We start from the raw sequence: 472,827 nt of genomic DNA on the forward strand, positions 1-472,827 counted from the left end.
GTAGTGTCCTCTGTCCCCTGCACCCAGCCCCCACTGTAGTGTCCTCTGTCCCCTGCACCATTTCCCACTGTAGTGTCCTCTGTCCCCTGCACCCCTCCCCACTGTAGTGTCCTCTGTCCCCTGCACCCCTACTGTAGTTCCCTTTTTCCCCTGCACCACCCCCCACTGTAGTGCCCTCTGTACCCCTCCCCACTTGAGTGTTCTGTCCCCTGAACCCCCCCCCCACTGTAGTGTCCCTGTCCCCTGCACCTCCCCAATGTAGTGTCCTCTCTCCCCTGCACCCCCCCAATGTAGTGTCCTCTCTCTCCCCTGCAAATCCCCCCCCATGTAGTGTCCTCTGTCCCCTGCACCCCCCCCACACTGTAGTGTCCTCTGTCTCCTGCACCCCCCATTGTAGTGTTCTCTGTCCCCTGCACCCCCCCATTGTAGTGTCTTCGGCACCCTGCACCCCCACCAACACACGCTGTGTAGGTAGAACTCTCCTACCTTACACAGGTGTACAGCAAGCAGAGCAGCAGAGATCGACATCAGAGGGCTGGATGGGGGCAGGAACTACTGAAGTTAAACTTTTCACATTAACAGGCTGGTGATTGGTTGCTAGGATCGTCCGGCAACCAATCACTTGCTGTTTAATGTAAAAAGGCAACACCAGCAGTTCCCGCCCCCATCCAGCCCTGTGATACTGGCCGTTCGCCGCTGTCCAATGAAGAGGACTGCGGCGTAAATGCCCGCCGGCCGGGTGCCCACATTCAGCGGTGAAGGCCCGGGAGCGGCCGTCAACCCCTTCCCTAGAGACTCTGGGCTATAGCCCCAGTAGCCACCCCCTAGCGACGCCACGGCATACAGTACAGTAGCAAATTCTGCAATCAACATCCCTGGTTTCCCCGTCTCACGAGCACCAAACCTAACTAAAAACTTAGGCAGAATCCATGCTAAAAATTTGAGATCAGCAATAAGCAAAACATATACAGTATGTAAATATGAATTTAATCTGGGGTATGAAGATCACAAGCTATTACATACAAGGGTAAACTCCTATCCTGCTGTGGGAAGGCATAAGGGGAAAAAAAAGGAAAAAAAAAAGTATTGTCAACTCCTCATGTCTCATATGTTTTTTTGTATTGGGTTATTTTTGGGTTACTTTTTGTTTAAAAATAGAATTAATTCCCCTGTTGTGCAATAAAAAAAAAAAAAAAAAATCTTAGAAGGGGGTATACAAATTTTATAGTTGGAATATCTCATACAGTAACTGTTTGGAGTTTGACACAATGCCGTCAAGAGTCACACTAATATTAGACAGAAGAGAGAAATTAAAAATAAAGACATATAAAAAATACTGTAGATAAAGTAATAAAAAAATAGTACAAAGTACTTACTCTGGCAGAATGTTTCAGGAGTTGACCATGTTGAGTTACTCAAGCAGTATGTAACTGAAGTAACCTATGCAATAATATACAATCTAATATATCCTATATAACTATTGCATACATGTATTAACTTACCTATCCCTATAAATTAGCTAGTCTATAAGAGTCTGATAAGCACAATAATATAACAAACACATCTGCTTAGTAAACCATGTTACATTTATTTCCCAAGATGACAGGAAACGCTAACATGAAATACTAGAGAAAGATATTACAAAGCTTACAATCAGAACATATAATACACAAATATCAAGGATACTTATCACAAGGCTCTCCGCGAGGCTTTGCATCAACAGCTATGCTCAGATGTTGGAGAGGGCTAGAGCCGTGAGGCTTAGGCCCTAGCCATGATCCAAAGGGAAAGGGGCCAAATTGCCTGTGTGCTCCTTTTTACTCAAACATACACACCCACTCGTAGCCACCCCCACTTGCCTCCTCCCCATAGATATTGCCAAGAGGTATTCCTAATATCTATCCATTCTCCAGGAAGCATGCTGTATTGTCCACTAGGGGGCAGCGCTTGTCCATGAATCGCCACTGTCCAACCTGGGTCAAATCTTAGCTTAACCCATCAGTCATCTTGCCAGCAGTGGCTCTCTTTGAAGCTTTGTTTGCAGACGTGCTAATCAAGCACTGCAATCTTTATCACACCAGGTGTGCTTGAGCCAAGCCATTGTTATTCTGATATGCTACAAAGCTTTGATGTGTAAATACCAGTAATACGCTATTAAACAAGTTGACTTCCAACATATTCAGCTTTGCGCCTAAAGGGCGCATATCACCCTTCTTCAGACACGGCACCTATGGAACAGTCCAACTGTCTTAACGTGTTGCGCTTCCCAACATGTATTCAGAAACAGTTCCCATGGAACAGTCCATAACAGTCTTAAAGTTTTTATACCTAGTATGGATTGAAACTCCTTGTTTTTCCTTGTTTGCACCCTTAAAGTCCCGCCAAAAATCTCCCTTCTCTACATTTACTTACAGGGATGTTGGTGCCTTTTTCCTTATTTTTGTCATTTTCACCTACCCAAATCGTTACTTTCCATGTTTCATCAGGTGTTGTACCACACCGCCAAACTCTCTATGGATAGGTGACACTGGTTCTTTATTCCTATTTTTGTTTTTTTCATCTGTGTCCTTGAATAGGTTTATGTATAGAAGTCCAAAGTATTAAAATATCTAAAATGCCTATGAAAAATATATATGCCATGTGGCAACTAATCCTTTACATATTTAACAGTGCGTACTTCAATGTACTAACTAGGCACTATTGATGTATGAACTTACTATTTTAATACAAATGAACATTGCCTTTTATGAATCTTCTGTTTTCAAAAATGTTTTATTAATTTCCATTTAATTCTTTTCTATTTTCTTCTTCTGTTGCATCTATTGCAATGCCTGTTGACTGCATTGTCCCGTCACATCGTCTCCCCCAATATGTAAATTTGCAATTCCTCCCTGTCTTTTCATTGATTTACCGGTTTATGGTGTAATGCACTGGTCTTCAACACACCTTCACTTTCTTACACATGTTCGCTACACTTCATCACTATCCCTAGCTTAATTTCTCCCTTATGTTTTTAAAGAAACTCCTCTCTGTCAATTCATTCCCTCCTATGCTGCTTCCGGCCCTGTGCACGGAGGGGAGAGTAGACGCATGCCCACTGATTGGGACATGTCAGCTCCCATCGCATCCTCCCCCTTCCCAACCGTGGGCCGCTATGCAGCATGGGAATTGTAGTTCCTTTAGCCCTGTTTCATCTTCCATGACGCTCCGCGCATGCACCGTGCGGTTTCCACACCGGCGGCCCATTTGTGACGTCAGACGCCAATCATATAGCTTCGGTATGCCTATATATAGCCTCCCTTTACCATATTGTATTGCCAGATATTCTAAGGGTAGCCATGCTGCTATTGACAAGGTAATACTTCACACAGAATCTGCCTTTTTGTGCCATTATGGTGTAATACTGTAGTTTCTTTCGTATGTTTTAAATAATAGCTCCCTTTCTTGATTATTTTACTTGCTGCCGCCTGTGTTTGGAAATTTTACCTCCCCATCTGAGGGGGGCAGGTGATCTGCAGCAGGCATTTGGTCATCTTCATATATAAGATTACCTATTTCTTTCGATATTAACCACTTCAGCCCCAGAAGGATTTACCCCCTTCCTGACCAGAGCACTTTTTACAATTTGGAACTTCGTCACTTTAACTGCTAATTGCGCGGTCATGCAATGCTGTACCCAAACAAAATTTGCGTCCTTTTGTTCCCACAAATAGAGATTTCTTTTGATGGTATTTGATCACCTCTGCGGTTTTTATTGTTTGCGCTATAAACGGAAAAAGACCGAAAATTTTGAAAAAAAAAACTATATTTTCTACTTTTTGTTATAAAAAAAAATCCAGTAAACTCAATTTTAGTCATACATTTAGTCCAAAATGTATTCAGCCACATGTCTTTGGTAAAAAAATGTCAATAAGCGTATATTTATTGGTTTGGTTGGTATTTATTGGTTATAGCGTCTACAAACTAGGGTACATTTTCTGGAATTTACACAGCTTTTAGTTTATGACGGCCTATCTCATTTCTTGAGGTGATAAAATGGCAGGGCAGTACAACCCCCCCCCCCAAATGACCCCATTTTGGAAAGTAGACACCCCAAGGAAATTGCTGAGAGGTATGTTTGAGCCCATTGAATATTAATTTTTTTGTCCCAAGTGATTGAATAATGACAAAAAAAAAAAAAAATGTACAAAAAGTTGTCACTAAATGATATATTGCTCACACAGGCCATGGGCATATGTGGAATTGCACCCCAAAATACATTCTGCTGCTTCTCCTGAGTATGGGGATACCACATGTGTGGGACTTTTCAGGAGCCTAGCTGCATACGGGGCCCCGAAACCAATCATTGCCTTCAGGATTCCTAAGGGCGTAAATTTTTGATTTCACTCATCACTACCTATCACAGTTTCCAAGGCCATAAAATGCCAAGATGGCACAAAACCCCCCCCAAACGACCCCTTTTTGGAAAGTAGACACCCCAAGCTATTTGCTGAGAGGCATGGTGAGTATTTTGCAGCTCTCATTTGCTTTTGAAAATGAAAAAATGTACTTTTTTTGTGACAAAAAGCGAGGTCTGCAAAATACTCACCATACCTCTCAGCAAATAGCTTGGGGTGTCTACTTTCCAAAATGGGGTCATTTGGGGGGGGGGGGGGGGGGCATTGTGCCATCTGGGCATTCCATGGCCTCCGAAACTGTGATAGGCAGTGAGGAGTGAAATCAAAACTTTACACCCTTAGAAAGCCTGAAGGCGGTGCTTGGTTTTTGAGGTCCCGTATGAGGCTAGGCTCCCAAAAAGTCTCACACATGTGGTATCCCCGTACTCAGGAGGAGCAACAGAATGTATTTTGGGATGTAATTCCACATATGCCCATGGCATGTTTGAGCAATATATCATTTAGTGACAACTTTGTGCAAAAAAAAAAAAAAAATTGTCTTTTTCCCGCAACTTGTGTCACAATATAAAATATTCCATGGACTCGACATGCCTCTCAGCAAATAGCTTGGGGTGTCTACTTTCCAAAATGGGGTCATTTGGGGGGGTTTTGAACTGTCCTGGCATTTTATGCACAACATTTAGAAGCTTATGTCACACATCACCCACTCTTCTAACCACTTGAAGACAAAGCCCTTTCTGACACTATTTGTTTACATGAAAAAAATAATTTTTTGCAAGAAAATTACTTTAAACCCCCAAACATTATATTTTTTTTTAAAGCAAAGGCCCTACAGATTAAAATGGTGGGTGTTTAATTTTTTTTCACACAGTATTTGCGCAGCGATTTTTCAAACGCATTTTTTGGGGAAAAAACACACTTTTTAAAATTTTAATGCACTAAAACACACTATATTGCCCAAATGTTTGATGAAATAAAAATGAACTTAGGCCGAGTACATGGATACCAAACATGACATGCTTTAAAATTGCACACAAACGTGCAGTGGCGACAAACTACATACATTTTTAAAAGCCTTTAAAGGTTACCACTTTAGATTTGCAGAGGAGGTCTCCTGCTAAATTTACTGCCCTTTATCTGACCTTCACGGTGATACCTCACATGCATGGTGCAATTGCTGTTTACATTTGACGCCAGACCAACGCTTGCGTTCACCTTTGCGCGAGAGCAGGGGGGGACAGGGGTGCTTTTTTTTGTATTTTTTTTCCTTATTATTTTTTTTGCTTTTTTTATCTTATTTTTAAACTGTTCCTTTCATTTTTATTTTTTATCATTTTTATTGTTATGTCAGGGAATGTAAATATCCCCTATGATAGAAATAGGTAGTGACAGGTACTCTTTTTTTAAGAAAATGGGGTCTATTAGACCCTAGATCTCTCCTCTACCCTCAAAGCATCTGACCACACCAAGATCAGTGTGATAAAATGATTTCCCAATTTCCCAATGGCGCTGTTTACATCCGGCGAAATCTAAGTCATGAAATGCTCGTAGCTTTCGGTTGCTTAGGCCATAGAGATGATTGGAGCCATTCTGGTCTCTGATCAGCTCTATGGTCAGCTGGCCGAATCACCAGCTGCATTCTCAGGTTCCCTATTGGGACAGGAGAGACAGAAAAAAACATGGAAGACGGTGGGACATTCCCTCCCACTGCTTGTAAAGCCGCTAGGATTGCTTTTACATGAAAGCCGACTGCTGGCTGAAAAGAATGATACAAAGATGATACCTAAACCTGCAGGCATCATTCTGGTATAACCACTCAAAGTCCAGCAACATACCAGTACGTTGCTGGTCCTTGTTGGGCATATATTGTAATCTTTTTTTTTCATGCAGCCTGTGGGCTGAACGAAAAAAAGATATTGATTGGTGGGTATGCCCACCATTAGAATACCTCCCTTCATCCACCCACTTCTAATGATGGGCATACATGCACCATTTATATATGCTGAAGCATGGGGGCATCCGCCCCAAAAGTTAGGAACAAATCGCTCCTCCGCCCCTGCTGCCCCCATGCTTTGGCATATATCACCTCCGACAGCGCTGGAGTCACGGCTTTATGTATTGTGGGAGCAAACGCTGTTGCTATCAAGTTAAATAAATCCACGCTGCAGCTGAATGGCGTACCTGAAGACAAAAAAATGGTTAACAATAAAACACAGTAAACGGTAAATTATAAAAAATTGCATACCTGAAAAGCAAACGTGATAAAACATAATAACAATAAAACATTGTGGAATAGAATACAGTAAAAAAAGAACAGAACAATAGAGAGAGAATAGAGAGAGAGAAAGAACAATAAAACGACAGCTATTTTTGTTTTTTTTATTTCATATATTATTTTGTATTTTTTTTTTTTTCTTTTACACTTTTTTTGTAACTGTAACTTTTATAACTGTAACCGGTTCCAGGATGGGGTCTCTCAAAATGCGATGGCTTCTTGGGAGACCCTGTGAAAGTGTGCCTAGTCTGTGCAATGCTGTACCCTACACTAATACTGAACTAGTGTATGGTAGCGTTCAAAACATTCACCAATGCAAAGACCAGGATTGTCAGGACAGGAGGGACAATAATAGCGGGTGTCACGCCTATATACGTGGTAGCTGCAGACACATCTTTTTTGGGGGGGTTCCTTGGGTAGGGGTACTCGGGAGGACATAAAGATAATGCCTCTCATGCAGCCGACTGCATTTGGTTGGGGATGTGAATGGGGGAAGTATGGGTGCTGCAGAAGTGGTGGGTTCCCAATTAGGATTGGCGAATGCAGCAGGAAGGGCATTATGGGCACAACGGGCCTGTGTTTGTCTTCTTCTTGGTGGCAGCGGGACACTACTTGTGCTTGCCACCTCACCAGCTTGAACTGCACTTATGGGACTCGCCACGTCACCAAGTGTTACTGCAGTGCTGGTTTGACTATGACCGGGGTGTACTAGGCTGCTGGTGCTTGCCAGTTCACCAAAACGCTACCAAAAAAACTGTTAGCGATCACAGGGATCAGGCCTGACTCTGTGAACGCTGCAGTTATGTGTGTTTAGTGTTTTGTAAGTGACAGTGATCGATCGATACTGCACTTGGGTGGGCTGGGCGGAGGGGCAAAACGCAGGTGCTAGCAGGTATCTGGGCTGATCCCGCTAACAGTGTGTTTTTGGGAACCCTAAACTGCTGGGGACGCTAGTATAGATCTGATCAGATACTATACCACTAAGGGAGGTGTACGGTGCGTGCGTGGGTGTTAGCGCTACTGGCACTAACCTGACGCTGCATGGGGCTGGTGCTTGCCAGCTCACCAAAACACTACCAAACTGTTAGCGATCGCAGGGATCAGGCCTGACTCTGCGAAAGCTGCAGTTATGCAATTAGTGTTTTGGAAGTGATAGTGATCGATCGATACTGCACTTGGGTGGAATGGGCTGGGCCGGGCGGAGGGGCAAAACGCAGGTGCTAGCAGGTATCTGGGCTGATCCTGCTAACACTGCATTTTTGGGAACCCTAAACTGCTGGGGACACTAGTATAGATCTGATCAGATCAGATATTGATCCGTTCAGATACTATACCACTAAGGGAGGTGTATGCTGCGGGTGTTAGCGGTACTGGCACTAACCTGACACTGCCTGGGGCGACGCAGACCCTATCTGACCCTAAAACCTAACTTGTATCACCCGCCGGGTGTTACACCTTTATTAGGTGATAAACGGCGGGTGCCCTGACACTATAAAAAATAAACTAACCAGCGTCACCCGTAACAGTTATACGGTGATCACTGGTGAAAGGGTTAACTAGGGGGCAATCAAGGGGTTAGAACATTTATTAGGTAGTATATGGGGGTCCCTGACGCTATAAAACGCTGACGGCGAACCTATATATTTACCTCCCTAACTAGCGTCACCAGTGACACTAATACAGCGATCAGAAAAAGGATCGCTTAGTGACACTGGCGACGGGGGGGGTGATCAAGGGGTTAAAACTTTATTAGGGGGGGTTAGGGGGGTATCCTAGACCTAAAGGGGGCTAACACTAACTGCACTACCACTTCTAACTGTCACAAACTGACACCAATGCAGTAATCAGAAAAAAAAACTGATATTGGTGTCACTGTGATGGGGGGGGGGGGATCGGAGGGTGATCGGGATCGGGGGGGTGAAAAGTGTGCCTAGTGTGTTTTACTGTAAGTGTGGTGTTGGTGCATTTACTCAGATATCTTCTCTCCTCGGCGCCGAAACGGAAAATACTGACCCAAGGAGAGATGACATCACTTCCTCTGCCGCTGTTTACATTACAGCAGCAGAGGAAGATTCTCATTCATTGGGAGTGATCGTGAGGGGGTGGCCACGTATGAGTGGTCTCCCCCTCAGCCTGGATCGCTCCCCTAACGAAGCTGACCGCCTCGGGCACCGGGGGGGCACGATGCGCCCCCCGCCCGCGGGAAGCAGATCACATACCAGGTACGTGATTTTGCCTGCCTGTGCCATTCTGCCGCAGTATATCTGCGTTAGGCAGTCGGCAAGTGGTTAAGTATCAACATGAACTATGTTTTCTTTTTATATTGATTCATATAGTTTATACTAAATTAAATATCTGTCCACCTTACCTTCGGTTGCTCATTATGACATTCTTGACAGGCCTCTGTCTGCAGTCCGGGCACCATTGGCCTTTCTCCCAATCATTCCCTTATCTATATAAGTAAGTCACTTTTTCTCCTAGGAATGCATTATCACTTCATACGTATTCACCTTAGCTATCACACTTCCTATGATTCTTATGCCCCGTACACACGGTCGGATTTTCCGACGGATAATGTGCGATAGGACCTTGTTGTCGGAAATTCCGACCGTGTGTAGGCTCCATCACACATTTTCCATTGGATTTTCCGACACACAAAGTTTGAGAGCAGGATATAAAATTTTCTGACAACAAAATCCGTTGTCAGAAATTCCGATCGTATGTACACAAATCCGGCGGACAAAGTGCCACGCATGCTCAGAATAAATAAAAAGATGAAAGCTACTGGCCACTGCCCCGTTTATAGTCCCGACGTACGTGTTTTACGTCACCGCGTTTAGAACGATCGGATTTTCCGACAACTATGTGTGACCGTGTGTATGCAAGACAAGTTTGAGCCAACATCCGTCGGAAAAAACCCTAGGATTTTGTTGTCGGAATGTCCGACCGTGTGTACGGGGCATTAGATCTTAATTATCTTATCCACCACCCTCCTCAGCCCACATCACTTCTTACTCCGAGAGAGTCTTTTTTTTTTCCCTCTCCTCTCTCTCTCTCTTATTTCTTCCCTCCTCCACTCCCCCTCTCTTCCCCGTCCCGGTCATCCCCTATCCCCCTAGTTCCCTTCCTTCACCCCTCCCCCACCTCACCAACACGACTTATATTATGTTCACTTCATTTTATTCCATTTTTTACCAATTTTTTGCACCACTAGATTCCAGCCTTCAAGTTCCTTTAAGCCTCAATTGGCTTCTTTCCAGGTGCACTACCCATTGATGTTTTTTTGTGACTTGACCCCAGTCGCAAACAAAAGATCCTCATTTGGGTGAGCGTTTGATGATGGGCATGTTAGTTGACAACTTATTCCAATGTACCATTACCATTATTATTTTAATTTCTTGTATTGTATTCCTAGTCCATGCAATGGTTTTAATTTTGGTTTGGTTTTATGCAGTGTTACATCTAATTGTCTTTAAATCATCCCCTGATGAGCCCTGAGGGGCAAAACATATCGGGACCATCACTCCAACGTCATCTCTGAGTGACTATATTGTGTCATCTACTTTGAATTTTAGATGTATCTTTGTACTTGTGCACATAACTTATACCAAACCTTTTATCATGTTCTGCATAGAATAATAAAAAACCTGTAATTTTTATACCTAGTATGGATTGAAACTCCTTGTTTTTCCTTGTTCGCCCCCTAAAGTCCCGCCTAAAATCTCCCTTCTCTACATTTACTTACAGGGATGTTGGTGCCTTTTTCCTTATTTTTGTCATTGTCACTAGGGATGAGCTTCGAGTCGAACATCGGCTATTCGCAAGTTCGCCGAACAGCGAACAATTTGGGGTCTACGCGGCAAATTCGAATGCCGTGGAACACCCTTTAAAAGTCTATGGGAGAAATCAAAAGTGCTAATTTTAAAGGCTTATATGCAAGTTATTGTCATAAAAAGTGTTTGGGGACCTGGGTCCTGCCCCAGGGGACACGGATCAATGCAAAAAAAAGTTTTAAAAACTGACGTTTTTTCAGGAGCAGTGATTTTAATAATGCTTAAAGTCAAACAATAAAAGTGTAATATTCCTTTAAATTTCGTAGCTGGGGGGGTGTCTATAGTATGCCTGTAAAGGGGCGCATGTTTCCCGTGTTTAGAACAGTCCGAGAGCAAAATGACATTTCAAAGGAAAAAAGTAATTTAACACTACTCGCAGCTATAGCATTGCCGGTCCGACAATACACATAAAAGTTCATTGATAAAAACGGCATGGGAATTCCCCACAGGGGAACCCCAAACCAAAATGTAAAAAAAAAAATGACGTGGGGGTCCCCCTAAATTCCATACCAGGCCCTTCAGGTCTGGTATGGATATTAAGGGGAACCCCGCGCCAAAATTTTAAAAAAAAACGGCGTGGGGTCCCCCCAAAAACCCATACCAGACCCTTATCCGAGCACGCAACCTGGCAGGCCCCAGGAAAAGAGGGGGGGACGAGAGAGCGAACCGTACCAGGCCACATGCCCTCAACATTGGGAGGGTGCTTTGGGATAGCCCCCCAAAACACCTTGTCCCCATGTTGATGAGGACAAGGGCCTCATCCCCACAACCCTGGCTGGTGGTTGTGGGGGTCTGCGGACAGGGGGCTTATCGGAATATGGAAGCCCCCTTTAACAAGGGGACCCCCAGATCCCGACTCCCCCCGTGTGAAATGGTAAGGGGTTACAAAAGTACCCCTACCATTTCACTAAAAAACTGTCAAAAATGACAAGAGACAGTTTTTGACAATTCCTTTATTTAAATGCTTCTTCTTTCTTCCATCTTCCTTCATCTTCTTCTTCTTCTGGCTCTTCTGGTTCCTCCTCCGGTGTTCTCGTCCAGCATCTCCTCTGCGGCGTCTTCTATCTTCTTCTCCTCTGGCCGCTCCGCACCCATGGCATGGGGGGAGGCTCCCGCTCTTCTCTTCTTCATCTTCTTCTCTGGGCCGCTCCGCACCCATGCTGGCATGGTGGGAGGCTCCCGATGTGTGACGCGTCTCCTTTTCTGACGGTTCTTAAATAACTGGGGGCGGGGCCCCTCTGACGCACGGGACTTCCCTGTGGCATTCCCCGTGACGTCACAGGGAAGTCCCGTCAAGTCACCGTGCGTCAGAGGGGGGCGAGGTTCACTGGGTGGCCCGCCCCCGTTATTTAAGAACCATCAGAAGAGGAGACGCGTCACACAGCGGGGGAGGATGAGGATGAGGATGACGAGGACGAGGACGAGGACGAGGACGAGGACGAGGACGAGGAGGAGGAGGAGGAGGAGGAGGAGGAGGAGGAGGAGATGCTGGACGAGAACACCGGAGGGAGAAGAAGAAGAAGAAGAAGAAGAAGATAGAAGACGCCGCGGAGGAGATGCTGGACGAGAACACCGGAGGGAGAAGAAGAAGAAGAAGATAGAAGACGCCGCGGAGGAGATGCTGGACGAGAACACCGGAGGGAGAAGGAAGAAGGAAGAAGGAAGAAGGAAGAAGGAAGAAGAAGAAGCATTTAAATAAAGGAATTGTCAAAAACTGTCTCTTGTCACTTTTAACATTTTTGACAGTTTTTTAGTGAAATGGTAGGGGTGCTTTTGTACCCCTTTACCATTTCACACCGGGGGGCGGGATCTGGGGGTCCCCTTGTTAAAGGGGGCTTCCAGATTCCGATAAGCCCCCCGCCCGCAGACCCCCACAACCACCGGCCAGGGTTGTGGGGATGAGGCCCTTGTCCTCATCAACATGGGGACAAGGTGTTTTGGGGGGCTACCCCAAAGCACCCTCCCAATGTTGAGGACATGTGGCCTGGTACGGTTCGCTCTCTCGTCCCCCCCTCTTTACCTGCGGCCTGCCAGGTTGCGTGCTTGGCTAAGGGTCTGGTATGGATTTTTGGGGGGACCCCATGCGGTTTTTTTTTTTAATTTTGGCGCGGGGTTCCCCTTAAAATCCATACCAGAGCTGAAGGGTCTGGTATGTTATTTAGGTGGACCCCCACGTCATTTTTTTTTTTTTAATTTTGGTTCGGGGTTCCCCTGTGGGGAATTCCCATGCCGTTTTTATCAATGAACTTTTATGTGTATTGTCGGACCGGCAATGCAATAGCCGCGACTAGTTTTAAATGACTTTTTTTCCTTTGAAATGTCATTTTGTTGTCAGACTGTTCTAAACACGGTAAACATGCGCATAGGCATACAGGCATACTATAGACACCCCCCAGCTACGAAATTTAAAGGGATATTACACTTTTATTGTTTGACTTTAAGCATTATTAAAATCACTGCTCCTGAAAAAACGGCCGTTTTTAAAACTTTTTTTTGCATTGATCCATGTCCCCTGGGGCCGGACCCAGGTCCCCAAACACTTTTTATGACAATAGCTTGCATATAAGCCTTTAAAATTAGCACTTTTGATTATTCATGTTCGTGTCCCATAGACTTTAATGGTGTTCACGTGTTCGAACGAACTTTTTTCCTGTTCGCATGTTCTGGTGCGAACCGAACAGCGGGGTGTTCGGCTCATCCCTAATTGTCACCTACCCATATCGCTACTTTCCAACGGTCTTAACGTTTTGTGCTTCCCAATATTGCCACTGAGTGACACACCACAACTTCCGTGTCATCAGTGGCGTCGCTAGGGGGTGGCTATTGGGGCTATAGCCCCGAATCTGGGGCCCATAGCCCCAAGTCTAGGGTTGCCACCTGTCTGCTTGAGTGTGGTAAGATAGCTGGAGAGAAGAGTGTGTGTTCTTCTCCCTCCAGCCTGCAAGGAGACCAGAAGAGATCAGAGGACTAGGTGGGCAGAGAATAACACTCTGCAGGGAGACAAGAGGATTAGGATGTGGGCAGAGCACAGCACCCAGCAGGGAGACCAGAGGTTTATGGTGTGGGCAGAGCACAGCACTCAGCCGGGAGACCAGAGGATTAGGATGTGGGCAGAAAACAGCACCCAGAAGGGAGACCAGAGAGTTAGGATGTGGGCAGAACACAGCACCCAGCAGGGAGACCAGAGAGTTAGGATGTGGGCAGAACACAACACCCAGCAGGGAGACCAGAGGTTTAGGATGTGGGCAGAACACATCACCCAGCAAGGACACCAGAGGATTAGGATGTGGGCACAGCACAGCACTCTGCGGGGAGACCAGAGGATTAGGATGTGGGTAGAGCACAGTACCCAGCAGGGAGACCAGAGGTTTAGGATGTGGGCAGAACACAGCACCCTGCAGGAAGACCAGAGGGTTAGGATGTGGGCAGAACACAGCACCCAGCAGGGAGACCAGAGGACTAGGATGTAGGCAAAACACAGCACCCAGCAAGGACACCCAAGGACTAGGATGATTGATGCAAGCAGGGACTCTCTGAAAACCCTGATGTAAAGGGGGATTCTTTGCGGACCCGGATGTAAGGAAGTGCTCTCTGGGGACCCTGATGTAAGTAGGGAGGCTAATGTAATGTAGGGGACCCTAATGTAAGGGGGTTGTATATATTCAAAATGTATAATGCGCTAATATTAACCTGCCAATATAACACGGTGTGATCTCTTAATGATTAATCAGTGAATCATGTGCAAAATAATCAAATAGAGCCTATTATAAATAACATAACATCCTTCACCATAACAAAATCCTATAACTAAATATCAATGTGCTAATAAATTATTGAACACAATTAAAAAGAGAAAACTAAGATAAGATATATTAATGTGATGAACCACAGTGCACAGTATCTCAATAGGACAGCATACTGCTGTGAAAAAATATAACGCCTTTGGTGATTTGATGAATATAGACAGGTTTCAATGGGTAATCCCCAGTGATAGCTGGCTTGCTCATATATTCAGCTGCTCATTAGCATGGACTGGCTTCTGGCTTTCAAAGAACTTCCGCAGTATGAAATAACAAAGAAAGAAAGACCATTGTGCAGGCAGTGTGATATGTAATCCCTATATAATAAGGGTAAAATTTCACTCGCACTTTTCAGAAGAACAAATCGCATATGATAAGGTCATTTGCATACAGCTAACAGCTGGGATCTCCTCACACGCCAACAGTGTACACACAGCACTGCTCATCACTGGCTCCTCCCGACCGCTTAGCAACTGAAATTATCATATGCGATTTATTCTGCTGAAAAGTGTGAGTGAAATTTTTTACCCTTATTATATAGGGATTACATATCACACTGCCTGCACAATGGTCTTTCTTTCTTTGTGGTTTCATACTGCGGAAGTTCTTTGAAAGCCAGAAGCCAGCCCATGCTAATGAGCAGCTGAATACATGAGCAAGCCAGCTATCACTGGGGATTACGCATTGAAACCTGTCTATATTCATCAAATCACCAAAGATGTTATATTTTTTCACAGCAGTATGCTGTCCTATTGAGATACTGTGCACTGTGGTTCATCACTTTAATATATCTTATCTTAATTTTCTCTTTTTAATTGTGTTCAATAATTTATTATCACATTGATATTTAGTTATAGGATTTTGTTATGGTGAAGGATGTTATGTTATTTATAATAGGCTCTATTTGATTATTTTGCACATGATTCACTTTAATCATTAAGAGATCACACCGTGTTATATTGGGAGGTTAATATTAGCGCATTATACATTTTGAATATATACAACACTTTTTGTGTGATATCAGTTCACATACACAATAATTGCAGCTATATTATTTGGTCATCTTCTAGTATTTTTCACTTATTTATTTACTAGTTCATATCAGCGCTTTAGTACACTTTTTACATTAATGTAAGGGGGGCTCTCTGTGCTCTCTCAATCATTAATAACAAACCATGGGATCCGCACTCAGATATGTAACAATATTTTATATATATATATATATATATATATATATATATATATATATATATATATATATATATATATATATATATATATATATATATATATATATATATATATATATATATATATATATATATATAAAGAAAGTCATAAGCTTGGGCGGGCATACACATGTATATAATATACGTGTGTGTGTGTGTGTATAATATTTTATATATATATATATATATTTATTATACACACACACACACGTATATTATATACATGTGTATGCCCGCCCAAGCTTATGACTTTCTTTACTTCGCTGCTATGGCCTCTAGCCCCAGATCTTTTGTAGACCTAGCAACGCCCCTGCGTGTCACCATTTTATATCTTTGGTATCTTCTCCTTTCCGGTATCTTCAGGACGGGGTGCATTACAGGCAAGTGGTATCCATTCACCAGCACACACTCAGAGCAACATGTTAACCAGCTTTCAGATACAGAGTCTCGAGGAGGGCCTTACTTGCCCATATTACTAACCTAAAATACACGTGTCATACTATACCATACCCATAAATCAACCCATTACCATAATATATACATATATATGTGTCCCATCAAATCACGCATCCCGCTCCCAACCTCCTATAACCCTTACTGTAGATATGGGTCGGGATTAGGCAGTTTCGCTCACAATGGTCTTCCCTATCGCAGCTTGGCACGTCTGCGGTACCTCAGGGCTCTGAATTGGCAGCAAAGTCTCTAACTTGTACGAAGAGACCTTACCGTCCCACTCGTCCCTCAGCTTGCATAGATAAGTGGGAGACCCTTCTATATAAATTTTGAGTCCAACTACACATATAAATCTGCAAAAATGACAAAACCCACAAAATTCCATCCCTGTGCCTGGATTTCAGAGACAATGCCCAGGGTATATCATGCACCTCTACCTACTGTTAGGTTCAAGGAACACCCTAGTTCCATTACTAATGTTATATTGGTATCCTTTAGGACAAAGAAAAAAAAAAAACTTGTTTATGTCCCAAATAATACCCAGGTGCTTTCTTCCCAGCAATGATCTCTCCATCCAGAACACGGAGTGAAATATCTTCCCAACATTTCTCATTCACCATTGTGTATTTACCTGGCATGCAAAGGACATCATGGTCATGCTTCCGACCGAGGGAAGTATCAACCTGCCTCCAGCTTCCGTCTTCTCTGATCACATGTGGGTAATTTAGCCTCAAATGCAGCAAGATAGAATCCCTAGTCAGTAAGCCCATTGATGCCACCAAATATACAGACCGAGTCTGTACTTCTGTATATGGGATCATACAGCATAACACCTTTCACAATCCAAACTAGTACAGCCCCTCCAGGCATTCGACCACCAATTTGGATTAGTGTAAGCGACGTGTTTTGGCAAAGTCTTACTGAGCGGTGATGCTAACTCATTAGGCCACTGCCCCTCATACTGCTGCTGCGTACACGCCTGAGCCAAAGACATATTTCTGTCCTGTACCATCTAACAACCTCGCAACATGGTTGACAAAATCTTGAGCCCCTTTACACTGGGTATTTATGTGACTTTGTCGAATGTTATTAAGGATGCCACCAATCTCTGAGTAACAAAGCCCCGCTTATTGTCTGAAGCTATGGCTGCAAGGTTGTTCCTCAGGAGGCCGATGTCCACTCCATTAGCAACACCCATCCCAGCTCCTATTCCCCCAATATAGTGCTGAAAACATCCCTCCTCTTTCAGGTTACAATGACCGCATTTGATCCAGTGTATACTCAGCACATATAAGGTAACAGGTTTTTATCAACCACTGTGAGATGTTGAAGCGCCATGTGGTGAAGGCATACTGTACCCTGGTAGCCAGCATTTGTTACCTTTATTTAACGGAGCATGCTCCTGTGTGTGATCACTGGCATTACCTGTGCAGGTTTTCAACCCCTCAGGTGAGACATCAACCAGGCGTATTTCCCTCATGTCCAGTTCTGGTGTCCCACATGTCTAGTAACCGAGGGCTTCTCTACAGGACTGCTAAGATTGAGACACCACCCCTACAAGGAAGTTTTCACCCCGTTGATGTGTCACCTGGCACCCTCGAGTTTGGCCAACCGATACCTTATTATGTATAAGTGGGTACCTGCACAATATTAATTCCGTTACGTCAATACATGTCATACATTAAAATACAAATAAAATAGATCTGACCAGGCCTAATGTCACATTTAAAAACGAGCGCTTAGGAGAAATGAATGTTAAAAGCAGAGTGAATATCAACAACCAAAATTAATGGCAACAGCAGCTGCCTAAAATAGTGCCTCTAAAACTAGAAAAAAACACTATTAGATTGTAAATAAAAAAGCTAATGGCAGCGCTTATATAATGATTGGTCATAAACTGAACAATCTAAACCAAATATAATAAAGTCCGTTTACACATATAATTGCTAACATGGATGATCCCGGAAGAGAAAGTGAGTGAGTCCTTCTAAAGTCTATGGAACATAATCATCAAGGATAGTTGTATTCATTCCACAATGTTTCACATCACACGGGCTCGAAGAAAGAGGGGGGTGTGCAAGGAAACCCCCTCTTGCAAAAACTCTTACCGGATCGAACCTTGATCTTTAGCGTGTTAGTCATAAACCACAGGAATCACCGCCAATGTTCTCCCTCGATATGCGATCAAAACAGCTTACAGCATGTTCAGTGTTTCAAAACAAAAAAAGAGGAGCAAAACATAGCGTAATCCCGTATTTAAAGATTTTATTAATGATAAAAAAAGGAAGAAAGAAGGTGTCCCCCCTTCAGGGTGTACACTTACAAACACAGAAAATAGACAAGCGGTGTTCACAAATCACATCAGACAATAACAGGCTAGCAGCATCTCCTGCTGCTTTCAATAGGAACCTTCTAGCTTTCACTGAATGACCTGGTGTGTGTACGTACGTTGTGTGGCTCCACTCTGACGCGTTTCGTCACTCATGACATCAGAGGGTGGGGTCACACGGCATTCAACTCTATTTAAGCATCTGGGAACATTTGCATATTAACCAATTCAGTGCATAACAGAACTCACGTGCAGGTTGAGTGCCAATAGCTGCAGCAAACATGACACATCAGATTTACCCAGCAGCTCTGCATTAACCACTCAAGCCGGCCGACCGCTGATGCGATCAAGACAGAGTGCGTATCTGATGCGATCAAGGCATAGAGAGTGCACATCACACCAGAACAACGCCACCCGCCTACTGCCACTACATTAGATGAGTGGCCGGCTTATCAACCTTCCGGTCTATCGCATATAACAGTGAAAAGTATCATCACCGGAACATATACATTTATATAAAATAAAAATTAAAACGGTGGCTACCATCAATGAACGACTAAAGCACTATGAACTACACAGTGCCAAAAACGATTGACATCGGTGAGTGTTCGCCATAAAGAAAACGGCATATGTATTCTAGTGTTGTGTCAATAAGCGATTGCATATTGCCTGAACACATGCACACTGCAATGTGAATCAGTCATCGTACAAAACAAACATAGAAACTGTTCATTTATTAATATATTAAAATATTAAGGACTAAATATAAAAACCTTAAAATAGAAATAGAAATACACTTAAAAACCATGAGCCGAAAAGGAAGAAAAAGGGAATGATACACCTCTTCATAAAAACTCATTGTATCGATAGATCAATGGACCACAAAGCATAATGAACCTCTTCATATAGACTAGGGATGAGCTTCGCGTTCGAGTCGAACCCATGTTCGACTCGAACATTGGCTGTTCGATCGTTCGTCGAATTGCGAACGATATGGGCCGTTCGCACCAAATTCGTGTGGCGCGTCACGGCCCATAATTCACTGCGGCATCGCAGTGCATTGCTGGCTGATGATTGGCCAAGCATGCACTATGACCCACATGCTTGGCCAATCACAGCGCCGTCGGTAGAGAGAGCTGTAATTGGCCAAAGCCAGGGTGGCTTTGGCCAATTATGGCTCAGGGGGTTTAGAACACGGCCCACACTACATAAGGCCGTGCACGGCGGCCCTGTGTAGTGTGTTCCAGGCAGGACAGTCAGTGAGTTAGCTGCACTTACAGTGTATTGTGTATATATATGCATCCCAGGTGTTGTGAGTGTAATATATATATATATATATATATATATATATATATATATATATATATATATATATATATATATATATATATATATATATATATATATATATATATATATATATATATATATATATACACACACACACACACACACACACACACACACACACACACTGTATTCAGTTTAGCTAGATCCGTTCCTGTTATCTTCCTACTGACAGGCAGGCTTGTCTTGTTACAGTATTTACAGCTACCTGAAGAAAATTGCTGGTGTTCTTTTGATCCTATTAGTACCACAATCAGGCAGCTAGACTATTTACAGTTAGTGTAGTGCGTCCTCCTCACAGTGTTCAGTTAAAGCTACAAGTTAGTAACCTCTGCACAGTGTTCAGCTAAAACTACAAGTTAGTGTAGTGCACAGTGTTCAGCTAAAGCTACAAGTTAGGGTAGTGCGTCCTCCTCACAGTGTTCAGCTAAAACTATAAGTTAATGTAGTGCGACCTCTGCACAGTGTTCAGCTAAAGCTACAAGTTAGTGTAGTGCGTCCTCCTCACAGTGTTCAGCTAAAACTACAAGTTAGTGTAGTGAGACCTCTGCACAGTGTTCAGCTAAAACTACAAGTTAGTGTAGTGCACAGTGTTCAGCTAAAGCTACAAGTTAGGGTAGTGCGTCCTCCTCACAGTGTTCAGCTAAAGCTACAAGTTAGTGTAGTGTGTCCTCCTCACAGTGTTCAGCGAAAACTACAAGTTAGTGTAGTGCGACCTCTGCGCAGTGTTCAGCTAAAGCTACCTGTAGAAGGTTGGTGGTGTTCTCATACTACAGGCAGGCAGTTGATTTTGCTAGCTGCAGTATCAGTACATATATATATATATATATATATATATATATATATATATATATATATATATCCCAGCTTAGTGCAGCTACAGGCCATTAGTGTGTCTGGAAGGCCAACAAGGAGAGGCAGACAGTCACAAGCCAATAAAAGAGGGCAAGCAGGCTCCGTGTCTAGAGGCAACAGTGCTGGTCGTGGAGACGGTGCATCCTCATCAGCACGTGGCCGTGGGACACGCTTGGCCTTTTTTTTGGCAGCTGGCCGCGTTGAGCCGCAACATGCGGAAGACTTGGTCAAGTGGATGACCAAGCCGTTATCCTCCTCATCCTCTCTCACCCATGCTCAGGGTACTTTGTCTGGAAAAGCAGCGGCCTCTTCCCTCGGCTCAATGTCATCTGTGACTCCTTCCCTAGCCCCATCATGTCATCCTGAGGAGTCCCTTGAACTGTTAGACCACAGTGTTGGGTACATGCTCCAGGAGGATGCCCAGCGTTTGGAAGGCATGATGATGATACTGAGCTAGATGAAGGCAGTAACGTGAGCATGGACAGAGGGGATGCCCAAGAAGGACAGCAATCTGGCAGTCATGCTCCCCCTGCTGCAGCATACTGCCAGGTTTGCGCCAGTGATGAGGAGGGAGGGGATGATGAGGTCACTGACTGAACATGGGTGCCTGATAGAAGAGAGGAGGAGGAGGAGGAGGCACATCACCAAAGAGGCAGGATGCCCTCCAGGGGCCAGCCTAAGGGCAGCACACTGACTGCATCACACCCCAAAGCTCCGCATGTGCAGGGCGCTGCAGTCTCTGCGCGTTATTCAAAAAGTTCTTTGGTGTGGGCCTTTTTTGAGACGAGTGCATCAGATCGCACCGCTGCTATTTGCAACATATGTCTCAAGCGTATCTCGCGTGGCCAGAACATCTCCCGCTTGGGTACCACATGCTTGACCAGACATATGTTGACCTGCCATGCAGTTCGTTGGCAAGCGTATCTAAAAGACCCACACCAAAGAACAAAGAGGACCTCTCCTTGCTCCACATCAGCTGAGATCTCCAACCCCACTATACCTTCAGTCCTCTCTGAGACCTGCACTGAGAGGAATGAAGGTGTAGAATTAGGTGTGTCATAGCCAAGTACTTGTGGGCAATCTGCTTTCAGTACACCTACGTCAGATTGTACCAGGCAAATTTCCCTGCCCCAGCTGCTGCACCGCCGAAAGAAGTTCGCTCCCAGCCATCCACATGCCCAGAGGTTGAATGCTAGCTTGGCAAAATTGCTAGCACTTCAACTGCTGCCTTTTCAGTTGGTAGACTCTTCCCCCTTCCGTGAGTTTGTGGAATGTGCGGTTCCTCAGTGGCAGGTACCCAAACGCAGGTACCCAAACGCCACGCCGGTAGAGAGCCGATTCCGGCTCTCTACCGGCATGTGGAAGGCAATGTCCATGCCTCGCTGGACAGGGCGGTCAGCGGTAAGATGCATATTACCGCTGACTCATGGTCCAGCAAGCATGGACAGGGACGTTACCTAAGTTTCACAGGGCGTATTGGGTGAATCTGCTGGCAGCTGGGAAGGATGCAGGACAAGGTGCAGTAGTGTTGTTACGCCACGACACCTCCAAAATGCCACTACTGATTGTGACACACCTCTCTCCTCCACCGCCTCCTCTTCTTCTTCCTCCATGGCCTCTTCCTGTGCTTTGTCCTCGGAACCAGCGGTGCTCCGTAGGCGTTCAAGGGGCTACGCATGTACGCAGGCCAAAAGATGCCATGCGGTACTTGAGCTGGTGTGCTTGGGGGACAGGAGCCACACTGGGGCAGAGGTTCTGTCAGCTCTGCAGGGGCAGGTTCAGAGGTGGTTGACGCCACGCCAACTTAAGGCAGGAATGGTGGTTTGCGACAATGGCACCAACCTCCTCTCTGCCCTCCGACAGGGACAAATGACCCATGTGCCCTGTTTGGCTCACGTTCTTAACTTGGTGGTGCAGCGGTTCTTGGGCAGGTCCCCGGGCTTACAGGATGTCCTGAGGCAGGCCAGGAAAGTCTGTGTGCATTTCTGCCGGTCACATTATGCCAGTGCTCGGCTGGCGGACCTCCAAAAGGAGTTTAACCTGCCCAAGAACCGCCTAATCTGTGACATGCCCACCAGGTGGAACTCAACGTTGGCCATGCTACAGTGGCTGCACACGCAGCAGAGGGCCATCAATGAGTACCTGTGCGACTATGGCACCAGGATAGGGTCAGAGGAGCTTTTTTTTTTCCCCATGCCAGTGGGCCATGATCAGGGATGCATGCACTGTCCTGTCACCATTTGAGGAGGCCACGAGGATGGTGAGCAGTGACAGTGCATGCATCAGTGACACTGTCCCCCTTGTCCACCTGTTGGAGCACACGCTGCATGGAATAATGGACAGGGCACTTGAGGCAGAACAGAGGCAGGAAGAGGAGGACTTCCTTAGCTCTCAAGGCCCCCTTTATCCAGACAGTGTTCCTGCGTGCCCGCCGATCACACAGGAAGAGGAGGAGGAGGAAGAGGAGGAGGAGGAGGATTGTGTCAGTATGGAGGTGGAGCCTGGCACTCAGCATCAGCCGCAGTCTTTAAGGGATCAGTCCCAAGAAACACATGGACTTGTACGTGGCTGGAAGGAGGTGGCTGCGGACCATGTCGTCCTTAGTGACCCAGAGGACTCCGGACCTACGCTGCATGGTCTCCCTGTTCCTGCAAAGCCTGCGGAAGGATCATCGTATTTGTAGTATCAAGGAGAAGGACCAATACTGGCTGGCAACCAGGTTGCGGACCTTATCTTGCCATTGCAGAGGGAGCAGAGGATGAAACATCTTCGGGAGGCCTTGCAGAAAGGTTTGTGCAACGCGTTCCCAGAGACTGGGAGGTTACAAACTCCTGTTTCTGGACAACGTGTTGCTGAGGCTTCGGTCAGTCAAAGAAGGAGCGGTGGAGAAGGTGGCCGTCTGACCGATGCGTTCAGACAATTTTTTAGTCCGCAGCCCCAAGGTATGATCGGTTCCAGCAACCATTGCCAGCGTCTGTTTTACATGGTGCAGGAATACCTAGGGGCAAGATCTGACTTGGACACCTTTCCCACCAAAAATCCTCTGGGTTACTGGGTCTTGAGGATGGATCACTGGCCAGAGCATGCACAGTATGCAATTGAGCTACTAGCCTGTCCTGCATCCAGCATTCTTTCGGAACGCACATTCAGTGCTGCTGGAGGCTTTGTAACTGATCACAGGGTGCGTCTGTCCACCGACTCATTCGATCGACTGACCTTCATAAAAATGAATCAGTCTTGGATCACCACCAGCTACCAAGCACCTGATGCTGATGTAACTGAATAATTTTTTTTTTAATCTCAGATCCCTTCAAAGACTGCCTATGCTGATGCTGAGTGACTATCCTGAGTAATTATCCTCTTCCTCCCCAATGATCACGCTGATAGCTTGTAAGAACATTTTTGGTTCTGGGCGCCGCCACCAGTGCCTAAGGCCCAATTTTTCAGCCCCTGTTTAACAGGGGCGTGTAATTACAATTTTTGATGCAATACTTTGCAGCAGGGCTCGTTCCTGCATTCCAACTAGAGTATCTGTGAGAGATTGCAGTGTTGTGGCACCAGCACCAGTGCCTAAGGCCTAATTTTTCAGCCCCTGTTTAACAGGGGCATGTAATTACAATTTTTGATGCAATACTTTGCAGCAGGGCCCGTTTCTGTGCCCACCAAGAGTGAGTGAGGACTTACAGTGTTGTGGCACCAGCACCACCACCAAAGACCCAATTTTTCTGCCCTTGTTCAACAGGGGCATGTAATTACAATTCTTGATCTAATATTTCACAGCAGGGCTAATTTCTGCACCCACCAAGAGCGAGTGAGGACTTACAGTGTTGTGGCACCAGCACCACCAAAGGCCCAATTTTTCTGCCCCTGTTCAACAGGGGCATGTAATTACAATTCTTGATCTAATATTTCACAGCAGGGCCCTGTGAGGGCTTACAGTGTTGTGGCCACAACACCACCTAAGGCCCAAATTTCTGCTGAGTATATAGGGCAGGCCCCTACTTTCAAACATCCAACTTACAAACGACTCCTACTTGCAAACGGAAGGAGACAACAGGGAGTGAGATGAAATCTACCCCTAGGAAGGGAAATTCTCTCCTGTAAGAATTAATATGGGAAAAACATTTCTCCTTTCCACTGATGCTTTATCACCAATCCTTGTTTCACAAAAAAACCCAACATTTTCAAAAAAACATTTGTCATTGGGACAAAAAGTGAGGTGAAATCTTCTGAAGAGGAGCACAGACAGCAAAACAAATGTCACAGGGGTGATAACCCTTCCCTATGTTTTCCAAAAAGCTTAAAAAAGATTTTTTGGCTGGAGCTAAACACGTTAAAAATGTATCCATTCAAAATTACAAACAGATTCTACTTAACAACAAACCTACAGTCCCCGTCTTGTTTACACTGCCTGTATACTGTTGTTCAGAGTATTTAGGGCCTGGTGGCCCCACACCTTTCCTTTTTTTAATTTGGGTGCGGGGTTCCCCTTAATATCCATACAAGACCCAAAGGGCCTGGTAATGGACTGGGGGGTACCCATGCTGTTTGTTTCACTGATTTTCATCCATATTGCCAGGACCCAACATTACATTAAACCCACAAGCAGTTTTAAATGACTTTTTTTCCTTTAAAAATTACATTTTGTGCAGGGACTGTTCTAAGCACGGGAAACATGCGCCACTTTACAGGCATAATATAGACACCCCCAGGTACGATATATAAAGGAATATTTCAATTTTTTTTTACTTTAAGCATCATTAAAATCACTGCTCCCGAAAAAACAGCCGTTTTTTAAAAGTTTTTTTTGCATTGATGCATGTTCCCTGGGGCAGGACCCGGATCCCCAAACCCTTTTTAGGACAATACCATGAAAATTAGCCTTTAAAATGAGCACTTTTGATTTCGAACGTTCGAGTCCCATAGACGTCAATAGGGTTCTAACGTTCGTGCAAATTTTCGGTCCGTTCGCAGGTTCTGGTGCGAACCGAACCGGGGGTGTTTGGCTCATCCCTAATATAGACTAATTAAGTCATTAGGTCGGTCGATAACAGTGCTTTTACTTACAGCTGTTCCCAAAATAATATGAGGACTGCCCAGTAAGTCCGTTAGTCGCATCGCTATGAACAGTTTCTATGTTTGTTTTGTATGATGACCGATTCACATTGCAGTGTGCATGTGTTCAGGCAATATGCAATCGCTTATTGACACATAACACTAGAATACATGTGCCGTTTTCTTTACGGCGAACACTCACTGATGTGAATCGTTTATGACGCTGTGTAGTTCATAGTGCTTTAGTTGTTCATTGATGGTAGCCACCGTTTTAATTTTTATTTTATATAAATGTATATGTTCTGGTGATGATACCTTTCACTGTTATATGGGATAGAGCGGAAGGTCGATAAGCCGGCCACTCGTCTAATGTAGTGGCAGTAGGAGAGTTGCATTGTTCTGGTGTGATGTGCACTCTCTGTCTTGATCGCATCGGCAGTCGGCCGGCTTGAGTGGTTAATGCAGAGCTGCTGGGTAAATCTGATGTGTCATCTTTGCTGCAGCTATTGGCACTCGACCTGCACGTGAGTTCTGTTATGCACTGAATGGGTTAATATGCAAATGTTCCCAGATGCTTAAATAGAGTTGAATGCCGTGTGACCCCACCCTCTGATGTCATGAATGACAAAACGCGTTACTGTGGAGCCACACGACGTACGTACACACACCAAGTCATTCAGGGAAAGCTAGAAGGTTCCTGTTAAAAGCAGCAGGAGACGCTGCTAGCCTGTTATTGCCTGATGTGATTTGTGAACACCGCTTGTCTATTTTCTATGTTTGTAAGTGTACACCCTGAAGGGGGGACACCTTCTTCCTTCCTTTTTTTATTATTAATAAAATCTTTAAATACGGGATTACGCTATGTTTTGCTCCTCTCTTTTTGTTTTGAAACACTGAACATGCTGTAAGCTGTTTCGATCGAATATAGAGGGAGAACATTGGCGGTGATTCCTGTGGTTTATGACTAACACGCTAAAGATCAAGGTTCGATCCAGTAAGAGTTTTTGCAAGAGGGGGTTTCCTTGCACACACCCCCCCCCCCCCTCTTTCTTCGAGCCCGTGTGATGTGAAACATTGTGGAATGAATACAACTATCCTTGATGATTACGTTCCATAGACTTAAGAAGGACTCACTCACTTTCTCTTCCGGGATCATCCATGTTAGCAATTATATGTGTACACTGGCTTTATTATATTTGGTTTAGATTGTTCAGTTTATGACCAATCGTTATATAAGCGCTGCCATTAGCTTTTTTAGGCTTTTTTTATTTACGATCTAACAGTGTTTTTTCTAGTTTTAGAGGCACTATTTTAGGCAGCTGCTGTTGCCATTAACTTTGATTGTTGATATTCACTCTGCTTTTAACATTCATTTCTCCTAAGCGCTCGTTTTTAAATGTGACATTAGGCCTTGTCAGATTTATTTTATTTGTGTTTTAATATTTCAAGGAGTATACGTATATCATATTTATATCCTTTGACGCATTCGAGCAGCTATGGATGCAGTGAAGTTTTTATCTAATAGGCAGATAGACATTAGTTCACTTTTTTGTATGAATGAAGAATTTGAGATTAAAGAGGACCATAAGGGTACCCTATTAGCTCTGGGAAACGCATTAGAAAAACAAATAAGAACATGGTGGGACGTTTGTACCATGGAGCAGTATATAAAAGAAAATATCATCGTACGCAGTCTTAGATGGGAAGTTACCCCTCAAGACAGGCTTGATGACCAGGAATCCATGACCGAATGGTTGGATTTTTTTAATGGAGTAGGATTTAAGCTTTAGCAATTAGTTCTAAAAAGGAAACAGAGAAAGGTGCATAAACTTGAAAAAAAGATTAATGAACTTTCAAGTACATTAGAAATCAAAGATACTCAGCAATGCACTGATTTTAATAATTCTATTAATAAAAAACTTGACAAAATAGATAAAGATACTCAAAAAAAAGAAAGTAAAACAATTCCATAGGGATATGAATGACTTTAAGACTGACAATATTTACTCTTGGCAGAGCAAAACTATTCCATCTTTAACCGCTTTGCCTAATACAAATCTTCCCTCCACTCCACTCCCACTACCTGCTGAAAAGTTCCGCAATTCTGCTGAACATTCCACGCCGATTCAACAATCCCAGCAATGGGGGCCGTATTGGCAACAGACTAACGGAAAAGGCAGTAGAGGGAGAGGTAACCGAAGAGGGAATAGAAGAGGTACACATTCCTATCCCTCACACGTACAATATGAGCAGTACTCCAGTGTTCCCACCCCCAACAGATTTGGTCCCCTAAATGAAGAATGGGGTTATCCCAAATCTCCCCGTCCTTTTTTTGGGGAGAGGGAGGAGGGGAGCTCAGGGCAATCAAGCGAACAGACCATATGGGCATCGGCCCCCAGGATCAGCAGCCCCCCCATGGTTGCACCCTGCTCAACAGGGATGGTGGAAACCTCCATACAACGAGCAAGGGTCACAACGTCCATCGGAACAACCGAGAAAAGAAGGCGATGCCGGGCAGGCAGGAGAATCCAAAAAAAGAAGGAGGGACCAGGACCCATAGGCATTTATAATTTGAATAGCATTGAGTTGACGCACAAGAAAACAAATATTTTGAAAAACGCCCTTAAATGCGCGCCCAAGAAATCCATAAACAAATTTGATATATATATGGATATACATAAATATATGCACAAAATTAATATGAAAGTACTTTTTGAACACTGGCCCAGGTGCTACCATCAGAACGAATGAGTATACAGTAGGGATCGACAGTGTATTGAAGAACCATTCACTATTTAACCCTCTCAATACTGGAAATCAACATGTAGATGTTTTCAAAAATCTGGTACTTAGGGATTTGGAGTCGATTATCCCTAAGAAAAATGTGAATCCCCACTATATACAACATGGGATCAAGCAGCTGGAAGATAGGAAGAACATAGTCGTTGGGCCAGCTGATAAAGGGGGCGGAGTCGTCTTCCTGGATAAATCCTTTTATCATTCTCAGCTCATGACTATGCTGTCAGATGACAAGACCTATATTAAATTGAACTCAGATCCTACATCATCTTACCAAAAGGATCTATACCTTACCAAAGGTGCACAAAACCCTACGGTTCCACCTGCCTGTCCAATAGTCAATTGTATTGGGTCAGTTACTGCAAGGTTAGGACAATATCTAGACTCCTTCTTACAAACCAGTGTCATATGTACTAAAGCTTATTTGAAAGATACTAAGGATCTTTTACAGTTGATAAGTCATTTAGATCTTTCTGATAAAAAAAAGATATATTTCTAGTAACGGCAGATGTTTCCTCATTATATTGTATCATACAGCACAACGATGCACTACTCGCCCTCAACTGGGCTTTATCCCAAAGAGATGACATCCCTTTTGAACAAAAAGTTTTTTTGAGACAGGTACTTGACTTTTGTCTGTCTCATAATTACTTTTGGTACGATCACCAATTTTATTCGCAAAGGACCGGCGTTGCCATGGGGGCTAAATTTGCCCCCAGCTTGGCAAATCTTTTTATGGGGGAGTGGGAGGACAAATCATTTTTTTCTAAACGGAGGGTTTCCCTCCTGTTTTACAGAAGATATATAGACGATCTCCTGTTTATATGGGAGGGCAATGAGAGATCCTTGCATGAATTTATGACTGAGCTCAATTCAAATAAAAACAACAGTGTTGGACTATGAGTTCAGCAAGGAGAGCATCCGTTTTTTGGATGTGAATATTATCAGACAGGGAAGCAGTTTAATCACCTCCGTGTATTTCAAACCGACAGACAGAAACAGCTACCTGCCTATCAATAGTGGGCACCACCCTCATTGGCTAAAAAACATACCTAGAGGCCAGATAATGCGAATCAGGAGAAATTGTACGTTAGAGTCTGACTATCGGTCACAATCTGAAATAATCAAACAGAGATTCATACAAAAGGGGTCTAATGAGTTAGAACTTAATAATATCATTTCTTCAGTTGGCGAGATTCCACGTGAAGTTTGCTTGGAAAATAGACCACGAGAGAGAAATTCTAAGCACGAGTGGGGATTAATTTCCAATTTCCATGTACAATACAAGGAAATAGAAAATATCTTTAGGAAACATTGGCATGTTTTGCGCATGGATAGGACTTTGAGCGACTCTCTTCCCATAAATCCTGTATTCATTTATAGGAAGGCCCCCAATTTTGGGGATCTGGTAGATAAAAAAAAGTACTTGATCCACCAGTCAGACCAGTGATGTTTTGGGATCAGGCTGGTTTTTATGCCTGCAGAAGATGCCAAACATGCACTAAAATTAACCATCCGATCCGGGGGATGACTGAGTTTACCTCAACAGGGAACAGTAGGTCTTTCAAGGTAAAAGAATTCATTACGTGTCATACCACACATGTAGTCTACATTTTACAATGTCCATGTAATCTCATGTATGTTGGCCGCATGAAAAGAACCCTTAAAAAAACGCATTTCAGAGCATATCTATAATATTGAAATTGGTTTCAAATATCATAGAGTTTCATTACATTTTAAAACGCACCATAACCAGGACCCCTCTGGTCTAAAATTCTGGGGGGTAGATAGAGTCCATCCGAACTGGAGAGGCTCAAACATGGTACGAGAAATTTCTAAAAAAGAATCTCGTTAGATATACTCTATGAATACTCTTACCCCCAGCGGGTTAAATGTAGAACTGGACGTAAATTGCTTTATCAGCGACTATTAGTCTTCTGCATACTAAATTAATGTGGTCACTTTACGGTTCAGTTCTATATATCCAGCCTGTGTCTGTTTGAATGATGGTAATCATGAGTTTTGAATCACTATTGTCGTGAATGTTTACTGTCCATATGATGCGATTCCAAGACCAGGTTATGCCGCAGTTTTGGATACGTATTTTTAGATGCGTTTTCTGGTGCGTTTTTATGCATTTATTGATTCAATTTTGTGCATCTTTTTTCTCGGATTGTATTTGCAGAATAATTATTCATTTACGGCTATTAACATTTATGATGCACATACAACCGACAATTCATCACGATTACCTTTATTAACTGAACAGTGATTGGGATATTAAATCTCAAAACACCTTTGTAGGTCTGATGGTTGAATTTATACTATCTAAGGGCTAACCTAAGGTGCCTTGCACCATCGCATATAAAGTTTTTATTTTTACTTTTTAGTCCATTTGTTTTTTATTTGCAGATATTTCATCAGTATAGAATGAAGCCTATACTTTTTTGTTGGCTTTATCATATTTATGTGTATCATGTTTACCTCAATCATATATTTCTCTGTTTACGCTTTTTTCCACATATTTCTTTATTGAATGAAACTGTGATGACAAATAGAATTGTAGTAGAGCAGTTCTGGTTAGCATAGCACCGTTCTATGCAGCCGTACACTTCCAACTTAAGTTTCATTTTCAAATTAAGTGATTGCTTATAAATGTTTTTAATCAACTAAACCTTGAGTTGTGCTGCACGATCGCTGATCGGTGCTAGCGATGCGACTAACGGACTTACTGGGCAGTCCTCATATTATTTTGAGAACTGCTGTAAGTAAAAGCACTGCTATCGACCGACCTAATGACTTAATTAGTCTATATGAACAGGTTCAGTATGCTTTGTGGTCCATTGATCTATCGATACAATGAGTTTTTATGAAGAGGTGTATCGTTCCATTTTCTTCCTTTTCGGCTCATGGTTTTTAAGTGCATTTCTATTTCTATTTTAAGGTTCTTATATTTAGTCCTTAATATTTTAATATATTAATAAATGAACAGTTTCTATGTTTGTTTTGTACGATGACCGATTCACATTGCAGTGTGTATGTGTTCAGGCAATATGCAATCGCTTATTGACACATAACACTAAAATACATATGCCATTTTCTTTATGGCGAAAATTCACTGATGTGAATCGTTTATGACACTGTGCAGTTCATAGCGCTTTAGTCGTTCATTGATGGTAGCCACCGTTTTAATTTTTATTTTATATAAATGTATATGTTCCGGTGATGATACCTTTCACTGTTATATGCGATAGAGCAGAAGGTCGATAAGCTGGCCACTCGTCTAATGTAGTGGCAGTAGGAGAGTTGAGTTGTTCTGGTGTGATGTGCACTCTCTATGCCTTGATCGCATCAGATACGCACTCTCTATGTCTTGATCGCATTGGCGGTCGGCCGGCTTGAGTGGTTAATGCAGAGCTGCTGGGTAAATCTGATGTGTCATCTTTGCTGCAGCTATTGGCACTCAACCTGCACGTGAGTTCTGTTATGCACTGAATGGGTTAATATGCAAATGTTCCCAGATGCTTAAATAGAGTTGAATGCCGTGTGACCCCACCCTCTGATGTCATGAGTGATGAAACGCGTCAGGGTGGAGCCACACGACGTACGTACACGCACCAGGTCATTTAGGGAAAGCTAGAAGGTTACGATTGAAAGCAGCAGGAGACACTGCTAGCCTGTTATTGCCTGATGTGATTTGTGAACACAGCTTGTCTATTTTCTTTGTTTGTAAGTGTACACCCTGAAGGGGGGACACCGTCTTCCTTCCTTTTTTTTTCCATTAATAAAATCTTTAAATACAGGATTACGCTATGTTTTGCTCCTCTCTTTTTGTTTTGAAACACTGAACATGCTGTAAGCTGTTTCGATCGCATATCGAGGGAGAACATTGGCGTTGATTTCTGTGGTTTATGACTAACAAGCTAAAGATCAAGGTTCAAACCGGTAAGAGTTTTTGCAAGAGGGGGGTTCCTTGCACACCCCCCCTCTTTCTTCGAGCATGTGTGATGTGAAACATTGTGGAATGAATACAACTATCCTTGATGATTACGTTCCATAGACTTTAGAAGGACTCACTCACTTTCTCTTCCGAGATCATCCATGTTAGCAATTATATGTGTACACGGACTTTATTATATTTGGTTCAGATTGTTCAGTTTATGACCAATCGTTATATAAGCGCTGCCATTAGCTTTTTTAGGCTTTTTTATTTACATGTCATACATTAAAAACCTTTTCTTCTTTCAATTCCTCCCTCCAACAAAAAAAAACATTATTTATTATTTCTTTATTTTAGGTACTTATATAGCGCCATCAATTTGCGCAGCGCTTTACATTTACATTATACATTCACATCAGTCCCTACACCCTCAAGGAGCTTACAATCTAAGGTCCCTAACTTACATTCATACATACTAGGGACAATTTAGACATGATCCAATTAACCTACCAGCATGTCTTTGGAGTGTGGGAGGAAACCGGAGTACCCGGAGGAAACCCGCGCAGACACAGGGAGACCATGCAAACTCCAGGCAGGTAGTGTCATGGTCGGGATTCGAACCAGTGACCCTTTTTACTGCTAGGTGAGAGTGCTACCCACTACACCACTGTGCCGCCCTATTTTTACATTTCATGTTCTGACGGATTGAATATGTTATATTCCTTCCCCAACCTCCAAACCATTGCCCATGTATTAATAGCACGTTTGCATTCATCGGGAGAGACTCCAAAAATGTTTCACAAGTCTTGTTGATAGGCATAGTCTTTCAGATTCAGCATTAGCACTAAATTGTCCATAAGAAAGAAACAAAGTATTAATCTGAATCTTTTCGTTTGTCCCTGCTCTCCTGAATGCTTATCAGAACAAATTTGCGGTGGGGTATGGCACAGACAAACTGCCAACCAGATGATCATCTGTCATCCATGTTCCAGAGACCTCTCCAATCTCTCTGGAAGTGAAAAACAAGAGCAGAATCAAATTCTTATCCATAATATCTGCTCGCTTACTATGTTTACTCATAGTTCCTTCCTTGGAACCCAGGAACCTACTATTCCTGGCTTCTGCAACTCTGACCAAACTATCAAAACAACCATGACTTCTAGGATGAACCCACTCTAAAATGAATCCCCATGGTATAAGCAAAAATTGAAAAAAAAAAAACGAACGTCAATGTTGCTTCTCAAAAATTCTCAATTTTAAATGCAAAAAAAACAATGCATTTATCTGTATTTTAAGATCTATGTACTAACTCCCCTTTCAGGTGGACACGGCCTAAACTTTTGGAACTCTTTCCACCTGAATGAAAATAAAAGCAAAGAGGAAAAAAAAAAAAAAAAACTCCAGCAGCTAAAATGGCTTCCTACCAACTCTTGTCTTAAACAAAATGTATCCAGCTGGAGGACATATCCCATGACCATCTATTCAGCTGCTAATTGAGGGCATAGCCAATTACCCCCCTTTCAGGTGGACTAAACATAATTTTTCCACCTGAACTAAACAAATAAAATAAATGAATAAACAAATAAAAAAAATTAAATTCTTTAAAAAAAAAAAAAAATAAGAGAAGAGAAAAAAAATAATCATAGGAAAAAAAATGTTGGGGAAAAAAAAAAAAAAAAAACACAACAACGATTCAGAAGCTTATCCTTGAAAATATTAAAAATATATGGTATAGAATCTGTGCTTGAGTGCAATTGTGAAAAAACACACTGGTATTAAACTGAATACATATAGTCAATACCACAAAGTATTCGGTGAAACAAAAATAACAAGTCCGTGAGTCAAATAAACCAATAGTCCACTAGGTAGTGGGAAGGAGCCCCTAATCACCGTTCATAGGGATCGATGTGTGGAGGAAGAGAGTAGGAAAACACCCATCACAGTGATCCACCATCACCTGAAATGCACGCTTACCAAATAGCAAGCTAAATGAGCTTGATCAAATAAACCGGTCGGATGGACATGGATCTGCAGCGTCACTCTGTGTGTTGTACCAAACAGCAGGTGGACTGGCTGGGATGAAGACCTGGATATCCAGCTAGTACTGAGACGTCCCTCTAGCGGCGTGGCCACGGGCAGATTTAGGAAAATACCAATCCCCGAATTATATCCATAGTGTGACTCCGTAGATAAATTTATTAAAAACGTTCCCCAGACGACGTCAGTTACTAGACAAAACGTACGTCGGGAAGGTGACGCTCTGACGTCATCGCCTCACAATTGGACAGGCGCTCGCCAGCCGGCCGGTGATTTTTGCTCTCTGTTTAGTACAAAATTGTAAGTGTTTTATTTACGTTTTTAATAAATTTATCTACTGGGCATGATGGGACTGTGACAACATAAGGGGTGGGGTCACCAGGTGACATCACCCGGCGGCCACGCTCCATGCCTATATAATTGGTTGTGGACCTCGCTCACGGCATTACAGCGAGAGGGAGCGTCGTCTCAACATCTCTGGAAGAGAAGAGGGAAGAAGACGTCTCAAAAGACCGGGCTCCTCTGCTAGCAAAAGAGGGGTAGAAGATAGCGGAGGAGCCCGGCACAAGGAAGAAGGCACCGGAGAAGAACCAGAGAGCGCGGAGATGACACCAGAGAGAGGGAGAAAAGGCCTGAGAGACCCCCGAAGTCGGCAGAAGACCCACAAAGTTGGAAGAAGACCCCCGGAGCTGCCTAATTATTTTTATAACCTGTGTTGTGTTGTTTTTTTATTGACACTTTTTTCCCTAGGTGAATGGGTAGGGGTACGATGTACCCCATACTCATTTACATAGGGTGGGGGGCCGGGATCTGGGGGCCCCCTTGTTAAAGGGGGCTCCCGGATTCCGATAAGCCCCCTCCGCCTGCAGACCCCGACAACCAACGGCCAAGGTTGTCGGAAAGAGGCCCTTGTCCTCATCAACATGGGGACGAGGTGCTTTGGGTTAGGGGGGCCCGCAGAGAGCCCTCCCTTGCCCCAAAGCACCAACCCCCCCATGTTGAGGAAAGAGGCCCTTGTCCTCATCAACATGGGGACGAGTTGCTTTGGGTTAGGGGGGCCCGCAGAGAGCCCTCCCTTGCCCCAAAGCACCAACCCCCCCCATGTTGAGGGCATGCGGCCTGGTACGGTTCAGGAGGGGGGGGCGCTCGCTCATCCCCACCCCCTTTCCTGACTGACCGGGCTCGGAAAAGGGTCTGGTATGGATTTTGGGGGGACCCCCTCGCCATTTTTTTCGGCGTAGGGGGTGCCCCTTGGAATCTATACCAGACCGAAGGGCCTGGTATGCTCTTGGAGGGGAACCCATGCCGTTTTTTTATTTAAAATTTGGCGTGGAGTTCAACCTCAAAATTCATACCAAACTAAGTGCCTGGCATTGGCGGGAATCCAAGTCGGATCCCCGTGCTTGTCATTGGGAAAGGAAAAAACATTTTTCCTTTCCGGATGAGCGAGCCAGCTCGGCGCTGCTATCCGCAGCTGACACAGTGCACTGCGATTACCTACGGTTATGTGCGGATAGCTGCGCTAAATCGCTCCTGGACGCAGTCAATTCTATTCTTTCTATCCGCACAAAACCGCAGGTAATCAAAACGCAGCTAAATGCAGTGTGTGAATGGGGCCATAGGAAAGCATCGTGTGCTTTTAGCTGCGGTAGAAAACTAGAAAATCCGCAGCTAAAAGCACCATTCTATCCATCCGTGTGAAAGGGGCCTAATGAAACCTTCAATGACTTCCATTGATATGCTAATTCGCAACTAGCTACACTGAAACCTGTTCAACCTGTTTTTACAACAGTTGCTTACAATGCACACAGACAAAAAAAAAAAAAAAAAACAGATACAAAGCCGTTTAAAAAGAATTTGTTACAGAGAGCATACTCTTAAATCAATGCTCTCCTCTCTTAAATTGCAGGCCCTATTAAACTTCTATTGGAGCAGAGAGCTATTTCACCCTCACGTGTGTATAAAATGAAAAAGATAAAAAAACTTAACTTAAACAAAAATAAAATAAAATAAAAATCAAAATCTATATTTCTCCCACTTTTTCCTCAAAGATGTATGGTAATTCCTGTCAATCTAACCAAGGGTGATCAGTGCCTCCCTAGCTGGTAAAATTGCTCAGCTACACAGGCCTATAACAATTTGCATTAGCAATACAATAAACGATACATATAAACATACATCAGCCAAAAATCTCACCAGATTTTGCGCGTCCGCTCACTGATATAACATCTCATAGAACTTTCAGGACCATCCAAGCAGCGTTTCCAACTTCACGACCAGCGCAAATATTTTATCCATGGTAAAGACGGCCTTCAGTTCTAGTTATAGGGACTTAGGACAAAAATACATTAGGTTTTGTGGATTCTGTGTAAAAATAAATCTCACACGCTTTCAGGTGTGCCAAATAAAGTAATCTATGCAATAACACACAACCTAATATATCCTATATAACTATTGCATACATGTATTAACTTGCCTATCCCTATATATTAGCTAGTCTATAAGAGTCTGATAAGCACAATAATATAACAAACACATCTGCTTAGTAAACCATGTTACATTTATTTCCCAAGACGACAGGAAACGCTAACATGAAATACTAGAGAAAGATATTATAAAGCTTACAATCAGAACATATAATACAAGAATATCAAGGATACTTATCACAAGGCTCTCCACGAGGCTTTGTATCATCAGCTATGCTCAGATGTTGAAGAGAGGGCCAGAACTATGAGGCTTAGGCCCTAGCCATGATCCAAAGGGAAAGGGGCCAAATTGCCTGTGTGTGCTCCTTTTTACTCAAACATACACGCCCACTCATAGCCACCCCCACTTGCCTCCTCCCCATACATATTGCCAAGAGGTATTCGTAATATCTATCCATTCTCCAGGAAGCATGCTGTATTGTCCACTAGGGGGCAGCGCTTGTTCATGAATCACCACTGTCCGACCTGGGTCAAAACTTAGCTTAACCCATCAGTCATCTTGGCAGCAGTGGCTCTTTTTGAAGTTTTGTTTGCAGACGTGCTAATCAAGCACTTCAATCTTTATCACACCAGGTGTGCTTGAGCCAAGCCATTGTTGTTCTGATATGCTACAAAGCTTTGATGTGTAAATACCAGAAATACGATATTAAAGCATGTTGACTTCCAACAGTAACATTTCTGCTTCCAGGAACACAGATGTAACCGGCTATGCAGGTATAAGTTACCTTAGCACCAACAGAAAAATTGTCTTGGCCAATAAACTGATCTCCCACAATGGCAAAGTCCAACCCTAAAGGCACTCCACAGTTCCCTATTGAAAAAAACAGCACAAGATTTAATTGCTAAACAAAACATTCAATTCCTATATTATATAACATAGTCTCAAGGAGTAACCACATTCTTGCAGTGACAAATTAAAAAACACATTTAGAATGTGTACTTTAAAATTATATCCAATAGGCATTCATAGGGCAGAGCAGCACAGATAGTACTGGACAATTATAAAAATATATGCAAACACCCACCACTAATAAGTAGTATGTTTTTTTTTTTTTTTATTTCTGTACCATTATTATCCTTAGAGCTCTATTTTTTAAGTGTACCTATACCTAAAACCTTTTTTTTTCTCCCCCATAAGGTTTTACTGCATTTGGAGACTCTGTTGGAGAGATTCTTTCATCTCCTGTTGGGTAACTAGGTTGTGGTCAGGACAGGAAGTATGGGGAAAGCCCTCCAACAGCAACACAGACAGAAGTAAAAATGCTCCTTGAAGTTAAGTAGGGGAATGCTAGAACCTCAGTCTGCTTTTTATTGTAGTCTGTATCTCTACTGCAGATTTTTCCTCCCTACCTGTCTGGTAAAAATATTGTCCCCAGAACAGAAAGTGAGAGGAAAACGCTCTGTATCCTCAGAAAGCAGTGAAACCTGACAGTGGTTCAAACCTCACCCGTTTTATTTTTAGGTGTAGATACATTTTAACTGTCCTTAGAGGGCAGTCAATTTATCAAAAACTCCACATTGATACATCAGATCAATAGTTTTTTTTTTTTTTACTACTTGATCCCCGTGCCAATTTTGACATTTCTGTCATACAAAATGTAGAACACCCAAAAATTATATATATTTTTAAGCAGAGGCCATAGAAAATAAAATGGTGGGTGTTGTAATTTTTTTTAAGCCACTAGGTATTTGTACAGCGGTTTTTAAAACAAGATTTTTTGGGCAAAAATAAGCTTTAATGAATTTGAGCACACACAAACAAAATAATATCCAAATTTTTCGGTAAACATATAAGATGATGTTATGCCAAATAAACAGACACCAAACTGGTCACACTTTAAAATTCTATGCATTAAGGTGAAAAAACTTCTGACAATACCGCTGCCCCCAGCCCCCCCGTTTTACTTACCTGACGCCTCGAAAGTCAGCTTCTCGTTCCCGACATCTATTCCTCCGCTCACCCTGGCCGCTGATTGGCTACAGTGGATGGATTGGAAGCAGCGCAGCCATTGGCTCGCGCTGCTGTCAATCACATCCTATGACGCGGCGCGCTGGGGGGCGAGGCCGAGTGATACAGTGAGCGGCTATAGCCGCCGGCTGTATCACGGGAGCGCGCCCGCAAGCACTAACCACCATGCGAGGGAGCTCGCATTAAGGTGGTTAATGCTTGCGGGGAGGAGCTGAAACAGCCGCCGAGGGACCCCAGAAGACCAGGTTCGGGGCCACTCTGTGCAGAACGAGCTGCACAGTGAAGGTAAGTATAACCAGTACTCACAACTTTGATGGCATAAGTCGGTGAGATCAAAGCGATCGAGTCGGTGAGTTTTGCCATTCCTTCACCATCTGTAGCTATTGGGATCCAGGAGCTGCTCCCCCTGCTTCTATACAAGTCTGCTTGACTCCCAAGTCGCTGACTGGGAGTCCACCACCTCCGGTAAGGGTATATATGCCTACACCTTTCACACAGAGGTTTATCACCAGATCTCGTGGATGCCACCTTTGGATCCATTGGCCCTCCAGCATTGATCTCGGTGGCTGTTGATTGTTTTCCCACCACATTATTTGGATCTTGGGTCACCCACAGAAGTCCCGGATGTTTTTTCATATACACGTTTGATTTGTGTGTAACACACATTTGTGACGCACTAAACTAAATTTTTTAAAAATTTCTTTTGTTTTTTTGTACATAACCATTTTTCCCTATTGTTGGGTTAGGTGGTTCTTCACACATTGATTTTGGGTCACCTATTTTATAGAAGTCCCGGATGGACCTCTCATTTACACGTTTTATTTGTGTGGAATACACATTTATGATGTACTAATCTTTCACGTTTTCTTGGTTCTCTTGCACATTACTATTTTTCCCTATTGTTGGGTTAGGTGGTTCCTTGTATATTGGTTTATATATATATTTTTGAATATATGCACATGTAGTGTTTTGTCACTTCAGGGGCTACAATAGTTTATATACGCTTCACCTTTTTATATTATTTGTATATCTTGCGGTTCTCATCATTTGTTTTGTTTTTGGTGAAGACAATAACAGTCCTTTAGGACCGATTTTCATCAATATTCTTTGTTGTGCACACTGCCCTCCAGATACCATTCTGTTTGGCTCTGCCCAATAAAGGATCTTTTTTTAGCGCCACACTTATTTTTATATATTTTTTTACAATTTTGTCTGATTGTTGTGTTCGGCTGCTTTGCCTCTTGGTTGGCGCATTATCATTTTTGATTTAAGTATAACATGTTTGTTATTTTTAAAAAAAAAAAATTTTACCTTTACAACCCCTTTAAACATGTTACCTGATGCTAGAATTATTGCTACAATGTTTGCCGCGATACCTCACGTGTGGTGCAAACACTGTTTATATATGCATGCGGGACCTACATATGAATTCACCTACGTGCGTGAGCACTGGGGGGGCTGGGGCACTTTAAATTGTTTTTTTTTGACAAGTCTATTTAAAACACCTCTCTCCGGAGGCAGTCACAATCAACACCAACAAAATGGATCGCAAACTCTTCCCTCACATAGTTTAAAGTTTTAAAATTTCCACTGCTACCTTATAAAAACCATGAATATGCTACACCACACTGGCCAAAAATGTGTTTTTACTTAGTACTTGCGCTGTGGAACTAAAACATTCACGTTCAAATAAAATTGTGTGCAATTAAATAAATAATGTCCATATAAAGACCACTTCACCAGTGATAATTTCCAGTGTCCCACTAGTAAATATCACAATTTTTCCATGATAAAATTCTTCCAATTCACTTGTCAAGTGCACACCACTCCCTGACATGGTCTCACTCACCGACTCCCCATGCCTCTCATGGTACTGATAGGTATTAGCGCTTTTAGAATGGAGATCCAACTATTTTCAGTGCATGCGTGAACCTATACCTGGAAGCAGGCAGTGATGTACCAGTAAGTCACTTTGCCTGCATGGGCCGCCTGACCGCAGTACATTACAGGAGGACAGTTTGCAAGTGGTTACAGCGGAGTTCCACCCCAATTTACAACAATGGCTGCAATTATTGCAAACCTCATCCCCATTCATTTTTAGCTTTTCTTTTTCCTTCATTATTAACCTTTTGTTGAGGGAAAAGGCTGCACTTCTATCCATCCTCACCGCGGCAAGATATGTCCTTTCCCCTTTTTTCATTGGCTCCTGGGAAAGCAGTGTCATCACTCCCAGGAGTCAATGGGCATTCCCCGCTGCTAGCATCAAGTGATTTAACAACCGGAAATTATGCAATGCCAGGCGGAGATAGGCACCATTTTTAATTGGGGAATTCAGTCTTTTAGAATATATTTTGTGTTAATATAAATAAGTAGTTGTGCCACCTTACTTTTACTGCAGTTTTCCTAGGTTTTTCCTCCTTTGTGTGACTTCACTTGTCTTCCTTCCGGATTGCTTGATTGACAGGTTGCCATAGAAAACGGGACAGGAACTTCCTCCAATGCTGCCATCGATATGGCAACCTGCTATACACATAGTGGGCTGTGATTAGTTCCCACTGCACATGTGCGAGATCGGGAGGTGCTTGCTGGGTAGTCAGCTGCACCTAATCCCTGAAAAGTGTTCCAGCGGGCTTCAGATGCCCACAATCGGGATGGCTGCTTGCTTTATCAGTATTTCCAAGTAAGTCCTAAGAAGTGCACAAAAAGGTGGAAACTATCATATACAGCACATGCCAATTTTTATATGTACAGGTGGCAACAGTCAAGGGTTATTTAAAAAAAAAAAAAGGAAGAGCTGGAACGGCTGCTTTAGAATTCAACACCTGTATTACAGAGCCCTAAGGTGAAGAACCTTTCTATGCTAGCTCCCTCCAGCCCCCCCACCCCAATACTTACCTGAGCCCGATCTCAACCCAGCACTGTGCCTTTCTACAGCAGTGCTGCTCTTCTCTCCCCATTTCTCATAAGGGACTGGGCAGCAGCAGGAGCCATCACCTCCTGAAGCTGTCAATCAAATCCTGTGAGGGTGGTTTAAAGATGGTGATGTGAGAGGTGTTCTCTGTGAGCTCGCTATCGGCCTTCCAGGATCTCATACTCATAGGGGAGAAAAGACACCACGGATTCAGGTAATAGATGTATGCCTGCATATTTATAATACATGGTGTTTATTTTTTCTTTTGGGTGATGTGCATGTTGTGGAAGAACAAGCTACTCGTTTCACCACTGACAGTGCGCAAAATCCAGCTGGATTTTGGAGTTCTCATACCAGGACGGAACATAGGCTGGTTTTTGCTTGCCTTGTGGTAAGCGCAATATTTGTGTGGTGGCGGATCACTGAGTGTGGTGTCTCTTTCATCTTTACCACCATGTCTGGTTGTGTCCATTCATGGGCTTCTCTCTGGGACTGATTCTGGTCAATTATCATAGATTTCCATCTACCACATATGGACATCACCTTTTGATTCACAGTTATATGTATGGACTTATATATATTTTTCTGATTATCGCAATGTTTCACATACATGCATGAATTTTCTAACAGAGGTTTTTGGGACATCGATAAGAATATTTCACATATCTTATTCATATATATTTTAGCGCGGTTATTTCTTTTTCTTTTGTCATTTTGGTGCACATCTCACTGTTTAATTGCTGCTTTTTGGGGGGTTTATCAATTTAGTGGTAGCGCAGTATTTTTTCTTGTTTAACATAATTTGGAGCATTTCTTTTTAAAAAGTTGTGCAGTATGCAGCAGGATAATACTATGTGGTTCAGTTTGTACTCTGCCATATTTATAGTCATTAGAAATAGGCAAAACTGGCTGGCCACTATCCCAAAGTTATTCTCCACGACTCTTTGGGCTCTGGCCAGCCGGTAGTTAAAAACCCTCTTCTCCGGGGTGAGGGTCCTCTAGGGGAATGGCCTCATCAGGTGATCGCCCAGGCCAAATGCTTCATCAGCAATAAAAACAAGTCCGTCAACGTTCTCTTTCGCAGGTGGCAATCCCAAGCCACAACTCTGGAGACGTCCGTAGAACTCCGTCTGGGCAAAGACTCCACCATCCAACATCCGGTCATTTTTCTCCACGTCCACATAGAGGAACTCGTATGTCGTCGACACCACCGCCATTAACACGATACTATGAAACCCCTTATAGTTAAAATAGTATGACCCCAAATCGGGTGGTGGGACTATGTGGACGTGTTTCCCATCAATTGCCCCTCCACAGTTGGGAAAGTCCCAACGGTCGGCAAAGTGGGAAGACACAGTCTGCCATACCTGTGGCGTTGAAGGAAAGTGTGGAGTCAAAACAGAAAAAAAACAAGAATGCTGCAACAACTCTGCAAAAACGCCAGAAAAAACGCCCGAAAAACCGCAACACCTAGATGTGAATGGAGCCTTAATGTTAGTTACTTCTTAATAAATAACTTTTTTTTAAAATACTACCATACTACCATGAAAATCTCTCTCTTTACATAATATCACCACTCACTGGAGGAGCTTGTATAGTGAGAGAAAGTGCGGACAGCTCCATATGGTCATATAGTGTCACGTGACTAATTGGAAGAGAAGATTGGATAGAGCGACCCATGGAGAGGAATTATCCCTAACCCAAACGCTATTAGACCTTAGGGTCTAAAAAATGAGCTAAGCTGCTAGTACACACAGTGTGGATTGTGGTGTAAGGGAGAGTGATCACAACAGAGAGGAAGTTGATTATATCTACACAGCTAATGTCCCCTGGATCAACATTGATCGATGTTTGGACACATATTTGGTGAAAGCCTATGTCACTGAATTGGACTGACACATTCTGTCACCATTGTGATTGCTTTATTCAATATTTATTTGCATATGTGCAAATTTTTTACAGCACCAGCAAATTGGGACACTACCAAGTAGGGGTACACTTTATTGATTATTGTGTTATGAAATTAGGACTGTATTTGCACATTGGGCGAAAGTTCTTTACAGCACTCACATTTGGAGTTCAGTACCCAGTAAGGTCAATACTTATGGCTTGGTCAGCTTTTACTTTTTTTGAATTTTTTGCACAAGCAAGGGCCACATTTTCCATTCCAAGTTTTTGTACTTATTGTGGGGTCTACATCATAGCCAACGGGTATTGCAAATAGCAGAAATAGAAGACTTCTATAAAATAATATGGGATAGGTTAAATTACAGGTTATTTTTTGTAGTTAGCAGGCAAAAAATCTATAAAGTATACAAAAAAAGTGCTCAGGAAGAAAAGTCTTTGCTGTCCAGTGTAATCAGAACAAATCATTTGAGATTTAATATATATTTTTAGTCATTAGCAGAAACTAGTGAACTTGAGGGACAGATAATTTTATTAGGATTTTTACAAGCATCTTTCATCTATTTTTTTTATACCCAGCTTTATATGTTTTCTAATGATTTCTAATCACATAGAAGCAATAGAATTCAATAATTTTGGTAGTTTTTTTCCAAATTGTTTTTCAGTTTTAGGTAGCACGTATAAACTTTAGATAAAGTTAGCTGCTATAATAGGATTCAGATTATGTACTATAAATAAAAACTAAAAAAAAAACAAAACGCACTAGGACTCCATTGGGTGCTTTCACCCCCATCCTTCCCAGATCAATTTTCAGCGTTGTCACACTTTGAATATGAATTGCGCGGTCATGCAACACTGTACCCAAAATACATTTTTATCATTTTTTTCACACAAATAGAGCTTTCATTTGGTGATATTTTTAACCACTTGCCGACCGCCTCACGCAGATATACTGCGGCAGTACGGTACGGGCAGGCAAAGTAACATATGGGTACGTTACTTGCCTCCCGCGCACGAGGCGGTCGGCATCTTCCCCGAGCGATCAGAGGTGAGGGGGAGGCCATCCATTCGTGGCCACCCCCTCGCGATCGCTCGATCTTCCTCTGCTGCTGTAATGTAAACAGCGGAAGTGATGTCATCTCTCCTCGAGCCGGTCTTTCCGTACTGGCGCCGAGGAGAGAAGACATCAATGTGAGTTGCACCAACACTACACTAACAGTAGAACAAACTAGGCACACTTTTCACCCCCTATCACCCCCCTGTACCCCCTGTCACAGTGACACCAATAGCAATGTCTTTTTTTTTCCTGATTATTGCATTGGTGTCAGTTTGTGACAGTTATAAGTGGTAGGGCAGTTAGTGGTAGCCCCCTTTAGGTCTAGGATACCCCCCTAACCCCCCCTAATAAAGGTTAACCCCTTGATCACCCCCCCTGTCGCCAGTGTCACTAAGCGATCGTTTTTCTGATCGCTGTATTAGTGTCACAGGTGATGCTAGTTAGGGAGGTAAGTATATAGGTTCACCGTCAGCTTTTTATAGTGTCAGGGACCCCCATATACTACCTAATAAAGGTTTTAACCCCCTGATTGCCCCCTAGTTAACCCTTTCACCAGTGATCACCGTATAAGTGTTACGGGTGACGCTGGTTAGTTTATTTTTTATAGTTTCAGGGCACCCGCCGTTTATTACCTAATAAAGGTTTAACCCCCTGATCACCCAGCTGGTGATACAAGTTAGGTTTTAGGGTCAGATAGGGTCTGCGTCACCCCAGGCAGCGTCAGGTTAGTGCCAGTACCGCTAACACCCACGCACGCAGCATACACCTCCCTTAGTGGTATAGTATCTGAACGGATCAATATCTGATCAGATCTATACTAGCGTCCCCAGCAATTTAGGGTTCCCAAAAATGCAGTGTTAGCGGGATCAGCCCAGATACCTGCTAGCACCTGCGTTTTGCCCCTCGGCCTAGCCCAGCCCAGCCCACCCAGGTGTAGTATCGATCACTGTCACTTACAAAACACTAAACACACATAACTGCAGCGTTCGCAGAGTCAGGCCTGATCCCTGCGATCGCTAACAGTTTTTATTGGTAGCGTTTTGATACAGTCGCTAACAGTCAGGAGCTTTTTTGCCTGTGAGTCTCACTAGTGTACCACTAAATTTAGAGCCCAAAATGGCAAATCGAAGGTACACTAGTGAAGAGGCCTACACGTTTCTGAGCATGACAGATAGTGAAGAGGAAGTCACTCATCTGTCAGATGCAGGCTCAGAATACGATCCTGTAGAGGACAGCGGCTCCATGACAGATAGCTCTGACGATGGAGTTGTGGTCCCTACCAAGGTCAGGCGTACCAGACCCCGATCATCTTCTGCTGTTGAGGTGCAAGAATCACAGGTCCCTCATATGGAGCAGAGCAGTACTAGCGCCGCTATGCCTTCTGGTGAACTGGCAAGCACCAGCGGCCTAGTACACCCTGGTCGTACATCCAGCACTGCAGTAACACTTGGTGACGTGGCGAGTCCCATAAGTGCAGTTCAAGCTGATGAGGTTTCAAGCACAAGTAGTGTCCCGCTACCACCAAGAAGAAGACGAACACAGGCCCGTCGTGCCCATAGTGCCCTTCCTACTGCATTCGCCAATCCTAATTGGGAACCCACCACTTCTGCAGCACCCGTACTTCCCCCATTCACTGGCCAACCCGGAATTCAGGTGGAAACAGTTGATTTTACGTCACTTGATTTTTATTCGCTGTTTTTCACCGAAGATCTCTATAGATCTATTGTGGACCAAAGCAATTTGTACGCTGGTCAATACATCGTCACTATTCCCCAGTCCTCCCTTGCCAGAGATTGGAAACCAATCACGGTTTCCAAATTTAAGATCTTTCTGGGCCTTTCCCTCAACATGGGCATAACTAAAAAGAGTGAGTTGCGGTCATATTGGTCCACTGACCCAATTCACCATATGCCCTTGTTCTCTGCCTCCATGACCAGAGAATGATACGAGCAGATTTTGCAGTTCCTGCACTTCAACAACAATGAACTCTGTCATCCTCGTGGAGACCCTCAATACAATCGGATCTACAAAATTCGGCCCCTCGTAAACCACTATAACCATTTTGCAGACATGTTTACTCCCTATCAAGTTGTCTGCGTTGAGTCCCTGATTAAGTTTTCTGGCCGCTTGTCATTCAAACAGTACCTTCCCAGCAAGCGTGCCAGATACGGGGTCAAGATGTATAAGCTCTGTGACAGGGCCACAGGCTATACATGTAGTTTTATGGTTTACGAGGGCAAAGATAGTCACGTAGAGCCGACAAACTGCCCTGACTACATAGGAAGCGCTGGCAAGATTGTGTGGGACTTGGTGTCACCCTTATTCGGAAATGGGTACCACTTGTATGTGGACAATTATTACATGAGCGTGCCACTTTTTAGTCACCTTTTTAATCAACAGATTGGAGCATGTGGCACCGTGCGACCTAATCGCCGGGGCTTTCCCCAGCGGCTTGTAGATACCCGTCTTAGGCTGGGGGAGAGAGCCTGCTTCAAGTGTAATAACTTGCTGCTATGAAGTGGAGGGATAATAAGAATGTTTTCGTTCTTACCTCCCTTCATGCAGACACGACGGTCCAAATTCCTACGGCGACTGGTGTTGTGGAGAAACCCCTTTGTGTCCACGAATATAACCTTAACATGGGAGGGGTGGACCTCAACAACCAGTTGTTGGCGCCGTACCTAGCTGCCCGTAAGGCCAGACGCTGGTACAAAAAAGTGTCTGTTTATTTCAATTGGCTTTGCTGAACGCTCATGTGCTATACAGAGCTTCAGAACGGACTGGATCCCTCCTTAAATTCCAGGAAGAGATCGTCATAGCCCTTCTGTTTCCAGACGGTGCTCCACCTCACCTTCCCCAACCAAATGCAGTAAGCCGGCTGCATGAGAGGCATTTTCCGTATGTCCTCCCTAGTATCCCTACCCAACGAGCCCCCCAAAGAAGATTTCGTGTCTGCAGCAAGTGCAGATATAGGCGTGACACCCGGTATTATTGTCCCTCCTGTCCTGACAATCCTGGTCTTTGCATTGGTGAATGTTTTGAACGCTACCATTCACTAGTTGAGTATTAGCGTAGGGTACAGCACTGCACAGACTAGGCACACTAACACAGGGTCTCCCAAGATGCCATCGCATTTTGAAAGACCCAAACCTGGTACCAGTTACAAAAGTTATAGTTACAAAAAAAAGTGTAAAAAAAAAAAACAAACACAAAAAAATATATAAAACAAAAAAAACAAAAATTAGTTGTCATTTTATTGTTCTCTCTCTCTATTCTTCTGCTCTTTTTTACTGTATTCTATTCTGCAATGTTTTATTGTTATTATGTTTTACTATGTTTGCTTTTCAGATATGCAATTTTTTTATATTTTACTGTTTACTGTGTTTTATTGTTAACCATTTTTTTGTTTTCAGGTATGCCATTCAGCTGCAGAGTGGATTTATTTATCTTGACAGCAACAGCGTTTGCTCCCATGATACATAAAGCCGTGACTCCAGCACTATCGGAGGTGATTTTACCACCACAGTTACATACTTCAGCATATATGCCGAAGCGTGGGGGCAGCAGTGGGTGGAGGAGCAAAGTTTACAATATATGCCCAACAAGGACCAGCAACGTACTGGTATGTTGCTGGACTTTGAGTGGTTATACCAGAATGATGCCTGCAGGTTTAGGGATCATCTTGGTACCATTCTTTTCAGCCAGCGGTCGGCTTTCATGTAAAAGCAATCCTAGCAGCTAATTAGCCTCTAGACTGCTTTTACAAGCAGTGGGAGGGAATGCCCCCCCCCCACCGTCTTCCATGTTTTTCTTTGGCTCTCCTGTCCCAACAGGGAACCTGAGAATGCAGCCGGTGATTCAACCAGCTGACCATAGAGCTGATCAGAGACCAGAATGGCTCCAAACATCTCTATGGCCTAAGAAACCGGAAGCTACGAGCATTTCATGACTTAGATTTTGCCGGATGTAAACAGCGCCATTGGGAAAGCATTTTATCACACCGATCTTGGTGTGGTCAGATGCTTTGAGGGCAGAGGAGAGATCTAGGGTCTAATAGACCCCAATTTAAAAAAAAAAAAAAAAAGTACCTGTCACTACCTATTGCTATCATAGGGGATATTTACATTCCCTGAGATAACAATAAAAATGATTTAAAAAAAAAAAAAAAAAAAAAAAAAAGCACCCGTCTCCCCCTGCTCTCGCGCAAAGGCGACCGCAAGCGTCGGTCTGGCGTCAAATGTAAACAGCAATTGCACTATGCATGTGAGGTATCACCGCGAAGGTCAGGTCGAGGGCAGTAATTTTAGCAGTAGACCTCCTTTGTAAATCTAAAGTGGTAACCTGTAAAGGCTTTTAAAAATGTATTTAGTTTGTCGCCACTGCACTGCACGTTTGTGCGCAATTTTAAAGCATGTCATGTTTGGTATCCATCTTTTTTATTCCATCAAACATTTGAGCAATATAGTGTGTTTTAGTGCATTAAAATTTTAAAAAGTGTGTTTTTTCCCAAAAAAATGCGTTTGAAAAATTGCTGCACAAACACTGTGTGAAAAAAAAAATGAAACACCCACCATTTTAATCTGTAGGACATTTCCTTTACAAAAATATATAATGTTTGGGGGTTCAAAGTAATTTTCTTGCAAAAAAAAAAAAAAATGTTTCATGTAAACAAAAAGTGTCAGAAAGGGCTTTGTCTTCAAGTGGTTAGAAGAGTGGGTGATGTGTGACATAAGCTATTTGCTGAGAGGCATGTTTTTTTTTTTTTTGCACAAAGTTGTCACTAAATTATATATTGCTCAAACATGCCATGGGAATATGTGAAATTACACCCCAAAATACATTCTGTTGCTTCTCCGGAGTACGGGGATACCACATGTGTGACTTTTTGGGAGCCTAGCCGCGTACGGGACCCCGAAAACCAAGCACCGCCCTCAGGCTTTCTAAGGGCGTAAATTTTTGATTTCACTCTTCACTGCCCCTCACAGTTTCGGAGGCCATGGAATGCCCAGGTGGCACAACCCCCCCCCCCCCAAATTACCCTATTTTGGAAAGTAGACACCACAAGCTATTTGCTGAGAGGTATAGTGAGTATTTTGCAGACCTCACTTTTTGTCAAAGTTTTGAAAATTGAAAAAAGAAAAAAAATAATTTTTTTTCTTGTCTTTCATTTTCAAAAACAAATGAGAGCTGCAAAATACTCACCATGCCTTTCAGCAAATAGCTTGGGGTGTCTACTTTCCAAAATGGGGTCATGGGGGGGGGTTGTGCTATCTTGGCATTTTATGGCCTTTGAAACTGTGATAGGTAGTGAGGAGTGAATCAAAAATTTACGCCCTTAGAAATCCTGAAGGCGGTGCTTGGTTTTTGGGGGCCCCGTACGCGGCTAGGCTCCCAAAAAGTCCCACACATGTGGTATCCCCATACTCAGGAGAGTCAGCAGAATGTATTTTGGGGTGCAATTCCACATATGCCCATGGCCTGTGTGAGCAATATATCATTTAAGGACAACTTTGTGCAAAAAAAAAAAAAAGTTTGTCATTTTCCTGCAACTTGTGGCAAAATATAAAATATTCCATGCACTCAACTTGCCTCTCAGCAAATAAGCTTGGGGTGTTTACTTTCCAAAATTGGGTCATTTGGGGGGGTTTGTGCCATCTTGGCATTTTATGGCCTTCAAAAGTGATAGGTAGTGAGGAGTGAAATCAAAAATTTACGCCCTTAGAAATCCTGAAGGCGGTGCTTGGTTTCGGGGCCCCGTACGCGGCTAGGCTCCCAAAAAGTCCCACACATGTGGTATCCCCATACTCAGGAGAAGCAGCAGAATGTATTTTGGGGTGTAATTCCACATATGCCCATGGCATGTTTGAGTAATATATCATTTAGTGACAACTTTTTGTAATTTTTTTTTTTTTGTTGTCATTATTCAATCACTTGGGACAAAAAAAATTAATATTCAGTGGGCTCAACATGCCTCTCAGCAATTTCCTCGGGGTGTCTACTTTCCAAAATGGGGTCATTTGGGGGGGTTTTGTACTGCCCTGCCATTTTAGCACCTCAAGAAATGACATAACCTAAAAGCTGTGTAAATTCCAGAAAATGTACCCTAGTTTGTAGACGCTATAACTTTTGCGCAAACCAATAAATATACGCTTATTGACATTTTTCTTTACCAAAGACATGTGGCCGAATACATTTTGGCCTAAATGTATGACTAAAATTGAGTTTATTGGATTTTTTTTTATAACAAACAGTAGAAAATATCATTTTTTTCAAAATTTGTGTTTTTCCATTTATAGCGCAAAAAATAAAAACCGCAGAGGTGATCAAATACTATCAAAAGAAAGCTCTATTTGTGGGAAGAAAAGGACGCAAATTTTGTTTAGGTACAGCATTGCATGACTGTGCAATTAGCAGTTAAAGCGACGCAGTGCCAAATTGTAAAAAGTGCTCTGGTCAGGAAGGGGGTAAATCATTCCGGGGCTGAAGTGGTTAACAGAAAAGAGTTTTTATTAACAAATCAGCAATTTACAATTTATTCAACAGTAGACAGACATTCAAGTATTTGTAGTTACGTCAGTTTAAGATATCCATTTTCAGAACTTAACATCTCACAAATCCATATAATTTCCCTTATATTTCTTAACCGGTGAATTCCATGCTTATTCTCATCTTGTGCCCACCATCAAGTTCAATACGGTATTTAATCACTTTCCCTTTGGGAGACCTTCATGTACATAACAGGTTTGTTAATTAAAATTAAGTCTTTATTTAGCAAGATTGGGCGGCATTCCGTGCATAGGGGGGGTGAGTAACCCCCAACCAAGCAGGGGGAATCCATCACTTGGTCCCCTACCTCCTCCCCAGTCCCTCACCCACGTGCATCCACCCAAGCTGACCAAACTTTGTCGAATTCGGCAGGGCATTGTCTACTCTCGTAGGCGAGTTTGTAAAGGGGTAACATTGAATTCACTGCCTTTTTCCAGGAGTTAAGGGTAGGGTGTTCGGCCGATTTCCAGTGCAATATTATCTCCCTCCTAGCATAGAATAGCGAGAATGTAATGCAGAGCTTAGTGTATGTGTCCCCCTCCACCTCGCCTAAGTAGCACAGGAGTACCATGGGGGTCTAGTGGCACCCATGTCACTAAGCATCTCCGCTACCCCCTCCCAGTATGTTCTGAGCCTTGAGCATGTCCATACCATATGCCAGAATTTTCCTTCCTCACTGCATCTGGGACAGTACGGGTCCAGATGTGGGTATATCCTGGCCATTCTATGCGGGGTGAAGTAGGCCCCATGTAGAAATTTGAGCTGGATGAATCTGTCTTTGGCTGCTATCATACATGGGACATAAGTGGAAACGCTGTCTTCCCACTCATCCTCCCCCAAAGCTGGGATGTCCTCCTTTCATTTGTCCATTGAACGGGTGGGTTTAACGTCGTAGGCTACCATCAGGTAAAGGTACAGAGTGGAAAGGGGATTCCCCATCATGCTCAAAGTCAGCAATCGCTCAATTGAGTCTGGTTCCATAATTAACTTGTCTGGGAATTGAGCCCTTGTTGCGTGTCTCAGTTGCCAGTATTTAAACTCAAAGGATTTGGGCAGGGAGTACTGTCATTTCATTTCACGGAAAGGCATGATCTTGCCACTTGCTATTATGTGTTTGAGGGTGGTGATCCCCCACTTGGCCCATTGTGAGGGGTCTAGTATTTCATAGAGGTGGGGGAGGGCAGGGTTACCCCATAGCGGGATGTGTGGAGAAATGTAGTTTGGTTTAACATAGACCCCCCTGGCCTCCCTCCATGCTCTAATGGTTGTCTTCATGAGGACTGTCAGGGGATGGGGGGCTTTGGGTCCCCTATATACTAGATTGGTCAAAGCCGCATACGACCCCAGGATGGCTGTCTCAAGTCTAACTGCCGGATTCTGTCTGGGCGAACCACCAGCGCACCGTGACCAAAATGGCTGCCCAGTAATATAACAAAAAATTAGGGAGAGCCAGACCTTCTCCCGACAAGGGAAGATATAGTATCTGCTTTGCCACCCTAGGTGGCCTCCTAGCCCAGATGAATGAGGTCAGGACTCCCTCCAGGTGTCTAAAAAATGATCTGGGTATGTGGGAGGGGGTGCTATGGAAGAAATATAGAAACTTGGGAAGGAACATCATTTTGAGCAAGTTGACTCTGCCCACCAGGGTGAGCGTTAGGGTGCGCCAGGCTGTGCCTTTGACTGCAAGCAGGGAGAGGAGAGGTTGCACATTCTTTTCTATAAATTTGTGTGTGGTGTTACCAATTTTAATGCCTAAATAGGTAAACTCACCCACCCATTGGAGTGGGGTTCTGGTGTCCGCCCTGGGAAGCGAGGGGTGCAACGGGAATAAGACCGACTTGCCCCAGTTTATGCAGGTGCCAGAGAATCAGCCAAAGTCTTTAAATAGGTCTAGTGCCTTCCGCAGCGATTGTGAGGCATCCACAAGATAAAGTAGGGTGTCGTCAGCATATAGGGACACCTTTTCCTCTATTGCACCAACTGCTATGCCCTTCACCCCTGTTTCAGCCCTCAGAGCAATGGCGAATAGCCCCGGCGATAGAGGGCAACCCTGGTGGGTGCCTCTGCCTAGTGGAGAGGTTTCGGAGAGTGTGCCATTCATGCGGACCCTCGCTCTTGGGCAGGCATAGAGCATCCTCAATCATGTCATGAACTTCAGTTCAAATCCGAACTTCAAGAGGACCCCCCACAGGAACACCCACTCCACCGAGTCGAAGGCTTTTTCAGCGTCAAGTGAAGCCACCACTCCCGCCGACTCCGGCCGTGCCCTATCCATGTGTGTGAAAAGCCTTCTGATATTGATGTCTGTTCCGCTCCCCGGCATGAACCCTGTCTGGTCTGGATGTCCTAAACCGGTTATGACTGTATTAAGCCTCATGGCTAAGACTTTAGCCAGGAGTTTTGCATCAACATTTATCAATGAGATAGGACGGTAGGAGGAACACAGGGACGGGTCCTTGCCTGGCTTGGGGATCACAACTACCACTTCCTCGCTCAGGCAGTCTGGGAGCGTCTTTAACCTCTGCGCTTCAGTTAACATAGCATGCAGTTTTCCCGTCAACTCTTCTACATATTGCTTGTAAAACTCAACTGGTATGCCGTCAGGGCCCGGGGACTTACCCGATTGGAGAGTCTGAAGAGCTTTTAAGATTTCATCAGTGGTTATGGGGGCATCAAGCGTGTCACGATATTTTGCGGTCAGGACTGGGATGTCAGTGGGGTCTAGATAGGAAGTCAATTCGTCATGGGTGTATGTAGCCTTAGAGCTATAAAGGTTTCTGTAGGAGACAAAACATTTGTTTATCTCGTCAGGGGCATACAGTAGGTCCCCACCGGGTCCTTGTATGCAAGGTACACACATCCCCCCAGATTGTTCCCTGGACAGCCAGGCCAACAGTTTCCCAGACCTTTCCCCTTGTTCGAATATGCGTTGCGTTTGGGCAAGTAGGCGTTTCTGAGTGAGAGAGGTGCAAATACGAACTACCTCTCCAGTCAGAGACTGAAGTACGTCATAGTCTCTAGGGTCTTTGAATCTAACATATTGTGCTTCTTGTAAGTCAGCCTTCCTTTCTGCACTAGTCAAGTCAGCTCTTCTCTCCCTCTGAACCCTGGCTATAATAGTCTGGTATCTCCCCCTAGTGTATGCTTTGAAAGTGTCCCACACCTTCAATGCGCTGGCAGAGCCAGGGTTAACTCCCCAGTATTCCTGCATTGCCAGCGTGACCATTCACTGCCTCGTCTGACACCCAGAACCTAGACAATATCCACAATGTGTTTTTTAGGGTGGAGGAGAGTTCCAGCGTCAGGAGGAGTGGTGCAGGGTCAGATATGCCCCTGGGAAGTATCTTAATGTCCGTTACCTTGGACAAAGCCAGGCCACCCAGATACGCAAGATCGATCCCAGAGAAGGATCTGTGAGATGCTGAGTGGCAGGTGTATGCCCTGGAGTGAGGATTCCCCCAGTGCCATACATCCGTCAGTCCATACAGCTCTGCCCACTCCACTAGTCCCGAGTGAGAATGCCCGCTAGCGGACATCCTATCTACATCTAAGTCAGGAACCATATTAAAAGTCTCCCACAATGGCCATGTTTCCATTGGGAAATTCTGCTATCTTTGAGTCGATCCGTTGTAGAAGAGACAATGATGCTGTAGGGGGCAAGTACACACCTACTATAACCCACTTCATAGAACAGATCTGTGCATGAATTATAACATATCTTCCCTCGGAGTCCAATACCAGGTCTAGCAGTTCAAAGGGGAGAGACTTGTGGACCAGGATGCTAACACCCCTCGGGAAGTTTGAGTGTGAAGAATGATAATGATATCCAATCCAGGGTTTTTTAGGGCCAGTGATTTACTACCCACCAGGTGGGTTTCCTGGAGGATGCAAATGTGTGGACTGTGGGCCTTAATGAACTGGAACACCAGTGATCTCTTGACTGGGGAGTTCAGACCCCTGGTGTTCCATGACAGTATGTTAAGGGGTGTCATATTTGTGTCTTTGGAAGGTCATTATAGGACTGGAGGAGCGTTCTCCCCCTGGGACTACCCGCCTGACTCGGCGAGAGCAACAAGAGCAGATATACAACACTGACATTTGTAATGCAATCTCAAAACATGCTTGCAACATAATTTTTTTAAGGAACCAAAAAGTGACCATAAACCAGCCCCAAGGGGGCAACTTCCCCTCCCCCCCCACCCACCCCACCCAACCCCTTAAAACTGAGGCAGGTTTCCATCCCAACCAAAATCAGCTCGCCGGCTACAAAGGGGGGGGGGGGGTCCTGTGCAAGAGGCGCTCCCAACCCCTTGAAAGTGCTTGGGGATCACAGGGTGAGCTGAGCTTCTTCCTCCCTGCCGAGACATTCGCCAGAATGTTACTTAAACTGTTGGGGATCAGCAATAAAGGTGAAAAAAGGGGAAATAAAAATAAAACGTAGAGCTGGATATGTCCCTTCAGTGGAAGAAAAGAAAAAGAGGAAAAGACCATCATCGGTAGGTGTGTGTGGCAGTCAGGTTCCCTGAAGCCTCTGAATGAGAGGGAGTAAAGCTTGCTGTGTCGGCCTTTAAAGTCTCCTGGTTCACTTAGCCAGGGGTACTATCTTGTTATCCCGTCTTAGGGGTGTTCCTGGGCCTCTTGTGCAGGCAGCCTTTTATGTAAATGGGCACAACAGGTGCAAATTAAGCCGCCTTGCATTGGGGATTAAAACAAGTGTTGTAATGTTTATATCAGCAGTAAACTTGATCCCAAGTTCCAGTGTGTGGTAGTCAGTGACAGTGGGTACTCACACTTCAAGCTCTCGGTTGTCGATCATGGGGCAGCGGAGTCCAGCCAGGCGGATGCCTCTCTGGGGGAGGTGAAGAAGCGAGTTGTCTCTCCATCCTAGACCCTCAGGCGGGCTGGAAATAGGACACTGTTCCAAATGTTGTGTGCCCTCATTGCTGCCTTCACGTGACCAAAGGATTTCCTGAGTTTCTGAGTTTCTACTGAGTAGTCAGGGAAAATCATTAGTTTGTTGTTCTGGTGCCTCAGTTCCCCCACAATTCTGGACGCACGGAGGATCTCATCTCTGTCCCGGAAATTTAGGAGTCTTAGAATGAATGTTTGGTGGGGGGCACCCGGGGGACCAGTTTTGGGTGGGATCCCGTGCGCTCTCTCCACCGCATAGTGAGGAGATAGGTGGGCATCAGGTAGAAGGTTGCGTAGCATATCTTCCACATAACACGTGGGGTTATTGCCCTCTGCACCCTATGCCAGGCCAACTATGCGCAGGTTGTTGCATCTGTTTCTGTTCTCGGCGTCTTCTGCTCTATACTCCAGGGCTTTAACCTTAGTTTGAAGTGAGTGAAGTGCCGCACTGTGTTCTGCAACTGTGTCCTCCGTGTTGCTGACCCTCTGCTCTGTTTCTGCCACCCTGGATCTGAGCTTGTCCATGTCCTGTCTTAAAAGTCCCACATCCATTTGTACAGCCTCTATTTTTGCAGTGTGGATTGACATGTGGCTATGGCTGCCATGACTTCTGCTAGCCAGGGGGTCTTGCTTCCTCAGCTTCCATGGGGCCTGTTTGTGATGCCCTATGCGAGCTGTGAGTGGCCCGGGGGCCTGATGGAGGGTCTGGCAATGGAAGGGGGGTTTCTAGGGGGAGGAAATTTATATTTTTTCCCCTTACCGGCCGTTGCACCCGACTGGCGGCGCCTCATTCAGGTTTCTCTGTCAGCACATTGGAGGCTTTGTGTGCCCCAGGATCTGAGCGCAGTGTCCAATGGGGGGGCTGCAGCAGGAGAAGAGGTGGCTGGTGGCCTCTGAGGACTGAGGTGATGCCTGTGGAGGTTCCTGGGCTGTCTGCGTCCGGGGCTCCCCACTCTAGTGTTCAGGCGAGGCCGCGGCTCTGCCGAGGGCCCTGTGCACGCCGGCTCCGCGTGTCCCGCCGGGGGGGGAACCGGAGCGGGAGAAGAAGTGGTCAGCTGCTGCTGTGAGTCCCGGCAGGGCCCGATAGGTGGTTTCCCAGGCCATCAGCGTCAGGGGGGATCCCCGCTCGGGAGATCAGGCCGGGCCGCAGTCCCGCCGGAGGCCTTGTGTGAGCCAACTCTGCGCGCCTTGTGGGGGGACCAGAGCTGGGGGAGAAGGGATAGCCGCTGTCATGGAGTGAGCTGCAGTCCGCCGGCTGGTTCACCAGGGTGGCTAAGCTGTGGGCTACTCCCGCCAGTGGTTTGTCAGGGTTTTAGGCACAGATGGATCGGGTGGCTGCTGAGATTCTGGCGGAGCTCAGAAGGAAGCGTCCGCTCACAGCACCATCTTGGACACGCTCCCCATTTGGTGATGTTTATTTCTTGTGCTAAAAATAAAAAAAGACTGAAAATTTTGAAAAAAAATATTTTTTTTTCTTAGTTTCTGTTAAAATATTTTGTAAATAATAATTTATCTTCATAAATTTTGACCAAAAACTATCCTGTTACATTTCTTTGGTTAAAATAACCCAAATCAGTGCATACATTTTAGTCTGTGTGAAAGTTATATAGTCCACAAGTGTGGGAGCAATCATTGAAAATTGATCACATCTGATGAGGGCCCATCTCATTTCTTGAGGGCATAAGGCTGGGTTCACACTTTTACGACAAACGCTCCGACATTAGGAGCTTATGTCGCATGACGTGTGAAAATTCATGTTTCCCTATGGGAGCTGTCTTAACTTGTCCTACACAAGTCGGTCCGACTTTGAAAATGCTCCCTGCACTACTTTGGTTCGACTTTGATCCCACTCCAGCCCATTGAATATCACTGAAGTTGGACCGCTGTCCTAACTGATCCGACTTTGGCATGCGACTTGTGCTCTGATGATCTTAAAGGGGGAACGCCACGGCAATTTAAAAAAAAAAAAAAAAAAAAAAAAAAAGCATTGGTTACCCCTCCAAGAGCATACCAGGCCCTTCGGTCTGGTATAGTATTTTAAGGGGAACCTCCACACCGAAAAACCGGCATGGGGTCCCCCCAAAATCCATACCTGACCCTTATCCGAGCACACAGCACCCCCCCTGAACCGTACCAGGCCGCATGCCCTCAACATGGGGGGTGCTTTGGGGCAGGGGGGCCCTGGGACTCCCACCCCAAAGCACTTTGTCCTCCTGTTGATGAAGACAAGGGCCTCTTCCTGACAACCCTGGCCATTGGTTTCCAGGGTCTGCAGGCAGGGAGCTTATCGGAATCTGGAAGCCCCCTTTAACAAGGGGACCCCCAGATTCCAGCCCCCCACCCTATGTGAATGCATATGGGGTACATTGTACCCCTATCCATTCACCTAAAAAAAAGTGTCAAAAATAAAACACATTACATTAAATTTATTAAGGAAGCTCCGTCGTCTCTTCCGATCTCTTCTCCCCTCTCCAGCTCTTCTGCCTCCTCTGAAGATGTCTTTTGCCTCTGCCGGTTCTTCTCTCCTCTCCACTGATGTCTTCTAGCCCTCTCCGGTTCTTCTCCCTCTGTCCGCTGTCTTCTGCCTCTGCTGGGTCTTCTCCGCTATCTTCTTTCTCTTTTGCTGGGTCTTCTCCACTGTCTTCTGCCTCTGTTGTTCTTCCGATGTTGACTCGGTGCCCCTACTTATATTGGCGTGGGGCGGGGTCACCGGGTGATGTCATTTGGAGGCCCCGCCCCTTATGACATCACCACCCCATCATGCTGTGGGCGGTGATGTCATAAGTGGCGTGGCCTCTGGATGACACCCAGTGGCCCCGCCCCATGCCAATATAAGTAGGGCACACCGCGCACCCAGCATTAGAGTGGGAGAGAGCGTTGAGTTAACATCGGAAGAAGAACAGAGGCAGAAGACAGCGGCGAAGACCCAGCAAAAGAGCGAGAAGACAGTGGAGAAGACCCAGCAAAAGAGCGAGAAGACCCAGCAGAGGCAGAAGACAGTGGACAGAGGGAGAAGAACCAGAGAGAGAGCGGAGAAGACCCGGAGAGGGGAGAAGAACCGGGAGAGGCAGAAGACATCAGCGGAAGAGGCAGAAGAGCCGGAGAGGGGAGAAGGGAGCTGCCTTAATAAATTACTTTAAAAATATGTGTACTGCGTTTAATTTTTGACACTTTTTTAGGTGAATGGGTAGGGGTACAATGTACTCCCTACTCATTCACATAGGGTGGGAGGAAGGGATCTGCGGGCCCCCTTATTAAAGGGGGCTTCCAGATTCCGATAAGCCCCCCACCCGCAGACCCCGACAACCAACGGCCAGGGTTGTCAGGAAGAGGCCCTTATCCTCATCAACATGGGGACAAGGTGCTTTGGGGCGGGGGGGTGCAGGGCACCCCTGCCTCAAAGCACCCCCCCCCCATGTTGGGGGCATGTGGCCTGGTACAGTTCGTCCCCACCCTCTTTCCTGACCTGCCGGGCTGCGAGCTCGGATAAAGGCCTGGTATGCTACTTGAGGGGGAACCCATGCCAGTTTTATTTTTACATTGTGCGTGGAGTTCCCCCTAAAGATTCATACCAAACAGTGCCTGGTTATTGTCAGGAATCAAAGTCTGATCCCTGTTCATTGAAGTCGGATGCATGTCGGACTTCAAGTCGCAGGGCAAAGTCGGATCCAAAGTGGTACGACTGTCGTGTCATACCAGTGTGAATCCGGCCTAAGTGCTGGTTCACACTGGGGCGACCCGTCAGGCGACTTAGCCACTTGACAAGTCGCGCTCCATGCAGTGCAATGGAACCATTCTAATGGGAGTGACTCAAGTCGCTCCGACTTAGAAAAAGGATCCTGTACTACTTGGGGGCGACTTCGGAGCGGCTTGCATTGACTTCTATTAAAAAAGTAGTTTGCAAGCCACGATGAGGTCACGCAGTGCGGGGCGGCTTCAGACTTGAACGACTTTAAAGCCACCTCGGTGTGAACCATCACTTACATCTCAAGATAGTACAAATATTCCCCAAATTACAACTTTTTGGAAAGTAAACAGTCCAAGGTATTCAGTAAGATGCATGACAAGTTTTTTTAAATTGTAATTTTTTCCCACAAGTCTTTGGAAAAAATGAAGAAAATATTTTTATTATTATTATTTTTTTTTCACTAAAAAATTCATATTAACAAGTTATTTCTCACACACAGCATATGCATACTTTCAACTACACCTCAAAACATATTCTGCTACTCGTCCTGAGCATGGCGATACCACGTGTGTGACACTTTCACAGCCTTGGCCACATAGGCTCGGTTCAAACTAGTGCGATGCGGGAACCCTGCAAATCCACTGCAGGTTTCCACATTGCACTTGACTCGCAAGGCAGTTCACACTGCTGGGGGTGTCAATACAAAGTTAAGGACACCCCCAGATCAGTTTGCGTATCGCAGTGCGAACTGTCAGTTCTGACATGAATCAGATTGCATGGGTGTTAATGCCCATGCGATCCGATACCGGTGCGGACCAAAAAAAGGTCCTGTGCGAGTTGGTCTGAATGCAATGCGAATTCTGTATGGATGAAATTGCATCGCACAGACATCGCATGTGATTTGCACTGCAGTGCGGTGCAAATCACATGCGATATCGCACAGCACACCAGTGTGAACCGAGCCTTACTTTATTTAATTTTCTTGTTTTCTAAAAAGTTGTGACAAAAATATACAACTTTAAATAACTCACCATGCCTCTTACTAAATACCTTAGACTGCCTATTTTTCAAAAATGGGCCATTTTGTAGGTATTTGTAATGACCTTGCATTTTTAGGACCTAAAGAAATTATTCAGTACATCAAAATTGATCAGTTTTCAAATATACTGTATATACCATAGTTTGTAGACTCTATAACTTTCAGACTAAATAATATACACTGACTTGAGTTATTGTGTGCCAAAGAATTGTAGCAGAATAGATTCTGGCCTAAATTTATAAAGAAAAATTTATTTACAAACTTACATAACAAAAACGAAGAAAAAGTACTAGTTACTTACCGGTAACTGTCTTTCTGGGAAATCTTCCAGGACGGCACACCTGAGAGATGAGAGGCTCCTCCCCACAGGAAACACAATCAATCAACAGCTGTTTTAAGTCCACACCCTCCCCCTTGATCCTCAGTTTGTAGAGAAGTAACTCCTGAACCTGTTTCACAAGGGAAATCTTTCCTCATAGGCACTCACCTTCTAGTGTTCTAAAATTTTCCCTCCTCCGACGGGTGGGAAGTAGGCCTGCCGTCCTGGAAGATTTCCCAGAAAGACAGTTACCGGTAAGTAACTAGTACTTTTCTCAAGTCATCTTCCAGGACGGCACACCTGAGAGGATAATCAAGTACCTCAGGCCTACCTTAGGGTGGGACCACTGCAAGACCCTCTTGGCGAACCTTGGTTCTGCAGTAAGCTTTACCTATACTCCATATGCTTGATGAAGGTATCTTAGCTGGATCATGTGGCTGATCTGCCGGTCTACTCCACTGGTGTCCCTGCCTTCTCTGTTTTGGATGCAGGATCTAGGTGGAGTGGGCTCTTAAAGATGGAATCAGAAAACATGTTAAACAATGGCCTATTCTGCCTATAGGTGCTGTTTAGAACCACTAAAAAGATTAATCGGAGACCTGTGTTGTAAGACAAGGACACTACATTGATCCATAAGGGGCCTGTTTTAACACAACCCTGTCCAGGGAAATAAAACTGCCAAAAAAAGGGGGGCCCCTGACAGACAACCCCTTTTTGTTCATTTTTATCTTTACGTCAGCAAAGACTGAAGGGAAACCTACTTAAGGGAAATAGATTAACAAAAACTTAATCCCTGGGTTTAAGGCATGCCCAATCTATAGTTTTACTTATGCCTGAGAGCCTACTCAGGAGATTAACATCTACAGCAGGAGAAGAACACTCATATTGCTACATCTAGTTTTGCTAGAAGGGCAAAATGAAGGCCATGCACCGAGCTGTAACCTATTTGGTCGGGTATACATCTTTATACTTAATCTTCAGGCCATAAAACGCCTCTGAACCGAACTTCCTAAGTTCTTATTAAACAGGGCGATTCATTATCGCCTTCCTCCAGTGACCCATAACTCTACTGGGTTTCAACCCTAGGAAATGGCTCTGGCATCCCTGAATGTAAGGGGTCGAGGCTTTCTGACATGTGACATCTGCAGCCAGAACTCCTGGCTCTTCCACGGAAGAGAAGGGTGAAATACAAAAAGGTGATACATGTATTATTAATATCACAAATAAAAAAAAATCATAGATTGTGGACATAGCATAATAGATTTAGACAGAAAGGACACAAGCATAGACAACAATGTTGTGTATCTGAGTGTGACTAGCTAAACCAAAATATCAAATGTGGGAAGAGACCCAAATCTGAACCTCACAGTCTGGTTTTCTGATGTGCGGCCAATATGTAAGCATTAAGACACAAACACACCTTAAATGCTGCGCATTTCTGAAGTGCAGCTAGCTAGGTCATAACTGGTAAATACAGAAAGGACGCGAACCCCCTTTTACAGTGGTGTTTTACTGATGTACAGCAAAACAAGGCTATAAAGAGAAGACAGAAAGACCCAAACTTCTATGTTGCGTATTTATGACGAACCACCAAGTACAGTTATAAGACAATCCTTCCTGTTATGCAGTTCTGTAGTGCAGTTACATAGAACCAACAGAGAAAGAACACAAGCAAACTACAACATTGTGTTTTTCTGAAGTGCCCTAAGGTAAGGCAATATGAAACAGAAAGCACCAACAAGCTTCAATGTTGAGTACTTCTGCTGTGCAGCAACATAAAAACAAAGAAACAACAGACAGCCTTTACAGCTGCGATCTTTCTGGTCTACTGCAAAATAAGGCAATAACTCCACAATGAGTATTCCTGCTGCGTTGCAAAACCTGAACCAGAAGGGACAGATAGGCTTAGGGTTCCCACAACCGTGCGACCCAACCTGCCACTTGGGACTGCAAGACGCATGAGAAGTCATATACTATGGCTTCCAAAGGGTACAATTCGTGACTGTGCGACTCCAGGTCGCAGCGTCTCCAGCAGTCTCTGCTTACGGAACCACAGACCTCAAGATTACACAGGTCGCAGGAAAAGCAGTTTTCAGGTCGAACAAACAAGGGGTCCCCATGCTGTGGCTCCCTGGAGGAGTGCAGCCAACAACCCCTTACCGTGTATACCTAAGAAACAGCAAGGAAGATCAATGAGAAACACCACTTACTGCTGTGCCTTTCTGATATACGGACGATAAGGCAGTAAATAAAGGACATACAGGACACAAACAATGTTCAATCTTTGTGTATGTCTGATCCGTAGCATATACCAATACTGAGCAGAGATGTCATCACCCTCAATGTGTCTCTCTGCTGAGCAGCAAAAACAAATCAGAAAAAGACAAACAACCTTCACTGTTGTGTCCTTTCTGATATGCAGCCAATAAGGCAGTAAATGAAAGACATAAAAGGACAGACAAACTTCAATCTTGTATGTGTCTGATGTGCAACAACAATCTTGAATAGAGATAGCACATCCATATTCAAGTGATTTGGCATGTGACTCAACATGTCAAATCGCATGCCTAAAATCGGCAGCCATTGACGTTAATAGCACTGTCTGAATCAGCACGGGCCACTTTGTGGTGCTGTACTGATTACCAATGGCAGTATGTGTACTACCCCTGGCACAGGTTCAATTTTGTATTTTCCAACAAAATCAGGACCATCTATCATCACTGCTGCCTTTCTGATAAGCAACCAATAAGGCAGTAATACAGGACCAACAGACAGACCTCAACCGTGTATATCTCTGATGTGCAACAATCTAACAATTCTGAATAGAGATAGCACATCTATATTAAAGCGATTTGGCATGCGACTCAAATGTCAAATCGCATGTCTAAAATCGGCAGTTATTGCCGTTAACAGCACTGTCTGAATCAGCATGACGCCACCTTATGGTGCTGTACCGATTACCAAAGGCAGTATATGTACTACCCCTGGCACAGGTTCAATTTGTACTTCTGTTATGGAGCCCGACAAATCAGGACCATCAATCTTTCCTGCTGCCTTTCTGATAAGCAACCAATAAGGCAGTAATACAGGACACAAAAACCCCACAGACAGACCTCAATCTTGTGTAGGTCTGATGTGCAGCAATATAACAATTATGAGCAGAAATGTCATCACCAGACTCAATGATGTGCATTTCTGGCGTGCGGCACAAACCAGAAAGTACAGACCACCTTCCCTGTTGTATTTTCTGATCTGTAGCCAAACAAAGCAGTACCTTTAGGATATAAAGGACACCCAACAAGCTTCAGCAGAGATGTCACAAATTTCAATGTGTACCTTAGTTGTGCCACCAAACACCCTAGCAAGGACAAACCTTCACTACTGAGGTCTACTGGTGAGCAGCCAAGAAGGAGTCATGGTGTATCCCTTTATGAAATAACCAAACAGGGGCAATTTATTTCATAGGCATAGCCTGGGCTGTAGATACTAATCCTTCACCACCAGTGAAGGAACCAATCCTAAAATGGTTGGACACCTTACTATAGTAGCTGTTGTCCTACCTTACCTCCGTAGATTGAGCAAACGCTAGCCAGCTCATACACAGGTGGGGCTGATCAGTAACTAAAGTCTCAATGAGCCCAGCCCTAGAGACCAATATAAGACCTCTAAAAAGGGTGGTTACCAATTTAGCCTGGAGGTAAATAGCCACCTGCAGCCCTTTAAAGAAGCAATCATATAGCCATCTAGCTCTTGCATATGTTTGCACAGAAAATCCTTAATCAAAGGATATAGGAAAACGATGTATGGTAAATCGCTTTTAGATCTGTCACTGAGTGGACTATAGCCCAAATCAACAAAGAGGTTTTTCTTACCCCCTGCATTAAAATATAACCACAATGTAAGAGTGGAGTGGGAGGTTGGAGGTTATGAAAAGTTACCCATAGCAAGCAACCCCCAAAAGGAGGATCTGTCACAAGGGAACCCCTACTGTGCCACACAGAAGCTTGGTCCCTGCCACATTGTTGAAAGTTAGGTCAGCTTTTAAGCATCTTGGAGCAACTTTAAGCAGATTCCTAGCAGCTGGGCTAATAGGGCCAGATACCTAGTGCGCCTGCTGAGCAAGGGAGCTTACTCCTGAATCCTTCAACCATTGCACCATTAATAACTTGTTCAGTGGTATACCTGGCCAGTAAGGAACTCTTTGTTCTACCAGGTCACCCTCTTTGCTATATTCACCCCTACTAATGTACCACAACCGGGTATGTAGGGAGAGGCTGGCAACCTACTGTTGTGATAACCACAGTGTCTCTGCTATAAGAGGAAGCTGTGGCTGGTGGTTTTTAGCAGTAGCTTCTGGGCTATTTTGTTATGGAGACCCCAGGTCCTGCACTGCACCACTCAGTAAACACAGGTGGAAGGGGAAAAAATGCCTTACCTACCTCTTTCCCATCTGAGGTGGTTTAGGCACACTCGCTCCTCTGCACCACTTGTCCACCATACAGCATCTCTGATGTAAGAGGGAGCTGTGGCTGGTGTCTTTAGCAAAAGCTTCTAGGCTATTTGAATCCAGACCGCAGGGGAGATTATCTCAAATGCCCAGAAACCATCTGGCTGGGATTGGGGATTTTTGACTCACTGTTGTCGTCTTCCCCTTTTGCCACAACCACCGGGCTTGCTTTTCGATCCTTATGGTCCACACACAAGAAGGATAGCCGCCAAAGTGCCCCCCCCCCCCCACAACTGCTGTCCCCTTAGGGAGCTGCAAGGTTAGGTTGTGTCCTGCACTGTCCAGTCAGTATATACACATGGGGGGGGGGGGCAATGCCGTACATTCCTCATTCCCATCTGAGGTGGTTTAGGCAGACATTCACCATAGTGAATTGGTGCCTCCTCGAAAGGAGGATGTGGGCGCCTGCTCCTGCTGACTCTCAGCCTTCCCTTCTGGGTAAGAACGCGGGTCGTTCGTTCAGGCGGTGCCCTCCCCAGCAGCCCACGCAAGCTACCAGGGACCCAGGAGTCAGGGGATACGATCCCCCTGGAAAGAACCGACGGCCAGCACCCCCGTCTGAACGGACGTCCGGACAGGTAATGGGGGAGACAGGATAAAGGCCCCTGAAGTTCTGGGTACACCACTGTACCCAGGGGCCTTCAGCTCTCAGGGGGGGCTTTCCCAGTTTCTGCTGCCCCCCCCTGAAGAAAGGATAGGGGAACCCCCCAGGAAGGATAAATATACCCTGCCAGACCCAGAGGCTTCCCAGGCATTTGGTCCGGCTCCCAGGGGGAGACCACCAGCCCCAGGCTTTGGTCATTTGGAAAAAAACAAACAAACAGTTTCGCCGTGTAGGGAGAAACACAATCAAAAACTGAGGATCAAGGGGAAGGGTGTGGACTTAAAAAACAGCTGTTGATGATTGATTGTGTTTCCTGTGGGGAGGAGCCTCTCATCTCTCAGGTGTGCCGTCCTGGAAGATGACTTGAGAAACCCTTTTTTTTTTCTCAAGATTTTTCCTCTATATGGAAAAAACAAAACAAAACCCAGTCATGATTAAATACCATCAAAAAAAGCTTGGTCTCAAAAGAGGATATAAAATTCATTTGGGTACAGTGTTGCACAAGTAATTATCATTCAAAGTGTGACAATGCTGAAAACTGGAAAATTGCCTGGGCAAGAAGGGGGTGAAACAGTCCGGTCTTGAAGTGGTTAAGGAGGTTGTGTATGTGGACTGGACTCTGGCAAGGTGTTTGCACCACCGAAGAGATTTGCTAAGCAATACTCTATGGATGAAAAATTCACTAAGTGAAGTATGCCTTCAGTAGATGCAGAAGTCTCTTACCTCAGAAAGAACCTTACGTGCCAAGTGGATGAATTCCTTGTCTTTATGGATGCTTCTGACAAACATTTTAAAACCTTGCTTAAGGCATTTTCTGCCTTGGTGCATGCTGCCTTACAGCTGGCAGTTATGGTTGCCAGAGTCTGTCAGAGCCTCAAGGTTAAAGTAAGGCGTCTATCTGGGGGTTAGAATCCGCAAGCAGGGATATTGACTTGGGAGAGCATCTGGCAGATTTCTCTTGGGCCCTTTGATTTCCTGAGGATGCCTTAAAATATTCTATTTAGCAGATTTCAAAAGTATGGGACTTTTTGCCCATACTTATGCACAGGATTCTTTGGTTAAAATGTTGGTCTGCAAGCACTAGACATAACTTGGGTTCAACATGTTTTTCATGCTTCTTACTCTGTGTATACCAAAGGTAGCAATACTGATTTGTAAAGTTCTGGTGTGTAATATTCAGAAAATTGTCACATGGGGGTTTATTTTCTAAAGTTAGAGAGGGCAAAATTAGTCACAATTCTGCATAGAAACCAATCAGCTTCCAGGTTTTATTGCCAAAGCTTAAGACCCCTTTCACACTGAGGCGTTTTTCAGGCGCTTTTGGGCTAAAAATAGCGCCTGTAAAGCGGCTCCTCTGCAGTCTTTCACACGAGGTGCTTTCACACTGAGGCGATGCGCTGGTAGGATGTTAAAAAAACTCCTACAAGCAGCATCTTTGGAGCAGTGAAGGAGCGGTGTACACACCACTCCTGCCCATTGAAATGAATGGGCAGCGCCGACGAACCGCCGGCAAAGCGCCACTGCAGTGGCGCTTTGTGGGTTGTTTTAACCCTTTTTCAGCCGCTAGCGGGGGTTAAAAGCACCCCACTAGCGGACAAAACCCTCTGCAAAAACGACAGTAAAGCGCCGCTAAAAATAGTGGCACTTTACCGCCAAAGCCCCAGTGTGAAAGCAGCCTAATTGAACAAGCTGAGGTTAGAAGCTGATTGGTTTCTATGCAGAAATGTGACTAATTTTGTCCTCTCTAGCTTTAGTAAATAAACCCCTTAGTGTTGGGCAAACAGTTCGAGCCGAGCAAACGTTCAGCCCAAACATTGGCTGATCGCCCGTTCGAGCAGGGATTGGTAGGGCGTTCGACTGTTTGGCCCGAACGCCCCCCAATGCACTGCACGCCGCACAGTGCATTCTAAGCCCTGATTGGCTGAAGCAATGCAGTCTTTACCCAATCAGGGCACAGAGCACTGTCAGATCTATGATTGGAGAAAGTCATGATTACTTTGCCCAATTATGACTTCTTGCTCACAGACCCAGCCCACACTATAAAAGGTTCCTTCCCAGAGGAGACATTTGCAGTGTGATGTTCGAGTGCAGATAGATAGAACAAGGCTCTATTCATTGCTGCTAGCGAGTTAGTGTGCTATTGTGTTTCTATTGTGAGTGTAGAGTGTCAGTGTAGTGTGAATATAGTGATAGTGCAGCATCAGTGTAGTTTTACTGTAGTGCCAGTGAAGTTTACTGCAGTATATTGTAGTGCATCAGTGCAGTTTTACTGCAGAATATTGTAGTGCGTCAGTGCAGTTTTACTGCAGTATATTGTGCGTCGGTGGAGTGTGTGTGTGTAGTGCAGTGTTTTACACCAATTTATATCACATTTAGTGCTGTATACTAGGGCCGAAACAACTAATCGATTATGAAAATAGTTGTCAACTATTTTCATAATCGATTAATTGGCCAGCCGATTAGTTGGCCTGCATACAGAATGCATTATTTGTTTACTAATCAGGAAATACAGTGCAGCACACATACAGCTCAGTACACCATCCATACATGTCAGTAAGTGCCTGAGAACTTGTGAATCTGAGAGGACCAAGGCCTCATGGAACATGTGGTCCTGGGCAGGAAGTGAGTGGTTCTAAAGTCAGAAGGTTTTTTACACTGCTATAGATGCACTATATACTATACTTTACCGCTTGCTATTGGGGCACTCTGAAGGCAGGAGGAGCCAGAAGTGTCGGTGGGGAACCCCAGAAGAGGAGAATCAGGTGTGCTCTGTGCAAAACCATTACACAGAGCAGTTAAGTATAACATGTTTGTTGTTTAAAGCAAAATTACTTTAAAGCAGTGGTTCTCAAACTTCCCATGCCATGACCCCTTGAAAAAAATTCCCAAGTTGTGGGGACCCCTAACAGTAAAATAATTTTTGTAGTGTGGGTTGTCAGCACCCAAGGCAAGACAAGTAATTTGCGACCCTAACCCGCAGACATTTAGCGCTCCCTTAGTCCTTTTAATGGCAACTATAATCACAGGTAGTGTTACTCACTGTGTCTCCGGCTTTACTGTGTCTCCGACTTTTTGGTGTCTCGTAGCAGTGACACCTATGCCGAAATCAGGAGTTAGGGTCTTCTCCAGCCCCTCCCACTTCACATTCCTCACCAGTCAGCTGACCTCTAGTCTCTGCCCCCAGCCATGCCGTGAACTGAATGGGCGCCTGCGAAGAGGCTAAGTGGGCAGCCGCGGGCTCCAGGGATAGCCCTGCTGGGTGGCCACAAAAAGGCTGGGAGAGCAGTGCGGGCTTCAGAAACGGCCCAGGATTCGGTGACCCCTGGCAAATCATCATTCAACCCCCACGTTGAGAACCACTGCTTTAAAGACTCTGTGCAGGGAAGATCAGCATCTGAACCCAGAGAAGGTGGAGGCTGATGGACTGGAGGTAATATAAGGCATTTCAAGTACATTTAAAAAGTAAACTATATTTAAAATGATCATATTCATGAAAAAAAAGTCTCAGCTTTTAGTTTTACTTTAATATGAAAGATTTATAGCCCTTTCCACCCTTCATATAGCTTCATGTCTGACTCCTAGTTAAAATGCCCATATATCCTATTATTATATATATATTATTACTTTCACTGTTTCACAGTATAAATTACCACTTATAGTAGCGATTATCTGCTCTTTTTGTACTATAAGGCTGGATTCACACCTATGCATTTTTAGTGCTTTCTGCATTTTGCAAATTTGCACTACAGTCCATTTATCATGGTTTCCTATGGAACACGTTCTGTAGTGCAAATCTGCAAAATGCAAAAAGCACTAAAAATGCATAGGTGTGAATCCAGCCTAAAGGGCTAATTTTAGTTTTTTAACCCCATTATGACAGGTGATACAAAAAAAAAGCATGCCGCTGCTGCTAAACGTCGGGACGTACTAAACTGCATATTGGGATGATGGGATGATTTTATTATTGGCTGCAATACTGAGAACTCTCACTAGATGTCAGTGTACCATATACACATATATATGGTAATGACTCTGTTTCTCAAAATATGTTATTCTTTACTGTAGTGCTTGATACAATGTTGCAAGAAGCAGTTGCTAATGTTTAACTCTTCATTTGCTGATATATATGCAGCTGTACAACAGGATACAGAAGTAATATAAAAATTACATTTTACCTGTTTTTGATGGGAATATGGGTAGAATTATTATTGCTCATGGGGATTATTGGAGGAATATCATGTTAACACCCAACAATGAACATATTTAATTAACAATAATAATATGCATATACTTTTTCTACATAAAGATTATGGGTGGAATATTGTAGTTAGACATACATAGGAATATATTAAACCTATTTCTGATATAAATATGTATATAATTATTTTTCTACATGGGGATTATTGGTGGAATATTGTTTATAAATATACATAGCAGCATATTAAACCCATTTCTGATGAGAATATGCATATAATTATTTTTCTACATGGGGATTATTGGTGGAATATTGTTTATAAATATACATAGCAACATATTAAACCCATTTCTGATGAGAAAATGCATATAATTATTTTTCTACATGGGGATTATTGGTGGAATATTGTTTAAAAATATACATAGCAACATATTAAATCTATTTCTGATATGAAAATGCATGTAATTATTTTTCTACATGGGGAATATTGGTGGAATATTGTTTATAAATATACATAACATATTAAACCCATTTCTGATGAGAATATGCATATAATTATATTTCTACATGGGGATTATTGGTGGAATATTGTTTATAAATATACATAGCAACATATATGCATATTCTCATCAGAAATGAGTTTAATATGTTGCTATGTATATTTATAAACAATATTCCACCAATAATCCCCATGTAGAAATATAATTATATGCATATTCTTATCAGAAATGGGTTTAATATGTTGCTATGTATATTTATAAGCAATATTCCACCAATAATCCCCATGTAGAATTATAATTATATGCATATTCTCATCAGAAATGGGTTTAATATGTTGCTATGTATATTTATAAAAAATATTCCACCAATAATCCCCATGTAGAAAAATAATTACATGCATCTTCATATCATAAATGGGTTTAATATGTTGCTATGTATATTTATAAACAATATTCCACCAATAATCCACATGTAGAAATATAATTCTATGCATATTCTCATCAGAAATGGGTTTAATATGTTGCTATGTATATTTATAAACAATATTCCACCAATAATCCACATGTAGCAATATAATTATATGCATATTCTCATCAGAAATGGGTTTAATATGTTGCTATGTAAATTTATGAACAATATTCCACCAATAATCCCCATGTAGAAATATAATTATATGCATATTCTCATTGGAAATGGGTTTAATATGTTGCTATGTATATTTTTAAACAATATTCCACCAATAATCCCCATGTAGAAAAATAATTATATGCATATTATCATTAGAAATGGGTTTAATATGTTGCTATGTATATTTTTAAACAATATTCCACCAATAATCCCCATGTAGAAAAATAATTATATGCATTTTCTCATCAGAAATGGGTTTAATATGTTGCTATGTATATTTATAAACAATATTCCACCAATAATCCTCATGTAGAAAAATAATTATATGCATATTCTCATCAGAAATAGGTTTAATATATTCCTTTGTATGTCTAACTACAATATTCCACCCATAATCCCTATGTAGAAAAAGTATATGCATATTATTATTGTTAAATATGTTCATTGTCGGGTGTTAACATGATATTCCTCCAATAATCCCCATGAGCAATAATAATTCTACCCATATTCGCATCAAAACCAGGTCAAATGTAATTTTTATATTACTTCTGTATCCTGTTGTACAGCTGCATATATATCAGCAAGTGAAAAGTTAAACATTAGCAACTGCTTCTTGCAACATTGTATCAAGCACTGCAGGAAAGAATAACATATTTTGAGAAACAACAGAGTCATTACCATATATATGTGTATATGGTACACTGACATCTAGTGAGAGTTCTCAGTATTGCAGCCAATAATCCAATCATCCCATCATCCCAATATGCAGTTTAGTACGTCCCTAAACGTCTTAGGCCTGGTTCACACCTATGCCTTTCTTTGAACTTTTTGCAGAAACGCACTACAATTCATTTAACATGGTTTCCTATGGGACACGTTCACATCTATGCTTTTTTTCAGCCGCTGCATATTTGGAAATGGTCAAGGACTTTTTTCAATGCAAAACTGTGCTTTTTTTGGTTCAATATACTTCAATGGAGAAGCTGCAGAAAAGAATGTAGTGCGTTTTTGCAGCAATTTGCGTTTTTTAATCTGCCCAACAAATTGGGCAAATAAAAAGCAGAAAAAAGGTAAAACGCAAATGGCAGCAAAATCGCGTGTGCAAAACGCACAGCAAAAAGCACTGTAAAAATGGATCAAAAGCAAACTGCATAGGTGTGAACCGAGCCTTATGCTGGGCATACACGTATTGATTTTCGGACGAGAATATTCATATGAAAAATCTTTGTACATTTGCTGAATGAAAGAATGTCGTTTGAAAATTTTACTTGCTTTTAACATTCAGTTTTAAAATGAATGTCATTTCTGACTGAAAACTACATACACTGTCTAAAAATTGCTTTGACCAAGGAGTTTTCTTTTCTGCTCCTTCAAATTTTCCCATCACTGTGGTCGAAAACAAATCAAAACACTAATGGTTAGAAAATCGAACAAACGTTCTTAAAATGGCATTTTTTTTGAAGGAAGACATTGTTTTTGTATGGCCAGCATATAATATATTTACAGTTCTGTCTGAAAAGCAGCAAAATAGATTTTTTTTTTCTTTAACCACTTCAGTCCCGGAAGATTTGGCTGCTCGATGACCAGGCCATTTTTTGCGATACAGGCCTGCGTCGCTTTAACTGGCATCCCTAACCATATAGTTGGTTATTTATATTTACCACTGCATAGAGATATATAAGAATAAATTGCCTTTTTTTAAAAACTTTACATATCAACTAAATTATATGCCACACTTTTTTTAAGGCTATTATCCGACTGATATAAATTATTATCGGCCAACTAATAGATTATGAAATAAATCATTATTTGCAGCCCTACTGTATACCCTCCCCCTTTTTTTGTTGCTGCAGGTTATTTTTATTTTTTTTGTCCCATGCCTGCCCCCTTTTTTGAAATTGTGAGCTGCAGTTTTTATGACTGCGGCGCTGTTCCCCCTTTTATTTTATTTTATTTTTTTTATAGTTTTGACATTTCTGTCAGCGGCAGTCCTCAAGTTAACAACTTCAAGACCAGGCCTATTTCTGACATTTGTTGTTTACAAGTTAAAATCAGTATTTGTTGCTAGAAAATTACTTAGAACCTCCAAACATTATATTTTTTTAGCAGACACCCTAGAGCAGGGATATGCAATTAGCGGACTTCCAGCTGTTGCAAAACTACATGTCCCATCATGCCTCTGGGTGTCATGCTTGTGGTTGTCAAATTCTTGCTATGCCTCATGGGACTTGTAGTTCTGCAACAGCTGGAGGTCCACTAGTTGCATATCCCTGGACTAGAGAATAAAATGTCAGTCATTGCAATATTTTATGTCACTGTATTTGCGCAGCAGTCTTTCAAACGCAATTCTTTTGGAAAAAATACACTTCAATGTATTAATAAAAACTAAAAAGTAAAGTTAGCCCAATTTTTTTGTATAATGTAAAAGATTATGTTACGCCGAGTACATAGCTACCCAACATGTCACACTTTAAAATTGTGCATGCTCGTAGAATGGTGACGAACTATGGTACTTAATCTCAATAGGAGACGCTTTAAAAAATTTTAACGGTTATCTGTTTAGAGTTACAGAGGCGTTCTTGAAACCTCATATGTGGTTTGAACACGTTTACATTTGTGGGCGCAACTTACGCATGCGTTTTCTTTTGCGCGTGAGCATACAGGGATGGGGCCCTTAAAATAATTTTTTTTCTTATTTTTATTTTTTTACTCTGTCCCTTTAAAAAATAATTCTGATCACTTTTACTGCTGTGACAGTAATAGGCAGTGCCAGATCCTCTTAATGGAGGGATCTGGGGTCTAAAAGACCTCAAACCCCTCCTCTGCACTTAGAAGTATTCAAAACGCCAAGATCGGCATTTTTGAATACTGTATTTTTTTTTTTTAAATTGGCGCTTAGGGGTTCCTACATCGGAGACCGAATGCGGCTTTGTTCTGGACTCCGACTGGTGGCTCTGGTCTCCCAGTGGGACGAGAGACCCATGGCGTAGCGGTGGGAGGAGAGAGCTACTTGTAATAACAGCCGAGCAGCTGCTTAGCCACATTGGTTATTACGAGAAAGCCAACCGTCAGCTCTAAAAAATGGTAACGGGGTGATGCCTGTAGCTATAGGCATCACTCCAGGTGAAACTACGTACAAGTACGTGATTTTGCGGGAAGAGGTTAAAGTGCATCCAATTACACATTTCCCCGTCTCTATTACATTTCCATAATAAGCTCCTCCCCCATGTCTGGGAGGCCTTCAAGGAGAGGCACATGTTCCCATGCCACTGTGAGGGAGCCAGCAGCATATGTGTCCACAGGCAAAGGTGGACGTGGTCAGTCCTCAGGCAGGGCACCATTTCCTCCGTTTAGTGATGTTGCCCGTACTATCCAGCCACATAGGAGGTGGAGGACTGGTTAACTATACCATCCTCATCCTCTATCACCCAAGCAGAGCCTAGTGCGCAGTCCACAACAGCTGCCAGAGAGGGTTATTCTGCCTCCTTGTCCACAGCTACTCCTGCCCTAGCTCCAGCATCATGCATGGTGGAGTCAGCTGAGTTATTTGAACACAGTGTCAGCCACATGCACCTTGACAATGCATAAGCATTACTTGATTCTGATGTTGGTTCTGAGGTTGAGGAAGGTAGGAACATGAGCATTTACAAAATTCAAATACACTGTGTTAAACTCAGTGCATCCAATCTACTGTAGCTGCTGCTTAACAAGTGCTATACCACTTATGAAAAAAACTTCAGATATTATTACATCAAGGAGAAGGATCATACAGTATCCCACATCATATGACAAACCAAAAAGATTAAGTGTTACATACAGTAAATGTAGACAGTAAACTAATTAGTCCAACAGAAAGGTTTTCAAACTCAAATATTATCTATTCCATGATCATCCATCTTCGAATAAAGTGCTCGGTGCTCAATAGTTCATTAACAAAGTGCTCCAGATAAACATGCAGCGAAGTGTGCTAAACACCCCTTTTGTGCCCCTACTCACCAGAGAAAATGGAACCTCAGCTTTTCAGTCAGAGGTTCAAGCTCGCTTGTATCTGGTAGGGGGGGTACCACAGATCTTCTCTTTCTTTATATGCCTCCAACCCGCTGGTTCTACATATAGCTATCACTTAGCTCGTTTTCCACCAGGCTCATTAGAAGGAGAGAGTAGTGTAGTATTTCAAGTTTATTAAAGCACACAATTAAAATTACACTTACAACGTATCTGACCAAATAGCACCTTGCAAAGTACAAGGGCTCTCCCGGGTTCGCTGCAGCTCGGCATGCGTTCCACAGGAAGGGGAAGTGAACCAGAAATCACATCTACGCGTTTCACCCCTCCCACAGGGCGTCAAAGAATCCTTTCATGATGCTATGGGGGGGGGGGCGAAACACGTCAACGCTATTTACGGCTTCCTAACCAATTAAGTCAACTATTGAGCACCGAGCACTTTATTGGAAGATCGATGATCATGGAATGGATCACTTTTGAGTTTTGAATATTTTTTGTTGGACTAATCAGTTTACTGTATACATTTAACACAATCTTTTTGGTTTGTCATTTGATGTGGGATACACTGTATGCGCTGTAATAATATTTGAGAGGAACATGAGCCTACAGAGAGGGAGAACACTGATAAACAAGTTGACAGTCGTGTTCCCCCAACCACAGCATATTGCCAAGTTGGAACCAGTGATGAGGATGGAGTGGATGATGATGATGTCACTGACATGACTTGGGTGTCGGATAGAGCAGAAGAGAAAAGTTAGGGTGAGGCACAATTACCAATGAGGTAGGCTGTCCTCCAGAGGAAGCCATCATGGAAGAGTAGAGAGCAGCCAACCCCATTCCATCAGATTGTGGAGCTGTTATCTCCCGGCCCACTTCCCACAGCTCAGCTGTCTAGGCTTTTTTAGCACATTTGCAGCTGATTGCACTGTTGCAATTTGCAAACTCTGCCTCAAGCACAGCAAGCGTGGCAAAAACGCCAGCCATTTGGGTACCACATGCTTTTCAAGGCATTTAACCTTCCACCACTCAGCCTGTTTTTATTGGTGAAACAAGGAACATGGCAAAATAACATGATACATGCAGCAATAAATAAAATTGTCAATCACATATTACAGACCATATATAGAAACAAATATTGGTGGCAACCAGCCAACCACTTTGTGGCATGGAACGAATCCTGACTGTAGTAAAAACACTTAAAAATACATGGTAGGTGGTGAACTCAAGATAATGTATTGAGTAGGGGCATCTGCATGAGAATAAGTGCATCCAAATTATCCCGACGCGTTTCATGGATAATACCACTCTTCAGGGGTGGGTGCACACAAATCTATAAAACAAAACATGAGTAGACCAGTATGATCCAATGGTGTACCCCTCAACATGGAAGATATGTACAAAAAGAAAGGGAGAGCCCTATAAATACTTACATAGTAATAAGTCTAGAAAATGGGGGACGAGGTATCAGAGGCTGTCTAAATTGTCTATACTGGGAGCTGTGGAAGGGACCCGCAGAAGAGGGACTGGGCGCAAAAACATGATCCCCAAGAAGACGAATGACAAAGATACAGATAGTGGTGTGATATATATTGGGTATATTGTAAATACTCTATAATGTAGGAAGCCGCTAGAGCCCAACAGCAAGGTGCAGGTGAACAAGTGAGTGGAAAGAAAAATAGTGTGTGAGGTGGAAAGAGCAGATCAGGAGATAAAAAAGAAAAGAAAGAAAACCATGAAATTGATATAAATGACAAAAATGAGAGTGAGCCTCTGTGAGCATGAACAAGAAAAGAAAGCTGTAGAGTATAGCAGGCAAATTTTTCAGCCCCACCTGCTACAGCGAAGAAAAAAAAAATACAGTCTCTGCCACCCACATTCCCAGTGTCTAAATTCCAGCTTGTCCAAATTGCTGGCTTTACAACTTCTGCCTTTCTGTCTGGTGGATTCTGCCCCTTCTATGAATTTGCAGAATGTGCTGTACCACAATGGCAGGTTCCCAGTCGCTATTTCTTTGCTTGTAAGTGCATTCAAGCACTGTACCAACACATGGAAGGCAAGCTTGTGGCATAGTTGGGCAAGGCAGTCAGCAACACGTGACACGTGGTCCAGCAAGCATGGTCAGGGATGCTATATTTCGTCCACAGCACACTGGGTAACTTTTTTCAGCTCTGCAGGGGCAGGCCCAGAGGTGGTTTACGCCATGCCAGCTTGAGCCAGGAATGGCGGTGTGCGATAATGACACTAACCTCTTGTCCACCCTTCGACAGGGAAAGTTGACACATGTTCCATACCTGGCACATGTCCTCAATTTGGTGGTGCAGCATTTCTTAAACAGGTACCCAGGGTTTCAGGATCTTCTAAAGTATGCCAGAAGAGTCTGTAGCCATTTCAGGCGGTCATACACAGCCAGTGTTTGGCTGAAATTCAGCAGGAATTCCACCTGCCCATAGACCGCCTGATTTGTGACATGCCCACCAGGTGGAATTACACTTTGGCAATGCTGCAGCAGCTGCACATGCAGCAGAAGGCTGTTAACGAGTACCTGTGTGAGTATGGCACAACTACATACAAAGAGATGGTTCTCCTTCCCAAGAACCCTAGAAGTAGTACGTGGCTGGAAGGAGGCAATTCCAGATACTGTAATCCTCAGTGACCCCCAGGACTGTTTTTCATGTCTCTGCAAACTTGAGGTGCATGGGCTCCCTTATTCTTCAAATCCTACAATAGGACCTGAGAATTTGTGGCTTCAAGGAGAAGGATCATTATTGGTTGGCAACCCTCCTTGACCACCGTTACAAGGGGAAAGTCTCAGAACTCATCCCATCCCCAAAGAGGGATCAGAGGATAAAATATCTTGAAGACACCTTAAGGAGGAGTTTATGTAACGCCTTTCCAGACTGGTAGGTTACAGTCTCATGGAAAAGCTAGTTTTGAGGCTTCTGTTGGCGGTGGAGAAGAGGGCCACCTCGGTGATGCATTTCAAAATGTTTTTAGTCCCCTGCGCCCAGGGCTGTCAGCTTCCACATCCCATCGGCAGCTTCTGCATCATATGGTAGATGTTTACCTAAGGGTGAAAACAGACATGGAGAGCTTTCCAGTTGACGATCCACTGGGTTACTGGGTCATGAAAATAGACCACTTGCCAGAACTTGCCCAGGATGCAATTGAGCTGCTGGGGTTCAGCGCTTTCCAAACAGCGCTGCTGGAGGTTTTGTGACAGATAAGAGTGTCCACATACTCCATTGACTGGCTGACATTTATCAATATGCATAATTCCTGGATTAGCAGCAGCTATCAAGCTCCTGATGCCTATGTCGCCAATTAAATGTTTTTGGGATGTGGAAACTCTGCAAGACTGTCTAGTCTGCCTAGCTTTGTGGGTGTTGATTTTATCTGGAAGAAATTTTTTGGTATAGGTTTCATTGGCACAATTAACACTCAAGGACCAATTTTTCCGTACATGTTTGACGTAGAGGTCGACCGATATGGGTTTTTCTCTGGCCGATGCCGATATTTAGAAATCGCGGTGGCCGATGGCCGATATATGATGCTGATTTTTTTGGGCCGATATATTAGGCCGATTTTTTTTTTTCCCCTCATCTCATAAAATCTAACAGTTAGACCCCTTTCACACTGGGGCGTTTTTCAGGTGCTTTTGGGCTAAAAATAGCGCCTGTAAAACGGCTCCCCTGCAGTCTCAGTGTGAAAGCCTGAGTGCTTTCACACTGAGGCGATGCAATGGCAGGATGTTAAAAAAAAGTCCTGCAAGCAGCATCTTTGGAGTGGTGTATACCGCTGCTTCACCACTCCTGCCCATTAAAATGAATGTGTACCGCTGCCGAAGCGCCTGCAAAGCGTTTGTGGCAGCAGCGCTTCATGGGCGCATTTAACCCCTTCCTCGGCTGCTAGCTGGGTTATAAGCGCCCCGCTAGCAGCCGAATAGCGCCGCTAAAATGACGGTAAGGCGCCGCTAAAACTAACAGCATTTTACCGTCAACGCATGCCCTCTCCAGTGTGCAAGCAACCTTAAGTAATAAGTGATACAGAAAATTTTTTACATTTAAACATTTATTAAACAAAACAAACATCCAATCAGTTCACTTCTATGTATAATTTAGATTAAAAAAAAAAATAACTATATCTTAAATATTAAATACACAAAAACAGGTAATCAAAACTTTTGGACGAAAAAAAATGGGCTAACTTTACTGCTTATTTTTTTATTTTTTTTTATTTCATTAATTTTTTTTTTTTAAATTGTGTTTGAAAGACCACTGCGCAAATACCGTGTGACAAAAAATATTGCAACAACCGCTATTTTATTCCCTAGGGTCTCTGCTAAAAAAAATATATATAATGTTTGGGGGTTCTAAGTGAATTTCTAGCAGAAAATACAGGATTTTTACTTGGAAGCAACAAATGTCAGAAAAGATTTAGTCTTTAAATGGTTAAACTGAGAACTTCTACACACGAGTTCAGCTCATTGATAAAAGAACTTGAAAAGATACAATGTATCTTCTTATCAGACTTGGCAGGCTGCCCAGGGAGGAGAGAATCCTCTCCACAGATAACCTCAGGAAACTTGCATTGACTTCTATTACAGAAGTCATTTGCAAGTCCCGCTGAAGTTACAATCTGCTTTTTTTATCAGCACAATCAGCCGATGCCGATTAAGTAAAAAAAGCCAAATATTGGTTGACCTCTAATTTGACGGATGCATATAATTTCAATATTTTATAGCAAGGCCAATTCTTGCTTTCATCAACAGTGCATCTATAGGCTTATGGTGAAGGCACCACAAACACACAAACTTTAAAGCAGGGTTAGGTTATAAAAAAAATATCCCAAGCTTTGAACATCTCACAGAGCACTGTTCAATCCATCATCCAAAAATAGAAAAAGTATGGCATTCCCGCAAACCTAAGCTAACTCCACCTAAGCTAACAAGCCAGGCAAGGAGAGCATTAATTAGAGAAGCAGCCAAGAGGCCCATGGTAACTCGAGGAGCGGCATAGATCCACAGCTCAGGTGGGAGAATCTGTCCACAGGACAACTATTAGTCGTTCACTCCACAAATCTGGCCTTTATGGAAGAGTGGCAAGAAGAAAGCCATTGTTGAAAGAAAGCCATAAGAAGTCAGTTTGCGAGAAGCCATGTGGGGGACACAGCAAACATGTGGAAGAAAGTGCTATGGTCAGATGAGACCAAAATTGAACTTTTTGGCCTAAAAGCAAAATGCTATGTGTGGCAGAAAACTAACACTGCACATCACCCTGAACACACTATCCCCACTGTGAAACGGGGTGGCAGCATCATGTTGTGGGGATGCTTTTTTTCAGCAGGGACAGGGAACCTGCTCAGCGTCGATAGGAAGATGGATGGAGACAAATGCAGGGCAATCTTAGATGAAAACCTGTTACAGTCTGCAAAAAACTTGAGATTGGGATGGAGGTTCACCTTCCAGCAGGACAACCATTCTAAACAAACATACAGCCAGAACTACAGTGGAATGGTTTAGATCAAAGCACATTCATGTGTTAGAATGGCCCAGTCAAAGTCCAGACATAAATCCAATTGAGAATCTGTGGCAAGACTTAAAAATTGCTGTTCAGACGCTTTCCATCCAATTCGACAAGACTTGAGCTATTTTGCAAAGAAGAATGGGCAAACATTCCACTCTCTAGATGTACAAAGCTGGTAGATTCATTCCCAAAAAGAGTTGCAGTTGTAATTGCAGCAAAAGGTGGTTCTACAAAGTATAGACTCGGGGGGCTGAATACAAATGCATGCCATACTTTTCACATATTTATTTGTAAACAATTTTGAAAACCATTTATCATTTTCCTTCCACTTCACAATTATGTGCCACTTTGTGTTGGTATGTCACATAAAACCCCAATAAAATACAATTACGTTTTTGGTTGTAACATGACATTTGGAAAATTTCAAGGGATACAAATACTTTTTCAAGGCACTGTAACTGCCTTGTATAAATACACAAAAATATTCCAAACTTTGTTCACTTTAAAGGCCATGTTCCTTATTTACATAAGCTGACCCATGCAGACAAGGGACACCAGTAGTTTAAAATACACTGTGCCATTTGTAAAATATTGTTAAATGAAAATACCATACCTGTAGACCTATTCTATCAGCCATTAAACCTGGCTGAAATACTCCAGGTGTTTACATGCCCATGTCTTATTGCAAGGAGATGAGCTACAACAAATTGCCACCAAGCTGCCTCCTTCGAGGACAACTAAAAATATTATTACTTTGGTTGCCCTAAAAGTACTAGGCTCAGCGGTCAATTTGATGTAGCTCATGTCCAGAAATTAAGCCAGAATGTAGGAAATGTAAACATTGGAGGTATTTTGGCCATGCTTCATTTTCCAACCTATGTGACAATTAAACACAAACAAGCATTCTAATTATAAATTTTATTTTTTACATATACATTGTACATTCACATTTAAAAAGTTATTTTTTTACCCCAACATTTTCATTCATCTTTTCAATAACCCAGTGTAAAAGAATGTGTGTTATGTTTTACATAATTCAACACCTCACAGGCATAAATTATTATCCACCTGAGTATTCTAAAATTGTAGAATTGGGTTGCATGACTTGCTTCACATTGGTAGTACATTGATACGAAGGTTCATACAACCATCTGCTATGGACCATTTGTCTATGTGATAAACATTTGCATTTAGATGTATGTTTGTATGATATTAAAGATATTTACAATTTTCAGAGAAAAAGCAGTTATCTATCCAGTGTAAATTATAGCAGCAAGTTTTTTTATAAACAGATTTGTCACATTTTCACTGCTGCGCTACATTATGCATATTACGGCATACCTCAGTTTACTCCAGGCTACGCATGCAAGACCCTGTCATCTTAAGAACAAACATCAGCAAACCATGGTCAATCTCATCAATAATCCATCAAACCACAGCCATTTTTTAGGTGCCAGAGTCACTTGTCACGAGTCAAGGGTAAGAATCAATAGCTAGCATTGGTGTCACAGTCACTAGTCAATGTCAAGAGTTAATAGTTGTCATCAGGTGTCAAAGTCAGTAGGTATCAGACCTGTCAGATCTCCGCTCTCTTCTATGGGGGGGGGGGGGGGGTCGGATGATTACGGACTGCCTGTCCGTTTTCATCCAATCTGATCCGCCAGACGGATGGAAAATAGGACATCTATCCGTCTGGATTTAGCAGATCCCGTGACCACGTCCTGTAGTGACGAAACGACGTAGGGAGGAGGAGCTACGTCCTGACGACACCGCGATTCTATTACCCGGGAGGTACGGGTTGCTTTGGAGCCGGCCGGCTTTTCTTATATGCTTTCACACTACTGCTGTTTGTAAGTTTATTTTTATCTTATCTACTCAATAAATGTGAGGATTTTACGCTATGTGGAGCATTTTATCTTTCACATTGACACATCATATTTATCCTGCTGCGGTCTGTGGAGAGGGTTCCTGTGGACTGGATGACACCCAGTGCCTGTCTCTGAGATCCCTGGCTGGGGTTACAGCCGTCTGCCCACTGAGGTCTTCTATAATTAAGGGGCCAACGATCTCTGGTAAGAGGCAGCAGTTTTTTTAAAGGTGGAGGTTTCGTCTACGCACCCCATTCACTGCAACAAGAATATTATCATTATACATCGTTTGCACCTGTCACTTGGGGATATTTTGTTTTTTGTTTTTTTCCCTTTTCTTTGTGTGGTTTTTTGTTTTTTGCCATACATAATATATGGACTTTAATCAATTACTGGTCATTGTGCATTGACTGTATGGACATTATTTACGTTTTTCAATTTGTTTCACAACATTGATTATCACTTATTCATTGAATATTGTTTATTGCTTCTATTTCGGTACGAGGTTTTAAGGCAAGTATCTGTTGCCTATATCACACTACTAAGCGCGACTTTTTTTTTTTCTTGTCTATCTGATTGTGCTGTATAACACTTTAGTCGCAGCTCATATATTTATATGATTGTTAGCGCAGTATTTTATATTTTTTTCAATTCTTTATTAAGGCCAAAGTGAGCAATGGTAGTGAGGAGTATAAATCCAGAAAGTTTCCTGATTGTAAAATTTCTGGAACCTTTGAGCCCGAGATACAATAAGTTAGGAGGAATCATTGCCAAAGCAAAAATCTTTAAACCTTCTATATTTTCTTTATGCTTTAAAGTGTTTAGGGACACTGTGGTCTAAATAGCCACTTTTGATAAGCCTTTTATGCTCATTGAAAGGGCTTCCACGGGTCAGGTGGTGCTGTTTAAATATATATTATATGGGCCTGTAAGAAAAACCTAAATTGGATGTTCCCTACCCATATAGTTCATAATTGCCTTCGGTCCATGATGTGTAAAATTATAGGAAAGGCAATTTCTCTTTTTACACCAAAAAACTACTTTGAAATCCATAAAGTATAACTAAAAGGCAAAAGTTTTTTTTGTTGTTTTAGTTTTGGATAGCATGGAGAAGAATCAGAACACCTGTCAGGTTTTTATTGCTGTCTGGGCTACAGAGATTCACCCTCTCTATTTGTTCTCTTTACTGCCATCATAGAAAGTGAAAGTAAAAGAAAATTCTACATTTTGGGTTGACACCAGAACAGTGATAGAGGGGACATTTTCCAATGGGGACACTAGCTGTGGTGACTCTGGCAACCCCCCAGGAGTCCCTTACTGTGGAGGGATTTCCTCTCACTTCCTGTTGGGAAAGGAACTCTAGTTCTACTTTCAAAAGTAGTACAGGAATCTTTTCCTAAATCACACCATGCATTAATATGAACGGGCACCATTGACAACAATGTGATTTCCATTGTCCTGTGATTCTGTGCATTTCAGGTCACATCTGAAACCGCACTAGTGTGAACAGAACCTACAAAGAGGATAAGTTCACCAGTCAAATGCAATGTCAGGCTCCTGCACACAATCCCTTCAGCTTTCTGCCCATACTTCTGTACAGACTTTCGTTGAGAAAGCTGGAGGAAGATTGAATGAACTAGGACCATGCTGATCAGCACGCTTGTAGTCCACTGAAAATTACAATCCATCTGCTGTTGTGGCAGATGGGACTTGTAGTTTATTCATTCACGGATCCCTGTGAATGAATGTTGTGACTGTGTGGGCGGAGCCAAATTTGAAAATGTGACAGTAGCTATAGGGGACAACTCCCACCTGCTATAAAGGTGGGGGACTCTGGGGGTGTGCTGTGCTGGAACAGGTTCCACCCTAAATACACGTGTAACATGTATCATGTTCCAAAGGTTAACTTCTAATTTAAGGGAAGTTTTAGTTAGTTTTATTTTGCAAGATTTTATTTTACTCAATGCCACTTTGTTGTCTATGCTAGGTGCTTTCCTAAGGATGGCCCTAGGCAGCACTGGAAGGGAGAACTGATGCTAATTTAGGGTCCTGTATTAATGTGTAAAAATGTAACTTTTATTTTCATGTAGAATACAAAATTATGATTTTATATGTATACTGATAGGCTCCTTATGACTTGTATGATAATTAGACTGCTACTTCGATGTATTGATACTCCTGGTCTATTATTTAGACACATTTGATTAGCAGTTCCTGGTACACTATAAATGCACTCTTGCAGGTAATACAATTAGAGGCTTGACAAAGGGGGAACCCCCCGAAATGTGCCATTTAGTGCCTAGCAACCAATCCAGGCTTGAAGTAAAGGCAGAGTAGATACCAGGGCTATGGAGGACGCTACTAGTATGCCTGACTGCCAGCCACAGCAGGCTCTAACATCTAGAAGGAGCATGCAAGTGGAGCCATATGAGTTATTTACTATTAAAGTACTACTTTGCAGTCCCTATTTTTATATCCAAGTAGTTTAGACAACGTTGAACTCTTGAGTGTCGTTTCCCATGACAACCATGAAAAGACCATTTATGTTGAAGAATATATGTGAGTGCACTATTACAAATTCTTCCTCCTCCTGGCCACATTTAATGATTCAGGGTGTGTCCAATCTTGTTTTCTCTTTTTTTTTTGAATACTGAGGCTTTGTGAGAGTTGCATAATATGCCAAGCCACCACAGATTTTTTTTTGATGGGGTCAACATGGTTTGCTGGATATCTGACAGAAGATTGAAGGAAAAGTTTTGTATGAAGAGCATGGATTAAACTGATGAAGAGCTGCACAAATGATGAACTGCACAAATGAGGACACCAACAATAAGTCCTTTTCAAGCAATTTTCTTTCATTTAGCAGATCTATTTCAAGATATCGAGATCAAAATGTTGGCTGCTGCTGGAATAAAAGACCAGTAATTGGAGGCTGAAGCTTGCCCATACTAGCAGTGTTAATTTTGATGTCAAATTTCGATTTCGTTTTAGTCGTATTTTAGTCATCTGAATTGTTTTAGTCATATTTTGGTCGACTAAAATGTCGAGTACATTTAGGTCGACTAAAATGTTGAGTACATTTTGGTCGACTAAAATGTCCAGTACATTTTGGGTCCACTAAAATTTCCAACATTTTAGTTAACTAAAATCGAATGGGTCTAGTTAAATTGTAATGCATTATCTGGCATCTGTACTGGGTACTGTAAGGCTCGGTTCACCCCTTCGCGTTTTTTTATTGCTTTCTGCAGAAATGCACTACAGTCCATTTAACATGGTTTCCTATGGGATACGTTCACATCTATGCTTTTTTCAACCACTGCGTTTTTGGAAAGGGTCAGGGACTTCTTTAAAAAACGGTGCATGTAGTGCGTTTTTTGCCTCGATTTTACTTTGGATTTGCATTTTTTAATTAAAAATGGCCAACATAAAAAAAAAACCCAAAAAAACATAAATGCAAATGGCTTTAAAAACGCGGGAAAAACGTGTGCAAAAAGCACTGCAGAAATGGATCAAAAGCAAACTGAATATGTGTCATTTCAGTCTTAGTCTGGGGTGACACTTTCTGCATTACCTTTTATTCACATCAATGAACATTAAGGGGCAGATTTACTAAAACTGTAGTGCTCAGAATCTGGTGCAGCTGTGCATGGTAGCCAGATTGTTCAGTTAAGCTTTGGCAATAAAACCTGGAAGCTGATTGGTTTCTATACAGAGCTGTACCAGATTTTGCGCTCTCCAGTTTTAGTAAAAACCCCCTTACTGCAGACTTATGCCACGTACACACGATCGCACATTCCAACAAAATCCATGGGATTTTTTCCGACGGATGTTGGCTCAAACTTGTCTTGCATACACACGGTCACACAATGTTGTCGGAAATTCAGAACGTCAAGAACGCGGTGACGTACAACACGTACGACAAGCCAAGAAAAATGAAGTTCAATAGCCAGTGCGGCTCTTCTGCTCGATTCCGAGCATGCATGGAACTTTGTGCATCGGAATTGTGTACACATGATCGGAATTTATGAGAACGGATTTTGTTGTCGGAAAATTTAAGATCTAGACCTCAAATTTTGTGTGTCGGAAATTCCGATGCAAAATGTCCGATGGAGCCTACACACGGTCGGAATTTCCGACAAAAAGCTCCCATCGAACATTTCCGTTGGAAAATCCGACCGTGTGTACTGGGCATTAGTGTGTCGAAGTGCATTAATGTGCAGTATGGTAAGCCTATTTTAGAATTTTCAGTTTTTAACAGACTTGCAACATTTTATTTCCAGTGCAGCACATTAAGGCTATATTCACACCTGAGCGATCCGAAATGGCAGCAAATTGTGGGGCGCTTGTGCGATGCCATTACTTCTTAATGGCACCCCAATCACAGTGAGATTTCGAATTGCTGTGATTCCGCCTGTGATTCGGACCGCTCAGGTGTGGATGGAGCCTAAAATGTACATATGCTTCACATCTGTGTATTGTGAACTAAATCCCATGTGCCTTGTTGCAGGCTATGTGATTGGGATGCAATTCAAAATGAACGGCATAACATCCCACCGCACTTAGTTTTCTGCATTACCGTTTGTTGCAGAAACACATGGTATAATGAACATTACCAAAACACAAAAAGTCCTAATGCCTTGTGAATTTAAATATTGTTCCCCTACAATACAATTCTGTTCTATATAGTTTATTAAAGAATCCCTACAAGTTTCTACAGTTATTTGTTATTAAAACATCCTTTAGGTCCAAACCTATTAGCAAATCTAACACAAGTCCAGGAGTGTATTTACAAACATAATGCAAGTCACAAAAAAAAGAAAAAAAAAAGAAAAAAAAAAGGTAGTAATTCCTAAATACAAAATTACCACAAAAAAAAAGGTCTGAAATCTTTGTTAAAAAGGTCAATCCCTATTAACCAAGAAGATAACTTTTTTTTACATAAATTTAGTACAATCAGCAGTACATTGAGGCATTTCATTGGCACTTCATATCAAGCAGGTTTTAGTGCAACAGTAAGCATCTCATCTTGGGGAATATTCTTTTACATTTTACATCTCAGAAGTGATGACTTATTACATGTCCCATAAGGATCATTGTGAGAATAACAATGCTGTTTCCTTTAGAGAGAGAGAAAAAAAAAAAAAAAAAAGGAAGAGTACATTACATAATGGTACATTTAATACAAGAAAATACCAGGGCTGCACACTTGAACAAACTAAGATTGTTTGATAATTACTGTATCTACAGGATAAACAAGCAAGACATGACATACAATGTAAAAATAAACCTGTCAAGAGAAAAATGTGTGGGCAGGCATTCACAAGCTCCTTCAGAAAATGCTATGTTCCTAGCTCTAATTTTGATCTTCATTCAATATTATCAGTCATTGACCCAAGAATAAGCATACACAGCCAGTTAAGTCTTGAGTTTTACTGTACACTTTTTTTAAAGGCATTTACCTCAGAAAATGTTGAGCAACTTGCATTTTTCAGTAGATCAGCTACACATTTCTTTCAGGACAGATTTCTTTTACCCCCACCAGAGTAATTCGCTCATCATACACTACCTTATTTATAGCCATCTGAACTTCACTGAATCTCACTGGGCCAAGATGAAAATGAACCAGGTATAATACAAGTTAAAAAATGCTGTATATTTGTGAATAAAGTTTAATTCTCAACATAGCACATTTTATATAAAACACACCTGCATGAAATGCCTTTAAAGCAAAGCCTGGTACCAATTGCAGCAAAACTGGAGCATTTAAAATGAGGATATTCTTAGAATTAGAATTTAAAGAGGGAGTCACGCGAAAAAAAAAAATAAAGTCAGCAGCTACAAATACTGCAGCTGCTGACTTTTAAAATAAGGACACTCACCTGTCCCAGGGTCCAGCGATGTCGGCACCCGAGACCGAATTGTCCCTCGATCCTCAGGTGCTGCCGCCGCCATTTTCTGTGAGGGAATCGGGAAGTGAAGCGCTGTGGCTTCACTTCCCGGTTCCCTACTGCGCATGCACGAGTCGCGCTGCACTTCCTAACTGGTCCCCGCTGTCTCTGGGACCCGTGTGTGTCCCAGCAGACAGCACGGTGGGGACAGGAAGAGGCATAGACTCCTGTGGGAGTCTATGCCGGAAGTGGGTGCAAATACCTGTCTTAGACAGGTATCTGCACCCCCCTCCCACCTGAAAGGTGCCAAATGTGACATCGGAGGGGGGGAGGGTTCCGAAAAGCGGAGATTCAATTTTTGTGTGAACCTCTGCTTTAAAAAGGGTATTCTTGTGACAACAATTATGCTGTGGTAATTTTCCCAAAAGAAGAGTCACAAAAAGCTAGCTAGATTATATATATATATATATATATATATATATATATATATATATATATATATATATATATATATATATATATATATATATATATATATATATATATATATATATAAATTATTATACAGGATTTATATAGCGCTGACAGTTTACGCAGCGCTTTACAACATTAGGGCAGACAATACAATTTAATACAGGAGGAATCAGAGGGCCCTGCTCGTTAGAGCTTACAATCTAGGAGGGAGGGTCAAGTTATACAAAAGGGTAATAGCTGTGGGGGATGAGCTAATGGAGAAAATAGTGCAGTTATTAGATGGAGGCAGGATAGGCTTCTCTGAAGAGGAAAGTTTTCAGGGATCGCCTAAAGGTGGATAAATTTGGAGACAGTCTGACAGATTGGGGTAGGGAATTCCAGAGGATGGGCGAGGCTCGGGAGAAGTCCCGGAGGCGGATATGGGAGGAGGTGATGAGGGAGCTAGAGAGCAGGAGGTCTTGGGAGGAACGGAGATGGCGATTGGGTTGGTATTTTGAGACTAGGTTAGTGATGTAGCTGGGGGCAGAGTTATGGATGGCTTTGTAACTTATTGTTAGTATTTTGAATTTAATTCGTTGGGCGAGTGGCAGCCAATGGAGGGATTGGCAGAGAGGGGTAGCAGACACTGAGTGGTTTGTAAGGTGGATAAGTCTGGCAGCAGCATTCATGATGGACTGCAGGGGGGGATAGTCTGTTTAAAGGTAAGCCAATGAGGAATGAGTTGCAGTAGTCAAGGCGAGAGATAACCAGGGAGTGAATCAGGAGCTTTGTGGTTTCATTGGTTAGAAAGGGACATAGTTTAGAGATGTTGCGGAGGTTGAAGCGGCAAACTTTGGAAAGTGATTGGATGTGGGGCTGAAAGGAGAGTTCAGAATCCAGGATAACACCTAGCACCCTGACATGTGGGGATGGGTGTATGGTTGTGCCATTGCTCTTGACAGAGAAGTCAGGGGAAGAGGCACGTGGGGGAGGAAATATTATAAGCTCAGTTTTGGACAAGTTGAGTTTGAGGAAGTGGTGTGACATCCATACAGATATGTCGGTTAGTAAGTTAGCGATGCGTGAAGAGACTGATGGAGTGAGTTGAGGGGTGGAGAGATAGATTTGCGTGTCATCAGCATAGAAATGATATTGAAAGCCATGAGAGGCTATCAGCTGACCCAGGGAAGAGGTGTAGATTGAAAATAAAAGAGGTCCAAGAACAGAACCTTGGGGGACCCCGACAGAGAAGGGAAGAGGAGTGGAGGAAGTAGAATTGTAAGTGACACTGAAGGTGCGTTGGGATAGGTAGGATGAGAGCCACTGAAGAGCGCAGTCACGGAGACCGAGGGAGTAAAGTTTTTTGAGGAGGAGGGGGTGGTCAACCGTGTCAAAGGCAGCTGAAAGATCCAGAAGTAGGAGTACAGAATAGTGTCCATTGGTTTTTGCAGTTAGGTCATTTGTGAGTTTTAAAAGAGCAGTTTCTGTGGCATGTTGAGGGCGGAATCCAGATTGAAGGGGATCAAGAAGGTTGTTTTTAATGAGGTGGTCACTCAGTTGGTTGTAAACCAGGCGTTCAAGGAGTTTAGAGGAAAAGGGGAGCAAGGAGATAGGGCGTAGGTTGTTAAGATTGGTAGGGTCCAAGGACGGCTTTTTGAGTATGGGGGTGACCAGTGCATGTTTTAGAGCATCGGGGAAGATGCCAGAGGTGAGGGAGAGATTGAAGATGTGGGTTAGAGAGTGTAGGATGGGGTCAGAGGGTGACCGTAGCATTTGAGAGGGAATAGGGTCCAGGGGACAGGTGGTTAGGTGGGCGATAGAAAGGAGTTTAGCAACTTCATCTGTAGTAGCAGATTTGAATAGGGGGAGTGTCAGTTGTACCTGTTGACATGGGGTCTTAGCTGGGGGAGATACCTGTAGAATGGAGATTTCATCACGGATTGTATCAATCTTGTTTTTGAAGTGATTAGCAATCTGCTGGGCAGTGAGTGAGTCAGTGGGTGGAGGCGGTGGAGGACAAAGTAGAGAGTTGAAGGTAGAGAAGAGTTTACGGGGATTGGATGAGAAGGTGTTAATAAGAGTTGTAAAATAGGTTTGCTTGGCAGTGTGGAGGAAAGAAAAGTATTTTTGGAGGGCAGATTTGTATTGATTGAAGTCTTTGAGAGACTTAGTCTTGTGCCACAGACGCTCAAGAGCACGACTACGTTTTTTGAGACTTTTGGTGTCATCTGTTTGCCAGGGTTGTAGGGGTCGAGGCCTGATTCTGTGTGTAATAATATATATATATATATATATATATATATCTATATATATATATATATATATATATATCTATATATATATATATATAGATATATAGATATATATATATATATACACACATATATACATACACACACACACACACACACACACACACACTACCAGTTTGTTTCATAACCACAGAAGTCACTTGTATTAAATAATTAACAACTTCATACATGGGTACCTTCTATTTTCTCACCATCATACATACAAAGTGGTCTTCTATTAATTTTACAATTGAAAAAGTGGTAACCAAGCACTCAGAAGTCCAGGAGGAGGGTAAATATTTGCAAAAAAGATCGCTGTAGGCATTGGGACCGCTGGAGCAGTAAACAAAATATGCCAGAAAATATGTAGGCACCTCTACTAGATGCCTTCATACTAGGGGTGAGTGAAATTAATTTTTACAGCAAACTTTGGGATATTTTAATGTAATTTTGCCTTTGCAGCAAAATGCTTCGAAGATGAGGTCAAAAGCAAAATGAAGATGGTGCTTTTTTTCAAGTGTGCAATGACCTCTGAGCATTAGGGAAGTTTACATTTTTTTTACCTGTTCTTGTAACCAAAAAAGGACCCTCATTAGCTGGGAACCTGAGGTTGGATAATGTACTAAACATGGCATATTGTAACGTGTACCAGTTTGTTGCCCATGTATTGCCAAAATTGCTCTTTTGTGCTCCATATATTACACTGTCCATATTTTCCCACATAAAACAAAAGTAATGCGTTTCCTGCATTTTATAAGGTTTGCCTATATGCTGCCTATGTATGATTACAATTGCCTGTTTCTTGCTCTTATTGTCATGACTACCTATTTGCTACACAATAGGGATAAAACTTTTTTGCGGAAGGGAGTTTAATAAGACACGTGGCCACTCATTAAAATTAGAAGAAAAGAGGTTTAACCTTAAACTACCTAGAGGGTTCTTTACTGTAAGAGCGGCAAGGATGTGGAATTCCCTTCCATAGGCGGTGGTCTCAGTGGGGAGCATCGATAGATTCAAAAACTATTAGATAAGCACCTGAACAACTGCAACATACAGGGATATACAATGTAAAACTGACATAAAATCACACACATGGGTTGGACTTGATGGATGTAACTATGTAACTACACATGTATTGTAAAGCCTGCCTGTAACTATGTAATGTCACAAATGCCTTCTTTTCCCCTCAGTATTGTCACAATTGTTGTCTGCACGTTGTAATAACTGCTCATTTGTTGCCCACATATTGCAAACATTGGCCTTTTATTGCATGCTTATTTTACAAGTGCCTTTTTATTTCCCCAATTGTTACACTTGTCTGTTTCTTCCTTGCATGTTGTTAGGTTTGCCGTTTTTTGCCTTTATTGTCAAGTAGGATTGGTTTGTTTAAAGCACTATATGAGTATACTATAATTAAATCCCCTGCAGGGCTGGCACTATCAAGCTATCAACTATCTTGGAACTGTTCTTGCCAAATCACAGGAGGGAACCTGACATAGGTATTGACATAGGTATTGTAAAAACTTGGCATTATTGATCATTTTGTTGCTTGTGTATTATATTGGCTGCCTGTTTGTTTCCTGCGTATTGTCATGACTGCCCATTTCTTGCTCGCATATTGTCATTATTGCCCATCTCTTGCTCGTGTATTGTCAGGATGTCTGTTATGCCTTTATTGTGAAGTCACTGTTGGCTATATTAATTAAATTAAAAGAAGGATAAGTTCCCTTTTTTAAAAAAGGGAAAAAATTAGCATTTATTATTTTTTGTTGCAGGAGCCTGGAAAGCATTGCACTAGCGATCAGCAGATCGCTGATGCCATGCAGGTCTCCTGCACACTGTCAATGTATCGGCTTACCGTACATCCTGTATGGGTAAGCCGATACTCGCTGACAGAAGGACTCAGTGAACTACCACAACGCTGTGGTAGATCATTGGGTACTACAAGCCAACAGCCGCTAAGGATGTTAGGGCTTGTGGTTCATTCAGACACACGCAGTTGTGTATCTGAATGACGCAGTCGTGTGGGCGGAGCCCCGCATGGCCGCACTGCTTTTAAATAGCGGCAGCTAGTACGGGGAACTTCTCCCCATACTTCTACCACGGGGGGAGCAGCGGGCGGCTTGAGCATTGGAAACATGTTATATCTTCCACCTTAAAATATCCTAAAGGTAAACTTATCCTTTAAATCCCCCACAGGCCTGTCACTTGGCCTAAGGCTAATTTGTTAACATTTTAGAGTTTTTTTTTTTTTTTTTTTATCAGGTAAAGTAGATAACACCTTGTTTTTTTTATAAGTTTTTAAACTGAAAATCTGTCTTTTACAACAACAAAAAATGGAATACATGACAAAGGATTCCCAGAGTACTACAATTACATAAAGAGACAAAACTTTCTGCTTTGGGGCTTGCTCTGACTAAAACTTCAGACTGAGCTGACACATGAGAGACAATCTCGCTTTTTCACTTGCAAGTTTAAATGCCAGTGTAATTTATTGAGCTTTATATTTAAATGCAAGATTTACCTGACAAAAAAGTAAAGTATTTTTAAAACATTTTCTAGTCATTGCTAGAAAGAGAATATATGTACAAGACATTCAAGACATTCACTATCATACTTAATCAGACTAAAGTCTAGGGAATTACTAAACAAATTAGTTTTCTTACCCATAACGTCTGCAACACTGTCCCCTAAAAGACATAAAACAAATGAAAGAATTATGAAGATGAATTACAAAATAAAGATAATACCATGCATATCTCCACAAAAAAACTTCAAAAATCAACAGCAATCTCAAAATATAAAGGCACAGAACAAACAGGATTTTTGACCTACTGTAATGTCAATTTCTTTGAATTCATTAAGGGATGCAATGGGGTTGATTTACTAAAACTGGTTAACTCAGAATCTGGTGCAGCTGTGCATGGTAGCCAATCAGCTTCTAACTATAGCTTGTTCAATTAAGCTTTGACAATAAAACCTGGAAGCCAATTGGCTACCATGCACAGTTGCACCAGATTTTCCCACTCTCTGGTTTTAGTAAATCTCCCCCAATGTAATAAGAAATGTCTAGGGCTACTGGGTTAGGCTTTATGTACACTTGCGTTTAGGAGCTTATGGTGTTTTTTTTGCCAAAGCTCCTAAACTCAACTCCATTAAAGCCTATGTCAATGTACACATAGCCTTTTACCAGAGTTTAGGATCTGTTATGGTTAGGGGAGCTTCAACGTCCCTCTTCTGAACTCAAAAGAATCGTGAAAAATACATAACCTACATGAACATTAACATTTTGAACTAAACATTTTTTTTAGGATCTTTATTTTTTTTCCCTATCTCTGCTTTCCCTTCCACAATAAACTTGTCATCATTTCACCTCTAACATTCAGATTTATTACTACATCAAAGCGACAAACTCATCCATGTCTAAGTTATCATCTATTGCCTTCTCATAAACCCAAATCACCAAATTATTTTTCCTGTCAGGCATCATTGTGCAGTGAAATGGTGTTAGAACCTGGGACAGTGTGAAGAATGAACTCACATAATGCAGTGGATACCCCAAATACCAGAGCAGTTACATTCAATGTATGCAACTCTGGGAATGCTTCCTTGTAGCTTCTGACGTGTGCAAACAGCAGACAGGTCCACCTCTGTGGTAACATTCTTGAGCAACATTGGTTTTGCAAGGAGATATGCATTTTTAAGGGGGGGGTCAGTGTCAGCACATTTTGAGTCTGCAAGCAGGTGCAGAGGATGCAAAAGCACCAGGTCTAGTAAAGAATTAGACTGAGGGAGAAGGCAATCTACTGCCTTTCATGAAGTTCAGATTTTCCTTTAAAAACCTATTTTCAATTTCTGAGCATCCAGAAAGTTTAGCAGGACCCTTTTTAAAGACACTGGGGCTGATTTACGAAAGCTGTGCGCCATCAGTAGAGGCGCAACGCACATTTTCATATTTATGAAACGGTGCGCCGGGAACAGAGCGCAAAGCCCCCGTTTCCTTGGCGATCTTGGCGCACGGGAGAATGCAATCTGTGCGCCCTATGGACATGGCGCACGCCATCTTCAATTCAATATTAACAGAAGATGGAGGTGCCAATATTATGGGGTGATGTGAGGAAGTTTAGTAACAACTGCCCAAGTAACAAATATGCCCAAAATAGAATGAGAAAGTAACTTTTTCAGAGCCTGCTGTGCCTGCAAGTACAATTAGAACTGCGTGAGATCAATGTAAGCAGTGCGCATGCGCAAGCGGCTCCTGCGCTCGTTCAAATGTGTTCACTGTGCGGCCAAAATTTTAGTAAATGTCAAGCAACGTAAATGCCAAGCAACGTAAATGCAATTGCGTGGGTTGAACGGGCGCACCACTAAACTTGACTTTTTTTTTACGCTGATTCACCTTTAGGTATTTTTGTTAAGGAGATTTGCACACATGTCATGTTAGCATGTTACGTTGCCAACATGTGACATGCACCTTGTTAAAATTATGTAAAAAGACTCTCGCTCCTTCTAAAAGGGCATTTAACCTTCCCCTTCTAATGCATATGATTTCCTTGGGCTAGCTTTTGCTTTTAAAGGGGAACTCCACATTCCATTCTCCAATGCTCTTGTCTCCCCCCTCTAACCCCTTGGATTTCCATGGGCTAACTTTGGCTTTTAAAGGGGAACTCCACACTCCAATCTATTCTCAAAAGGCCGTGAGCTGCCTTCACCCATCCAAACCACATCTTTTTTCAGAGCATAAAACAGGGCCAGCTAGGAAAGGGGCGAGAATAGGGATCGCCCCACCACCTCCTGAACCATACAAGGCCACATGCACTCAACATAGCTGGCTGCCTTTGGTGGATGTTGGGCTCAGCCCAATACCAACCACAAAGCACCTTGTACCCACTAGTTTAAAGGGGTTTTCCACATTCCGTAAAGCCCCCTGTCTGCAGCCCCCCCACAACCCCTGCCTTTGGTTGTGTGGAAAAGGCCCTTGTCCCCCTGAATATGGGAACAAGGTTGTTGACTTTTGGGGTGCCCAAGCCCCTCCTGCCCCCAAGCATCCACCCTCTTTCATGGGCTGGCTTGCTGTGTGTTTGGCTAGGGGTTTGTTAGTGTGTGGGAGGGGCACAATATTTTTTTAGTTTGGGGGGGGTATTTTTCACGTCGGGGTTCTCATTTTAAGCCTTAACAGACCCAAATGGGCTTGTATGTATTGGGGAGGCTATTTTTTTGTTTTGGGGTGAAATCTTGCAGCTGCAATGTAGATTTGTAAGTTTTCTCTAAAGCCGTACATCTTTGAAGCAGCATTTTGGATACATGCTACAGATGCACCACTTTACAGGCAGAGTAAGCCCCCCCACCCCAAGGTACTAGCTGTTAAGCAATTTTGCATTTTTAAAAGGCACTTGTTTTTTCTTGTTTCGTTTTTGGGGTTGTCCAAATTGGTGACATTGATATATGTACCTCAGGGTGGGACCTGGGCCCCCATACCCAAGAGAGTACATTTGGGTGTCCTTATAGAGTTTGTAACACATGTATTTTCTCTTTGTATTTTGTTTGTTGTCTTTGCAAAAGAGATATGTTTTAGAGCAAGCATTTTTTACTTTTGTTTTTTATTTTGATTTTTTTTTTGGGGGGGGGGTATTTTTTCACTGAAATTTTTTTGATGTCGTCAATCTGTGTTTGTAGGTTGTTAGTTTCACTTTGATTTAATTGTCTGTACTTCATTATTTTGCAAAATCTTCCTCAAGCTGTTGTGACTACTAAATGTTTTACATCCTTAACCCCTTCCTGCCGACCGTACGCAGATATGCGTACTCGGCTTTCCGGGGTTATACCGGGATGATGCCCGCAGCTGCAGGCATCATCCCAGTACCGTTGTTTACAGCGGGCGATCGGCTACCCGAGTATAACAACCGATGCGGCTAAAAGCCACTCGGTTGTTATACCGGAGGAGCGGGAGGGGACATCCCCCCTCCCGCCGCTGTTACCGGGCCTCCCGTGCGATCGGGAGGCCCGGTGTCCAATCGGGTACCCTCGGCGGCTGGGGGCGGGCTGGAACGAAGCTGTGGGCGGCTTCGTTCCAGCCTTCTCGTTGTAAACGCGGAAGCGACGTCATGACGTCACTTCCCATTTACTCGGCTGCCAATGGCGCCGAATTTAAAAAAGTACACAGTATTCAGAATCGCTGTTTTCGGCGATCTGAATACTTTGAAGTGTAAAGGAGGGATGGGGGGTCTTTTAGACCCCCCATAAAGAGTACCTGTCACCACCTATTACTGTCACAAGGGATGTTTACATTCCTTGTGACAGCAATAAATGTAAAAAAAAAAATTTTTTTTAAAACACAATTTATAAAGTAAAAAAATAAATAAAATAAATTAAAAAAAAAATTTTTTAAAGTGCCCCTGTCCCCGCGAGCTTGCGCAGCGAAGAAAACGCATACGGAAGTCGCGCCCGCATATGTAAACGGTGTTCAAATCACACATGTGAGGTATCGCTGCGATCGTCATAGCGAGAGCAATAATTCTAGCCCTAGACCTCCTCTGTAACTCAAACCTGGTAACCATAAAAAAATTTTCAAGCGTCGCCTATGGAAATTCATAGGTACCGTAGTTTGTCGCCATTCCACGAGTGCGTGCAATTATAAAGGGTGACATGTTTGGTATTTATTTACTCGGTGTAACATCATCTTTCACATTAAACAAAAAAATTGGGGTAACTTTACTGTTTGGATTTTTTAAAATTCATGAAAGTGTCCCTTTTCCAAAAATTTGCGTTTAAAACACCGCTGCACAAATACCGTGTGATAAAAAAATATTGCAACAATCGCCATTTTATTCTCTAGATTCTCTGCTAAAAAAATATATATAATATTTGGGAACTCTAAGTAATTTTCTAGCAAAAAATATGGATTTTAACTTGTAAACACCAAATTTCAAAAATAGGCTTAGTCATGAAAGGGTTAAGAGACTGTCAGTTTGTGGGCGCAGTCCTTTTAACTCCTGTTAATTTCCTCTGCAAAATGGTTAGACCTCAAAACCATATTCTGTTAGTATCTCAAATTAACATACATGCATTTTTTGCTTTCCTTGCTCTTTTCCAAGTCCTGTTTTGTTGACCAATAGAATGTGTAGCCAATTTTTATGTTTTATGTGTTTTGGTAATAATGTTTTTGCAGATGCATGCTCAATCCAAGTAATGCATTTTATATTCTCTCTCTCCCCCCCCAAACAATTTTCATGCAACAGATTTCCCAGCTGCAGCTTAACTAGGCTGATTGGCATGGCAAAACAAAAAAAGGTGTGATTTATCTAAAAGCTACTTTCCTGGTGCCTTCATGGTAGCATATGCATGTGTATGCTGCCATGGATAGGCACCAGGAAAGGAAAATTACAGCGGTAAGTATTCAATTTTCCATTTTAGCGCAGTGGCTCTCAGCCTCAGTCCTCAAGTACCCCCGAAAGGGACATGATTTGGGAATTTATCTTCACTAAATAACTGTCCAAAATACCAAGCAGCCGGTTCGGCGGCGCTGCGCATTTCAATGGGCAGGAGCTGTGTATACACCGCTCCAAAGATGCTGCTTGCAGGAGTTTTTTTATTGTCTTGCCAGCGCATCGCCTCAGTGTGAAAGCACTTGGGCTTTAACACTGAGACTGCAGGGGAGCCGTTTTTCAAGCGCTTTACAGGTGCTATTTTTAGACCAAAAGCGCCTGAAAATCGCCTCAGTGTGAAAGGGGTCTAATTGTGGGCATTCGAGGGAAACCAAGTGAGTGTTAGAACCCCTGCTTGTCTTTTTTAGGTTGGGCTTTGTGACCCTTTTTTGAAAGTCGGCTTCACTTCCTGCCAAACAGGAAGTGAGGGCAAAACTCTACCAATGTCTTTCCTTAGGGACACACAGGTCAATCTAACTAGTGTCACCATTAGGCAACTTGCACTCTAGAACTTTGTTGTGTACACCCCAAATTATTAGGTATTTTGGGGTTTATTAAAGGCAAATCCACTCTGCAATACAAGTGTACTCGCTGTAAATCTGAGGGGAAGCACTGGTGATTTTATCATCCAATCATGTAGAAGCAAAGATGCTTTTTTTTTTTTTATTTACCTTGCACGTCCCCTTTGGATCTCTAGCAACTGCACTTCCAAGTGCACTTGTAGTACAAAGTGTATTTGCCTTTAGTAAATAAACCCTAAAGTCCAAGATACCGAAGAATTTGGGGTGTACACAGCAAAATGCTAGAGTGCAACTTACCTAATGGGGAAACTATTTCGATTGACCTTTGTGTCCCCAAGGAAAGACATTGGTAGGGTTTTACCCTCACTTCCTGTTTGGCTGACAGGAAGTGAATATATTTGAAGGAGAAACTAGCAAAATTTGGGAGGGGTCTTCACCCTATCAGAGGTACAGACATCCCCAAAAACTGACAAGACTTCTAATCCCTCTGCACTCTAACCCCAAGCAAAAAGAAGAAAGGATTTCATTTAGTTTAACTTTGCAAAGACACATTCCTAAGTTCAACTGTGATGCATGTCAATGGCGCATTTAGACCTTGTTTAATAGAAAACACCAGTTCCCTTTCACTATAAACATTTGTTAGTCCAGTCCTGGAAATCCGCATCTGCTTTACTATTAATTTCCATAAAAATTGGGTTCCTGCAGCAAGATTCGCAAAATGCATCTAGATGCATGACCGCTGTGTATGAGAGATACGCAACTGCTGTGTGCACGGAGGTATGTACCCGTGGCACATATCTGGTTCCCAGAAGCGGTGGCTAGCACACAGGAATGACATCACGCCCCTCCAGGAAGTTGCTTGTACTGCTGCTAATTTCTTCCCACCACCGTACCCCGATCACTGTTCTCTGAGGAAGTGATGATCCTTATTTGCAAATTAAGATAAATTTTGATTTACTTTTACATGGGGTGGTGCTTTGTGTGGGTCATGTGTGTATGTCTAAATGATTTGGCTTCAAAACACACACCTACTTCCTGTATACAAATTCTCTTCTGGGCCAGTGTATATTGCTTCAGTGTGTGTGTGTGTATATATCTATCTATATATAATGTTCTTGTGTCCACCAGCAGAGAGAAGTTGGGTAGATGCCACTCTCCCACTTCTGGAGGCATAATAATGGTCTAACATAGGGGTCTTCAAACTATGGTGCTCCAGCTGTTCAGGAACTACAATTCCCATCATGCCTAGTCATGTCTGTGAATGTCTGAGTTTTACAATGCCTCATGGGATGTGTAGTTCCGCAACAGCTGGAGAGCTGTAGTTTGAAGATTCCTGATCACTCTAGCATGTCTTGAAAAAAGGGGGTTTTCATGTGCCTTGTAGAATGCCCAAGAAATATCGTTAGGAAATTACAAGTCAGTCATGGCACATCTAAATTCCAAATTTGGCACTTAAGATGGTCATGCACTATGCAATCTGATTGGCCACTCTCTGTACAACTCGATATTTAGGCAAAATAGGTCATGGGAAATCAAACAGGCTCTTGCACTAAATCAAATTTAAGATCTAACTGATTGCAGTGTATGGTCACCTTTTGGCTTGGTTCACACCTATGCGAAATGGATGCGGCTTACACCGCATTCAAAAAGCAGAACATTTTAAAATCTATTAGTTTAAATCAGTCTGGTTCACATATGTGCATTGCATTTGCACTCCGCATTGTCCGAAAAACGTGTGCGTTTTCTGGGCAGTGCAGTGCGAATTGCAGGCACATATTTTTCTATGGGAACGCATCTGATTCGCAGATGCATTCCGTTGTGAACAGGAATTCTTTCCCCCTCCTCACTACACCTCCCCCCTCTCCCTGCTCAGCTGATCCGCAGATACAATGGAGAGGCACCGCTGAACAGCTGCTTTTTCTCTTTCCAGAGAAAACGGAGCTGAAATTCGCACCGCACCAGTGTGAACCCAGCCTCAAAGATCAAGATCTGAAAATATTAATTTATTGGGTTTAGAAACATTGTAATGTATTGAAAGATTTGGGTAAAAAAAAGAAAAAAAAAAAAAAAAAAAAAAAAACACATTTCAAAGATATATTAGAAGTAATAGGACTGAGATTAGCATCAAAAGGGTTACTTAACTGAGTACACCTACTACTTGCCTAACAAGACACATCCAATCAGATAAAATTAAACAATTGTATTGGGCGTGCGCTATTATCAATGAGAAAACCGCAATTACCCTAGCGCCAGTTGCAGTTTACATATGCGGGTATTTATTATCGTTATTTGCGTTTCGATGTGCTCCGGTTCGCACGTTCAATTAATGACTTTTCCGGCGCACCAATTGATGTATGAACTGGTGCAGTGTCTTCTTAGTAAATCACCCCCACTGACTGTTTTGGAGGAGTCAGTCTCAGCATGACCAAGACTAGAGAGAACACCACCGACCGTGAGCAGCTTAGTCATTGTTCGTTGTCTCTTTACTGCAGGTAGATTATGTAATTAATCAAACAGAGCACATAAAATGTCTCCTCGCACATGTTTCAGTGCTTACAAAGAGTTTGTCTCTGAGTCAACAGGGCATCCATTATAATGGCTAGAGGATCTCTGGTCCAGTAAACAAAACGGCTTAGTTGTTGAACCTGGAAGCCAGGAGGCCCAAGTCCAGTCTCTATCTGCAGCAGACATCTTGAAACACCTTTGGGTGAAGAGATCATACCGAGGTCATACGTTGAGCGATGACCTTTGGGACAAGAAATCCAGTATTAAAAGGGACAATGAAATCACTCTTAGCCCCAGTATACTGGTTGGGAGACAAGTTTGCTCCAGTGACCAAATCCCTTGTACCAAAAGCATGTCAAGGACTCCTTCCTTGCCTGTTAGGCTGGCATTCATGGTAAGAATCTTCAAGATCAACAGAAGGAATGACACCAAGGCTGGATTCATTGGCTACCAGGCCAGATAAAACCTGGTCTTTGGCGACAGGTGAATCAGTGATTTCAGACTGTAATTTCTTAATACACGCAGCCAGAATGTTGGGTTACAATAGTCTAGAGTGTAATTGACCATAAGGGACCATCTTAAAGGAGGCCTGTGAGTGCAGCAAAGCACAAGGACTAGCACCTTGGTGAATACTTAAAAGAAGAAGTCCAGCCTGAGCTTTTTGGGCTGGGCTTCACCTCTGGGTCACAGGAGTGCAAACCATCTGCACTCCTGTGACCCGTTTTCAGTAGAGAGCGTTCTGAAGTCCGCTCTCCGCTGATGTCACTGACATCAGTGGAGGCAGCGTGTCATCCCGACTTCCGGTGTCTGGATCCACCAGCTGCCCTGACTAATGGCAGTCTCAGCGAGCCTCTGAGACGGCTGCTCCCCGACCCTCCACAGCTCAGCGCTCCAACGAGCGTAGAGGACCAGAGAGGAGAGACACTGACTGACAGTCAGCAGCTCTCCTCTTGGAGATCTGCGAGAACCGAGCCATTGGCGATGTTCAATGGCTTGGTTCTCAGTGAAGATACGGCAGGAGACAGATGCAGCATTGGTCCGATGTTGCATCCACCTAGGTAAGTATGAATATGAAGAAAAAGAAAAAAAACATACTTCTCTTTTAAAGGTGCAGTGGACAGACCAAGGGGAAGGGCAATGAACTGGTAGTGTTGTGTGCCCACAGTGCAACTCCGGTAGTGTTGATGTGCTGGAAAAATGGGACATGCAAGTAGGCACCCTTGATGCCCACAGAGGCCAGAAGGCAATGCCTGACCTGGTGGATTCTATATGAAATTTTGCATACTGATGCCATTAAGTGCCCCCAGATTCAGATTAGGGTGCATGCCAACTTTTGCCTTGGGAACTGCAAACAGAGTTGAATGGAAACCTTGAAAACCTTCCTTTTCCAGAACAATGGCGATGGCAATGACTCAGAGAGGATTTGTTGCAAACCAGTGTGGAGGTTTGAGAGTCTTTGTGGAGAGATTAGCAGGTTGGACAGCATGAAGCAGGGCAGAAACAGAAAATGAAATTTGAGCTTGTAGCCCCTGAACACCAAGTCCATGTCCCATACATCTGAGGTGCTTTTGTTCCAGGTATTCTCAGAGGCTAACAGATGTCCCACCACTTTGAGTGGGAAGTCTCCTCATTGTTAGGAGGGCTTGCTTGTAGGTTTTGACTTCTAAAGGTTCCAAGGTTTGCAATGCAAATGCGGGGTTTGGGAGAAATGAAAGAACACTTTCTAATCTTAGAAGTAGGTGGTCTAGCCTGTGGCTTAGATTACAAATTATTTGAGCAAAAGAGTACCCTTTCCTCCAGTGACATTCTTGATACAGTTGTCCACAGAGGCATTTTTTGCACTGTTCTGCAGACAAACATTTTATCCTAATATGCAATGAAAGGAGACTCATTCTGGCTATAAGACATACAATATCCACACGCCAGTCAAGACAGTAGTATAGGGCAACAGCTATGAGTAAAAGGTCAGTTAGGATTGACTTAAGTGCTTTAGTCAAATCCTTGGTGCATTTTCCCAAGAATAAGACTGAAGCCTAGCCCTGGTGTGGAATACATTTGTGGCACCTGATTTCTAAATCAGTTTTTATAGCAGCAATTTGTCATAAATCTGACAGGGCTGCAAAAAATTCCTTCCTGGATAATGCAAAAGGAAGTGACATCTGATGGGGCTAAAGAAGACTGAGAAGCACATGGGCTCAAGAAGGGGACAATAGTCCTGGTTGTTAGTGATAAGTGCCTGAGGAGGAACACTGCAAGCTGCCACGGAGCGGTTAGTTAATTGCTAGCTGGAAAGACACACAGGACTAATTTCCTTGCATTTATGACAAGTTGCAAGTATGTGGACAGTTAAAATACTCAGTAAAATTGGTACTCTCAAAAAAACAGCTGCAAAGCAGGGAAGGTTATATGGCCAGCTGTGGCTGTGCCATTGCAGGCAGCAGTAAGGAAAATGGTCTCAGAGGTTCTTGCTGGGAGAGTTGTAGCAGTGAAGTACATCACAGTGAAGCAGCAAGAAGACATCGTAATGGTACATGCTTGACAGCTGCAACACACTGGAGGGCAAAATTTATCGCAGCAGTGGCCTGGAGAGTGCCCTGCAGCAAGCAAACACAGGACCCAGCATAATGTCGTAGTTGCATAGTAGGTGAGATTGAAAAAAGACAAGTCCATCAAGCCCAACCCATGTGTGGGATTATATGACACTATTACATTGTATATCCCTGTATGTTGCGGTCGTTCAGGTGCTTATCTAATAGTTTCTTGAAACTATTGATGCTCCCCGATTTGACCTGCCAGATAGTCTTTACCCTTCAGGTCGTCATACACCAAAAGGAGTCTTTAGGAGCAGGATTATATCAGCAGGGCCGTAGACCTGTAAAGCTGTAAAACACAGAACATTAGCTGCATGGAGAGCACCATAAACAGAGACCAGTGCTCCTAGGTCACATTATAGGCAGGCCCCACAGTAATGTTTCAAGACTTAAACATCAAATGGGTCTGAGTTGGCAGGAAGGAATATAAAGTAGCGGCATTTACCAATGAGATCCTGCTCTTCCTGACAGAAATCGATCACAACACTACCTAATCTAATACAGGACCTCGAACACTTCAATAGATCTCCAAAATCAAGGTCAACTTCTCGAAATCCCGTGCCTAAATATTTCTCTCGCCACAGGATTAGTCCAGAATTGTTGGGACCATTTCCCTTTCATATGGAAAATGGATGCTATCACGCAAATGGGAATCCAGCTTATGTCAGACCTCTCTGAGCTATTCTTTAAGAATTTCATCCCAGAATTGCATGATCTCCTGCTCTGGAATAAACCTCACTTCTCTCGGTTTGGCTGTGCAGCCTTCTTGAAATCAATGGGCAGCGCCGCCGAAGCACCGGCAAAACGCCACTACAGCGGCGCTTTGTGGGCACTTTTAACCTTTTTTCAACTGTTAGCGGGGGGTTAAAAGCGCCCGCTTGCAGCCGAAAAGTGCTGCAAAAAACTATAGTAAAGCGCCGCTAAAATTAACAGCGCTTTACCGCCGCCGCCCGCCCGCCCCAGTATGAAAGTGGCCTAACTCTAAACTTTGAGAGCCTCCACAGTGGAAGCACATGCATTATAATGGACAGGCAGAGGGTAGACGAGTCTGGAGGGAGCTCATCCCTCCATAAAAGGCACAGGGGTACACTGGACACCAAGCATATAGCACAATGACAGTGAAAGTGTCCAGTGCATCCCCTGACCAGTATTCCAACAGTACAAACAAGTGGACACTGCCCCACCTATTACTGGCCTTTGCAGCAAGGAGCGCATGGAAAGGAGACGCATACTGTTATAAATGTTAATTAAGTTGGTTGCAGTAATCAGTAAGTAGAGCTGGGAATTTTCTTTGATTTGGTTTGTCATCCAAGGTAGCACTGAAGAGACAATCCCGCTGGAAGGGTAGGTCCGTCAGGGCCATAAACAGAAATCTGAGCAGCAGCCCAGCACTTGAGCCAAAGCACCCACTGAAGCATAACCGCCAAGATGGAGAGTTTAAAAGGAACAGATCAGCATGTAAGGCTGTAGCACGTACAAACTTCAGGCCCCGACCTACTGGTCTGTCAAACCCACGTATAACCAATCAACATGTCTGGTGTTCATGACTTGCCGCAGAAGCCTGGCCCAATCAGTAAGCATCAGACACCAGGGCCAACACAGGCTGCAACGCAGCCACATCATGGTAAACGTACAGCGGGTGACAGGTTCTGCCCTGCAGTCTGCAGCAGTCATAAAAGGAGGAAAACTCTACCAGTATCACGTTTGCATAATGTCATCTAGAAATGGGGGGAATTCACCCTGGGAGGTGGGGCCCACTTCTGCAGGAGTGTCTTCTTAAAGGGGTAACGGCCTTGGATGTTCCCAGCATCGTAGACAGAGTGATCAAAGTATGCAAAATAGGGAACCTTACCTGACCTATCCAGTCAGTGTTTACCAAAGGAGACAACCAGTAATGTGTCCAGCACTGCCTTAAGTGGAGTGGCCACCAGTGCCTACTGCTGCATCATGGTAACAGTGCCAGGGGAAGCACCCTCGCCCCTAAGCATAATGGCCAGGAGACATACGCAAGCATATAATAATGCACCTGCCGCTCCAGTGCTCGCTACACCTGGCAGAGCTGCTGCCCATCCAGTAGGATGCCAAAACACCACCAGCATAGAACGTAACAGCTAGTTTAAACCTAAGGCCATACGTGGGGCACAAACCACAGGCCTGGCATGTAAAGGATGGTAGTTTACACCTTGTATCACAAGGGGGAGCCGATTGTGGGAATGTTCCTTTTTTTTTTTTTAAGACAGATCCCAACCAGCATTCCATTCTAGGATTGTCAGATGCTGCTAGATAGTCACTAAGCCACCCATGTCTGCCCTGTCTCTACCCTGGGATTTACCAACCTGTGTCACTCAACAGGGTAAGCAACAAACCCCAAATCTCCCCTTCCAGTACTAAAAACGTACAGCAGGGAGGCAAGAAAGGGGAAAGCCCCTAGTTAAAATTGCAGCCCTGCCCATCAGGTGAAGGGCAATGGACATTGCATGTGGTCTCCAGTTTAGGGGTAGAGCACGGGCAGAAGGGATGATGAGTGAGGGAGGGCGACCACAACCAAAATGGCGGGTGCAACCAGTGGTGTATCCAGGGTATGGCAGCTATGGCAAGTGCCATGGGCGCCATGTGAAGGGGCGCTCATGAGTGGCTGGGCAGCAAGGCACTTATCACATACTTGCCAGCAACAGTTACAATTTTGTTGGGACATTCCCAGGTTTTGGACCTGTGGCCGTCCTGGGTAGTTTCCAGAAAAATCGATTTTGGGCATGGATGAACTGGGCTGAGGTGTCTGACCCCCCCTAAAAAACTTGAACCACTTCGCCCTCACCTGGCGCCGCCCACACAGTATGCTGGGAGGGATGTAGCAGCCAGCTACTAGCTAAGTAGATAGCAGGGGCGTCCTAGCCAATCAGTGTCCTCAGAAGGGTCAGCTGACTACCGACTGAAATCACATGACAAGAGAGATGGCTGCTGATGGTGTTGGTTCCCTCAGTCCTGAGGGCGCAGAGCTCAGAGGTGTCTGTCACCCACTCTCTGGGAGCCTCAGCACTGTGCCCGGGAAGAGGGGGGACACTGTGGCCTGGGCTGCCCTGAAAGACACCATTAAGCAGAACAGGTGAGTGATAAAGGCTGACCAAGGGAGGGAGGGAGGGAGGGAGGAAGGGAGGGAGGGAGGAAGGGAGTAAGGGAGGGAGGTCATAGATAAGGTGAGGAGAAGGTGGGAGCTCATTACAGAGCCGATACCAAGAGGAGCGCCCATTGTTTGTGACAAGTTATGAGGATGGAGGAGTGCTCATGGCAAAGGTGATAACAGGAGATGGCAAAAATTTAAAGTGTGGCGCTATTTGTTCTGTGTATAGGATATAAAGAACTAAACGTTTGAATAGCATCAAAACATTACAATAAAAACAAAAAAAAAAAAGAAGAATGCCACGTGAGCACATGTGACAGTGACTAGTGAGCAAAAATAATAGTAGTATATATATATGTGTTCAATTCAAAAAAACATCAAAGACGATATCATATATAAAGTCCATGACACACAAAAAAAATGAATAAAAGTCTGTGATAACAGTGAAATGATGAACAGGTGTTTTCTTGTACGTGCAGAAAATTTGGTTAGACCCGGCAGTCTAGTAGAAAGATGGACCATGGAAGACCAGAGGTGCACGGAAGTTTGAAAACAGTGCCAGGACCATCACCAGAAACTGTGGAGGCTTACCAGAAGTAGTGGCCTGAAATAGCATATGCTATACAGGTCAAAAAGGCTTGATGACCAACAGGTCTAGATATGTTATCTGGTTAGATGTCATCACCCCACAAAACGAGGGGGGGGGGGGGGGGAATAGTCAACACAACTTCCTTATTCGTAGATGTACCACCATAGGCCCAGCGAGAGATTTGTGTTGCATGTGAGGGATAAAAACACTCACATAGTGTGATAACGTATAAACTTGGATTTATTAAAAATAGCAAATAAAAAACAGACTCACATTTTTCGAAGATAAGAATAGCATATAAATCGTGTAGCGGTAGTCGTGAGGGGTCCACCCAACATGTTTCAACTAAAAAAGTCATCTTCTGGGGTGTGGAACCCTCTCACCCCACCGCTCTATATATGGACAGAAAGATAATGACCCCCACTGGAAGTGTCCAAAACCGGAAGTGATTCAGATGACCTTATTTCCGGTTAGAGGGGCATATAATTCGTATTTTGTTTATTTGAAAAAACATTCAATTAAAAAACTAAACACTAGAGTCGAATACTTTATTATAAGCCTAAATATTACAATATAATGGCAGATGTAGATTGGCATTGGTCCGGATGGTTAAATCCGTAACCAAGCCTCACTATCAATACCTCTATCTACTGAGTGAGAGCGCATCAGCACCGATGCGCTCCACTCTCCGTACCAAGCCTCGTTTTGAGCGTGATGACGTAATAACGTCACGCCTATGGCTAGGTGATGATGGCGGTGCGCTTCAAAGTGACACCCAAGCCTCGCGCACCGCCGTCATAGATGACGACGGCGGTGCGCTCAAGGGCATTAACCAAGCCTCGTTCTCAGTCCGTTGCCTGCATCCAGCACAATCCCCATACACAGGAAGCGAAGCCCAACCTCCCACAAAAGGGGCGGAAAGGGCATCAAAATGTCATCAAGGATGGGAACGTGGTACTGAGAGAAGTGAAAACTTGTAAAAATCCAAAAAAGGCTTAATAAATAATAATAAATCCATAAAAACTTAAAATACCTACAAATATTTCAAAGGCCAAAACAAACTATAAAAAATTTTATTTTACACATAAATATGTGTTAAAAAAATCGGGAACATGATCCCATAATCTAAAAAGTAAAGATCCGGACAAAAAGCCTACCAGACACTACCAATGGGGGACATCGGAGCAATCTTATGTACGGCAATAATGTCCGAATCACATATATAGTATATAAACATGGTGTGAACACACATATATAGTATATAAACATGGAGGATATCGTATAAAAACATGGAGGATCAGAAAAAAAAAAAAAAAAAATTAGAAAATTAAAAATATTCGTTATCAAGCTAGCATAAATAATAAATGTCCATAATCAGTAAAAAAGAGAGATCAAAACTAAATTTACGCCTGATTAATAAAAGAATTAATGTCCCATTCAACATTAATACCTCGCGGAAAATGGGACCCCAGTTCGTATATCCAATATGTCTCCAGACGGGAGACACCCCTAAGAACCGACCCTCCCCGCCATGGGGCCGTATATTTGTCTATGATAAGGAACTGAGTACCAGCAGGATTCCTATCATGACATTCCCTGTAGTGCCTAGGGACAGTGTGCTTAGTGCTACCTGCCTTGATAAGGTTGATATGTTCAGAAACCCGTACAGTAAATGATCTAATAGTACGGCCCTTCCATGTACTGCCTCTTCCATGGAATCCTCAGCTCGCCCAAAACCTACTGTTGATAAAGGGCGATCTTATGGTGGAGGTCCTCCTCCACATTTGGCACGACAGCCAAATACCCATACCCCCAGAAATCAGTATAGGGGAAGAGGACACCAATCTAGAGGTAGAGGTAGAGGAGGTAATAGGGGAGACCAACATGGTTTTGATCATCAATATCGCGAACGGGAGAACTCATACCATCGTGGCTGCCCGGTTCGCTATCATGACTCCCCTCACCGCCCATACTACCCTAATCCCTCATCATACTATAGACATCCGCCAATTTCGACTTACAACAGATATTCCCCGTTACGTGATCACTATAATGAAAACGTCTGCCCGTTCCCTAGTGCAGGGTATGATTCATCTCCTTATAAACAACCTTATCCAGACTCACGTACTGGCCGGGGTTTTCGCGAGGACACTCTGAACAGAAAAAGAGGTCCGGAAACAAGAGAGGGACCAGAGGAGGGAGGAGGGTCCAGAGACGAAAAACGAATAAGAACTTAACGTGTCAGGGGGTATTTAACTTGAGCAACACTGTTCTCACGCAGGAAGAGAAGAGTGTCCTTAATAAAGGGCTCAAGTTTGCCCCCCCATACAAACTCAATAAATTTAATACATTTATAGACATTCACAAGTTCATCAGAAAAATCAATGTTCAAAGATACATTATCTCGAACCCTACTAGAAATATAGCCAGGGCGGCAACGTCTGGCACGGTACATTCAGATCTATCCAACCCCTCTCTCTTCAGCCCTCCAACACAACTTTCACCCACTATTAATTTGTTTAAGGAATTAGTGATACGAGATTTAGCGAAGATTCCATCTAAATGCAAATTTTATAACCCTTTATCTACAGTGGGCCTAAAAACCCTATGTGAAAATAAAAACTTGGTCATTCGCCCCGCCGATAAAGGCGGAGGCATAGTTTTACTAAATAAAACAGACTATTTAGATGAAATGCATCGCATTATAGGAGATCGAGAGACTTATACCGAGCTACCAAACAATCCAACACATGAGTATAAAAAGGAATTGAAGAAGCTGATAACCAAAGGCTATGATTCGTATATTTTAAATAAAAAGGAGAGATCATTTTTAGTTCCCCTCGCTCCCCGTATTCCAGTTATATATTATTTGCCCAAAGTCCACAAAGACCCCCTCCACCCACCAGGTCGACCCATAATTAGTGGCATCGACTCAGTCACTTCTAGAATCGGGAAGTACATAGATTTTTTTCTTCAGCCATCTGTACACAAAATGCCGTCCTATCTGAAGGATACTAAGGACGTGATTAGGTTGTTATCAAATGTTCCCTATTCTGGTGACCTTATTATGGGCACTGCGGACGTGGCGTCCTTATACACTTGTATTCCGCACCGCGAGGGTGTGGATGCTGTGAAATACTTTCTTGATAGTGACGTTTCCCTTGCTTCACCCCAGATTAACTTTATTATGGATTTAATTGAGTTTGCAACACAACGCAATTATTTCTGGTTTAATGGCAATTACTATCGCCAACATAAGGGGGTGGCAATGGGAGCCAAGTTTGCTCCTAGCTTGGCTAATTTATTTATGGCCAAGTGGGAGGAGGACGTCGTCTATGCTATGGACAACCCACATCTTCTGTTGTGGGCCCGGTACATAGACGACGTCCTCCTCCTGTAGACGGGTAGCCATGATGACCTGACTGATTTCATGAAGACTTTGAATGCTAATGATAGGGGTATTGCCCTAACGTTTGAGGCTAGCACTACTTCAGTTCATTTTTTGGATTTGGTTATTGATAGAAAAGAAGGTGGATTTAGTTTTAGTACTTATTTTAAGTCCACCGATAGAAACGGTTACATACCAACCGATAGTTGTCACCACAGCTCTTGGATCAAATCAGTCCCTAGGAGCCAGTTCTTACGGTTGCGTAGGAACTGTACTGATCGAGACACCTATATGGTTCAGGCTAGGATGCTTAAAGATAGGTTTATTGAAAAGGGTTATAACCCGTCCAATCTGGACAGAGAGATTGTGAATGCCTGCAATGTAGACCGCCAGCTATTATTGCAGGACAAACCCAAACAGTCCAATGAGGAATTTAAATGGTCATTTTTGACGTCCTTTTCTTTGCAACATAAACATATTAAGAAAATTTTTGAGCATCATTGGGGTGTTCTAAAAATGGACAAAATATTGGGACCACTGTTACCTGACACCCCTAAGGTGGTTTTTAGGGGTGTTCCATCTCTTAGGAACAAGTTGGCACCCAATGTTATTGATCCACCAAAGAAACCATCTTTTTTTCATAATTGGACTGGTTTTTTTCCTTGCAAGAAATGTTTGGTTTGCCAGTATAATACCTGCGGCAGAAGGGCTAGTCACGAGTTTGCCTCAACCGTAACTGGCCGCACATATGCAATCAAGCAATTTTGCACCTGTGCCACTACCGGGATTGTATACCTGCTGACTTGCCCCTGTGGTAAACAATATGTGGGCCGTACTATTAGATCATTTACTGTACGGGTTTCTGAACATATCAACCTTATCAAGGCAGGTAGCACTAAGCACACTGTCCCTAGGCACTACAGGGAATGTCATGATAGGAATCCTGCTGGTACTCAGTTCCTTATCATAGAAAAATATACGGCCCCATGGCGGGGAGGGTCGGTTCTTAGGGGTGTCTCCCGTCTGGAGACATATTGGATATACGAACTGGGGTCCCATTTTCCGCGAGGTATTAATGTTGAATGGGACATTAATTCTTTTATTAATCAGGCGTAAATTTAGTTTTGATCTCTCTTTTTTACTGATTATGGACATTTATTATTTATGCTAGCTTGATAACGAATATTTTTAATTTTCTAATTTTTTTTTTTTTTTTTTTCTGATCCTCCATGTTTTTATACGATATCCTCCATGTTTATATACTATATATGTGTGTTCACACCATGTTTATATACTATATATGTGATTCGGACATTATTGCCGTACATAAGATTGCTCCGATGTCCCCCATTGGTAGTGTCTGGTAGGCTTTTTGTCCGGATCTTTACTTTTTAGATTATGGGATCATGTTCCCGATTTTTTAACACATATTTATGTGTAAAATAAAATTTTTTATAGTTTGTTTTGGCCTTTGAAATATTTGTAGGTATTTTAAGTTTTTATGGATTTATTATTATTTATTATTAAGCCTTTTTTTGGATTTTTACAAGTTTTCACTTCTCTCAGTACCACGTTCCAATCCTTGATGACATTTTGGTGCCCTTTCCGCCCCTTTTGTGGGAGGTTGGGCTTCGCTTCCTGTGTATGGGGATTGTGCTGGATGCAGGCAACGGACTGAGAACGAGGGTTGGTTAATGCCCTTGAGCGCACCGCCGTCGTCATCTATGACGGTGGTGCGCTATGCGGTGGCTGACTGATAGCGAGGCTTGGGTGTCGCTTTGAAGCGCACCGCCATCATCACCTAGCCATAGGCGTGACGTTATTACGTCATCACGCTCAAAACGAGGCTTGGTACGGAGAGTGGAGCGCATCGGTGCTGATGCGCTCTTACTCAGTAGATAGAGGTATTGATAGTGAGGCTTGGTTATGGATTTAACCATCCGGACCAATGCCAATCTACATCTGCCATTACATTGTAATATTTAGGCTTATAATAAAGTATTCGACTCTAGTGTTTAGTTTTTTAATTGAATGTTTTTTCAAATAAACAAAATACGAATTATATGCCCCTCTAACCGGAAATAAGGTCATCTGAATCACTTCCGATTTTGGACACTTCCAGTGGGGGTCATTATCTTTCTGTCCATATATAGAGCGTGGGGTGAGAGGGTTCCACACCCCAGAAGACGACTTGTTTAGTTGAAACATGTTGGGTGGACCCCTCACGACTACCGCTACACGATTTATATGCTATTCTTATCTTCGAAAAATGTGAGTCTGTTTTTTATTTGCTATTTTTAATAAATCCAAGTTTATACGTTATCACACTATGTGAGTGTTTTTATCCCTCACATGCAACACGAATCTCTCGCTGGGCCTATGGTGGTACATCTACGAATAAGGAAGTTATGTTGACTATTCCCCCCCCCCCCCCCCTCGTTTTGTGGGGTGATGACATCTAACCAGATAACATATCTAGACCTGTTGGTCATCAAGCCTTTTTGACCTGTATAGCATATGCTATTTCAGGCCACTACTTCTGGTAAGCCTCCACAGTTTCTGGTGATGGTCCTGGCACTGTTTTCAAACTTCCATGGTCCATCTTTCTACTAGACTACCGGGTCTAACCAAATTTTCTGCACGTACAAGGAAACACCTGTTCATCATTTCACTGTTATCACAGACTTTTATTCATTTTTTTGTGTGTCATGGACTTTATATATGATATCGTCTTTGATGTTTTTTTGAATTGAACACATATATATATATATATATACTACTATTATTTTTGCTCACTAGTCACTGTCACATGTGCTCACGTGGCATTCTTTTTTTTTTTTTTGTTTTTATTGTAATGTTTTGATGCTATTCAAACGTTTAGTTCTTTATATCCTATACACAGAACAAATAGCGCCACACTTTAAATTTTTGCTGTTACTTTTGATCCTGAGTCTATGGGTGTGTTGGCTGCTTTTTTAGTTTACTTTTAGCGCAGCGCTGTACTTAACCCTTTTAATATTTTGATAACAGGAGATGGGTCTCTCTCTCACACTGTATCACAGCTGCAGAAGTCTAAATAGCAGCACCAGCTCACCCGTCCTGTATGCAGATCAGCCAGCACTCACACTGGTTAGGAAATTATTCCCCTTGCTCTTCTCTATTTACACTGCACACAGGACTGGGAGAACACTGATGATTAGACTTCTGGAAGACACTGCAAAAGTGTGACACAGTATTCCTGATGATTTGCAGCTGTTTCTGGAGAGCTCTTAGTGCCAGAGTCCTGTGTTCTCTGCATGATTTGTTTGTTTTTATATGGCCTATTAGGACCTCTGCCGGGTTAGCCCCCCCATATCAAAATTTTTGAAAAAATCTTATGCAGTTAGTTAGATCTTTGTTAGATCAGGTTAGATCAACCGTTGTTTGCGTTAGATTTCACACAGAAGAAGCAATATTAACAGTTATTTGCTGGGGGGGGGCTAACCCGTCATCAGCTCCCCCTTATCAAAAAATTGACCAAACAGTTAGCTATTTTGGAAGCAATTTTTTAGATCCGGTAAGATCAAGTGTTTTTAACGTTAGATCTCACATAATTAGAGACTTATTAAGTGATTGAGGGGGGGCTGGCCCCCCCTTATCAAATTTTTGGGCCAAAAATCATTCAGGCTAATAGATATTCGTTAGATCTGGTAAGATCAAGTGGTTTTAACGTTCGATCTCTTATTTCAGAGATATTCCACATCAAAATAGAGATTTTAGGTGGTACATAAGGACGGGTTAGCCCCCCCACATGCAATTTTCTGGCCAAAAATCATCTAGGCTAATAGATATTAGTTAGCTCCAGTAAGATCAAGTGGTTTTAATGTAAGATGATATTAGGTGGTAGTACATAAGGATGAGATTAGATCTCACATAATTAGAGACTTATTAAGGATTAATGAGGGGGGCTGGCCCCCTCTTATCACATTTTCTGGCCAAAAAATCACCCCAGCTAATTGATATTCATTAGATCCGGTAAGATCAAGTGATTTTAATGTTTAATTATCCATAATTACAGGGATATTATGGATATTTGAAGGAGCCAACCAGGTGCCCATCTACGGTAGCTGGCTCAAAACCAATGACACGAAGAGACAGCAGCGAAAGTCCAAACCCTTGCAGAGGGCCCCCCGTTGTTGCCTCCAAGCAACCCAGTGTCCTGTTTTTTTTGACAAATGCTGCCTGGTGTCGGAGAGTCAATGCACACCAGACTCCCAGAACTTTGCGCAGACTTAAGCCCAATCAGAACCTCGCAGAGAGGAGCGCGGATACAAACCACCGAACAGGCCAGGGACACCACTTCCTCCATGCTCCCTGACAAGCTGGTGGGACCTTCTCCTGTTGTTCCCATCCAAGTAAAGGGAGTCTACACCAAGGTCCTTCTGGATACTGGAGCTTAAGTGACCCTTCTCTACAGAGACTTCTATGACAGGCACCTCAAGCATCTGCCTTTGCAGAAGTTGGAAGAGTTGCAGATATGGGGCATTGTGACTCAGAACTTCCCCTATGATGGCTAGCTACCGGTCAAGCTGACCTTCGATCCCTCCATGGCTGGGAAAGCTGAGACTTTTGAAACTCAGGCAGTGGTCTGTCCTCGCCCACCAGGGGCCAGTAAGAGTTCTCTCATCATAGGGACCAATACTGATCTTGTCAGAAAGCTGTTTACACCTCTTGTTCTGGAGCCGGGCACTTCAACTAGAAGTTTGCACCCCATGCTGAGACAAGCCTACCAGCACCTGGTACAAAAACAGAAGGAAAAGATCTGGCGCTTGGACAAGTGTGAGAAGGTGTTATAGCCTGGTAAAGTGGCCTAGTTACGAGCATCTGTCAAGCTAAATTGGAAGCAAGCAAGCCCTTTCATTGTCCTTCAATCAGACAGACAGAGAGAAGACATGGGAGTGCAGATAATTCCCGAGGTGGTTTCAACCAAAGGGTTGCAAAGAAGTCACGGGAAGATATTGGTTAGTGTCTGCAACATAACAGCCTTGCCAGTGAAGATGCCGGCTCATATGTTGCTGGGACAAGTGAATCTGGCCACCCCAGTCCCGCCGTCTGATTTGGTGGGGGGGAGCAAAGGATGGGATCTCTGTGGAGGAGCTCTATCCGAAAAATACTCCCCTTTTGCCTGAATGGAAGGAAAGGGCCAAGACTCAGCTCCTGAGATGGCAGGCTGCATTCTCCAAGAGTGAATTTGATGTGGGGTGTACAAAAAGTGCCCAATACCAGATCCATCTCTTCAAGTGCATAAGCCGTTCAGGGAATAAGTTTGAAGGATTCCTTTAGGGTACTTGGAGGATCTGCATGAACAACTGGCAGAGTTGAAGAGGGCAGGTATCATCCGAGAGTCCCAGAGTCTATACGCTTCCCCAATAGTGGTGATACGGAAGAAGAATGGGTCACTGAGGCTGGGTATTGACTACTGGACGCTGAACTGAAGGACCATTCTCGACCAATATACCACCCCAAGGATATAAGATGCCTTGCAGAGCCTGTCAGGAGCGAAGTGGCTCAGCATGCAAGAGCACAAAGAGTTTCTGCAGAAGGTCCTTAAGAGACTCCATGGTGAGGGGGGTTGAAGCTGTCTCTGGAAAAGTGCCAGTTTCATCAACCCTCGGTCAACTACCTTAGTCACATTGTGTTTGCTGATCAAGTGGCCGCTGACCTCCTGGCCGAGGCCTACCAACGTGACTGAGCTTAGCTCATTTCTGGGATTCTGGTCTTATTACAGAAGATTTGTCAAGGGATTCGCTAAGACACTGACCCTGATCTGGAGAAGCCTGTCAGACCAGCTGGAGGGCCCAGATAACCCAGAGAGTTCATTCAGGAACAATTGACTCTTAAGTGTGAAGAGGTTTTAGGCAGCTGAAGTGAAGCCTATCAACCGCTCCAGTCGTGGCCTATGAAGATCCAACCAAGCCATACGAGCTACACTTTGACGCCAGTCGAGATGGGTTAGGTGGGGTGCTATATCAAGAGCATGACTGCCATCTACGGCCTGTTGCCTACGTGAGTCGGAACTTGGCCCCCACCGAGAAGAACTATCCCATGCACAAACTTGAGTTCCTGGCCTTGAAGTGGGTGGATAAGCTGAGGGATTGACTGTATGGAGCGGAGTTCGTGATCAAGACCGACAACAATGCTCTCACCTACATCCTCACTTCCACCAAGTTGGACGTCACGGGTCACAGATGGTTGGCTGCTCTATCAGGGTTTATTTTCAGCCTGAAGTATCGACTGGGGTCAGGAAATAAGACACTGATGCTCTGTCAAGAAGGCCCCATTGTTCCAGAGACCCTCCAGAAGAATAGGCCCAACTGACACCTGAAGGGTACGAGCCTTATGTCAAGGAGCAGAACATCAACCTGGAGTAGGATCCAGGACCGAAGAGGTTGGAGTGTCAGCCGTTGGTGTCCCCAGATGTTATTGCAATGTCGCCCAAGTTGGGAATGAAGGTCTGCCCAAGCTGTCAAAGACCTGCGGAAGGACCAGTTAGAGAACCCTCCCTGTAGCTTGGCATTGAAGGCCTTGGAGAGCCAATGCCCTGACTTGCTCCTCACTGACTCTCCGAAGAAAACCCATCTGCTGCACTGAGAGTGGGATCGGTTTCAGGTGCACAGAGGGTTGGTCTACCAAAGGGGCCCCTCTGACGATTCTGAAGAAAAATGGCAGCTATTCCTACCTTAAAAACATGCGGAGACAGTATTAACTGCCCTACTGTCAGGAACCATGAATCAGACTGAGACAGAAGTATAGTTAAATAACACTTGTTTAATAATAATAATAATAAGGAGTAAGAGTAATAACAGAGTAAGCATAGTCAAAACAAGCCAGAGTTCAGTAACCGGATCGGGTAGTAAGCCAAGCAAATGCCAGAGAGCCAGAGATAAACGTAGTAGTACAGCAAGCAAGATCAGGAGCCAGAAGGAATGTCAGCCTAGCAAGTCTTCAACAGGAACGCAGGAGAGACTCTGATGTTGACAAAGGTGAAGGCAGAGATCAAGTGAGCTGGACAACTTGCTGGGTAACTGTGGAGAGAAATGGGAACTGGCAATTAGCTGACAGCTGAGCGGCCAGCTCAGAGAAGGAAGGGCTGAGCCCAGCCCTGACACTAACATGACAACCATAACCACCTAGGGCCCAAGAGGACTTTTCTCCTGGTGAGGGATCGGTTCTACTGGCCCTGCATGCAGGCTGAAGTTGAGGACTATTGCCACTCCTGCATCACATGTATCCAAAGGAAGACTTTGCCTCACGAGCTGCTCCAATGGACCATCTTCAAAATCAAGGACCCATGGAGCTGGTGTGCATTGACATTCTGTGCTTGGAGCCTGATATGCGCGGGCAGGGAAATATCCTGGTAGTGACTGAACATTTCACTCGGTATGCCCAGGCGTTTTCCACGAGGGACCAGCAAGCATCCATGGTGGCCAAGATCTTCACGGAGAAATTCATTGTGCACTATGGTCTGTCCCAACGCATCCACTCTGATGAAGGGAGAGATTTCAAGAGTAGTCTCATCAAGAGACTTTCAGACCTGTTGGGCATCAGGAAGTCTAAAACCACCCCGTATCATCCTCAAGGGGATCCTCAACCAGAGAGATTCAACTGAACCCTCCTGGATATACTTGGAACTCTAAGTTCAGAACAAAAGCAACACTGGAGCAAGCATATAGTGGCTATTGTGCATGCTTATAACAGCACTGCCAATGATGCCACAGGTTACTCTCCCTATAGTTTGATGTTCGGACCGTAGGCCCGGCTGCCAGTAGACTTGGCCTTCGGCACATCCCTCGACCATACCTTAGCAACTTTACACAGAGGGTATGTGGATCGTCTGCAGAGATGTCTGAAAACCACCTGTGATAAGGATCAAGCTGCCTCATATGCCTGAGGACAGAGAAACAAAATAAACTTTGACCTTAGGGTACGAGTGCAGGACCTACAGCCGGATGACAAGGTACTGCTGAGAAACCTGGGTGTCCCTGGAAAGCAGAAGTTGGATAACCTATGTCGTTTGCAAGCATCTGCCCAGACACCCAGTACAGCAAATCCGGCCAGAGGGAAGCACAGGCCTGCTAAAGACTTAGCATCACAATCATTTGTTGCCTCTGTCAGAAGCAGTTCATGTGCCACCACAGCCAGATTTACAGTCCACACCCACGGCCTCTCAAAGATCCCGGCCAGTGACTAGATCTCACTCTGTACCCCTTGCTGAAGATGAAAACAGCAAGGATGAAGAGAAAGATTGTCTGTGGCCATCTCAAATGCCAGGGCCTGCCACCCACCCCCACCCCCTTTCTTCTCCTCCCAAGGTGACTGAGGTGACTCTCAGGCCAGAGGCTCCTGAGTTTGTACCTCAAAGTCCACCTTTTGTAGAGTTGGAAGACCATCAATCTTCCCTGCTGACAAGAGACCCCTAAGACTTTCCATCCTTCATTGAGGAAGCTGAAGCTGATATGCAGGAAGAAGAGACCAGTGTGCCTGTAACCCCAGAACCTATAGAACAGCGAGAGCGAAGGGTTATTCACCCGCCCAAAAGACTAACATATGATACTTTGGGTGAAAGCTCTGAGGAGGTCGTTCTCATTGCAAAAAGGACTCTTTAAGAAACTGACCCTTCCACTGCAGATTTGGTGGTGGACAATCCCAACTCACTGTCAAGGCTGGGCTCAGCCCTTCCTTCTCTGAGCTGGCCACTCAGCTGTCGGATAATTGCCAGCTCCTATCTCTCCACAGTTACTCAGCTGTTGATGATATCCTGTTCGTCAGTCCTGCCTAATTAAGCCGTCCAGTCCAGAGGATCTCTGCCTTTGCCTTGGTCAACATCACAGAAACAATCTCCTGCGATCCTGTTCAAGACTTGCTTTGCTGACATCCCTTCTGGCTCCAGATCCTGCTTGCTGTTCCACTACATTTATCCCTGACTTCTGGCTTGGCTGACTATCCATTACGGTTACTGAACTTTGGCTATGTTTTGACTACGTTTGTTCTTTTTACTTTTATTATTAAACAAGTGTGATTTAACTGTACTTCTGTCTCGGCCTGATTTCTTGGTTTCTGACACTCGGCCCCCCTGGCACATCTAGCTGGGCCATTCCAGTTAACCTCCCCTCCTATGCTAATTGGTGGGATGTTCCTCTGCCAGGGTTTTATGCAGATGTAAATTGTATGGTTTCCTGTGCACACTAACCTGTTTTTTTTTTTTTCCGTGTGTATATCAAAAGCATGTAACAGGTCATAGACTCTTTACCTCCTTTGGCGGACCAAAGGTTCTTTTGTGGGGGGAGTGTGTAGCGGGGGCTACTCTATCACCCATGGTCCCGCACCTCCCGCCATTCCTGCCAGCGACCGCCGGACTGAATAGACACTGACACAGGCACTCACTGAGGGAGAGGACGCCTGTCAGTCCCTGTGGGGGATTTCTCCCCCTCCCTCTCCTCTTCCTGTGTCCCTATTGGCAGGGAGAGGGAGCCAATCAAGCAGCAGCAGAGGACCATGACCCACAATAAAGCCCCATTGATTTCTACAGGGGGTGGAACTACCAAGCCCAGCCTGCTTTGCAAGAAGGGGGGGCTAGCTAAAGACTTAAGCTTGTTGGTCTGAGGAGAGATCACCATGAGGCAGGGAGGTGAACAGAGGTGTGAGGAGAGACTACAGGCACCCGCTGAAGAACCATGCAAAGAAGGTTCCAGAGACCATCCAGGGACGGTTGAAGATGGGTGTACCTTCTGTACCACCTAATATCTCTATTCTTTATGGAATATCTCTGAAATTATGTGAGATCTAAAGTTAAAACCACTTGATCTTACCAGATCTAACGAATATCTATTAGCCTGAATGATTTTTGGCCAGAAAATTTGATAAGGGGGGGCCAGCCCCCCTCATTAATCACTTAATAAGTCTCTAATTATGTGAGATCCAACGTTAAAACCACTTGATCTTACCGGATCTAACAAATTGCTTCCAAAATAGCTAACTGTTTGGTCAATTTTTTGATAAGGGGGGGGCTGATGACGGGTTAGCCCCCCAGCAAATAACTGTTAATATTGCTTCTTCTGTGTGAGATCTAACGCAAACAATGGTTGATCTAACCGGATCTAACATAGAGCTAACAAACTGCATAAGATTTTTTCAAAAATTTTGATATGGGGGCTAACCCGGCAGAGGTCCTATTAGGCTGGTCAGGGATCTTCACAGACTTTTTAACCATTTATTGTTTAACTGTGCTTGGAAAATAGACTGTTGGCAAGCCAGAAACTGCAATCTTTGAGCTCTTGTACCATGTCTGCAGTCTCTGACCGTCTCCTGTAGCATGTCTGCAGTCTCTGACCGTCTCCTGTAGCATGTCTGCAGTCTCTGACCGTCTCCTGTAGCATGTCTGCAGTCTCTGACCGTCTCCTGTAGCATGTCTGCAGTCTCTGACCGTCTCCTGTAGCATGTCTGCAGTCTCTGACCGTCTCCTGTAGCATGTCTGCAGTCTCTGACCGTCTCCTGTAGCATGTCTGCAGTCTCTGACCGTCTCCTGTAGCAGGTCTGCAGTCTCGGACCGTCTCCTGTAATTAAAATATATACAGTGGGGACGGAAAGTATTCAGACCCCCTTAAATTTTTCACTCTTTGTTATATTGCAGCCATTTGCTAAAATCATTTCAGTTTTTTTCCTCATTAATGTACACACAGCACCCCATATTGACAGAAAAACACAGAATTGTTGACATTTTTGCAGATTTATTAAAAAAAAACTATCACATGGTCCTAAGTATTCAGACCCTTTGCTCAGTATTTAGTAGAAGCACCCTTTTGATCTAATACAGCCATGAGTCTTTTTGGGAAAAATGCAACAAGTTTTTCACACCTGGATTTGGGGATCCTCTGCCATTCCTCCTTGCAGATCCTCTCTAGTTCTGTCAGGCTGGATGGTAAACGTTGGTGGACAGCCATTTTTAGGTCTCTCCTGAGATGCTCAATTGGGTTTAAGTCAAGGCTCTGGTTGGGCCATTCAAGAACAGTGACGGAGTTGTTGTGAAGCCACTCCTTCGTTATTTTAGCTGTGTGCTTAGGGTCATTGTCTTGTTGGAAGGTAAACCTTCCACCCAGTCTGAGGTCCTGAGCACTCTGGAGAAGGTTTCCGTTCAGGATATCCCTGTACTTGACCACATTCATCTTTCCCTTGATTGCAACCAGTCGTCCTGTCCCTGCAGCTGAAAAACACCCCCACAGCATGATGCTGCCACCACCATGCTTCACTGTTGGGACTGTATTGGACAGGTGATGAGCAGTGCCTGGTTTTCTCCACACATACCGCTTAGAATTAAGGCCAAAAAGGCCTATCTTGGTCTCATCAGACCAGAGAATCTTATTTCTCACCATCTTGGAGTCCTTCAGGTGTTTTTTAGCAAACTCCATGTGGCCTGTCATGTGTCTTGCACTGAGTAGAGGCTACCGTCGGGCCACTCTGCCATAAAGCCCCGACTGGTGGAGGGCTGCAGTAATGGCTGACTTTCTACAACTTTTTTCCATCTCCCGACTGCATCTCTGGAGCTCAGCCACAGCGATCTTTGGGTTCTTCTTTACCTATCTCACCAAGGCTCTTCTGCCCCCGATAGCTCAGTTTGGCCAGACGGCCAGCTCTAGGAAGGGTTCTGGTCGTCCCAAACTTCTTCCATTTATGGATTATGGAGGCCAGTGTGCTCTTAGGAACCTTAAGTGCAGCAGAATTTTTTTTGTAACCTTGGCCAGATCTGTGCCTTACCACAATTCTGTCTGAGCTTTTCAGGCAGTTCCTTTGACCTCATGATTCTCATTTGCTATGACATGCACTGTGAGCTGTAAGGTCTTGTATAGACAGGTGTGTGGCTTTCCTAATCAAGTCCAATCAGTATAATCAAACACAGCTGGACTCAAATGAAGGTGTAGAACCATCTCAAGGATGGTCAGAAGAAATGGACAGCACCTGAGTTAAATATATGAATGTCACAGCAAAGGGTCTGAATACTTAGGACCATGTGATATTTCAGTTTTTTTTTTTTAATAAATCTGCAAAAATGTCAACAATTCTGTGTTTTTCTGTCAATATGGGGTGCTGTGTGTACATTAATGGAGGAAAAAAATGAACTTAAATGATTTTAGCAAATGGCTGCAATATAACAAAGAATGAAAAATTTAAGGTGGTCTGAATACTTTCCGTCCCCACTGTATATTATATACACAAAGACATACAGTTACACCGACATCATACAGGTTTGTATGTCAGTGTATGTTAACGATTATGTGTGTGTGTCATTGTTTTTGTTACTGTGTGCACCAATGTATTTTAATGACTGAGTGCCAGTGTTGGCATCATCAGTGATTTTTGTATCAGTGTGTGCCTGTGGACCATTGTGTTTGCGGAGTATAGAAAGAGTAGAAACAGAAAAAAATGACTTTGAGCACATCATAGACCAGTTTGCATTAGTGAAAGCAAGGAAGGTGCAGTTGTAATTTATATATAATGCCAATCCGTAATTTGTTAATTGAAAGATTAAAGAGCTTGACTTGTCGTTTTGTTAGCTGTCTTTTTTGTTAAGTTTATTTGAAAGATCGGTTTCAAATGTTTTGACAGGGGCACAGTTTCAGTGCTTGCCATAGGCGCCATTTTCACTAGATGCATCTCTGGGCGCAACATCCTACCCCATCAGGCTGCAAATGCCTGGCCTAAATTAGCCATGAGCCCGACTGCCTGGTGCAGACAACTGCAGGGGGAGCAAGGTACAGAGCACAGACCAGGGGGCCAGAACCTAGCAAGCAAGATGCTAGAGCTGAGGGCAGAACCCAGAACCACATGTCCCCATAGCCCCTGGACCACATACAGACCCAGGAACGGGAGGCACACATGCAAAAAGGGTCACCAAGTCACTAGCAAACCTCCTCTGGCTAAGACTAGGGGACCGCCTGCTTACACCGTGACACAGGTAGGGCTACCTGACGGTACCGTGGCTCGCCAGAAATGCCCCAATAGAGTACACCCTGTGCCCCCAGCAGTGGGGGAGGGGAAGGTGGGGAGTCAGTAACAGGAGCCCAGGCCTGTAGGGGAGGAGGGGAACCCCAACAGGGCTGATCACCCCAGGGAACCCCCCATGCCCCACACCAAATTCAAGGAGGTAAGGGGGGTAGCTACTTACCAACCCAACAGAGCTCATGGGTAACACCCCAAGATAGAATCTCCTCTCCACCAAAGTGGAGCAGGGTAACACTGACATGGACCTATAGGCGCCCGGTCAGGTGTCCCCATGAGACTTTTAACCCAGTTCGGATGGGGCTTGTCAGGGCCGACCCAGCGATTAGCTAAAAGGTCTGTGCAGGCTGGTTGGCCAGACTGGGGTGACCACTGCATCTAGATTATCCAGCTAGTTGCCCAACCGTGGATTGAAGATCTCCGCAGGAAAAAGTCCCAGGAAAAATGAGAAAAGGAAAAAAAAAAGGCTATGGAACCAAAAGGTCCCAAGCAAGGGAACCAGATCCTTACTCCTGAACACTAGGCAGAAAAAAAACTGGATTGCTCGTAGCAGAGAGGGGTGTTATATGCCAGAAGGGACTGCCCATAGGTGGTGTTGTGCTCTTTTCTACCTAGTGTCCTACATCTGTAGGTGGAGGTATATCCCTGTGGTCAAGATTCAGTAGAGCTGTGTCCATGAATGAAAGTGAGATGCCATGAGGTCCATGAATATGAGAAATTAAGTCCTGCTAGATCACTTCATGCTGGCTGCTTTTGCAGGTATAGCTAGAGTGCCTTGCAAAAGTATTCACCCCTCTTGGCTTTTTACATATTGTGTTACATTACAGCCTTTAGTTCAATGTTTTTTTAATATGAATTATATTTCATGGATCAAAACACAATAGTCTACGTTGGTGAACTAAAATTAGAAAAATATATACATAAAACTATTTTTCAGAAATAAAAAACTGATAACTGACATATGCGTATGTATTCACCCCCTTTGTTATGAAACCCATAAAAAGCTCTGGTGCAATTACCTTCAGAAGTCACATAATTAGTGAAATGGCCACCTGTGTGCGATCTAAGTGTCACATGATCTGTCATTACATATAGACACCTTTTTGAAAGGCCCCAGAGGCTGCAACACTTAAGAGGCACCACTAACCAAACACTGCTGTGAAGACCAAGGAACTCTCCAAACAAGTAAGGGACAATGTTGTTAATATGTACAAGTCAGGGTTAGGCTATAAAAAAATATCCAAATCTTTGATGATCCCTAGGAGCACCATCAAATCTATCATAACCAAATGGAAGGAACATGGCACAACAGCAAACCTGCCAAGAGACAGCGACACACCAAAACTCACGGACCGGGCAAGGAGGGCATCAGAGAGGCAGCACAGAGACCTAAGGTAACCCTGGAGGAGCTGCAGAGTTCCACAGCAGAGACTGGAGTATCTGTGCACAGGACGACAATAAGCCGTACGCTCCATAGAATTGGGCTTTATGAGTGGCCAGAAGAAAGCCATTAATTTCAGCAAAAAACAAAATGGCACGTTTTTGAGTTTGCGAAAAAAAGGCATGTGGGAGACTCCCAAAATGTATGGAGGAAGGTGCTCTGGTCTTTTTGGCCATCAAAGAAAATGCTGTGTCTGGCGCAAACCCAACACATCACATCACCCAAAGAACACCATCCCCACAGTGAAACATGGTGGTGGCAGCATCATGCTGTGGGGATGTTTTTCAGCAGTTGGGACTGGGAAAATGGTCAGAGTTGAGAGAAAGATGGATGGTGCTAAATACAGGGATATTCTTGAGCAAAACCTGTACTACTCTGTGTGTGATTTGAGGAAAGGATTGAGGTTCACCTTCCAGCAGGACAATGACCCCAAACACACTTCTAAAGCAACACTTGAGTGGTTTAAGGGGAAACATGGAAATGTGTTGGAATGGCCTAATCAAAGCCCAGACCTCAATCCATCTGTGGTCAGACTTAAAGATTGCTGTTTACAAGCGCAAACCATCCAACTTGAAGGAGCTAGAGCAGTTTTGCAAGAAGGAATGGGCAAAAATCGCAGTGGTAAGATGTGGCAAGCTCATAGAGACGTATCCAAAGCGACTTGGAGCTGTGATAGCCGCAAAAGGTGGCTCTACAAAGTATTGACTTTGGGGGGGTGAATAGTTATGCACATTGACTCTGTTATTTTGTCCCATTTGTTTCCTTCACAATAAAAAACAAAACAAAAAAAAAAAACACATCTTCAAAGTTGTGGGCATGTTCTGTAAATTAAATGATGCAAATCCTCAAACAATTCATGTTAATTCCAGGTTGTGAGGCAACAAAACACGAAAAATGCCAAGGGGAGTGAATACTTTTGCAAGGCACTGTATGTAAATCATCATAGATGCCTATACTGTTTCAAATCCAGAACCCCACACAAGGGTTGATTTACTAAAACTGGAGCATGCAAAATCTGATGCAGCTGAAGTTCACTGTTTGAGTGTACCAGAGGTAGTGCACTGAAAAATGTGAGTTTTTCTATTTCTTATGCTTTTAGTAAAGAGGTGTTTTAAAAGATTTAGCACTATGCTAGTTTTTTGATCTTTTATGAGTACCACTATATGGATTGTTACATGATGCAGTGGATGTACCAGGAATAATGATCAATAATCTACAATTGGACTTTATTCATTATTTTGTTTCAATAAAATCATAACATTTAATTCTTTGTGTGTTATTAGTTTAAGCAGACTGTGCATGGAATTTTATCACATATGACATAACATATGCTTGTATATATTTCTACTGTGAATAATCTCTCATAAATCTTACTTTAGCTTACACTTGTCGCTTATATTTATCACAGAATATTTTTATTGATTTTTTTTATCTGCGTTATACATTGCTTATTCAGGTTATGCTTTTTAGTTATATTATAGTATAGAGGAGCGCTTTACCACTTTTATTTATAAATTCCCAAGACAAACTTTCTAACTTTACATCCACATGGACATGCTGGTCACACTTCTAGACAACCACCATGTATCACAATCTAATCTCTTCTGTATGAGTGCCACTGAACACCACTTATAAGAACACCCGGCAAACCCGTTAGCGGCACCAACATGACCTCTCAGGTTTAGCTGTGACACCAGAAAATCTTGACAAGAGGAGGAGAGTATGAGGGCCATGTAGCTTTCTGTTGATGTAGACTCTATAGTCATTTCACACATACAGTTGCAATAAAAAGTATGTGAACCCTTTTGGAATGAAATGGATTTCGTATTCAAAGTTTTATTGAAAAGCATACATAAATTACAACAGGCAATGTTTGTATGACATGTAGTAGTAAGAGGTATACAGGTTTTTGTTCTGCGACATGTGCATTTCAGTGGGTAACAAGTATATATCAGAAAAATAATGTCCAGAGGATATTCCTCGCAGAGATATCTGTGGACGTAACATATCTGTTTCGAATAACAGCTAGAAGGGTATTGAAATAATAACAAAAACGTAATGTTTTACTTGTTTGCTCGGACTGAGCGTCTGCGAGTATATGCATAGTCAAAATCTGGGAGTTGTTTCGTATTTTGTAGAAAACATTACCATTGATGTATCAGGAGGAGAGACATAAGGAAGAAAATGTAGAGTGAGGATAGTGACAGGAATAGGATAGTTAGAGAGAGACTAGGAATAAGGAGTGGAAAGGGGAGGAGTGGTCGGGAGGGCCGCACAAACCAAAGAAGCACCATTAAGTCTGTCTAATGTTGTTGCGACCAATTTATGGTTCGAGGAGTTGTTTGTCGAAGTCCGGGGGTAAGAAGTGTTCGGCCCAGGAGTTCCATATTTTAAGATGTTGGGGAATTTTATCCAGGATTGTTGCTTCTATTTTACTATGGATCATAGCTTGTGTGACCCTATTGGTAACTTCGGCTAGGGTGAGTTTTGGGGTTTTCCAGGCCCTAGCAATCGTCTGTTTGGCTGCTGTCGTGAGCTGAAGGAGAAGGCGGGTCTGGGATCTGGTGAAATCCGAAGGGATTAGATTCAGCAATGCAACAGCCGGATCTGGATCAAGGGGGTGTTGAAATAAGGTGGAAGCCATACGGAATATTGCAGCCCAAAATTCCTGTACTATTGGGCACGTCCACCAAATATGTACATGGGTACCCCTTTCGTTACAGCCACGAAAACAGGTATCGGGATAGCTTGGGAGGAATTTGGAGATCCTGGCCGGGACTAGGTACCATCTCATGAGTACTTTGTAGTTCGCTTCTTGAGCCATTATATTGTGGGATGATATTTTCGTATTGGACCAGATATCAGACCAGTCCTCTGCATCAAGATTTAATGAGAGGTCTGTGGACCACTTTACAGCGTAAGAGGGAAGGTTGGTTGGGGGAGAGGTCAGATGGGTATATAGGAGGGAAATCAGTCCCGGAGCATGAGGGTCCGAGTTGCAGATTCCTTCGAAAATAGTTAGATCATCTAGTGAGGTATGTGTGCCTATAGTTGTACGAATAAAGTGGGTTATCTGTAAATACCTAAATAGTTCTGTAGGGGGAATGTCATCATTGTTTTGTAGCGAAGTAAATGTCTTAATGGTAGATCCAGTGGTAAAATCGCGCACACGATATAGTCCCGCCCTAAGCCAGATTTGAAATGATCCCGGATTGGTTTGGGCCGGATAAAATTTTGGGTGGTCTAGGAATGAGAGTAACGGGGAATGGGCCGATTGTAATTTAAATGGACCTCGGAGTTTGTCCCACAATTTAAGAGAGTGTGCTGTGACGGGGTTACTGACTGGGCCTCGCGTTGAGGGGGGCAGCCATAGTATGTTAAACACTTTGAGGGGGTGAAGGTCAATGGCTTCCAAACTAACCCAGAGTGGAGTTTCATTTTTTGCATGATATAGAGTTATCTGGGCTAGCTGAGCTGCGTGATAGTATCCCAAGAAGTTAGGCAGACCCAGCCCTCCCTTGAGTTTACTACGAAGTAATATAGCTTTAGCTACTCTAGGTCTAGTAGAGCCCCATATATATTTGGACACTTTTGTCTGAATAATGCGGTGGTAGTATAAAGGAATAGGGATCGGAAGGACTCTATATAAATAAAGTAGTTTAGGTAGCATGGACATTTTTACGGCCGCAATCCGGCCTAACCATGAGATACATAGTGGGCGCCAAGATTCTAATAAACTAGTTATGTGTTTTAACATAGGGAGGTAGTTGGCTCGAAACAGGTGGCTTGGGTCGCTGGTTAGCTTGATACCTAGGTAGGGAATTGTGGTTGTAGACCAGGTGAAAGAGAAGAATTCTCGTAAATGTTCTAGTTCTGAGTGTGGAAGGGACACATTGAGGGCCTTAGACTTGGATTGGTTGACTTCCAATCCAGATATTAGCGCAAATTGATCTAGGAGGTGAATTAGATTCGGGAGTGTGGTTCGTGGGGATGTGACAAATAGTAGTGCATCGTCGGCAAATAGGCATAATTTATGTGATGTAGAGGCTACCTCTAAGCCTTTAATATTTGGGTTTGCTCTAAGGAGAGCTGCTAGTGGTTCGATCGCCAATGCGAACACTAGAGGGGAGAGGGGGCACCCTTGTCTTGTGCCTCGTTGTATTTGAAAATAGTCCGATCGGTATCCTGAATATTTAACATATGCTCTTGGTTGGTTGTAAAGGGAGTCTACCCATTGCAGAAAGTTGGGGCCAAATCCCCATCTTTGTAGTATATAGCGGAGGTAAGGCCAAGAGACAGTGTCAAATGCCTTACGGATGTCAAGAGAGAGGAGATGCATAGGGATTTGGCGTGTTCGAGCTAGGTGTTGGAGCAGGATGACCCGACGGATATTATCACTGGCCTGGCGTTTTGGAATGAAGCCTACTTGGTCTTTGTGTATGAGGCCACCTATAATTGGGTTAAGGCGTAACACCATAATTTTGGCTAGAATCTTTATATCCAGATTGAGTAGGGAAATAGGCCTGTAATTTGACCATAGAGTATTGTCTGAGTTAGGCTTAGGTATCATAGAGATAATGGCTGTCAATGTGTCCCGACCAAAGGAATGTTGTTTAAGGAGGGCGTTAAAAGTGTTAGTGAGAAGGGGGGCTAGGATGGGAGCAAATTTTTTAAAGTATGAAGCAGAAAGACCGTCAGGGCCCGGTCTTTTGTGTGGTTTAAGAGACTTTATAGCAATAAGGACTTCTTCGGACGTGATGGGAGATTCCATAGACTCTTTATTGGCCTCTGACAATCTCGGGAGAGTAATGTTTTGAAACAATACCTCAGCTTGTGTCGCCGAGAAGGTACGTGTTGGGGTATATAGTTCAGCTAGCTTTCTGCGGAATTCAGAAAGCACCTTCACTGGGTTACTCGTGAAATTATCTTTGGCCAATTTGAGTCTAATGGGATTGTGCATTCTTTCCGGTTGACGTAGTCTCAATGCGAGGAAGGTGTCTGGCTTATTGGCTTTATTATAAATTGTGTGGTTGGACCTGCGAATGGCTCTGTCTGCTGATTCTGCCAAGAGCAGGTCCAACTCTGTTTTCGTCTTTTCTAACAAAATTCTATGAGGTTCAGTTGGAGTGGATTGGAATTGGAGGAAAAGGCGGTGAAAATCTGCTTCCAATTGCTGGATTCTAAGTTTTTTATCTCTTTTGAGGTGAGTAGATACAGATATGCAGGTCCCTCTAATTACGGGTTTGTGTGCCTCCCATAATAGGACTGGTGAAATGTCAGGAGTGGAATTATGTTTAATGTATTCTTTAAGAGCCAGTTCTATATCGATACAGTATGATTGGTTAGTTAAATATGCCTCATTTATACACCATGTACAGTCTCTAGACTGGGGGATCAGGGCAGAGACAGTTGTGATCATTGCACAGTGGTCTGACCAGGTAATTGGAACAATGTTTGAGTGGAGTAGGGTAGGTGAGGATGCAACAGGTATAAAAATATGATCGATCCTTGAAAAAGATTTGTGTGGATATGAATAAAACGTAAAGTTTTTCTTGGTTGGGTTACATTCTCTCCATGTGTCTAATAGTGAGGCTTGCTGGAATAGTTTGCGGAATAATATAGAGGGGGAGTATTGTTCAGGGGTATAGGGAGATTTATCAAGGTGCGGATGAAGCACTTGATTGGAGTCACCGCATATAAAAAGGGTACCCTTGCTGTGTGTTCGTATTACTTGTAGGAGATGTTTGAAGAATGGGTTAGGATTGTTATTGGGTGCGTAATAAGAGACTATAGTGGTCATCACGTCTTGTAGATGACCAACTAAAATAATATAGCGACCTTCGGGGTCTTTAATTTCTTTTGTGAGAGTGAATGGAAGGGTACGGTGAAATGCAATGAGGACGCCACGTTGTTTAGTGGCAGCCGAGGCGGAGAACACTTGGGGATATTTGGAACTAAAGTATTTAGGGGTTGCTTGGATTGAAAAGTGTGTTTCCTGTAGGGCCACCACACTGGCTTTCAGGTGTGCGAAGGTACGAAAGGCCTTAACCCTTTTATTTGGGGAGTTGAGTCCCTTGACATTAAGGGAGAGTATGTTCAGAGGTGCCATTGATATGGGTAGGGAGAAATACCAAGGGTAGATGTCCGAGGATCATGCGGCCCACCCGACCTAGTGAAGAATGGGGAAGGAAATGGAAAGAAAAGGTGTGAGGAAAAGAAAAAGAAGGGGAGAGAGGATAGAGCATGTTTTTTGTAGAGAGAACAAGGAAGTGTAATAACACTTGGTACGTTGGACATGTTAGCCCAACAAGTGGATGTCCATACTTCCAGACCAGCCAGCTGGCGAGGGAGCATGTACATCCTATAGGGGGGTGCAGTGACAATTCCCCGCCGCAGGTCGGGAAAAGTTAAAGAACTGTGGTGCTCAAAAAGTACAAACAATACATACTAAGACCGTGTTATTGTATTCAATTATAAGATATCGGCAATAATCCCGCTTTGGTGAGAAAGGTTTCAGTGCCAAACAAGTGGTACATCTGAGCCCAGAATCACCAGGGGGGATAAGGAGATCTAAAGATAATTGGTATCAATTTAACTATGCCTGTATATGTTGTATAATTAGTATTTTTGAAACCTTAGGTTAAACAAGCAAGATTAAACCAAACAAAGCAAAAAGAAAATAAAAAGGAAAAAAGGGTATTCAGAACATATGTACCCCATAGTGGGATTAGGGGGATCACATATGCTGGGTCCCGTAACAGTGGGAAATCTTACCAGGATACAAACGTCTGAGTCTCGATGGTGTAATATAGTAAAAAGAGTAAAAAAGGGAGAAGAAAAAAAAAAAAAGGGAAAAATTCACAACTATCTCAGTTCATTGAGATATCAACCGTGAAACCAGGAGTTCTCCTGAGGTGTTAAATAAGAGCATTAAATGTTAGGTTCTTCAGCGAGACGTGTGTGCTTTAGGATCAAAAAGGCTTGCTTGACGGGACGGTGTTCCTTTTCGGATCGAGGAAGGGCCAGCTTGGTTCCGTTTAGGAGTGGCGGTGTAAGGGTGGGCTGCAGAGCGGGCTGGAGTACGTGGTAACGCTGTTTCTGATTGATGAGCAGGGGGAGACAGATGCAGTGATTCAAGAAGACGCTGCAGTGCTTCTGGGGATGTGGAGGAGTGTTGCTGCCCCTGGTACGTGAACTGAAGAGAAAAGGGGAAACGCCAGGTATATTTTATCTGATGTTGTATCAGGATTTGTAGTTGCGGCTTCATGGCTCGCCGTTTAGCAATGGTAAGGGGTGCCAGGTCAGAAAAAAGTTGGTAGTTGTGGTCTTGGAACTGGAGAGCGTCTTTATTCCGGGCTGCTGCGAGTAGTTGTTCTTTTGTGCGGAAAAAGTGCAGCTTAATTATTATGTCCCGTGGGGGGCCATCTTGTTGGCGGCGGGTAAGCGCCCTGTGGATTCTGTCGAATTCCAGGCGTTCGATGGGTATGGAAGGACAAAGTTCCTGGAATAGGGCTGTAGTAAAAGATTGCATATCCTCAACCACTTCAGGGATACCCCGGAGGCGTAAATTTGATCTGCGAGATCTGTTCTCGGCGTCCTCTAAGCGTGAGAGCAATGTAGCATTTTCCTCACGGAGGGCTGCCTGTTCCTGAGCATGTTCTTGAATGGTAAGCTCTATATCGTCTACTCTGGTTTCCAGGTCTGCTGTGCGCTGACCTAGTTCTCGTATCTCCCGTGACAGTCTGTTTGTTATTTGGTCAGATGTGGCTTTCAGGGCCTTGTTTAACATCTTCTCCATATGTTTCAGAAAGTCAGGCTGTGACATACCTTGTTGTACAGGGATGGGAGAACCGCTGTATATAGAGTCTGCAGCATCATCCTCCTCGCTGTCTGCCTGCTCCGTTCTGGCTGGAGATGCAGCTTGTTGTTTGGAGAGGGCTTTCGCCGCCATCTTGGATGAGGCGCGGGCTAGGGCCTCCTTGATCGGTTTGGTCTTATGTTTACCTTTGTGACCCGTCAGAACCATCCCGGTTGTGGCTCGGGTAACGCTGGGGGTGATCGCCGGTGTTTAGGTGCGGTTAGGCGGCCTGAGGACGTTATACGATCCCGATTCTGCGGCGGGAAGTGCGGAGCTCTAAGAGGTAACGTCCTCCATGTTGAGCCTCGCGCATGCGCCCCCCATGAAATGGATTTCTGCACAAATTGGTCATAAAATGCGATCTGATCTTCATCTAAGTCAAAACAATAGACAATCACAGTCTGCTTAAACTAATAACACACAAATAATTAAATGTTATGTTTTTATTGAACACACCATGTAAACATTCACAGTGGAAAAAGTATGTGAACCCCTAGAATAATGATATCTCCAAGAGATAATTGGAGTGAGGTGTCAGCCAACTGGAGCCCAATCAATGAGATGAGATTGGAGGTGTTGGTTACAGCTGCCTGCCCTATAAAAAACACACCAGTTCTGGGTTTGCTTTTCACAAGAAGCATTGCCTGATGTGAATCATGCCTCGCACAAAAGAGCTCTCAGAAGACCTACGATTAAGAATTGTTGACTTGCATAAAGCTGGAAAGGGTTATAAAAGTATCTCCAAAAGCCTTGCTGTTCATCAGTCCACGGTAAGACAAATTGTCTATAAATGGAGAAAGTTCAGCACTTCTGCTACTCTCCCTAGGAGTGGGCATCCTGTAAATATGACTGCAAGTACACAGCGCAGACTGCTCAATGAGGTGAAGAAGAATCCTAGAGTGTCAGCTAAAGACCTACAAAAGTCTCTGGCTTATGCTAACATCCCTGTTAGCGAATCTACGATATGTAAAACACTAAACAAGAATGGATTTCATGGAAGGATACCACAGAGGAAGCCACTGCTGTCCAAAAAAAACATTGTTGCACGTTTACAGTTTCCACAAGAGCACCTGGATTTTTCACAGCAGTACTGGCAAAATATTCTGTGGACAGATGAAACCAAAGTTGAGTTGTTTGGAAGAAACACACAACACTATGTGTGGAGAAAAAGAGGCACAGCACACCAACATCAAAACCTCATCCCAACTGTGAAGTATGGTGGTGGGGGCATCATGGTTTGGGGCTGATTTGCTGCGTCAGGGCCTGAACGGATTGCTATCAAAGGAAAAATGAATTCCCAAATTTATCAAGACATTTTGCAGGAGAACTTAAGGCCATCTGTCCACCAGCTGAAGCTCAACAGAAGATGGGTGTTGCAACAGGACAACGACCCAAAGAATAGAAGTAAATCAACAGAATGGCTTAAACAGAAGAAAATACGCCTTCTGGAGTGGCCCAGTCAGAGTCCTGAACTCAAACCGATTGAGATGCTGTGGCATGACCTCAAGAAAGCGATTCACACCAGACATCCCAAGAATATTGCTGAACTGAAACAGTTCTGTAAAGAGGAATGGTGAAGAATTACTCCTGACTGTTGTGCACGTGTGATCTGCAACTACAGGAAATGTTTGGTTGAAGTTATTGCTGGCAAAGGATGTTCAACCAGTTATTAAATCCAAGGGTTCACATACTTTTTCCACCTGCACTGTGAATGTTTACATGGTGTGTTCAATAAAAACATGGTAACATTTAATTCTTTGTGTGTTATTAGTTTAAGCAGACTGATTGTCTATTGTTGTGACTTAGATGAAGATCAGATCACATTTTATGACCAATTTGTGCAGAAATCCATATCATTCCAAAAGGGTTCACATACTTTTTCCACCTGCACTGTGAATGTTTACATGGTGTGTTCAATAAAAACATGGTAACATTTAATTCTTTGTGTGTTATTAGTTTAAGCAGACTGATTGTCTATTGTTGTGACTTAGATGAAGATCAGATCACATTTTATGACCAATTTGTGCAGAAATCCATATCATTCCAAAAGGGTTCACATACTTTTCATTGCAACTGTACATCACCTGTACTGAAACCTGATTATATACAGTATATTGTGAATATATATATATATATATATATATATATATATATATATATATATATATATATATATATACACATACACACACACACACACATACATACATACATACATACATACATACATACACACACACACATTCATACCAAATGTGTTTGGCATGCCTGGTTTTGAGATTGTTCTATTTTAAAGATATCTTAAGATGTTACAATAAAGCTTTTATGAAATATAAAAAGTCAAGGAGAAAAAAAAAGGAAAAAGGTTTGCTTATCTCAAAGCAGAGAAGGGGTGCCTATTCTCTTGTGGACAATAAAAAAACGGAGGCATGCTGGCAGTGAATATACTGGACTGTCCTATAGCTATGCATTTACATTGTCTGATCTCCTGAAGGCAGCATAATGACCCAATGTTCCTGAAAAAAATGTTCTGTGTCCTGTAATGTTTGATTAAGAAATTGTACATTTACAGAATTGTAAACAAAAGATTTGCATAAAAAAAAAAAAAAAAACCACACACACACAACACACACACCTTCCTATATTTACCATGTTAATAAAATAAAGCTCCAAAGGCTGGGTTCATAACTTTACAGGGTGGCAACAAATCTGCACTGCAATGCATCATACTGTACATGTCATGCTTTGTGGTTCGCAAAATAAAAAAGTGCAAGTACCCTTTTTTTTGTCAATTGTTGTGAACTGGCAGCTAATTTTTGGGCTCAGGTTTTCCCTTCCTTGCTTCTCCCTATGCGCTCCCCTCGCCCCACAACAAACATCTCATTCTTTAATCGTACATCACGGGACACAGAGTAGCTATAGTAATTACTATCTGGGTTATACGCCACCTATAGGTGAATGGACACCAGCACACCCAAAAGATAGGAAGTCCCCATCTATGTAACCCCTCCCATACAGGAAGTACCTCCGTTTTTTCGCCAGTGTCTTCAAGGTGAGGCTCACGATGGATTAGTGCTCTATGCTACAACTGGTCCTGGGGAAGGTCCTGTCAGGATCATGAGGCTATGCATTCGGATCCATTCGATGTGGTAAAGAAAGCCAAGATGGATGGTACCCGAGCCTTGAGAAAGAAGTGAGGTTTTGCCTGTAAAGCGCCTCTTTGGAGCGCTGGACCCTGGGATCTGGACCCTTGAACAGACAAAGAAGCCAAAGGCTGTCCTGGCAGGGTGCTGTACAGGTCCAAGGGTGTGGACCCCAAAGTGCAAGGGGGACCCAGTCCTTGGAGGTCCACAAATGACCTGATCCACCGTGATGGGTGAAGTTTGGATCTAGCTGAGTATTCCAGCAGTATCCTGCGGCGAGAATGTTAAGTTAAAACTCACCCCCCCCAAAAAAAAGGAACACATATGGCTCACTTTAAGGGTTTTTTTTTTTAGTAGCCACATGTCTTGCTTGTGTTTCACCACTAGAGGGTAGTGCTGTCTTATTCACATACCTAGTGTTTTTTTGTCATTCAGGAAATGCTTGTTTTCCAGGCTCCCCGTTGTCTGTGAGGCGGGCAGCACCGCGGTGCCCATCCTGGCGCACTTCTCTACTGCCGTATTGCCCCGTACCGCCAGCATTTTGTTCTATGAAGAATGGGCACGCGCATTGGAAGCCCTAGATAAGGGTTGCAGGGGACACGGGGGCGTGGCCTAAAACGCGGCTGGCGTGCACATGGAGATTGAGTGTGCACGTAGCACAGGGCGCAGGCGCAGCTCAATGGCTATAAAGTTTAACTCGGCTAAAGGTCTGGTGGCTGCTGGATGGACACAGAGCAGGCTGCTGCTGCTGGGACACGTAAGCACTGTGGGGTATGGATACAGGCATTTAACATGGCTACTGGTTATTAGGCTGAGAGGTGAGAGCAGCAATATAGCTGGACTACAGCTCAGCAGTGGATTGAGAACACATACTGTAAGTGCCTCAAATTTTTTTTTGCTTACGGCAATGTCTTCCCGAAAGAAGAGTGGGGGGAACACAGCAGGAACGGGTGCAAGGGCACTGTTGTCAGGGTCTGAGGATCCTAGTCATGCTTCTGCAGTGCTGTCCTCCCCTGAGAGGCCAGAGGTGACTGGCCAATCTGAGCCATTACGGTTGTCGGGCATAGTGGCTACTTCCAACGCATCAGCATTATCTGGTTTGGAAGGTAAAATAGCAGTCATGATCGCGTCTGTCTTCCAAACTGAGAAAAAGCACAAAAGATCTCCTTCTCCTTCTCTTGACCTTCCAGCATTAGAACAAGAATGGGTAGAGGATATAGAGGTGCCACTAGATGACCGGAAAGCAGGTCAAGCAGATGACTCCTCTTCCGGGGAATCAATCTCTGAGGAGCCTTTTTCAGCCTCTCAATCCCAAAGATTGTTAATTCAATCCCTTACAGACTTGGTCCGTTCTGGATTTAAATTGCTCCCAGTAGAGCTGTCCAAAGCCTCCTTTTCCTCCTTAGGTTCTTTGTGGCCCTCGCAGAGTTCACATGCTTTCTCTTTGCACCCGCTGCTGGAGCAGTTAGTATATGCAGATTGGGATCATCCGGATAGAGTTTTTATCCCTCCTAGAAGATTTTCACTTCTGTACCCAATGGAGGAGAAATTCACAAAAAGATGGAGTTTGCCAGCAGTTGATGCTGCTATTTTCTCTGTGAATAGGAGCTTAACCTGTCCGGTAGTTTTTAAGGTTCTGGCTGATAAAAAGCTGGAATCTTTACTTAGAGCTTCATTTTCCATAGCTGGTTCAGCAGCACAACCTGCAGTAGCAGCTATAGGGATTTGTCAGTCCTTGAAGGACCAGTTTAAACGAATTAAAAGTGTTCCTGCTCAAGGAGAAGCTGCTCGCGAGTTGGCGGACCTGCTGAGGGCATTATGCTTTGCGGTTGATGCGCTTAAGGATGCTATTCAGCAAGTGTTACGCTTTGCTCTTTTGTCTGTGCATATGTGCAGAATTCTTTGATTAAAGAATTGGCAGCAGAATTGCCTTGCAAAAAGCTATTGGCAGGTTTTCCCTTTCATGGGGAACGCTTATTCGGAGACGATTTGGATAAGTATATCCAAAAAATTTCAGGTGGTAAGAGTGCACTTTTACCCTTTAAAAGAAGGAATAGGCGTCCTTCATTTAAGCGTTCTAACTCCCCAGCACTGGGTGCCTCAACCTCCAGGCAGTTTCGATGGCCTCCGCTGTCTGGTTCAAGAGGTAAGCCTCAAGGGCAAGGACATGACCAGAAAAAGCCCTGGGTTCAGAGGCCTGCCAAACAAGGTCCTAAAGCCTCCTCATGAAGGAGCGCTCCCACTCATTCGGGTGGGGGGAAGGCTTCTGCAGTTTTCAGAGGCCTGGGGGAAAGGGATTCAGGACAGCTGGGTCAATTCCACAGTCCCATCTCTAGGCTACAAACTAGAGTTTCCACCATTTCAATTTCTAAGGTCAAATGTTCCCAAAGACCTGTTAAAAATAAGATCCTTATTCCAGGCACTGGACCGGATGAGGTCACAAGATGTAATTGTAGTACAATTACGACAGAAGAGTGGTTCATGGGCTTCTATTCAAATCTTTTCACAGTGCCAAAACCGAACGGAGATGCGAGACCCATTCTAGATCTCAAAAATCTGAATCAATTTCTGAACATTCGCTCGTTCCGGATGGAGTCAATCCGGGCAGTCGTGTACACTCTGAGGGAAGGAGAATTTCTAGCATCAACAGACATCAAGGATGCATATCTGCATGTGCCAATTTACCTCTCTCACCAGAAGTTTCTGCGATTCGAGGTAGAGGGGCGTCATTTTCAGTTCGTAGCTTTGCCCTTCGGGTTAGCCCCCGCCCCCTCGGGTGTTCACAAAAGTTCTGGCTCCAATATTAGCAAGACTAAGAGTCCAGGGTATATCAATAATGGCATACCTAGACAAGCTATTACTTATGGATCAGTTGACTGCAGGACTAGACCAAAATGTGTCCAGCACGGTTCAGTATTTGGAACACCTGGGTTGGGTTCTCAACTTGGAGAAGTCAGCCTTATGGCCAGTGCAAAGGCTGGAACACTTGGGTCTGATTACAGACAATCCAGGAAAAGGTATTTTTGCCTGAGACAAAAGCCAGTGCCATAAGGGATCTTGTCCGGGTGGTCAAGGGGAAGAAGGGACCTTCAATTCGCCTTTGTATGAGGTTGCGCGTAAGATGGTAGCTTCATTTGAAGCAATTACCCATGTCCAATTCCACTCAACACCATTGCAAAACATTATTCTGTCTGCTTGGAACAAGAAGATCCAAGCTTTAGATTGTCAGATGTGTCTGTCCCCAAGGGTGCGGCAGTCTCAATTGGTGGTTGGTAGCCAAAAATTTACATTATGGCAAATCCTTCCTGTCAGTGGCTTGGAAGGTGGTGACAATGGATGCCCAACAATATCCTAGAGATTCCAGCAGGTCGTCTGGTGCTAGTGTCGTGGAATGTCAGGTTGCAGTGCTGTCCCGTCAGGATCCAATCCGACAATGCCACAGCTGTGGCTTACATCAACCACCAAGGGGGTACCAGGAGTCAGGCGGCACAGAAAGAGGCGGACCATATCCAGACATGGGCAGAGAAACATGTATCTTTTCTGTCAGCAGTTTTCATTCCAGGAGTGGAGAATTAGCAAGCAGACTTCTTGAGCCGCCAGCAGTTGTTCCTGGGGGAATGGTCCCTACATCCTGAGATTTTTTTTTAACCATTTGCGAAATGTTGGGTACCCCGGACATAGATCTGTTGACGTCCAGGTTCAACAAGAAGTTGGATAGGTTTGTGTGAAGGACAAGGGATTTGCTCACATTCGGAACAGATGCGTTAGTGATTCCTTGGGATCAGTTTTAGCTGATTTATGCATTCCCTCCTGTTCATCTTCTACCGTGACTTTTGCGTAGGATTAGGGAGGAAGGGAAACCAGTAATATTGGTAGCCCCAGCATAGCCCAGAAGGTAATGGTACGCAGAAATTGTAAGATTGGCAGTGGGGAAACCATGATCCCCTTCCACTCCGTCCAGACTTGCTCTCGCAAGGACCAGTATTCCACCCAGCCTTACAGTCGCTAAATTTAACGGTTTGGCTATTGAGGCCCAGATTTTAAAAGATACCTTGATAAATGCGAGGAAACCAGTTTCTAGGACTATTTATTTTAGAATTTGGAAGTACTATATTTCTTGGTGTGAGGCCAAAGAATGGCATCCTCGAAAGTATGTAGGGCTGCAACTAACGATTATTTTCATAATCGATTAGTTGGCCGATTATTGTTTCGATTAATCGGTTAATAACATCAAGAGAAAGTGTGGTGTATAATTTAGTTAGTATGTAAAGTTTTTTTTTTTAAAAAAGGCAATTTATTCTTAAATAGCTCTATGCAGTGGTAAATATAAATAACCAACTATATGGTTAGGAAGCAAAATCTCTAATCCACTCTGAGAATAATAGACAGAAGAGATATACTGTATATACTATTAAAGAGTGAATCTGGTAAGTATCAGACTCAGATCAAATTTTTGTATTAACCACTTGACGACCGCCTCACGCCGATTTACGTCGGTAAGGTGGCACGGACAGGCAGAATCACGTACATACACGTGATCTGCCTTCCGCGGGCGGGGGGTCCAATCGGACCCCCCCCGGTGCCCGAGGCAGCTGCCATTTGTTCCCGGGTGATCAGAGGTGAGGGGGAGGCCATCCATTCGTGGCCACCCCCTCCCGATCGCTCCCGGCGAATGAAAATGCTTCCTCTCCCTCTGTAATGTAAACAGAGGGAGAGGAAGTGATGTCATCCCTCCTCGAGCCGCTCTTTTCGATCCGGCGCCGAGGAGAGAAGACATCCAAGTAAGTGCACCGACACTACACTTCCAGTAGAACACGCCAGGCACACTTTTCACCCCCCATCACCCCCCTGTACCACGGACACCAATAGCAGTTTTTTTTTTTGCATTGGTGTCAGTTTGTGACAGTTATAAGTGTTAGGGCAGTTAGGTTAGCCCCCTTTAGGTCTAGGGTACCCCCCTTTAGGTCCAGGGTACCCCCCTAACCCCCCTAATAAAGGTTAACCCCTTGATCACCCCCTGTCGCCAGTGTCACTAAGCGATTGTTTTTCTGATCGCTGTATTAGTGACACAGGTGACGCTAGTTAGGGAGGTAAGTATATAGGTTCGCTGTCAGTGTTTTATAGCGACAGGGACCCCCATATACTACCTACTAAAGGTTTTAACCCCCTGATTGCTCCCTAGTTAACCCTTTCACCAGCGATCACCGTATAAGTGTTACGGGTGACGCTGGTTAGTTAGTTTGTTTTTTATAGTTTTAGGGCACCCGCCGTTTATTACCTTATAAAGGTTTAACCCCCTAATTGCCCGGCGGTGATAGAAGTTAAGTTTTTAGGGTCAGATAAGGTCTGCGTCGCCCCAGGCAGCGTCAGGTTAGCGCCAGTACCGCTAACACCCATGCACGCAGCATACACCTCCCTTAGTGCTATAGTATCTGAGCGGATCGATATCTGATCCGATCAGATCTATACTAGCGTCCCCAGCAGTTTAGGGTTCCCATAAACAGTGTTAGCGGGATCAGCCCAGATACCTGCTAGCACCTGCGTTTGGCCCCTCGGCCCAGACCTGCCCAGCCCACCCAAGTGCAGTATCGATCGATCACTGACACTTACAAAACACTAAGCACACATAACTGCAGCGTTCGCAGAGTCAGGCCTGATCCCTGCGATCGCTAACAGTTTTTTGGTAGCGTTTTGATACAGTCGCTGACAGTCAGGAGCTTTTTTGCCTGTGAGTCTCACTAGTGTACCCCTAAATTTAGAGCCCAAAATGGCAAATCGAAGGTACACTAGTGAAGAGGCCTACACGTTTCTGAGCATGACAGATAGTGAAGAGGAAGTCACTCATCTGTCAGATTCAGGCTCAGAATACGATCCTGTAGAGGACAGCGGCTCCATGACAGATAGCTCTGATGACGGAGTTGTGGTCCCTGCCAAGGTCAGGCGTACCAGACCCCAATCTTCTTCTTCTGTCCTTGAAGTGCAAGAACCGCAGGGCTCTCGTATAGAGCAGAGAAGTACTAGTGCCGCTATTCCTTCTGGTGAACTGGCAAGCACCAGCGGCCTAGTACACCCTGGTCGTACATCCAGCACTGCAGTATCACGTGGTGACGTGGCGAGTCCCATAAGTGCAGTTCAAGCTGGTGAGGTGGCAAGCACAAGTAGTGTCCCGCTGCCACCAAGAAGACAAAGACAGGCCCGTCGTGCCCATAGGGCCCTTCCTGCTGCATTCGCCAATCCGAATTGGGAACCCACCACTGTTGCAGCACCCGTACTTCCCCCATTCACTGGCCAACCCGGAATTCAGGTGGAAACAGTTGATTTTACGCCACTGGATTTTTATTCGCTGTTTTTCACCGAAGATCTCTATTGATCTATTGTGGACCAAAGCAATTTATACGCTGGTCAACACATCGCCGCTAATCCCCAGTCCTCCTTTGCCAGAGATTGGAGACCAATTACGGTCTCCGAATTTAAGATCTTTCTGGGCCTTTCCCTCAACATGGGCATAAATAAAAAGGGTAAGTTGCGGTCATATTGGTCCACTGACCCAATTTACCATATGCCCGTGTTCTCTGCTTCCATGGCCAGGGCACGATACGAGCAGATTTTGCGGTTCATGCACTTCAATGACAATGAACTCTGTCGTCCTCGTGAAGACCCTGGATACGATCGGCTCTACAAAATTCGGCCCCTCGTAAACCACTTCAACCAACGTTTTGCAGACTTTTTTAGTCACCTTGTTGATCACCAGATTGGAGCATGTGGCACCGTGCGACCTAATCGCCGCGGCTTTCCCCAGCGGCTTGTAGATTCCCGTCTTAGGCTGGAGGAGAGAGCCTGCTTGCAGTGTAATAATTTGCTCGCTATGAAGTGGAGGGATAAGAAGAATGTTTTCGTTCTCACCTCCCTTCATGCAGACACGACGGCCCAAATTACTACGGCGACTAGTGTTGTGGAGAAACCCCTCTGTGTCCACGAATATAACCAAAATATGGGAGGGGTGGACCTCAACGACCAGTTGTTGGCGCAGTACCTAGTTGCCCGTAAGGCCAGACGCTGGTACCAAAAAAGTGTCTGTTAATTTCAATTGGCTTTGCTGAACGCTCATGTGCTATAAAGAGCTTCAGGTCGGACTGGATCCTTCCTTAAATTCCAGGAAGAGATCGTCAGAGCCCTTCTGTATCCAGACGGTGCTCCACCTCACCATCCCCAACCAAATGCAGTAGGCCGGCTGCATGAGAGGCATTTTCCTTATGCCCTCCAGAGTACCCCTACCCAACGAGCCCCCCAAAAAAGAGGTCGTGTCTGTAGCAAGCACGGATTTAGGCGTGACACCCGGTGTTATTGTCCCTCCTGTCCTGGCAATCCTGGTCTTTGCGTGAATGTTTTGAATGCTACCATTCACTAGTTGAGAATTAGCGTAGGGTACAGCACTGCACAGACTAGGACACACTTTCACGGGGTCTCCCAAGATGCCATCGTATTTTGAGAGACCCAAACCTGGTACCAGTTACAAAAGTTAAAGTTACTAAAAAAAAGTGTAAAAAAAAAAAAAAAAAAAAAATATAAAAAAAAAATAAAATAAAAAAAACAAAAATAGTTGTTGTTTTATTGTTCTCTCTCTCTATTGTTCTGCTCTTTTTTACTGTATTCTATTCTGCAATGTTTTATTGTTATTATGTTTTACCATGTTTGCTTTTCAGATATGCAATTTTTTTTATACTTTACTGTGTTTTGTTGGTAACCATTTTATTGTTTTCAGGTACGCCATTCAGCTGCAGAGCAGATTTATATATCATGACAGCAACAGCGTTTGCTCCCACTATATATAAAGCCGTGACTCCAGCGCTGTCGGAGGTGATTTCACCACCACAGTTACATACTTCAGCATATATGCCGAAGCGTGGGGGCAGCAGTGGGTGGAGGAGCGATTTGCTCCTGCCTTTTGCGGGAGGATGCCCCCATGCTTCGGCATATATAAATGGTGCATGTATGCCCATCATTAGAAGTGGGTGGATGAAGGGAGGTATTCTAATGGTGGGCATACCCACCAATCAATATCTTTTTTCGTTCAGCCCACAGGCTGCATGAAAAAAAAGTTTACAATATATGCCCAACAAGGACCAGCAACGTACTGGTATGTTGCTGGACTTTGAGTGGTTATACCAGAATGATGCCTGCAGGTTTAGGTATCATTCTTTTCAGACAGCGGTTGGCTTTCATGTAAAAGCAATCCTAGCGGCTAATTAGCCTCTAGACTGCTTTTATAAGCAGTGGGAGGGAATGCCCCCCCCCCCCACCGTCTTCCATGTTTTTCTCTGGCTCTCCTGTCCCAATAGGGAACCTGAAAATGCAGCCGGTAATTCAGCCAGCTGAACATAGAGCTGATCAGAGACCAGAATGGCTCCAAACAAGTACCTGTCACTACCTATTGCTATCATAGGGGATATTTACATTCCCTGAGATAACAATAAAAATGATTAAAAGACATAAAAATGAAAGGAACAGTTTAAAAATAAGATAAAAAAAAAAAAATAAATAAATAAAAAAAGCACCCCTGTCTCCCCCTGCTCTCGCGCAAAGGCGAATACAAGCGTCGGTCTGGCGTCAAATGTAAACAGCAATTGCACCATGCATGTGAGGTATCACCGCGAAGGTCAGATCGAGGGCAGTAATTTTAGCAGTAGACCTCCTCTGTAAATCTAAAGTGGTAACCTGTAAAGGCTTTTAAAAATGTATCTAGTGTGTCGCCACTGCACATTTGTGCGCAATTTTAAAGCATGTCATGTTTGGTATCCATGTACTCGGCCTAGGATCATCTTTTTTATTTCATCAAACATTTGGGCAATATAATGTGTTTTAGTGCATTAGAATTAAAAAAAGTGTGTGTTTTTTCCCCAAAAAATGCATTTGAAAAATCGCTGCGCAATTACTGTGTGAAAAAAAAAAATGAAACACCCACCATTTTAATCTGTAGGGCATTTGCTTTAAAAAAATAAATATATAATGCTTGGGTGTTCAAAGTAATTTTCTTGCAAAAAAAATAATTTTTTCATGTAAACAAAAAGTGTCAGAAAGGGCTTTGTCTTCAAGTGGTTAGAAGAGTGGGTGATGTGTGACATAAGCTTCTAAATGTTGTGCATAAAATGCCAGGACAGTTCAAAACCCCCCCAAATGACCCCATTTTGGAAAGTAGACACCCCAAGCTATTTGCTGAGAGGCATGTCGAGTCCATGGAATATTTTATATTGTGACACAAGTTGCGGGAAAAAGACAAATTTTTTTTTTTTTTTTATGCACAAAGTTGTCACTAAATGATATATTGCTCAAACATGCATGGGAATATGTGAAATTGCACCCCAAGATAAATTCTGTTGCTTCTCCTGAGTACGGGGATACCACATGTGTGAGACTTTTTGGGAGCCTAGCCGCATACGGCACCCCGAAAACCAAGCACCGCCTTCAGGCTTTCTAAGGGCGGAAATTTTTGATTTCACTCTTCACTGCCTATCACAGTTTCGGAGGCCATGGAATGCCCAGATGGCACAACACCCCCCCCCAAATGACCCCATTTTGGAAAATAGACACCCCAAGCTATTTGCTGAGAGGTATAGTGAGTATTTTGCAGACCTCACTTTTTGTCACAAACTTTTGAAAATTGAAAAAAGAAAAAAAAATACATTTTTCTTGTCTTTCTTCATTTTCAAAAACAAATGAGAGCTGCAAAATACTCACCATGCCTCTCAGCAAATAGCTTGGGGTGTCTACTTTCCAAAATGGGGTCATTTGGGGGGGTTTTGTGCCATCTTGTCATTTTATGGCCTTCAAAACTGTGATAGGTAGTGAAGAGTGAAATAAAAAATGTACGCCCTTAGAAATCCTGAAGGCAGCGATTGGTTTTCGGGGCCCCGTACGCGGTTGACTCCCAAAAAGTCCCACACATGTGGTATCCCCATACTCAGTAGAAGCAGCTGAATGTATTTTGGGGTGCAATTCCACATATGTCCATGGCCTGTGTGAGCAATATATCATTTAGTGACAACTTTGTGCAAAAAAAAAAAAATTTGCCACTTTCCCGCAACTTGTGTCAAAAAATAAAATATTCCATGGACGCAACATGCCTCTCAGCAAATAGCTTAGGAGAAGCAGCTGAATGTATTTTGGGGTGCAATTCCACACATGCCCATGGCCTGTGTGAGCAATATATCATTTAGTGACAACTTTTTGTAAATATTTTTTTTTTTTTGTCATTATTCAATCACTTGGGACGAAAAAAAAAATATATATATTGGGTTCAACATGCCTCTCAGCAATTTCCTTGGGGTGTCTATTTTCCAAAATGGGGTCATTTGGGGGGGTTTGTACTGCCCTGCCATTTTAGCACCTCAAGAAATGACATAGGCAGTCATAAACTAAAAGCTGTGTAAATTCCCGAAAATGTACCCTAGTTTGTAGACGCTATAACTTTTGCGCAAAGCAATAAATATACGCTTATTGACATTTTTTTTACCAAAGACATGTGACCGAATACATTTTGGCCTAAATGTATGACTAAAATTGAGTTTATTGGATTTTTTTTTAGAACAGTAGAAAATATATTTTTTTCAAAATTTTCGTTCTTTTTCCGTTTATAGCGCAAAAAATAAAAAACGGCAGAGGTGATCAAATACCATCAAAAGAAAGCTCTATTTGTGGGAAGAAAAGGACGCAAATTTCGTTTGAGTACAGCATTGCATGACTGCGCAATTAGCAGTTAAAGTGACGCAGTGCCAAATTGGAAAAAGTCCTCTGGTCCTTAGGCAGCCAAATGGTCCGGGGCTGAAGTGGTTAAAAAAACAATGTCTTCCTTCAAAAAAAAAAAAAAAATGTAATTTTAAGAATGTTCGTTTTCGATTTTCTAATTGTTAGTGAGGTCAAACTGACGTTCATTTTCAACCATAGTGACGGGAAAATTTGGAAATAGAAAACTTCTTGGTCAAAGGAATTTTCAGACAGTGTATGTGGTTTTCGTTCAGAGATTACATTCATTTTAAACAGAAATGTTAAAAGCAAGTGAAAATTTCAAACAACATTCTTTCATTCAGCGAATGTATAAAGATTTTTCGTCTGAATATTCTCGTCTGAAAATAGATCCGTGTGGCCAGCATAAGGCTCGGTACACACCTATGCAGTTTGCTTGTGATCTGTTTCTGCAGTGCTTTTTGATTTTTGCACACGTGATTTTGCTGCAATTTGCGTTTTTGCATTTTTTTTGGCCAATTTGTTGTTGGGCAGATTAAAAAACACAAATTGCTGCAAAAACGCATTACATGCTTTTCTGCAGCTTCTCCATTGAAGTATATTGAACCAAAAAAAGCACAGTTTTGCAATAAAAAAGTACCCGCCCCTTTCCAAAACACACAGTGGCTGAAAAAAAGCATAGATGTGAATGTGTCCCATAGCAAACCATGTAAATGAACTGTAGTGCGTTTCTGCAAAAAGCACACGTACTGTAGATGTGAACCAGGTCTAAGATGTTTAGCAAAATAATGGGGTTAAAAAAAAATAAAAATTAGCCCTTTATATAGTACAAAAAAAGCAGATAATCACTACTGTAAGGGGTTCATTTTTTTACTGTAGAACTGTGAAAGTAATATTTACAGTAGTGATTATTTGCTCTTTTTGTACTATAAAGGGCTCATTTTAGTTTTTTTTTTAACCCCATTAGGTTACTGGCTGATTAATCGTTTATGAAAATAATCAATTACTATTTTCATAATCGATTAGTTGTCGATTAATCGATTAGTTGTTTCAGCCCTAAAAGTATGTCATAGGTAGAATTCTTGCTTTCTTGCAGTTGGGGGTAGAAATGAAGCTGGCTTTGAGTACAATCAAGGGTCAGATCTCGGCCTTATCAATATTTTTTCAAAGACCAATTGCTTCCTATTCCTTGGTCCAGGCCTTTATACAAGGGGTAGTTTGTATAACTCCACCAGTTGGGCCCCCTTGTGACACTGGGAATTAAATCTAGTCTTGACGGTTTTGTAGAGACAGGCCTTTGAACCTATTCGGCATATTCCTCTGATCCTCTTGACAAGGAAATAGTTTTTTTGGTCGCAGTGACCTCGGCAAGGAGAGTGTCAGAGTTGGCAGCTGTTTCTTGTAAAGAGCCATATTTAATTATTCATCAGGACAAGGTGGTGTTGCATCCTCATCCGGCTTTTCTGCCTAAGGTGGTGTCAAGCTTTCACCTGAACCAAGATGTCACTCTGTCTTCCTTTTTTCCAGAACCTTGTTCTGCGGTAGAGAGATTGTTGCATTCTCTCGATGTGATGTGAGCTGTCAGAGTCTATCTGAAAATGACAGCTCAGATGCGAAAGCCCGACTCTTTGTTTGTGCTGCCAGAGGGGCCCAGGAAGTGGCAGACAGCATTGAAATCAACTATTTCGCAGTGGATTTGCCAAGTTATTATTCAGGCTTATGGGTTGAAATGAAGAGTTCCACCCTTTCGGGTAAGAGCGCACTCTATCAGAGGAGTAAGTGCCTCATGGGCAGTGCATCATCAAGCCTCTATGGCTCAGATTTGCAAGGCTGTAACTTGGTCATCAGCACATAAATTTCCTAAATTTTGTCAGATGGATGCAAGACGGCAGGAGGATGCTACGTTTGGGCGCAGTGTGCTGCAGGCAGCAGTATAGGTCCTCACGTCTGATGGCGGTCTGCTTTGTATGCGTCTCCCTCCCCTCCGGGGCACTGCTTTGGGACATCCCAGATAGTAATTACTTTCGCTGCTCTGTGTCCCATGATGTACGATAAAGAAAATAGGATTTTTCCTACAGCTTACCTATAAAATTATTTTCTTGGAGTACATCACTGGACACAGAGGGCCCTTCCCCTCTTTACTGGTATAAAGTGTAACAAATAATTCTGCGCTGCCCGGAAAAGTGAGCAGATAACACGGCCAGTAGGATATGTATAATAATAAGAAGAAAATCAAAAAAGTGTAGCGCTAATATGAAAAGTAAAATATCAACATCACATGAACAATGAGGACTGGTGCATCATCAAAATTGAAAAACAAAAACAAAAAAAGACATCAAAATGGAATGTTCTAAGTCCCATTTATAAGAACAACTTCATACGTGGATCATGACAGTGTGCACGTAAAATCTTGAAGTGAGAAAAAGCACCACCACCACCAAAAAAGGCCACAGTGTAATTCCATAAAAAATAAAACAAATTTATTAAAAAGAAATAAACTCACATGTTGAATGGATAAAACAGCGCTGTATAAGTAAAAATGGCGGCAGTGGGGTCCTACCCGATCATCTTGATGTCCAAGGAGACGAAATGAGTCGGGTAGGACCGCACAGACGCCATTTTTACTCATACAGCGCTGTTTTATCCATTCAACATGTGAGTTTATTTCTTTTTAATAAATTTGTTTTATTTTTTATGGAATTACACTATGTGGCCTTTTTTGTTCCTTTCCATTTAACCTAATCGTTATACAATTGGGGCATCACTCCTGAGGGACACAACGGTCTATGGATTATCGCAGGTCTTCCTCGCAACTCCTATAGAATCACACTGGCTGTTTTACAACACAAGCTTGTTTGACCCATTGAACGTACGTTCATTTGGGTTCAAACGTTTCGGTAAGCCTCCCTATTGTTGGTGGTGGTGCTTTTTCTCACTTCAAGATTTTACGTGCACACTGTCATGATCCACGTATGAAGTTGTTCTTATATATGGGACTTAGAACACTCCATTTTGATGTCTTTTTTTTGTTTTTCAATTTTGATGATGCACCAGTCCTCATTGTTCATGTGATGTTGATATTTCACTTTTCATATCAGCTCTACACTTTGATTTTCTCTTTACTGGTATAGCGATCGCTTTGCTACAAAACTGAGGTACTTCCTGTATGGGAGGGGTTATATAGAGGGGGACTTCCTGTCTTTTGGGTGTGCCAGTGTCCATTCACCTACAGGTGGCGTATAACCCAGATAGTAATTACTATAGCTGCTCTGTGTCCCGTGATGTACTCCATGAAAAAGGATTTTACAGGTAAGCTGTAGAAAAAAATCCTATTTCTTCAGGTGTCTTTGCTCAAGTCTAGTGAGGTCACATGACCTTTTTGCCTTCTTCCTTCGGTAGAGGGGGGGTCCTACTAAATGCCAGAGGGAGCAGTAGCTCTCTATAGACTTCACCTATAAGTCCAGGGTGAAGGGGGAGGGGTACAGCCTTAACATTCAGGGCTTACAGGAAGGGGATTAAATGACACTGGGCTTTGACGCAACACATGAAATATTGTACTATATTGCATGTGTAGTAATGCATCACTAGAGACCAGAAATGTGTTGAAAAGCCCCCAAATTATTCTTAATACTCTAATGTATGTGGGGATACATAATATGTGTAGTAAATATACATCATAATGTTTTGTATTTGTGCATAGTGTGTGTCTGCACGGTTTGTGTATAAGGATGTATTTTATTTTATTATATTTTTTTTGGTTCCTTTACAATAATTACCATCACCAGGGGGTGACAAGTTTCCTGGTGGCAGTATATGCCAGTGATTACAGCTCCTCTTTAGAAGGCATAAGGGTCCCCAGATGTCTTCATTTTGTGCTGAAAAAATAAATTAAAGTGGAAGTCCAGGCTTCCAAAAATCTGGATAGTTAGTATAGGGCTTAGAATGGGGGTGGGAGCAGGTTTAAGCTTAGATAGTATTAGCCCAGACTTCCACTTTTAGGAAATTATTATGGTCTTATTTAGCCTTCCCTTCCTTCCCTGGTTCCTCCTTTCCTACCTATAAACTTGCTTATGATAATTTTTAAAATCATTAATTTCATTACGTTATTTTAGACCCAGTGACAATCACTGGGCCTCTGTGCTTCTATATGTAATGCAGGCAGATCATGGCTGCATTGTGGTTCAGTACAAAGCTTACCTAAAACTTTACAGCAACTTGCCTTCATATTCCTCTCACGAGCCCGAAGCCCTGATGCTGGCTCTTGAGAAAAAATGTAAACAAAATCAAAATGCCTTGATAAGTGGGTGTCAGCCAGCAGACTGCCTAAGGTAATGTCCACATGTGATGCTGAGCTTTCATGATTTAAAGAACTTAAATCCAATGAATTAAAGGGGCAGGCCAGGGACAGAGAGGGTAGTGATGAAAGCATTATATGATGGATGTCCTCCAGCCAGTAAATGAATCAGGTTCTGACTTGCTGAAGCTCTATTTGGAATTGTGAGAGAATCACTGTGCAGTGAAATCAATTTCAGTAAAGGCAGAAACCTGTACAACTGTGCAAGACTGAAGTTAGGCTTTAAGTACTCCTAAATCAAAAATTCGCATTTATTACCACTACCTTCTAATGATTTTAAAACACACTTATGTTGTGAAATGCAGTAACAAAAGTACTGTGTGAGATTTGAATATATATGCAAAAAAAAACAAACAAAAAAAACTTAACTTTTGTGGAAAGGAAAACACCATGCAAAATGTACATACCAACACACTCAGGGGCAGCAGAACTCCAATTTCCATAAGAGGTGCAAACTATAGAAGGTTGTCCTATAAGTGAACTTGTGTTTTCATTGCACTGGTATGTTACAACGTCTTTGTAAGCATATTGTCCCTTTACAGGGCGAAATAATCCATTTGTAATAGCATTTGGAGGTGCACAACTCGGAACTGCAGAAATAAAAGAAGAAATTTGCCTTTAGCAAATCAGCCCCATAATAGAAAGTGAAAGAAAATCTATCCAAAGCGAGAATAAAGCTGGTTATAAATGGATCGAAATTCAACTGGTTCAGTAGGGACCAGCCAAATTTTGATCCACATCCGCTCCCATTCAACAGGCATATTGGAAAATTTTTGCACGATTAGCAGAGCCCCCCCGCCGTCCGAATACGATGGGGGTTATTTACAAAAGGCAAATCCACTTTGCACTGCAAGTGTACTTGAAAGTGCACTTTGAAGTGCAGTCACTCTAAATCTAAGGGGTAGATCTGAAATGAGTGGAAGCTCTGCTAATTTTATCATCCAATCATGTACAAGCTAAAATGCTGTTTTTTGTTTTCCTTGCATGTCCCCCTCGGATCTACAGCGACTTTACTTCCAAGTGCACTGTCAGTGCAAAGTGGATTTTCCTTTAGTAAATAACCCCAAATATCTCAGCGGGGAGGATTTCTCTATTAACCTCCTCATCTCCTGTTCTAACAACAATGGTAAATATGTTGACTTCCCCACTTTGTTACATAGCTAGTCTGGCTGAAATAAAGACACAAGCCCATCTAGTTCAACTAAAAAAATGGTATACTGTAAAATATATTATATATATATATTTTTTTTTATTTACAATCCTATATACACAATCCTATACCCACAGTTGATCCAGAGGAAGGCAACAAAAACTCAGAAATGCATGATCAAATTTTCTCCAGCAGGGGAGAATATTCCTTCCTGATCCCCCAAGAGACAAATCAGATATTCCCTGGATCAACTTTACCTATATATATGTTAGTATCCAGTTATATTATATACAATACATTAAATAATCCAGTCCTTTTTTAAAGTAATCTACTGAGCTGGACAGAACGACACTATTCCCCATTTTCACAGCTCTTACTGTGAAGAAACCTTTCCTTATTTGGAGATTAAATCTCTTTGCCTCCAAACGTAAAGTGTGCCCCCTTGTCCTCTGTGATGACCTTAAAGTAAATACAGTATATGGATTACTTATGTATTTATATGTTGATCATATCCTCCCTTAACCTGCATTTGTACGTGCATATATGTGGGAATGGCCTGAATTTTTTTATTTTTTTGGGGGGGGCGGGGAGACTATGTGTTTGGGTGTAACTTTTTTTCCAACACATAGGGGACAGAAAGTCCCCTTTGTAATGATTTTTAGGTGATGACACATGCAGGGTCTAAAAGACATGCATGTCTCCTCTATGCTGCACTGAATGTACTGGCATGGCCGAAACTGGGGGGGACAGGGACATGTGCCCCGGGGGAGGCATTGAGAGGTGCGCTGCAGCTGGTACTGATCCTCCTGCATCAGCTGAAAGGCCACTTCTCCTCTACCTCCCACTAGCATTCAGCTGCTGGAGGAAGATACAGGGATCGGTACCTCTAAATGCCGACCCAGCTGCCCCTCCTGTTCCTGCCCCTTCTTCAGCTGACGCCCTTCTCCACTCTGGTCCCCCCCTTTCTCTTGTCTCCTCGCAGCGCTCACTTTCTCTCCCTGGCTAGTTGTGCAATGCAGGCTGAATAATGGCATGATCCTCAGCACGGAGAAGCTCATCATACGATCAGAAAGACAGCCACACAAAGTTATAACATAACCTTCCTTGGCACTCGTTCTCCTGGCCTCCCCCCCCCCCCCCCCCGCTCTCCATCTAGATTCTCCATGGCAGCAGACACGTTGGAGAGCTGGAGAAGGAAAGACCAGGAGAACGAGTGCCGAGGAAGGTTTCCGATTTTCCGATCGTATGATCGTATGATGAGCTTCTTCGTGCTGAGGATCATGTCATTATTCAGCCAGCACTGCACAACTAGCTAGGGAGAGGAGGTGAGCGCTGGGGGGGGGGGGGTACCAAAGGAGCGGGGGGGGGGGGGGGGCAAGGGGGGAACCAGAGGAGCAGGGGAAAACCAGAGAAGCAGGGGAAAACCAGAGAAGCAGGGGAAAACCAGAGAAGCAGGGGAAAACCAGAGAAGCAGGGGAAAACCAGAGAAGCAGGGGGGGAACCAGAGAAGCAGAGGGGGAACCAGAGAAGCAGAGGGGGAACCAGAGAAGCAGAGGGGGAACCAGAGGCACACGAGGGAACAAGCAGAGCACCGGGCACGGGGAGGGGACACACAACTGACTCAACAACTATGGCCTGGGATTTTCCCACTTTACTGCCAAATCCCCCTGTCTATTGTGTTAGCTGCCCTGCTTGCATTATCTCTTTCACACGGGCGGGCGGACTTTGCCAGCAGATCCACCTGCTTAGCATGGGATTTCTCCGCTGATCCCTACTGAACAGGCGGATTACAGGTCTGTGTCCACTCTGCCTATACAGAGTGGACACAGACACAGCCCGCTTTCCTCTATGTGCAGTCGGATGTAAACAGACTGCCTGTCTGCCCCATCTGTCTATTTTTAGCAGATAGGATTGGTTCGGATGTCGGCGGGGGTCAACACATCCATTTACAAGCACCACTCCTTGGAGGGCAGTGGAGGGTCCGCCTAAAAAACTGACAGACGGTGGACCCCCCGTGTGAAATAGGCCTTACACTGCCAAATTTCTGAATGCTGGAGAAGCCACTATCCATGGGCATAGCATCAGGGGTCGCAATCGCAACCCCACTTATGCTCCCATGGTACCTCCCTGCAACATTGGACAGGAGGGGTGGCATTTACTAGAACCAATTACCTATATTGTCTTCCTGCAGCAGCTAAATGCTGGCTTCTCCTGGGATCGTAGTCATAACCAATAACAATTGATATTTAATAACATTATATTATTTGAATGAATAATACTTCGTAAAATATCTGTGGTTTAAATTGGCCGTGGCCTTTTATTTATAGGTATAAATTATAAATCAATTCATATTAACTTTTTTTTTTTTTTTTTAAAAAACATTTTATTGAGTTTTCACAGATTACATATCTCATTACAGTGGTAATCTTTTACAAGAGGATGTATTCCACAGTCAACATATAGTTTCACAAAAAGAATAAACTAAACAGTATCAAGTAGATGATAATATCGAACAGAAGTTCAGAGGCCTATAATTCAAATACAAATACATCACATGCTATAAAAATGAAAATGAGAAAGAACAATTCCTTTATTTTTACACGGAATGTTATGGTTATGTATACTGAGCATATCATGAATGTATTAAAATCTTCACTAACCGCATGAGGTTATATGGTATTTTCTAAGTAGGAGTGTGATATAGGGTATTTGTAATGCAAATTGTCTTAACCGACTGTATTAGATCTACCCATATCCCTGGGCACCCCTATAGGGTACTGACTGTGCCCAGTGCGGGTGTATTGATTCACCTATTAGAAGGGTATGTCGGTTTTGTGTATCATGTAAGGTGGGATTCCTCACATGTCAAAGCAGGTGATGGATAAAAGTGAGTAGGCTATTCATTCGACAGGGAATTATGAGTGAGAGAAAGGGGGGGGGGGAGGAGGAAGACGGAGGGATAGGACGATACGTTTATTTATTTGTTTGTGAGGGAATGAACTATCTGGCCTGTATTATCGTCTGAATTATTGCTTGGGAGATTGGTCTGTGCGTACGTTAGTTGCGATTTTTTGAAATGAGCACAACATGCCCATGTTTCTTTATATTTAGATGGTGAATCAGAGTTTTGATGTATGAGATTTTCTATGTCAGCCAGTCTGTCCACTCTCCGAATCCACTCTGGGATTGAGGGAGGGGACATGCTTCTCCAATGAACGGGGATGCATAGGTTCGCCGCATTAATGAGATTTAGAATCAGCGACTTCTTGTATACACGTTGGGGAATCGAGGTATGGTGAAGTAGGTATTGCGCCGGGGTATAGTCTGGGGTGTATGTTGTGATCTGAGTGATTAGGCTGTGGATGTCAGCCCAATAAGATTGAATGAGAGGGCATTCCCACCAAATGTGGAGGAGTGAGCCTCTGGCTGTGTTACATCTCCAACACTTGGGAGATATATTAGGTAGAAATTTGTTAATTTTGTCAGGAGTCCTATACCATTTTGAATAGATTTTGAACCTGCATTCCTGTGTTGCTATGTTGATGGAACCTTTATGAATTTGATAGTGCACATTTCTCCAGTCGTCTGGGGTTAGGGTTATGTTCAAGTCCGTCTCCCATTGTTTTATCAGTTTATCCTCTTTGATGTCTTGAGGTGTAAAGAAAAATGCGTGAATGGTCGAGATGAGGTGTCTTTGGGGTTCATTACTGTAGCATAAAAGTTCGAAGGGTGTGAGTTCCCTATGTATATTTTCTTTGTGTTGGAGGCTCTGCAGAAAGTGACGGATCTGTAGGTATTTATAGAAGGGGATATGATAGTCTGGGAATTTGTTTATCAGAGCTTGGTGTGTCAATAGAGTTCCTTGATGGAACATTTGTTGTGCTAGGAGTCTGGGTCTGTGTGGGTTCTTGGTTGGGCGGATTAGGGTGACACCCGGTGAAAATTCCGGGTTATCTTCTATAGGGGTCATTGGTCCCGATATGGGTTGAATCTTAAGTATTTTGCACGACTCTTTAAAGTTTAATAGGGTGGAATTAATTAGGGGGTTCAAAGCGGCAGTTTTCGGGATTTGTTTTGAATTGATCCAAGGGAGAAGTTTCAACGGGATCTCGGTAAAGGCATTTTCAATATGCACCCACTCTTTTTCTTTGCTGTGTACATGCCAGTCCACAATTCTGACTAGATGGCAGACCCGGTAATAAGTTTGTATGTCCGGAACCTGCAGTCCTCCTTGTAATTTGGGAGTCGTCAGTCTGTGCCAGTTCAATCTGGGCTGTTTGGATAGCCAAATGAATTTCCTGCAAATTCTTTTGTATGTGGCAAAGAAAGAGTGTGGGATCAGTATAGGGATGGTTTGAAGAAGGTAAAGCAACCTAGGTAGAACGTTCATTTTCAAGATAGCTATCCTTCCAAACCATGAAAATGGTCCAGCTTGCCACTTTTGGAGATCATTTTGGATGGTTTGTAGGATAGGTAAAAAGTTTAGCCTGAACAGTTCTGACAGGTTGGTGGGGATTTTAATGCCTAGGTACTTTATGGCTTGTGTTTCCCATCCAAAAGGAAAGTTATGTTTGCATTGTGGGACTGTCTCGTTTGTCAGTGATATATTGAGTGCTTTGGATTTAGAGAAGTTTATTTGTAAGTTCGATAGGGATTTAAAGAGTGCAAAGTCTTTGAGCAGGTTCGGGATGGTAGTGGTTGGTTCTGTAAGGAAGAGGAGGACATCGTCCGCGTATGCGGCTACTTTGTATTGTTTTAGGTTAATTTGAATGCCTTTAATGTCTGGGTTATCTCTAATGCTGCGTAGCATGGGTTCCATTGTTAGTATAAAAATCAAGGGGGATAAGGGGCATCCCTGTCTAGTACCATTGGACACGGAGAAGGCGCTCGACAAGCCACCATTCACTCTAACTTTAGCTGTGGGAGAGGAATAAAGAGTCAAAATCATGTTGATTAGTCTCGGTGGGAGGCCTATTGATTGTAGGGTAGCTTCCATAAAGTCCCATGCCACCCTGTCGAACGCCTTCTCCCCGTCCAAGGATAGGAAGAAGCCCTTAGTATTAGTGGAAGTCAACCAATGGTGTACATTTAGGGCTTTGGAGGTATTGTCTTTAGCTTCTCTGCCGGGGACAAAACCGACTTGGTCTGTGGTAATTAAATTTGGGATCAGGGGTAGAAGACGATTTGCTATGGCTTTGGCGTATAATTTAACGTCTACATTTAGTAGAGAAATGGGGCGGTAGTTAGAAACCAATTTGTCATCTTTCCCTGGTTTGGGGATAAGGGTGATATGGGCCTCCAATATATCTTTGGAGGCCGTACTGGTAGGAGAGAGGTTGTTAAAGGCCTTAACAAGGTGAGGTATTAGTAGATCAGGGAAGGATTTGTAGTACCCGACCGTCAGCCCATCTGGGCCGGGGCTTTTGCCCGGTTTCATCTGTTTTAATGCCAGTGTGATCTCTTCCATCGTCAAGGGGATGTCTAGAGATGCCGACAAATTGTTCCGCTATGTCTTCGGATTTGACTATTGTTTTACCCGAAGGGTCTACAATTGAGTGTATGGTGTGGGCCGCTTTTTTAGCTTGTAATGCTCTAGCCAACATCTTCCCTGATTTGTTGCCAAACTCATAAAAGCATTTTTGTGTAAGCATATATTTACGTTTGACGTTTTTGTGTAGTTCTTCTAAAAGTTCGTTTCGCAGTTGTGTCAGTTCAGTCAGTGCTTCTAGAGCTAGAGATGCCTTGTGTTTCCGTTCTAATAGAGAAATGCGGGTAGTTAGTTCCTCCAATTTTGCTTTCCTTTGTCTATTTCTATGCGCGGCCTGTGACAAGAATGTGCCTCTTATAACACATTTATGTGCAGCCCAGACTATTTCCGGAGAAGAATCGCCATGTCCATTTTCTGTAAAGTAGTTATGTAGGTGTTTGGAGATGGTGTGCGAGATTTCAGTATCTATGAGTAGGGAGTTGTCTAAGCGCCAGATGTGAGAATGGTTACTTTTGTTAGGAATGTGAAGGATCATGGAAACGGGGTTGTGGTCCGCAAGTATCATTGGTTCAATTGTGGACTTATGAAGTAATGAAAGATCATTTTGGGAGATGAAGAAGTAGTCTATCCCGGAATATTTGGAGTCTGGTTGGGGGAAGAAGGTAAAGTCTTTACCATGTGGGTGTAGTGTGCGCCAGGCATCGTGTAATAATAATACTCTGAATTGTGTTTTTATTGCACGTAAAGCCCTATAGGTAGAGGAAGAGGTGCCATTGGATGTATCGAGGGAAGGATCGAGAGGGATATTAAAGTCACCGCCTACTATAAGACTGCCCGTGCTAAAAGTCGTGAGGAGTTGCAGTGTGTTGCGGAAGAATGTTACTTGTTGTGAATTTGGAGCGTATAGGTTGGCGATGGTAAAGGTTTTGTTGTGCAAGGAGCCTTTGATGAAAAGGAATCTACCCAGAGGGTCTCGTTGCACATAAGTGACGATGAATGGGCAGTGTTTTGATATAAGGATGCACACTCCTTTCGATTTGGCTTCATTATTGGTTGCATGGTATACAGTTGGAAAGTGTTTGTTCCGTAGTTTGGGGATTGCATCTGATCTGAAGTGTGTTTCTTGGATAAGCGCGATATGGGTGTTGGATTTCTGTAAAGAGGTAAGTAGAAGAGACCGTTTTTCGGGTGTGTTTAGGCCCTGTATATTCATAGAGCGCAGTGTGAGTGTTGAGTAAGGTGGGGTTTGCGCAGTGGCTAGGTTGATGGGGTCCATGACCTCCGTCGGGGTCAGGGGGAAGGGTTTTGCACTTAGGGACTATGTGTTGGGGAGGTGTGCTTTTCGGAGTTAGCAGTAGCTTAAGTTGTCGTGAATGGAGCACAAAGAAAAGACCGATGAGGCAGCAGAGGTTTTAATCAAGTCTGCTGTCTCTTTATTAGAGAGTAATCGGTCAGGTACAGAGTACTGATGGTTCCCAATCCGTGGAGTCCGGGTTGGTGAACTTCACTGCAGCTGTGTGGGGGTTGGTAAAGATCTGGCACAAGTGAGTTATTAGTGTAGTTAGGTACGGAGACAGGTGTAGCCTGCCATCCTATGACCATTGGTATTTGATTACGGTGGTGTGTGGTATTTGTTAGTAGCTCAATGTAGAGGATACTGGACTCGTCAGTTGTTTGAGTAAGGTCGGGGCAGGGGTCTGGGAGAGAAGAGCGTCCAGGTGAATGTAATATTACTTAAAATAGGAGTAGTAGAAAAGTGTCAACCAATTCGGGAAGTATACATTCATATGAAAGTGGTTCGAGTTCTGTTTTCCAGTCCGGTCTCATATTTATATAATCTCATACTTCTGGGCCTTCCGCCACGTTCCCCGGGGGGTGTAGTTGGAGAGCCAGGGTGTAAGGCAGTAAGAAAGTACTTTTTAGTTGCATAGTGGAGTGGGGGTCTATCAGACCCAGCTTCACTTCAGTTGCTGTCTTGTACCCAGTCTTCTTGTAGGCCTTAAACAAAAACTACATAAACATTATAGTCATAACATGAGGTATCAACTTACCCTTAAATAAAACATAACTGAATACCTTAAAAGAAAAAGTAGAACACTCATAAAATTACGTGCAGGGGAAGTAATATTCAGTGATGCAGTGTCCTGCGGAGCTGCCGTTGGAAACTCAGAGGGAGGCGGTACGCTGTATAGGAAAGTACCTGAGTGGGGCGAGAAGTCAAGTGTCCCATAACTCCCGCAGGTGCAGGTAGATTCGGACTTAGGGCGGATCCAGATACTCTCGTATTCGGTAGTCCAGGGAGGTTGGTCATTCCCAACCACGAGAACTTGGTCGTACAAGTGGTCATTTCGTGTCCGTGTATGACTTTGTGCAGGAAACGTCATCTGGGCTCCGTTCCCTGCGCAGAAGGGCGTGCGGTATGCAATATCTCAGTTCCACTAGCGAGCAGTAGGGCGTTGCCGAGCCATGGGGGATCCAGGTGAGGTGGGTCGCTGCTTGGTGTCAGGAGCCGAGATGTGTCCGTAGATCTAAGGGGGTCCTATGGTGAGCAGGATGTGGTCACTGAGGCTGGTGGGTAGCAGACTTTGTCAGGCGTTGTAATCGGGCCATCTTTTGACATCTGTATCCGGCGCATCAATTATGATGAGAGTGTGAGGTGCCGGAAGCTGTTGTGTTGTCTTGGAGATCAATTACAGTTTCCGGATGGCTATCGTCTTGCATTCTGGTAATTGTAGTGTGCATAGCCCGCTTCCGACCTCTGTAGTTAGAATGGAGAAGCTATTCGTAAGCATCCTGTGAGCACGTTAGTTGAGGCACGGAGAATACAATCCTGTCATACCTCCCCGGGGAGGCAAGGATCCAGTTTCGGAAATGTTAGTAAAGTGTAACAACCGTGAGAATCAAAACATAACTGAAATAAAAGAACAATGACAGAACAGTATCTGGGTCAGTAGGTTCAGATACCAACCAGGCAGAGATAGAAGTACTGGAGCCCAGATAATCACAACCGATTGTGGGGAGTATCAGCGTTCCCTCCTAGCTCTCCTGGAGTTGGGAGAGTGAGGGCTGTGATTGCGACGGTTCACACGGTGCGCTCCATGAGGCGGTGTGATAGAAGGGGATCTTCTCCTCCTTTGGCTAGCATTAGAAGCCTCCATGGGTTCATCAGGTGGGTGTTCTCTGCGAAATGCGGAGCGCCGAAAATCTGCATACCAATTGGGTACCTCTACTCTCGGTATGTGCAGAGTGTCACAAAAGATAGGGAGATCTTCAGGCACTTTAAGGTATGCTGTGCGGCCTTGTGAGGTGGCTGCTAAACAAAACGGAAATTTCCATTTGTAGGTGATGTTTTTAGCGCGCAGAGTGTCCAGCAGGGGTTTCAAGTCACTGCGATGTTGGAGGGTTATGCCTGACAGGTCTTGATATATTTGGACAATTTTCCCCTCATGTACTATTTGCGGTATGTCTCTGGCCTGTTTGAGTATCTCTTCCTTGGTCCGGAAATCTGTGAGACAGCAGATGATATCTCGTGGTGGATCTGTCTCTTTTCCTTTTGGCCGCAGTGCCCTATGTATCCTCTCTAATTCAATAGGCGTCTGTAGTGGTCTGCGTAGAAGGCCGTTGAACAGGCTGATGGTAGAGTGAGCAATCTGTTCGCCTTCTATTGTTTCGGGCACTCCTCTGATCCTTAAATTATGGCGTCTGCCACGGTTGTCAAGGTCCTCGAGGTGTCTCTGCATTTCTCTCATTTGAAGCGTGTGGGTATCGACATGCCTTGTCGTTTTGCGTAGTTGTAAATCTTGACGATCCGCCATTTGTTCCGCCGCCTGTACTCTATCAGAGAGGGCGCGGATGTCAATGCGCAACTCTGAGATTGCGGCCGAGAGGGTGTCTTTGATATCTGCGGCTATCATCCGTAAGTCTTGTATGTTTAGCTGAGGTAAGGGCCGGTCTTCCGCCACGGTTCCGTTCGTCTGGCTAGGCGGTAAAGTTTGTGGCATAGCTCCCAGTTGTGAAGAGACTGTGGCCTCTGAGGTACTGTGTCGGGGAGGCGCCATATTGCCCTTGCCAGTCCGGAACATTTCTGGGATATTATGGCCTGTGGTACCCGGTTGCTTTCTGGGTGAGCGTGATCGAGAGGTCGAGGTGTTCCGGGAAACTGTCCCCATGTTTTTGTTCGAGTGAGGGGTGTCAGGACCACCGATAAGCTGATGGCAGGTCGTCAGATAGCAGGAGCTACAGGATTAAGCAGCCATCTTCATGCCAGGTCTCATATTAACTTTTAATAAATCAGAAATAATCAACACTTAATGCGAGTTAAAAATAAAATATATTAATAGTACATCAATATAAATATATATCAATAGCTCAGCCATTTAAGCTCAAGCTATATGAATAAAAACAGAAAACAATTATCCCTGTCGGAGAAAGGATATAAAACCTCATAAATCAGACCACGACAGGGAGGGAGGGTGGGATGTGCTCCTCTTCTGATCTTTGCCGTCTTCTGCCCAGTAATGACGCATCCTCTTTGCTTTTATAGGCTGATGCTCGTGCCAGAGGACCATTTGGGGCAACTGTCAAACTCATTAACCAATCCAAGGTAAGCAATTTTATTAAGAATTATTATTTAATTTTTTTTTTTTTAAATAACTTTATTTAATTAGGTCTGACACGATCCCACAGGTGGTGGGGGCGGGGACAGTTCATGCCCCACCCTTCACCTTTATGGGATCGTAGTCATAACCAATAACAATTGATATTTAATAACATATTATATTATTTGAATGAATAATACTTCATAAAATACCTGTGGTTTAAAATTGGCCGTGGCCTTTTATTTATAGGTATAAATTATAAATCAATTCATATTAACTTTTAATAAATCAGAAATAATCAACACACTTAACGTGAGTTAACCACTTGAGCCCCGGACCATTATGCTGCCTAAGGACCAGAGGTCTTTTTCCAATTTGGCACTGCGTCGCTTTAACTGCTAATTGCGCGGTCATGCAATGCTGTACCCAAAGGAAATTTGCGTCCTTTTCTTCCCACAAATAGAGCTTTCTTTTGATGGTATTTGATCACCTCTGCGGTTTTTATTTTTTGCGCTATAAACGGAAAAAGACCGAAAATTTTGAAAAAAAAAATATGATATTTTCTACTTTTTGTTATAAAAAAAAAAATCCAATAAACTCAATTTTAGTCATACATTTAGGCCAAAATGTATTCGGCCACATGTCTTTGGTAAAAAAAATGTCAATAAGCGTATATTTATTGGTTTGCGCAAAAGTTATAGCGTCTACAAACTAGGGTACATTTTCTGGAATTTACACAGCTTTTAGTTTATGACTGCCTATGTCATTTCTTGAGGTGCTAAAATGGCAGGGCAGTACAAAATCCCCCCAAATGACCCCATTTTGGAAAGTAGACACCCCAAGGAAATTGCTGAGAGGCATGTTGAACCCATTGAATATTTAATTTTTTTGTCCCAAGTGATTGAATAACGACAAAAAAAAAAATATTTACAAAAAGTTGTCACTAAATGATATATTGCTCACACAGGCCATGGGCCTATGTGGAATTGCACCCCAAAATACATTCAGCTGCTTCTCCTGAGTATGGGGATACCACATGTGTGGGACTTTTTGGGAGCCTAGCTGCATACGGGGCCCCAAAAACCAATCACCGCCTTCAGGATTTCTAAGGGTGTAAATTTTTGATTTCACTCTTCACTGCCTATCACAGTTTCGGAGGCCATGGAATGCCCAGGTGGCACAAAACCCCCCCAAATGACGCCATTTTGGAAAGTAGACACCCCAAGCTATTTGCTGAGAGGCATGGCGAGTATTTTGCAGCTCTCATTTGTTTTTGAAAATGAAGAAAGACAAGAAGAAACATTTTTTTTTTCTTTTTTCAATTTTCAAAACTTTGTGACAAAAAGTGAGGTCTGCAAAATACTCACTATACCTCTCAGCAAATAGCTTTGGGTGTCTGCTTTCCAAAATGGGGTCATTTGGGGGGGTTTTGTGCCACCTGGGCATTCCATGGCCTCCGAAACCGTGATAGGCAGTGAAGAGTGAAATCAAAAATTCACGCCCTTAGAAAGCCTATAGGCGGTGCTTGGTTTTCGGGGTCCCGTACGTGGCTAGGCTCCCAAAAAGTCTCACACATGTGGTATCCCCATACTCAGGAGAAGCAGCAGAATGTATTTTGGGGTGTAATTTCACATATTCCCATGGCATGTTTGAGCAATATATCATTTAGTGACAACTTTGTGCAAAAAAAAAAAAAAAAAAATTGTCTCTTTCCCGCAACTTGTGTCGCAATATAAAATATTCCATGGACTCGACATGCCTCTCAGCAAATAGCTTGGGGTGTCTACTTTCCAAAATGGGGTCATTTGGGGGGGTTTTGAACTGTCCTGGCATTTTATGCATATCATTTAGAAGCTTATGTCACACATCACCCACTCTTCTAACCACTTGAAGACAAAGCCCTTTCTGACACTTTTTGTTTACATGAAAAAGTTATTTTTTTTTGCAAGAAAATTACTTTTAACCCCCAAACATTATATATTTTTTTAAAGCAAATGCCCTACAGATTAAAATGGTGGGTGTTTCTTTTTTTTTTTCACACAGTATTTGCGCAGCGATTTTTCAAACGCATTTTTTGGGGAAAAAACACACTTTTTAAAATTTTAATGCACTAAAACACACTATATTGCCCAAATGTTTGATGAAATAAAAAAGATGATCTTAGGCCGAGTACATGGATACCAAACATGACATGCTTTACAACTGCGCACAAACGTGCAGTGGCAACAAAATAAATACATTTTTAAAAGCCGTTAAAAGCCTTTACAGGTTACCACTTTAGATTTACAGAGGAGGTCTACTGCAAAAATTACTGCCCTCGATCTGACCTTCGCGGTGATACCTCACATGCATGGTGCAATTGCTGTTTACGTTTGACGGCAGACCGCCGCTTGCGTTCGCCTTAGCGCGAGAGCAGGGGGCGACAGGGGTGCTTTTTTTTTTCCTTTTTCTTTATTATTTTTTTGCTTTTTTATCTTATTTTTAAACTGTTCCTTTCATTTTTTTTTTTTTTAATCATTTTTTATTGTTATCTCGGGGAATGTAAATATCCCCTATGATAGCAATAGGTAGTGACAGGTACTCTTTTTTGAAAAAATTGGGGTCTATTAGACCCTAGATCTCTCCTCTGCCCTCAAAGCATCTGACCACACCAAGATCGGTGTGATAAAATGCTTCCCCAATTTCCCAATGGCTCTATTTACATCCGGCGAAATCTAAGTCATAAAATGCTTGTAGCTTTCGGTTTCTTAGGCCATAGAGATGTTTGGAGCCACTCTGGTCTCTGATCAGCTCTATGGTCAGCTGGCTGAATCACCGGCTGCATTCTCAGGTTCCCTGTTGAGACAGGAGAGCCAGAGAAAAACACAGAAGACGGGGGGGATTCCTTCCCACGGCTTGTAAAAGCAGTCTAGAGGCTAATTAGCCGCTAGGATTGCTTTTACATGAAAGCCGACTGCTGGCTGAAAAGAATGATACCAAGATAATACCTAAACCTGCAGGCATCATTCTGGTATAACCACTCAAAGTCGTGAATGGCGTACCTGAAGACAAAAAAAATGGTTAACAATAAAGCACAGCAAACGGTAAAGTATAAAAAATTGCATACCTGAAAAACATACGTGATAAAACATAACAATAAAACATTGCAGAATTGAATACAGTAAAAAAGAGCAGAACAATAGAGAGAGAGAATAGAGAGAGAGAGAACAATAAAACGACAACTATTTTTTTTTATTTTATATATTTTTTTTTTTTTTTACACTTTTTTTGTAACTAACTTTTATAACAGTAACCGGTTCCAGGTTTGGGTCTCAAAATGCGATGGCATCTTGGGAGACCCTGTGAAAGTGTGTCCTAGTCCGTGCAATGCTGTACCCTACGCTAATCTTCAACTAGTGAATAGTAGCGTTCAAAACATTCACCAATGCAAAGACCAGGATTGTCAGGACAGGAGGGACAATAATAGCGGGTGTCACGCCTATATCCGCGCTTGCTGCAGACACGACATCTTTTTTGGGGGGGTTCGTTGGGTAGGGGTACTCGGGAGGACATAAAGAAAATGCCTCTCATGCAGCCTACTGCATTTGGTTGGGAATGTGAATGGGGGAAGTACGGGTGCTGCAGAAGTGGTGGGTTCCCAATAAGGATTGGCGAATGCAGCAGGAAGGGCACTATGGGCACGACGGGCCTGTGTTTGTCTTTTTGGTGGCAGCGGGACACTACTTGTGCTTGCCACCTCACCAGCTTGAACTGCACTTATGGGACTCGCCACGTCACCACGTGATACTGCAGTGCTGGATGTACGACCAGGGTGTACTAGGCCGCTGGTGCTTGCCAGTTCACCAGAAGGAATAGCGGCACTAGTACTTCTCTGCTCTATACGAGAGCCCTGCGGTTCTTGCACTTCAAGGACAGAAGAAGAAGATTGGGGTCTGGTACGCCTGACCTTGGCAGGGACCACAACTCCGTCATCAGAGCTATCTGTCATGGAGCCGCTGTCCTCTACAGGATCGTATTCTGAGCCTGAATCTGACAGAAGCTTGAACTGCACTTATGGGACTCGCCACGTCACCAAGTGTTCCTGCAGTGCTGGTTTGACTACGACCGGGGTGTACTAGGCCGCTGGTGCTTGCCAGTTCACCAAAACGCTACCAAAAAAACTGTTAGCAATCGCAGGGATCAGGCCTGACTCTGCGAACGCTGCAGTTATGCGTTTAGTGTTTTGTAAGTGGCAGTGATCGATCGATACTGCACTTCAGTGGGCTGGGCTGTGCGGAGGGGCAAAACGCAGGTGCTAGCAGGTATCTGGGCTAATCCCACTAACACTGCATTTTTGGGAATCCTAAACTGCTGGGGATGCTAGTATAGATCTGATCGGATCAGATATTGATCCGTTCAGATACTATACCACTAAGGGAGGCGTATGCTGCGTGCGTGGGTGTTAGCGGTACTGGCGCTAATCTGACGCTGCCTGGGGCGACGCATATCACCGCCGGGCGATCAGGGGGCTAAACCTTTATTCGGTAATAAACGGCGGGTGCCCTGACACTATAAAAAAATAAACGAACTAACCAGCGTCACCCGTAACAGTTATACGGTGATCAGTGGTGAAAGGGTTAAGTAGGGGGCAGTCAAGGGGTTAAAACCTTTATTAGGTAGTATATGGGGGTCCCTGTTGCTATAAAACGCTGACGGCGAACCTATATATTTACCTCCCTAACTAGCGTCACCAGCGACACTAATACAGCGATCAGAAAAATGATCGCTTAGTGACACTGGTGATCAAGGGGTTAAAACTTTATTAGGTGGGGTTAGGGGGGTACCCTAGACCTAAAAGGGGGCTAACAGTAACTGTCCTAACACTGTAACTGTCACAAACTGACACCATGCAGTAATCAGAAAAAAAAAAAAAACTGCTTGGTGTCAGTTTGTGACGGGGGGGGGGGGGGGGGGTGATTGGGGGGCGATCGGGGGGGGGGGGGGGGAATCAGGGGTGTTTTGTGTGCCTGGCATGTTCTACTGTGTGTGTAGTGTTTGTGCACTCACATTTCAGTCTTCTCTCCTTGGCGCCGGAACGGAAAATACCGAGCCGAGGAGACATCACATGACATCACTTCCTTTGCTGCTGTTTAGCATACAGCAGCAAAGGAATGTTCCCATTGGCCAGTGGCGATCGCAAGGGGGGGGCCACGAACGGATGGCCTCCCCCTCACCTCCGATCGCCGGGGGACAAAAGAGGACCGCCTCGGGCATCGGGGGGGGGGGGGGGGGTCCGATCGGACCCCCCACCCGCGGGAGGCAAATCACGTGTATGTACGTGATTTTGCCTGCCCGTGCCGCCTTGCCGACGTACATCGGCGTGAGGCGGTCCTTAAGTGGTTAAAATTAGATATATTAATAGCACATCAATATAAATATATATCATATATATGAATAAAAACAGAAAACAATTATCCATACGCCATGCTCAGAATCTTTTAAAGGAGCCTGGCACCCCACCAAGGCAACAGCCAATTCAACACAGGTTTGAAAATCTAAATTTAAAATGTCTAGAGCAACATCAGATAAATGCACATTGCCTGGTCTATAAAAACCAGGCAAACCACCTTCCAAGTTCACATGTAGAAAAGACAGACCGTGAACCGAAGGCATGAATTTATCCAAAGCCCTATTAATTCGCTTACGAATTTTCTCCAAATACCTATGTTCAGAGCAGAGCAACCAATCAAGTCGAGGGATTATTTCAGAAAAAATGAAAACAGTATCAAGTAAGATAGCATGTAGGCATAACAGATCAAGCTTAATCTGAGAAAGCAGTTCCGTCTTACGTTTACCAAGATCATTACCAGATAAATGAAAAATAATGATCTGAGGAACAGGCTAGCAATCATGTAAAAAAGACAAAACAGAACGGAGATCGTTCCAATGCACGATACGTCTTCCATACCAATGAACAGCAAAACCAGAATAATGTAATCCTAAATGATTGCTATAGACTCTCCATTCAGCTCTCTTCTGAGCCCAAAAAATATAAGAGTGTCCAATAATCCAGATGACACGGTGAGCATCTAAAATTAAAAACAAAAAATGTAGGTCTAACATATGATCTATAACAGTTCGATCTCCAACCACCAATATCCTTAATCATAGATTCAGTAAGACCTACCAAAGCTGCAGTAGTGGCTGCACCAATACGAAATGAGTGAGACGTAATTCGCAGATTTTCCAAAATTAATGCTTTGAGGCATCTACGCAGAACAGCTTTGAATTGATAAACAGTCACCGGAGCACCCGTGACAAGAATCAGCAATTGTCTATAAGCCGTAGGTCTAACACTCAAAAATTGTTTAAACAAAGAGAAAACACAATAACGAGCACCAGGATTTGCTCGCAAAGTAATCCATCTACCATGACCCAAATGATCAGTTGTACTCCTACGAAGCAAAACTTGAATATAATCTATTCCAACAAAAAAATCATGAAAGAACAAACCTGAGTCGTCAGAAATTTTATGCGGCAGCAATTCAGAAACTCTAAAAGCCCCGAAAAAACATAAGCAAAATGCCAAAATAAATAACGATTCATAAGGAGAAAAACAAACATCCCTAGAAACGTCACAAAGACGACCCAAAAGGTCAACAGAAATCGGCAATCTCGTATCAGCAATTGTTCGCTTCCTCTTGTAACCTTTTAAAGCATGCCTAACAGAGAAAAATTACATACAAGATCTCCCGCCTTGCATGCGCATGAAAAAGGAAACACCTAACAAAGTCTTAATGATATGAGAATGCGAATAACCACGAGACATCAATAAATTCAGAAAAGATAAAATTAAGCCTTCAGAAAAGAGGGGATGATGATCCCCAAAAGAAAGTAAGAAGGAACAACACAAAGACCACGCAGCTTTATAGGACGCCCACGTGGAACCTGCCAACGAAGCCCGAATAGCAATGAAGACAGGATTCACAGAAGGTCCCATAAGTGTGGAGGGCATAATAGGCCTGTAGGATCTGCATGCGGTACCAAAAGCCGGAATTCCTGAAACTGGGAACGGGACAAAGCATCAGCAATCAAATTGTCCTTACCAGGAATGTATTTGGCTTTGAGCCATATATTAAGATCTAAACATTTAAATACTAATAATCTAAGCACAGCAAGTACTGGAAGAGATTTAGAAGACAAGAGCAAAGACAACACCCTTATCAGAATATAATAAAATACGATTCTTAAAATGAACACCCCCATAATTCCAAAGCCACTAAAACAGGAAAAATTTCCAATAAAACTATATTAGACGTCAGACCTGAATCTCTCCAAGACGAGGGCCACAAATCGGCAAACCAATGCCCATCCCAATAAGCACCATAGTCACAAGATCCAGCGGCATCAGTATGCAGATGTACTGCCGAAGCTGAACAAAAGGGGGTCTGCCATAAACAACTACCATTAAATGTAGATAAAAAACGACGCCACACTAGAAGATCGTCCCTCATTCCAGAAGTAATTCATACAAAATGAAAAGGAGAAGAAATTCCCGAAATTGCGTGATGCAAGCGTTTCGAGAAAACACGACCCATTGGCAACACTCTAGACGCAAATGCAAATAAACCAAGCAAAGACTGCACAATTTTCAATCTAACTTTGCATTTAGAAAGAACAAAATCCAATGGAATCCAAATTTTACAATCTTCACATTGGCAGACGAAACTTCATGGACACCGTATCAATTTTGTATACCGGGAAATTCAAAGCAAGACATAGGGTAGACAGATTTCTCATCAGTCAACGGTATACCAAACTCCTTACAAACAATTTTAAAAACAGTAAATAAATATAAACAATCAGACGAACCAGCCTTACCAATAAAAAGAAAATCATCTAAATAATGCAATAAATCATTGGAACCCATGTGAAAACTAACAACCCATTCAATAAATGTAGAAAACAGTTCAAAATAATAACAAGAAAGTGAACATCCTATAGGGAGACACTTATCAAAGTAAAATTCACCTTGAAAACTTGTATGTCAGCTTAGGCAAGCAAAGCAGAAGAACCGACGTTCCTAATTTTAAACAATACATCATCAAACGAGGAATATTGTACAGAACACCATGACAAGTCAATATCATCTTTCAAAGAGAAACCGATAGGGAAAGATTGATGGTGTATCAACCTAAAAGGAGTTTGGCTCCTTTTCGAAACAATACCAAGTGGCAAAACACGAAAATTCACGAAAGGAGGAGTAGAAAACGGACCCGCAATTCTACCAGCCTTGGATTCCTTATCCAATTTCTCAGGAACAACAGACAAATGAATAGAAACTGAAGGCAAATTTGGAAATATGCAACAACCAGTCCCACAAAAAGGAAGGCAAATGAAAACCCAAACAAAAAACCATCACGCAAGACGACCGCCTTCAGAGGCTCTGGGTACGTGTGAAGCAAGGCAACATGCTTATAATTTTCACTGGTGATGTGGCTTTTAAGAAAAAGCTCTTTTGAAGGAGCAGAAGCACTAGATGACAATTTCTTAAAACAACGTGAAGCCGGGTGAGAACCAGCCACAATGACTACATTCATGTTTGTATTTACAGTTATTAGGCCATTTACACAGCCCATCATTGAAATGAAAACAGACACCCCCGGCGATATATAGTAGCGGGATTGGAAGTATTAACTTTAAACAAAGGTTTCTGAGGCAACGAAAGATTGAGACACAGACCAAAATCCTTTGAGCCCCATTTCAATTTTTGCCGAAAGGCCTCATCATAATAAAACCACGAAAAACCAGGGAAATTCTTGTAGGCTTCTAAAATGATCGACACGTTGGAACAAGCCTGAACACAAATCAGGACGTTTCTCACCTAGCACGCCAGCGTAAATGCAAAAAGCTTGCAGCCAAATGTTAAAAGAGTGTGGCGCAACCTTCTTCTTATCGTCATCTTCTTCTAATCACCATCCCTCTTATCCAATCTATGCTCATGATTGGACGGAAGCAAAGACAAAATTTCAATATACTCTCCTGACCAAATCTTGTCTTTCATTGTTTTAGTCAAATGAAAACCCAGGGGGGACAATTCACACGTCACAACTTCCTTCAAACAAGAATCAGCGGAGGAATTACCACCCGCAGAAGCATCAGGAAGCACAGATGCCGTAGCTACCGTGGTAGAGACTGGGACACTATGTGAGGCGGACAAAGGATCCAGCCACACTGAAGCAGCACTTGAAGTTGACTTAGGATGATCAACATTAACCGAACTAGCGAATGTGGACAAAAATTTAGAAAATGAACAAAACAATTCTTTAAATCTTGAAGAATCAGCAAACTCACCAGTAGGATTGGAAACAATATGCATCAGTAGTATTCGCTGATTCAGATAGCATAGGCACCTGCGAAATCTCAAATTTAGCTAGATGTACGGTCAGGCACCGTGGTAACACGATCAGACAGCAACGAAGGACCAGCAGAGGATGTATTTGGCTGTGAAATACCTGGATCAAGAAAATAAGTCAAATTAGGATCCAAAATTCATTACCACTTAAAACCGTAGAAGGCAACACAATACCTTTAGTTTTACAAAGACGCTTTTTTCCAATTTGCATCCTCTCAGCACCAGTCACCATGACAACGGGATCTGCGGTCATAGAAAGACCCGCAGAAGAAGCCTGCGTCACTTTAGTAGCTGCATTAGTACTTTTTTGATTGCATCTCCTATCTACATGCCCATCTGGGGAATCGAACCTGCAAGGTTGTTTCAGATGTCTTTGTGTCTTCCGGCTAGAACGAACTGCGCATGTGCCAGCGATCCCGTCCAAAGTAGAAGGCTGAGCGACATCGTGAATGGAAGGAGGGCCCGGAGGATACGAAGAAGGCGGAGATGACATCAGGATCCGAGGCAGAGAGGAACCGTCATGCACCGGACCGGACGGGAAAAGAAGAATGTCCGCTCCTGAAAACCGGAGGATTAGGAGCAGAAAAGGGGGAAGATCTGTCCTCATTAGATAAATGAAGGGGGGGGAGATGGGGGGGCGAGAGGACGGAACGGACCAGGGAACCGGAGGGTCAGAAATGATGGAGCCAGAGGGGAAAACGGCAGGAGAAGCAGATGGAGGAATCTGTCCCAGGATAGCAGAAGAGCCAGGAAGAGAGGCAGTGACGCATCCAAATGTCACCATCCTCAGATGCCGCCCCAGTCCATCATCTGGCGAAGTAAATGCTCTATGACAGCTAAGTGCAGATGTGCTCCTCTTCTGATCTTCACCGTCTTCTGCCTCAGTAACGACGCATCTTCTTTTCTTTTATAGGCTGATGCTCGTGCCAGAGGACCGTTTGGGGCTACTGTCCAAACTCATTAACCAATCCAAGGTAAAGTAATTTTAATAAGAATTATTATTTAATTTTAAAAAAAAATAACTTTAATTACTTAATTAGGTCTGACACGATCCCACAGGTGGTGGGATCGTGTCAGGCCATTCTTTTACTTTTTATTTTGGCATGGGGTTTCCCTCCAAATCCATACCAGACCTGAAGGGCTTGGTTTCGATTAGGCGGGGGGACCTCACGTCGTTTTTTTTCCCCAGAATTTTTTTTTGCCGTCACTTCTTTTTTTAACATTCAGATGTCAGCAGGGAACCCTGCTGATAGCTCACCGGCTGTGAAGGACGCGGCAACGAACAGCCGTGTCCTTCATTGGCAACCAGCTTGTGTGTTAAAGAGAAAAAAAAAACAACATGCAAAACGCATGTAAAAACACATCAAAAACGCAACACTTGCATTTTTTCTGCGGTTCATTGAAGTCTATTACACACAAAACATAATCTGCTGCGGGAAAAAAGTCGTCCCCTGACCCTTTCCAAAAACGCACCCGGCTGAAAAACGCATAGATGTGAACGTGTACGACATCACTTCATGTTAATCGAGAGGGTGGAACGCAGCAAGCCACTGCTTTTCCCCCCATCTCGGCTTGTACCCATTTTTTACTCGTACGGTATGCCTCACTACCAGCGTGTGATAGCTGGCTGCAAGCACACACGTATTTGGATTCTGTTTATGCCGTTTTATCCATGTTTTTACATTAATAAACGGACGTATCATATTTTACTACACCATGGGAGCCGCCATCTTTTTTATATGAGGAATTTATCCATGGGCATACCCATCCTATCTGGAACCAAAAGGGTGCTTCCGGGGCATCTATAGCAGACACCAGGCAGTATTGACCACAACATAGAATACTACATGCCCACTACCCCTGCAGGGGTGATTGGATCTGGTGAGTAGGAACCCTGGAGGGGGAGCACAGAAGTCACCTGGAATTTCAAGCACTCAAAGTCACCTGCTGATGTTTTACTTCAAACATGGGCACTGTCCTCTCACTGTTTATATGGAACTGTTATATACATTTTTCTACTTATACTACAGACTCTATCCGCTTTTTGATGGCGGCCTGATTGTTTTGTGTTATTTTGGTACACTTTTTTTATGTTATTTTTGCCGATGTTCATACTTTGCTTATAGATGTGGTATCTGGCATCTATATCTATATTTCTATTTTTTCTTTTTGTATCACAAAATAATTGGTATACCAGTTAGTAATATTATTGCTATATATATTTCCCTTTCTTGTATTAGTGCATATGGCTTTGCACCAAGTTTAATGTTGCACATTTTGCATCCACATAGTATGGTTCACAATCACCTTCAGTTGATATTTAATTACCACACACACTTAGTATTTATCACTTAGTTATTGTCTGGGCATAGCTGCCTGCATTTAGGTATATTTTGAGTTTTTTTACTCCCTTTTAGTTGTCAGTCTTTTAGGTAGCGCCACTTACCCCATTTTTTGTCCATTCACTTATTTCCAGAGCCCCCTTATAGGGAGCCCCGTTAGAGGAGGCAGCAACCTTTTTTTCTTGCTTGTTTGCATTATCCTAAGCACAGCTTTTTTATTTCTTGTTACCAAAAAGAGGGTCCTAGTTGAATTAGTACCTTAGAACAGGGTGACCGCTGTAGGTACTTGCATAGCACAGCTTTACAGGGTGACAAACAAATCTGCCCTGCAAATGCATCATACTGTACATGCCATGCTTCGTGGCTCACTGAAAAAAAAAAAGTGCAAGTACCTTTTTTGTCATTTGCTCTGCACTTGCAGTTCATTTTTGGGCTCCCTATTCCCCCTCAAGAAAAATACCTTTTTTCGGGTGTCTTTGCTCTAGTGCAGTGATGTCACATGGCCTTTTTGCCTTCTTCCTTCAGCAGGTGGGGGGGGGGGAGGGGGGGGTGGTGGGATTCCTACTAAATGCCACAGGGAGCAGTAGCTCTCTATAGCCTTTACCTATAAGTCCAGGGCGAAGGGGGAGGGGTACAGCCTTAACATTCAGGGCTTACAGGAAGGGGATTAAATGACACTGGGCTTTGATGCAACACATGAAATAATTGTACTATATTGTATGTGTAGTAATGCATCACTAGAGACCAGAAAGGTGTGAAGAAGCGCCCCCAAAATATTCTTAATACTCTAATGTATGTGGGGATACATAATATGTGTTGTAAATATGCATCATAAGGTTTTGTATTTGTGCATAGTGTGTGTCTGCACTGTTTGTGTATAGGGGGTGTATTTTATTTAAATATTATATGTTTTACTTTTTATTTTTTTTGCTTCATTTACAATAATTACTATCACCAGGGGGTGACAAGTTTCCTGGTCAGGGGCCGCTGATAGGGGGCGGGGGGGCCACCGCGTCCTCCTGTAGGGGGCCCTGACACACAGAGGGGGCCTGGACAGCAGGAGGATTGGTGGAGAACAATGCCCCTCAGTGTCTCTCACCCAGGGTTTCTCCCCCTCTTCCTCCGGCCGGCTGTTAGCTGCTTGGTGAGAGACATGTAGGGATGGTGAGCCTGGCCGGCCGCCGCTGATTTCCTTTCGCTGCCCGCACTCACAGCTTGGACAAGGAGACCGGAGGCTGGAGCAGAGAGGAGACATCCAGGAGGAGGTGCACTGTGTTGTGTCCCCCCCCTGCTGTTACTCTCCTTCCTGTCAGAAGAGCATTCCACTATACAGCACATGAGACTGCAGATTGCTGTTACTGTAGATCACATTGCACTGCATACACACAGTGCCCCCCTATCCACGATTTCCTGCTGCCAGGAGAGCAGCTCTTGGAGGAGATAGGGGCAGTGTGTGTGTGTAGGCAAGCAGTCAAATGCGATCTACAGTAAGATCCGTCTCATGTCATACTTATCAATCCCACCAACATCCCTTCACTCTGACAGGACAGAACACAGCACACACCTCCTGCTGGCTATTAATTTTTCTCTTTTCCATTCTACTCACACCATATAATTAGCTATCTGTGTTGGGAAAAGTGATGGGGAATTATGGGAGGGGGGATATGTGCTCCCCATCTCTACACACACACACACCCACCTATATATATATATATATATATATAAGAAACTTATTACATTAAAAAAACATAATAAGAAAATGAATAAATGAATAAAAACCAAAGTGACAAATCAGTGAATGAAATAAATAAAAGCAGCCGCTAAACACACACTTCAAACAATCATAAGAACAGCAGAGCTGTGAAAATAATCGTTTGTATGATAAAGCCCAAATAAACTGAGTGAATATTAAACCCAAGGTTTAAATTAATTAATGAAAAAAGTTCATAATGAAAGTTCATATTAAACCAATAAGAGTATAATGTCCTATCCGGAATCAAAATTTGATTCCGGATAGGACTTTATACTCTTATTGGTTTAATATGAACTTCATTATGAACTTTTTTCATTAATTAATTTAAACCTTGGGTTTAATATTCACTCAGTTTATTTGGGCTTTATCATACAAACGATTATTTTCACAGCGCTGCTCCTTATTGATTGTTTTGATGTGCTAGGCAGGAGGTGGAGGGTTGAACCCAGGAGAAGAGATGCTTGTTCTGGGGGATTTGTGGGAATTGAGGGGGATTAAAGTAAGAAAGATTTGTGCTGGGAGGGGAGATGGAGGGGATTTTGTGACAGGGAGCGGGTGGGGGAATTCGGGGGCCAATAGGAGAGATTAGTGGGGGGGGGGGGCTTTGTGCTGGCAGGGGGATTTGGGGCCAAGAAGCAACTTTTGTGTCTATGTCTAGATAAAGGGGGGGGGGGGGGGCTCGTCAGGTAGGCTGTCCATTGCCCTATGATTATCCTAACAGCGGCCCTGTTCCATGGTAACAGTATATACTAGTGATTACAGCTCCTCTTTAGAAGACATCAGGGTCCGCAAACGTCTTCACTTAGTGCTGAAAAAGTTAAAGTGGAAGTCCAGGCTTCCCAAAAAATCTGCGACCACCCCATTCTAAGTCCTAACCATCTTGTAAAGGAAAATATGTATACTTACCTAATCTAAGGGCACTCCAGCCCGGTCATGTGATCTCCCCAGCAGCTGGCTTCAGGGGAAAGAAGAAAGCAGCAACGGCTGCAGGGCCTGGGCGGTGACGTCACCAATAGAATTACTTTGGGGCATGCCTTGTCTACTGTCCCTCCTCTCCCCTGAAGCCACTGCTGGGAGCCAATCATGTGACCAGTGCCCTTATATTAGGTACGTATGCATAGCTCCCACCTGTCCCTGATTTCGAGGGACTGTCCCTGATTTGGAGCAATGTCCCTCTTTCCTCCTCATTTGTCCCTCATTTTGGCCTGATCTATATAGATGTATATAAAATGCACTTTTTATCGATCAAAAAGTGTTTCCCAGTGCTAAACCTTTCATCTGCTTTCTAAATTGCTGAATTTGTAAATTCCAAAAGCCAACATAAAAGGAAAAGTAAAAAAAGCACTTGTACGTTAAATCAATCTTGTTTTTTTGTACAATTCACCTTTAAGGGGGCGTGACAGGGGGTGTGTCCTATGCCTGCACACTTTTGCTGATAGGTGTCCTCATTCCCATCTCAAAAAGTTGGGAGGTATGCGTATGCACATCTCTCCTTTACAGGATAATTAGTATAGGGCTTAGAATGGGGGTGGGAGCAGGTTTAAGCTTAAATAGTATTATCCCGCACTTCCACTTTTAGGGAAAAAATTCTGCTTTTATTTTGCCTTCGCCCCCTCTTCCGATTCCTCCTTTCCTACATATAAACATGCTTATATTTTTAAAACCATATTATTTTCATGACCTTATTTTAGACCCAGTGATTATCACTGGGTTTCTGTGCTTCTATATGTAATGCAGGCAGATCAAGGCTGGTGGGAGGGGCCAACATAGTTCTTTACATAGCTTACCTAAAAAACATCACAGCACCTTGCCTTTGTATTCCTCTCAAGAGCCCTAAGCCCTGATGCAAGCAGTGAGCTGGCTCTTGGGGAAAATGTAGACAAATATCAAAATGCCTTGATAAGAAGGTGTCAGCCAGCAGACTGCCAAAGGTAATGCCCAAACCGTGGCAGAACTACCACGGTCACACTTGCGACCGAGCCCTGGCATTCGCCACTGTCGAGGGCCCCAGTGGGGTTGCTTGCCACAGGGCTCTGAGCTGAAAGCGTCTCCTCTCATATAGCCCAGAGCCCTGCACTTACAGTTTCCCCTCTCTCCTACAAATGGGAGAGGAGAGAGACAATCTGCTCCTTCTCCTCCCTCCCCTTCTGTGTGCACTGCGAAGTATGAAGGTTAGCAGCTGAATTTGATCATTCAGCTCCGTCTTTCCCTCTGTGCCCACACTTGATGCGAAGCCTTCATGATTTAAAAGAACTTAAATCCAATGAATTAAAGGGGCAGGCCAGGGACAGAGAGGGTAGGGATGAAAGCATTATATGATGGATGTCCTCCAGCCAGTAAATGAAGCAGGCTCTGACCTGCTGAAGCTCTATTTGGAATTGTGAGAGAATCACTGTGCAGTGAAATCAATTTCAGTAAAGGCAGAAACCTGTACAACTGTGCAAGACTGAAGTTAGGCTTTAAGTACTCCTAAATCAAAAATTTACCTTCATTACCACTACCTTTTTTATGATTTTCAAACACACTTACGTTGTGAAATGCAGTAACTAAAGTACTAGTGAGATCTGAAAAAATATGCATGTTTGCTAAAACTTTTTGTGGAAACGAAAAAATACCATGCAAAATGTATCCCTGATGACGTCACCTTTGACAGAATGTGTTGGAAGCAGCAACACACACACTACTGCACATGCGTGACCAATGTTTGGCCATTTTGGTTATGGGAAATTTACCTGTTTACGGCCTTTGATGTGAACCATGCTTTCTATCGCTGTTTTAATGTAAGTGCACCTTTCTTACAATAAATGAAAGTTTTGTACAGTACTGTACAATGTAGAGCCTTGTATTTTGCATATACCTTGATTTTTTTGAGCATGAGAGAGGATCTGTTGGCCTGACTCCCTGAGAGCACTTGTTTGCCTTCCATCGCTTACTGCCTGGGACCACCTGAGTGGAGATTTGAGCTCTTTTAGACCAGCCTGAGTAAGGGTGGTCACTGGTCTTCTGGTAAGCCTCCAGTGTGATCATATCTTGGGTGTCACATTTGCGGTCCTTGGATTTCCGCTTCACTCCAAATTTTCAGCACCAAATTTTGTTGGGACTTTCCTTTAGCCCCCTTTCACACGAGGCGGACTCCGTTTCTACGGAGTCCGCCGACTCAGCGGGAGATCAGTCCGTTGATCTCCGCTGAGCCGGCGGATGACAGGTCCCTCTCTGCTCACTGAGCGGGGAGGGGCTTGTCAGGCGCCGCTGCCGCCTATGGAGGGATCGGATGAAAACGGACAGCATGTCCGTTTTCATCCGATCTCACCTGATCCGCCAGCGACGGACCTGGACGTAGAGCCATCCATCTGCTTTTAGCGGATCGGATGTCAACGGACATGTCTCCGCTGACATCCGACGCTCCATAGACTAACATGGAGCGCCCGTTCAGGTCCGTCGTCAAAACTGACAGGCGGACCTGAACGGTCCGATCGTGTGAAAGGGGGTTTATGAACACTTCTTAACCAATTTTATTTATTTGTTTTACATGTATCACTATTCTTTTATAGGAGTTGATTTGTCACATAGTGATTTATTTAGTTCACCAATTGATTCATTTAGTTCCCATATGCGATTATATATAGCGCTGCACTCTTTAGGTCTATGCAAAATGTACATACCAACACACTTAGGGGCATCAGAACTCCAATTTCCATAAGAGGTGCAAACTATAGAATGTTGTCCTATAAGTGCAAATTTTGCTTCATTGCACTGGTATGTTACAACGTCTTGGTAAGCATATTCTCCCTTTACTGGGCTAAATGATCCATTTGTAATAGCATTTGGAGGTGCACAACTCGGAACTGCAGAAATAAATTAAGAACTGAAAATAAGATGTCTGTAAAAGAATGATTTCAAGTACATCTAAAACCAAAAAGTTTTTTTTTTTTTTTTTAACCACTTCAGCCCTGAGTCTCGTTTTGAGAATTGCTGTTTACTGATTACTTAGAACCCCCAAACATTTATATATTTTTTCAGACATCCTAGGGAATAAAATGGCAGTCATTGCAATACTTTGTCACACCGTATTTGAGCAACCGTCTTACAAGCGCAATTTTTTTGGGAAATACACTTTGAGTTAAAAAATAAGACAACAGTAAAGTTACCCCAATTTTTTTCTAGATTGTGAAAGATAATGTTATGCTGAGTAACTTGATACCCAACATGTCACGCTTCAAAATTGCGCCAGCTTGTGGAATGGCGACAAACTTTGGCGCTTAAAAATCTCCATTGGCGACATTTAAAAACGTCTACAGGTTACCAGTTTTTAGTTACAGAGGAGGTCCAGTGCTAGAAGTGTTGCTCTCACACTAACGATCGCGGCGATACCTCACATGTGTGGTTTGAACACAGTTTTCATATGCGGGCGCGAAGTACGTATGCGTTCGCTTCTGTGCATGAGCTTGGCAGGACGGGGTGCTTTTTTTTCTTATTTATTTTCCTTTTTATTTTCACACTGTCCTTAAAAAAAAAAAAAAAAAAAATTGGGACACTTTTATTCCCATTACAAAGAATGTAAACATCCCTTGTAATAGAAAAAAAAACATGACAAGGCCTCTTAAATGTGAGATCTGGGGTCAAAGACCTCAGATCTCATATTTACACGAAAATGCAATAACATTTTTTTTTTTAAATTTCCCTTTAAGAGCATTGGGCGGAAGTGACGGTTGATGTCGTCTCTGCCCTCCAATGCTGTGCAGTCGAGTGCGGGCCATCTTTCCCTCACTTGGTATCCAGGCAGTGAGGGGAGCTGATGTGATAGCCCTCTCCAGCCACCGATAAATGTGATCTCGCAGAGAATCCGCCGCTGAGACCACTTTTATCTGAAAGAGAAACGCACCCTATTCCTGAAAATATCGGGGTTATGGCAGGGGTTAATGAGCTTTTGCCGTTATGGAAGGTAAGTTTTTTACATTGTCCGTGTCTCACAGCAGAGAATCATTCCCTGGTTCTGGAGGCATAGGGGTTGATTTACTAAAGGCAAATCGATTGTGCCCTCTGCAAGTGCAGCTGCTCCAGAGCTTAGTAAATTAATTGAAGTTTCACTTTGCAAAGCATACCTAATCACATGTAATGAAAAGAACTGCATTTTTGCTTGCAATAGGATCGGATGATGAAGTTTGCAGAGCTTCACCTCATTTATAAGCTCTGGAGCAACTGCACGTGCAAAGTGCACAGTCTATTTGCCTTTAGTAAATCAACCCCATAATAGAAAAGTGAAAAAAAAAAAAAATCTATCCAAAGTGAGAATAAAGCTGGTTCAGTAGGAACCAGTTGAATTTCAATCCACATATGGCTGCTCCCACTCAACAGAAGTTGATCTAATGATCCAACGGTCCACTTCTGGGGAACGGGTTTATTGGAAATTTTTGGAGCGATCAGCAGAGTCCCCGCACCATCAGAATACAATGTCTCAGTGGAGAGGATTTCTCTATTCACCTACTCATCTCCTGTTCTAACAACAAAGGCAACATTTTTGACTTCCCCACTTTGTTACATAGTTAGTCAAAAGCCCATCTAGTTCAACCAATAAAATGGTATTTAAAAAAAAAAAAAAAAAAAAAAAAAAAAAAAAAACAATCCCATACCCACAGTTGATCCAGAGGAAGGCAAAAAACCCCAGCAAAGCATGATTCAATTTGCTACAATGGGGGAAAATATTCCTTCCTGATCCCCCGAGAGGCAATCAGATATTCGCTGGATCAACTTTACCTTTAAATTTTAGAATTTAGTTATATTATATACGTTAAACAAGCCAGGCCTTTTTTAAAGAAATCTACTAAGGTGGACAGAAGCAGCTCTTGAGGGACTCTATTCCCCATTTTCACAGCTCTTACTATGAAAAAAATCTTTCCGGATAGTGATATTGCGATTGAGCAGACATCGCATGCGATGGCTGTACAGGAGAAGAAAAAGGAAGAAAGAAAGAAAGAAAGAAGCAGAATTTTTTCCCCACACTGGAATCGGATTGCATGGGTGTTCTCACCTATGTGATCCGAATCCAGTTTGCACTGTAATCTGTGAACCGATCTGGGGGTGTCATTAACATTGTACTGACATCCGCAGCGGTTCACAGAGGGCAGTGTGAACCTAGGCTAAATCATATTTCCTCCAAAACTTTTAAAGTGCCCTCTTGCCCTCTGTAATGACCTTAAAGTGGATAACTCAACACCAAGTTCACTATATGGACCACTTATAATATTTATATATATTGATCATTTTCTGAAAGCAGAAACCCTTTAGAATAAAATAGTGGTAATTCAAATCTTTTATGTTACACAATATTACAGCAAAGGTCTAGGAAATGCAAAATTTCAGTAAAAAAAAAAAAAAACACACAACACGTCAAACCTTAAATTTGTGTGCACACATTCGTACGTGCATATAAGTCTGGGTGGCATAAAGTGTTTATTTTTGGGGGGGATTTTATGTGCTTGGGTGTAATTTTTTTTTTCATCACATAGGAGACTTTCTGTCCCCTATGTGATGATTTTAAGGTGACAGGTTCTCATTAATGACACATGCAGGGTCTAAAAGACCCTGCATGTCTCTTCTGTGCTCCGCTAAATGTACTGGATCTAGATTATCCAGCCAGTCGCCCACTCCGGCTGTGGATTGAAGATCTCTGCAGGAAAAAGTCCCAGAAAAAGGAGAAAAGGAAAAAAGGCTATGGAACTACAGGTCCCAGCAGGGAACCATGTCCTTACTCCTAAACACTAGGCAGAAAAACTGGAATGCCTGTAGCAGAGAGGGGTGTTATATGCCAGAAGGGACTGTCCATAGGCGGTGCTGTGTTCTTTTCTGCCTAGTGTCCTACTCCTGTAGGTGGAGATACAGTATATCCCCATGGTCAAGATTCAGTAGAGCTGTGTCCATCAATGAACGTGAGAGAAATAAGTCCTACTAGATCACTTCATGCTGGCTGTTTTTGCAGTTATAGCTTTGTAAAACATTAAAATGGGTGCCCATACTGTTTAACATCCAGTAACAGTCTCACCCTGCTCTGCACACGCTCAGTTGCTCTCTTTTTTAGCACGGTGCAGAAAATGTAGAGACCGATCTGCTGACAGCCTAAAGATTTACTGCTGCTCAGGGGCTCTGGGCTTCAGCAAACTGGCACCCTCCAGCAAGAACAAACCACACACTCATTTTCGTAGCATAGTTATTAATTTGAAATGTATGTTTCTTGCTAAAGAACAATGGGCTCCATTCACAAAAAAATCCCCCAAAAACACACTACTAAAATACCACATGCGCTATTTTATGAAGTCATGCAGTATTTTAGTAGCGAAAGCCTGCAGTAAGTTAATGCAGACGGCATCCTTAACAGTGTAAATAGCTGTTTCTTAAGGAGACACCGGCGGCCCGCTTCTTAACTACCAGTTAATAACATGGTAAGGAACAGGTGTCCACTGCGACCTTAACAACAGATGAGTCATCAGCTGTCAGTGGGATTCCCCGCTGACACCTGAATGAAAAAAAAAAAAACAAAAAACGTGTGGGGTCCTCCCCTTAATCCATACCAGGCCCTTCATGTCTGGTATGGATTTTGAGGGGAATCCCCACGCCAATTGTTTTACTAAAAAAATCCATAGTACACTGATTGTTAAATTGGAACTTTACCCATAACAACTTGATAAAAAAAATGTTCTTCGCAAGGAACATACATTGATAATTATGTTGCCAAAATTTGTGTGTGCTGTAAATTGCGTCCAGCATTGCTCCTGTTTCTTCTTACTGGAGGCTGCAATTTTGCTGAAGCCCAGAGCCCCAAGCAGTCAATCATAAAGCGGAACTAAATCCATTGATTTAAGGGTTTCAAAAAACAGCAACATTTCTGGCAGTGCCGAACATAAAAGGGTCACAGAAGTCGCCATGGCGACCGGGCCCCCTTTATGCCTCGATAGGAGCGGCAAGGGTGGCTGAGCCCAATTCCCCGATCCTCAGCCGAACTGTAAATCGGCACTGCGGGGAGCTCGTGACACTGATTACACCTAAAGTGAAAGCAGTGTGTGCTGTGCTCTTTGTCTCCCCTTACAGTGCAGTACCCGGAAGGAAGAGCTAAGGCCAAGGGCTGCCGATTTTTAAAAGGCTATCTGTATGTGTGTGGGTATATGTGCGCATGTGAATGTATGTGTGCATGTACATTATATATATATATATATATATATATATATATATATATATATATATATATATATATATATATATATATATATATATATATATATATATATATATATATATATATATATACACACACACACACACACATAGTATATGTGTGTTATATATGTGTTTACATGTATGTATGTATGTATGCGCTTTTAAATCCTGACCCCCTATATGTGTACAATCAGAACTGATTTTTTTTCCCCCACTTGTTCATAGTACCAGCAAAAAAATGCTGTTCCTCTAAAAAGCGATCCATGCTCAGATTCATTTTCAGAGACATTTGACAGCCAGTAAAAAGGCAATATGTTGCCTCCTGACTGCCTATCCATTTTCCTCCGGGGGAAATGGAGAAATCATTTCCTTTATATGCAGCCACCCACTTGCAACCGGGCCCTGGCATTTCGCCATCGTACTTGGAGGAAAGGGCTCTCTCCGGGGGTAAGAGGGCCCTTTACGGTTTCTTGCATCGGGGCCCAGAAGGTTCTAGTTACGTCACTGATTCCTGGAATGCTGTCACATTTGTGTCCTCACTCAAACGGTCAAACTGATCACATATACAACACCATGTCAGTTGCAAATCAAACAGGGGCAGCTTCCTTGGCTGTAAAGAATAGGGAGGTTTAATTTTGCTTTAAGGCTGTCAGCAGACTGGCCTCTAAAAACCCTCCAGTGCCTAAAAATAGAGAGCTGCACATCCATGATGCAAATCTCTTGTTCCACATCCCAAAAGTGCTCTATTGGATTGATATATGGGGACTGTTGAGGTAATTTGAATACAGTGATCTCATTGTCATGTTCAAGAAACCAGTAGGGAGTTGATTTGAGTTTTGTGATATGGTGTATTATCCTGCTGGAAGGAGCTATCAGAAGATGGGTACACTGTAGTCATAGAGGGATGGACATGGTCCGCAACAATACTCAGGCCGTGGCATTTAAACGATGCTTAATTGGTACTAAGGGGACCAAGAAAATGCCCCCCACACAATTATACCACCACCAGCCTGAACCTTTAATACAAGGCTGGAGGGATCCATGCTTTCATGTTGTTTACACCAAATTTTGGCTCTACCATCTAAATGACGCAGCTGAAATTGAGACTCATCAGACCAGGCATGGTTTTTCCAATCTTTTATTGTCCAATTTTGGTGAGCCTGTGAGAATTGTAGCCTCAGTTTCCTGTTCTTAGCTGACAGGAGTGGTACCCGGTGTGGTCTTCTGCTGTTGTAGCCCATCTGCTTCAAGGTTCAATGTGTTGTACATTCAGAGATGGTATTCTGCATACCTTGGTTGTAATGAATGGTTTTTTGAGATACTGTTGCCTTTCTATCATCTCGAACCAGTCTGCCCATTCTCCTCTGATATCAACAAGGCATTTTCGTCCACACAACTGCCGCTTACTGGATATTTTCTCTTTTTCGGGACCATTTTCTGTAAACCCTAGAGATGGTGCATGAAAATCCCAGGAGATCAGCAGTTTTTGAAATACTCAGACCAGCCCGTCTGGCACCAACAACCATGCCACATTCAGTCACTTAAATCCACTTTCTTCCCCATTCTGATGCTCGGTTTGATCTTCAGCAAGTCGCCTTCACCACATCTAGATGCCTAAATGCATTGAGATGCTGCCATGTGATTGGCCGATTAGCAATTTGTGTTACCAAGCAAGTGAACAGGTGTACCAAAAAATGTGGCCGGTGAGTGTATAGTGCTTCTTGCTTTTGAGATTGTTCTATTTTTAAGATATCTTATTTTACAATGAAGCTTTAATGGAAAATAAAAACCCGAAGAGCAAAATTGAGTGCCAGTGGCTCCCCAGCAACTAGCAGAAAAATTAAAGTTACGTACCGGTAACATCTTTTCCAGTAGTCTTTCAGGACAGCCACCATGAGAGATAGTCTCCTCCTCTTCCTCTAGGAAACACTGCGCCAGCCCATAAATTCTTACTTCCCCCTGCCAGACCTCAGTATATTCCAAGATTACCTCCGGTCAGCTGGGGAGACACAAGAACACATTAATAACATACTATTCCATATCATTATCATGCTGCGTTCTGGTCTTTTATAAGACACCCCAAAATTTCGGGTGGGTAACTAGGGCTGTCCTGAAAGACTACTGGAAAAGACGTTACCGGTACGTAACTTTAATTTTCCCCTTTCGTCTTTCAGGACAGCCACCATGAGAGGATGAACGAGCACTTACCAGTTAGGGTGGGACTACAGCTTGCAACACCTTTCGCCCAAAGGCTTGCTCACTAGCCGACACCAGGTCCACTCTGTAGTGCTTAACGAAAGTGGAATAGCTGGACCATGTTGCAGCCCTGCATATCTGCTCTGGTGTTGCTCCAGCCTTCTCTGCCTGAGAAGCTGCCATAGCTCTAGTAGAGTGTGCCCTTATACCCATTGGGATTTCTTTCCCTGCTAATGTATAGGCCTGGCCAATGGCTACTCTGAGCCATCTGGCAATAGTGCGTCGAGACGCTTTGCATCCTTTTCTGGCCCCAGAAAACAAAATAAATAAAGAGTCTGACTTTATAAACCTCTTGGTCAGCTCTAGGTACTGAAGGATACATCTCCTTACGTCCAACGAATGAAATTTTAATTCCCTTTCCCCCGAGGGGTTGGGACAAAATGAGGGTAGAACTACCTCCTGACTTCTGTGAAAACCAGAAGCAACCTTAGGTAAAAATGCTGGATCAGTCTTGAAGATGATCCGATCTGGAAAAATAACACAAAAGGGAGGTCTAACAGATAAGGCCTCAATCTCACTGACTCTGGCAGTTGTCACTGCTACCAAAAAAACTGTTTTTAACGTAAGATCCTTTAGTTGACATTCCTCTAAAGGTTCAAAGGGGGTTCCCGTCAGGCCCTGTAAAACTAAAGATAGGTCCCACCTGGGAAAGGGAGGGCCCTGAACCGGTCTTTGTCTAGACAGAGCCTTAAAGAATCTGACCACCCAAGGGTTGGTGGCCAGATGCTTTTCTAAATAAGCACTGAGTGCGGACACCTGACCTTTAAGGGTACTTATGGATAAACCCCATCTGCCCCGCACTGAAGGAATTCCAACACCGTTGTGGGACTGTGTACCGCAAAGGAGCCTTCCGCACACCATTCATTGAAACGCACCCAGACCTTTTTATAAATCTGGCGTGTTTCCTTCTTCCTGCTGTTGAGGAGGGTGGAGATTAATTTCTCAGAAAAACCCCTAGCTCTTAGCATACCCTCCTCAGTAGCCAGGCCGCTAACTGCCATTGGTGAACCTGTGGACAGAGGACTGGGCCCTGTGAGAGGAGATCCTCTCGAGGTGGCAGGAATAAGGGAGGTTCGACCGCTAGTTGCTTGAGTACTGAGAACCAAGCCCTCTTTGGCCAATGTGGTGCTACTAGAATCAGGGACGTGTTTTCCATCTGGAACTTCCTGAGAACTGCCGGTAATAATGCTGGGGGCGGGAAGGCATAGCAGATTCTGAAATGCCAGTTCTGGATCAATGCGTCGACCCCTCGCGCTCCCTCCCCTCTGTTTAGGGAGAAAAAACAAGGGGCTTTCGCGTTGCTTCTTGACGCGAACAGATCTACTTCTGGAGGACCCCATTTCTCTGAAATAAGATTGAAAACCTCCTGGTTGAGGATCCAATCGCCCTCTCTCAGTTTGGTTCGGCTGAGAAAATCTGCTATCACATTCTTTTCTCCTCTCAGGAAGACTGCTGAGAGTGAGAGAGTGTGAATCTCGGCCCAGTTCAGAATGTCTGATGCTAAGGCTGACAGGACTCCGCTTCTCGTGCCGCCCTGTTTGTTTACATAGGCCACGGCGGACGAGTTGTCCGACCGCACCTGAACATGGTGGCCCCATAGCTCCTCCTTGAAGAACCTGAGTGCTAGCCCGATTGCCCTCAGCTCCTTCCAATTGGACGACCTTCTTAGTTCGTCGCCCTCCCAGGTGCCCTGTGCTAAAAGGGAACCCAGATGCGCCCCCCAACCCTTGCCGCTTGCGTCTGTGGTTACCACCTGAGAAACTGGGATGAACCACAGACGACCCTGCGACAAGTTTGAGACCCTCCTCCACCACCAGAGGGATCTCTTTACTTGGGGTGGAACCTGTACCAAGGTGTCCAGATCTTTCTGACTGTGATCCCACACCCTTAAGACAAAGGACTGTAAGGGACGAAAGTGCAGACCTGCCCATTGCACTGCTGGGAGGGTAGCGGTTAATAGTCCCAGGACCGACATCAGAACTCTTATGGAGACCTGACTGCTGCACTGGAGAACAGCCACTGCCCTGTCCAGTTTTTGTACTTTTTCTGCTGGAAGAAACACTCTCAGTAGCGTTGAGTCCAACAGATAGCCTAAGTACGTGATGCGCTGAGAGGGAATCAAACTGGATTTCTCCAAGTTCATTAGCCACCCTAGACCTGTAAGAACTCTCTTTGTTAGTTCTAGATCTCTGACTAACTGCAGTGGACACGGTGCAAACAGGAGCAGGTCGTCCAGGTATGCTATCACTGATATTCCCTGGAGTCGAAGAAAGGCCATCACCTCCGCCAAGACCTTGGTGAAAATGCGGGGCGAGGAGGATAGCCCGAAAGGCAGCGCCTGAAACTGTAGATGTACCGTTGTTCCACCTACATTTACCGCTAGCCGAAGAAACCTCTGCGAGGCTTCTGTAATAGGAACGTGTAGATACGCGTCCCTTAGGTCCAGAGATACCATGAAGCAGTTGCGGGGCAACAGGGCTCTGACTGTGAAAATTGTTTCCATACGGAATCTCCTGTACGTCACTGACCTGTTCAGGGGCTTTAAATTCAGAATCAGTCTGAATTTCCCTGTGGGTTTCTTCACTACGAAGATGTGTGAATAGAAACCCTCTCCCTCCTCGGTCTTTGGAACTCTGAGAACCACATTTTGATCTACCAGATCTCTTAATGCTTCCAACAGAGCCTCGGCTTTTGCCGTACACCTGGGTAGGTGCGTGACAAGAAATCTCCGTGGAGGAGGATTTGTGAATTCGATATGGTACCCCCTTCTTATAATCCCTAGGATAAAGCGATTGGGGGATATCGCTTCCCATTGTGGGAGGAAGGCCCCCAGTCTTCCCCCCACCCTGGTTGGGGAGTCATTGGTTTTTACGGGGCTGTTCAGGAGGGCGAAAAATCGCCCCTCCCCTGCCCTTCTTCTGACCCCAGAATTTCTTTTGCCCTTCCGGCTTTGGAATTTCTTTACGCTTTTGCGGACGAAACCCCTTCTTTGTCTGTGTAGGGGTTTTCCGCTTAACTGGGAAGGATTTCTTCCTGTCTGCTGTGCGGTCCAAGACGGTCTCTAACCCTGGGCCGAAGAGAAGGTCTCCCGTTAACGGTATGCCGCACAACTTGGCCTTAGAGGCGCTATCGCCCGGCCAAGTTTTTAGCCAGAGGGCTCTCCTGGCTGAATTGGCCAGAGCCGCTGATCTGGCCGACATACGGACTGATTCTGCCGAGGCATCAGCTATGTAGGCGATACCCCGCAGAATCGTAGGGAAAGAAGATAGAATGGTTTCTTTTGCCGTTCCAGCTTCAATATGCTCCTGAATCTTAGAGAGCCAGTGCTCCAGATTGCGAGCCACAACTGTGACAGCCAACTCAGGTTTTAAATTACCAATTGTTGAATCCCAAGTCCTTTTGAGAAGAGAGTCTATTCTCTTATCCATGACATCCACCAGGGCCCCCATGTCCTCAAAAGCCAGGTCTGTGTGTCTGGAAAGGCAGCATCTAACTTGGGACTTTTATTCCAGATAGATGTAGGATCATCCGAGAATGGAAATCTCCTTTTTAAGGATCTAGAAAAAAAGGGTTTCCTTTCGGGATTCTGCCACTCCTTTTTAATAGTTTCAACCAGTACCTCATGTACTGGAAAAACTTTCCTCCTTTGTTCCCCTAAACCCTTGTACATTTGGTCATGAAGGGTCAGGGGTTTCCTGTCTTCCTGAATACCGAGGGTTGTATAAATAGCCCCTAAGAGGTCCTCTACCTCTTCCAGGGATAATTTATATCTGGAGGATTTCCTGGACTCCCCGTCCAGGTCCTCTCCCTCTGAACCATCCTGGGAATCGGAGGAGGAACTGTCTGGTTGTCTTTGTTCCACTCCGGAGGGCCCTGGAGCTTCCACTGCCCTAACTGAAGTTGCAGGTTGGGCAGGAGCAGAGCCCTGAGCCTGAGGCGAGGTTGTATCCTGGGGGACTGGACTAAAGGGAGGCTGAAACCTTTCAAATAAGGCTTTAAATGAAGAGAAGGTGGACGAAAGCTCCTTAACCGAGGCTGCAAGTCCTGACTCCTGTTCAGAGTCCCTCTCCTTAACAAGGGAGTCTATGCACTCCCTACACAAGACCTTTGTCCATGTTTCCCCTAAAGTGTCCCTGCAAGAGGCACACCTCTTCTTAGAGCTATGTGCAGACCTAGACTTCTCTGTAGCTTTCTGAAATACATGAAAAGAAAAAAACATTTTGTCACTTTTTTTTTTTTTTCAAAAAAACAAGGATACAACCCTGGGAGTGCACAAGACCCTCCTTAATATGTGGGGATCTGAGCCTCCCTCCCCTGACCACCCAGGGTGTCTGCCCCCCCATGACAGGAACTATACATGGAGGGACAATCCTAGATAAAGAGCACTCTTCCCCAGGGCACTCTTACCTTAGGAAGGCTGGAGGTAGTGTCCGTTGGCTGAGCATCTGCTTCCGACATGACTTGCAGGTGGTTGCTACTACCGAGTCCCACGCTGCCTGTGCGCGTCCCAGACTCGTCTCCAGCCTGTGCCTGGCTTCCCTATCAGCGCCGCGACCCGGAACCGGAAGTCGTGGGTCAAAGGCAAGCACTCGCCCTTCCGCCGGAAATGACGTCGCCCGTCGTCCGGCCCGCCTAGTTCCAAAAAAAAAAGAAAAAAAAGAGAGCGGTCTGTATGGAATACAGGGAAGGTGAACGCTTGCCTGCTGCAGCCCTGTAGCTGCGATAGGGAGTCCCCCCAACCTGAAGCCGCACTCGGCAAGGAAGTGGTGGCAATAGAACGAGGGGTAAGTCCCCCCTATGCCCTAGGAAACCCCTGCTCCCATTACAGGCTCCAAAAAATATAAACAGCCGCAGTCACCCTGACTGAATGGCCTGGTTCCTTGCACAGTGTCTCCCCACCGGAGGAAACACTAATACTGAGGTCTGGCAGGGGGAAGTAAAAATTTATGGGCTGGCGCAGTGTTTCCTAGAGGAAGAGGAGGAGACTCTCTCATGGTGGCTGTCCTGAAAGACGAAAGGGGAAAAATACCTTAATAGTCTAAGGAAAAAAAAGGAACAAAAAAAAAAAAGGGAAATATTTGCATGTCTTAAAGCAGAGAAAAGACAAACAAAAAAAAATAAATGAGGCATGCTGGGAGTGGGAGGAAATATACTGGGCTGTCCTATAGCTTTGCATTGCCAGTGTTCTGCCAGCGATCTCCTGAAAGCAGGATAATAACCCTATGTTCCTGAAAAACTTTGTGTCCCGCAATGTTTGATTAAGATTGTAAGTTTACAGAACTGTAAACAAAAGATTTGCATCAAAGAAAAACAAAAAAAAAAACCCTTAAAAATCTTAACTCTGGCTTCATGACTCTAAAGCGTGGCAACAAATCTACCCTACAATAGATCATACTGTACATGTCATGCTTTGCTGGGAAAAAAAAGTGCAAGTAACTTTAAGTCATGCACTGGCAGCTAATTTTTGGGCTCAGGTTCCCTTCCTTGCTGCCCCCGATCCCACCTCAAGAAACATACCTTTTTCAGGTGTCTTTGATCTAGTCCAGTGATGGACTCCTTCGGCAGTGGGGGGATCCTACTACAGTGCATCCGGAAAGTATTCACAGTGCCTCACTTTTTCCAAATCTTGTTACGTTACAGCCTTATTTCAAAATGGAAAATAATGAATTGAATTTTGGAATAAGGCTGTAACATATTAAAATGTGGAAAAAGTGAAGCGATGTGAATACTTTCCGGATGCACTGTAAACCACAGGGAGAAGTAGCTCTCTATAGCCTTCACCTATAAGTCCAGGGCAAAGGGGGAGGGGTACAGCCTTAACATTCAGGGCTTACAGGAAGGGGATTAAATGACACTGGGCTTTGATGCAACACATGAAATATTGTACTATATTGCATGTGTAGTAATGCATCACTAGAGACCAGAAAGGTGTGAAGAAGCGCCCAAAATATTCTTAATACTCTAATGTATGTGGGGATACATAATATGTGTAGTAAATATGCATCATAATGTTTTATATTTGTGCATAGTGTGTGTCTGCACGGTTTGTGTATAGGGGTGTACAAGTTTCCTGGTGGCAGTATATACCAGTGATTACAGCTCCTCTTTAGAAGACATTAGGGTCCCCAGATGTCTTTAATTACTTTTTTTCAGCGCAAAGTGAAGACTTCCAAAAATCTGCGACCACCCCATTCTCAGCCTCACTATCTTGTAAAGGAAAAAATGTATACTTGCCTAATCTAAGGATGCTCCAGCCTGGTTATGCGATTTCCCCAGCAGCCGGCTTCAGGGGAGAGAAAAGAGAGCAGCAACAATGGCTGCAGGGCCTGGGTGGTGATATCACCAATAGAATGGGGCATGCCTTGTCAGCTGTCCCTCCTCTCCCCTGAAGCCAGTGCTGGGAGACGATCATGTGACCAGCGAATTTATATTAGGCAACTATGAACATCTCTCCTTTACAGGATAATTCGTATAAGGCTTAGCAGGGGCATTGCTAGTTCTACAAAAGATCTGGGGCTAGAGCCCATAGCAGCGTAGTAAAGAAAGTCATGGGCGGGCATACACATCTATATAATATACGTGTGTGTATATCACGAGAGCCCCCAACTTACATCAGGGTCCCCAGAGAGCCCCCAACTTACATCAGGGTCCCCAGAGAGCCCCCAACTTACATCAGGGTCCCCAGAGAGCCCCCAACTTACATCAGGGTCCCCAGAGAGCCCCCAACTTACATCAGGGTCCCCAGAGAGCCCCCAACTTACATCAGGGTCCCCAGAGAGCCCCCAACTTACATCAGGGTCCCCAGAGAGCCTCCCCTCCCCTTGGGGACCCCTACAGAGAATCGGGGCTATGTGCCCCAGATTCGGGGCTATAGCCCCAAAAGCCACCCCCTAGCGACGCCACTGGGGCTTAGAATGGGTGTGGGAGCAGGTTTAAGCTTAAATAGCATTAGCCCAGACTTCCACTTTTAGGAAATTATTCTGCTTTTATTTTGCCTTCCCTCTTCCTGGATTCCTCCTTTCCCACCTATAAACATGCTTATTATATTTTTTAAAATCAGATCATTTTCATTACCTTATTTTAGACCCAGTGACAATCACTGGGTTTCTGTGCTTCTATATGCAATGCAGGCAGATCATGGCTGGTGGGAGGGGTCATCATGGTTATGTACATAGATTACCTAAAACATCACAGCACCTTGCCTTTGCATTCCTCTCTAGAGCCCTAAGCCCAGATGCAAGCAGTGAGCTGGCTCTTAGGGAAAATGTAGGCAAATATCAAAATGCCTTGATAAGAAGGTATCAGCCAGCAGACTGCCTAAGGTAATGCCCACACAGTGGTGCAACTACCAGGGTCGCAAAGGTTGCACTTGCGACTGGGCACTGGCGTTCCGCCACTGACGGGGGTGTAGGGAAGGGGAACTGTCAGTACAGGCTCTGGGCTGTATGAGAGAGACGCTCTCAGCTCAGAGTCCTGCTGAGGAGGCACTAGCCTGTACAACTGTGCAAGACTAAAGTTAGGTTTTAAGTACTAAAGCAAATATGCACATTTATTACCACTACCTTCTAATGATTTTCAAACAACACTCTTGTGTTGTGAAATGCAGTAACTAAAGTACTTTGTGAAATATTAAAATATATCGTTCAGGTGCTTAGCTAATAGTTTTTTGAAACCATCGATGCTCCCTGCTGAGACCACTGCCTGTGGAAGAGAATTCCACATCCTTGCTGCTCTTACAGTAAAGAACCCTCTACGCAGTTTAACCACTTGACAACTGGGCACTTAAACCCCCTTCCTAACCAGACCAATTTTCAGCTTTCGGTGCTCTCATATTTTGAATGACAATTACTCAGTCATACAAGACTGTACCCATATGAAATTTTTGTCCTTTTTTTCACACAAATAGAGCTTTCTTTTGGTAGTATCTAATCACCTTTGGATTTTTATTTTTTGCACTATAAAAGAGAAAAGACTGAAAGTTCTGTAAAAAAAATGAATTTTTCTTTGTTTCTGTTATAAAATTTAGCAAATTAGTAACTTTTCTTCATAAATGTTGGACAAAAAATTTATACTGCTACCTTTCTTTGGTAAAAATAAGTAAAAATTGGTGCATATTTGGTCTTTGTGAAAGTTAGAGAGTCCACAAGCTATGGTGCCAATATCTGAAAATTGATCACACCTGAAGTACTGACGACCTAATTTCTTGAGATCCTAACATGCCAGAAAAGTGCAAATACCCCCCAAATGACCCCTTTTTGGAAAGAAGACATTCCAAGGTATTTAGAAAGATGCATGGTGAGTTTTTTGAAGTTGTCATTTTTTCCCACAATTTTTTGCAAAATTAAGATTTTTTTTCTTTTTTTTTTTCCCCCCACAAAATTGTCATATTAGCAGGTTATTTCTTACATACAGCATATGCATACCACAAATTACACCCCAAAGCACATTCTGCTATTACTCCCAAGTATGACGATACCACATGTTTGAGACTATTACAGTGTGGCCACATATAGAGGCCCAACATGCAGGGAGCACCTTCAGGCGTTCTGGAGCACCCAGGCCAATTCTGATATTTCTCTCCTACATGTAAAAAACATAATTTATTTGCTAGAAAATTACATAGAACCCCAAAACATTATATATTTTTTTAGCAAAGACTACAATGGCGTTTGTTGCAACTTTTTATCTAGCACGGTATTTGCGCAGCAATTTTCAAACGCCTTTATTTGGAAAAAAAAGTTTTGTGCTTTAAAAAAAACAAAAAACAAAAAACAGTAAAGTTAGCCCAATGTTTTTGCATAATGTGAAAGATGAAGTTACTTCGAGTAAACAGATACCCAACATGTCACCCTTCAAAATTGCACACGCTCGTGGAATGGCGTCAAACTTCACTACTTAAAAATTAAGTGGTTAAAATGCATTTCTTTTAAACACAAAGTTGTCCATTTATACAATATTTCTAACACATAGCATGTACATACCAAACATGACACCCCAAAATAGATTTTCCTATTCCTCCTGAGTATGGCGATACCACATGTGTGAGACTTCCATAGCCTGGCCACATACAGAGGCCAAGTACTGCAGAGTATGGCTGGGTACTGCAGAGTATGGCGGGGTACTGCAGAGTATGGCGGGGTACTGCAGAGTATGGCGGGGTACTGCAGAGTATGGCGGGGTACTGCAGAGTATGGCGGGGTATTGCTGAGCATGGGATGGATGGCTGGATGTGACTGCAATTGTCACAGAGCAGCGCTGTGGGCACTACAAATCCAGCCCACAGCTCTGCTGCCATCCGATCTCTCCCCCTCTCCTCTCACACTGTACCGATCGGTACACAGAGGGGAGAGAGGAACCGGCATCATGACATAACGCAGAGGTGATCAAATACCACCAAAAGAAAGCTCTATTTGTGGGAAAAAAGGACCTCAATTTTGTTTGGGTACAGCGTTTCATGAACGCGCAATTGTCAGTTAAAGCGACGCAGTGCCCCATCGCAAAAAATGGCCTGGTCATTAAGGGTGAAAATCTTCCCATCCTTAAGTGGTTAAAGTGACTGTAAAGTCTTGCTTTTTGAAAAAAAACAAAAAAAAAAAAACAAAAAAAAAAACAAAAAAAAAGAAACAAGCATGTTATACTTACCCCCTCTGTGCAGTTGGTTTTGCATGGAGCAGCCCAGATCCTCCTCTTCTCCTCAGGTACCTCTTCGCTGCTCCTGGCCCCTCCCTCCTGATAAATGCCCCCATAGCAATGGGGGCACCCGAGCTGAGCTGCAGCCCTGTATGTCCATTCAGACACGCAGCTGCCGCTCGGCCCCGCTCCACCTCTCCCCTGATTGGCCAATTTACTTTGACAGCTGCAGGAGCCAATGGCACCGCGGCTGTGCCCCAGCCAATCAGGAGGAGGGTCCCGGACAGCCGAGGGAATCGTGGACATTGCTGGATAGAGAAGGGACTCAGGGTAAGTGTTGGGGGGTGCTGGAGAGCCTGCTACACACAGAAGGTTTTTGATCTTAATGCATGGAATGCATTGAGATCAAAAACCTTTTGCCTTTACAACTCCTTTAAATTGGGTCCAAGTCTGGGCTCTGGCTGGGCCACGCAAGTACATTCAGAGTTGTCCCGTAGCATTTATGGATGATGGAGACCATTGTGCTCATTGGGACCTTCAATGCTGCAAAAAAGTTTTCTGTACCCTTCCCCAGATCTGTGCCTGGGAAATGGTAAAACAATCCTGTCTCGGAGGTCTACAGACAACTCCTTGGACTTCATAGCTTGGTTTGTGCTCTGACACGCACGGTTACCTGTCTATATAGGGTCCCACAGTTATGTGCCTTTCCAAATCATGTCAGATCAACTAAATTTACCACAGGTGGACTCCAATCAAGTTGTAGAAACATATCAATGAAGATCTGTGGAAGCAGGATGCTCTCAAGTGCAATTTTGAGTGTCATGGCAAAAGCTGTGAATACTTATGTATATGTAATTTTTTAATCTTTTATTTTTAATAAATTTTCAAAGATTTTAAACAAACTTCTTTCAGGTTATCAATACGGGGTATTGTTTGTAGAATTTTGAGGGAAATAATGAATTTAATACATTTTGGAAGAAGGCTGTAACATTACAAAATGTGCATAAAACGAAGCGCTGTGAATACTTTCCGGTTGCATTGTAATATTTGTTTAAAATATATAACAGAGGCTAGTCTCCTTGGCTCCCAGAGCACACCCCCCCACTGCAATACACTGCCATGGAGAAGCTCCAGTGAGGGCCGCAGACTACCTGGCTCCCAAAAAGAAGGGCAAATCGGGCGCTTTTTTTTTTACCTGAAACGGGTCAATTCATCAGGGCACCCTTGCTTCCAAGATGGTGCCGGCTCCATCCTCCGGACAGCATGGAGCCTCCTAGGTGAGAACCAGGCGCCACACCAGATCCCCACAGGAGCCAGATCACAGTTCAGTTCACTTTGACTGTCCCTCCCCTTCCTCACAGCACTCAGGAGAGAGTTGGGCCATGGAGACCTACAGTAAGACCCTACCTACCCATCATGACTTTGAGGCATATGTGAAAAGACTGGAACTTTCTTATAAACAGGAGATTTCTGATCTCTGCAGGGACATGGCTGGCAGAATTGAGGTCATTGAACACACAGTCGACGATACAGTAGCTAAAATTTAATGACCATGACGCAATTCTGCAGGAGCATACTGTGCAAATCCAACAGCTCTTTTATCATGACCAGGAAAACAGGAGCAGGCGTAATATACGCATCCGTTGATTACCTGAAACTGTTAAAAATAAAGATCTGGCTGCAGCTGTTACAGCAATCTTTAATCAACTACCACAACCACCTAAAGATGCCCCTCTGGAACTTGACTGTACACACAGAGCTTTGGGTCTAAGAAACCCCAATCCTGCTTATTCCAGAGATGTCATTGTTCATTTTTATAAAGTCAAAGCAGAAATTATGCAAGCTTCCCCCATGCAGGAAACTATCCTTTTTAAGGTGACCCCAGTCATGTGGCTCCCTGATCTTTCCAAACTGACCTAGGATATGCGCCAAGCCTTGAAACTGCTGACTGGCGCACTTCAAGCAAAAATCCTCAAATATCATTGGGGATTTCCATTTCAAATCTCAGCCTCTCGTGATAAATCTGCAGATCTCCGCACCCTTGGGGGAAATCTCCCTACTTTTCTCAGGACCTTTGAACTACCACAAATCGCCATACCAGATTGGCCCCTGAAGTCTGCCACCCCAGGCCTTTCTTTGTCTATGTCTATCGCGGTCAAAGAAGAAGCGCTCCAGATCCAACGCTTCCAAGTCTCCTACAGGATGAAGATTTGTACGGTACCTGCTTATCCACTCCATTCACCAGTTACTATATACTGGTCGTCTTGGTCCGTAGCCTTTTACAGTGCTCCACATTTTATATGCAGTTCTATATAATGTTTAGTCTCTCCTCATTGCATTGATGCCACCCCCCCCCCCCGTTATTTTTCTCCTTATTTCCGTGATATTATGCAAAATGCTGGTTTTGAGCCTTTTATTAACCATTATTGCATTGTTACTACTATACACCGTGGTACTCCTGTCTATGGTTTACTGCCCATAATAGCATAAAAATTAACAATGCTCAGTACACGAGAGCCACTCGGCACTGCCCACGATCCCTGCCTTAGGGTTTTCAGTGCCCATAGTGGCTCTGGTTTCATTGAACTACATGGCCTGTTTGGCTATGGTTTAAATTGTTTTTACTGTTCTCCACTAGAGGGCCTCACCCTCTCTTTCATCAGTTACATACTTTAATTTTGTGTTGGTTAGAGCCACAATTGCTGAGTTTTTTTTCCTCACATTACCTTATATTCATGCTTTGTGACCTGCGATCTGGCTGCCATCTCTTATCAGTCTAATCATTGGTTCTATATTCTCCTACTATTCCTTCTCTTTTCTTCTATACTTCTTTCTAGCCACATTCCGGCTCTGTAGTTCTTCTGGATGCTACGAATACCTGAATCCAGTATGCCTCTCCTAGTTCTCTCCCTCCCCCCACACCCCGCATATACAATAGCTCCTTCGGTTTCTTTGAAAATATCCTTTTTCAGGGCTCAATACCCCTGAAAAACGTAGACAAATCCTATACGATTTTCATAAGGCCCGCATCCAAATACTTCTATCACAAGAAACCCACTTCCGTTGAGACAAAATTGACCAAACAACAAACATTATCCCACGTGGTTTCATACCCCTGCTAGATCTAAGGGTGCATCTATAGCGTTCCACCATATATAGGCAAACAATCTTTATAGTTACCAATTTGTACTCTACTAACTAGGAGGACCAGCTACGTTTTCTCTCTTCTGTGAGGTCTCGCCTTGAGTCCTTTGGTACCACAAATGTAATCCTCGGGGGAGACCTCAAAACTTGACTCTTCTTCAGGTAAGCCATCCATATCGCCTTCCTCCCTGACCAAAATTCTCTCACTTGACCAAAATGTTGCTGGTAGATGTGTAGCGGGTGTTATACCCCTCTGGCAGAAATTACACCCATTTCTCCCCTGCTCACTCATCTTACAGTGGGGACGGAAAGTATTCAGACCCCCTTAAATTTTTCACTCTTTGTTACTGTATTTATCGGCGTATACACGCACTTTTTTTCCCCTTAAAATCAGACGAAAATTGCGGGTGCGTGTTATACGCCGATCCCCCGCTGACTGAGCGGAGCGATTGCGATTTGAAAAAAACGCCGCCGGCGCTGAAATACACAGATCTTCTCGGCCACTTTTGGCTTCACTCGAGCGCCGCCCGAACCTAGCCGAGTGTACTCGCTAGGTTCGGCTAGCTCCGCTCACAGTCACGCCCATCCTGGGCGGGACTACGAGTGGAGCCGAAAGTGGCCAAAAGTGAACGAGAGCCGCCAAGAGCCGAGGACCGGCTCTGTGTATTTCGGCGCCATTTTCAAACTGCAGTGACACTGACATGTCACTGCAGTTTAACTGCAGCCTGGGCAAGGCTGCAAAAGGACACAGAAAAGCTGCAAATGGACACAGAAAAGCTGCAAATGACACCAAGGCTGCAAATGACACCAAGGCTGCAAATGACACCAAGGCTGCAAATGACACCAAGGCTGCAAATGACACCAAGGCTGCAAATGACACCAAGGCTGCAAATGACACCAAGGCTGCAAATGACACCAAGGCTGCTGACTGCAAGGCTGCAAATGACACCAAGGCTGCTGACTGCAAGGCTGCAAATGACACCAAGGCTGCTGACTGCAAGGCTGCAAATGACACCAAGGCTGCTGACTGCAAGGCTGCAAATGACACCAAGGCTGCTGACTGCAAGGCTGCAAATGACACTGGACAAGCATGCAGATGGATGCTGTGAAAGGCTGCATTGATGGGCATTTAAACGTAAGTTTTTTTCCTTAAAACATTTTTTTCCTTATAATTCCCTCCTAAACTTGGGGTGCGTGTTATACGCTGATAAATACGGTATATTGCAGCCATTTGCTAAAATCATTTAGGTTAATTTTTTTCCTCATTAATGTACACACAGCACTCCATATTGACAGAAAAACACAGAATTGTTGACATTTTTGCAGATTTATTAACCACTTCAATACAGGGCACTTAGACACCTTCCTGCCCAGACCAATTTTCAGCTTTCAGTGCTGTCGCAGTTTGAATGACAATTGCGCGGTCATGCAACACTGTACCCAAACTAAATTTTTATAATTTTGTTCCCACAAATAGAGCTTTCTTTTGGTGGTATTTGATCACCTCTGCGGTTTTTATTTTTTGCTTAATAAAAAAAAGACCGAAAATTTTGAAAAAAATAAAAGTTTTGCTTTTGTTTCTGTTAAAAAAAAATTGTAAATAAGTAAGTTTTCTCTTTCACTGATGGGCACTAATAAGGCGGCACCGACAGGCACTGATAGGGCAGCACCGATGAGGTGGCACCAATGAGCGGGCACTGACGATGGGCACTGATGGGCGGCACGCATATGCAGCACTGATGGGCACTGATAGGCGACACTGATGGGCAATGAAAGGCGACACTGATGGGTACTGATAGGGTGGCGCTGATAGGCGGCACTGATATGCAGCTCTGATGGGCATCCCTGGTGGCACTGGCAGTGGTAGGCATTGAAGTGGGCACAGATCGGCAGCTGCCTGGGGGTCTAGGGGCATATCTGGTGGTCCAGTGTGGATCGCTTCCCTGGTGGTCCTGGGCGGCTTCCCTGGTGGTCCTGGGTAGGATCCGGGGGGGGGGGGCTGTGCTGATAAACAATCAGCACAGACCCCCCTGTCAGGAGAGCAGCCGATCGGCTCTCCTCTACTCGCGTCTATCAGACGCGAGTGAGGAAAAGCCGATCACCGGCTCTATCTATTTACATCGTGACCAACCGTGATTGGACACGGCTGATCACGAGGTAAAGAGTCTCTGTCTGAGACTCTTTACCTAGATCGGTGTTGCAAGGTGCCAGACTGACACCTTGGCGCGCAGCAGCTCGATATTTCTGATCACGTCATATGACGTCCGGTCAGGAATATCAAACCACTTTGCCGCCGTCATTTGGTAATAGGGCGGGTGGCAAGTGGTTAAAAAAGAAAAAAAAAAAAAGAAATATCACATGGTCCTAAGTATTCAGACCCTTTGCTGTGACACTCATATTTAACTCAGGTGCTGTCCATTTCTTCTGATCATCCTTGAGATGGTTCTACACCTTCATTTGAGTCCAGCTGTGTTTGATTATACTGATTGGACTTGATTAGGAAAGCCCCACACCTGTCTATATAAGGCCTTTCAGCTCACAGTGCATTTCAGAGCAAATGAGAATCGTGAGGTCAAAAGGAACTGCCTGAAGAGCTCAGAGACAGAATTGTGGCAAGGCACAGATCTGGCTAAGGTTACAAAAACATTTCTGCTGCACTTAAGGTTCCTAACAGTGGCCTTCATAATCCTTAAATGGAAGATGTTTGGGACGACCAGAACCCTTCCTAGAGCTGCCCGTCCGGCCAAACTGAGCTATCGGGGGAGAAGAGCCTTGGTGAGAGAGGTAAAGAAGAACCCAAAGATTATTGTGGCATAGCTCCAGAGATGCAATCGGGAGATGGGAGAAAGTTGTAGAAAGTCAACCATCACTGCAGCCCTCCACCAGTCGGGCTTTATGGCAGAGTGGCCCGACGGAAGCCTCTCCTCTGTGCAAGACACATGAAAGCCCGCATGGAGTTTGCTAAAAAAACACCTGAAGGACTCCAAGATGGTGAGAAATAAGATTCTCTGGTCTGATGAGACCAAGATAAAACTTTTTGGCCTTAATTCTAAGCGGTATGTGTGGAGAACACCAGGCACTGCTCATCACCTGTCCAATACAGTCCCAACAGTGAAGCATGGTGGTGGCAGCATCATGCTATGGGGGTGTTTTTCAGCTGCAGGGACAGGACGACTGGTTGCAATCGAGTGAAAGATGAATGCGGCCAAGTACAGGGATATCCTGGATGAAAACCTTCTCCAGAGTGCTCAGGACCTCAGACTGGGCCGAAGGTTTACCTTCCAACAAGACAATGACCCTAAGCACACAGCTAAAATAACGAAGGAGTGGCTTCACAACAACTCTGTGACTGTTCTTGAATGGCCCAGCCAGAGCCCTGACTTAACCCAATTAAGCATCTCTGGAGAGACCTAAAATTGGCTGTCCACCAACGTTTACCATCCAACCTGACAGAACTGGAGAGGATCTGCAAGGAGGCATGGCAGAGGATCCCCAAATCCAGGTGTGAAAAACTTGTTGCATCTTTCCCAAAAAGACTCATGGCTGTATTAGATCAAAAGTGTGCTTCTACTAAATACTGAGCAAAGGGTCTGAATACTTAGGACCATGTGATATTTCAGTTTTTCTTTTTTAATAAATCTGCAAAAATGTCAACAATTCTGTGTTTTTCTGTCAATATGGGGTGCTGTGTGTACATTATTGAGGGAAAAAAATTAACTTAAATGATTTTAGCAAATGGCTGCAATATAACAAAGAGTGAAAAATTTTAAGGGGGTCTGAATACTTTCCTTCCCCCTTGTATATTTGCACTGACTACCTGTTGATTTCTCAATCACTCCTGGACTCCAACCCCTCCCCCTCTATTGGCCTCAGACTCTGGTCGGATCATGCCCCAGTACACTTGACCCTAGGCCACATGCCTTTGCAGAGACAGGGATGCTCCTGGCGTCCCTGTTGACAATCTCTTAGCTGATCCAGTATGCACTCGGGCTATCTCACAAGCCATTCGAGATTTTGTCCACACTCAGGACCAAACCCTCCCTTGACTAAATGGGAGGCTTTAAAATGTGTGCTTATAAAACATGGGTCCCGGCTCAAAAGGGAACACAGGAGGGAAACTAATGCCTGATATCCCAAATCTCTGCTTTAGAAGCTACCCACAAGCGCCCCCGTGACCTTGGTGGAGTTATTCAACGCACGTCGAGACCTTCTACGCTTATTCGCGGACTGCTCTCTGATAGCCAGAGATAAGGGGTGCTACATCCACTGCTCCCAGGCCAATAAATGTGGAAAACACCTTGCCTGGGTCTTGCACCATAGACAATGCCGATCAACAATCCCTTATATTTGCCTATCCTCCAACGCTAAAAAGCATGCAAACTCAGAGATAGCAGAGGAATTTTGGCAATATTACTCCTCTCTTTATAATCTGTCTCCCCCAATAGACCTGTCTTTCTCACTTCCCACTAACCCAGATATGTTGACTTATATTCAAGACACAGCCCTGCCTACTATGCCTGCTTCTGAAGCAGAGAAATTAGACGCGCCACTAACAGATACAGAATTCCTACAGGTAATTAAGGGACTTAAAAATGCCAAGAGTCCCGGTCCTGACGGGTTCTCCCCTCACTTTTATAAAACATTTGCACCTTTACTGACCCCGATACTAGCCAAAGCATATGAGTCCATCGACGGTTCTCCCCTTCACTCTTCACTGCTCCTACAAGCTCAAATTGCAGTAATTCCCAAACCTGGTAAGGACCCATCAATTTGTAGTAACTATAGACCAATCTCTCTACTGAATGAAGACTTGAAGCGCTTTGTGAAAATTCTTTCAAATCGCCTATCCCCTTTATTACCAGAGATTATTCACAGGGATCAGGTGGGTTTTGTCCCTGGGCGGGAAGCTAGGGACAACATCACCAAAACAATCCATCTTATAGAATTTGCTCAACGCAACAATATTCCAGCCTGTCTCCTTTTGTGCGACGCCGAGAAGGCCTTTGACAGGAGCAACTGGTCCTTCCCCTGTCAGGCACTCCTTCAGATACGGTTAGGCTCTAAAATGCTTTCCCGTATTACTTCCTTATATTCAACTCCCTCGGCTTCAGGGATGGTAAATGGCACTCGATCCGCAAACTTTTCGATTTCCAACGGGATCCAGCCGGGCTGCCCCTTATCGCCCTTGTTTGCGATTATGATCGAACAACCCGCACAGGCCATACGCTCTAACCCCTCCATACACGGCATAAGTACCCCTTCGGCTCCCTGTAAGTTTTCAGCTTACGTGGACGACCTTCTCTTGTATGTCATCCAACCACACATTAGTGTCCCTTCTAGCTCGGCAGAAATACATACATTTGGCACCCTTAGCAACTTTAAATTAAGCCTCACTAAAATGGAAGCACTAAACATTTCCCTACCCAAGGACATGCTCTTCACTCTTCATTCAAAGTTCCAATTCCACTGGCAGTCCAAAGCAATCATGCCATTCCATCGCATATGCCTTACCTATACAAGCTCAACTATAGTGCATTACTCAAGAAAATAAGGTGGTAGACTGAGACATGGCATGACTCTTGGTTTGGTCGTATCAATATATTTATTTAACATGGATGTACTCCTGAAAATGTTGTACTTATTTAACCGGTTCCCGACTGGCTCACGCAGATATACTGCGGCACAATGGCTCTCCTGGGCGAAACCCCGTACGGTTACAGGGTTCTCTTTAAGAGCCGCTAGAGGGCGCATGCCCGCTCCACGGCAGGGGACCTGATGCGCGTGGCCGGCGGTTGCGTGCACGAGAGCCAACACGGGGATTTGTGGGTAAACCCACAAATCCCTGTTCTGTTAGGGGAGACGAGACACGTCATTTGTTCCTACTAAGTAGGAACAACAATATGTCTCCTCCCCTAGTCAGTCATATCCCCATACAGTTAGAACACACATTTAACCCCTTGATCGCCCCCTAGTGTTAATCCCTTCCCTGCCAGTGACATTTACATAGTAATCAGTGCATATTTATAGCACTGAGAGCTGTATAAATGTCAATGGTCACAAAAATGTGTCAAAAGTGTCCAATCTGTCCGACGCAATACCACTAACAAAAAAAAAAAAAAAAAAAAAAAAAAAAAAAAAAAAAAAAAACACACACACACACACACACACACACACACACACACACACACACACACACACACACACACACACACACACACACACACCCCATGTAGATCACCGCTATTACTAGTTAAAAAAAAAAAAAAAAAAAATAATAAAAATGCCATAAATCTTTCCCATAGTTTGAAAATGCTATAAACTTCTGCGCAAACCAATCAATATATGCCGATTGCGATTTTTTTTACAGTACAGTATGTAGAAGAATACATATCGGCGAAAACTGATGAAGAAATTAGTTTTTTTAAAAATCTTTTGGGGATAGCAAAATGTAAAAAAATATTGTGTTTATTTTCAAAATTGTCGCTTTTTTTTTGTTTATAGTGAAAAAAAATTAAAAAAACCGCAGGAGGTGATGAAATATCACTAAAAGAAAGCTCCATTTGTGGGAAAAAAAAAGGACGCAAATTTTGTTTGGGTACAGCGTCGCATGACTGCGCAATTGTCAGTTAAAGCGACGCAGTGCCAAATTGTAAAAAGTGCTCTGGTCAGGAAGGGGGTAAAAACTTCCAGGCCTGAACTGGTTAAAACTCTTCCAATTGCGCTCCCTTCCACTTTTTTCGTACTCTTCGTTCTCTCGCAATCCGGTTTGTCTGGTGTGGAGGTTACTCAAGATTAAAGCACAAGCTTCTTTGTTACCCCAAATCAGAGGGTGAAACGGGCCTCCCTGACTTTGAAATATATTACACCTCCACAATTGTATCTCGTTTGTTGGAGTGGTTCTCGCGTCCATTACACAAAGTTTCCACTTTGGTAGAGCAAGACTTGTCCCCCCCTAGCCCTCGTGCTCTACTGTGGGGCCATGATGCCTCATATAAATCGCTCACTACACTCTCCCTGTTAACGAGAGCTGCACTTCAAGTCTGGTATCGTCTCAGGCAGTGGTTCCCAACCTGGGGGTCGAATGACGATTTGCCAAGTGTCACCGAATCCCTGGGCTGTTCCTGAAGCCCACACCGCTCTCCCAGCCTTTTCTCGGCCACCCAGCTGGGCTGTTCCTGAAGCCTGCGGTCACCCACTCAGCCTCTTTGCAGCCGCCCATTCTCCTCACGGCATGGTTGGGGAGCAGAGACTAGAGGTCAGCTGACTGGTGAGTAATGTGAAGTGGGAGGGGTTGAAGGAGACCCTATCTCCTGATTTCAGCATAGGAGACACAGTGAGTAATACTACCTGTGATTATAGTTGCCATTAAAAGTCCCCACTACAGTTCTCAGATTAGCAGATGACCTTGATCAAGAGCACCCAAGTTGGCTGATCAGAACTCCCCCCCCAAGCGCTTCTCTCCATGAATATTGTTACGCACCCTCTTTTTTTTTTTTTGAGTCATTTACTATTGTACTGACTACATACGCGCTCCAGACCACCCTGAGGACGTGGTTTCTGGGGGTCCTCTTTTTGTTTTCATTACTAATACTTTTAACAGACTGTGCTTCCCTAATCCTTATAAATGAACCTTTACTGATGAAGCTACCCATCCAGGGAAAGAACTTCTGTGAGAATTGTTTCAATGCACTGCATTTACATCTTTGTTAATGGTTTTCATGGATATTTTATTGCATCCACTTAGATGGATTATCTTTGTAATCATCTGAAACCTGTTAATAAAAACATTCAACCATAAAATATGTAACAGCACACTGTATGATCTAACTTGTTTGACGCTCCAGTTGACGTCCCTATGATGAAACGCGTAGGGCGTGGCCTATTCTGACGCTTTTGCATCATCTCCCAGAGGATCACCAACTTAAATCTGACGCTCTGTTTTGATGATATTTGGTTGCCTATTATATACTGCTTAAATGTGAGTACTATTCTGTCATCTGCGTTCAATAAAGAGTGTTTTATGGTTTTACGCTATGGAATCTCCTCTTTCTTCTCTTATGCCTAAAACGTCACCGTGACCCAGAAACAGCCTGTGGATTGCCGCACAGTGGCATACACTGTGACTGCGCATTCCCCCCTGCAGGGGTTAAAGAAGCTGGTGAGTGTCCGCATGATCACAAGACACGAGCACATGGTCACCAAGATTAATACAAATACCTGCCTTGTTTTACAAAGATGTCAAGTTTTTCACTTAAACTGCACTGAGCACTAGTCACGATTTAACCTATGTAATTATTCAGCAATGTTATGTTTGTCAATCACTATATGGAGTTTTTATGCGGATGGAATAGCTTTGGCTAAAGTCATTTTTTGATTTCATCCCCTGTTCCCCTTCCCCCTCCCCCAATTCAAAGGGGGCCAACCTAGCCGTTATATTTGCTATATGCGATTTTGTTTATATTTTGTTTATAATTTACATGCGATTTTACATGTGGGATTTGGCTACACACGATTTACAAAGTATTTTTTAAACTAGGACAACGTTACACCTACACACTCCAAAGGGGGTCACTTTGCTGTTTTACGTTTGGTTTTATTTTCGTTGAATTTTTTATTTGCAATTTTGGTTTATACTTTATATGCGACTTTACATATGGGATTTGACTACACACGATTTACCAAGTATTTCTATGAATTAGGACTGTGCCACACCCACACACTAACCCTTTACTTACCTTCTGTTTTTTCCACCTTGGTGGAAATCACATTTGTGGAGGCAGCAGTCCTTTATGCAATTTCTTCCATTGTCTCCATTTTTTTTTCATTTTCTCCACTTTTTTCTCCACTAGGACAACGTTACACCTACACACTCCAAAAGGGATCACTTTGCTGTTTTATGTTTGGTTTTATTTTCGTTGAATTTTTTATTTGCAATTTTGGTTTATGCGACTTTACATATGGGATTTGGCTACACACAATTTACCAAGTATTTCTATAAATTAGGACAGCGCCACACCCACACACTAACCCTTCACTTAACTTGTTTTTACTTTCAGTCATATTAAAGCAGAGTTCCACACAGACATTTTTTTTTTTATGTAATCTGTTCTTTTACACTATATTAAAACATCAAATCCATGCAATTTAACATATCGCCGCTCAATTACTATTTAACCACTTCAATACCAGGCACTTAGGCACCTTCCTGCCCAAGCCAATTTTCAGCGCTGTCGCAATTTGAATGACAATTGCGCGGTCATGCTACACTGTACCCAAACAAATTTTTTATCATTTTGTTACCACAAATAGAGCTTTCTTTTGGTGGTATTTGATCACCTCTGGGATTTTTATTTTTTGCGCAAAAAATAAAAAAAAAGACCAAACATTTTGAAAAAAACAAGTTTTTCTTTGTTTCTGTTAAAAATTTTTGTAAATAAGTATGTTTTCTCCTTCAATGATGAGCACTGATATGGCTGCACTGACGGGCACTGATAAGGCGGCACTGATGCGCACCAATGAGGTGGCACTGATGAGATGGCACTGGTATGCGGCACTGATAGGCACTTGTAGGCGGCACTGATGGGTACTTATGGGTGGCACTGATAGGTGGCACGGATGGGCATGGATGAGCACTGACTGGTTACACTGATGTCACTGATACTGATGGGTGGCATTGCTGGGCATCACTGATGTCTGTTACTACATACTGGTGCCTATCAGTGCCCATTTGTGGGCACTGATTGGCACTAATTTGAACATGTGGATGGCCATCCACATGTCGCCCCCTTCCCTGGTGGTCCTGATGGCGTCCCTGGTGGTCCAGTGTGGTCATCTGAGGGGGGGCTGCGCTGATAAATAATCAGCGCATACCCCACCTGTCAGGAGAGCCGCCGATCGGCTCTCCTCGCGTCTGTCAGACGCGAGTGAGGAAAAGCCGATCAACGGCTCTACCTATTTACATCGTGATCAGCCGTGATTGGACACAGCTGATCACGTGGTAAAGAGCCTCCGCCGGAGGCTCTTTACCGAGATCGGTGGAGCAGTGTGTCAGACACACAGCGCTCCACCGATCACCGCGATACGCGCCCCCACGGGCACGCGGCGGCTGTTATCCTGAAGGACGTCATAGGACGCCCAGTCAGGATAACTGATCCACTGCCCGGCCATCATTTTGCTATAGGCCGGGCGGGAAGTGGTTAAAATGACTGTTTATTTTTACTCTGCAGAGCGCTTCCATCTCTACTGTGGGCATGTGAAGCCCATTAGCAGTCTCTTCCGGGCTATGGTGATGCTGTATGGCCAGCATGCACCTCTTGATCTCTCGATGCTTTGACTGTCTCCTGTCAAAAAGCCACTACCCATCAGAATATGTAACCGAAGTGACGTTGCGTCATGGCCATCTTGGTACACTCACACTTGTCCACAGTAAGCCTAGAGGTAGAAGTCAGCAAGCAGACATCTTTATACACCCACTGGAGTCTTACTTTTCGCAGTTAAAAATAACTGTGAAAAGCAAGACTCCGGTGGGTGTATAAAGATGTCTGCTTGCCGACTTCTAACTCTAGGCTTACTGTGGACGAGTGCGGGTGTACCAAGATGGTCACGATGCAACATCACTTTGGTGATGCCTGTTGTCTCCTGGGATTGATGACACACATATTCCAGGAGACATTGCTAAGCCGGAAATTAGGCACGTGGCCGAGGAGGAGGAAGTAGGAATACTATGAAGAAATACAGCAGTAAGTGTTTACAAAAAAAAAATATACCAAATTGCAATGAATGCACTCTTTACTGCTGGATGGTGAAAATGTGGATGGAACTCCGCTTCAACAGAAAATTATAGTGCAACTTACCATAACATGTAGGTAATGGAGGATCCCACTGGCTGCTGGCATTGCACTTGACAGAGTTGGCACCTTTCATTACAAAGTCCTTCAAACATTCAAAAGTGACTGCAAAATTGTAATAGTATGGACCAGCAAACCCAGATAATTTCCTTGCGTTGGCCACATCTGGACTTGAACATTCAACAGCTGTAAATAAGCAAAATACAATCTTTGGTTAATTTACAAAAAAAAAAAAAATCCCAAACAAAAAACATATTGCACAAGATGGATCAGTAAAAAATTATAAAACAAAAGTTAGATTTAAAGCAAAACACCAGCCAAGACTTTTTTGGATGAGTGCTCAATGGTTAGATCCTCTGTTGGTTTATTATTGCTCTCCCTGTTGAGGAGACTGTTCTTGACAGTACAAGGCAATGCAAACATTGACTTAGTAGAACAGGAGAAGGTTTCAACCTCAGTCAGATTATAATTGCTGTCAGGTCCCTGGCTTTCCCCTCACTTCCTATCTCAATGACAGTTATTACTGAGACAAAAACAGAGAAAAAAACCTACCCAACTGAGCCATGCGCTGCAATAAAATAATAACAGTATCGATTATTCCCCATCCCACTCAAAACTAAAACAATAGATGGAGTTATACTTTATATGGTATTTCCAGGGAAAATGAAAATTTCTATTGTATTAACAATCTACACAATACCATACATGTCTTCCCAAAGGATTTGCAGTTGCAGAATGTATAAGAAGGTTCAACTGTTCCTCACAATCTGGAATCAGGGTGCAATCATACAAAAATACAATAGTATTCTATGACAAGTTATGAACAAGGACACTGAAGGTAGAAATAAGGAGGGGGTCACAAGAAAATAAAATTTACATGGAAGATCTCCATGAAATATGTAATGTAAAGTTTTTTGTGGTACAAGGTATAGCAAACTTTTATATATCATAACCAAAAGGTGTAACTACAGACCAAAGTACAGAGAGCTGTTGGCTATGACTAGGGACCAGTCCTAAGCATATATTGTCAAGCATTATAGGGACAGAAGGTGATCTTGGAGGTACATGTTTATAGACAACATGCCTCAGGAAGACGAGGTTAAGCAAGTATCCCTCTTGTGACAGCGTCAATAAGGATGTCTAATGCCCTGTACACATGATCGGATATTCGACAACAAAATCCACAGATTTTTTCTGACGGATGTTGGCTCAAACTTGTGCCTACCCTGCATTAACAGCTCCTCCATCCCCGGTGGAGACGAGGAACAGAGCGGACTGTTTTCCTCATCAATAATCCCCGCCATGGAACTGTATTTGCAGCCAGTTACACAGACGGCCTCGACCGCGGCCGGAAACAAGATGGCGCCCGCCGTCTGTAGCCATGCTGCTCCGGATCCTGCGGCACCACAGAAAGGAGAACATGGAGAGGACAACGATATGCCGCCGTTCACCCCTCCTAGCGACCTCTCCCTCCATGTCTGCCCCGATCCTTCATTATGTCCCCTGAGGCAGGGAATGGGACATTCCACGAGGACACGTGCAACTCGCTGGCAGCGGAGGCTTCCCCACAGAGCCTAAACCACAGCTACAACAGCCCAACGGACGCCCGGCTGTATGGTCCCACCGCAGAGGTCACAGTGAGTACTACTCCAAAAGCCACCCCACAGCACACTCTCCTCTCTACACACTTGACGGAGCAGACTTTGTGGACATTTCTGCAGCAGCTACCCACAAGAGCTGACTTTGAAGCCTTAGCAAATAGGGTAGAATCTGCTAAGGGGAGAACTGCAAGTTCTGAAGCAGGAAGTGTCTGAGGTAGATGACAGGGTGACAGCACTGGAACAGGAAAAAGGGGCAATGGCACTTACAGTGGACCATCTTCAAACTGCCCACACTGACCTGTCTGACCAAGTCATACAGCTTCACCTACTTCTAGACGACCTTGAAAACCGCAGCCGCAGACAGAACATTTGGCTCCGGGGCATCCCAGAGACGGTGACACAGGCGGACATTCATTCGCAAGTTACCGCCATCTTTAACAGATATCTCGACCGCCCCCCAGACACTGAAATTTCCACTGATAGTGCACCGTACTCTTGGCCCTAGACTTACCTCTGAAGACAGACCCAGAGATGTACTCTGCCACCTGCATGCTTATAAGCTTAAGGAAGAAATTGTGCAACAAGCATGGAGAGTAGGAATTCTGGAATTTGACGGGGTTCCCATCCAACTTCTGCCAGAGGTCTCCAGAAAGACCCTGCTAATGCGCAGAGCCCTGAAGCCCTTACTAGAAAGAATTGTGGAGCTAGAAAATGTCCTATAAATGGGGCCACCAATTTCATCTGAAAATACGCAAAGGCAATCGCTCCTATTAACTGTGTCACCCCTCGCAACTACCTTAGTTATTCAACTTTGCAGAGATGGAGCCCTTACCAGTTCCCAACTGGCTCATTATTGATGTCCCATCTGATCCACTAGGTGGTGCGCCTCAAGGCAGACCTCAACGAGCCCGAGACAATCGCCAATCCCGCAGAAACAGACAAAGGGTTCCACGAAACGAAGAGCGTCGCTGAAGACTGATCACCATCATCACGCAGTTTCCTTGGACAGGGTTTCATAGACACTAACTGAAAAGATCCAATCCCCCATACATAGAATTTGGAGACTCTCCCGAGGAACTTGCCACAACTCCTCCCCTCCTTTTCTTCTCTATTTTTAATTCTTTGTTTTTGGGGTTTTATTTTATTTTTTTTATTATTATTTTTTATTTATTTGTTTTTTTAAGTATGGAACCCTACATTTGGACTCATCCTCTGTTCCAGCCAGTTCATTGGGGAAAATAAGCGTGGTCACTACCATTGTTATCGTCCTAGGGGCTCATGGGGTCTCACGGGTGAGGGACGGCGGATGTGGGTACCCTCATCTGAAAGTGGCCACTCCCCCACACCACCCATAGGAGGGCAAAGGCTATATTAGCTTAGGGATCCTGAATTATTGGCTGCTTTCCCTCCCAAACACCCCCCTTGTCACATGTACACGATAACTAGTGGTCCCACGCCCCGGGGCGCACATTTGATCCGACAGAAATATCCACACACACACCGAAGCAGAATGGCCCCCCCCCTATATACGCGAGACCTCGGGGCTTGATATTTGAAGAGGTGTACTACCTAGCCAGAGTCAATACACCCGAGTGTAGGTGCCGCACTGTAAGGGGAAGGGGACCAGCGTCGGAATACCGGGTTGTAGTTGGCCTTGCCCTCATGGAATCCTCTGGCTCTCACTGACTCTCAAGCTAGGGTCGCCTCCTGAGGGTAATGCTAAACAGTTTAAAATTATTTTTGGATTAAGTTTTTTTTTTTTCCTTCTTTTTAAAACAGAATTGGTTATGGGGGGGGGGGTTTGTGGTATCCAGTGCTGCCGCCAAGGCTGGTTTGCTTAAAGACTTAAGCTCCAGGGTGATGAGTTAAATCACGCTCACGCATTCCTTGGTCCCTACTAATTTCACCAAGGGTTTAGGGCACAGGCTGGCTTGGTTATGCCCCTAAGAAGGCCTCCACGATCTCACCCGTGGGGGGCAAACACTAGCGCAACATGGTCTCCTCACAACCCACATATTGCACCCCTAACCTTGTCATTCATAGGGAGGGAAATTGTCCCCAGGACATACAGTCAGACCCTGACAGGGTCACCAACATGTATGAGCGGAAGGGCTACCCCCACATGTGTGAGATCGTGGAGGGGCCATCCCTGTCTGGGTTAAGAAAGAAAAAATTAGGCGCAATTGCACCATCCTGTCATTTGTCCAGTCTGTAATGACCTATAAAGTGTTAGGTTGTTGTTGGATAAACGGAGCACAGTTGGCGTTCCAGAAGCGCCCCTGGAGGGCAACGCTAATCCCTCATATTTTTACTGCCATTATTATTGCTCCTAGTGTGAACGTTACGGACAGACATCTAATTAGCTGCCTATCCCTGCGAGGCGAGTGGATCCCCAGCTTTGATATTAAGATTGGTCTGTTCTTACGCTGGGAGAAATGTTACACACAAGTTGTGTTATCCTGTTTATTCTTTAGTTTAAATTTTTTTTAGTTTGTTATTTTTGCAATCAGGCTGGTGGGGTCCCCTCGGACCGAGGCTCTCCATCTGGAAGTGCCTTACCGCTACCCACTCTAGGCCTTCTCTGCCCTGGTGGCGGTAGAACTGCTCACGTGAGCTTGGTTTGCCCTTTCCCCTTTTTTTTCTTTTCCTGATTCACTCCTTTTTCCTCTATACCGATATCACCTGCTCTCGAGTAAACTAAGCCACTTCTACCCCCCCCTTTTTCCTCTATACCGATATCACCTGCTCTCGAGTAAACTAAGCCACTTCTACCCCCCCCCCCCCTCAGCCTTTTTGTTTTTTTTTTCCCACTAATACCCAGAGGTTGCGTCGGGGGCCTGTCGGTGACACACCAGCAATGGCAGTGAAGTTAATTTCCTGGAATATCAAGGCCCTGAATTCACCAGAGAAGCGGACTAGTTGCCTCAAGGAACTCTGGAGATTAAGAGCGCATGTAGTCTTTCTCCAAGAGACTCACTTTAGAGCAGATAAGAGCCCTAAACTACACAATAATTACCCGACGGTCTATCACAGCCCGTCCCCATCTTCCAAATCCAAGGGGACTAGTATTCTGATTGCCAAGTCACTCCCGCGGCAGATGACAGACGTCCATAGGGATCCGGAGGGCAGATTCCTCCTGCTGAAAGGTAAAATTTACTCCCACACTTTCACATTGGTATTGGGCAGGTATACTTTCGCCAATCAAGTAACAGCTCTCAAATCTTTTCTCACTACTCTTGATTCCTTCACAGAAGGGACCCTTATCTTAGGAGGGGACTTTAACCTGACCATGGACCCCCGAAAAGACTCCTCAGCGAGACTGCCCTCCTCCCCTAGAGGTTCCAGACTACGCCTCAAAGACCTTCTCCACTCACACCAATTAGTTGACATTTGGAGGATCTTTCATCCTCAAGAGAGGGACTATACCTACTACTCGTCCCCACATGGCTCCTACTCCAGAATCGACTTTTTTTCTAGTCAAACATTCCACCATCTCTCTAATCTCCAGGGCTGAAATAGGCAATATCGCAATCTCAGATTACGCTCCGATTATATTGGAAGTCACCCCCTGACAACAACAATCTAGCACACCAATATGGCGTCTAAACGAATCTCTGTAAAAAAACCCGGAAATCACAGCGGACATACAGCGCGAACTTAGCAATTACTTTGCCACAAACTCGGGATCCGTAGACAACCCCCTTTCCCTGTGGGCCACACATAAGTGTGTTCTCCGAGGGATCCTCATTAAACACGTGCATACAACGCAGGATGAAAACACTAACTATCTATCTGCTAGATAAACTAAACACTCTAGAACGAGCGCATAAACGTAATCAAGACCCCGCACTGGAAACGGAACTTACGAAAGTGCGGGAATTGACTAGGGAGCACTCCCTTTACGAGGCCAACAAGTGCAGCCGTATGTTGGCTACAGCATTGAAAGCCCAAAATAGTAAATCATTTGTCTCGACTTTGACCTCCTCTTCTGGCGCTAAAATACATTCCACCCCAGAGATAGCTGAGGCATTCCGCAAGTTTTATTCAGATTTATACAACTTGAGATCTATCCCCTCAGCTTCACGACACTCCAGTATACTCTTTGAAATGAAAACTTACCTATAAGAGGCTTAACTTCCTAGGCTTACGCAGATGGAAAATGAAGCTTTATCGGCCATTTGCAATGGCCATTGCGGCCACTCAGCCTGGGAAAGCACCAGGACCGGACAGCTTTACACTTTCATACTATAGTACATTCCAATCAATACTTACGCCACACTTCTTAAACGCCTTTAACGCAATCACAGACGGCCAGAATACCCCTCCCGAGTTACTCAGTGGTAACATCTCTGTCATTCCGAAACCAGGCAAGGATTCACTACAGTGCGCTTTTGAACTGTGATGTTAAATTATTTACCAAAATCATTGCAACCAGACTAAATGTCATCATGCAGCGTATTGTACCCCTCGTTCAGGTAGGGTTCATCCAATCCAGGGAAGCTAGGGACAATACTATTAGAACCCTAGACATCATTGCATCAGCCGAGAAACTTAATTCTCTGCTGGGCCTCTCTTTTTGAAACCCTCAAAATGTTTTGGGATGCCCACACCAATCTTGTCCTGGGTAGCTGCAATTTATGCTAACCCAACGGCCATTATTAGAGTCAACGGCTACAACTGATCTCTCGCGATCTCTAATGGCACCAGACAGGGATGTTCCCTATCCCCACTCTTCTTTATACTCACACTAGAACCATTTCTTCAACACATACGTAACAACCAAAATGTGAAGGGAGTACAAACCATGGCACACCACCACAAGGTAGTGGCATATGCCGATGACCTTTTTTTATATCACGGAACCCCTAGCATCTCTGCCCTCCCTACTAGGAGAACTGAGAACCTATGGTGCCTTATCCAACTTCAAGGTAAACCTCCAAAAGTCTGAGGCACTTAATGTCTCCCTCCCAGACTCTAACCTGAAGAGCCTACAGCCTAACTTTCCCTTTAGATGGGCGACTCACAGTATCCAGTACTTAGGGATATCAGCGAATCTAAATTCCAAATTTAAAACACGATTTTCAGCCACTATTGTCCTTGTTGTCCACAGACATGGCAAGATGGAACGGTCTAGCCCTCTCTTGGTTTGGCCGATGTAACGTACTCAAAATGAATGCTATGCCAAGACTCATATTAGTTACAAGCCTTGCCTGTCAAGATACCCCAAGCGTACCTTCACTTAGTAAGAGCTGCCTTAGCTAACTTTGTTTGGCAGGGGAACCCCCCCCCCCCCCCAACTTGCTAGAGCACTTTTGCTCCGGCCTAAACTTAACGGAGGGATAGGGTTCCCAGATCCAGCTCTATACTATACAGCCATCTATATGAACAGGGTAGTAGACTTGTGTAGGCATAGCGCCCCCAAACTATGGGTCGGTACGGAACAAGATGCTGCACAGGTACCCGTACAGGGCCTGCCTTGGGCAGGGAAAAGCCACACTTCCTACCTCTCCCTTCACCCCTTAAATCGGACCCACTTTGAGCGAATCTGAGAGGTTCTATAAACTTTTTTCGCTCAACAGTTTTACGTCCCCAATGACACCGATAATAGGACATCCCGAGTTCGAACCAGAATTGTCAGACCCAGCATTTTCCGCACACTCGCCACAGAAGATCCTACGTGCATCCTATTTCCTCTGCACGAATGGCTGGATTCCGGGCAGAACTTTGTTCACGGGCTCGGGATCACAGTTTCTGAACAAATGGCGGGTACACCAATTATCACACTTTCTGAACTCATTGCCCAAGCCACACCTCTTTCAGAGGTCTCTCAGCCCATTCGAGGAACTATGCTTGGGGGATGGTCCGATACGGAAATCCCTGTCCCTTTCCTACGAAGCTCTACTAGATCTCCATGCGCAAACAGAACCTCCCTTTCTTTCCAAATGAGAAAAAGATCTGTAGGTCACTTTTACGAACCAACAAAAAGATAGGATACTCTATTTCGCTCATAAATCATCGTTATGTAGTAAGTATCAGGAAAAATCTTACAAAATCATGACACGGTGGTATAGAACCCCATCCGTACTAGCCAAACTATTCCCACAATTGAGTGATCGATGCTGGAGATGTGATTCCCAGAGGGGCACACTTTTACACATTTTCTGGGAATGCCCTGGCATCCAGCCATTCTGGCGGCAAGTCCTCCAACTGATGCACAAATTTACGGATATCTCTGTCCCCGGAGATCCTGCAGCAGTTCTTCTTAACCTGACCCCTCTTTCCCGGAAAAAATATAACAAATCATTACTTAAACATTTACTCAATGCAGCGAGAGCATGCATTCCAGGCATGTGGAAACAACTCCTCCTGGTCCTCCTACTATCGCCCAATGGTTCGCCAGAGTGGAAGATATAGAAAGCATGGAGCATCTGAGCTCTTCGGGATAAATCAGAAGAACACAAAACCAGAAGTTTCTACTGGGATCAGTTCCGCTTCCCTGGTGAATATTCTCAATACTTATGAACCAATTTTTTTCCTATAAAAGGACGATATGGTGTGTGGCTGACAGGACACTGTTCGCATCCTTCCCCCCCACCCCCCACCCCCCTTTTTTCCCTCTCTCTCTTTCTCTTACCCTCTTCCCCATTCCACCATTTCCTTCTCTTCTCCATTTCCCTCTTTTAAAAAAAAAAAAAAAATTGATGCACTCTGTTATGGCCGAAATCAGTTTGCGTTATAGGCCATCATCATTAGTTGCTATTTTCTCATAGGTATCAAATTCCTTACTGTTGGCACAAAACTGCCTTGTTTCAGTCTCATGAGCAGATATTGTCAGATTGTGGTATTTACGCTGAATGTTATTACCCTTACCGTGATATAGCATGGGCGCTTAACTATCTATATGTAATTGTCTTCTCGTGTGCATCTGTCAACAAAAAGATAAAAAAAAAAAAAAAGGAACGTGGTGATGTACAACACGTACGACGAGCCGAGAAAAATTAAGTTCAATAGCAAGTGCGGCTCTTCTGCTTGATTCCGAGCATGCGTGGAACTTTGTGCATCAGAACTGTGTACACACGATCAGAATTTATGACGACGGATTCAAATTTTGCGTGACGGAAATTCTGACTAGGTGTACGGGGCATTAGGTTTTATCAAAAAGGTGTCCCCTAGCAAAGGGCACCCACAAGAGCTTCTTGCACTGAAGTTCCACAAACTAACATTTGCACCAAAAGAATCCTCCACATATGCACTGAAATGAGGCTCATTCTAAATATTTTACAAATCTTATTTGCGAACACATTCACACAACAGCGCAGGGCCACTGGCAAGACCCCCAGTTGTTAGGATAGAAGGAGCAATCAATATAGACCCAGAATCTCTATAAAAATTCCTTGGACCAGACAGCTAGAGTTTGGCAGGCAGTCCTACTTGCACAACAGCAGGTTTCAAAAAAAGGACAAGGCCTTAGATAGGGCTTCCAGTCTTTTGTCCACAGGGTCCTTCAAGTAGTATTAAACCCAAAAGCAAACATTTCTTATATTGCAGCAAACCATCTCTTAGATGTGATGGTTGCATTCGTTTTTTTTTTTTTTTTTGTGGCTTTCTTTTTTGATTTGGTGATCCATACAGCAAGTCTGTTTTTCAAAAGCACAACTTCTCCAGCAGAATGTATCAGTAACAGGTATGAGACAAACCACTTAACACTGGCAGGGGCCTATAAAGTGATTAGCCTCAACTTATTTATGTAAAACCTTTATCCCAAAAGAAAAAAATGGTTTCCTGTAACTGATTAAAAAAACGATAATTGCAGCCAAACTTCAGCTTACATATCTAAATCTGTTAATACATCTAACACTTTCCTCCCCCAGACTGAAAATGCTGCTGTTTGATGTGCCTCCTGTTCTCATTGATCCAGAGCTGTGCCTCACTAAAACAGGTGGTGTGTTACTAGCCATATAACCAGATGAAAACAGAGGGAAAAAAGTCAAAGAAAATAAAACAAATGCAGCCACCACATCTAATTACTGGTATGCTGCAATATATTACACTTTTAGATTGTAAGCGCTAAGGAGCTGGGCCCTCTGATTCCTACTGTATTAAAGTGTATTGTATTTGTACTGTCTACTCAAGTTGTAAAGCGCTACGTAAACTGTTGGCGCTATATAAATCGTGTATAATAATAATAATTTTTGGTTTTTGATTTAATACCACGTTGAGTCTTCAGAAAATGGACAAGGTACAATCCTCATCTTCCTGATCAGAATGTACAAAAGTACCTGTGGTTATGTACATGTGGTTGGAAAATACTCTGAAGAAGAGACTATGGAGGAGTGGATGAGGGGGCTTGCTTGCAGTTCCTACAACCCGTTACTTGCAAAAGCTGAAAGCTTACCCATAAATGCAGACAATGTAGCAGAATACTCCTCTCTTGACAAACAAGAGGAAAAAGGAGGCCACCCCTGAAGAGGATAAAGGTTAAGTTCATTTTTACTTTTATTTTTTTTATTAATGGACCTGTTTGCACCCAGGATTAGCAGATTGTGGATGTAATGCCACAGTCCTGCAGACTGTGTAGCTGTCTGCCTGTACCTCCAATAGGGGGAGGCAGTTACACTCTGACAGGAAGCTTAATAAACTACCTACAGTAACCAACAGCGCCCTGGTAGCACATCGAGAATTACAAGCCGACAGTTGCAAAGGCTGTCGGGAGTTGTAGTTTTCTCATTCACAGAACACTGCGAATGAATGATGAGGCCAGGCGGGCAGAGACTGACCACGAGCAGGGAAAGAAGGGCAGCAACTCAGGCTGGGGAGGAAGGTCCAAGCTTTTGAGAGTCAGCGCCCTAAAGGAAAATGGTGCAGATCTTCCCTGAGCTGTTAGCCAACCGTAAGCCAGTAGGGCCTACTGGGTGCCCCCCCTGCACCTCTAATCCACAATGGTATTGGAAATGAGAAGAACAAGAAGTTTTTTTGTGCTACAAGGTATAGCAAACTTTTATATATCATAACCAACAGGTGCAACTACAGACCAAAGTACAGAGAGCTGTTGTACACACAAAAGTTTTTTGTGTGTACCTCTAATTAGAGGTACACACAGTAGGCACAGCAGTGCAGGCATGACTAATCCAAAATCAAACTCACTGTGCTCAAGCCAGATAAATCTGGTGTCCGCGTGCAAGATGCTGCGGCTAGGGTTCCCATATCATGCCCACCATGTATCTGAATGCAAAAGCCAGAACTCCAAGAACTGTAGAATCTTCTTTATTAAATAACTGATTAAAACACCGTGATATAACAGTGTTGAGGCATTTCGGTTAGGTTCAGCCTTAGTCATAACAAAACTATTAAACTTTGTTATGACTGTACCTAGCTGAATGAACACTGTTATACTATGGGGTTTAAAATCACAGTTATTTAATATAGAAGTTTTTACAGTCTCTGGATGAGTGCTGGTTTTTGCATACAGCAGTGCAGAAGGGTTAATGCCACCTGCGACTGTCACTGGAGACAGCAGTGAACCTAGAAATGTCCCTCTGGATTGCGGTGCAGGTGTGGCTGAAGTACAGGCAGGAGACGCAGAGCTGGGTCTGCACACCTGTTCGAACAGGATATGTATATGCACTATACGCCAGTCCAAAAAAGCTGGCTGCAGAGACTCAGTTTGGGCATCCGGGCCTGATAAAAAAATGGGTTCTGAATTTAAAAACATGGTAATGATACCCTCCTGAAAAATCAGGCTCAATCTAACATAGTTAGGTTGAAAAACTAGACACAAGTCCATATATATATATATATATATATATATATATATATATATATATATATATAGTTGAAATAATGGAAAAAAAGAGCAAACTAATAGAAAACCTCCATATACACAAATCTATACCCATAATCAAGAGGCAGAAGAAAAACAAACAATACAGCATAATCCAATTCGTTCCAGCGGGGGGAAAAAATTCCTTCCTGAGTCCCCATCAGGATATTTCCGGGATCAACTATCCTTGATGTTTTTACTTATAAATGTAAATCTTCATATTCATTATATGAATTCGCTGTGGATGGTCTTGGATTACATACAATTTTGCACTTTTTCACATACATTTTTGTTTTTTTCTTATTTGAAATGTTATATATTTATTTATATATTTTTTCAAAACTCTGGAAAACTCTGTTTTGCACTTACTGACAGCGCAACACAACTAGATTTATATAAAACAGAGATGAGCTGCGATTATGAGGATCATAGCTCATGCCTGATCATTAGTGGTTTATGAAACTGAGAAGATCAGCGGAGAATATGTTCTTCTGCTGATCATCTCAGCATACTGAGAAGCTATCAATGCGCACAGAAACAGCCAGTTTATGAAGTGGTGAGACTAAACAAGCCACATTACAACACAGACGGCTTTCCCAACATCCGCACTTACTAGACCAAGCTGAGATGGATGGTTGCCAAGTCTTCAGCGATACTCACTAACACCCTCAGCTGAGTCCCGACTGATCTTTACTCACACATATTTAGAAGGGTTTTAGGAGGACTGACCAGTATAGCGAATGCCCACATCCTGATCAGTCGGTTCTACAAGTGGCCACTTGTGACGTTTTTCTATCTTACCTGTTGGTCTAGACAACATGGTCTCTGGGGTGGTGATGGTTGTTATTTAGATTTTTTTTTTTTTTAAATGTCACCTTTTTCATTTTGTGATTAGCACTCTTTTTTAATGACAATATTGCTTGAATAAATTATATAACCTTTTCACTTAGTCTGGATATATGCCCAAATAGTCCCAGGAAGCAACCACTTCTAGGATGAAGCCTTTTCCTTCTTCCGCTAATTTCTTTGTATGCTGTTGGTCTGGTTACATGGAACTACATCTAATGTGCGTATGGGGCCACCAGACGATTTTATTGCTCCGTTACAAATATTAATCAATGTCAGCACTTCGCTGGTGATCTGTAACAGAATTCTCCCTCCCAGATTCTCCGGCCCAAAGGTGGGGAATTAGGGAGGGGGGAGAGAATCTGCCTGAGAAATTAGGAGGTAAGAGGACATTAACTTTGCTCTACCCCCTTGTTGCCAAGAGAATGAGAAAAAAAACTATACATACACACACACACACACACACACACACACACACACACAGTAAAACCTTGGATTGTGAGCATAATTCGTTCCAGAAACATGCTTGTAATCCAAAGCACTTGTACAGTATCTCACAAAAGTGAGTACACCCCTCACATTTTTGTAAATATTTTATTATATCTTTTCACGTAACACTGAAGAAATGACACTTTGCTACAATGTAAAGTAGTGAGGTTACAGCTTGTATAAAAATTTGCTGTCCTCTCAAAATAACTCAACACACAGCCATTAATGTCAAAACCGCTGGCAACAAAAGTGAGTACACCCCTAAGTGAAAATGTCTAAATTGGGCCCAATTAGCCATTTTCCCTCCCCGATGTCATGTGACTCGTTAGTGTTACAAGGTCTCAGGTGTGAATGGGGAGCAGGTGTGTTAAATTTGGTGTTATCGCTCTCACTCTCTCATACTGGCCACTGGAAGTTCAACATGGCACATCATGGAAGATTACTCTGAGGATCTGAATAGAAGAATTGTTGCTCTATATAAAGATGGCCTAGGCTATAAGGAGATTGCCAAGACCCTGAAACTGAGCTGCAGCTCGGTGGCCAAGACCATACAGCGGTTTAACAGGGCAGGTTCCACTCAGAACAGGCCTCGCCATGGTCAACCAAAGAAGTTGAGTGCATGTGCCAAGCGTCATATCCAGAGGTTGTCTTTGGGAAACAGATGTATGAGTGCTGCCAGCATTGCTGCAGAGGTTGAAGGGGTGGGGGGGGTCAGCCTGTCAGTGCTCAGACCATATGCCGCACACTGCATCAAATTGGTCTGCATGGCTGTTGTCCCAGAAGGAAGCCTCTTCTAAAGATGATGCATAAGAAAGCCCGCAGTTTGCTGAGGACAAGCAGACTAAGGACATGGATTACTGGAACCATGTCCTGTGGTCTGATGAGACCAAGAGAAACTTATTTGGTTCAGATGGTGTCAAGTGTGAGGAGTACAAAGACAAGTGTGTCTTGCCTACAGTCAAGCATGGTAGTGGGAGCGTCATGGTCTGGGGCTTCATGAGTGCTGCCGGCACTGGGGGGCTAGAGGGAACCATGAATGTCAACATGTACTGTGACATACTGAAGCAGAGCACGATCCCCTTCCTTTGGAGACTGGACCGCAGGGCAGTATTCCAACATGACAACCCCAAACACATATGCAAGATGACCACTACCTTGCTAAAGAAGTTGAGGGTAAAGGTGACGGACTGACCAAACATGTCTCCAGACCTAAACCCTATTGAGCATCTGTGGGGCATCCTTAAAAACGGAAGGCGGAGGAGCACAAGGTCTGTAGCAAACCTCTGAGGGCATCACTGAACAGCTGTATTTATACTGAGATTAAATTACACACAGGTGGACTATTTACTAATCAGGTGACTTCTGAAGGCAATTGGTTCCACTAGATTTTAGTTAGGGGTATCAGAGTAAAAGGGGCTGAATACAAATGCACACCACACTTTTCAGATTTTTATTTGTAAAAAAAAAAAAAAAAAAAAAAAATTTAAAAACTATTTATCATTTTCCTTCCTCTTCACAATTATGTGCCACTTTATATCACATAAAAACCCAATAAAATAAATTTACGTTTTTGGTTGTAACATGACAAAATGTGGAAAATTTCAAGGGGTATGAATACTTTAAGGCACTGTATATATCTCAGCCCACAAAATTTCTGCTTGCATTAGGCGAGTGGAAATAAGCTAAGGGCGAGTGTGGAGCAGGGCCGGACTGACTGCTAGGGGGCCCCATTATTATTAAGGCGCACATGGACTCAGCATCTGAGGTGCGATAGTGACAGATCCCCCTCCACTGCTCAGTGTAGGTCCTGGGGCTCACCCTAACCTGCACTGACAGCTCGGTGAGTGGGAGAATGAGACAGATTGGCTCTCCTCATCCCTGCGGATAGCCAGAGGAAAGCAGCACAGAGCCCTGCCCCCGGACATTGCAGCAACCTACCTCCAAATACCTGGGAGTAGTCCCGGTGATCGTAGCGAAGCTCAGGGTGAGAGAAAGGGGAGAAGCACAGGCAGGCACACACATCATACACATTGACGTTCACCCTCCTGATGTGGGACTTACAGGTGAGGCTCTGTAGACACCCTACGATTGGTGCTTGACTCAGGGGCAGGAGGTGAGAGGCATCAATTAACACAAACAAGAAGATTGTAGTGCTGGAAAAAGGTGGATGGGGCAGAAGACAGGTCATTGAGGAGGGCAGCATGGCTTCCCTAGCTGTGGGGCCGGCAGTAGCAGTGTTGAGTGTGCTGTTCAACACTTGGTCTCAGCCATATAGTATTATACAACGCCCTAGTTGATGTAAATATGAATGCAATATATACACTGGGGGGAGAACCACTGGGGGAATCTAGGATGGAAAAGGACCTGGGGGTCCTAGTAGATGATAGGCTCAGCAGTGGCATGCAATGCCAAGCTGCTGCTAACAAAGCAAACAGAATATTGGCATGCATTAAAAAGGAGATTAATTGCAGAGATAAAACGAGAATTCTCCCGCTCTACAAGACTCTGGTCCGGTCGCGCCTAGAGTATGCTATATTCTGGGCACCAGTCCTCAGGAAGGACGTACTGGAAATGGAGCGAGTACAAAGAAGGGCAACAAAGCTAATAAAGGGTCTGGAGGATATTAGTTATGAGGAAAAGTTACGAGCACTGAACTTATTCTCTCTGGAGAAGAGACGCTTGAGAGGGGATATGATTTCAATATACAAATACCATACTGGTGACCCCACAGTAGGGATAAAACTTTTTCGCAGAAGGGAGTTTAACATATGGCCACTCATTAAAATTAGATGAAAAGAGGTTTTACCTTAAACTACGTAGAGGGTTATTTACTGTAAGAGCGGCAAGGATGTGGAATTCCCTTCCCCAGGCGGTGGTCTCGGGGGGGGGGGCATTGATAGTTTCAAGAAACTTTTAGATAAGTACCTGAACGACCGCAACATACAGGGATATACAATGTAATACTGACATATAATCGCACACATAGGTTGGACTTGTGTCTTTTTTCAACCTCACCTACTATGGAACTATGTGATTATGTAGACCCCCTCCCTGCTACTCCTCTTTATCTCCCTACCATGGTGTAATACTGCTCCTAGTGCCACCTGGCTCAGATTCCTTCTCCCATGTGGGCCCAGCCTCCCCGCCCCCAGCTCCGATACAATCGCTGGGACTGTTCATGTCCCAGGTGGTGGGAGGTAGGTGGCTGTGATGGCTGGGGCTTGGCAATGCTTTCCTCCAGCTGTCAGCGGAGAGGAAGAGAGCCGATCCGTTCCATCCTCCCACTCACCGAGCTGTCATTGCAGGTTAGGGAGAGCCCCGGGATCTACAGCAGGGTGAGGAAGGGGGTCTGTCTCTACCAAACCTTACCTGCTTTGTCCATGCACGCCCCCATTTTCTATCATAGGGCCCCCTACTGGCCCCACCCCTGTTTGACACCAACACCCCAGCCCATTCCCTGTACACTAGGAAGGAGCCGTGCTGCCATCAATTGGCTCCAGGAGTTACAGTCTGCCTGTCAGTTTCACACACAATCCTGGTGGCTGCAGCCACTGGTTTGTGTGTAAAAACCCCTGCTGTCAGGTCTGTACAAAGTAGACTTGGCAGTGAAAGGGAGCACCTCCATGGTTAACAGAGGACAGAATTAAAATTAGACTTGGGAAACCTAACATTATTAAATCACTGGGACCAGATGGCTGGCATCCGAGGGTACTCAGGGAACTCAGTCAAGTAATTGCCAGACCATTGTTCCTAATTTTTACTGACAGTCTACTGACTGGAATGATACCAGGTGAGTGGAGAAAAGCCAATGTAGCACCAATATTTAAAAAGGGCCCAAAATACATCCCTGTGAATTACAGACCAGTTAGCCTAACATCAATAGTATGCAAGCTCTTGGAGGGGATGATAAGAGACTATATACACAAGATTTTAGTAACGAGAATGGCATCATTAGCAGTAATTAACATGGATTCATGAAGAAACATTCTTGCCAAACCAATCTATTAACCGTCTATGGGGAGGTGAGTTACCATCTAAATTAAGGAAGGCCCATAGACGTGGTGGATCTGGATTTTGCAAAAGCATTTGACACAGTTCCCCATAAACGTTTACTGTACAAAATAAGGTGCGTTGGCATGGACCATAGGGTGAGTACATGGATTGAAAACTGGCTACAAGGGCGAGTTCAGAGGGTGGTGATAAAGGAGGAGTACTCAGAGGTGAGTAGTGGGGTCCCCCAGGGTTCTGTGCTGGAACCAATCCTAATTATTATGTTCATAAACAACCTGGAGGATAGGGTAAACAGTTCAATCTCTATATTTGCGGACAATACTAAGCTAAGCAGGGCAATAACTTCTCTGCAGGATGTGGAAACCTTGCAAAAAGATCTGAACAAATTAATAGAGTGGGCAACTACATGGCAAATGATGTTTAATGTAAAAAAAATGTTAAATAACGCATTTGGGTGACAAAAATATGAATACAATCTATACACTGGGGGGGGGGGACCTCCGGGGGAATCTAGGACGGAAAAAGGACCTGGAGGTCGCAGTAGATGATAGGCCCAGCAATGGCATGCAATGCCAAGCTGCTACTAACAAAGCAAACAGAATATTGGCATGCATTAAAAAGGGGATCAACTCCAGAGATAAAACAATAATTCTCCAGCTCTACAAGACTCTGGTCCGGCACGCAGCTAGAGTATGCTGTCCAGTTCTGGGCACCAGTCCTCAGGAAGGATGTACTGGAAATGGAGTGAGTACAAAGAAGGGCAACTAAGGCTAATAAAAGGGTCTGGAGGATATTAGTTATGAGGAAAGGTTGCGAGCACTGAACTTATTTTTTCTGGAGAAGAGACGCTTGAGAGGGGATATGATTTCAAATTTATAAATACCGTACTGGTGACCCGTGGCCACTCATTAAAATTAGAGAAAAAAAGGTTTAACCTTAACCACTTCCGGACCGCTGCACGCTGATATGTGTCCTAACTTTGAAGAGGGATATCTTTGTTATGGCAGCAGCCAGTTGCCATAACCCTGGTAACCTCTTCTTCAGCGGGTGGTCCAGTTTCCGATAATAGTGGTTCCTGCGGCGGATTCGCCGCGAGAGCACTTTTGTCTGCGGCGGGAGAGGGAGCCCCTCCCGCCGCTCTCCCCCACTTACCGGAGCAGTCATAGCGGCGGAGGCGATCGGATCCTTCTCATTCCTGGGTATGGAGATTAGTGAGGGGAAAATGGCCCCCACCCGTCTCCATACAATTGCAGGGCGGAAGCGACGTCAAAACATCACTTCAGCCTATAGCTCTTAAAGGGCCTTTTTTTTCCCAAATGACAACATTTTTTTTTTTTTTAATTGCATTTTAGTGTAAATATAAGATCTGAGGCCTTTTTGACACCAGATCTCACATTTAAGAGGTCCTGTCATGCTTTTTGTCTATTACAAGGGATGATGTTTACATTCCTTGTAATAGGAATAAAAGTGACAATTTTTTTTAAAGAACAGTGTAAAAATAAAAAAGAAAAAAAAATAAAAAGAAAAGGTAAAATAAAGAAAAAAAAAAAAAAAAAAAAAAACAAACACATTTTTAAACACACCCTGTCCCGCCGAGCTCACGTGCAGAAGCGAACGCATACGCGAGTAGCGCCTGCATATGAAAACAGTGTTCAAACCACACATGTGAGGTATCCCCGCGATCGGTAGAGTGAGAGCAATAATTCTAGCCCTAGACATCCTCTGTAACTCAAAACATGCAACCTGTAGAATTTTTTAAACGTCGTCCATGAAGATTAAGGGTAAAAGTTTATCGCCATTCCACGAGCGGGCGCAATTTTGAAGCGTGACATGTTGGGCATCAATTTACTTGGCGTAACATTATCTTTCACAATTTTAAAAAAACTGGGCTAACTTCACTGTGGTCTTATTTAATTCAAAAAAGTGTATTTTTTCCAAGAAAAGTGCGCTTGTAAGACCGCTGCCCAAATACGGTGTGACAAAGTATTGCAACGACCGCTATTTTATTCTCTAGGGTGTCAGGAAAAAAAAAAAAAAAAATGTATAATGTTTGGGGGTTCCAAGTAATTTTCTAGCAAAAAAAAAAAAGTTTTTAACTTGTAAACACCACATCTCAGAAAGAGGCTTGATCCTTAAGTGGTTAAACTACGTAGAGGGTTCTTTACTGCAAGAGCGGCAAGGATGTGGAATTCCCATTAACAAGCGGTGGTGTCAGCGGGGAGCATCGATAGTTTCAAAAAAACTATTAGATAAGCACCTGAACGACCGCAACATACAGGGATATACAATGTAACACTGGCATATAATCACACACATAGGTTGGACTTGATGGACTTGTGCCTTTTTTCAATCTCACCTACTATGTAACTATGGGTTAAAAAAAGCCTAGATTCTTTCCCAAAATGTGTGTATACAAAAGGAGCATGGGGGAGCTGATGTCCATAATAGGGGTGGTAGTGACACAGCCCCAAATGATCCACAATGTGTCAGAAACCATGAAATCAGGCCGAGACAGAGTTACAGTTAAATCACACAAGTAGAATCTGGAGCCAGAAGGGATGTCAGCAAAGCAAGTCTTGAACAGGATCGCAGGAGATTCTGTGATGTTGACCAAGGCGAAGGCAGAGATCCTCTGGACTGGACGGCTTAAGTAGGCAGGACTGACGAGGATATAATCAACAGCTGAGTAACTGGAGAGATCGGAGCTGGCAATTAGCCGACAGCTGAGCAGCCAGCTCAGAGAAGGAAGGGCTGAGCCCAGCCCTGACAGTACCCCCTCCTCAATGACTCCTCCCCCTCAGAGGACCACCAGGCTTGAGGGGAAAACGTCTATGGAAATCATGGAGGAGGACAGGGGCATGTATGTCCGAGGATGAGACCCAAGAGCGTTCCTCCGTACCATACCCTTTCCAATGCACCAGGTACTGTATGCACCCACGGAACCTACGGGAGTCAACAATGGATTGTACTTCATACTCCTCATGGTTCTCAACCTGTACAGGGTGAGGACGAGGCACCGAGGTGGTAAAGCGGTTGCAGACCAAAAGGTTTTAATAAGGAGACATGAAATACATTTGAGATATGCATATTAGAAGGAAGATCTAATTCTTAAGCCACTGAGTTAATACTGCGAAGAATACGGAAAGGCCCAATAAACCGAGGTGTGAACTTCAGAGAGGGAAAACGAAGTCAGAGGTTGCGAGATGACAGCCAGACCCTGTCCCAAACCTGGTAGGAAGGAGCAGGCAGTCGCATGCGGTCAGCATGGAGTCTGTACCTATCATTCACACGTCGCAAAGCCTCCTGGACTTGTGCCCAAGTGGAACGAAGACCATGGAGATGCTCCTCTAATGCAGGAATACTCTGCGGAACAAATGAGCCAGGCAACATGGGAGGTTGGAAATCATAGTTTGCCATAAACGGAGACATTGGGAAGCAGAATTAAAAGGCAATATTGTGAGCGAACTCCACCCACAGTAAGAGGTCTGACCAGTTGTTATGATGGTCAGAAATATAGCAACGTAGGAATTGCTTCAAGGAATAATTGGCTCATTCTGCACCCCCATGAGACTGCGGGCGATACGCTGACGAGAAAGCAAACTGAATTCCCAACTGTGCACAAAAGGCGACAGATCTGGGACACAAACTAACGACCCCTGTCCGAGACAATCACTTTGAATAGCCCATGTAAGCGAAAGATCGCCCGAGAAAAAAACAGAAGCCAGTTCCTTAGAAGTGGGCAACTTAAGTGGAATACAATGAGACATTTTCAAGAACCGGTCAACCACCATAAGGGTAATTGTGTTGCCCTGGGAGTTGGGCAATTCCACAATCCATAGACAGGTGGGTCCAGGGCCGCTCTCCATTGGGTACGGGTTGTAGGAGGCCAACTGGAAGGTGTCATGGAGTCTTACTCTAAGCACACACGGAACAGGCAGCTACGAAGGCGGTTACATCAGCGCGTAGACTAGGCCACCAGAATTGTTGGAAAATGGCCAAAAAGAGTTGATTCTTCCCAGGGTGGCCAGCAGCCTTGGGAGAATGCAGCCTTGGAAAGTCTGGAGCACAGCAGTACGGAGACTCTCTGGGACAAAGCAGCGGTCACAAGGTTTCTCAGGAGGAGCATGGACCTGAGCAGCAAGAATTTTGTCACCCAAAGGACAAGCGAGACTGATGCGAACCGTAGCCAGAATACAATCAGGAGGAATCACAGGAACCAGAACGAACTCCAACTTGGAAGTGGAGGAAAATTGTCGTGACAAAGCGTAAGCCCTTACATTGTTAGTACCGGGTAAGAATGAGACAATGTAATTGAAACTAGACAAGAACATCCTTGGATAAAACAACAGTTCCTGTCAAATTTCAATGACTCTGTCCTGTTGCCATGGTAACAGATTAAATGACTTACAGAGACACCCATTCTAAGGCTTCAAAGAGAACTAAAAAGAATAATAAACTGACGAGCGGGACAACCTTGTGGACCATACCTCTACCTTTCAACCCTTTTTCTTCTTTCTCTTTCCTTTTCTCCACCTTACGATTAAAGCTCATTATCAGAATTTATTTGACCTATATACACTCTACTTGTAAACAATATGTATAGTAGGTATAAATCATTTAAATACCTACAAAAGTAACTAAGGAAATGATATATATCTTTAATTTAGGTTTACGTGAACCCAATGTTTAATATTTGAAATTTCATGATATTTACCTATATAAACCCTACTGTAAAACAATGAGCTTACTTTATAAATCCTTGTAAACTTACTTTATGTATCTTTATGTATCTTTATAACATTGTATACTCAATAAACTTCTTTTGACAAGGAAACTAGACAAGAAAAGAGCCCATCACACCCTTCTGGGAGAGAGGCGTTTAGCCTCAGACAAGAATGTGAGATTCTTATGGTCAGTAAGAATGAGAACCGGCACAGTGGTACCTTCGAGGAGATGTCTCAATTCTTTCAGGGCTAAAATGATCACTAACAGCTCTCTGTCATCGATCTCGTAATTGCACTCCGCAAGTGACAATTTCTTGGAAAATTAGCCACAAGGATGCATAGTGCTCTCAGAGGTAGGACGTTGAGACAGAATGGCGCCAACCCCAGTCTCAGGAGCATCAACCTCAAGGATAAAAGGTAACGTAGGATCAGGATGTGCTAACACAGGAGCAGAAACAAAGCCAGCCTTGAGACTCTGGGTTCTCGTCCTTTCTGGTCATATCAGTCAGGGGCTTGACCAGAGACAAGAAGTTATGAATAAACTTCCGATAATAGTTGGCAAAGCCAAGAAAACGCTGCAGAGGATGTAAATCCACGGGTCGGGGCCACTGTAGGACTGCTAAAAGTTTGAGTCCATTGAAAATTCAGCAGTGGAAAGGACATAACCCAGGATTTTAACCTGTTCACGATGGAATTCACACTTCTCCAATTTACAATAGAGATTGTTTTCTCCTAGTTTCTGAAGCAACACGACAGACATCTGTGTGGTGGTTCTTCAGTGACTTGGAAAATATGAGGATATCGTTGAGATAAACCACCACACATAACTAACAAATCTCGGAGGGCATCGTTAATAAATTCCTGGAAAACTGCCGAAGCGTTACAAAGGTCAAAAGGCATTACGAGGTACTATAATGGCCTGTTCTGGTATTAAAACGTTTTTCACAGTTTTCCACTCGTCGCCCTCCTTAATCCTCATAAGATTGTATGACCCTCTCAAATCAAGCTTCGTGAAAACCATTGCTCTCTTAAGGCGGTCAAATAACTCCATAATCAATGGAATCGGATAGGAATTCTTAATTGTGAAACAATTGAGACCCCTATAATCCATACAAGGTCTCAGTTCACCAATCTTCTTCTTCACAAAGAAGAAACCAGCACCAGCAGGAGACGAGGATTTGTGGATGAAACCACGAGAAAGTGCGTTTGCAACATACTCCTCCATGGCCTTATCTTCCAACACTGACAAAGGGTAAACCTGGCGACGAGGCGGAATGGAACCAGGTTGAAGGTCAATTGCGCAATCATATGACCGGTGTGGAGGCAAACTACCAGCTTGACCTTTGTCAAAGACATCGCTAAAATCGTGGTACTCCTCTGGCATCAAGAAGAGTGAAGAGGTGCACAGGACCTTGGCTACCTTCTGGAAGAATGTCTTAATGCATTGTGGCGACCAGGAGAGAACCTCAGCACGGAGCCAATCAAAAGAGGGGCTGTGCTTCTGTAATCAAGGATAATCAATAACCAGAAGAAATTTAAGTGATGAAATAACTTGGAATTGGATCTCATGGTGAAAAGCACCTACAGCCATGGACAACGGAACAGTCTCATGAGTAACATGGGCAGGCTGTAGAGGTCTCCCGTCAAGAGCCTAAATGGCAAGTGGAGTGTCACGCAGCTGCAGCGGAATTGGGTGCTTCGATACAAATACAGCATCAATGAACAGGCCTGCAGCCCCAGAGTTGATTAGAGTCTGTATCTTGACAGACAACTCAGCCTAAGAAAGGGTAACTGAAACCAGGGTCTTATCCTTCAGGATAACTGGGGATGAAACAACGCCACCTAAAGTCTGTCCATGACAGGACCTCAAGGTTGGGGCGTTCCCTGGACGTATAGGACAAGACGTCAAAAAGTGACCTGCCTGGCCACAATAAAGGCACAATCTCTCCCTCCTCCTAAGGGTTCTCATCTGCAGAGAGACACATGAAGCCCAAGTGCATGGGTTCATCTTCACTGACCGACTCGGCACCAGGAGGCATGGGAGGTGAGGGAGGTAAGGGTGGGACTGTAAAGCTCAGAGACAAAATGTACAGGAGGCTTCTGCAAGCGCTCCTTAAAAGAGAGCCTTTCAGAGTCTGGAGTCAATTAAGATGCAAACGTGTTCAACTTCTCCAGCTCAGTGGGTACATCTCGGGCTGCCATCTCATCCTTGATGGTATCCGAGAGACCATGAGAAAAGGCAGCGACGAGGGACTCATTGTTCCACGCTTTCCTCATCCGTGCTCTTAGGACTGTCATTGCCTCCTTGTCAGGGCTGGGCTCAGCCCTTCCTTCTCTGAGCTGGCCGCTGAGCTGTCGGCTAATTGCCACCTCCCATTTCTCCACAGTGACTCACTTGTTGATAATATCCTGCTCGTCAGTCCTGCCTACTTAAGCCATCCAGTTCAGATGATCTCTGCCTTCGCCTTGGTCATATCTCTAGAGATGCTCTCCTGTGTTTCTGTTTAAGACTTGCTTGGCTGACATTCCTTCTGGCTCCAGATCCTGCTTGCTGTTCTACTACACTCATCCGTCTCCCCGACGTTTTGGCTTGTCTGACAATCTGTTCCGGTTCCTGAACTCTGGCTATGTTTTGGCGGTTTACCTTTTTTATTATTAATAAACAAGTGTGATTTAACTGTACTTCTGTCTCAGTCTGATTCATGGTTTCTGACAGTAGGCCATTGAATTCCATACTCTGGCAGAAGTCGGCCCAGTCTTCCAGGGATCCAAACCCCTCCTTACTACACCAGCTCCTCAGCCACTTGTTGAAAGAAAACAGGAAATAGGCGCTGCTTAAGTAAGACTGTAATTGGTTAATAAACAAAGCGTATTAAGAACTGTCGTGGATATTCCACTATAGTCTTGTGCTATTAAGCGCCCTTTCAGCATAATGGTATAATGCATCTTTAATCACTTCAATACCAGGCACTTATGCACCTTCCCGCCCAGACCAATTTTCAGCTTTCAGCGCTCACACTTTGAATGACAATTACTCAGTCATGCTACACTGTATCCAAACAAAATGTTTATCATTTTCTTCTCACAAATAGAGCTTTCTTTTGGTGGTATTTAATCACCACTGGGTTTTTCATTTTTTGCGATAAGCAAGAAAACAGCGAAAATTTTGAAAAAAAAAAAAAAAAAACGTACTTTTTTTTTTTTTTAGTTTCTATTGTAAAATTTTGCAAACAAGTCATTTTTCTTTATAAATTTGTGCCAAAATTTATACTGCTACATATCTTTGGTAAAAATAACCCAAATTAATGTATATTATTTGGTCTTTGTGAAAGTTAGAGTCTACAAACTATGGTGCCAATCACTGAAAATTGATCACACCTGATGTACTATCTCACCTGAAGGCCTCATTTTCTTGAGACACTAACAAGTCAGGAAAGTACAAATACCCCCCAAATGACCCCTTTTTGGAAAGTAGAAAGTCCAATGTATTTACTAAGAGGCATGGTGAGTTTTTTGAAGCTGTAATTTTTTCCACAATTCTTGGGAAAATGAAGATTTTTTTTTTTTTTCACAAAGTTGTCCATTTATAAGATATTTCTAACACATAGCATGTACATACCAAAAATTACACCCCAAAATGCATTCCAATACTCCTTCTGATTATGGCGATACCACATGTGTGAGACTTTTACACTGCCTGGCCACATACAAAGGCCCAACATTGAAGTAGCACTTTCAGGCGTTCTACAAGCATAAATTGCACATCTCATTTCACAACCACCTATTACATTTTTGAAGGCCCTGGAGCACCAGGACAATAGAATTGTCCACAAAAATTACCCCATTTTGGAAAGAAAAACACCCCAACATACAATCTATGAGGCATAATGAGCCTTTTGAATGGTTCATTTTTTCCAGAAGTTTTTGGAAAATGTGGAAAAAAAATGAAAATGCATTTTTTTTTTTTTTTTAACACAAAGTTGTCCCTTTATAAGATATTTATAACGCATAGCATGTACATAGCTAAATGACACCCCAAAATACATTCTGCTACGCCTCCCGAGTATGGCGATACCACATGTTTGAGACTTTTACACAGCCTGGCCACATACAGAGGCCCAAAATCCAAGTAGCACCTCCAGGCATTCTAGCAGCATTAATTACACATCATTTTCTGACTACCAATCACATTTTTGAAGGCCCTTCATATTTCTAACACATAGCAGGTACATACCAAATAACAAAAGATTACCTGTGGTTTTAGAAGTGCAGTGGTCCACAGAGGAGAGCATCGGTCCAGGCAGCAGGCAGGAATACTGTCCATAGTTCGTACAGGCAGAGATACTGTCAGCACAGCCAAAGCACAGGTCCAGTTAGCAGGCAGAGGTGTCCCGGCAGAAATACTGTCCAAAGTCAGTAGAGGCAGCAGGCAGATGTTTGGACCAATACTTTGGCTGTGTTGACCATATAGCAGGAAGAAACATGGTCCATAATGTCATGGGTCTTTACAGGCAGCAATATGGTCAGCACAGCTAAAGTATTGGTCCAGGCAGCAGGAAGGACCATCAAGCTTAGGGCCAGGGGTAGAGGCTTCTCCCACCCAAATCGCTTTGAAGCCTCCGGGCAACCAGACCCTGTTCTGGGAGCACAGAAAACGAAAAACTGGTTTTCTCTACTCAGAACGCTATTCTGAAGCCCCTCACATATGTGAGACCCCTGTGTACTAAAGTAGATGACCAAAAGATCAGTCCAAGTGGCAGGCAAAAACATGGTCGATTAACAGGCCAAGGTCGGTACACGTGGAAGTCAGAAACGTTGTTTAAAATCGGCAGGCAGAGGCATCGTCGGTAAACAGGCTGAGGTTGGTGCACGTGGTTGGTAAACGTGGTTTAAATCGGCAAGCAAAGACATCGTCGGTAAACAGGCCAGGGTCAGTTAATTAACATGGTAGCAGGCAAATGGGGAAATGGCAGTCTTCTAATAATACAGGGAACTAATATTGGATGGATGTATAATTTTTGAAGCAATCTCCGATGCACAGGCCAGGTTGGGAGGGACATTGGGGACAATAATAGCTGGAATCTCTTTTCTTACTCCTCCTCTGCTGCATACATGGCATTTCAATTGGCGTCTTCTTCCAGATTCTGTGGGGGGAATGCTATAGGGAAAGTGTTCGTGAAGTCGACTCACATTATCCGAGCGAATGCTTCCTGGGGCGGGACCTTGTTGGTAAATGAGGGCACGATATATTCAATATATTTGAGGTAGATGACTTGTTGGTTTTGAGTTGCTTTTTGGTAGCAGACAAACGAATTAAAAAGGGCCATGTGAAACAGGTGAAAGGCAACTTTCTTGTACCAGTAACGGGACTTTCTGTTGGATAAATAGGGCTGTAGCATCTGATCGTTTAAATCCACCCCCCCCCCCATATACATATTGTAGTCGTGGACACATTCAGGCTTTACAATGGGGCCGCGTCTTCTTTGAAACTCCACCACGGTGTCATTGTGGATGGTAGAGAGGATGTGGACATCTTTCTTGTCCCTCCACTTCATGGCCAACACCTCCACGTTCCTCATGAATGCCGATTCTCCCTTTTGTAATTTTTTTGCCAACAGATTTTGTGGGAATCCCTTACGTTTTTTTTTTTTTTTTTTTTTTTTAAAAGGTACCACAGGCCGGGTTTTTTTTTTACTATAAAAAGGTGACGAAAAAGGGGCAGGCTGGTATAATAGTTGTTGACATATAAATGGTATCCTTTGTCGAATAGGGGGTATGCCAGCTCCCAGACAATTTTCCCACTGGTTCCAATATATGTGGGGCAATCATGGGGCTGGAGCTGGGAGTCTTTGTCTTCGTAGATCCGGAATGTGAAGACATATCCAGTGGCTTGATCTCATAATTTATTTAACTTCAGCCCATACCTGGCTCTCTTGCTTGGTATATACTGCTTGAAGTGCAGTTGGCCAGTGAAATGTATGAGGGACTCGTCCACACAAATTTTTTGGTCTGGGATGAAAACTTCTCTAAATCGCTGGGAAAAGGAATTGATTAGGGGGCGTATCTTGTACAATTTGTCATGGTTGGGATGATCTCGGGGAGGGCACTGTGAATTATCATTGAAGTGGAGAAAACGCATAATCATGTCGTATCCTGTCCTGGACATGACAGCGGAATATATGGGCATGTGTTGGATGGGGTGGGTGGACCAATATGCATGGACTCCGTTCTTTTTTGTAAGCCCCATATTGAATGTTAGGCCCAAAAACAATTTAAATTCATCCAGTGTGACACATCGCCACTGGAACATGCGGGCATAGGAAGAATTGGGGTTGGCAGCAATAAATTGGGATGCATACAAATTAGTTTGATCCACCATATTCTGCAGAAAATCTTGTGGGAAAAATAATCGAATTCAGAAAAATTTGTAGTGTCGGGCTGCACACCAGGCTGTGCGGTGAAAGGTGGGATGATAGCGGATCCTGAGTTGGCAGGCAACCATAAGGGGTTTGCCAGGGCATCGGGAAGGTAGGACTGGGGCTGGGTTCTTCGGGTTGGGCGGGTAATTCCAGTGCTTGTACTGGGCTCCTCTTCCTGGGGTCTGGCGCTGCTGGTGGTGGGCAGATCTCCTGATCTTGGTCCTGATCTTATTCTCTTGGGAGGGACGGTTTCCTCCGCGGACTTGGACTCTGATCCACTATCCTCCACTGGCTCGTATTCCGAACCAGATGATGTGAGCTCCCCGCTGCTCTCATCATCCGACATGGCAAGAATCTCATATGCCTCCTCAGGTGTGTAAACCCTTTGGGACATTATGGCAATGCTTATTGGCGGGCCTGTGTAATGGTACTGCTGGTGGTAGTGGTACCGATTGAGGTATTAGTGGCGGGCCTGTGTGGTGGTACAGATGGCGGTACGGGTGGTGGTGGTGATGGTACCGATGGCGGTATGGGTGGTGGTGGCGGTACCGGTACAGGTGATACCGATGGCAGTACAGGTGGTGGTGGTACCGATGGCGGTACAGCTGGTGGTGGCGGTACAGGTGGTGATTGTGGTACAGGTGGTGGTGGTACCGATGGCGGTACAGGTGGTGGCAGTACCGATGGCGGTACCAATGGCGGTACGGGTGGTGGTGGTACAGGTGGTGATGGCGGTACAGGTGGCGGTATGGGTGGTGGTGGTACCGATGGCGGTACCGATGGCAGCACTAGTGGCGTTACTGGTAGAAGCCTGTGTTGCAGTATAGATGGTGGGCCTGATGGAGGTACTAGTGGCGTTACTGGTGGTGGTACCGATGGCGGTACTGGTAGCCTGTGTGGCGGTACCGATGGCGGTACTGGTAGCCTGTGTGGCGGTACCGATGGCGGGGAGGCCTCTGACAGATGGGCTGATTGACAGGTCCTCTTTATTGGGGGGGGGGGGGGGGGGGCCGTGTTGTGCACAGTACAGAACAATACAATAATGTCAGACAGACACTGATTTCACTCACTGATCCCTGCTTTCTCCTCTCACGATCCGTGTGTGAGGAGAGAGCAGGGATCAGATAGTAACAGCTACTGATTGTTTACATTTGTGACCGGCTGTGATTGGACACAGCCATTGGCCGTTTACCCTGATCGGGGAAGCGCTGTGTCCAAGGGACACTCGCCTTCCTCGATCCCTGCTCTGGATGCCTTCGGCGGCGCGCTCCGTGCACGCCGCAGAGTTTGTTGTGACAGGTGATCGGCTGTGACTTTGACACAGCCGATCACGGGGTAAACGGCCAATAAAACTGGCCGTTTACCTAGATCGGGGAAGCGCTGTGTCCGAGGGACACACGCCGCCGCCGATCGCCGCGCTGCGCGCCCCCCGTATGACGCCCAGTCAGGATAACGCAACCACTTCCCGGACGTCAATATGCTATTGACCGGGCGGGAAGTGGTTAAATAACCTGTGTCTCCCCTTTTCCCCAAGTAAACAGACATAGTCACCATATTAGCTCCATCACTCCTCCAACTGCCCTCCTCTCTTAGAGCCTTATGGTTTCACAATCAACCAATCAAGCACAAGCATTCCCTCAAACAGGAGGGGTTATACAACAGTCAATGAACAATGTTCAGAGAACAACGCATACCTGGACTATACTACCGTTACTGCTGATAGGAGATTATCTGCAGGTGTACACCATGGCACCCCAAAAATGTTGATCAGGCATACAGGAGTGACACGAGCACACATCCGCTAAACCGATAATGTCTTTGCAGAGCGAACACATCCCCCCTCAGACAATCCTTCTGTGCATCGCACAGGGGCCCTTTCGCTGGCAGACATTTCCCCACTCTGCAAACACTTCTCTCCAACCACAGGAAGTTTTCCACTACCAAACGGATCTCAACCAGCGTCAGTCTGCCCCAGTAAGCTCTTTAGAGTGGGCTGCGGGAGTACTAACACTGGGAGACACTATAACCATATATATTAAATACATCTTCATAAAATTTCCACAACAAAACTCACATTGAAGTATCTTTACAAAGGCACAGTGGAGTCCCGTGAAATCGTCTGATCTCCGTCTCGGCTGTCAGTGATGGTCTCGTCATGTTAAGCTGTTAGAGGCCGGCTCTCAGGCGGGATCCAGAACAAGGTCTGGAACAAATATGTTAATCATCACTCGCAACCTCTGGCCCAGGGCCTACAGTCCTATATCTGTGATGGAACCCACCTGCTGGATCTCTTAAAATCATACAGGTGGGAAAGCGACTAGATCTGGATATCTCTGGATGTTAACTTGCTGTACACATCTATCCCTCATGATTTTGGACTGGCAGCCCTCAACCATTTTCTCTCTGAAGACCAAGCTGAGTTCATCCTATAATGCACCAGATTCTCACAACTACTTTTGTTTTAAAAACCAATATTATCTACAAGTACAAGGGACAGCAATGGGTGCCAATACTGCACCATCCTATGGCAATTTGGCTATGGGAACAAAAACATATTTGTCAGAACAATCCCAATCTAAAACAACTCATATTTTATGGGATATACATCAACGACATCATCCTCTGGGATGGTGGTGGTGATGTCATTGACGATTTTGTCAACCACTGCAACAGTACCAGATATGGCCTCTCTTACTTGTGTTTCGGATCCAGAGAAGCTTGCGTTTCTTGATCTGGATCTGTAGCACATGGATGAGGTGATACATGCAAGAAACTATTTCAAACCTACAGCTGGAAACTCTTTGCTCCATTACAAGAGTTGCCACTATCACAAATGGACCAATAATATTCCCAAAGGCCAATTCTATCGACTGAGACGTAATTGCACAAAAATATCTGATTACACGGAAAAAAGCCTAATACTTAAATACAAACTTCAGGATAAAAGGTTACCCTGTGTCACGTACCTTACAGCGGAGTCCGAAATGACGAGGGTGGCCCCTTGCATGGTTCCGGTCCTAGCACCCCTGGAGGTTGAGACAGGGCTGCCAGGGTAGCGGAAGGGTGCAGGTGCCTGCTGGCAGGATCAGGGACACCTGAGCCTTCGTGGAGCAGGTGGTATGCCGATCCTGGATTGGTTTAGGAAAAGTCCAGCAGGAATATTTGCGAGGTCGGGGACAGGCAGGAGTTGGCAACGTGCTGGGAGAAAGGTACACAATCGGCAGGCAGGTCATAGTCAAGGACTGGCGGTGGTTGGCAACAAGCTGGCAGCAAAGTACAAGATCAGGAGACAGAGCCGTAGTCAGAAGTTCAAGCCGGGTTTGGTACAGGAAGCAGAGGCAGGCAGAGATGCAGGAGTAATTCGAGAGAGTAGTCAGGAAAAGCCAGGGGTTCAGGACCAAGGTTCAATCAACAAGCAGCAGCAGCGATACAGGAACGAGCTGAGACAATCCAGCACTGACACTAGTATGCTGATCCTTTAAATAGGGCGCCTTGCGCCGCGATTCATTGACGTGCGAAGGTGCCCGCGCTGACGTGCACTCGTTCGTAAGAGTGCGCTAACGTGCGTGCCTTGTCCAGGGCTCACTCGTTCTTGCGCATGTGAACGAGCATTTGTGATGGTTCTCTGACATTGCCCCCTCCTTACGGGCAGCCTCCGGGTTCCCATCTGGGCCTTTCTTTACGGATGAGAGCGATGAAAGGCTTGTATAAGTCTTGGGGCATGGAGGTTTGCCTCTGGTTCCCAGGAATTTTCTTCTGGACCAAAACCTTTCCATTTAATTAGATATTGATTCTGTCCTTGCCTTCTCCTGCAATCTACAATGGTCTCGATTTCAAACTCCTCCTCTCCATCCACCATTATAGCCTCTGGGGGCCCCACTTCATGACTTGGAAAGGGATTAACCACGTCAGGTTTCAACAAGGAGGTATGAAACCCAGGGTGGATCTTAAATGAGTCGGGGAGTTCAAGTTCATAAGCCACTGGGTTCATTTTTCTCTTGACCTGGAAAGGTCCCAGATATTTAGGTCCGAATTTCCTGGATGGACAGGTCAATTTCAGATTTATTGTCGAAAGCCACACACGGTCACCAACTTTCAAATTCAGTTCTCCCCTCCTCTTCCTGTCAAAGAAACTTTTATTAACCTCCTGTGTCCTGGAAATGGTCTCTCTCAGCACCTGGTTATTGGTAGCAAGAAAATTTAGTCTGTCCTGAACAGCTGGCAAAGGAGAATCCGGAATCAATGTTGGCAAGAAAGAGGGATGAAACCCATAATTTGAGAAGACGGGAGATTAGTTTGGTAGTTATTAAATGCGAATTCCACCAAGGGCAGTAGTGAGGCCCAATCTTCTTGGGTAGAGGTGGTAAAAGCAGCGCAGGTATTGTTCTAGCGTTTGATTGGCACGCTCAGTCTGTCCGTTGGACTGGGAATGGTAAGCCGAAGAAAAATTGAGTTTGATGCCCAGTGCTTCACATAGTGCTTTCCAAAATCTTGAAGTGAACTGCACTCCAAGGTCTGAGACCATGTCACTAGGAATTCCATGCAGTCTGACAACTTCTTTATTGAAAACTTTAGCAGTTTCTTTTGCTGATGGGGTCCCTTTCATAGGGACAAAATGTGACATCCTGGAGAGGCGATCCACCACTACAAAGATGGATGAAAACCCTTCCGATGGAGTGAGCTCTACAATAAAATCCATAGCGATTTTATCCCAGGGTCTTTCAGGAATAGGTAGTGGTCTTAATAATCCCCATGCTTTGCTTTTTCTGTTTTTGTTCCTGAGACAGATTGAGCACGAGCCAACATATTTCCTGCAATCTCTTGCTAAGCTGGGCCACCAAAAATGTCTCTGGATCAAGTCCATGGTCTTGTGTCCCCCAAAATGGCCGGCCAATGGGTAGTCATGGCACACTTGTAGGATAGTAGTGCACAGATTCTGTGGTATAAAAAGGTTATTCCCCTGCCAATAGAGCCCATCGTTTTCTTGAAGGTTCATATCTGGAGACAGAGAGATTCCCCTGGATGCTTGATGAATCGGACATTAAAATCGGCTTGTGTAAGCAGAAAATTTCCAGCCTGTAAGACGGTATCCGTTTGGGGTGGAACCTCGACTTCTGTGAACATACATGATGATAGCACGTCTGGTTTTACATTCTTGGATCCGGGCCGGTAGGTTATATGGAAACTGAAGCATGAAAAAAAAAAAAAAAAAGAGCCCATCTTGCTTGTCTGGGTCTGAGGCGTTTGGCAGTCCTGAGATACTCTAAATTTTTGTGATCCGTGAAGATTAGTATTTGGTGTGTTGCTCCCTCCAGGAGGTACCGCCACTCTTCCAGGACCGATTTGATTGCCAACAGTTCCCGGTCTCCCACATCATAGTTCTTTTCCGAAGGCCCTAACTTCTTTGAGAAAAAGGTCACAGGGTGCATTAGAGCTTTAGCTCCTTGGCACTGGGACAAGATGGCCCCTACAGCGCTCTCTGAGGCATCTACTTCCAGTATGTATGGAGGAGCGGGGTCAGGGTGCTTTAGTACCGGGGCAGAGGTAAAGTCCTTTTAATTTGTCAAAAGCAGCTTGAGCTACCTCTGTCCATTAAAAGCGGTTCTGTTTTTTGGTGAGTTGAGTGACGGGCATGATGATACCAGAGAAGTTTTTAATAAAATTTCCTGTAGAAGTTGTACCCCTTTCTTGTCAATGGGAGGTGGCCAGGACATTATGGCTGCGACCTTTTGGGGATCCATTGCCATACCTCCTGTAGAGATTACCAGTCCGAGAAAGTGAATGGTCTGCCGTTCAAATTCACACTTCTCGGCCTTGGCATAGAGTCCATTTTGTCTTAACCTAAGAAGGACTTGTTTCACATGGTCACAATGTAATTCTAGAGAGACCAAGAAAATTAGAATGTCGTCTAGGTAAACGATCATGAATAGGTCTAGGAAGTCTCTGAAGATATTTACAAAATGCAGGAAGGTTGCCGGGGCGTTGCATAACCCGAAGGGCATAACTAGGTACTCAAAGTGGCCAAACCGAGTCTGGAAGGCTGTTTTCCACTCATCACCCTTTCTGATTCTGATCAAGTTGTAAGCACCTCGTAAATCCAACTTAGTGAATATCCTTGCAGAGTGGAGTCTCTGGAGCAGTTCTGGAATTAGAGGCAGGGGGTAGCGATTTTTAACGGTATTCCGATTTCATTCTCTGTAATCCACACATGGACGGAGTGAGTGGTCTTTTTCGACAAAGAATATTCCCGCCCCGGCTGGAGAAGTAGAGTGTCGGATGAACCCCTTCTTGAGGTCCTCATTGACATAGTCTTTCAGGACCAAGAGTTCAGGTTCTGAGAGGGGGAAAATCCTGCCAAATGGAATTTCTGCCCCTGGTAAAAGTTCAATCGGGCAATCATAGGCCCAGTGGGGAGGAAGAGTGTCTGCTTTCTGTTTATCGAAGACATCCAGGAAATCATGGTACATGGATGGAACAAGATCTTGGAATTCGGATGCTGGTTTTAGACAACAACTGGGGCTGTGTGGTGGAGGGTCTGGAGACAATTATGGAGGCAGTAGGAGGACTGGAAAACCACCTTGCCGGTTGTCCAATCTGTGAGTTGTGTTCTTGCAACCATGGCATTCCCAGAATGATCGGAAAAAGTGGTGAGAATATAACATCTAGGCACAACAGTTCTTGGTCGTTAGGTGAGATGTCAGCGGGCAAGGGTTGAGTTTCTTGAACGATGGGCCCAGATTTGATGTTGGACCCATCAGCTAGTCGTATGGACGGACAGCTTATGTTGCTTAAATCGCAGAGGAATATTGTGTTGCAGGACGAAGGCATGATCGATGAAGCAGCTACAGGCGCCTGAATTAACTATGGCCTGGACCTGGAGTACCCCTTCTGGAAACTGTAGGGAGACAGGAACAGCAATGTGAGTCGATCTTGCTAGAGTCAATGCACAAGGATCAAGAGGAGGAGAGTCACACTTACGAGTCTTATTGGGACACATGTTGGCGTAATGACCGGCTCCTACGCAGTAGAGACAGAGATTATTCATGCGGCGGCGCTGCTTTTCTTCTGGTGTCAATGGTGCACGAAGTAGGCCTAATTGCATTGGCTCAGGAGCTTCAGTGATGGGAGCAGGTAGTGGGGTTGCAGGGATAGGTGGGTGGCTAGGTACCCTGGGTAGCATCCACATGGGCTGGTACTGGCTGGTCCTTTCAGATCTTCGCTCCCTCAGCCGGTGATCGATCGAAATAGACAGCTGAATCAGCTCTTCTAGGGAAGTGGGGATCCCCACACGAGCTAGTTCATCTTTAAGTGCCTTCGAAAGTCCTAAGCGGAACTGAAAACGGACAGCAGCGTCGTTCCATTGTGTGTCGGAACGTCACCGTTTAAAGTCTGTAACATAGTCCTCCACGGGCCTATGACCCTGCTGGAGGGCGTGGAGGCTGGCCTCGGCTGTGGTGGTACATTGAGGATCATCATAAAGCTTAGCCATTTCATCCAAGAAAGAGTCTTGTTCCAATAGGTGATGAGCCCAGGTCTGGGGTTCTCCCTGCAGTAATGAAATAATGAATCCCACCTTTGTACTTTCCAAAGAGAAGGTGCGGGGCTGTAGCAGTAAATACAGATGGCAGGCATTTCTGAAAGCGCGGAATTTGCTGCAATCTCCCATAAATCTCTCTGGAGCAGGGACTCGTGGCTCTGGGGGTGGCACCACTACTGTGGGTGTAGAAGCTGAAACCGATGATGCAGGTGCTGTCTGGTGTGCTGAGGTGCTTGGAGAGAGAGACTCCAGTTGTTGTTCGAGTCGCTGGTAGCCATCTTGCAGGCCCTGGACTGCTTGAGTGAGGTTTGCAATCTGTTGGCACAGAGCATCCATAGCTGAGGCCCCCCTTTCGGACTCCATGTGGCTGGATTGTACTGTCACATACCTTACAGCGGAGTGCGAAATTACAAGGGTGGCCTCTTGCACGGTTCCGGTCCTAGCACCCCTGGAGGTTGAGACAGGGCTGCTAGGGCAGCGGAAGGGTGCAGGTGCCTGCTGGCAGGATCAGGGACACTGGAGACTTCGTGGAGCAGGTGGGATGCAGATCCTAAATTGGTTCAGGAAAAGTCCAGCAGGAATATTTGCAAGGTCGGGGACAGGCAGGAGTTGGCAACGTGCTGGGAGAAAGGTACACAATCGGCAGGCAGGTTCATAGTCAAGGACTGGTGGTGGTTGGCAACAAGCTGGCAGTAAAGTACAAGATCAGGAGACAGAGCCTTAGTCAGAAGTTCAAGCCGGGTTTGGTACAGGAAGCAGAGGCAGGCAGAGATGCAGGGGTAATCCGAGAGAGTAGTCAGGAAAAGCCAGGGGTTCAGGATCAAGGTTCAATCAACAAGCAGCAGCAAGGATACAGGAACGAGTTGAGACAATTCAGCACTGACACTAGTATGCTGATCCTTTAAATAGGGCGCCTTGTGCCGTGATTCGCTGGCGTGCGAACGTGCCCGCGCTGACATGCACTCGTTCGCAAGAGTGCGCTAACGTGCGTGCCTGGTCCGGGGCTCACTCGTTCTTGCCGAACGTCTGACTGGCGCACGGGAACGAGCATTTGTGATGGTTCTGACACCCTGAGTCTCTAGTCAACCAAGCATACAAACTACTTATAACAAGATTTTCCCACTACAAAAAAAAGAAACCTTTGATCAGCCCACTGGCTTCATCACTAAATTTCATACTTACTCCAGAAAAATGGAGACGATTTTTAAAAAACATTGGCCTTTACTGCTGGAGGACCCTCACTTCAAACCTCTTCTGCCAGATATCCCAAAGATAACCTACAGGAAAGCACCAAACCTAAAGAATAAAATAGCACCCAGCAAATTAAAACCACTGCAGAAAACCTTTCCCACATACCTGTTTGATTTCTTTAAAAAATATGTTCCAATGTAGGAAGCCCTTATATGCAGGACCTGCGCCTTAGTTAAATATGGTAAAAAACAATTCACCAAAAAAAGGGAAAAACCTATACTTTAGGAGACTTCTACAATTGTGGCTCCGATTTTGTAGTTTACGGTCTTGTTTGTTCTTGCCATCTACTGTATATGGGACGTACCATACGACCACTCCGACAGAGGTTTAGCGAGCATAAAAGGAAAATAGAGGTGGGCCAGGACAAACAAACAGTGTCCCCTACCACTTTGCAGACCATCATAAGTCTACAGAGGGCCTGGAAGTCTGGATCATAGAACAAATTCCCAAAAATCTCTCTGAACCATATATTCGTTAGATACTCTGAATACTGGAGGAACTAGAAATAGCCACCATCCTATAAAAATGATGTCTAACTCCCAATTTTTTCTCCCTAGGTGATGCTTTATATGTTGATCACAAACAAACATATATAAGATAAGATATAAGATAATGGGGTGGTGGGCTACTTCATCTTATAGTAAGTAACTCCTCTAATGACAAATATGCTAACTTGTCTTAGACATGATTTGGTGTATATGTACATTTCTCCATAGCTCCTGTCCTCCCACCTTTCCCACCCCCTTTTATTCCCATAACCGGATTTTAGAGTTGCATACTGTCTAAAGATATATGTGTGTGTGTGTAAATGTAAATATATACAATTTTTTTTTTTTTTTTTTTTTTTTTTTTTTTTTTTTTACACACACTCACACATATAGTTGTCTCCATATTGGGAACAATTATGGCCTATAAACTAATATAAATAATATATATCATCATCTAATTTTTACATCCAGACATGCCTGCTCGCATGTACGACCACACAGCCTTACTAATTATTACAAATCCATTTTTTAACTTGCAGATATGTGACATTAGTATATACATAATAATAATTTTGTTAAATCCACTACCAAGTATATGGTTATCATTGGCTAATAATGGTTGTTTATTTCTTTTAAAGTGTAAACTTAATTTATGTATTAATTCATTGTGTTATACTACATCTAGAGGGAGATATAGATATATAGATAGATCCCGTCACACACTGCATTCCAGCCCTCTCCTGTGACCTGCCAGCTGCGTTCCAGACCTCGTTCTGGATCCCACCTGAGAGCCGAGAAATCCCTGGTGGACAGGACACCGGCCTCTCACAGCTTAATAAGATGAGACCATCGCTGACAGCCGAGACGGAGATCGGACAATTTCACTGGACTCCACTATGCCTTTGTAAAGATACTTCAATGTGAGTTTTTAATACGCTTTATTTATTAAACAAATGCAGTCTTACTTAAGCAGCGCCTATTTCCTGTTTTCTTTCCACATGTTTTGGAGTGTGCTTCAACTCCTCCTGCAAGGCTGCCCTGGTTACACTGACTGTCATCTCACACAGAGCTATACAGCTCAAAAGGACTCTTGCATGGACTTAAGTTACATTTCATATACTACAGCATGCGCCACTATTCCTTGTATTTTTATCCTCAGCCACTTGTTTACTTCCCTAATCTCCCTCTGCCTTTCTGGCGTGGCTCGATGTACCGGTAGTATTCCTGAGAATACTACCTTGGAGGTCCTTTTCCTCAATTTAGCTCCAAAGTCTCTAAAATCGTTAAGAACACTTCATCTGCCTCCGACTTTATCATTGGTGCCAACGTGCACCATGACAGCCGGGTCTTCCGCAGCCCCTCCCAGTAATCTGTCCACCAGATCCGTGATGTGCCGAATCTGAGCACCAGGTAGACAAACAGTTCGGTGCTTCAGGTCTTTGTTACAGATTGCCCTCTTTGTCCTAGGAATTGAGTCCCCTACCACCAGAAACTGTCTTTCCTTTCCCTTCGCCTCCCCTTCACTCACTGAAGGAGTTCTTCCCCCGGCAGCTAGGAAAGTCCCTCAGCACCAGCAGTGCTGGTCCCTGACTGGTTTCACCAATGTCACTCAATGGAGCGTACTTATTAGAATGCTCCAGCCCTGGATCTGCCTCGCTGGCACGAATCCCTCTAGCCTTCCCGACTGTCACCCATCTACTCTTTCCTAGTGCCTGCATCTCTTTGTTTCCACCTGCCTCTGTGCTGGCACCTACCGTGTACATTTCTGGCTCTCCTTTAGTATGGAGGGGCTTGTCAGTGCTGACAGTTGCTTCCCAAAATTCAGAACCTGGGCTTCCAGGGAAACAATGTGCTTACATTTTGCACAGCAGTATTCCCCCTTGATCGGATGATCAAGGAACGCATACATGCCACAAGATGTACACTGGGTCGCATCTCCACACCTGCTGGGCATCATACCTACTAATTTAATGAGGATTGGGGATTATACCCTGTCCAAATTACCATATATACTCGAGTATAAGTTGAGTTTTTCAGCACATTTTTTTGTGCTGAAAGTGCCCCCCTCGACTTATACTCGAGTCAAGCACTTTTCTGCAGCAAAAAATTTCATTTTCCGAACCGAATTTGGGGCTCCATATCTCAAGGCCGCTTGGTGCTAAGAACCCCAAATTTGGTGTGCAAACCCAGTGGAACTGGTACCACAAAATATCCAAAGCTGAAGTTCCTAGCGCTAAGTGGCCCTGAGATACAGGGCCCCAAATCCGGTTCGGAAAAGGTCATTCTCTGCTGCAGAAAAGTGCTTGACATTTTCTGAACTGATTTTTTGGGCCCTGTATCTCGGGGCCACTTGGTGCTAGAAACCCCAGCTTTGGAAATTTTATGGTGCTAGTTCCACTGGGTTTCCACACCAAATTTGGGGTTCTTAGCACTAAGTGGCCCCGAGATACGGGGCCCCAAATTCGATCAACTGTGTCCATCTGAAGCAATGTCATTTCGGGACCCTTTGGGTTCAGAGACCCTAAATTTTGGCTGCAGCTAGGGGGCATCTAGGAACCCTTAACTACCGAGTTTGAAGTTCAGGGGACCTATGGTTGCAAATGGGCACAGTGAGGCATGCAAATGGGCACAGTGATGCTGCAATGCATTTCTCACCCTCGTCTTATACTCGGGTCAATAAGTTTTTCCCTTTTTTTGTGGTAAATTAGGGCCTCGACTTATACTCAGAACGACTTATACTCGCGTATATACGGTACCCAACATCTAGCTTCCTGACACTAATACTCAACAAGTCAATACACAGGTACTTAACAAGACCATACACAATATGATGAAAAAAGTGGTGCCTCAAAAACATGTTGCAGCCCGCCCCCCCACCTCTTCTACCAGCCTGTGGACACTGACAGTGGCCTGTGTTAGAGCTCCAGACGCTCCTGGCGTGTGCTATTGCGGCTACTCTCCAGTCCATCGAGACCGCTGCTCCATTCTACCAGCCCTGTGTGCAGTATACAGCGTTTAGACGTGTTTTCAGAATAAATTGCGGCTTATGTTGACATTTACTGATCTGGTGCCATCCTTTATTGTTTACTGCCTGTATATAACACTGGTCGGCATGGATGAGTGGGCAGCTGGTATGTTGTGCGATTTACATCGGAATTAGCTCAAATGCCCCTGCTGTGTTGAACTTTCAGTAAACAATCACTGATCTCTGCCTCTCTGCTTGCTATGATCATTGACAGTACTGTTTTTTTAATGTAATCCTGGTCGGCTTTATTAACCCCATCTTTTCTGCAATGCAAAACACTTTTAATCTGGCAGGGGGACGGCTTTACATTTGTAGCATAATTTATAATCTAGAAACCAGTGAGAAGTAATGACGTACAGTAATCTCTAGCAACCAATCAGTAGTAATGTTGTGCAGTAACCTCTAGCAACCATTGTGCGGCAATAATGTGCAGTAACCTCTAGCAACCAGTGAGTCGTAATAATGTGTAGTAACCTCTAGCAACCAACGGATGAGCGATTATGATGTGCAGTAACCTCTAGCTACCAATCAGCGAGTAGAAATGATGTGCTGTAACCTCTAGCAACCAGTGACTGACAACCAATTGCAATTGCTGTCTGATCTGCTGCAGTAAACTGTTTTTGAGTCTACCTGCTATTTATTGTATGTCTCAGAGCAGGTGGAGAGAAAAATTGCATAGTGGGGGCAGGGAAATGTTAGCCCAGGGTCCAATCAATATTAAAGATAGCCCTGCTTACCACTCTCTGCTATGCCCCCCCCCCTTGCTCACTGGAATGCTGGGCTGTGAAGGGGTGGGAGCGGCTGACTCAGGCTCTCAGTGGCTCACTGAGTGGCTGAGCAGAGTGCCGATCCAGGCATGAGGGTTGATCCCGACTTCATTGTCGCAATCCTTGCCTCAGCCTGAACCAGCTCTGTGACAGCTGACAGTGGACTTCAAGAGTGCAGAATGAACTGCACTTCTGTGATCTACAGGAGAAGAACAGCCAAACAAGTTTTGGCTGTACTTCTCCTTTAAGTCAATGGGTTTAGTTCTGCTTTAAGTACTCCTGAATAAAAGCAGTATTAACCACTTCAGCCCCGGAAGGATTTGCCCCCTTCCTGACCAGGCCATTTTTGCGATACGGCACTGCGTCGATACGCACCAACTAGAAATAAAACATTACTAGATCTACTGATTACCAACAATACAGATGTGGTAATACGGGGCAATTTAGGTAACAGCGATCACAGGTCAATTAGTTTCAGTATAAATCACACAAATAGGAAACATGAAGGGAACACAAAGACACTGAATTTCAAAAGAGCCAACTTCCCTAAACTACAAACCTTGCTAAAAGGCATAAATTGGGATAAAATATTAGGAACAAAGAATACGGAGGAGAGATGGGTTTGCTTTAAGAGCATATTAAATAAGGGCATTAGCCAATGTATCCCATTGGGTAATAAATTTAAAAAATAGCGAACAAACATCCTGGATGGCTTAACTCCAATGTAAAAATGCATATAAAAGCAAAGGAGAAGGCCTTCAAAAAATACAAGGTTGAGGGATCATCCTCAGCATTCAGAATTTATAAAGAATGCAATAAGAAATGTAAGGGTGCAATTAGGATGGCTAAGATAGAACATGAAAGACACATAGCGGAGGAGAGCAAAAGAAATCCCAAGAAATTCTTTAAGTATGTAAACAGTAAAAAAGGGAGGACAGACCATATTGGCCCCATAAAGAATGAGGAAGGACATCTGGTTACAAAGGATGGGGAGATGGCAAAGGTATTGAATTTATTCTTCTCCTCAGTCTTCACAAGTGAATCGTGTTTATCCTCATGACACATCACAGGAAGCACCTACATGGTTAACAGAGGACGGAATTAAAATTAGACTTGAGAAACTTAACGTTAATAAATCACCGGGACCAGATGGCTTGCATCCGAGGGTACTTAGGGAACTCAGTCAGGTGATTGCCAGACCGTTGTTCCTAATATTTACAGACAGTCTATTGACTGTAATGGTACCAGCTGATTGGAGAAAAGCCAATGTAGCACCAATATTTAAAAAGGGCCCAAAAAACATCCCTGGGAATTACAGACCAGTTAGCCTAACATCAATAGTATGTAAACTCTTGGAGGGGATGATAAGGGACTATATACAAGATTTTAGTAATAAGAATGATTTCATTAGCAGTAATCAGCATGGATTCATGAAGAATCGTTCTTGCCAAACCAATCTATTAACCTTCTATGAGGAGGTGAGTTGCCATCTAGATAAAGGAAGGCCCGTAGACGTGGTGTATCTGGATTTTGCAAAAGCATTTGACACAGTTCCCCATAAACGTTTACTGTACAAAATAAGGTGCGTTGGCATGGACCATAGGGTGAGTACATGGATTGAAAACTGGCTACAAGGGCGTGTTCAGAGGGTGGTGATAAATGGGGAGTACTCAGAATGGTCAGGGGTGGGTAGTGGGGTTCCCCAGGGTTCTGTGCTGGGACCAATCCTATTTAATTTGTTCATAAACGACCTGGAGGATGGGATAAACAGTTCAATCTCTGTATTTGCAGACGATACTAAGCTAAGCAGGGCAATAACTTCTCTGCAGGATGTGGAAATCTTGCAAAAAGACCTGAACAAATTAATGGGGTGGGCGACTACATGGCAAATGAGGTTCAATGTAGAAAAATGTAAAATAATGCATTTGGGTGGCAAAAATATGAATGCAATCTATACACTGGGGGGGAGAACCTCTGGGGGAATCTAGGATGGAAAAGGACCTGGGGGTCCTAGTGGATGATAGGCTCAGCAATGGCATGCAATGCCAAGCTGCTGCTAATAAAGCAAACAGAATATTGGCATGCATTAAAAGGGGGATCAACTGCAGAGATAAAACGATAATTCTCCCGCTCTACAAGACTCTGGTCCGGCCGCACCTGGAGTATGCTGTCCAGTTCTGGGCACCAGTCCTCAGGAGGGACGTACTGGAAATTGGGCGAGTACAAAGAAGGGCAACAAAGCTAATAAAGGGTCTGGAGGATCTTAGTTATGAGGAAAGGTTGCAAGCACTGAACTTATTCTCTCTGGAGAAGAGACGCTTGAGAGGGGATATGATTTCAATTTACAAATACTGTACTGGTGACCCCACAATAGGGATAAAACTTTTTCGCAGAAGAGAGTTTAATAAGACTCGTGGCCACTCATTACAATTAGAAGAAAAGAGGTTTAACCTTAAACTACGTAGAGGGTTCTTTACTGTAAGAGCGGTAAGGATGTGGAATTCCCTTCCACAGGCGGTGGTCTCAGCGGGGAGCATTGATAGCTTCAAGAAACTATTAGATAATCACCTGAATGACCGCAATATACAGGGATATGTAATGTAATACTGACACATAATCACACACATAGGTTGGACTTGATGGACTTGTGTCTTTTTTCAACCTCACCTACTATGTAACTATGTAACTATGATTTAACTGACAATTGTGCGGTCGTGCGACCTTGTACCCAAACAAAATTGGTGTCCTTTTTTTCCCACCAATAGAGCTTTCTTTTGGTGGTATTTGATCACCTCCGCGTTTTTTATTTTTTGCGCTATAAACAAAAAAAGAGCGTCAATTTTGGAAAAAAAAAAAAAAAAAAAAAAAACACACACCACAATATTTTGTACTTTTTGATACAATAAATATCCAAAAAAAAAAAAAAAAAAAAAAATTTCTTCATCAGTTTATGCCGATGTATATTCTACATATTTTTGGTAAAAAAAAAAAAAAAAACTCAATAAGTGTATATTGATTGGTTTGCGCAAAAGTTATAGCGTCTACAAAATAGGGGATAGATTTATGTCATTTTTATTATAATTTTTTTTTTTTTTTTTTTACTAGTAATGGCGGCAATCTGCGATTTTTTATCAGGACTGCGACATTGCGGTGGACAGATCGCACACTTTCGACACTATTTTGGGACCACTGACATTTATACAGCGATCAGAGCTGATTACTGTATAAATGTCACTGGAAGAGAAGGGGTTAACACTAGGGGGCGGTCAAGGGGTTAACTGTGTTCCCTAGGTGTATTCTAACTGTAAGGGGGATGGGACTGCCTGGGGGAGGAGACCAATCAGTGTACCTACTTAGTATGAACACACGATCGTTCTCCACTCCCCTGAGAGAACCGGCATTTAAGTGTTTACACACACATCCCCTTTCTTGTTCTGTCACGAGCGATTGCGGGTGCCTGTTGGACATTACACCCACCGGGCACACGCATCAGACACGCTTGCTATGACGTCTTAAAAGGAGCGACGTATAGATGCGGCGATTTGCGCAGCCGTGCCAACCTGTTGCAGTATAACTGTGGTGGCTTTTCGGCTAGCAGTTAAACCCTAAATAATATATTGCATCTAACCAATCAGATGTGGTGGCTGCTTTCGTTTTTTTGTGATTTTTTTTTTTTTTTTTTAGGCATTATCCCCCTCGATTTTCACCTGGTGATCTGGTCAGTAACATACCTCCTGTATTAGGCGTGCCTATACTTTGGATGAAGCACCTTTGGACAGCAGCACTGTCAGTCTGAGAGGAGGGTAGTGTTAGATCTACTAGAAGATTTCAAAAACACCAACAAACTGAAACCAAACCCAACCTCACACTTTATAAACAGTTACAGCAAAATCATTTTGGGATAAAGGTCTTACATAAATAAAAGCTAATCATTGTAAGCACTCGTCAGTGATAGTGTATTGAGATTACATCTGCAGGAGAGCTTGTTCTGTTAAAAAAACAACAGACTTACTGGCCAGATGAAAAGAAAGCATAAAAAAGAAAAAACTAATGCAGCCATCACATCTAAGAATTGGTAAGCTGCAATATAATAAAAGGTTTGCTTTTGGGGTTAATACCGCTTTAAATATGTACATCTATTACCAATACTCTCTAATGATTTTAAAAAACGCTTATGTTGTGAAATTCAGCAACTAAAGAAATCTGAAAATATACAATTATTGGCTAAAAAAAAAAGTTAAACTTTTGTTAAAATGTACTTACCAACACATTTAGGGGCATCAGAACTCCAATTTCCATAAGAGGTGCAAAATATAGAAGGTTGTCCTATAAGTGCAATTTTGTTTTCATTGCACTGGTATGTTACAACGTCTTGGTATACATAATCTTCCTTTTCAGGGCTAAATGATCCATTTGTAATAGCATTTGGAGGTGGACAAATCTGAACTGCAGAAACAAAAGAAAAACTGAAAATGAGATGTCTGCAAAAGAATGATTTCAAGTACATCTAAAGCCAAAAACTGAGCTTTTGCTATTATGGAAGGGTAAAACCCCTGTTTTTTGGCTGTCTACATCCCACAGGAGAGAATCACTCCCTGATTCTGGAGACATAATAGAAAGTAAAAGGAAATCCAAAGCAAGACCTAGGCTCGGTTCAGACTAGAACCGGCTAAGGATCGCTGTGTGTCCCTGTTCCCCATTTTAGGGGCGAATCAGGGCCGAATCTATGCTTGAATTCGGCCCTGAAACGGAGCCAAAGACGCACGTTTCTGTGCAGTGCATTCCACAGCCGCAACAGAGATATGTGAACCGGCTCCACAGGGAGCCAGTCACATTCTCCTGCTATGCGATGAAACCCGCATAGGTATGAACCAAGCCTAAAGCTGGCCATAAACGGATCAAAATTTAGCTGGTTTGGCAGTTTCCAGCTGAACAGGCTTACTGGAAATTTTTTTACGATCAACAGAGAGTTTCCGCTGTCACAATACAGTGTCTCAGTGGGGAGGATTCCTCTATCCACCTCTCTGGAGACATTTTGGACTTCCTCGCTTTCTGTTGACAATTGTCACCGGATACAAAGAGAATGAATCTCCCCCACTGAGGAAAAACACTCAAAAAGATAAAAAAATAAATAAAATGGGTTTTTAAGCTTCCCTGCGCTACCCAATTCAATAAAAAAGTTAAGATATCTTCCATACAAATATATTGCATTATTCTGAACTGGTATCCCATATCAATTTTATTCAATTTTCTTTATTGAATTTAACTTTTTTTTAAATTTGATCCTACATTTTTTCACAAAGGAAGACTGCTAATTAAATGGGTTAGTTCCCCTTTACCAAAAAAAAAGCATGAAATGGGCACCTGTAGATTAAATACAAAACTGTGCAGCTTTGACCAAAGTCAACCACCTGTCGCCCACCCACAGTACATTTACTTTGGGCGGGCAGCAGCTGCAGGCTAAGCAAACTAATGGTACATCTCTGAGAACATGCCAAAAAGGCATGCCCCCTGTGGCGCCTGGTGGGGCAACCACGGTTCTCGCTACCCAGCCACTGTGAGCAGCTGGGGTATCATGTGATCGCTTTGACCAATCAGAGATCACATGATTACATGTAAGCAAAACTATCATGAATGGCTTTCATTCACGACAGCTTGTTTTACTATTGTGATGCTGTGATTGGCCTACAGCTATAACATGGTACCTGGGCCAATCACAGCACGGTACCATGTTATTAGCAGTGGGCCAATCACAGCATCACAATAGTAAGCAAGCTGTCATGAATGAAAGCAATTCATGACCGTTAAAACTATTGTTTATAACAGTGATCATCACTGTCATAAGCAATAACAAAGTAAAAAAAAAAATCCTGATCATCCCTCCAAGTTAGTACAGTGTCATTATGGTGAACTGAACTACTCCGTTTTAAACATACCTGTCACCAGTCAGTTTCCTTGTTCACCACCACACCAGTCATATGATGACACTGTACTGTACTGGTGACGGTACAGAAAAAAAAAAAAAAAAGTGTTTCATTTCCGAATTTAAAAAAAATTGTGACAAAAACGTACAACTTCAAAAAACTCACATGTCTCTTCGTAAATACCTTGCACTGTCTACTTTCCAAACAGGGGTCATTTGGGGGGGTTATTTGCACTGCCCTGGCATTTCAGGGCCTCAAGAAAGGAGACTGGCCGTCATTACATCAGGATTGATCAATTTTCAAATATATTATAGTTTGTAAACTAACTTTCACACAGACTAAAGAGTATACACGGATTTTAGTTATTTTTATGAAAGAAATTTAGCAGACTACATTTTGGCCTAAAATTGTTAGTATTTTTTCATTTATATAGCAAAAAAAAAAAAACCCAGTGGTGATTAACTACCACCAAAAGAAAGCTCTATTTGTGCGAAAAAAATTATATACATTTCATTTGTGCACAGGGGGGACACACAATCTTTAAACTCCAAGATGTTCAAAATCAGTCTCAAAAATAAAAATTTGTGTAATATTGCACGATTTCTCACATAATTAAGTGCCTGAATTTTTTTTTTTCAGTCTGTTTAGGTAGGAACTTCTAGTGCTGTACGATTTTTAATCTTATACAAATGTGTGATAGAATAGAGATATTTACTAGTTATGAGCACAGACTCACATCAGTACTGCATTCTGTCTGTTAAGGTAGGGAGTTTTAGCACTGTACTTTTCTTGCATTTATTTTCTATATACCTGGGCTTGGAAGTAACACTAGGACTTTGCTTCTACGGTTTACTACCCCCTGATACTAAAGCTTCACACCCCTTTAATAATATTAACATGTCCATTAAGGTCAACCAAAACAAATAAAATACACCATCAGAGTTCTTAAACCATAGCTGATGGATATTTCTTGGCTTACTGTCAATGTTTTTAATTTATTTTTTATGATCCAGTAAACAGAAGGTCAATACAAGTACAGGAACAGTGTACAAAGTTAATTAACAATCTGCTAAAGCATGATAGTGCAAGGCTGGCCATACATTAACTTTTTTTTTTCCTTCAACCAGCAGGTTGAACAAAAAAAATAAATAAATAAAATTCCCCATCCACACACTTGTGGATGGGGGAAATCACTCCCACTGTTATTGTATTCTGACAGTGGGAAGCTATGAGGACACTCCCAAGCCCCGCTGTCTGCGTCTATAGACACACAGTATGGCTCAGGCACAAACCTCCTCTTTTGTAGTCCCCCGCCAGGCTCCTCTGCTACTGTGTGCCACCACAGGAAGCTGCTTCCTATGATGGCACACCTACGGGCTCGCTCCTGAGCCCGGCTGCATGAATCCTTTGACACATGGATTTGACTGACATCAACAGGAGCCAATGGCTCCCACTGCTCTCAGCCAAGCCCACGAATGTAGGAAGAGAGCAGAGCAGGGTTAGCACTGGATCGAGAGTGGTGTCGGGTAGGTGTTGGGGGGTTACTGTGGAGGAGGCACAGAAAGGGGGTTCTCTAACTACATAGAATATATAAAAAAGGTAAAAAAATATTCTGCCTTTATTCGTTTTTTTTTTTCCAAACGGGTGTATTTTTTTAAATTTTGCTATAATAGCATCAGCAAATTATATTGTTAAACTGAGGCACACTGCCATCCACAGGATAAATAAAACTGCAAGATAAAATTATTTTTACCTGATCCAATTATCCAGCTTACATTTGATCACTAATGGCATACCTAGTATAGCGACCATAGCTGTCAGTGACACCAGGCTTGACAACTAGGAACCGCAAAGTCTCAGCTGGATATTTTTTTTTTTTGGGGGGGGTGGTAACATAAGTTAATCTATGTATTTTGCTCTGTGGATTAATATCTATGCGTTTTAATACAGAAGGATAGGGAATTATTACTATAAAAGCTGCAGATCAGCATTGCCTGCTAGTGTTAGGCATCAGTTGATCACGGGTGCAATGTCTGGCTCCTACAGACAATTCCTATGGCTTTCTGTCTGTACTGTGTATTGCAGCTCTAAAATGGTATCATTTAGTGCAATGTGCTTGATTTTATGTCCATGGATATAGTGTTTACTGTAAGATGTTTTTTATAGATCTGAAATGGAAAGTGTAGGTGCCATTCATGCTCCAGAGGGTCCTCACCCGATGCCAACTGCTGGCTGGGAACGGAGCTTATCTCAGCTCCAGATGTCACCACATAGCAGGAAAAGTATCCCATAAGCCTCACATCACTACAAGTCTATTGTAAAAGGAGTATGTGGCAGTCTCAGCCAGGGCTCCAACCAGGCCACACCCCCAACGAGTTCCGCTCCGCCCCTAGAGCTTAATCATGGGGATTCTAAGCAAAGAGGGCGGCTGCCATAAAATCAGACAGAAGGTGTCAGGTGTGGTAGTCTGGTCACGGAAACTAAAGCCCAGTAAAATATTTATATTTATATATATATATATATATATATATATATATATATATATATATATATATATATATATATATATATATATATATATATATATATATATATATATATATATATATATATATATATATATATATATATATATATATATACATACATATACATACATATACATACACACATATATATACACACACACATATACATACATACATACATATACACACACACACAGTATCTTACAAAGTGAGTACACCCCTCACATTTAATATTTTAATATATTTTCATGTGACAACACTGAAGAAATGGCACTTTGCTACATTGTAAATGTAGTGAGTGTATAGTTTGTTTTTTGCCAACGGTTTAGACATTAAGACACAGCAAATTTACACTGTTATACAAGCTGTACGCTCACTACTTTACATTGTAGCAAAGTGTAATTTCTTCAGTGTTGTCACATTAAAAGATATAATAAAATATTTACAAAAATGTGAGGGGTGTACTCACAGGGGCAACCTGTTACATTTAGTTACATAGTAGGCAAGGTTGAAAAAAAAAAAAAAAAAAAGACACAAGTCCATCAAGTCCAACCTATGAAGCACTTTTGGGAGATCGATATCATTATCAGCTCTCAAAAATTCCACTCGCCTGCTCGCATTTTGGAATTTAGTGCAGGGGGAGTGAGGAGCAGGGGCAGACAAGGCTGACAGTTTCCTGGCTGATCACTTCTGGCAGAAGCAGGAAAGGCTTTTTTACAGGACATCAGAGCGGCCCGGAGGGGGTGTGCCCCATCCCCCGCCCCCCCCCCCGGAGGACACAGAGTGGCAGGGCCGGACTGCCCTGGGGCTGCTTTGCGCTGAGGCTGCAGCGTTCCCCTCCCTCCCTATCTCCTCCTCTTCTTGTGCATCACAGAGATGACCGCTGGGTGTCATGGAACTGGGTCTGTGTTTGGTGGCGCTGTAACAAGGTCCTGTCCCCCTGGACTGGCTTGTGTGATAGTAGATTAGTACATGGAACACTGATTGAATCAGTGTTCCGTCTATAACATGAGTCGGTCTAGGGGGGGCAGGACCTTGTTACAGGTGGAAAATACAGGTCAGCTGGCCTGTGATCATAAAGAGTGAGGAGCTTGAGGAGACGCCGGACCAGAAAGCGAGTGCGGCCCCGTGTGCCTGGATAGGAGAAGCGCCAGGAGGGCTGCATTTAGAAGAACCAATCTGTCCATTTTCCTCCTGCAGGCTCTGAAAGCCAGCTTCTCCTCTTCTCCCTCCGACAGGCATTCAGAGGCTGCAGAAGTAAAATGGACCGATTGATTCTTCTAAATGCAGCCACCTGCTGCTCTTCCTATCCAGCTTCCGTCCGCTTGCCCCTTGTACTCTCAGACCTCCCCTGTGCTCTCTGCCCCGCACCCCCCACAGCTGTGCTAGTTTCCCCCTCCCCTCTCCTGCCAGCTGCTGCGGAAGGGGTCGGCATAGGTGTCACGGGCTGATCAGTCTAAAATGCTAAGGCCTATTTTTTTTGTCCCAGCCTGGGCCTGTGTGTGAGTGTGAGTGTGAGTGTGAGTGTGAGAGAGAGAGAGAGACCCCCATTTTGAAAAGATTTTAATAGCTCAATGAACACAAGAACATTTTCCAAAATTTTGACAAAACTGAGTTTTATAGAACATTTGTTTAGCTCATTACATGAAAGTAAAGTTCATGGGATTATAAAGGTTCGTGTTTTTTCACCTTAATGCATTCTATGCATTAAGGTGAAAATAACACCTGGCAATGACCGGCCCCCAGCTCCCCTCATTTTACTTGAACCCTCAAACTTGTCCCACGGGGACGCGCCGTCTCTCGGCTAGGGGGTTCTGGGCTGTTGATTGGGTAGATTGATAGCAGCACAGCCATTGGCTCCCACTGCTGTCAATCAAATCCAATGACGCAGCCGCCGGGGGTGGGGCGGGGCAGAGTCCTGCATTCAGCGTCTATGGACGTCGACTGCTGGACTCGGGAGCGTGCACGCAAGGTAACCCCCCGGGAGAGCGCTTCTCCCAGGAGGTTATCTAATGCGGGGAGGAGCCGAGAGAGCCGCAGAGGGGCCCCAGAAGAGCAGGTTCGGGACCACTCTGTGCAAAAGGAGCTGTACAGTGGAGGCAAGTATGACTGTTATTAAAAAAAAAAAAAAAAGCAACTTTTAGTATCACTTTAATAATATAACTTAGGTCACAAAATCTTCAGTTTTACTCAAATAAGTTTATGCAAATATGAATACACCCCACAACAAAAACTACTCCCCGGCACCAGCAGCACTCATGCAGCCCCACCGAAGGACACTGCCACCACCATGTTTCACTGTAGGCACTATGCATTTTTCTTTGTACTCCTCACCTTTGCGATGTCATACAGTTTTGAAGCCATCAGTTCCAAAAACAGTTATTTTGGTCTCATCACTCCAAAGTACAGAGTCACAGTAGTCTTCATTTCAGCATGGGTGCTGGCAAATTTTAGATCACCTTTTTTGCGTATTGGTTTTAGAAGAGGCTTGCTTCGTGGATGACACCCATGCATGCCATTTGCTGCAGTGTATGCTGCATTGTGTCACGGGAAATAATCACCCCAGTTTTGCTTTCTACTTCTTTAGCTAACTACAGTGAACTTGCATGGCAATTTTCTTCAACCCTTCTCATCAAAAGATGCTCCTGTCACGGTCCGTGGATGGCCTGGACGTCTGTTAGATGGTTGCAGTTCCATCTTTGTTAAATTTTTGTATCACTTTTGCTACAGTATTCTGACTGGTAAGTAAATTTTTGCTGATCTTCTTGTAGCCTTCACCTTGGTGTAAAGAAATTATTTTCTCAGGCCTTGTGACATTTCTCTGCCATGTGGTGCAATTGCTGACAGCATGAAATAGGAAGGGGTTTTCTTTGGCAAGGAAGGCTGTTTTATAATAAACTACCCGCTGGACACCTGTTTAACCACTTTAAGACCGGGCCTATTTTTCAGACTTGTTTACAAGTTAAAATATTTTTTTTTTTTGCTAGAAAATGTCATAGAAAAAAATATTTACAGGAGGTCCCCGGGTTACAAACAAGTTAGGGACTGTAGGTTTGTTCTTAAGTTGAATCTGTTTGTAAGTCGGAACAGGTACATTTTTTTAAGTGTAGCTCCAGCCAAAAAAACTATTTTTAAGCTTTTTGGATAGCATAAGGAAGGGTTAACACCCCTGTAACATTTGTTTTGCTGTCTGTGCCCCTGTTCAGAAGGTTTCACCTCACTTTCTGTCCCAATGACAATTGGATTTTGAAAATTGTGGGTTGTTGTGGAAACAAGCCTTTTTCCCCATAATAGCCCTTACAGGAGTTTCCCTTCCTAGGGGTAGATTTCCTCTCACTTCCTGTTGTCTCCCTCCGTATGCGTTCGCTTCTGCAGGCGAGCTCGGTGGGACGGGGCACGTTAAATATATATTTTTTTCTCATTTATTTTACTTTTTATTTTTACACCGTTCTTTATAAAAAAAAAAAAAAAAAAAAAAAAAAAAATGGTGTCACCTTTATTCCTATTACAAGGATTGTAAACATCCCTTGTAATAGAAAAAAGCATGACAGGACCTCTTAAATATGAGACCTGGTGTCAAAAAGACCTCAGATCTCATATTTACACTAAACTGCAAAAAAAAACAAAGAAAAAAAAAAAAAGTTGTTTGGGGAAAAACAAAATTGCCCTTCAAGAGCCATGGGCGGAAGTGACGTTTTGATGTCGCTTTCGTCCTGCAATTGTATGGAGCCGAGTGGGGGCCATCTACCCCTCACTCTGCTCCATGCCAAGCAGGGTAGAGGACGTGATCACCTCCGTCGCTGGCGTTGGCTCCGGTAAGCGGCGGAGGGCACCGGAGAACGGCGGGAGGGGGGGGGGGGGGGACACCCTCTCCCACCACTGATCTAAGGGATCTCACAGTGAATCTGCCGCTGAGACCACTTTTATCTGAAAGCGGACTGCCTGCTGAAGAAGTGGGTACCAGTGTATGGCAGGTAGCTGCTGCCATAACAACGATATTCCACTTCAAAGAGCCGCCGTAGAATGACGACGGGCGGTTTGTAAGTGGTTAATGATAATAATTAGACTTACCGTAGCTGAATTCTTTTTTACAATTTTTTTTTGCAATTTTTTCTTAAGAAAAATAAAGAAAAAAACTTTTTTTGTTAAGTTTTGAACAAACGATTGCGATCATCCAGAACTTTATTGAAATGTCAGAGTTTTTTAATCTTACACATTTGATCATCAGCATTTCACACTTTCTGGGCCTTTGAAGGTTAAATATGTAGTGGGGGTGGAGCCTTTTTCTTTTTCGCCTTTTACTTCTTGTCAGGTGTTTCAGATGTTTTTAATCACTTACCTGCTATATATTCACGTTGTAACAACCTTCAACTTAGCCATGAATAAGCATCGGTTGATGTGAAAAGCGTTAGAAGCTATCCTACACCATGCACTTTTTATGTGACCCATTCGTATTCATTTTTTTTGCTATAATAAAGGTGCTTTTTTCTTCACGGAAGTGCGGCCGTCCAGATTTTTCTCCCTTGTTTTTCACGATTTGTGCAGAGCCAGCAGCTGTGAGGCTGAGTGAGTGCGTTTACCATCAGAGAGGAGTGAGTGTCCTGTGAGCAGCTTTTTTCTTCCTTATAGCTGAATTCTTTTTTAAATTAGGATTTTGTGCTCTAAAATTTAACTTTGCTCCTAAGACTTTCATTGACTTTCATTGGGGTGTATTTATTTTTGCAACATGGTCTTGAATGAATTTGTTAGGAAAAATACTTTGTGTGTGCAAATTATAAAATCTTGGTTGCAATCAATGGCCCGCATTTGTGGGAGTATTTTGTAGTATAGTGTCCCAAAAAAAAATGTTGATTGTGAAAAGGGAAGTAAAGGTTTTCTGACAAATCTGTTGGGGTGTACATGATATGATATATGATATATGATATATAGACATGATATTTTATACACACACACACACACAGTCAAAAGTATATGAAATATATATATTTATATTACACACTATATTACCAAAGGTGAAAAGTGAATTTGTGAGGTCAGGCACTGATGTTGGAGTAGAAGGCCTGGCTCGCAGTCTCCGCTGTAATTCATCCCAAAGATTTTCTATCGGATTAAACCTTGTGGACAGCCTTCCCAGAAGAGTTGAAGGTGTTATAGCTACAAAGAGTGGGCCAACTCAATATTGAACCCAATGAACTAAGACTGGGGTGCCATCAAAGTTCATGTCCGTTGAAAGGCAGGTGCCCCAATACATTTGACAATATAGTATATATTTATATTTTTACATGTACATAATGAACCAGTAATTTTAGGGCATATGGTATTGGGAATCAATCCCCAGCAAATTCAAAGGATTATTTACTCTCAGTAGATATTTTATTTTTACTTACTACTGACTTTTCAACGCGGGGGGGGTTAAATACATTTCAAAATATTTGGCTAGAATGGCTTCTCATGCCTGTTTTGGTGCCAAATAATTGACTCGATTGTGCTTTGTTAAAGATGTAGGTCATAAGGGTATTTTTTTTGCCCTGGTTCACACTAATGCAATGCGGGAAACGCAGTGAATCTTGTGCGTTTCACGCACCACATTGCAATCGCATGGCATTCATGCGATCTGCTTCAGGTGTCAGTGTTAAGGACCCCGAAATAGCTTGCAAAGTGCAATGACTGCTAGAATCAGTGACTGCGATTCAAGTGGGGAAGCAAAAAGGGTCCTGCACCATTTTGGTGCGGATGCGACTTGAGACACACAAAATGTACTGCTAAAATTGTACCGCACAGACATGCAATTCCTGTGCGAATCACATGAGGTGTCTGCAACGCACAAGTGTGAACCCAGGCTGAGAGAGATAATGTCCAAGGGAGTATTTTTTGCCTGTACAAATATCTATAGCAAATTGACTATATACTAAAGTGCACAAAGTTTAAACTCTGAGAAAGTTTACTGTTTAAAAGCTGAACTAAACTATCTCAAATCAATATTGCAAAATGAATGGATTGCCAAGCCTGCTTTGAATATTTAAAAAAAAAAAAAAAAAAAAAAAAAGTTTTTTTTTTTCTATAAAACTAGATTTTTACACCCCAGAATGTCTGGTTTTACCTTCACATACAGGGACTTCATTACTCCAAGTTCCATCTGCTTGGCAGTCTCTGTAATTCTTTCTGGAAATCATATTGTATCTGAAATATATTAAATGAAAGGTACTTATGATAGAAATAGAAGAAAGCAATATTGAAGTCACTAAGGTTGAAACCGAACTACAGGCAGCAAAGTATACGGGTAATGCATTCATGAAATTCATTTTTACATGAACTGGCAAAATTACAAGGATCTCTTTTCATGTAGATGTCACTCTAGCGGGGTGGTGAGGATAGAGCAGATAAGCCTAGATAGTTGGTGTAATAGGGGATTCTATAATCAGAAGGACTGATAGAATAATTTGTCGCCAGGATCGCCTCAACCAAATGGTTTGCGGTCTCCCTGCTGCAAGGGTTTGGCATGTGGTGGACCGGGTTGATAAATTATTGGGGGGGGGGGGGGGGGGGCTGGGCTTGGTTCCACGCTGGAACCAATGACAGAATATATGGAAGGTGGAGGCTCCTTAAGAACCAATTTAAAGAAGTTGAAAGGAAGGACCTCCAAGGCGATATTCTCTGAAATATTGCTTGTGCAATGCGCAACCCACGGGAAAGACAGGTGGAGATTAGAGAACTGAATACATGGCTAAAGACCTGGTGTAAGAAGGAGAGATTTGGGTTCCTGGAGCACTGGGCTCAATTATTGGGATACAACCTATATCCTAAAGATAGTTTGCACCTAAATGGAAGAGGGTCTGCTGTGCTGGGGGAGAGGTTTATGGGGGTGGGGGCTGAATTAAAATTATAATGGAGCAGACAGGGGTCAGTCCTTATTGGTGGGTGGAATTGGGAAAACATGGGGGGAGGGCTATGGCAGGTGACATGAAGGTTCCCATATTACAAACAACCATTGGAAATGGTACCATTTGCACTAAAATAAAAAATATGCAAAATAAGTGTGCAACATGTGACAATGAATCAAAGTGTTTGTTCACCAATGCCAGAAGTCTGCCAAGCAAAATAAGCGAGTTGGAAGCTCTGGTACACGAGCAGAGCTATGATTTAATTGGTATTGCTGAATCTTGGCTTCATTCTTCACATGGCTGGGCTATTCATATTATGTTTAGCTATGCTCTTTCAGAAATACAGGGTAAAACGGAGGGTTGGTGGCATCTGTCTCTATGTGAGGCGTGATCTCAAAGAGAGTGTGAAAAGGGACCTAGCTGGAGAGTGTGAGGAGTCTGAAGCATTATGGGTGGAACTGCACATGGGTGTGCGTACCACAAAAGTAGAGCTGCACAATTCAATCGTTAAGATCACGATCTCGTTTCAACCCCCCCTAACGATCTGTATTGCAGAGTTTCCCAATTCTTTCATGTAACAAGTATAGAGAGTTCTCTGCTCACTCTGGCAGTCTGCCAAGTTTTTAACAACATTGTAACTCTTCTGGCTTAGATAAAAGATAAAAATCTGTGTGTAAATGCAGGAAGTTTAACCACTTAAAGTCTAAACCTTTTTCTGACACTTGTTTCTTACAGTTAAAATCAGATTTTTTTGCTAGAAAATTACTTGGAACCCCAAAACATTTATATATATATATATATATATATATATATATATATATATATATATATATATATATATATATATATATATATATATATATATATATATATATATATATATATTTATATTTATATATTTATATTATATATATATATATTTTTTTTTTTTTTAGCAGAGACTCTAGGGAATAAAATGGCGATTGTTGCAATATTTTATGTCACACTGTATTTGCACAGTGGTCTTTCAAATGCAATTTTTTGGGAAAAATACACTTCAATTAATAAAAAAAAAAAAAAAAGAAACAGTAAAGTTAGCCCAATTTTTGTTGTTTAATGTGAAAGATGATGTTATGCCATGAGAATCGTTATCCATCTTCTAAGAAAAAAAAAAAAAAAAAAAAAATCGCCATTCTCATTTTAGCCAGAATCATGTAGCTCTACACAAAACTAATCATTGGAGTTTGTTATAGACCTCCCATTGTTAATGAGGAGGTGAAGACTCAGCTCCTTGTACAGATAGAAAGGGCTGCAAGGACTGGAACAGTGAGGATAATTGGGGATTTTAACTACCCTGATATTGACTGGAGTAATAGCACTGTAGGAACAGTTAAAAGGCTATTATTATTAACTATTATTACAAGTAAATTTTATGGTGCAGTCCACTGAGGCCCCCCAACTAGGAATGAAGCTCTGCTGGACCTGGTAATCTCAAACCATGCAGAGCGGATTACTAATGTTCATATAAAAACCATCTGGGTAGCAGTAACCATAACACGTTTTAAAATTTAATGTTCGCTGTAAGCAACAAGCTCATACTGGAAATATAAAAATACTTACTGTAACTTTAAGACCCTTTTTACACTGGGGCCGCACCAAGTTAGCGGTAAAGTGCTGCTAGTTTTAGCGGTGCTTTACCGTCGTTTTAGTGGCGCATTTCGGCTGCTAGTGGGGTGTTTTTAACCCCTGCTAGCAGCCAAAGGGTTAATAGTGCCCATGTTGCGGCGCTTCGGCAGTGCTGCCCATTCATTTCAAGGGGCAGGGCGTTTTGGAAACGGTGTATAGACCGCTCCCGAACCGCACCAAAGATGCTGCTTGCAGGACTTTTTTTCGCGTCCCGCAAGAGCACCGCCCCAGGCTGTCACACTGGGTAGGCTTGAGAGGCGCTTTTCTGATGCAATTTTTAGCGCTAAAATGCCTGAAAAGCGTGAAAGGGGTCTAAGAGAGCAAATTTTCCAAGGATGAGGGCTGCTCTCCAAGACTTAGACTGGGAGGAAATATTGGCATTGATGAACACAGAACAGAAATGGGAAATCTTCAAAAAGACTGTATGTGAACTCACTGCAAAGTATATTCCCATGGGCAATAAGTTTAAAGTGTAAGTAAACCCCCCTTATCGTTTTCAGCCAAGGAAGCTGCCATCTTTGCCTCTCTGTAATCTACAACTGCCATAATGCTGAACATGTGATCAGTTTAGACACCAGCCATTGGATGGTTGGACAGTTTGGTTGAGAGCACAACCAATGGGAGTGTTACATTTCCGGCACGTGCCGGAAATGGTTTCATGGATCGATTGACTTCCGCTTTAAAAGGCTAAAAATAAAACCTGTGGCTCATGGGCAAAGTTAAAATGGCTATAAATAATACGAAAATAACTTTTAAAAAAATATAAAAGTGAAGGAACATAATCATCGTTTAAATGCAACAAAGAATATAACAGAATATGTAAAAAAGGAAATCAAGGACGCAAAAATTTAAAACGACAGATTGAAAAAGACAGGACAAACCCCCACCCAAAATATTCTTCAAATTAATAGTAAAAAGGTCAAGTCTGAACATGTAGGCCCTTTACAAATTAATCTAGAGTGGGTGACTGGGTACAAAAAGAAAACAAATGTATTAAATACTCTCTTCAGCTCTGTGTATACAAAGGAGTATGAAGGAGCTCATGTCCATAATGGGGATAAGAGTGACACAGCCCCGAATGATCCACAATGGCTCAAAAGTGAGATGGTTACAAAATATTTAGACAGAATAAAAGGTGGATAAAGCACCTGGGACCAGATGGCATTCGCTCACGGATCCTAAAGGAATTGAGCTCTGTCATATCAAAGCCATGGTTTATACTTTTTAGACACTCTTAATGACTGGAATAGTACCACTGGATAGGCATAAGGCCAATGTGATGCCTATATTTAAAAAGAGATCAAAGTCTTTACCAAGTAACTATAGACCTGCTAGTTTCCCTTCTATAGTTGGGAAGATACTGGAGAGTTTAATAAAAGACCACATAGATGAGTTCTTGCTGAAAAAAAAATATTTTAAGCAACAGACAGTATGGATTCATGAAAGATAGACGTCAAACAAATCCGATTTATTTTAATGAAGAGGCAAGTAAAACCTTAGACAAAAGGAACGGCTGTGGACATAGTATACTTGGATTTTGCAAAAGTGTTTGACATAGTTCCCCCGCTAATGTGTAAGGTAAAGGCAGGCTTGGTAAGATCTAGGGCTGCAACTAACGATTATTTTCATAATCAGTCGGATAAAATCATTTAAAAAAAAAAAAAAGTGAATATGCCATTTTTTCGTTTATTTCAAATAATAATAATAATAATAATAATAATAATAATAATAAATGAAAGAACGGAGCGTTACACTCAAACAGCATCACAAAAAAACTACTAAAAGTAAATTCCTCATTCATTACTGACAACGCAGTGAGGGGGCTGGCCCTGAATGGGAGAGGAGACCGTACTAGAGGGTGGGAGGGAGTTAGCTAGCTTGGAGACCGGGCGTTAGAGGGGGTTTGTAAGAGAGGAATGTGGAAGAGAAACCAGACCAGAGGGGGTTGCAATAGAAAGGGAGTTTGGTTGGACAGGGTACCAGACCCAAGGGGGGGGGTGAGTGGGCTGGGGCAAGGGACCAGACTAAAGCGGGCTGGAGCAACCGGACTGGAGTGTGGGAAGGAGAGATAGCGGCTCCGGACCTGAGTGTGGGTGGGAGAGGTCTGTATTCTCAAACTGACACCAACGATGGGGCACTATTCCTCCCAGGAATACCAATGATGGGGCACGATCTCCCCCCCAGAAACACCAATGATGGGGCACTACCCCCCCCAGGAACACCAATAATAGGGCACTATCCCCCCCCCCTCCAGGAACACCAATGATGGGGCACTATTCCCCCCAGAAAAACCTATGATGGGGCACTATCCCCCGCGGAACACCAATGATGAGGCACTATCCCCCCCCCCAGGAACACCAATGATTAGGCACTATTCAAACCCCCCCGGGGGAACACCAATGATGGGGCACTATTCCCCCCACCCCCCCCAGGAACACCAATGATGGGGCACTATCCCCCCAGAAATACTTATGATGGGGCACTTTGCCAAGTTCACTCACTGTATTTAAAAAAGCAAGCCGCTAAATTATATCCCCGCTCGGCGGTCACTTGACCGGCTGCTTCTCTCTCTCTCTGGCAGGAAAGCGGACAGGGCTGAGAATACCGCGCTGACGTCAGCAGAGAGGAGAGGAGGAGAGAGGTGGACAGAAGGCTTTTTATCTTAATGCATATGCATTAACCACTTGCCGACCAGCCGCGGCAGTTGTACTGCGGCAACATGGCTCGGCTGCGCGAATTACCATCATGTTACGTCGCTTTTATATTTGGCCACAGGTTTGGCTCGGGGCACATGGAGAACTGGGATGTGTGTGTAAACACACACATCCCGGTTCTCTGAGGGGAGAACAGACAGATCGTCTGTTCATACAGAGTATGAACAGCGATCTGTCATCTCCCCTACACAGTCCCCTACCCCCTTCAGTTAGAACACACAATAGGGAACACATTAACCCCTTGATCGCCCCTTAGTGGTTAACCCCTTCACTGCCAGTGACATTTTTACAGTAATCAGAGCATTTTTATAGCACTGATCGCTGTAAAAATGCCAATGGTCCCAAAAATGTGTCAAAATTGTCTGACGTGTCAGCCATAAAGTCGCAGTCCTGATAAAAATCGCAGATCGCTGCCATTACTAGTAAAAAAAAAAAAAAATTAATAAAAATGCCAGAACACTATCCCCTATTTTGTAGACACTATAACTTTTGTGCAAACCAATCAATATACGCTTATTGCGATTTTTTTTACCAAAAATATGTAGAAGAATACATATCGGCCTAAACTGAGGAAAAAAAAATTGTTTATTTATATAATTTTGGGGGATATTATAGCAAAAAGTAAAAAAATATTGAGTTTTTTTCAAAATTGTCGCTCTTTTTTTGTTTATAGCGCAAAAAATAAAAACTGCAGAGGTGATCAAATACCACCAAAAGAAAGCTCTATTTGTGAGAAAAAAAGGACATCAATTTTGTTTAAGTGCAACGCCGCACGACCGCGCAATTGTCAGTTAAAGGGACACAGTGCCGATTCGCAAAAAAGTGCTCTGGTCAGGAAGGGGGTAAAATCTTCCGCGGTTGAAGCGGTTAAGATAAAAAAAACCTTCTGACTTTACAACCACTTTAATGTTGAGAAATGTAAAGATATGCACTTGGGGGCTAAGAATATGCATGCATATTACATACTAGGGGGGAGTACAACTGGGGGAATCAATGGTGGTGAAGGATCTGGGCGTTTTGGTAGATCATAAAAGCTTAAAGCGGGGGTCCACCTACATCATCAAAAAAAAAAAAAAATATATATTAAAAGCCAGCAGCTACAAATACTGCAGCTGCTGACTTTTAATACATGGCCACTTACCTGTCCCAGAGTCCAGCGACGTCGGCAGGCGACGCCAAGCACCCGCTCGGTTATCAGCAGCTGCCGCCGCCATCCTAGGTGAGGGAATCAGGAAGTGAAGCGTTGCGGCTTCACTTCCCGGTTCCCTACTGCGCATGCGCGAGTCGCGCTGCGCATTCCAAGTGGTCCCCGCTCTCTCCTGGGAGCTGTGTGTTTCCCAGGAGACAGCGCAGAGGGACAGGAAGAGGCATAGACTCCCATGGGAGTCTATGCCGGAAGTGGGTGCAAATACCTGTCTTAGACAGGTATCTGCACCCCCCTCCCCCCTGAAAGGTGCCAAATGTGACACCGGAGGGGGGGAGGGTTCCGAAAAGCGGAGGTTCCATTTTTGTGTGGAACTCCGCTTTAATAACAGCATGCAATGCCAAGCTGCATTTTCCAAAGCGAGTAAAATCCTCTCTTGTATTAAGAGATATAGACTTCTAGAGAGATAATAATTTTGCCCCTGTACAAATCATTAGTAAGACCTCATCTGGAATATGCAGTTCAGTTTTGGGCACCAGTTCACAAAAAGGATATCGGGGAACTGGAGAAAGTGCAGAGAAGAGCAACCAAACTGATAAAGAGGCATGGAGGAGCTCAGCTATGAGGAAAGATTAGAGGAACTGAATTTATTATCTTGAGAAGAGGAGATTAAGGTGGGATATGAACAACAAGCATAAATACATAAGTGGTCCATATAGTGAACTTGAGTTAGTCACTTTAAAGGGGTTGTTAATTTACAAAAAAAACCCTTTACAAACATGTCATACTTACCTCCTTTGTGCAAGGGTTTTGCACAGAAGGGACCCAATCCTCCTCTTCTGGGGTCCCCCAGCGGCACTCCTCTTCTTCTCGAGTGCCCTAACACAGACCTGCGTTCCCCGGGGGCACTCGTGCGGGCACGCTTCAGTGTCCTGCTGCTGCGCCCATTGACACAGACAGCAGGACTCGGCCTAGCCACTGTGTCATTGGCTTTGATTGACAGCAGTGGGAGCCAATGCTCCTGCTAGCAATGCAGCCAATGAAGACCTGAGACAGTGGCTGGAGCTACTCTGCTCGTTCCAGTCAGTGGAACGATCGGGTTCAGGTAAGTAAAAGGGGGGCTCTGGGGGGGCTGCTGCACTACAAAAGGTTTTTCACCTTAATGCATGGAATAAAAAAAAAACCCTCAAAACCTTGAGGGTTTAAAACCCCTTTAAGGTCACCACAGAGGAAAAGGAGGAACTCTTTACATCTAGAGGAAAGGAGATTTAATCTCCAAATATGGAAAGGTTTCTTCACAGTAAGAGCTGTGAAAATGTGGAATAGACTCCCGCCAGAGGTGGTTCTGGCCAGCTCAGTAGACTGCCTTAAAGGCCTGGATACTTTCCTGAATGTACATAATATAACTGGATACTAACAATTATAGGTAAAGTTGATCCAGGGAATCTGATTGCCTCTCTCGGGGGATCAGGAAGGAATTTTTTCTCCTGCTGGAGCAAATTGGATCACGCTTTGCTGAGGTTTTTTTGCATTCCTCTGGATCAACTGTGGGTATAGGATTGTGTATATCGGATAGTGTAATGTAACCACTTTAAGACCGGGCCTTTTTTTTTTGATGTGTTGTTAAAGTTTTTTTTGCTAGAAAATTACTTAGAACCCCCCAAACATTATACATTTTTTTTTTCTAACACCCTAGAGAATAAGATGGCAGTTGTTGCAATACTTTGTCACACCGTATTTGCACAGCGGTCTTACAAGTGCACTTTTTTTAAAAAAATACACTTTTTTGAATTAAAAATTAAAATTAAGACAACAGTAAAGTTAGCCCAATTCTTTTTACATTGTGAAAGATAATGTTACGCCAAATAAATTGATACCCAACATGTCATGCTTCAAAATTGCGCCCGTTCGTGTAATGACGACAAACTTATTCTTGCTCTACCAATCGCGGTGATACCTCACATGTTTGGTTTAAATACCGCTTTCATATGCTGGCGCGACTCACGTATGCATTAGCTTCTGCACGCGAGCACGGCAGGACGGGGCCCTTTAAAAAAATTTTTTTTTCTTATTTATTTTACCTTTTATTTTTACACTGTTAAAAAACAAAAAAATGTGTCACTTTTATTCCTATTACAAGGAATGTAAGCATCCCTTGTAATAGAAAAAAGCATGACAGGACCTCTTAAATATGAGATCTGGGGGTTAAAAGGACCTCAGATCTCACATGTACACTAAAATGCAATAAGAAAAAAAAAATAATTTTTTTTTTTTTTTTTTAATGACAGAGGCACTCAATACTACACATAGTCAAATGACGTCCTTGACTTTGTGCGGGGATATCTGAATGATGCCTGCAGCTAGATGCATTATTCTTTCCAGCTGGCGATTCTGTGCACCATAAGAACGCTCATAGCGGCAGTTCCGCTGCTTGATCGTTTTTATAGCAGCGGGAGGGGGGGGGGGGGGGGGGTTGGGTGCCAGGACACGTCCCCTCCCTCCGCCATCCAGTGCTTCTCCGGGCTCTCCCGTGCCATCGGGGGACCGGAGAAAGAATCGGCCGGTGCCGGATGACGATGGTTTCATCTCTGACGGTCGGAGGACCGGGAGCGATGTTATGACGTCATGCCCGGGTTCTCAGATGTAAACAAAGCCGCGATTCACGATCTCATGCTTTCCAGCCTGGAGGAGAGACGTGGGGTCTTATTGACCCCGCATCTCTCCATAAAGAGGACCTGTCACATAGAGTCCAATTACAAGGGTTTTTTTTCATTCCTTGTAATAGGAATAAAAGTGATCAAAAAAATAAAAAATGTAAAAAAAAAAAAAAAAAAAAAAAAATTAAAGTAAAATAGAAATAATAGAATTTTTTTTTTTTTTTAAATGCCCCTGTCCCAGGTAGCTCGTGCTCAGAAGCGAAAGCACACGCAAGTCCCGCCCACATATGTAAACGCCGTTCAAACCACACATGTGAGGTATCGCCGCATACGTTAGACCATGTGCAACAATTCTAGCACTAGACCTCCTATGTAACTCTAAACTGGTAACTTGTAAAAATTTTCAAAGCGTTGCCTATGGAGATTTTTAAGTACCGAAGTTTGGCACCATTCCATGACTGTGCGCAATTTTAAAGCGTGACATGTTAGGTAGCTATTTACTCGGCGTAACATCATCTTTCACATTATACAAAAAAATTGGGCTAACTTTACTAATTTGTTATTTTTTTAATTCATGAAACTTTTTTTTTTTTTTTTTTTTAAACGAAAAGGTGTTTGAAAAATTATTGCGTAAATACCGTGCGAGATAAAAAGTTGCAATGACCGCCATTTTTTTCCCCAGGGTGTCTGCTAAAAAAAACATATAATATTTGGAGGTTCTGAGTAATTTTCTAGCAAAAAAATGATGATTTTTACATGTAGGAGAGAAGTGCCAGAATAGGCCCAGTATTGAATTTGGTTAAGAGCTATGGGCGGAAGTGACGTTTTGACGTTGCTTCCGCCCTGAAGTGTCATGGAGCCGGGTGGGGGCCATCTTCCCCTCACTCGTCTCCATACCCAGGCAGGGGACACCGACGGCTCCGGGAAGCGGCAGAGGGCTCCGGATCATGGCGGGAGGGGGCCCTCTCCCGCCGCCGATAAAAGTGATCTTGCAGCGAATCCGCCGCAGAGACCACTTTTATCTTGTACCGAACCGCTGGCTGAACATGGGGATACCGGGGTTATGGCAGCCAGCTGCTGCCATGACAACGATATCCATCCTCATAGTAAGGACGTACATCGGCGTGTGGCGGTCCAGGAGGGTGTAATGTAATAGTATTATTTAGATGGTGAGCTGTATTGGATTTCTGCCAGACATATCCTTTAGTATTGAGGCCAAATAATTAAATTTTAGACTCATCTGACCACCTTAAATGCACCTTGAAGATTCTGAGACCACATAGAAAAAGGGGTTATGGCCTGAGGAGACTAAAATTGAATTAATGATTTGGCCTCAACACCAAACGATATGTCTGGCGGAAATCCAATAAAGCTCAGCATCCAAATAACACCATTCCTACAGTAAAGCATGGAGGTGCTAATATCCTGTTAAAGGGGTTTCTCTCTTCAGCAGGGACTGGAACACTTGTCAGGATAGAACAACAATGGATGGGCCAAATACCATCAAATTCTTGAGGAAAATCTGCTGCCCTCTGCCAGAAAGTTGTCAATGGGAAGAAGGTTTACCTTCCACCATGACAACCCAAAGCACACAGCACAAATGACCACACAGTGGTTGAAGGAGAAAAAGATGAATGTCCTTGTATAGCTTAGTCAGAGCCCAGACTGAACCCCATTAAAAATCTGTGGAATGACTAGAAGACTGCAGTCCACAAAAGGTCACCATCAAATTTAACTGAACTTGAGCAGTTCTGCAAAGAAGAGTAGACAAATATTGTCTATCATTATAATATTACTATTATAATAATAGTCTGAATACTTTCCGTCCCCACTGTAACTAGGCTGAAGTCACAAAAGGTGAAAACAGAAGAAGAAGAAGGATTCTCAGTTTCAGTTATTGTCAGCCAAGTCCAATAAACCTGGCTCTTTATACTTGTGTACAGTTTTGCAAATGTATCTTTATATTTTTTCTACACAACAGTTATGCCCCATACACACGATCGGATTTTCCGATGGAAAATGTGTTAGGACCTTGTTGTCGGAAATTCCGACCGTGTGTGGGCTCCATCACACATTTTCCATAGGAATTTCTGACACACAAAGTTTGAGAGCAGGCTATAAAATTTTCCGACAACAAAATCCGATCGGTTAAATTCCGATCGAGTGTACACAAATCCGACGCACAAAGTGCCACGCATGCTCAGAATAAATTAAGAGACGAAAGTTATTGGCTACTGCCCCGTCTATAGTCCCGACGTACGTGTTTTACGTCACCGCGTTCAGAACGATCAGATTTTCCAACAACTGTGTGTGACCGTGTGTATGCAAGACAAGTTTGAGCCAACATTCGTCAGAAAAAATCCATGGATTTTGTTGTCGAAACGTCCGACCGTGTGTACAGGGCATTACAGTTCATGAAATCACTTAAAGCATAGCCCTACATCGAAAAAATGTAATATATATTAGCTTTCTGGTCATTAACTGTAGTAGCTGCATTCATTTTCTTATTTCAGGCTTTTAAAGTATTTCTAAAGTCAAAAGGTTTTTTACCTTAATGCATGGTAAAAAAAAAAAAAAAAACCACACTACTTGCTGTTCCTCACCCCCCACCCCAAGTACTTAACAGAGTCCTCTCTTAATACACTGCTGTGCCCATCTGCAGTAGCACTGGTCTCTTCCTGCTCTCACAGGACAGACAGAGCAGCAGGAGCTATTGGCTCCTACTGCTGTCATTAAGGAGGGAGCAGGGGACATGGCCAAGCCAAACTGTGGGTGTCTATGGATGCACACCACCCAGCTTGCAAACATACCCATACGGGTGCCCCCACACACACACACACACACACACACACACACACACACACACACACACACCACATGGTTCGCTATAGGGGAACTCAGGGAAAAAAAAAAAAAAAAAAGGAGGAGGACCCAACAGCACCAGCGGGAGCATGATTGTTATTTGACAGAGATAATTCATGGTTGAATGTAACAATTGTAGCAAAAAAAAAAAACAAAAAACAAACACCACACACACATGCATCATAGCTTAGTGAGAGTCGCGTATAAAAAAAAAAAAAAAAAAAACACTCACCCAATATGACATGTATAATTTACTCTAGATCCAAAGAGTGTATCGTCAATGTGAACATCTCCATTTGCTATCTCTCCAGGGTCCCCACAACTTCTCTCTGCATATAGATTATATAAAAAAAAAAATTTAAAAAAACAAGGATATTAAATCTGTTAGCAAGACAAATAATACATGTATAAAAAAACTTTAGCATGGAGAATGAGCCATATTAGAAGGAACATATCAAAATTTTGTAACATAGGTTCAAAAGACAAAACTTCAACATAAATATTTAACAAATGTTGTAGGGAGAAAGGCATTAAAGTAGATCGGTAAATAGACACCATTACATATTAGGTGGCTTTTAATACCGGTCAAAGAATTTATATTCTGTCTATTCAGTCCCAAGATTCACACAAACTCTTCCACACAACACAACTCTGTCTGGCAGGATAGTAGACCTGATTTTTCTCTGCTGCAGTTAAGTAACACTCAGAGGACTGGTCCTTCCCCACACCGGTTACTCAACAGTGAAATGATTGTTCCTTATTAGCACATGAGCACTGAAGTACAGCTGACTTGCTCCTTGTGCTGCCTCTCCCTTTCCTAGTCTGAGCTCCGCTATACAGGGATTGAAAGAGGCGGAGTCAAATTCAGGTACCTTCTCTGTTTGTATATAAAAAATACAATTCATGATGTTTGAATTTATACAACGCTGTATAAGATAGTGTTTTAATATATGTCTGGAGTTAAAATAGAAAGAGGCAAAACTTTTTCTCCATTTAGGATAGAGCAAGGAAGGGTTATAACCCCTGTCAGATTTTTGTTTTTGCCATCTGTGTCTTATTGCGGAGCTTCCTTTCCCAAAGCCAAACAAAGTTGCAAAGATTTCCTTTTCAATTAAGGGAATTCCTTTGGAACCCCCCAGGTCACCAGAACTAGTGTCCTCATTGGAAGATTCCCCCTCTATTACTTTTCTGGGGACAACCCAAAATCAGTCATTTTCTTAATTTCACTTATAATGATAATGGTAAACAGGACAAACAGAGAAGGTGGGTCTCCTTAATGAGAGTACAGACAGCGATAAAAAAAAAAAAAAAAAAAAAAAAAACCACCACCACAGACAGACAGGGTGTTCGAATCCCTCTCCACCATCCAAAAATAAATAAATAAATAAGAAGGGAGGTATTTAAGAAGGGTCAAACTCTGTACTATACAGCACCCAATAAACAGTATGTGTTCACACTGTCTCCTAACACACATTAATATGAACAAGTCCTACTGAACAGATGAGACACAAACAAGAGATCTAATATGGAAAATTTGGATTTGCTTGCTTTTTTAGAGAAGACAGACATTTTCTTTTTAAGACACTTTAAAAAACAGACCACTAGAGTGTTGGGTTTCACAAAAAACAAACAAAAAAACAAACAAAAAAAAAAAAAAACAAAAAAAAAGGGGATAAAAATATCTAGATTATTAAGTAAAGATTAAAGTGGACGTAAACCTCAAATATGAAAAAATGAACAAAGCACGTCTCACTACAGTGTGTGCTAGCCTGAACACAAAGTACTAAGTGTGGCTCCTCTCTGGTCTCTCCCCTCTCTGCTATCTGCATAAGTCACGTCTGACAGTTCCCCCCCCCCCCCCCCCCACACAACAGCCAAGAGGGAGAAAGCCTGCCCCCTCCAGCACACAGCTGTTAACTCATGGCCCAAGCCAGTGATGGCGAACCTTGGCACCCCAGATGTTTTGGAACTACATTTCCCATGATGCTCATGCACACTGCAGTGTAGTGGAGCATCACGGGAAATGTGGTTTGAAAACATCTCTGGGTGCCAAGGTTCGCCATCACTGGCCTAAGCTCTGTATTTTTTTTATGCACCTGTAAGCCTGTGTAGAGGGGGGGGGGTGTCCCTTCCCTGCAATCAGCTATCAGATATCAGGGAACTTTTTGCTCTAGTTATGCAAATGTGTGTGACTTCAAATCCCAGCCCACTGCTGCTAGAGCGGAGATAAAAAAAAAAAAAAAAAAAATAATATATCTTCTGATCTGTTTTTAGAACACTTTACAAAAGAAATGCAGCCTAACCGCTAAAAAACAGCCCCACACCATAATCCCCCCTCCACCAAATGATTTGGACCAGTGCACACAGTAAGGTCCATAAAGACATGGATGAACAAGTTTGGGGTAGAGGAACTTGACTGGCCTGCACAGAGTCCTGGCCTTAACCCAATAGAACACCCTTGGAATGAATTAGAGCAAAGACTGCGAGCCAGGCCTTCTCATCCAACATCAGTGCCTGACCTCACAAATGTTCTTCTAGAAGAATGGTCAAACATTCCCATAGACACACTCATAAACCTTGTGGACAGCCTTCCCAGAAGAGTTGAAGCTGTTATAGCTGCAAACAAAATTAAGGGTCCCCAGAGAGCCCCTTCCTTACATCAGGGTCCACAGAGCACCTTCCTTACATCAGGATCCCCATTGCTCAGGAGTGCGCTACATAAAGAATGCAGGGCTCACCGGTGCCCAGCAATGCAGCCCCCACTGTAGTGCCCTTTGTCCCCTGCATCCCTCCCCACTGTAGTGTCCTCTGTCCCCCCCCCCCCCCCACTGTAGTGTCCTCTGTCCCCTGCATCCCCCCCCCCCCATGTAGTGTCCTCTGTCCCCTGCATCCCCCCCCCCCCCCATTTAGTGTCCTCTGTCCCCTGCACCCCCCACTGTAGTGTCCTCTGCACCCTGCACCCCCCACAAACACACGCTGTGTAGGTAGAACTCTCCTACCTTACACAGGTGTAGAGCAACAGAGATCGACATCACAGGGCTGGATGAGGGCAGGAACTACTGAAGATAAACTTTTCAAATTAACGGGTTGGTGATTGGTTGCTAGGATCGCCCAGCAACCAATCACTTGCTGTTTAATGTAAAAAAGGTAATTCCAGCAGTTCCCACACCCATTCAGCCCTGTGATACTGTCCACTTGCCGCTGTCCAATGAAGAGGACAGTGGCAAAAATGTCTGCGGGCCGGGTGCCCGCATTAATCGGTGGGAGGCCACCAACCCCTGCCTAGAGACTCAGGGCTATGGGCCCCAGATTCAGGGCTATAGCCCCAGTAGCCACCCCCCCAGCAACGCCACGGCATACAGTACAGTAGCAAATTCTGCAATCAACATCCCTGGTTTCCCCCGTCTCACGAGCACCAAACCAAAAGAATCCATAATAAAATTTTGAGATCAGCAATAAACAAAAAACATATACAGTATGTAAATATGAATTGAATCTGGGGTATGAAGATCACAAGCTATTACATACAAGGGTAAACTCCTATCCGGCTGTGGGAAGGCATAAGGGGAAATAAAAAAAAGTAATTGTCAACTCCTCATGTCACATATGCGTTTTTGCATTTGGTTATTTTTGGGTTACTTTTTGTTTAAAAATAGAATTCATTCCCCTGTTGTCCAGTAAAAAAAAAAAAAAAAAAAAAAAAAAAAAAGGGGGTATACAGATTTTATAGTTGGAATATCTCATACAGTATCTGTTTGGATATTTCAGACACAACGCCATCAAGTGTAACACTAATATTAAAAGAAATAAAGACATAAAAAAGATACTGTAGGTAAAGAAACATCAAAATAGTACAAAGTACTTACTCCGGCAGAATGTTTCAGGAGTTGACCATGTTGAGTTACTCAAGCAGTATATAACATTTCTGCTTCCAGGAACACGGATGTATCCAGCTATGCAGGTATAAGTTACATTAGCACCAACAGGAAAATTGTCTTGGCCAATAAACTGATCTCCCACGATGGCAAAGTCCAACCTCAAAGGCGCTCCACAGTTCCCTATAGAAAAACAGCACAAGATTTAATTGCTAAACAAAATAACCAGTTCCTATATTATATAAACAACATAGTCTCAAGGAGTAACCAATTTCTTGCAGTGACAAATTAAAAATAAATTTAGAATGTGTACTTTAAAATTATATCCAACAGGCATTCATAGGGCAGAGCAGAACAGAGATTACTAGACAATTCTAAAAATATATGCAAACACCCACCACTAATAAGTAGTATGTTTTTTGTTTTTATTATTATTTCTGTACCATTATTATCCTTAGAGCTCTATTTTTAAAGTGTACCTACACCTAAAACTTTTTTTTTTCTCCCCCATAAGGTTTTACTGCATTTGGAGGCTCTGTTGGAGAGATTCTGTCATCTCCTGTTGGGTAACTAGGTTGTGGTCAGGTCAGGAAGTATGGGGAAAGCCCTCCAACAACACAGACAGAAGTAAAAATGCTTCTTGAAGTTAGGTAGGGGAATGCTAGAACCTCGGTCTGCTTTTTATTGTGGTCTGTATGCCTACTGCAGATTTTTCCTCCCTACCTGTCTGGTAAAAATATTGTCAGATCAATAGGTTATTTATTTTTTTAACTACTTGATCCCCAGGCCAATTTTGACATTTGTAATACACGTAAAGCTGCATTTTTTTGCTAGAAAATGTAGAACCCCCAAAAATTATATATATTTTTAAGCAGAGGCCCTAGAGAAAAAAAATGGTGGATGTTGTAATTTTCAAGCCACACGGTATTTGTGCAGCGGTTTTTAAAACAAAATTTTTTGGGGCAAAAATAAGCTTTAATGAATTTGACCGCACACAAACAAAATAATATCCAAATTTTTCGGTAAACATATAAGATGATCTTATGCCAAATAAACAGACACCAAACAGGTCACACTTTAAAATTGTGTACGTCAATGGAACAGGGCCAAACTACGGTACTTAAAAAAATCTCCATAGGCAATGCTTTTAAAGCCTTTACAGGTTATCAAAGAGAGTTGAGCAGGTCACCTGGTGCTAGAATTATTGCAACGTTTGCGGCGATACCTGGCGTGTGGGGCGAACACTGTTTATATATGCATGCGGGACCTACGTATGCATTCGCCTTTGTGCGTGAGCACTGGTGGGGCTGGGGCACTTTAAATAGTTTTTTTTTGACAAATCTATTTAAAACACCGCTCTCCGGAGGCAGTCGCAATCAACACCAACAAAATGGATCGCAAACTCTTCCCTCACAAAGTTTAAAGTTTTAAAATATCCACTGCTACCTTACAAAAGCCATGAATATATTACACCACACTGGCCAAAAAATAGGATTTTTTATAACAGCTTACCTGTAAAATCCTTTTCTTTCGATGGACATCACAGGACACAGAGCCACAGTAATTACTGATGGGTTATATAGGGTATCACTAGGTAGTGGACACTGGTCACACCCTAATCAGGAAGTTCAACCCCCTATATAATCCCTGCCCTTCCAGGGATACCTCAGTTTTGTAGCAAAGCAATATAAGTGTATTAGAAGAGGGGCGGGACCTCCGTGTCCCCTGATGTCCATCGAAAGAAAATAATTTTACAGGTAAGCGGTTATAAAAAATCCTATTTTCTTTCTCGGACATCACGGGACACAGAGGCACAGTAATTACTGATGGGATGTCCCAAAGCAATGCCAACTGAGGGGGGGGAAATCACAACCCAGTAGGGTGCTATCAGACCTGAGGACCCTGTACCGCTGTCTGAAGCACACTACGCCCAAAGGCGATATCCTCATGCCTTCTCACATCCACCTGATAGAATCTGGTGAATGTATGAACTGAAGACCAGGTTGCGGCCTTGCAGATCTAAACCATAGAGGCCTGGTGATGCACTGCTCAAGAAGCACAAATAGCCCTTGTGGAATGTGCCTTGATCTGAAAACGGAGGAACCTTCCGTTTCAAACCGTAAGCTTGAATAATCAATTGTCGAATCCATTTAGAAATTGTCGCTTTTGACGCTGCCTGTCCTCTATTGGGACCCTCTGGCAGCACGAACAAGACATCCGTCTTGCGAATCTGAGCAGTTGCTTCCAGATAGGTCTTGACTGCTCTTACTACATCCAAAGAATGTAGCGATCTTTCTTCCGAGGAACAGGGATCTGGAAAAAAGGAAGGCAGAACAATGTCTTGGTTTAGATGAAAATCTGAAACCACCTTCGGTAAAAAAAAAAAAAAAATAGGATGAGGGCGCAGTACCACTCTATCCTTGTGTATAATCAAGTAAGGCTCTTTACAGGAAAGAGCTGCTATTTCTGATACTCTTCTAGCAGAAGAGATGGCTACCAGTAAAATTAGTTTCCTCGTCAGCAAGACCAAAGGAATCTGACGTATTGGTTCAAAAGGCTGTTTCTGTAACACCGACAGAACCAAGTTCAAGTCCCAGGGGTTTAGGGGCGCCTTAACCGGAGGATTAAGACGCATCACCCCCTGCATAATGTTTCAGACCAAAGAATGCGAAGCAAGCGGCCGTTGAAACAATATTGGTAAGGCCGAGACCTGGCCCTTGATGGTACTCAAGGCCAGCTTCATCTCTAATCCTAACTGTAGAAAATCAAGAATTCTACCTATGACATATTTCCTGGGATGCCAACCCCTGGATTCACACCAGGATACATAAGCTTTCCAGACTCTATGATAAATCATTCTGGAAGCTCGCTTCCTTGCATTGATCAAGGTAGATATGACAGGACCTGAAAGCCCACGACTTTTCAGAACGTGGGTCTCAATAGCCAACCCGTCAAATCTAGCGTTTGTAAGGCAGGATGGAACACTGGACCTTGAGATAACAGGTCTGGGCGTACCGGTAGGGTCCACGGGGAACCCACCGTCATCCTTGCTATTTCTGCCTACCAAGTCCTTCTGGGCCAAACGGGGGCCACCAGAAGTACCGACTTCCTTTCCTGCCTGGTCCTGCGAAGGAGCTGTGGCAGTAACAGAATAGGAGGGAATGCATAAATCAGTGAGAACCGATGCCACGGAATCACCAACGCATCCGTCCCGCCTGCAAGAGGATCCCAGGCAACCGGTAGAAAGGATTTCCCCTTCTGCAGGTTTTTGGGCATGAGCCAATTGAGGCTCTGACGCACCGCATGCGACAGGTGCATAGGAAAGTCTAATGCCTGAACCTTCTTGTTCCAGGCCGACAGAATACTGTGTTACAGTAGTCCTGACTGGAACTGAGCATAGGGAACTGCTTTGAATGAAGACACCATCTTCCCCAGCAGCCTCATACAAAGGCGGACGGAAGGACCCTTCTTGGTCCTGACTGTCAGAATCAGCTCCCTTAGAGCAGTGATCTTTGCCTGCAGACACTTCTGCTGAGCAGGAAAAATGGGCACAGGTAGGCCTGCATCTCTGATGTCTATTGATGTCAAAAATTCTCCTCCCTACAGGGTGGAGACTACTGTCTGAATTGATTCCAAACGGAAGGACTGTATCCTTAGGAATCGATACAGATCTCTTAACCTCCCTGGTGGTATGATTCTTTCGGATTTTAGGTGCTGAAAGCGGTAAAATTATTTTGCATGGAAATTTGGCGTTTTATATTGTAGGTCTGTAATTCTTAACAATAACACACTTAAATCTGTCCAAACAAGAGTCTAGTAGATATCCCGGGTATGATAAAGTTTGAAACACAAAAACATAAATTATAATATAATAAATAAAAATAATAAAAAAAAAAAAAAATAAAAAAATAAAATTTCCCCACGATTCACTATCGCTCAATTCTGCAAGTGTTCTAATTTACTATCGCTGTTTTTTAGCTGGTCTAAAGCCACTTTTGACGTAAAGGGACACTTTTTGGTTGCTATGGACAATCTCCAGGCAGAAAGAACAAAATTTTATATATATATATATATATATATATATATATATATATATATATATATATATATATATATATATATATATATATATATATAAGCACTGGGGACAAAAGGGATGTGAAATCATTTCGTACTGTAATCTGTAAGATTACAGTACGTGTTATGATTTTTACAATTTTTTGAATTTGCCGCCAGGCTCCGCCCCCGTGCGTCGCGACGCTCGCAGGGAACGGAGCCTGGCAAGGAGAGGCTTCGGAGGAGGACAGAGCCCGCAGACACAGCGGGGGACATCGCAGGATCCCGGGGACAAGGTAAGTAAAGCCACACCAGGATCCTGCGATGTAATCCCGAGTGTGGTTCGGGGTTACTGCTAATGGGACTGAAATTTTAACCCCGAGCCACACTCGGGAAAACCGCCAGGGAGGCTACATCTAAAATGGGTCTGACATCCCCTTTTGGTTTTTGGACCATAAAAAGGTTGGAATAGAAGCCCAATCTTTGATCCTTTGTGGGAACCACCATAATGACCTCTTGCGACAAAAGTCGCTCTATCGGTTGAAGGAGCGACTGCTTCTTCTCTGGGAACACCTGATCTGAGGAAACGAGGAGAGGGAAATTCTTGGAACTCCAGTCTGTACCCTAAGGTTACCGTGGAGATTACCCATCTGTCCTGGAAGTCCTCCTGCCAGAGCCTTGAGAGCTGCAGCAGTCTTCCCCCCACTCGAGCGAGCGGGGGCACCCCTTCATGAAGAGGCCTTAGTGTCTTGGGTGGAAGACTTCTTCCCCCAGGACTTCTTCTGTCCCTGGGGTTGACTTTTGTTTCTTGCCCCAGACGGAGGAGGCCATTGTGACTGCCTGGAGGCTGATGGCCCTGGTGCTGGGGAAAGAGTCCATTTAAAAGAGGGACGCTTACTCTTCTTCTTAACAGGTAAGAGAGTGCTTTTCCCACAAGAGATTCTCTTGATATAGTTATCCAAGTCTTCTCCAAACAACCTTTCACCACGAAAGGGAAACCCAGCCAGGAGCTTCTTACATGGTGCTTTGGCTGACCAATTTTTCAACCATAAGATTCTACGCATATGCACCAACCCAAGTGAAAGGCGAGAGGTTTACACGATAGAATCTCTGATGGCGTCAACAATATAACATAAGGCCGCAGGAAGGTTAGCAAACCCCTAAACCTGCTGTTCAGGTAATACTTTGATGACCTGCTTAACATGGTCTCTTAAGTATTGACAGACTCCAATCACTGCTACTGCAGGTTGGGCCACTGATCCTGCTAAGGAAAAAACATCCTTCAATAAGAATTCCATCTTTTTGTCCACAGGGTCCTTGAGCATCTGAGCGTTGTCTACAGGACAAGTCAGACTACTATTTATAGAGGAAATGGCCGCATCAATGGCCGGCATTCCCCACATCTTAATAAATTTTTCTTCCATAGGATAAAGTGTTGAAAACTTCTTCGGCGGAAGAAATCGCTTATCTGGGTGATCCCACTCAGAATAAAAGGAGCTTTTCAAGTAAATTATGAACAGGAAAAGCATGTGCTGTTTGAGAAGGTTTCAGCGACCCCAAAGAAGATGAAGATTCCTTAATAGACTCAGGTACGGGCAACTTAAATGTGGAGCGGACCAATCCAGTAAGGATCTGCACTAAGACTTTCTCCTCTTGGGAAGTTGCAGAGGGTCCTTCTCCACCTGATTCCTCTGAAGAGGAATCTGTCCCATCCCGATCCTCTGAAAGGGATTCGTCTCCTTTATCCCAGAGCTGAGGGTCTTGGGAAACAGAGGAAGGCCTAGTGCGTTTTCTTCCACTGAGTGAAGAAGTAATCACGGCCATTAATCTTTCCTCTAACCCGGAAAAAACCTCTTGTGTAATGTATACAGGGGCTGAAGAGCCAGAAGCAGGTGTAGCCCCTGACCCCAACGGCTCTCCCTGGCTAGCCGTGCCTGGCCCCTCGGGGGGGGGGGGGGGGGGATGTAGCAGACAGGGGGTCCTCAGAACCTGAACGAGATCCCCCAGTGTCTCTGGTTCTGGGGGTACTTGAACCTCTTCTACCCATAGTGCAAAGCAACAAGGTGTGAGGTATCCAAAAATCAACACTGCCTGCTGAGCGATGTAGTCCGGCAAAGCCTTGCTACCAAATGCCCAGTCTGGTGTTCCCTTAGTAAATGCAGCCTAGGAGAATGCCTGTGTCCCACCTTACATGTGACTGTCAGCTCTGTGTCCCTCCAAGGCTCAGAGCACCTGTAAAGTGTGCTATGAAATAGCCCTGCTTTCTAGCACTATGGGCGTCTGAGCACGCTGACGCCCCCCCCCCCCCCCACCTCGTTTTTGAAAAACGAGCGCTTCCCGCACGAGCCGACCCTTCCTGACAAGCATGGAGGAAGGCTGAGGGAGGGGGGGAGGAAGGAGGAAGCCGGCAGTGATGAGCCCTGTATGCACAGGCGGCTTGGCGGCAGCGGCGGTGACAGTGCGGTCTAAAACCGCCTTACAGCATACCTGAAGCTTGCCTCTAGCCTGGGGGGGGAACATCCCAGATGAAAAAAACCCCCATCCATCTTACCTGGAGCTGGCGGAAGAGCTTGTGCAGCGAACGCTGAGACAGAATCAAGCATGAGAAGGTTTGTGGTCTTGGCAGCCCCCGGTGGTCACTTTAGGCATAGCATGCATTTATCTTAAAGGAGAAAACCCACTAGAATTCAAAAATTCTGTGGAATCTCCTCTTACCTTATCCAGCCGCAGGATTCTGTATACACAGACCCAATCTTCACCTCTCACGTTTGTAAAAACCATGAGACACTGGGGCCCCTTACGAGTAGGGGGATCCTGCAGTTCTGGCCCTGTAAAGCACCCAGCCAGAAAGGAGGTTTAAAGCCATTTTCTGATCTGCGGGGTCCAGCTCTCTAAAAAAAGGAGAAGCGTTACAGGCAAAACCTTGTTTCTTCGGACACGAGGCCCGGGTACCTTCCAATTCGGCCATGAAAGACACTTTGAATGGATCCGGTTTGCCTGGCTTGCCCCAGTATAGGATATAGAATATTCCCTTTGGAGCTTCAGCACAGGACATCTTTGCACGTCCAACACCTAAGACACTGGCGTAAAAACTGAGGTATCCCTGGAAGGGGAGGGACTATATTGGGGGTTGAACTTCCTGATTAGGGTGTGACCAGTGTCCAATACCTAGTGATACCCTATATAACCCATCAGTAATTACTGTGGCTCTGTGTCCCGTGATGTCCGAGAAATAAATTTGCTTTTACTTAGTATGAATTTGTGCTGTGGAACTAAAACATTCACGCAAATAAAATATTGTGTGCAATTAAATAAATATAAAGACCACTTCACCAGTGATAATTTCCAGTGTCCCACTATTATTATCACAATTCATCCATGATAAAACTGTCAAGTGCACACCACTCCCTGACACGGTCTCACTCACCGACTCCCCATGCCTCTAATGGTACTGATAGGTATTAGCGCTTTTAGAATGGAGATCCAACTATTTTCAGTGCATGTGTGCACCCTAAACCTGGCAGTGATGTACCAGTACGTCGCTTTGCCTGCATGGGCTGCCTGTCCTCAGTACATTACAGGAGGACAGTTTGCAAGTGGTTAAAGCGGAGTTCCACCCCACGTTACAACAACGGCTGCAATTATTGCTAACCACATCCCCATTCATTTTTAGATCGTTTTTCTCTTTTTCCTTCATCTTCAACCTTTTTTTGAGGTAAAAGGCTGCACTTTTATCCATTCTGAACGCGGCAAGATACGTTCTTTCCCCTTTTTTCATTGGCTCCTGGGATAGCAGTGTCATCAATCCCAGGAGTCAATGGGCATCCTCCGCTGCTAGCATCGAGTTATTTAACAACCGGAAATGATGCAATGTTAGGCGGAGATATGTGCCATTTTTGATTGGGAAATTCAGTCTTTTAGAATATATTGTGTGTGTTAATATAAATAAGTTGTTGTGCACCTTACATTTACTGCAGTTTTCCTAGGTTGACTTCACTTGACTTCCTTCCGGATTGCTTGATTGACAGGTTGCCACAGAAACGGGGCAGGAACTTCCTCCAACGCTGCCATCGCTATGGCAACCTGCTATACACATAGTGGGCTGTGATTAGTTCCCAATGCAGAATAAGGGGGTGGTGGTTGCGCTGTGATAGAAAAGGGAAGGGGGGGGGGGGGGGGGAATCACGCGAGATCGGGAGGTGCTTGCTGGGTAGCCAGCTCACCTAATCCCTGAAGAGTGTCCCAGCAGGCTTCAGATGCCCACAATCGGGGCATCCCAAACATAGTGAGCCTTGGATCCCCGAACCAAAAAAACCCTTCATTAAAACGAAGTGGGAACTGTCTCGTGGCCACGCCACTAACTGGTATGGGGGTAGTGTGGATTCCAGCTTGGCTCTCGAACAACATAAAAAGCGGGGAAAAAAAAAATGCTTCCAGCATTAAAGGGGTCCAGTTTCAGGATAGTAGACAGTTACACACCCTACAAAAGGGTGTGTAAAGGATAGTATGCCTTCCGCAATGTGGGAGACATGACCACGAGGATTATGAAGGAGGTCCAGTCTGGGAAGGCCGGGTACAGTAGGATGCCACTCCTATAACATCAGGGGCAACCGTATCCTGAGGAGCATATACCACATTTAAAAAGCAAGGTGTGCAAACCCATCACCTGTCTATAGAGGTAAAATGTAGTGGAGTTGTAATTAGGGAGCATTAGGGGTGCTTGTAGGGAGCACTGGCCATCTTCAATCAGTCAGCCTTGTACCTCGGTAAAACTCCATGGCTTCTTTAGGGTTGGTGTACAAGTGAACTTTGCCATCATGGATAACGGAGGAGGAGAGAGGAGAGAGGAGAGAAGAGAGAAGAGAGAAGAGAGAAGAGAGAAGAGAGAAGAGAGAAGAGAGAAGAGAGAAGAGAGAAGAGAGAAGGAGGAAAGAGGGAAGGAGGAGGAGGAAAGAGGGAAGGAGGAGGAGGAAAGAGGGAAGGAGGAGGAGGAAAGAGGGAAGGAGGAGGAGGAAAGAGGGAAGGAGGAGGAAAGAGGGAAGGAGGAGGAAAGAGGGAAGGAGGAGGAAAGAGGGAAGGAGGAGGAAAGAGGGAAGGGACCCAGGATCACTGCAGGATGCCATTCGTGAGCCAGAGCAGGGTCTACACGTCCGCTCGCTCCACCATCAAGCCACGCACCCCACACACATGAACTTTAATGGCATCCCAGTCTTAGTCCGTTGGGTTCAATATTGAGTTGGCCCATCCTTTGAAGCTATAACAGCTTCAAATCTTCTGGGAAGGCTGTCCACAAAGGTTTAGGAGTGTGTCTATGGGAACGTTTGACCATTCTTCCAAGAGCGCATTTGTCAGGTCAGGCACTGATGTGGACGAAAAGGCCTGGCTTGCAGTCTTCACTTTAATTCATCCCAAAGATTTTCTATCGGGTTGATGTCAGGACAGGCCAGTCATGTTCCTCCTCCTCCCCAAACTCACTCATCCATGTCCTTATGGACCTTGCTTTGTGCACAGTCATGTTGGAACAGGAAGGGGTAATCCCCAAACTGTTCCCACAAAGTTGGGAGCATGAAAATTGTCTAAAATGTCTTGGTATGCTGACACCTTAAGAATTCCCTTCATTGGAACAAACGGGCCAAGCCCAACCCCTGAATAATCCCACACCAGAATTCCCCCTCCACCAAATGATTTGAAGGAGTGGCCCAAGACTTTTAGCAATATAGTGTGAAGAGTTGAAGCTGTTACAGCTCCAAAAGGGTGGGACAACTAAATATTGAACCCTACGAACGAAGACTGGGGTGCCATTAAAGTTAAAGGTAGGCGTTCTAATACTTTTGACAATGTAGTGTATGTCCCCAGGTCTTCCCTGTCTGACTTGGCTTGATGTCCATGCCTTGACTGCTACTACTGCCCTGCCGTTCTGCTCTTCTGCTCTTAACAGAGTGCTTCGAGGCTTGAATACCACACTGCTGGTTTGCTCTGCACATCCAATACTCCTTCTCTTTGTTGGTCTTCTATTGCAAGTGTGCAACAACTCTCCTCTATCACTGCACTGCCCATGGGCTGTAGGCAGTTAAGGGTGCCCATATGATAGCTTCTGAGAGCTGAAAAATGTATCATATGGGCACCCTTCACTGCCTACAGCCCATGGGCAGTGCAGTGATAGAGGAGAGTTGTTGCACACTTGCAATAGAAGACCAACAAAAAGAAGGAGTATAGGATGTGCAGAGCAAACCAGCAGTGTGGTATTCAAGCCTCGAAGCACTCTGTTAAGAGCAGAAGAGCAGAACGGCAGGGCAGTAGTAGCAGTCAAGGCATGGACATCAAGCCAAGTCAGACAGGGAAGACCTGGGGACATACACTACATTGTCAAAAGTATTAGAACGCCTACCTTTAACTTTAATGGCACCCCAGTCTTCGTTCGTAGAGTTCAATATTTAGTTGTCCCACCCTTTTGGAGCTGTAACAGCTTCAACTCTTCTGGGAAGGCTGTCCACAAAGTTTAAGAGGTTATCTTTGGGAATGTTTGACCATTCATTCTTCCAGAAGCGCATTTGTGATGTCAGGCACTAATGTGGACATGAAGGCCTGGTTCACAGTCTCCGCTTTACTTCATCCCAAAGGTGTTCTATCAGGTTGAGGTCAGTCAAGTTCCTCCAGCCCCAAACTCGTTCATCCACACTATATTGCTAAAAGTCTTTTCGTCCACATCAGTGCCTGACCTGACAAATGCACTCTTGGAAGAATGGTCAAACGTTCCCATAGACACACTCCTAAACCTTGTGGACAGCCTTCCCAGAAGAGTTGAAGCTGTTATAGCTTCAAAGGATGGGCCAACTCAATATTGAACCCTACGAATGAAGGCTGGGGCGCCATTAAAGTTAAAGGTAGGCGTTCTAATAATTTTGACAATGTAGTGTATGTTCCCAGGTCTTCCCTGTCTGACTTGGCTTGATGTCCATGCCTTGACTGCTACTACTGCCCTGCCATTCTGCTCTTCACCGAGTGCTTCGAGGCTTGAATACCACACCACATCCAATAATCCTTCTCTTTGTTGGTCTTCTATTGCAAGTGTGCAACAACTCTCCTCTATCACTGCACTGCCCATGGGCTGTAGGCAGTGAAGGCAGCCCATATGATAAATTTTTCAGCTCTCAGAACCTATCTCTGGGTTGGCCACCTTTCCACGGGGCAGCGGGATCCTTTTGCATCTATGCAAGAGATAGGAAGTCCTACAGAAGCAGTGACCCTGCGTAATGTGTCAACGTTATTTTTCCTGTCTTGACTAAAAACCACCATGGACTACATCCATTCAATAGAGAATAATTAGGGTATCAATGTATAAATACAGACAAGTTACTTACTCAGACAATTATATCCTCTTGAGCCTCCTGCTTCTTAAAGTGTCTGTAAAGGCTGAATGTTTTTTACCTTCATGCTTGAAGGTAACAAAGCTTCTGTGCCTTGCTCCCCCCACAGCCCCCTAATACTCATCTGAGCCTGATCTCGATCCAGTGATGTGCAAAAGAGCCTTTGCTGTCCCAAGACCCCCTCTCCTCACTGGCTTAAACAGCAGCAAGAGCCATTGGTGGGGCCAAGTCACAGCTCTATGAGTCCTATAGAAGCATAGAGCAGGGCTCGGGAACGTGCACGCACCAGTGCCCTCATAGCGAGTGGCTTGCTACTGGAGGCACTGGTCATGGGGGAGGAGCCAGGAGTGCCGTTGGGAGACCTGAGCAGAAGAGGATCGGGGCTGCTCTGTGCAAAACCATTGCGAACCTTTAATATCACTTTAACTCACTCACTTATTAAAATGAGTGTCGTTGCTCTGGAACCTTAATTTCACTCATCCATCCAACAGATAACATTCACTTATCAAAACCAAGTACTTGCTGCTCTGGTCTCTCCAATGGCTTTACTCACTCACCCAGTTTGTGCAGCTGACAACTTATTACTTTGAGTGCTTCTCTGGACTATTCAATTCTTTAACTTGCTCATCCATCCAAGTGCTTGCTGTTTGGACTCCTCTGCTGCTACTCAACTCACTTATTAATTATTAATGTTGCCGGTGTCGGCACCCTCGGCTGCTGCACTTTTAAATGGAGTCATTGTTGGGGCGTGTCCAAGATGGCGCTGGGAGCAGACATCTTTTAACTGAGCTCCCGTCTCCGGCACTGAATCCTACCGCAATCCTGGTGATAAGGATCGGAAAATAGCCATCCTAAAGCGGAATCTCCGCGGGGGGACCGGGCGATGCCGGCGGGCAAAAAATACGGTAAATTGAACAACGCTGCAACATCTGCAAGCACCCGGCCACCGACTAACGCGGGCCGACACATGGAGGCCCAGACAGACCCGCCACCTGACGGAGGAATCCAGGCCGGATCCACGGCCTTTGATGCCCTAATGCTGGCGATTACAACGTGCAAGGCTACACTCACCACAAAAATAGACCATGTACAAACGGAGACGGCCCTCATCCGTAGGGACATGGACAAATTCCGCGAGACTGAGGTAGAGAGGCGAGTCTCTGAGACAGAAGACTGCCGGAGGGAACAGCACGCAGATCTCCAGGCCCTGAAACTGCAAGTTAAAAATCTAGAAATTAGAGCTGAGGACGCCGAGAACCGTAACAGGCGTAACAACCTGCGGGTCCTCGGTCTGCCGGAGGGAGCAGAGGGGGCTGACCCGGTGGCCTTCATAGAGGAGCTATTGCTGTCCCTGCTACCCAAGGCTAAGTTTTCTCCTCACTTCTCCATAGAGTGGGCTCATCGTATCCCGGCGTCCAGGGGACCCCAGGGAGCCCCCCCGTGCACTTTCATATTTAAATTGTTACACTACCGGGACCGAGACACAGTGCTGCGGGCAGCCAGACTACAAAGAGAGCTTAAATTTGAGAATACGAAACTCCTCATCTTCCCTGACTACACAGTGGAGACGCAACGCCAGCGAAAGGCTTTTGATCACGTCAGAGGGATGCTGCGCCAAAAGGGAGTAAAATACAGCATGCTCTTTCCAGCGAAGTTGAGAGTCCAGGATGGGGAGAAAGTTCAGTTCTTCACCTCGCCTAGGGAGGCTGCAAGATGGGCTGAATCACTCCCCAACTAACCCCTCCGCAGGTACGCTGTACTTCAGAACATGACTCAGAATCTCCCCTTTCTATAATTGTTTGCTCCCTTCGGTGGTAATCACCTCCTTGACCAACCGGTCTAGGTGTGTCAGCTACAAATCCAATATGCTCCTCTCTAATCCGGACTGGCGATACTGGAGGCTTGCCCCCCTATCACAAGAACTGACCCCATTGTGCCCGCTGCCTTAGCTGCGTCCTATAGTAGAGGAGATGAGGGGTTGTATGCTCCATGTTTTGCTGGTCTGGCGATGTATAGGAATTTCCTCTCCGGGAAATTTGTGCCCACCGGGATAAGGATGTGTTTTTGGACTGAATGGAGGCTTGCAGATCAGGGCATACACTGTGGAAAAGACTTCCAAATCCTTGTGGAGATTTGTCTGCCAACCAACTTTCGGAAGCTACCCGACCACTCGGTATAGCCTGCAGGCGTCGCCTTTCCCCCCCCCTGGTCCTTTCCCTCCCCCCCTCCACAGAGCGTTGAGGTAGGGGGCGGACAAGACAGCTACAGAATCCTTCTCGGACACACTTACCCATACATCCAATCACAGAAGGAGCAAGACTTTATTTTTTCTTTTTAGAGCCTTGGTCTATCAGATCCTATGATGCAACACTGGGATGGTGCCCCAGGAAATAGAAGATTGTGCCCCCGGGGATCCGGGAGATCCACACCCGATATCCTTGCCGGAACTACAGAAACACTCTTTTTCTTTTATTTTTCTTGCAATTTTTTTTTTCTTTTGACAAATCTGTAGTGAGAGGCGGTGCGCCTCTTTCACATTGCACTCATGTTAGGCTGGAAAGCCAACCTTTGTTTGGGAAAAGAAGCCCTCCTGCGGGACTGGGGGATGGGCGGGGAGGGGGGGGGTTGGGGGGGACACCTGGTTATGTTGGCCTGCCGTTGCAGACCTTGAGTTATTGACTTTATTGTTTTTATGGTTTATGACAGTATTGCTAAATACCATCTTGACTAATGTGGTGCTAAGTTCACTGTGTTATGCTAGCCCAGCCGGATCTGGAGACACTGGGGGGAGAGGCCTGACCCTCTTTCATTATCCTACAGGATTCCCACATAGCTATAATGTCCTCTCTTAAGATAATATCCTGGAACACGAGGGGATTGAACTCTCCTATCAAGAGATCACTAGTATTCCAATTTGTTAAATCCTATCATCCCCAAATTTGCATGTTGCAGTAGACCCACCTTGTTGGGAAAAAAACCTTTAGCCTCAAAAAACCTTGGGTGGGGTATCACTATCACTCTTTTTTCCAGAGGAGTGAGTATTCTTATCCTCAAAACCCTCCCTTTCAGGCTTCTCGATCTGGCTCTAGATCCGGAGGGCAGATTTGTGGTGTTGCATGCCTTAATATATAATGTACCCTGGGTGATAGTGGGCCTGTATCTCCCTCCCCGGCCTCTCTTCATGTACTGAATCAAATCACAGGCAAGATAGCAGAATTTTCCACTGAAAATGTGCTCCTATTAGGAGACTTTAATCTTGTTCCCGATGCAAGTCTGGACAGACTCTCTACCGCTGGTACCACTAGACAAGGACTTTCAGACTGGGCTGACACTTATGGGCTCTATGACCTATGGCGATGGAAGTACCCCCAGACCAAGGCATATACCTGCCATTCTGCTTCCCACAAGACATTCTCCCGTATTGACTTAGTGTATGCGGGGGGACCAGTTCTCTCTAAGGTTCGCGACGTTACGATCCTTCCTCGGGGCATCTCGGACCACGCTCCGATTCTTCTAGATCTAGATGTCTCCATGGCCCCGACAGACAAACTCTGGCGTCTCTCCAGATATTGGGTTTCGGATGTGGATGTAGAACTGAAATACAAGGAAGAGCTGGAGTCATACTGGCAGTTAAATCCAGGCTCCGCCTCGCCCTTCTCGGTTTGGGATGCTTTCAAAGAGTACTCCAGGGGACAGTACCAGACCATTATAGGGCAAGTCCGGGTGTCACGCAGGAGAGAGCTCGCGGCTCTTGAGGCGGAGGCACAGAGGCAAGAAGCTTTATATTTATATATATATATATATATATATATATATATATATATATATATATATATATATATATATATATATATATATATATATATATATATTAGATCCCCAAACCCACAAATTTACACTAGGCTGCAGTCTCTTCTGGGAGAGGTTCTGTCCCTATGGACGGCGCTGACGCAGAAGAGGCTCCTCCACCAAAAACAGAGAATATTTGAACAGGGGGAGAGGACGGGGCATCTGTTGGCATGGCTCTCCAAGGAGCAATCAGTGGGCATGACTATAGGCCAAATTCAGGCTGGGGATGGTACTTTCACCTCCACACCTGAAGGCATTAACGGCGCATTTGCCTCTTACTATCAAACACTATACCAATCCCAGACTACTTATGCTCCAGAAGAATTACTAGCCTATCTTGAAAAGATTGACATACCGACCCTTACTCAGACTTAGGCTGACAAATTAGACGCACCCATCAATATAGAGGAAATCCAAAAGGCGCTTAAGATGATGCAAACGGGGAAAACACCGGGACCGGACGGCTTCCCGGTGGAATTTTATAAAACGTATACTGAACAATTAGCCCCCAGACTTCAATCCCTCTTCGCTCACTCCTTCCAGAACGGCCATCTCCCTGACTCTATGCACGAAGCAGTAATAGTAGTCATCCACAAGCAAGGAAAGGACCCGAATCTCTGCTCCTCGTACCGTCCCATTTCTCTCCTAAATGTGGATGCAAAAATAAATCGCAAAAATCCTGGCCAATAGGCTCAACACTGTCATTACGGCCCTGATACACCCGGACCAGACGGGATTTATGCCGGGCAGGGGGGTGGACATAAACATCCGCAGACTACACACTCATATAGCTATTGCCTCCCCCGACAGGCCGGGAGTAGTGGCCTCACTCGACGCGGAGAAAGCGTTTGATTCGGTCGAGTGGGGCTACTTATGGGCGGTTCTCTCCAGGTCCGGGTTTGGGCCGCGGTTCCGAGCCTGGATCCAGATGCTCTATGCCCAGCCAAGAGCACGCATCCGCACTAATGGGGTCCTTTCGGAGGTGTTCTGGTTGGAGAGGGGCACCAGGCAGGGGTGCCCCATTTTCCCTAGCACTTGAGCCACTGGCCATACTCCTTAGAGCAGAAGAACGAATTAAGGGTATCAGGGTGGCACGGGGTAAAGAGCTAATTATTCCCCATATGGGACTTAAACACATTAGTAAACAGAAGCAGGAGTGGGGGGAGGGTAACAATTTAAATAAGGGTTTGTGCCACTTATACACGTGGGCGGAAAGAATTGGAGTACTGGGGGCATGGGGGAGACAAGTGGGGAAGGGTATTTGCCTTCTCCCTCTGCCCCTCATGCCCCTAAAATATGGTTCCAGCACTGTTTGTGGACCTAGGAATCACAGAGGAGTCACAACAAAAGTTAAAAAATTTGACGTGTTCGGTTGGGGTTTAAAAAGTGATTTATATTTTATATTGCACAAGATGGTTGTTTTTTTTATTTTTTATTTTGTGTTAAAAATCTCCCATTTTCTTTCTGATGCTTAGCCTAGTCGGAATAGGATCATGGAATGTTAGGGGTTTAGGTGATCCCGATAAAAGAACTGCTGTATTATCAGAGCTGGAGGCCCAGGGTGTTGATCTGATCTGTCTGCAGGAGACGCACTTGACAAATGAAACCAGGATACGAATTGGGGGTAGGAAATTTCAGATGCAATTCCATTCTGTCTACTCTTCCTACTCGAGAGGAGTGTGTATATTGGTTAAAAAAGGGGTATCGTTCACCTGCAGAGGCGTTCGGATCGACACGTTGGGCTGCTATATTTTTTTTGCATTGCCTGTTAGACGGTAGAGAAGAGTGGGCCGAATGCTGGCCATAGTGGCAAGCTCCAACTCCCCGACCTCAACAATCTCTGCGATTAGATCCCCAAATGGGGAAATCGTGACGGATCCTGTGAAAGTCAAGGAGATATTCTTTGATTTCTACAGCTCCCTGTACAAGTCAAAACAGCCTACAGCAAGAGGAGAGTTGGATAAACTACTGCAGGGACTGGTATTACCTACCTTAACTACAGTAGATAAAGTTAACTTAGAATCCCCTATAACCCTAGAAGAATTAAGGATGGCTGTGGCTGCTATGCCCAATCATAAGACCCCAGGCCCAGATGGACTCCCCCTGGAAATATATAAATATTATGGGGGGATCCTGCTCCCCACTCTTGAGGACACTAGAGGAGGCGTTTATAGACGGTGGTCTCCCCGCCTCAATGACAGAATCTAATATTATACTTATTCATACGGAAGGGAAGGACCAACTGGATGTAGCGTCATATAGACCAATTTCTTTGCTTTGCTCGGACGTTAAAATCCTAGCAAAGGTACTAGCAACTAGGCTAAGTAAATGTATTAATAACTTGGTACATCCGGACCAGGCAGGATTTATCCCCCATAGGTCTACCAGTGTCAATATTAGGAGAGCATATCTGAACCTGCAGACCCCAGTTGCAGAAAGGGACGCCAGAGCCATTATGTCCCTGGACATTTCTAAAGCATTTGATAGCTTGGATTGGGGCTACCTCTGGGGAATAATGGACAAATTTGGGTTTGGCCCGATTTTTATCAACTGGGTAAAAATTTTGTACAGCCGACCAACTGCTAAGCTAAAGATTAACAACGAGTATACAGATAGCTTGACATTAGAGAGGGGTACAAGACAGGGGTGTCCATTATCGCCCCTCCTGTTCGCTCTGGCAATGGAGCCGCTGGCGGAGGCTATAAGAAGGGCACCAGGTCTGCGGGGTTTTAGGAGGAAGGGTAGCGAAGAAAGAGTCGCACTTTACGCAGACGACGTCTTGGTATTCCTGGGGGATATGGGTCCATCTTTGGAAAAAACGATGCAACTGGTAGAAGGATTTGGGAAGGTATCGGGCCTAGTAGTTAACTGGGATAAATCTTCATTGCTACAGATTGACTTAATCAATAATCCCCTCCCTGATGGTCTCCCCGGGTTAAAAGTAACTGACAAGATAAAGTACCTGGGAATAGTAATGACTAGGGATCCCAATAACTACATCCGAGATAACCTGGCCCCCTTGCTTGAGAAGTTTAGAAGAAAATGCGATATCTGGTGTCGGCTCCCCCTGTCGCTGGCAGGACGCTCAAACCTGATTAGAATGATCTGGTTGCCGCAACTACTCTATATCTCCCCGGTATGGATCAGGAGAAAATGGTTCATGAAAATAAACTCTCTATTTAGGGAACTTATCTGGAAGAAGGGTCAGGCTAGGATCAAATTGCAGACATTGCAGCGACCTACCTGGGAAGGAGGATTGGCAATTCCCCATCCGTATGGTTACTATTTAGCTGCTCAAATGCAGCATTTAGGGGGCTGCGAATCCCTGCTAGCAAGCGCTAGCAATAAAATAATGTTAGAAGGTAGCTCACACAGACGCTTGGTGGATGCACTAGAGGTGGGCTCACTCCAGAGAAAGTTGCCAACATACAAATTAGTAAATAAGACCTGGCAGACAGTCAAGAAGATCATGGGGTATAGAGGCATTACTGAGTTCTCACCCATATGGTCTAACGAATCCCTGGGGGAATTAAGGGCTATAGAAATGAACCCCGTTTGGGAAAACTACGGAATCCATAGATTGGCTCAGCTGTACAGCGACACCAACTTGAAATCCTTTATGGAACTGAGAATGGAATTCGGAGTTCCATATAATATATTCTATAATTATCTACAGATCAGGCACGCACTGAATACCCAATTTAGGTCCTCCCCTATGAAGCGATGTAAAACACCGCTTCTTAATAAAATAGTTAAAGCAACAAACACCAAGGGGCTGATTGGAGATGTGTATACGCAGCTATTGGACAAGATCCTGATTCAAGTCGTGCCCCTCGGGTCTAGAGAAGGATGGGAGGCGGATGTGGGGGAGTTGTCGGACGCCCAGTGGAAAAAAATATTGGAACTTGGGCAGACGGTGTCCGTCTCTCCGTCACAGAAGGCCTCACACCTCCTCCTTCTACATAGAGCATATTACACTCCTAGAAGACTGTATAGGTTTGGGAGTAGGCCAGACGACAGATGCCCCAGGTGCTATAGGTCAGGAGATCTTATACACATGGTTTGGAGATGCCCAAAATTGGTAAGATATTGGTCGGAAGTGGTCGGGACAATAAACCGTAGATTCAAGGTAAACTTGGAATTAGACGCTAAGGTGTGTGTGCTGGGGCTAGTGGGAGCTAACATAGGAAACACCAGCACAACCACTGCCATAGTAAGATGTCTATACCAAGCGAGAAAGCTAATAGCACAATCCTGGCTCTCAACAAACCCTCCAACTATAGGGGAATGGCTTAAAACAATGGACTCTTTGGTCTGGACAGAAAGGTCAGTATACACTAAAAAAGGGAACTACAGTAAATTTCTTGGCATATGGAAGCTCTGGCTCCAGGAGCTGAACATTCGACACCTATTTTGAACTAATTACCTCGGAACCCCTCACGAGTGCGGGGGCGAATAATGCCTCAGATCAGTTAACTCTGGGTGTAGGAACAGGCCTCACTGGGGCTTAGACAGTTGTAGCACGCCGTAAGTCCTAGCGTTAATGAATTTAATCTTTGAGCTGTTTATAAGGGAAGGGAGGGGGGTGGTAAGGCGGGTACTAGATAAAGTGTGGGTGGGAAGAGTAGGAAAGGAAAGGGTGAAGGAAAAGAGGGGGGGGGGGGGGGAATATAGCACATTGTAAGCTATTACTATTTACATATTTATCACTGTTTGTATTTACCACAGCGCACAGTAGAAATGCGAGGTACTTAGCTCCATTTTTTTTTGCCTTTGTAATTTGTTTCATCGTTTTTGCTATTTGCACTTTAAATACAATATGCTACGAAAAGCATGTAACTATTTTATATTGCTACTAATAAAAAGATTGGAAATAAAAAAAAAAAGGGTATCAGGGTGGGCTTGTTGACAGAAAAGGTTTCACTGTACGCAGACGACACTATCCTTTATTTAGCAGATGCCTCCACATCCCTCAAAACAGCCCTTGCCATGTTTGATCATTTTGGCCGATTTTCGGGAATCCGAATAAATTGGAATAAGTCGATTCTATTTCCCCTCTGCCAGGCGATGCCGGAGACGGAGACTGGTACCCCCGCTGAAATGGGTAGATTAATTTACCTACCTGGGAGTCAAAATAGGGAAGGCGTTGTCAGGCTTCCTGGAGAAAAAACGTACTCCCTCTCTTAAACCAGCTTCAGCAGAGATGCTCTGCCTGGAAGTCCCTTCCTTTGACCCCGGTGGGCAGAGGGAACCTCTTAAAAATGGTCTTTTTACCAAAGTTTCTTTATTATTTTAGAAACACCCCGACTTCTATCACCAAGTCCTTCTTCTGCAAACTGGAGAGTGTAGTTATCTCCTTCATTTGGGCAGGCAAGTCCCCAAGAGTAGCAAAAAACACACTTTACCTCCCACTGTCCGGTGGAGGTCTGGCGCTGCCTAACTTCCTGATGTATTACTGGGCCGCAGTAATGGTGACAGTGAGGTGGTGGTTCTAACAACCTAGACAAAACCCTGCAGTCACTCTGGAAGGGGCCCTGTTGGGATCTTATGCAGCGTTATCCAATCTGCCGTACAGGGGACCGAGAGCTGACCCTGCAGTGACAAGCCCTATGAAAACCACAATCCAGGTGTGGAAATCTTCTAGAGCATCCCTCATACCACAGTCACAAGTCTCCCCATATACTCCGCTATGGGCTAATCCCATGCTTCCCCATCTTTTCACTGTCCCGGATCCAGCAATCTGGGCCAAGAGGGGTATTACCACTATAAAACATGTCATGCCTCGGGGTGTTATACTTTCATTTCGTGAATTACAAGCGACATACAATATACCAAGGTCTTTCCTTTTTAGGTACTGGCAGTTACAACACGCACTGAAGGCCCAATTCCCCGCCCAGGTGTCACTGGAGCCTGATCCCATTGAATGCCTTCTGACCTCGGAGATGCTAGATAAACCCCTTTCCTCCTTATATCTTTACTTAACAGTGTCACATGAGGTTAAGAATAACAAATCACTTATCAAATGGCAGGGAGACATTCCTGCCTTGGGGGAGGAGGAGTGGGAGGAGTGCCTCACGGCGTTCATACCATCTATGATCGCTGCGAAGGATAGATTTATCCAACTGAAATGTATACATAGGGCCTACTACACGCCGGAAAGACTTGCAAGGATCTATCCTGCTCTTACCCCCAACTGCACTAGATGCGAATTAGACACGGGCACCTTTTACCACATGGTCGGGTCCTGTCCCAAGCTCCACCCCTTCTGTAGATCAGTCGCGGACACCCTTGAGAGAGTTTGTGGAGTTGAAATCCCACTTGACCCCTTAACCTTCCTTTTGAGCCACTTGGAAGACATAGCAGGAGACCGTTACATTAAACTGTTCCTAACTTACTCACTCTTTTATGCGAGAAGGGAAATACTCCTCAAATGGAAACAAAAAGAAGCCCCGACTAAAGAGACTTGGCAAAAGGCGATAAACAATGTGTTACCATTATACCGTATCACTTATGAGAGCAGAAACTGTCCACAAAAATATGATAAAGTATGGTCAAGCTGGATTGACGCATGTGGCTAGCCCCATATAGACCCCTGATCTACTTATCGGCCGGGGGGGGGGGGCGATCCTCTGATCCTCCTCTCCCTTTTCCTTGCCCCTAGGGACTTAGGCCTATCGATATGGCTGGGGGGGGGGGGGGGGAGATTCCCCTTGACCCCCCCTTTTTTTTTTTTTTTTGGGGTGGGCGAGGGGGGACGGGAGCCTTGTGGATAACCTGAGGGATGAGTCTGCTCCCATAATGAGGTGACCTTGAGAGGGCTGCCCCTGATCTAGTATTGACTGTGCAAAAAAAAAAAAAAAAACGGTTTGATATACACATGCTATCTCAAAAAACCTGTACACCACTCAGCAGGAATAATCTAACCCTCATCTATGTATTACTTTTGTCACTATGTACCCTCTGTGTATTTAGTACCATGATATACTGTCTTGTTATTCTTTTATTTTTATTTTGTGTCAAGAAAATAAAAACTTTTCTGTTAAAAAAAAAATGGAGTCAGTGTGGTTGAGCCAGAGATGTGCTGGGACAGCTCCTCCCAGACTGCCAGTGAAATCAGGATATACGGTGGAGAAAACTGAGAAAGCGGGAATGGATTGACTACATAGACAGCAGCCAGCTGGTCCAAGCAATTCACTTGGGCAAGCAGCAGAGACACAGCATACAGTACAATGGGCTCAGTGCAAACCGCCAATGGAGAGTGAGATGGAGAGAAGAGACTGTGCAAACACAAGTATAAAGCACGGCAAACAGCACAAAGAAAGGCAAGGATACTCAACATGGTACTCAGCAGGAAGGTGAGCAAAAGATGCCTCTGCCTATACATCTCACCTTGAATCAATACCAATCAATTCAACAGCCTCTGGTTCTGGCTCTTCTATAGGTCAGCCTGAGCTGGGGAAGAGGGATAACTACACAACTTCCTCAGAAAAAAAAAAAAAAAAAAAAAAAAAAAAAAAAAAAACCACAACCCTCACAGACCCAAAAATTCTCAACCGCACTGACTCCATTAAAAGTGGTGCAGCAGCTGAGGGTGCCGACATCAGAATTGTTAACTCACCAGCAGAACAAAGACCAGCTGTCAAACTAGCCAGCTGATACATAGAGGGGCGAGAGACCAGGTATGAAGCTCTCTTCATAAGACCATATGAGGACTTCGGCTTAAGCCATAGATTGTTCAAATCTGCTGAACTGGCCGAGATTCGATCCATGTATGAGCAGCTGATTGTACCCAAGTTGATTGATCGATCTGCGGCCATACCTGCTAGCAAGCTATGTGTGTTTCTCTGACACCCCCACCCCCCTGCAAGGAGAATACAATAGCTCCGCAGGAGGGATTCTCCCATCAACACCGACTTTCCTGGTACCAGTTTATGGCAGTTGTTGATGAGTGCTGATAAAACACCAGACAGTTGCTGAAAGTCAGACAACCGATGAGTGCTGCTAAAACATTATTAGACATTGCTAGACAATAATAGATTGTGAGCTCTAAATCTGCTAATAAAACAAGTCTGAACAGGTGAATAAGCTGAAGCTAAAGCGATAAAAGCAGTGTGATAAGCAGCACGAAAGTCCAGAACAGCAAGCCTTAAATAAATGCACAAGCCAGGTACTTGAGTTAAGCAGCAAGAGTTCAAAAAGCACTTGGTTTTGGATAGGTGGGTATTTTAGCACTGCAAGCACTCAGTTAAATAATTGGATGGGTTGAGTTGTCTGACAGCTACACAAGCCAGGTAAGTGAGTTGAGCAGAAGAGTCCAAACAACAAGCACTTACAGTGCCGTGAAAAAGTATTCATACCCCTTGAAATTCTCCACATTTTGTCTTTTTTTTGGGGGGGATTTTGATAGACCAACACAAAGTGGCTCATAATTGTGAAGTGGAAGGAAAATTATAAAATGGTTTTCATTTTTTTTAACAAATGAATATGTGAAAAGTGTGGCGTGCATTTGTATTCAGTCCCCCTGAGTCAATACTTTGTAGAACCACCTTTCACTGCAATTACAGCTGCAAGTCTTTTTGGGTATGTCTCTACCAGCTTTGCACATCTAGGAGAGTGAAATTTTTTCCCATTCTTCTTTGAAAAAATAGCTTAAAAGTGGAGTTCCACCCAAAAATGGAACTTCCACTTTTTGGATTCCTCCCCCCCTCCGGTGTCACATTTGGCACCTTTCAGGGGGGAGGAGGGAGCAGATACCTGTCTAATACACAGAGACACAGAATACAGCATACAGCAGGGACCTGTGAGGACGCGCAGCGCGGCTCGCGCATGCGAAGTAGGGAACCAGGAAGTGAAGCCGCACGGCTTCACTTCCTTATTTCCTTACCGAGGATGTCGGCGGCAGCAGCCGAGAGCCAAAGGACGGATCGGCTTCGGCTACCGACACTGCGGGCTCCCTGGACAGGTAAGTGTCCATATATTAAAAGTCAGCAGCTGCAGTATTTGTAGCTGCTGGCTTTTACTATTTTTTTTCCAGCAAAACTCCGCTTTAAGCTCTGTCAGATTGGATGGAAAGCATCTGTGAACAGCAATTTTCAGGTCTTGCCACAGATTCTCAATTGGATTTAGGTCTGGATTTTGACTGGGCCATTATTATTATTATTATACAGGTTTTATATAGCACCAACAGTTTGCACAGCGATTTACAACATGAGGGTAGACATTACAGTTACATTACAATTTGGTACAAGAGGAATCAGAGGGCCCTGCACGTTAGAGCTTACAATCTAAAAAGGAAGGGTCAATTGATACAAAAAGGTAATAGCTGTGGGGGGGATGAGCTGATGGAGGAAGTAAGACAGTGTTAGTTAGAAGCAGGATAGGCTTCTTTGAAGAGAAGGGTTTTCAGGGATCGCCTAAAGATGGATAGATTAGGGGACAGTCGGACAGATTGGGGTAGGGAGTTCCAAAGGATGGGAGAATCTCTGGAGAAATCCTGGAGGCAAGCATGGGAGGAGGTGACAAGGGAGCTAGAGAGCAAGAGATCTTGGGATGACCGAAGAGAGCGGCTTGGTTGGTATTTTAGGACTAGGTTAGTGATGTAGCTGGGGGCAGAGTTATGGATGGCTTTGTAAATTATTGTTAGTACTTTGAATTTTATTCGTTGGGTGAGTGGAAGCCAGTGGAGGGATTGGCAGAGAGGGGTGGAGGACACTGAATGGTTGGGAAGGTAGATAAGTCTTGCAGCGGCATTCATTATGGACTGAAGGGGGGATAGTCTATTTAAAAAGGTAATCCAATGAGGAGGGAGTTGCAGTAGTCAAGGTGAGAGATAACCAGGGAGTGAATTAGAAGCTTGGTTACATAGTTAGTAAGGTTGAATAAAGACACCAGTCCATCCAGTTCGACTTGAGTGAGTGTGGGTACGTGTCTACAATCATCCGTATTTTTTTTTTTTTTTTTAAAAGTACCTATATAGCACCGCCAATTCACGCAGCACTCCGCACATACATCGTACACCCACATCGGTCCCTACCCTCAAGGAGCCCACAATCCAAGGTCCCCAACTCACATTCATATACCAGGGCCAATTTTTGAACAGAAGCCAATTAACCTACCAGCATGTCTTTGGAGTGTTGGAGGAAACCGGAGTACCCGGAGGAAACCCACGCAGGCACAGGAAGAACATGCATACTCCAGGCAGGTAGTGTCGTGGTTGGGATTCGAACCAGCTAAGCGAGAGTGCTGCTCGCCTTACTGCTAGGCGAGAGTGCTAACCACTACACCACTGTGCTGCCCAAGGTAGTGTCATTAGTTAAAAAGGGACATATTCTGGAAATGTTGCGGAGGCTAAGGCAGCATGATTTGGATAGGGATTGTATGTGGGCCTGAAAGGACAGTTCAGAGTCTAAGGTTACCCCTAGCACCCTGGCATGTGAGGACGGACTGATAGATGTGCCATTGATCTTGACAGAGAAGTCAGGGGAGGGGGTACATGGGGGAGGAAATATTAAGAGCTCAGTTTTAGATTCAGTTTGAGGAAGTGGTTTGACATCCAGGCTGATATGTCTGTTAGTAGATCAGTGATTATGACACATACATATGCTTTGATCTAAACCAGCCGTCACTAAATGGCGGCCTGAGGTCCGAACACGGACCGAAAAACGCTCCTGTCCGGACCGCCAGGCCCCATCCCCGCTGCTCAGCAGTCATTGGTTGCTGGGCCCGCAGGCACCCTGCAACTAATGATATCATGGTGCACCCTGCCCCCCCACGCTGCTTTCCATCTGCATCTCCCAGTCGGAGCCACGAGGCAAGCCGTGACGCCACGTGCATGCCCCCCGCTCCCTGCTGTTATTGAGTGAGAGCCGGGAGCTTCAAGGTAAGCCGTGACATCACGTGCACGCCCCGCCCCCTGCTGTTATCGAGTGATAGTCGGGAGCCACAAGGTATGATGTGCTATGCACGCCCCTTCACCAAAACTCCCGGCGGAGCTCTCGTCCCCTGCAGCTTGTTACCTATGGATCCTTGCCTGCCACAAGGTATGTGGGGTGTTTACAGGGGCAATCTGATGGGCACATTTAATGTAAGGTTCACTCTGATGGGCACAACAAAATGTGCCCATCAGAGTGCCCCTTAACATTAAATAAGAGGGCACTCTGACGGGCATATTTAATGTTAAGGGGCACGCTGATGGGCATATTTTGTTGTGCCCATCAGCCTGTGCCTTAACATAAAATGTCCTCTTCAGCGTGTCCCTTAACATAAAATGTGCCCATCAGTGGGCCCCTTAACATGAAATATGCCCATTAGAATGCCCCTTATTTAATGTTAAAGGGCACTCTGATGGGCATATATTTTTTAAAGGGGCCCGACGATGGGGACACCTGATGTATAGGGGCACTCTGATGGGAACACCTGGTGTAAGGTGGCACTGTGATGGGGGCACCTGATGTAAAGAGGCACACACAATTTTTCAAGGCACAGACTTGCGATTCGGACCTCGGCCAAATTTTTTTTTTTAGTTACCGGACCTCCTTCAATTTTAATTCACTACCCCTGATCCAAACCATTCAATTGTAACTCTGGCTATATGTTTAGGGTCGTTGTCCTACTGGAAGCTGCACCTCCGCCCTAGTCTCAAGTCTTTTGCAGAGGCTAACAGGTTTTCTTCTAAGATTGCCTTGTATTTGGCTCCATCCATCTTCCCATCAACTCTGGCCAGCTTCCCTGTCCCTGAAGAAAAGCATCCCCACAACATGATGCTGCCACCATCACGTTTCACAGTGGGGATGGTGTATTCAGGGTGATGTGCAGTGTTAGTTTTCCGCCACACATAGCATCTTGCTTTTTGACCAAGATATAGGATTTTTGACTTACCGTAAAATCTGTTTCTCTGAGCTCATTGACAGACACAGTGATTCCTTATTCAGAACCATAGGGTTATATTGCCCCCTACAGGAGTAGGACACTAGGCAGAAAAAAAAAAAAAAAAAAAAGAGAAGAAGAAGAAGACTTGGCTATGCCCATGGGCAGTCCTAGGTAATATACACCCCCCTCTCTGCTATAGGCCTTCAGGTTTTGTCACAAGCAGTCTCAGAAGCATTAAAAACTCCATAGAGGAGTGGGTGCAGTGTCTGTCAATGAAATCAGAGAAAACGGATTTTACGGTAAGTTAAAAATCCTATTTTCTCATTTGTTCATTGACAGACACAGCGCTTCCTTATTCAGAACCATAGGGATGTCCCAAAGCAGCGCCAAACATGAGGGGTGGGGCAGCCAAAAAAAAAAAAAAAAAAAAAAACAGGCCAACCGCACAATCTGGAGCTCAACGAGAACAACTGGAGCCCAACCTGAACAGTAAGAAAACCCCTTCATGAGGGAAAAACCTTCTAGACTGCAGCCTGCAGAACCTTGCGACCAAAAGAGGCATTCACAGATGTCAGCACATTCACTTTTTTATAACTCTGTGAAAGTGTACACCGACGACCAGGTGGCCGCCTTGCACACTCGCATCACTAACGCCTGATGACGGAAGGCCTAGGAGGCACACAGTGCCCGAGTAGAGTGCACCTTCACCGGGATGGGAGGAACCCAACCCCTGACAGAATAGGCCTGAGTCACTGTCTGACAGAAATCAGAAACAACTTTTGGAAGGTACGAAGGACAAGGACGAAGAACCACCTTGCCTTTATGAAATCGCCAGGTAGGGCGTGCGACAGGATAGCGCCACCAATCCCGACACCCTGCGAGCAGAGGCGATGGCCTCCAAGAAAGCCACCTTCTGTGACAGAGAGCAGAGGAATTTCTCTAATATTTTCAAATGGAGGCTTCTGTAGAACCGAAAGCACCAGATTCAAGTCCCACGGTGGCATGGGAGATTGCACCGTTGGAACCACATGTTGCAGCACCTGAATGAAGGTACGCACCAGGGAATGCGAAGCCAGGAGGCGCTGAAAGAAAACCACCAAAGCCGACACCTGGCCCTTGATGGTACTCAAGGCCAAATTCACACACCATGAAATGTACACTTTCTACATCCGATGATATACTTTCCTGGAAGTAGACTTCCTAGCTTTGAGTAGTGTCGGAATCACCAACACAGGTAAGCCTCTATCCTTCAACATTTGATTTTTAACAACCAGGCTGTTAAAACCAGCAATGGTAAAGCAGGGTGGAAGATCAGCCCTTGGGATAGCAGATCCTCCCTGAGAGGCAGCCGCCAAGGGGAGTATGCGACCAGACACACCAGGTCGGCATACCAGGATGGACAAGGCCAGTCCAGGGCCACTAGAATGACCGTAATTCCTTTGGCCTTGATCCTGCGTAACAGCCGAGGCAGAAGCTAGAGAGGAGGAAAGGCGTAGATCAGACAATACTGGCCCCACCAGAGCGTCTGGGGCGGTCACCAGAAGGTCTCGAGACTGGACCACAAACCTCTGCACCTTCCTGTTGACCCAGGATGTCATCAGATCTACCTCTGGAGAGCCCTAATGCAGACATATCTGTTGAAATACCTCCTGATGAAGAGACCACTCCCCTTGGTCAAACTTATTGACTGTGGTAATCCGCCTGCCAGTTGTCCACCCCCAGAAAGTGGATGGCGGAGACGGCTGGGACGAAATGCTCTGCCCAATGGAGAATGCCTGCTACTTCCAGGCCCACTAACACACTCCTTGTTCCAGACAGAGTGATTGCTCGGAGTTCCAAGATGTTGATAGGTAGCCTGGACTCCTCCAGCGACCCTGAGCCGAGCTCAGGCCCATGACTCCTCCCAACCCAGACAGACTGGCATGGGTGATACCCACTGTTCAGTACAGAGGGAGAAAGGATTTCCTCTGCCAAAGAGGCTGTGAAAGAAGCCACCAGATCAGGGACCCTTTGGTTCCTTGGCTCAGCCGAATCTGACTGTCTAGAGACCCTGGACATTTGTCCCACTTTAACAAAATCTCCTTTTGCAGGGGTATCGTATGGAACTGAGCAAGCGGGACCGCCTCGAACATAAACACCATCAGGCCTAGCACCCGCATGCAAGTCTGCAGGGAGACCCACCGGCTGGATAGCAGTAAGCGGGTTGCCGCCTGTAACTTCTGGAGTTTGTCCTGCGGAAGGAACACTCTTCCAGAGCGGAATCCAGAGTAAGACCCAGATAAACCAATTTCTGAACTGGAATCAGCGCAGACTTTTGGTCATTTATCAGCCACCCAAAATCTGCCAGAGTCTGAATAGCGATCTCCACGTCGCCCCTCAGGGTCGCTGGGGACTCTGCTCGCAGCAGAAGGCCGTCCAGGTAGCCTAGAACAGCAATTCCCCACTGGCGCAATAGCGCCAGAACCGGAACCAACACCTTGGTGAAGACCCGGGAGCGGAGGCGAGACCAAAGGGTAACGCCGCAAACTGATAATGCTCCACTCCCACAGCAATGTGGAGGAAACGCTGGTGTTGTGCACATATCGTAATGTGCAGGTAGGCATCCTTGATGTCGATGGAGGCAAGAAAGTCCCCCTGATGAAGAGATGCCACCACGGAGGGAATAGACTCCATTCTCAACTTCCGAACCCTCACTAAGCGGTTCAGGGCTTTGGAGTCCAGAATCAGACGGATTGTACCCTCTTTTTGGGGATCGCAAACAGGTTTGAATAAAACACCGGAACTGGGGCAATCATCCCTTGAAGCAACAGGCCTTTCACCGTGCCCCGAAGAGCTAACAAGCGGTCCGGAGACAGATGCAGATTGGATGGAAAAAATCTGCTTGGGGGGACAAGACTGGAACTCTATCTTGTAACCAGACAGAATCACTTCGTGGACCCACATGTCGTTTATCAGAGAGGTCCACGAGCCCGGAAACCAGCAAAGACGCCCTCCCCCCACCCGGACTGCGGGTGAGGGCGTCCCTTTATACCGGAGGAATCTTATCTGGAGAACCCCACTTTCGATTTGCCCGACCAGGGTCGCTTGGAACCTCCCGAGGGGGGCTTTAAAAGACTGAGACTTTATCAGTGGACTCCGAGGGACGGAAAAAAAAACTGTGTGTGCCGAGAAGGAAGGACAACGTGGCTCCTTCCCCTTTTTTGGGCTGTGGAAGAAAAGTACTCTTCCCCCTGCGACACTCTTAATGATATCATCCAGAGTGGCCCCAAACGATAGTCTTGAAAAGGCAGATCAGCTAGGGCTTTTTTAGAGGCCTGGTCCGCAGTCCAACACTTTAGCCACAATACCCACCGAAGCACTACCACTGAAACAGACAGCTTACAAAGCAAGGGCGCTGCGTCCAAAGAGGCATCGCAGACAAATTGCAGCCCCTGGATCAGCTGGTCCACAATTCAGTAAAGGCAGGAGGAAACTGATCACCCTCCAGGTCACAGCGCAACAGCTTCGCCCACTCTATCAGCGTTTGAGACATCAGGGCAATGGCCAGGGAGGGCCGAAGAGCCGAACCCGCAATAGTGAACATAGTGCGGCTCAGAGACTCTGCCTTCTTGTCAGCCAGATCTTTAAAAGCCAGAGAGTCTACAACCAGAATCATAGTGGCTTTGTTCAATCGAGAGACCGGAGTTGGGAGTGGAGTCGTCCACTTCTTGAGAAGGCTCTCCTGAAAAAGGATAAGCGCACAGCGAAGCACTCCTTATAGACAAACTTGTCAAAAATGGAGGGATAAGGGAACACTTTAGCTGCACGAGATGGCTTGTGAATGCCAAAAGGGACCGTTACCTCCACCGCAGCCGCATCCTCTATTTTTAAAGTTTTCCACACAGATGCAATCAGTGCATCCAGGCACCTGGCAGCGTGCACCCCCTGCCCACCAGTACGCAACCCCATCCCCAGGATTCATCATGGCACTACACTACCCCATATAGAGGGAGGGGGAAAGGGGGGCTACCAGGGGACCTCCAGAGACCATCCACCCCAGGAAGAGAGGGTGCAAGGGTGGAGGGAAACCCGCAGGACCGACCGAGGGGCCCACGTCCACCGCAAACCCACCAAGGGGGTAGGGGACATTTATTCACCATACCAGGACCAGGCAGGCACTGCTCAAGAAAGAACCTCCTCGCCACCAAAATGGGGGGCTGTCGGCCATGACGCTGCGACAAGCCGAGACTCGGTCGTATGCGACCTCGCGAGACGTTTAACTCGCAGGGCCAGCCCCTGTCCAGTGGGGCTATGTCACGGTCAACCTAGTGTGTAGCTGTGATCTGCACACGCTTGATGGCCAGGATGGGGAGACCACTGGATCAAATGTCCAGCCCGTCGCCCAGTCCGGCAGTTGATTGCAGATCTCACCGGAAAAAAAATCCAGGAAAAACAACAAAACAAAAAAATAAAATTTGCCAGGACTAGAGATCCCAGCATGGAACTAGGTCCTTACTCCTGACTAAGCAGAAAAAAAAAGAAAAAAAAAAAAAAACTGGAGGCCTATAGCAAAGGGGGGGGGGGGAAGAAGTGTATATCATCTAGACTACCCATTGGCATAGCCGAGTCTTTTTTCTGCCTAGTGTCCTACTCCTGTAGGGGGCGATATAACCCTATGGTTCTGAATAAGAAATCGCTGTGTCTGTCAATGAACGAAAGAGAAAGTTCAATTTTGGTCCCATCTGACCAGAGCACCTTCTTCCACATGTTTGCTGTGTCCCCCACATGGCTTTCTTCTTGCCACTCTTCCATAAAGGTCAAAATTTGTGGATTGCACAATATTTGCGCTGTGGACAGATTCTCTCACCTCAGCTGTGCATCTCTGCAGCTCCTCCAGAGTTACCATGGACTTCTTGGCTGCTTCTCCGATTAATGTTCTCCTTGCCTGGCCTGTCAGTTTAGGTGGACGGCCGTGTCTTGGTAGGTTTGCAGTTGTACCATATTCTTTCCATTTTCAGGTGATGCATTAAACAGTGCTCCGTGAGATAGTCAAAGCTTGGGATATTTTTTTTGTAACCTAACCCTGCTTTAAACTTCTCCACAACTTTATCCCTGACCTGTCTAGTGTGTTCCTTGGCCTTCATGATGCGCCGTTTGTTCACCAAGGTTCTCCAACAAACCTCTAAGGGCTTCACATAACAGCTGTATTTATACTAAGATTAAATTACACACAAGTGGACTCTATTTACTAATTAGGTGACTTCTGAAGGCAATTGGTTCCACTAGATTTTAGGGGTATCAGAGTAAAGGGGGCTGAATACAAGTGCACGCCACACTTTTCAAATATTTATATGTATAAAATTTTGAAAACTATTTATCATTTTCCTTCCACTTCCCATTTATTTGCCATTTTGTGTTAGCCACATAAAGTTCAAATAAAATACATTTACGTTTTTGGTTGTAACATGAAAAAAAAATGTGGAAAATGCGAGGTTCCCCAAAAGTTTGGCCCTCGCTCCATCGCATCCAGGCCATTCAGAAAGAGGAGAGCAGTAAGCAACTGACTGTGAAGCTGCAAGACTTCACTGCTAGTTTCCCTTACAAGGAATGGCCGGACAGCCCCCAAGAGCCAATTGGGAAAAAAAAAAATATCAGCTGGGGTGCCCACATCGTGGGATCCCTGGACAGGCAAGTTTCCTAATTAAAAGTCAGCAGCTACAGTATTTGTAGCCGCTGACTTAATTTTTGGAGGGGGGCTGGAGCTCCACTTTAAAGAATTGAATAGGCCAGAGCAGCAAGCACTGGATGGGTTGTCTCTGAATGAGACAACCCAGACATCTCTAAATGAATGGGTTGTCACTCACCCAGTTTGCCGCACAAACTGGGTGTGTGAGTAAACCCATTGAAGAAACCAGAGCAGCAAGCACTTGGTTTTGATAAGTGAAGGTCATCTTTTGGTCATACAAACCAGGTGAACAAGTATTTGGTTTATTAAATAAATGAGTTGTCTGACAGCTGCACAAGCCAATCCTCGATTGGATAAATAGGGTATGGCTGGCCATTCCTTGGGCAAAGTGCCACTTTCAACAACAGGACCACCTCACCATCATCTCCTCATCATGCCTTTCTGCTCTTTCAGGTAACTGCATAGACCTTCTCTGCAACACAAAGACTATCTGTCTGCGATTTCACACCTGCCTCTCCATAACCACTGGTAACTGCATAGGACTCCACTCTTCTCTTAAACACTGGGCTACATTGCCTGACTGAAATCCACCTCTGCCTTGCTAAGACTTTGAAACGGCGCTCTATACTTGCGCGTTTGTTTATTTTTTGAAAGTGACACTTGTATTATGCTGCCTTGGACAAGATCAAACATTTAACCTTATCCTGTTGTTCCCTCTTGCTTTGCACTCTGTCTAGGCCAATTGTAAACCCCCACGCTCCCCATGAGCCCTCCCAAATACTTACCTGAGCCAGCCTGATCTCGATCCAGTGCTGTGCCCGTGAACAGCGGTGCTGCCCTCTCTATCCCTCCTCACTGGACTCCGTGAGAGGAGCGAGAGCCATTAGCTCCTGCTGCTGTAAATCAAATCCAGTGATGAGGGAGCAGGGGCTGAGCCAAGCCGCACTGTGTGTGTGTGTCAATAGAGTGAATCCCCCATAAGTACCCCCAGCAAACCACTTGCTGGGTGTTTTTTTTTTTTTTTTTTTTTTTTCCCGGAAGGCAGAAGAAGCCAGGAGCGCCGGTGGGGGGACCCCAGGAATCAGGGCTGCTCTGTGCAAAACTATTGCACAGATCAGGTAAGCATAACATGTGCGTTATTAAAACAAAGAAGCAAGTTACAAATCACTAAGAAAGATATTCTTCATTTATCTCAGTAGTGAGAGCAGTGATTCCTCGCCACTGGAGATAAAGAACTGTCCCATCATCTTTAGCAGAATGGGCAATAGAACAAAAATTCTATTATGGATTTGAAAAAAAAAAATGCCATCACAAGAAAATGACAGTTTGGAACAGTATAGAAACACCTGCAATATGTCAATGTTCAGAAATTTGCAAGCATTTAACAAATAGATTTTTGGCAAATATCTTTTTCTAAGTGAGTCTAGAGGAACACAAGCCTGTCTCTGTTCCCCCGCGTGCCCCCCCCCCCCACTATACAAGTTTGTATATAGATTAATAGATATTACATTTAAGTCTATATAGGCACTTGCCATTTAAAGCGGGGGTCCACCTATGGGTTTTTTTTTTTTTTTTTTTTTTTTTTTGAGTTCATTCAAACTTTTCTTCTCAGCATTACATACTCACATATTGTGTGTAATATGTCCGCCTGTGTCAGATTTCGCCGGAAAGAATAACTTATATTATTCACTGCAGGCGGTTTCCATCTTCATTGTGGGCATTTGAAGCACACAAGCATTTATTTCCTGGATGTGGTGAATGCTGTGCTCCCAGCATTCACTGCTCATTCCCGCACATGCTCAGTGGCATCCTGGGAAGCCTGAGACTAGCTCCCAGGAGTCTGGGAGAGGCTAGAAACACGCCTACTCCCACGGGAGGAGAACCAGGAAGTGCAAAGAAGAATAGAAAAATAAAAGGTAATTACGGCGATTTAAATTTTTTTAAAATGGCATGTCAGCATCTAGGGAAGGAAGAGAATACATACAGATATTATTCAAAATTTGGGTGGAACCCCGCTTTAAAAATCAGAATTTAGCATACAATAGAAGTGCTGGATCTTGGGGAGGTATAAAAACAAACCAAACAGACAGAACAATGGACAATAGAACAATAACATGTCATTCCCATTCAAAGTAGTACATCAAAATCTCAGACAGTCTTTTTGTAATCCCTAGATCAGCTTCTAGTTCTCGCAGTGACAGTCGCCAATCCTTGTTTATTGCAGCCTATAACACATTCAACATTCTCAGGTGCTCCGCTTGTTGCAGGCCTTCCAGAACGTGGATCACTTTCAACAGATTCTCAACCATCTTTGAAGCATTTGGACCAAACTTATTTGCACTGCACTCATTGCTGACCCTAAGTCCTTTTTCACACTGGGGTGTTGGGGGCGTCAGCAGTAAAGTATTTTTAGCAGCGCTTTACCGTCATTTTTTGCGGGCACTTTTCAGCCACTAGTGGGGCACTTTTAACTCTCGCTAACGGCTGAAAAAGGGTTAAATGCACCTGCAAAGCGCTGCTGCTTCAGTGGCGCTGCCCATTGATTTCAATGGACAGGGGTACTGTAGGAGCGGTGTATACACCGCTCCTACAGCACCTCAAGGATGTGGCTTGCAGGACTTTTTTTGGCATTCTGCCAGCGCACCGCTCCAGTGTGACAGCCCTCAGGCTGTCACACTGGAGTGAGAGGAGAGGCTCTTTACAGGCGCTATAGCGCTAAAAATAGCACCTGTAAAGAGCCTAAGTGTGGAAGCAGCCTACACACGATACGAAAATTGGAAGTAAAATTTAGTCCGAGCGATCTGCCGATTTTCGGCTTGTTGGTATGGTACTTTCGACTCCGATTTTTCGTACGACAAAAGCTGGATGTGCAGACTATAACATTTTAATAGTACGTGTAATCAGATATTCTGTTTGTTTTGTATTTGTTTGATGGATAACACTTTAAAATGGTAATGGATTGCACTTACCCCTGGGAGCAGAGAAGGGGGGGGGGGGGGGTTGGAATTAAGCCCAAGTGAGTGCCCCCACAGCAAGCAGCTTGCTATTGGGGCACGCTGAGAAAAGTTGGAGCAAAGACTGCAGCCGGGGGATCCCAGAAGAGGAGGATCGGGTCAGGTCTGTGCAAAACCATGGCACAAAGCAGGCAAGTATAACGTGTTTATTATATTAGAAAAAAACCCACAACAAATAAATCTTTACAATCTCTTACTTCAGTGACAGCAAAAGAGTTAAAACTGAAATGTTTTTTCTTGGCTCTCGAGTAGACGTAAAGGGGTTGTAAAGGTTTGTGCTTTTTCACTTTAAAGCATCCTATGCATTAAGGTGAAAAAAACACCCATCAGTGACCAGCCCTCCAGCCCTCCAGCCCCCCCCCCCCCGAACCTAACCCATGGAGATGCGCTGTCTCTCTGCTAGGGGGTTCTCGGCTGTTGTTGGATAGATTGATAGCAGTGCAGCCATTGGCTCCCGCTGCTGTCAATCAAATCCAATGACGCAGCCGCTGGCGGGCGGGGCCGAGTCCTGCATTCGGCTGTGTTTTTTTAAAAACACGAACCTTCAGTGTCACTTTAATAATGCATTCATATAATTGGCTACTTTTTTTTTTTATTTTTTTTTTTTTTTTTGGTAGGCATAGGAACAAAAGTTAGATTATTCTTTTTTTCTCCCCACTTGTTTATTGTAAATATAGTAGTAAAAAAAAAACGAAAAAAAAAAAACACAAACTTACCATAACTAGCAGCAATGAAGGCTGAAAGGCATAGAAGTAAATAACCCCAATGGTCTCCTACAATGTTCTTCTGAGGAAACATGATGATGATGATGATGATGATGACGACAATTTACTGATTGAAAAAAAAATAAATAAAAATTTCAATATCACGATGGGCTCAAAATGTTAATTAACAACAATTGTTTTTTACCACAACGGCCATTATTTTTAGCACTCATAGCCAATGACAGCTGCAAAAGAAAACCAACATGACTGAAGCCAACTCAGATTCTGAAAAATATACCAAACGCAAAACTAATGCTGTATTATTTCTGTGTACATTACTTAGCGTTCAATAATGGTATTAAGATAGTGCATTTGCAAGAAAATAATCTATCCCTCACATTTTTGTAAATATTTTATTATATCTTTTCATGTGACAACACTGAAGAAATGACACTTTTGCTACAATGTAAAGTAGTGAGTGTACAGCTTGTATAACAGTGTAAATTTGCTGTCCCTTCAAAATAACTCAATACACAGCCATTAATGTCTAAACCTCTGGTAACAAAAGTGAGTACACCCCTAAATGAAAATGTCCAAATTGGGCCCAAAGTGTCAATATTTTGTGTATCCACCATTCTTTTCCAGCACTGCCTTAACCCTCTTGGGCAAGGAGTTCACCAGAGTCCTCTTCCACTCCTCGACGACAATCATGAAGCTGGTGGATGTTAGAGACCTTGCGCTCCTCCACCTCCTGCCCCACAGATGCTCAATAGGGTTTAGGTCTGGGGACATGCTTAGCCAGTCCATCACATTTACCCTTCAGCTTCTTTAGCAAGGCAGTGGTCATTTTGGAGGTGTGTTTGGGGTCATGTTGGAATACAGCCCTGGAGGGGGAGGGGGATCATGCTCTGCTTCAGTATGTCACAGTACATGATAGAATTCATGGTTCCCTCAATGAACTGTATCTCCCCAGTGCCGACAGCACTCATGCAGCCCCAGACCATGACACTTCCACCCTCATGCTTGACTGTAGGCAAGACACACTTGTCTTTGTACTCCTCACCTGGTTGCCACCACACCGTCTGAACCAAATAAGTTTATCTTGGTCTAATCAGACCACAGGACATGGTTCCAGTAATCCATGTCCTTAGTCTGCTTTTCTTCAGCAGTTTGCGGATTTACTTGTGCATCATCTTTAGAAGAGGCTTTCTTCTGGGACGACAACCATGCAGACCAATTTGATGCAGTGTGCGGCGTATGGTCTGAGCACTGACAGGCTGACCCCCCCACCCTTTTAACCTCTGCAGCAATGCTGGCAGCACTCATACATCTATTTCCCAAAGACAATCTCTGGATATGATGCTGAACATGTGCACTCAAACGTCTTTTGTTGACCATGGCAAGGCCTGTTCTGAATGGAACCTGGCCTGATAAACCACTGTATGGTCTTGGCCACCATGCTGCAGCTCTGTTTCAGGATCTTGGCAATCTTCTTATAGCCTAGGCTATCTTTGTGTAGAACAACAATTCTTTTTTCAGATCCTCAGAGAGGTGCTAAGTTGAACTTCCAGTGACCAGTATAAGAGAGTGAGAGCGATGACACCAAATTTAACACATCTGCTCCCCATTCATACCTGAGACCTTGTAACACTAACAAGTCACATGACACCGAGGAGGGAAAAATGGCTAATTGGGCCCAATTTGGACATTTTCACTTAGGGGTGTACTCACTTTTGTTGCCTGCTCATTAGACATTAATGTCTGTGTGTTGCGTTATTTTGAGGGGACAACAAATTTACACGGTTATACAAGCTGTACACTCACTACTTTGTACATTGTAGCAAACTGTCATTTCTTCAGTGTTGTCACATGAAAAGATATAATAAAATATTTACAAAAATGTAAGGGGTATACTCACTTTTGTGAGATACTGTATAAAAGGTTAAAGGCTCATTTACACTAGCAGTTGGTAGAGGGTGGTAAAACATTGTGGTTGGGTCCCGCTTTTGCTGCCCCCCCCCCCTCCCCCAACCCATACTTCCTTTAGCTGCAGAGGTGTACACATGCTACAGCTGCAAGGCTTTAGTTCATGGTCACAGCAAAAATTATAGCTCCCATGGCTTTCGGCAGGCATAGCGATAAAAAAACTAAAATAATGTGATTGTATAAGTGTGCACATATAACTTATAACTGGGGATGTACCTGTGTTTAGAATTAAGTAATCACATTCAAACTCATGTTACATAGGAGTAAGAACACACCTGCCATCATGTAAAGTGCCTCCGATTAACCCCAAATAAAGTTCAGCTGTTCTAGTAGGTCTTTCCTGACATTTTCTTAGTCGCATCCTATAGCAAAAGCCATGGTCCGCAGAGAGTTTCCAAAGCATCTGAGGGATCTCATTGTTAAAAAGGTCTCCATCAGGAGAAGGGTACAAAAGAATTTCCAAGGCATTAGATATACCATGGAGAAAATATGGCACAACATTGACATTACCAAGAACTGGATGACCTTCCAAAATTGATGTAAAGACGAGAGGAAAACTGGTCAGGGAGATTGCCAAGAGGCCTACAGCAATAATAAAAGGAGCTGTAGGAATATCTGGCAAGTACTGGCTGTTTGGTATATGCGACAACAATCTCCCTTATTCTTCATATATGTCTGGGCTATGGGGTAGAGTGGCAAGACGGAAGCCTTTTTTGCGAAGAAAAACCATCTATGCCTGGCTAAATTTAGCAAAAACACATCTGAAGTCTCCCAAAAGCATGTGGCAAACTGCGTTATGGTCTGATGAAACCAAGGTTGAACTTTTTGGCCATAATTCCAAAAGATATGTTTGGTGCAAAAAACACAGCACATCATCAAAAGAACACCATACCCACAGTGAAGCATGGTGGTGGCAGCATCATGCTTTGGTGCTGTTTTTCTTCAGCTGGAACAGAGGCCTTAGTCAAGGTAGAGGGAGTTACAGCCAGTTAATACCAGAACCTTCAGGCTTCTGCTAGAAAGCTGAATATGAAGAGGAACTTCATCTTTCAGCATGACAACGAACCAAAGCATATATCCAAGACAACAAAAGGAATGGCTTCACCAATAGAAGATTAAAGTTTTGGAATGGCCCAGCCAGAGCCCAGACCCGAATCAGATTGAAAATACAGTCAGGTCCATAAATATTGGGACAGTGACACAATTCTAATCTTTTTGGCGCTATACACTACCACAATGGATTTGAAATGAAACGAACAAGATGTGCTTTAACTGCAGACTTTCAGCTTTAATTTGAGGGTATTTACATCGAAATCAGGTGAACGGTGTAGGAATTACAACAGTTTGTAGATGTGCCTCCCACTTTTTAAAGGGCCTAAAGTAATGGGACAGATTAACAATCATCCATCAAACTTTCACTTTTTAATACCTGGTTGCAAATCCTTTGCAGTCAATTACAGCCTGAAGTCTGGAACGCATAGACATCACCAGACACTGGGTTTCATCCCTGGTGATGCTCTGCCAGGCCTCTACTGCAACTGTCTTCAGTTCCTGCTTGTTCTTGGGGCATTTTCCCTTCAGTTTTATCTTCAGCAAGTGAAATGCATGCTCAAAATCGGATTCAGGTCAAGTGATTGACTTGGCCATTGCATAACATTCCACTTCTTTCCCTTAAACTCTTTGGTTGCTTTTGCAGTATGCTTCGGGTCATTGTCCATCTGCACTGTGAAGCGCCATGCAATGAGTTCTGAAGCATCTTGCTGAGTATGAGCAGATAATGGTGCCCGATAGACTTCAGAATTCATCCTGCTGCTGTCAGCAGTCACATCAACAATAAATACAAGAGAAACAGTTCCACTGGCAGCCATACATGCCCACGCCATGACACTACCACCACCACCATGCTTCACTGATGAGGTGGTATGCTTTGGATCATGAGCAGTTCCTTTCCTTTCTCCATACTCTTCTCTTCCCATCACTCTGGCACTTGATCTTGGTCTCATCTGTCCATAGGATGTTCCAGAACTGTGAAGGCTTTTTTTAGATGTTGTTTGGCAAACTCTAATCTGGCCTTCCTGTTTTTGAGGCTCACCAATGGTTTACATCTTGTGATGAACCCTCTGTATTCACTCTGGTGAAGTCTTCTCTTGATTGTTGACTTTGACACACATACACCTACCTGCTGGAGAGAGTTCTTGATCTGGCCAACTGTTTAGAAGGGTGTTTTCTTCACCAGGGAAAGAATTCTTCGGTCATCCACCACAGTTGTTTTCCGTGGTCTTCCGGGTCTTTTGGTCTTGCTGAGCTCAGCGGCGCGTTCTTTTTTAAGGATGTTCCAAACAGTTGATTTGGCCACACCTAATGTTTTTGCCATCTCTCTGATGGGTTTGTTTTTTCAGCCTAATGATGGCTTTCTTCACTGATAGTGACAGCTCTTTGGATCTCATATTGAGAGTTGACAGCAACAGATTCCAAATGCAAATAGCACTCTTGAAATGAACTCTGGACCTTTTATCTGCTCCTTGTAAATGGGATAATGAGGGAATAACACACACCTGACCATGGAACAGCTGAGCAGCCAATTGTCCCATTACTTTTGGTCCCTTAAAAAGTGGGAGGCACATATACAAGCTGTTGTAATTCCTACACCGTTCACCTTATTTGGATGTAAATGCTCTCAAATTAAAGCTGAAATTTTGCAGTTAACTGGTTCCCAATGATGTACATCGGCAGAATGGCACGGCTGGGCAAATGGGCGTAACTGTACGTCCATTTGAATTCCCCGCCATGCCATTGCGTGCGCGCCGGCCGGGAGCTCCGTGAGTCGGGTCGCGGCTCCCGCGGACTCGATCGCCGCAGGGATACCCGCGATCGCCTCACGGAGAGGACGAACGGGGAGATGCTGATGTAAACAGCATCTCCCCGTTCTGCCTAGTGACAAGTGTCACTGCTCCCTGTCATCGGGAGCAGTGATCAGTCTAGTGACACATACAGCCCCTCCCCCCTACAGTTAGAAAACACTCCCCTAGTACCGATTAACCCCTCCCCCTTGTGGTTAACCCCTTCACTGTCGGTGTCATTTACAAAGTAATCAGTGCATTTTTAATCGCACTGATCGCTGTATAAATGACAATGGTCCCAAAAATGTGTCAAAAAAATGTCCGACATAACGTCGCAGTCACAATATATTTAAAAAAAAATTAAATAAAAATGCCATAAAACTATCCCCTATTTAGTAAACGCTATAACTTTTGCGCAAACCAATCAAACGCTTATTGCGATTTTTTACCAAAAATATGTAGAAGAATACGTATCGGCCTAAACTGAGGAAAAAAATTTTTTTCTATATATTTTTGGGGGATATTTATTATAGCAAAATGTAAAAAATAATGCGTTTCTCAAAATTGTCGCTCTTAATTTTGTTTATAGCGCAAAAAATAAAAATCGCAGAGGTGATTAAATACCACCAAAAGAAAGCTCTATTTGTGGGAAAAAAAGGACATCAATTTTGTTTGGGAGCAACGTCACACCACCGCGCAATTGTCAGTTAAAACGACGCAGTACCGAATCGCAAAAAACGCTCTGGTCAGGAAGGGGGTAAATTCTTCCGGGGCTGAAGTGGTTAAAGCACATCTTGTTTGTTTCATTTCCAAACCATTGTGGTGGTGTATAGAGCCAAAAAGATTAGAATTGTGTCGATGTCCCAATATTTATGGACCGGACTGTATGTGGGGTGATCTGAAGAGGGCTGTGCACAGGAGATGCCCTTGTAAGCTGACAGATTTGGAGTGTTTTTGGAAAGAAGAGTGGGCAAATGTTGCCAAGTCAAGATGTGCCATGCTGATAAGTCTCATACCCCAAAAGACTGAGTGCTGTAATAAAATCAAAAGGTGCTTCAACTAAGTATTAGTTAAAAACCCCTTCCCGCCGACCGTACGCAGATATGCGTACTCGGCTTTCCGGGGTTATACCGGGATGATGCCCGCAGCTGCAGGCATCATCCCGGTACCGTTGTTTACAGCAGGCGATCGGCTACCCGTGTATAACAACCGATGCGGCTAAAAGCCGCTCGGTTGTTATACCGGGGGAGCGGGAGGGGACATCCCCCCCCCCCTCCCGCCGCTGTTACAGGGCCTCCCGTGCGATCGGGAGGCCCGGTGTCCAATCGGGAATCTTGGGCGGGCTGGAACGAAGCTGTGAGCGGCTTCGTTCCAGCCTTCTTGTTGTAAACGCGGAAGCGACGTCATGACGTCACTTCCCGTTTACTCGGCTGCCAATGGCGCTGAATTTAAAAAAGTACACAGTATTCAGAATCGCCGTTTTCGGCGATCTGAATACTTTGAAGTGTAAAGGAGGGATGGGGGGTCTTTTAGACCCCCCATCCCTCCATAAAGAGTACCTGTCACCACCTATTACTGTCACAAGGGATGTTTACATTCCTTGTGACAGCAATAAAAGTAAAAAAAAAAAAAAAAAAAAAAAAAAAAATTTTTTTAAACACAATTTATAAAGTAAAAAAAAAAAAATTTTTTTAAAGTGCCCCTGTCCCCGCGAGCTCACGCAGCGAAGAAAACGCATACGGAAGTCGCGCCCGCATATGTAAACGGTATTCAAACCACACATGTGAGGTATCGCCGCGATCGTCAGAGCGAGAGCAATAATTCTAGCCCTAGACCTCCTCTGTAGCTCAAACCTGGTAACCGTAAAAAATTTTTAAAGCGTCGCCTATGGAAATTCATAGGTACCGTAGTTTGTTGCAATTCCACGAGTGCGTGCAATTATACAGGGTGACATGTTTGGTATCTATTTACTCGGCGTAACATCATCTTTCACATTATACAAAAAAATTGGGGTAACTTTACTGTTTGGATTTTTTAAAATTCATGAAAGTGTCCCTTTTCCAAAAATTTGCGTTTAAAACACCGCTGCACAAATACCGTGTGATAAAAAATATTGCAACAATCGCCATTTTATTCTCTAGATTCTCTGCTAAAAAAATATATATAATGTTTGGGAACTCTAAGTAATTTTCTAGCAAAAAATACAGATTTTAACTTGTAAACACTAAATTTCAAAAATAGGCTTAGTCATGAAAGGGTTAAAGTGCACACTTATGCAACCATATTTTATTTTTTATTTTTTCCTTCCCTCCACCTAAAAGATTTCAGTTCGTTGTTCAACTTAGTTGTACAGTTTATAGGTCACATTAAACAGGTGGAAAAAGTTCTGAAGTGATTTATCGTTGCCTCACTTTTTTTTTACATCACAGAAACCTGACATTATAACAAGGGTTTGTAGACTTTTTATATCCACTGTATGTCAGAGTTACCTAGGAATGCAGCAAGAAAGACTTTCCTGTTTCAATTAGTTTATTGCTAAGCACAATAAAAGGTTTTACAAACATTTGTTTGGTTCCATTATTGGGTAAAACACATTACTAATAAGTGAGTCATGAAACAGGAACAGTATTTACAGTATGGGGCAGAGCTATCAGAGCCATGCATCAGCACCGGTTGCGCAAGCAGGGTAGGGTAGTGACCAGGGGCGTTGTTTTGTTGTTAGGGCTAATTAATATAAATATATATATATATATATATATATATATATATATATATAAAAAAAATATGTACATCAGGGTCCCCAAAGAGCCCCCCCCCACTTACATCAGGGTCCCAAGAGAGCCCCAGGGCTCAGGAGTGCGCTACATAAAGAATGCAGCTCACCCCTGCCCAGCAATGCAGCCTTACCCGTTCCGGGGATCAGAGAGGAGATGAAGAGGAGAGCAAGCAGGATCATCACACAGGCTGGCATCTCCCGCTGCGTCCGCTTTAATTTGCTGGATGCCTGCCGTCACTTAAGTCTCACCTCCTGGATCGGCTCCCACCTATGATAGCCAGCACATACCCTGGCATTGGACAAGTGTGCTGTCTGTCAAAGGAGCCATACCAGGAGGCAGGACTTTGTGACAGCAAGCACCCGGCGATTCAAAATTAAAGCTGACAGCGGGAGACCCTGGCCTGACACCCGGTGGGCGAACCACCCCCCCCCCCGGTCACCCTAGAGACTCGGGGCTATGGGTCGCAGATTCAGGGCTATAGCCCCCGAACCCACCCCCTAGCGATGTCGCTGGTAGTGACAGGCCCTTTGCGTCTGTGCTATCTACCCAAACCAATCCAAATTAATGGCTTTCCAATCTCCACTAAATGTCATTCTTGACTAATCCAACACATTTCCTGCATTGAATTGTATCTGTACTGTCTGTCCTCATACTGTAAAGCACTGAGCAAACTGTTGGCGCCATTTAAATCCTGTATAATAATAACGTGCAGAACCAATAGTCCTTAATACGGAGAGCTTGGTTAAAAAGTATCCAGAGAGGAATAAAGAGAAAGAAAAGAAGAAGAACTGCTGTTTTAGGCCCAGTTCACACTTGTGAAATGCCAGACATCGCATGTAATTCGCAGCGCACTGCTGTTCACATTACATGCAATGTCTGTGCGGTGTGATATCAGCCATACAGATAGTATGGCTGATATCGCACCGCATTCAGTCCAAACACGCACAGGACCCTTTTTTTCCCCGTTCGGACCAGAATCGGATTGCATGTGTGTTCACACATACACGATCTGATTCATGTCCGAACTGTCAGTTCGCAGTGCGATATGCAAGCTGAACTGGGTGTGTCGTTAACAATGTATTGACACTCCCCAGCGATTTGCATATGGCAGTGTGAACTGACATGCAAGTCGATGCGATGCGGGAACCCGCAGTGGATTTGCGGTGTTCGGTGTTATCTTATCAGTACATGTACACAGGGTCCTTTACAGTCGTTTCTAGGCAGTTGAGTTTAGAGCCTTTTTTTGGAACGCAAAAAAAGGGATCAGAAGCTGAATTTAGAGGCATTTCAAACGCCAAACACTTCTAAACGCGGTAACTCACGTTGCGCCACGTTTTGTTTACAGGCGTTTTTCATTTTTGGTTATTTTGAAAAAAAAAAAAAAAAAAAAAAGTTTAAAAAAAATAAAACGCTTCTAAAAACGCAAACATGGCTAAACGCGGCATGCAAACGCGGCAAAATGGACATTTTAAAATGTGGGTTACTATCTGTCAAGTTCAATTGTTCAGGCGAGGTTGTAAAAACGTCCCGTGTAAATGAAGCCTTAGGAGAGCAGTGTTGTGTTTTTTGGTACATGAACATTTGTGACAAAATGAAGCACAGTACATATCCTAGTCCATAATCTTTTGATTTTGGGGGCAAATCCATCAGATGTGAAACTTATTTCCCACATCCTTTAAAGCAAACCAGGGATGTGTTAGAATAAATCTTAGCAATCTTGGCTGGTACCAGATACCAGTGGGATAAAACCTTGTAGTTAGTTTCTATTAAATATTCCATTACATATTCTGCTAGTCAATAACAACCAGTGTATGTCATTTATATCTAAGCAGCTTCCTATGGTTGGTGGTGCGGTAACTTTGTGGAGGTTGTGAAAAACAACTAATATATTACTGAGATGCCTTCCCGCTGTTCAACATCCTGTGTGCATCCATTCTCAAAAAAAGGTTTTCCGTGTTTCTATTAACAGAGCGCAAGTGGAACATTTGGTGCATATGGTAGGTTTCTGGAGGGGGGCATCTCAAGTGTTTGGGAGAAGGATTCTTGAGTTCAGATGCCTTTATGATCTAGAAAATCTCCTATCCTGTATAAACCCTTAATTATTCACCAGTTAAACTGGTAGGAATGTAGGCCAAGGGTAAATGCAGAGTTGTTAAGAAAGACTTTTTTTAAATGCACTGCACATAAAGTACACCTAATATGCACAGTTGGGAACTCCTAAAAGGAGTAGTATCTTGATCCAGAGAATTTATCCGACTGCCCTTGTGGGGATTAGGAAGCAACTGTTTTTCTTTCTGTTACAAAATTGCCAACAGTTGCTCAGAGGGAGTTTTGTTTTGCCATTCCCGCATCAACGCTGCAGAAGTTTTGCAAAGCTGCACTTAACCTACATAAGTCAATATTAACCTTATTAGCTGAGAAATAATACATCCAATGTGCAGGTACTGTAGTGACTCATTCTTAAAGATAAGGTAACTGTGCAACATTAAAAAAATATAAAAAATATCACGCAGGACCTTTTTCCCAATGCTGTGTACTGCACAAAGTCCATCAATGATTTTATAGCTCAACATCTTGGCACTTCTATGTCAAGTCGTAGAGGTGTGATCCTGGCGTACAGAATAAAGGCTGCCCACATTGTGCACCCACACATCCATATTGCCTATGGGCATTACAATATACTGTACATAAATTGTCAGAGCTGCCAGACTGCTGAGCTATGTAAACACAAAATGCTTTCGCCACCATTGTGCTCTTGCTGGGCATCCCCGTGCCTTTAAGGAGGGGTGGGGGTCCCCCCCCCCTGGCATATCTGCCCTTAAAGTGACACTAAAGCTTTGTTTTAAATAACAAACATGTCATACTTACCTCCACTGTGCAGCTCGTTTTGCACAGAGTGGCCCCGAACATCCTCTTCTGGGTTCCCTCGCCAGCTCTCGCGGCTCCTCCCCGCATTAGATAACCCCCTGGGAGAAGCGCTCTCTCGGGGGATTAATTTGCGGGCGCACTCCCGAGTCATTCATTCAGCGTCCATAGAAGCCGAATGTATGACTCGGCCCAGCCCCCCGGTCATTGGATTTGATTGACAGCAGCGGGAGCCAATGGCTGCGCTGCTATCAATTCATCCAATCAGGACCCGAGACACCGGCTTTTGCTGGTGTGCTCGTCCCCGGGACGAGATAGAGGGGGTACAGGTAAGTAAAACGGGGGCTCGGGGGTGGCTGCAACATTACACAGAATGCATTGAGGTGAAAAACTTCGAAGGTTTAAAACCCCTTTAACCACTTCCTTACCAGGCCAATTCTGACATTTCTCTCCTCCTGTAAAAATCATAATTTTTTTGCTAGAAAATTACATAGAACCCCCAAACAGTATATATTTTTTTTAGCAAAAACCCTAGAGAATACAATGGCGGTTGTTACAACTTTTTATCTCACACGGTATTTGCGTAGGAATTTTTCAAACGCGTTTTTTTGGGGAAAAAAAAAAACAGTTTTGTGTTTTAAAAAAAAACAAAACAGTAAAGTTAGCCCAATGTTTTTGCATATTGTGAAAGATGAATTTACGCCGAGTAAATAGATACCCAACATGTCACGCTTCAAAATTGCACATGCTCGTAGAATGGCGCCAATGTTTGGTACTTAAAAATCCCCATAGGGGACACTTGAAATTTTTTTACTGGTTACATGTTTTGAGTTACAGAGGAGGTCTAGTGACAAAATGATTGCTCTCGCTCCAACGTTCGCGGCGATACCTCACATGTATGGTTTGAACACCGTTTTCATATGTGGGCGGGACTTACGTATGCGTTCGCTTCTGCGTGCGAGCACACGGGGACAGCGGCGCTTTAAAATTTTTTAATTTTTTTTATTGCTAATTATATTTTGTTGTTTTTTTTTTTTTTTTTTCAAAAAAGTGTCAAAATAAAAAAATTTTTGAACACTTTTATTCCTATTACAAGGAATGTAAACATCCCTTGTAATAGGAATATAACATGACAGGTCCTCTTAATAGTGAGATATGGGGTCAATAAGACCCCATATCTCACCACTAGGCTGGGAAGCCTGAAATAAAAAAAAATAAATAAAACGATCACCACTTCCTAGCCGAAGCGGCGCCGTTTTTTTTTTGAATGGAGAGGCCGGGCGTGACGTCATAACATCGCGCCTGGCCTCCGAGGATCATAGAGACTCCGGCGACCATCTGGTCCGCTGGAAATCTCTATGATCTACATCCGGCGCCGGCGGATCTGCTCTCCGCCTCACCGAACGGTGAGTCGGAGCAAGCACCGGAGGGGGGGGGGGGGGGGGGGGGGGACGTCCCCTCTCGCCTCCCATAGGAACGATCAAGCGGCGGAACGGCCGTTATGATCATTCCTAGGGTGTAGAGATTCGCCGGGTAAAACCGGCAATATCTGAATGATGTCTAACTACAGGCATCATTCTGATATACCCGCCCAAATCCCAGGACGTCATATGATGTCCGCGGGCGGGAAGTGGTTAATCTCTCCACTGCTATATGTGCTCCTACTTAGGAGACTGAAAATTTTGGAGTTAGGACTGCAGTATACAGAGGAGCCTAGTGCAAGCAAAACACTCTGTTTTTAAAGCAGAACTCTGGGATTTTCAAAAAAATCCCCGATTAGTACACCCCCCCCCCCCCCACACAAAACACTAAAAACAGTTATTACATTTGTGAAATTTCTTACTATTAAATCAGTCGTCATTTCTCTTAAATTTTCAGGAAGTCAGCTTTGTGATTCAAAAAAATGCATCATCTTTTCTGGCAGAGAGGATCTCTTAGAACAAGGATTGCATCATATTCTCTCTCTCTCTCTACGATCGGACCGTTTAGGTGCGCCTGTCAGTTTTGACCACGGACCTGAACAGGCGCTCCATGTTAGCGACGGATGTCAGCGGAGACATGTCCGCTGACATCCGACCCGGTCCGATTCATCGCTGGCGGATCGGGTGAGATCTGATGAAAACGGACATTGTTTTCATCCGATCCCTCCATAGGCAGCAGCGGCTCTTGACAAGCCCCTCCCCACTCAGTGAGCAGAGAGCGACCCGTCATCCGCCGGCTCAGCGGAGAGATCTCCCGCTGAGCCGGCGGACCGAGTCGGGCTCCGTGGAAGCGGAGTCCGCCTCGTGTGAAAGGGGCCTAACTGTAATAAGACTACATTTCCCCATGAATCCTTGGGATGGGAGTGAATGTGGGAGGTACACTAGGCTGGTACAAGTAAATGAGAACTCGCCCACTTCAACATAAATCATACCCCTCATTCTGCAGCCAGCTAGCCATACATAACACACGGTATGATAGGTTACAGCCTTATAAATACAAAGCAGTGCAACATGTCAGTGGCCACCACCATCACCAGTGCCAAATGCCAGGGACCACAAGTGCAGCATGTCTGTCCCACCAGTGCAGCTCGGAACCACCAGTGTAGAGCGGGGATAATTATTAGAAATCACTTGTATGACACAGCGGGGATCTCCCACTGAGTCAGGCATTGTATATGAGAACACTGAGCGCTGATGTTCTGCCTCCCGGTATTGTGATTGACCGTGCAATACCGGAGGGAGGTGGACATCAGCAATCGGTGTTCTGATATACAATACCTGACACCGCGGGAGCTCCCCGCTGTGTCATACAACTGATTTCTAATAATAATCCCCACTCTGCACAGAGATAACAGGCGGGGACAGTGGAGGGCGGATTGCTGGCAGGCAGGAGGAGAGAGGAGGAGGAGGACACCTCCTCCATGTGAGGCACAGACCGGGGGCTGTGAGACCCCCTCTTCTTCCTCCCTGCTCTTTCAGAGGACTACAAGGGGGAGTGTCAGCTGGCTGAGCTTAGGAGAAGGATAGAAGCCAGCGGTCTTACAAACAGGATGTCAGCAGACTCTAAAAACACCCAAGACGACAAATCCTATTCATTTCAAATGGCACCTGTTCACATCTGAGCATTGTAGCCTAAAGCAAAACGCCCGTCGCGCAAAAAAGTACATGAGCTTCTTTTTTGGCAGATTACATTGGTGACCTTTGAGCTTCAAAATAAGAAAGAGCACTCACATCGCCACATCCATAAGTTAAACGGGAACAAAAAGAAAAGGGATACTTGCCAAGTAGCCCTGGGTCGGACTTTAAAAAAGGCATTGAAAACAATGGAGAAGTAGGAAAAAATATTACAAGGTTTATTGAAAAAAAAAAAAAAAAGTACATGGTATAAACAGAGCATTCAAAGATAGATTAAAAATCATATTTAATGATACAAAATACACAGTGAGCCCTTGTGCGTCAAGGGCTCACTGTGTATTTTGTATCATTATATATGATTTGCAAGTGATTTGCAGAAATGCAAGTGTTCCATTTGTGATGTGAGATATATCTCATAACAGAGGCAGACATCGTTAGAAGATCGCCTTTTTTTTGTTTTTAGCGGGTAAGCAGCGGCGAGGAATAAGACAGCACCAGAGGGAGAAGAAACTACCAGAGAAGGAAGACACATAGGAGTTACGATGGGGGACATTTTTCCATTTTTAATAAAGGACTTGTCGAAAACTGTCTCTTGTTTTTATAACACTTTACTGCTTTTTGGGTGAATGGGGGGGCATGCGGGGGGGAGCGAGTGCCCCATCTCCACAATGCTGAGGGCATGCGGGGGGGGGGGGGTGCTCACTCATCCTCTCCCTTTCCTGACCTGCATGCTTCAATAAGGGTCTGGTATGGATTTCTGGGGGGGACCCCACGAATCCATACTAGACCCGGAGAGTTTTTGTCATGATTTTTTTTTTTGACAGCTGATGACTTATCGGTTGTTATGGATGCACCGGACGGCTTCCTGGCCCATTCCTTAGCAAGCAGCAATGTACAGTGTGTGCGCCCTAGCAGGGAATAACGTTTATCTAATATGGAAAAATGCCAGGCATTGTGTGAATGAGCCCTTAGCATAGGTTAACACTACTGCTGCACAATCACTGGTTATTTACACGTGTTTTTATGCTTCACGTGTTTTGTAGGAGGATCCGACTGGTTGTTAAAGCGGATGTTAACCCCATTCATGAAATTTGAGCTGGGCACATATATCTGCAGTGTTTTCTTATATCTCTTCAAAGCACTAGGTCCCTTTGCTTTCTCCTGCTCCGTTCTTCTGTTATCAGACTGATAACTTCTATCAAGTTCTTCGTCAACTGTGATAAAACCAGGCTGAATTTTGTGTCACGGTGGGTGCTATAAATAGGTTAGCAGAGAGCTGGTCTATTCACAGCACAGCTCTGCGTTGTTTCTTCCTTTTTCTGCCTATGTGGAGAGGGTGTGTGTGCCTTTCCTCCAATCAGCTGTCTCACAGTATATGGCAAGAATCCACACCCACAGGTGAGTCAGGAAAAGGAAATTCTAACAATACGTGCACTTTCTAAACAGTATAAAAAAGCTGAAGGCAGCAGATATACATGTAAAACTTATGTAGGAGGATTTGTTTCATTCCTGTGTATCATCTGAGGCTGTTCACTGGGTATATGTGAGGGTTTACATCCACTTTAAACACAAAACCATATCAAAAACAGTTTGCCTTGCTTTTGGAAATGCAGATGTAAATGGAGCCTCATTGTTCTTGTGTAAGCACACTAATTTCACTTTCAGGCCCTATTCACACCTAGCGTAGTAGAAGCGCACTTTTTTTTACTTTATTTTTCCCATTACATGCATAAGGCAGCCGTTGATTTCAGTAGCTCATGGGACATTTTGGTGTGTTGCACGTTTTTTCACTGTGCATTTTACTGCTTTTGTCGCTCTTTTTTCACAAGGCAAAATGTGTGTTTGCTTCTGTGTTTGGTGTAACGTTAAGTAATGGCACCGAAAGCTCATCTAGTTAAAATGTAGGTGTATAAAATGTGGCCATATACAATCTGATTGCACAATCTCTGTATGACCTCCTTTAGATTTACCAAAGCTATATAACAGGACACACCATTTATCCCAGGGGTCTTCAAACTTTCTAAACAAAGGGCCAGTTTACTGTCCTTCAGACTTTAGGGGAGCCAGACTGTGCATACTGGCATTAGGGGGAAGAATAGTGCCCCATTGTTGGTGTCAGTGGGAGGAATTATGGCTATTTTTTGGTGTCAGTGGAAGGAATAGTGTCTTACATCAGTGGCAGAAAAGGTGCCCCAAGGGCCAGATAAATAGCAAGCTAAGGGCCGCAGTTTGGAGACCACTGATCTATCCAATCAGGTAAGCCCTTGCAATACACACTTGATGGTAGATCTAAAAGGAGTTTGTACAATCAGATTGTATAGTGTATGATGAGCTTTACAGAATTCAGGACATACTTCTCCTGTTTTCACTACTACAGCTCTACGCCACATAGGCTGTTATCTGATCACTCAGTTCCTGCACACTCTGCCAAAATAAAAATAAGCTAGGGGAAAAAAGCAAACAAAAAAACAAAAACAAACAATGCATGTGTATTTAGTGAGAACGGCGATCCCCGATTCCATTGTGCACCTACAAAAGGTGGGTGAGAGCGCTCGCTCCCCTAGAAGGGGGAGGGCAGATGCAGGGTGTGTGCTACAGTGAAAATGCAGTCTGCTCACATAATTTGTAATCAGGGTGGATAAAAATCAATGGTAAAGACTATTGTGTTTTTTTTTGTTTTTTGTTTTTTTTATCAGATTCATTTTAATAAAATGCTTTTGGAGTAAAAATCTATCTAAAGATAGTTTTCTATATAAGATACAATAATAATTTTGTTTATTCAGCATGAAATGGAGCTTAGTTATGTAGCATGAGGCTGTATAGTCTGCAAAATTTAAAATAATTTTTTTTATCGGTAAACTCTTTCAATGAATCCAAGCTCTGCAAGCTGAGATAACATGCACTGCATTAATGCAGTCGCACAATTTTACAGTAACCACGAGATAAAACAGAGTTCAGAAATTCCTTTATGCCATTGTTTTGCAAATCTATGTACACCACAAACTGTATGATTGAATCAGTTCTGATATTGCTGTTTTACTAACCTGATAGCTTATTATTCTAAATAAGAAACCTTCATTTTGTTTGCAATTATTATTAACTACTTCCCACCCGGCCAATGTACATAAACGGCCGGGTGGGCGCTCTCTCCTTCTGAGTGGACGTTCAGGAACATCCCTCAGAAGGAGCGGGATCACGCGCGTGCCCACGCAGCGGCGCAATCCCGATGCGCTCGTGTCACCTGGACATGGCGCATCTGCGATCGGCATTAGAGCTCTGTGAATGGCCCTCCTGATCACATGACGGCCATGTCCAATCACAGCCATCATGTGATGTAAACACAGAGCCGGTTGCTAGGCGATCAGCTCTCCTCTCCTCACACGGAAGTTGTCAGTGAGGAGAGGAGAGCGGATTGCTGCAGCCGGCTGATGATCAGTGAGTATGAGCTGTTTTTTTACAGCTTTTTACTCACTGATCACCAACCTAGTGTCCCCACACAATCTAAAACACATGTCCCCACACAATGTCCCCAAAACATAAAAACAGCTGTCCCCCACGTGTCCCACTAAAATCACATGTCCCAATGATTATCTGCACACATGTCCGTGATCACCTGCGCACATGATCATTTGCGTACATCCGTCCGTGATCACACAAACAAAATTATACACTTAACGGAAATTTTTTTCACCAAAAACATGTAGCAGAATACATTTTGGCTTAAATTTATGACAAAATTCGATTTTATTGGATTTCTTTTAAAACAGAAGAAAATGTTTTTTTCCCAAATTTCCACTCTTTTTGCGCATATATATATATATATATATATATATATATATATATATATATATATATATATATATATATATATATATATATATATATATATATATATATATATATATATATATATATATATATATATATATATATCGCAAAAAATAAAAAACGGAGTCGTGAATAAATACCACCAAAAGAAAGCTCTATTTGTGTGAACAACATGATAAAAATTTCATCTGATGAAGTCACGTGATGTGACGATATGCATCAGGATTGGAGCACGGGAACTGTCACAGACTGACGATAGGATACGAGCTCGGCGCTCGTGGATTTTTTTACTATAGCCTTCTGCTAAATGTAAGTGTACCAAGTTGTTTTTAACTTAATAAACCGATTTATATACGGGATCACGCTATGTGCACTCTCTTCCAACACTCCACATATATTCATCCCATTGTGACGAGCATTGAGGAAATGGGGACGGTTTGAAGACACCCTTTTGAGGTATACGAACTCGGCGTTCGTTGGATTGACGCCCACACCCATTTTACAAAAGAGAGTGCATCCCCCCTCTGTGTCCTGTCCCCTTTTCCACTTTGGCTGTCAAGGAGTTATACTATATACTGTCTGCTTATGTTTTTTTAATATACCATCCTGCACACCCACCACCCGAATCGCCTGAATTACTGGATGGGACCCTTGCCTGCTGGTGATTTGTTATTGGATTACTAGCTGTTGTCTTGCAGCAGTAAGGGGAGCTGCTTGCGAGCACAGAGGTGTCCCCACTGAAGACCTTTTTTCCCTTCCCTGTGGCTTGTGGACTTGCTTTTTTGGAACTGATGACTCATTGTTTGAGCACTTTGTACTACAAGGTGGTGGGACTGTTCACCATTTATTTATCTATTTGGAGTCACCAATAATTATTGCTGAGTTATCACATATGTGCTAGTATGATACTAGCCCTTTTGCACTGAGATTTTTTCTTTTTTTGTGTCAGTATTTACATTATTTTTTATGTGCTAGTATGTTACTAGCCCTCATACACATGGACTTTTTTGATTCATATATTTTTATTTGGTTTATTTTTGTACCCACACTGTATTTGCCACTTATTTTATAGCTGTTTATACGTTTTAGGCAGTTTTGTTTCTTCAGTTTATTCGTACTTAGTGCTTATGAGACTGCACTTTATTGCATTTCACTATACTTTTATATTTTTTTTCGTTTTCATTCACCTCTCTATACGGTTGAGTCTAGCCCCTTCCTCCCCCCCCCCCCCCCTTTGTCACAGCGCAATCACCATTCACTTTACTCATACCATTTTGTCTGTTTGGATCAGTAATTCAGGTGTTGCAGCAGTGCCCCTTAGCATAGGTATTTCTGACAGCGCAGGAGTTTCTTCATTATTTATGATAAAAGTTTCATTTGGGTACAGCGTAGCATGACTAATTGTCATTAAAAGTGCGAGAGCACTGAAAGCTGGTCTGGGAAGGAAGGGGGTGAAAATGCCCAGTATTGAGGTGGTTAAAGATTCTAACTACCAGCAAGAAAAAACATTTAAAGAGCACCAGTCATTTCAGATCCATCATGGCAGCGCCTGTTAGCGGGCATCCACTCTGCTGCCGCCACATCCCTCATCTTGTTGTATCACTGCCCCATCACCAGCCGTCCCATTAAAGTGAATAGGACTGTCGGCGAGTCAGAACAGGAGCGGGACACAGATGACAGTTTAAATTTAAATCAAGTTGATCTAAATTAAGCCTTTTTACTAGTGATTTAAATCGAGAGAGAGAGAGCGCAAGAGAGCGAGAGAGAACAGGAAGCGGGCTGTATAAGGTATTTATTTACTGGCAGAAGAAAATGTTTGACTATCCAAAGTTAAAACAACAACAAGGTAAGAGAAAGAATGTAAACGAGTGAGAAGGAAAAGAAAGGAGTGGAGGGGCAGGGCCTGGGGACTACTAAAGTCAAGGCAGCACATATTCATAGTATGTTGAGACACCTCCTGCTATGCCCAATAGGCTCATTCAGGGTTCTAACAGGGATATGTCAAAGTTCAGAAGCAAGAAGTTATCAGCTTACGATTGCCAGACTTTTAAGTGTTTAGATATATGGTCAAGCAGCCAGCCTCTATTTTACTATGGATCATAAATTGCGTTATTCTATTTTTTTTGTTTCCAGGAGACATAGGTTAGGCAACTTGCAGGCTTTAGCAATAGTTTGTTTGGAACGCAGTGGTAACATACAAAAGGAGTCTGAGCAACTATCTTTTCATAACTTGTGCTGCACCAGGTTGCATTGATGTGAAAGGGCACCATAGAAAATGAGTGGTTAGTACTTCCAACTGGCAGCACTAGGGTCATCGGTTTGAATCCCAACCACAGCACTACCTGCATGTTCCCTGTAGTCTGCATGTTGTCCCGCAATGGGTTTCCTCTGGGTATTCTGGTTTCCTCTCACACTCCAAAGACATGCTGATAGGTTAATTGGCTCCTGTCTAAATTGGCCCTAGTATGTGTATGTATGAATGAATGTGAGTTAGGGACCTTAGATCATGAGCTCCTAGGGAGCAGGGACTGACGTGAATATACAATATATATGTAAAGGGCTGCATAAACTGTCAGGGCTATATAAATACCTGTAAGGGCTCATTTAGACTTGTGATTGGGGGGTAAAACCCTGCGGTTGAGCTGCATTTTTACTGCGCCTCAACTGATTCCCCTTTGTTGTGCTTGATGGGCGATACCACCTGCCATATGCGGACCATTCAAGTGAATGGGGCTGTGCTGCACCCTCTCAGAAACTGTGCACCACACGTGTGGTTACCCAGTACTTAGGGGGTTAAAGCAGGCAGTGAGGAGGTAATATGAAGCTCTTCAGAGAAAAAGTAGATGAAAACAAGCCCAAAAAAAAAAAAAGTGTAATAGCTGAAGTGCGATGCAGGAGAAATCACCTAGTTTGAACTGGGCCTTAGAGAAAATAGAATTGTGTGCATAGGAGGTAGATAAGATCAGGGCCGGTGATAAGAGGGTATCACCAGTCACCCTGTATGTAGTAGAAGGAAGGGGAACCTGGAGAGGGGGCAGATGGGCAGCATTTACTCAAACCCTGTAGATCCCCCCGCGGCAGCTAAAAGCCAGCTTCTCCTCCTCCTGTTGGCTTTCAGCTGTTGGGGGGGCTGAGAACTACAGCGGGATCAGTTCCAGTAAATGCTGACCCCACTGCCTCCCCTATCTCCGGTTTTCCTTCCTTCTATTGCACCCCTACCTTCAGCGTCACCAGCTTCCCCAACTATCTCTCCTGCTGCAAATAACGGTTTCAAAATGGAGATCAGGGGAAGGGGCCAGTAAATATGTCACAGTTACAGGTCCAAATTATAACAGGTGTGGGTGAGTGGCCCTGAATGCAGATGGTCTGTGTTCAGGGCCATTAGGACCTGCTGCGGCTGTGTTCATACATCTGCTGCATCCCCATACTGTAATATAGACTGCCTGCACACAGCTTCAGACAGAAAATAAAATAATAATAATAAGAAGAAGAAGAAGAAGAATACGAGTGTCAATGTGAATGAGCCCCAAGAGCCTTATTTATTAAAGAAGTATAACCAAAGCTTGCTTGGCTGCACTTCCCTAATGGGTCACAGGAGTGCAGTCTGTTTTGCACTCCTGTGACCCGTTTTCAGCAGAAAGCGGGCTCCGCTGTTTGCCAACGTCATGGATGTCAGCCGAGGCACTGCGTCAAAGTCTGGATCTGCCAGGTGCCTGGACTGGCTCCCGTCTCAGCGAACTGCTGAGAGACTGAGCTGACCCCGCCCCCTCCACAGCTCAGCACTCCAATGAGCGAGGAGAGAGCTGTGATTGACAGTCTACAGCTCTCTGCTCACGGAGCTCTGAAAACCGAGTGATCGGCGATGTTTGATCGCTTGGTTCTCAGTTCGGACAGTTCCAGCATTGGACTGATGCTGTATCCACCTACGGAAGTATTAATCTGCAGAAAACAAAAATAAATAAAATTTAAAAAAAAAAAAAAAAATTCCTTTACTTCTCTTTTAACTCAACACAGTTTTTTCTTTTAGATTAAGTTATATTGTGTTTGTCAATAATGATTTTAGTGTATTTTTTGCAAAAAATAATAATTTTAACATTTTTTGGGGGGGGGGGCGCTTCTAGGCTGTAACTGTCCCTCTGATTTCTAACAGTGTGGTTTGATGTGTTAGGTAGGAATATCTAATCCAGGGCTAGAGAAGCTGATCAGGAAGGTAGAGGTTTATCTAAACTTGCCAGATCATTCCCTGTACAGAGAAAGAGGCGACCAGTGCCGACACGTCCAGTGGTCTCTATAAACAACATACAAGCAGGTATATGACAGCGCTATTTTCACATTCAGCTTTGTTATTTCCCAGGACAGGACAAGCCATCACACCAGAAATATGATATCCGATCCACACCTGTTGTTCTTTACTAGGAGCGGATCTGAGACAAGGACTAAAGTTATAGGCAATAATGACAGAGGGCAGCACATTGATCGCACCGCACAATAACAAGTCCACAAACAGCAGTAACCTATGGAAACAACTCACCCGATTTGATCCCAGACACTACAGATCGTCTCTTCCATCCACACTGCACGCACCTGTTCCCGAGCTCCTCTATTCACAGCGATCATCAGCCTCTCATTCGCTGTGACGTCTCTACGTCACTCACCTCCACCAATCAGCGACAAGAGCTGCTTTTCCTAAGAAACAGTGACTAATATCCTTCAAGGGTGTGATCAAGGTGTGCTAAGTGCGGGTATTACTGTCGTTGTTCCAGCTTAACACCATTTCCCCATCTTTGTCATCTTAGGACGATTACAGATCGCATGATTGGTGTCCTCTGCGACTTTTTAACAGATAGTCAGTTTGCAGATAAGGAGGACCAGGATGGGAAGCTGAGGGTCAGCTCCATGAATGCAGCACGGATCATACCCATACTTTGTGGAAGATTTTAGAAAAGCTGAACTAGATTTTTAGCATGATTCTATATATAGTGTGAATGGTTGGTACTTGGATTAATCTCCCCAATAATCATTTTTCACTCACTAGTGCTAATCTGAGATGGTGTGATACTCATCCTGGTTGTGTTCTTCTCTCTACACACAAACTGATAGCTGCTCTTATATGTTAGGTCCCTTTCACACGGGGCAGACTCCGATTACAGCAGCAGGGGATCTGTTCGCTGATTGGTGCAGAGGGGGCGGATGACAGGTCTGTGTCCGCTCAGTTTATGCAAAGGGGACGTGGACCAAGCCCGCTCTGTTCTATGGACCGAGAGGTGTAAACAGACTCCACTATCCATTTACACCCAACTGCCCTCCGATTCGATGTGCCCTGATGGAGGAGGACTGATCCCCTTCTGTTTTTTATATTAGCGGACCGGATCGAATTGGAGATAGGCTGGTGTAAATGGATACAAGTCCAAGTGCGCTGGTTCACAGTCCCTGGGCATTACCCCCTAAAACGTCACAATCCCAGCATGCCCAGGGACTGTGACGGCATAAGGGGGCGGGATCACCCCCTATATAAGTCAGAGCAGAGCGCCCAGAAAGCATTCCATCCAGAGAGAGCGTCGTGTCAACATCGGAAGAAGAGAAGAGGGAAGAAGGCAGCAGACCGGGCTCCTCCGCTAAGGCAAAAGAGCAGCAAAAGAGCAGAAGCTAGCGGAGGAGCCCGGCAGAAGACCCGGAGAGAGCGGAGAACAGGTCGAACAGCGGAAGAAGAAAAGAGGGAAGAAGGCAGCAGACCAAGCTCCTCCGCTAAGGCAAAAGAGCGTCAAAAGAGCAGAAGATAGCGGAGGAGCCCGGCAGAAGACCCGGAGAGCGCAGAGAACAGGGAACCGGAGAGACCCCCGAAGCCGGAAGAGGACCCCCCCGGAGCTGTATAATAAATTACTTTAAAAACCTGTGCAGTGTGTTTTTTTTATTGACACTTTCCCTAGGTGAATGGGTAGGGGTACCATGTACCCCATACTCATTCACATAGGGTGGGGGGCCGGCATCCGGGGGCCCTCTTATTAAAGGGGGCTCCCGCATTCCAATAAGCCCCCCCTCCCGCAGACCCCGACAACCAACGGCCAGGGTTGTCGGGAAGAGGCCTTGTCCTCATCAACATGGGGACAATGTGCTTTGGGGGGCCCCCCTTCCTCAAAGTAACCATCCCCCATGTTGAGGGCATGCGGCCTGGTACGGTTCAGGAGGGGGGGTGCTCTTTCGTCCCCACCCCCTTTCCTGGCCTGCCGGGCTGCGTGCTCGGATAAGGGTCTGGTATGGATTTTGGGGCGTAGGGGTTCCCCTTAAAATCCATACCAGACCGAAGGGCCTGGTATGCCCCTGGGGGTGGGGACCCCCACGTCATTTTTTTTTTACATTTTGGCAAGGGGGCCCCTCCGAATCCATACCAGACCCTGGGGGGACCCCACGCTGTTTTTTTCACGATTTTTTTTTTTTAGCCAGCATTTTTTTTTTTTTTTACATTGAGCGGGAAGTCAGCTGACAGCTGATGACTCATAGGTTGTTAACCACTTCAATATCAGACACTTTTGCCTCTTCCCGCTCAGGACAATTTTCAGCTTTCAGCGCTGTCACACTGAATGACAATTGCGCGGTCATGCTACACTGTACTCAAACAACATTTTTAGCATTTTGTTCCCACAAATAGAGCTTTCTTTTGGTGGTATTTGATCAACTCTGCAGGTTTTTTTTTTTTGCTAAATAAACTAAAAAAGAACACAATTTTGGGGAAAAAAAAGTTTTTCTTTGTTTCAGTTATAAAATGTTGTTTTCTCCTTCACTGTTGGGCACTGATGAGGTGGCACTGATGAGGCGGCACTGATGGATACTGATGAGTTGGCACTGATAAGGTGGCACTGATGAGGATGCACTGATATGTAGAATTGAAGGGCACTAATATGCGGCAATGATAAGCAGCACTGATGGGCACTGATAGGCGGCACTGATGGGCCCTGACAGGCGGCACTGATGGGCCCTGACAGGCGGCACTGATGGGCGGCACTGATGGGCCCTGACTGGTGGCTGTGATGGGCACTGACTGGCAGCTGTGATGGGCACTGACAGGCGGCACTGATGGGCACTGACAGGTGGCACTGATGGGCAGATAGGCGGTACTGATTGCCACAGACAGGTGGCACTGATGGGCAGCACTGATGTTGAGGTACTGACAGGTTTTACTGCTGGGCACTGAGATGGGCACTGTGGTGGGCACTGATTAGCACTGATATGGGCACTGATTGGCACTTTGATGGGCACTGTGAGCTGTCTTTTAATTGGGGAACTGACTGACAGCTGAGGGGTCACATCTGAGGTGTTGTGGCACATCTGAGGGGGCTGTGCTGATAATCAATGTGCTGATTATCAGCACAGACCCCCCCTCTGACAGGGAGAGCCGCGATCGGCTCTCCCTGTCAGCGCGAACCAAGGAATGCCGTTTACCGGCACTTCCTGGTTCTTGCGATGATCAGCTGTGATTGGTCTCTGACAGAGGCTTCTTATCACGATCGGAGATGCGGGGTGTCAGACTGACACGTCGTACTCGCGATCGCCGTGATGCGCGCCCCCGCGAGCGCCTGCCGGCATGGACGTCATATGACGCCCAGTCAGGATAGCAGAACCACTTCCCAGATGTCATTCTGCATATGGCGGGCGGGAAGTGGTTAAGGACGCGGCGGCTGGCTTCCCGGCCCCCTTCTTAGCAACCAGCTATATACAGCATAAAAGAAAAACGCAAATTGCGGTAAAAACGCGGTACTTGCGTTTTGGATGCAGGTCCAGTGAAATTTATTACAAGCAAAACGCTGCATTTTGCGGGAAAAAAAGTCCTGGACCCTTTCCAAAAACGCAGAGGCACAAAAATGCATTGATGTGAACATGTTCCATAGGAACCCATGTTAAAAAATTCCCATGCATTTCTGCAAAATGCATCAAAAAAATGCAATAGTGTGAATAGAGCCTAAGGCCCCTTTCACACTGGGGCGGTGGGGGCGTCTGCGGTAAAGCGGCACTATTTTTAGCGCCGCTTTATTGTCATTTTAGCGGCATTATTCGGCTGCTAGCGGGGCGGTTTTAACTCCCCACGGGGCGGTTTTAACCCCTCTGCTAGCTGCCAAAAAGGGGTTAAATCCGCCCGCAAAATGCCGCTGGATCGGCATTTTGCCGGCGGTATCACAGCGCTGCCCCATTGATTTTAATGGGGAGGAGCAGTGAGTTCACCGCTCCAAAAAAGCTGCTGGCAGGACTTTTTGGGATGCCCTGCCAGCGCACCACGCCAGTGTGAAAGCCCTCACTGGAGTGAATGGAGCCGCTTCTTTAGGGCGTTTTTCAGGCGCTATTTTTAGTGCCTAAAAACGCGCCAGTGTGAAAGGGACCTAAAAAAAAGTCCTGCTAGCAGCATCTTTGGAGCGGTGTATAAACCGCTCCTGCCCATTGAAATCAATGGGACAGCGCGGCTATACAGCCGGCAAAACGCCGCTGCAGTGGTGTTTTGCGTGCGGATTTAACCCCGAATACCGCCGGTAAAGCAGCACAGAAAATAGCGCCATTTTAGCCCTGCCACCCGCACCACCCCAGTGTGAAAGGGGCCTAAGGCCCCCCTCACACGGACAGACCTTTCAGGTCCGCCTCGGACCTGAACGGACACTCCATAGACCTCTATGGAGGGTCGGATGTCAGTGGGGACATGTCCGCTGACATCCGACCCACTCCAATCCTAAAAAGTGTAACGGAGGAAAAACCTATTTTTCCATCCATCTGCAGATCGGATCGGGTGATGACGGACTCTACGGTCCGTCATCATCCGATCCCCCATAGAGGAGAGCGGCACTATGACACGTCTGTCCCTGCACAGTGTGCAGAGACAGACCTGTCATCTGCCTGCCCAGTGGGGATCGACGGAGCGATCCCCCGCCGAGCACAGCGGGCTCCGTACACGGGGTACAAAGTCCAATCGTGTGTATGAGGCTTAAACACCAGAAATTCACGTTTTCATATCTTTAAAGGTCACCATGCACTAGCCAATCAGTTAGATCTTCCAATAATTAGATTCAGTGCAAGAGCCGGTTTGATTTTCTACAATTAGAAGTAATTCTTACAGTGCATCTTCCTATTACCGCTTTAGCCCAATGCTCTCTTTCCACTATTTCAACACCAAAGGTGCGTGATTTACAATGTGCTTTTTCGGCTTGTTTTCCACTATTGCAACTTGTCATGCCACTAGGGACTAAAAAGTTGCATCACAAGTTCTACCCCATGATTTACAATGAGTACCGTTCAGATGTCTGCGACTTCAAGTCGCAGCAACTTCAAAGTAGTCCCTGTACTATTTTGGTCCCACTTTGATGCGACTTGAGGTCCAAAGACCTCAAAAATACACAGGCATTGCTTCAAGTTTTGGCAAAAAGTTGGGGGAAACTCGCGGCAAAAAGCACGCAACTTTGGCCTTTCAATAGTGGAAACCGAGCCTTAATGCCACGCGACTAATTCAAAACATCTGAGTCGCACTGAAGTTGGAACAAAGTAGTGCAAGAACTTTTTTTGGAGTTGCACCAATTAGAACGGGGGAACATTGAAATACATGTGTTTTGACTTGTTCTGCGACTTCACATGTGTCAAGTCGCACAACAACTCGCAGTAGTGGAAAGACAGCCTAAGGCCACTTGGGACTGAAAAGTTGCATCAGAAGTTGTACCCCATGATTTACAATGAGTACCGTTCATATGTGTGCGACTTGCTTATGCACATGCCGTATACACAGCAGGCACACATCTTTATTACAGAAATCCATAGTTGGCATGGAAATTAACCACTTGCTTACTGGGCACTTAAACCCCCCTGCTGTCCTGACCAATTCTCAGCGCTGATCCATTTTCAATGACAATTGCGCGGTCATACTTAGCCAAATGTTTTTGTGTTTTTTTAAGTTCCCACAAATAGAGCATTCTTTGGGTGGTATTTGATTACCTGTGTGTTTTTTTTCTTTTGTTCAAACAAAAGAAAAGACAGATTTTTAAAAATAATTTGGTATATTTTTGGATATTTTGATATTAAATTTTGCAAACAGGTAATTTTTCTCCTTCATTGATGTACGCTGATGAGGCGGCACTGATTGGTTACACTGATAGTCAGCACTGCAAGGGAACACTGGTGGGCATTGATAGGTGGCACTGGAAGGGGGTACTGTTGGGCACAGATGAGGCAAGAATTGCCTCTTCGGGACCAATGTCCCTTGCACCTAAGCCGGTGATCAGCTTTTATTTTTATCCTCATGCTGTCAGCGTGAGTAGAAAAAATAAAAAGATCGGCCCTTACTTTAATCTGTGATCACCCGAGTCTCAGTGACTACGTCCTATGACAGCCTCCCAGAAATTCAGGTCCACGCTGTGGCCGTCGTTTGGCTATAGCACAGACACCAAGTGGTTAATAGAAAAGCAGATGCAGATTTCTAGGACTGGCCAAAAATAATGTTTAGAGCAGGGGTCTTCAAACTGCGGCCCTCCAGGTGTTCAGGAACTACAATTCCCATCATGCCTAGTCAGGTCTGTGAATGTCAGAGTTTTACAATGCCTCATGGGATGTGTAGTTCTGCAACAGCTGGAGCGCCCTAGTTTGAGGATCCCTGGTTTAGAGTCAAAGGCAACTGATGACTTTCTATTAAAGGTCTAAATGGGCCATTAACATGCATCACAATTGAACTTAGGAATGTGTCTTTGCAAAGTTAAACTCATTAAAATCCTTTCTTATTTTTGCTTAGGGATAGACTGCAGAGGGATTATAAGTTTTGGGGGATGTCTACACCCCTGATAGGGTGAAGACACCTACCAAATTTTGCCAATTTCGCATTCAAAATTATTCACTTCCTGTCACATAGCCAAACAGGAAGTGAGGGTAAAACCCTACCAATGTATGTCCTTGGAGACACACAGGTCAATTCGGGAAATTGCACTCTAGCATTTTGCCATGTACATCCCAAATTATTATGTATCTTGGGGTTTATTTACCAAAAGGTAAATCCACTTTGCACCACAAGTGCACTTAGAAGTTCAGTTGCTGGAGATCCGAGGGGGACATGCAAGGAAAAGAAAAAAACAACATCTTTGCCTCTACATGATTGGATGATAAAATCACCAGTGCTACCCTTCTGATTTTCATGAACTACACTTGTATTGCAGAAAGGATTTGCCTTTAATAAACCCCAAAATACCTAATAATTTGGGGTGTACACAACAAAGTGCTAGAGTGCAATTTGCATAATGGGGGCACTAGTTAGATTGACCTGTGTGTCCCCAAGGAAAAATTAGGGTTTTACTCTGACTTCCTGTTTGGCTATGACAGGAAGTGAAGCCAATTTTAAGAAAAGGGACAAAGCCCCAAAAAGAAAATAAAAAAATAAAAATCTTGATTTCCCTCAAATGTCCACAATTGAAAAAGGATTGGCTTCAGCTTGATTTTAGTTCAGAGCTCTAAATCAGTGCTTCTCAACCCTGTCCTCAAGTACCCCCCAACAGGCCATGTTTGCAGGTTTTCCTTCATCTTGCACAGGTGCTTTAAATCAAAGTCAATGTCTTTGTATTTTGGACAGCTATTTTAGAGAAGATAACATTTCCTAAACATGTCCTGTCAGGGGGGTAATTGAGGACTGAGGTTGAAAACCACTGCTCAAAAAGAAAATTGAATACTTACCACTCTGAAATGTTACTTTCCTGGTCACTATCCATGGCAGCATATGCACAATCCATGCACGTGCTACCATGAAGGCACCAGGAAGGTAACTTAAAACTGAAACATAAAAAAAAAAAAAAAAAATTATGAAAAAGGGATTTGTCCAAGATTTGCCAATCAGCCTATTTAAGCTGCAGCTGGGAAATCCGATGCATGAAAAGAACACACATAAAACAAAGAATGTGAAACAATTTTATTGGTCCAAAAAAAAAAAAAAAAACACACAGGACTTGGAAAAGAAGCAAGGAAAACAAAATACACACATGTATGGTAATTTGAGACACTAACAGAATAGGTTTGACCCTTTTGCAGTGTAAATTAACAGGAGTTAAAAGGAGTGCACCCACAAATCTATTGAGGATTAAAACAACATTAGGCACAACATCTTGAGAAAGAATTTTAAAAATAAGGCAGCACAGACAGTTAAAGCGGGGGTCCACCTATCTATCGTTTTTTTTTTTTTTTTTAGTTCATTCACAAACTTTTCTTCTCAGCATTACATACTCACATATTGTGTGTAATATGTCCGCCTGTGTCAGATTCCTTCGGAAAGAATAACTTATATTATTCACTGCAGGTGGTTTCCATCTTCATTGTGAGCATTTGAAGCCCACAAGCATTTATTTCCTGGATGTGGTGAATGCTGTGCTCCCAGCATTCACCGCTCATTCCCGCACATGCTCAGTGGCATCCTGGGAAGCCTGAGACTAGCTCCCAGGAGTCTGGGAGAGGCTAGAAACACGCCTACTCCCACGGGAGGAGAACTAGGAAGTGCAAAGAAGAATAGAAAAATAAAAGGTAATTACGGCGATTTAAATTTTTTTAAACGGCATGTCAGCATCTAGGCAAGGAAGAGAATACATACAGATATTGTTCAAAATTTGGGTGGAACCCCGCTTTAAATCAAAGTGAACGTAAAAACAACAAAAATTGCCAACATAAAAAAAAGATTTCATGGTAAAATAACCACCACCCAAAAAAAAACAGCAAACCAAAGTAACAAATAAATTGCATAAAAACACATCTGTTTTGCAACAACATAACAAACAAAATACAAATAGAAAATACATGTGTTAGACACTCGATAAGGACACCCAAATGTACTCTCTTGCCGCCCCCCCCCACAATCTTGCCTCTTTTCAGGGCAAAGTAAAGATTGCTATCTGAAAGCTTTATATAACATAGGTTTGTGTGCTAATGAGGCAATTGCAAACACATGGACAGTCCATTAACCACTTGCCGACCGCCTAACGCAGATATACTGCGGCAGAATGGCACGGGCAGGCAAAATCACGTACCTGGTACGTGATTGCTTGCCGCGGGCGAGGGGTCCGATCAGACCCCCCCGGTGCCCGAGGCGGTCGGCTTCTGACTGGGAGCGTTCGGAGATGAGGGGGAGGCCATCCATTCGTGGCCCCCCCCTCGTGATCGCTCCCAGCCAATGAGATTCTTCCCCTGCCTCTGTATAGTACACAGAGGCAGAGGAAATGATGTAATCTCTCCTCGGCTCTGTATTTTCCGTTCCGGCGCCGAGGAGAGAAGACATCCGAGTGAGTGCACAACACACACACACAGTAGAACATGACAGGCATACTTTACACCCCCCGATCACCCCCTAATCACCCCTCCCCCCCTGTCACACTGACACCAAGCAGGTTTTTTTTTCTGATTACTGCATTGGTGTCAGTTTGTGACAGTTAGTGTGGTAGGGCAGTTAGTGTTAGCCCCCTTTAGGTCCAGGATACCCCCCTAACCCCCCCTAATAAAGCTTTAACCCCTTGATCACCCCCCGTCGCCAGTGTCGCTAAGTGATCATTTTTCTGATCGCTGTATTAGTGTCGCTGGTGACGCTAGTTAGGGAGGTAAATATTTAGGTTCGCCGTCAGCGTTTTATAGCGACAGGGATCCCCATATACTACCTAATAAATGTTTTAACCCCTTGATTGCCCCCTAGTTAACCCTTTCACCAGTGATCACCGTATAACTGTTACGGGTGACGCTGGTTAGTTCGTTTATTTTTTATAGTGTCAGGGCACCCGCCATTTATTACCTAAAGGTTTAGCCCCCTGATCGTCCAGCAGTGATATGCGTAACACCCACGCACGCAGCATACGCCTCCCTTCGTGGTATAGTATCTGAACGGATCAATATCTGATCAGATCTATATTAGCGTCCCCTGCAGTTTAGGGTTCCCAAAAACGCAGCGTTAGCGGGATCAGCCCAGATACCTGCTAGCACCTGCATTTTGCCCCTCCGCCCGGCCCAGCCCAGCCCACCCAAGTGCAGTATCGATCGATCACTGTCACTTACAAAACACTAAACGCATAACTGCAGCGTTCGCAGAGTCAGGCCTGATCCCTGCGATCGCTAACAGTTTTTTTGGTAGCATTTTGGTGAACTGGCAAGCACCAGCAGCCTAGTACACCCCGGTCATAGTCAAACCAGCGCTGCAGTAACACTTAATGACGTGGCGAGTCCCATAAGTGCAGTTCAAGCTGGTGAGGTGGCAAGCACAAGTAGTGTCCCACTGCCACCAAGAAGAAGACAAACACAGGCCCGTCGTGCCCATAATGCCCTTCCTGCTGCATTCGCCAATCCTAATTGGGAACCCACCATTTCTGCAGCACCCGTACCTCACCCATTCACATCCCCAACCAAATGCAGTCGGCTGCATGAGAGGCATTTTCTTTATGTCCTCCCGAGTACCCCTACCCAACGAACCCCCCCAAAAAAGATGTTGTGTCTACAGCAAGCGCTGATATAGGTGTGACACCCGCTATTATTGTCCCTCCTGTCCTGACAATCCTGGTCTTTGCATTGGTGAATGTTTTGAATGCTACCATTCACTAGTTGAGTATTAGCGTAGGGTACAGCATTGCACAGACTAGGACACACTTTCACAGGGTCTCCCAAGATGCCATTGCATTTTGAGAGACCCGAACCTGGAACCGGTTACAGTTATAAAAGTTACAGTTACAAAAAAAAGTGTAAAAAAAAAAAAAAAAAACACAAAAAAATATAAAATAAAAAAAAATAGTTGTCGTTTTATTGTTCTCTCTCTCTCTCTATTGTTCTGCTCTTTTTTATTGTATTCTATTCTGCAATGTTTTATTGTTATTATGTTTTATCATGTTTGCTTTTCAGGTATGCAATTTTTTATACTTTACTGTTTACGGTGCTTTGTTAACCATTTTTTTGTCTTCAGGTACGCCATTCACGATTTTGAGTGGTTATACCAGAATAATGCCTGCAGGTTTAGGTATCATCTTGGTATCATTCTTTTCAGCCAGCGGTCGGCTTTTATGTAAAAGCAATCCTAGCAGCTAATTAGCCTCTAGACTGCTTTTACAAGCAGTGGGAGGGAATGCCCCCCCCCCACCGTCTTCCGTGTTTTTCTCTGGCTCTCCTGTCTCAACAGGGAACCTGAGAATGCAGCTGGTGATTCAGCCAGCTGACCATAGAGCTGACCAGAGACCAGAGTGGCTCCAAACATCTCTATGGCCTAAGAAACCGGAAGCTACGAGCATTTTATGACTTAGATTTCGCCGGATGTAAACAGCGCCATTGGGAAATTGGGAAAGCATTTTATCACACCGATCTTGGTGTGGTCAGATGCTTTGAGGGCAGAGCAGAGATCTAGGGTCTAATAGACCCCAATTTTTTCAAAAAAAGAGTACCTGTCACTACCTATTGCTATCATAGGGGATATTTACATTCCCTGAGATAACAATAAAAATGATTTAAAAAAAAATGAAAGGAACAGTTTAAAAATAAGATAAAAAAGCAAAAAAAAATAAATAAAAAAAAAAAAAAAAGCACCCCTGCCCCCCCCCCCCCCCCTGCTCTCGCGCTAAGGCGAACGCAAGCGTCGGTCTGGCGTCAAATGTAAACAGCAATTGCACCATGCATGTGAGGTATCACTGTGAAGGTCAGATCAAGGGCAGTAATTTTAGCAGTAGATCTCCTCTGTAAATCTAAAGTGGTAACCTGTAAAGGCTTTTAAAGGCTTTTAAAAATGTATTTATTTTGTTGCCACTGCACGTTTATGCACAATTTTAAAGCATGTCATGTTTGGTATCCATGTACTCGGCCTAAGATCATCTTTTTTATTTCATCAAACATTTGGGCAATATAGAGTGTTTTAGTGCATTAAAATTTAAAAAAGTGTGTTTTTTCCCCAAAAAATGCGTTTGAAAAATCGATGCGCAAATACTGTGTGAAAAAAAAACGAAACACCCACCATTTTAATCTGTAGGGCATTTGCTTTAAAAAAATATATAATGTTTCGGGGTTCAAAGTAATTTTCTTGCAAAAAAAAATAATTTTTTCATGTAAACAAAAAGTGTCAGAAAGGGCTTTGTCTTCAAGTGGTTAGAAGAGTGGGTGATGTGTGACATAAGCTTCTAAATGTTGTGCATAAAATGCCAGGACAGTTCAAACCCCCCCCCAAATGACCCCATTTTGAAAAGTAGACACCCCAAGCTATTTGCTGAGAGGCATGTCGAGTCCATGGAATATTTTATATTGTGACACAAGTTGCGGGAAAGAGACAATTTTTTTTTTTTGTCACAAAGAAAATTGAAAATTGAAAAAAGGAAAAAAAAAATTTTCTTGTCTTTCTTCATTTTCAAAAACAAATGAGAGCTGCAAAATACTCACCATGCCTCTCAGCAAATAGCTTGGGGTGTCTACTTTCCAAAATGGGGTCATTGGGGGGGGGGGGTTGTGCCACCTGGGCATTCCATGGCCTCCGAAACTGTGATAGGCAGTGAAGAGTGAAATCAAAAATTTACACCCTTAGAAATCCTGAAGGCGGTGATTGGTTTTCGGGGCCCCGTACGCGGCTAGGCTCCCAAAAAGTCCCACACATGTGGTATCCGAAGGAAACCGAAGAAAGACAGAAGAAAGAAGAAATAAAGGAATTGTCAAAAACTGTCTCTTGTCATTTTTAACATTTTTGGCAGTTTTTTTGTGAAATGGTAGGGGTACTTTTGTACCTCCTTACCATTTCACACGGGGGGGAGGGCCGGGATCTGGGGGTCCCCTTGTTAAAGGGGGCTTCCAGATTCCGATAAGCCCCCCGCCCGCAGACCCCCACAACCACCGGCCAGGGTTGTGGGGATGAGGCCCTTGTCCTCATCAACATTGGGACAAGGTGCTTTGGGGGGCCAATGTTGAGGGCATGTGGCCTGGTATGGTTCAGGAGGTAGGGGGGGCCACTCTCTCGTCCCCCCCTCTTTTCCTGCGGATTGCCAGGTTGCGTGCTCGGATAAGGGTTCGGTGTGGATTTTTGGGGGGACCCTACGCCAATTTTTTTTTTTTTTTTTTGGTGTGGGGTTCCCCTTAATATCCATACCAGACCTGAAGGGCCTGGTATTGAATTTCGGGGGAACCCCACGCATTTTTTTTTTCTGAATTGTGTTTGTTTTCTTAATGCTGTTTTTATCAATGAATTTGTAGGTGTTTCGCCGGACCGACATTTCATTAGAGCCGCACGAAGTGAACCAGCGTTAAAAAAAAAAAAAAAAAAGAAGTCTAGAGGTGCGCCCGTTCAACCTATGCAAATGCTTTTACGTTGCCTGACATTTACTAATATTTTGCCGGCGCACTGAACTAAAGTATTTGAACAAGTGCAAATGCCATTTGAGCATACGCAGTGTATAAATTCACCTCCCGCAGTTTAAATGTATTTGCCGGCGCTGCCGGCTTGTTCCGAGAAAGTCACTTTCTCGTTCTATATTGGCCATATTTGTGACTTGGCCAGTTAGTACAACACTTCCCCACATCACCCCCATATTATTGGCACTTCCAGCTTGTTTAAATTTCACGGCAGTAAACATGCCGTGCACCAGGTCTATAGTGGCGTACAGATCACCTCTTCCCGTGCGCCGGGAAGAGAATAGTAAATGGGGGATCGCGATGCGTTACCGGCGCAAATGCTTTGTAAATATGAAAATGTCATTTGCGCATCGGCGTGCACCGCAAGTCATGGCACAAATGCTTCGTAAATCAGCCCCACTGTGTGTTTTGGGGCTTGAGGAAATAACCTGTTTGTACCTACACACATTTTCAGCAGGGGATCATAAGGGACATTTAACAGTTATGCCTCTACGTGTACGTGGCTTCAAATTTTGGCTTTTAGAGGGGTGTGATCACCCTATCTGAGGAAGGCAACATCAACACAGTTTTGAGATACTAATGTCTCATATGGCCTTCACTTTAGCAAAGTCGAACTTTGTAAGGCTAAATAATGTCAAACATACATGTTATACACCAAGATGTTGGTTTGTTCAAAAACCTTTTATAACGCACATGTGAATGTGCTTTAAGTAAAATGTTTTATACTAAACAATGTGTGGCTTCTTATTTCAATGCTCAATACCAGTGTATTTGTTAAGTTGGTGTAGTTGCACTGACAATGTACTGTAAAATGTGCCAAACTCAGGCAATTTTAGGGACTCCAAGCAATTAATTCAAGGAGTTGAAAAGGCTGAATATTGTTATCATTAATGCATTACATACATTAACAACAATAACATTGTGTGTGTGTTGCAGACCCACAGCACAACATAATAGTTAGCTGAAGAAAAGATTGTCACCTCATGGAGCAAATAAGTTACGTTTGCATTATTTAAGAAAATGGCCAAATTTAAAAGGCCATTTAAAAACCGGGGTGACAGATAATAAACACAAACAGTAATTCAAATGAAATATGAGTTTAGTATAAAAAAAAAAAAAAAAAAATAGAATACATCGGCCAAATTTTGCAGTAAAGCCACTGCCCCTCTACCCACAAAGTACTCCAAATACTTTTGGCGGACTTCTCTGGCAGCTTGGGAGGGCAACCCAGCATGGCCACTTTCCAGAGCCGTCAGCACTGTGGATTCAGCTGGGCCGAACACAGCAAAGTCCACCTCAGTTGAAACTGAAGCAAGATAACTGCCTGCATTCCTCCTTAAATAATTGTGAAGAATGCAGCAGCACAACACCACATGATTAAGTTTGTATTCTGCCAGGTTGATCGCAGTAAGAAAAAGCCGGAACCGACTTGACATGATGCCAAACATTCTTTTTTTTTTTTTTTTGCCACGTCAGCGGGGTGTTTTTTCCGGGAGTCATCTTTCATTTATTTGACATTCATAATCCTCCCTTCATTTCATCACATCATAGTGGCAATTTTTATCTGCGTTTTTACAAAACAAGTATGACACATGCATACATTACACTATGTTACCCACTTTTGACCCGATCCAAAGCACACCCCCCCTCCTCCTGCCACCCCCCAACCAAACCTCGCTTGTTTCACCCCCCCCCCCCCCACTCCCATTCCTTTCTCCTCTTGTCTTCACCAGTATCTACTCGTCACCCCCTAACCCCTTTTTCTCCATAAGACGATATCCAGATCCCGGAGCTAGATAGCCCATATCTCAGCGGTTCTTAGTGAGTCCTTAAACTCCACCCATACCCTCCACTTCGTCTCAAACACCGCCATTTTCATCCCTTCACTGAACCTATGGTATTCTAGGCTATGAATTTAGTTGACTTTATTAAACCATTCCCTCATCGTGGGTCTTCCTTTCTTTTGCCAAAACCTGGGTATAAGACTTTTGGCCGCGTCGGTAAGCTGTGGTAGTAACGTTTTCAAATAAATTTTTGTGGGCATTTGGCTCTTATGAAATAAACATTCCCAAGGGTCGTTAGAGATGTCAATACTGGTGATTTCTTTAATAATTCCCCTCACTTCCCCCCAAAATTTTTAAATTTCCTTGCAGGACCACCATATATGGGCCATTGACCCTATTTCTTTGCAACCCCTCCAGCAAAGTTGCAAAGTTTTGACTCGGTTAAATTGATGATAGGCAACTCCTATCCTCATATTGATTAGTGGTTCCAAATTAATAATAACTACTGCAGTAGGGAACAGACACAAAAGATACGCTCAGCATCTTTCCAAATTACTGTTCTGCTTTATTATGACGCAATTGAAGGTTTTTATGCACATGATTACGTAGGTATCACATTAATATTACAATTGTACATTTATGGTAACAAGGGGCGTTACATAGGCAGGCTAATTCTAATCAGGACTCGAAAGAATGTAAACATTTACTGAAAACATTATTAGTGCCGTGCACAGTGAGGGCAGTGTGCAATACATACAAAATACAATACAATTATATACAGAACGTACAAATTTCCATTACAGTCTCCCCTCTTTTGATCAATATTTTGATCACTAACCATACCTGCTATCACCTTTAACCTGGAACCTCCACACGCTTAGGTGGAGGTAGTCCTGGCCAAAGAGGCAAAAAACTCCATTGTGGAGAAAATAATAGCTGAGCAACTTTTTCATTACAAAATGACTTTTCATTGTGAAAAACAAATGATTGATAAGACATATTTACAGAGTACTGGCTGTACACTCCTGTGGCCAGAATGGCCTTCTAGCTGAATTGTGGACATGCTGACTTATCAGCATATGTAAACACAGACAATTCTACATATAATGGAAGACATACAAAAGACAAATATGACTTCAACATGGCTAAATATGACTTCAACTACTTTTCAAATATATATATCCCTTACAATTAAAGTAATTGAATCAAAAAGTACCCTAGACTGTGATCACAAGAGGGAAACAAATCAAACACAGAGATTTCTTTAATTTAGTCATTTTTGCAGTGTCTGGTGTGGATCCAGGTGACTTTTCCTTCAAGTTTTGCAAAAACTGTACATGAAATAGATGCAGTATTGAGTCTCCAAACTTTTCCTTATATATAAATGTCTCTTAACAATCCAAAAGTCACCTGGCTTTAGTTTTAGATCCTTCCAAACTTTTAGGATCTGGAATTGGGGAGAAAACACATAAATGAGTTTGTCAAAAAACCTTAAAAGATCAGCAACATTCTCTGTGAGATCCGAATGGAGGACTTCAGCTGCTGAGACAAAATATTAGCAAGTGAGTAACACACTCCCAAACCAAATCCCATAGGGAGAGAGTCCAACATCCCCCTTAGGGGCTTCATAAAATATAAGAAAACATTCAGGCAAAAGTTTTCTAGTTTCTTACTCTACTTTGTCCGCTACATTGTAGACAGTAGGGGGTGTAAAAATAAAACCGCAAAACTTCTAGTAAGGACTCTCCTATAAAAAATTATTTCCTCTGTTACTCTCTGTACTTTCTGGCACTCTGTACTTACAAACTACTTCTGATAACACTTTTTACTGTGGCCTTTGCAGTAGCATTTGCCACTGGACATCCAAAAAACATGTCCATACAGACAAAATGCATATTTGTAAGATCCTGACTTGGGCATCTGGATATATCTTTTTTGTAATCTCTGGGAGGGATGTTCAGCTTTTGGTAACACCTTTGGTAACAGGTAAAACAAGAAGTGGTATGTTATAAAAACAACTGTGGAGAACCCTGGCTCTATCCCACGCTCATTTACTAAGGCAGCCATAACTGCTTGTGACTGATGACACGGTCCATGTGTCAAGCTGAAGGGAAAAGAGTGGCTGGCAGACATAAATGATCACTTTTTCCAAAGTCCTGTTTCATAAGAAGTTGCCCCCTGTGGACCACTTGTTCTTCTCGTTCTGGGGTCCTTAAAGTTGAATTATTAATCCCAGCTATACTGGGCCAGAACTAGGGTGGAATCTGTGAGTTGCACAGACCCATCAAGTGTCCGGGGCTGTAAATGCAGCATCCTTAGAGTCACCTGGTCTGCTTCCATGTGTGAAAGTTAATATGGCTACCTCAGCAAGAAGCTGGAAGGCTGAAAACAGCCAATCAAATTAACTTGGCATGCTTGGTTGGTTTACCTGCCGAAGTAAAAACAAACTTCTGGCCCTTCAAATGGAACCAAAAGCTCTCTATATCTCGACTATCTATATAAATATACACTCTTTTTATAGCTCACAGGCTTTGCTAAAACATGGAGCTCTGCTTCTTGAGCTGGGCAAAAAGGATCCAATGACTTTGAATACAGAGTATCTTTCTGGGTGATAAACTGCATACTCAAATCTACAAAAAATGTAATATCTGGGTCTTCAGGGAGTGTGTCCCGCACTGGGCTCACAGCAGCTGATTCCTACACCATCAATTTAACACATGTGGTTTTTCCTTTCTTTTGAATAAATGTCCACATTTTTCATTGTTAGATTTGTACATAAATAAACTCATATTTTAAACCTTTCATTAGACAAACATTTAGTTATCTGTATATTTGCTGCGCAGAATGTCGGACCATTGACCAAAACAATATCTAACTTTGTCTAATAGCACCTTTGCATAAAAGCTACAGCTCTGATATATCAGGATGAACCCTTCATTACTGGGTCCAGCTTGCATGAATATATTACAATGGCTTGTTTTCTATCATGCTATTTGTGTAAGAACTCCAGTTTCATGTTTCAAAAGACAACTTCTTCCTGGCAATATTATAATAAATGATAACAATACCCTGCGGTCATGGAGAGATGCCCATAAATCCAAAATATTCTTCTGCTTATACCACTGTACTTTACAAGAAAAAGGGGCACATCATTTCACAATCCACACATTCTGCTTTGGATTTCAAAAATAAAAATAAATAAAAACAAAAGGATCAATAATCTGTATGATGGACCAGAAAGCATCAAAAACTATAAAACAACTGGCTGCAGGTGGCATCTATCCTAACAGGGTGTGTGGACTTGATGTGATGGGACTGTTATATTTAAATTTTATTTATTATTACTCTTACATCATGGACCGCACATCAAGTTATTATCAAAAACCTTACAATATCATTTTTGTAGAAGAACTTCTTATGTATCCCATCCATCTTGGCTTTGTTAAATATTATGGCAGCTTTATTCCAAATAACAACCTCATCTTAATCTTTTTTTTCTCTCAATAAGGGCTTATTGAATAAATGTAAAATTACAAAATTGTTATCTTAATCTAAACTAATCCCATTTTTACAAATTTCCCCAATAACCTGGATTTCATTTCCAACCAAAGTTTGTCTAAACCAGTTTCAATATATCTATATAATTGTTAAACTCATATTAGAAATTAATACTCATTATTACTTAATTTTACTTAATTTCCCTTTTTTAAATGCACTGTTTCCACTATCAAAGGATATTCAATTTGTGTAATACACGGTTAAATGTAACCTTCATTTTACCGTGTTTGGAAAACAGATTCAAAATAATTGTGATCACATTGTTTACCATTAGATTCGTTAACCCGGCACATTTTGTTATAAATGTTTTGTCTAAAAAACAGAAATTGGCATGGTGTCTTTCCAGCTTATCACTAACCTCTCATCCCAGCCACATTTCTTTCAGGAGAGCACAAAGGAGGGGGTCACATCTGCGTACATGGCACACACAAGCAATAGAACTAAAGGTCCCAGCATTCGCACATACATTTTTCCCATTTGTACACAACATGTGCCTATCATTCTCTCACTTTCTTTTAACTCTTTAATATTTCCCTGCCTAAATTCTGCTTTCCTTATTTTGTTTAAATAACTTTTATATCTAGCTTCTATGATTCTATGATTCTATGATCAGATGGGGAGCCACAGTGCTCATCCCATCTTCCCTCTCTGACAACATATAAAGTATTCTGTTTTAACTCTCATTTCTCTGTTTCTGACTTTTACTAGTAGTGCCTGACCCCAAATTCATCCCACAACTTAACATGAAAATGTCCCTTTCTGTCTAGTGTTAATGTCACCCTTGATCCATCCTGCTCACATAGATAACTTGTTTCTCTAGCTGTTTACTCTGCATTATTCTTAGTCCCTGTGGACCTTGGTAACCCAATTACCTATTGTGGATCTCTGTCCACTTTAACCATTAATATAGGGGCTCAGTATAGGCGGAACCACACCTTCGGTTCATATATAGCGCTTCTCTTGCGCTGGGCATTTTTGAGGGTCTCTTACCCTTCATTCCCTTACTTAATTCAATGCCCATAATGACTGGCCAGTCTTCTCTCTTCTCTACTTGTGCCTATACCCTCTTGCCTCTAAACTACTTTATCTAGCAGATGTACTACATATACCTGTGAACAGTACTATTCTTCCCTTTCTTATTTATAACACTCCGATGGACAGTAGACAGTGACAACATAACATATAACCACCAATCAATACAGTTCGATTAAGGGGAGTAAAATAGGTACCCTTTGTCCCGAAAATGCCTTACCGATCAAGGAAGTCTGATAACTCAAATGTAAGCAAAAGGCTTACCTCAGCCGGCTGATTATCAGAAATTCCCGGATCGTCTCAAGCTCCTCGTTTCGGATACTCAGGGTCACCTGGAATCCCCTCCTAAGGCAAAGCTCGCCATGCATGACTCGGTTAAATTGATGATAGGCAACTCCTATCCTCATATTGATTAGTGGTTCCAAATTAATAATAACTACTGCAGTAGGGAACAGACACAAAAGATACGCTCAGCATCTTTCCAAATTACTGTTCTGCTTTATTATGACGCAATTGAAGGTTTTTATGCACATGATTACGTAGGTATCACATTAATATTACAATTGTACATTTATGGTAACAAGGGGCGTTACATAGGCAGGCTAATTCTAATCAGGACTCGAAAGAATGTAAACATTTACTGAAAACATTATTAGTGCCGTGCACAGTGAGGGCAGTGTGCAATACATACAAAATACAATACAATTATATACAGAACGTACAAATTTCCATTACAGTTTCCTTCTGGCATTTATGTGCACGATCGGGGGTCATGTACATTCTCGCCAAACACTTATAGTTCAGCTCCAGTATTTTGCCGTTAGCCGAGGTGGCGTTCACTCTCCTCAGTATCTGCCACGCTTCTGGGTCTGTAAGCTTACTTTCCAGTTCCTTCTCCCACTTCCTAATGAATGCTGGGACATCCGTGTTCCCCAACTCTATTAGAGCTTTATAGATCTTAGAGAACCCCCCTCCTGTTTTTTTCAATGCAAATTTTCTCCAATAGGAGTAGGTTGTCTGTCGATCTAATTGGCTGCGGGAGTGAGTCGATGAAGTGGATCAATTGGTTGTACCGCCATGTATTAATGACTAACAGATTTTCCCTTTCTTTAAGTTCCTGAAATGTGTATAATTTATCCTGACACATTACGTCTTTTAACTGGGCATTTTCCTCCAAAATCCACCTTCCAAACCACTCCTCTTTCCCCGATGCAAAGTAATCTGAATCTTTAAGTGGAATTAGGGGTGAGTTGAACCCCCAATGCTCCCTTTTGTGCAATGTGTGTCAGATTTTGAGTGCGTGTCTTGTGATATCTTGTGTTTCAGCGCTACATTTTCTTAAGTGAGGTGGAATCCATACAATCTTATTCAATTTGGTTTCACTAATTTTATATTCCATTTTAACCCAATGTTTTTCTACATTATTTTTAACCCAGTCTATTACTCTTGCCAAGGCTATAGCCTCGTAATACTTACAAACGTCTGGTGACCCCCATCCCCCCTTGCCCTTGTCTTTTATCAATTGTGTAAATTTTAAGCAAGGTTTTTTTCCTCTCCAAATGAATCTTAAAAACATTGTGTGTATACTTCTGAGGTATGTTTGTGGAAGCATTATTGGAAGCATCTGCATTTTGTATGTGATTTTTGGCAGTATTACCATTTTGTACATATTAATTCTCCCTGCCCAGGATAGCTGACCGCGTGAAATTCTATTTAGTTCTTGCTTTATCTCATTGAGAAGGGGCATATAATTTGCCTGGAATAGCGTCTCTTTTGATGTAGTAATTTTTACCCCTAAATAATTTAGTTCTTTTTTCCCCCACCTAAAGGGGAAATGTTTTTGATATGAATACTCTCTAGATTTACTTTTGTTAATATCTAGTGTTTCCGATTTGGTCGGGTTAACCGTAAAGTTGGATAGCTTCCCATATTCTGTTAGTGTAGACATAATATTCAAAAGAGTGATCCTCAGGCACGTGACATAAAGCAAGATATCATCCGCGAAGGCAGCCAGTTTATACTCGTCTTTGCCAATCGTTAACCCACTGATGTCCGGGTTTTGCCTGATCCTAGAAAGAAGGGGTTTGAGAGCCAACACAAACAGCAACGGGGAGAGTGGGCACCCCTGTCTTGTGCCGTTGAACATTTTAAATGGCTCAGAGAGTACCCCATTTAGCCTCACTCTCGCTGTAGGTCTGGAGTATAGTGCCCCTATCCATCTACGGATCCTGTCCCTGAGGCCAATCTCCTCCAGTGTGCACATCATGAAGCCCCAGTCCACTCTGTCAAACGCTTTTTCAGCGTCTATTGACAGAAGTAGACCCGGGGCTCCACTCTCTTTGATTTTCTGTACTACTAAGAGTGTTTTAATACTGTTATCACATCCCTCTCTTCCAGGTATAAACCCAACCTGGTCTGAGTGTATGATCTTATTTATTATTTCTTTCAGTCTTTCCGCGAGCACTTTGGCGAATAATTTCGTGTCTACATTTAGGAGCGAGATGGGTCTGTAGCTGGAGCATAGTGTACTATCTTTATCTTCTTTAAGGATAATGGCTATATTAGCTGCCAATGCTTCTCCCCTCATTTCCCCTTTATCCCCAATTTCATTCATGTAAGAGCACATTTTGGGTATTAAATAATCCTGGTATTTTTTATAGTATAGGACCGTCAACCCATCAGGGCCTGGGCTTTTACCTATGGGTGTTTTCTTTAGTTCCTTTCTTACTTCATCCTCAGTTATGGGGGCCTCTAAGAGAATTTGTTCAGTTTCAGATATTTTAACCATTCCAATGTCTTTTAAATAATTTTTCGTTTTCACTCTTTTTTTTCTCTCCTCCAGGGTGTCATTTTTATCTATAGCATACAACCCCCCATAATATTCTTGGAAGGTTGTCGCGATATCTATGTCTTTATAACTGATCTCACCTGTCCTTGTTTTTATTTTGTCAATGTAGTTGGTGTTTTTCTTTTTACTCAGGGCCTTAGCCAGGAATCTACCAAGTCTATTACCGCCTAGATATCTTTCTTTTTTCACGAGGTTGTATAACTTTCGGGTTTCTTGTTCAATTAGCTCCCGCATAGCCTCTCTTCTCCTAAACAGGCCCGCCAAGGTCTCCCCATCCCCCGTTTTCTTATGTTGTTGTTCTAAGTCATAGATTTCTTTTTGCAGAGCTAGTTTATCTTTTACCGGTCTTCTTTTTTCCTCCGAGCCCACCATCATTAAGATACCTCTGATATACGCTTTATGGGCCTCCCAAACTATGGCTTCTGACGTCTCGCCCGGCACGTTCCTTTTAAAATAGAATTCTAGCTCTTCTTTAATTCGCTTATCGATTTCTCTGTCGTGGAGAAAGTCTTCATCTAATCTCCAACTATTACACAAATTTTTATGTTTACCTATTTTCAACTGTAAACTCACAGGCGCGTAGTCAGAAAACATCATTGAGCCTATATTTGTACCCTCCACCTCCTCGAGGTGCCGATGCTCCACAAGGAAAAAGTCTAATCTAGAGTACATCGCTTGTACGGGGGAGTAGAACGTATAATCTCTTACATTAAAGTGTTGCATCCTCCAAACGTCTACAAGTTGACATTGGCGCAGCTTCTTTTTCAATTTGTTCATCCATACCCCTCCAGTCCCCCGAGCACGCGACGTACTATCTTTCCCTGGCTCGAAGCACAGATTAAAATCTCCTGCTATTATGGCCCCCCCCTTCTTAAATTCCTCAAACTTTGTGGATTCCCAGTAAGTATCTGCTAGGGTTGTTATTCGGGCCATACACATTTGCTAATGAGCAGTCTGACCCATTAAGTTTACCTCTTAAGAACAAAAACCATCCCTCTGGGTCAGTCATTCTCTCCTCTAGCGTAAACCTAACTACCTTTGCGAATCCAATCGCCACTCCTTTTGCTCCCCTAATCGGAAAGTCCCCGTAGAACCACGTCGGGTAGTCTCTGGAAAAAATGCTCTGGTTCTTACCCAGGAAAAGATGCATCTCCTGTAGCAGAGCCACATCTGCTTTTAGAAATTTCAACTCACCCATTATGTTCGCACATTTTATTTTTAAGACCTCTTACATTGTATGAAATTATATTTAACCCAGACATCTTTTTTTTTGTACTATAAGGGAGGATTTGCATATCCTTGCTGAGCTAAGGAGTGGAAGGCGCTGAGGTGAATACCGGTCTCCAACCCCCCTCCCTCCCCTTCCCCACCCACATCCCTATCCCTCACTTACCCTACCCTTCCCCCCCCCACCAACTTGGGGGTAGCAGGCCTCCCTATGGCCCGAATAACCGTGGCCCCACTAACACCACCCGGCCCCTTGGTTAACCCCCTGGAGGTTGAGCTCAGACAGGCTATCCTTGAATCCGATATCCTCCCCTGGGATTAGGAAATTCCTATGCCCGTCCGCCCCCCACCCGCCCCCCCGACATCCTCACCCAATACATTACATGGACCAATGCTTAATTGTTAAAAAAGCTCTTGAGAGTAATTCTTCTTTGTTACTGGTCTTTTCATTTTGAAGACTGGTTTCCAGGCTAGCGATTAGTTTGTACTATCTCGGGTTTACTATTATTTCCCACTAGCCCGGAATTTCCACTAGGGGCACATCAAGGCGATGGCAGAATTTCGGCGTTTCTTCTGGGAATCTCAATGATGCTGACCGATCTTCTTTACGTCCAATTAGGCAGGCTGGGAGCTCCAAGAATATTGAACGTCGTGAGTTTTGAGTTAAGCCAATAATGGTTTCAAGGTTCTTCTCCTGGATAACGTCTCCGCTGCCAAATCTGGAAAAATCTGCAGGTTTGTTTCACCAAACATCACTGGTTGATTCTTTTTCATACTGGCCTTGATCTGCTCCTTATCCTGTGCACTCTTTCCAGTTTTATTTTAATGCTGGTATCAAGAGGATTTATCAGGCCTCCAAAGATTACATCCATTTTTTCTTGTAGGTTCTCTTTTTCACCTTGTGTCTCTGGGAGGCCTCTAATCCATAGATTTTCCTTCTGTTTCGGTTCTCTTGGTCTTCCAGTCTGTACAGTATATTTCTCTGTTCTTTCAATCTCTTCCATCTGGTGTTTGAGACCTTTTATCTCGGCCCCTTGCCTATCCATCGTTTCTGCATCTTCAACTTTGTTTAGGATGTGGCTTATATTTTCACGCAATGTTTCTATTTCTCCTTTTATCAATGTTTCCAGCTTCGCAAACATTTCTGCCATTTCACCCTTTGTTGGGAGCTGTTTATTTTGTTGGGGTTCCATTGTTACTTCTTCTATTATCTCACTACTTGCGGTGTGGATCTCTATCTCAGCCAGCTGTCTTCTCGTCCCTATTTTGGGTAGGCACTCTGGGGTTTTACTTTTAGACCCCGTTGCTTTTCCCAGGCTTTCTTTGCCGCTATCATGGACCATGTATTTTGTGATGGCACCCGGGCTTACACTTGTTCTAGGGGGGTTAGCAGTAGCTCCCTTCACTGATTTCCCCCTCATTTTTTTTTTCTACTACGTTTGGGACAGGAGCCCGGTTTCTCTAGGTTGTCCGCCCCCGCCTTTTTACTCCCTTCTACCCACTCTCCTTCATATACAATCAGGGGCAGGTTCTCTTCTAATAATCCCTAATCAGGGGAAAATTCCTGAGTGTATAATAGGTGTAGTGTGGAGATAGACCACCGGGGGGACACCGGCTAAGGTAGGAGATCACACTTATTAAAGCGGGATTCCGGCCAGCTAAAAAAAAAAATTAAAGTCAGCAGCTACAAACACTGTAGCTGCTGACTTTAAATAAGTAGACTTACCTGTCCTGGGTGCCCGCGATGTCGGCCGCCCGAGGCCGAACCATCCCTCGGCTCTCGGTCCTGGCACCGCCATCCTATGTAAGGGAAACAGGCAGTGGAGCCTTGCGGCTTCACTGCCAGTTTCCTACTGCGCACGCGCAGTAGAGGCAGATTAGGAAGAGGCAGATTAGGAAGACTGCCTAGCAACAAGGGTTTAGGTAAGTATAACATTTTTTTTTTCCAAATGTTTTTTTTTTTTACATTTTTTTAGGAATTCTGGTGGCATTTTTTTTTTTTTTACGGGTTGCCCTCCACTTTAACCTCTTTGCAGACTATACAAGTGCCATTGGCTGTGTAGGTTGTACAATATTAAAAACTCTGTGAAGAGGTCAGGATAGTCCCAAGAGGATCCCTTTTTAATAGGCCATTTGAACTCTGAAACACCAATCTTGTACATGTAGTTTGCACCGATATTGCTTTATAGTCTATGCAGAAGTCCAAAGACTGCGACACTGTCCGCACAGTTAATTATAAAGCAGCGCAGCGGTCTCCAAGATCTACTTCCTGCTGTGGTATTGTGGGATATGGGATAGAAGCTTATCTTCCCCTACCAGGGAGAACCTCTCATAATCAGTCCCTGTATCCGTGTGGGGCAAGCCTGATCCACCTTACATCTGCCTTTAGATTGGGCATATAGTACATATGTGTTTTTACTAAGGTGAAGTGCGGGTATTTGTGTAGGTTCCTAGCGGGGGGGAATATACAAAGTCTCTGTTCATTTGGCATCAGGGTAGATTGAGAAAAAGTGAAAAAGTAAGATGTAGTTCAGCGTCAGGTCGGATAGTCCAATAGGCTCTCCTTGAATGCATCAGCCTATAAGCTGCATTAGGTTGGCTTAGCTCTATAATCTATCCTCAGCGTTGTACATAGTGCACTATACGTGAAATCACCTTGGATTTAAAACAATCGGAGTTACTTTGATCTGTTTAGGGTTTAGTAAAAAACAAACCTACTTGCCACTCTTCCTGGTTCTTCACGGGACCGTTGGAAGGGGGGTCACTGCAATATTCAACTTGTTGTAGGACACTTACCCCGTCTGGTGGACTCGAGCGTTTTTGCCGACCTCTCACCCTCTGGGGTTTTACCTTCAGCTTTGCACTCCTCTGCTGCCTCCACTGTCACCTCCCTGCTGCTGACGAGTGATAGCTTGTGGAATGAGTGGAATCGTGAGCCCCGTTTCGGCATCTATTGCAGGGTTCAGCAGTTCACAGCATCTGCCTCGGGAGAGTGTCAGCTCTGCCCGCTCTACCCAACACACCTGTTAGAGTCTTGATTCAGCGTGTCTCCCTTTCACCGCTACGACAAACGCTCACTTTGCTCACTCTATTCATATCCACAACAGCCAGGCTTAGGGCGGAGGTGTCCAGGGGACCGAAGCACCGGGCTAGGGAGCCCACAGGGAGCCAGGGGGGGCGGCCCGTGTCTAGACCGGAGTCAGGCATCCCAGGCTTAGCCTCAGACCCAACAAGACACCCACATCCGGCTCCTCCCTCTTCTGATGCCAAACGCATTCTTGACAACTCTTCGGGCACGAGACAGCCCATAGTTGAAAATCCTCCTTTCTGGGGTCCGGTTCCTCATGGGAAACAGCTTCATGAGATGTTCCCCCAGAGCAAAGGCCTCATCCGCAACAAACCCGAAGTTGAGGCCCTCCACATTCTCCTCAGGAGGTGGCAAACGCAAGGTGCCATTTTGTAGCCAATGGTAGAATTCTGTCTGGGCTATCACTCCTCCTTCCAAGTTTTGGCCATTCTTCCCAACGTCAAGGTAGAGAAATTCATAATTGGCCGACACCACCGCTAACATCACTATACTACAAAAGTCTTTGTAATTAAAATAATAAGAGCCCGAGTTGGGTGGTGGGACAATTCACACATGCTTCCCATCAATAGCACCACCACAGTTGGGAAAATCCTACTGATGGTGGAATTGGGCAGCCACAGTCTGCCATTCCTGTGGGTTTGAAGGAAACTGTGGAGTCAAACAAGAAAAAAAAAAAAAAGTACTTTTGCACATAACATTGCAAGTAGATTAGACACAAACATTCTTGGCCAACATAAGTATACAGTCAGGTCCATAAATATTGGGACATTGACACAATTCTAATCTTTTTGGCTCTATACACCACTACAATGGATTTGAAATGAAACAAACAAGATATGCTTTAACAGCAGACTTTCAGCTTTAATTTGAGGGTATTTACATCCAAATCTGGTGAACGATGTAGGAATTACAACAGTTTGTATATGTGCCTCCCACTTTTTAAGGGACCAAAAGTAATGGGACAGATTAACAATCATCCATCAAACTTTCACCTTTTAATACTTGGTTGCAAATCCTTTGCAGTCAATTACAGCCTGAAGTCTGGAATGCACAGACATCACCCAGACGCTGGGTTTCATCTCTGGTGATGCTCTGCCAGGCTTCTACTGCAACTGTCTTCAGTTTCTGATTGTTCTTGGGGCATTTTCCCTTCAGTTTTGTTTTCAGCAAGTGAAATTCATGTTCAATCTGATTCAGGTCAGGTGATTGACTTGGCCATTGCATAACATTCCACTTCTTTCCCTTAAAAAACTCTTTGGTTGCTTTCACAGTATGCTTCGGGTCATTGTCCATCTGCACTGTGAAGAGCCGTCCAAAGAGTTCTGAAGCATTTTGCTGAATATGAGCAGATAATATTGCCTGAAACACTTCAGAATTCATCCTGCTGCTTTTGTCAGCAGTCACATCATCAATAAATAGAAGAGAACCAGTTCCATTGGCAGCCATACATGCCCACGCCATGACACTACCACCACCATGCTTCACTGATGAGGTGGTATGCTTTGGATCATGAGCAGTTCCTTTCCTTCGCCATACTCTTCTCATCACTCTAGTAAAATTTGATCTTAGTCTCATCTGTCCATAGGGTGTTGTTCCAGAACTGCGAAGGCTTTTTTAGATGTTGTTTGGCAAACTCTAATCTGGCCTTCCTGTTTTTGAGGCTCACCAATGGTTTAAATCTTGTAGTGAACCCCCTGTATTCACTCTGGTGAAGTCTTCTCTTGATTGTTGACTTTGACACACATACACCTACCTCCTGGAGAGAGTTCTTGATCTGGCCAACTGTTGTGAAGGGTGTTTTCTTCACCAGGGAAAGAATTCTTCGGTCATCCACCACAGTTGCTTTCCGTGGTCTTCCGGGTCTTTTGGTGTTGCTGAGCTCAGCGGCGCGTTCTAAGGATGTTCCAAACAGTTGATTTAGCCGCACCTAATGTTTTTGCTATCTCTCTGATGGGTTTGTTTTGTTTTTTCAGCCTAATGATGGCTTGCTTCACTGATAGTGACAGCTCTTTGGATCTCATATTGAGAGTTGACAGCAACAGATTCCAAATGCAAATAGCACACCTGAAATGAACTCTGGACCTTTAACTGCTCCTTGTAAATGGGATAATGAGGGAATAACACACACCTGACCATGGAACAGCTGAGCAGCCAATTGTCCCATTACTTTTGGTCCCTTAAAAAGTGGGAGGCACATATACAAATTGTTGTAATTCCTACACCGTTCACCTGATTTGGATGTAAATACCGTCAAATTAAAGCTGAAAGTCTGCAGTTAAAGCACATCTTGTTTGTTTCATTTCAAATCCATTGTGGTGATGTATAGAGCCAAAAAGATTAGAATTGTGTCGATGTCCCAATATTTATGGAGCTGACTTAACATTTATTGAAATGAGTATTTAAAGACAAAAGTATAAGGTCAACTTATCAGATTCCTCACCCCCTCTGGTGGCCCATTCTAAAAGTTTTATGGTGGGGGGGATGGGTAGATTTTTTGGACAGGTAACCATCTCCACTTCCTGAATGCATAAAGAGCTGAATGCATAAATAATGTGTGTTACTTTGGCCAGGCCCTCCTTACTTACACTATTGGCAGCCCACTGGACAGGTAAGAAGTGTCATAATCCAAAAATATGGATACACACTGTCCAAATTGAAGCACATTTGTACATTCATAAATTACCTATCAAGATAATAGGAGACAAAAACTTTCAACAGTACCATTTGAATGTATTCAGGCAGGCCCTTGCACTACATGCTTTGGTGAATTCATCCATAAATATGACCACAAAAGAGGTATAGTGTGTATGTGTTTGGCAAGGTCAGCAGATAGAGTATTGGTAGGGGTTGAGTTAGCATTTAGGGGGGGGGGGGTCCAAATGAGTTTGGGCCCCAAAAAAATAGCACTCTGCACTCTGCCTGAATTTGAGGACAACAATAACATTTGTACACATTTTAGGGGGTGTTTAGGGTAAGCACAAAAATGTAGCTGACAAAATACATTGTTAAGTTACTAGGCTATGTGTGTATGGGCCCAGGATAGCATGCTGGGGGGGTTAGTGAAGGCTAATATGCATGAAGGACAAAAAAGGAGCATTAAAAACTTACAGCATGCATGAGGACAAAAAGGACCTTCACAGCATATTACAATAATGGTAATTATGGAATAAAGAAATGAATACAATACATTAGCAAACATTAAATACATAGAATATGATGTAAAAGGCTAAAAATTACCTGAATATAGTCCTGTATGATGGCAGAAATGATTCCCAGAGCCTGGGGGGAGATCCCAGTTGTAAACTTGAGGTCCTGGAGGAGACTTCTCCCCATTGACAAATACTGCAAAGTGGCGACGATCCTTTGTTCGGGATTGATGGCTTGCCGCATGCATGTGTCCTGCTTACTAATATAGGGGGTAAGCAAAGCCAAAAGACGGTAAAAGCGGGGGTCCGTCATCCGGAGATAATTCCTGAAATCATCAGGATTATTGTCATGGTTATGCAATAGAGGTTGTTTGTTAGCATACCTGTTTGCATGTGTTCATCTCCTAAGACCAGCTGTCTCTCACCTGACTGCTTTTATTAACTCTCCTCTAGCATGGCTCCACCCCAGCTCCTATCAGAGAACTCTATATTAACCTCCACTCGGATGTTAAAGAGTACGTTAAGGCTTGTCATGTTTGTGCTCAGTCTAAATCTTCCACACTAGCCCCTGCTGGTCTTCTCATGCCCTTGCCCGTTCCTAAGGAGCCCTGGTCTCACATCGCCATGGATTTTATCACCGATCTTCCACTGTCGGAGAATAATACAGCCATTTGGGTGGTAATCGATCGGTTCTCCAAGATGGCTCATTTTGTTCCTCTTCCTGGTCTCCCTTCTGCCTCTGCCTTTTTTTCCCATTTTCGTACGAGAGATTTTCCGCCTTCATGGTGTTCCTTCCCATGTCGTTTCGGACAGGGGTGTTCAGTTTACGTCCCATTTTTGAAGAGCCTTTTGCAAATCCCTCAACATTACTTTGGATTTTACCTCTTCTTACCATCCCTAATCCAATGGCCAGACTGAGAGGGTTAATCAGGAGTTGGAGGTCTTTCTCCGTACCTTGGTCTCGGCTCATCACGATGATTGGGCATCACTACTTCCGTGGGCAGAGTTTTCCCACAACAATCATGTCAACGTCAGTTCTCAGAAAACACCCTTTATTACTGTTTATGGAAGACATCCTCAACTCCCTCTTCCTATGACCTGTTCTTCCGACATTCCAGCCTTGGCTACTGTTCAGGAATCATTCAATTCCATGTGGGCTGACGTTCATGATTCCCTCCAGAAAGCTGCCAACAAATTCAAGAGTTTTGCTGACCGTCGCAGGCGTAAGCCGCCTTCTCTTCAGCCAGGAGACAAAGTCTGGCTCTCCACCAGGAACATCAAACTCCGGGTTCCTTCTCTCAAATTTGCCCCAAGATTCATTGGTCCGTACACCATAACTTCTAAACTGAATCCGGTTTGTTTCAAGCTCCAGATTCCCAAAAGCCTCAAAATCTCTAACTCCTTCCATGTTGACCTGCTGAAGCCTTTAGTCCTCAATAAGTTCTCTCGACTTCTCTCTACCGCAGCGCCGGTCTCTGAGGATAATCAGGAGTATGAGGTTAGCCAAATTTTGGATTCCAGACTCTGTAGAGGCATTCTCCAGTACCTCGTGCATTGGAAGGGGTTTGGTCCTGAGGAGAGGTTGTGGATCAAGGCTTCTGAGGTCTTTGCCCCTCGTATGTTGAGGAAGTTTCATTTGAAGTTCCCCCCTAAACCTGGTCCCAGGCGGGGAAGGGGGAGGCCTCATAAGAGGGGGGGTACTGTCATGGTTATGCAATAGAGGTTGTTTGTCAGCATACCTGTTTGCATGTGTTCATCTTCTAAGACCAGCTGTCTCTCACCTGACTGCTTTTATTAACTCTCCTCTAGCATGGCTCCACCCCAACTCTATATTAACCTCTGCACTGCAGGACAGCCCTGCTGATCAACCTTTGTGTGTTTTGGCTTCCTGTTCCTGCCTGCTGTGTGCTCTACATTTATTTCTGTTACCGACCTTGGCGTGTTCTATACTATTCCTGTCTGCTCGTGACCCTGACCTTTTGGCGTGTCCCCAACTATCCCAACTAATTGTCCTTGTTTGCTTGTGGCCCTGACCTTGGCTTATTCCTTACTATCCTTATCCTTCTGTTGCCTACTGCGGGTGTGAGCTGGGGGACCCTGGGGGACGCGACCTGGAGCCAGTTGCAGCCCAGTCCATCCTCACCATCAGAGGCTCTGGTGAAAACCTGCTGGCTCTTAGACTCCGCGCCCCAGGGAATCCTACGCTCTAACCCTGGTGGGATCCGTGTTGGTGTTCCAGCAACCCTGCCTTCCTTATACCCGGACTCCCATCCGCAGCAGTCAGCCATAGGGTCCACTGCCTTGCGGTGCACTCCTGATCCCAATGGTGTGCATCTGTCACCTAGCCTCAAGGTGACCTGACAATTATTCTCCTGGAGCTCCCACAGCAAAGGCATATGACAGAATTGGTCACGATTAAGCAACCAATTCTTGGTCCAAGAACTCCTCCTCCCCCTGTTCCTGGACTGGACTTGGGTCAAAGCAATAACTCCAAGCCCAACAATAGCAAGATCTCTCCGACGAGAATGGCACGTGGCTAGTAGATGAACGGCCGTTCAGAAACAAACTGATAAGAATGCACTGAAAATAAGAAAGGACCTGACAAGCACAAGATGAAAATCAGAAATGACCAGTCAAGCACGCACTGCAAATCAGAAGTGAACTAAAAAGCACGCACTGAAAACAAGAAACGAACTTACAAGCACGAGGCTGAAAAGCGCGAATCGACACTCACCAAACTTCTACTAACACGAGATTAGCAGAAGGAGCCCAAAGGGTGGACCATGACTTGTGAACTTCCCTTTTATCGGCTCGTAGTACGTCTAGTACGTCACTACATTCGTAATTGTTGGCCAACATTTGTGTGTCCATGTGTATGCAAGACAAGTTTGAGCCGACGTCCTTCGGATAAAATTCCACAGTTTTGTTGGCGAAAAATCCGATCGTGTGTAGTCCATGCACACATACTTTTAGCAGCTTTTAGTGTCATAGACTTTTTATTATTATTATTTATTTAATACAAACATATTACACAATATAGAAAATATACAACAAACTGCTCCTCACACTTTCTCTAGCCGATACATTATATCCCATCCTCCCCCCCACCTCTCATCTCAATGAATTCTATTTTCTATACCTTTATCACTGCTTATTCACTTTAGTCTCCATTGGTCATAACCTCAACATACCTCCACGTCTTCTTAAATTCCTGCCAACATATCCACTTTTCCGTCCTCCCCTCCCTTTCCTCCTCCCCACTGAATCTTAAGCTCTCCATATTATGCGTCACATCAACTGCAATAACCCAGTCCCAAATTTTTGGGCTTCCTTCCTCCTGCCATTTCTTTGGTATAAGACTTTTCGCCGCATTCAATAAATGGGGTAGTAGCGATTCCCTATATTGCTTCTCTGAACCCTCTACTCCATGGAATATATATATCCACGGATCTTCTAATATTTCTTTTCCCGTAATTTCTTTAATCAGTTGTAGAATTTCTTTCCAATAGTTTTTAATTTTGGGACAGGTCCACCACAGGTGGGCCATAGTTCCCATGACCTTACAGCCTCTCCAACATTCCTGGGATTTCTCCGGTTGATATTTGCTCATTTTATCTGGTGTTACATACCACCTTGTCAGACATTTATAATTCATTTCAGCCGTTTTGATATCTATAGCAGAGCTATGTGTTAAATTCAAAATCTTCCCAATCTTATTTTTATAATCAAGTGACCCCAACTCATTTCCCCATTTTTTTAAGAATGGCGGTACCTCCGATTCCCCATCTGCCAGTAATATTTTGTATAACTTAGAGATATCCCTTTTTGCACAGCCAACTATGCATAACCTTTCTAATGGTGTTAATTTCTCCCCTGTTCTTATTGGTTGGGGCAAATTCTCGACAAAATGCTTCAACTGGAGGTATCGCCATTCGTTTATCGCCATTATATCTGTGATTTGTTGTAGCTCAAAAAGTGTCTTTATTTTCCCTTTCTTAATTATATCTCTTAATTGTGCATTGTCTCTTTTTATCCAGTTCCCCCCCTATATTCCTTTTCCCTGGTGTAAAATAATCATTATCTTTCAAAAAAATTAAAGGGGAGTTATATTGCCATTTGCCTTGTTTGTGGGCCAAATCCCATATTTTAAGTGCATTCCGTGTTATTTCATGTGTGTTATCTCCTAATACCCTCTATTGTGAGGGGTTCCATATTATATTGTTCAATCGTGCTCCACACACTCCCCTCGCCCACTCCACCACTCGTGACAGCACCACAGCATAGTAATATTTTTTAACATCAGGTACCGCTAATCCCCCTTGTTTTTTCCCCTGTCTAAGAACGGCAAATGAAATTCTGGGTTTTTTATTTTGCCAAATTAATCTCATTATAATAGTTTTTAAAACTTGGAAATAATGAGGCGGTAACGTAATGGGCAACATTTGAAACTTGTAAGTGATCTTTGGCAGCAGAACCATCTTCACTGTGTTGATTTGCCCAATCCAGGAGAGGGGTCTTGATGCTATTTTTTTTATTTCATTTTTTATTTCATCTAATAATGGAATATAATTTATTTTATATATTTTCTTCAGAGAAGACGCCAACTTTATTCCTAAATATTTTAATCCCTCCCTCCTCCATGGAAACTTAAAGTCTTTTTGCAGGCACTGCTCTTCATATTTGTTTACATTTATGCTTAAGACCTTGGATTTATTAAGATTAATTTTAAAGTTTGATATTTCTCCATATTGTTTTAATAATTTAAGTAGGTTTGGCATTGTTATCCTCGGATTGGATATGTAGAACAACAGATCATCGGCGAAAGCCGCCACTTTGTGCTCCTCATCCCCAATCCGGATACCTCCTATGTCTGGATTGGATCGAATCCTTGCAAGGAGGGGTTCAAGGGACAATACAAAAAGTAACGGAGACAGGGGGCATCCCTGTCTTGTTCCATTTTTCATTTTGAAGGAGGGGTACAACTCCCTATTAATTTTTATAGCTGCGGTCGGTTGTTTATATAATATTTTGATCCTCTGAATCATTTTTGGGCCCAATCCCATGGATTCCAGCGTTTTAATCATGAGTCCCCAGTCTACCCTGTCGAATGCTTTTTCAGCATCTATCGACAGGAATAGACCTGGGGACCCACCATTTTTAATTTTTTGGAGGAGGAGCAATGTTCTCACTCCATTGTCTCTCCCCTCCCTGGGACAAACCCGACCTGGTCAGGATGGACCAGATCTTTCATCAAATCCTTCAACCTTGTTGCCAGGACCTTAGCATATAACTTTGTGTCCGTGTTTAACAGGGATATTGGTCTATAATTTGAACACATTGATCCGTCTTTCCCCTCCTTCAAAATGACTGTTATTGATGCCGACATGGCCTCTCTGCTCATTTCATACTCAGCCCCCAGACCATTCATGTATTGGCAGAGCCTTGGGACCAGAATATCCCCATACTTTTTAAATAGAGTGTAGGAAACCCGTCTGGGCCAGCGCTTTTACCTGGGGCAGAATCTTGTAGCGCTTTCTTGATTTCCTCTTCAGTTGTGGGTTTATCTAATATATCCCTGTCACTCTCAGATATTTGGGGGAGCCCTGCTATTTCTAAGAACTCATCTGTTTTCCCTGTTCTATTTTTTTCCTGCCCTCCCTTGTTTACTGAATACAATGTCTCATAGTATGTTTTAAATACCTCCGCTATCTCCTTTGTCTTATAAACCATTTTCCCCTGTTAATTTTGAATCTTTTCTATATAATTTATTGATTTTTTCTTTTTTAACATTCTAGCTAGGTGTTTACTCAGTTTATTTCCCCATTGATAACTATCTTTTAATACTCTGTTAAATATCCTCTTTGTTTCCGGTTTCATAAGATCTTTTAGCTCATCCCTCCTCATTATCAATAGGTGAAATATCTCCTGATGTTGTCCTTTGAAATTCTTATGTATTTGTTCTAATCTGTATATTTAATCTATTAATGTTTTCATATTTTTGGAACTCTCTTTTTTTTTACCCGCCCCTATAGAGATAAGGATGCCCATAATGTAGGCCTTATTAGCCTCCCAACGAGTGGCATACGATATCTCTTTTGTATCATTAATCTGGAAATAATTTTCTATCTCCTTTCGGACTGTTTCTGCATCTTTCTTATCTTGTAATAATGCTTCATTTAATCTCCAATTATAGGGGGGGTCTTTGTATTCCTGTTATTGTCATTTTCATAGTTACGGGGAAGTGATCAGACATCGTCGATATTTCTATGTTTGAATCAGTTACCCACTCTAATGCTTTATGGTCTACCATTATGTAATCTATTCTGGAGTACATCCCCTGTACAGGGGAGTAAAAAGTATAATCACGCGTTTTAGGATGCATGATCCTCCATACATCTAGTATCTGGTGTTGATACATTTTCTGTTTAATCATTTTTAATTATGTATTTCTAATCCTCTGTACACGGGCCGTACTATCCATTTCAGGATCCAAGCAAAAATTCAGGTCTCCAGCCATTATGTAACCTTTCTTAAAATCCATCAACCTCTCTATTGCCTCTTTCATATATTTTATTGAGTTCTTATTGGGGGCATATATGATTGTCAATGTACATTCCATTTCTCCTAGGCATCCCCTCATAAAGAGCTATCTGCCTTCAGGGTCAGTCATCCTTTTCCTCCAATTTAAACCTAACCCCTGCAGCTAATCCAATTGCCACTCCCTTGGCACTCTTTGTTGATGAATCAGTATAGTACCATGTCGGGAAGTCTCTAGAAAATAGTTTGACGTTTGAGTCCTGCAGGAGATGAGTCTCCTGTAGGAATACAACTTCTGCCTCATATCGTTTTAATTCCTTCAAAATTTTTTGACGCTTAGTGGGTGTGTTCAATCCGCGAACATTGTATGTCAAAACCGTAATTTTATTTTTCTATTAGTGATTGCTGTACCTATTTGAGAGGTATCTCTTCCCCCCCCCACTCCCCCCCCCCCTCCACTCCCTCCCCCCCCTCCCAAGCACCTTCTCTCCCCCTCCCAATCCTCCCCCCCTCCCCCATCCCTCCCAGGCCCCCTCTGGCCTCTAAACCTGGGATAAATTTGAACTTCATTTCCACCAATGTTTTTTTTCTTTTCTTTTTCCTTTCCCTCCTCAGAGGTGGAACTGACCTTGTCCCCTACTCCCTCTTCCCCCTACATCCACTCCAGGCACGGTGGGGCGTATGGGCCGGACCTACACTGGTGATCCCGAGGTTGCCATTCTCAGACCCCCCCCTGCTCCCCCCTCCCAACCACAGTCCCCCCCCCCCTCCACACGCTTTATTTCCTTTTTGTTATATATTTTATATTTCTCCCAAGGCATTTAGGGAAAGTTAATCAGTGTCCATCTTTATATTTTCTCCCTCTGCCCATCCTGGTATCTCTGGGACTTGTAGATCCAGTCTATTGCAGAACTCCTGTAAATCTTCAGAGAATCTTAATCTTGCGGATCTGCCGTCTTTATGCCCTATCAGGCATGCCGGGAATCCCCAGTTATACTTGATGTTCACTAATCGCATTTGCTCTAATAGTGGTTTAAGGAGTCGTCACCTAGCAAGTGTTTCAGGTGCAAGATCTGTAAAAATTTGAAGCTCCGTCCCTTCATATTTTATAGGGAGTCTTCCCCTCATTTTTCCCCACATTTCTTCTTTTTTTTATATTACTGAAATCTCACAAGAATGTCTCTGGGACGATCCGCTGCTAAGTTTTTTGGTTTTCTCATCCGATGGATTCTATCAATCTTAATACTCTTTTCTGGTCCTTTGTCCAGCAGCGGGTTAAATATTGAGTTCATAATTCTCCTCAGATCTTCGCCATTCTCCTCTGGAAGGGCACGGATTCTAAGATTTTGTCTTCTATTTTGATTTTCCTGGTCCTCCAGTTTGTGATTTATGCAGAATTATTCAGAAGTATACCGCTATTTCAGCTTCTGCACCCGTTCAATATTGTAAATGCCTGTGTGGCATATTCTGAAGCTGTTCCAAAGACATCAGAAGCAATTACATATCTGTAGGGATATACATATGTTCAGGTTTTGCTGTTTATAGATGTCTGCTGGTTTCTACTGGTATATACCAAACTTTACTGCAGCATATAAACAGTGTAAGCAACTACAGGTTTAGCATCAAGTCCTTGTAGGTATATACTGAGATATGCAGTTAAACATCACATCCATTTAAACACAGTTCATCTCTCAGCAATTAAGTCTCTGTTGATATATGCAGGTATGCAAGTATATGCAGATTTCTACTAGTGTATGCCCAGCTTAGCTACTGCGAATAGGCAGAGTGTACAACCTCAGTCCAGTCCTAGTAGGTATATACTGCAATATATACATACATGCTATAGCTACTTTAAAGCACAGTTCAACTTTTGCTCAACTGCGAAATACCTTACTGCTTCTGCTTCTCTACTTTGTCCAGCTTTTGAACCTGCTGCTAATTCGAGATCGAGCTCTCCTCCGTCAGTCCACTATGGCTCTCATATGTCCTATGCCTTCGGGGAATCCTTGATGCTGCTATTCCACCCCGTCTCAGGCTTCCACTTGCTGCTTGTCCGGCCGGATGTCTGTATACACTGACACCGGTCCGCGATCTTTACCCGCTTCACTGTAGCCCACAGACAGAGGGGGAGCAGGTAAGGGGGGGAGCCAGCTCCCAGCTTCTCAGTTCCCCCGCATGCTGCCAAATCCCGGTGGCTGTCTGTCTCACGGGCTGGTTGCAGGATCTCCAGCGGGGTTTCCTAGGGGAAGCTAGGTCGTCATTAGTGAGAACACTGCTGCCTCTCACTCAGCGGGTTTGCCTAGGCTTCCCCCGGGTCTCCCTCGTGCATCCCGTCGGTGACTCGGTCAGGCCCCTCCCTCCGCATGTCGCGTTCTCACGTCCTCATCCCCCTAGTGTCATAGACTTTTAAGCCTCATACACACGATCGGATTTTCCGCAGACAAATCATCAGACTTTTGTCCGAAGAGCGTGTGCCAGGAACTTGTCTTGCATACAAATGGTACACAATTGTCGGTCAATAAACACGAACGTAGTGAGGTACTACGAGGAATTTCAGCTCTTGAGCGCCACCCTTTGGGCACCTTCTGCTAATGTCGTGTTTGGTGAGTATTGATACCGACATGCGTGTTTGTACTTTGGGCTTTTGTGTGACGGACTTGTGTACACACGATAGGAAAATCTGACAACAAACCGTCCACCGAAAATTTACTAACCTGCTATCCAACATTTGTCGGCGGAAAGTTGGCCAACAATGGTCTGATGGAGCGTACTAACGGTCGGATTTTAGGCAAACAGTCTGTCACCACACAATTCCTGGACGAAAATCCGATCGTGTGTACGAGGCTTTATAGAGGCAGGAAAAAAAAAAAGAACACTGCCAGTGCCTCCAGGAGCAGCAGAGTTTTGGCAGAAAAAAACGATTGACGCTCGTAAATGCGTCTAAATGAGCGTTAACGCTAGGCGCATTTAGCACTTGAGCATTTATTAATTTCAATTGCCAGATAAAATTATTATTCTGGCCAATGAAATTAATTAATGCCAAGTGCTTGACGCCTGTAAACGCACATAAAGCGTTTACAGGCATAAATTCCTGATGCTTTTACAAGCATCAAGAACTTTTTTTCTGCCAAAACGGTGATGCCAGGAAGAAAGGCTTCTAGGAAAGTTTGCAAAACATCCTGTGTGCATGAGGCCTGAAAAAAGGGACAATGAAGCTTTCTTAAATTGTTTACAAAGGAATCGATAGAAAAAATGAATCAACTCAAAGAAATGAAAATGTACATTAAATACTCTATAGAGAGAATACTATATTAATTTAATGTACCCAATAACAAAAAGTACATAAACCATACACATTAGGTTTACATTACAGTTTGTCTCTTAAAACCTCATCTGCTTTCAGTAAAACATTTTGGTGGGATCTTCGTACATGTAATGTACAGTAGTGAGTCCTCTCCATCTAGTGGCCGAAGTGTACACTACTTAGTTCAACGTTCTCCTCCTAGAGCGCTACACCCCCAGAAACCTGCAAGGGGGGTCCCACTGTTTCGACTGCCTAGGGGCCTCCACAGAGTTTAATCTGGCACGGATGTTGGGACCACATAAGGGAAAAAAAAAAAAAAGTGGCCTCATGGGATTGTGACCCCTATCGCCCTTTTGTTTTAAAGGAAAAGAAAGAACAAAGCTCTTTTTGGCCTTACTTCTCCTATAGGTCACAGGAGTGCAGTTCTGCAGTCCTGTGATCCGTATTCAGCTCACAGCAGGCTAAAGTCTGCTGTTGCCTGACATCACTGAGCTGGGAGATTTCACCCAGATTCCTGACTAGCAACTGGCTAGGCCCCTTAGCGAGCCACTGAGAGCCTGAGACAGCCACTCCCACCTCCTCTATAGCCTGGTGCTTTAGTGAGCAATGGAGGGGCAGAGCACAGAGCTGGATGACTGACAGTTACTGCTCGCTGCTCAGTGAAGATTGGAGAACTGAGCAATCAGTGGTCTTTGATCTCTCGGTTCTCGGTCTTAGAGGAAGCTAGTTAAATATGATTGTTTTAATTTTCTAATTTCCATACTTCTCTTTTAAATCAATTATATTCTTAGTAGAGAGCTATGATGGTTGTGAGCAGTATCAAACCCAAAACCAAAAATGTAATACAATCATTAGATGTGGTGGCTGCATTCATTTTCTTTTTTAAGGCTCTCTCCCCGTCTGTCGTAACTTGGTGATCTAGCCGGTAACACACCTCCTGTATTAAAATGCCCCCACTCTCCCCACTCCATGCTTGCGAGACGTTAGGAAAAGTCCTGCAAGCAGCATCTTTGGGCCCGTTGTCAAAAAATCCGCCCCGCTAGCGAATGAAACGCACCGCAAAAACAACCAGTGCTTTAGTGCTGTTTTAGCAGCGCTGCAGTGTGAAAGAGGTCTTAGACTGTCAGCAGGTCGGCCTCTACATTTTGGGCAATGTGCTGAAAAATAGAGAGCAACTGAGCATGTGCAGAGCAGGGTGAGACAGTGTATTACTGGATTTTAATCAGTGTAGGCACTTATTTTAATATTTAACATAGCTATACCTGCAAAAGGGGCCAGCCTGAAGTGACCTACAAGGACTTCATTTTCTGACTAAAGTAACGCTTTAAATACACTGAAAAATTGAAGCCAAACTTTAGCTCACACTTTATAAACAGTTACAACAGTTTTTAATTATTTTGGGACAAAGATTTTACACAAATGAATAAAAGCTGACCATTGTAAGCACCCCTGTCCGTGCCAAATTTTTTTTCTCATTACTCTAACTGCTACATCTGCAGGACAGCTTGTTGTGTTGAAAAAAAACGTACTTCCTGGCAGGATTTAAAATATCAAAAATCCACTCCTCTAAGGTTCAAATTAATCCAAAGCAAAGCAGCTGACACTATAATACAAAGTATAAACCAAATAAAAAAGTTACTAGAGTGCAGCGCTATAATAAATAAACAAAATGATATCCTCTAATTCATCAAAACTGTCCAATCACATAACAATCATAAATGTGTCAATATATAAATAAATGCTTAACTATAATCCATATGTACTAGGAATTCATATAACAGTTGCCCTATAATTAGCAACGAATATGCAAATACCAAAAACATATGTGCATTATATGTGTGGTTAAATATATCAGCCACTCCTATATAAAAATTACAAGAATAATGTGCAAATATACATATAAAGTACAATCTTTATCAAAATGCAAAAAATTAAGTAAAATAAAAGTGTATCAGAGTCCACACTGGGGTTTAAACATCACCGATCTCACCCAAATTACGTCATATCATATGTGATAAAATTCATAGGGAAGAGCCAGAACACACATGCATGCTGAGCTGTGGCCATCTTGGTTACTGGAACAGTGGAGATTTTTTATTTTATACACACTCTACCAGAACGATATGACCCCCAATGCAGAGTAGTCATAAATCACTTTGTATTTCAAAAGGCTTTTGCTCCTTTAGGCTGGGTTCACACTGGTGCGACACGACAGCCGTCCTACTTTGGATCCGACTTTGCCCTGCGACATGAAGCCGGCATGTGTCCGACTTTCAATGAACGGGGATCCGACTTGGATCCCCGCCAATGCCGGCACTGTGTTTGGTATGAATCTTTAGGGGGGAACTCCGCGCCAAATTTTAAATAAAAAACCGGCATGGGTTCCCCCTCCAGAGGCATACCAGGCCCTTGGGTCTGGTATGGACCTTGAGGGGAACCCCCTACGCCGAAAAAACGGCGTGGGGGGTCGCCCCCAATCCATACCAGACCCTTATCCGAGCACGCAGCCCGGCCGGACAGGAATGGGGGTGGGGACGAGCGAGCGCCCCCCCCCCTCCTGAACCGTACCAGGCCGCATGCCCTCAACATGGGGGGTGGTGCCTCGGGGGAGGGGGGCGCGCTGCGGCCCCCCCACCCCAAAGCACCTTGTCCCCATGTCGATGAGGACAAGGGCCTCTTCCCGACAACCCTGGCCGTTGGTTGTCGGGGTCTGCGGGCGGGGGGCTTATCGGAATCCGGGAGCCCCCTTTAATAAGGGAGCCCCCAGATCCCGGCCCCCCACCCTATGTGAATGAGTATGGGGTACAGCGTACCCCTACCCATTCACCTAGGAAAAAAGTGTCAATTTAAAAAAAAACACTACACAGATTTTTAAAGCATTTTATTAGACAGCTCCGGGGGTCTTCTTCCGACTTCGGGGGTCTCTCCGGTTCTTCTCCACGCTCTCCGGATCTTCTGCCGGGCTCCTCCGCTCTCTTCTGCTCTTTTGCCGCTCTTTTGCTAAAGCGGAGGAGCCCGGTCTTCAATCTTCTGCCTTCTGCCTTCTGCCCTCTTCTCCTGATGTTGACACGACGCTCTCCCCGGCTGGAATGCTCTCTGTGCGCTCTGCTCTGACTTATATAGGCGGTGACCCCGCCCCCTTATGTCGTCACAGTCCCTGGGCATGCTGGGACTGTGACGTTTTAGGGGGCGTGGTCATCACCCGATGACCACGCCCCCTAAAACGTCACAGTCCCAGCATGCCCAGGGACTGTGACGACATAAGGGGGCGGGGTCACCGCCTATATAAGTCAGAGCAGAGCGCACAGAGAGCATTCCAGCCGGGGAGAGCGTCGTGTCAACATCAGGAGAAGAGGGCAGAAGGCAGAAGGCAGAAGATTGAAGACCGGGCTCCTCCGCTTTAGCAAAAGAGCGGCAAAAGAGCAGAAGAGAGCGGAGGAGCCCGGCAGAAGATCCGGAGAGCGTGGAGAAGAACCGGAGAGACCCCCGAAGTCGGAAGAAGACCCCCGGAGCTGTCTAATAAAATGCTTTAAAAATCTGTGTAGTGTTTTTTTTTAAATTGACACTTTTTTCCTAGGTGAATGGGTAGGGGTACGCTGTACCCCATACTCATTCACATAGGGTGGGGGGCCGGGATCTGGGGGCTCCCTTATTAAAGGGGGCTCCCGGATTCCGATAAGCCCCCCGCCCGCAGACCCCGACAACCAACGGCCAGGGTTGTCGGGAAGAGGCCCTTGTCCTCATCAACATGGGGACAAGGTGCTTTGGGGGGGGGGGCCGCAGCGCGCCCCCTCCCCCAAAGCACCAACCCCCCATGTTGAGGGCATGCGGCCTGGTACGGTTCAGGAGGGGGGGGGGCGCTCGCTCGTCCCCACCCCCATTCCTGTCCGGCCGGGCTGCTTGCTCGGATAAGGGTCTGGTATGGATTGGGGGGGACCCCCACGCCGCCTTTATCGGCGTAGGGGGTTCCCCTCAAGATCCATACCAGACCCAAGGGCCTGGTATGCTCTTGGAGGGGGAACCCATGCCGGTTTTTTATTTAAAATTTGGCGCGGAGTTCCCCCTCAAGAACATCTGAGCACAAGTCGCGTGCCAAAGTCGGATCATGCAAGACGGCAATCCGACTTTGATCCGACTTCAATGATAGTCAATAGGCTGAAGTAGGATCAAAGTCGGACCAAAGTAGTACAGGGAGCATTTCTAAAGTCGGAACGACTTGTGTCGGACCAGTTAGGACGGCTCCCATAGGGAAACATTAAATTTCACAAGTCATGCGACATGAGCTCCCAATGTCGGAGCGTTTGTCGGACCAGTGTGAACCCAGCCTTAATGGTGCTTTAAAAGATTCCCAGGTGAGTAAGGTGTATAACCTCTACAGCTTGTCTCCGGATCACTAAATGGACATTCCTCACCATCTCCTCAATCGCAACAGAACCAGTAATTCATGTCACAATAAGGGATAAAAGAACACAATTACCATAGTGTAAAACCGCATAAGAAACAAGCTTTATTAAGCAAATGCACTTACAATGTATTGCAGAGCATACAGCGTGTATAAAATCTAAAATCTCCACTGTTCCAGTAACCAAGATGGCCACAGCTCAACATGCATGTGTAGTAACGTGTTCTGGCTCTTCCCTACGAATTTTATCACATATGATGTAATTTGGGTGAGGTCGGTGATGTTTAAACCCCAGTGTGGACTCTGATACACTTTTATTGTGCTTCATATTTTGCATGTTGATAAAGATTGTACTTTATATGTATATTTGCACATTAATCATGTAATTTTTATATAGGAGTCGCAAATATATTTAAAGCGGAGGTCCGCCGACAATACAAATTTTTTTTTTAAACAATTTAGACCCTTACATATAGTCAATGTTACACTCACATGTTCGGTAACAGATATCCCCCGATGTCCGGTTTGGTAGCAAAAACTTAGTTTTAAAATCTGTTGCTGGCAGGTTTCATCTTGCTTGTGGGCATGTGAAGCCCACAAGCATAAACTTCCTGGATGCTATGAATGCTGAGCTACCAGCATTCACCACTCGTTTCCGTGCATGCCCAGTTTGTACGGCGTCATAAACTACCACATTGCCATCACAACGGGTGTCGTCGTCTGAAGTTCCCGCCCCGTTGTGATGGCCACGAAGATAACACTGAACACACACAATTCGCGATGGGCATCCGCACCGACTTCTGGGAATAATGACATACAGCTCCCAGGAGACAGTGCGGCGCCGGATATTACGACCATACCCGCGGGGTTCATAGAAAGGAAACAAACAAGAAAGCACAGATATACAGGTACACCATCAAAAAAAAAAAAAAAATTCTTCCATTTAACAATGTAAGCAATGCAATAATGTGATGGAGCTAAACTTAGAAATTTGTGTGGACTTCCGCTTTAACCAAACATATACTGCACATATGTTTTGCGTATATGCACATTCGTTGCTACTTATAGAGTAACTGTTGTATGAATTGCTAATGCATATGAATTACAGCTATTTATTTATATAAGAGGTGCGTTCAAGTCAAACTGGGATGTTTATATAATAAAAGAACAAATTTCAAGGAGTGGAAACTGTATTTATTTTTCGACAATACTCCCCTTCTACATTTATACACTTATCCCAGTGTTTAATTAAAGTGGATGTAAACCCTAGGAAAAAAAAAAACAAAAAAACAAAACAAAAAAAACAAACAACCTGCAAGACAAAGGCATAATAAGCTAGTATGCATTGCATACTAGCTCATCATGAAATACTTACCTTAGAACAAAGCTGTTGCAGCGGTCCCCGTACACCGCTGTGACGGGCGACATGTCTCCGGAACGCTACTTCCAGGATCGCGGGCTCCGGCGCGCTGATTGGCCGGAGCCACGATGACGTGCTCCCGCGTATGCGCGCGGGAGCCGCCAGTAACGGCACAGCAGCTGAAGAAATGGTACAACCACTTTAATGCATGGAAAACTTTGGCATAGAAAGATTTGTCAGGACACCTGAACCATCCTAGGGTAGCTTGCTTCACTTCGTCATCAGTGCTGAAATGCTGATCTCCGAGGAACTCTTTTAGGGGTCCAAACAGGTGGAAATCATTCAGAGCGAGGTCTGGGCTGTAAGGCCCCTTTCACACTGGCTTTCTGATCAGATCCACCAGTCAGTTTTCAGGCAGACCTGTTTGAAGCCTCCATTCACCTCAATGGAGCGGTGGATGTCAGAGGTGACATGTCCACTGACACCCACTGCTATCCGATCCTGTTCATGAAATCCAGACGATTGGTGACCCTATTTTCCATTCGTGAAAGGACTCGAAGGGGGTAGTATGGTAAAAAAGAAATCAGCGCAGTGTAAAACCCCAAACTATGAATTGCAAGCTGAACACTAGAGGAATATTTCACATCACCTCTCAGTTCAATATAGAAACAAATAGTGCAGCGCAACTAAATAAAACAATTGTCCTTAGTGCAACTAAAAACCAAAGTCCCATATGGAATAGGGAAAGTTAGTAGGATTAGTGCAGGGGTCGCCAACCTCCGGGCCGCGGACAGGTACCGGTCAATGGCCTGTTGTTGAGCGGGCCGCCATCAGAGCAGGAGGTGAGCCCTGTCACGGACCGCGGCATAGTTAGCAGCCTGTGCGTCCTGTGTATTCTGTCATGTCTCCCAAGCGGCTGCCAATGTCAGCCTATTAGCAAGGCAGGGGGCGGGACGGCTGCAGATCATGACAGAGAGCGAGAGCTGCCAAACTTATATTAACAAGCACGCGATTACCCCCTTGTTATTATGAAGAGTCTCTCACTCTCTGTCATGATCTGCAGCCGTCTTACCCCCTGTCAACATCACAGAGATGCTCTCCTGCATTCCTGTTAAAAGACTTGCTTGGCTGACATCCCTTCTGGCTCCAGATCCTGCTTGCTGTTTTACTATGCTCATCTCCGGCTCCCTGGCGTTTGGCTTGTCTCACTATCCATTCCGGTTCCTGAACTCTGTCTATATTTTGACTACGTTTGTTCCATTTACTTTTATTATTAAACAAGTGTGATTAAACTGTACTTCTGTCTCGGTCTGATTTCATGGTTTCTGACAGGGGCCTAGAGATTCTACCGATATATTGGAGACCACATTCACACTCCATTATATATACCACCCCACAGTTACTACAAGTAATGAGGTCCTTAAAAGTGCACAGAAGAAACCAGAAACGTATATAAGTGAATAAAAATGGTGTTTATTTACATAAGTGACAGATAAGTGAATATAATAGTGCACAACCAATCACAAGACCCACAAACAACAAACAGTATATACAATAAAATGGGAGATACCGGAACCGTAAACAGAAGCCAGGCCCAGGTCATACACCGGGAGATCAGCAGATGGTAAGGACGGGACATCAACAGGACAGGGAGAGGATGGATAGATGGGATACAGGGGAGGGATCCAAGGTAACCAGGAACAGAAGGGATAGGACCAGGAAGGGCTCGGGATAGGATCAGGTCAGGTTAGGTCAGGACAGGGCATATGCAGGCTCAAGGTCAAAATAACAGGCAGCAAGGTCAGAATGCAGGGAGAGAGTCACCAAGGCAAGCATGTGAGGGCTTGCCGGGTATTTATCAGCCTGCAGTAATTGCCCTCACGTTACACCTGAGCGCAGAAGGTGCTGTCTGCTTCATACTGCCGGAATACACCCGTTGGTGGACACTGGTACTACAGCCCAAGGATGCAACAGTGCCACCAGCAGGTGAATCCTCTTATTGCAGGTCCTGGGTGATGGAAGACACCCGCTGGTGGACACTGGTACTGCGATCCAAGAGACCGACAGCGCCATCAACGGGTGAACCTTTTCATGACAGTACCCCCCTCAAAGGAGCGGCCTCCGGACGCTCCAACTAAATTAAATTGTACCCTTACCGGATCCGTAGGATGCACATACCCTATGGCAGTGCGTCAGATGGGGAGGATCTCCTGTGGTATCCAGACCAAGTGATGTCTTGTAGGCCGCGAGCCCCGATGGATGATGATAGACACAAGCAGGAGTTGAACGACTGTCCCTCAAATTCCCAGTTTCCAAGGGGGGGGGGGGGTGATGCGGGGGGGATGGTTCAGCGTGAAAAAGAAAAAGGGGGGCTCCACATGGTGTAGGTCAAACAAATGGGATTTTTTTTTTTTTTTATAAATCGCATTTGTTTGACCTACACCATGTGGAGCCCCCCCGCTTGTGTCTATCATCATCCATCGCGGCCTACAAGACAGTGTGTGTGTCCTACGGATCCGGTAAGGGTACCCTCTTTTTGTACCCTCATTTTTTCTTGAATATCAATACGTCTCCTGATGTTCACCGGCATCTTCCAACTTGAAGAGATATCCCTCTAACACTTTTTATACAGACTTTTTTCCATTTGCTGTTCCATATTTCACACAGGACATTTGATTATAATTTGATGTTCACAATTTTTCACATCTGCAAGGGTGTTCATTTTAGATTTATATGCTTATTATCACATGAATAACGGGTACTGGCTTAACAGGCCGAGTGACGGGCACCGGTCCAGCAGACTGGGTAACGGGCACCTGTTCAACAGACCGGGTAACGGGCACCGGTTCAACAGGCCGAGTGACGGGCACCGGTTCAGCAGGCCGAGTGACGGGCACCAGTTCAGCAGGCTGAGACACGGGCACCAGTTCAGCAGGCTGAGACACGGGCACTGAAACTTCAGGCTGAGATTCCAAATTCAAGACATCAGGCTGGAAGGCAGGCAACGAGACATCAGGCAGGTACCAGGATATCAGACTGGAAAGCGGACACATCAGACTGAGAAGCGGGCACAGACTGGGAAGCGGGCACCAAGACATCAGACCGGGCAGCAGGTACTGGAACTTCAGACTGGACAGCAGACATAGGTGCTGGCACACGAGGCAGAACAGCAGGTGCTGGCACACCAGGCAAAACAGCAGGTGCTGGCACACCAGGCAAAACAGCAGGTGCTGGCACACCAGGCAAAACAGCAGGTGCTGGCACACCAGGCAAAACAGCAGGTGCTGGCACACCAGGCAAAACAGCAGGTGCTGGCACACCAGGCAAAACAGCAGGTGCTGGCACACCAGGCAAAACAGCAGGTGCTGGCACACCAGGCAAAACAGCAGGTGCTGGCACACCAGGCAAAACAGCAGGTGCTGGCACACCAGGCAAAACAGCAGGTGCTGGCACACCAGGCAAAACAGCAGGTGCTGGCACACCAGGCAAAACAGCAGGTGCTGGCACACCAGGCAAAACAGCAGGTGCTGGCACACCAGGCAAAACAGCAGGTACTGGCACAACAAGCTGAGCAACAGGTACATCGGACTGGACAGTAGTCACTGGAGCGTCAGACTGGAACATGGACGCTGCGATGTCAGGCTGAGCAGCAGGTACTGGGACCTCAAACTGGACAGTGGGCACAGGCATTGGCACAACAGGCTGAGTAGCAGACACTGACACATCAGGCTGGGCAGCAAACAGGAACACATCAGGCCGGGCAGCGGACAGGAACACATCAGGCCGGGCAGCGGACAGGAACACATCAGGCCGGGCAGCGGACAGGAACACATCAGGCCGGGCAGCGGACAGGAACACATCAGGCCGGGCAGCGGACAGGAACACATCAGGCCGGGCAGCGGACAGGAACACATCAGGCCGGGCAGCGGACAGGAACACATCAGGCCGGGCAGCGGACAGGAACACATCAGGCAGGGCAGCGGACAGGAACACATCAGGCCGGGCAGCGGACAGGAACACATCAGGCCGGGCAGCGGACAGGAACACATCAGGCCGGGGAGCGGACAGGAACACATCAGGCCGGGCAGCGGACAGGACCACATCAGGCCGGGCAGCGGACAGGACCACATCAGGCCGGGCAGCGGACAGGAACACATCAGGCCGGGCAGCGGACAGGAACACATCAGGCCGGGCAGCGGACAGGAACACATCAGGCTGGGCAGCGGACAGGAACACATCAGGCTGGGCAGCGGACAGAGGCTCCTCAGACTTGGAAGCGGGCACATCGGACTTGAGGGCAGACTCTTCGGACTGGACGGCGGGCACCGAGACATCAGACCGGGCAGCAGATACTGGAACTTCAGACTGGACAGCAGACACAGGCGCTGGCACATCAGGCAGAACAGCAGGTACTGGCACAACAGGCTGAACAACAGGTACATCGTACTGAACAGTGGTCACTGGAGCGTCAGACTGGAACATGGACACAGGGACATCAGAGTGGAACATGGACATTGGGACGTCAGACTGGGCAGCAGGCAATGGGACGTCAGACTGGGCAGCAGGCACTGGGACGTCAGACTGGGCAGCAGGCACTGGGACGTCAGACTGGGCAGCAGGCACTGACTTAGGTGGGTCATCAGGTTCAACTGGCATGAACACAGGCTAGAATAGGTTGGTTGGTGTGGAGGCAGGTTGGTTTACTGGCTGGATTGTGTGGGTCAGAAAGAACTTTAGTTTCTTTTTTGTTTTAGCCACTGTAGCTTTGTACGTAGGTGCAGGGCTGTAAGAAAAGAAAGTAGTTGGGCAAAAGGAAGACCAAGGAACAGTGGCTGGAGGAGGGTTTTGTGGGATTGTTACAGGTGGAGGATAAGAGGCAGGTGGATTGAAAGCAGGATAGGTGCAGTGAGTAGAGACTGAGTAATAATACTTGGTGGAAAGCTGTGTATACTGGGCTGTAGCTGAGGTTGCCATGAGCGACGGGGGAATAGATTCTTGGGAAGGCAGGTGATTAATGGCAGGGCTGTTGTGGCTTGGCTAAATAAAGGAATCTGACCATGCCTGTAGTACAGGCTGAAAAAACATTGATTCGCACACAGCCTGACTAACCAGCGATTGCACTGAATGGATGCAATCAGACAATACCTGCTGTGAACAAGAGGCATAATGTTCCATGAAAAAGGCTGGATCATCCTCTAATAACCATACCAGGTATTCAACTTGGCCATAATTGAAGGGGAGAGAAAAATCATCGCTTCCTTCGGGAAAACAGGACAGGGCTGGTTTTGCACATAACCGTATAAGGGGCTGAACATCTTCAAAAGACATGTAACCCTGATCCACTAGGGAATGAGCTGATCGGATCGTTTTCATCAGCTGGTCACTGGTCCAATCTTTTAAAATCTGGCAGCAATATTCGCCATTCTCTTCTGCTAGCAGAGAATAATAGGTAATTTCATTTAAACATCTCTCAGAACCCACTGGTCCTGGATTTTTTTACAGCTTAAAAACGCCTAGGTGGGCATGAAGCCATAGACTAACATAGACAGGCCTTTTTAATAGAGTTGCCACCTCATCCCTTTAAACCCGAACACATATGAATTACACAGGCTCTGTGGCTAATTGAATGCAGGTAAGGCTCTAAGTGAGTTTAATTACCACCTTAATCAGCCACAGAACCTGTGTAATTAATATGTGTTCGGGTTTAAAGGGATGAGGTGGCAACTCTACTTTTTAAGCTGCAAAAAACGCTCAAAAGAGCAGCTGTAAAAATGTCAATGTGCATGAGGCCTAACAGTGCACAACCAACCACAAGACCCACAAACAACAAACAGTATATACAATAAAATGGGAGATACCGGAACCGTAAACAGAAGCCAGGCCAAGGTCATACACCAGGAGATCAGCAGATGGTAAGGACAGGACACCAACAGGACAGGGACAGGATGGATGGATGGGATACAGGGCAGAGATCCAAGATAACCAGGGACAGGACAGGACAGGTGCAGGCTCAAGGTCAAAATAACAGGCAGCAAGGTCAGAATGCAGGGAGAGAGACACCAAGGCAAGCATGTGAGGGCTTGCCGGGTATTTAGTAATTGCCCTCACGTTCCACCTGAGTGCAGAAGGTGCTGTCTGCTCCATACTGCCGGAATACACCCGTTGGTGGACACTGGTACTACAGCCCAAGGATGCAACAGTGCCACCAGCAGGTGAATCCTCTTATTACAGGTCCTGGGTGATGGAAGACACCCGCTGGTGGACACTGGTACTGCGATCCAAGAGACCGACAGCGCCATCAATGGGTGAACCCCCGGTGTCTCTGCACTAAGAACCGAGCGATCGAACACCACCGATGGCATGGTTCTCAGCTCCCAGAGCAGAGAGCTTCTGCCTGTCAGTCAGCAGCTCTCCTGCTCCCCCCCCTCCCACGCTCACTGGAATGCTGAGCTGTGGAGGGGTGGGGAGCAGCCATCTCAGGCTCTCAGCGGCTCACTGAGAGGCTGAGATAGGCATCAGCCAAGGCACCTGGCGGATCCAGACTTTATTGTCGTGATGACGCGGTGCCTGGACTGATTCCTGTGACATCAGCAGAGAGTGGACTTCAGACCGCTCTCTGCTGAAAACGGGTCACAGGAGTGCAAAACGAATTGCACTTCTGTGACCCATAGGAGAAGCCCAGCCAAACAAGCTCAGGCTGGTATTCTCCTTTAATTTAATAGTTCTTATTAGTAACAGAGGAGGAAAAACCCTCATTTTGGAATGTTTACATGCTGAACACCGTCCACAAGCATAAAAGTCGGATAAAAATGAAAACAGCCGGTCTTCCTTTACTACAGGAGGGTTAACAACTCTGGGGACAATAATGTCCCTGGGAGTAGGTGCCCATCTATAGATAAACTTAGGATGACCCGGGAGGGCTAGGCCAAGTACCCTATCCTTTAATCACTTAAAGACCGCCCACCGCATATATACTACGGCAGGGTGGCTCTATTGCGCAAAATCACGTACCTATACGTGACTTCGTATAATAGATACTGTGGGCCCATTGGGCAGAGGGGGAGACAATCAGTGGGTCCGGCGGACCTGATATCTGCCAGCCACCCGCGATCATTCCCCAGAGAGGCAGAATGGTGATCTGCCTACAGTGCATCCGGAAAGTATACACAGCGCTTCACTTTTTCCACATTTTGTTATGTTACAGCTTTATTCAAAAATGGATTAAATTCATTATTTTCCTCAAAATTCTACAAACATTACCCCCTGATGACAACGTGAAAGAAGTTTGTTTGAGACCTTTGCAAGTTTATTGAAAATAGAAAAACGAAAAAAATCTGATGTACATAATTATTCACAGCCTTTGCTCAATACTTTGTTGAAGCACCTTTGACACCAATTACAGCCTCGAGTCCTTTGGTGTATAATGCTACAAGCCAGGCACACTATTTTTAGGCAGTTTCCCCCATTCTTCTTTGCAGGACCTCTCAAGCTCCATCAGGTTGGATGGGGAATGTCAGCGCACAGCTATTTTCAGATCTCTCCAGAGATGTTCAATCGGGCCACTCAAGGACATACACAGAGTTGTTCCGTAGCTACTCCTTTGTTATCTTGGCTGTGTGCTTAGGGTTCTTGTCCAGTTGGAAGATGAACCTTTGCCCCAATCTGAGGTCCAGAGTGCTCCGCAGCAAGTTTTCATCAAGGATGTCGCTGTACATTGCTGCATTCATCTTTCCCTCGATCCTGACTAGTCTCCCAGTCCCTGCCTCTGAAAAACATCACCACAGCATGATGCTGTCACCACCATGCTTCACTGTAGGGATGGTATTGGCCAGGTGATGAGTGGTGCCTGGTTTCCTCCAGACAGCTTGCCATTCAGACCAAAGAGTTCAATCTTTGTTTCATCATATCAGAGAATTTGGTTTCTCATAGTCTTAAAGTCTTTCAGGTGCCTTTTAGCAAACTCCAGGCCGGCTGTCATGAGACGTGGCTTCCGTCTGGCCACTCTACCATACAGGCCTGATTGGTGGAGTGCTGAAGAGATGGTTGTTCTTCTGGAAGGTCCTCCTCCCCCCACAGAGAAACGCTGGGGCTCTGTCAGAGTGACCATCGGGTTTTTGGTCACCTCTCTGATTAAAGCCCTTCTTCCCCGATCGCTCAGTTTGGCCGGACGGCCCACTCTAGGAAGAGTCCTGGTGGTTCCAAACTTCTTCCATTTACGTATGATGGAGGCCACTGTGCTCATTGGGACCTTCAGTGCTGCAGAAATTTTTCTGTGCTTCGATACAATCCTGTCTCAGAGGTCTACAGACAATTCCTTGGACTTCATGGCTTGGTTTGTGCTCCGACATGCAGTTAACTGTGGGACCTTATATAGACAGGTGTGTACTTATGTACATGTGATTTTTTTTTTTTATTAAATTTAATTGAAACAAAATGTGGAAAAAGTGAAGCGCTGTGAATACTTTCCATATGCACTGTATGTAAACAAGGCAGATTGCTGTTCTGACAGGGGAGGACACAGAGATCTTCTGTTCCTGCTAAGCAGGAACAGAGGATCTCTGTGTTCACCCAGTCAGTCCATCCCCCACACAGTTAGCAAGCACCTCCTAGGGACACACTTAACCCCTTCGCTGCCAGTTTCATTAGTACAGTAACAGTGCATATTTTTAGCACTGATCACTGTAATAATGTCACTGGTTCCCCAAAAAGTGTCACTTAGGGGGTTATTTATAAAAGGCAAATGCAGTCGTTCTAAATCTAAGGGGTAGATCTGAAATGAGGGGAAGCTCTGCTGATTTTATCATCCAATCATGTTGAAGCTAAAAAGCTGTTTTTTATTTTCCTTTCATGTCCCCCTCGGATCTACAGCGACTTTACTTCCAAGTGCACTTGTAGTGCAAAGTGGATTTGCCTTTCGTAAAAAACCCCCTTAGTGTCTGATTTTTCCGCCGCAATGTTGCAGTCCTGCTAAAAATCACTGATCGTTTCCATTACTAGTAAAAAAAGCAGAAAGTAAAAAATATTGTTTTCTTTCAAAAGTGTCGCTCTTTTTTTGTTTATAGCGCAAAAAAATAAAAACCGCAGAGGTAATCAAATACCACCAAAAGAAAGCTTTTTTTTGTGGGAAAAAACGGACATCAATTTTTTCTGTGTACAGCGTCGCAATTGTCAGTTAAAGCAACGCAGTGCAGTATCGCAAAAAATGGCCTGGTCATTACCAGGTAAAACCAAGTAAAACCTTCTGGGGCTGAAATGGTTAATAAAATGCCCCTTATGCTTTATCATTTTTTCATATTTTTTATGTTGGATGCTATAGTTCAGAATCAGTTTGAATTCATGGTAAACCACTTCAGCCCTGGAAGGATTTGCCCCCTTCCTGACCAGAGCACTTTTTGCAATTCGGCACTGCGCCGTTCAACTGACAATTACGCGGTCCTGCGACGTGGATCCCAAACAAAATTGACGTCCTTTTTTTCCCCACAAATAGAGCTTTCTTTTGGTGGTATTGGATCATCTCTGTGGTTTTTATTTTTTGCGCTATAAACAAAAAACTAGCGACAATTTTGAAAAAAAAAGCAATATGTTTTACTTTTTGCTATAATAAATATCCCCCCCAAAAATATATAAGAAAACTTTTTTTTTTCCTCAGTTTAGGCTGATATGTCTTCTTCTACATATTTTTGGTAAAAAAAAAAAAAAAAAAAAAAAAAATCGCAATAAGCGTTTATTGATTGGTTTGCGCAAAAGTTATAGCGTCTACAAAATAGGGGATAGTTTTATGGCAATTTTTATTATTTTTTTTACTAGTAATGGCGGTGATCAGCGATTTTTATCTCGATTGGCAAACCAATCAATATACGCTTATTGCGATTTTTTTTACCAAAAATATGTAGAAGAATATATATCGACCTAAACTGATGAAGGAACTTGTTTTAAAAATTTTTTTGATTGTTTTGCGCAAAAGTTATAGCGTCTACAAAATAGGGGATAGTTTTATGGCATTTTTATTAATTTTTTTTTTTTTTTTTTTACTAGTAATGGCGGCCATCAGCGATTTTAATTGTGACTGCAACATTATGGCGGACAGATCGGACACTTTTGGTGCTATTTTGGGACCATTCACATTTATACAGCAATCAGTGCAATTAAAAATGCACTGATTACTGTGTAAATGTGACTGGCAGTGAAGGGGTTAACCAGGAGGGGGTGCTGCAGGGGTTAAGTGTGTCCTAGGGAGTGATTCTAACTGTGGGAGGGAGGGGCTATGTGTGACATGACACTGATCACTGCTCCCCATTGCAAGGAGCTGTGATCTGTGTCCTGTCACTAGGCAAAACGGGGAAATGCTAGTTTACATCAGTATTTCCCCGTTACTCCTCTCCGTGAGACGATCGCGGGTATGCCCGCGGACATCGAATCTGCGGGACCCTCAGTCGGACTCATGGAGCTTGCGGCAGGCAGGCACGCCGTTATCCGGACCTCGCGAGATCACATACAGCTACGTGATTTGGCGCAGCGGAGCCAACCTGGCGCAATATAACTGCGGCGGCTAGTCCGCAAGCGGTTAACACTTTTATCCTTCTGTGACTCCGGCACTAACGATGTCCTAAAGAGAACAGGAGAGGTAGAGAAATATCCCAACTGGCCTCAAACTGTGGCTTCTGAAGGAATGATTGAGATTGAAGATTGAGACCAGATTGAGGTCCCACAGAGTTGTTGAGTGTACTGGTAGGACAGCGTGAGAAACCCCTTGCACAAAGGCTCTGATCAAGGAGTTGGAAGCCCAAGGCAGAAACCGGACTATTTCTAGTACTCGGGGCTAAGGACTTGTCCTGAGTGAACCAAAGATAAAGATAATTTAATTTGTTGCCGGGAGCCTGGAGCTCCTCTTTAACCACTTCAGCCCCGGGAGGATTTCCCCCTTCCTGACCAGGCCATTTTTTGCGATACGACACTGTGTATAGTTAACTGACAATTGCGCAGTTGTGCGATGCCGTACCCAAACAAAATTGACGTCCTTTTTTTCCCCACAAATGGAGCTTTCTTTTGGTGGTATTTGATCACCTCTGCGTTTTTTATTTTTTGCGCTATAAACAAAAAAAGAAGAGCGACAATTGTGAAAAAAAAAAAAAAATTTTTTTGTTTTTGCTATAAAATAAATATCCCCCCCCCCTAAAAAAAAAAATTTTAAAACACAATTCTTCATCAGTTTAGGCCGATATATATATTCTTCTACATATTTTTGGTAAAAAAAAAAAAAAAAAACGCAATAAGCGTATATTGATTGGTTTGCCAATCACAATAAAAATCGCTGATCACCGCCATTACTAGTAAAAAAAATAAAAATTGCCTAAATCTATCCCCTATTTGGTAGACGCTATAACTTTTTTGCAAACCAATCAATATAGGCTTATTGCGTTTTTTTTTTTTTTTGTTTTTTTTTTTTGCGCAAAAGTTATAGCGTCTACAAAATAGGGGAGAGATTTAGGCAATTTTTATTATTTTTTTACTAGTAATGGCAGAGATCAGCGATTATTATCGTGATTGGCAAACCAATCAATATACGCTTATTGTGATTTTTTTAACCAAAAATATGTAGAAGAAGAATACAGATCGACGTAAACTGATGAAGAAATTTGTTTTTGTAAAATTTGGGATATTTATTATAGCAAAAAGTACAAAATAGTGTTTTTTTCAAAATTGTCGCTCTTTTTTTATTTATAGCGCACATAATAAAAACCGCAGAGGTGATCAAATGCCACCAAAAGAAAGCTCTATTTGTGGGGAGAAAAATGGACGTCAATTTTGTTTGGGTACAACGTCGCATGGCCGCGCAATTGTCAGTTAAAGCGACGCAGTGCCGTATTGCAAAAAAAAAAAAAAAAAAAGGCCTGGTCAGGAAGGGGGCAAATCTTTCCGGGCTGAAGTGGTTAAAAAAACAAACAAACAAAAAAAAAAACCTGAAGAAAAGGTGTACCAACATGGCGTATCGCTCGCTGCCACGAACTCTCGCGAGACTTGCTGCGATTCAGCGTGCCTACCCGGCTTACCCCGGTTATTGTTTAGTTGGTCGGCGCTTACACTGGTCTTAGCAGCCACTATGATGCGGCTCCGTTGTAAAACCCGGCAGGGTACACACTTACTGCAGGGGCTGACGGAGGTTTCCAGTGTCCGGGAGCTGCAGGAGCTGATAGCGGGGGTGAGCGGCATCTCCGGGCCCACACAGCGAGTCATGGTGGGCTATCCCCCCGCCAGTCTGGACCTGAGCGATGCTGACGCCCCCCTGCGGGAGTTGCCAATCAAATCAGGTAATGATTGTGCCCGGTGTGTGTTATTAGAGAGCACGAGGTGGCCGTACATCCTCCAAACACTACATAGTCCTAAAAGTGATGGTACGAGGGCCTGCCTACATGGTGAGGTTGTATAGATTCTGACACTGCTATGATTCTAAGGCTAATGTTAGCTAGGTGACTACTAAGGATTGTCATAGGATCTCCAAAAGGCTGTTTATCGTTATGGAATCCTTTCCTCTGTAGCTGCAGCAAGATGTCACTTCCATTGCTATCCGTAGAGATTCAGCAGCATTCACGCGATATCTTGCTGAACCGGGTGAAGGAGCGATTCCATAGGTAGGCTCTTTAGCAATCCTGCCACTGCCGGAGTCCTGTCAGAAAGCGGCTACCCATCAGAAGTATGTAACGGAAGTGACGTTCTGTCGCCGCCATCTTGGTACACCCCGCACTCGTTTGCAGTAAGCCTACTGTCAGAAGGTGGCAAGAGGACATCTTTTTACACCCACCGGAGTCTTGCGTTTCACACTAAGGCTTAATGTACACGGGACGTTTTTACAACCTCTCCTGAACGATTTAACTTGACAGATAACCCATGTGTGAAATAATGTTATGCCACGTTTGCGTTTAGAAGCGCTTTGGAAAAAAAAAAAAATTTATATATATATATATATATATATACACATACATATATATATACACACACACACACACTTTTTTTTTTTTTTTTATAACGAAAAACGCCTGTAAACGAAACGTGAGTTACTACGTTTAGACATGCTTGGCGTCTGAACTTATTTTTTTGCCTTCAAAGAAAAGCCTCTAAACGCAACTGCCTAAAAACGACATGTTCCGGCCGAAATTATACTTTTAAAATAAAAATACCCCTATAATACACAAGCTTAATGTATTCTAGTAAAGTTAGTCTGTAAACTAAGGTCTGTTTTGTTAGTTTATAGCAATAGTTGGTTATTTTATAAACTTACAGCAGGCCGTGGGCATCTAAAGCCAGACTATTTCTTCCTGGATCTCATCCTTGCAGATCTCGCACATGCTCAGTGCAGCACAAGCAGTGTAATAGGTTTCAGGTCAGGTTTCCATAGCAACGACAGTGTCAGAGGAAGTTGCTGCCCTTTCCCAGAAGGCATTGCAAACAGGAAATGATGCGATGGGGCCACGGCCAGGGAGGAGGAAGTGAAAAATTAATACAGCAGATATACAGTAGGTGCTGAGAAAAAAATATCCAATTCGTTTACAGTGCACAGTTTAGTGAGGGATGCTGAAGAGTTGTAAAAGTGGGTGGAACTCCACTTTAAATGAACCTGTGTACATGTACACATAAGATAACATTGGATGAGTTCAGAGGCAGTTGAAAAAAGCAGCCAACTGCTTCTGAACGTCTGCCAGCAGCAGTGTACATGAGGCCTTAGTTTTACCAGTAAACTGAGCTTATATAGTCAAATACACTATTTGGAAGTCTGTATGACTCTTTTAATTAATTATTATTATACAGTATTTATATAGCGTCAACAGTTTACGTAGCGCTTTACAACTTGAGGGTAGACAGTACAAATACAATACAATTTGATACAGTAGGAATCAGAGGGCCCTGCTCCTTAGAGCTTACAATCTAGGAGGGAAGGTCAAGAGATACAAGAGGTAATAACTGTGGGTGATGTGCTGATTGAGAAGATAAATGTACAGTTGTTAGGTGGGGGCCAGATAGGCTTCTCTGAAGAGATGAGTTTTCAGGGATCGTCTGAAAGTGGATAAAGTAGGAGAAAGTCGGACGGATTGGGGTAGAGCATTCCAGAGGATCGGGGAGGCTCTGGAGAAGTCCTGAAGGCGAGCATGGGATGAGGTGACAAGGGAGTTTGAGAGCAGGAGGTCTTGGGAGGAGCGAAGAGAACGATTAGGTTGGTATTTTGTGAGAGTTAGAGATGTAGCTGGGGGCCAGGTTGTGGATGGCTTTGTAAGCTATAGTTAGTATCTTGAATTTAATTCGGTGACTGAGTGGCAGCCAATGGAGGGATTGGCAGAGGGGTGTGGCAGACGCTGAACGGTTTGTGTGGTGGATGAGCCTGGCAGCAGCGTTCATGATGGACTGAAGTGGGGATAGCCTATTTAGAGGTAAACCAATGAGGAGGGAGTTGCAGTAGTCGAGGCGGGAGATGACCAGGGAGTGGATTAGAAGCTTTGTGGTGTCATTGGTTAGGAAGGGGCGTATCTTGGAGATGTTGCGAAGTCTGAGGCGGCAAGCTTTGGATAGTGATAGAATGTGGGGTCGAAAGGTTAATTCAGAGTCCAGGATTACACCTAGGACCTTGGCGTGGGGAGATGGGTTGATAGTTGAGCCGTTGATCTTGACAGGGAAATCAGGGGAAGTGGCACCTGAGGGAGGAAATATCATGAGCTCAGTTTTGGATAGGTTGAGTTTGAGAAAGTGATGTGACATCCAGGCTGATATGTCTGCTAGTAAGTTGGTAATGCGTGAGGAGACAGATGGAGAGAGCTGGGGGGTGGAGAGATAGATTTGGGTGTCATCAGCGTAGAGATGATATTTAAAGCCGTGGGAGGCAATCAACTGACCCAAGGAGGTGGTGTAGATTGAGAAAAGGAGAGGTCCAAGAACAGAACCTTGGGGGACCCCAACGGAAAAAGGAAGAGGAGAGGAGTAAGTAGAGTTGTAAGTGACACTGAAGGAGCGGTGGGATAGGTAGGATGAGAACCAGCGAAGAGTACAGTCACGGAGACCAAAGGAGTGGAGTTTTTTGAGGAGGAGGGGGTGGTCCACTGTCAAAGGCAGCAGAGAGATCCAGGAGAAGTAGTACAGAATAGTGTCCATTGGCTTTAGCCATTAGTAGGTCATTTGAGAGTTTAAGGAGAGCAGTTTCCGTGGAGTGTTGAGATTAATTGAATAATAGTGCACTTGCTCAAACAAAACACTCAAACACCATATACAATATAAGTGCGTAACAAATCCCATACATATAATGTATTCAAAAATATATATTGCACACAATCCCATCAGTGATAAAAATGTATGGAAAAATAAATAGTCTTCTTCATAAATTAATAAAAATGACTTGTGGATAAAAGTGCTAATCCAAAATCTGAATGTAATACATTTTCAGTGACACCACCCATCTAAGGCACGATTAGACCCAGTGGGGTCACTTCCTGAGGTGAGCGGGCATTGCACCTTGTGTTGGAGGTGGTCTCACTGTGTCAGTAAAAATTAATTAAATTTGTATTTTGGATTAGTACTTTTATCAACACTTCAAGTCATTTTTATTAATTTATGAAGAAGACTTTATTTTTCATTCATTTTTATCATGTGCATCTACTTTTTTTCACTGATGGAACTGTGTGCAATATATATTTTTGAATACATTATCTGTATGGATTTGTTACACACTTATTATGTATATGGTGTTTGAGTGTTTTGTTTGAACAAGCGCACAATTAATTAGCTATATAGTGTTAGAGAACACTATGTGCAGCTGTTCCAGGTGATGACATTACTGTCTGTTTTATACATAGCATGCACTTTAGTATTCCTTTATCACTGTGTGACTGTTTTGATGTTGAATTTTAAAAGCATCAGCAAGCCTGCTGATGTCACAGGTTTGCTAATCTGACAGAACATCGCTGCTTGTAAAATTCAACATCAAAACAGTCTGATGGGTGTCTAAATACTGTATTTCACTATATAAGCCCAGTTTACTGGTACAATGGTAAAAAATAAGTGTGAAATGAAAGAGTCCGGTGGGTGTAGAAAGATGTCCACTTGGTGACTTCAGATTGTAGGCTTACTGCTGACAAGTGTGGGTCAGGTGTACCAAGATGGCCGTGACGGAACATCACTAAGGTTGCATTTTCTGATGGGTAGCGGCTTTCTGATAGAACACCAGTGTTCTGTCAAAATGGGCAATTCACAGAGATCTCCAATCACGTCACTTCCAGTTACTGTAAAGCGTCAGTAATTGGAGATTTAGACGAGTTGCTGTTTTGACATAACACTGGCAAATGTGTACACTCTGGTACACAAAGCGTTTGCTGTTTTGACAGAACAGCGGCTAAGGAGGGAAAAGTTGTCGCTGCCTCAGTGGCGGCTATGGTGTTGGTTAGTATCGGGGAATCTAACAATGTCCGCTCATAATATCGTGTACTGGAGTGTACACATTTGCCGTTGGTGTGTCAAAACAGCAACTTTAAATCTCCAATTACTGATGCTTTACAGTAACCGCAAGTGACATGATTGTGACAGAACAGTTTGTTTCTGGCAGCAGGATCACCTATCTGACATCAGGCTGCCATAGATGATCCGATAAATGATTGATGTCTTTTCTGTACAATCTTTTTCGGTAGGAATATTCCATCTATAGTCAACCCATTCAATCAATAGTTAAAGTGGAATTCAAGCTTACACCTAACCAGCCTTAAAAGAGAAGTTTGGGATTACAAAATAATATAAAATGCAAAATATACACACATACTCACCTAGGGGGGTGCAGTATAAATCCAATGCTGCAGCTGTCCCCCACTGGCTCTAAACCGAGAACTGAGCGTTCTTAGACCACTCATCACTCAGTTCTCTCCCTCCACACTGAGCACAGAGTGGCGACTGTCAGTCACTGCTCTGCCCATCCAACGCTCACTGGAGCAATGGATTATGGAGGAGCCGAGAGCGGCTGGCTAAGGCTCTCAGTGGCGTGCTGAGCCAGCTGCCAGTCGGGCATCTTGGTGGATCCCAACATTGTCAGGATCTCTGCAGAGCCTGGATTGGCTCTGTGACCTCAATCATCAGTGGGCTTTAGCCCCCTGCCAGCTGAATCTGGGTAACAGGAGTGCAGAGCGAAGTGTAGTCCTGTGATCCACAGGAGAAGTATGGCCAAAAAAAGTTGCTTCTTTAACTGCATGCCGACCAGCCGCTGCAGTTATACTGCGGCAACATGGCTCGGCTGCGCAAATCGCTGTCATGGTACGTCGGTACCATAAACGGCCAATAGGTGGTGCGTGAGCGCGCCCCCTGCTCGCCCACGGAGCCGATGCGAGTGCCCGGCGGTCGCGATCACCGCCGGGCTCCCGCAATTGCTCGGGGCACACCGAGAAAAGGGATCTGTGTGTGTAAACACACAGTTTCTGGTTCTTTTAGGAGAGAACAGACGGATCGTCTATTCATACAGAGTAAAAAGTGGTTGTAAACCCACTCCACTAAAAACAAAAAACCTGCAAAACAAAGGCATAATAAGCTAGTATGCATAGCATACTAGCTCATTATGACATACCTTTAAAACTAAGCCCCCGTACACTGGTCCGGCCGGCGCTGTGATTGGCCGGAGCCACAATGACATCACTCCCACGCATGCGCGCTGAAACAACGGCACGAACGAGCCGTTGCTTCAGTGTGCATGTGCCGATGACGTTGGCACATGCTGATATAGGGGATATCTCCTAAACCGTGTAGGTTTAAGAGATATCCAGGGTAGTTACAGTTAAGCCTTATAGGCTTACCTGTAGTAAAAAGTGGATTGTGTAAGGGTTTACAACCACTTTAAAACTGTCCACTTTTCCTTCCTATGACCTATAGCAGTCCCTTTAGCAATCCTGCTGCTGGCGATTTGTCACCAGCAGCAGAATCACCCATTTGGTTTCAACCTAGTGGTGGCTACAGACAATTCTATAAATGATCAATTTCTTTTCTGATTAATCTTCTTCAAAAGGAACAATACATCTATATTCAATTACCAATTTCATCAATATGCCATACGCACGAAAGTGGATTTCAATCGATAGTTAATGTAGAGTACGATGTAGAGTAGGAAGGATGTATATACTTCTCTATTTTTAGGCTGCTCCAGTCATGTGAGATCGCTGCAGCCGGCTATGGCTGGCACATGGGGAGAGGAGAGAGTTCTTTGATGGCAAAGCTGGTAAAGGCTGGAGCAGTGACATCTCCCATAGGCTTCAATGGTCCAATCTTTTGGGTGTCCCCTTCCTCCCCTGCAGCTGCAGTGACTGATACAGAGAATCCGGATCACATTACCGGACCAGAGCAGCCTGAAAATAGGTAAGTATATACATCTTTCTTACACAGGTTAGTTGGCATAGGTGTTTGGATGGAGTGGCTGTCTTGACAGTTTTAAATCGGAACTAAACCCCCCCCCCCCTCCCATCTTTTTCAGCCAAGAAAGCTGCTATCTTATGCCGCGTACACACGGTCGGACTTTACGGCGGACTTTGCCCGGCGGATTTTTCGACGTACTTTCCGACGGACTTTGTGAATGAACGGACTTGCCTACACACAATCCACCAAAGTCCGTCGAATTCGTACGTGATGACGTACGACCGGACTAAAACAAGGAAGTTCATAGCCAGTAGCCAATAGCTGCCCTAGCGTGCCTTTTTGTCCGTCGAACTAGCATACAGACGAGCGGACTTTTCGACCGGACTCGATTTCAACGGATAAATTTTAAACAAGTTTAAAATCTAAGTCCGTCCAACTTTTGAGAAAACAAAGTCCGCTGGAGCCCACACACATCGAATTGTCCGACGAAATCCAGTCCGCCGGGCAAAGTCCGCCGTAAAGTCCGCTCGTGTGTACGCGGCATTAGCCTCTGTTTGATCTGCAACCGCTGCACATGTGATCAGTTATGACACCAACTATTTGATGGTTTAACACAGGGCTTGACAAATTTGCTTGGAATCTAGAAGCCAGCTAAAAAAGTTAGGAGCCAGGTTTTTTTTAAACGACCGACAAAGCTTTATTTTCAATATAAAAAAATAACTAATCTTAAATTTACACAGAAAGACTGCCCCGCTAGCGGCCGAATAGCGCCACTAAAACGACGGTAAAGCGGCGCTAAAAATATCGCCGCTTTACCGCCGACGCCCCCTGCGGCTCGTGTGAAAGCGCTCTAAGGGTCCGATCAGGTCCGCCTGAAAAACGGACAGGCGAACCTGATCAGACAGCCAGTGGGAAAGGGGCCAAGCAGGGAGATAACAAATAAATTAATTTTAATTAAGAAAAAAAAAATAAAATAAACAGTTTTTACTTTAAAAATATAAATAAATAAAAATAAAAGCTATTACAAAAAAAAAAAAAAGCTATCCCCACACTCACTTTCTTCTCTTCTCCACTTTAGGAAGGAGATGGGCGGGTAGTGAAAACAGGCAGGGCAGGTATCGCAGCGCTGCCTCAATTAGCACTGCATTAGCATTGCTGGTTGTAATACCAACGGCCACCACAAGATGGCGCCAGATTCCAGAAGGACCGAAGAAGGCCGCAAAGCCGCGGCCTCAATTACTGGCCGGCGCGGCCCGACGCGATCGCACGGGGGGTCGGAGTCTGCAGGAGACAGGATACCCCCAGCTGTACCGCCCCAGGCGCCAGGTCGCTAATTCTAGTCGCAAATGCGACCTGGCGCCCGGGGTTTGTCGAGCCCTGGTTTAACAGTTTAAGGGCAAAAGCAAATGTGACAGCATTCCCAGCATGCCAGGAAAGTAACTTTTTTTGAAACTGTTAAATCAATGGGTTTAGTTCAACATTAAGGCTGCATTCACACCTGAACGTTTTCTACTCCTAAAATGCCCAACAAGCAAAATCCCATTCATTTCAATGTCACCTGAAGCAAAAAAAGAACATGAGCTTCTTTGGGGCAGATTACAGGCGGTTTTCTGCCTTTTACATTGGTGACCTGAACAAAATTACGGCAAACATGAGGCAAAATCGCTGTAAAAACGTGCTTTGAAACGCTCAGGTGTGGATGCAGCCTAAGGCTAGTTAGGTGTAAGCTGGAGTTCCACTTTAGGATATGATTGTACGTTATCAATCGCATCTTTGTTTCCACCACACATTCTCATAATGTAATTGATGGAAATACGATTGTTCATGACCAAAGTATCGCAGTGCAGCGCAATAAATACATAAATAGATGAATAAAGTCCCCAATGCTCAATATAGGCAGATCCACTTAAAAATTTTCAATGGCCAGAGGAGATGGGATCTTGTGTGCAGTAAATCAATATGCGCTTACCAGAAGATGTGGACCTCTGCAAGGCAGGGGTCAAACTCGCATATATCCCCTCAGGAATGATGACCTCCTGGATGTTGTCACTGGAACGGAACACAGCCGGCAGAGATTCCTGGTATCCACAAACAAAGCCAAACTTCCAGCAGAAGGAGCCCCAAGGAATACAGGCATCCGGATCCTGGTGTCCCCCCGAGTATCTCCAAGGTATCAGAAATGAAAGCACAGAAAAGGGATACTATCTAAGAGTAATCTGTTTATTTCAGATTGAAAAAAAACAAAACACTAATGTGTGCAGGCGCTCACAGGCACTGGGACATATAAAATCGTATGAAATCGTATAAAACTGTCGGGCTGCGGTGCACAAGCAGTCCCAACCTACAGAGAGAAGCAGCGGGTGACGTCTGTATAGAAAGCTCCGCCCCCCGTACGGCGGCGTTACGTCCTATTGGACTTCGTCAGCGAGGGGTGGAGCCTGACGATCACCCGGCATGTTAAATACTCGGCGGACGGTGTCTGATTAGGCTCAGGAACACACGGAAGTAAAAAGGCTTCCTTAGTGACCGGACCTTAGCAACGACTTGTCCACTATACAGAACCGACGCTGAGAAAAAGCCTATGCGGTGGAACTGGAAACCAAATGTTATGTTTTCTTTAATGGGGACACACACCACCTTGCCACACATGGACACAAAAGGCCACATTTAAGAATTTATTAAAAATACCTAAAAAAGGTAAAAAAGTTAATTAAATAAAATAGAATGATATACTTAAAATAAAATAAACGTCATTCTATCATATATTTGTACTAAAAAAATTCATAATGACAGGAACGAAGTCTCCCGCTGCCACCTCTGTATATATGAAAAAGCAACCAGCATAAAAAATTCAACATATGAAAATATAAAAGATAATTGTTAACAAAACATATTGCAGATAAATCCCCACTTTAATCGGACTGTTATACGACTATTTATTAGATATAAAACAGTTTAAGTCGAATTCTACATTCAACCCCCTTAGGGAACAGAACCTGAGTCTCATGGATCCACATGGATTCACGTTGGCTCAATAGTCTGATGTAGTTGCCCCCCCTCCAATGTGAATTGACTTTTTCAATGCCCCATAATTTTAAATGTCTAGGATCACGATCGTGGTACCTCCTAGGCCTTGCGGCCTTGTTTAGAGACATTATGTGTAATAAGTCCTTTTTTAATATTGTTCACATGCTCAGCGATGCGGACTCCCATAGGTCTTGAGGTCCTCCCTATATATTGGAGTCCGCACTCGCATTCCAGCATGTAAACAACCCCTACCGTATTGCACGTGATAAGTTGTTTTGTCGCATAATTCTTATTAGTGGCAGAAGCTGTAAAATCTTTCTTTCTTTTACTATTCCCCTTACATTGTTTACAAGCCCGGCATCTGCCGCACGCGTAAAAGCCTGTCAGGAAATTGAAAATCCTGTTTTCCTCCTTAGAAATAGGGGGATCGACAACACTAGGTGCTAAAATATTTCTCAATGTGCGGGGCTTACGATAAACAAATTTGGGGCTGGGAGGCAGTACTGGGCCCAGAACACTATCTCTTTTCAAAATATCCCAGTGTTTAGATATTATCCTCTCAAACTTTTTATATTGGATATTGTAATCGAGGATAATTTTGTATTCAAAATTATCCTGGGATTGGTTAATACTAATTGAATTTTGAGCTACTAAGGAAGCGCGTTGGAGGCCGCCAACAGTAACTATGTCACTTCTTATATGCTCCTCCTCATAACCCTTCTGCAAGAAGCGGTTAGCTAGAACTTCAGCTTGGGAAAAATAATCTGAATCCAGCGTGTAGTTCCTCCTCAGCCGGATAAACTGCCCCCTGGGAACATTATATAACCAGGAATGGTGGTGACAGCTGTCTAACGGTATGAATCCATTCCTATCCGTGGGTTTAAAGAAATTTTTTGTAACGTATTTATCTCCTTGTTTGAATATTTCAAGATCCAGGAAGGCAACACATGTGGGGTCTGCATTCCAGGATAGGTGAATCCCCCCCCTGTTGTTACCGTTGAGTTTAGACATAAAAAGTTGGAGGCTTATGAGACCACCCTCCCAAATCATAATCAGATCATCAATATATCTTTGGTAGCAGACCAGCTGAGCCGGTCTGCTACCAAAGACCACCTTCTCTTCCCATAGTGCCATGAAGATGTTGGCAACGCTGGGCGCAAAACGGGCACCCATAGCGACTCCAAGCGTTTGGAGAAAAAATCTCCCACCATACCAGAAATAATTTCTGGATAGGCAAAAATCCAAAGCCTTCAGTATAAATTCTTTTAAATGGGGAGGGAGATTCGATCCGTTAAGAGCCCACTGTACAGAGGTGAGAGCCTCCCTATGACCTATAATGGTGTAAAGGGAGCTCACGTCAGCAGTGACTAAAAGGCTATTTTCTTTACAAGTAATATTGTCCAAAATTTGAATAATATGTTTAGTGTCTTTAAGGTATGCTTTAGTGGTAGACACTAGAGGTTTCAGAAAATGGTCTATGTATTGACCTAAGCGGGCGGTAACGGAGTCAATACCATTAACGATAGGTCGACCTGGAGGGAAACTGGCGTCCTTGTGTATTTTGGGTAAAAAATATATTATGGGTCTCCTACATGCACTCGGGTTCAGATAGGAGGCCTCTTTTTTACTTAATACTCCCTGTGTCTTACCCAATGTGATAAGCGTATGTAATTCTTTCTTGAATTGAAACACCGGGTCACTACTTAATAATTTTGGACAATATTACTTGTAAAGAAAATAGCCTTTTAGTCACTGCTGACATGAGCTCCCTTTACACCATTATAGGTCATAGGGATGCTCTCACCTCTGTACAGTGGGCTCTTAACGGATCGAATCTCCCTCCCCATTTAAAAGAATTTATACTGAAGGCTTTGGATTTTTGCCTATCCAGAAATTATTTCTGGTATGGTGGGAGATTTTTTTCTCCAAACGCTTGGAGTCGCTATGGGTGCCCGTTTTGCGCCCAGCGTTGCCAACATCTTCATGGCACTATGGGAAGAGAAGGTGGTCTTTGGTAGCAGACCGGCTCAGCTGGTCTGCTACCAAAGATATATTGATGATCTGATTATGATTTGGGAGGGTGGTCTCATAAGCCTCCAACTTTTTATGTCTAAACTCAACGGTAACAACAGGGGGATTCATCTATCCTGGAATGCAGACCCCACATGTGTTGCCTTCCTGGATCTTGAAATATTCAAACAAGGAGATAAATACGTTACAAAAAAAAAAAAAAATTTCTTTAAACCCACGGATAGGAATGGATTCATACCGTTAGACAGGTGTCACCACCATTCCTGGTTATATAATGTTCCCAGGGGGCAGTTTATCCGGCTGAGGAGGAACTGCACCCTGGATTCAGATTATTTTTCCCAAGCTGAAGTTCTAGCTAACCGCTTCTTGAAGAAGGGTTATGAGGAGGAGCATATAAGAAGTGATATAGTTACTGTTGGCGGCCTCCAACGCGCTTCCTTAGTAGCTCAAAATCAATTAGTATTAACCAATCCTAGGATAATTTTGAATACAAAATTATCCTCAATTACAATATCCAATATAAAAAGTTTGAGAGGATAATATCTAAACACTGGGATATTTTGAAAAGAGATAGTGTTCTGGGCCCAGTACTGCCTCCTCGCCCCAAATTTGTTTATCGTAAGCCCCCCACATTGAGAAATATTTTAGCACCTAGTGTTGTCGATCCCCCTATTTCTAAGGAGGAAAACAGGATTTTCAATTTCCTGACAGGCTTTTACGCGTGCGGCAGATGCCGGGCTTGTAAACAATGTAAGGGGAATAGTAAAAGAGAAAGATTTTACAGCTTCTGCCACTAATAAGAATTATAAGATAAAACAATTTATCACGTGCAATACGGTAGGGGTTGTTTACATGCTGGAATGCGAGTGCGGACTCCAATATATAGGGAGGACCTCAAGACCTATGGGAGTCCGCATCGCTGAGCATGTGAACAATATTAAAAAAGGACTTATTACACATAATGTCTCTAAACACTTTAGGAGGTACCACGATCGTAATCCTAGACATTTAAAATTTTGGGGCATTGAAAAAGTCAATTCACATTGAAGGGGGGGGCAACTACATCAGACAATTGAGCCAACGTGAATCCATGTGGAGCCACGAGACTCAGGTTCTGTTCCCTAAGGGGGTTGAATGTAGAATTCGACTTAAACTGTTTTATATCTAATAAATAGTCGTATAACAGTCCGATTAAAGTGGGGATTTATCTGCAATATGTTTTGTTAACAATTATCTTTTATATTTTCATATGTTGAATTTTTTATGCTGGTTGCTTTTTCATATATACAGAGGTGGCAGCGGGAGACTTCGTTCCTGTCATTATGAATTTTTTTTAGTACAAATTATATGATAGAATGACGTTTATTTTATTTTAAGTATATCATTCTATTTTATTCAATTAACTTTTTTACCTTTTTTTGATATTTTTAATAAATTCTTAAATGTGGCTTTTTGTGTCCATGTGTGGCAAGGTGGTGTGTGTCCCCATTAAAGAAAACATAACATTTGGTTTCCGGTTCCACCGCATAGGCTTTTTCTCAGCGTCGGTTATAGTGGACAAGTCGTTGCTAAGGTCCAATCACTAAGGAAGCCTTTTTACTTCCGTGTGTTCCTGAGCCTAATCAGACACCGTCCGCCGAGTATTTAACATGCCGGGTGATCGTCAGGCTCCACCCCTCGCTGACGAAGTCCAATAGGACGTAACGCCGCGTACGGGGGGGCGGAGCTTTCTATACAGACGTCACCCGCTGCTTCTCTCTGTAGGTCGGGACTGCTTGTGCACCGCAGCCCGATAGTTTTATACGATTTCATACGATTTTATATGTCCCAGCGCCTGCACACATTACTGTTTTGTTTTTTTTCAATCTGAAATAAACAGATTACTCTTAGATAGTATCCCTTTTCTGTGCTTTCATTTCTGATACCTTGGAGATACTCGGGGGGACACCAGGATCTGGATGCCTGTATTCCTTGGGGCTCCTTCTGCTGGAAGTTTGGCTTTGTTTGTGGATACCAGGAATCTCTGCCGGCTGTGTTCCGTTCCAGTGACAACATCCAGTAGGTCATCATTCCTGAGGGGATATATGCGAGTTTGACCCCTGCCTTGCAGAGGTCCACATCTTCTGGTAAGCGCATATTGATTTACTGCACACAAGATCCCATCTCCTCTGGCCATTGAAAATTTTTAAGTGGATCTGCCTATATTGAGCATTGGGGACTTTAGTCATCTATTTATGTATTTATTGCGCTGCACTTACTCTCCCTTTTTATATTACTGTTCAGGCATGTGTGATTACCTGTAATGTTCAGCTTGCAATCGGGTGTGGGATTTAGTTGTTTGCACTGATTGACATTTTTATACAAAGTATCGCAGTGCTGCTAATCGATGCAAATCGATTAATAATTTTCTACCCTGGCTGATTGACTCAGTATGATTGAATCTGCTCTAAACCAAGTCGAAATTGATCAGGAGGGATATTATGGCTGTTCAGTTGTTTTCCGATTTGACCGTTTTTATTGAGGGCCAGTTCACACCATTGAGTCTAGTGCTTTTTTTTTTTTCTTTTCTTTTGCATGAAAAACACATGGAAAGTAGGTTATATGGTGTTTAATGGCATAGTTCACACCAGTGCTTGCGGTTCCAGGAAAAAAAAGTAGAACATGCTGCATTTTGAAAAAAACGCACTGGAACGCACATGTCCTTATTTAAGATTATGACAGAATAGGGGGGAACTGCATAAAAAATGCACTAGAACGCGTAAAAAATGTGCATGCAGAAAAGCATCTGGAACGCATCTGGACTGTGTTTCTATGGTGTGAACTGGCCCTTAAGCATACATCAATATGGATAATAAAATAGAAGTGTTGTCTGGCCACGCATGAGTTGACAAGCAGGTTCGGACAAAACCTGGTAGGAAGTTTTTTCACTCCCACCAAATCGGCTCCAGCCACGGCATTTCCGACCCTGTTGGGATAAATGATATCATGAGCCTCCCTGCCCTTTTGTTACATGTGGCTGTGGGGCATGCCTTGGTCACAGCTGATTGGGTGCTGATTTGGCAGCAGTGATGGCTTCCTTCTGGATTCAGTTCAAACCTAAGTTAGGACCAAACCTGTGCTCATCCCTACTGGTGAGAACCCTCCAGATATAGTATGGCTTTTAAAGAACCCCGATTGTGAGTGACAACACTCAACTGCTTGCATTCCTTGCTCTCTCACTGTCAAGAAGAGGGAGGTGGTGATTCTATGGTGACTTGGGTTTTGTAACATTTTCAAAAGTGAGAGAGCGACACCTCGCTGGGGAGATCGGCCAAGCAGAGATACATGTTGGTATGGATCCACCCTGTATATTCCAGCAATCCTGTTGATGACAAATTCTTGCTAGTGACAGGATCGCTGGTATGATATGGGTCTAAAGCAATTTGATGGTAACGTTTGATTTGAACAGTTTAACCACTTGAAGACCAGGCCTTTTGTGACACTTTTTTGTGAAAATTTGTATTTTTTGCTAGAAAATTACTTGGAACCCCCAAACAGATTGTGGTGGAAATAAGCTTTGCCCATAAGGAAATAATTCCATGCACTAATAAGCACAATCATAGCTCTCTGGTATAATGCTGGGAAAGTGCGCTTGTTTATCTCCAAGTAACATAGACAGACGCTGGTATCATAGTTACATAGTAAGGTTGAATAAAGACACCAGTTCAACCTGAGTGAGTGTCTACAATTGTCCCTATTCCCGTACATTGTGTGTCATTAAGATGCTCATCTATCATTATTTATTTAAGGTACCCATGTAGCGCCATCGCCAACTCACATTCATACACTAGGGCCAATTTTGGACAGAGGCCAATTAACCTACCAGCATGTCTTTGGAGTGTGGGAGGAAACCAGAGCACCCGGAGGAAACCCACGCAGGCACAGGGAGAACATGCAAACTCCAGGCAGGTAGTGTCGTGGTTGGGATTCGAACCAACCTCACGTTGACCTTAGCCAAATCCTGACTACAATGATCTGCTGCTTTTATTAATACTGTAAACATGAATAACGCAGGAAGGTGGTGGCTTCAGAATCAGCCAATCAGACACTTGTATTCTTTCAAAAGAACCAATCAGGCACAAGTATATATACAAATAGAATTCCATTAGTGATGTGTGCAGAGCCATGCGGTCAGCTTCTTTCTTGTGAGACCCAAAGTGTCTCACAATTTGAACACTACTTACAGGACTCTGAACACGATCATGTGCAAATTCCCACCGTTACCAATTACACGGGCTGTACTCAATTAGGGCACAGTGGGCTGTGATTTTTGTATGGTTATGCTATTGTTCCCATGTACGCAGATCCGTTTGCTAGGAGCATTAATGCAATCGCCATGAGGTGGCCAGTCTCTTGTTGAGGCATAAGCGATCATGCCTAAAAGAGCAAACAGATCTGCCATGTTCACGGGAAGGTTTCTGCAGCCAATGGTCTTCCACCGACACCTTTATGTGCGAATACGCTCGCATGAGTATATTACAGCAAAACTGACACTTGGGGACATCTGAAAACATACATTAATAAAATTTCCACAACAATATACAGTGGATATAAAAAGTTTGCACACCCCTTTTAAAATGTCAGTTTCTGTGATGTAAAATAATGTGACAAAGATAAGTCAATTCAGAACTTTTTCCACCTTAAATGTGACCTGTAAACTGTACAACTCAATTGAAAAACAAACTGAAATCTTTTAGGGGGGGGGGGGAGTAAAAAACTGAAATCTTTTAGGGGGGGGGGGCTAGGGGGGAGTAAAAAACTAAAATAATGTGGTTGCATAAATGAGCACACCCTCTTATAACTGGGGATGTAGCTGTGTTCAGAATTAAGCATTCACGTTCAAACCCATGTTAAATAGGAGTCAGTACACACCTGCCATCATTTAAAGTGCCTCTGATTAACTCCAAATAAAGTTCATCTGTTCTAGTAGGTCTTTTTTTACCTCTTCTTAGTCGCATCCTACAGGAAAAGCCATGGTCTGCGGAGACCTTCCAAAGCATCAGAGGGATCTCCTTGTTAAAAAGGTCTCGGTCAGGAGAAGGGTACAAAAGAATTTCTAAGGCATTAGAAATGCCATGAAACACCGTGAAGACAGTTATGAAGTGGAGAAAACATGATACAACCGTGACATTACCAAGAACTGGACGTTCCTCCAAAATTGATGAAAAGATGAGAAGAACTCGTCAAGGAGGTTGCCAAGAGTCCTACAGCAACATTAAAGGACCTGTAGGAATATCTGGCAAGTACTGGCTGTGTGGTACATGCGACATTAGTCTCCCATATTCTGCATATGTCTGGGTTATGAGGTAGAGTGGCAAAACGGAAGCCCTTTTTTTTTTTTTTTTTTTTTTTTTTTTTTAACGAAGAAAAACATCCAAGCCCGACTAAATTTTGCAAAAACACATCTGAAGTCTCCAAAAAGCATGTGGGAAAATGTGTTATGGTCTGATGAAACCAAGGTTGAACTGTTTGGCCGTAATTCCAAAAGATATATGTTTGGTGCAAAAATAACACTGTACATCACCAAAAGAACGCCATACCCACAGTAAAGTATGGTGGTGGCAGCATCATTCTTTGGGGCTGTTTTTCTTCAGCTGGGACAAGGGCCTTAGTCAAGGTGGAGGACATTATGAACAGTTCCAAATACCAGCCAATATTGGCACAAAACCTTCAGGCTTCTGCTAGAAAGCTGAACATGGAGAGGAACTTCATCTTTCAGCATGGCAATGACCCAAAGCATACATCCAAATCAACAAAGGAATGGCTTCATTAGAAGAAGATTAAAGTTTGGTTGGAATGGCCCCGACAGAGCCCAGACCTGAATCCAATTGAAAATCTGTGGGGTGATCTGAAGAGGGCTGTGCATAGGTGATGCCCTCACAATCGAACAGATTTGGATTGTTTTTGCAAAGAAGAGTGGGCAAATATTTCCAAGTCAAGATGTGCCATGCTGATAGACTCCTACCCAAAAAGACTGAGTGCTGTAATAAAATCAAATGGTGCTTCAACAAAGTATTCATTTAAGGGTGTGCACACTTACGCAACCTTGTGTGTTTTTTTTTTTTTTTTTTTTTTTTTTTTTTTTACTTCACTCCACTTAAAAGATTTCAGTCTGTTGTTTAACTGAGTTGTAGTTTATAGGTCACATTAAAGGTGGAAAAAGTTCTGAAATGATTTATCTATGTCTAACTTTTTTACATCACAGAAACATTTTAACAGGGGGTGTGTGGACTTTTTATATCCACTGTATATATTTTTAAAAACTAGAGAATAAAATGGGTGTTGAAATTTTTTATGTAACGGTATTTGTGCAGTGTTTTTTTCAAATGCAATTTTTTGGGAAAAAATATACTTTTAATGAATTTTAATGAACAAAAACAATATAATACCCAATTGTTTAGTAAAATATAAAAGATGTTCCATCGTGTCTATAGATGCCAAACATGTCGCAACAGGGAGGACTGAAGTTGTTTAACAGCTTGCCGACCGCCGGCTGTCAATTGACAGGCAGGCGGCGCAGCTCTCGTTGCGGGAGGGCGTCATATGACGTCCTCGCTTTCCCGGCCCAGTAGGGCAATTGCACGCGCCGGCCGCGTCACTGGGCACCCGGTGCGCGTGCCGGCGGCCGCGATGTCCTGCGGGCACCCGCAATTGCCTGGTAACACAGCAGGACCGTGGATTTGTGTGTGTAAACGCACAGATCCATGTCCTGTCAGGTGAGAGGAGACCGATGTGTGTTCCCAGTACAGAGGAACACCGATCGGTCTCCTCCCCTTGTGAGTTCCCTCACCTACAGTTAGAAACACTCCCTAGACACATAATGAACCCCTTCCCTGCCCCCTAGTGTTAACCCCTTCCCTGCCAGTCACATTTATACAGTAATCAATGCATTTTTATAGCACGGATCGCTGTATAAATGTGAATGGTCCCAAAAATGTGTCAAGTGTCCGATATGTCCGCCACAATATCGCAGTCACGATAAAAATCGCAGATCGCCGCCATTACTAGTAAAAAAAAATAATAAAAATGCTATAAATCTATCCCCTATTTTGTAGATGTTATAACTTTTGCACAAACCAATCAATGTATGCTTATTGCGATTATTTTTTGAAAAAAAAAAAAATGTAGAAGAATACATATCGGCCTAAACTGAAAAAAAAAAAGTTGGATATTATAGCAAAAAGTAAAAAATGTTTTTTTTTTTTTTTTTTCAAACTTGTCACTCTTTCTTTTGTTTATAGCGCAAAAAATAAAAACCGCAGTGGCGATCAAATACCACCAAAAGAAAGCTCTATTTGTGGGGAAAAAATAACAATTTCATCTGGGTACAGTGTTGCATGACCGCGCAATTGTCATTCAAAGCGTGACAGCACTGAAAAATAGCTTGGGCAGGAAGGGGGTGAAAATGCACTGTATTGAGGTGGTTAAAATGGAATTTAAACCCAAAACCAAAAATGTAATATATTGCAGCTTACCAATCATTAGATGTGGTGGCTGCATCCGTTTTTTCTTTTCTTTAGGCTTTTTCACCTGATGATCTGGCCAGTGACACGACTCTGGATGAATGACATCAAGAGGCACAGCAGACAGCAACTTTGTCAGTCTGAGAGCGGGGGTGTTAAATATGCAGTATTGTGTAAGTTTTAGGCAGGTGTAAAGAAATGCTGTGAAGTAATGCAGGCCATTCTTGGGTGGAATTTAGAAAAAAAATTCTTTTGAAAATCAGAATTTTTTGTGATCCGATGGTACCACTATTGATTTTGAAATTCAACCAACCAAGCCTTCAATTTTTCAGCTTGTGTTGGTCAGGATCAATGATATCCTCAATGTGGAGAAAAACAGGCAAATACTTATTCATCATGCCATAAGGGAGACAATGACCCCAAACATACAGCTGATGTCCTTAGGAACTATCTTCAGTGTAAAGAACAGGGATTCCTGGTAGTGATGGTTGGGGCCTCCACAGAGCCCTGATCCCAACATCGAGTCTGTCTGGGATTACACGAAGAGACAGAAGGATTTGAGGCAGCCTACATCCAGAAGATCTGTGGTTAGCTCTCCAAGATGCAAAAGGGAAAATCCCTGAAAGTTGCACATCTCAGCAAAACCCATAAGAAGGCATATTGACAGCCTCAGCCTGGGCTCCAACGCGTTTTTTTTTTTTTTTTTTTTAAATAAATTCTTTATTTATATATTTTCATATATCAAAACATTATAATGTGTGTGTGTGTGTGTGTTTGTGTTTTTTTTTTTTTTTTTTTTTTTATCTTAATCCTAATTGATATTATCATCTTAACAAAATAAGCACCATTTCTTTTTCCTTTCCAAGAACAAGTCCTGGTTTTGCCTCTATAGGCAGAGAAATATACAAGGGGAGAGAGAAGAAAAAAAAAAAAACAGTGAATTCTCCGCATCTGTGGATAACAGCACTAGGTGGATATGATGAGTTTGGGAGAGATGTATAGCACTCAACCCTCCCGCTGAGTATTCTCTCTACCCTCTCTATCTGGAGTAAAGCCCACTTGATCAGGATCTATCAACATAGGGATGTGGGGCATTAATCTCGTTGCTATGATCTTCGTAAAGATTTTTAGATCAACATTCAGCAAGGAAATTGGGCGGTAGGTCTTTCCCCTCTTTAGGTATAACTGCTATGTGGGCTAGTAGTTTCTCTGCTGGTATTATCTGCCCTTCTCGTAATGAGTTAAAGGCGGTCACAAATCTCTGTGCCAGTTTCTCCGAAAATAACTTATAATAAGATAGGGTGTAGCCATCCGGGCCAGGGGCCTTACCCGATTTCAGAGACTTGAGAGCCGCCTAAAACTCCTGTCATTATTGGGTCCTCCAGCTCTTTCCCTATATCATCACAGAAACCTGACAGGTGTGTGGATTTTTTATATCCACTGTATATATTTTTTAAAGCATAGAGAATAAAATGGTGGGTGTTGAGTCTGTCTGGGATTACATAAGGTGTCTTGACAGCCTCGGCCTGGGCTCCAGCCAGGCCACACCTCCAACGCGTTTCATTCCGCCCATAGAGCTTAGGTATGACTAAGTTCAGTGAGTGGAGTGAAGCGCGTTAGTGGCCTGGTTGGAGCCCAGGCTGAGGCTGTCATACCACCTTAAGGGGTTTTGCAGAGATGTGCAATTTCCAGGACTTTTTTCTTTTTCCATTAGATATTTGGAGCTGAGAGCAGCTCTGTCCTTGTCTGGACTCCAAGCGGTTGCCACGAAGGAGGACCTGGTGGAGCCTTGAGCTGTGCCTGTAACTTAGTTTGAGTCATTAGTTCTCCAAGATGGTTGGAACAACCTACCTGTCGAGTTCTTTCTGAAACTGTGTGCAGGCGTACCTAGAATAATTGATGCTGTTTTGAAGGCAAAGGGTGGTCGCACCAAATATTGATTTGATTTGGATTTCTCTTCTGTTTGTTTACTTTCCGTCTTGTTAATTGATAAAAAAAATAAACTATTAACACTTTTATTTCTGAAACCATTTTCACTTACAGCATTTTTGCACACCTGCCTAAAACTTTTGCACAATATATCTGCACCTCAGTCTCCAGGGTTGCCTACCTCCTGCTTTACATAGCTAAGTATCTTGGTAAAATGATCTACTGCTGTTACCCTGTTTTCAAACAAGCTTCTTTTTTGCCTCTCTGATTTTAGTTTCACTTAGTTCCTGGGGCTTGCTTTCCCTGACTTCATGACTAAGTAGTTTATTTACTAAGGGCAAATCCACTTTGCACTACAAGTGCACTCGCTGTAGATCTGAGGGGGACATGCTGGTAAATAAAAAAACGCATTTTTGCTTGTACATGATTGGATGATAAAATCAGCAGAGCTTCCCCTCATTTCAGCTCTTCTCCTCAGATCCACAGCGACTGCACTTCCTAGTGCACTTGCAGCGCAAAGTGGATTTGCCTTTAGTAAATCAACACCTAAGTGTCTCAATTCCGATCACCATTTCCAGGACGCTTACCTTTTACTGGCCAATGAAGCTGTCTCATTGGCTACTGACATGGCAGTTGCTAGTCTCATTTTTGAAGCCTAAAGTAATAAAGTGAAAGCAAATCGAATACTTTTTTCTGTTTAACAAAGGTAATGGGGCATTTTGCATTTGTTCTTCAGCAGAGCTTTAAACTATACATATTCGTAGAGAAGCTTCAGGAAAAGGGAAGCTTGCTGTGTTGCCTAATAAATTCTACTATAAAGTCTGCTCATTCACTGATGGGAGCTGTGAGGTAGGTATGAGATGTGATGTGTATTGTATATTTAAGTGTGTGGTAGGGTGTGCTGAGTGTATTGGGTTGAATGATATGGCTTCACTGTGCAGTACGTCATGTACTCCTGATTGCAACATTCTGTACATGACATGGAATGGTGTATTCTCCACACCTAAATATTGGGCTATGTGTGAATTTCACTCTGAACATTGTAATCCATCCATTGCATAATCCATATTGCTAATCCTCTCCTTTTATTGTCATATTAATCAAGATTAGTTGTTTATATAACAGTGACTCTGAAATTCCATCCCTTGTGCAGATTTGTAGTTTCCTTGTGGTATATTTAAATGAGTTTGGGATCTCTGTAGAATTTAGCTTTCCTTACCTCCTTTTAAAGAGGAAGTAAACCTTGATGGGCTTTACTTCCTCTTTTTTTTCCCTGCAAAGGTAAAGCATAATGGGCTACTATGCATCGCATAGTAGCCCATTATGTGTCACTTACCTGACACAGGAGCCTGCGATGTTACTGCTGTCCCCTCTTCCACGAAGCATCCATCTTCCTTACGAGATTCGCGGCTCCGGCGCTGTGAGTGGCCGGAGCCGCAATGACATCACATGCGCGGGAGCTGCCACTAACAGCATGATCACCATTAGAAACAGCACGCTCAGTGCGCCTGCGCGACATCAGTGCCTGTCTATTGCCGATATCTCCTAAACCGTGTAGGTTTAGGAGATATTTCTTGCACCTACAGGTAAGCCTTAATCTAGGCTTACCTGTAGGTAAAAGTGGTCTGTAAGGGTTTACAACCACTTTAAGGTGAGGTTTTTCATATGTCCCAGGTTTAGGTATGAGCATTGTACTCTTCAGGATCACCCCAAATCTGTGTGTGTATAATTAATAAATATATATATATTTTATGTATGTATCTCACAAAAGTGAGTACACCCTCACATTTTTTGTAAATATTTTATTATCTTTTCGGTGACAACACTGAAGAAATGACACTTACTTTGCTACAATGTAAAGTAGTAGAGCAGTGTAAATTTGCTGTCCCCCTCAAAATAACTCAACACATAGCCATTAATGTCTAAACCGCTGGCAACAAAAGTGAGTACACCCCTAAATGAAAATGTCCAAATTGGGCCCAATTAGCCATTTTCCCTCCCCGGTATCATGTGACTTTTAGTGTTACAAGGTCCAAGGTGTGAATTCGGTGTTATCGCTCTCACTCTCTCATACTGGTCACTGTAAGTTCAACATGGCACCTCATGGCAAAGAACGCTCTAAGGATCTGAAAAAAAGAATTGTTGCTCTACATAAAGATGGCCTAGGCCAGTGATGGCGAACCTTGGCACCCCAGATGTTTTGGAACTACATTCCCCGTGATGCTCATACACTCTGCAATGTAGTCAAGCATCATGGGAAATGTAGTTCCAAAACATCCGGGGTGCCAAGGTTCACCATCACTGGCCTAGGCTGTATATAAGAAGATTGCAAAGACCCTAAAACTGAGCTGCAGCACGGTGGCCAAGACCATACAGCGGTTTACCAGGACAGGTTCCACTCAGAACAGGTCTCCCCATGGTCGACCAAAGAAGTTGAGAGCACGTGCTCAGCGTCATATCCAGAGGTTGTCTTTGGGAAATAGATGTATGAGTGCTGCCAGCATTGCTGCAGAGGTTGAAGGGGTGGGGTGTCAGCCTTTCAGTGCTCAGACCATACGCTGCACACTGCATCAAATTGGTCTGCATGGCTGTTGTCCCAGAAGGAAGCCTCTTCTAAAGATGGTGCACAAGAAGGCCCGCAAACAGTTTGCTGAAGACAAGCAGACTAAGGACATGGATTACTGGAACCATGTTCTGATGAGACCAAGATAAACTTATTTGGTTCAGATGGTGTCAAGCGTGTGTGGCGGTAACCAGGTGAGGAGTTCAAAGACAAGTGTGTCTTGCCTACAGTCAAGCATGGTGGTGGGAGTGTCACATGAGGGCTGCCGGCACTGGGGAGCTACAGTTCATTGAGGGAACCATGAATGCCAACATGTACTGTGACATACTTAAGAAGAGCATGATCCCCTCCCTTTGGAGACTGGGCCCCAGGGCAGTATTCCAATATGATAATGACCCCAAACACACGTACAAGATGACCACTGCCTTGCTGAAGAAGCTGAGGGTAAAGGTGATGGACTGGCCATATCTCCAGACCTAAACCCTATTGAACATCTGTGGGGCATCCTCAAACAGAAGGTGGAGGAGCGCAAGGTCTCTAACATCCACCAGCTCCGTGATGTCGTCATGGAGGAGTGGAAGAGGACTCCAGTGGCAACCTGTGAAGCTCTGGTGATCTCCATGCCCAAGAGGGTTAAGGCAGTGCTGGAAAATAATGGTGGCCACACAAAATATTGACACTTTGGCCCCAATATGGACATTTTCACTTAGGGGTGTACTCACTTTTGTTGCCAGAGGTTTAGACATTAATGGCTGTGTATTGAGTTATTTTGAGGGGACAGCAAAGTGCTGTCACATGAAAAGATATAATAAAATATTTACAAAAAATGTTAGGGGTGTACTCTTTCGTGAGATACTGTGTGTGTGTATATGTGTATATATATATATATATATATATATATATATATATGTATATGTGTAATATATATATATATATATATATAATATATCTCTATCTTCTCTAGTCTAGACTCGGGTAACAACCATAAAACGTTGCACATCTACACATTATAATTCACAACTTAGCCGTTTGTCAGCATGAAGGTAAAAAACAAACTTTCTGCCTTTACAACCGCTTTAAACACCAAGTTCACCTTTTTGAACATGTTCCAACCACATTTAGGATGTTACATGTAACATGATCCAGCTCCTGCCGCCAGTTCCCCAGCTTTCCTCCTCAGTGTGACAGTGGGCGGGAAATCTTCTCCCCACACCCGGTATCACTTTTTAAAAGGAACATGGCCGTGCGGGGCTCCACCCACACAACCTCGTCATTCATTGACAGTTTCCTATGAATAAATGAACTACAATCAGCCAACACGGCTGAAGGCTTGTAGTTCTGAATGAACTGTGAGGGCCTTAAAGCCGCGTACACACGAGCGGACTTTGCGGCAGACTTTGTCCGGCGGACTTTTCAAACGGACTTTCTGAATGAACAGACTTGCCTACACACGATCAGCCAAAGTCCGACGGATTCGTACGTGATGACGTACGACCGGACTAAAACAAGGAAGTTCATAGCCAGTAGCCAATAGGTGCCCTAGCGTCGGTTTTTGTCCGTCAGACTAGCATACAGACGAGCGGACTTTTCGACTGGACTCGAGTCCGTCGGAAAGATTTGAAACATGTTTAATTTCTAGGTCCGTCAAACTTTTGGGGAAAAAAAGTCCGCTGGAGCCCACACACGATTGAATTGTCCGACGGACTCCGGTCTCCCGGACCAAGTATGCCGTAAAGTCCGGTCGTGTGTACGCAGCATAATGAGCACTCTTGAAGTTCATTCACAAGCCCTGCATCTTTCAAAAATACAACCTGTATGAAGGTACGGGCAGAAAGCTGAAGGAAGTGTCTACAGAAACTTGACATTGCACCCCTGATTCACTGATCAGGGGTGCGATTTTTTTCCAGGCTCCTACAGGAAAAACTAATAGTGCACATTAGTTTTTTGGCGAAAATATGTGCATTTATTTATTTTTGTGCCTGAAAAAGTGAATTTATTCTTTAAGGAGTGTGGATCGGTTCTCCGTTTTTCCCTTTAAAGGGACACAAGTTTGAGCTTGTGTGACCTCCATATAGTACTGTGGTCTGAATGTGAGGTAAATGGCTTTGAGTGAGTGAATAAAGCCATGGGTGATTGAGTGCACAGGGTGTATGCGCTTTGGAGTGCCTTTTTAAAGTTTTACATTAGGTGGATCACAAGGGTTTTCTATGACAGACTTTGGTTGATGTGTCACAGACTTCGGATCATTCATTGGTATTATTGTATTTTGTCACATTTTTATGCTTTCACGGTTTAGCATAGTATCTAATCATGGTTTTTTTTTTTAATTATTTTTTGACTTTGATATTTGTATGTATTTATCTTTTTGTAAATATTATTGACACACTTTAGTTACTTTAGTATTGAGTGGTAGTGCTGCACTGTTTTGAACCATTTGATTTATTTAAAGTGTATGTAAACCCACTACCATCATTTGCAAGATATTAACATAGTTAATATCTATAATGATATACATGCCTCCTGCTTGTATCCGTTTGTTTTATTACTCACCCCCTCAGCTGTAATTTGCCCCGCAATATCGCCGAATTGGTGGGCGTTTCTCATTCCCGGCGCTCGGGCGGAGTCGTGACATCAGAGGACTCCTCCGCCCACCACTACACTCCCCTAGGCCATCCGGCGTTGCGAGGATGAGCTTCGTACCAGGGAAGACTGAAGTGCGTGTGCAGGAGTGACAGAGCGCGTTCTGTGAAGAAGCAGCGCGCGCTCATGTTACTCCTGCGCATGTGCAGAAGAAATCTTACTCCTCCGTCCCCCTCTGTGTCTTCCACATCCCCCGCTGTCTTCCTCCTCCTCCGCCCCCCCTCATTCCCCGCAGCCGGCTTCCCTCTCCTCTACAATCCTCTCCTCTACCGCGGGCTGCGAGGGGGGGGGGGGGGCGCAGGGGAATCTGTCAGGATGGAGAGTGGAGAAAGGGGCCGGTATATCAATTACCGGCCCCTTTCTTTTCTGAATAGGACACAGAGCGTTCGTTACTGATCGCTCTGTGATAACTGAGTAGAGTAACCTGTGTGTTATTCTGCTCAGTTTATGAATGGAGAAGAGTCTCTGTCTTCCCTGCATTCATCTTAAATGCAGAGAAAAGGACTGGGGTATCTGTATCCTCTGTCCGTTTCTCTGTCTCAAATGGGAGATGTCAGGGGTTTCGGTTTAGACCCCTGACATGTCACCAAAGCCCCCAACAGGGCTGAAATATATATAGATATAAAAATAAAATTGTAAAAAAAAAAAGATAAAAAAATGAAATTTGAAAATAAAAAACGACTGACACCACATTATAAATAGATAATTGCGCTAATATTAACTTACTAATATTGCACAGTGTACCACCAAATATGTGAATAATTGTGAGCATATATTGAACCATACAAAATAAATACAATTAATAATTTTCTTTTGTGTAATGATAGCAATAGAGCAAACTTTTGCCACAGGTAAAGAATATCACATTCCACTGCGTGCAAACCAAATTATCTGCCATTTATATAATATATATATATATATATATATATATATATATATATATATATATATATATATATATATATATATATATATATATATATATATATATATATATATACATATATATATGTGTGTGTAATATCAGACCAGTGGAGTGTCTGCAGCCAGGGCTGAGATTATGCTGAGATGTGGAACATCCAATCCTGGTAGAGCAGCAGAAGAAAGGAGTGGGCGGGAATTAAAAAATGCATGTGTCTTTAGGCTAGTGCACGAGATGTAAATCACCTGCAAGGGAGAGTATTTGACAAAGTTTTTCTCTCTTTGTCAAGATTTATCTCACTGAACAATAAAAGAGGATTGCTCAGAGATGGATTAACTCTGTGTGACAAGACTGGGCTCAAATGATAGGAAATCTTATACTCTACATTATGACACCAAAATAAAAAAAAATGTTTTTCGGGTTTACGTCCACTTTAAGGCTGGGTTCATATCTGTGCAGGTGATTCCCGCTGTGGGTCCGCACCTGTTCCTGCAGCCGCAACCACCTGCACAATGAATCCTAATAAAACACTGCGCACACTGGAGCTCGCACACGCACTGGGAACCTCACTGCACTTGTGTTTTCCGTGTGGGCTGCGATTTCTAAAGTGCTGCAGGGACCTTTTCCCTACGTTTCAGGAGGCATGGCAGCCCATTCAAATGAATGGGCAGCCATGCCCATGCAAAACACGCCTCACAGAGTGTGAGCCTTAGAGTGGAGTGAGGACACCTTTTGAGTGCTAACTAGCAGCCGAGGATTTTTATTTCTTTTCACTTACATTGGAAGATGGTGTGCAGGTTTTTTGTGTGAATAGTTTAGAAAATGTTATAAGGCGCAAAACCAGTCGTTCCCCCCCCCCCCCCCCCTTTTCCCTTTTATAAAAGATTTAATGGCTGGCATCTTTGAACTGCTGATGGCATTCCTAAAGTACTATATATGTAAAACAATGTCTATAATCTATTTTGTTAGTCCAGTTCTGTATTTTGACAGGTATTTAAGGTGTGTATATTTTTTTATGTATTTTAAACAGGTGACACATTGGTTGTGGAAGAAGATAAAAGCAGGAATGCTACGGTCGTGAAGCAATATGTAAATGATCAGACTCTGCCAAGAGCTCCAGCAATTGTTCGTAGAGTAGTTCCAGCAGACAATTCCTGTCTCTTTACAAGTGTTTACTATGTGGTGGAAGGTGGTGTATATGACCCAGCATGCGCACCAGACATGCGTAGCCTTATAGCTGAAATTGTTGCCAGTGATCCCACAAGTTATTCTGAAGCTGTGCTTGGAAAAAGTAATGAAGAGTACTGCTTGTGGATTCGTAGGGATGACACATGGGGTGGAGCTATAGAAGTTTCAATACTTTCCAAATTTTATCAGTGTGAAATTTGTATAGTAGATACCCAGACAGTGAGAATAGATCGTTTTGGGGAAGACGCCGGTTACACCAGACGGGTTTTTCTAATTTATGATGGCATTCACTATGACCCTTTACAGCGCCAGTTTCCTGATCCTAGTATGCCCCCTATGACCATTTTTTCCACAACAGATGATGATGCACTGGTGCAGGCCTTGGAGTTGGCAGATGAAGCGAGGAAGAAAAGGAAGTTCACAGATGTGAATAGATTTGCCCTACGTTGTATGGTTTGCCAGAAAGGATTAACTGGACAGTCGGCAGCAAGAGATCATGCCAAGGAAACTGGGCACACCAATTTTGGGGAGGTGTAGTATCCCAAACTTCGGATAATTGGTGAAAACTACCTCGTACCCCAGAACCCAGTTTAACGTGCATATGTAGTGATATTCTGAAAACAACTAAGGAAAGTAGGCAACACCTGCTTTCTTTCTTTTTCTTTTTTTCTTCAGGGTTTTGGGATATTTATTGTGGTGTTAAAGCTGAACTCCAGCCATTTTTTTGGCAGTTTTAAGATTAATTTAAATGATTTTTGGTTAAAACAAGTACTAAAGGTACCCGTATGCATTAGGTGGCTCCAGTGTCAGAGGCTGAGACCATCAGGGTAGCAAAAGATCTTTTATTTTATCTGGCATAAGTATTCCTAATGCTTTTATACTGTATGTGGTATTGATTGTTTGTTTTTTTGTTTTTTGGTTTTTTTTGGTCTGTGAATTTGACAGCGCAAGGTCAGCCAGTGGTTAACAAGCCAGAGAGGCTGAACAACTGCTAGTGTGATCTTTGATAAGTATATAATCACACACACACAAACACTTTGTGCTTTTTTTACACTTTATTCTGGCAAAGAAGTTGACACGTGTTAATTTTTTCCACAATTAAATAATTGTGTTAAGATGAAATGCTACTTGGGATAATGGTGTGATATTTAAACTAAATGTACTAGGGGTTGTGTAAGTGTATGCATGTGTAAAAATCTTTCATTTAATCTAGCTGTCAAATCATTAATTACCTAAATGTAATTTTAATTAGTACCCCAATCTGCCTGTGAACTATAATATCTGGAATAGAAAACTGGCTAAAAAATGCACGCAAATTCGGCATACTGTACATACACTGCATTTAACAATTTTTGTGTCACTTGCTTTATTCTGTTATAGGTACTATTGAGTGCCATTTCCTACCTTTTTTCAGTATCTCCTCAGTATACCACTTCAGCCCTTTGAAAATCCAATGCAGATGCAACATTCTGAAAGTGTATAGGACTAAACAAACACCTACTTGTATATATCTTACAACATTATAATCTGGTAACTCTCCCAAGCACCAGGTACTGCAGTCTGGGAGATTGTGTCCTGCATACATTGCAAAGTATGTCTTTGGGTTGCGGTAGCAGATGGGCGAGGTGGATTGCTAAAAAACAGACATGGCACATTTAGGGAGCATATTGTACAATATTACTGTTACTTTAGCTAGTTAATCTCCTAGGTGAGTGTCATTTTCCTTACAGAAACCTTGTGAACTGATAACTTCCAGTGCTTATGCTGCATGCTTTTAGTTCCCACCTTTTTCTGAGGTCTACGGCAGTGGTTCTCAACCTCAGTTCTATCTAGGAGAAATTCCGAAAACATGGCCTGTTGGGAGTACTTGAGGACTGAGGTTGAGAACCACTGGTCTACAGAAGAGGAAATGTTTGTAGTGCAGATTAGGAGAGTAGCCTAGGGTGACAACAACACTACTTCTCCATAGATACTGTAGAGTAAGTGGGTGTTGCCAACATGAGACAGGAATTGTTAGTGACAAGATCACCAGGTTAAAATAAAGGTTTAAGAAAACTAGTCAACCACCACATCTAACATCTGCTGTTTGTGGGGTTTAGATGTGCCTTAAGCTGAACTCCAGGCAAACGGATGCAATGCATGTATTGGAGCTGTTTTACCTGACAAAGTATTTACGTTTTTGTTCATCCAGTCAAGATGTTTACACAGCCCTGCCGTACAGCAGAAAATCTGTTTTCTCTGCTGTAGTTAAGTTACAATTACAGGTCTTGACAGTGAAAGGTGAAGCAGCACATAGATGAGCTCATCGAACACTCTGCTCCCTCCTCCTATGAGCATGTCCCTCAGTAGATCATGAATGCTGCAGTACAAATGACTGGCTATTTGTGGTGCTGCTTTTTCTGCCAGTCTAATCTCTGCTTTACAGTTGACTGTATAAGGCTGATACCACGTCAAGTTCAGGTCGCGTTAAAAAGGCCAGGTTAAGTTTAAAAAAAATAAAAATAAATTTAATGATGAATACAAAGCTGCATTTGTCTTTTATATCTGCCTGGAGTTCAGCTTTAAGTTTTTTAGATTTGTAACCTTATTTTTTTCTCATCCATTCAGGGACATAGGAAGATATTTATTGTTGGGGTATACTGCCATCTACAGAAGGACTGAATACTGGTAAACAAAAAAAATCTAGGATAAGCCCTCTTACTACCAGCATGCCTCAGTTTTTTTTGTTAGTGTCCTAGAAGGAAGGATGTCTTTTCTTCAGTTTTGAAGTGGAAAAATCCTTTTTTGCTAGAGTTTTTGTCTTTAGTCAAGATGCTTTGCTACATTGCTGCTTGAGCTGGTCTCTACAATTGCATCTATCCAGAGCAGCCTTTCTCCAGCCTTGCTTTGGAGTGTTGTACCTAGAGCCTGCTGGTACAGATGTTGCAGTGAAAAGTGACCTTCAGGGACTTGGTTCCTCACTAGTCACTTTCCAGACCTCATTCTGATAAAGTTAGCAGCAGAATACTTTCCAAGTCCAGCGCCACACACCATGCCTCTGCTTGCCCTGTTGCCTAAGATTTACTGTGTGAGTAAGCCAATTTGTCTGACCACTGGAAACTACCTAGTTGTTGAACCACTGTGTGCCTTGAATTTCCTATTCTCTGCTGGTTTCACTGGGGATGAGGTTAACATTGTTGTGCTCCTCACTTTTTCCCATCTCCCAACTACTTTGAAAGGAGCCACGTGGACCTTCGATCCATTCCTATTGCACGCCTACTGTTACAGCACCCATCTCCAGCTATCTGATCCTACACCTGCGACCAGCATTTGGGTTCTGTAGGTATCTAGGAGGCTTTGTCCGATTTACTCTGGGCTAAGCTGCTTATCACCAAGCAGTTGCAACATGTCTGATTCTCGATACAGGAGGGGTCAGTCCCACTGTTACAGGTGCTCTCAGCTCACACTCAACTAAAGCCTTCAGGTGCTGTCTACAGTGTGCCTACTGATGCGTTCGACATCTGCATCCAGGAATTCTCTGGCCCTCTTCTTGAAGAGCCTATGCCACCTTAAAAGTTCCCTCTACACAAGGAGTTTTCTTTTTTTTCACTTTTCAGTCATGCTTGACTTTTTAGGCCAAATGGCACAGATGGTTGTTGACTTGCTTAACGCAGAGGTCACAAGCTAGTTTTCTGAGTCCCCATCCTGCATCCGAAAGCTCTAAATGTTTTCATTTGAGCTCAAAGGTTCTGTATGGAGGAATCCACCAAGTCTGTCATTGCCTCCCTTCATCAGGGGGACTTCTTGCATTCTAGATATTAGGGATGCATACCTGCATGTCCATATTGCTGTTTAACCATTTGTTGATGGCTAGGACAAACCATTATCAAAGCTTTTGGTTTTAGTGATGTAGTGATGCACCCTTTTCCTGTCAAAGCACTCGCTTTTTGAGCTGTGAGTGCCTTTTGGGTACTTCAGCATCAGGCTACTGTTTCCCATATTTGCAAAGCCTTCTGTTCACACATTTTCCAAGTTCTATTAGGTGGATGTTTAGTCCTCATCTGAGGATGGCTCTTTGAGCTACAGACCGTCCCCAGTACTATTTTCTAGTTGGCCTGTTAGTGTTTTATTTGTTGCTCACCCCACAGTTGGATTGCTTTTGGACAGTTAATGTGGTTGTAAAGGCTCAAGTGTTTTTTTTTTTTCCCATGCATTCTGTTCATGAAGATAGAAAAACCTGTGTGCAGCAGCGCTCCCAGCCCCCCTGAAACTTACCTGACCCCCATCTTGATCCAGCCGTGTCGACGAGAGCCTCAGCTCTCTCAGGTCTCTACCTCATTGGCTGAGACAGCAGCGGTAGCCCTTGGCACCTGCTACAGTCAATCACAGCCAGTGAGAGTGGGGGTGTGGCTGAGCCGCACTGTGTGTGCGTGTGTCTGCTTGCTATGGGGGAACTAGGCAGGAGAGAAGGGCCTGGCGCATCAGCGGGGAACTTGAGAAGTGGAGGAACGGGGCTTTGCACAGAGCAGGTAAGTATAACATGTTATTAAAAAAAAAACCCTTGATATTACTTTAATCTTCCCTGTGTCCTGTAATTGACTGCCCCTCTGTGTTTATTTGTTTGTTTTTTTTTTGTTTTTATTTATTTATTTTTGCCTCCTCTTCCTGTAGGCAGAAGTATAAATAGAGTAGGTAGAACTGTTTGGGAGCAGTGCTTTTAGTGAACCCATTTGTTTCATTTCATTTTGTCCTGGATGAGAACTTAAAGCATTGCTAGTTTTAAAGGGTAACTCCACTTGTGTGGGGGGAAAAAAAGCGTACATAACTGCGACACAAGTCATATTGTAACTGAACATTATTAAAAAAGATACTGTTTCTTTTCAATCTGCAGCACTGTAATTTTCTGTAAACTGCGATATGGCAACCTGAAGTCATTCTGTACACAGATGGTGTATAGAACACCCCCCAGAAGTGTCACTTCATGCTTGTGATTATGGGATTGATTGTCCCAGAAGTCTGCACTAAGATGAGTCACATTTTGGTCATCCACTGCAACAAAAATGTCATTTTTGGTGAGATGCACCCAAAGGGAAATCATGTCTAAAAGGTTGCAGACCCTGCAACATTCCTCATTAGAGCCCTGCAAGTGCAGCTGCTGATTGATAACTATAAAATTCCTTCCATACAGATTCACTGTGCACATGGACACAGGCAAACAGCTATTTCTTCAGAATAATCAAAGGTATTAATCTTCAAAGTTTGTGTAAATCACTGCAATGTTCATTAATCACCCAGAGGGGAATGTTCTGTTTTTATGTTGAGAACAAAAAAGAAGAAAAAAAGTGGAGTTACTCTTTAATCTTTAGTATTTCCTATCCAGGATGGGTGGATGGATAAAAACTCCTAGATTACTCCTCCTTGTCACCGCTGTGAGCCATAATTCAGGCTGATGATATTCCCTTCAGTATGTGAAGATTGTATGGCCGAATGTTGAATTATGCAACATTCTATTTTGTTATATATCCCAATCATGTTTTGGAAGCAAGTTTTGATTAAAGCAGTTTGTAAAGACTGACTTTTTAACACTTTTTTAGTGCATAAATAGACAATCTGCATGGTTTAATGCTTGCAGCCAATAATGTACTGTTTCAATATAATCACTACCATATCAAAATGGATCATTGATTGGAACTGCTCATTGATACATTTTGTTTTTGAAACTGATATCACATCCACATTTGCTGGAGCTGCGTTTAAACTTTTCAGATACCATTGCTGCTACTGTATTTTAATTTGCACAAAAGGGCTGTATACATGTGAGTTTCTGTGCAACCCTACCAAAGCCTTACAAAGCCACAAAACTGGAAATCTTTTTCTGTTGCAAGCATGTAAAATGAATACTGTAAAAACAATTCTGCAGAGACCTAGAACTGTCACGGATATTGTATTTAATGTTACAGATTTAAAGAATTGTGTTATCTTGCCACCATTATGGGAGATCACTTGTTTACAAACTTGGAACCAAGACAGATGAATGCATCGCTTTAGCCAACTGCCGGAGCATCGCATGTCCAATAAAACTATGGACCATTCCAGGGAAAGGGATGTTTTAATTTTCTTTTCCTGCATGAAAACAACTTGAAAGTTCATCTTATAACTGAATTTCTGGTACACATATAAGCTGCATTCAAAATAAGTACTTGAATATTTTTCTCTTGAATAAGCTGTTTTTTGTATTTATTCATCACTGATAAAGGCTGTTACTTGAGCTGTGTGTACACAAAATAATGAAGACTATTTCAACAAATCTGTGATTTGTGCTTTTCTTTACATAAAAGTAATGAACGATCAACCTTTTTAAATGTGTACCTTTTTGTATTTATTGCAAGTTGCAAATCATGCAAGTAGCAAAATTTGGCAGAAGAAACGTTACGAAGAGTTGTGCAGAGTATATCTTTGCAATATTTATAGAATGCGAATTTGTATACGTAATTTACAAAACTATTTCCTAAATTATGCAAGGTTAAAGTGTTTTTTTTTTTTTTGTTTTATTTATTTTATTTTTTTTAAATAATCGTTATAGTTACCTGCTCTGTGCAATGGTTTTGCACAGAGCATCCACGATTCACTTCTGGGATCACATGCACCTGGCTCCTCCACTTTGGCGGGTGGCCTTATAGGAAGCTGCTTCCTATGGGGGCACTCGCTCCCAAGATGCCCTGTCTGCATCTATTAACATCTACGCAGTTCCTTTTTCATTTCAGAGTGTGGTTTACAACCACTTTAACCACTTCAGAACCAGCCACTGTATATAAACGTCCTTGTCTTTGTGGGTTGATATCTGAATGATGCCTGTAGCTACAGACGTCATTCAGATATCATTCTTTTCAGCCGGCGATTCTGTGCACGATAAGAATGATCATAGCTGCAGTTCCGCCGCTTGATCGTTCTTATAGGCGACGGGAGGGGACCCGCCGCCATCCGGTGCTTCTCCGGGCTCTCCCATGCCATCGGGGGGGCCCGGAGAAAGAATCGGCCGGCGCCGGATGAGGACGATAGAGATGGTCACCAGTCATTTCTATGGTGTATGTACAAGACCAAGGGTCCTTGAGAAAGTCATGTGACGCAATGCGTGGGAGGAGCCTAGGACGTACTGTGCAGTCTGTCAGTGTGGCTGTGTACTGCAGCGATCCTGCTCTCGTTCTTGGCGGCTGACTGCTAATCACATCTGCATAGGCCTTTCCTAATATGGGGTGCACGTGAGTGGATCTCATAGCATGTTTGCTGGTGTACTATATTTTCAGAGCATTGCGCAATGAAATTTCTTTCTTTATTTGCTTTACATATGATCGCTGGCGCTGAAAACCACATCTTATGAGGTTGGAGCTGAATGATACCATCGTTCGGGATTAACAAGGGAGCACTCCAATTAAGCAATTTTAGGACTGGGACTACATTTTACTCTCCATTTGAATTGGTTGTCTTGTTTATTCACACATTTATTTTATAGCATCAGTGTGTCTATCTCCTCTTTTTTATTTATTTTATTTATTTGGTAATAATCCAGTATTTATTGCTAATCATCTGATTTGACATTTCACCGTATTTATATATATTTGTAACAACTTTTACTGTGACACAGGTATTTATTAGTTTTAACACGTGTGGTCACTTAGTTTAAGCTTCATTTTTTCATTGCACAGTAGCTGGATTTTTGTGCTGGCTACACACTTATTTATTTCTCACTAATTACACAGTGAAGCGCTTCAATCTTTTTTATTTACAGTCATCTCTATGACCGTCGGAAATAAATGAAGCTGCGGTCATGGCTGTCAGCATGAGATCGGTAAATTTTTTTTCACTGATTGACCCTGCATCTTTCCATAAAGAGGACCTGTCACATAGATTCCTATTACAAGGGATGTTTACATTCCTTGTAATAGGAATAAAAGTGATCAAAAAAAAAAAAAAATGTAAAAAAAAGTGTAAAAATAAAAAAAATAATATAAAAAAAAAAATTTAAAACGCCCCTGTCCCCGGTAGCTCGCTTTTAGAAGCTTACGCACATGCAAGTCCCGCCCACATATGTAAACGCCGCTCAAACCACACATGTGAGGTATCGCCGCGTGCATTAGAGCATGTGCAACAATTCTAGCACCAGACCTCCTCTGTAACGCTAAACTGGTAACCTGTAAAAAATTTTTAAAGCGTCGCCTATGGAGATTTTTAAGTTATGAAGTTTGGCGCCATTCCATGATTGTGCGCAATTTTAAAGCGTGACATGTTGGGTATCTATTTACTCGGCGTCACATCTTTCACATTATACAAAAAAATTGGGCTAACTTTACTGTTTTGTTATTTTTTAATTCATGAAACCATTTTTTTTCCAAAAAAAAAAGGCGTTTGAAAAATTATTGCGCAAATACAATGCAAGATAAAAAGTTGCAATGAGCGCTATTTTATTCCCTAGGGTGTCTGCTAAAACAACATATATAATGTTTGGGGGTTCTGAGTAATTTTCTAGCAAAAAAATGATGATTCCTACATGTAGGAGAGAAGTGCCAGAATAGGCCCGGTATTGAGGTGGTTAAGGTGAGAAACTGTTTTTTGCTACAGACATATTTTAGTGCAACCTGATCCTTCTGTGTGAAGGTGAGCTGTCTGGCTTTGTTTCTACTGTAAAAGAATTTTTGTTTTTTTTGTTTGCTACTCTATGAAAACTGCTTCTGGTAAGACTTCTCAGAAATACAGAAGATGTGTGTACCAGAGTCTCACTGGGTGAAGTTCATCCTCTGGTTTTAACCACTTCCAGCCAGAAACCATTCTGGCACTCCTCTCCTACCTGTAAAAATCATCATTTTGTTTGCTAGAAAATTACTCAGAATCTCCCAAACATTGTTTTTTTTAGCAGAGACCCTAGGGAATAAAATGACGGTCATTGGAATTTTTTATGTCACACGGTATTTGCGCAGCAATTTTTTTGGGGGAAAAAAAACAAAACACTTTTATGAATAAAAAAAAAAAAAAAAAAACACTAAAGTTAGGCCAATTTCTTTGTATAATGTGAAAGATGTTATGCTGAGTAAATACCTAAAATGTCACGCTTTAAAATTGCACACGCTCGTGGAATGGCGCCAAACTTCGGTACTTAAAAATCGCCATAGCCTGCACTATAGAAATTTTTACAGGTTACCAGTTTAGAGTTCGAGGAGGTCTTGCGCTAGAGTTATTGCTCTCGCTCTGTTTGGCAAAACCTCACGTGTGGTTTGAACGCAGTTTACATATGTGGGTGAGATGTACATATGCGCGTTCGCTTCTGCATGCGGGGACATGGATGCTTTTAAAAAATATATATATATGTATATAATGTGTGTATGTATGTTTGTGTATATTTATTTTTTTACACTTTATTTTTTTTTTTTTTTTTTAACTTTTATTCCTATTACAAGGAATGTAAACATCTCTTGTAAAAGGAATAGAGCATGACAGGTCCTCTTTACAGAGAGATCTGGGGTCTATAAGTCCCCACCAGATCTCTCCTCTAGGCTGGAAAGCGATCTCGGACTTCTCAGCGCCGAAAGTGACGTCATGACGTTACTCCCGCCCTCCGACGGTCATAAAGATTGCCAGGGACCATCTGTTCCTCGGTCAGCTCTATGGTAAATGGCCGCTGTTGGCCGATTCATTCTACGGTGAGCCCGTCGCACAGGCGAGCTGTTAGGAGCACCGGGGGGGGGTTATTTCCCCTCCCGCCACTTATAAAAACAATCAAGCGGCTTCCATGGCTGTTCCTAGTGTTCTTCAACTCTATTTGTGTGGTTTTGTAAAAGAGCTTGGCAGCAAAAAAAAAAAAAAAAAAGCTTGGAAACTTAGAGGAGCTCCAGTCTCCTGTGTAAAAATCAAGTCGGCAGCTACAAAAACTTAGCTTCTGAATTATCATAAACAGCCACTCACTGTTTTCACCTCCCGTCTTCTGTGCCTGGTGCATTGTGAATGGGGACCTGTGCATTCTTCTGGGACCTTTGACGTGTCCCATAAGACTGCCGGGGGGGGGGGGTCTTCTGCCAAAATCAGGTATCCGCTCCCCCCACTCCCTCCCTAAAGTGCCATTTCATTTAGAGGCTCTGGGGAGGAGGCCTTAAAGCGAAACTTCCCCTTTTGGTTGAAGCTCCGCTTTAAGTTTACACCTATACATATTTAAATGCTTTTTGCAGAAATGCACTTTAGTCCATTTAACATGGCTTCCTATGGGATATGTTCACATCTCTGCTTTTTTCAACTGCTGCGTTTTTGGGCAGGGTCAGGGACTTTTTTTTTTAAACTCAAACGGTGCATTTTTGGTTCATTAGACTTCAGTGGAGAAGGTGCAGAAATGCAGTGCTTTTTTGCTGTGATTTGCGTTTTTTATTTTGCCCAACAACAAATTGGCCAAAAAACAAAAGCATAAAAAATGATAAAAAAAATGTTCAAAAACGCAGAAATGGATCAAAAGCAAATTGCATAGGTGTGAACCAAGCCTTAAGCTCGATTCACATGAATGTGTTTTTTGATGCATTTTGCAAAAATGCAGGGAATTGTTTTTAACATGGTTCCTATGGAACACATTCACATTAATGCATTTTTGTGCCTCTGTGTTTTTGGAAAGGGTTGGGGACTTTTTTTTTTCCCGCAAAATGCAGCATTTTGCATGTAACAGACTTCAAAGGACCCGCATCCAAAATGCAAATACCGCGTTTTATTTATTTATTTTTTACACTGTATATAGCTGGGAAGCCAGCTGCCATGTCCTTAACAACCGATAAGTCATCAGCTGTCAGTGGACTTCCCTGCTGACAGCTGAATGTAAAAAAAAAATTTCTGGCTAAAAAAAAATTGTGAAAATAAAAACAGCGTGGGGTCCTCCCCCAGGTTCATACCAGGCCCTTGGGTCTAGTATAGATTCCATACTAGACCCTAGGTCCTGGTATGTGTGTGGTGTTTTTTTGGTTTTTTTTTCCATGATTTTTTTGACTCATCGGTTAAGGACGCGGCGGCCGGCTTCCCGACCCCCTCCTTAGCAACCAGCTATATACAGTGTTAAAAAAACAAAACAAAAAAACTTAACCCTGTTAAACGCAGAAAGCACAGCAAAAAAGCACTGCAGAAACGCCCAAAAGCAACATGCATAGATGTGAATCGAGCCTTAGTTCTGCACACCAAAAATCTAATGTCTTTGTCCTCTAAACCAGAGAATGCTGCTATTGGTTCAGAACTGAAAGAAAGCAGTCTGGAAAAACCTGTCATATGAAAAATTCGGGAGGGACCTTGTTGATGCAAGAGAAATATCTTGACTTGCTATGCTCACTGTTGTCATGGTACAAGGTTTGCCACATTTACTGTAAACTTATCTTTGTTTCTATTGTTTGCTGTTGCTTAGTTTTATCCCTTCTATACAGCTGTTTTGGTCAACCTGTTTAATGGGGTCGTCATACTAGAAATAGGAACTGACCATTTTGTAACTGTTCCCGGAACTTTGTGAATAAGGTGAATCTGTCTGCACTTGAATCAAACAATTATTTATTTATTATCGTACATCACGGGACACAGAGCCATAGTAGTTACTACCCTGTTTCCCCGAAAATAAGACCTAGCGTGATTGTCGGTGATGGCTGCAATATAAGCCTTACCCCCCAAATAAGCCCTACCCTTTTTCCCTGAAAATAAGCCCTACCCTTAAAATAAGACCTACAAAGACTTTAACTAGGGCTTATTTGGGGGGTAGGGCTTATATTGCAGCCATCACCGACAATCACGCTAGGTCTTATTTTCGGGGAAACAGGGTATGTGGGTTATAGGCCACCTTCAGATGATGGACACTGGCACACCCTAAGACGGGAAGTCCACTCCCTATATAACCCCTCCCACTACTGGGGGTACCTCAGTTTTTTTCGCCAGTGTGTAAGATGTTCGTCACAAGTAAAGATGTGCTGTGCTGAGCTCCACTGGAGCAATCCTGGAACAGGATCCAGCCGGATCCATTTAAAGTGTCTTTTCATGCCGAATTGAATGGTACCTGGGCCTCGTGGCGGAAGAAACGAGGTTTTGCCTGTAACGCTTCTCTTTTTAGAGAGCTGGACCCTGGGATCCAGAGCTTTGGTGTTTTCAGGCGTAAAGTTTTTACTGGTGGGATGTTTTACAGGAATAAAGGCAAAAAGTCTTGCGAGCCACAATAATCCAGTGCCCAGAGAAAACGAAACAAAAATGTGAATACCTAGCAGCAAACGCAGATCACGTATTCATGGCCCTGCAAATCAAATGTAAAACAAGGATGCGCTGCACTCAAGTATATATCATATAAACTATCAAGCGTGATTATAATACCAAAAAACGTATAAGAGAAAAATATATATATGTTTACACACAATTCCTCATAAGTGCAATGTGCATATAAATAAATAAATATTCCAACATGTAATCAAGAAATCAACACATACATATACTGTGCCTATAATGCATGTATAAGTTAATAAAAAACGTGCAATAATTCATATAAAGTGCAACATGCATATATTCTGTTGTAATCAGAAAATAAATTACATTAAAGTGCCAAGTGAACCTTAAATAAATTAATTAAATCTGTGGAGGTCTCGCCCAAAAAAATGCATATAACAGTGTTCAGAATATCCAGAAGGTAATGTGTATATTAGTGTCCAAAAAAAGAAAAAAAAAAAAACATTAAATGTCCAAATCATCCAGCGTGCTCAGTCCAAGTGCCACAAAACATGCCACGGTGTGCCTCGGTGACCCCCCCAAAGTGGTTGCGCTCACCTTAGAGCGTGTGACACAGTTTTTAGCTGTGTCAAAACACGCTGTGGAGTCACCCCCGGGGTCTGTATAGCAAGCTAGATGCGGTCTCCAACCTGGATCAATGTGGCTCCATAAGCACCGTACCATAAATGTAAAGAGAGACTATATAGTGTAATTCCGTCAAAGTGTCTTTATTATAACAAAACCCACTCCCCACAAAGGGGTACTCACATTTCCTTGGTGCGTGAGTGCACCATACATTACAAGCTTCTTAAAAAACCGCCAACCGGCGTGCTGTGGGGTATACGATTCTCCGAGCTGTGCTCTGTGCTGCTCACTCCATCCTGGCCCCTCCCCTACGCATGTTCGACACAGGGGTCACGTGTCTTCATCATGTAGCAAAATACATATTAGCCTAAATTTATCAAGAAACGTGATTTTCTTTTTTTTAATATTTTTTTATTGGATATGTTTTATAGTAAAAACATTTCAAAATTTGGGGATTTTTTTGTTTATAGCGCAAAAAAAATAAAAATCGCAGTGGTGATCAAATGCCACCAAAAGACCAAACGAAAGGGAAAAAAAGGACATAAATTTTGTTCAGGTAGTGTCGCATGACCGCGCAATTGTCAGTTAAAGTAATGCAGTACCATATCGCAAAAAATGGTCTGTTCATGAAGGGGCAGATAAATCTTCCGGAGGTCAAGTGGATAAACCCCCCCTTTTTTCTCCTCCCTTTTTTTTTGTTTTGGGAAGAGGTGACACCCACACTTTTTTTTTTTTGGAATTGCCTCCTTTTTCTTTTTATGGCCGGTCCCCAAGATGCAGGCACTCTTCTCCTTTTACAGGTGTCTACTTAGAAGATGGCTGTTAAGGGGTCTCCTGTGCATGTACTCATCCAGGCAGTGCTGTGTACATCTATAGACACACACAGTACCGCCAATGCCCCTGCTCCCTCCTCCCAGCATTTTGACTGAGGAGAGCAGGAATCAATTGCTCTGCTGCTATTGTGAGTACCTGCCTGTAGAACTGGAAGATCAGGAAAGCGGTGCTGATCAAAGGACCGGGCAGCAGTGAATATGCACTACAGGTAAGTTTGGGAATTGGATGAGGGTGCAGAAAAGGTGCTGGGGTGTTTTTTAAAAAAATGCTAGCATTTAGTACCACTTTACGTTAACCAACCCCACTATGTCATTGTCAATCAGAGTTACAGCAAGCACCAACACAGGATGGAACTGCGGGAGCCTAAAGTAGTTCAGTGCCACGTCCTAAACGTAAATTGCATAAATAAAGTTGAAAAAATTTACTTTCCAGGCACCAATAGTAGAAAAATAAACAGTAACTTTTTATTAATGATTATTACATAAAGATAAAAGACATTAAAAATATTGCAAACTAATTGCAATAACAACTAAGCCTCTCCAATGAGGATAATGAGTGTCAAATCCATGCCATATTGGACATGTATGACTACAGTAGGTAATACCATTCAAATAAACTTATAAGCTCTACATGTTTTGCGAAAATTGCTACTTCAGGAGCTTGATAAACATTCTAAGGAGAGAAAGAGGCAGTTGGATTCGACCCAAGGGCGGCCAAACATGAGGCATGCAATGTGCGTAACAAGCAACATATGGGGACGTTCCAGGTAAAACGTTATACATATATATATATATCACAAGAAAGGGGTGTAGTCCCCAAAATGTATCAACATAAGTGGAGTCAGAAAGCGTATACTGTACTAAGCTCCGGTGTAGGGCACCCAACATGACAAACAAATAGTTTTGTGCAAATAAGAAGCATAATCAACCCATATCGGTTGTGCACATTGCATGCCTCATGTTTGGCCGCCCTTGGGTGCGATCCAACACTTCTCACGCAGTTTCTGAGACTTTCTGCATATTTATGCTACATACATATTACCATAAATTTTTACACTTATTGATATCCTCTTTCTCTCCTTAGAATGTTTGTCAAGCTCCTGAAGAAGCGATTTTCACTAAACATGTAGAGCTTATAAGTTTATTTGAATGGTATTACCGGAAAGGGGAAGCACCGCACTCTTGCTGTGAGCCGCTCCGTGCTGCGGTGTGAACCCAGCCTTAATCCTTAAAATTAGGTTATCTGAAGCTACCTTCAGGTGAATGCGATTGGCCAAAAAAAGTGACAGACACCGCCCCCCCCCAAATAACCCCTCCCACTCCCTATTTTTTGCTAATGTCCTAGTAAAGAGGTAATGGACTTCTCTATTGAAAATAGCTTACCCTATTCCTGTGAAGGTTTTTTTCTTTATTGATGATTCTTCTACCAAGATGTCCTGTCAATTTCAGCTGCACAATAGCAATTGTGGCTCCTACTGCTGCTTCTGAATTAGTTGACTCTTCGGCAGAGCCTTGGGGACCTGCTGGATTAAAGTGGGGCTCCGCCCAAAAGGGGGACGTTCCACTTTAACCACTTCAATACAGGGCACTTAGACACCTTCCTGCCCAGACCAATTTTCAGCTTTCAGTGCTGTCGCAGTTTGAATGACAATTGCGCGGTCATCCAACACTGTACCCAAACTACATTTTTATCATTTTGTTCCCACAAATAGAGACTTCTTTTTGTGGTATTTGATCACCTCTGCGGTTTTTATTTTTTGCGAAACAGATAAAAAAAGACCGAAAATTCTGAAAAAAAATAAAAGTTTTGCTTTTTTTTTGTTTAAAAATTTGTAAATAAGTAAGTTTTCTCCTTCACTGATGGGCACTGATAAGGCGGCACTGATAAGGCGGCAGCGATGAGGTGGCACCAATGAGCGGGCACTGATGGTGGGCACTGGTAGGCGGCACTGATGGGTGGCACTGATATGCAGCACTGATGGGCATTGATAGGCGGCACTGATGGGCACTTATGGGTGGCACTGATGGGCACTGTTAGGCAACACCTATGGGCACTGAAAGGCTGCACAGATGGGTTCTTATGGGTGGCACTGCTGGGCACTGATAGGCGGCACTGATACGTGGCACTGATGGGCATCCCTGGTGGCACTGGCAGTGGTAGGCATGGGAGTGGGCACTGATTGGCAGCTGCCTTTGCACAGATCAGTATTTCCCTGGGGGTCTAGGGGGCATACCTGGTGGTCCAGTGTGGCTGGTTTCCCTGGTGGTCCTGGGCGGCTTCCCTGGTGGTCCTGGGTAGGATCCGAGGGGGGGTTGTGCTGATAAACAATCAGCACAGACCCCCCCTGTCAGGAGAGCAGCCGATCTGCTCTCCTCTACTCACGTCTGTCAGACGCGAGTGAGGAAAAGCCGATCACCGGCTCTTCCTATTTACATCGTGATCAGCCGTGATTGGACACGGCTGATCACGTGGTAAAGAGTCTCCGTCAGAGACTCTCTTTACCTAGATCGGTGTTGCGGGGTGTCAGACTGACACCCCGCAACAACGATCGCCGCGATGCGCGCCCCCGGGGGCGCGCAGTGGCTCAATATCCTGAGGACGTCATATGACGTCCAGTCAGGATATTGAAACCACTTTGCCGACGTCATTCTGCTATATGGCGAGCGGCAAGTGGTTAAGCACTCCTCCCTCGCTCCTTTGCCACATTTGGCATGTCATTTTTTGTGGTGTATTGCTGGTACCTAGTTTTGTCAGGTACCCGCTGCCACTTCCGCTCGGGCCACCTAGGCAATCTGAGCAGAAGTTCTCCTCTCCCCCTCCTTCCCTGCAATCTTCTGGGACATGTCACAAGTACCAGAAGACTGCCTGACCATTGAGGAGGCGCAGTTGTAATGCCGGTGCCAGGGAGAGGGAGAAAAACGAGAGTTCAGGTGGCCATGTCCCTGGATCCTGGGACAGAGTGTGTGTTTACTAAAAGTCAGCAGCTACACTTTTTGTAGCTGCGGACTTTTAATAAACACAAAAACTATTGGAACTACGCTTTAAAGAAGTGTGGTTGGCTTGTAATGTTGATGACTTGTGTTGGATTCTGTATGTTCTCCACTTGGGACGTATTGTAGAACCTAGAATTAGCTGCAAGGTGCTCTACAGATCCAGGCCATGCTTTGCCACCAGCAAAGCCCTGTTCTTGAAAACCCCAGTTGGGGTATGATCATTGTTGAGCACAAAGCCAGGATGGAGTTATCCCAGTTAATCCTGTCTACAGATGCTTTGTTGGTGAGTACAGAACAAAAACCCTTTACATTAAAAATCCATGTTCGGGATGCCTTTTCTCTCACAATACTGCATGCCCTGCCTCTTCGTCGTTCTGGGCAAGTCTGGCAACAACTCCTTATTTCCTTCTAGTGGCACAGTATAGTGGTTTTCATTGAATATCTAGACTCACAAGTGCTTGGCACCAAGGCATTCTTCTCTCTCCACAAAAGTGGAGTTTACAAGCACCCCTCTGGGGACAGTATTTAACAAGCACAGCAGGTCATTACACCTTTATCAACAGAAAATGTTTTCAAAGTTACTACTCTAACCTTTTTGGTTTCCAGACCAAATGGGGGAGTCTGGCCCGTTCTAGATCTGAAGACTCTCAACTTGTTCATGCAGGTTTAAAAAATGCCACATGGAAACTGACTCCCTTCCAGGAGATTTTCTGTCCTCAGTATACATACTACTAATTTTTTATTAGAAAAACAGTGTGCCCCCTCCCCCCCAATCATAACAGGCCCTTTGGGTCTGGTGTGGATTTTAAGGGGAAACCAAATTTATTTTAAAAATGGCATGGGGCCCCCCCAAAATCCATACCAGACCCTTTATCTGAGCATGCAGGCCAGGAAACAGGGAGGGGATGAGCGACAACGTGGGGGGGTGCTTTGGGGCCACTTTATTTAACTGTGCCCAACACACCCATCACCATCACCCTACACCCTCTGGCAGTAGTCGCAATCTACACAATCTAGTCTCCATTCCTCTTCTTACCAACACCAGCCTCACTCTCTCCTGCGCCCTCTGGAACGCCCGCTCTGTCTGCAACAAACTCACTGCTGTTCATGACCTCTTTGTCACTAATTCCTTTAATCTACTTGCTCTCACAGAAACCTGGCTCCACGAATATGACACCCCTTCTCCTGCTTCCCTCTCCCAGGGTGGCCTTCACTGGACTCACTCCCCCAGGCCTAATGGACGCAAGGGAGGTGGAGTGGGATTCCTCCTATCCCCCCAGAGCACCTTCCAGGTTATTCACCCTCCTCCCTCTTTTTCACTCTCATCATTCGAAGCCCACTGTATACGTCTATTCTCTCCCACTTCCCTAAGAATTGCTGTGATCTACCGGCCCCCTGGACCATTATCGACTTTCCTTGATGAGTTTTCTGCCTGGCTACCCTACTTTCTCTCTTCGGAAATTCCCACAATCCTTCTCGGTGATTTCAACATCCCTGCTAATACAAACATTCCTGCTACTTCTAAACTTCTTAGTCTAACCTCTTCATTTGACCTGAAGCAATGGGTACAGACTTCTACTCACTCTGATGGCAACACTCTTGACCTTGTATTCTCTTACCTATGCACTCCATGCAACTTCTCAAACAATCCTTTTCCTCTCTCCGACCACCACCTTATTAGTTTCTCTCTCCCCCTGTCTTCCACCACCTTTCCCTCCAATCGCCTAACCGTCACCCGTAGAAACTTTCGCAACTTCAACTCCTCTCTCCTCTACTCTGCTACCGACCACCTCTATGACAAAATCTCCCCCCTGTCCTGCCCCAACCAAGCCATATCCATCTACAATAAATCTCTGTCCTCCACCCTGGACAAGCTCGCTCCCCTTACTACACGCAGAATCAGGCCTCGACCCCTACAACCCTGGCAAACAGATGACACTAAAATTCTCAAAAAACGTAGTCGCGCTCTTGAGCGTCTGTGGCACAAGACTAAGTCTCTCAAAGACTTCAACCAATACAAATCTGCCCTCCAAAAATACTATTCTTTCCTCCACACTGCCAAGCAAACCTATTTTACAACTCTTATTAATACCTTCTCATCCAATCCCCGTAAACTCTTCTCTACCTTCAACTCTCTACTTTGTCCTCCACCGCCTCCCCCCACTGATTTACTCACTGCCCAGGAAATCGCTAATCACTTCAAAAACAAGATTGATACAATCCGTGATGAAATCTCCACTCTACAGGTATCTCCCCCAGCTAAGACCCCATGTCAACAGATACAACTGACACTACCTCTATTCAAATCTACTACTCCAGACGAAGTTGCTAAACTCCTTTCTATCGCCCACCTAACTACCTGTCCCCTGGACCCTGTTCCCTCTCAAATGCTACGGTCACCCTCTGACCCCATCCTACACTCTCTAACCCACATCTTCAATCTCTCCCTCACCTCTGGCGTCTTCCCCGATGCTCTAAAACATGCACTGGTCACTCCCATACTCAAAAAACCATCCTTGGACCCTACCAATCTTAACAACCTACGCCCTATCTCCTTGCTCCCCTTTTCCTCTAAACTCCTTGAACGCCTGGTTTACAACCAACTGAGTGACCACCTCATTAAAAACAACCTTCTTGATCCCCTTCAATCTGGATTTCGCCCTCAACACTCCACAGAAACTGCTCTTTTAAAACTCACAAATGACCTACTAACTGCAAAAACCAACGGACACTATTCTGTACTCCTACTTCTGGATCTTTCAGCTGCCTTTGACACGGTTGACCACCCCCTCCTCCTCAAAAAACTTCACTCCATCGGTCTCCGTGACTGTGCTCTTCAGTGGCTCTCATCCTACCTATCCCAACGCACCTTCAGTGTCACTTACAATTCTACTTCCTCCACTCCTCTTCCCTTCTCTGTCGGGGTCCCCCAAGGTTCTGTTCTTGGACCTCTTTTATTTTCAATCTACACCTCTTCCCTGGGTCAGCTGATAGCCTCTCATGGCTTTCAATATCATTTCTATGCTGATGACACACAAATCTATCTCTCCACCCCTCAACTCACTCCATCAGTCTCCTTACGCATCACTAACTTACTAACCGACATATCTGTATGGATGTCACACCACTTCCTCAAACTCAACTTGTCCAAAACCGGGCTTATAATATTTCCTCCCCCACGTGCCTCTTCCCCTGACTTCTCTGTGAAGAGCAATGGCAAAACCATCCACCCGTCCCCACATGTCAGGGTGCTAGGTGTTATCCTAGATTCTGAACTCTCCTTTCAGCCCCACATCCAATCACTTTCCAAAGCTTGCCGCCTCAACCTCCGCAACATCTCTAAACTACGTCCCTTTCTAACCAATGAAACCACAAAGCTCCTGATTCACTCCCTGGTTATCTCTCGCCTCGACTACTGCAACTCCCTCCTCATTGGCTTACCTTTAAATAGACTATCCCCCCTTCAGTCCATCATGAATGCTGCTGCCAGACTCATCCACCTTACAAACCGATCAGTGTCTGCTACCCCTCTCTGCCAATCCCTCCATTGGCTGCCACTCGCCCAACGAATTAAATTCAAAATACTAACAATAAGTTACAAAGCCATCCACAACTGTGCCCCCAGCTACATCACTAACCTAGTCTCAAAATACCAACCTAAACGCCATCTCCGTTCCTCCCAAGATCTCCTGCTCTCTAGCTCCCTCATCACCTCCTCCCATATCCGCCTCCAGGACTTCTCCCGAGCCTCGCCCATCCTCTGGAATTCCCTAAACAAGTAGAAGAAGGCGCAATATCATATACCTTATATACTGTAGCCTATACGCACAAAGGCCGGGTCCATACAAACATATATATGACCTATATATGTAAGTATAATTAGTCATTCAAGGCAGCCACCGAAAGGAACCAAAGCCAGATCCAATGTGCTGAGATAAAAACAAGGAAAAGGGGCGCCACTGAATATGTATCAAATGAAATTTATTTAATAAAAATAACATCCACTCACATGTGGGACTGAAGAGTTGATCTCAGGTACATCTTGTAGCACACAATGGAGGGAAGGACTACAAATATCAGCAAGTCCAATGGCACTGGTATCACCTCTGATGGACTAAAGATGAGTAGCGCTGAGTCAAAGTAGTGTATGGGCACACCACAAGCAGGAGGGCGGAGAAGCCGTCTGGGGTGGTGTGGGTTCCGAGAGTAGAGGATGTGAGGGCGTCCAGCCTGTTGCTTTGTGTGTGAGGCGGAAGTCCAAGCAAAACGTCCGGCATCCGTGATGGAGGAACACGGCCGTGTGGTCGGAGCCAGAACGAGGCTAGGATCGCAAACACTGCGGCGCCGGGCTGTGACGTCACTCCTGTGCGACGCGTTTCCGAGATAGCTCGCTATCGATGGAGAGGATAGCGGCACTCCTTTGTCACGCATAGGGCAATGATGTATGGCAGAGGTATTATATAGTCCATGGGGAGGAGGGGCCTTAACAAGGAACATTCAATACAGATTGGATGACATTAACAAGGAAAATAATAATAACGGACATCCTATGGACATATAATAAAAAACATATATATTAAGCAACATGTGGGCCATAGAACAAAATATATAATAATGACAGGTGGAAAATGCAGGATTAAAAGGCATGCCGACAGTAAAAATACCAACAGTAAAAATACATAGAAGGGATCTTCTAAGCATAAACAATCTGATTCATAAATAAAAAATGTATAAATAAGAAATAATGATGAATGATAAATAATGACAATATAAACTGAAACTAGAGCTAGATGATGATCATAAAAATAATGAAATGATGAACTAAAATATTAGGTGGAAAACTAATATGGAATATATTAGTATTATTGTGATCAATAATTGAAAGTGGATAATGGTAGTAGTGGCTCAGGAATGGTAATACAACCACATGCAATATTAGCATGTATAGGTAACACAAACTATGGGGCAAAATAAATATATGGGGCAAAATTAAGTATGTGATCTTCAAAAAATTAATTAATTAAATTAAAATTAAAATTAAAATTAAAAAATTAAATGAATGAAGTTTTTTTATATATGGTATTTAATATGTGCATAAAAAATGCTAACGTCTATATGGAACAAATGTATGAAGGGTAACCAGTCTTTAAGGCACTAGTAATAGGATATGAAGAAAATGATAAAAAAATGTTATAAAAAGAATTAATATTAAAAAGTATATACATAAAAATATATATATATACATGTTATCATAAAACAGTGGAGATTTCTATACTCTCGTTGAGGCCACCAGGCGAAAGAACATCGAGAGTATAGATCCAAAAGGTTTCCCTGGCGCAAAGCCTTTTGAAACGTTCTGCTGCAGTAAGGCATTCAGGAATTTGTTCAATAACCCACACACGGAGGCCAGTGGTGGATTTGTTATGGAACTCTGCATAATGTCGCGGCACACTGTGCATGTCCTTCCCTCCCTCTATAAGTCGACGATGTTGTCCGAATCGCTGTCTCAAAGGGCAGATGGTTCGGCCCACATAAATGAGACCGCAAGGGCAGGTGAGGGCATACACCACAAAATTGGAAGAACAATTATAAAAATGGTCCAGCTGGTACGTTTTGCCCTTACAAGAAAAAGATTTCTGCCCATGTGTAATATAGGGACAGGTTTTGCACAGCACCTTTTTGCATTGAAACATGCCAACCAGGGGTATGAGAGTGATGGAGTGGTTGGTAAACTGACTAGATGGCAAAGAAGGTAGTTTGCTGGGAGCGATTTTGTTCTTTAAGTTGGGGGCTTTACGATATGTGACTCTAGGTTTGGTGGGAATGATGGTATTCAGAAGGGGATCCTGTAATAGAATATCCCAATGTTTTCTCATTATTTTTTCCATTTTCTTATATTGAAAATGGAAGGTGGTAATGAATCGCATGGAGTGATCAGTTACACCTTTTTCTGGTCTCGGAGGCTTGCCCTTGGAGTAATAGGTGCATGCCTCGTCGACCAAATCGTTGGGGTAAGATTTTTCTGCAAATTTTTTCTTGAGAGAAACACTGGATGCAACATAGTCGGTGTCTAGGGTGCAGTTCTGTCTAAGGCGACAGAACTGCCCTTTGGGTATATTTCTAATCCACTTGGGGTAATGGCAACTATGGAAGTGTAAATAAGAGTTACCAGCCGTGGGCTTAGTATGATTTCGAGCTATGATATTTCCCTCTTTGTGGCCCAATTCCAGGTCCAAAAAAACTAGAGTCATTGGGTCAAGAACATGAGTAAACGCAAGTCCATATGGATTACGATTACAATGTTCCGCAAAGAGGGAGATAGAATCAACAGGGCCATCCCAGATCACGATAATATCGTCGATGTATCGCCCAAAGAAAACGATGTTAGCTGAGTGAGGGTTATTGTTCCAAATATAATTCTTCTCCCAATAGCCCATAGCCAAGTTGGCATAGGAAGGGGCAAAGTTGGCTCCCATGGCGGTTCCCTGCAGCTGTAAGAAGAAATCGCCATTAAAGTCGAAATAATTATGACACAGGCAAAAATCTGTGGCTTCCAAAATAAATTTGGCCTGCCTGGCATTGAGCATGGGGTCTTGTGCTAAGAAAAATTCTAGTGCCAGAAGTCCGAATTGGTGTGGAATGGAAGTATATAAGGACGTGACGTCCAACGAAAGCCAAATATAGGAAGATTCCCACCTATAAGGGGCCAACAGATCTAACAGGTGGGATCCATCTCTGATGAAAGAGGGAAGTTGCTGTACTATGGGCTGCAAGTATAAATCAATGTATTGGCTAAGGCCAGTAGTGACACTGTCCATTGCGGCCACAATCGGCCTACCAGGGGGGTTGGTGGAATTTTTATGGACCTTAGGCAAATGGTAGAAATACGGTACCTGATAAAAGTTTTTGAGAAAAAATGAAGCTTCCAATTTGGTGATGACTCCACTGGTAAGGGCAGATTGTACCACACGGCTGGCTTCAAGGGCAAATTCATTGGTGGGATCTTTAGATAATTTGATGTAAGTGGCCTTATCTGAAAGAAGTCTGTATGCCTCTGCGATATAGTCGTCCCTGTTTTGGACAACTATACCCCCACCCTTATCAGCTGATCTAACCACAATATCAGTGGCATGAATCAGGGTGTCTAGTGCTTTAGTTTCTGCAACAGTAAGGTTGTGGGCATGAGCAGGGATGGTGGAGGAAGACTGGCAGAGTTTTACAAAGTCGGCATAGACGACCCTGTAGAAACTCTCGAGATAGGGTCCTTTAGACTGAGCTGGGTAGAAAACAGATTTGGGTTTTAGCGATGAATGTGCTATAGGAGGAGAAGTAGCCAAATGCTGTGTAAGCAGCATAAGCATATCATCATCCTCAGAGTGAGATTCCAACATGTCAAGGATGTCACCATCATACTCAAAAACATCCAAAGAGGAATTGGGCTGAACACTAGGATTGGAATCAGCATTGGCTGGAGTGGGTTTAAGGGATTTGGCTTGAAAAAATCTTTTGAGGGTGAGGTTGCGAATGTACCTATTAAGGTCCTTGAACAACAAAAAAGGATTGGGCTTATTGATGGGTGCAAAATTTAATCCTTTACTAAGAAGACTGGTATCTGCAGTGGAAAGTACTCGAGAAGATAAATTAAAAATCTTTACAGTTTGAAGTTTCGGAAACTGTAAAGATTTTTAATTTATCTTCTCGAGTACTTTCCACTGCAGATACCAGTCTTCTTAGTAAAGGATTAAATTTTGCACCCATCAATAAGCCCAATCCTTTTTTGTTGTTCAAGGACCTTAATAGGTACATTCGCAACCTCACCCTCAAAAGATTTTTTCAAGCCAAATCCCTTAAACCCACTCCAGCCAATGCTGATTCCAATCCTAGTGTTCAGCCCAATTCCTCTTTGGATGTTTTTGAGTATGATGGTGACATCCTTGACATGTTGGAATCTCACTCTGAGGATGATGATATGCTTATGCTGCTTACACAGCATTTGGCTACTTCTCCTCCTATAGCACATTCATCGCTAAAACCCAAATCTGTTTTCTACCCAGCTCAGTCTAAAGGACCCTATCTCGAGAGTTTCTACAGGGTCGTCTATGCCGACTTTGTAAAACTCTGCCAGTCTTCCTCCACCATCCCTGCTCATGCCCACAACCTTACTGTTGCAGAAACTAAAGCACTAGACACCCTGATTCATGCCACTGATATTGTGGTTAGATCAGCTGATAAGGGTGGGGGTATAGTTGTCCAAAACAGGGACGACTATATCGCAGAGGCATACAGACTTCTTTCAGATAAGGCCACTTACATCAAATTATCTAAAGATCCCACCAATGAATTTGCCCTTGAAGCCAGCCGTGTGGTACAATCTGCCCTTACCAGTGGAGTCATCACCAAATTGGAAGCTTCATTTTTTCTCAAAAACTTTTATCAGGTACCGTATTTCTACCATTTGCCTAAGGTCCATAAAAATTCCACCAACCCCCCTGGTAGGCCGATTGTGGCCGCAATGGACAGTGTCACTACTGGCCTTAGCCAATACATTGATTTATACTTGCAGCCCATAGTACAGCAACTTCCCTCTTTCATCAGAGATGGATCCCACCTGTTAGATCTGTTGGCCCCTTATAGGTGGGAATCTTCCTATATTTGGCTTTCGTTGGACGTCACGTCCTTATATACTTCCATTCCACACCAATTCGGACTTCTGGCACTAGAATTTTTCTTAGCACAAGACCCCATGCTCAATGCCAGGCAGGCCAAATTTATTTTGGAAGCCACAGATTTTTGCCTGTGTCATAATTATTTCGACTTTAATGGCGATTTCTTCTTACAGCTGCAGGGAACCGCCATGGGAGCCAACTTTGCCCCTTCCTATGCCAACTTGGCTATGGGCTATTGGGAGAAGAATTATATTTGGAACAATAACCCTCACTCAGCTAACATCGTTTTCTTTGGGCGATACATCGACGATATTATCGTGATCTGGGATGGCCCTGTTGATTCTATCTCCCTCTTTGCGGAACATTGTAATCGTAATCCATATGGACTTGCGTTTACTCATGTTCTTGACCCAATGACTCTAGTTTTTTTGGACCTGGAATTGGGCCACAAAGAGGGAAATATCATAGCTCGAAATCATACTAAGCCCACGGCTGGTAACTCTTATTTACACTTCCATAGTTGCCATTACCCCAAGTGGATTAGAAATATACCCAAAGGGCAGTTCTGTCGCCTTAGACAGAACTGCACCCTAGACACCGACTATGTTGCATCCAGTGTTTCTCTCAAGAAAAAATTTGCAGAAAAATCTTACCCCAACGATTTGGTCGACGAGGCATGCACCTATTACTCCAAGGGCAAGCCTCCGAGACCAGAAAAAGGTGTAACTGATCACTCCATGCGATTCATTACCACCTTCCATTTTCAATATAAGAAAATGGAAAAAATAATGAGAAAACATTGGGATATTCTATTACAGGATCCCCTTCTGAATACCATCATTCCCACCAAACCTAGAGTCACATATCGTAAAGCCCCCAACTTAAAGAACAAAATCGCTCCCAGCAAACTACCTTCTTTGCCATCTAGTCAGTTTACCAACCACTCCATCACTCTCATACCCCTGGTTGGCATGTTTCAATGCAAAAAGGTGCTGTGCAAAACCTGTCCCTATATTACACATGGGCAGAAATCTTTTTCTTGTAAGGGCAAAACGTACCAGCTGGACCATTTTTATAATTGTTCTTCCAATTTTGTGGTGTATGCCCTCACCTGCCCTTGCGGTCTCATTTATGTGGGCCGAACCATCTGCCCTTTGAGACAGCGATTCGGACAACATCGTCGACTTATAGAGGGAGGGAAGGACATGCACAGTGTGCCGCGACATTATGCAGAGTTCCATAACAAATCCACCACTGGCCTCCGTGTGTGGGTTATTGAACAAATTCCTGAATGCCTTACTGCAGCAGAACGTTTCAAAAGGCTTTGCGCCAGGGAAACCTTTTGGATCTATACTCTCGATGTTCTTTCGCCTGGTGGCCTCAACGAGAGTATAGAAATCTCCACTGTTTTATGATAACATGTATATATATATATTTTTATGTATATACTTTTTAATATTAATTCTTTTTATAACATTTTTTTATCATTTTCTTCATATCCTATTACTAGTGCCTTAAAGACTGGTTACCCTTCATACATTTGTTCCATATAGACGTTAGCATTTTTTATGCACATATTAAATACCATATATAAAAAAACTTCATTCATTTAATTTTTTAATTTTAATTTTAATTTTAATTTAATTAATTAATTTTTTGAAGATCACATACTTAATTTTGCCCCATATATTTATTTTGCCCCATAGTTTGTGTTACCTATACATGCTAATATTGCATGTGGTTGTATTACCATTCCTGAGCCACTACTACCATTATCCACTTTCAATTATTGATCACAATAATACTAATATATTCCATATTAGTTTTCCACCTAATATTTTAGTTCATCATTTCATTATTTTTATGATCATCATCTAGCTCTAGTTTCAGTTTATATTGTCATTATTTATCATTCATCATTATTTCTTATTTATACATTTTTTATTTATGAATCAGATTGTTTATGCTTAGAAGATCCCTTCTATGTATTTTTACTGTTGGTATTTTTACTGTCGGCATGCCTTTTAATCCTGCATTTTCCACCTGTCATTATTATATATTTTGTTCTATGGCCCACATGTTGCTTAATATATATGTTTTTTATTATATGTCCATAGGATGTCCGTTATTATTATTTTCCTTGTTAATGTCATCCAATCTGTATTGAATGTTCCTTGTTAAGGCCCCTCCTCCCCATGGACTATATAATACCTCTGCCATACATCATTGCCCTATGCGTGACAAAGGAGTGCCGCTATCCTCTCCATCGATAGCGAGCTATCTCGGAAACGCGTCGCACAGGAGTGACGTCACAGCCCGGCGCCGCAGTGTTTGCGATCCTAGCCTCGTTCTGGCTCCGACCACACGGCCGTGTTCCTCCATCACGGATGCCGGACGTTTTGCTTGGACTTCCGCCTCACACACAAAGCAACAGGCTGGACGCCCTCACATCCTCTACTCTCGGAACCCACACCACCCCAGACGGCTTCTCCGCCCTCCTGCTTGTGGTGTGCCCATACACTACTTTGACTCAGCGCTACTCATCTTTAGTCCATCAGAGGTGATACCAGTGCCATTGGACTTGCTGATATTTGTAGTCCTTCCCTCCATTGTGTGCTACAAGATGTACCTGAGATCAACTCTTCAGTCCCACATGTGAGTGGATGTTATTTTTATTAAATAAATTTCATTTGATACATATTCAGTGGCGCCCCTTTTCCTTGTTTTTATCTGGAATTCCCTACCCCAATCTGTCAGACTGTCTCCAAATTTATCCACTTTTAGGCGATCCCTGAAGACTTTCCTCTTCAGAGAAGCCTATCCTGCCTCCATCTAACAACTGCATTATTTTCTCCATTAGCTCATCCCCCACAGCTATTACCCTTTTGTATAACTTGACCCTCCCTCCTAGATTGTAAGCTCTAACGAGCAGGGCCCTCTGATTCCTCCTGTATTGAATTGTATTGTACTTGTACTGTCTGCCCTAATGTTGTTGTAAAGCGCTGCGTAAACTGTCGGCGCTATATAAATCCTGTATAATAATAATAATAATAATAATAATGTTGATGGGGACAAGGGCCTCTTCCCCGCAACCCAGGCCCGGTGGTTGTGGGGGCCTGCGGGCGGGAGGCTTATTGGAGTCTGGAAGCCCCCTTTAACAAGGAGGCCCCCAGATCCTGCCCCCCCCATGTGAATTAGTATGTGGTACATAGTACCCCTACTCATTCACAAAAAGGTTAAAAAAAAATACCAGTTTTTGACAAGTCGTTTATTAAAAAAAAAAAAAACAACATAAAAACGGCAACCCGAACGAGGAAAAAAAAAATGTTGCTCATAGAACATAACTGTTCTTGTCCAGGGAAACAGCCCAAGGACAAGTAAACATATTGGTGGGGTTACCTGGTGACGTATGTCACTGGGTAATCCCATCCCATAATGACACTGGCCCCTGCCCCTATGTCTACCTGTAATTCCTGGATGGGAGTAGTAGTGTTCGGGGGGCAATGTTTTTTACTTTTCTTTTATTAAAGGACTTGTCAAAAACTGGTGGGTTTTTAACCACCCCATATATGTGCAGTGGCCAGGTGGGCGCTTCCTCCTTCTGAGTGGACATTCAGGAATGTCCTTCAGAAGGAGGGGGATTGTGCTTGTGCCTGCGCAGTGGCGCAATCTTGATGCGCTCGTGTCTACCGGACACAGCGCATCTCCGATCGGCAGGAGGGCTCTGTGATTGGCCCTCCTGATCACATGATGGCTGTATCCAACCATAGCCATCATGTGACATAAATAGAGAGCCGGTTGTTAGGCGATCGGCTCTCCTTTCCTCACATGGAAGTTGTCAGTGAGGAGAGGAGAGCAGATCACTGTAGCCGGACGGCGATCAGTGAGTATGAGCTGTTTTTTACACACTGATCACTGGCCCAGTGTCTCCACACAATGTACCTAAAACACTGTCACCACACATGTTCTCCACACAGTAAAAATACCTGTCCCCCACAAATGTAACAGTAAAATGTCCCAATGATCATATGCACACCTATGTCCGTGATCATCTGCGCAAATCTGTACATGATCATCTGCGTACATCTGTCTGTGATCACACAAAGCAATTATACACTTAACTGGATTTTTTTTTTTTTTTTTACCAATGACATGTAGCAGAATACATTTTGGCTTAAATTTATGACAAAATTAGATTTTATTGGATTTATTTTAAAATAGAAAGTAGAAAATATTGTTGTTTCCTTTAAATTTCCGCTCTTTTTTCGCTTATATCGCAAAAAATAAAAAAACTGAGTTGTGAATAAACACCACCAAAATAAAGCTCTATTTGTGTGAACAAAATGATAAAAATTTCATTTGGGTACAGTGTTGCATGACCGCGAAATTGTCATTGAAAGTGCGAGAATGCTGAAAGCTGAAAATTGGCCTGGGAAGGAAAGGGGTGAAAGTGCTCAGTATTGAAGTGGTTAATAACTTAGATTTTTTTTTTTTTTTGGTCTAGGAGCAGGGGTACACATTCACATTGGGGGCGAGATCTGAGGGCTACCTTGTTAAAGGGACCCCCGCAACCCCACAACCAATGGGCCAGAGTTGTGGGAAAGAAGCCCATGTCCTCATCAACATGCTGTTGCCCCAAAGCACTCCCTCAAGTTGCGGGCATGGTTTGGTTCAGGGGCCTGGCAGGCCAGAAAAGGGAGGGGGTAACCCCCCTTTTCTGGCCTGCCTTGCTGCTTGCTTAGATAAGGGTCTCGTATGGATTTTGGAGGGGACCCCACACCATTTATTTTTACATTTTGGCATGGGGTTACCCTTAAAATCCATACCGGACCTAAAGGGCCTGCAATTTGCCAGCAAACCTCTTCAGCGCTCTTGGTTCCTCCCTCCTGACGAGTGCCCCCACAGCAAGTAGCTTGCTATGGGGGTACCGGAGCCGCAACTCTGTGTGTCCATTCAGACACGGAGCCGCGGTTGGGCCCCGCCACCTCTCTCTCCTCATTGGCTCACTGACTTTGACAGCAGCAGGAGCCAATGGTGCTCCACTGCTGTCTCAGCCAATGAGGAAGGAGAGTCCTGGGCAGCTGAGTCTCTCCTGCAACATCACTGGATAAAAATTTACTTGGGTAAGTATTAGGGGGGCTGCTTCACACAGAAGTTTTGTATCTTAATGCATAGAATGCATTAAGATACAAAACCTTCTGCCTTTACAATCACTTTAACAACCAGCTATTCTTCACACAGGATTTGAATCGATCATTTTTGGACCGATCCAAATTCGATTTTATGATCATGTGACTGCCGTGATTGGACAGCGGTCACGTGATCAGAAAGCTTCCGATTATAAGTAGCGATCGGTAGCTTTCCCTTAGCCACCGTTAACTGTACCGGGACGCGTGCTCTCGTCAGAGCTGTATTTACACTAATTCACACAAATATGCACCTGCTCTGTGCCAAGGCCCACCCGCCGAGAGGCCACATATTTGCATGCGGCCGGAACCAAGGGGTTAAACAAGTACATATGAGGGAGTGGATGGAGACTTAGCTTCCAGACCCTGTTCACATCTCTCCATAGCAGGGACTCGTGTTCCTGCATGCAGTTTTTTTGGGTGTTTTGAGCATTTCTGCTCATCATGCATTGGGCAGCCCATTCAAGTGAACAAACACACCAAAGAAGCTTCAGAACATTTTTTGAAGCAGAGCATGGTGCATTTTTACTGTGCTTTTTTGGTGTGTTTGCAGATTGTTTGTCGCAGGACAAACACATGCCATCTATCCGCGCTTGGGTTGCCTTTAACGTTTAATGATGATGAAAGCACAGTGCGTATTTGCAGTGCAATTTTTAAATGCACAACCGCACACTATTTCTGTGTGGCTTCGGAAAGGCAGAGATGTAAATGGAGCCTAGTTGTTCTTGTGTAAATGCACCAATTTCACATTCAAGCCCCATTCACACCCAGCGTAATGCTAGAACACACTTTTTGGCACATTTTTACCACAACACATATAGTGGAGTTCATTGATTCCAATAGGCTGCCCTACAATGTGGCAAAGTAACCCATGAGACATTTTGGCATGTTGCAGTTTGCATGTTTTTTACTGTGGACTTTGCTGCATTTGTCACTTGTTTTTTCACGGCCGCAAAATGTGTGTTTGCTTCTGTGTTTGGGGTGCCATTAATGTCACCAAAAGCTTGACTACTTCATTTTAGGTGTATAAAGGTGGCCATACACTATACAATCTAATTGTACAAACTCTATGATCTCCTTTAGATTTACCCAAACTATATAATAGCAGGACACATCATCTACCCAGTCACTCTCTATCCAATCAGGCAAGCCCTTGCACTACATAGTTGATGATAGGTCTAAAGGAGATTGTACAATCAGATTGTATGTTGAGCTTATATGATTTCCAGGACACATTGTTTTCAATACTACTGTCAGGTCACCTGAGAGCAGGTGACAGATGCACTCCTTAGGAGTTGGAAGTGCACCGCTAAGATAGTGGACCCTAAGACTGACTGCTGCGGATAGTACCCAGGGAGGTTCAGGAAGCAGGTCTACTGTATCACTAACAGATCCCAGTGGGAGCTAGAGCATAGATTCCCCAGGGTGTGGAGTCTAAGAGCCAGCAGGTGTTCACCAGAGCCTCTAGTGGTGAGGATGGACTGCGCTGCAGTCTGGATCCAGGTTGCGGCCCCTAGGGTCTCACAGCTCACGCTCACGATGGACTACAGGAGAAGGAACAGCAGGCTAGAACAACAAGGATAGTAAAGGGATAAGGCAGAGGTCAGACTAGCAGACAGGAACAACAGAGTACACGCCAAAGGTTCAGGGTCACAGGCAAGCAGGGATAGTCGGGGACACGCCAAAAGGTCAGGGTCACGAGCAGACAGGAATAGTCAAGAACACGCCAAGGTCGGTAACAGAGACAAACGAAGAGCACACAGCAAGCAAGAAAGAGGAAGCCAAACACACAATGAATACACAATGGTTGATCAGCACCACTGGCTTGCAGTGCACAGGTTAATATAGGGTTCCCTGATAGGGCCTGGGGTGGAGCCATGCTTAGAGGGGAGGTTATAAAAACAGCCAGGTGAGAGTGGCTGGCCTCTTAGTCTGAACACATGAGGAGAGGTAAGCTAACAGAGAAAGATTGCTGCATAATCATGACAGTACCCCCCCCTCTTGCAAGGTCTCCCCCTCCCCTGCCTGGGCCCAGGCTTAAAGGGAAACTCCAGATGAAACCTCCTCAACAGACGAGGCGCAAAGATCTCAGATGCAGTGATCCAAGACCTCTCCTCAGTACCAAACCCTTTCCAGTGTACAAGGTACTGAAGAATGCCTCTACGGCGCCGGGAATCCAGAACTTAAATAACCTCATGCTTTAGATTATCCTCAGTGATTGAAACCGAGGTAGGGAGAGGAGGAGAAGACTTATTGAGGACTAAAGGCTTCTTAGGAATGGGTAAGCACGAAAATGACCTTTAACCCCACAGTAGAGGCACAGGCCCAGAGTTCTGCGCCTAGCACGTTCTAGCACGAGATAACTTTGTCTGGCCCAGCTGCATAGGTTTCTCAGCAGGCAGGGGGTGCTCCTCGGATCGAAGAGAAGGGACAGGGAGCTCAGGCTGCCTAAAGAATGGGGAGTGCTGGCGTCTTTTTTTTTCCCAGGGCCCTCTCCTGAAAGTGAATATCGATCTGGTTACACAAGGTGATGACACGTCCAGATCAGCAGGGTGGGACCTTCCTGCTAATTCATCCTTTATTCTATCAGAGAGGCCATGTAAAAAGGTTGCAACTAGGGCCTCATTATTCCAGCTCAATTCAGCTGTGAGGATATGGAATTGAAGAGCATACTGTCCCACAGAAGCGGACTCTTGACGGAGATGTAAAAGAGCGCTGGCCGCTGAAGAGACACGACCCGGTTCCTCGAAAGATATTCTGAAAAAGTTTCAAGAAATCAGACAGGCTAGAAACCACTGGATCATTCAGTTCCCACAGAGGAGCAGCCCAGGCTAACGTAGTACCCAGGGAGGTTCAGGAAGCAGGTCTACTGGATCACTAACACAGATCCCAGTGGGAGCTAGAGCATAGATTCCCCAGGGCGCGGAGTCTAAGAGCCAGCAGGTGTTCACCAGAGCCTCTAGTGGTGAGGATGGACTGTGCTGCAGTCTGGATCCAGGTCGCAGCCCCTGGGGTCTAACAGCTCACCCTCACAGTAGACCACAGGAGAAGGAAGCAGCAGGCTAGAACAACAAGGATAGTAAAGGGATAAGGCAGAGGTCAGGGCGACTAGCAGACAGGAACAACAGAGTACACGCCAAAGGTTCAGGGTCACAGGCAAGCAGGGATAGTCGGGGACATGCCAAAAGGTCAGGGTCACGAGCAGACAGGAATAGTCGAGAACACGCCAAGGTCGGTAACAGAGACAAACGAAGAGCACACGGCAAGCAGGAAACAGGAAGCCAAACACACAATGAATACACAATGGTTGATCAGCACCGCTGGCTTGCAGTGCACAGGTTAATATAGGGTTCCCTGATAGGGCCTGGGGTGGAGCCATGCTTAGAGAAGAGGCTATAAAAACAGCCAGGTGAAAGTGGCTGGCCTCTTAGTCTGAACACATGAGGAGAGGTAAGCTAACAGAGAAAGATCACTGCATAACCATGACAACTACAGCTCTTCTCCACATAGGCTGTGATCACTCAGCTCCTGCACACTCTGTCAAAAGTGTGATCTATGCAATCTGAAGGAGGAGGGCAGGTGCAGAGTGTGTTAATGAGGTCAGCTGGTGAACTAGTTCCGTCTACTGGTTCTCTGTCTAATGGAGGAGGCTAAAGTAAGGCGTGGTCTAAGAGAAATGGGAAGCGTTTAACAATATCAATAGTTCAATATCACAGGGAAGCTGGAATTTAGTAGAATAAAAAGGTGAACTTAGCCTTAAAAAAAATAAACTAAGATGGCCAGAACTAGTTCCTGAGAGGGTCTATTCCAAATTTCACAGCTCTTATTAGGAAGAAGCCTTTCCATAAGTGGTGGCTAAACGTCTTTTCCGCCCGATGTAAAGAGTGTCCTTTTGTAGTGACTCTAAAGTGAATAACTTAACACTGAGTTTGCTACGTGAACCAATTATATATGTATACATGTTAATCACTATTAGCAGGTTATTACGAACACCGTTAAAGTCTATGGGGCACGAACATGAAAAATCAAAAGTGCTCATTTTAAAGGCTTATATGCAAGTTATTGTCATAAAAAGTGTTTGGGGACCTGGGTCCTGCCAGGTCATGCAAAAAAAAAGTTTTAAAAACGTCTGTTTTTCGGGAGAAGGGATTTATTTTAATACTTAATGTGAAACAATAAAAATGAAATATTCCTTTAAATATCGTGCCCGGGGGGGGGGGGGGGGGGGGGTGCCTATAGTATGCCTGTAAAGTGGCTCAGTTTTCCCCATGTATAGAACAGTACCACAGCAAAATGACATTTCTAAAGGAAAAAAGTCATTTAAAGCTGATTGCGGCTGTAATGAAAAAAAATGGCATAGGGGTCCCCCCAAAATCCATACCAGACCCTTATCTGAGCACGCAACCTGGCAGGCCACAAGAAAAGAGGGGGGCGAGAGAGCGCCAACCCCCCTCCTGAACCATACCAGACCACATGCCCTTAACATAGGGAGGGTGCTTTGGGGTCCGACGGTGTTGATGGTGACAAGGGCCTCATCCCCACAACCCTTGCCCAGTGGTTGTGGGGGTATGCTGGCGGGGGGCTTATCGGAATCTGGAAGCCCCCTTTAACTAGGGGACCCCCAGATCCTGCCCCCCTCATGTAAATTGGTAACTGGGTACGTTGCACCCCTACCATTTCACAAAAAAAGTGTCAAAAATGGTAAAAAAGATGAGACAGCTTGGGACAAGTCCTTTATTAAAAAATAAAAAATAAAAATGTCCAGCAATGTCCATTCATCTTCTATCACACCGCCGACGAGCCAAAAAAAGAAAAAAAAAACGTAACACCTCCGCCTCCATGGGAGGCTCCCACCGAGTGACGCTTCCCATTGATGACAGCTGTTACAAAGCTGAGGGCGGGGCCACCCGGTGACATGAACGGGGGACCCTGCCCCCCTCTGACGCCACTGGGGCTTCCCCATGGCTTCCTGGACATTGCTGGACATTTTTTTTTTATCTTTGAATAAAGGACTTGTCCCAAGCTGTCCCTTGTCTTTTTTAGCATTTTTGACACTTTTTTTGTGAAATGGTAGGGGTACAATGTACCACGTTACCAATTCACATGGGGGGGCCGGGATCTGGGGGTCCCCTTGTTAGACCCCAAAGCACCGTCCCCATGTTGAGGGCATGTGGCCTGGTAGGGTTCGGGGGGGGGCGCTATCTCGTCCCTCCTCTTTTTATGCGGCCTGCCAGGTTGCGTGCTCAGATAAGGGTCTGGTATGGATTTTGGGGGGACCCCTATGCCATTTTTTATAAGTTTTGGCGCAGGGTTCCCCTTAATTTCCATACCAGACCTGAAGGGCTTGGTATGGATTTTGGGGGACCCCCACGCAATTTTTTAAAAATTTTTGGTTCAAGGTTCCCCTTAATATTCATACCAGACCCAAAGGGCCTGGTAATGGACTGGGAGGGGGGACCACATGCCGTTTTTTCAATGAGTTTTATTTATATTGCCGAGACCCGACAATTCATTACAGCCGCAATCAGTTTTAGATGACAATTTTTCCTTTAGAAATGTCATTTTGCGGGGCGTGTCCAAGATGGCGACCTAGGAGGACGTGAGAGTCAGATCTCTGCTGGCCGTTGTGCAGTTATCCTGACTCCTGGCTGCCTTCCCACTTGGCTGGCAACCAAAATAATCCGGATGCCATACAAGACACGGCATAAGGCGAAAAAACTTTGTTTCCCGCAGTTCCTGGAGGATACAGCCCTGCTCACGGACCTACACGTGGCGGACTCCCCTCGGCTGCTCTCAAACATGGCGTTGCAGACGGAAGCCGAGGACTCAGCGGAGTTGCCACGGCTTGGGTTCCCGGAGGTGATGGCTGCAATTGCCTCCTGTCAAGCTGCATTGACAAACAAGATTGAGGCAGTGCAGCTTGATGTGGGCTTGATCCGACAAGACCTAGATAAGCTTTGTTCATGGGTGACGGAGTTGGAGCAGCGAGTGGGGCAGACGGAGGATACCGTTACAGACCACACAGCATCAATCTGCACGTTACAGACGAAGGTCCGGGCCCTGGAATATAAAGTGGACAACGTGGAAAACAGGAACCGGAGGAACAACCTCCGGATTGTGGGCATGCCTGTGGGGGCTGAGGGAAAGAATCCCACGGTCTTTGTGGAGGACTTGCTGAAATCACTGCTGCTAGCTGCTCAGTTCTCCCCTTTCTTCACTGTGGAGCGTGCCCACCGGATCCCTCCTGTTCCTGGGCCACCCGGCTCCAACCCCCGCACCCTGATCTTCCGGATGCTCAATTTCAGAGTTCGGGATGAGGCTCTACGGGCAGCACGAAGGGCTGGTGAGCTTAAGTTTCAGAATGCAAACCTACTATTTTTCCCTGTCTATTCCGTTGAAACTCAAAAGGTCCGCAGGTCATTTGACCAAGTTAAAAAGTGTCGCACGAAATATCAAATACAGTATTCTATTCCCGGCCAGGCTGAGGGTGCAGGATGGCGAGATGGTGAGGTTCTTCACCTCCCCTTGGGATGCTGCCACCTGGCTGGAAGACCTACCACCTCACCGCTAGTTGGATCGCTGCCTGAGTCTCTCCCCCCTGGCTGTCTGGGTGATTTGTTCCTGACTACGGAGGTATTCCTTATTGACTACAGCCCACCGGACTCCGCATTGTAAAGCCCTGGAGGTCACTCTTGACAGGTATAATTATACTTAAAATGAAGATATGGCTGTCTCTGAGCTTGATCATATATGTGACACTTGGTGCCATGCACTTGGCTGCTTCTCTCTATAGGTTAACATGATTGATGTCTACCATTGCCCCTCATGAGGCTCCTGCAAACCCTGTAATTTGACACTGTAAGCCATGTGGATGGAAAATGCAGGGGAATGGATAAGGCGTGGGTGCTAACTAATATTTCACTCTGAGAGATGCAGCAGTTTGCTTTTGGCATGGTTTGGCAATAAAATTTTGCAGTTGCATGGAACTCCTGGATACACTGCTTGTTGCCGTTTATGTGGTGCCCACGTTACCTGCCTGACTAGTTGATACGGCTAAAGGTAATACATATATAACAAACCATACCGTCTACATACTTTTAAATGGCCTTACTCTGGTAGGTACCATCTGCCTCAGGAATTACGGGCATTGTGAGGATGGATGCATTGTCACCTTGTTACTGTCCTCCGCCATGGGAAAGGCTTTTGGATCAAGCTGCTGGAATCCCGCCACATACTTCTGATATTAAATTACAAATACTAAGTGGCCTGACTGGGACTGAATTTGCTCCTGGATTAATGACCGGTACTGTTCCAAATAACAGGTCCAGGCACTTGTGATACAAGCCGCTGGGGGAGGAAAGGTTTACTGTTTGTTTGTAACTAAGTTATGTGCCCCTGGGATCGCCCAGGAGGAAGATATCTACTGTGCTATTAAACCAGCATCTCTGTTGTTTTGCTGGACAACACCTCTTGCTGAAAGTTCACGCCCCTTACTAAGTTGTAACAGTTGGGATTCAGGTTCATATGCATCACCAGTTTTATAGGGGATGTGGGGTGGGGCGGGGGGGGGGGGGGGGGATGTTTTCTGCCGTTGCAGATATTTGGGAAATGTATTTCTTTTGTTTGAGTTTGGAGTTGCTTTGCAAATGATGGGGGCCTGTTGCCTCTTATGTATACAATTCTCTCCTGGAGATGTACTTCTTTGCTTGATATTATTCACGTTAAGAAATGTACAGCTGGTGGGTGGAGTGGAGGAAATGTATTGGATGGACCAGCTTCCTGTGGGGCCACATCTGGTGGTGGTGGGGACTTGTGGATCAAGACCATTTATCTCTTGTCAATTGCCATATGGCTAATATTTCCATTACGTCATGGAATGTCAGAGGGTTAAATTCAGCCACTAAAAGGTCTCTTGTTTTTAAATTTTTACAGAAGTCCGTCCCACATATATGCATCATACGAGAGACGCATTTAATTGGCTCTAGGATCCTTGGTCTCAGAAGGGCTTGGGTGGCAGCACACTATCACTCCACCTACTCAAATTACGCCAGGGGTGTGAGTATATTGATCCGCGGGTCCCTCCCATTTCAGGTTCTTGATGTACAAACAGACCCTGGGGGAAGATATGTAATTATTCATATGACAGTGTATGCTAAACAGCTGGTGTTGGTGGGCCTTTACCTTCCACCTCCTGCGAGGGTACAACTTCTCTATGATATCATGCAAATTGTTATGGGTTACCACACTCAGGAGGTTTTTCTATTTGCGGACTTTAATTTGGTACCCTCTCAGGAAATGGACAGACTACAACCTGGGGCCCGCATCTCGTCAGATTTGCAGAATTGGGCGACCACATTTGCACTGACTGATGCGTGGCGGCATTTTCACCCTCACGATAGAGAATTCACATGTTACTCTGCCTCTTATAGAGCCCTTTCCCGAATAGATCTGGTATACGTGTCCACAGGTGCGCTATGTTGGACGAGGGAGGTTAAGCATTTGCCCAGGTGAATCTCGGATCATGCCCCTCTTAATCTTGTCATCTCCCTGGATAGATCCCCAGGCCCAAGGTTGTGGCGGCTGTCAAGGTTTTCGACAATGGATGACAGGATTCAGGAGGCAATGTCGGAAGCTATTTGTAATTTTTGGATGCGGCTAGCAGTACTTCCTCTGAATTGCAGGACTATCTGAATACTATTTCCTTCCATACTTTATCTGAAGCACATAGGACACTGCTTGACAAGGACATCTCCCTTGAGGAGGTTCAAGCTGCTATTGGGGGGTCTCCGGAGTGGAAAGTCCCCGGGAGTAAATGGACTGCCTATAGAGTTCTATTCCCAGCATGTCGAGCTCCTTGCGCCTAGACTCACATCCCTCTTCTCTGGACTTGCTGGCGAGGACGCTCAGCCCGATTCTATAGAAGAGGCAATCATTGTTCTAATCCCTAAACCCGGTAAGGATCCTCAAGGGTGTGCATCGTATAGGCCCATTTCATTACTCAACGTGGACGCAAAAATTCTGGCCACGATCCTAGCCACACGCCTATCGTTGGTTATATCAACACTGATCCATGTTGATCAGACTGGTTTCATGCCGGGCAAGGGCACGGATATCAATATACGACGTTTTTTCCTTAACCTGTCCATAACACATGACAATACTGGAAATAGGGTGCTCGCCTCTCTTGACGCTGAGATGGCGTTTGACTCTGTGGATTGGGAATATCTCTGGGGTGTGCTACAACAATTTGGTTTTGGCCCTGGATTTCTCCGTTGGATCCAGTTGCTGTATCGGGCGCCAAGGGCTAGGGTACGCACAAATGATAGGATCTCTGATCCCTTCCATCTCCACAAAGGCACTCGTCAGGGATGTCCGTTGTCGCCTAGTCTATTTGCCCTTGCGATAGAACCCATGGCGATATTGGTTAGGGAATCTTTGGAGGTCAGGGGGTTGCAGATAGGCAGACTTGAAGAGAAAATATCCTTATATGCGGATGATGCACTGCTCTATTTAAATGATGCAGGGCCGTCCTTGGCAACCGCCCTGGACCTTTTTGACAAATTTGGAATCCTGTCAGGGATTCGTATAAATTGGTCAAAATCGGTCCTCTTTCCTCTGGATAGTTGGGCTCCTAACGTGGCTAACAAAACACCTCTGACATGGGTATCGGAATTCAAGTATCTCGGGATTAAGGTGACCAGGGATGTTGCCCAGTATTATAGTCTCAACATACTCCCTCTGCTCCGTCTCCTCAGGGAGAGATGTCAATCATGGTCTGGACTCCCACCAAACTTACTGGGGCATATTAACATCTTAAAAATTATGCTACTACCCAAGTTTAACTATCTTTTCCGAAATAGTCCGATTTGGATCCCGATGTCCTTCTTCCGGGAGGTGGACAGTTGTATCAATTCCTTTATCTGGAATGGCTCTATTCCACGACTAGCAAAATCCACACTGCAATTGCCTATACAGTTGGGAGGGCTTGCTCTCCCTAACTTAAGGATCTACTGCTGGGCTGCGATGCTAGTGATGACCTACTGGTGGTTTGAGGGGAAACGATCTAATGCCACGGTGTGTGTGGAGGCGGCTCGGCTGGGGTCTATGCAGGCATTACAAAATCTAGCGTACAGAGGGATAAAAGCTTATGCGGAGATACCTATGCCAACAAGGGCAAGGATTCAAGTCTGGAATGCGGCTAGACACAGGTTTTCCATTGCGGATCGATGGGCACCTGTCCAGCCTCTCTGGTGAAACCCTAACCTGCCTCATTTTCGGACGATCCCAGATCCCCAGGTATGGGCAAGATTTGGCATAAAAATACTGAAAGACATTATGCCCACTGGTTCATTGATGTAGTTTGCTCAGATGTCCAGGACATATGAGCTTCCAGAATGGATGTACTTCTGTTATGCTCAGTTACGGTTCCCTGTACCCCCACTCCTTCAACTAGACCCAGTGGAGGGCCTATTATCCTGCAGTGACTTAGAGAAGCCTCTCTCCGCTCTATATAATACCCTACTGCCCAAGGACTCGCCCAAAATGGATAGGTTGTGGAATGCATGGAAGTTAGATATCCCCTCCCTGGAAAAAGAGGATTGGGAGGACTGCTTGGAGCATGGTCCCAAGCTGGTAGTTTCGGCCGGAGATAAATTGACACAAACAAAATTCCTACATAGAATTTATTTTACCCCGGTGAGGCTATCCAGGATATACCCTGATAGGGATCCACACTGCCCCCGATGCCGGACGCAGATGGGCACCTATCTGCATATGTTTTGGGACTGCCCCGCGCTTTCGGCCTTTTGGTCGGGGGTATTTGAGCACTTAAATGTCCGACTAGACTTATCTGTACCCAGGACACCGGAGTTGGCCCTATTGGAATACATGAGGACGAGCAAAGACCACACCACAGTAAACTTCTAATCTCTTCCTTCTCTATTATGCAAAAAAAGAAATCCTCTGTAAATCATCCCAAGTCATCCTCCAGCTCCCCCACCCTCTCATCCTGGGAAAATAAAATTAATGCTGCCCTGCCTCTGTATAAATTGACATACATTAGTCGGGGTTGTCCCTGGAAGTTTGATAGGGTATGGTTGCCCTGGACTACTTAGTGTGGAGGTAGTCATACTGTGCATGCCTGCTTCTATGTTGAAAATTGTCTGAGGCATACAGGGACCGAGCGTTTCTCCCTCACCATCTCCTTTGTGCTTCCTCCTTTCCCTCATTTCCTCACCTCTACCCCCCCCCCCCCCCTTGTTCTCCTCCTACCCAAACTGGTATGATTAATAAATGTGACATTCTCTCATTACATCAAGTTAATTCTGTTTCCTTAAATGAGATGATGTGAGGTGGATATCAAGTGAGGAATAGATATTGTTAGAAGATTCTTATGTAAACTGAACGATACTTGTGACAATTGAATACTTTTTTGTGCTCTGATTATTTCTTTTCAATAAAGCGCTCCTGATTGTTAAAAAAAAAAAAAGAAATGTAATTTTGCTGTGGTATTGTTCTAAACACGGGAAGAATGCGCCACTTTACAGGCATACTATAGACACCCCCCAGGCATGATATTTAAAGGAATATTTCATTTCTATTTTAATTTAAGCATAATTAAAATAACTAAATATTTTTTTTTGCATTGATACATGTCCCCTGGGGCAGGACCCAGGTCCCCAAACACTTTTATGACAATAACTTGTAAGCCTTTAAAATGAGCACTTTTGATTTTTCATGTTAGTGTCCCATAGACTTTAATGATGTTCCGGTGGCTTTCGAATTTGCCCCAATAACCGGTGTTCGCTCAAACATCCAAACAACCAAAGTTCATGTCATTTATTCAGTGTTGTCACATAGAAAGATATAATAAAATATTTACAAAAATGTGAGGGGTGTACTCATTTTTGTGAGATATCATATATATACGGTATCTCACAAAAGTGAGTACACCCCTCACATTTTTGTAAATATTTTATTATATCTTTTCATGTAACAACACTGAAGAAATTGCCCTTTGCTACAATGTAAATTAGTGATTGTACAGCATTTATAACAGTGTAAGTACGCTGTCCCCTCAAAATAACTCAACACACAGCCATTAATGTCTAAACCGCTGGCAACAAAAGTGAGTACACCCCTAAGTGAAAATGTCCAAATTGGACCCAAAGTGTCAATATTTTGTGTGGCCACCATTATTTTCCAGCACTGCCTAACCCTCTTGGGCATGGAGTTCACCAGAGCTTCACAGGTTGCAACTGGAGTCCTCTTCCACTCCTCCATGACGACATTATGGAGCTGGTGGATGTTAGAGACCTTGCGCTCCTCCACCTTCCGTTTGATGATGCCCTACAGGTACTCACTAGGATTGAAGGTGTGTTTGGGGTCGTTATCATGTTGGAATACTACCATGTGGCCAAGTCTCCAAAGGGAGGGGCTCATGCTCGGCTTCAGTATCGGTCACAGTACATGTTGTATACCTCCCAACTTTCTGAGATGGGAATGAGGGACACCAATTAGCAAAAATATGTAGGCATAGGCCACGCCCCTTAAAGGAGAATTGTACAAAAAAAAGATTGGTTAACCACTTCAGCCCCGGAAGATTTTACCCCCTTCCTGACCAGAGCACTTTTTACAATTTGGCACTGCGTTGCTTTAACTGACAATTGTGCCGTCGTTCGATGCTGTACCCAAACAAAATTTTTGTCCTTTTTTTCCACAAATAGAGCTTTCTTTTGGTGGTATTTGCTCACCTCTGTGGTTTTGGTTTCTTGTGCTGTAAACAGAAAAAGAACGACAATTTTGAAAGAAAAACAATATTTTTTACTTTTTGCTATAATAAATATCCCCAAAAGTTTTTTTAAAAAACAAATTTCTTCATCAGTTTAGGCCAATATATATTCTTCTACATATTTTTGGTAAAAAAATTCGCAATAAGTGTATATTGATTGGTTTGCACAAAAGTTATAGCGTCTGCAAACTATGGAAAAGATTTTTGTCATTTTTATGGCATTTGAATTATTTTTTTTTACTAGTAATGGCGGTGATCTGTGATTTTTAGTGGTACTGCAACATTGCGATGAACAGATTGGAGACTTTTGACACTTTTTTGGGGCCATTGGCATTTATACAGCGATCAGTGCTATAAACATGCACTGATTACTGTGTAAATATCACTGGCAGGGAAGGGGTTAACACTAGGGGGCGCTCAAGGGGGTAAATGTGTGTTCCCTCAGCATGTTCTATCTGTGTGGGGATAGGAGTGACTAGGAGAGGAGCCATATCATTTTTTCTACTTATAAGGAAGAAACTATATGGCTCCTCTACTCTGACAGCACAGGGATTTGTGTAGAAAAGGGAGAAAACTGCGCTTGGAAGAATCGAATAAGCAGCAGCTTATTGTGGGATATACACAAAACAAATAAGAAGCAGAGAAGCTGCGCTAAAAAAATTAATATAAAAAAACCTAAAAAAATACTGAAAATTACTGAAAAAATTACTATACTGAAAATTAATTATTTTTACAGGGATTTCTGTGTTTACACACACAAATCCCCGTGCTGGCGCTCATGCACACGATCGTGCGTGGCCAGCGGTGATTGTGCCCACCATCCACGCGCATCAGGTCCGCCCTCTGGTGGCCGAAAAAGGGTAGGACGTACCCGTGCAGGATTTCGCCCAGGAGTGCCATTGTGCCGCAGTATATCTGACACGGTCAAACCCACAAGTGCTTTTTTTACTATTCTCTTATATCAGTTTTTAGAATTTACAAATGCAGCAATTTAGAAATTGGATGAAAGGTTTAGCACTGGGAAACACTTTTTGAAAGAAAAAATAGGTGCATTTTACATACAACTATATAGATCAGACCAAAATGAAGGACAAATGAGGGGGACAGAGGGACTCTGTTCCAAATCAGGGACAGTCCCTCGAAATCACTCCCACCACCATGCTTGACTGTAGGCAAGACACACTTGTCTTTGTACTCCTCATCTGGTTGCCGCAACACATGCTTGACACCCTCTGAACCAAATAAATTTATCTTGGTCTCATCAGACCACAGGACATAGTTCCAGTAATCCATGCCCTTAGTTTGCTTGTCTTCAGCAAACTGTTTGGGGGCTTTCTTGTGCATCATCTTTAGAAAAGGCTTCCTTCTGGGACGACAGCAATACAGACCAATTTGATGCAGTGTGTGGTGTATGATCTGAGCACTGACAGGCTGACCTCCCCACCCCTTCAACCTCTGCAGCAATGCTGGCAGCACTCATACGTCTATTTCCCAAAGACAACCTCTGGATATGACGCTGAGCATGTGCACTCAACTTCTTTGGTCAACCATGGCGAAGCCTGTTCTGAGTGAAACCTGTCCTGTTAAACCGCTGTATGGCCACCGTGCTTCAGCTCAGTTTGAGGGTCTTGGCAATCTTACAACCTAGGCCATCTTTATGTAGAACAACAATTCTTTTCTTAATCATACATCACGGGACAAAGAGCCATAGTAATTACTACATGGGTTATAGGCCAGCTCCAGGTAATGGACACTGGCACACCCAAGACAGAAAGTCCCCCTCCCTATATAACCCCTCCCATTACAGGGAGTACCTCAGTTTTTTTTTGCCAGTGTCTAAGGTGTTGGTCACGGCAAAGAAGTTCTAAAGAAAAAGCTCTGCTAGGACCCTCACTGGGTCAAGGAGCTATGCACCGGATCCATTCAAAGTGCCTTGAAGAGGCAAAGGAATTGTACCCGGGCCTCGTGAAAGAAGAACAGGGTTTTGCCTGTAATGCTTCTTCCTGGAGAGCTGGACCCTGGGATACAGCACATTGGTCTTTCTTCCGAATACCTAAAAGATGGCTGGCAGGGTGCTATACAGTCCAGGAAAAAGGACCCCGTAAGTGGGGTCCCAGTCCCTGAAGGTCTACCATGACTTGGCCCGCCATGATGGGTGAAGATTTTTTTCACCACTAGAGGATGCGGAAGTCTAAACACTTGCCTGATATGCTTACCTTGCCTCACAGTGTGATGACGCTCAGTACAGCAGCAGCTCTGGACATGGTCAGCTGTCTCTCTCTACACTCTCTAAGCCATCAGGGGAATTAGGGAGGGGGATCGCCCATTTGCCAAGCGATCCCCCTAACGGATCCTCTTCCTCCTGCACCGCCCTCCCCTCCCCGCCCACCAGCTGACTCAGAGGTGCGCACGCATTCGTAGCTTAAATAGATAAGATCGGACCGCGGGGGGGGGGGGGAGGGGGTGGCGCAGGTGCAGAGTGGCTGGAAGTTTTAAAAAGCCTTACTCTTTTTGGCTGAGCAGTCGGTGGTACACAGGAGCGTCAGGGGCATGTAAGGTGGTGGAACCAGGCACTTCCTAAGGGGACACATTTACTTAAAGCATCAGGCTGGGCAGATAATATCAGCATATAGATATATATTGCTGGACTAGCGTTCAGCAGGCGATGCATTTGGGTTAGTACCTTCCCACAGAGGGGGCTTGGTTGCAGCAAAAGGGGGCGCAAATTCATCACCTTCAGGGTCTGAGGATCCTGGGCATGCATCCGCAGTTCCTTCCTCTCTGGAAAGACCCGATGTAGCCGGCCAGAATGAGCCATTGGCGCTATCAGATATTGCTGCCTCTCCTAACATCTCAGCCCCTGCATACATCACTGAGGATGTTCTTGCTTCGGGTTTGGTTGGCTTATGCCGCGTACACACGGTCGGACTTTTCGTCTACAAAAGTCCAACGGACGCTGACGGACTAAAGCTGGCTGGTAATCCGATCGTGTGTGGGCTTCTCCGGACTTTCAACGGACTTTTTTAGCCTCAAATCCGACGGACTTTAGATTTGAAGCATGCTTCAAATCTTTACGTCGTAAGTACGACGGACCCCGAAGTCCGCTCGTCTGTATGCTAGTCCGACGGACAAAAAAACGACGCATGCTCATAAGCAAAAACTAAACGGAAGCACTCGGTCTAGTAAAACTAGTGTTCGTATTGTAGGTAGCACATTCATCACGCTGCAAAATCTGGGATCGTTGAATGCAGCGCATTTTATTTCTTCTTTACGAAGGCTCTATAAAGAACGAAGGTGTTTTGCTGTTCATAATCAGAGTTCTCCCAAACTGATTTCTGGATTCTTTTTCTCTTTGATCTCATGAATGATATAGTATGCATTTTAAAAACAATGTTTCCATACTAATAATACTTTTTCCCCTTTTTTTTTTTTAGGTTTGTAA

The 472,827-nt window shown here is 43.9% G+C and overlaps 2 protein-coding genes across 5 annotated transcripts; one reads left to right on the forward strand and one right to left on the reverse strand.

The window, feature by feature from the left end:
• Positions 1–82,044: 82,044 nt before the first annotated feature.
• Positions 82,045–447,046, reverse strand: LOC141128477 (C4b-binding protein alpha chain-like). 3 transcript variants are annotated; one of them, XM_073615784.1, is made up of 11 exons: positions 446,753–447,046; positions 318,919–319,033; positions 282,375–282,566; positions 278,741–278,837; positions 266,686–266,765; positions 256,397–256,579; positions 211,162–211,341; positions 180,733–180,915; positions 152,753–152,935; positions 94,308–94,331; positions 82,045–88,126 (listed from the first exon to the last, which is right to left on the reverse strand). In XM_073615784.1, the coding sequence occupies exons 2-11, from the start codon at positions 318,998–319,000 to the stop codon at positions 88,065–88,067; spliced, it is 1,266 nt and encodes a 421-aa protein (XP_073471885.1). In that variant the 5' UTR covers positions 319,001–319,033; positions 446,753–447,046; the 3' UTR covers positions 82,045–88,064. The 3 variants fall into 3 exon arrangements, 2 of the variants coding, with proteins under 2 accessions (XP_073471885.1, XP_073471884.1); XM_073615783.1 differs by lacking the exon at positions 446,753–447,046 and adding an exon at positions 340,850–340,997; XR_012241699.1 differs by lacking the exons at positions 82,045–88,126; positions 94,308–94,331; positions 446,753–447,046 and adding exons at positions 172,915–173,075; positions 340,850–340,997 and having other exon boundaries at positions 152,803–152,935.
• Positions 397,929–432,389, forward strand: YOD1 (YOD1 deubiquitinase). Of its 2 annotated transcripts, XR_012241698.1 has the most exons (3): positions 397,929–398,249; positions 425,946–427,899; positions 427,989–432,389. XR_012241698.1 is itself a non-coding variant. In XM_073615782.1 (2 exons), exons 1-2 carry the CDS (start codon positions 398,042–398,044, stop codon positions 426,638–426,640), a joined length of 903 nt encoding a protein of 300 aa, XP_073471883.1. In that variant the 5' UTR covers positions 397,929–398,041; the 3' UTR covers positions 426,641–432,389. The 2 variants fall into 2 exon arrangements, 1 of the variants encoding a protein (XP_073471883.1); XM_073615782.1 differs by having other exon boundaries at positions 425,946–432,389.
• Positions 447,047–472,827: the final 25,781 nt, after the last annotated feature.

The sequence above is a fragment of the Aquarana catesbeiana genome, linkage group LG02, assembly GCF_042186555.1.
Source record: "Aquarana catesbeiana isolate 2022-GZ linkage group LG02, ASM4218655v1, whole genome shotgun sequence".
NCBI classification, from domain to species: Eukaryota; Metazoa; Chordata; class Amphibia; order Anura; family Ranidae; genus Aquarana; species Aquarana catesbeiana.

What these genes read in the sequence shown, in the direction of transcription:
- LOC141128477 (XM_073615784.1), bottom strand. Translation starts at nt 319,000, where the DNA reads ATGTTTCCTCAGAAGAACATTGTAGGAGACCATTGGGGTTATTTACTT. An exon ending in CTTCATTGCTGCTAGTTATG is followed by an intron (nt 282,567 to 318,918) that starts GTAAGTTTGTGT and finishes GTTTTTCTATAG; the next exon opens with GGAACTGTGGAGCGCCTTTG. An exon ending in TGATGCCCCTAAATGTGTTG is followed by an intron (nt 211,342 to 256,396) that starts GTAAGTACATTT and finishes GCTTATTTACAG; the next exon opens with CTGTTGAATGTTCAAGTCCA.
- YOD1 (XM_073615782.1), top strand. Translation starts at nt 398,042, where the DNA reads ATGATGCGGCTCCGTTGTAAAACCCGGCAGGGTACACACTTACTGCAG. An exon ending in GGAGTTGCCAATCAAATCAG is followed by an intron (nt 398,250 to 425,945) that starts GTAATGATTGTG and finishes TATTTTAAACAG; the next exon opens with GTGACACATTGGTTGTGGAA.